Below are 516,306 nucleotides of genomic sequence, written 5' to 3'. Positions count from 1 at the left end.
AGGCCCACAACGGCCACCTAGTTTTACCTTGGATGTCTGAACCACAGCTACTCCATTCTGATTTTCAAATGTATTCCCCTCCTCAATGGCCAAAGCAGATGTACATGTGCTTTTAGCAACAGACTTAAAGCAAGTGGTGTTATACATCATGAGTAGTTATGCTCTGTGGCAACCGCATTAGAGAATTTTCTCCCTATCCTAAACATTAGGGGCAACAGTGTGGTTAGAAGTAAAACAATAACTTTCAATAGTGATAGACAAACATTTGGTAAACAGTTAAATCAGAATACATAGATGAAAAGCCAACAATATTTCAGATGAAACCAAAAAGTTATAACCATACTCATCAGTTTAGTGAATCCTATGTAATTAATCCTTTTTATCAACAATTTCTTGAAATCAGAGTTTCCATTAGACTTTTTAAACATCTTACCCAGTTCAGCATTACGATTTAAATGAAAATTGTACTTATGAAACAAAAAGTCCTTTTTATGAGTCTTCTTGAAGATGCAGCAATTTTGCAAAGCATCAGTTTCGCTGTCTATACAAGACTTAAAAAGGCAAGGTGAAGGATCCTATTACAGTGTTTTGACAAAGAAGCTCAATCGAGTTGCTGTGACATACAGTATTTTAAGGTAACAGCTGGAATTATGACATGACACTGAGACATATGCAAATTTTGGAAACTTTCTAGACTGTCTATAATAATAACATTTATCCATGTAGTATATTCTGAGGAGGCTTATCACTCAGTTGACAATGCTTCCCATGTCATTCAACACACCAAAAAATTCTAGTTAGTTTAATATTTCTCTGAGATGCCTCGGGGACCCTCTGAAGCAACCCAAATTGAGCTGAAGTCAAAAGAACTTTAATTAGAATTTGATAGAAAGTTTGTCAAAAATATCAAAAAGCTTTAAAGACATCTGGTCAGATAGAATCATAGGTCACTGTGAATATTTAAAAACAAATACAGATCACTTAAAGGCAAGGAAGTTCACACAATCTGTTATCAAAAGCAGCATTTTAAGTAAACTTGTTCTCTTAGCAGAGAAGAACCAAATCTAGTCCTGCAGCAGCCTACTTTTAATAACAAAATCCATTTACCTAATTAAGTTTAATCTAATCTCAGACTGGCCATACACAAAACTTCTTTTTTTACTCAAAACATATATCCTACTCTCCTACTGTATCCTGAAATGTTTCCTTTATTATTTTAGTAGCTTCAATTACATATTTAAATTAGAATCCTCACCTCTCAAAGACCTTAATTTCTAGTGAAAACCAAGAGGCAAGTAATTGTGAACTGTTTGTCATACCAGCATTTCCTGATTGTAAACTTACGCTTTAGTTTTACTGTCCTAAGAAGGCAAAGGTAGGTAAACTTACATCTCCCCAGCAACTAATGTTCCAATATTTTATCCTATTTGAAATGACCCAGGTGGTCAATGAATTCTCACCATTCAACCTAGTTCGGTTTCAAGTTACCAAAATCTGGAGAGACTATTTTAGATCGACATTTTCAAAACATAATTATTCCTATAGAATTTACCTAAAAGCTCTTATCTCATTTGCATTTACTTAAAGTTTCATCATATTAAGTTATCTTCTTTGCTGACAAATGTCTATATTAATCAAACCAACAAGCTTAAGCTAGCTTCAGCAGCAGATGATTCAGTATTGAATATTTCCCACGTCATGTGAACCTGAAATCTGCTCGGTCCAACTTCCCCTATACCTAGGAGTACAAGTCAATTCCCACGTAAAGACAGACAGAACCAGAGTTCCCACAGTTTCTCCACCTGAGTTTTTTTTAAAGAAACTTCCTTATTTTTTTCAGTTCCCAAATATCCACTTCAGTCTAAAGAAATAACAGCAATAGACAATTACATGTGTGTGTGTGTGTGTGTGTATACACACACACACACACACACACACATATATATGTATAATTCGTTCACATTCACATGCCTCACTTTCAGCAGAACCAGGAAGAGAGAATAGGATTTGGACTCAGGTACTGAGACACGCGCACAGCCCTCCAAGATAAAATCGAAAGCAAGTGCAAAAGGCCCACTTTGATATAATAACAGAGCATTGGGGGCTATTGTTTTCCAGATCTCAGGGAGTACTGAGGTCACACAGTGTTACAGTAAAAATATCATTTTCTTTCATTTATGGAAGCAGAGATGAAGATCTCCCAGTTTTGCAAAATACACCCTAGGGGGACTATAGGATGGAATAGAACTCCGATTATCCACACTTAATTATTCATGACCAGTGTTATCAAATATCAAGCAAACAACAACTTACATCAGTCTCTCAGAGTCACAGTTCCCTGGCTCCAGAAGGGAGATTCCAAACCAATGTCCTGTCAGTCCAAAAGGGGAGAACCCCAACCAATGCCCCATCAGAGATGAAGCTGAATAAATGACCAAGGCTAGTCCAAAAGGGAAAATCCCAACCAATGCTCCTTCACAGGCAAACCCCAATGCAACAGGGAAGGATACCCTGGTGTGGTCACACGCGAGCCCCGTTATTTGCCAAAGACATCTCAACTGGCCGATGCAAGTACTGATACAAACACACATACAAACAACAAATAAGCTATGATTGCACAGACAGGAAATCCGAGGAGGTGTGGTCTAAAAACTCCACTTCCACTCCCAGATGGAGAACTCCAAATAGAGTGGCCCAGCTCTCGAAGGAGAACAGACCCAGAGTGGCTCACTTCCCATGAGGAGATGAGCCCAAATGGAGTGGAGAGAATTCCCCATCTGCTGAAGCTAGAGCTCCTTACCGCTAAGCGACTCCGAATGTAGACCGCAGCTCTGAACGTTTCGTGGCTCCACGAAGCCTCATGCTGTGGGGCTGCTGGTGCCTCTGGGGCCAGCGCCTCTGAGATCCCCAGAGCAAAATGAGCTCTGGCAGCTGCTGGGGGACTCAGCAAAGGGGTTGACCTGTTGACCTGCCATGGGCACAGATTCCTAGACTGGCTTTGCCAAAATTGTTACCGAATGCAAGGTTGCGTGCCTGACACACAGTGAGGCCAAACAATACTGAAATGTCGGAGTTTGGAGCAGACAAAGGTTTATTGCAGGACCAAGCAAGGAGATGGGTGGTTCATGCCCCCCCAAACCCCAAACTCCTGGAAGGGTTTCAGCAAAGCACTTTTAAAGGCAAGGTGAGGGTGGAGCGTAGTTAGTTGTTGCAAACTTCTTGGTGTCCGAATCCTTTGTTCTTGCAGCTGTCCATGTAGGTCAGGTCATGATGTTCCTGTAAACCTCCAACAAATGTTATTCTCTGTTCTGCAACGTTTTTTCTCTATATGAAGAGACTCTTAAAGGTCAGAGCCCTGAGAAAAGCTATCCTGTATATTTCAGGCTACAGGCAACATTCTTTTACAGAAGGTGCAGAGCCAGCATGACTAAGTGCAGGCAACAGAGCACCAAAGGTTAAAGTAAAAAGGAACAGATCTAATATGGAGTCAGGTTTGTTCTTCCCTATTACAAAACTACATCAGTATTAGTTGAAAATGGTAGAGACCATCTACAATCAAAAATGAGTGATGCATATATACAATGGAATATTACTCAGCCATAAAAAGAAACGAAATTGAGTTATTTGTAGTGAGGTGGATGGACCTAGAGTCTGTCATACAGAGTGAAGTAAGTCAGAAAGAGAAAAACAAATACCATATGCTAACACATATATATGGAAGCTAAGAAAAAAAAAAGGTCATGAAGAACCTAGGGGTAAGATGGCAATAAAGACACAAACCTACTAGAGCAGGGACTTGAGGACATGGGGAGGGGGAAGGGTAAGCTGTGAAAAAGTGAGAGAGTGGCATGGACATATATACACTACCAAACGTAAAATAGAGAGCTAGTGGGAAGCAGCCGCATAGCACAGGGAGATCAGATCAGCTCGGTGCTTTGTGGCCACCTAGAGGGGTGGGATAGGGAGGGTGGGAGCGAGAGAGACGCAAGAGGGAAGAGATATGGGAACATATGTATATGTATAACTGATTCACTTTGTTATAAAGCAGAAACTAACACGTCATTGTAAAGCAATTATACCCCAATAAAGATGTTAAAAAATATATATATAAAAAAAAATATATATATATATGTGTGTGTATATATATATATATATATATATGTGCTTTAATCTTATAACAAATATATTCTGGGTTGCTGAGAATTTTTCTTTCTAAATAATGTTTTATGTCTTTTGTATTATAATTGGGTGTCTTGATGTTTAGGTTATATCATTATAACTGGGTTAATAAATTCCACCCTAATAAATGCAGTGAAGAATATCAAGTGTGAAGATTTAACTGAGATAAGTTATACAGAATATCTAGTTCAGTATCTCAATAATGGTAAACATGAAATAAATGGCAGCTATGATTATTATTGTTAAAAAATAAAATGAGTGATGGGGTGTGAGCTGGGCATGAAGAGGGAGAAAAACAACAAAAAGTTATAACAACTTTTGATCACTGCACTTAACAAAAGCACAACTGGAAAATAAATACAAAGCCCTAAAAATAGAGGCTTTTAGAGAACTCCCTGAGCAGATGGACATTCTTTAAAACAAATTGATTTAAGAAGAATGTAAGGACTGGACAGAAATTGTCAATGTAGAGGAAACAAATATTTACAGGCAGAGAATTCAAGACATGGAGGACGCTTTCATAAAAGAGTTTCCATGAATCCCTATTTCCATGAACTTGCTATTATTGAGGGAGAGCCCATGACAGCTGACTCCCTGTTTATGCTACGGAAAGAGCCTTTACTGGAGACAAAAAAAGTAATGAGCATAAGATAGAAGGAAAACCCCAGAAATATGTATACTTGAAAAGCAGTGATCCGGAAGACCTGATCATCCATTCCCCCCACCACAGAGAAGTCTTCTGAGGTGATTCTTTGATTCCTTCCTGTGTCAGACTACCCCAACCCCAATAAAGGCTGTTCCATTGACTGTGCCATCTACTCTTAGTAAATAGATGGGACAAGAAGTGATCTGGAGTCTGTGGATAAGATTCCACCTAGTCTGAGATCTTCTTAAGAAATATCTGTATAGACATCTACCTCTGATCTGTGGTGCGCTTAGCTTCATCAATACACTTGGTGGCCAAGATATCCACCATCCTCCCACCTCTTAAAAGTAGAGCATCCTACCAGCCCCTCCCCCAGTGCATCTTAATCAAACAGATGAGACTGAAGGAGACTGGGAAAATCTCCTTTCAGATCCTGAGATCCTGAGACAGGAAAGTACATCCACCTGTTCCTATGATGAGGTATGAGTCAGAAATCTTTTGCTGTAAAGACCATATAGAAAATATTGTAGGTCTCTGTTGCAACAACTCAAGTCTGCCATTGTAATGTGAAAACAGCCAGGGATATTATATAAACAAATAGGGGTGGCTGTGTTCCGATAGAATTTTATTTACAAAAACATGTTGCAGGCTGCATTTGGCCCTCAAGTAATAATTTGCCAAGCCCTAATCTCTCTGACAAAACTGCTTCATATCTAGGCCTTGGTGCTACTTCATTTAGGAAGAGTGATCAAAATATCCCCTTTAGCCCACTCCCTACGAATGTTAGAGGATCCTGTCCACCACTGATCATGGAGATAACTGACCATCTGGCCTACCTGTAATTGAAGAGAGATGCCTAGTAATGGCTTGGAACCTAAAAAATAACCAAGTCACTACCTCATCAAATGGAGCCTGTGACAGATTTTTGTCTTTCCAAAAATGACTGCAACAGTATTTCCAGTCTTACAAGCTCTTCCAGAAACTTGCCTCTCCCCCAGTTAAGAAGTGGAAGGCCTTTTACCCTTGAATGTGGTGATTCTTTGTAATGACCTCAGAAATAAGACCTCCAGAGTTAAGCCATAAAAGGATATGCAGGTCCCCTCTGGCTCTCTCTTTCTGTTTGGGATGTGCACCCTTGAATTTCAGTGCCATGAGTGAGGAACCCCAAGCCACACAGGGAGGCCACGCGTAAGTGTTCCAGCTACTGGTCCGAGAGAGGTTGCTGATGGCAGCCAACATCAACCACTGGGGATGTGCATAATCTCTGCCTGTGAATGAAGTGTATATTCATTGAATGTAATTATTGATATGGTTGGCTTTAAGTATCCTGTCTTGTTAGTTGGCTTTTATTTTCCCATTCGTTCTTTGGTTCTCCATTCCTCCTGTCCTTCCTTTGTGTCTGTGTGATCATGTGTTATTTTTAGTATTTTCTTTTGCCTCATCTATTCACTTTTTAGTGTTATGTCCAACTTTGTGTTATTTTTAGAAGGTGCTCTAGAGATTTTAATAAGTATTTTTCAGTTACCCTAATCTATCTTCAAATAATATTCAACTGTATAGATAGTATAAGAACCTTATAACTGTACATTTTAATTTACCTACATCCACTCTTTGTTCTCTTATTATCTTATATTTTCCTTCTACATATACCATAAACCCTACAATGCATTATTACTTTACATTTTGTTTTAAAACATCAATAATTTTTCAAAGAGACATTTAAATAAATATATTTAAAAGGTGAAGATTTTTTTAAGTTTTTTTTTAAAATGCATATTTACCCACCATAACTTCCTGCATATATTGAGCTTCATCTGGCATCATTTTCCTTCAGCCTGAAAAACTTATAGTGCAGGTCTCTGAGGATAAGTTCTCTCTGCTGTTGTCAGTCTGAAAATGTCTTTATTTTGCCTTGGTTTTGTAGGATGTTTTCACTGGTTCATTTCTTTAGCATTTTTACTTTTATTTTCATCTATTTGCTATTGTTTCCTGTATTTAATGTGCCTTTTTTTCTCTAACTGATTTTATATTTGCTATTTATCTTTGCTTTAAACTTGTGATTATGATATGCCTAGATTTTTTTTTCCTTTGAGGTTTCTTTAACTTCTTGGATTTATGAATTGATGTCTTTCATCAAATTGCAGGACATTCTTAGTCATTATCTCTTCATATATTTCTTCTCCATTCTGTCTCTCCTTTCTTTCTGAGACTTCAATTACCTATATATTAAACCATTGGGTATTGTTCCACAGATATTGGACACTCAGGTCTTTTTTTTTTTTTTTTCCCTCTTACTATCTTTCTCAACTTGGATGCTTTCTGTTGTCTCATATCCAAGTTCATTGATTCTCCTTTTCCTGCTATATCTGGTTTGCTGTTAATCCTATCTAGTGAATTATTCTTTTCTGATACTGAACTTTTTATTTCTAACTTTTCCATGAGGTTCTTTTTTGTAATAGATTTTATGTCTCTGCTAAATTTCTCTATCTTTGCATGCATATTGTTCACCTTTTCTACTAGACCCTATAGCATTTTAACACAGCTAATTTAAAGTTCTTATCTGATCATTCCAACTTCAGGCCATCTCTGGGTCTGTTTCTATTGACTGTTTCTTTTCTTTCCTTTCCATGGATCTCATTTTATTGCTTCTTCATGTGTTTTGTAATTTTTGATTGCACACTGAATGATATGTACTGATATAAAAATAGTAAAGGATAAAGTAAATATCTTCCTCTAGAAAAGTGCATACCCTTTTTGTTTCCAGCCACTAGAGTTGGGGGCTGAGTCAATTTGTTCAATAGTTGACCTTGGTTTGGACTTTGTTGTATTTTTAGCTGGATTTAGTTCAACATCGTTTCTAAATGTTTTGATGGTGGAATTAGGACTTTCTGCTCTGCAGGGAGAAAGATCTGAGCAATGGCAAGTTTTCAGAGATCTCTTTGTACTTTACAGCTGAGCTATCAGTTCTTTAAACTATTGGTGATGCCTTTCTGCTTTATAGCTTGGTTGACAACTTTTGGGGTTATTGAGGAGTTCTCTTTGTTCTCCAGTACTGGCTCCAGATTTCTGTAACTCAGGAGATCTCTGTCTATCCTGCTGTACTTTTACCAGTCTGTGGGGGACAGTTGCCTCCTATTCTGTGGAAACTCAGATTGTTCGAGCAGAGTTTCTCTCAGTTCTTTTTCTCCTTCCCCAGCATTTGGAACTGAAAGCCATAGGCATTTAGGTTAGACTTCTGTCAGCTCTCCTGCTCTGCCTTCTTATTCTAAGGGCATCTGTCTTGCACTTAGGAGAGGCCCTGCACACCTGAAAATGGTTGTGTCTCAAGCCTCTTATTCCGCCCCAGCCATTGGCATATTGCTCTCCAGTATTCTGTGAAGACTTATTGGAAGAGTTGGTGAGTGGGTACAAACTTGCTGTGTGACTGGAGCTCTTCTGAATTCTGATCTGTCATGCCCAACCACCTATGCTGTTAAACTTGTTAAAGATTTGGTTGGCTTTTCCTTGCCCACCAGATAGGGCAGAGCCCTCTTCTCAGCATTTCACAGGGAGAAGAGCAGCCAGGAACATTTTCTCTTCCGTGAAGGACTCCTTGCTTTCTGAATTTTAGCTTATTTAGGTTTCTTCAGTTCACTGAAAATCCTCAGTTTTCTGATGAGTTTTTTTTTTTTTTTTTGTCTGCGTTGGGTCTTTGTTGCTGCTCACGGGCTTTCTCTAGTTGCAGTGAGCGGGGGGCGGGGGTTACTCTTCATTGTGGTGAGCAGGCTTCTCATTGCGGTGGCTTCTCTTGTTGCGGAACACGGGCTCTAGGCGTGTGGGCTTCAATAGCTGTGGCACTCGGACTCAGTAGTTGTGGTTCGTGGGCTCCAGTGCACAGGCTCAGTAGTTGTGATGCATGGGCCCAGTTGCTCCACGGCACGTGGGATTTTCCCAGACCAGGGATGGAACCCGTGTCCCCTGCATTGACAGGTGGATTAACCACTGCGCCACCAGGGAAGTCCCCTGATGAGTTTTATTTATTTATTTATGTTGTTGTTGTTGTGTTGGGTCTTCGTTGCTGCACGTGGGCTTATAGTATACAGGACTCACAAGACACAAGGCAATATTTAATAGTGGGACAAGTTACAGTAAGTGCGAAAATCTCAAGCTCGAAAGACTTCAAACTGGCCACTGTGAGGACAAGGACAGACGTTTCTTACCTGGAAGAATGCATTGTTCACTTTGACGAAAGAACAGATATCACGTATTTCCGTAGAGATTACAAATAACCTTCCTTTAACTGTCAAAACAAGACAGATATATATTATAATATTCTTTAATTTGGGAAGTTTCAATCACTCCATCAAGTTCTTAATAGGCTTACAGATATTCACTGGGTAAGGACAAGATTAAATAGGACCAGAATTTCTATTTCACAGCAAGTCAATAATTATTTAAGAATTTATTACACGTAAGGCATTTTTTCCAGGTGCTGTACATCCCTAGCACTGAGTATAGTTCTTCACACCCAGTAAAGACGCAGCTAATTTGTCTTGTTGAATGAATGAATAAGCCTCACCTCTAAGGTGGAGAAAAGACTCTGGGTAAAGTTTAACTTGAACAGGATTTTGGAAGGCAGAAGGGATGCGGATATGAAAAATGAACAGGGAGGGCATTTGTAGGGAAAGAGGTATGTTTTAAAGGGCGAGAAGAAACACAGGGCACGTTCAATGAACGATGATGAAATTGGTTTGTCTGGATCAGGGATGTTGTGTAGCAGAGTCGTGGGAAACATTGGAGAGCTTCAGAGAGGAGTTGGCCTGGGGTAGCCCAGCTTCTGAGGAGGTTGGACTGGACGTTACTGGCATGGGAGTGTCCTAGAGATGATTGGGTGGGTGACATGATCGAAGTGGTCTTTCAGGACAGTGAAACTACAGGCACATCCACTATGGGTTGGAGTAGGAAGGAGACCAAGGAAGTGGAGAGCAATCACAGGGCTACTGCTGTAGCATGTTCATTTCCTTCTACTGACCTTAAGTCTTTGAGGAGAAGAATTCTACCTTTGTCTCTTCATCTCTAGCACAGTGCCTGGACATCATAGGTACTAAGTATTTATGCCTGATCTTTGTTAGCGGTGCTGGGAATGGAAAGAAAGGGATCCATGAATTTGTTTATTAAACACACAATAAAGTAGGGACCAACTACATGATCAACATCACTTAAGAATACTGAGGGTGAAGAGGACACTTCTGTTCTTGCACATGTGGACATCAAATGTGGTATACATGGTGGAAAGATTGTCATTTATCCTCTCTTTGAACTGTTATAACCCTTAGTTTCCTAAACCACCCACCCTGGGTAACAAATAAGGGAGTAGGTTACAACTTCATTGGTAACAAAAACAACACTTGGTTCAGACTCCATATCTGTCAGGGTCCCTGGGACCTACAACCAGTCTAGACACTGTGTTCTGACCCAACTAACCTGCAAGTTCTGGTTGTCTCCATTTGAGTTTTCTTGGTGTTTTACCCGCAGAAGGGCTGAGTTTGTTGCTGTGTCTTCCATCTAAGAGAGCGGTCCCTGGCCTTTTCGGCACCAGGGATTGGTTTCGTGGAAGACAATTTTTCCACGGATTGCGGGGGGAGGCGGTGGGGGGATGGTTCAGGTGGTAACACCAGCGATGGGGAGTGATGGAGAGCGGCAGATGCTTGCCCACCACTCACCTCCAGCTGTGCAGCCCAGGTCCTGACAGGCCAAGGACCAGTAGCAGTCCACAGCCCAGGGGTTGGGGAACCCTGCTCTAAGAAACTTACTTTGGTCTGCTCACTGATGACCTGCCACTCCTCTCCATCAGGTCCTCTCTGTGCCTGAATTGTAATGAAGCTATCAGACTCTGAGGAACCAAGGCCACATTCTTCAGTTCCCTTGTCATGTCTCTGGGGCTTGGTGGGAAGGTGGGTGGCTGGCATGACAAAACCACACCCCCAAATATCCCTTGCCTCAGGAATCAACCTGTGCCCTGGGTATGTGAATTCTGTTCTCCTCAGAGTAAGGTTTCTCTTCTCCATACACTACGCTTGTTGGCTTCTTGTTCTTTGAGGATGCTTGCACTTCCCGCAAATTGGATCTGAGGTGCCAGGTAAGTACCCGCATTAGTTCTCCCTTGACACCCTTGCTTACCGAGTTATCGTAATACAATTTTCCTGGAGATAGATGACATTTTTGTTGCTTTTATTTTTTACACCTGAGGAAACAAATATAACTAGTAGAGTAAGAATAAATGATTGGGGGCTTCCCTGGGGGTCCAGTGGTAAAGAGTCTGCCTTCCGGTACAGGGGACATGGGCTCGACCCCTGGTTGGGGAGCTAGGATCCCACATGCCGCGGGGCAAAGAAGCCCACGTGCCGCAACTACTGAGCCCACGCGCCCTGGAGCCCACGTGCCACTACTAGAGAGAGAAAACCCACACGCCACAACTAGAGACAAGCCCGCGCGCCACAATGCAGCCAAAAACAAATAAATAAATATTTTAAAGAAGAATAAATGGTTGGCTTAATATGACTAAATGACTAAGGTTTATCGATTACAAGCTGGACTAAATAACATTGCCACCACCACCCATAACTCTGAGCCCAGTCCCTGGCAACAGTAGGTGCTGATAAATGCTTAACCGCCGGCTTTCAGTGGGAACATGGGGCACAGTTCGTAGCATCTGCTGGTTTCTGAGGTGTACACTCTTCCACTATGGCTGATTTCAAGCTGCCAATGTTACGTCACCAAACGTGGAATTGGGAAGAGAGGTGCATAATTGGCTCTTACAAGCTTGTAGAAGCCAGAGAGTTTAGGATTTCGTTTTTCTTCCTCGAGCCGTTGCCATGACAAGTAACCAGTCGCAAAGCTGTTTGTCGTAGTATATCTGCCTTTGGGGAGTCTTGCTTTTGGTGCCAGTCTTGAGGAGGCATGTACACATTGCTAGCTGCTAGTTAATTCTCTCCAGAGATAAAAGTTATTAATTTAGGTACAGGCTGTACGACTTTGCCCAGTTTTTCAAAATATCAAGTATGTGAGTGCATATAAGATTGTCTTCAACAAGTTTTAGATTCAAGCAGGAGAGAGGGTGGACATCACTAGCAGGGTCACAGGGAGGGCCCGTATGATAGCAGACTCTCTGGATTAGGAGTCCAGAGGCTTGGGTTCTAGTCTCAATTCTGCCACGAATTAATTGTGAGACTTCATCTACTAAAGCCTACTGGGTATTAGCTTCTTCCTCTGAAAAATGAGAGAGTTGGGCCAGGTCATCTGTAAAAGTCCCTTACAACTTTGTCATTCAAATTCTACAAAATAATATGGAAAATAATAATGGGATGAAAAAATTATAAACTTAAAAATTATATCAAAATTATAATGACAGTATATACGCAAAATAATTGACAACAGGGACACGAAGAGATATTTATATATCCGTGTTCACAGCAGCATTGTTCACCATAGCCAAAAAGTGGAAGCAACCAAGTGTCCATTGAAAAATAAAAGGATAAACAAAAGGTAGTCTATCCATCCCATGGAAGGAAATTCTAACCCATGCTACTACATGGATGAAACTTGAGGACATCACGCTGAGTGAAGTGAGCCAGTCACAAGAGGACAAATACTGTATGATTCCACTTATATGGGGTCTCTACTGTTGTCAGCTTCATAGAGACAGAAAGTAGAATGGTGCTTGTCAAGGGCTGGGGGGAGAGGAGAGCAGGGAGTGGTTTTTTTAAAAAATTAATTAATTATTTTGCCTGTGTTGGGTCTTCGTTGCTGCGCGCGCGCTTTCTCTAGTTGCGGCGAGCAGGGGCTACTCTTTGTTGCGGTGTGCGGGCTTCTCACTACGGTGGCTTCTCTTGCTGCAGAGCACAGGCTCTAGGTGTGCATGCTTCAGCGGTTGTGGCACGCAGGCTCAGTAGTTGTGGCACATGGGCTTAGTTGCTCCGCGGCATGTGGAATCTTCCAGGACCAGGGCTCAAACCCGTGTCCTCTGCATTGGCAGGTGGGTTCTTAACCACTGCACCACCAAGGAAACCCTGTTGTCTTTTTCTGAATTGTGTGAGTTGTACACTTGATACTCCTGTAATCCCTAAATCCCAATTGTGTATTTCCTAAAAACAAGGACATTCCTTTACACAACTAACAGTACAGTGATAAAATCAGGAAATAGATATTGACACAATGTTATGTAAGCTAAAGCCCTTATTCAAATTTAACTAATTGTCCCAGTAACGTCCTTTATAGCAAAGGGGAAAAAATGGTCTTCCTGGTTCAGGATCATGTGTAGCATTTGGCTGCCTTTTTTTTTTTTTTAATTAATAGACTTCTATTTTTTTAGAGCAGCTTTATTTATTTATTTAGGCCATGCCATGCACTTGCGGAATCTTAGTTCCCTGACCAGGGATTGAACCTGGGCCAGGGCAGTGAAAGCACGGAGTCCTAAGCACTGGACCGCCAGGGAATTCTCAGAGCAGTTTTAGATTTACATAAAAAGGAGTGGAAGGTGCAGACAGTTCCCACATGCCCTCTCCTCCCTCCTCCCCTCCCCAGCTTCCCCTGTTATTAACATCTTGCACTGGTGTGGTACCTTTGCAACAATTGATGAACCATAATGTTGACATGTTATTATTCATTAGAATCCATAGTTTATATTAGGGTTCACTTTTTGTGTTGTACAGTCTACGGGTTTTGACAAGTGTCTACCATTATAGTACTATATAGAACAGTTTCACGCCCTAAAAATCCTCTGTGCTCTCTCTTCATCCCTCTCTCCCCTCCAGTATGTAGCCTTTTCAAGCTGGCTTATACTTAAGTCATACGCATCAAAGGTTCATCCACATCTTTTTAGGATTTCTGTTGTCATGTCACTTTTTTCTCCTTTAATCTGGATCAGCTCTTCAGCCTTCCTTGGAGGTTCATGACCTGGACATTTCTGAAGACTACAAGCCAGCGACTTCATAAAATGTCTCTATCTTCACTTCTGTGTGTTTGCTTGTTTAAGGTAATGCCCTATGAAGTTTATCATAGTTTTTATTTTTAGGAATTTTAAATTGTGCTGATATTTTTATTATAATTATTATATTACAATTGCTAGCGCTCTAGTTTATCAAGTTGCATTGGTTTTAAGTGATTTGTCTTATCCTGTTTTCTTCTGTAAGTCTATTATTTTTAATATGCAATTTTGCAGAAGTCAAATTCTTCTGTAAAAAGGATCAAAGAGAAAGTAAAGAACTGGAACTAGAAGACAGGCAGCAGAGTTGTAGTATTGGTACTATTGGAGTCCCTGAAGAAGAAAAAAAATTTCCAGAAGTACAAAAAGATGTTTCCAGGTAAAACTACCAAATATGAAAAGGCAAAAGAATTAGAGTAGCATCAGACTTTTCAGAACAAATATGCAAAGCAAGACAGCAATTGAGGAGCATTTTTAACGGACTCAAGCAAAGAAAGTGTGAATCAAAGATTTTATATTCGGTTAAGCTGTCCATATATCAAGGCCATAGAAAAACACAGATGTAGGGAATTCTGCATCCATAAGCCTTTCCCGAGAAATTTACTAGAGAATGAACTTCATCCAACCAAGTGATGACTGGACGAACTTGAATAAAAGAACTGAAGGTAAGCATTAAACAAAGGTGGGTGTGAGGGTGGGTCACTATCATAAATATTACATATTATAACAAAGTAGAAATAATGCCTTTTTTAAATGGGAGGATAAGGAAGGTAGAAAAAGCTAATTGTTAGATATGTATTAGCTGGATATTAAAGATACCTGAAAAAATGAAAATTCTTGATAAGCCAGATAATAAAATGTTGATTAACAGAACAAGAGACCAAGAACATTTAAAAAGGTGTAAGTACAAAAGTACTCACTAAAACAAAAATAGAAACCTTCCTAAAAGAGTTATAAATAAAATAGCAAAGAAAATATGTCTCATAGAGGAACATAAGGAATATAACAAAATATAATAAAATGTTATGATAGAATTAATGTCAAATTTGTCAGTTATAACAATATAGCTGAATGCGCTTAATTTACTTTTTAAAAAATAAATTTATTTATTTTTGGCTGCGTTGGGTTTTCGTTGCCGCGCACAAGGGCGGCTCTTTGTTGCGGTGCACGGGCTTCTCATTGCGGTGGCTTCTCTTGTTGCAGAGCACGGGCTCTAGGTGTGCGGGCTTCCATAGTTGTGGCACACGGGGTCAGTAGTTGTGGCTCGCGGGCTCTAGAGCGCAGTCTCAGTAGTTGTGGCGCACGGGCTTAGTTGCTCCACGGCATGTGGGATCTTCTGGACCAGGGCTCGAACCCGTGTCCCCTGCATTGGCAGGTAGATTCTTAACCATTGTGCCACCAGGGAAGTCCTGATTTATTTATTAAAACAAAAAGATTTTCAATTTGGCTCACAAAACTAAACTCAACTGCATGCTATGTACAAGAGACACACCTAAAACAAAATGCTTCAGAAAGGCTAAACATGAAGGGATGAATGAAAGTATACCAGGCAAATGGAAACAAAAAGAAAGCAGAGGAGCAGTCTTCACATCAGAGTAGTCACAGAAATATAAAAACAAAATCTTTTATTAAACAACCCTTGGCTAAAAGGAGAAATACAAGCTGAAAGTATATGATTTTAAACAAGTAATAGACAGTGAAAACACTATATATCGGAATCTACAGCATGTATTTAAAACAGTGATTAGAGAAAAATTAATAGCACTAAATACTTTCTCAATAAAAATGAAAGAACAGGGCTTCCCTGGTGGTGCAGTGGTTGGGAGTCCGCCTGCCGACGCAGGGGACATGGGTTCGTGCCCCGGTCCGGGAGGATCCCACATGCCGTGGAGCGGCTGGGCCCGTGAGCCATGGCCGCTGGGCCTGCACGTCCGGAGCCTGTGCTCTGCAGCGGGAGAGGCCGCAGCAGTGAGAGGCCCGCGTACCGCAAAAAAAAAAAAAAAAAAGAAAGAACAAAAAGTAATGAGCGAAATTTGTAGTTCATTATTTATAAAACAGAAATAGAGTCACAGATGTAAAAAATAAACTTATGGTTACCAGGGGGGAAAGGCAGGAGAGAGATAAACTGGGAGATTGGGATTGACATACACACACTACTATATATAAAATAGATAATTAATAAGGACCTACTGTATAGCACAGGGAACTCTACTCAGTACTCTGTAATGACCTATATGGGGAAAGAACCTAAAAGACAGTGGACATATGTATAACTGATTCACTTTGCTGTACAGCAGAAACTAACACAGCATTGTAAGTCAACTATACTCCAATAAATTTTTGTTTTTAAAAATTGCAGCTCAAAAAGCTAGGAAGAAAGGAACTGTATAAAACAAAAGAAAGCACAAGGGTGAATATATTGAATGTAAAACCAGGAATTAGTGAAGTAGAGAATAGACATACAGAAGCAAAGCACTCAATAAATTTTTTGCAAAAATATATAAAACACTTAATTTTTTCCTATGTTTCTAATTTTTAAACTACAGTATACTAAGTGAATATGAGTTTCACTCTTTTCTCATTTTGCTATGCATTTGTAACTGACATTAGAGTTTTTGTTTCGACAAACATTTTTAACGATCATGGAACAATTCTAACTTTTTCCGTAGTTTATTAAGAATGCTTTACACAGTCATTTTATGGTCTCACACTAACTGTGCAAAGCAAGGACTGCCTGGAATTTATTGAAGACCAACTACATGCCTGGCACAGAATAGTGCCCAGGCTCAGACTGAGGTCCTGGGCTACAGTGGTAAATAAAACAGACAAAGCCTCTGTCCTCGTTACCCTTAGTCCAGTGGATGTGACGGATAATAAACAAAAAAATGTTGCACGTTTAAATAAATTTATATAGTTATATAAATATGTAAGAATTAAAAGAACATAATAAATGGGGAGGAAAGGAGATCATTTGGATTTGGATTTGCACTGGATTGAGACTTTAAACCAGAGTACAGACTTAGGGTGCTCCCACTGATGCACTCAGAGCAATTATGTGCTCAAACCTGATGAAATATAAAATAGGAATGATGGGGGTCAGTAGTCTCAGTAGTTGTGGCGCACGGGCGCCATGATGGGACAAGAAGGGGGTCATCAATGAACGCCAACTAAAGCCCCCTTGGTGAAATCACTATATTCTGTGGTGTGTGGCTGGTCCTCAGAAATGCAGGCACAGACACCTGTTTTGTCAACACATCAAGAATGGTTTAGTTCTCTGAAGACCTGGAGAGATAACTGTATAAACTCAGATGCTAATATATTAACTTGTGAGAGGTATAACTTGCAGAGTGATCAGTCTGTTATGCCCTATGGACAGTGAATTTTAAAATTTTGATTCCTGGTCAGAGGTTGCTTGATTAGTATAGGTAGTATAATCTGCTAGCTGTCTATCAGGCATGCATTCCCCATCTGGCCCCCATCATATTCTATCTAACAGAGCTCCAGTTTTGTTCCTATGCAGCTTGTGTGATAAAGGGGAATCTGAGTCCATCCTCTAAGTGGGAGAGTTGAGGTCTCTATCTGGTCTAGGCCAATAACATCAATTCCATCCTCTTGTCAAGTAGTTGACTCAGGGATGACATTTGAGCCAATCAGCACGTGACATGTCTATGGCAATAAAGTGCGATGCAATAGTGGCCACTGACAGCTGCTAGCTTAATGAGGCTGATGGGAAAGCCCTCTCTCCCCTCCTCTCCTCCCTCTCCTCCCCTCCCTTTCCCTCCTCTTGTAGTAATAGTGGAAACAGGCTAAGGACAAAGCTACACACACAGGGCGGAGCAATAACAATTAAACAGAGCCAGAGCCTTCATTGTGCTGCATCTGGAGCCTGTCCTACATTTAGACTTCCTGCTCTGTGAAATAATACCTTTCCTTCACATTTAGGACAGGTTGAGATTTCTGTGACTTGCAGCCCAGAGCATCTTCCAGATACAGTGAACAATCAGTACAAAAGATGTGAGATGTGTGGCTCATCAATTTAGACACAGCTGGATGTGCCCTCCTGACCTCTCAGTTTCTGGTGCTCACCGTTCCCTTCTGATTCCTACCTTCTCCATTTAGATACACTAATACCAATGATTCCAGAGCAGTTTGGAGCTTATTAATTCAGCAATAATTAACTTTCTCTTTCTGCTTGAAAGCTAGAAGTTATTCCACGGTTAAGATGACTTCATATAATTAGCCCAATGCATGTGTTTATAGTTTAGCTCTCATTCTTCCATATAACAGGACAGGTGCACGTATCCACTGACATGATCACATTCCAGGGGTAAACATCACTTCCTGTTCGACTACTTGGTTCCAACTAAGGTCTTTATCGAATCCACTCAAATCTCCACTCTTCATACCTGGCTCAAGTGTGTCAGATTCTCTGATTTCAAAGCAAGATACAACTATATTTTGATTAAAAAATATATAATGTATATATTATAAATATGAAATATATATTTTTCAATATTCTATATATGTATTCAATATTCGGTTTCACATATACATATATTTCATTGTAGCTGATTTTCACGTGGAGTTTTTTCAATTCTGAAAGGGCAGTAAGTAGCTTTTCCTCAGAGGCTCCCTCCCAAACACAAATGCAATGTCACCATGGGACTGCTAGGAATAGATGCCACCAGAGCTCCAACTACAGATTCCAACCAGCGAATTGTGACATTCTTTGAGTTAGCCGTCCCTTCCGCCAACTTGGCTTCCACAGAGAAGTTGAACCATCGTGAAATGCGGGATATTTTTGCACATGGCTGTCCTGACCGGAAGTCATCTTAAGACAAGAGAAGGGCCTAGAACACTACGCGAGTGTTGACCAAAGATGTGAGGTGAGAACTTTATGGCAAGAATTAAAACAAAAACAATTGGCACGTGAAGAAAGGCAATTACAGATGAACTGCTGAATCCAAAAAGCTTCCTTTTCTCCAGAACCCTATTAAATTAAGCACAAGACAGCATTTTAAAATGGGCCAATAGCCAAGATTGTGAGCTGATTATAAAATAATAATAACAGTATTTATTAAGTATACTATGTGTCAGGTAACATGATAAAAGCTTTATATAAGTTATCTCATTCCGTTCACATCACAGTTTTGGGAAGCAGCTATTGTTCTACCTATCTTCCAGGTCTTAATGAAAGTGTCTTACCCAAGTCCCACGGCAAGTAAAAACTGGAAATGAGAGACACCCACAGGGCCGCCCGGCTCCAAGCTCCAAGCGGCGTTTACGGGCAGAACCATGTATACAAGCACTTATATGGAGTTGTGAACAGACCTTAAAGGAAACCCTGACGTATACAAATATAGGGTTACCAGGAGCCTAGCTTCTTTCCTTCTCGACATCAAATCCTAGGCCCAGCCTTCATCTAGATTGGTTTGATTACAAAAGCACATGGTTGATAAATTGGTGTTCAAATACTCCATTTTAGAGGACTTTACAAATCACTGACATAATTTCTATAAAGCCAAGAACAAAATTTGAAATCTGATGTACCATTTATGCTTCCACCAATAATAGTGTATAAATGTGTTTATTTTCCCTTACTCTTAGCAATGCTGGGTGTTATCAAACTTTAAAATTTTTGCCCATCTGATAAGTGTAAATAGTATTTTGTTTTAACTTGCATTTTAACTCAAGAGTGAAGTTGAGTACTCTGTCACTGACTTATCGTCCATATGTCTCTTTGCAGAGCTCTGTCTGCTCATGTCTTTGGCCCATTTTTCTTAACTAGTGATCATTTCCTTATTAATTTATAAGAATTCTTTTTATAGTAAGGTAATTAACCCTTTGTCATGCTTTTCCCCCACTCATGTTTTTAAAATAACTCTTATAATTTGTCATTTGTTTTGTGTACATTTTTATTTTGTCAAAGAGAATTTTTCGTATTGTCAAATGTGTTAATTGCCATGAATATCCCATCTTTTCCTCAACAATTTGAAATGCCATATCTCACTGATTATTAAAGGCACATCTTTTTGACATTTTAAACCTCTGAAATCAGAATATGTCTTAAAATTGATAACATTTTATGACCGCTTTTGGTCAGCTTAAGGACTTGTCATTGCTTATCTACGCACAAATTGTTCATAGTTGTTAATATTTTCATTACTTCAACTGATTTATTCTATAATTAAGGGAAGGAATTTGATTCAGCCTGGACAAATTGACACGTTACAAAGCCACCACAGATCATATGCTTTTTATATATTAATACAGGGAACTGCATTTATGGAATTCCCAATTTTGCACCGTTCTTATGTTCCTATAATGAACTCTACCTGATATTTATGAATTATTTTATGAATGTATTACTGTGCTCCATTGAAAATAACTTTATTTACTATTTTTGCAGTCACTGCAAAAATTGATGGGCTATAAGGGTTTCATCATTATTTTTTGGTGCTATCTTTATCAAGTTTTGATATAACACCATTAATTTTATTAAAATATTGAAAGTATTCTTATGCAAAATTTTTAAAAACAGGTCTAAAATTTATATAATTTATATCATATAAAATTTATATAATTTATATCATATATCTCTAAAATTTGTAATTAAAAAGTGCTGAAGCTGAGGGCATGAAGAAAAGTGATGAAGTACGATGTCACAACAACAACATTTTATTGCATTCCTGAAAAAGTGAATGTGATAAATCAGAAATATGTAGCTATATAATACTTCAGTTTATATACAATTGATATTATGGTCATTCCAAGGATCTGGAGCAATTCAAACTCTAAAACAAGAAGTGGAATTTCCCATTGACTCTTCAATTTCTAATTTTGAGAGTTATATGGGAGGTATGTGACATATTTATTCATCTGCATGAATCCAGTAGGCATATATGTAACAGAAAGTTTCTATGTATTGAGATATACGTGATGGAAAGACAGAAAACATTTGTGTGTTATCCCTTCCTGGAAATCAGCACACAATATGAGTAAATAAATGCTTATTAAGTAAATGTTACAACTTTAATGGGTCATTGAAACTATCATTTACACATCACTTATGTATCAGACACTTTTCCTACATCATCTCACTTACATCTCACATACATCATAGGCAGATGAGGAAACTTAGGCCCAGAAAGATGACGTTACATGTCTGGAGCTTTAACTTGGTGGCAGAGCCAGGGCTCAATCTGACGTCTATTTAATTCCCAAGACTATGTTATTTTGCTCCCCAGTGCGGCCTCTAAAATAAGCCTCACTGCAGTCCAAGAATACACTTTAGCTGCCAGTGGTCATTTCAAATATGCATAACAGTATAGAATATCTGAGGCTGTGTGTGAACCACCAAGAGCCACAAATCTGGGACTTCCCTGGTGGCGCAGTGGATAAGACTCCACGCTCCCAGTGCAGGGGGTGAGGGTTCGACCCCTGGTCAGGGAACTAGATCTCACATGCATGCCGCAACTAAGAGTTCACATGCCACAACTAAGGAGCCCTCCTGCCACAACTAAGACCCGGTGCAACCAAATTCATTAATTAATTAATTTAAAAAAAGAGACACAAATTTTCTTGTCATACAGGTACCCACTCATCACTGAGAACCAAGATAATTCACTATGAAATACTAAGTGTGAGAAACTATACTTTCAGCGGACTTTAAAGCAACACGCATATGACAGAAACTTCTATTCCCACGGGCCTATGTAGGCACTTTCAAAAGAATGCTGTTAAAAACTAAAGCACAATTAATCATTTGTCTTTCATATGCCAGATACGAGAGCATTTCTGTTTTCTTTCTTAGAATTCTCAACATTCGCACCAAAAGCAGAGGCAGGTTTGAGATTAAGATCGGACGCTCTCCAGGTAAATTAATCTGTCCATCACTGAGTTCTGAGTCAAAGCAACAGTGTGACACAGGCTGTGTAAACTGCAACGTGCAGCAAGGCAGGTGCAGCTCTGCTCCCTGCGGTGGTGGGGAAAGCTTTAGACACTGATCGTGTGTCATATTCACTGGAAAGTTTCAGGGGAAGTTTCTGCTTGGCTCCTGTCATAATAGATTCATTTGTTTTGCCCGAACAGGTTGATTTATTTAGGGATGTATTCATTTATGTGCCAAACACGTTGATCAAACTTGATCTGAGCCAAGTAAAAGTAGTCCATGCAGTTTACCAGTAACAGAGACAAAAATAAAACTTGTTTCAAGTGGGGTAGCTTGACTAATCACGTAAGGAATTTGTTATACACTTGCACACACCCTTCATCAGAATTTTCAGTTACTCAGACTTAAAATTAAGAAAAGAAAGGCAGACTCTTTCTTATTTATTTATGGCTGCATTGGGTCTTCGTTGCTGCGTGCGGGCTTTCTCTAGTTGCGGTGAGTGGGGTCTGCTTTTCCTTGTGGTGCATGGGCTTCTCATGGTGGTGGCTTCTCTTTTTGTGGAGCATGGGTGCCAGACACCTGGACTTCAGTAGTTTTGGCACGTGGGCTCAGTAGTTGTGGTGCATGGACTTCAGTAGTTGTGGCACTCAGGCTCAGTAGTTGTGGCACGTGGGCTCAATAGTTGTGGCTCACAGGCTCTAGAGCACAGGCTCAGTAGTTGTGGCGCACGGGCTTAGTTGCTCTGCGGCATGTGAGATCTCCCCGAACCAGGGCTCGAACCTATGTCCCCTGCATTGGCAGGCGGATTCTTAACTAAGCCACCAGGGAAGCCCCAGTCTCTTTCTATTAAAGGTGGGCTCATCAGTTCCTTTGAAAAGATCACCCGACAAGAGTTAGATATAGATCCAAGTCACGTCATTATGTATTTACCAAGAGGCCATTACATGCAAGGTTCTGTGAAGAAAAGAAGAAACAGGAGGGGAGGAGGAGGAGAAGAAGAAAAATAAGAAGAAGGAGAAGGAGAAGGAGAAGGAGAAGAAGGAGAAGGAGAAGAAGAAGGAGGAAGAGGAAGAGAAGAAGAAGAAGGAGGAGGAGGAGGAGGAAGAGAAGAAGAAGGAGAAGAAGAAGAAGAAGAAGAAGAGGAGGAGGAGGAGGAAGAAGAAGGAGGAGGAGGAGGAGGAGGAGGAGGAGAAGAAGAAGAAGAAGGAGAAGAAGGAGAAGAAGGAGAAGAAGGAGAAGAAGGAGGAGGGGGAAGAGAAGAAGGAGGAGGAGGAGGAGGAGGAGGAGGAAGAGGAGGAGGAGGAGGAGGAGGAAGAGGAGGAGGAGGAGGAGGAAAAGAAGAAGAATGGTAAGGGGAAGGAGAAGGAAAAGAAAAGAAAAGCAACAACAAAAAAAAGAGAGAGAGAGAGAGAGAGAAAGAAAAAATAGTCCCTCCTCTGGGGTGGGAGGTAGGGAGTGTGTGGTCTTCTTTCCATGAATCCTTATCTCAGAGAGCCCAGGTCAGTGGTGACCTTAAGAGTGAGTAGTGTCATCCAAGAAACTCATAGTGTTTGACCATAAAGTTTATCTTTGAAACCAAAGAGAAAAAGGTCTAGAAGTTTTCTGTGAAGAGGAGACTCCTGCCTCCTGATAAGAAGGCAGCCATCTTAGGCTGCTGGTTCTATCTCCCCAAATCAGAAGTGAGAGCAAGTGAGGATCTGAAGGCCCAACAGAAAAACTGTGGGAAGCCCAGTGTAGACAGGAGGACTCACAAACTGGTGTGAGTGAGGGGATAGCCAGAGGGGGCCTCAGCCTAGGGAGGAGAACACCCAGGGACCAAGAAAGCCAGACCAGAGCTTTAAATTCTAACCTGGCTTCTCCCACACATGGCCTTCAGAGTATCACCACAGAAGCAGTAGCCAGGCCAGCTGGTGTCTCAGGATAATTTCAGGGTGACCTAGAAGCCCTGCTGGGGCGGAGTGAGGTGAGACACTGATGGAAACAGGTGCTAAGCGCTCACACCTGCACACACTCCCACTCCGAACTGCAGGACCCGTGCATCGCACGCTCAGATTCTTTCTTTCCAGCGCAGCAGCATCTCGCTGAGACTTTTAAGAGCAAATCCCTGACCAGGAGTTTGCCAGTGTGGTGGCAGGAAACAGGGCTACGGATCGCTGCTGTGTGGTACCCGGGGCTCTCTGCACAGAGGCACATCTTCTCTATTACCTTAAAGTCACCAAGAAGAGAAACCAGACCTGGGCATGGCTCTTCCCGAAAACATACAGCTAACTAGAAAAACAACGAAACCGAATAGTGTACACCACATGAATTCTGAAAGCAGAATTATTGGTACAGATGAACCATGAATTTAAAATAAGCAACATATATCCTCACAGAAGACATAAATAATAGGAAGCTGATACAAGAGGTCAAAAAGGGGTAAGTAGAAATGACAGGTATGAAAATATAAGAACAGTTAATAATAATAGTAACAGTGTGAATGTATGTATTATTTACTTTGTACCCGGCAATGCTCTACGTGTGTTTCATATATTAACTCATTTAGTTCCCACAATTACTCTGTGAGACAGGAGCTAGCATTATTCCTACGTTACAGATGAAGATATTGAGGCACAAAGAGGTTAAGTAAATTGCTGAGGCGGAGCCAGGATTTAAACACAGTTATTCTGGCTCCATGAAAATAATAGTGATGGATACACCCAAAGCAGGAATTTGTGAATAAGATCAAATAGAAGGGGGAAGAGGACAAAGGTAAGTGAAATGAAGTGTACAAGTGCCAATATCTGGATAAAAGAGCCTATGAAGTAAAGAAAAAAAACAAACCGAGGGGAGGAAATATTTCAAGTGAACGGTGATAAATTCCTCAAAATTAAGGATGAAAGACGCTACATGTAAAGGGCTCAGAGAATGCCAAAGAGGACAGATAAGGAAAAACCTATACCTAGACATATCATAATAAAATTTAAGAAGAGCAAAGACAATGATAACGTTAAAAAGCTCACACAAAGAGCCAGTCTTCTTCAAAGAAACAAGAATTAGACTGACATCATACAGACCAAGGGACTTTGGATACAGGAAGACAGTGGGGTGATATTTTGAAGCACTGAAGTAGTTCTTTGTACCTAGAATTTTGTATTCAGTCAAACTGTCATTTAAATATGTACACTCACAATATTAAAGACATCACCAGGCATATAATTCTTCAGGTTTGTCAGACAAAAATCCATTAAAAAAATACTACTGGAGAAGCACTCAAATGAGAACAATTCCTGAGGATGCTGCAAGAGATATAGAAAATAAATATGATGAAACAAATTAGTAAATAAAGAAAGACAGGACTTCCTTGGTGGTACAGTGGTTAAGAATCCGTCTGCCAATGCAGGGGACATAGGTTTGAGCCCTGGTCCAGGAAGATCCCACATGCCGCGGAACAACTAGGTCTGTGCACCACAACTACTGAGCCTGCGCTCTAGAGCCTGTGAGCCACAACTACTGAGCCCGTGAGCCACAACTACTGAAGCCCGCATGCCTAGAGCCCACGCTCTGCCACAAGAGAAGCCCCCGCTCGCCGCAACTAGAGAAAGCCCGCGCACAGCAATGAAGATCCAACACAGCCAAAAAAAAAAGTGTACAGAAAAAAAAAAAGACAAAAATTTTTTTAAACAAAAATATTTAAAAATTCCTCAGGACTGAAATTGTATCTCTAATCAATGTGGGGTTGGCAGAGGTGTGATTAAAGCGACGTGAGTGTGCTATGGTACGTGTCTTAATGGGGGAAGATAGAGATGTGGAGAAGTCTAAGAAAGTCTAAGAAGTCTAAGATGTGGAGAAGTCTAAGAAAAGTTTGGTTCTTGAGATAAGGGCAACTATCATAAGATAAAAAAATGCAGAATGGAAAACTTGTAAAGTAACAGGAGAAAACTTGGTGTAGCCAATGGAATGTAGGAAACGGAAAAGAAGGAAACAAAGTACTGTTAATGGAAAGTCTGGAATAGGTTGGGAAATAAGCAGTCATATAATATTGCAGCAAGTAAAACTGGGATAAACACCCATCAGACAGAGCCTCTCAGATCATATTTTATTTATGTGTGTGTGAGAGAAATTTGTATCTTAAGCCATTTTTTGAGTTTTCTGTTGTTTACAATTGAAATTGATTCTCACTTGTATACTTCCTCAATAATCAAAAGATTTCAAGATTTTCTAAAGAGTTTTGAATAATGAAACAGGGGACACTATAGAAAACAACAAAAGAGAAACTTATGGTAGAAGAATTCTCCCAACATTGTGAAGACTTTGAGAAATGTGTGGATACAGAAAAGAAAAAAAAAATCTAGGACTGAGCAAACTGAAGACAACTTGGTCCTTCAGATTCCACGACAAGGAGATCTGTGGACGGAGAGAATAGTGTCAGCATAAGCCAACTGCCTTGCTGTACGAAAACTGAAGGAATACTTCAGACACCAGCGTATCCTTCAGACAGACTCCGCATCACGCAGCACAGGATCAAAGCGGAAGCTGGTACAGTAGGAGACCTGATCTAGTGCTGATCAAAGGCTTTCATTTCTAGAAGTTACACTTTCTGGGTGTGGTAGAGACAAAGTTTCACCCTTAGGTGGCCAAAATTCAAGGGTGGAGAATGAAAGCGATTCACAAATAATGCCATTTGCAGCAACGTGGATGGACCTAGGGATTATCGTACTAAGTGAAGTAAGTCAGGCAGAGAAATACAAATATCTTATGATATCACTTATATGTGATATAAAATATGACGCAAATGAACTTATTTATAAATCATAGAGTCACGGACATAGAAAAGAAACTATGGTTACCAAAAGGGAAACGGGAAGGGACAAATTAGGAATTTGGGATTAACAGATACACATTACTATATATAAAATAGATAAAAAACCAAGGACCTACTGTATAGCACAGGGAACTATATTCAATATCTTGTAATAATGTATAATGGAAAACACTCTGAAAAAGAATATATATATGTACATATATATGTATATGTATAACTGAATCACTTTGCTGTACACCTGAAGCTAACACATCTTTGTAAATTAACTATACTTCATTAAAAATAAATAAATTTTAAAAATAAGTGTTAAAGAAAAAGAGGCCCCTGTGCTGTGTGATGCTCAGAATCTGCTCTGTTTTCCTCTGCACACAATCTTCAGTGGAGGAAAGCACGCCACTGGCCACGGCTGAAATATTAAATGAAAGTTCTGTGAAACGTGTGAAGCAATAATAAATAAAACTGAAGTTAAACATAAGTGAATAAATAAAGATTACTTCTCAGCTGAAGTTTTGAGGAAAAAAAAGAAGCTTCTGGAGAAGGAAGAAGTAATTTAGAATGAAAACACTTGAAGAAGGTATAGACATGTTGAAAGATGTAGGTTCTTGGGATCTGTGTGAGAACAGAAACATCCGTGTGTCTGAAGATGGCCTGCCCATCACAGAGGTATCCGAAGAAGTGAATATCGTCAAAAATTTTGCCTCAGGGGTAACTCCAACAGAAGATACACCTCTAGACAGGGAAGACCAGCTGAAAAGTATAGTGGAGTTACCAAATCTCACAGCTGTGGAGAGGGATGTTCTTAGGATTAAAAAACTTAGTGAAAAAATATACGAAGATGCTATATTCAAGTATATGCGGACCTTAAGTGCAGGTCAGGTTTTCATGAATTGCTCGGATTTGTACCATCTTATTTAGAATTGGTTCATTTTCCGTTTTCTTTGGGGAGTGTTCCTTTCTACAAAGAATAGAACACATCAAGTGACTGAAAAATGGTTTACACAGAGTTTAAAAATAATTTGAAAGAAATAGAAGAAATTTTAAAAAGATTTGAACTACATGATCAAAGAAGCAAATCAGTATTTTATGAAGCCAAGACACGGAATAAGAATCTCTCTGAGGAAATACCTGGGCCTAAAAATACATTCAGAGGGCTTGAAGAAACCAGTAAAATGCTAGTGGAAAATTGAGAACTAAGAAAGCATAGAGTGTTCAGAAATAGGACAAGACAAAGTTGGGACAATCTGAGAACAAAGAAAACTGCAACAGATTGAAACACATCAAGTATATTTAAATCCACAAGTTCCTAATTACACACCCCTCCCCCCCAAAAAAATAGCCTTTATAGGTTACCATCAGAGGATGCTGGTAAACTAATCCATCATTTAGAAAACTGGTAAATAAAAGGGAAATAATCAGACATTTATTCTGCCTTTCCTATACACACTCTGCTACTGAGTAACTAAACAGTAGATGACAGGAAGTTATTTTTAGAGAAGTATTTCAGATAATAAGCAAAGAGGAAATAATTGAATTGGAGGTAATTCATTTGCAGTAAATTAATGGATCTTACCATTGATTATCAGTGGCTGCTAACGTTACACACAAAAAAACAATCAAACGTTATGTGCCTCTTGATGGAAGAACACAAAACATAAAGATGTACAAATAAATAAAACTTCTTATAGCTCTTAAAATACAACCAATAGAGATGTTTCTGCTTGACTAGTTTTATTTACTGTATGTAATTTGAAGGCAATTTTAAATAACAAGAAATAAGCAATACATATGAAAAATAGCTCTTCACGGTTTGAGAGCGTGTTTTCCCTGCCTCATTTTCCTAAAAGCCTGTTATCAGCATCAATCAGTGGCTCACAGAGGGACTGGTAAAGAAACATGCTTGTTATTCTATTTCTCTATTATCTGTTCCAAAAGACCAAAACAAAATAAAAGGACTCTAAAAATATTTGTTGATAAAGATAACGAACAGTCACAATTAGACTGACTGACAACCAGACTAAAGGAGTGCAAGTCAGAACACAATGGCATGATATTTTTAAACAGCCGAAAGAAAATAACTACCAACTTAGAAAATATCCTTCAACTGATAAAGAGCAAATATTTTTAGACCAAGAAAAATTGAGACAATGGACCATGAATAGACCTGCACTGAAGGACATACTAAATGGTATTACTCAGGCAGATGAAACTATACTCCCAGGTGGAAGACCAGAGATGCAAGAAGCAATAAAGAACAATGAAAATGGTAAACATTGGAGTTAATCCTATCAGTATTCATTACCTAAACTAATAATAATAATACCTTGTAGAATTTCAAATAATAGGAAAATTGACAACACGACAACAATGCACATACATCAAAAGGAGGAAAATGGGGGTTTCTCCCATGGGCTTCCCTGGTGGCGCAGTGGTTGAGAGTCCGCCTGCCGATGCAGGGGACGCGGGTTCGTGCCCCCGTCCGGAAAGATCCCACACGCTGCGGAGCGGCTGGGCCCGTGAGCCGTGGCCGCTGGGCCTGCGCGTCCGGAGCCTGTGCTCCGCAACGGGAGAGGCCACAACAGTGAGAGGCCCACGTACCACAAAAAAAAAAAAAAAAAAAAAAAAAAAAAAAAAAGGTGGAAAATGGTACTTCTGATGCTCAGGAGGTGGGTAAAAGTACCGAATAGCATTAGGTTCTGATAAGTCTAGGATGCACGTTGCAAACTTTAGGAAACCACTAATAAAGGAGCTACAAGAGGATATAATACAAGGCTGAGAAATGGAAGAAGGGCTGGGGGAAAAGAACTGTAAAAAACTAAGTCAATCCAAAAGAATGCAAGCAAGGAGGGAAGGAGGGACACAGGGGAAATGAAACAAATAAAAAGCAAATAGAGAGGTGGTGGATTTAAACTGAATGTACCAGTGATTACATTAAATGTAATTAGACTAGCTGGTTCGATTGAAATACAAGGATATGGAAAAAGACACTATGCTAACTCGAACCCAAAGAAAGCTGGTTACTTCTATATTAATATACGTACGAAAAGTTGATTTTTAAAGCAAAAACTCTTAAGATAAAGAGGTTCACTTCTTAAAGAAAAATAGCAAATGTTAAACCAAGATTTCAATTTAACAGGAATACACACACACACACACACACACACACACACAATTTGCATGTAAAACATAATTTGTGAAGAACTAATAATTAGGTGGAATATAATTGTATAGAACTATATATACGTTGTTTTACTGCTCACTGGGTGGTCAGGCTGTGCCACAGGATGGAATGTTATGCTATTAGAAGTGTGGTCAAGGTTAAAAGGAGGATAAGTGCCACCCAAGGAAGAAACCAGTGCATGATTCAAAGTCCCTGAGAACAGAAAACACAAACACCAGGCTCGAGTAGTCCAGTGTTTACTTATAGCAAGAAGAAAGAGTGATAAAATGTTCACAAGATCCAGTCTCCTGCAATGCCTTGGTCCCCCATGACCAGCGGATCTGTTCTGCAGCCAACCAGGGGACCACATCATCTCCCAACCCCTCCCACTCAGGGTCTAAATACAGAAAGCTGGGGGCGTGCCTGATGGCCACTGACACACAAGCTTAAGCAGAACAAAGGAGTACATATACATCAAGCTCAGAACAGGAAAAGGTTCTCACAAGGCCAAGAGCCCAGCACAGGCTGTGTTGGCTTTTTATGTCCTAGTAAGGAAGTGTTCCAGGACCACGGCCCATTCTTATGCAGCTGAGCAGGGGCTGGCAGACTGTATGTACATGACTGCCTTTCCCAACATACACACACACACACACACACACACACACACACACACACACACACATATAAATTGACAGAATTATAAGGAGAAATAGGCAAATCTACAATATTAGATTTTCATACACTTTTATCAGTAACTGATAGAAGAAGAAGATTTTTTAAAAATCAGTAAGGATATGGTCGATTTTGAACAACACAATGAACAAACTTGACTTAATTTATATGTATATACCATTGCACTTAGCAATTATAGAACACAGTTTCTTTTCAAAAATGCAAGATGAAGTAAAAATTTGAATAGTCTTGCAATTATTAAAGAAATTCGATCCAAAATTTAAAACCTTCACACACACACATACAAACACACAACTCATGGACTATTTCAGTGTAAATCCCGATATTTCAGGAATAAATGATGCCAATATTACATGAATTCTTTCAGAGAAATAGAACAGGAAAAGAAGAACCACTCCCTAATTTTGTTTTATGAACCCAGCATCACCTTGATACCAAAACCCAACAAGGAAATCATAAGAAAAAAAGTTAAAGGACAATCTTTCTCATAAAGATAGATGCAAAAAATCCTAAACAAAACAATAGCAAAGCAAATTCAGCTTTGTCTAAAAAGATGATGGATTCCAATAAATTTGTATTGATTTTTGTAGTGAAAGCTTGGTTTAACATTTGCTATACTGAATATTAAGACTTCATAAATAGTTATGACAATTTAGACAGTGCAGTATGAGGATACATGATTTATGACAAAGGTAACACTACAGAGCAGTAGGGAAAATGAATTTTTAACAAATTATACTTAATTGGATATCTAAATTGGAAGAAAATGAAATTTAGCTCTTATACTATACTCAGTAATCAATTCTAAGTGGATTGTAGCTTTAAGTGTGAAAGGCAAAATAATAAAGCTTCTAGTAGTTGATATAGGAAAATATCTTCATTACTTTGGGATAGGGAAACACTTCTTAAAGGTGAAGCAAAAATCCTAGCCTTAAAAAAATTGATTTTAAAAGTAAAGACTTCTATTCTTCAAAAGACACAATCGAGAGAGTGAAAATTCAGTCCAAAGAGTTGAAGAAAGTACTTCAATACATATAACTGGCAAAGAACTCGTGTGCAGAATCTACAAAAAAGAAAAAAAAATTCTACAGAATAATATAAAAAATAGAAAATCCAATTTTAAAATGGGCAACAGGCCCTTCATGTGAGAAGATACCCAGATGACCACTGAACATATGAAGACTTATTTCATCATTAGTGACTAGAAAATGCAGATTTAAATCACAATGGAATATCATCACACACTTTGCAGAATGATAAAAATGTAGATAACAATACCAAGGGGTCTGTAAGGATGTGAAGCAGCTGGAACTCTCATACACTGCTGGTAGGCATATGAATTGACCCAAGAATCTGTTAAACATTTTGGCATTCTCTTTGGAGGTTGAACCTATGCATACTTGATTACCCAGCACTTTTACACTGGGTACATTCATGCACCAAGAGGTCGAGATAAGAATGTTCATAGCAGCATTACTTGCAGTAGCCAAAGATTGAAAAGGACTCAAATTTCCATGAACAGTAGAATGGATAAGCAAATTTTCAGCAATGAAAACGAACAAACTACAGCTACATTCATCAACGTGGCTGAATTCCACAACTCTAATGTTGAACAAAAGAAGCCACACATAAAAGAATAAATATTCTTTTATAGACAGTTTGAAACACAAAAACTAAACTCAAAAAACTAGTGGGAGTCAGGAAAGCCAGTGATTGGGTGGAGGCAGCAGGGAGGGCTTCTGAGGTGTTGATGCTCTGCTGCTTGACTGGATGGGTGTCACATTGGATAGATGTTACACAGGGGGTTACAATGGATCCTGCTGTACAGTCATGGGGAGTGTATTGTATTTTCCTCTGTATGTGAGTTATATTTTTCAATTTAAAAGGTTTCTTCTTTTTTTTGAAGCAAGAAGTTATCTCAGAAGGGAAATCTAAGATTCAAGAAGGTATGAAGAGAAAGGAAAGTGGTAAAAATGAACAAACTGATGGTATATAAGAAGCTAATAACTTCTAAATTGTAGGAGTTAGAAAAATACTAGACAATACTAGACAACAAAATACAATGCAATGCATGTAAGTCTGGAGGGAGGTGATTAGAGTTAATACAGTGTATTTCTTACAGATGAAGGATAAATTTTTTGATAGGGATAGCAGTTGACATCTACTATCCTGGCTCAAGATATGAGCTCTTATTCTTTGCCACATGTGACTGACTGACTGCCTTACTATTCTTCCGGGCTGCACATGATGTATAAATATTACAATTTCAAGGAAAGCTACCAGGTATAGACATATACATCTTCCAATCCAGTGGAAAAGAAAGGTACAATGAGAAAACCCATAATCAATTTTTTAATAATGGAAGTAAAGAGAGAAGAAGATTAGAAAAATTTAGAAAAACAAAAAACATAAAATAATTTGGTAGAAATAAATCATATCAGTAATGAATGTCAATGTACTTAACTGTCCAGTTAAAATGCATATGTTGTTAGATTGGATTAAAAAAATAAAAACTCCTTGCTGTTTATAAGAGATACTCCTAGTACCAGAAAAAGGATGGAAAGTAAATGATGAAAAGAAAATTGCAAGAAAATCAAAAGAACGCTAATATAGCTCTATTAATTTTTGAAAATAGAGTTTAAGGCAAAAAGGATAACTAGGTATAAAGAGCACCTATATAATGATTTAATATATATTAGATAATTACAAAAGGCAATCTACCAAGAGGACACAATAGTTCCAATTTTTTATGCACTCAATAACATATCTTCAAAAATCAATAGAATAAATTTCGGCAAAAGTGTAAAAATGAAAAAGTGATATATCTATCATCATAGGAGAAGATTTTCATACACTTCTCCCAGTAATTGAAAAGTCAAATAATCAAACAAGCAATAAGTAAGGGTACAGAAGAGTTGAACAAGACAATTAACAAGCTAATTATCATGAACCCTGTAGAACCCTCACCCAACAGTTGTAAAGGACACAAAGCATTTATGAAAACAGAAGATGTATTAATTATAAAATAAATCTCAACAAATTTTAGAATTGGTCCGAGAAAGACCACCTTTTCTGACCAGAATGCAATTAAATTTAGAAAACGATAACAAAAGATAGCTAAAACAAAAAATAGCATACATTTGGAAATTTTTTTAAAAAATAAATTTATTTATTTATTTTTGGCTGCATTGGGTCTTCATTGCTGTGCTTGGGCTTTTCTCTAGTTGCGGCGAGCGGGGGCTACTCTTCCTTGTGGTGCGTGGGCTTCTCATTGCGGTGGCTTCTCTGATTGCGGAGCACGGCCTCTAGGCACGCGGTTTTCAGTAGTTGTGGCGGCGCACGGGCTCAGTAGTTGTGGTGCACAGGCTTAGATGCTCCGCGGCATGTGGGATCTTCCCGGACCAGGACTCGAACCTGTGTCCCCTGCATCGGCAGGCAGATTCTTAACCACTGTGCCACCAGGGAAGTCCCAGATTTGGAAATTTACAAGTACATTTAAAATAAATAACTAACAGGCCTAAGAAGAAATCACACTAGAAATTTAAACTGCATCAACAGAAAGAAGTGAAAAATTACACATGAAATTTTGGGGGATGCAACTAAAGTGATGCTTAGTAGGATACTTGTGTCATTGAATTCAAATGTAAAAGAAGTAAGACTGAATTTTTGTGAGCTAAGCAGGTGGTTTCTTTGAAGAAAAAGGGTCACTTGCTAAAAGAGGTTTGATCTTCAGGCCCTGTACTGTGACTTTCCTGCTGTGAGTCACAACAGCTTCTTAGAGCATCTGAGTTAACTCAGTTTTTTGAGGAGCATTAGACCTGCTGAGGCAAAAGGCCCAAGTACCAGAACTGTGTGTAATGTAGTCTGGACTAGCTAGAGAACCTCTTTGCTCTGAGCATAAATCAAACCTGGCAGCTTTCTCAGTCACTTGGCAAATGTACTGGAGCAGGAAAAGGGAAATTATAAATGCCGCCTCCAGAATAAAAAGAGGCCCAGCAAATATTGTACCACCTTCCCTGTGGTTGTTAGTGAAAGATAGAATATCTTTCTGTGACACGAGTGAAAATACCTTGACACATTCTAACCTACTAAAGGCATAACTTTTGTAATGTGGCAGGATCTTGTATTTTCATGGATTTTTTATTTTCGAATGCTGTAAATTTGAGTCATGCAGGACATCTCGGGTGCCTGCTATTTTCAGCTCTCTGGATCCTATTGGCATGCCATCATCAATGTAGTGAATTCATGTGCAGCCCTGAAGAATAATAAGGCAGTCAGTCAGTCACATGTGGCAAAGAACAAGAGCTAATATCCCGAGCCAGGATAGTAGATGTGTACTGCTATCCTTATCAAATGCAAGCAAATGCTTCTACTGTTTCTTTTTTTGTTTTGTTTTAAGTTACTTACAACCATTAAAAACAATCAGGGACTTCCCTGGTGGTCCAGTGGCTAAGACTCCACGCTCCCAATGCAGGGGGCACGGGTTCAATCCCTGGTCGGGGACCTAGATCCCGCATGCTGCAACTAAGAGTTGGCATGCCACAACTAAAAGTCCTGCATGCTGCAACTAAAATATCCCACACGTGGCAACGAAGATCCCATGTGCTGCAACTAAGACCTGGCGCAGCCAAATAAATAAATAACTAATTTTTAAAAACCCCAAACAAACATACCATCCTTCATGATTCCCACTTCATATTCCCTTTAAATTGGCTCATTGCAGTACCTACCTGGTCCCCTAGAACTTCACTCTCAGAGGGCACACAGTCCCAGATGGCCACAGTAATAACATTTTGCCATTTTGTACTATGAGCTGCTACCTTCCCATCATGGGATGTAAAATATGATTCTCTTTTGCTTCATCTTATCCTTATAACCAATACTGTGCTCCCCACAGTTCCCTGCAATCCAGGCTGTGGTTATGATTTTTGAATCAGTTAAAGTTCTTATGTGGCAAGCAATACAAACTGACTCTAATTAAAAAAATATGAAAGAATTTTTCTGAGATTCTGGAGAACAGCCAGCATCAAAATAAAAGATGAACAATGGATCCTTGGGGAGGATAGGAACCAGGGCAGTTTCAGGGATCGTATTCTTGGGAAGCTGTGGACCTGCAAATGACTCAGCTAAAATCACCTTTCCTCCCAGGGTGTGTCTGTTTGAAAGTCAAGTTCTGGGAGAGCGAATAGATTTATTTAGGATTATATGGCATAGAGAAGAACAAATGCCTAAAGGAGGTGATATTGGGCAGGGCAAAAACAACATATTATATGATACAATAACATCATAACATAATAATACATTCCAATCCAAGCCCACTTTTGGAAATATGAAAAACGTAGAAAATGGCAGCATGGGAACCCACCATGTTTCAGTAACCAAAGATATTCACTGTTATCATTTTTCTAACGATTATTTTCCTTAATAGAGTAGGAAAAACACTACGGATAATTTGAAATAATTCAAGGTATACAACACATTAAAATTGCCAATAAACCTGCAGATACAAACAATCTTACATTTTGGTGGTATTCATGCTTTCATTAAAAAGTTTAAAGTTAAAAGGTTTTTTTGATTACAAACCTAATACATGCTGGTTACATTGCAGAAGTTATGCAAAAGGTGAAGCAAATGCTTCTTATAATTCTGACTCCCTGGGCTTCCCTGGTGGTGCAGTGGTTTAGAGTCCGCCTGCTGATGCAGGGGACACGGCTTCGTGCCCCCGTCCGGGAAGATCCCACATGCCGTGAAGTGGCTGGGCCCGTGAGCCATGGCCGCTGAGCCTGCGCGTCCGGAGCCTGTGCTCCGCAACGGGAGAGGCCACAGCAGTGAGAGGCCCGCGTACCGCAAAAAATTAAAAAATAAAAAATTCTGAATCCCTGAGATAATCACTGTTAAATGCTTGAGATTTATCCCCCTCATTTCTATATGTGCATATATGTTATTAATTTAATGAAAATTGGATTCTTTTGTTCTTTCACTAAATCTTATTAAATATTTCATTAAATGTCACTTAACTCGGTATCTTGGCAAGTATTTCCATGTTAGTACGTTTACTCTGACCTGATTCTTTTCAACAGCTCTATATTATTCTATTGAATGGATATGCCATAATTTATTGAACTAATCCTATTGATAGACATTTAAGTCATTTCAGATTTTTTACTATTACCAACAGTGCTTCACTGAAAAATCCTTGACCTATGCTGGCTTAGGTCTCTGAGTCAGTCTTTCTATAGAAATACACATATTTAATAGATTGACCTCATAGGTTATGTAAATTTATATCTTGCTTTATTAGTTAGCATATCACAGACTTTTAAAATCGTATCAAAATGTGAGTTAAATGTAATCTTTATATAATATTCCATTTTATACAGGTGTCATAATTTACTTCATGTAATGCTTCCTACATTTGAGGGTTTTAAGTTGTTCCCAAGTTTGGTTAATAAAAATAATTCCGCATTGAACATTTTTGTTTCTAAAGCTTTAGCTGCATTTCTGAATAATTTTAGGGGATATTCCTTGAAGTGAAATCCTTGGCACAAATAATATGAACATTATTTAAGGCTCTTGATGTATATTGACAAATTATTTTTCAAAAATGTTGTGGAATTTACATTTACATCAGCAATAGGAGTGCTTTTGTTGCTGGAACCTTACCATTGATTATATTGTTAATAACTTTTTCTATGCATAGTTACATTGTATCATTTATTCACTTAATATAAAAACTTGCGGAGGCATTTCAAGCTCTTCGTAAGTTTCTTTTCATGATATAAGTGAAACATGATTTGGTTCATGCCCTTGTTGTTGGCTATCTAGACAATTTCTTGACTTACTCTTTTTTTTTGAAATTGGAGTATGATTGCTTTACAATGTCATGTTAGTTTCTGCTGTACAATGAAGTGAATCAGTTATTTGTATACATATATCCCCTCCCTCTTGGACCTCTCTCCCACTCCCCCATCCCACCCATCACAGAGCACCAAGCTGAGCTCCCTGTGCTTTATAGAAGGTTCCCACTAACTAAATGATGGAGCTCTGAACATCTGAAGACATTTAAAAACGTTATTTAGTTCCTGTTGGCATGATGATTATCTCAATGGGTAGACCAGAGCTATGTCCTATGTGAGACAGTGAGAGGAGTAAGATCTCTGCAGCCTGGATTCTTGCACAGATACAACCTTGAGGTAGGAAAGTGAGTGTGCTCTGGTGTCCCTGTGAAGCGAAAGTAAACAGTCAGATCAATGGCTATGATTTCAGATGCTGGGGGAGGCTTTGATTTGCGTTAGAAAAGAGACCATATTTGAAATAGCAGTGGCAGTTTGAGTCACCACCTGATTAGTTATGATAATCCACTCTAACTATCCCAGACACATTGTGCACTGGCAAAAGAGGGAAGGTAAACAGGATTGTGCTAAGAATAATCAAGTCTCTGATGGTGATACAAGTCTCTGATTTCCCTAGAAATGTGGTATTGCGCTGGCTTTGTCTTTTGGCAGGAAAAGCTTCAAAGACTTCCATTTGGCCCTTCCTACAGTTATAGTATATATTTCACAGATCACAAGGTCAATGTGAAAATTCTGCCAGTGTTGAGTACTTGTGTTCCAACTATCCATTTGTTTATTCAAGAAACAACTATGGAATGGGCTAGGAGTCCCCTTGAACCCAGCATGAGGCTGACTCAGATAAAAACTCTTTAATCACCTAGTCCCAATAAAGCCCCACACTTACCAGTAGACCATAGTCTTCTGGATCCCAGGTAATCTTTGCCATAGGTATCCTGGTAAGTGAACACAAGTCCCTTACGGGAAGACTTAGGGGGATAATGTACAGTATGTGCCGGTGATGTTATTGCTGGGGTCTTCTTCAAGAGTATCTTACCTCCCCTTTCCTTCAAGAAACTCTAAGTCAGTAAACTTACTCAGGATGGGAATTAGGTGAGGGGCAGTGCTATTCGATCATGGATACTTAAGTGAAGCCCCTATTTGCTAGGAAATTAGTGGGCCGTTTGGTCCTAGGGTCTATGTGATCTACAACCAGTCTGATTATTGTTCCTACCGTGCTGTCTATTTTAGTAATCATGCCCACTTTGATTTTTAAGTGTTTCTTCTGGGCACTGCCTAGGATTCCATTAACCCTGTTGAAATTAAAAAGCCCATTTCAATGGCAGAATTACCTACCTGCATCCCCAGACTATAGAAAACTGTTACTAGATCGCTTTGAAAAGTCTGATGTATCCCTCACCATTGTACTTCTGAAGCTGTAATCAAGAGAGTGTATTCAGGCTCCTCTTACTGGATGTAAATGAAGGATGAGTGAGTAGATACATTTGGTAAATCCATTCTAGCATTCCTATCTCCCCTCCTCTGTTTTATAAAAAGGAATTCTTGCAACTTTATTCCATTTAGCACTGGCCACCACTGAGTTCAGGTTTTAGACAACTGAGTAAGCAAACTATTAGAATCACTCCCATCTGCTTGAGCACCCGTCAATAAATTCATTTCAGTCTGAAAGTACTCCTCTTTCCCTAGTCTGAGACTCCTTGAATGCATTGTCGTTGACGTTCTTCAGGTTTTTGCCGTAGAAATGAACCAAAGTCTTTTGTCGTGTGAGGCTTCTCCATTAGGGTTTGACTTTGTAACTGGCTTCTGGGTGGCTGCTGGGATCTGACCCTGTTTGTAGACACAGAGGCAAATGAGAAGTGATACAAAGGAAGGATGAGGCAATTTGGCCACCACTTACAAGGTGACTGTCGGAGGCAAGTTCGTTATGAGATCTCCAAGCAAAGCAGGAACATCTCCATCAGATGTGTGGGGTGGGACACTCCACTTATGCTTGGAAGGAATGCTCAGTGGAGGGCGGAGTAGCCTAAGCCATCCCATTACTCTCCTATTTTCCCGTTTCAGTTATGGGGTCTTCCATTCTGTCTCAGTTAATGCCCTAATATTGCATGAGGTCTGCTGATGCTGTAAATGCAACTGAACTTTGCAATCCACAGGATCAAGTTTTATTTTTTTAATGTATTTTTTATGTTTCTGGTGTACAGCAAAGTGATTCAGTTATATATATATATATATATATATATATATATATATATACACATGTATGTGTATATATCTATATCTATCTAACATCTATCTATATACTGCGCTATACAGTAGGACCCTGTTGCTTATCACAGGATCAAATTTTGATTCTGATTTTATGCAACCTGGGTTCTGAGACTAATAACCTAATAGTCCTCATAGCACAAAGACAGTTCCTGCTTCTCTACTCTTAGCCAAGAATTTGATCTTAAGCCTGTCATTATCTTTCTTTTACATTCTTCAGCATTTAAAGAAGGGGCTTGTTGCCCAAAGCCTTCCTTTAACGGACACTTCATAGGTAATCACTTAAGTAACTCTTTGGCCTCTGCATGCCTTAGTCTACCTGGGAAATACTCACTGAATCCTCAGTGCCTTCAGATCCAGCTAAGCCCAATAGCTTTTTCCTTGAGGATCTGTGACCTACAACTATTCATCAGAACAATGTCTGTAATCAGAGTTTTTCTTTGCAACTGTACAATTCCTTCCAACTAGTTTATCAGAAAAGGAAATTGTTAAGGGATCCTGGACTGGTCTCCAAAATTGAAGGAGTAGTTTGTGTAAGAGGAAGATACTTTTTACTCAGGCACAACCCTTGAAATCTGCGTGATTTCATGCTTAGAGATTACCCTGAAAATGCAGCTGTCAGCTCCTTCCCCTTCCCCCAAACATTGCAAAACACATTTACTGAGTAAAGTCTATTCTTCATTAACGGTCTTCTGAAAGTGTAAAATACTCCTACCTGATTTGGGCTTTATTAACAATGACTTTTTTTTCTGTGAAAGTTATCAATGAGGTTCTTAACTCTCTTTGCCTATCTACCTGCAGATACTATATTTTTGTCTTCTGTTCTTTTTTTTGTTTGTTTTCTTTTCTGCAGCGAAAGCGCGGAGTCCTAACCACTGGACTGCCAGGGAATTCCCTGTCTTCTGTTCTATCCAAAGTTTGTGATTTCTATTCTTAGGCACCTAGAGAGATGCAATTTCTCAGGAAATTCTTATTTTGAATTTAATTTTTGTGCCACTTGATAGGACCAGGAATAAAAAGTATCTCATGTGACACAGTGGGCCACTGTTCTCTGAGTCTAGGATCCTCTTAGGTCATTTCTACTGTAGTTCATAGTCAATACCTTCTCCATACTTGTGGAAAAACAATAAATGTAACAACCACCATTACACCGTAGATGCGATAGCATGGGTAAAGGAAAGGAAAGAAAAATTTTTGTATAAGATACGGCAAGCCAGGAGGTAGAGGTAGAGCCCACAGTGCTCGCTTCGGCTGGTCTTGCCATTTTCCTCCCCGCCACTGATTCCACGTTTTGCCTTTCTTTGACTAACACTGTAGTTGGCTAAAGTTCTCTGCCAAATGGGGCAACCTACACCTTTATTTCTGGGGGGCTTAAATCCTTAAATCCTTATTGGTCCTGCCTGTAAATTTAGTCTGCTGATAATTTTGACCCTTGCACACAGTATACAACAAAGGACCTCTGGGGATCTCCTGTGTTCCTGCTGTACTTTCCCAGCATCTATTGTGAAACAGCAACCCTATTTCCTTTTGATAGTCAAGGTCAGTTAGTAGAACTGTGCCCCTCCCCCATCCCCCTGCACCTGTTTGTTTAGTGCTGGATTTCTCAACCTCTGTACCGTTGACATCTTGGACTGGATAACTCTTTGCTGTGAGGAGCTGTTCTGTGCATTGTAACATGTTTAGCAGTATTCCTGGCTTCTACCCACTAGATGCCAGTAGCAACTATACTCCCACCCCTCAACCGTGACAACCAAAAAGGTCTCCAGACATTGCCAAATACTCCCTGGGAGGAAAATCATCTTTCTGTTGAGAACCATTAGTTCAGTGGTTTGAAGAGCCCCCAAGGGACAGGTGAGAGTCTCAGCCTTAGCGATGCCGAAGGTCTCCCTTCGTGAGTGCTCTTCTCTCGTTACTATCACTGCTTGACCAGCAAAACCTATGCTTGGAATGTGGAAGATCCTCCAAATAGCAGCCACACCGCAAGTGTTGGAGGGCAATTTACCACTGGAGTGTGAAGGCGTAATGCACGCAAGGGACGCTGGGCAGAACAAAGGAATACAAGTTCATTGCATCCATTTTACATTAAGCAATGTACTTGTTATAGTAAATTTGAAATATACAGAGAGAAGGGAAAAAACCTCCACACCCCAACATTTGAAGACAAATACTATTAATACTTTTAAAAATAACATATTCTCCCTTATTATAAATATATGTATATTTGCCATAAACAGTTTGGAAGATGAAAATGAAACTTCCCAGAATCATATCATTCAGAAAAAAAACCCCACATTTAACACTGAGATATATTTGCTTCAGTCTGTTTTCTTTTTTAATTTTTAAAATTTATTTATTTTTGGTTGCATTGGGTTTTCGTTGCTGTGCGCGGGCTTTCTCTAGTTGCAGCGAGCGGGGGCTACTCTTGGTTGCGGTGTGTGGGCTTCTCATTGCGGTGACTTCTCTTGTTGCAGAGCATGGGCTCTAGGCGCACGGGCTTCCGTACTTGTGGCTCGTGGGCTCAGTAGTTGTGGTTCGTGGGCTCTAGAGTGCAGGCTCAGTATTTGTGGCACACGGGCTTAATTGCTCCGCAGCATGTTGGATCTTCCCCGACCAGGGATCAAACCCGTGACCCCTGCATTGGCAGGCAGATTCCTAACCCCTGCGCCACCAGGAAGCCCCTCTATTTTCTTTTCTATTACAAAGTCATACTTGGTTAATGTAACGAACATCCAAGCATTAGAGAAATTTATACTTCAGAAAGTGAAAATTCTCCATATTTCTGACTCCAGATATAACCTCTGTTAACATCTGGTGTATTCTTTCTCATATTTTTTCCTATATATAACCCAAATTACATTTTTTAAAATTATGAAATAGGATCTCACTCTAAGTACTGTTTTGCAAACTTGCCTTTTTCTCCTGATGATATATCTTGAATATCTGTTAATGTAAATACGTAAGTCTATCTCATTCTTTTTAAAAGTTGACAAACTATTCCATTGTATGAGTGCATCCAAATTTAGTTAACTAACATACTGGTGGACAATAAAATAATTTCCAATTAAAAAATTTTTTTTATTGAAGTATAGTTGATTATTGATATAATAATTATATAAGTTACAGATGTACAACACAGTGATTCACAATTTTTAAAGGTTATACTCCATTCATAGTTATTATAAAATATTGGTTATATTCACTGTGTTGTACAATATATCCTTGTAAGCTTATTTTATACATAATACACGTAGTTTGTACCGCTTTATCTCCTGCCCCTATATTGCCCCTCTCCCCTTCTCTTCCAATTTTTTTTTTTTTTTTTTTTGTGGTACGCGGGCCTCTCACTGTCGTAGCCTCTCCCGTTGCGGAGCACAGGCTCTGGACGCGAAGGCTCAGCGGCCATGGCTCACGGGCCCTGCCGCTCTGCAGCATGTGGGATCTTCCCGGACCGGGGCACGAACCCGCGTCCCCTGCATCGGCAGGCAGACTCTCAACCACTGCGCCACCAGGGAAGCCCCTTCTCTTCCAATTTTTAAATATAAACAGTGATGCCAGGAGCAGCTTGCATGCATGTATATGTATGTATACATGCATGCACACAAACATATATATTTGCACAGATCCTGGTGCTTAACTAGTCTTTATAAACATACAAACATATGTTACACCAGTTGTCTATTTTCCAGGGTTGTGTTTCAGTGAGTAAACTTGAGAGATGACACAACATGTGTAAGAAAAATGCAAGCTTGCTTACTGCTTGCTATAAAAGCAGTGGAGTCTCCAGTTCAGTGTTCCTCAGCTGTGATAAAAATCTGCTATGTGCACAGAATCCATCTGGGCTCCTCTGTGTTTCTCCTATGTAACTTAGGGAGCAAGGGAAACCAACGTGACACGATATGCTGCTTGTTGTAATTCAGTTCTTTATCTCTGACCCACGAGGCTTACCTTCACTGCCAGCATCCATGAAATAGTAAAAGGCTAACATTAGCTTGTAAGTAAGGTAAAATTTCAGGCCCTGACAAAAGTAGTATATTTTAACTGTGTGAGAAAAACACTAAAGTATTTTTGTCAACTGTGTTTATAATGGTTACATAATTACCCTCCAGATGGATGCATCATAATTTATACAACTTAACCTCGCCTATTCTCATACAGAAAATTGTTTCCAAATTTTGGTAATCTCTAGTATGTTGAATTCATATCTAAGTCTTTGTCTACATTTCTGAATGGCTGCCTAGGATAAATTTCAAAAAGTAGAATTGCTAGGTCAACTGGTATAAACATTTTGGTCTTTTATTTTAATTGAGGTATAGTTGATGTACAATATTATATTAGTTTCAGGTGTACAACATAGTGATTCAATATTTTTATGGATTATACTCCATTTAAAGTTGTTACAAAATACTGGCAGGCTTCCCTGGTGGCGCAGTGGTTAAGAATCCACCTGCCAATGCAGGGGACATGGGTTCGAGCCCTGGTCTAGGAAGATCCCACATGCCATGGAGCAACTAAACCCGTGCACCACAACTACTGAAGCCCACGTGCCTAGAGCCCACGCTCCGCAACAAGAGAAGCCACTGCAATGAGAAGCCCGTGCACCGCAACGAAGAGCAGCCCCCACTTACAAGCCCACGTGCAGCAATGAAGGCCCATCACAGCCAAAAATAAATAAATAAAATATTTAAGATGTTAAAAAAAAAACAAACGGGCCCTAATCAAACTTAAAACAAACAAAATAATGGCTATATTTCCCTGTGCTGTACAATATGTCCTCATAGCTTATTTTATACATAGTAGTTTATACCTCTTAATCCCCTTCCCCTATCTTGCCCCTCCCTCCGACTCTCTCCCCACTGGCAACCACTAGTTTTGTTTTTTTTTCTTAATTGAGGTATAGTTAAGTTACAATGTTGTGTTAGCTTCAAATGTACAGCAAAGTGATTCAGTGAAATATTTTGTTCTTTATATCTGTGAGTCTGTTTCTGTTTTGTTATATTCATTTCTTTTTTAGATTCCACCTATGTGACAATATACAGTATTTGTCTTTCTCTGTCTGACTTATTTCACTGAGCATCATGCCCTCCAAGTCCATCCATGTTGTTGCAAATGGCAAAATTCATTCTTTTTATGGCTGAGTAATATTCCATTATATCACATCTTCTTTATCCATTCATCTGTATTCTGTGTTGATGGACATTTGGGTTGCTTCCATATCTTGGCTATTGTAGATAATGCTGCTATGAACAGTGGGGTGCATGTATCTTTTTGAATTAGTATTTTCATTTTCTTTGGACATATAGCCGGGAATTAGATTGCTGAGTATATGTCATATGGTCATTAAATTTTCAGCTTTTTGAGGACCCTCCATACTGTTTTCCATATTGGCTGCACCAATTTACATCTCCACCAACAGTGTATAAGGGCTTCTTTTCTCCACATCATTTTTAAAAGTCTTACTACAAATTGCCAATGTGCTTTCTAGAAGACTTGCTCCAAAATATATTCCCATTAACTTTATTGTCTCCAACTCAATACATACATGTGAGCAACACACATTAACGTTTTTCTGTGTATTTTTTAATACTTAGTTGTGATCAAACTAAATTCAACATTTTCCACTTAACTAATCATACACTTCTCTGTGTTACAATATCTTAATGCCATTTCCAAATACCCACTTTAGTCGTTCATTTATTGTTAGACACTCATTTTTTCCCTCTGTTGTAATGTAGCTATAAACATCTTAAATATCTTAAAAGTGTATCTTTGTGCATAATACTACCCTTGATACTGCACAAGATAACTACAGAGACTTAGTATTCAGGCTTTGCTGGCTCAAAATAATATCTATCTACTAGTTAGATAACCAATTTAATACATAAAAAATAGAGATCCCACTCATAGTACTTCCAAAAGCTGTTAAGTTCACAGCATAAAGCTAATAAAACTATTAACGAACCTAGAAATAAATCTAATGAAAGTTAAGCGAAAGTCTATTTATGAAGAACTTAAAAAAAGGAATAAATCAGGAGAGATTCCCACAGTTTACAGAGCTAATAGAAAACTCATTGCCATAAATTCTTCCCCCAATTACTCTATACATTCAGTGCATTTTAATTAATAGATTGACAAGGTTTTTCATAGACCTTGGAAAGCCAATTCCAAAATAGGTAGGAACCAAACGACCTAGCAGTTCTGCTCCTAGGTATATACTGAAGAGAACTGAAAGTTTATGTTCACACACAGACTTGTAGGCAGATGTTCATAGCAGTATTACTCAGAATAGCCAAAAAGTGGAAACCACCCAAATGTCTATTAACTGGTGAATGGATAAACAAAACATATATCTTTACAAGGGAATGTTATTCAGCTATGAAAAGGAATGGAGTACTGATATATGCTATGAGGTAGATGAATTTTTAAACATTATGCAGTGTGCAAGAAGCTAGACATAAAAGGCCACACATTGTATGATTCCGTTTGTATGAAATGTCCAGAATAAGCAAATCTGCAGAGACAGAAAATAGATTTAGTGGTTGACAGGGGCTGAGGAGGGAGGATGGGATATGACTGTAAATGGGGTTGGGTTTCTTTTTGGGGTAGAGAAAATGTTTTGGAATTAAATAGATGATGTACAACCTTGTGAACATACTAAAAACCACTGAATTTTACACTTTAAAAGGGTGACTTTTATAGTATATGAATTACATCTCAATTTTAAAAACTGTTAAAACTGATATGAAAGAGTAAAGACCACTTGCAAAAACTGTGAAGAATATTGTAGGGAGAGGAGGCTATGGGAACTTGGCCTTCCTGAGATCCAGCCATAATACAAAGCTATAGTGATTAAGAGAATGTGCTATCGGTATATAAACAAATAGACCAGTGGAACAGAACAAGAAACCTAGAGACAGACCCAGGCATATAGGGAATCTTGATATATGACCACTGTGGTGTTCTAAATCAGTGGAGAAATGATAAAAGAGTCAATACGTGGTTGTGAGATAATCATTTATTAATATACACATTGATTCCAGGTAGATTAAAAACCTAAATGGAAAATGCAAGTTTTATACTTTTACAAGAAAGTATATGGCGATATTTTCATAACCTAATGTAGGAAAGGCTTTATTAAACAAGGCATCAAATACACAAATCTGAAGGAAAAAGTTGATAAATTTGACTATACTAAAAATTTAGGGGACTCCCCTGGTGCTCCAGCAGGTAAGAATCTGCGCTCCCAATGCAGGGGGCCTCGGTTCGATCCCTGGTCAGGGAACTAGATCCCGCATGCATGCTGCAACTAAGAAGTCCGCATGCTACAACTAGGAGTCCTCGTACCGCAACTAAGAGCTTGCGTGCTGCAACTAAAACCGAGAGCAGCCTAAATAAATAAATAAAATAAAATAAAATTTAAAAGATGAAAAAGAAGCTACATGGGCTTAAGAATCTTTAAAAAATATTTAAAACTTCCTTTCAACCAGGTACTATAACAAAAATAAAAGGTGATCTACAGATGGGGATAATGTATTTGCATATCATTTGCTCAATCGTTCAACAAATATTAAATATCCATGATGTGCCAGGTGCTATATGACACCAAGTTTCTATGGTGATGGGAATGATGCAGAAGAAAACAAACAAATAAAAAATATATGTAGGAGAGAACAGGGAGAATTACTGGCACACAGGGCAGGGCAAATACTCCAGATATTTGCGTGGCCCACTTGTTCCTCCTTCAGATCTGTGGCCACATGTCTGCTTCCCAGCAAGGCCTTTTCTGACCATCCTCTCTCAACTGCAACTCTTACCCTCACCGCAGGAAACCTCACCCTTCATCTCTTTTTCTTTCCTTCACTTTATTTTTCTTTACAGCAATGATCATTTTCTAATGCCAAATACTTTACTTATTTATTTTGTTCTTCATCTGTCTCCTCTCACTAGGAAATAAACTTCATAAGATTAGGGATCACCAAGGCTTAGAATAGCACCTATGACATGGTAGGTACTCAATGAATATTTGTTGAATAAATAAGAAAATAGTTGTGTCCTTAATGGCACAAATCAAATTGCCAGGCATAAACTGTTCACAGAAGTATTTGTTGAAGATCATATAATCTGTAAAGGAAAAATACTTTATATTTTATTACAGATTATTAAAAATTAAGGTATTTTGCTTAATGCTTTTCCCTAATAACATTGAAGTATGTCTATATACCTACATGTATATATTTACTGGATTTGAAGATTGTTTCCCTTCACACTTTAAAATTTTTTAACAGCTTTATTGAGATATAATTCACCTATTTACAGTTCATCCAATTCAATAGTTTTTACCACGTTCACAGATATGTGCAACCATCATCCGTCAATTTTAGAACATCTTCATCACCTCAAAAAGAAATGCAATACCCTTTAGCTATCACCCTTCTATCCCCTGTGCCCCATTGCTCTCAGCCCTAAGTAATGAAACTTTGTCTCTATGGATTTGTCTAGTCTAAACATTACAAATAAATGGAATCATATATGTGGTCTTCTGTGAGTGACATCTCTCACTTAGTATCATGTATCCATATTGTACCATGGATAGTATTTCTTTTCTTTTTGTTGCCAAATAATATTCCATTGCATGGATATACCATATTTTGTTTATCCAATCATCTGCTGGTGGCATTTGGGTGGTTTCCACCTTTTGGTTATTGTGAATGGTGCTGCTATGAACATCTGTGTACAAGGTATACATCTAGAAGTAGAATTATTGGGTCATATGGCAATTCCATGTTTAACTTTTTGAGACTGCCAAACCATCCTCTACAGTGACTGCACCATTTTACATTCCTACCAGCAACATATGAGCGTTCCAATTTCTCCGTATCCCCACTAACACTTGTTATTTTCTGTTACTTTTGATTATGGCCATCCTAGCGGGATGTGAAGTGGTATCTCATTGTGGTTTTGCCCATCCCTTTTTACTTCCTCAAATACCAGCTTCTTTCTCCAGTAAAAGATCTGGAACATCAATTTTCTCCTACTACGTCCTAGCATTGCTTAAAAAATAAATCTGTGAAATGGTATGTGTACACTTCACAATACCTCTTCCGACCCTACAGGTATCTTTTAAATATTATGGTTATCATTTTAGAAATGGTCACTCAAGGTTCTGGCAATTTCTCATGATTCCCTGTGCCCGCCCAGCTCCCTGACACCCCGTCCCCAGTTTATGTAATAAGTACATAATAAAGTAAATGCTAGAGCAGAAAATCTCTTGAGGACCTGTATTTCTTCTCTTACTTGATTATGTGCTTTTTAAAATAACCAAAACCAATTTCGGTATTGATTTTTTTTCTGTAAAGGTGACAAATGTGAGGATTTATAGACTGAATAAAAACAGGTGCTGTTAGAAGGCGCAGAGCTTTAGTCAGAGTCAAATGTGGGCAATCAGAATGCAACGTGAGGAGGAAAAAACACCATCCCAGAAGTGGAATCTTACTGAAAACCTTTACCTTCCTCTCCCCACCTTAAAAACAAAAGAAAATACGTTCCACCAAATTCCGAAACGTACATGTGTGCATTTGAAGCAATACAACTAGGAGACAGGGTGGAGATGCATTCTGCAGGTTGCCACACAGGTTGAAAGGCATTTCCTGACAAAGGAGTAGCTACCGTTGGGCCACCTGGGTAACTGCATATGCAAATGAGTGCTGGGAAAGTGTTCGTGGGCCTCACCTCCATTAAGTATTGATACTTTGCGGAGTCATTACAGGTTGTGCAACTTAGTGTTCTAGGCCTAATACTTAGGGGAAAGCAGTAAAAAGCAGTTCAAGAAGCACAGCCGTAGATGGACAGTTGAACAGGAGTGGTGGTTACTGAAGGAAAATAATGACGGATCCAGGGTTTGGAAAGTTGAGGTCTTGAGAGCTGCTATACGAGTAGAGTGAGGGAAAATACCCTTTTCCCAGACTACAGTTAAAGTAAGCATTAACTCTCAGAATGTTCATAACTTACTGGCTTCCTTGAATGTAAAAGGAGTCACATTACAATGATTACAATTATATGAAAGTTGTCTTTTTTTTTTTTCTCCCCATGGTCACGTCACCTCTAAGCAAAGAGTAGAAGACCACTGGTGGATAAGGGGTGAGCAGGGTCAGACCTCCCACAAACTGAGAACTTTATGCCCAACATCAGCAAAACAAGAATTCAGCCCAGGTCCTCTGGAGCCTGATTTATCCACAAGGAATCTGGCTAATCAACACATGTATGCAAAGAGCTGCAGAGATGTAATGGGTGGTGCTTCGCAAGCTTCTGGCTCGAGTGGGAAGAGACCCTAAAGATTACCTAGAGCAAACTACCTTCCTATGACACAGGCCTGTCAGGGGCTTGAAATCACTGCCATATTCCAGCCAAGTTGTTTCATTTACTGTGCCTTTGTTCCTAAATTTACAAGGAGGAAAGACTGCGTGTACAAGTGCCTACAATATGGAGTCTATTTAGGGAAAACGTAATAAGATATAGTATTTGTGTTTTCCCAACCAGCCCTAGGCCACCCAACTAACGAAGCCTCCGCCTGAGCTTTTATCTAGAGGATGCTGGCGCGCCACTTAGCTGCCCATCTTGAGCATGTTCTTTCTGGAAAGCGACGGTGGGACAAGGGTATCATAGCTAGTATTTAACTGAGCCTTTACTATACCAAAGACTGCGCCTTAGTGGTAACTCATTTGGTGGTCCAATAATCCTACAAGGCGGGTCCTACTTTACCGCTATTTTACAGATGAAGAAATTGAGCTAGGGGTGAATTACTTTCTCAAGGTCACACAACCACTCAGCGGCGGAGACCACCGTGAAGGTAGGCAGTCTGGCTACGGGGAGGCGGGAGAGGAGCCCAGCGGAGGACGGAGGAGGAGGGAGGTAAAGTGGGACAGGGCGGAGCGGGGGGGCGGAAATGGGACACAGCGGAGAAAGTACCAGCAACGCCTTCCACTGACTGATTTGCACATTTCCATCACCTAAGCTTCTGGTGTCACCGCCAGGAATGGAAAATTAAAGACTCCTAACTCTGTAAGGTTCCGCCTCGATCCCAAGAAGACCATCCCACAGGACACGCGACGCTGATCCCTTCCTCACCTGCCAGCCCCGGACGCTGCAGGGCCGGCTCCAGCGGCAAACTACAACCCCCCACTATGCACCGCGCGGGAGGCGGGGGCCACGCCGAGGGAACGCGAGGGTGATCCAAAGGTGCCTTGAGGAAAAAAAAAAAAAAAAAATCACGTACATCTTTCGTCGCTTTCCCGCCTTCACACTGCTCTCACCCTCAGGGGGATGCATCGTCTTTTTTAATGGACGGCTCATGCAGAGAAGCGTGTAAAGTCGTTTCTATCTTCAGGCACAGCAGAGGGCAGGCGTGACAACGGCTCGAGGGCGCGAGGTCCCCCGGGCCACGCGCGGGGCGGAGCCAGCGGAGGCGGGACTGGGACGCGGCCGGAAGTGTATGAGGAAAAGGGAGAAGCTTGAGTGGCTGCGGGCGTGCGCTTCCGGCCGGGGCGTCGACGTCGGCCGGCTGCGCAGGTTAGCGCTTCAGGGTCTTCGGCCGCTGCTGTACGCATCGTGCACGCCCCGAGGCGCGGAGTGTCGTCTCTTCTCGCCGTAGGCCGTGACGACATGAGCAGCAAAGAAGGTGGCGTCCTCAACGGCTTTGGGCGTTATTTATTTATCTCATCCAGCCTTTTGGTCGCGTTTTCCACTTCCCACCCCTTAAAGGTGCCCTCTCCCCGCGCAGGCTCCGGGAGGGGCGGCGGCCCTGGTGATTTCCCGGCCACATTGGCCCTGTTTGCGCCTCTCTGTTTTTAATCCTCGAGCCGTTTTTATCTTAGTTCGGTAATTGCCCCACCTTGTGCCAGATCAAGGTACTTGTTGGGGGAGGCCTGGGTGAGCGTAAGGTTTGGGGGGGAGAAGGCAGGGTTGCTTTTCTGTCGTCTGCTGAGGAAGCCTCTGTGGCGAGGGCCTTGGGGGTGCCTGGTTTTAAAGGAAGGGAGGGGTTTGCCTGTGTCATGTTTTGTCAGCTCCTTGGCGATGGAAGAGCCTTGTCCAACCTTTTTCTCCTTCTCTACGTAAGGATCAGGAGGGTTCAGGAAAAGGAAGCATGACAATTTCCCACATAACCAGAGAAGAGAAGGGAAGGATGTTAATTCCTCTTCACCTGTGATGTTGGCCTTCAAATGTAAGTTCTCTTGTCATGTAAGCTGGCGAAGGGAAGAGAACTAAAGGGTTTGTAAGAAGGATCGATTAGCCATGTTATGCACGTGAAAACAGCCTCTGAGAATTTCCCCGGGGGCTTTGCCATAGTGCTGGGTCTGCCCTCAGAGTTGAGATTACAGACGTCTTGATTCTTTTTCCCATTACAGTTTCGCAGGTAAACATTAGTTAATTAACATCAGACGTGCCACGTAACTAAAAATTACTGTGGACCTGATAAATATATATACTCACCCCCCCCCAGGGTGTGTGTGTGTGTGTGTGTGTGTGTGTGTATCAGGTATATATGTGTATTTTCATTAGGTGTATGTTTAAAGTGTATATATGTGTGTATATGTATCAGCTATGTGTGTGTGTGTGTATATATATATATATATATAACAGATGTTTATATACGTGTATTTAATTTTTCAATTTTTAACGTGTGTTGGTTTTGTTTTCCCAGCTAGACTTTTGAAGACAGGGCCTGTAGTTTTGTTTTGACTGCAGCACTTTGCAGAGAGTGGGAATCCATGTACATGTAAATCGTACATGTACATGTGTTCACAGCTCCCCTTTTCTCAGTATATTAACTTGGGCAAGCTGTTGCAAAACTCAACGTAAAACAAAATGCACCTAACTCTTCTGCCCAGCATCCTATTTTTTTTTTGGCCATGCCGCATGGCACGCAGGATCTTATTTCCCTGACCAGGGATCGAACCCATGCCCCCCTGCCGTGGAAGTGCGGAGTCCTAACCACTGGACCACCAGGGAATTACTCCAGCACCCTGTTCTTTACAGTTTCTGTAGTTCAGGAATCCGAGAGGGGGCTTAGTTAGCTGTTGGTTCTAACGTGCAGCCATCTGAAGGCTTGAATTGGGTTGAAGGATCCACAGCTATCGGCAAGGTAGGCCTTCTGCCAACAGCCAGCTCTGGGTTCCTCTCCACGTGGACCCCTCCGTAGTACTGCTTGAGTGTCCTCGTGTTGTGGCATCTGGCTTCCCCCGGACCGAGGAAGAGAAAGAGACCACAATTCTCTTATGTCCTAATCTTGGACATCATACACTGTCACTTTTGCTACAGTTCTTTTGTTGCCAATGAGGTAGTTTTAAAACTCTGCCTCATATTTAAGAGGAAGGGAATTAGGTTCCTCTTTTTGAAGGGTGGGGTATCAGGTGATTTGTGGACATATTTTAGAACTGCCACAGCGCATACAGTGATCTTCAGGGGTGTAAGACAACTAGTTGTAATTGAGTAGAAAGCATATTGATAGAGCTATATACTCAGTGGAAAAACTATTGATACACTGGGGCAAGTATTGGGTTGGCCAGAAAGTTCGTTCGGTTTTAAGTAACTATAAAAGGCATTTTTCAGTTTCACCAAGAACTTTATTGAGCAACGTATTCATTAACCGAACGAACGTTTTGGCCAAGCCAATATTCCCCACCGGTATGTTCTCACACACCCCATACTGAGCTGCTTGTTTCCAAGCATATTTTGCTGTTTTATGTTTCTACCTGCCTTTGTGCACATAGTTCTTTAAGCTGGGAATTGCGGTGCCCCGTTGCCCACCTGGTGTACTGTAGTTTTCTTCAAGACCCAGGTCAAGTAGCTTCTTCCCTTTGAAGCCTTTCGGATTTTCCTCTCAAGCAAACTTGGTGACAAACATTGCATTCACTGAACATCCATCCATTCAGTCAGGAGATATTTATTGAGCATCTATGTTCTGGCATGTGTTGATAGTGAACAAGAAAAATGTAGTTCCTGCTTTACTGAACCTTTTCTATATATTAATTATAGCATGATTACATTTAATTCTTTGTTTACATCTCTGTCTCATACTGGACTGAGCTCATTGAGGGCAGAAATTGCCTTAATTTTGTATTTATAGTATATAATTCACAGTGGTCATTAATGTAGTCAAAATAAATAGTGAATACATTTCATTGTCTTGAAATATTGGGCAAAATCCTAGCCTAATTATTATTTCAGTAATAAAAGACCAGATGTATTTAGGTCTTTGTCAACTACTAATTTGGTTCATAGTTAAGTCAGGTTCTGGATAAACCTTTGTATTCAGAATTCCTCTGTGGATTGCTCCCTATAGGACAGGCAACTTGCTAGGTCTTTGGAGTGACGGTGCTTCTAAAATAAAGTGGTTATTAAGATAAGTAAGTGGTTTATGGGTATTTCAACAACTAGGGCTTGAGAATTCAGAAAGTTGATGTTATTAAGGGGTTATAAACTTAATTTTATTTTTTTGTTTTTTGTTTTTTTTTTTTGCGGTACACGGGCCTCTTACTGTTGCGGCCTCTCCCGTTGCGGAGCACAGGCTCTGGACGCGCAGGCTCAGCGACCATGGCTCACGGGCCCAGCCGCTCTGCGGCATGTGGGACCTTCCTGGATCGGGGCGCGAACCCGTGTCCCCTTCATCGGCAGGCAGACTCTCAACCACTGCGCCACCAGGGAAGCCCTATAAACTTAATTTTAAAATTCCAGTTTATTTTTTGTAGATATTTTTATTGTATATGGTAAGGTGATTAAAAATAACTTTACATAACCTAGCGAGGTAGTTGAAAGTAGTTTTTGTAGGTAGTTATGTGATAATTTTGTGGTAAAAGTCTCATGTTTATTAGAACAGATACTTGTTACAAAATACATGTCTCGGGGCTTCCCTGGTGGCGCAGTGGTTGGGAGTCCGCCTGCCGATGCAGGGGACACGGGTTCGTGCCCTGGTCCGGGGGGATCCCGCATGCCGCGGAGCGGCTGGGCCCGTGAGCCATGGCCGCTGAGCCTGCGCGTCCGGAGCCTGTGCTCCGCAACGGGAGAGGCCGCAGCAGTGAGAGGCCCGCATACCGCAAAAAAAAAAAAAAAATACATGTCTCACTGTGAGCCTCTGAGTGGTAAAATCCAGCGAAGGCATGCCTCTACTTAAAGAAAAAATACCTCGGTTAGTAGCAGTCTTTGATTTCCAAGTACTTTAAAAGTAAATAAGGTGGTTTCTCCAGTATTGTTTGATAGGCTTCAAGTGCAGAATAAGCATGCTTATGTTCATAATAATGTGTTCTTAGCATTTCAACAGGAACTTGATGCAAGACATGACAAATACGAGAGACTTGTGAAACTTAGTCGGGATATAACTGTTGAAAGTAAAAGGACAATTTTTCTCCTCCACAGGATTACAAGGTGAGTAAATATCTTCAAAATTTGTCACAGTTGGATACAGTTTTATACGTGTTTTATATATATCGTATTTAATATATATCGTAAGTCAGTGGACAGTAACTAGCTGACTTTTTTTGAACACTGGGGTCAGAGGACGTTAGTAGCAGGTAGATTTTAAGAATAAACATTTTAATAAAAATAGGGACCAATTCTTATTTTCAGAACAGCTAGGGATTTATGTTCTGTTAAGGTCGTTCACCAAGATAGAGCTACTGTTTGTGAAATATTAAATTTTTAATGGTTTACTAGCACCTGTTACATTAAAGCTTTCCTTGGATGATGTGTGCAGAAATGTTAATATTAGATAAATGTTATATTCTGCTTAACTTACTTTCCCATTCATTTTTCAGTTCATTGCGGTGTGGCTTTCTGCCTCACAGAATTGAAATTGCCCTTGTTACTTTCATATTGCTGAGTCTAGTACACACTCTTCTGCTTTTTTTCTGACTCACATTTTTGCAGCATGGGATAGTGTTGACTGCTTAATTCTTTGAAAGTTCCTCTACCTTCAGCTCTGTGACATTCGTTCTCTAGGACTTTAATATTTTTTCTAGGTAGGCTCTGTATATTTAATAGATTTCTTTGTTGCAAGTAAAAGAAGCCAGCTTAAACTAGCCTAAATTAAGAGGAAGGGAGTGAATTAGAAAGAAGATTCAGGAATATTTTATGAATGCAGTTGGGTATCTCCATCTCTTATCTTGGTTTGCTTCATATTTCATTTGACTAGCTTTCTTTGCTTCTCTGTTCTACATGGGGGTAGAAATCACCCACCCTGCAACTCCCAACGAGAGATACTTGTTACATTACCAATTCCAAATGCCTTTAGAAGGATAGCAATGATTGGCTTCCCACCATGTGTCTTTTAAGTATTTAAGAAAGACCAAATATAATTTATGAGCGTTTTATTATTAAAATATTATTGAAGTATTCTATTCACTTATAACTTTTAAGGTAATTCTGAAATGCTTTAATTTTTATTCCACTAAGTGGAAGCAAATTTGCCATATATAGGTTTATTGGAATGTGGCACTGTTAACATTTTCTTTTTCATCCTTGACTCTAAAATTAGTTTTTGCTTGTTTTTTGAACCAGTTTTCACATAGCTTGTACACACTTGAGCTTGTATTATGGAAAGAAGCAGCACTGATCTGGTTAGTTATGAACACTTTTTTCCACTAGAAATTGCAGTTTTAAAACAATTGCTCTCAATATTCAGCAGTTTAAAGAAATAGTAGAACTGTGACAGGAGAACTTAATATTTTAGAAAAAGCCATGTTATTGTATACAGTCATCTTGTAAATATTTGTCCACCAAAAAATAATAAATATGCATTATGGTAAACTTAGAAAATAGTAATCTTTAGAAAAATACAAAATGACAGAAAAGTAAAGATACCGAGTGAAAGAAGTCAGTGACAATACACTAGGATAGCCACTATCAATGAGCAGATTTCATATTTTATACTTTTTTATCATAATTGTGTCCATATTATACATATATTTTGATTAGTAAACTGAGAAAAGGGTAAACTTCAGAAAAATTATAAACTACAGAAAGTAAAAATACTTTATGAGAGAAATCAGCTAGAGTACATAAAGATAACTACTGTTAATGAGCAGATTTCATATTTTAACTGTACTTCATTTTCTTTAATAGATGTAGGTAGATATCTCTGCTAGTGAGCTTTGGTAGTTTGGTCTTTTAAGGAATTTTTCCATTTCATCTCATAATGTTCTTTTATTATCCTTTAATTTCTGTAGAATCTGTTGTAATGTTCTCTCTCTCATTCCTGAAGTTGGTAATTTGTATCCTCTCTTTTTCCTGATCTGTCTGGCTAGAGGTTTATCAATTTTATTGATCTTAAAGGACTGCTGTTGATTTCATTGATATTCTGTATGTTTTGGTTTTCTGACACATTGATTTCTGTTATTTCCTTCTTTCTGCTTACTTGGGATTCATTTACTCCTTTTCTAAAGAGTTTCTTAAGACGGAAGCTGAGATCACAAAGAAGAAACTGAGATCATTTCTTCTTTTCTAATACAGGCATTTAGTGCTATAAATTTCCCTTTTATGGCTCTAAGTACACTTTAGCTACATTCCACGAATTCTGGTATGTTGTTTTTTCATTTTCATTCAGTTCAAAATGCTTTCTAATTTTCACTTTGATTTCATCTTTGACCCATTGGTTGTTTGGATGTTATTTTGTTTCCAAATATTTAGGAATTTTCCAAGCATATTTTTTATGATTTGAATTCTTTTAAATTTACTGAAGCTTGGTTTTGGCTCAGAGTATGGTCTGTCTGGATCTTGTACACTTGAAAAGTATATGTATTCTGCTATTGTTGGGTGTAGTGTCCTATAAATGTCAATTAAATTGGTTGATGATGTTGTTCAATCATCTGTGTTATTACTGATTTTCTGTATACTTGTTCTACAATTATTGAGAGAGGTTCAAATCTCTTGATGATACTTGTGGATTTGTCTATTTCTTTTTGCCCTTTTATTAGTTTTTGCTTGATGTATTTAAGCTCTTTTATTTGATGCATTAATATTTAGGATTGTTCTGTTTACTTGATGAATTGACCCTTTATTTTTATGATAGTATCCCTGGAAATATTCTTTGTTTTGAATTCTACTTTGTTAATACAGCTACTCTAGTTTTCTTTTGATTAGTGTTAACAGGGTATATCTTTATTTGTCCTTTTGCTTTTAATCTATTTGTGTCTATATTTAAAGAGGATTTCTTGTCTTTCTTGCTTTTTTATCCATTTATCCATTTTATCCAGTCTCTGCCTTTTATGGAGGTGTTTAGACTGTTTATATTTAATGTGATTATTGATATGGTAGGAATTAAATTTATGATCCATTTTCCACTTTTTTGCCTTATTTTGGGTTGAATATATATTTTTTAAATTGGGGTATCATTGCTTTACAATGTTGTGAAGACTGTTTTTTATAATTCCATTTTATCTTATTTGTTGGCTTATTAGCTGTACCTTTTTGTTTTATTTTTATAGTGGTTGTTTTATGGTTTATAATATATGACTTGTCACAGTCTGCTGTCCTTACTTTGCACAATACTGTGTTAATTGAAACTTGTGCATCTCAGAATCATGTCTGTCCTTTGCATGGTTCTGTGGTAACATTTACTTTGCAAATTGAGGTCATAATATTGATACGCACACTTTTCAGTTAATGTGATACTGTACAAGGTAAGGACAGCTTGCATATCACTTTGCCTATAGTATATGAACCCTATAATAGTATACTTCCTTTTCCATTTCACCTCTACAGGCTTGGCCTTTGTGCTACTTTGAAATATATGCTACTTCTATATTATTTATAATCCCCATAATACATTATTATTTTTATTTAAACAATATGATTTTTAAAAAATTAAAAAATTATATTTTTATATATATTTCCCATTTCTGGTGTCCTTTATTCCTTTATGTACAGATCCAGATTTTCATCTGGTACCATTTTCCTTTTGCCTAGAGAACTTCCTTTAATACTTTTTGTAGTGTCAGTCTGCCAGTGATGAATCAACTATTTCTGGTCTTGTGTGAGCTCTGTATATCATTTTGCATGCTCACTTAGGGTGGTTCATTTTTCAGCCTTGGGTAGTTTCCTCACAAGTCTGCACTGATCAGAGTTCAGCTGAAGACTTGAGTGGGTCCCCTGTGTAGATCTCTAAAAACTCTGTGTGTAGTTTTCTCCTTTGTTACTCTGCCTTGCAAGTTTTAGCCATCTTTACCAACCTGAACTCCCACTTCCTCCCCCTCTGCTCAGGGAGACTCCCAGGGTCCACCTAAGTTTCTCATCTCTGCACTGTCACTGCACTGCAGGCAGTTAGATGGGACAGTCATAATAAGGCACATGTCCTTTTCTTCACCCTTCTCTCAGGGATCACTGTCCCATGCTGCCTGTTGCCCAACGTCTGAAAACCATTTTTTTTGTATATATGTATTTCTCTTTAGTTGTTTAGTTTTATGGTGGGATGATAAATCCTGTCCATGTTACTCCGTCCTGACTAAAAGTAGACGTCTCCAGATGTCATATTTTTATGAACATAATTTTTTTTGTAGTTATGGTCATATTATAAGTACAACTTTTTATACTTCTCTTTTCACTTAATATTATAGCATTTTTCCATGTTTTTATTTTTTAATCTTTTTTTAGTAAACTGTAGTTGTAGTTTTGCGTTAGAAGTTTCCAGATACATAGGATATTTATTTAGCCCTATGTTAATTGATATGTAGATTATCTCAGTTTTTCACTATCAAAACATCTGACTGATGTTTTAAAAGTTCCCAATATCTTGATTACAGTGCTCCTTATATGGACGAAATACTGACTGAAGCAGAAATTAAATTGGATGGTGTCAGACAAAAGATATTGCAGGTAGCCCAGGAGCTCTCAGGAGAAGACATGCATCAGTTCCACAGAGCCATTACTACAGGTGAGTCTAGGTTCATTGTAGTGGTAACATTAAAAAAAAAAATAGTTCGTTACATGATTTATGTGCATTGCCTGAATTTTAATTGATGCTTGGTGAAATATTACTGGCTTTAAAAAATTAGAACTTCTGAATAGTAATGTAAAGGTAATCTAAAAATGCTTAATGGGCTTTATTTTTCTGTGTAGTGACAGTCATTGATAGATTTTAATAAAGTAACTGAGGACACAGACTTAATAGATGAACTTTATTCTTGAGTGAGTAGGGTGTATTCAGACAGGGCATAACTCATTTCCCACTATGGGTATATCTCACTTGTGGCTCTAAGTTTCAGTCATAGTAAGTTCATGAAAGAGAAGGTATCACTTAGCCAGGTGGACCAGAAGATCTCATAGTGTGACTCCATACTGGGAAGTTTAGGGTAGTACTGGGTTTTTTTTTTTTTGGGGGGGGGGTATGCAGGCCTGTCACTGTTGTGGCCTCTCCCGTTGGCGGAGCGCAGGCTCAGCGGCCATGGCTCACAGGCCCAGCCGCTCCGCAGCACATGGGATCTTCCCGCATCGGGGCATGAACCTGTGTACCCTGCATCTGCAGGTGGACTCTCAACCACTGCGCCACCAGGGAAGCTCAGTACTGGGTTTTATATATTCATTTAAAATGTTTCATGGAGTACTGGATCTTGGTGATTATCACCATTTGGAAATTAGTTGGCACAAATGTTTAAGGTACTTGATCTGATCCTCTTCATCCTTTTCTTATTGTGAGTTCACTGTGAGGAGAGATAATGTATAATTCAGACATACCCTGAAATTTGCAGAAAGACAAAATCAAAGGCTGATGCATATTTATAGAAGTAAATGGAAGTTCTGTATTCTTTTCTATCAAATAGCTGATTCCACTGAGCTCAGTTAAGGTCAGTAGTAGGAAATGAGTTCATTTGGTACCTGGTCAATATATGTTCAGTTTTAGTCTGGTTATCATTTCAGCACTTGTTTTTCAGAAATGTCGACCTGTGGTTGTTGAAACGTGTTGATATTAGTAAGAGAAGGTGCCTGCGTGTATCGGTTAAAACTGGAGGCGTGTTATTATAAACTAAAGTGATAACACATTTCCATGAGGAGTCATTATAGTATATTCTGAAAGGGGGTACATTCCCATCCTCATCATTTATTATTTACTATCAGGGATTTATTTGATTTTCAAAATAATAGCACATATAATAAAAAAGATTTCATGAATTCAGTTTATGTTGCCACATGCAAGCACAGCCTTGCATGTGACAGATTTGGCAGGGTTGGGAGAGAAGATCAGAGATAATGGGAGAAAGAAGGGTGAAGTGAAAGCTGAAACAAGCCTCTAGAAGAAAACATACGAGAGTATCTTCGTGACCTTGTGGTAGGAAAGATTTTTTTTTTAATGACACAAAAAAGCATTAACTGCTAAAGGAAAATCGGATCAACAACTACTGAAGCCCGTGTGCCTAGAGCCCGTGCTCGGCAACAAGAGAAGCCACCGCAGTGAGAAGCCCACACACCGCAACAAAGAGTAGCCCCCACTTGCCACAACTAGAGAAAGCCCACGTGCAGCAATGAAGACCCAATGCAGCTAAAAATAAATAAATTTATTATTAAAAAAAAGGACCATAAAAGGTGAATAGGGGCCTTAAAAATGTGAATATTCAGATGACTGAATGTTCACTAAACGGTGTTCGGCATCATTATTCACTAGAGTAATGTAAAGTGAAACCACGGTGAGATACCATTCACTCACCAGCATGACTAAATCATAAATACTGCCTGTACCATTTAAAAAAACTTTGGTGGCAGTATCTAGCTGGGAACGTGTCTACTATATGATTACTTCTGGGTATATACCCAAGAGGAGTGAGGCTTATGTCACCAAAAGACATGTGCAAGACACCTCATAACAGCTGTAATCACAATATCCTAAAAGTAAAAGATGACCCAAATGTCTGTCAACAGGAAAATGGGCACATTGTGGTGTAGTTGTACAATGTAGTACTACATAGCAGTAAAAAGTAACCGTATGCGACAGCAAATATGGATTTGACATTGTGTTGGGCAAGATAAGCAGACACAGAAGAGTATCTAACTGTATACTTCCATTTGTGTGACGTTCAAAAAGCACAGTTAATCTAGGGACACTGATCTTTGCTTTATTTGGCCCAGTCATTTATTTTGTAGGTCCTTCATGGATCAATGAGTAAAGTATAAGGAAAGGCTTTAAATAAGAGCAAGGACCATATGGATAATGACACTAAAAGAAACCTAGGAAGTCATACTTGGCTTTTAGAATAAAACAGAAATGGAGAAAAAGAGGCAAAGGGGACATTTCATTGAGTCAGTAGAGTGTTTCTTAAATCAGGAAGGAAGCACTACATTCTTGGAAAAAGTTTAGATAGGACGTTAGTAAAATGGGAGCAGTCTTTCTTCAGATATTCCCGGTTCACTATCATTGAGGATTGTTGTAAGCACCATATTCTGTTTAAGGCCTTTGTTTATGATTTGTAAGTTTTCTTTGAGATTACCTACCCATGAATTAAAAATTTAAGGATTCTCTGTGTCTCACTTTTCTGTAGGAAGTCTTTAAAATTAAGTGAGGTTCTTTAAATTGAAACAATAAAGATTTTTTTTCTTAAAGTTAAGGAATAAAGCAGTCAAAGAGGTGTCTGGGACTTAAAAATTTGCTGACAGATATTTTATTTGATAAAATACGGTTATTTATAATTAGAGTAGCATTAACAATGTGACGCTTATGAATAGCTTGCTGCTTGTAATTGTTAAATGCTTGTTTTGGTGTTACTCCAAATAGTTGTTCTTTTGACTTGAAGATAAAACAATTCTGGCATTGAACTAAAGGAGTTCTGTGCTTTTCCTCATTAAGAACAGTGCCAATAGCACGCAGAGCATGTCCCTAAGGGATACTTGTGTGAGCTCAAACATTGAGTGTCCTACTAATAATTGAACAACAACAAAAAGCTAGGTCTGTTTTCTACACATTTCTTATCAGAGTGGGTTACAGATTGTCCCAAGGGATGGTTAAACAAATGACAGATAATTAGTTACTTGAAATAAGTCACTTAAAACTTTTTCTCGTGCCCTGTCATGTTTTTGGTTTGTTTTTTTTTTTTCTCGTTGAAAAATTAACAGTTGGGGGAAATGTCCTCCATCTCAAAGAAAAAAAATATTTCTTCCTTTTTTTGGTTTAGTTTATATCGCTGTGATAATACTAAAAATTGTCATTTAATTTTGAGACATTCAGGTGTGCAAAACTCACTTCAGACCCTAACTAATATTTTAATTCTCTCATCTGAGAATGTGAATGATGGGTTAAGTGAGTGTTTTAGGCCAGTTACAGATATTTTTTTAAAGCCATTGTTCTTTATATATTAAATATTTATATTTATATAACCTTTGCAGTATCCCTAAATCATAAATATTATTTTTACCACTTCATAAGTGGGGAAATTGAGACTCACAGGAGTTAAGCAACTTGTCCAAGGTCATAAGCTAGTAAGTGGAATCATTGCTTTCTTATTGTATGGATTTAATTTACCTGTAGACTTCAGAACCTAACCCCGAGTAAAGGCTTTATCTTGCTTAAATTTCTCTTTGCTTAAATATGAAGGTGTTTCTTAAAAACCCAGCACACACAGCTCTTGTGTTGCTCTTTTTATTTTTCCATAGCACTTAACACGTTTTGACTTACTCTGTAATCGCCATATTTATTATGTTTCTTTCTTTATTATTTCTCTTTCCTCTACTAGAATGTGGACTCGACAAGTCTCTACAAAAGTTTTTTACTATTAACTGATGTATCCCAGACACTTAATAACTGTTTGATAAATGTTGACAGAATGAAGAGCAGAAGTATTTTAAAAGGGCTTTTTTTGTTGTTCAGTCAAATCTTTTATTTGATGATTTGCTTTTGCGAATTTTTGTTTGACTATTTTTTGTTCCTTCTAAAAGGAAGCACGTTTCCAGGGGCTGTTACTTAGACATAAGTGCAGAAATAGGATCAATGTTAATATTTAGGGGCGTGCTAAAGCTCATTATATCAGTACAGAGAAATTTGATATCATTTCAGCATAGTAGCAAAATTGAGAAGGCTCACTGAAAAAATGAACTAGGACATGAAGATCTGTAAGCCTTTGGAATTTAGTGAGGGGAGAGATATAGCTAAACACTGAATTTTTCTGTTTGTAAGTGAGATTAAGTTGTCAGCAGACATGTTAGTTCAGGTAAAGCTAAGTACTGGAACAAATGAATAAACCTGTGACATTTTGGTGGCTTAACAAAATAGAAATCGTTTCTTTCTCATTTAAAGTCCCGGCTTTGTGATGGTGTCTTGAGTGTGCTCTTTGCACTTAGTCATTCAGAGCCCCAGGATCTTGGGGCTCTGCTACTATCAGTACGTGGTTTCCAAGATCAGTCAGGACATCAGCATACAACTGGCAGGTTGTGGAAGAGAGGAGTGCAGGGTCATGCCTGAGGTTTTTATGGGCCAGCCCTCCAAGTGGCATCGACCACTTCTGTCCACATTTTATTGGCCAGTCCACACCTGATTTCAAGGGAGAATGGGGAATATGGTCTCTGTGCCAAAGACAATGAAATATGTTTGATGAATAGTTAATTTTTCTCTGCCCACTACAGTAGTTTGGTGTCCATTTGGTTTAGTGGGAAATCCAGGCATATGCATGTTGATGGATGTAAATTTTTTTCTGAATGTATTTTTTTTTTTTTTTGCGGTATGCGGGCCTCTTACTGTTGTGGCCTCTCCCGCTGCGGAGCACAGGCTCTGGATGCGCAGGCTCAGTGGCCATGGCTCACGGGCCCAGCCACTGCGCGGCATGTGGGATCTTCCTGGACCGGGGCACGAACCCGTGTCCCCTGCATCGGCAGGCAGACTCTCAACCACTGCGCCACCAGGGAAGCCCCTAAAAAAGTTTTAAATACTATCGAACAAAAATTAATGCCCATCATTCTTATTTTAATAATTCCCACCTCAGTTTAATTCAGTAGTTACAGAGGGCCCTTGTACCAGACACTGACATTATTTTATATAAGTCCTACAATGTAGGTAGATGTTTGTACTTTACAAACGAGGAAATTGAAGTGCAGTAACTTAATAGACTTCCTGGTTTGGCCAGCTGGTTGAGTGCAGATGTTATTTGTTAAGGGAGGAAATGGAAGACAGAATGGGTTTTGGATGTGATTGGTGTGGCATCCAAGCAGCTTCCTAATAGCAATTGAATATATTGGTTTCGAGAACTCAGGGTACGGTTGTAGCCTTGAAGGCGTCAGCTTATAAGCTAGAGTTGAAGTTATAGACATGGATAAAATGGTCCGGAGAGAGTGTAGAGTGAGAAGAAAGCCGAAGACTGTGTCCTCCGGACCTAAACCAAAGGGAATAGAATGGAATCTTTGATGGAATAGGATCCCTGAGGAATTGGGAGAGGGTGGGTTCTGTAGCATAGATAAATTGACAAGGCTTGTATGCGATGAAGGCCACCGCTTTGGAGATTGGCATTTCAGGAGGGGTGTAGAGGCCAGCAGGGGAGGACATTCTTGGTCAGAAACCTCTGTCTTCCAGTCGCGTGCTGAGAACGGGCCGGAGGTGGAACAGTAGTTTGGAATTCATGGGGGCCTGGAGATACAAGAATGACTCCAAGGGAGTGGGGGTGGGAACTTAACCAGCAGCATTTAATAGTTATTACTAATGATTTTGGAAAGTTTACCTGATTGATAAATGTGATTGGAATGAATGAGGTAGGGAGTTAGATTCATTCCTGGCTAGCATTTTGCTAGTTAGTTGTAGCACGATAACCGTGGGAGAAGTCGGGCAAGATATTCAGCTTGACACACTATTATGACCATTTTGGTTGTTAAAACATACTTTTGTGTCTGTTGATAAGTAGTATGTTATTAACTGTGATTAGTCAAATTAATTAATAATACAGATTTCAGCATATCTGATTTATCTCAAAAGCCAAGCATACACTGTGATTCCAAGATGCTATATTAGTTTGCTGGAACTGCCACAGACTGGGTGGCTTAAGCAACAGAAGTTTATTTTCTCCCAGTTCCGGAGGCTTGAGGTCCGAGGTCAAGGTGTCGGCAGCGTTGGCTTTTCTGAGGCCTCTCTCTCTAGCCTAAAGATGGCCGCCCCCAGTGTCTTCACGTGGTCTTCCCTCTGGGCATCCCTGGTGTCTGGGGTATCCTAATCTGTTCTTATCCAGACACCAGTCAGGTTGGATTCAGGCCCACCCTAATGTTCTTGTTTTAACTTAATCACCTTTAGAGGCCCTATCTCCAAATATAGTCACATTCTGAGGTACTAGGAGTTAGGGCTTCAACATACGGCTTTTAGGAGGGCATAATTCAGCCCGTGACATACTTTTTGGTTTGTGCACTGCAGCTAGGGGACAGGCTGCAGATAATACATTATTTGGGGTGGGGAGACTGGGGAGTTGCTTTTTTTTTTTTTTTTAACGTCTTTATTGGAGTATAATTGCTTTGCAATGGTGTGTTAGTTTCTGCTTTATAACAAAGTGAATCAGTTATACATATACATATGTCCCCATATCTCTTCCCTCTTGCGTCTCCCTCCCTCCCACCCTCCCTATCTCACCCCTCTAGGTCACAAAGCACCAAGCTGATCTCCCTGTGCTATGCGGCTGCTTCCCACTAGCTAGCTATTTTACGTTTGGTAGTGTATATATGTCCATGCCACTCTCTCACTTCGTCCCAGCTTACCCTTCCCCCTCCCCATGTCCTCAAGTCCATTCTGTAGTAGGTCTGTGTCTTTATTCCTGTCTTGCCCCTAGGTTCTTCACGACCCTTTTTTTTTTTCTTAGATTCCATATACATGTGTTAGCATGCGGTATTTGTTTTTCTCTTTCTGACTTACTTCACTCTGTATGACAGACTCTAGGTCCGTCCTGGGGAGTTGCTTTAAGTCAAGTCCAGGAGTGGAGTGGGGTGGGTTTGTGTGGTGCAGCTGAGCTGTGCCCCCAAATAAGTGCCCTGTGGGGAGAAGCAAACAGTATTTGGGAGGTCTCCTGGGACCAGGGATATAAACAAGTCTTTCACACGAGCACATTCCCTCAGGTTGCAGTTAACAGGCTTTGAGGTGGGTTCAGGGAGCTCTGCTTTGTTTGAGACACCCCCCCTTGGAGGAGAGGGTAGCGACTGTCTCTGCACGTAGGAAAGAGGTCTGGGGAGGGCGCTCTGCCCTGGGTCTTACTGAACGACCAAAGGACAGCACACACGCCCAACAAGTGACCTCACGAACCTCCTTTTCTCTTCTCTTTCTACTCTCTTCATCCCCCAGTGGTTAGAGGAGAGAGGATGATGGGAACAGAGATTTGTTGAACGGTGGGGAGAGTTGGAAGCTGAAATGGAGGCAGGCCTGTGAATCCCCACGTGGCAGGATCAGTCACCTAGTGACTGTCATTTAATGGAAGAAGTCATGCGAAGTTTGATGATGTTCCCAGTGTCAAATCATGGCTCAGTCAGGGGCATCGTTCAGCTGCGGAAAGACAAATCAAACGAAAGATACTTCCAACAACATCTAAAAATCAAGAAATGATTTGAGAATTAGCAGAATGATTTGATGGATAATTTATGCTGTATCTTAAATCACTTGGGAAGCAGGTTTCATAATAAATGTAATTTGATATCATAAGGGAATGGAAGAATATATTTAAAATGCTAGATTTATGTAATAATTTATATTCCTGTTAAAATATTTTGAATATCACTCCAAGGGACGGGGGAGCTGACGGTGCTGACCAGAACTGTTCCAGGGATGACTCTGTAGCGACTGAGACAGGAACAGTGTGGTCCTCTCCCCAGGATCCCAGAGTCAGCTCGGGGGGATTTAGAAGATCCCCAGGTGGCTATTAAGTTTTCTACTCATTCAGGTTTGCTTTTAACAGGTAAAATTTACTGAGTGAGGTGAAGCAGAAGAGACTTTGCTGCCGTACAGACCTGGGCTTCTCTGTTTGCTGTGATATTCCTTAGATCTGTAACCTTGGAACATGCGGCCTCTTTCAGTTTCAGCTTTCTCAGCCTGTAACGCGGAAACAGTAACAGCTGCCTCGTGGACTGCTTTGAAAATTAAATGGAATATGTTCGTGGAAAGCATTTCTTAGTCTGGGACATAGCTGTTAACAAAAGTTTGTTCTCTTCCCTCTGGAATTTAGCAGAATTAATCTGTAAGAGTATGCTAAATTCTAAAATTTGTTTTCATGTTAGATAAAAACTCAGGAATACTGATTTGCCCAACATACACTCTTTGGTGCTAAAGTAAAAGCCTTGCTCAGACAAAGTCCAAATTAGACAAAATCCAAAGTAGTGGAATTGCATTTGTTTTACTATTGGTAGTATAATTGCACACACTTATTTTCTGTGTACGAGTTATGTGTTTGAGGGTACAGTTTTTAGCAGAGTGGGCTGTGAATCAAACCTAGACATGATTATACTTTTACATTTCAGTGATCTGGTAAAGCTCACTTCTGCAGAAATTCAGGTGGTGTTCTTACAAATAGTTATGAATGCAGTTTTAAAAATTGAGATATAATTTACATGTCATAAAATTGACCCTTTTAAATTGTACAGTTCCGTGGTTTCTAATATAACCACAAGGTTGTACTGCTGTCATCACTGGATAATTCCAGAATATTTTCATCACCCCAACCAGAAACCCCTTACCCATTAGCAGTCACTCCCCAGCTCCCTTCCCCCACCCCAAGGCAGCTACTAAGCTGCTTTCTGTCTCCATGGATTTGCCTGTTCTAGACATCTCGTAGAAACAGGAGTGTGCAATGAGCGGCCTATTTTGACTGGATTCTTTCACTTAGCATAATGTTTCAAGGTTCATCTGTGTCATAGCATCTGTCAGCACTTTACTCCTTTTTATGGCTGAATAATATTTTATTGTACATATGTACCATTTTGTTTATGTATTCGTCAGTTGATGGACATTTGGGTTGTTTCTACTTGGCTAAAAATAACACTGCTGTGAACGTTCGTACAAGTCTGTGTGTAAACATACACTTTCAGTTCAGTTCTCTTGGGTATATACCTAGGAGTGGAATTGCTGGGTCAAGTGTCAGATAGTATTCTAAAACACTAGAAGCCTGGGAAGAAAGTTGAGACTTGTAGATCGAATTTATGATGAAACCTCTGTATGGTTTTCTGTGGAGTTTTGGATGGGATATATACCGCTTAAATATTATAAGAATAAGTAAAAATAATCAGAAGCCTTTAATTGGGTTTCCTTGTATATGTTCTAATAGTAGAAGAAGGAGAAAAATAACAAATTACATAAAACCAGTCTACAAACTTCTGTCTTACTGGCAGCTGATTTTGTAAATAATTCTAATTGGATTTCATCCAAGCAGAAGCAGAAGCAGAAGCAGAAGGGGAAGCCATTGTTTGATGGAATATGGCAGTAGATTGAAAATTTTCACCTTGGGGATTATTCACTGAAAATAGCGGATGTCCTTTTCATCAAGTTGAAACATAACTTGTTTAAACATCCTTTTACCTAGATGTGACCAAAAATGCTTTCGGTGTTTGGGGCCAGATGTCGTTGAACTTTCTCTATGGTATATACTGAAACCTAATTTCTGTGGAGTAGAAATGGCACCGTCATGTCTGGGGTAACTTAATCAAACACATCCCAAGGACAACTTAACTAATGACTTTAGATATACTGGAAAACGTAATATTTGACAGCCACCCCCCTTAATAGAGATTGATACAAACAGATGAATTTTGAGGGCTCTTGTTCCGTATCTTCTTTTTTCCCCTATAAAAAATAAACCAGATAACCATAAGACCTCTGATTCTGAGCTTCATCAGTTTGAACTCCAATCTTGTAAAAATATGCCTTTCTTAGTGGACTTAAATCCAAAGTACTATAAATAAAGGACAATTAGATAGTTCTGAACATTTGAATACCAAATTTTAGAACAGTTTTGGCAAAGCACCTAGAGTTTCATAAAGCTAATGAGGAGGAACAGGGAGAGATTATTTTAAGCAATTTACTAAGCATTTGAATCTCTTCTGTGTGTGAAGTGCTGTCTTTGGGAATGGAGGAAGGAGCAAAGTTGTAACAAAAGGATGATTCTTGCCTTCACAGTTCCAGGGTGCAACATTGGTGATCATACAGCTTTTATAATACAGAGGTTCTGAAACATTTAATTGTAGTATAAGCTTTATGTAGTGGGTTTGAAGAAATGAGTGCTGCCTTGATTGGAGTGTATCAAAACGTTTAAACTTTTTTTTACAGGTAGAAGAAGATTTGAGAGAGGGCAACATAGGCTAGGCACAGACTAGCACAGAATCACGAAAGAATACAGTATCAGAGACTGGAGAATAAGGTGAACGAAGCATGGAGAAAAGCTGACCTAGGGATTTAGTGGGGAAAAAAGCGAGAAAAAGTGAATATGTTTTATATAGAGTTGAATGTAAGGAAGCAGGCAAGGTGGAAAGGGCTTGAGCTTTTGAATTATAGAAATGTTTTTTCACCACTCCTTATGTGACCTGGGTGAATTTCTGAATTTCTCAGAGCCCCAATTTGTTCATCCATAAAGGAAGGATAGTATAACCTTGGTTGCATAAGGTTATAATGAGCTTTAAAAAGATGGATGTAAAGTATCAGATACATTGTCTTACATATAATTGGTAGTACCTAAGTCAAGACTTAAGCACTACCAATATTTTATTTATATATTTTAAGAAATCTTGTTGGGGGCTGCTGAGTATATGCCCCAAAGAATTGAAAGCGGGGACTGGAGCAGACATTTGCACACCCATGTTCATAGCAGCATTAGTCACCATACCCAAAAAGCAGAGGCAACCCAAGTGTCCATCAGCAGATGAATGGATGAACCCAGTGTGTTCTATTCCTGCAGTGGAGTATTATTCAGCCTTATAAAGGAAGGGAATTCTGACACATGCTGCAACATGGATAAATGCTCAGTGAAATAAGCCAGTCACAAAGGGACAAATACCATATGGTTCCATTTATATGAGGTCCCCAGAGGAGTTCAATCCATAGAGACAAAGTAGAATGCTGGCTGTTAGAGGCTGAGGGGCAGGGAATGAGAAGTTATTTAATGGGAATAGAGATTCAGTTTTGTTTTTGTTTATTTGTGTCTTTTGGGGCCACACCGCACGGCTCGTGGGATCTTAGTTCCCTGACCAGGGATCGAACCCGCACCCTCAGCAGTGAAAGCACGGAGTCCTAACCACTGGACCGCCAGGGAATTCCCGAGATTCAGTTTTGTAAGATAAAGAGTTCTGGAGATAGATGGTGGTTTTGGTTGCACAACAGTGTCAGTGAACCTAATGCAACACATCTGTACACTTAAAAAATGGCTAAAATGGTAAATTTTATGTTCTTTACCCTATTTGGTGAATTTAATATTTTTCATGTGCATTTATTCATGAGACTGCAAATATTTTAGCAACATCATTCAGGAGTGCTTTGTTGCAGAAGCAAATGGCATTCCTGTTTGCCATATAATTTAGTTTCACTAAGGTGGATTTTTTTGCCATTTCAATAGGAAGAATAGTTCATACCAATCTAAATCTGAAAAGTACCACGGAGATCGTGGTGTCTAGTACTTTTGTTTTATAGTTGAGGCACAGTCCTGGAAGTTGGTTGTACTTAGTTGATTTTATTAACTACAAATCATTTTTTTAAATATATTCATTAAAATGATTTTCCATGTTTTGAATTGGCTCATGTGGATAAAACAATTCTACAACTAATGAATTCAGCCAGATACCTTTTTCCATTCACAAAGAAGTGATGTTTTACCAATATGCTCTCCTGTAGGTAGCATCTTTGTTAAATAAAGTTCATTCAGAATCAGGAATAGTATTAAAAATACTGTCTTGCTTTTTCACTGCTTGTTTTCTTTTTAAAAATTCTTTCTCTTCCATTGCTGAACTTTGAAATTATTTCTTTTTAATTATGCAGGGCATTTCAACTCTGTTGTCCCTGCCCTAAGCTGAGCTCCATTTCTCCCCTTGCACATCAAACACTCCTTAAAGGACTCTGTTAAGCAAAGGTACATCTACTCTGGGATACTTTTCTTTTTTTTTTTTTTTTTTTTAACCGGTACGCGGGCCTCTCACTGTTGTGGCCTCTCCCATTGCGGAGCACAGGCTCCGGATGCGCAGGCTCAGCGGCCATGACTCACGGGCCCAGCCACTCCGCGGCATGTGGGATCTTCCCAGACCATGGCACGAACCCGTGTCCCCTGCATCGGCAGGCGGACTCTCAACCACTGTGCCACCAGGGAAGCCCTTTTTTTCTTTTTTTTTAGTGTAGTTTTTAGCACTTGTTATAATTGGTGGACTTGTTTTTTGGTCTAGTTGCATTCTTCTTTCCTTCTTTTGATTACATTTAAAATTTTTTTAAAAATTATTTTTATTTTAATAACTTTATTTTATGTTATTTCATTTAATTTTAGTTTATCTTTTCCTTTTTTTCTCCCTTTTATTCTGAGCCATGTGGATAACAGGGATATTGGGATACTTTTCTTAAGCATTGTGGGATAGGTCCTGGAATTTAAGTCTTTCCTTGAATGCAATCAAATTCTTAGACATAGTTTTTCCCCAGTGATCTCTGTAAGCAGAATAGCACAGTATAACAGTACTCCCACTAGAATGGTTTAAACCAGCTTGCTTAGAGAGCTGAGGTAATAAGAATCCTTTTGATGTTGTTTTAAGTTGCAAGTTTTTCCTGTTTCCCACTGTCTTTATTTATAATCATAGTGTATATATTATGTTTTAATTTTTACTTATTTCTTTATTATATTTTGGGTTTTTTCCAAAATGGTCATTTTCCTATTTATTAAATGTCCCTATGAAACATAATTTAAAATTACTAAATAGTTTTTCAAAAATGGATCTGCCTTATATAATTATGTTTTTGTGCCTGTTACATTAGGAACAAGGGATAAGCAGTGAACAAGGTAGTCATCATATTGCCCTCCTAGCAAGGGATAGAAATGGATGGTAGATAAGGAATTCTATGTTAATTTTTTAATACTTTAAAAATTTTTATTTTATTTTATTTTATTTATTTATTTCGGTTGCGCTGGGTCTTAGTTTGGCACACGGGCTCTTAGTTTCGGCATGTGGGATCCAGTTCCCTGAACCCGGGCCCCCTGCATTGGGAGTGCAGTCTTAACCACTGGACCACCAGGGAAGTCCTGGAATTTTACATTATTTAAATGCAACTTTGACCTAAATGTCCATCAACATGTAGATGAATGGATAAAGAAGATGTGGCACATATACACAATGGAATATTACTCGGCCATAAAAAGAAATGAAATTGAGTTATTTGTAGTGAGGTGGATGGACCTAGAGTCTGTCATACAGAGTGAAGTAAGTCAGAAAAACAAATACCATATGCTAACGCATATATATGGAGTCTAAAAAAAAAACTGGTACTGATAAACCTAGTGGCAGGGCAGGAGTAAAGATGTAGACATAGAGAATGGACTTGAGGACACGGGGAGAGGGAAGGGTAAGCTGGGACGAAGTGAGAGAGTGGCATGGACATATATACACTACCAAATGTGAAATAGATAGCTAGTGGGAAGCAGCTGCATAGCACATGGAGATCAGCTCAGTGCTTTGTGACCACCTAGAGGAGTGGAATAGGGAGGGTGGGAGGGAGATGCAAGAGGGAGGGGATATGGGGATACATGTATGCATATGGCTGATTCACTTTGTTGTACAGCAGAAACTAACACAGTATTGTGAAGCAATTATACTCCAATAAAGATGTATTTAAAATAAATAAATAAATACAGCTTTGATTAGTGCCTCAGAGTAAAGGTACATGGTACTAGGAAAACATATAATAAGGGCTTGACTTAGAATGGGATGGTGTCAGACAGTTTCTTCAAAGGTTCTGTTTGATGGAACATGAAAGGATTAGTAGTAATTAATCAGGTGAAAGAGGGAGGAGGGCATGGAGGGAAGGCTGAGGGCCAGCAAACGAAACCCCTTGAAATCAGAGAAGGCGCAGTGTGCGTGTGGAATGAAAAAGGGAAAGCACGGAGAGTCAAGGAGAGGAGACAGGTGTGTGCGTTGTATGCGCACTTAGGTTACGTGAGCACTCTGCCTCACGAGACATGCCGTTCCACTGTTTGACGTCAGGGTTCTCCAGAGAAACCGAACCAACAGGAGTCATGGGGGTGGGGGAGGGAGTGGGATAGGTAGGAAGTAACTTATTTGAAGGAATTGGCTCACATGATTTGGGGGCTAGGAAGTATGGGATGTGTAGAGCAGGCCAGCAGGCTGGAATTTCATGGAAGAGTTGATGTTGCAGTCTTGAGTCTGAAGTCTGCAGGCTGGAGGCTCAGGCAGGGTGTCTTTGTGGCAGTTTTCCCAACCGGTTGCTTGGTTGGGAAGCCTCATTCTTTGTTCTTAAGGCCTTCAGTTGATGGGATGAGTGTCTCTCCCCGCCCCACCCCATTATGGAGGGTCATCTGATGACCTCCATCCAATGATGGAGGTCATCATTCTGAGTCTGTTGATTTAAGTGTTAATCAATCTAGAAAATACTTTCACAGCCACATTTAGACAGGTGTTTGACAGAACAGCTGGGCGCCATAGCTAGCCAAATGGACCGTCACACATAGTGTTACCATGAGAGAATAGATGAGAGACGGGTTCAGTTTAAGTGATACCCTCACTTCTGACTGATTTCTTCTGCCTTGAACTACACGCTGGAATTTGCACTTTGTCTGTCAAATCAGCTTGAGATTATAGGTTATATAGATACGGCCATCCTCCATCTGTGGGTACACTGGCTTATACCCATTAATCTTGATAATTAATGTTCACATGATGAAATCATCGAGCCTCACCATGAAGCCCTGGGAAAGCTTGTGTGCACCACCTTCAACTGATAGAACCTTAGTTTTTATGCTCTCTCCCCCATCAATTACCACATGTATGACAAGAACCTTGATACTTGTATTTGATTCCAGCATTTAAAACACTACTATTTTTGCTCGACGTGGCTATGAAGTGTAAGCCAACTGTAGGAACTTGGGGGCAGGATTATGCCTAGAAATATTGAAGAAGTAGTGTTTTATATTAACTGTAGGAAAATTCATATTATAGAGTACATACAAGCCTTGTACTGTTGTTAATTTAAAGGATATTTATATGGGTTTACATACCCACCTTTGAAATGTATTACTACGTGAGTTATAACTTGACCATAGCGTGAGTTGAGGCTGATGATGGTTGGTGGAGGGTGAAATTAAGCAGGGTTTATAAACCACGTTAATGGTTTTGCTCCGTATTCGGAGAGCCATGGAAAGCTATTGAGGCTTTAAGTGGGGGAGTGACGTGGTCATAGTTATTAAAAAGGCAAACAGTCTGTGGTGTGAGAGTGGATAAGAAGAGGGAAGAAAATGGATGGAAGGAAGGGCGGGCAGGAGGCTCTTAGAACTGGCAAAACGAAGAGGGCTAGGCTGGGAAGGAAGATTGTGAACGCCGTGTGGGACATGTTGGTCTTGAGGTCCTCTGATGGGATTGTCAAACATGCATTTGGATACGTGTGACTCGAAGCCAGAGATGGAAAGTTGAGGGATTGAAGCCAAGTATAGGTAAATTTGAGAGCCTGGGATTAATTGAGGCAGAGACTAAGAAGACATGGCCAGAGAGTTAGAAAAAAGGGGAACTAGGAGATGATGCCATTCAAAGGAACCAAAGGGGAGTTTGTTTAAAGAAGGGAAAAAGGGGTCAAAATGCTGAACGCTGCTACAGTTAAGACTGAAAAAATGTCCATTAGACTCATCAACTATGATAACTTGAAGTGAAAGCTGTTTTGGTGTAGAGATGCATTCAAGCTAGAAGGAAGTAGGCTGAGAAGTGTGAGGTGAGCTTACTGAAATTTAACTGAAGGCGAGGAGAGAGTTGGGGCAGTAGGTGTGAGGAAGGTAGGGCCAGTGGATGGAAGAGATCTGAGAGTGTCGATGCTGATAGCGTCCAGTAGGGGACATCAGGTGGAAAACCTCATATGTGGAAGGGAGAATCCACGTTAAGGTTCCTGCTGGGATTGTATCTTGATTCTGAGGCTAGGCTTGCTGGCTGGCCTCAAAGGATGGAACACCTCGTCCATGGTAATAGGGGTGAAGGGGATACGATACCATTATGTATTTTCCTAAGTCCGTGTTGTATTCATCAGTGTCCTGCATAGTAATTTGAACAGAGGAAGTTTAATATAACGAATTAACTGTGTAGGGGACTGCCTTATAAGAGGAAACATGAACTCTGAAGAGTACAGGAGTATCAGACAGGAGGCATCCACTACCCCAGGGCAGAGGCAGAAACACATCTCGAGGAGTCCCCCCTCCCTCCCCCCCTGAAGTCGTGGGCCATTGGATGGCTGAGATGTCGTGCTGATGCATCACTGGGAAGCTGTTCGTGGGGAGGTGCTGGGCCGGGAGACTCCTTGCCCAGGGAGGTGGCTCCCTGGGAGATGCTCTCTGGGTCACAAAGGGAATCTGCCCCCAAAGAGGGGCCTCGTGCTGCTGCCCACCTGGAGCTGCAGGTTCCCCACGCTTAGAAGGCTGCCAAAGACGGGCACACCAGAACCCGGAAGAGAGCTTTCCCTCCTTTGCTGTCCTTCCAGGGCCCTCTACCAGCAAAGCTCACTAATGTGCCAGCTGGCAAAAGAGAAGCGTGTTAGGGTCCACCTCCATTATCTGCACTGATGGAGCTGAGGGACAGTACGTTGACGAGTGGCACTTCTGTTATTGACCTTTCAGGTTTTTTCAGTTTTTGTTGTTGTAGTGATTGTGATGATGAATATCCTTGTCCATAAATCTTTCTGCATATCTTCGTCTTTAGCTCTCATTCTTAAGAGCCAGTCACGTTAGAGCATATTTAGAGATGTGATGAGTGGTTCTTAAGTGTTGCTGTTTGCTTTTGTATGCCTGAAGTATTTCTGGAAGGAAATGAGAAATACAGATTGTCGTTAGGGAAGGGAACTGGGTTTTATGAACCTATTCATAAAACTAAAATGTTACAGAAATTTAATTGTAAATGTTAAGGGGTGTTATCTGTTTTGTTAAACTCAACTTTATTGTTTCATTTCTCAGCATGTTAGGTTTATTAAGCAAAGTGTCCTATCATGTCTTACTCTGTCAGCAGGAGACACTTATTTTCTAACCTTACTTTAGCATCATTTGCTGCTCAAAATGAGTCAGGGTATTTTCATTTAGTTGTTTCCTCTTATTGCTATAAAAACCAGGTCATGCATTTCCTTTTGTGTCTTTGACCCTAGTGTGGCATTTGTGACAATACCACAGTGGCCAGCCTTCTCAACACTGTTGCTGCCAGGCCTGACTTTTAGTGTCAGCTTCTGGGAGGCTCTGTGAGTGCAGGACTCTGTCAGGAGAAGTGTTAGAGAGAGAACTTGAATACTGATGACCCTACCAAGTTCTGAGTTTTCTTTCTGAATTTGTTCCCCTCTTCCTGTTTTTACAATAATGCCTTTAAAAAGAAGACTGAGTTTCTTAACCTGACAGTAATGATAATCATTTTAAGAAATACTTTTTCCCTGTATGTATTACCTTATAGATTAAGACATAATAAAGTAATGCTGAAAATTGTGACGATAAAATTTGGTTGTTTTAAAACACTTGAAAAAGTATTTGTAGTACTATTTTCAACCTTTACTGAGCTTTTTTTTTTTTTTTTTTTTTTTTTCCCGTATGCGGGCCTCTCACTGTTGTGGCCTCTCCCGTTGCGGGGCACAGGCTCCGGACACGCGGGCTCAGCGGCCGTGGCTCACGGGCCCAGCCGCTCCGCAGCATGCGGGATCCTCCTGGACAGGGGCACGAACGTGTGTCCCCTGCATCAGTAGGCGGACTCTCAACCACTGTGCCACCAGGGAAGCCCACCAAGATGTATTTTTAATTCAGTGAGGACTCTGTAGAATTTACATCTGGTACATCTGGTATTACTCATTAGCTTTTTTTTTTTTTTAAACGTAAACTACTGAAGCAGAAAGGATTGATTTTGAAGTATGAGGAAAACAGTATTCTGAATTTTGACACTTTAGTCTGCATTATTTACTGTGTTTTTTTACCTATTAAAATTTTAGGAAAGAGCCAAATGATCTTTAATTTTGTCTCATTTGATTGAATCATTGTCTATTTTGCTGCTGAAGGGAGCAAAAAATAATCTGTGTAGTTTCTTTTAAAGCCTATCAGAATTTTTGTAATAGCCCTTTCTTAAATTCTTCAAAAAATATTTCTCTGGGGCTTCCCTGGTGGCGCAGTGGTTGAGGGTCCGCCTGCCGATGCAGGGGATGCGGGTTCATGCCCCGGTCCGGGAGGATCCCACATGCCGCAGAGCGGCTGGGCCCGTGAGCCATGGCCGCTGGGCCTGCGCGTCCGGAACCTGTGCTCCGCAGCGGGAGAGGCCACAGCAGTGAGAGGCCCGCGTACCGCAAAAAAAAAAAAAAATTTCTCTGAAAATCTTTGCCATTTCTCTGTCGGAAAGAGTAGATTTTTAAGACAAATGGGCTCATGAAGCACGAAGAAGAAATTGAACACCTTTGTACTTGAGCTGTCTAAAGTTCAGCCACAGAAGTGTTTGCGTGTTCAGTGTAGTCCCCACCATCTATTCCCAGGTGGTCCCTTGTGTTCTTTCTAAGACCTGAATCTAGGGCTGATATTCATAGGAGGCACCCATTAAGCTTTTGTTGAGCTAGGTGATGATTAGTTTGAAGTTCTTTATTATGACTTCCTTATTATTAATTCAGTGGTTGTTCCTTAGTAATTTCTTGGTTGGTTTTTCAGGACTGCAGGAATATGTGGAGGCTGTCTCTTTTCAACACTTCATCAAAACACGATCACTTATCAGTATGGATGAAATTAATAAACAGTTGATTTTTTCAACAGAAGACAATGGGAAAGAAAATAAGACTGTAAGAATTTAAAATCATATTTCACATTTATTACATAATTTATGTAACAGTATAATGATTGTAGGCGGTTTATTGGCTTATGATGCTAAGAATATTGAGATGGGAAGGTTCTTTCTACAGTGTGATTTCATAGATTCCCAACTAGGGAAATGGTCTTTTTAAATATTTTAGTTAGTGGCTCAAACAACCGTGGGTATGTTGGGGGAAAACATTACTCTTTACATAAAGCATTATTGAGTAATTACGTTAAGTCCACCGTTGGTTTTATGGTGTATTTTACTATGTGCCCTTTATAAGCACTGTCTCATTTAATCCTTTTTTTAACCTTATGCGGTAAGAATTATTACCCTCATTTTTCAAAAAAGGCCTTTAGGGAGTTTAAGTAACTTACCAAAACCTAGTTAGCTAGTAAGCATGACAGGTAACTTTGAAACCAGGTGTCTCGCATCCAGAGTCATGAGTGTCCTTGTCCACGCTGCCGGTGTTTCTCACCATGTGCCCCAGGGACCCCTGTGCCAGGTGTCTACCTCAAAGGAGTGTTTTAAAGGATTTGATTTAAAGGTTTTAAATTAGGTAGTATACAGCACATGCCACATAAGTGCTCAGTAGTTAGTTGTCATTATCAATGTCAATATCAAGTTGTTATTACATAGTGAGAGATGTTAATTACTGAGTTCATAATGCTTTTATCTGAAATATTACATAGCTTCTCTAAATTAAGAAAAGAGAAACTTTGGTAGTTCAGCTTTTAAATAAATACTGTTTTTTCCCCTGGGTTTCAAGATACAGTATTCAGGCCATGAGGTAAAATTTTGACTGTTTGGTAACCTCCTGAGATACCAGTACACATAAAGATACAATTAAACAGTTTTTTTCCTTTCTTTATTTTTCATCAGTTTTTCTTTCATTATTATTTTTTTAAAAATCACTCAAAGAGTTAGGATAGGCAGGCAGAAAGTGGAAGAAGCTATGGAAATCATCTTTTCTTGAATGTTAATAAAACATTAATTTTGAAAAGTGAGATATAATTTGGCATGACAGGTATAACTTACTTCAAGGAAACCATGTATTGTCTCAATTTTAAAAATCATGTGAAGTTTATTAAGGAGGAAATTCATCTTGAGAAGTAAAATTCCTTCATACCTTTTATTTATTTAGTAAAGATTGAATTACGGAAAGAAGTAAGGTAAGCCTGTTTGACCCTGCTTCTTTTTTTTTTTTTTTTTTTTTTTTTTTTTGGTGGTATGCGGGCCTTTCACTGTTGTGGCCTCTCCCATTGTGGAGCACAGGCTCCGGATGCACAGGCCCAGCGGCCATGGCTCATGGGCCCAGCCACTCCGCGGCATGTGGGATCTTCCTGGACCGGGGCACGAACCGATGTCCCCTGCATCGGCAGGCGGACCCTCAACCTCTGCTCCACCAGGGAATCTCGACCCTGCTTCTTAAATATATCAGGCAAATTACCATGCCTCCCTTTCAAAGTTCTCTCTAGTTCAGAATGGAAATATAAAGGCAAAAGGTAAAGAGAAACTGAGAGTTAAAACACTATTCTGAGGATTTAGGTAGTAAATTATTGTAAGATTAAGGTGTCATAATATTCATATACATATAGTTCTCAAAATGTGAAGACCACATTCATAAATAATTTTTCCCTTTAGTGCTAAAGTTTGTTCTTGGTGCTGAAAATTCTGGGAATTCAGTAGGGGAAGGTATTTTGCTCTGACATGCCTATTGAGAGTAGTGTCAAAACCATTTAATTTTTTAAAAACTTTTCATTATGAAAAATTTCAAATACACAAAAAGTGGAGAGAATAGTAGCACATGAACATCCATATACCCACTACCTGGATTCAGTAATGAACATTTTGCCATATTTGCTTCATCTAAATGTTTTTTGCTAAACTACTTAAGTTATGGATGTCACGATGTTTTACCCCTAAATACTTCAGGTCCATCTTGAAAAACTGCTTTTTAAGTAATTTTCTTTTCCCTAGTTTCTAATATGTATTATCGGTAAAGCAGAATTTATTTCCTTGACAATTAGTTGAAATTTGTTCGTTTTTTAACACACTTTTTTCTTCAAAATCAACTTCTTAGTTTATAATCAGGGAACTCCTTCTGTCTAATGAGAGAAACAAAGAACATTAATGTTTTCTTAAGCAAAAGTTACTTTTATAAATGACTTTTATGAAAATGCCCGCCACCTCCCCACCTCCTCTACCCTCACCACCCACAGTCTGTCCTTTCCAAAAAGATGCCAGTTCTCTTCACAGTTAATAGAAACAACACATAGCAGGTCAGGATAATTGGGAATTATGTCAGGATAATTGGGAAGCTGACTTTGTATACTTACCCAGTTCTACCATTAACTAGTTATATTACCTACAGTGTTTCTTGGACCTCATTCTTATACTCTACATTGAGAAGGTTGGAACAGATGGTCTCTGAAGAGTCCAGCAGTGCTAGGATTTATGTATTGGGTACAGAGCAACCAGAGTCATCTTAATAAAACCTAAATTTGACTCTGTCATTTCCTTGCTTAATTCTCAACGACTCTGTTACCTATAGGTAAAGTTCTCATTTCTTAATGTGACTTTGTCCCCTCGCTCTATCTTTCTAGACTCATCCTGTACCACTTCTTACTTTAAATTTTACTCCAAAGAAATACCTCACTAGTTCCTCAAATATACAGCTCGATTCTCACCTGCACGCCTTTGCAGTTCCCTCTGCCTAAAATGTCCTCCAATATAATTGCACCCCACCTAGCTAAGTCTCATACAGACTTTTAATAACAATTTAGACATTGCCTCTTTTAGACAGAATCCAATAGAGAGAGAAATTGATGTGGAGAGAGGAGACTGACATAGTGATGGTAATGGTGATACCAGCTAACATTTATTGAGTATTTACTTTGTGTTGGGCATTATGCCAAGAACTTGGTAAATGTTATCTCATCCTTAAAATAAACCTCTGAGGTAGGTACTGTTATCCCATTTTACAGATGAGGAAACTGAGGTTTAGAGAGATGAAATAACTTGCCCAAGGGCATACACCTTATGAAGCAAGGTCCTGGAAGAGGTGGGAGGAGATGGGTCAAGGTCATTTGGAAGAGTTAACCTCAAACAAGAGGAGGGACAACTCATCATCTGAGACTGGAGGATAGAAGGTAAAGATGGATGTGGACATAAATAAGTTTTTTTGTTTTTTTTTTAGGGATAAGGTAATTGAGAGAGCTTGTGCCAGGTGGTCTGGCAGATAACCAGGCCAGTGAAAGTAGGCAAGATTGTTTACTGAGAGTGAAGAGGTTTGGGGTTGAGTAAGGGCTGAGGAGGAGAGTGGTGAAGGTTTGGAGTAGTGTTTGAAGAGACTGGAGACAACCATCTAAGAAATAAGCAAAAGGACTGGTGAGTAATTTGTAGTGGTACAAACGCTATACAGTTGTGTTATTTTTTAGCCCAGTGGTACTCAGCCACTTGAATAAAGCTCTATCAAGAGTAGATTTTTATTACTGATTTAGGGTTGTGTTTTTGCTGGGCAGGTGCAGTAGAAAATAGGAGCCTAAAGGAACTGAGGCGGCTGTAGCGAGAGAGTAATAAATCCTGATGGCTAGTGCCGAGGGGGACAGGAGAGAGGCCAGAAAGGGACTAAGTGATTGAGGAAAACATGACTGGATCCTGAACCTGGAGGGCTTTATGATTTGTCGTTTAAGTAAGTCAGTCATTGTCTTGCAGTAAAGTCAGTAGGCCTGTTTAAGAATGTTTTGATTTTATCTTGTATGTCAAGTGAAATTGGAAATGGTTGATTTTATAATGATACAATATTAGATGTCAAAATTATCTTGAAGTCATAAGTTCAACTCCCTACTGAGGGCATGAATTCGTCTTGTAATGTCTCGAATGGTCATTTAACAAAACGGATCATTTTATTTAGAGAAGATTAGTATGATTGGCCTGCTGTTGATTTTGTTCCTTATATGAGATACATGCATAGTCACTCTTTTACACAGTGTATTTTCTTTGTGTGTGTGTGTTCTTTTTTTTGTTTTTTTTTTTGTTTTGTTTTTTTTTTGTTTTTTACCAGCCCTCTTCTGATGCACAGGATAAGCAATGCGGTACCTGGAGACTGAAAATCACGCCTGTTGATTACCTTCTGGGAGTGGCTGATTTAACTGGAGAGTTGATGCGAATGTGTATTAACAGTGTCGGGAATGGGGACATTGACACCCCCTTTGAAGTGAGCCAGTTTTTACGTCAGGTTTATGATGGGTTTTCATTCATTGGCAATACTGGACCTTATGAGGTTTCTAAGAAGCTGTATACCTTGAAACAAAGTCTGGCCAAAGTGGAGAATGCTTGTTATGCCTTGAAAGTCAGAGGTTCAGAAATTCCAAAACACATGCTGGCAGATGTCTTTTCAGTTAAAACAGAAATGATTGATCAAGAAGAGGGCATTTCTTAGAGTAACATAACTCAGTTTTCTTTCTCTTAAGAACTCCTGAGAGAGACCAATTTGTAAGACTGTTATTTAGGATATCATTTGACTTTATTGTGGCTTTAGAAATGTTTTCAGTTGTACTTGTTTTAAATTGTATACAGGCTGTACATAAAATTACCGAAACAAATCATTTCTTATATCTTACTCGTGAAAATTTGCATACAGATGTTTGCTTCTATGCCTGTTTGACTTTTTGCTGGCTAAACCTCATCATTTATCTTTGTAAATGTGAACATGCTTCAGAGTGCACTTTCTGCCGTACCTGTTTTAATTTAGTGTGTGTGAATTTTGGAGCGGTAATATTTAGTGAAAGACAGTTATAGTTTAAGTTGGTGATTTTTAAAAAATATATATTTAGTTATACATCTGGACTTGAGCTTCCTGTTTAAATTTCTTGATAATATTGTGCCAAGCCTCCAAAATAGGCTTAATTCATAGACCAAGAGTTTAAAATCACATTACCAGTATACTTCATGAGGTATTGTAGTGAGAATTCTGTTATATTCTGGCTAATTTTAGGTCATCTTGAATGCATATGAAACAGCCTTCCAGAAAAGTTGACAGGTACCCAGATGTTAGTTTCTGCATGTAACTCTGTCCTTCATCACAGGAAGTCTGATAGGGAATTGGCGCCGACATTGGAACGTCTCCACTGGCGTTTGAGCTGGATTATGTACTTGCACAGACAACTGAAAAGGTCGTGATTATTTAGCAGTTTTTGTTGTTGTTATTATATTTAATTAGGCATGTTTGGAGGCTTTCCTATTCTAACATCTATCAGAAATTACATCTAAATAATTATAATGAAGTTTTGAAAATTCTGAAATATTAAGTTAATCCAGATCTTTATAGTTGTCCAGTTGTGTTAATGCGTAGTATGAAAAGTTGCCAAAGAAGATTTATCACGTACAATTCAGCAATAAGACAGTTGTCAACACAGTTGGGAATAGCAAGTAGTATCACTAGTAGTAGAAGTAGTCTCACTATTAATATTTAGAATTGGAATTTGCCTACTGAAATTAGTTATTTTAGGAATATTAGGAATTAGTTATATTAGGAATTTGCCTACTGAAAATAGTTATACCATTCACTGTGGTGTGAAACTGACTTGAGCATGGCACTGTTGGCTGACAACTAGACATTTCCATTTGGTTTTGTGAGTTTTGAGAATCTGGATACTGGATTTTATTTTTGGAAAGATTAGCAGCTCTGTTTGCAAGGGCTTATTCTTGGAAAGGATAATTTTCCAAAAACGATCACCTAAAGGAAAATAAAATATATACATGCCTAATAGATTAGGTTTGTTTGTTTGTTTGTTTTGGTGGTAGTTTTTTCCGTTTCCCTACTCGAACGTATACAGCTGAAATATAGTTTTATTACATATTTTCTTTCCTCTGCCACTTGAAGTTAAATTTATAATGTTAAAAGTAAAGTAATAATGGATTGATGAATGTCTTACAGATGTTTAAAACTGAACTCTTTGAATAAAATATTAAAATACAAAAGTTAAGCTTATTTTTTGATCAGTTGAGAAATACTTAATCAAACTGTTATAGACTTTTTAGCCTAAACAGGAAACTTGATATAGACTCGCTTAATGTGGAGATTTATGATTTCTTAAAATGGGTCCAGAAGTAGGGAGAGTTCAGAAAAGACATCTTTTCACATCTCATTGACCTAGACTGGGTAACTTTCCAGTCCCTCAACACCAGTTAGTGGAAAGGAGGATGAGATCACCTTGATAGATCAAAGTGCCCTTTATCTGAGAGAAGAGCAAACACAAGAAACCGAGTTAAGGTGTTGCCATCTTTGGGGAAGGGGAAATGGCCTTTAGGTCCGCAGTCAGCAGTATCTGCTACAGGTGGATTGGTGCCGGGCCTACTGATAACATTTCTACATTGCATGTTATACTAATACAGTGGGTGTTAGACCAGGATGGTAGAGGATCTCTAAATGTATCCTGAATGTTTCAGTTTTAAAGTGGTTGCTCTCATATCATCACCTGTGGTGATGTTTTTCATCTTTATTATAAAAAGAATTTGGTTCTAGGTAACATGGCAAGTTCCTGAGAAATTGTAAAATAAAATTGGGTTATTTCCTTCATAAGTAATTGCTGCATTTATGAAATCATTGTTTTTTCCACCATACACATTGCAGAGCCCTAGGGCTTTTTTTGAAGGTGATCAAAGAAAGGTGTTATTTAAATGAGGGATTGGTGGAATGGATTTAAAAACTTAATACAAACTCTTTGCTGTCTGCAAAAGACTCACTTTAGATTCAGAGACACAAATGGATTAAAAGAATGGGAAAAGGCATTCCATGCAAACAGTAACCAAGAGAGCTAAACAAATAGACATCAAGACCTTTTTTCTTTTGGCTAGAGACAGAGAACAACATGTAATGGTAAAAGGCCCAGTCCATTGAGAATGCATAGCAATTACAAACATATGTATATTGATATATAAAACAGCAGAGCCCCAAAATACATGAAGCAAAATCTGAGGTAACTGAAGGGAGAAATGGACGATTCAGTAGTAATAGTTGGATAATTTAATACCCGACTTCCTATAATGGATGGAAGAACAAGACAGATCAGTAAGGAAATAGAGGACTTGAACAACACTGTCAACCAATTAGACCTGACACCCGTATATAGAACACTCATCCCAACAAGAGAAGATATATTTTTCTCAAGTGTGTGTGGAACATTATCCACAAAATGTCAGGCCACAGAACAAGTCTCAATGCAATTAAAAAGATTGAAATTATACAAAGTATGTCCTCTGACCACAATGGAATGAAGTTAGAAATTAATACTAGAAGTAAATTGGGAAGATAAATGAAGCAACATACCCCTAAATAGTGGGTCAAAGATGAAATCACAGGGAAATTAGAAAATATTTTGAGAAGAATGAAAAAAACACAGTATACAACTTACGGTGTTCAGCAAAAGCAGTGCTCAGAGGGAACTTTATAGCTTTAAATCCCTGCATTTAAAAAGAATGATATCAAATCAATAACCTAAACTTGTCTTAAGAAACTAGAAAAAGAATAGCAAAGCAAACCACAAAGCAAGCAGAAGAAAGGAAATAAAGATTAGAGCAGATATAAATGAAACAGAGAATAGGAAAACAATAGAGAATACCAGACAGTGGAGAATATCAGTTGGTTCTTTGAAAAGATGAACAAGATTAAAGAAACCTTTGGCTGGACTGACGCACAAAACTGACTCAGGAGGACACGGAAAATCTAAATAGAACTATAGCAAAGAGGTAAGGTTACTAATAAAACTCGCAGTGAAGAAAAGCGCAGGACCAAATGGCTTCACTGTTAAGTTCTACCAAACATATAAAATTATCACCAGTCCTCAAGTTCTTTCCAAAAAAGTAGGGAATAATTTCTAACTCATTTTATGAGGCCAGTATCATTGTCATACCAAAGCCAGACAGAACTACAGACCAGTGTCCTTCATGAATATAGATGCAAAAATCCTCAACAATATACTAGGAAACCAAATTCAGTCACAAGTAAAAAATGATTGTACACCATGACCAACACCGTGGAATTGCATCTCAGGAATGCAAGGTTGGTTCAACATGAAAATCAAATGTAATACGCCATATTAATAGCACGAAGAGGAAAAAACCATGGTTTATCTCAGTAGAAACAGAAAAGTCACTTGACAAAATCCAACACCCTTTCATGACATAAACACTCAAACTTACAGTAGAAGCGAAATTTCTCATCCTGGTAAAGGGTATTCGAAAAGCACACAACATTGTACTTAATGGTGAAAGAACGGAAAGCTTTCCCTCTAAGATCAGGAACAAGACGAGGATGTCCAACATTGTACTGGAGGTTCTAGCTAAGGCAATTAAGCAAGAAAAAGAAACAGAGGGCCTCCAGATTGGAAAGAAAGATGTAAAACTGTCTCTGTGTGGAGATAACATGATCTTATATATAGAAAACCTCTATAAAGAACCCTCAAAACCCCCCAAACTATTAGTAATAATTAATGAATTAAGCAAGGTCGCAGGATACAAGATCAATACATAAAAATCAGTTCTGTTTCTCTACACTAGCAATTAAAAATCAAAATCAAGGCAATAATTGCATTTACAATAGCATTACAAAGAATGAAATATACAGAAATAAACTTACCCTAAGAAGTGCAAATTGTACACTGAAAGCTATAAAATGTTGCAGAAGAAAAAGGCATCCTGTGTTCGTGGAATCTATGGGTTTGGACATTCTATGGGTTTGGACAGCTCAATTGATTTTTGACAAAGGTGCCAAGACCGTTCAATGGGGAAAGAATGGTCTTGAACAAATGGTGCTGGGACAGCTGAGTGTCCACATGAAAAGAATGAAGTTAGATCCTTCAAATCATATACAAAAATTAATTTAAAATGGAGCGAATACAAATATGACCTAAAACTATAAAATCCTTAGAAATAGGTGTACATTTTCTTGACCATAGATTAGGCAGTGGTTTCTTAGGTATAACATCAAAAGCACAAGCATCCAAAGAAAAAAATAAATTGAAACTTCCATCAAAATGAAAAACTTTTGTACATCAAAGGACACTATCAAGAAAGTGAAAAGTCAACCCACTGAATGGGAGAAAATATTTGCAGATCATAATCCGATAATATAGTGATATAATGATAATAGATATATGTATCTAAAATATGAAAGGAACTCTTCTTAACAACTTAACAGTAAAGAGACAACCCAGTTTAACAGTAGGCAAAGGATTTGAGTAGACAGTTTTGTAAAAATGACACGCAAATGACCAATAAGCACACGAAAAGATGTTAAACTTCATTAGCCATTAGGGAAATCAAAATCACGAAGTACCACTCTACACCCACTATATATATACATTTTATATCTATATCTTTTATACAATAAAAGAGAAAGAAGGAAAGGAAGGAAGAAGAGGGAAGAAGGGAGAGAAAAAGAAAAACAGAAGGAGAGGGAGACTTGTGCATGAATGTTTCCAACAGCATTATTTATGGTAGCCAAAAAGTGGAAACAACGCAAATGTCCATCAGCTGATGAATGGATAAACAAGGTGTGTTATACCCCTGCAATGAAATATTATTCGGCCATAAAAAATTAAGTGCTGTTACTTGCCTCATGGATGAGCCTAGAAAACTATGCTAAGTGAAAGAAACTAGATACAGAAGGCTGCATATTGTATTATGTATTGATATGAAATATTGGTGGCATTGGGGTGCTTGAGGGGTTTGGAGTGACTAACAATGTGGGGCTTTTGATGAGGTGATGGAAATGTTCTGGAATTAGTGGGACTGTGCAACCTTGTGAATATATTAAAACCCACTGAATTGTGCACTTTAAGATGGTGAACTTCATGTTATGTGAATTGTATCTCTATAATAGTATTTTAATGTTTTTTAAAAAGTGGATTTATTGTTTCCTTGAAAATTTGCTTGAAATTGCCTGATATTTTGCTTATGGGAAGACTTCTTTTTTAATTATTCAGTTTCTTTAATTGTATAGGGCTATATAAGTTTTTCATCATTTCTTAATGGCAAGTTTTGATAAATTACATTTTTCACAGGATTAGTCCATTTTGTCTTCATTTTCAATTTTTTTTTGATACAGTGTTGTTAATATGTTATTATATTTATATCCTGGCTATATATGTATTCATAGTATATATTTGTGTTGTCTCTCTGTATAGATGTTTTTAGTCATTTTTGCCAAATGTGTCTCCATTATGTTAGTATTTTTAAAGAATTAATTCTTGCTTTATTTGGCTTTGGCTTTTTGCTAGTCTGTTTTTTATCTCATTGATTTATACTCTGATTTATTATTTCCTTGTATACTTTTTGGGGGTTTATGTTCTAATATTTTTATAATACATTATATTTTTTACATTTTTGCTTATTTTTAGACTTTTTCCACTGGGTCTTGAACGTTGGTTTTATAATTAATTTCAATAAATGTGGAGTACTTTTATTAGTAAGATATTGTGCTGACTAGTCTACTTTCTATATAATCCTGTACTGATCTACCTTGATCTCTTATTTTTAGGGGACTAAGGGATCCCGCCCCCTCCTTGCAAATCTGGGAATTAGTAGGTACTTGATTAGCTTCTATTTGTTAATTCTGTGGTTTCTATTGGTATCACCTTTCTATCTTTTGACAGTTTCAAAAAAATCTATTCAAAAAATACCATTGAAATCTTGTGCAAGTTCTGCAGTTTATTGTTTTTTAAAAATTTTTTAAAGGTACTTTTATTTACTTATTATTATTATTTTTTTTGCCTGCATTGGGTCTTCCTTGCTGTGCATGGGCTTTCTCTAGTTGCGGTGAGCGGGGGCTACTCTTCGTTGCAGTGCACGGGCTTCTCATTGCGGTAGCTTCTCTTGTTGCACAGCACAGGCTTTAGGTACACGGGCTTCAGTAGTTGTGGTGCATGGGCTCAGTAGTTGTGGCTCGCGGGCTCTAGAGTGCAGGTTCAGTAGTTGTGGCACACGGCTTAGTTGCTTCGCGGCATGTAGGATCTTCCCGGGCTAGGGATTGAATCCGTGTCCCCTGTGTTGGCAGGTGGATTCTTAACCAGGGAAGTCCCCCTGCAGTTTATTTTTGAAGAAATACTTCGAGTCTGTCTTTCTTTGAGTGCACAGTTTGTTGCATCCAGAATTGTGAATGTGGTAACTTGCAGCCTAGAGCAGTAGCATTGCAGCCAAATCAATCATCTGTTTATCTTCCAGATGATCTTGCTAAAGGAGCCCCTGTTGGTTCCTGATTCAGAGTGGCTCTCCAAACAATAGATCAGGTCCTGATTTCCATCAGGGTTGGTGAGGTCTTCAGTATCCCTGTTCAGCACACTCTCATTTGGGGCTCTGTCGATCCCTGGAGGGGTTATGGACAGGACCAGTGTCCTTGGACCCTCTATACTTAGAGCCATCCAGAATTCTAGAAAGTACCTCGTGGTCAACAATTTGTTCATGTTGATGGGGTGTCACATTTGCAACTCATAATTTTTTTTTGAAGTTGAGACTTGAAAGTTTTTAGATGATTTATACATTAAATTACAACCCACAGGTTAACTATAGGACTTTCTTACATTTTGTCTAAAAGTGCATTTATGTAAATTCAGCTGATTCTTAGAGCTCTGAGGTAGGCAGGGAATGGTAATATTCCCTCCCACTGCCCCCTTTATATGTAAATAATGTAACTGAGACCTAGAGAGGCTAAGTAACACGCTCAAGGTTACCTACCACACTAGACAAAGATTTGGGATTAGAAACTACGTCTAATGAAACTTAGATGACAGCCTTTCTGCAATGACACACCACTTTTTGTGGTTCTTAATATTATATGTGACCTTGAACAGGTTTACCTTAAGCCTTATTCTTTCTGCACCTTAGTTTTATCATCTGTTAAATAATATGTGCCTCACTTTTCTCAGGTGTTTTTATGATTGAGCCATATAATCTGTGTGAAAAAGCATTTCAGGGCATGAAGAACCCAGGAATATAACTTACTGAATAGACTCTACCTGCAAAATTTTGCATGTAATTTAAGGAGATGGCATGGACCTTCAGAAATCCATCTATGGATGCTCTAAAACTAAGTCCCTGAGACCCAGATTAAGAGACCTTGTTGGGGCTTCCCTGGTGGCGCAGCGGTTGAGAGTCCGCCTGCCGATGCAGGGGACACGGGTTCGTGCCCCGGTCCAGGAAGATCCCACATGCCGCGGAGCGGCTGGGCCCGTGAGCCATGGCCACTGAGCCTGCGCGTCCGGAGCCTGTGCTCCGCAATGGGAGAGGCCACAACAGTGAGAGGCCCGCGTACCGCAAAAAAAAAAAGAGACCTTGTTATTGGAGGAGTCCAAATATGTCTTTCACATCGTACACTTGTATAAGCATGCAGTTTCCATGGTGATACTCTGACAGGGGCAGATACGCAATTTTGTTATAGTTGTGTGAGTGAAATGCTGATATTATGTTAGAGAATTTCTCTAGTTAGAAATGCCCACGACTTTCATGTCATTCTGAAATGCGTCTTTGACCTTAAAAAGCCAAGAATCACCGGTCTAGATGATTTCTTAAGGTCCCATGCACCATCAAAGACTTTATAAGGGACTTCCCAGATAGTGAGGTTAAGACTCTGCACTTCCAATGCAGGGGGCCTGGGTTCGATCCCTGGTCAGGGAATTAGATCCCACGTACATGCCTCAGCTAAGACCTGGCACAGCCAAATAACTAAATAAATAAATATTTTAAAGATAATAATAAAAAGAAGTCTTTATAAATCCAAGGATCCTAACTAGATGAAGCAATTTCTAGGATTTATGAAGTAGTGGGCTTTTCTTCGGTTCGTTTGTTTTTTAAACAATAAGTGAAGTTCTGTTGAGTGCATGTTCCAGCATTGTCCCTTCCCTTGTCCCCTAATGCAAGTTCTCATTTGGTAGAAGCACACTGATATTTTAATTCAGAGACTACCTATTGCGCTTGTTCCTTATGCATCTATAATTGGTGTGTTTCAAGAGAGAAGGTTTTTGCCTTGTGGAATAAATTATACATAGTTAATTTTCAGTCATACCGTCTTCAAATTTTAGGGTAAAAGTGATTATTTCTCTTTTTTTAACCTTTATTCAATATTTTTCCGGCTTAATTTTGATATACTTGACACATGACATTGTGTAAGTTTAAGATGTAGAATGTGTTGATTTGAAACATTTATAAATTACAAAATTACTACCAGCCGTCATACTATTAGCTACTGCCTCTGTTGATCCCCATCCCATCACATAGTTACCATTTCTTTTCTTTCTTTCGTTTTTTTTGTTACTTCTGTCACTGTACGTAGAGACAAGTCATTTCTTTTTGGTGGTGAGAACATTTAAGATCTACTCTTTGAGCAACATTCAAATATATGATACAGTATTATTAGTTATAATCACCATGCTATGGATTAGATCCCCACACTTGATATTTATCCCGGGGAGGGTGTACTCTTTGAACAGTATCTCCCCGTTTCCCCTACTTCGCAGCCTCTGGCAACCACTACTCTATTCTCTGTTCCTCTGAGTTTGTCCTTTTTAGATTCCACCTATAAGTGACATCATATAGTGTTTGTCTTTGCCCACCTTATTTCACTAGTACAATGCTGTCAAGTTCCTTCCAGATTGTTGCAAATGACAGGATTTCCTTCTTTCTCACGGCTGAATAATATTCCATTGTATACAGTCAGTCCTTTGTATCCTCAGGTTCTGCATCTGTGGATTCCACCAAGTGCAGATCAAAAATATCAGGGGAAAAAATTGCAGAAAGTTCCAAAAACCAAACTTGAATTTGCTGTATACTGGCAACTATTTACATTATATCTACAACTATTTACATAGCATTTACATTGTATTAGATATTATAAGTAATTGAGAGGTGATTTAAAGTATGTGGGAGGATGTGTATGGGTTACGTGCAAATACTACATTTTTTTATATAAGGGACTTGAGTATCCATGGATTTTGGTACCTGCAGGGTAGGTCCTGGAACCAATTGTCCTTGGATACTGAGGATGACTATATATACCACTCTTTATTCGCTTATCCATTGATGGACACTTAGGTTGTTTCCATACCTTGGCTATTGTGAATAATGCTGCCATAAACATGGGAGTACAGACATCTTTTTTTTTTTTTTTTTTTTTTTGGTACGCGGGCCTCTCACTGTTGTGGCCTCTCCCGTTGCGGAGCACAGGCTCCGGACACACAGGCTCAGCGGCCATGGCTCACGGGCCCAGCTGCTCCGCAGCATGTGGGATCCTCCCGGACCGGGGCATGAACCCGCGTCCCCTGCATTGGCAGGTGGACTCTCAACCACTGCGCCACCAGGGAAGCCCCAGACATCTTTTTGATATCCTGTTCTCATTTCCTTTGGATGTATACTCAGAAGTGGGATTGCTGGATCATACGATAGTTCTGTGTTTAATTTTTTGAGGAAACTCCATACCGTTTTCTATAGTGGCTGCACCATGTTACATTCCCACCAACAATGCACTAGGGTTCCCTTTCCTCCACACCCTCGCCAACACTTGTTATCTCCTGTCTTTTTGATAATAGCATTTCTAACAGGAATGAGGTAGTATCTCATCGTGGTTTTGATTTGCATTTCCCCGATGATTAACGATATTGAGCATCCTTTCATGTACCTGTTGCCATTTGTTTGTCTTCTTTGGAAAACTGTCCAATTCCTCAGCTCATTTTTTAATCAGGTTGTTAGTTTTCTTGCTACTCCTTATATATTTTGAATGTTAACCCCTTTTCAGTTATATGACTTGCAGATATTTTCTCCCATTCAGTAGATGGCCTTTTCATTTTGTTGATTTCTTTTGCTAAGCAGAAGCTTCTTAGTTTGATGTAGTCCCACTTACTTGTTTTTGCTTTTGTTGCTGTGCTTTTGCCATAAAAATGTTTCTTTTTTACTGGTCTACCTTTTGGGGGGAAAATCCTATTTGTAACCCATCTCAATGATCTTTTGAATAGTATAAGCAATTACATATGCCAAATCCCAAGTCTTGCTTTAAGAAACATGACAGAACAGCATCTAGGAAATACAAGAACACAGGACTCAAAGTCCAGAACTTTCTTCCATATCATAATGTAAATAAAAGCCTCCAAAACTCTTTGTCTACCTAACAGAACCCACACGTACACATGCGAGCCTGCGTGCACACACACACCCACAGTAGTTTTTCTGGATACCTCTTAGTACTTCCCTGCGTGGAGGGAGAATGGATAGAAGGCTTTGGCAGCGTTGAAGAGGCAGAATCCTAATGGCACTGATCCTTTAGCAGTCACGATTTGAGCCACGCACCAGGTAAAGCATCTCAATTAACTGACGTTTTGACTCAAGGCACAGGGAACATAGAATAAATAGTAAAAGAAGAAAATTTTAAATATCAACTCTCACCTTGGGAGCAGTTGCAGAAACAAGGACTTTAGTGACAATGCATATTTTCTCATTGCTTTGTAATGTATCTTTTATATTTTAATCAGTTGTGCCTTTTTTTTCCCTCCCCTTTTCCTCGTTATTTCATATAGGGCATGTTTTTGTTGAGTAAACTTTTAATCTAGTCTTCAAGTTACAGGATGGCAAAGGCAAGTTGTATTGAACCAAAAGAGGAATGAAGATCAGAGGTGGGTAGTGACTGATAGGACTTCCTCTCTCCCCTCTTAGGAAGAAAGTGAACAGCCTTGGTTGTGGGGAGGATCGATGCATCCTATTCGGTGGAAGCATGAAGTCGCCTGGAGGTTTAAACCTAGCTGGAAAGGTGTGAGTGCCGCCTAGCCAGAGGAGTAGACCGTGCCGGGCACTGCCTGCTGATACTTGGTACTAGGCCTGCCTCCTAAACTCTCATTCTGCATTGTAGGAACTGGAAGCCTAGAAACCACACTTCCTTGATTCCCTTGCTAAGAGGGTTTACTTGCAGTCTCCCAGTGAGAGGCACATGTAATATTTGAAAAGCAGAAGAGAAACAAAAGCCTTGATTGCTCCTTCAGCATCAGAGGCAGGGTCAGGCTTGCTCAGATGGCATACGTGAGGTCTTGCAGGAGCTTCCACACTCGACTGATACCTGCTTCAGGGCTGCCGGCAGCTGAGATCATCAGCCGTGGTTTCCTGCAATTCCTGTGACTTCTGGGTTTCCTGAATTCACTGGCAGCTTTCCCTGACCTTCCTTTCACCCAGCCCTTCCAAGGTTTTGGAAGCACCTGTGTTAAATCCTTTCCTGTATGCTTTCTGTTACCTCGAGTGCTTTCTGTTTTCCTGACTGAATGCTGACTTCAGGGAACAAGTGGTTCTTAAGCCTGAGAAGAGGTGCCCGATCTCTCTCGTTGAAGAAATGCAAGTTAAAACTACAAGTTGGCCCTTTTCACTTATCAGATGGGTTAAGAGTTGAAGACTGGGGCTTCCCAGGTGGCGCAGTGGTTGAGAGTCGGCCTGCCGATGCAGGGGGCGCGGGTTCGTGCCGCGGTCCGGGAAGATCCCACATGCCGCGGAGCGGCTGGGCCTGTGAGCCATGGCCGCTGAGCCTGCACGTCCAGAGCCTGTGCTCCACAACGGGAGAGGCCACAACAGTGAGAGGCCCGCGTAACACACACACACAAAAAGAGTTGAAGACTGGTAACACTATGTTGATATGAGGGAAACGGGGACTCAGGCTGCTGTGAAAAGTAGAAATTGATATTGATCTATGAAATTGACATTGATCTCTACGGGGGGTGTTTTGGTAGCATCTGTCAAGTTTATTCATACATTTGTGAAATTACATGTTCAAAATATACTCATTATAGCAATGTTTTGAATATTAAAAAGTCAAATGTGAGTGTCCTTCCATGAAGGACAAATTAAATCAATTATGGTGCAACCATAAAATTAGATGCTATAAAGCCATTAAAAAGAATGAGATAGGGCTTCCCTGGTGGCACAGTGGTTGAGAATCTGCCTGCTAATGCAGGGGACACGGGTTCGAGCCCTGGTCTGGGAGGATCCCACATGCCGCAGAGCAACTAGGCCCGTGAGCCACAACTACTGAGGCTGCGCGTCTGGAGCCTGTGCTCCGCAACAAGAGAGGCTGCGACAGTGAGAGGCCCGCGCACCGCGATGAAAGAGTGGCCCCCGCTTGCCACAACTAGAGAAAGCCCTCGCACAGAAAGGAAGACCCAACACAGCAAAAATAAATTAATTAATAAACTCCTACCCCAACATCTTAAAAAAAAAAAAAATCAGACAGCTCTGCATGTCCTGTTATGGAAAATTATCCATGGTGTTTTAACTGAAAATAGCAAAATGTAGATATGCCACTGCTGTGGAAAAGGTTAAAATAATATGTCCATATGCTTTTGTTAATGCGCAAACTATTTCTAGAAAAATACACACAAAATGACAAGAGTGCTTGCTGGTGCCCTCCTTCCACTCGTGAATCAGTGAGCAAGGGTACAAAATAGGTGGCACATTTGTAGGATGTGATGTAAAGCAAGGGTCCCCAGCCCCCGGGCCATGGACTGGTACCAGTCCACGGCCTGTTAGGAACCGGGCCGCATGGCAGGAGGGGAGCAGCAGGTGAGCCAGCCAGCGAAGCTTCATACGCTGCTCCCTGCCGCTCCCCATTCCTGGACCCCCAACCCCGTCCAGGGAAGAATCATCTTCCACGAAACCGGTCCCTGGTGCCGAAAGGGTTGGGGACCGCTGATAAAGAGCTCGAAACCAAGGATAATATTGGTATTATTATTGGGTTTTTTGTTTGTTTTTTACAAGGTCTGTTTCTTCTACCTTTTGGCTCTTTTTTTCTCCAGATATCTGTACTCTATTTCCCTCATCACTTTTAAGTTTGTGCTAATAGGCTACTTCCAAATGAGGCCTGCCTTGATTTAATTTAAATCTCCATTTGCCACTTATTCCCAACACACTTTCAGAGAGTGGCATCTATAGAGAATATACTATGAATGGTCTCCCTGACACTATGGAAAGTACCACTCCCTGCTTACATAAGTAACATGGAACCAACTCAAGTATTATGCTTGCCAGTTGTCTCCCATAACTAATACATAAGCTTTGCAGGAGGAGGAATGTCTGTATCCCCTGGTCTATCCCGACACATTGAACAACCCATGGCGCATAATGGGTGCGGAGTGAATACTTGTGGAACGAGTAGACAGGTGGATGGTTTTCAGTTCTGTGATGTTACAAATAACATGGGGGTGAGTGCCTGTGATGATTAACTTCACGTGCCAAGCTGACCAGCCGTTGGAATGTCCCCGCATTTGATCAAACATTATTCTGGGTATGTCTGGTGAGGGTGGTTTTCGATGAAATTCACATTTGCATTGGTAGACTGGGTAGAGCAAATGGCCCTCCCTAATGTGGGTGGACCTCATCCAATCAACTGAGGATGTGAATAGAACAAAAAGACTGAGTTGGGAATTTCTCTTGCCTGACTGCTTAAGACATTGGTCTTGTCTGGCCTTTGGACTCAGACCGAAACATCAGCTTTGATTCGTTCTTGAGCCTGCTGGATTTTGAATTGGAGCTTTACACCATTGTAAGTTGCTGTAATTGGCTCTCCTGGGCCTTCAGCTTGCCAACTGCAGTTCTGGGACCTGTCAGTCTCCATAACTGCATGAGCCAATTTCTTTCTCTCTCTCTCTCTCTCTCTCTCTCTCTCTCTCTCTCTGTCTCTCTCTCTCTGTTTCTGTCTCTCTCTCTCTCTCTCTCTCTCTCTCTCCCTCTCTCTATATGATTTTTTCTCTTACTGCTACTAGTTTTACCTATATAAAACTGCATTTTTTTGTGAGCCAAAAACTATTGAAATTGACAGTTTAATGTGGTCTAACAGTGACTATCTCTACAATTAAAACTCTTTGCCACTCATATTCTTTCATAAATTACTTATTCATATAATTTTGACATTTTTCTGTTAGGTCATTTCCCCCAAACCCCTCGTGGCTGCTCCCCTAATTCTGTAGTTCTTCTTTATATAAATACCTTCTCCTGATCTGTGGTTGGGCGTGCATTTTCTTTTCTCATGCAGAAATGTGTTATTTTAATGACATCAAATTTACCAGTTTTGTATGCATTGTGTTTTTATTGTCTTATTTAAGAATGTCAGCCATACCCTGAGGTCATAAATAGCCTATATTTTTGTCAGTAAGTTTTTAGAAATTTGAAAGTTTTGCTTTTTTCCATTAGGTTTGGAATCAATCTGGAAATTTTTTGGTATTCCAGAATATGGTGTGTAGTATGAAGAAGATGTCTTCTTTTTCAACGTGGATTGAAAACTTTTTCGATCATCAATTTCTCATAAGAAATATGGGTTTCTTTCTAGGGTCTCTGTTTTCTATCTCACTGGTCTATTTGCCTATCCTTGTACCAATAACATGCTTGTTAATTACTATGAGTTTACAATGAGTTTTGATCAATGAGAGGACAACTACTCCCACCTCATTTTTCTTCAAAATTTTCTTAATGTTCTTGTATTATTTTTTCTTTCAATATTTGATAGAATTCTACATTGTGTTTTCTTTTTTGTTGTTTTTTTTTTTTTTGCGGCACGCGGGCCTCTCACTGTTGTGGTGTCTCCCGTTGCGGAGCACAGGCTCCGGATGCACAGGCTCCGGATGCACAGGCTCGGCGGCCATGGCTCACGGGCCCAGCCGCTCCGCGGCACGTGGGATCTTCCTGGACCGGGGCTCAAACCCTTGCCTCGTGCACTGGTAGGCGGTTCTTAACCACTGCGCCACCAGGGAAGCCCCTGATATACTCTTTAAAGAAGTTCCCTTCTCTTTCTAGTTTGCCAAGACTTTTTCTTTTTAAAATCATGATTCTGTCAATTCAATCAAATCTTTTTCTTGCATTTGCTAAGAAGATCTTATAGTTTCTGTACTTTAATCTGTTTATATGGTGGATTATGTTAATGGATTTTCTAATGTTAAACTATTTGTGTATTCCTGGAATAATGCAAGGATGTTTTCCTTCCTTTTTAAAAATACACACTTCTGGTTTGGTTTTGCTAATATCTTATTTAGGATTTTTGCATCCATGTTTACAAATGAGATTGACCTGTAATTTTTCCTTCTTGTGCCGTCCTTCTCTGGTTTTGTTATCAAGTTTATTCTAGACCTGGTCCATAGCATGGGAAGCTTTTCCATGATTATTTATAATGATTTGGGGGATGGGGTTGTGCCTCTGAGTCGTCTTTGCCTGGCATTAATTTAACTATAGCACCTTATTTTGTTTGCTGTTAGATTTGGATTTTTTTCCTCTTCTTACTTTATGTTTCATATCTACCAAGTCTTCTCTTGTAGTTGTTCATTATGTTGTTCCTTATTTCCTGTCTTGTTCTCTTTTTTAAAAAAAATTTATTTTTGGCTGTGTTGGGTCTTGGTTGCTGCACGTGGACTTTCTCTAGTTGCAGCGAGTAGGTGCTACTCTTCATTGCGGTGCGCAGGCTTCTCATTGCGGTGGCTTCTCTTGTGGAGCACTGGCTCTAGTCGTGCAGGCTTCAGTAGTTGTGGCACACGGGGTCAGTAGTTGTGGCTCGCGGGCTCTAGAGCACAGGCTCAGTAGTTGAGTTGTGGCACACAGGCTTAGTTGCTCTGCGGCATGTGGGATCTTCCCGGACCAGGGCTCGAACCCATGTTCCCTGGACTGACAGGCAGATTCTTAACCACTGCACCACCAGGGAAGCCTTTTCCTGTCTTCTTAAAGTCTAAGGTTAATTAGTGTTTCTACCCTCCTTCGGAATGATATAAGCCCCTAGGATGCTGTAACCCTAGCAATCCCTCATTTTATATGTTGTTACTGTTGTCCAGTCTTTTAGTTGCGCTTTGTTCCCGCCCGTCCCCTAGATATTGTTGTTTAGTTACAGTTGGTGCTCATTTAGGTTTACACACAGGTGACCAGATTCTTTGTTTATCATTGCTTCTTGCTCCCATTTCTTTCTTCTAGGGTTGATTAGTTTCCTACTAAGTTCTGTAGATGTTAAATTGTTTTAGTCTCTTTGTCTTTAAACCTTTTGATTTTGTTCTTACTCTGGAATAACAGTTTACCTGAGGAGAGAATTTTAATTTGATAGTAATTTTGTGGAAGCACTTTGAAAATAATATTTCATTATCTTCTGGCCTCTATTGTGCTACTTACATTTTTCCTTTGTAGAAATTCTTTTTTTCCCCCCAGTTATTTTTAAGATTTTTTTTCTTGCCATCCTGCAATGTCATTAAAATGGGTTTAGAAATTTATTTATTTATTTTTTGATGTGGACCATTTTTTAAAGTCTTTGTTGAATTTGTTACAATATTATTTCTGTTTTATGTTTTGGATTTTCAGCCCTGAGGCATGTGGGATCTTAGCTCTCTGACCAGGGATCAAACCCACACCCTCTGCATTGGAAGGCAAAGTCTTAACCACTGGACCGCCAGGGAAGTCCTTCTTTTTGTTTATATTTCTTTGGACTCATTGGGATTCAATGGATATGTGGATTCATGCCTTTCATCAACTCAGGAAACCTCTGAGCCTATTCTCTTAAAATACTGCCTTTACCTCATCATCTATATTCTTTCCTTTTCCTTTTTGTATGTATCTTGGACCTTTTTATTTTATCCACTATATCTCTTAGCCTCTTTTTCACATTTTCTATTATCATTTTGGACTCTTTCTGGTTAATTTTCTCAATGCTGTCTTGCAGATCTCTCATAATTTCTTCATTGGAACTTAATTTACTATTTAATCCTTCTTTTAAACTTGTTAGGAGGAGAGAATCTATATTTTTTTGTTTCAATAACTATTTTTAATTTCTGTAAGTTTTATCTATTTTTCAAATCTTCCTGTTCTTTTTTTGTAGTGTCTTATTCTTTCCTCATAGTTTCTATTCCTTTCTTTTTAATATCTCTCTAATAATTTTAAACATGCTTATTTCATAATCCCCTTCAGACTGTTCTTGAGGGGCTAATCCTGCTGCATGAATGGGGGTCATTTGTTCAGGTATATTATGTATTTTTAAAATTTGTGGTGGACCACTTAACCTAAAGTTTCATCTCCTGTCCTCGTGTGTCGTTAAAATCCAAGCTCCTGGTGTTTAGGTACCTACTGCTGGGTCCCTTCTCTATGGTGCCTTCAACCATGAGCATGGTCAATTCATGTGCATCTCATTCTGGGTTTCAAATTTCTCTCTATTTCTGAGGGACTTGTTTTCTTTTTCTATCTTCCTTGTATGTGTTATTTCTCTGGGTTGGTAGTACATGGCATTCTACTTTAGGTCAGTCTTCCATGTTGTCAGATCTGATAGTCAAATTTTAGAAAGAAAAAGAATTTTTTACATAAGTTCTGTATGTACATTATAGAAAAATCTAGAGGCAAAAAAATTATTCTACTTAAAGAGATAATTACTATTAGCATTATGTTAACTCTGTATCTTTCTAACCTTGTTTCTCTGTGCATATGTGTATGTGTGTGTGCAGGTGTAAATACACTAATATAGTTAAAGAGGAATTATCCTCATTGTACTATCTTATAACATGATTATTTTTACTAAAGATAATGTCAAAACATTTACATATTAATATATTCCCGCTAGGTGCATTTTAAAGGCTACAAAGTATTTCATCATGATGCTGTAATGTAATTTATTCAACCAACTGTGTTGTTGAACATATAAAAAATGTTTGTGGTTATAAACACGACTGACACAAATGACCTTAGAAGTGTATGTTTGCCTGCATCTATGTTCACTTATTTAGGGTAAGTTGCTGAAAGCAGAATAGCTGGGTAATATGAAGGTTTTTGTTATTTACTGACAAATTGAGTTGTTTTCTTCTGGAACAGTTATCAGCCAGACTCCCTTTCCTAAATTCTTGTTTTCCAGGTATCAAAGATCTAACTGACATGAACATATATTTATATGTATCTCTTCCCACAGCTATAGGCATAGCACTAGCATTTTCTCTCAAGGTCACTAAGAGGTGGTGTCTGGCATGTCTTTCCTACCTAACTCCACCCTGTCATAGTTAATAGGAGTTCCATGTGTCACACGTGCTCTGAAGTATCAGTACGTGCGCTGAAGGAGAAAGGGTTCTCTGTGATTACTTTTCAACGTGAAGAGCAGTGTACATGCCTCACATTTGTGTGCTCCATTTACTAGCATGCAGCCCCATCCTGCCTCGGTGAACTTTAATGAGGTTAACAGATGCTGTTTCTTTTATCTTCATTAGAGCCCTGCCAGGTAACAGCACCATTCTGGGGTTACTAGAACTGAAGCATAGAACAGTGATGAGATGGACTAAAATTTAGAGGAGAATATTCCTCAGGTCTTCCAGTTACAATCCAGCTACACTTTTCTCTAAAGCCATTTATATAACGGAATGCTGTATCAGAAACCTCCCAACTGGAACTGGTTTATTATTCAAGTATTCTTTTGGTTAAATTGTAGATTATATAAAATCTTGCCATTTTTCTTGCTTAAAAACATTGAAAAGAGACATATGATTCTAAGAAGTTATCATTAATTTTGTTAAGTTTCGTAGTAGCATTATGTCATAGAAATATATGCACATGTATTTTATTTACTTATTTATTATTATTTTTTTTTTGCGGTACGCAGGCCTCTCACTGTTGTGGCATCTCCCGTTGCGGAGCACAGGCTCCGGACGCGCAGGCTCAGCGGCCATGGCTCAGGGGCCCAGCCGCTCCGCGGCATGTGGGATCTTCCCGGACCAGGGCGCGAACCCGTGTCCCCTGCATCGGCAGGCGGACTCTCAACCACTGCACCACCAGGGAAGTCCTATGCACGTGTATTTTAGACGGCATATCAAAGCACACGAAGTCTGGGATTTGCCTTAAAATTCAATGGCGTGGGAGGGAGGGAAGGAGAGAGGAATGGGTGGATAACTGAAGCAAATATGGCAAAACTTTACAGGGGCCCTTACAGTATATTATTCTCACTTTGTGAACATTTGACATTTTTCATAATGTAGTAAAAAGGTGTTTTCTTTAACCTAGGGCAAGAGAGAGGAGAGGAGAGAGATTGAGAGAGAGCGATTGAGAATCCTGTTGAATCTCTGAGGTAAAAAGTCAAGGGAAACCTTTCTGACAAAGAGAGAAGCCCGGCTGAAGCCAACTTTGTCACGAATTAGCTCCCTGCTGCCATCTAAGGGCACAGATAGAGGTATGGCTGTGTCTGTGTCACTACATAGCCCACTTCCCTCCCCGCCCCCATACACATACACAATTCCCACTGCTCTAAACCCGTGCTGTAAGAGTTCAATTAATTTACTTCCTTTGGTTAGGATTTAATAGTGGAAGGAATATTAAAGACCATGTAGTCTGCCCTTTCCCTGGAGTAAATGAAGAAATCAAGTAAAACACATATATTTTCCTGCGTAAGCATCTTTTAAAATCTCGTTTCATTTACCCTCACCACAGTTTTGAAAGGTAAACGATGGAGATGTTTCTCTGTTTTTAGACATGACAGTGAGACCTTGTATGTGTGTATGGCAGGGGCGGGGTGGGTGGGGGATGAGTGGCTTTGCCACTTAGAAAAGTCTAGATTGAAATGACCTATTTCCCTGAGTCTAGGCCTTTAGACGTCCATCCCAGAACTCTTCTCCTGTTGTGCTTCCTAGAGCACTAGGACTAACAAGCACTTAAAAGAGAAGCAAAAAAGTTATTATTGCTGATAAGTGAGTAGGGAAACTTCTGATGCTGTCTTATTTAAAAAATTTAAGGCCTGAATTTTTATTCTGATATCATAAATTCCATTCAGTGGCTATAAAACTGAGAATGTTCAAGTTCAAAATGCAGTAGTGAGGGCTTCCCTGGTGGCACAGTGGTTGAGAGTCTGCCTGCCTATGCAGGGGACGTGGGTTCGTGCCCCGGTCCGGGAGGGTCCCACGTGCCGCGGAGCGGCTGGGCCCGTGAGCCATGGCCGCTGGGCCTGCGCATCCGGAGCCTGTGCTCCGCAACGGGAGAGGCCGCAACAGTGAGAGGCCCGTGTACCGTGAAAAAAAAAAAAAATGCAGTAGTGAAATGGTCAGAGCTGGGTTCAGCAATTATGTTATGCTCTGGATAAAAAAAATGAGATTTTATTTATAAGACGTGCATAGCTGGGTGCCTTATATACAGAATTACAGAAATAATGTCATAATTCAAAATACATTTTCCCAAACCTACAATACTCATCTCTGACGTCTCTAATACTACCTCTGCCAGTTCCCCTGACCCCCTGAAGGTTCTAAAGCTCATGTCAATTTCCCAAGTGCTTTTAGTGTTTTTCTGTCTTGTTTTTCCTAATGCTCTTTCCTTTTCTTCGAATGTCTTCTCTTTAAGTCTGAGCTTGGATTCTGCCTCCTTCGTTTTCTATGAAATCTTCCTTAGTAGCCTGACACAAGAACTCTCCCTGTTTCCTAGGGCCGCTCTAAGAAAGTAACACGAACCGTGAGAGGCTTCAGTGGCGGAAATTTGCGGCACAGTTCTGAGCGCAGGATGGGCTCTTTCTGAGGCTATGAGGAGGGCTCTGCTCCAGGCCCCTCCCCTAGTTTCTCGTGGTTTGCTGGTCATCTTTGTTGTTCTTTGGCTGTGGAGGCGTCACCCCGAGTCTCTGCCTTCATATTCATATGGCACTCTCCCTGTGTGCATTTCTGTCTCCAAATTCCCCCTTTATTAAGGACACCAGGCACATTGGATTAGGCCACCCTAGTCCAGTACGACGCGATCTTAAATAATGACACCTGCAACAGCCTATTTCTAAATATGGTTACATTCCGAGGCGAAAGGGGTAAGAACTTCAACTCGTGGCTTTTGGTGGAGACCACGATTCAACCCATAAAATTCCTTCTTTTGAAGTTCTTCCCCTACTTCACTTATATTTTGTTCATGGAACGTGTCACGTTCTATGTGGCTGTGTTGCCTCTCCTTCTAAACTGCAAGATCCTTGAAGTCTGGTTCATCTTCATATAACCTGAAGCGCCAAGCACAGAGGATGGATAAATGTTTGTCAGGGGCCTTACGTATTTTTCGCTATGGCTGTCATCTCTGGTATGTAGGTTGGGCTATACCTCCAAATGGCAAGAGGCAGGATTTTATTAAAATGGAGGCAATACAGACTTTTTCTCTGTACCTGTCTGCATGCAGTTACGTTTGTGTGCCCTTGTTGAAGGCAGGACAAAGTGATTGGGTTTCAAAGTCAGGCAGACGACCCAGGCTATGACAGTCCACGGCATCAGCCAGGAATATGAGGAAGGGAAGAGAGAGAGACAGAGAGGCAGAGACAGAGAGAGAAGGAAACAAGTATGCCTTTCAGAGGTCCTGCAGGGTATGAAGGGAGGGAGTGAGCATGAAAACAAAACCAATTACCGGTAACCAGGATACATGGTAAAGGGGCAAAATATCTGTGCCAGCGTCTGTGCCAGCGTCTATGCCAGCCCAAGGGTCTGGGCGACACAAGCACACGTGCCAGAAGCAAGAAGCGAATTTGATGATGAGCCAGGCCGTTGCCTTTTTCCAGAAAGCTTGCATCACTGTGAAGGAAGTCCAGCCGATCTGGGCCCCTCAGCGGGAGGAGGGGAAGCATGTGGCTGGAGCAGGGAAGGTGGCTCATCTTGCCCCCGCCAGCCTCAGCAGCCGGTGCCTGGCTCACAGAGGGGTGGCCTTCATTTGCTGTTCATTCAAAGTACTGAACTAGACAACTAGAAAAGAAGAATTAAGTCATGGTCCCTTCACTCGAGGCTTACAGATTTACAGGGAATAAAACACAGTCAAGAAAAAGTAAACAGCCATCCAGTGGTTGCCTGCTAAGTACTAGGAAGTTCCAAAGTTAGTGGGAAAGGGGGCCTCTCTGGTGAGGGAGAGTCTATCTCAAAGTGTGGTCCTTGGATGGTGGCATCGGTGTCACCGGGAGCTTGTTAGAAATGCGGATTTTCAGGCTGCACTCCAGACTTCCTAAATCAGGGTCTCTGGAGATGGGACCAAGGAATCTGCATTTAACCAGTGAGGGGGGTGGATTCTTAAGCTTATTGAAGTTTAGGAGGCACTGCACTTAGGAGTAGTGGGCACGATGGGAATCGAACCAGGAGGCAGGAAGGGAAAGGGGGAGATGCAGATAAAGAGTAAGTGAGTAGGAGAGTGATGTAGGGGTCTGATGGCGAACTTAAAACTTTCAAAGCCTTTGTTTAGGAACTCGGAGTCTGCAGGAGTAGCGAACAGGGTGAGTAGGAGAGCAGCACGCATCTCTGGAATGCCAGAACTTGGCTTTATCATTTCGATTAGCATTTCCCAAAAACCTATTCCTCAGAGATGCTCCATGAAGAAAGGATTCCAAGAGCAGATACATTTGGGAAACATTGAATTCTGTTCATGCCTCTTGGAGATTTACAGTACACATGAGCACATCAAAGGCATTAAAATTCCTTAAAAAGAAAAAAAAAAAAAAAAAAAAAAGGGCTTCCCTGGTGGCGCCGTGGTTAAGAATCCGCCTGCCAATGCAGGGGACATGGGTTCGAGCCCTGGTCCGGGAAGATCCCACATGCCGCGGAGCAACTAAGCCCATGTGCCACAACTACTGAGCCTGTGCTCTAGAGCCCGCGAGCCACAGCTACTGAGCCCACGTGTCACAACTACTGAAGCCCGCACGCCTAGAGCCCGTGCTCTGCAACGAGAGAAGCCACCGCAGTGAGAAGTCTGCGCACCGCAACGAAGAGTAGCCCCCGCTCGCCGCAACTAGAGAAAGCCCGTGCGCAGCAACGAAGACCCAACGCAGCCAAAAATAAAATTAAAAAAAGAAAAAGATATCTGTTTAACCAGTTTTGATCCTTTGGTCACTCAGCATGTGGTCTGCAGACCAGAAGCATCAGCACCACCGGCGAGCTCGGTAGAAAATGCAGAATCTCAGGCTCCACTCCAGAATCAGAATCTTCATTTCACAAGGTCCCAAGGTGACTGATACAGCGATTAAAGTTTGAAAAGTGCTGGTTTAACCCGTGGAACCTCTTTTCATGGAATAAAGCACAGCTGTTCTGTGGAATTCACTTTGGAAATGCCGCTTTAGGCAACGAGAAGCCAATGATTTTGAGCAGGAAAGCACCAGGATGAGAGCAGCCTTGTCCTACACAAAGCACGCTCTCAGAACCCCCTGAAGGAGTCTTTCCCTGTCTCCTCTTCATGTTCACTCCTGGCGAGAGCTTCCTGTCTTTCTCCTCCACTGCAGGAGATCTCGTTTAGGAACAAAGCTCAACAGAGACTCTTCTGGGTAGAGCCGCGGTGGCAACCTGTAAACCACTGATCCGTGAGCTGCTTGGTCTCACGAAACTCAGACGCATTTCACTGAGCTGCAAGCCCAGCCATCCAAGCGTTCAAAGCATCATTGCATCCCTGTCATTTAATGGTCTATATTTCTGTGCAGCTTTTAGGTAAGATCTCCCACAGTAGCCTTGTTTTCAGACATGGTTGTTTCATTACACTTTTATTTTTTATTGTTTTTTATTTTATTTAGATTTTTTTCTTGATGTGGACCATTTTTTAAAGTCTTTATTGAATTTGTTACCATAATGCTTCTGTTTTATGTTTTGGTTTTTCGGCCCCGAGGCATGTGGGATCTTAGCTCCCCTTCCAGGGATGGAACCCTCACCCCCTGCACTGGACGGCGAAGTCTTAACCACTGGACCGCCAGGGAAGTCCCTACACTTTTATTTTTAAAAATAACTTTAAACATTATTGTCCTAAAATGTCATCCTGAATTATTCACTAGTTGTTGCGTGTGCTTAGTCTTTCTGAAAGCAAGAAATCTTTCTAATCCCCCTTTGAATCCCCCAACAAGAAGTTAGGGGTTTACTGAGTAACAACAAATGGCGGGAAAGCATAGGATTTCCTGGAGCCATATGAGGTGGAGATCTGGTGGTGGCACTCAAAAGAAGCCTGATTGTTCATCACATTCCAAAGGTATGAGCGAAGCAAAACCTCATTTTATTTATTTTTATTTTTTAAATAATACTTAAAAAAATGAAATAAATTTTATTTTATAATAAATTTTTATTATATAATAATAAAATAATAAAGTAAATAATATTTATTATTATATAATAAAATAAATAAAATAAAATAAATAAAAAAAACTTTTAGAAATCTCATGTAATGTCTGAAACATTTATGTTAACATATTTCCATACAAATAACCTGAACAAAACCTCATTTTAAATGGGGTTAGGTGAGAAAGTGCCTCGTCATAAAAATACATTTGGTTTTTAGGATGCCATATTGTTAAAATTAGATAACTTACATTGAGTAAACGAATGCATTTTACTGGTAACAAATTTCACCACATTTACCAGTTTTAACACAGGTGGATACAGAACTTCCATTCTCTAGTCATTCCAGGTGGATCTCTGAGTTTTCTATTCTAACTTTTAATACAGTTTTTGAGTTTTGTGTGACTTGAAGTTTTAATCTTTCTGTAAAATACGTAACTTAATTATATGTGTATCTTTTCTTCAGATACCAGATTTGATGTTAAGTGTTGTAACATAGGTGTGTAGATAGTTGCTTGGGTGAAACTGGCTTCTTTATGGAGAATATCATTCTGCATGAGGACTTAATGGATCCAAACCTGTGTCATGCCTGTGTGCATACCCAATTAAACCCTGGAAATAAAAACTGTTTTGGTGAAATAAATAAATAAAGGGGGTTAGCTGAGAAGGTGACAGTGGAAAGACACTGAGAGGACAGAAATTGTGGGCACATAGTGGCCCGTAGGAGAGACTCGGGGAGAGGGCACATCCACGGCTAGGGACACCGCAGGTGAGGACTCACACAAACGAGCTAGGGTCAGGGCAAGAGACCCGAGAACACAGGGGGCTGCCAGAGGAGCGCTGACAAAGCCATGCGGAGTCAACCTGAAGCCAGGAAGTGGAAGACCTCAGGACGTCCCCGTCGGCATCTGCCAGCTACGCCTGCCTTTGTGTGAAAAGGAGGCCGGAACGGGGAGCAAGCTAAGGAATGGGGACCAGTTTCCTCTCTTTGTGCCCCAGTTCCCCCTCCTTTGTATACACCCTCCATCCTGAATAAACTCTGGTTCTCAGAGCTCAAATGCACAGCATTCATCCTGTGGAGAAGCAAACACCGCCCAGAAGAGCAGAGCGTTAAGGATACCCAGAGTCAAGAGGTGAGAATCCCCAAGGTAACACTTGGGGGAATCGAGTCTCTAGAAAAGAACCTATTGGCCTAATGAGGCCAACACGGAATTAAAGAAAGTTGTGGGTTCTTTCTCTCCCTCTCTCCCCATCTCCTCCTCTCTCTTTCTTTCTCTCTCTCTCTCCACTCCTCCCTCCCTCCCTCCCTCCCTCTTTCTTCTCTCCTTTTCTTTCATCATGAGGCAGAACGTTGAGAGAAGAGCGACTCGGTGACATGGTCTTAAACACTGAAGTCGAGGCGGCCACAGTCGGGCGGGAGCGGTCCCCTCCTTGGGCATTCTGGGACTTGAGGCATTTCCTGGGCGCTTCTGCCATCTAGCGCCTCGCAGGAGGGGTCACCACGCCTGTTTATCCTGGCTTCCTCGGTAAATGTACGCATGTTGACTCAGTGTGAGAACATTCTAAAATCAACCGGCTGGAGCCGAGTACCGCAGGTTCATGGCAAATTCTGTAAAGATCGATGAAAGAGAAAATCTGGGAGGATACAGTCAAGTGGACCCCAAAGCGTGTGCCCACCAGCTCTTCTCCTTTCCCGGCCCGGCCTTCGCCTCCCTAGGGGTGCCCGTTGGGGAATGGGCTTAGGTAAGAAATTCCAGCACGAGAAGGCAAATCACCGCAAGAAAGGAGAAAGGGGAACCATCGGGAGCCGAGCGAGGACCGCCCCAGCCCCGCGGCGCTCGCACCCGGCTCCCCTCTCGCCGCGGCTCGGCGCGCGCAGGCCGCCCTTCCGCGCATGCGCACTGTCCGCTCGCCGCGGAGGGGTGTGACCCGCGACCCCAGGCGACCGCGGGATGCTCGGGTCGCGGCCGCCGGGCCGCCCGCACGTGCGCGCTGCCCCAGCGCCCTGGCGGCAGCGGGAATCCTTCACCACCACATCTGGCAGCTCTGTGACCGGAGGTCAAGCAGAAAATAACCTGTTTAGATTACAAATCCATTCAGTTGTTTTTAAATACAGAAAAGTTAAAAAGAAGAAAACAAAAATGTCTCGTAATCCTTGCGACCACCTTTCTGGACTTTAAGGAAAAGACAGACATGGGCTTAAAACACGCAAAACAGCATAGAAAGGTTCAAAATGAAAAGTCAATAGCCCTCCTTACCAGCAATCCCTCTTTCCAAAGGTAACCAATATTATGTTCCCCCCAAATATGTACATATTTATATATGTTTGTATTCTTACCTTTTTAATAGTTATACAATATGGATTTTTACTGATCATTCTTCTGCTCTCCCCCCCGCCCCCCTTCATAGTTCTTAGGGATATTTCCACATTTGAACATCTAAATCTAGTAATTTTTAAAGATGCATAGAGTTCCATTTGTAAAGTACCATATTTTATCTAATATAAAGAAATTTTTAAATGCTACGTTTTTGTTCAAGTGCTTGTCACTCAACTCACAAATCTAGAACACAAGTAATCTACAGATCTAAGTATTCACAGCTGGACGAGTTTTCGGCTTGGTTCTTGGTGCTCTGGAAGCAATTCATTTACAAAAGTGCCACCGAAACATCTTCGTGACGTCATTTAACTTAATGCTACCAAACATGGACCTCTTAAACCTTGGAAACAAAACTAAAATCTTCCTAGGAGTGGAAATGCTAAGTCCTAAACTATAGAACTACACTTTAAAGAGGTATTGGTAGATTTTGTTCAATTGCCCTTTTAAAAAATTGCACAAATTTATACCCTCACCAAAATGTGAATGAGGTTGAACACCTCTGTATATGTAAAATGACAGTCAGTATTTCTTTTTCTTTGAATTGCTTATTCACATCCTTTGCATTTGTCTTACTGATTCAGCTGGGCTTTATAAATGAAAGAAATTATCCTTTTGTCTGTCATTGTGTTCTGCAAATGTTTTCCCAATTTGCCTTCTGTGTTTTAACTTTGTGTTTAATTATTGGTTTGGTTTTGGTTTGGTTTTTGCAACAGAGAACTTTTAACAAATTTTACAGATTTTAACAAATTTGGCAGAGTGCTTTTATGCTTGTGGGTTGTCCATCTAATTTTGAAACGCCTTCCCCACTACAATCAATCCATCAATTAATTATATCCAGTCAATGAACTACTTACTACTACTTACAATCAATCAGTCAATCAATTCACCCATGCCTTTTATTTAAAACACACACACACACACACACACACACACACACACACACACACACACACCTTTTATTGTTAGGAAAGTCATATGTTCAATGAAGAAAGTTTGTAAAATACATATAAGCCAAAAGAAAAGAGTCCTAATTGCCAGAGATAGTCACTATGAACATTTTTTTTTGTTTTTGTTTTTTTTGCGGTACGCGGGCCTCTCACTGTTGTGGCCTCTCCCGTTGCGGAGCACAGCCTCCGGACGCGCAGGCTCAGTGGCCATGGCTCACGGGCCCAGCAGCTCCGCGGCATGTGGGATCTTCCCGGACCGGGGCACGAAGTTCCGTGTCCCCTGCACTGGCAGGCGGGCTCTCAACCACTGCACCACCAGGAAAGCCCACTATGAACATTTTGCCATAGAAAGTTCCAGTCTTTAATTCTGTTTGATAATTAATTAAGGCTGTGTTTTGATTATGTCAGGAGCTATAATTGTTAAATATTTAAATTATATATATATATTTAATTAATTAATTTATGGCTGCGTTGGGTCTTCGTTGCTGCGCGCGGGTTCTCTCTAGTTGCAGTGAGCGGGGGCTACTCTTCCTTGCGGTGCGTGGGCTTCTCATTGCGGTGGCTTCTTTTGTTGCAGAGGATGGGCTCTAGGCGCGCGGGCTTCAGAAGTTGTGGCTCACAGACTCTAGAGCGCAGGCTCAGTAGCTGTGGCGCATGGGCTTAGTTGCTCCGCGGCATGTGAGATCTTCCCGGACCAGGGCTCGAACCCGTGTCCCCTGCATTGGCAGGCATATTCTTAACCACTGTGCCACCAGGGAAGTCCTTGAATTATATTTTAAAGCAGCTTTATTGAGGTATAATTGTTATGCCATAAAAATCACTCATTTAAAGTAAGTGATTTTCGGTAAAATGACAGTTGTGCAATCATCACCACAATCCAATTTTAGAACATTTTCATCACCGCAGAAAGAAGCCCTTTCTTTCTATTTGTGTCCATCTGCAGTCACTTTCCACTTTCACCGACCAGCCTAAGGCAACCGCTAATCAACTTCCTGTCTCCATGGATTTGCTTCTTCTGCGCATTTCATATACATGGAGTCACACAATATGTGGGCTTTTGTGTTTGGCTTCTTTCACTTAGTATAATGTTTTTGAGGCTCAGTATATCATAAATTGTATCAATACTTCATTGACTTTATTGCTGAATAGTAAGTAGTTCATTGGCTGGATATCACACATTTTGTCCATTTGTCAGTTGATGGACATTTGAGTTTCTTCCGCTTTTCAGCTATTCTGAATTATGCTGCTATGAACATTTGTCCACAAGTTTTTGTGTGGACACGTTTTCATTTCTCCTGGGTGTACAACTAAGAGTGCAATCGCTGGATTGTATGTAAACCCTGTGCTAGCATTTGGATTCTATTTCTTGAGGAGCTTACCGGGACCAATCTGTACCGAAAACCTCCACTGGAAAAAGGAGTCATGAGCTTTGGAGGCCTTTTCACTGAGGCTCCTTTTCCCTGAGTGACAAGACCTGTCTGGAATAATGTCTAAAGTTACAGGACTTTGCTTAGAGCTTAAGGTTACCTTCGAGTCTTACTGTAGCAGAATGTTAAGATGAATTTCTTCCTGTCTGAGTTTTGACTGAGGTACCAATGCAGTGGGCATCAAACAACAAAATGAATGTGAGAATGAAACCTACATGGGCAAAATTTAGAAAAGTTCAAGGGTATAAAAGGGGAATCAGAACAGATATTTACACACCTATGTTCATAGCAGCGTTATTCACCATAGCTGAAAAGTGGAAGCAACCCAAGTGTCCATAGATGGATGAATGGATAAACAAAAGGTGGTCTATCCATACAAGGGAATATTGTTCAACCTTAAAAAGGAAGGAAAGGGCTTCCCTGGTGGCGCAGTGGTTGAGAGTCCGCCTGCCGATGCAGGGGACACGGGTTCGTGCCCCGGTCCGGGAAGATCCCACATGCCGCGGAGCGGCTGGGCCCGTGAGCCATGGCCGCTGAGCCTGTGCTCCGCAACGGGAGAGGCCACAACAGTGAGAGGCCCGCGTACCGCAAAAAAAAAAAAAAAAAAAAAAAAGGAAGGAAATTCTGACACATGCTACAACATGGATGAACCTGAAGGACATTACGCTGAGCGAAATAATCCAGACACAAAAGGACTATATGATACTACTTATAAGAGGTACCCAGAGCAGTCAGATTCATAGACACAGAAAACAGAATGGTAGGTGCCAGGGGCTGGGGGGCACGGGGATGAGGACTTATTGTGAAAGGTACAGAGTTTCAGTTTGGGAAGATGAAAAAATTTTGGAGATGGGTGATGGTGATGGTTGCGCAACAATGTGATTGTACTTAATACAGTTGAACTGTACTCCTAAAAATGGTAAAATGTACGTTATGTGTATTACAATAATCAAAAAAGAAAAAGGGGGGATCAGAGTGTGTCCAGAGGAGGGGGCTTCATGCCATGCCCTGTCTCCAAATCTGCTCCCACCACCCCGCCCAAGGTTAGGGTCAGGAGTTTCATGGGGTCACTCTGAGAGCTCCACGTGTGTTTACTGAAGTTGGAGCCCATTTGGAACAGGGTCTGACACTTCCTGGGAAATGTAGAGGGTGAGAGGCAGGTTCACTACCAGTGGCGGAGTCAGGTCTGTGCTGAGGCCTTGGGAGCTTCAAGGCCAAGGATCCCTGAGTATGTCCTGCTGACCAGAGTGGGCCACACAGGGACAGAGCTGTCAGGAGGTGTTTATAAGTCCTGCCCAGGAGAAGCTTCTGGAAAAAGTCTGCAGCTGCATGAAACTGTGTGGAGTGGACAGGGCAGCAGCCTGGGGGAACAGAGTGCAGGATTCAAAGCATGAGAATTAGGTGAGAGGCCTCAGGAATTAAAACAAAAGCTCGTGAAATGGATTCTTGGAAGAGTTTGCTTTCACTATGTGTCAGGCCCAGAGGACAGGAAGCCACCCACCCGGGGAAAATCCACTCCCCTGCAGGGCGGAGCTCCAGCTGCAGCTGGTGAACGAGCAGAGGAGGTTATCACACCTTCCTCCCCAAATCAGAGGCCTGGCTCAGTTAAGCAAGGGAGAAAGGGAGGACTCTGAACGGGGGCTGAAATCTTTGTCCATCTCTTACCGTGGACACATTACTAAACTAACCTTGGCTTTGTGATGTAACAGTGTACAGCCGTCTGTGATTGAAGAGTGAGCAGAGGGGTCATGGGTTCTGGCCATGTCTCCATGCAGAGATGGGGGAAGCTACTTCCATAAATGTAGTTTGAAGGCACCATGGGAGACAAAATAAATAAGTAAAATAAAGGTGTGTATTGTATATATGGACCACATCTTCTTTATCCATTCATCTGTCGTTGGACATTTAGGTTGCTTCCATGTCCCGACTATTGTAAATAGTGCTGCAATGAACACTGGGGTGCATGACTCTTTTTGAATTATGGTTTTCTCGGGGTATATGCCCAGTAGTGGGATTGCTAGGTCGTATTGTAGTTCTATTTTTAGTTTTTTAAGGAACCTCCATACTGTTCTCCATAGTGGCTGTATCAGTTTACATTCCCACCAGCAGTGCAAGAGTGTTCCCTTTTCTCCACACCCTCTCTAGCATTTATTGTTTGTAGATTTTCTGATGATGGCCATTCTGACAGTGTGAGGTGATACCTCACTGTAGTTTTGATTTGCATTTCTCAGCCATAAAAAGGAACGAAACTGGGTCATTTGTAGAGATGTAGATGGACCTTAAGTCTGTCATACAGAATGAAGTAAGTCAGAAAGAGAAAAACAAATATCGTATGTTAACACATATATGTGGAATCAAGAAAAATGGTACAGATGGACCTATTTGCAGGGCAGGAATAGAGACGCAGACATAGAGAAGGGACATTTGGACACAGGGCGGGAAGGGGAGGGTGGGACAAACTGGGAGATTAGGATTGACATACATACACCACCATGTGTAGAATAGATAGCTAGTGGGAACCTGCTGTATAGCACAGGGAGCTCAGCTCCATGCTCTGTGATGACCTATAGATGGGTGGGATGGGGGGTGGGAGGGAGGGGATATATGTATCAGTACAGCTGATTCACTTCACTGTACAGCAGAAACTAACACAACATTGTAAAGCAATTATAGTCCAATTAAAAAAAAAAAAAGGTGTGTAACTTTGCTACAAATCCTAGTTGTATGCCCAGTCTTTTTTCCCTCCAAATATATCTTGGTTTTTTTTAGTTATGTATTTTCGTTTATTAAATGATTTAAAGCACAATAAAAAGAACATCATTTTCAAACCTACTGCGCTTGGCCCAAAAACCAATTATGTTTTTGTCTATGGTATATAGATTTTAAAGGCTTTATTTAGAGTCAGTGACAAATGTGCCATCTATATGTGATAAGATATAAAATGTTTACCTTAAACAGGAAGGTGCTGTAATGTCCCCTTCTCCTTCAACATCATCATATTACAAATTCCCATCTCTTTTTTTTTTTGGTCATTTTTTTAACATCTTTATTGGAGTATAATTGCTTTACAATGATGTGTTAGTTTCTGTTTTATAACAAAGTGAACCAGCTATACATATACACATGTTCCCATATCTCTTCCCTCTTGCGTCTCCCTCCCACCCTCCCTATCCCACCCCTCTAGGTGGTCACAAAGCACTGAGCTGATCTCCCTGTGCTATGCGGTTGCTTCCCACTAGCTATCTATTTTACATTTGGTAGTGTATATATGTCCATGCCACTCTCTCACTTCATCTCAGCTTACCTTTCCCCCTCCCCGTGTCCTCAAGTCCATTCTCTACATCTGCATCTTTATTCCTGTCCTGCCCCTAGGTTCTTCAGAACGATTTTTTTTTTTTAGATTCCATATATATGTGTTAGCATACGTTATTTGTTTTTCTCTTTCTGACTTACTTCACTCTGTATGACAGACTCTAGGTCCACCCACCTCACTACAAAAACTCAATATTGTTTCTTTTTATGGCTGAGTAATATTCCATTGTACATATGTGCCACATCTTCTTTATCCATTCACCTGTCAATGGACATTTAGGTTGCTTCCATGTCCTGGCTATTGTAAATAGAGCTGCAATGAACATGGTGGTACATGACTCTTTCTGAATTATGGTTTTCTCAGGGTATATGCCCAGTAGTGGGATTGCTGGATCATATGGTAGTTCTATTTTTAGTTTTCTAAGGAACCTCCATACTGTTCTCCACAGTGGCTGTATCAATTTACATTCCCGCCAGCAGTTTAGGAGGGTTCCCTTTTCTCCACACCCTCTCCAGCATTTATTGTTTGTAGATTTTTTGATGATGGCCATTCTGACTGGTGTGAGATGATCTCTCATTGTAGTTTTGATTTGCATTTCTCTGATGATTAGTGATGTTGAGCATTCTTTCATGTATCTGTTGGCACTCTGTATATCTTCTTTGGAGCAATGTCTATTTAGGTCTTCTGCCCATTTTTGGATTGGGTTGTTTGTTTTTTGGATATTGAGCTGCATGAGCTGCTTGTAAATTTTCCTCCAAATATATCTTCATATCTATTTTCTACATAAGAGCATTCACTGCAAAGCCTCTATCAAGACTTACATTACAGTCGTGCACGTGCTTTCACTTGTGTATGGGAAGTAATCTGGAGTGAGAGTCAGAAATCGTCTGTCTCACAGGCTCAGTCTTCTCGTTGGGGGGACAAAAAGGAATAACGATACACTGCTTGCCATGTCACAAGACGATTATAAAGATTAAATAATATGAACAGCAGAGGGCTGTTTTGGGGGAAGGTAGAGGGAAGAAAGTCCATGTTTATACTTCTAAAAATTGTTAAAGTACATTTCTTAATGGTTGAGCTGCCTTTCCTTTCTTTATTTGCTTTGTACATAATATAGTCCCGAAAAAATGGATCACTTAATATTTTGGCACAAACGTAGCCTTTCTTAGTCAAGGTTCAAACAGCAAAAACCATTTGGACATATTTTAATCAAGAGAGGGAAGTGTAGAAGGCTGGGGAAGGACAGCTGGGTTCCCGGCGCTGAGACCTGGAGAACAGGAGGACATCGGGGGCTCCCAGACCTTGCCGGCTTCATCTTGTAGTGCCAGCCACACACAGAGAATCACAATTCCAGAGTCCCAAGGAGAGAACTGGGGTCAGGGAGGGAGGTTCCTTAACACAGGCAGGGCCGCCAGGAGCTCAGCTGTGGGCTGGTGGGGACGCGCCAGAGAAGGGTCATCATTGGGACTTCCCTGGCGGTCCAGTGGTTAAGCTTCGCCTTCCAATGCAGGGGGTGCGAGTTCGATCCCTGGTCGGGGAACTAAGATCCCACATGCTTCTCGGCCAAAAAACCAAAATATAAAACAGAAGACATATTGTAACACATTCAATGAAGACTTTAAAAAAAAATAAAGCTTTCAGCATAAATGCACCAGAATGTTAAAAAAAAAAAAGTTCATCGTGTGCTGGGTCCACTCTAAAGGAACATCGCCAGTTGGCTGCTTGGAAATGAGGCTCCAGTGAAGGCTTCCTGCTTATCCACCAAAACCCCACCACCCCCTACACGTGGGCTTTGTGAATAAACTTCCATAATAGCAAAAGCAAAAAAGGTATTACAATTTCTCGATCTTTCCTGAATTCAGGACAATAGGCCAGAAATTTAGTATTCGGGTGAGTTATAATCTGAGTCCTTGCTCAAGGATGAATGGCCTGTGAGCATTCTGCAGCATTTTGAGAAACTCCAGAAGGAAATTCTAGAATCTCTCCCCTGACGACTAAGAGGACAATGGATGCCTGCTGAGCAGACTCATTTTAATTTTTGCAGACCTTGTACATTTTGGAACTTTAGATACATTCCCATGAATGTATCTAAAACTGGACATAAAACTGGACCAAAAAAAATTTTTTTAAACCTCTCTGTTTTAGATAACTCCACGATATGTAAGTCACATTCTCTGGGGGAAAGACTCAGAAGCCCACCCAGTTTTCTTTGTTTTTTTTATTTTTTAATTTTTGGCTGAGTTGTGTCTTTGTTGCGGTGCGCGGACTTCTCACTGAAGTGGCTTCTCTTGTTGCGCAGCACGGGCTCCAAGTGCATGGGCTTCAGTAGCTGTGGCTCGTGGGCTCTAGAGCACAGGCTCAGTAGTTGTGGCGCACGGGCTTAGTTGCTCCGCGGCATGTGGGATCTTCCCAGACCAGGGCTCGAAACCGTGTCCCCTGCATTGGCAGGCGGCTTCCTTAACCACTGAGCCACCAGGGAAGCCCCCCCTGTTAGGTGTGCTGCAGGGGCCCCAATAAAGCCTCGCCTGAATTTCTTGTCTGGCCTCTAGTTAATTTCTATCGATTGGGGGAGGCCAGGAACCCTGGTCATTATCAGTTCCTTCTAAACAGTGAAATTTGCCACTTCTCCTACCTTCTGCACACTGTGAGATTCTGTAGGGTCAGAAGCCTGTGTCTGGGAACCAGCCAGGAAACAGATCTCTCTGTTGGGCTTTTTCAGCCTCTGCTGCCCTTTGGTCTTTGTGGAGGTCCTGGGATTGCAGGTCTGGAGCTAGTCCTGGGAAGCTCAGTTTCCTTGCCAAAATACATGCAAATAACAACTAGAAGTGGACCACTTTTCCTTTTTTTTCTAAAGTATGAATTTGAGTGTGACTCATCCTCCCATACAAACATTGGCATAAGTGACTTATTTTCACCTTGGGGGAGCGTGCTCTAGCCTCTGACTGCCGTGAGAGCCCGGACCCTTCCGCGGGTAACCCAGCTCCTTACCTTGCCCAGGAAGGACATTTGTATATTTATAAACATTTTGTTACAGATTGAAAATTTTAAGTAAACACTGTGGTGGCAGAGTTGAGAGCAAATTTATATTACTATGGTTTCAAAATAAATAAAATATACTTTAATTAGTAAAGGAAAATGTAATAATTCTGTTAAAATAAGTTTTACTGCTATAGCAATGACAAAGCAAAAAGACAACAAATAAAAGATAACCGTAGTGTGACACTATATCACGTCGTTTGTACCTGACATGAGATTGGGGTTGAGAGGTTGAATTCTTAGTGATTGTTAGGAAAACACAGGGCTTCGCTCAACTTCTGGGTCTTACGATTGGCATACTGTTATGGAGAAACATTATCTTGCTTATTTTGCTTTGCCTTTTAGTGAGCTTAATTATATTCATGCCTAAAAAATTTGTAAACCTACAATGCATGATTTATCATTTTTCATGTCTTCAAAATGACTTTCACTATAGATAATAATCTAAGAAATTAATATGTAATAATTAACTATTAATCATTGGATATTTAAGTATGTATTTCCACGGTTTCCTTTTCCTTTTATAATATTTTGCCTCTACTGAAATATTTTCTTGCAATAAATTTTGGGGAGTAAGATTCTTGGGTTAAAGACTTGTTCATATTTATTTATTTTCTTCTTTAAGCATTTTTTTCTCTTTTACTTGCTTGACTGTTTTTGTTCCCAATATTTTTTTAGAATCATGAAATATTTGGGTTATAAAGAAACGTATACAGAATGTTCTCATTTCGTTTATCTTTGAGACCTTTTCCCCTGTTTGTTTAGGCGCTGTGTTAGCTTAAGGAACGTCTAATGAATGGAAAATTACTCCTTCAGTGCTTTAGGAATGTGGTTTTGAGATCAAGTAAAAGCAACAGGTCTTTATTGAGCATTTACTATGTACAGTGAACACAGACCAATGTGCAAAAGAGATTCTGGAAACTTTGACTTGAATTAACTCACTTTCTCCACTAGTCCAGAGGCTGTTGTTTGGAAGTTTCCTTCCTCCTGGGCCAGAGGTGGCCCTGCACTGAGAGCTAGTCTCTTACGAGTGGCACCTTCACTTTGGTAGGATGCGGGCGGGGGCATGCAGGCCATCATCTGTACAGAGCCATACCAACATCTGGACATGCTGCACGTGATAGAGCGTGCCTGTCTCATCCTTTCACGTTGAAAGATCTGCCTTCACAGCCTTGTCGGGCTCTCAGGGCAGGTGAGATGTAGGTTCTCTCATCTCCATTTGTGCAAAGTCTGAAATGGCCCCGGGACAACCTAAAGCAAGGGGTCTGGAGGAGGGGAAGTTGGATATATCAGGAGAGGACGCTGGAAAAATTCTTTCTCACATGGGCTTCTTAAAGGAGCAATCGTGAGGGCAGTACGTCGTATGCATTTTCGGTCGACTTCCACCACCTAGTGGTCATTTCTGAGAAGCTCTTTTCCCCTTTATTTATTTTAAAAAGTTTTGATGTATGCCAAGACATTCGTATCTCTCCGTCCATGTTTTCTTTAATAATGTTAAGAGCAAAATAACACAGTACCACAAAGGGAAGTAACCATCACAAGCCCTAACACTCAGAGGTGCTCTGAGAGGGTTCTCGGGGCAGGCACACGTGTTTTAGTCTGTCCTTTCTATACTACAATATTTGGATTTTGACTGTCATGTGTGTATGATACTTTTATCATATGCGATTTAAGTTTTTAAATTGAAAAAACTTTTGGTCAAAATATAAATGGGAGAGCTCAACAAAAAGAAAACAAACAGCCCAATTTATAAATGGGCCAAAGACCTTAACAGCCGCTTCACCAAAGATGGCAAACAAGCATACAAAAGATGCTCCCCATAATATGGGGAAAATGCAAATTAAGATGAGATACTACTACATACCTATTAGAATGGTGAAAATTTAACACTGTGACAACACCAAATGCTGGAGAGAATGTGGAGCAAAAGGAAACCTCTTTCATTGCTATGGTAACGCAAAATGGTGTAGGCACTTTGGAAGACAGTTCAGTGATTTCTTATAAAACTAAATATAGTCTTACCATATGATCCAGCACTTGCATTTGTTCCTTGGTTAAATACCAAGGAGTTGAAAACTATGTTCACATAAAAACCTGCTTATGGATGTATATAGCAGCCTTATTAATTACTTTTATTTCTTTTAATTTATCTATTTTATTTATTTAATTTTTGGCTGTGTTGGGTCTTCGAAGCTGCACGCGGGCTTTCTCTAGTTGCGGTGAGCGGGGGCTACTCTTCGCTGCAGTGCGCGGGCTTCTCATTGTGGTGGCGTCTCTTGTTGTGGAGCACGGGCTCTAGGCACATGGGCTTCAGTAGTTGTGGCATGCGGGCTCAGTAGTTGTGGCGCGCAGGCTTAGTTGCTCCGCGGCATGTGGGATCTTCCTGGATCAGGGATCGAACCCATGTCCCCTGCATTGGCAGGCGGATTCTTAACCACTGCACCACCAGGGAAGTCCCATTAATTACCTTTTTGTGTGTGTGTGTGGTATGCGGGCCTCTCACTGTTGTGGCCTCTCCCGTTGCGGAGCACAGGCTCCGGATGCGTAGGCCCAGCGGCCATGGCTCACGGGCCCAACTGTTCTGCGGCATGTGGGATCTTCCCTGACCGGAGCACGAACCCGTGTCCCCTGCATCGGCAGGCGGACTCTCAACCACTGTGCCACCAGGGAAGCCCTCCATTAATTACTTTTAATTACTAAAAATTTGGAAGCAACAAAGATGTCCTTCAGTAGGTGAATGGATTAAGAAACTGGTACATCCAGAGAATGGAATATTATTCACTATTATCATTATTCAATATTATCATTATTATGATAAAAAGGCAAGAGTCATGAAAAGACATGGAGGAACCTACAATGAGTATTACTAAATGAGAGAAATTAATCTGAAAATGCTATTTATACATACTGTGTAGCATAGATTCCAACTCTATGACATTCTGGAAAAGGCAAAACTATGGAGACAGTCAAAAGATCAGTTGTTGCCAGTGGAGATGCATAGGAAGAGCACAGAGGATTTTTGGGGCAGTGAAGCTGTTCTGTATGATACTGTGATGATGGATACATTTGTCCAAACCCACACATTGTACAACACCAAGAGTGAACCCTAACGTAAACCACGCACTCTGGGTGATTATGATGTATCAGTGTAGGTTCACTGATTGTAAGAAATGTAACACTCTGGTGGGGGGCTGTTGATACTGGCGGAAGTTGTGCATGCGTGTGGGGAGGGGTATATGGGAACTGCTGTGAACCTAAAATTGCCCTGAAAAAAATACAGTTAAAAAAAATATATAAATAGGGGACATTTTGAGGAAGAATACAGTTTGGCAATTAGGGCAAAAGAAGTATTAAATATGAATGTGGAAAACGGTTAAAAAGAAAAACATTTAAACTGATTATTTTTCAGATAACCTTCGTATAACATGAAAAATAAACATTACTTAAAAATTCAGGGCTTCCCTGGTGGCGCAGTGGTTAACAATATGCCTGCCAATGCAGGGGTCACGGGTTTGAGCCCTGGTCCAGAGAGATCCCACATGCCGCGGAGCAACTAAGCCTGCGAGCCACAACTACTGAGCCTGCGAACCACAACTACTGAAGCCCGCACGCCACAACTAATGAAGCCCGCAGGCCTAGAGCCTGGGCTCTGCAACAAGAGAAGCCACAACAATGAGAAGCCCGTGCACCGCAATGAAGAGTAGCCCCTGCTCGCCACAACTAGAGAAAGCCCGCACGCAAGAACGAAGACCCAACGCAGCCAAAAATAAATAAATAAAATAAGTAAGTAAATAAATAAAAAGAATCTGAATTTTCCGATGTGGGGTCAGAGTCGCACAACTCATCATCATAGAAACATCACCATTTATAAACAAAACATTAGTGAAATCCGTAGAATTTTCTTTGCTTGAAATACCTGTTGCTAGAAGGGCAGGTTGTTTTTGTAAAATGAATGTTGTATTTCTGAAACACAGAGGAAGCCTGGAGCAAACCTCCTGGTTCAACAGAGGGTCTTTCTGTTGCGCAGGTTCTGGTGTCTCACCAGCTGAGTTCTCGTCTTGGCTGTGACTCCGTCTTTGTGATCTAGGACCAGAAATAGGCCCCTCAGCCCCGACTTCCTGGTGGGTTAGTCTGCTAGGGCTGCCGTAACAAGTGCCACAGACTGGGCGGCTTCAACAGCAGACATTTATTTCCTCACGGGGTGCAGGTTTGGAAGTCCAAGACCAAGGTGTCGGCAGGGTTGCTTTCTTCTGAGGCTTCTTCTCCTTGGCTTGCAGATGACTGTCTTCTCCTTGTGTCTCTTCACATCCCCTTCTTTCTGTGTGCATCCAAATCTCCTCTAATAGGGACACCAGTCATGTTGGATTAGGGCCTACCCGAATGACCTCATTTTACCTTAATTACCTCTTAAATGTCCCTTCTCCAAATACAGTCACATTCTGTGGTTAGAATTTTGGTTGGGGGACACAACTCAGCCTATGACACCTGGTTCGGGAACGTAGCTGGGGATTCCCGCCCTGCAGCGTCGTGCGGCTGTGAGGTCACGTTTAGAAAGCTCCCGGTGCAATGCCGGGCACACCCCCAGCACACCACACAGTAGACGCTCAGTGAGCGAGCTGTTGCTTCTACTTCTTAAGTCTGGATACGGAATGTCAGATTTTCTTAAAGCGAGAGGCACCTATGACAGAATCTGGGGTTTTCAATATCGGGTCAGAATGCCATTCATTCAGTTAGGCTCTTGCACGATCATACTGCTCACACACTGCACACGTAACCCCTCTTTCACGCGATACCCTCTGATAGCCTCTTTCCTGATATCCGTCCTGCTTCACCTTTCACACCAAAACACTGCATGCACTAAACCCGCCACTGCGGGGAATGCTCCCTGACTGATCTTTCTGGTTCCAGTTCCTCTGGTCCCTCCAGTTCCCCCGAGGCAGTAAGCCAGCGTGGGTTCTGGAGTCCCACGGTGTCCATCTCCATTGCTTACATCCTGTGTGTGGGCGTGGCATTCAGCCTCTGTAAAATGGGGGTAGTACTGTACGTAATCTGCAGGTGTGTTGTGAGAACCAAATAAAATGCCAAAATAAAGCCCTTAGCATAATGGCAAGAAGCCATTTAGGTAAGCTCTTCATTTCTGTCAGCTTTTCTTATTCTTTTTTTTTCCTTTTAAAGTATTTATTTATTTATTTTATTTTGGTTGTGCAGGGTCTTAGTTGCGGCACGCGGACTCTTAGTTGCGGCATGCATGCGGGATCTAGCTCCCCGACCAGGATGGAACCCGGGCCCCCTGCGCTGGGAGCACGGGGTCTTAGCCACTGGGCCACCAGGGAAGTCCCTCTTATTCTTTCTGTTTGCCTCCCTATACCCGTTGCTCTCCAGGTGTCTAGTTATAAGAGGAGCATCTTCTCAGTTGGCCCGTCTAGACTATTGCAGTTAATGGGCTCCCCTGTGGTATTGATGGGAAAGGACAGCTGGGTGACTAATGGCACCTACCTGCTCCAGCCCCCATCCAGTGTGGGAGGAACCCAGCCTGCACGCCTTTCCCTGTCTCCTGGGCTTGGTGGGCTTTCTCACCTCATCTCCCCTCTCCTATGCCTCACCCCAGCAATCCCATCATCTTTCTTTTCCTCTCTTTAGTGGCTCTTTGTTTTATCTCTTTCCTCTCTGCCTTTTTTAAAAAAATTTAAATTATTTACTTATTTATGGCTGCATTGGGTCTTCGTTGCTGTGCACGGGCTTTCTCTAGCTGCGGCGAGCGGGGGCTACTCTTCGTTGAGGTGCACGGGCTTCTCATCGCGGTGACTTCTCTTGATTTGGAGCACAGGCTCTAGGTGAGCGGGTTTCAGGCGCGCGGGCTTCAGTAGTTGTGGCTCGCGGGCTCTAGAGCTCAGGCTCAGTAGTTATGGCGCACGGGCTTAGATGCTCCGCGTCATGTGGGATCTTCCCAGACCAGGGCTCGAACCCGTGACCCCTGCACTGGCAGGCGGATTCTTAACCACTGCCCCACCAGGGAAGTCCCCTCTCTGCCTGTTTATAAACATGTTTACTCTATCCTGAAAGAACCTTCTCTTTTTCCTGCTTCCCACTGAAGTTTCCTTCCCTAAACGTTCCCTCCCTTCTCTGCAACACTTCTGCAAAGAGGAGGCTGTACATCTGGCTTTTGTTTCCTGCACCAGGATCTCCAAGAAGTGCTCCCCCAAGCCATCTTCTCTCCCGTCCTCATGCTTGTTCGGGCTTCAGTAGTTGTGGCTCATGGGCTCAGTAGTTGTGGCACATGGGCTCTAGATTGCAGGCTCAGTAGTTGTGGCTCGTGGGCTCAGTAGTTGTGGCTCATGCGCTCTAGAGCGCAGGCTCAGTAGTTGTGGCGCACGGGCTTAGTTGCTCCATGGCATGTGGGATCCTCCTGGACCAGGGCTCAAACCCATGTCCCCTGCACCGGCAGGCAGATTCTTAACCACTGTGCCACCAGGGAAGGCCCTGTCCATGTCTCTTTCTTGCTATAAACAGTCGGGTCTAAATCACACTGTGCGTCTTTGAGTGTTGCTTGAAAAGAACAATTGCCAAGGACGGTGGCTCCTGAAGCCCCAGGACGTAAGAAGATCACCAGCTGGGCACAGGGAGGCAGCTCCTCCTGCCACGCTGCTCAGGTGACGGGACCCCCGGAGCAGCAGATTCCAGCCATCTGTCAAGGCGTCTGGCTCCTGCTCTGGGAGGCGGCTCAGATTCCAAGCTGACAGCACGCCTCTGACGCAGGCATGGACCTAAGCTCTCAGGCACCCTGAGGCTGATGAAACAGGACGTTCTCCTCCCGGTGTGGCCCTGACACTCACACATCCTCCATCACCACTGGACCAGCGGGATGCGGGAATTCCACCTCTGCTCACTCCACGTGCCACCACCGCCAAATGGTCGCTGTTGTCTTTTCTCAGACTGGCAGTCAGCTGGTCTTCTCGCCTCCCTCTTTGGCCCTCGTTTCCTCCTCTCCATTTCCCCCGCGTTAGGATTAAAAACGACACACTGGTTTAACTTTATTTAGATACGTGCAGTGCTTGACAGCTCTCGAGCCAAGTTTACAGTGTTATTCTTCGTCGGTCCTCACTGAAGTAACTCTCATGGTCCTAGAATTTCAAATGCAGAGAATTAGAAGAGGTGGAAGGAATGATTGCACGTGGTGCCTGAACCGCATGGCTGCAGGCCTACTTACCTACTGCCTCATTGCATGCCCTGTTTGTTTTGCGTGGGCCAATCTTGTCTATTCAGCAACCTGTTGACAAATTTTTAATTGATGGACTTCATTTTTTTAAAGAGCAGTTTCAGGTTTGCAGAAAAATTGAGTTGAAAGTATAGAGTTCTTATATACTCCTCCCCGACCCCCGCCCTCACACAACACTTCCCCCTCTTATTAAACATCTTGCATTTGTTACAATTGGTGAGCCAGTATTCCTACATTATTATTACCCCAAATCCATAGTTTATATTAAGGTTCACTCTTTTTTTAAAAAAAAGTTTATTTATTTATTTTGGCTGTGCTGGGTCTTAGTTGCGGCACGCGGGATCTTTTTCTTTCTTTCTTTTTTTAGTTGTGGCATGTGAACTCTTAGTTGCGGCACGCACGTGGGATCTAGCTCCCCGACCAGGGATCAAGCCCAGGCCCCCTGCATTGGGAGGTCGGAGTCTTACCCAGTGGACCACCCAGGAAGTCCCAGGGTTCGTTCTTCATACTGTATATCTTATGCGTTTTGCCAAATGCATAGTGACATGTATCCACCACTACAGTGTCACGCAGAGTAGTTTCACTGCCCTAAAATCCCCTCGTGCTCCATCTATCCATCCCTCTCCCCCTTCCCCCATCCCCAGGCTGCCTGTGAAATTTTCTGTCCTCTACAGGGCCCAGCACTGGGCTGTGTACCCAGGAGGTGCTAATTACACCCACATTGGCTGGTTAGCGGCAACAGTAAACCATGGATTGAGTGTCTGTGTGGCTATCAGTACACACTCTTGTGTGCACAGGCATTGCTTCTGGGACCACAGTCTCTAGCAAATCATGGGATGGTCTCAGCTTTTCATGAGCAGGAAGGTGGGAAGCCACTGGATTAGGACAAAATCTTCTTGATGGAGAAAGTGCTTCAGTCAGCATCTTTAGGGGAGGGCTGTGGTCTGAGCTCGGGGTGCTGTTTAAAGGGCCCATGGAAAAAACCAGTCAGAGGAGCTCCTGGCATTGGCCCTGGGCCAGAGGAGCAGCTGGATTGTCAACAAGCTGCCGTGTTTCAGCGCGGGCTCTGGCAGGCGCCCAGGGCCCTCGGGTGGCTCCTGGCAGATGTGACAGGAGTGAAGCGAAGCCTCTTTCGAAAGCAGCAGTGAAATTCAGCACCAGTGCCCCCGGACCACTAGCTCACTCCGGGTCATTTCCTGGAACGGCAGGTAAAGACGATAGACGAGTTTGATTTGGGGGGTGACTTCCTTTGAAGAATGAATGGATGGAGATGTCTTGCTAATAAGATGGTCAAGTCTCCTTAAGATGCTTCATGTGAACTTCTACTGGACCGTCTCATTTCTCAGTTGGGGTAGTGAAATGATTAACAGCAGAATAGGCGAAGGGAAGGTAGAAAGTAGCAATGATCGACCCCTATTACGTGCCACCCACTTCAAATAAGTTAGTTCCTTAGAGTCCGTTCTTGTAAATATGCATGAATGGGAGGAGTCTTTCACACAGATAATTTCCAAAATGTCTACTTGGTTGTAGCATTCACAGTTAGTTGCTTGCATATAAGGTAGGCAGCTGCAGAGTTATCGATTCCACGTGAACCAGGATGGTCATAAAGCTGCTGTCGATCTCTAAGCAAACCCCAGTGGGTGGGAGGGCGTGGGTGGCCAAGGAGCAGGGAAAATCCTTGGTGAAACTGGAAACTATTCCCAAGTGATCACCACCAGCTCCGTAGCCCTCCTCCTCCTGGGAACCTTGTCTACACTGCAGGCAGCCAGGACTATCACACTGTGACACGGCCTGAGTCTGTCCCTCTTCTCATCCTCTCCCCAGGGAAATCCTTGTAGAGGCGCCTCACCACTGTGGTCCTTGGGCAGGTATAGTTCTCAATCAAATCATATACTGAAGGGTTAAGAGCCTAGACACTAAACAGGTCCTAAGAGAGTGAAACAGGAAGCTGCTTAATATTGCCTCAAGGTTCTATTAATTTCACACGGGATGTTATCAGACCTCTGCATTTCCCTACGTACTACATAGGCATACTATACACACTTGGGTTCAGACTTCACACTTCTGGGTTTCTAGAAGGCCAGGTGAACATTAATGACTAATTGGTCTTGGAGAAAGCACAGAAAGCTAGTTGGAGTCAAAGCAAGAGAAGCAGAGGTGGCTTTTTTTCTCTTTTCTGCTCTGGGGGAAGGGAAATGGGAATCATATCCTCAGAGGTTTCATGCCAGAGACTTTGAGATGCCAACCTATTGAGAAGAGAGCGTTGGGTAACAAAAGTCCTCAAAATCCCACCAAGATGATCAAAGCAACAGTTTCTTAGCCATCCTCCCATGGCCCTGGGCAGGGTAGCTGAGACTCAGACACCTGAAGAACAGTCTGGAACCCAGGTGACACCTCATGCTCTGTGTTCCACATCAGTGGGCTAACGGTTTATCCATTAATAAAAAAATACATCTCCTCAATGGATTCATATTTCTTTCAGAATCAGTTATATACATTATTTTAAAACTATAAAACCCCTAAAACAGAAATTAAAAAAGAATGAGATACATGGTATTTAAAAAAATAATTTTAAAAACTTATATAATAGATCGAGATTTGGCTTCATATAAGAAAAAGGTAAACTGATAGTAGCACAAAGCAACATAACAGTTTTTCCTCTGTCACATAAAGGAAGGCAGTCCAGGGGTGGTCTGGCAATTCCACAAGGTTGTCAAGGAACCAGACTAATTCCATTTCTCTGCTTTGCCATTCCTAGGCTGTGGCTCTTGTTTGCTTGGTCCAGAATGGCTTCCAGAGCTCCAGCCATCGTCTCCACAATTCAGGATGCAGGGTGGATGAAAGGAAGAAGGCTCTTCCCTTTCCTTTCAAGAATATCTGCTTGAAGTCCCATAAAGCACTGCGAGACCAGACTGGAAGCTGTTTTAACCTTCTCATTCCAACCCAGAGCAAGGAGTCCTCCGAGGGAGGCTCTACCTGCGAAACATCCTCCACCAGTGCTGCCAGGAGACTGTTCTGGTGTGCTTTTGCTATGGCCAAGACTGCGCCTTCATTCCTGGAGGAATGCCTTGCTAAATACTAGAACACGTTTAGTTAGAATTTGGGGGACTCCGCACTATTGAAGAAGGTGAGTATTGTTGGTGACAGTCTGAAGGTGGCTCCCAGCTCCAGAATCATCATCTGAGACATCACGTCGCCATCCAGGTAATAGTCTTTGGTGTGCTAGGCTGTCCTGTGGCAACAAATGACGCCCAAATCCAAAGAGCTTAATTCAGTGTAAGTGTTTTTCCTTGTTCGTGCTACCTGTTCTGTGGGGTCTACAGGGGGGACTCTTGTAATGGAGTCACCTTGGGACCGAGGCTAACAGAAGCTTCACTTCAAGACAGGCTCCCATTATCCAGGGTGCTACCCCAGACAAGAGGCCACTGGTTTTGACTGCTTCTACCCAGATGCGACACGTGGCACCTCTGCTCAACATTCCGTTGACCAAACAAGTCACTTGGCCACACTGGCTTCCAAGGGGCTGGGAAGGGACTCCCCCTGGGTGCCCGGAAGGCAGCTCAGCACCATTTGGGGAATGCCACCGCGAGTACTACTAGCTTAATTCTACTCCCAGCTATGTGCCAGTTTTGTCCTCCGAAAGTCCAAACCTGAAGTTCAAAACTTTATGAACAGGGCTTCCCTGGTGGCGCAGTGGTTGAGAATCTGCCTGTCGATGCAGGGGACACGGGTTCGAGCCCTGGTCTGGGAGGATCCTACATGCCGCGGAGCAACTAGGCCTGTGAGCCACAACTACTGAGCCTGCACGTCTGGAGCCTGTGCTCCGCAACAAGAGAGGCCGCGACAGTGAGAGGCCCGCGCACCGCGATGAAGAGTGGCCCCCGCTCGCTGCAACTAGAGAAAGCCCTCGCACAGAAACGAAGACCCGACACAGCAAAAGTAAATAAATTAATTCAAAACCAACCAAACAAACAAACCTTTATGAACAGTTTTGTACCTGAAAAATAGGCAAACAGTTTCATCACATGAAGCCTAATTATTGATATATTCATGGACTTCTTGTTGTAAATTGTGCATCACACGTAAAAGAGAGGCTCTCTGGGCTCCTGAGCTCAGACATTAGTCTCATTACTTGACCCCTAAGAGACCACTTGGAGGCTGGTCCTACCTACCATGGAAGTTTCACTGGGTCAAGGCGAAATGAGAACAAAAAAACCAGGATAAAGTAATGAATTTTTCCAAAAGCAAAAATTCATTCCATTTAAGGGAGTGCCCTGTATTCTGATATCATGTCTTTATTTTTTTTTGAGGCTAAAAAGGCTTTTCTTTATGAAATAATGGTGAGGGAAGTTGGCGAAAGTTTTTTGAAAAATAAACTTCCTTAAAATAAAATGTCAGTAATATTATATATCTGACCATCTTATTTTTTCTTAACTTTTTACCCATCATTTGCAAACTCTGACCATCTGATAGCCGCTCATCTGGTTTCCCTCTTGTTTGCAAAGAAGGAAACTAGGAAATAAAACGGTTTGCGTCCCCAAAACACACATGTAATTGGAGAAAGAATCCTCTATCGATGCTTGGATTCAAATTTCATATTAGCTAAATGATGTGCGCCTTTCTTTCCCAGGAACAGCCTTATAGAGACGTGACCATTGATGCTGTTTGCCAGAGAAGTTTAAAGAACATATTTACTGAACTCATCGTGAAACACATGCAGGCAAAGGGTTATCTAGGAAAGCATTCTAGGGGTGGCTAACTTTGGGCACTTTATGAATGAGGCTGCCTTGTCACTTTGGACCCTTGCCGTCCGCTTTGGAACTGCTGAGTGACGTCCTGAGATTTGCTGAGCTGCGTTCTCTACGAATGTGCCTTGTCGATGGGGGGTTACAAGCTCCTGAAGGCTTTGGCGTGTATCCGTTTCGGGGGGTGGTTGCCTTTCTCCCATTAGGAAAAGGTGAGCCAGGAATGGATTCTGATCAGACATCATGGAAATCAGCCGTGAGAGAATTAGACCAGTTTTGCCACGGAGACGGCCAGCAAAGTTCTCCTCATCACTGGGAGGGAAGATTAAAAGTCGGAAAAAAGAAGCCTTGGGGTGGCTGAGCTTTTCAGTGACAATGAGGTTGCCACGTATTACTATGGTGGCTAATGTTGTCCCTTGTGTATGAGAACTCCGAGAGTAACGGTGCCATCTGTCCGGGGTCACACGAGACAGTCAACCTGAAGGAGACGGGGGGCAGGGTGGTAGCTGTTGAGTGGATGTAGCAGGTGACGAGGCTGAGCCAGGAGACTACTGCTCTAGTGAGAGGCAGTGAGGGCCGGGGGGCAGGTGTCTCTTTCCCGGAGGAAGTTGGAATCGGTGTAGATACTGAATTTCTAATGGAGAACAACGTCTATTTATTCAAGGCAGAAAGCAGCAAGGGGAAGACCACGCCTCAATGAAGAATTTACCTGTGAACGAATCTCTGAGTGGAGAGATTCTTGTCAGTGGTGTTAGCTCTTCCTACATTGTGCATGTGGGAAACTGAGGCCAGAACAGGTTAGAGAGACACCGAGAGGTGGATGTTAATGCAGCATAAAATTAGGCAGCCTTCCTGAATGGCTTTAGCCGTTTGACATACAAGCCCATTCTGAATGCCAGCTCTCCAGTGGGCACAGATCACTGCAGATGACGATGTGCCTCAGCTAGGGGTGTCTCAGGGCGGCACGTCTAGGACGAGCTCCCACACTTCCCAGGTATTATCTCACTATGAGAGCTTTCAGACAATGTGCATTGCAAAAGGAAGGTTATTTATATTATATATTTAGCCTAAAACTATGATAACATCCTTTGGCATGGCCTTTATCTGATGGTATTTGAAACTGAACCAACTTCCTGCTTCCAGGCATTAACAAATGAGGGGCTTCATGTTGTCTAATGTTATTTCCTGAGCTGAAGATAGATTTATTTTCTCCAATGCATTCAAGTTTATATTTTTAAAGAAAAGGTCTCCTTTAGACAATTAACTTTCCCAGAATTGTTTGAGCATTGTTTTTGCTCTCAATGAGAATATTTCCTATTTAACTCCAGCTATGTCACCTGATGGGAATTCTCGTGACTCTCACTGCCATGCTCAGCTACCTCGCAGGAGACGGGAGAAATAAATCCACTAGCCTGTCCAGTGTCAGAATCCCAGTTTAGAACGCTCAGTCTAATAAGTTTCTGGCCAGAGGATGCAAGGATGAACAAGGATGACATTTGCCCTCAAAGAGCTTACGATCTAGAAGGGGAGATGCAAAGGGACATTAATTACATAGGAGACTGTCATGTCCTAACTCCTCTCCTCTGACCCACTTCTGGGAATGAAACCAAGGGAAGGGTGGGATGAGGGAATATCATGTATGAAAATGCAACCGTAAGAAGACTTACTACCTAAGTATGTCTCACTATAGGAAAGGAGAGGGGTTGTTTGTTCTGAGGCCTCAGAAAATGTCATTTTTGTCTAGTGAGAGACAGTATATCATCGTGGTTAGGAATGTGGACTGTCCATTGAGGTTGCCTGGTTCAAATCCCTCCACGGCCACTCACTATGTTTGTGATTTGGGGCAAGTTCTAAACTCTCTGTGTCTCAGTTATCCAGTCTGAAAATGGGTGTGATAATTGGGCTGTTGCAAAGGTGACACAAGGTTAACAAGTTTAAATTGCGTCGAACAGTGTCTGGCTGGTGGTAAGTGCCCAATAAACAGTAGCTATTATTAGTAAACTTCTAAGAGACTCCCATATTCTTAAACACAATTTTTGAATTTCACTGCTTTGGCAAAAGAGCCGTACAGTTTTTTTCCTCTGAGGACCTAGTTTTTTGCTATACATTTACACCTGCAGTATTTAATGTTCGTTGTCCACGTCAGTGCAATCTGTAGGTATGTGTAATTTCAGTATAGCAGAAGTACTGATGATTCTCTTAGCGGAGCCGGGACTCTCGGGCTCCAGCCTCAGATTGCATTGGCATCAATGAAGCTACTCCCTTTCTGCTCTGCTGAAGAGTCTGGTAGTATTTACGAGGAAAAACTTTCCAAAAATTTAAATTAAAAAATATTCCTAGCCCAATTATCCAGTCATCCTTTGCTCTCAGTTATTCTTCCTGTAAGACGCCCTTTACCTATCTCAGTATCCAGAACTGACATCCATGGCAAACACTGCTAGGGAATAGCCATGATGGAGACACAACGTTAAAAGCAAAGGGAAACTAAAGGTGTCACTTGTTTGCTCATACGCAGCGGCATCCTTAGCGCCTGAGCCTCATTTGAAGGGGACACATTTTGGGGTGGCTGTCCATCTCACAGTGGTCCCCACCCTGTCCCTTCCCCTGTGTTCAGAGGTGCTTTCCAGGGACTATGCTCGTGTGTGGGCCCTTGGCTACTCTTGATGGCAGTGACGGGGCTCCTGACCTATTCAGGATCTCAGTTGTAGAGATTCAGAACTGGCTCCACGAGAGTCAGGCTTTCCACGTGGCCGGCTTGCAGGATCTCAGTTCCCTGACCAGTGATCGAACACTGGGCCCCCTGCAGCGGAAGCACTAACCACGGAGCCCTAACCACTGAACAGCCAGGGAAGTCCCCCAACTTTCTTTGTACTAAAGTTAGGGTATATTGGTTTTGGTTAGTTGTAATCAAAGAGCCCTAACTAATTCAGCATCGTGTGGGAATGAGAACACTAAAGGAAGATTTCTGCAATATCTGTGCCAGAGATTTGAAATCAGTAGGTTTGTAAGTGAGGGTTTACTTGGAGAAGCAGAACCTCCGTGAGTGCTGTGGAACAGGGAATATATTATAGGAACCAGAGCTCACACAGCTGTTGGAGAAAGGGTGAGGCTGTGGCATGCGTGAAGGAGTTGGCGTGTGCAGGAAACCGGGGAGCTGTGCGTGTCCGGCTGTTAGAACAGGGCTGTGAAGGGCTTGATATGGAAGGTCGATGTCCCTTTGTGTCCATGAGTGCACAGAGAAGTATCCGGTGACGAGCCTGGGGATTCTGTTGGCTGGCAGGATTAGTAGTTGGGAAGGATACCCAGGCATTAGACGGGGAAGAGAAGGGACAAGCCAGAACTGGCCAGCACCCCTGCATCTGTCTCTGCTGCCGCTGACCAACAATGACCTTTCAAGTCAGATGGCTGCTGCTTCACTGCCTCTTCCCAGGTATCACACTTTTGGCCAAGGATAACGGGGAACCATCCAGGGAAAGGCATGTGCAGAACAGAGTTCCCAGAACAATCGAGTTGACGACAGAACACTCCTGTACACAAGTCTTTGATAGACTAGGAATATACAATCCTGCACAGTAGGTAAGATACAAGACTAGGAAAAATATTAAAATTTCCGAAGTGATTATAGTGAACAAACATATTTAGGAACCACAGACTTATGGTACCACCATCTGCTCAGCCCCGTCAACCGAGTAAAAACTGGAGCCATCTTAGATGCCTTCCTGTCAGCTACCCTCAGCAGCCAGTCACCAAGTTTTACAAACTTTTTCTTCTTGAACGTGGTCTCTCTTCTCTATGCTCATTGCAAATGTTCACGATCTCTTACCTGGACTGTTGTCTCTTTCCTAACTGGTCTTTCTGTATCTTCCACAGACCCATCTATACTACCATTACATCAGTGGTCTTAACCCTGACTGCACTTAAATTTTTTTTTCTTATTATTTATTTTTTGGCTGCGTTGGGTCTTCATTGCTGCGCGCGGGCTTTCTCTAGTTGCGGCGAGCGGGGGCTACTCTTCGTTGCGGTGCGGGGGCTTCTCACTGTGGTGGCTTCTCTTGTTGCGGAGCACAGGCTCTAGGCGGGAGGGCTTCAGTAGTTGCGGCACGCGGGCTCAGTAGTTGTGGCTCGCGGGCTTAGTTGCTCCGTGGCACGTGGGATCTTCCCGGACCAGGGCTCGAACCTGTGTCCCCTGCATTGGCAGGCGGATTCTTAACCACTGCGCCACCAGGGAAGTCCCTGACTGGACTTTAGCATCACCTCGGGGACTTAAAAAAAAACCCAGTGTTTACTCCCCACCCCAGACCATACATCAGACCCTCTCACAACCACCTGATGTGGTACATCCTATCATTAATTCTGTTTTGTAGATGAGCAAATTGAAGATTAGCAAAGTTAAATAACTTACCAAGGTTTAAGACTAAGAAGTAGTGGGGCTTAGATGTGAACGCATGTATCTGAGGGCAGAGCCTGTGCTCCTAACCACGTGTAGAATGCCTTCCAAACTGTGCTGCTGGGCTGATTAGAGGGATGGTAGGGCCAGCAGGTGAAGTGAGGTGGGGAGAACAGTTGGAAGTGTAGGGTTGAGGGGGAGCTGATGAGAACAGCTCTGAACTTGGGTGGCTTGAACGGCTTCTTAGACATCCAAGCGGTGACGTTCAGGCAGCCGTTGAAAATACAATTAGGGGTGGCAGGGGTGGAGAGCAGCAGATGGACACAAAGGACAGCTCTGGGGTAGAAGGGACAGGGTGCAGTGAGCACCAAGGACGAGGTGGAGGGGTCTGTAGCATTGTCTCCCGGGTTTCCAGTCTGAGAGGAGGGGTCAAGGGGACAGTAAAGCTACCTTCGGAAAACAGTTAATGCTGGGAAAGCAGCAGTTTGGGGAATGGGCAGGAGAGGGCAGTGAGAGTCCTTTTGGAGTTACTACATTTGGGAGACCAGCAGAGCCACTAGGTTGGATATACGAATCGAGTTTGGGAGAGAGGTTGCTGTGAAAGATGCCAGTCGAGGTGGTATCAGAATAGTTGAAACCGTGGAAGTGGTTAGATAGTCAGGTGGAGATGAGGGATGCTCAACAAAAGAGGAAGACCAAGGGCGCGATGCTGGGGAAGATTCAAAGAAGGGATGGGGGGCTTCCCTGGTGGCGCAGTGGTTGAGAGTCTGCCTGCCGATTCAGGGGACGCGGGTTCGTGCCCCGGTCCGGGAAGATCCCACATGCTGCGGAGCGGCTGGGCCCGTGAGTCACGGCCGCTGAGCCTGCATGTCCGGAGCCTGTGCTCCGCAACGGGAGAGGCCATAACAGTGAGAGGCCCGCATACCGCAAAAAAAAAAAAAAAAAAAAAAAAAAAAAGAAGGGATGGGGAGAAAGGAGAAACCAAAGGAAGACCCAAAGGGGGGGAGCAGACAAGGGAGGACCACAGGGGTGGATGGCTGGATGGCTAGACAGATAACAGACAGAAGACGGAGACTTATTGTAAGGGATTGGCACATGCACTTGTCAGGGCTGGCAATTCTGAAATCTGTAGGGCAGGTGGGCAGGCTGGAAACTCAGCATTTGAGGCTTCCGTCCTGAGGGAGAATTTTTTTCTTCTTCAGGAAACCTCAGTTTTTACTCTTAGGGACTTCAGCTGATTGGATGAGACACACCCACATTATGAAGGGTCATCTCCTTTACTTCAAGTCAGCTGATTGTAGATATAACCACATCTACAAAAGCACCTCCACAGGAACACCTAGATCAGAGTGTGATTAAATGGCTCGGTTGATTTAATAGCCTGGCCCAGCTGACACATAAGACCTATGTCACAGTCCAACTCTTGTTGACCTGGCATCCGTACACATCTCCTTAAGCCACTCATAGCCTCCAAATAAAGACAGCAGCAAAGTACTTCCGCTTAACATGACACAACTGCCCTGACTATAACCCTAAGCTCACTAACCTTCTCCCCAGAAGAAGACGCATGGTCCTTAGGTGATGTTCAGTCTTCCCCTTCACGTCCTCGGACTTAAATACTGTGTTGTAAATTTAATTATTATTAGTACCTCTGATGTTATGTAAGTGGATAAGGAAGAGAAGAAAACAAAGATAAAATATAAAATAATACATCACGCGTCTTTATCTTCTCCCTTTCTTATCCATGTATAAACAGAGTCATAACAAAGTAAGGAAGAGATTCTCACGTCAATTACAGTTTTCAGGTATGTAACTGGTCACCTGGTTGGAGCTGGTATGTGTAACTACCTCCTTCAACGAATCATTCCCTTTGCCTTCAGGAAGTACCTCAGCTGGTCCTGGTTATTTACCTGCTGGGGTGACCCCAACCCTCATTGTGGAAGGGACTGGGCCATTAGTAGTCCTCCCTGAACTAGGTTGTCATAGTTTCCCATGGACTTTAGTCAGAGGGCATGGAAATACTAAGAGGTGCCCCGAGGGATCTCCTATATTCCAGACATACGCTTCCTTACCTGCACTGTGGCACGGCAGTCCAATGTGCCCTTGGTAGTGAGGATCACTGCAGTCAACACCGTAAGTCCCTCCTTTGCCTGTTGCTTCAGAGACACAAGGCACCCAAAGCGGCCAGGTGGCAATCTTTTTTTTTTTTTTTTTAAATTGAAGTATAATTGATTTACAATATTATATTAGTTTCAAGTATACAGCACAGTGATTCAGTATTTTTATACATTATACTCCATTAAAAGTTATTACAAAATAATGGCTATAATTCCCTGTGCTGTACAATATATCCTTGTTGCTTTTTTTTTTTTTTTTTTTGCGGTACGCGGGCCTCTCACTGCTGTGGCCTCTCCCGTTGCGGAGCACAGGCTCCGGACGCGCAGGCTCAGTGGCCATGGCTCACGGGCCCAGCCGCTTCATGGCATGTGGGATCTTCCCGGACCGGGGCATGAACCCGTGTCCCCTGCATCGGCAGGCGGACTCCCAACCACTGCGCCACCAGGGAAGCCCTTGCTTATCTAATTTAAACATAGTAGTTTGTATCTCTTAATGCCATATTTCTTTTTTGCTATCTACATTCATTTATTTTTTAGATTCCACAAATAAGTGATATCATACAGTATTTGTCTGTCTCTGACTTATTTCACTAAGCATAATATTCTCTATGTCCTTCCATGTTGCCGCAGATCAGCTGGCAATCTTAACTTCCAGTTAAATGGCATGATTGTTGCTTTTCTTGGTGAAACCATTCCCCCCTTCGGAACTAACACCTCTAGGCCAGCTGAACCTAAGGTTGTGGGAATAGAAGGCAAAACTTTTGCTAGTGGATCACTAAGGCTAATAGTGAGAGATGCCACTCCCATTTCCATCCCTTGATTCTTTGGACCCATGAATCTGGCCACAGGAGAAACAGCGCCATATACTGGACACTGATTCAGGGCATCCACAGAGAGCTTCCTGGAGAACCTTGCTCACATCTGCAAGGTACTGCTACCTAGTGGTGCTGTAACCGAGTCTTCAAAAGGCCGTTCCATTGTTCTGTGCTCAGATCTGCAAGGTACTGCTGCCTAGTGGTGCTGTAACTGAGTCTTCAAAAGGCCGTTCCATTGCTCTGTCAAGCCAGCTGCGTCAGGGTGATAGGGAACACGGTTAGACTAGTGAATTCTGTGAGTGTGGGTCCACTGCCGCACTTCATTTGCTGTGAAGTGAGTTCCTTGATCAGAAGCCATGCTGTGTGGATAAGGCACTTTAGGAGTCCACGGATGGTAGTTTCAGCAGAAGCATGGTGTTCAGGAAAAGGAAATCTGTATTCAGTGTAATTATCTACTCCAGTAAGAACAAAATGCCGCCCCTCCCATGATGGAAGCGGTCTAACGTAATCAACCTGCCACCAAGTAGCAAACGGGCTGATCACCCTGGGGAAGGCTGCCATGTTGTCGGTCCTGATGCTGGCAGCTTGGACCCTCAGCGGTGGCCGTGGTCAGGTTGGCCTTGGTGGGTGGAAGTCTGTATGGCTGAGCTCACGGATAACTTCCAGCCCTGCCACCATGACCGCTTTGCTCACCAGCCTATTAGACAATGTCAAGCGCAGCTGGAGAAGGAGGCTGACTGGTACCCACAGAACGGCGTCATCCCATCCACTTGAGGATTACAATTCTCCTCTGTTGAGACCAGAGCATCTATCTGTGACACAGTATCGAGTTTCTTGCCCATTCAGAGAGGTCTATCTGTATACCTCTTCCTCAGATCTCCTTGTCACCAATTTTCCAATCATGTTCCTTTCAAATCCCTGACCATCCAGCCAAACCATTGGCCACAGTCCCTGAATTGGCATATACTTGTTTCTCTGGCCATTTCTCCTTTCAAGCAAACTGAACAACAAGGTTCACTGCTCAAAGGTCTGCCCACTGGGTGGATTTTCCTTCACCACTGTCCTTCGGGGATATCCCAGAAGGGGCTGTGCTACAGCTGCTGTCTACTTTTGGGTGGTACCTGAATACTATGCAGGACCATCTGCAAAGTAGGCCCAAGCTTTCTCTTCCTCAGTCAGCTGATCCTAGGGAACTGGCCATGAGGCCGCGGGTGCAGGCTGTGAGAGAGCAGGTAGTGTAGCAGGTGTGGGGACGTTGGGCATTTGGGCCGCTTCCTCATGTAACTTACTTGTGCCTTCCAGGTCTGCTTGAGCCGCATCTCACGTGTACCACTTCCATCTGATGATGGAATGCTGCTGTGCGTGCCCAGAGTCGTGCCTGTGGGTCAGACGGCACCCAGTTCACGAAGGGCAGCTCAGCTTGCACGGCGATGTGGTGGCCCACGGTTAAATGTTCAGTTAGTACTAAGGCCCAGCCGTAAGTAAAAGGCTGTTTCTCAAAATGAGAATACTTATCCACAGAGGATGGCAGGGCTTTGCTCTGTAACCTTCAGGGTCTGTGATGTGACCCTCCCATAGGGGTCTGACCCAGCCTCCACCAGAAGCTACCACCACTGACCCCTGGATCTGTGGGATCATGTGGGTCGGATGGCAGAGGGCAGCTCACAGGGCAGCCCGGACGTGGTGCAGAGTCTTCTGTTCTGGGCTCCACTCAAAACTGGAGCTTTTCAGGTCACTTGGTAAATGGACTTGAGTAGTACCCCCAAATAAGGAATATGTTGCTTCCCAAACCCAACGAGGACCATTGGGTGTTGTGTCTCTTTTCCGGTCATAGGAAGGGCCAAATACAACAACTTATCCTTCACCTATACCACCGGACCTCTAGAAATCCCACTGAGATGGAAGGTTCTAGAATTTCTGTCAGATTTATCTTCCACACTCTGGCGTACAAATGTCTCACCGATAAGCCTAGAATAGCTAGTCTTTCCCACTCACTAGGTCCAACCGGTGTAACATCATCAATGGAATTGACCAGTGTGAAGTCTTCTGGAAGAGAAAGGCGATAGGGTGCCTGCTTGACCAAATGATGATGTAGGGCTGGAGAACTGATCTATCCCTGAGGTAGGGCAGTCTTCGCTGCACCGCTGGTTTTGCCAGCTGAAGGAAAGCTGCCCTGGTGGTCTTTACTAACAGGTATGGAGCAAAAACGTTTCCCAGACCAATAGCTGCATACCAGATACTAGCCGATGTACGAATTTGCTTAAACAGCGATGTTACAGCCGGTACAGCAGCTGCAAGGGGAGTCAGCATGGGCTTAAATCTATGATAATCCACTGTCATCCTCCAAGACCCGTCCGTCTTGTGCACAGGCCACATGGGCACGTTGAATGGAGAGGTGCCGGGAATCATCACCCCTGCGTCTTTCGAGTCCTTGATGGAGGTACTGATCTCGGCGATCTTTCCACGAACGCAGTCTCGCCTTTGGTTAACTCTTTTCGAAGGCGGAGGCAGGTTGTAGTGGCTTCCACTTGGCCTTTCCTACCAAAACAGCCCTCACTCCACAGGCCCCAGAGCCATCGTGGGGATCCTGCCAGTTGCTGAGTATCATTCTAATGATGCCTTCCAAAACTGGAGAAATAACCCCAGGATGAGTGCAGAGACCCACCAGGAGATGGACCTGAGCCAAAACTCCACTGACCTCCATAAGCCCCTACTTGGACTAGTGGACTGCAATGATGTTCTGGGTCTCCTGGACTCAGGGTCAGCTCAGAGCCAGTGTCCAGTTAATTCCTGAAAAGTCTGATTACTTCCTTTCTCCCAGTGCACAGGCACCCGAGTAAAAGGCCCTATGTCCCTTTGGGGAAGGCTGAAGAAAGATTAACAGTATATATATATTTTGGCAGCGTTGCGAGGTCTTTCCTGGAAGAGACAGACATCTCTTTCGTTCAAGGAGTTTTGGGTCTGCAAACTGATGCAAGTCTGGGAATTGATGGAGGCTCTCTGTTTTGATAATTAAAATTCGGCTTTTGTTCCCTTGACCTAGAACTTTTCTGCTCATATAGATCAAATAAGAACTCAGTAGCATTCTCATCGAAGAACCCCATGATTAACTGGCCAATGCCATAGGTTTGTGGCGGTCAGAGTATTGCTGCTTTGACTCTGCTGTCCGTTACAGAAACCATGCCCACCCTGCCTTTGGTGATTCATTGCCACCATGTGGCCCCAGCTACCCTGGGGTCCAATTATCCTCACTGCATTTAGGACCCACACTGCAGTGGCATAGTTCCCACTATAATTTCTGACCTACAGAGAAGAGCTGACCAACGATGCTGGGTCACAAAGTTATTTTTCAGGGTCACGGTGAACGGTGTGCCCTGTGGACCCTCTCGGAGTGAGTAAGCAGGTCATATGTGATCAATCCACTCTAATACTGCAACCTCCCTAAGCCTTTAGATAATGCCTTTCCAGTATACCAGGGCAGTTCTGGCATTTCCACTTCATTTAGTGGAGGTCACCTCTTGCCCCATGTTTCTGTCAAGTAGCTAAACAAACAGCTTTTTTCTAATCTCTCAAACCACAGCACTGAGTCCAGATCTCTGCTTCGTGGTCTACACCGTTAAATTCAGCTTGATCCAACTTCTTTGTTCCTTCCACCATCTCCCCACATGCTTCACATCCACGCTCATATTCATTCCATCCCACAACTCTCTGACTCCTAACACGTCCAGGTGTTTTCACTCACACGGTTCTTATTTCGTGAAGGACCTTGACCCTCCTGTAGTTCTAGCAGGATCCTTTCCCTTCCTCCAGACAGCCTTTCCGATCCTTCTTCACGACACTCCCTCTTACCCCCATATTCTGCAATGTTTTGTGCCAAACCTCTGGCTCGTGGCATATTCCACTGCATGCTGTTATTTAGTTTTATACGCACATATTTCTCTTCCCTGCTGGAGGGGAGCCCCTTAAGGGCAAGAACCGTGTCTGACAGGTGCGGCCTCAGCGATGCTCCAGGATCCCCCTTGAAGGAACCGAAGAGTGAAGGGACTCGAGCTGGGCACGGATCGCAGCTGTGTCCTGGGATGGCTGCCCCAAGTGGAGAGGGGGATCTGGGACCAGTCCAGTGCTGCCAGAAGGTTCAAATAGTTGGTCCCTCATTTCATGTTGAACTGGTCGCCCCCCTCTTTCCCAGTGTGGTCTGTCGTCTCCCCTCGTTCTCCTCCCCCCGCTCCTCTCCTCCCCTCCATCTCTTCCATCAACCCTTTGGTCACTTCCCTAATTAGTGTCTGCGAGGCACCCTCGTAGACCCGCCCCGCCCCCCGCCCCAGGAAGGCCTCCCAGTTTCTCCTTCTCCGAACCACCCGTTCTCCCCACCGCACTTCCCCTCTCGCTTTCGTCCAGCAAACGGGCGAGAGCGAAAAGCAAACTTCCCGAGGTCCGCGACGCAGGCTGTGGGCCCGCCGGCCCCGCCCGCCCCAACCTCTCGCGTGTGCGTGTGTGCGCTTGTGTGCGTATGTGTGTGTGCGTGCGTGTGTGCGCGTGCTGTGTGCGTATGTGTGTGTGTCTGTGTGTGTGTGCGCGCGCGCGTGCCGGGGCCGAGGCTGGGGAGGAAACCGCCCGCGCGGGCCGTGAGGAGGAAGGAGCCTCCCCTTCCTCGCCAGCCCCCTCCCCACTTCCCGTCCGGCGCGGCCGCTCGCTTCCCCCGCCGCGGGCCTCCGGGCGCACGGAGCCCGCCGGCCGCCGCGGAGCTGGAGGCGGAGGAGGCGGAGCGTGAGGAACCGGCGGGGCGCATGCTGGGCGGGGGTCCCCAGGGCGCCCCGGCCGGTGGCGGCGGGGGCCACCGCGCAGGTAGGGGTGCTGTCACGGCGGCCCGGCGGGTCGGGGCGGGGGTCCGGCGGGGAGGGTGCGCTGTAACGTCTGGAAATCGTGCAGGTCCGGGCTGCGCCGCTGTTAACATTTTGGGTTTATGCATCCTTGTGAGGTGAGGGAAACTGAAGCAGGACCGCGTGGCGCGCCGCGCTGGGGTCGACGTCGCGCCGGGTCCTCCCCGAACACCATGCTGAGATCCCGGGAGCCGCAGTTTTGGCAGCAGCGCCGGTCGGACCCGCCCGGGCGGGTCCCGGTGGCCGAGGAAGGCGGCCGGGGCGCGCTCGGGTTTGGATGAGCCCGGGGACTGCGCCGCCCGAACCTCGGGTCGCCGTGCGCCCTCACCCGCGCAATCGCGGGACAGGGGACGCCCGGGCGCCCGGTGCCGAGCCCGCGGCCCGACCCCGGGCCGAGTCTCGGCTTCCACCGCATCGGGGACCTGGAGGTTGGGGTGGGTTGAGGAACTTGGTGCTGGTACCGCCCCAAGTGGCTGCTCGGCGAGCAGTTTCACCTCGCGTTTCCTTGGCAGTAGTGACGCCCACGCCCGGCTCGGAGCGATCCCTCCGCTTCCACCGCCCCGAGCACGGGTCACGCTGTCAACACTCAGGGTTGACACTTAGGCCATTACGTGCACAGTTGCTTTTCAGGAACGGCAGGACGTCTCCTACCATCCACACTTTTAAAATACATGCACAGGAATTTGAGACTTGGGAAGAGAATGAGGTTTGGAGTCAGGGAGTATGTGTCCTTGCTGCGTCAGAAGAGGGCCGGGCGACTTTGACAAGTCCTTTAACATCTCTGAGCCTCGATTTCGAACCCCCAGCCCAGAGCTGAGATACACAGTAAGCTCTAAATCATCACCTCAGTTGCTCTTTTCACTAAGCAAAACCTAATTAATTTGGAGTGGTGTAGAAAAACCAGTTTGGTTTGATTAAAGTATGAATAGCGGAGTTTTTTTTAAAGGAAATTTAATCTTATTAAGTTCAGGCACGTGAAGTCTTTTGAGGGTCAGTGGAGACCTGAGCGAAAAGAGGCCGGGAGCTGCTCTCTAAGCTCTGTGACCCTGAGCCTCAGTTTCCTCATCTGTTTACGAAAAAGATAAAACGGGGACAGTAACGTTTTGGGCTGATAGAGCTGCCTGAGACTCAAATGAGGTAAAAGACCTGAGAGCTCCTTGAGGCATGCAAGTCACTGCTCGCATATAAGACATCACGGCTACCCAGAGGGATAAGAACGTCTGCAGTTTATTTTTACCGCTTGCGGTATGTGCCAGGCAGTCTATCAGGAATCGCTCTGATGAAATCTGCCCCAGACTGTTGTAAGGTAGATACTTATAATCCTCTCCCTGTACAAAGCTGAGATGCAGCGTCACCCTGCTTCTTTCCAAAGGTCACGTGGCTGTTGAGGGTACAGCTAGGATTAGAACCCTGGTGTGGGTGCCTCTCACAGCTGTCTTCTCAACCACTGGCCAAGCTGACGTTATGCAGATGAACTGTAGTTCAGAGCAGACCTGTGTTAGAACAGTTGATAATAATATACGCTGCATATTTATAGACTCTAAAATATGAGTGAATTGTTAGCCCTGGTAGAAGAGACTTTGAAATAATCCTAATTGTTTTCATCCCTATGTAAAAAGAAATCCCATTTTAAGCTGTCTTCTTGTAAAAATAAGCAGTGAAAATTTGCCGAGAAAAAACGTACTAAAACCTTCAAAGAACGTATCACAAGAACTCATCAGAAATCCCCTAAAATAATAGAGTATTGAATAAACACTTTGAGCAAAAGGAAAAAGAAGGAACTCATCAGAGATCTCAAAACTAAATAGAGTTTGCATGAATATTTTATTTTAACATAAATTTGCCAGGACCCTTAGGATGGCACAAGAGGGGTAAACTGGGATTGAGGCTTTTGGTGTCATGGTTACCTGGCAGGGCTGGGACCCAGGACATTTCTGCAAGGACCTCACTGTTCACCTGAGATGCCCCCAGAAATGGACCGTCAGGCAAAGTCTGTGCACCTGAGGGAGCGTGTGTGCCGGGTTTCTGTGTTGCGGGAACAATCCCTAATTCAACTGTTTCCCTTATTCTTTCCTTCCTCTTTTATTCTTTTTTCTTTTTCCAAAAGTAGTGGGTGCTCGTTACAGGAAGCACGGAAAACTACAAACAAGAAAAAGAACACTGAAAACCACCATAATCCCAGCAAAGCAGACCAATGGTTTGGTGTCTCTTTTCTTGTAAGCCATTCCTGTGCCATGTTCATCAATTTCTATCTACTTCCGAAACACTGCATGCAAACTATTATTGTTTCATTAGATGACAAAAATAACAGTAGCTCATTGCTCAAACATTAGGGAAAAAAAGCCCACATTTATTATGTTCATTAAAACTTTTCCTTTGAAAAAAATTCTTAAAATTGTGGTCGAAGAAGGATTAGCGATTAAATGGTTAATGTGTGAATTTTATTGTGATTTTGGTCAGAGTTTGATGAAAGATCTTCAGAGTGAAGAGAGGATACAGGGGTGACCTTTAAATAATAAGATCTAAAGACCAGCACAGAACAAAGTTCCTGAGTATAAAATTTTTAGATTAGGATCATTCGACCAGAATTAGAATAATCTTTTTGACAATGATGATACTAATTCAGCTTATATGCCGGGTTCTCATGCAAAGCCAGCAGAGACCAGTGCTTCCAGAGATGCCCTGGGCAGCCACCCTGGGGCTGGGGCGGGTCCCCTCGGGCATAGCTGTGCCACTTTCCAGCCAGCACCATTTAGTAATGTAAGCCTTTTAGCCCTTGGGAATCTTCTCTTGTTCTCGATTTTAATGACTGTGGTGAAAATTCCTTAGCAAGTATCTTTTGTGCAACAGTCATGCAATTTAAAAAATACTTGCCACAGATGCTTTGACCATTCCAAATCCATTTTCTCTTGAAATCAGAGTTTACCAGCTGCTTCTTTGAGCACAGACTTCACCATCAGCTTCCCATTTTTTCATACCAAGTGGTAGCGGGAGAGGGGAACTGTGGCTGACCAGTGAGTGACATGGTATTTCTATTTGGCTTTGGAAGGCAGTCAGGGGCCCACATGGTGTGCTTAGCTGCCGACATGACCATCGGTTTTCTGTCTGCTTCCTTTTATCCGGCCCTCCTTCCCTTTGGCCACTTGCCTCCTGTCATGGCTCATAAGTGGATGTAGAGATAGGCTTCCTGAGATCACTAGGGTCGCTTCTTGGTCTTCGGGTGTTGTAAAACAGAATCACAGAATTTATTGCTGGAAGAAGCTTCAAACGATCAGGTGGTCAAATCTGTTGCGCTCTGGCCGGTGAGGCACGGACAAGTGCATTTACCAAGTGCAGCTGCTGAGAAATATATATTTGGTCCTTATAATGGTAACCATAGGTGTAGGGGGCCTGATCTTAAATGAGGTAATTGAAATAAATAGACCTAGATTCTTTTTTTTTTTTCTTAAATCTTATTCATTTATTTATCTTTGGCTGCATTGGGTCTTCATTGCTGTGCGTGGGCTTTCTCTATTTGCGGTGAGCGGGCGTTACTCTTCGTTGTGGTGGCTTCTGTTGTTCCGGAGCATGGGCTCTAGGCACGCGGGCTCAGTAGTTGTGGTGCACGGGCTTAGTTGCTCCGCGGCATGTGGGATCTTCCCGGACCAGGGCTCGAACCCACGTCCCCTGCATCGGCAGGTGGACTTTCAGCCACTGCGCCACCAGGGAAGCCCTAGGCTCTGTTTTTTTGGTTTTATTTTTTCAGTACTCGGGCCTCTCACTGTTGTGTTCTCTCCCGTTGCGGAGCACAAGCTCCGGATGCACAGGCTCAGCGGCCATGGCTCACGGGCCCAGCCGCTCCGCGGCATGGGGGATCTTCCCGGACCAGGGCACGAACCTGTGTCCCCTGCATCGGCAGGCGGACTCTCAACCACTGCGCCACCAGGGAAGCCCCCCTAGGCTCTATTTTTGACACAGGAGAATGTATGTGTTTTGCATTTATAAATGAAAGCATATCTCATCTTACTAAAATACTGATAGGCAAAGGAGGACAATTTCACAGCAGTGGAATAAGAAAAAAAGCAAAGAGAAGATAAATGGGGGCTGTGTTTCTCATACACTGGAAACATAGACTTGTGAAAGCTGTTTTGTGATTACAGATCCTCTGCTGAAAAAAAGTTTGTGTATCTCAGTACAATTCTTTTTTTTAATTAGGGTGTAATTGACACTAACATTATATTAGTTCCAGGTGCAGGACAGGTATTTGTATACATTGTGCAATGATCATCCCAGTAAGTCTAGTTAACATTCCTCACCTTAGAAAGTTACAAAGTTGTTTTTTTTTTTTTCTGGTGATGAGAAGTTGTAAGGTCTCAACTCCATACAATTTATTACTATTTCCTTGGTGCTTTCATTATAGCCACGAGCCGGGCATAGTGGAATGTGAGACAGCTGACCTTGGGTATAGATAATCTGCATTCAATTCAAATAGTAGATCTGACTCTTATCAATGCTTTTGTTTTCCTCTGGTTATGGAATTCTCTCCTAGAAGAGACACTAATTTATCCATTTATTCATTCCGTTGTATTTATCCGTTCAGGAACATTTATTTGGCACCTACTGTATGCATGGCACTGTGGTGTACCCAGCAGGGTGTTTAAAGATGTATCAGATTGTCCACAAGGACCATCCAGTCGAAAGGGGAGATCTAACGAAGCCTGGTACTCTCTCCGGGTGATTTAAGGCAACCCTCAGATTTTCGCAGCCACCGTTAGGACGCTTCTTCCAAAGACATCTCAGTCCTTCCTGTGTCTTCCCAGTCCCGACAATTGTGTCAGTATTTCTCTGCTCAGTACCTCCTGCCAGTCGGGCCTGCACACTGCTGCCAGGATAATCTTCCTAAAGCAGAGATCTGATTAGGTCCCTGTTCCCCGTGCAAAGACTCAGTAGGGTCCTGCAAGCAAATTCTTAGCATTCCTTTCCAGGCCTTCCGTAAACAGGCCACTAAATCCCTAAAATGGTTACTCTGACCCTTTTCCTGCACACTTTATTCTGTCCACCAAGAACATGATGGAATCTGTCCTCTTTGCCCCCAGTCTCTCCACATCTTGCCAGTAATACTTCCCAGCCTTCTCTGGTCCTCTGGGATCATCTACTCTTTTCCACTTCTTCTGTTACAGTTTGTTGTGTATTTAACCCGCCTTCCCAACTCCAGTGTAAACCCCTTCGACTCAAGGAAGCTCTCTGGTTGATCACCTTTCCCCTCCTGTATGTAGCCCATTCATGGTTTATTCCACTCTGACTGAGTTGAATTAAACGATTTATTATATTTTAGATTGAGCAATCCCGTGTGTGGATTAACCCCGTCTTGTTATTTTTATGTCTTTCGAAACCAACCAAGAGTTCCAGAAGTTCCTCTCAGTTCAAAAGTTTATTGAAATGCACAGATCACATTGCCGCACACCGTGGTGGCTGTTTAGATTTTAAAAAAACGTGTAGATTGTTGTCCGTACCCTTGAGAAGCCATGGTCCAGGGGAAAAAAGAGAATTAATTTTTGAAGTTTCTGGGTGCTGTTTCATCAGAATGGCAATTGGGATACGCCAACATCATCAAGAAGTAAGCAGCCCCTGGTAGGTACCCAGTGAATATAGGATGGATGGATAGATAGGCAGGTGAGTGGAGGGAGAAAGAAGGAATTCTTTAATTTAGAATTTATCAATTGCAATGTTTACTGCTGGGTATAACAATTTTTTTTTTTTTTTTTTTTTTTTTTTTTTCGCCATGTGGGCCTCTCACTGTTGTGGCCCCTCCCGTTGCGGAGCACAGGCTCCGGACGCGCAGGCTCAGCGGCCATGGCTCACGGGCCCAGCTGCTCCGCGGCATGTGGGATCCTCCCGGACCGGGGCACGAACCCGTGTCCCCTGCTTCGGCAGGCGGACTCTCAACCACTGCGCCACCAGGGAAGTTTTTTGAAGATAACTTAGGCAAGTATTGATTTCCACACTTGTATATAGAATGTGCTGCTCTTCATCTAGGAAGAGAGAGACTAGTCCATCTCTAGACACTCTGTGTTAATTTCCTGGCCGTGGTGTTACCATTTAGTCAATCCAGCAGCTGGGAGGCCCGCAGCTGGTGGGGGCGGAGCGAAGGGGAGCGTTCACGCTGATCCCACACTCATGACCTCATCCTCCACCCAGCCGCCTCACTGGCTTTGGGGATTGTAGGATGAGTTCTGAACTATTTCCCAACAGGGCAGCTTTTGTGTGTCCTCCTCTGCTTGACTCAAATAGTCGTTTGAACGGAAAAATGGACAAATTCTGTCATTTTAATGCAACTGTTACATTTTCTTGACTTTAGGATTTGGGATTATCTAGGTACATTCATTCCAATAAATACTGGAATGTTTTTGAAACTTTTTTGAAAAGCATAAGGTGATATATAAGGAAAGGTATTGATACTACACCTGTTTTTCCCAGTTTGCTGAGGTGGAGTAGGGCTCAGTGAAAATAAAATGAGATATCCCGAAGGGGTTATTTACCTTAGGCTGATCTTGGGGTACATTTATATTGACTCTGCTTTTAAAATTATTTTTAAGGAGCATAAGACCCTTTAAAAAAAACAGTATCCTATCCAAATTAGGAGACCGCCTTTCCCAGTACAGTGAATAATTCTTCATCATTACAGAGCCAGGAAGGGGTGAGTCAACCAGAAATTTAGTGGAGAGAATATGCCTTTGCATTAGTCTGGGCTGAATTTCTTGTCTTATTTATCTTCTTATCATTTGTGTTAGACCCGTAGTAGGAATAGAGACTTACCGAATTGCATGGGTTTAAACTAACATTGTAATTTGACCACCATGGCGCGCAGGGGAATTGCTTCCCAACCGGTGGTGGCTCCTGAAATGTGGCATGGGAGGCTCAGGCAGCAGCTGGGTTTGGAAAGGCAGGGTAGGGTACGTGTCTTAAAGTTGCTTTTGCACGCGAACACAGTCTTGAACACGCTGCATGTTCAAGATCTATACAAGTGGTGAAAATTTCTAAAGGCTCTGCCACTCACACATTGCATAAGAGAAAAACCTCAGCTGCCCATATCAAAGTACACCCTGATGATTTTAGTTTGGAGTGGCTTTAGACGACCCAGGAAGCATGTGGGGACTGCAGCACCCCAAGCTGACGTTTGGCACTGCCCCTGCCCCTCCAGAGCCTATCACCCAGGATGTTCATCAGGTATCAAGATGTACTGTGAATTTCTGAAACATGGACCAATGCACCTTTTAATGGAAGTGCGGAGGTGTGTGGCAGATTTCTTTTAAATTGTGATCAATTACTCATTATTGATGTGGGTAAGTGATGGTTAACTGTGACTGGCCGAGTGGCCGGATGGATAGGACTGAGAGTCAGGACCCTGGGCAAGTCCTTTAATCTCTCTGAATCTTAGTGTCCTTCCTGGTCAGCCCTCAGTGTAGAATTGTGGTAAAGGTCTAATCCGATCATTTATATGAGCGCATCATAATCTGTACCATTTACGTGTAAAGCATTGTCTTGATGGTAAACTCGCTGATATCGCCTCTAACATCAATCCTGCCTGTGATCTCAGTTTGCCTTATAGCTTGTCCCTCACACCCTAATCCAGGTCCCTGATCCTTTAACTGAATCGCATTAGTGTTTCTGCAGCAAAATAGATGCTCGTGCCCTTAACTCAGTGAGCTGGATAGACTCTCCATCGCCTCACATCTGTGCACACGAGGGCTTGCAGACTCCTGCAGGATGCGTGAGGGGAAGCTCGCGGTTCTCCATGATGCATCCCGAGCTTGTACAATCGTTGTTGTACTCGTTTTGCTGCCTCTCCTCCCCTTCCCCTCATTTTCTCCTGCTGCATCCCGAGCTTGTACAATCGTTGTTGTACTCGTTTTGCTGCCTCTCCTCCCCTTCCCCTCATTTTCTCCTGCTGCATTTCCAATTCTTAGCCTCAGTGGCTGTTGTATTATCTCTGCTCTCCCCGAGATGGGCCCCCCGATATGCTGCCTTTGTTGTGAGACACAAGCCCAGCCTGCATAAGGGGTGAGCCCAGGGACGGAGGCGGCGTTGCAGGGGAGGGAGAGCTTCAGCACGCTGCCAGCGCAGGAGTGCAGACTGGCTCTTCTACAAGGCAGCGCTGGCAGGCGGTCTGCTCTGCGGGGTCCGGGGGCTCCCGTGCTCAGCTTCCAAGACGGTGTGCCCACCAGGCCTGGCTGGTGTTTGGTCCTTGGTCTGACACCTGGGTTCTCGGGCTTTGCCTCGCCCTTTGGGAGGGCCGGGCTGTGTAGTCTGCCTTGCACTGGCTTTGACTCTGCTCTTTTTTTTTTTTTTTTTTTTTTTTTTTTGCGGTACGCGGGCCTCTCACTGTTGTGGCCTCTCCCGTGGCGGAGCACAGGCTCCGGACGCGCAGGCTCAGCGGCCATGGTTCATGGGCCCAACCGCTCCGCGGCATGTGGGATCTTCCCGGACTGGGGCCCGAACCCGTGTCCCCTGCATCGGCAGGCGGGCTCTCAACCACTGCGCCACCAGGGAAGCCCTGACTCTGTTCTTGATGCTGCTGCCTCTTGGATCAATCCTTGGGGGCCACATTTTGCAGTCCGAGGGCAAACGATGCCCCACCCTCTAATCCTCCCGGGCCCCAGAGCCCCTGCTTGTCTTGGAGGGAGCTGTAGACAACTGCTGTCATTGATGAGCTGGAAGGAAGAGGGGTTGGAACTGTCAAGGTGCCCCCGTAAATGTCCACCCCCCCACCCCCCGGCAGCCGGGGTGGGCGATGCCTTTGGCTCCTATGTTGCTGTCTAGGGCTGTGAGCGCTCGAGGGGGCTGCTGGTGATGAGGAAGCTTCGCATGGCTGATCGATAGCAAATGATCGCGGAGAGTGAAGGTGGTGTAACAGAGCACTTGAGGGTTGGCTCTGGGAAGGGAATTCTGAAATTCTGGTCCTAGAGCCAGTCGATCTTTGCCTTTTCCAGGTGTAATTTAATTTTGGGTTTGTCTTTATAAAATTTTCATCTACATGAAATGTACATTCTCCGTTCTCTCTGCAAGATGCTCCACTGGTTGGAATTTGGCTTCTTGGAATCCCCTCTGATAGTTTGCCTCTCCTGTTGCAGAAAATTCCCCGCTCTTGCTGGTATCATCTCACACCCAAAGAGGGCATTCTAACCTCAGAAGAGGCTCAGCTCAGCAGCGCGCCTGCCATGCCTTTCTCTCTAAGCATAGAGTTTGGCCTCTCCCTTGGCTTCTCAGGTGTTCTGGCTGCAGGGAAGAAATTGGCACAGTCCACGCTTATTTAATAAGACCGTTATGGAAGTGAACCCAACCTGAGTGCTGGCGGGGACAGAGGGGTACCCAGCTGATTGCTCTGCCACCAAACCTCACCAGCTCCCTGTACATTTCTGGAGCTGTCACTTGGGAGCCGTTTTCGCTGAGGGAGAACCACTGTGAGGCTGGGGACTTGGCAGTCTAGTTGGCAAATCCCCTGGGTGTCCTTTCAGCATTGTCTGCAGGGACTGTAGGAGTCAAAGGCGCTTCAGTGCAAAGAGAATGCCAGATTGTTCCCTGGAACCCCAAAGGAACCAGAGTCAAAGGGGCTTTTTGTTTCCCCAGGAGAAAAGCCCACAGGAAGTCTCAGCTTCCGATACTCCTCTGCAGCCTCATCGCCCATCAGAGCTGACTGTGCTCCGGCCTCCCTTGAGGGAGGCAGTAACTTGAACAGAAAATAAATAAATGGAAGGATGCCGTTCTCCGTGGCCGGGGTGGTGCACACGTGTTGGGCCCACGAGCATGCAGGTTGGGCCCTTCCTCCAGGCCTGGGGCCCAGGTTCCCCCTGCAGAGAGGGCTCGACTGGTGAACCGAACGTAGTCATGGCCACTTCATGCTGTTCTTGTAACAGAGAAGAGCCAAACCTGACTCCATGTTGGATCTGATTTTTTTTCTTTAACCTTTGCTTTCCGCTGCTTTGGTTCACTAAAACGATCCTGTCTGTACACAATGGCCCGCCTCAGGGAACCCTGCCCCTCTGCCTGAAGGTTAAACCAAAGTGCCTTTGTTCAGGGCAACCTCCGGCCCCTGTCCACCTGTGCATGGCTGCAAGAAAGAAGTTAACACACCCCCTGCCCGAGGCTGGCCATTCCAGGGGATATTGGCAAAACTTACGGCCTTTTTACTTTACTTCCTCACCCCTCCCCCTCTCTGTGCTCTAAAAGAAACTGGCATCCAGACCCCGATAAGCTGGTTTATCAGAGACACTAGTCTGCCGTCTTCTCGGTCTGCTGGCTTTCCGAATAAGGTCGTATTCCCTGCCTCAACGCCTTGTCTCCCGATTTATTGGCCTGTCGTGCGGTGAACAGAGCGAGCTTGGACTTGGTAACATTCTGAGAGTCAACGGTGGTCATGTGAGGAAAGATCTGAGCCCGGCCTCTGCCCCATCGTCGGCCCTCAATGGGGCTAACATTAGATTTCAAATTTCTACCAGCAGTTCTGTCACTTACCAGGTATGTGACCAGGAGCAGGCCATTTGATTTCTCTTCGGCTGTGAACTGGGCAATAATAGTGCTTATTTCATAGAACCATTGTGAGGATAATGAGACACACACAAAGGGCTTAGAAAATACTAGCTTATTAGAACCGGTGGGCTGCGGCCTAGAGCTGTGCAGGCCATGTCCAGCCAGGAGTACACGTGAGGGCCCAGGGGGTAGTGGGGCTGACCCCCGGCCTGGGCCCTGGTGTTGAGGAAGGGGTGCCTTCTTCCAACCCATCAGCTCAGAGGGACCACCTTTTTCTAATTTATCCTCCCAGAGGGAACATCTTTTTATAGTTCATCACCCCAGAGCGGGCGCCTTTTAAAAAATTTGCACAGTGACACCGTGTGTGGTAGCTGCAGCCCTGTGGACAAAAGAAAGATGCTATTATTAGTGTAGCACACAGACCCTTCCGGAGGGAGAGCGTGTATCGCATGCCTTACCTGGCTCCAGCTTGGTCATTTCACTTTTATTTCAGTGATATGATTACCATAGTCAGAGGAGCAATGTTGCTATTTCCTCAATTCTAAATTTTCTCTAGAATTTTCCTTGAGGCCAAGGGCTATAATTTCCTGCCTTCCAAGGCCCCCTCATCACCACTGCCTTTCACCTGTCCTCTGGAATGCACATTTTTTTTAAACATCTTTATTGGAGTATAATTGCTTTACAATGATGTGTTAGTTTCTGCTGTATAACAAACTGAATCAGCTATACATATACATATATCCCCGTATCCCCTCCCTCTTGCGTCTCCCTCCCACCCTCCCTATCCCACCCCTCTAGGTGTCACAAAGCACCGAGCTGATCTCCCTGTGCTATGCGGCTGCTTCCCACTAGCTATCTGTTTTACATTTGGTAGTGTATATGTCCATGCCACTCTCTCAGTTCGTCCCAGCTTCCCCTCCCCCCTCCCCGTGTCCTCAAGCCCATTCTCTACGTCTATGTCTTTGGAATGCACATTTGTTAACACAGGTTGGAAAAGAATGGGTCAGAGTGTCAGCTGGGTGCTGGTTATTGACTCTTGGCCTCTCACCCATCCTTCGGTGCTTTGCACTTTACTGCCGGGGCTGGGAGTCAGACACATCCCTGGCTCCATTGCCAGCTCCCTTCCTGTTAAATTCTGCCACCTGGAGGTAGTGGTGGGAGACCAGAGGCAGGAGGGAGAGAAGGCTTCCTGGTTCGGGTTTTACAGTGGGGCAGTTGCAGGCAAGGATGGGTGATTGGGGCTCCAGCAGCCCTGACAGGTAAGCCCTTTCCCCAGGCTCCAGAACCGATGGGCACGGGCTCTGCAACAGTCCAGCCGACTGAGCAGCCTCAGGGATGCAGCCCGGAGCACCAGTGTCTGACCTCTAGCTATTATCCCTTCTAGCTCTCCTTCTTCTTTGTGCTTTTCCAGTTCTTTCCATACCTTTGTGACCAACTCTCTGTATTAAACGTCCTCTGTTTGGCATACCTGGAGTGGTCTCAGTTTCCTGCACGTTGCGTGTGGTCTCTGTGGATCTGTTGGGTGCTTAGGGCTGGGTCCACTCCCCAGGATCTCTTCCTTCCTGTTTCCGTCTTCACACGTGTCAGCATTACTGCCGTAGCCTTTACAAGAGGTTTTCAGCCTTCAGCCTCTTTCTAATCATGGTGTCATTATGGTCAGATTAATTTTCCTAAAACTCTAGTTCACCCAGCTCACACCTCTGCTCAAAACCCTGCCTTTGGGCTTCCCTGGTGGCGCAGTGGTTGAGAGTCCGCCTGCCGATGCAGGGGGCGCGGGTTCGTGCCCCGGTCCGGGAAGATCCCACGTGCCACGGAACGGCTGGCCCCGTGAGCCATGGCCGCTGAGCCTGCACGTCCGGAGCCTGTGCTCCGCAACGGGAGAGGCCACAACAGTGAGAGGCCCGCGTACCGCAATAAAAACCAAAACCAAACCAAAACAAAAAACCCTGCCTTCACAGCCGTTTGGTAAGGGGCTAGTCACCTATGACCTAAACCCCATTGGTGAGCGTCATAACATGGCACTGTCTCCACAGTCTTAACAACAGACTGTGTACAGGTCCGTATACTCCGAGGGTCGTTCTTTCGCCCTGGCTCGGGGGCAGGCAGTTGGCTCAGTGGCAGACACACCCATAGTCGTGTGACTGTGAGAAAGGTTGCAGAGCCTGCTGGTGGCTTCTGCTGCATCTCCTTCCCTCCCCTCACCGGTTCCTGTTCAAGTCAGGCCGGGGCCTTTAGGCCAGGGTCTTAGGTTGCACTGGCCCCTCTTCCTCTCCTGGAGGACAGCAGTCAGTGTACAAGGTCGGCCCGATGTCCCGGGATTAGGGAGGTGGAGTCCAGGAAGCTTAAACCGTGTCACTTCTTATAAACTGATGGAAATAGATTACGGTGAAAAGTGCAGATGAGCTGTGAGCCTAGATGAGATTGTCATTGTCTTGGGACGGGAGGTTTCTCACCCCCATAAATTTTCTGACTTCTTTGAAGTAGTGTTTTTAGGAAATTCCAGAGCAGAGGGGGTGGGAAGAATCTCTTAATGGAAATGAAAGGGGACGTTATAAGGTCAACTGGAGGAAAAATATTATGGTTAATGTTCAAACGTAGCTTTATTGTTTTTATGTAAAAGTCAAAACATAGGCGTTACAAAACACCAAGCGAGCCTGAAAATACACGGTACAAGAAGTGATCACTGAAGCCTCTCCTTCCTCACTGAATGCTTTAGTGAGGATCCTTCTGGAGGGTTTTCAGGCCTGTGTTATACACACATGCAGTTCTACAGAGGTGGGATTATGTCCCCTTGTTTTCTAATCTATTTTTTCCCATTAGTTAGTACAGCACAGAAACGTTTTCATGTCAGTAAATATTGCTTTACTTTATTATTTCTAATGGCTACACAATATCCCATGTTTGCCCTGTTGATTACTCACCCAGCCACATTAAACTGGAATGTTTACGGTCGTGCCCCCTTAGAACATGCTAGCTTTTATTAAGTTCCTGTGTTTACGGTGATGCTGGGAATCTAAGGTATTCTGAGATATCAGTGCTTAGAACATCAGAAGTGTGGTTCCCTGCTGGGGGAAGTTCACTTCTCCCTCCGTTTACTGCTGGCTACCCTAAGGCACCGCTCGGATGGAGGGGACGCTCTGCCTGACACTGCCGTCCAGGGACTCAGGCTGACAAAGGGCCTGCCACCTTTAGCATGTGGCCTTTGCCACCCAGCCAGTGGATAGTGGAAAAGAGAGAGCAGAAGACTTCCTAGGGGCTGTTCAAGGATCAGACCTGGAAGTGGCTGACCCTGCTTCTGCCCACATCCCATTCGTCAGGGTTGAGTCACATGGCCACAGGAAACCGCAAGGGAGGCTGGGAAATTCTCTTAGCTGGGTATGAGGGAGGAAAAGACCTTCGTTTGGTGAACAGCAACCAGTCTCTACTAGAGCTCCCCCTAGTGGTCTCCAAATCCCGGTTCTCTTTTCCTCTCACATCTGGAAACCGCACCGCCCGCCCGCCGCCGCCCCCGCCCCCCCCACCCGCCCCCCAGCAAGGAGACACCATGCGGCCCTTGCAGTCATTGCAGATGGCTTTTCTCCTTTCTGTCTAAATGAGGATCCCGGCTTAACGGGCCTTACTAAATGAGCTTCTGTGACTTATGAACTAAAAAGGAATAAGTTATTTACCTCCTCCTGAGCCCCTCCCAATTTTCAGTGATGGAGCAGAGACAGGATGACACAAGACTAAAAACTCCCCTTTGAACAGGGTGAAATAGGAGATTGACCATAGTCACGTGCATCTCCAGGTTCAAAGCAATCCTGGAAGCCAGTGGGTAGGCAAGGTGAAGGCCCCCTGCCAGGGAGTGGGAGAACTTTCTCCACGGGGCCTTGATTCTGCTCTCTGAGAGGGAGTCTTTTGTTAATTGTCTGCATGGCCCCTGGCTCTGTGCTGCCGGGGTCATCCTGTCCTTCAGTCTCCATGGCAACATTTGAAGCGTTGCTGGGGAGTCGGCCATCTTTACGAGGGCGAGGGCGTGCACAGCTTTTTCCGCCCTCTGTTTAGTGGCCTGAGGTTTTTAAAGGCTCGTATAGACTCTTTATTCAAAGTCCAGGCTCATGATGTCTTAGGCCGTACATTTCTGTCAACAACTTAGTAGGATTCTCTTCTGTTTTCTTCCATTAAGTTCGTTATACCAATGGCTAATCCCAAAGTTTTTTCTTAGACATTATTGTCAGGCTTGATTTATTATATAACTGTATCACCCCATACCCTTCCTTCTCAACTGAATGGTGGTTACCTTGAGGCCCTCGGATTCAGATGGGAAGGCATCACTCTTGATCAGTTCTTTGCCACAGGGCTGAGGCTTTGGGCCTTTGTCACTTATAAGCTTTTTCAATCTTATTTCTTAGTGTTTGAGAGAGTCAGGTTTTCCAACCCTTCAGGCACACAAATTGATGGATTCTATCCTCTTTCATTTACGCCTGCAAACCAACAAATTCTTGACCGATCATATCTTTTTCTTTAAAATTACTTTAATATCATCTTTACTATTGCTTTTATTTTATTACTAATTCTCTACTTTCCCATTTCCCCCACTGGCCGCCAGCTTGGTAGACACTAGGTCTTTCTTAGTTACTGCAGGTGGTGATTTTGCCAAACATTTTGCCATTGCATAACTTGGATCTCCATCTTTCCAGTCTCTGATATCAGTTTCCTTGCTGTCCACTGCTTGGTTGTTAAGCCAGTACCGCTTATTTTATTGGTGCCTACTTTAAGACACCAATTTTTGTACTAGTTAACCCCTGCTATTGTAATATAAAAACTAAATTCTCAGTAGCATAGCACTTTCAGAGTTTGTTTCTTGCTGATATAAATTACATTTTGAGGCAAGGCTGTTGGTGGTGGGGTTTGGGAGGGGAGGGCATTCAGGGAGTCAGGTGGACCAGTGCACGTCCATTTCAACCTGCGGCTTCCAAAGTCCCCTTAGAGCATTGACATTTAATCGATAGAGGAAGGAGGACTGTGAGATGACTACAAAGGAGGTTTTTATTAGCTAGGCCTGGAAGGGGTGGCCGTCATTTCTGTCCACAATTTCATTGACCAGAACTCAGTTACATGGCTGCACATAATTTCAAGGGAAGCTGGGAAATGTGTTCAACTGTGTGTCTCAGAGAAAAGGGAAATGGGCTGGTGAATAGCTATCAGTTTCTGCTTGGATGCCTATGTAGCAGAGACTCTTTTAAAGACCTTATATATATGAACTTCTTTAATTCTGTGAGATAGAAACGGTTGATATCCTCATTTTACAGATGGGAAATTGAGGCACTGGGAGGTTAAATAGCTCCCCAAAGGTCACACAGCTAACCAGTGGTGGAGACAGGATTTGAATCCAGACTACCTTGTCTGGCCCTATTCACTACTCTATACTGATAACGCAGAATATTGTTAAAACTTAAAAGTTAAATGTAAAAATTGATAAAGGTAAAGATCACAGATTTAAAGGTTAAAAAGTGAGAATTAGAAGTGATACATTTAAAAATTACATAAAATAAAGAGAAATAACTATAATTGAGAAGCAAAGAATACAAGCTTAAAAGAATGATACACAGCCTTCAGTGTAAATGAGGGTAAAATGTGGTAAATGAAACACAATGGATAAAGATGAAAGAAAGTGGAAATTAGGGAAAAAAATACTTATAAAGTAACTGGAAACTGAAAAAAAGCCCAAAGATGAAGTGAGAAAATAGTGAAATAATACAAAAGAATAAAAATATTAAATAAGAGAAAGTAAGAGTTAAATAAGTGAAACTCAAAATATGAAGAAAGGCAAACTCAGGACTCATTTAGTGAGACACAATACAGCTAAGGTTCAAAACAATGAAAATAGAAGTTTCCTGTAGGCAAAATAAGAAGAAAGTTAAACCAAAAATGATAAATGAAACTAAAATGATAGAAAAATGACACACTCTTTAGAAGACAATTGGGATTTTAAAAAGAAATTCACAGAAACAGGTACAAGAAGTAGCAGTGTAAATCCTGCTCTCAGAGTGCTCCAATCTGAACCAACACCTGTGATTAGGGGTCCCCAGTAGACATTCTCAGGGCTGGGAGCTGAGGGGTAGAGGGGGACCTGGGATCTCCCCTCCTTTACAGACCGTACAGTGCCTGAGTGGAGTGATGTCAGCAAAATGGGGGAGTAGGAAGCGCCAGGCCCTTGTTCCTCCATGGGAAGTTTAAAAACAAACAAACAACAAATAACAGTTAGAGACCAGCTCAGACAACTTTACAGCAGCTCTGGAAAATAGAGGACTACAGCAACTAAGTGAATGTCCAGAGAACAAAGAGCCACCTTCAAGATGGTAGGTTCTACAGAATTTAAATGATAAATGCATAAGGAATAATTATAAATCTATTTGAATGAGCACACAGTGTATAAAGATGTAATCTGTGACATCAGGAATGCAGAGAAGGGGATGGAGCTGTGTGGAAGTAGAGTTTGTGTTCCCTATAGAAGTTAAGTCGGTATCAATTCAAATTAGATTATTATAACTTTAGGTTTTATACGTAATCCTCCTGGTAGCCACAAAGAAAATATCTATAAAATACACATAAAAGGAAATGAGAAGGGAATCAAAATGTGGCACTAGACACAAAGGAAGGCAATAAAGGAGGAGATGAAGGGCAAAAAAGCTATCAGACATGCAGAAAACAAATAGCAAAACCGCAGAAGTAATTCCTTCCTGATCAGTAATTACCTTAAACGTAAATAGGTTAAACTCCTCAGTCAAAAGGCATAGATTGGCAGAATGGATAAAAAACCATGATCCGGTTACATGCTGTCTATAAGAGACTTCCTTTAGGTCTAAGGACACACAGAGAGTGAAATTGAAAAGGTGGAGAAAGAAATCCCCTGCAAATAGTAAGCAAAAGGGAGCCGGGGTATCAGTACTAGTAATATCAGACAGAATAGACTTTAAGCGAGAAACTGTTACAAGAAACAAAGAAGGACATTATATATTGACGAAAGGGTCAATTCACCAAGAAGGTATGATAATTATAAGCATAGATGTACCAAATATCAGAGCTCCAAAAGGTATGATGCCAACATTGACAGAACTGAAGGGAGGAATAGCTCTAGGGTACCGCGCCTGTGCAGTGCAGCAGGCAGGCCAGCCTCCCTCGCGTTCCCCACTCCCCTCGATGTGGGCACCTGGGTCTCTAGGAGCTCCCTGCTGCCTGCTGGCGTTTGAGTCCCTGTGCTGCACGTGAATTCTGACCTTGGCTACCCTGTCCCTCCTACTTGGTGATCAGCATATTCCCAGCTTGGTTGTGTCCCCTCCCACCCTGCTGCCTGAAAGGCCTCTCTTTCCTCCAAACTCCATCCCCTCTAGGGAGGTTTTTATGAGCCCAAATCAATGACTTACATCACTCACCCCTAGCCTGGGGCACAGATTGTCTGTACCTCTTGTTTACCAAATCATGTTTGCGTTTATCTGACACGTGTATTTCTTTCTTTTTAAAATTTAATTTAGTTTAATTTGCGTGTGTGTGTTTTTCCAGCATCATGATTTAATTAAGGGAGCATATTCATTGTAGAGAATATACTGATGATTGTAAATATGACTCCTCATTACAGCCTTAAAATTTTTGAAACACCAAAGCACAAAGCTGTCAAGTATATATCCAAACTACAGGTACAAAACAAGTACATGTATTTTCCATGCTCCAAAATTGAGTGCACACTGTACTGTCATAGGGAAGAGGTTTACAAATGAAGATCTGACAATAAAGTACTCAAGATTGATATACCAAAATGAAATATAAAATAGAGTTTATAAAAACAAGTTTGACAACAGCAGAGTTGACCCTTTTCATCTCTGAGCAAAAATGCATTTCATGATACATACCCTCTCCTAAAATGAATAAGATGGTCACTTAAGAATGCTCTAGGGGCTTCCCTGGTGACACAGTGGTTAAGAATCTGCCTGCCAATGCAGGGGACATGGGTTCGAGCCCTGGTCTGGGAAGATCCCACATGCCGCGGAGCAACTAAGCCCGTGAGCCACAACTACTGAGCCTGCGCATCTGGAGCCTGTGCTCTGCAACAGGAGAGGCCGCAACAGTGAGAGGCCCGCGCACCGTGATGAAGAGTGGGCCCTGCTCGCCGCAACTGGAGAAAGCCCTTGCACGAAACGAAGACCCAACACAGCCAAAAAATAAATAAATAAATAATTAAAAAAAAAATGCTCTATTGGGCTTCCCTGGTGGCGCAGTGGTTGAGAGTCCACCTGCTGATGCAGAGGACACGGGTTCGTGCCCCGGTCCGGGAAGATCCCATGTGCCGCGGAGCGGCTGGGCCTGTGAGCCATGGCCGCTGAGCCTGCGCGTCTGGAGCCTGTGCTCCGCAACGGGAGAGGCCGCAACAGTGAGAGGCCCGCGTACCGCAAAAAAAAAAGAATGCTCTATTTATTTTCTCTATACTACAACATTTTCCATGTCTTTTGAAAAAAAAAATATTGTGCGGGAACTGTGGGATAAGCATGCACGTGGGTGGAGCAGCACGATTGCACTGGTCCTTACGACTCACTTCTAGATAAGGAGAAAGTGTTCCTCATTAGTATGGCCCAGACTTAGCCAATATTCAGTTTGGAAAGACACTGGGTTAAGATCAGAATGATCTGAGATTCCAAGTTCTAGAATTGATGATTTTATATGCCTTTGTATTAGTCAGGTTTCTTTTTTTTTTAATTTTTATTGGAGTATAGTTCATCTACAGTGTTGTGTTAGTTTCTACTGTACAGCAAAGTGAATTGGCCAGACATACACATATATCCACTCTTCTTTACATTCCCCTCCCATACAGGTCATTATAGAGTATTGAGAAGAGCTCCCCGAGCTACACAGCAGGTCCCTACTCGTACATATAGTAGTACGTATATATCAATCCCAGTCTCCCAGCCATGTATTTCTATTTTGTCTGTTTGTTTGATAGGTGTTGAGTTCCTTGGGAGTGAATGCTTCTTTGTCACTGGCACTCAGCACTGTAACCTGAATGTAGAATCTTATTTTTCTGTTGAATCAATAGATGTTTTTTAAAAATTAGGCCTAGGGACTTCCCTGGTGGTCCAGTGGTTAAGACTTCGCCTTCCAATGCAGCGAGTGTGGGTTTAATCCCTGGCCGGGGAGCTAAGATCCCACATGCCTCGTGGCCAAAAAAACCAAATATAAAAAACAGAAGCAATATTGTAACAAATTCAATAAAGACTTTAAAAATGGCCCACATGAAAAAAAATCTTAAAAAAAAATTAGGCCCAAACACTGATCTTAACCCTAAGGATTAGCTAATGGGAGCATCACAGATTTGAAGTTGGACAGACAGAGTTAAGCTACTTAATTTTGTGAGCCTCGGTTTCCTTATTTTTGGATCTGGAGGTCCATTTTTTGTGCCTCTTCTATGTATCAGGCCATATGCTAATGCTCTTGCTTAAGCGTCATGACAACCTAAGGAGTGGGGTACCATTCTCATCCCCATTTTTCTGATGAGAGAACTGAGGCCCAGAGACGTTAAGTAACTTGCCAAAGTTACCCAACTCATAAATGGAAGAGCTAGAATTTGAACCCAGGTCCCCCAACTCCTTTGCTTATTTTTATTTTAAAGATCCACAAATACCTACTGTTCAATCCTTCAACTTCTTAAGCTTGTCTGTGATCTAAGTTGAAGCCCTCCGTTCGTTCTCCCCCTCCCCCAGTGGTAGCTCTGGTGGGCAGAACGATGCCCCTTCAAAGATGTGTTCATCCGAATCCCTGGAACCTGGGAATATGTTGCCTTATGTGGCCAGTGGGACTTTGTAGATGTGATTACGTTAAGACTCGGGATGAGGAGACCATCATGGATTATCCTGGTGCACCCGACGTGCTCACAGGGTCCTTAGAGGGGGACAGGGAAGGCAGGAGTCAAAGACAGATTAGAAGATGCTCTGCTGCTGGTTTTTATTAGAGATTTACAAAAATTTTTATTTATTTCATTTATTTATTTTTGACCGCGTTGGGTCTTCGTTGCTGCACGGGCTCTCTCTAGTTGCGGCGAGCGGGGCCTGCTCTTCGTGGTGGTGCGTGGGCTTCTCATTGCGGTGGCTTCTCTTGTTGTGGAGCACGGGCTCTAGGCACGTGGGCTTCAGTAGTTGTGGCTCGTGGTCTCAGTAGTTGTGGCTCACGGGCTCTAGAGCACAGGCTCAGTAGCTGTGGTGCACGGGCTTAGTTGCTCAGCGGCATGGGGGATCTTCCCGGACCAGGGCTCGAACCCGTGTCCCCTGCGTTGGCAGGTGGATTCTTAACCACTGCGCCACCAGAGAAGCCCCTCTGCTGCTGGTTTTGAAGATGGAGGATGGAGCCCCAAACCAAGGAATTCAGGCAGCTTCTAAAAGCTGGAAAAGTCAAGAAACCAGATTTTCCCTTAGAGCCTCCACAAGGGAAGTAACCCTGCTGGCACCTCGAGTTTAGCCCAGTGATAACCATTTTGGATTTCTGACCTCCAGAACTGTGAGGTAATAATTTGCGTTCCTTTAAACTATTAAGTTTGCAGTGATTTGTTATGGCAGCGATTAGGAAGCTAACACAGCGGTGTTTTTGCTTTCCTTGCCGTCCTTTCCTTCACATCTTTCCCTCCCTCTGTCCACCTTCCAAGTGGTGTTCCGGCGCCCTACTTCACCAGCTGGGTCATCACTTCCCGTGGGTGTGGAAAAGTTCTCGCTTCTGCTTAAGGCCACGCCATGCGGAGTACCTTGCTGCCTGTTTTCTCTTTTAAGGTGGTGTCAAGGAAGGAAAAGAATGGTCCAAATGTGGTGAAGGCTCTCCAGTGCAAGCCAAGATCATGCTTAATATTGGTGCCTACATCACATCACACTGGCCACTCAGGGTGAGTTTATGAACTGCAACCCCCAAGCTTTTCGTATCATAGTAAAGCAAGAGGCCTTATGAATTGTTCTTGTATCTTGTAGAATGTCTGCCATCTTGGGTCATGACGCTTTGGGCTCAAAGGGGGAAAAAATGTACTGATTTAATCTCTCCAGGGAAAGATTTAAAGACCAGGCTAATAAGGAGAGACAGATTGAATGCTGAGAGGAAGATGGCAAATTCTAGAGCTAATCTAATTAAAGGGCTATGAGAACTTTTCATTGGTGCATATATAAAACATGACAATCAGTGTCAGCTAAGAAACCCTCAGCAAATATCCAATCTCATTATTTTTTTCAGCATGACATAGAAAGGTTATTTTATTTTATTTTATTTTGCGGTACGCGGGCCTCTCACTGTTGTGGCCTCTCCCGTTGCGGAGCACAGGCTCCGGACGCGCAGGCTCAGCGGCCATGGCTCACGGGCCCAACCGCTCCGCGGCATGTGGGATCTTCCCGGACCGGGGCACGAACCCGTGTCCCCTGCATCGGCAGGCGGACCCTCAATCACTGAGCCACCAGGGAAGCCCAGAAAGGTTATTTTTAAACAAATACTGGTATGATACAAAAGAAGCTGAGGGAAGCGGGGAGACCCAGGCTAGGTCCTTGCCCATCCTCTATGCCACCCCCTCCTGCTGTTCCAGCGCCACTGTTCAGAGGGCATCGATCTCCCAGCCATTTCCATCCGTGACACATCTGTGACGCTGCCAGGTTGAAGAGTAGGGTAAAATGCTGTCAGGGAGAAGAAAAGGCTTTCATCCTCCCAGGCATTAGGGGCTCAGAGGATGACTGGAAACCTGAGAATCTGGAGAGGAGAGTTCAGGGCTAGCTTCCGAGAAGGAGGTTGGTGAGATTATCGAGAATTCTCAATAGTTCTCTCTGCAAGAGGGAAGAGATATGGGAACATATGTATATGTGTATTCACTTTGTTGTAGAGCAGAAACTAACACACCATTGTAAAGCAGTTATACTCCAATAAAGATGTTTAAAAAAAAATTGGATGACTAAATAGAAAAAAAAAATTCAAAACGGCTGAGCCCTGAACCCTCTGGGCTTCCTAGAATTTTGTATTTCAGTGTTTATGCATTCCCAGGAAAACGTTTCAGACAATGCAGCTAAGATGCTGTACCTCCGAAGCGGCTAAACCAGTTGGCTCCCTGGCTGTGATCACCTTGCACACTTGGTAGAGGGAAGGCAGGGCAGGAACGCGTGTCCCAAAGCAAGTCCTTGCAGAACAACTAGGAGTTAGTGCCCCTAAAAGAAGGAGGAAAGCAATTGGTGAGATGATCTCCATTAACTTTAAGTGACCCGAGAGGACCACGGAGGTCTGGTTTGGATGAATCTGGGGCAGTCCAAAGGTTGCCAAGGGATATAGGAAGAAAATTTTAATTTGCACACTTCAGCTTTGTCGTCTGTCTGATCCGTTTGGAGGTTACCTGGTGGCAGAAGCAGGGCTTCAGTGCGTTCTCACCTTCAGTGACCTTTCCTCAGCTCTCCATCCCTGATCGCTACGGGGAAGTTCTCTTGCTCGTATGATCTGTGTTGTGTTAACACACACACAGAGTGATTGCCATTGTAACGTCCCCTGGATGTGCTCCATCCTCGCTGAGTTAAATTGCTTTCTACTTTGGTAAATCCAATTCAGATTTCTAACTGACCATAGGTTAAAGTTTTAATTTAAAATTCCATTTCTTTTAAAAATTAGCAATTCAGATTTTGCAAGGTTGGTGAGGCAGCTCAGATCCTGAGACTGTTGCTGTTGGAAGGGGCCTTAGCTGTCATCTGTCCTGAGGGATGCTTTGTCGAATTCTTCTGGGGGCAGAATAGTCACTACTTCAAATAGATTACGCGTAACGAGGTAAATGAAAATGCTTTGTAAACTGTAGCGCATTCAACAGGTGTAACTATTTTTTTAATCGAAGTATAGTTGATCAACAAATATTAACTATTATTAGCATTTGTAAAGACGCCTTTTCCATCATTGCCAGCTTTCCTTATAACCTGCATTTTCGTGTTGAACTCCTATTTGGCTTGTTGTGAATATAACGTAAAATAAGTTTATAAATTTATTTAGTAACATTTTCCCCCTCACACACTCATTCCTATACAGGTGAGGGATGTGTCCCCAGGGGTACAAGAGATGAGTTTTAGAGTCCCAGGATGTGACATGGAACGCCATTGGCTCACCTTCTTATATTTTCTTGCTGCCAAGGAGAAAGTCTCAATTTGCTGCTAGTGTGCCCTTAACCTTCTTTAAAACTAATTTCCCTTTGTAATAAAGAAGGAGCCGAGCAGGCTCCCCGCAAAATGCTAGTTTGTTTTCATTGTCTTTATTTGTATGGCTGACTTCTAAATCCGGCAAGTGGTTGTCATATCCCATTTATGGTAGTAATACTGTGAAGTATTCTTTAAAATGTATTTATTTGAGCAAAAGGAATGAGCCAATTTAAGCGAAAGTATAAAGAAAAATATTGATACAGGTGGTGTTCTGCTGTAACAAGCACCGTGAGGTTGGTTGGACACGTGGCTCTCCGTTGGCCTTGAGGGGTGGGCCATTGATCAGAGTGCTGTCCTTTATAACAGAAAAAACACGACTTACTCTGTTTCCCATGGCAGTCTTTTAAATATTTGAAGACAGGACTCATGTTCCCCTTGGGCCTTTCTTTCATTCTGCCTCACCCTTCCCATTCTCCCCATGTGCTGTTGTGTTGCCCCTGCCCTGGGTGTGTGTGAGTCTGTTTCTCTCTCGGGGAATCTCCCTTTTCATCGTGTGTATAGTGGCAGTCCTTGTTCTGATATCAGGGAGCAGTTCCTCCAATCAGATGAGAAAGGGAAATTAGGGACCAATAGGGATGACGTGGAAAGAAGAATCACAGCAGGGAGGTTGCCTGGGGCTTGTCAGGAGGAACAGTTGGGTACAGATTCAGGAGTGATATTTCTGTCCTCAAATGGCTTTATATAGATGCACAAAATAGAGGCTGTAAGCAAAATGAAATTGGAATATGCACATCAGGCAGAGAATTTGGAAGCTCTTTGAGATTCAGGTTGGAAAGTCTGTGAGAATGTCTTTGTGGCTTGCTTCTCTGAGTTTTATTAAAGATTTGTCATCGCTAAGATTGTTTGGTCGATTAAATGAGGGATTGCGTGGAAAATGCTTTGGTTAGTCGGGGTGTGCTATACAAATGTCAAAAATGATTGTTCTTTCATCAGTTGTATTATTACTTTATATTGTCCCCATTACAACATTTACATTCTATTCTGTATCAATACTTTTCATAGTTGTCTAGCCTTAGTGCTTTATTTGAAAGGACCTGGTGCTCCCTGGTAGTCCTTTCATGAAAGGATCTTACCATTTCTGGGTCCTGTACCTTGGTTTATCTCTTGGCTGTCTGGATTTCACCATCCAGAGGTTTTTATCAAGAAGTTCCATGGCTGTTACACTGTCCAACATCCATGCATATTGAATAACGACTTTTTGTTCTCTTTATAATGTTTGGCAACTTGGCTGGGTATAAAATTCTTGAGTGTCCCCACCCCAACCCCCAAACTGTATTGACAGTGTCACTTGGCATTGAATGTTACCTTGGAAGCCAGCTTGAATTTTGCCCTTTATATATGTGACTTGAGTTTTCTCTGAGATTTACATAGGATTCACACTTTTTCTTTGCAGTTAAGTGACTTTACCAGATATCCTGGTGTTGGTCATAATATTTCCATATTTGTTCCTGGATTCTGTGTGTACCTTTTATCTATAGATTCAGATTTTTTAATTCCGTAGATGTTTTCTTCTATTACATCTTTGGTTCCCTATGTCTTTTTTCTTCTTGAGGGACACCTATCCTCCATGTTTGTTACCCTGTATGTATATCATCTTCTCTTTAATTATTTTTTTCTTTACCTTTTCTCTTGCATTTTGTCATTTTCTTAAGCTGACATTCCAAGTTAGTGACTCTATTTTCAGCTGAAACTATACTTCTTGCTGCTTCTGAGATTGTTCTTGGAGAGACAACAGTGAACGGTCTGGAGGCAGGATCTTATTTTCCTGCCCAGGAATTGAACCTGAGTAGCCTGGATGAAAACCAGGCGTCCTAGCTGGTACTCCATCAGGGGATAAAGGTTAGAAGCAAAGTTACCCTGGCTCTTGCCCCATTTGAAAGCAAGAATGTTTCAAGGAGACAAAAACTGTAAAAACAGGTATAAAGTTTATTATTAGAGACACAGCACAACATGTGGGAGAACACACAGAGAAACAGTTTGTTTATTTAAGACAGAAGCAAGGCAGAAATAACACACCTGGAGAGAAAGGGTATGGGCGTTCTCCCTAATGAGGAGAAGTGCGGTAAAGGGGTGGTTAAGTCACTTATACAGAGCAGTTCTTCCAGGTCTTTGTTCTCCTTTGGCCAATTATCTCACTTCTTTTCCCACATCTGACCTGCCCTAGAACCCTGCCCAGTATGCACGCGCATCTTTTTGCCAAGATGGATTCCAGTGCAGAGGCCTGTGGGAGGTTTGACATCACCTATTATGGGGTGGCACTCCCTCCTTTCTGACCCCTGAGGAGCCTTCCTGCGCACGTGCAGTTGGGGAGGTTTCCCTGACCTCAGGAGTGGTAGATGTGGTCGTCTTATCTCTTTGCTCCGGCAGAGCTCAGCTCCTGCCATTAACTTGGTCCTGGGAGTGTCGTTGGAACACAAAGCTTCACTTTCCTCTGCTTGACGAGCTCCAGCTGCCCAGCCCGGGGGCCGTCTACCTCCTACCTCAAGATGGCTTCGTTTTATAACTGAACTGAACAGAACACCCAGGCGGGCATTCACTGGCCTATGGTAGATCCTAGGTATTGTTTTCTAAAAATTGTAATGTTACTGTTTCTCAAGTTAACAGCGGGCCCCAAGCTTCCTTCTTCCCACCTCATGGCTGCCCTCTTCATTCTTCTGAGTGAAACACCTTGGAAATACACTTCTTTCCTTCTCAAGAACTGGCGAGGAATGCATTGGGTTGGGTGTCTGCTATTAATTTCGTCCACATTTCACAGTGTTAGGGGAATACTCCTCACGGTTTTGAGAAGCAGCATGGCTCTGGAGCGCACTGCCTGTGTTTTCATTCCTGCTTTGCCGGCTACCAGCTGTGTGAGTTTGGGCAAGGTACTTAACCTCTTGATTTCCCAGTTTTCCTCATCTGTAGAAAGAGGCTAGTAATAGGGCTGTTATGAGAATGAAATGAATTAATATTTGTAAAGGGTTGATAACAACGCCTGTGGCACAAATAATAAACAGGCACCTTATAAGGGCATCTTAAATGGACATGGCACGTGATCATGCGTTGTCAATGAAGTTTTCTCCCCAACATCTTATTCTTTGTTTATTTCAGTGGGCTTCACAGAAATGCAATTAACTTGTCTTTGTTCCCTTCTCTTGCCCCTGAGGTTGCTGGATTTCTTTGCTCATAGCATGTTTGTTTAGGCATTCATTTAGAATTGTATCCATTACAGGATCCGTATCTGGCTGACCAATCTATGGCTCTCAGATTCGACTTCTTTCCTTCTTGGAAGCAGAACACTTGTCCTTGGTAGGCCCGGGATTTCTCAAAGCCCATGAGTCCATTTCTGTGGTCACGCCCGTGAGTCCCTTTAGTCCTGGATCCTAATTTATCTGACCTCATTTGGGGACATGAACTCACTTGAAGGGGTAGGTGTTCTCTTTCTATCTTTTCTCCTCTCTTGAGCTTCCTGAATCATGCTACCACTATCCTTTCCACTCTGAAGATCATTTTCTTGAACAGAGATGAGGCCGAAACTTGGAGCTGTGTAATCCTACCCTGTCTTCTCTCTTATCTGTTACCCTTGTCCCCTAACCAGTGGGCTGGTCCCTGTCGGTTTGACTTTCTTGTCCTGGTTTGTTTGTTGGATGACTGGTTGGTTTATTTGAAGCACACCTTTTTTGCTGTTCTTAGCATCTTTACAGAAGGTGTAACTCCTTCTGGCTTTTAGTCTTGACATTTTTCTTATTGCTTCATGATCCCTTTGTACTTATTCCAAGTTATTTCCCGTCTGTTTATTTTTGCCCTTTGAAAATTTCTACCTCTTGGAAAGCTTCCCTTCCATCTCAGAAGTTCTTATAGATGCTACCTTGGGGTTATTGTGCTACGTGCGTGCCTTGGGCACTTGTGAAAAGCACAACTAGATTTCCTGCCCCAGGGATTCCGGTTCAGGAGGGCTGGGGAAAGGCCCTGAAGTGTTTCCTGCATTTTCACAGCTCTTCTGGGTGAGTTGATGCAAGAGATCCCCAGGACACACTCAAACTCAGCTACTTTGGAGCAGAAGCACCCAGTCTCTTTCCTCCCTCAAGCCATGAGTGAGGGTGACTCATGGGCGGGCTTCTCCAGGGGGCTGACCCCAGGATCAGCCCCCCGTTCCTGACCATTTCACCAGCTTTAATTCTGTCCCTTCCTTTCCCATTCAAGAAAGATAACTGAGGGCTTCCCTGGTGGCGCAGTGGTTGAGAGTCTGCCTGCCGATGCAGGGGACACGGGTTCGTGCCCCGGTCCGGAGGGATCCCACATGCCGCGGAGCGGCTGGGCCCGTGAGCCATGGCCGCTGAGCCTGCGTGTCCGGAGCCTGTGCTCCGCAACAGGAGAGGCCACAACAGAGAGAGGCCCGCGTACCGCCAAAAAAAAAAAAAAAAAACCCGAAAAAACTGAATGTGAGTGAGAGTAATATGGACTTAAGTATGTTCTAATTATAACAAATTAAATAACCCCAGCTTTAGTGCCTCACTACTCCCGACCCATCTCTGGTGTGCTGTCACCTTATTGTGGGAGCTCGACTCACCCAGCAGCCCCTTTTGGGGCAGTTTCTAACTCCAGCTTGACCTGGTCACTGTCTCCAGAGGTTCCCTTCCGCTTTGTGTAACTGATAGATTTTGTGTGGCCGTCAGATGACACCTGACGCTGTTCCCTGGGGAGGGCCTTTCCGTGGGAGCCTCTGCTTTAAACCAAATTGGCTCTGGCACGTTTTCAGGCTGGAAACTTTTGTGTAAAGGACTTTGTAAGTCCTGCGAGGTACGTACATTGGGACATTATTGCTGACTGCTGTTTCTCTTAGAGCTCTTAGCAATCTCCTTATTCTGGAGTATTTTACATGCAATAAGTGAATATCATTGAGCACTTCCACTTTGGGGATCACACCTGAGCGTTAGCAAATGTGAAACAGGCCATATACACTCCTTGGGGTCCAGTCCCAGCTCTCAGAGATCTGTTCGTACCTCAGACTCTGATTCCAGAGTCAGGGCCTGTGGCCTGCAGGATGGCATTGAGGTTGAGTGGAGGCCAGACTTCCCAGTCCTGGCTTCAACATTAACCAGCCATGTGACTTTGAACAAATTTCTTCTCTTCCATAAGTGATCTTATTTTTAAAATGGGGTGATAGGACTTCCCTGGTGGCACAGTGGTTAAGAATCCACCTGCCAATGCAGGGGACACGGGTTCGAGCCCTGGCCCGGAAGATCCCACATGCCACGGAGCAACTAAGCCCGTGCGCCACAACTACTGAGCCTGCGCTCTAGAACCCGCGAGCCACAACTACTGAGCCCACGTGCCACAACTACTGAAGCCTGCAGGCCTAGAGCCTGTGCCCCACAACAAGAGAAGCCAACGCAACGAGAAGCCCGTGCAACGCAACGAAGAGTAGCCCCCGCTCACTGCAACTAGAGAAAGCCATGCACAGCCAAAAATAAAAAAATAAATTTATAAAAAAAAATAAAATGGGGTGATAATAATCCTGTCCTTATTAGGTTTTGGTGAGGATTAAATGACATGAAGTATGTGAAGAATTTAGCATGTGCCTGGCACTTAGCAGGTGCTCAGTGAATATTGGATCAGATGATGTGGAATTCATCAAGCTGGTTTTTGATGTCATTTTCATGTGTCTTGCATTCTGAGTTGCTTTCTAGACCACATCTGTTGTGTGTACCATAAAGTCTGATAATTTGGGTGGGGAGAAGGTGGTCGCGGGGATGGAATATCATGGGCAGTAACCAGGCTGTTACGATAATAACGTGTGATCCATAAGCTATTGGGATAAGACTGGGTTATCAATCTTAGAAAATAGCATTAGGGAAACTTTTCATTTCTAAATGAAATGAAACACTTTCATTTCTAAAGTGTTTCAAAGCACTTTACAGTTTACATGTGTTTTCTCATGTCCTATCTTATTTAAACAAAAAGAAAAACTGAAGTGTAGGGAAAAACGGGTTTTCTTTATGTCCCATCATCAGGCTGGGTCTGACCCAGGTGTGCAGTTTCAGAGCTGAGATGTCGTCAGAACTGCTCTTCGTGGCTTATTGGAGCGCTTGTGGGGTGTGTAGAGTGCCCAGAACTATGCTAAGCACCGAAGGGTGTTATGAGAAAAATAGCTTTGTATCTTTGCAGCTGTGTATGTATGCTTCCGCTTAAGAGCATCTTTAAATGGACTTAGAGCCAATGTAATGACAAAACCTGATGACAGAAAACATGCCAAAAATAACCTTGAAACTCACCTCCTACATGGAGTGAGGATTTGTGTGGTGCCTCCGACGTCCCTTTGTTTCCACCCCACCTCTACCCCCATCCAGACTCACCCCTGATTTCAACCCCATCTGGCCCTTTCCCAGGATTAGTTGTATAATTGAAAATGTGCCCACAAACATAATCTCTGGATTGGTGGATTTCAAACAAAGCCGATTAGAGCGTTCCAACTGTAAGTGTATGGAAAGAATATCTCTCTTTAAAATATGTTACTTTTTTTTACATCTTTATTGGAGTATAATTGCTTTACAATGGTGTGTTAGTTTCTGCTTTATAACAAAGTGAATCAGTTATACATATACATATGTCCCCATATCTCTTCCCTCTTGCGTCTCCCTCCCTCCCACCCTCCCTATCCCACCCTTCCAGGCAGTCACAAAGCACCGAGCTGATCTCCCTGTGCTATGCGGCTGCTTCCCACTAGCTCTCTACCTTACGTTTGGTAGTGTATATATGTCCATGCCACTCTCTCGCTTTGTCACAGCTTACCCTTCCCCCTCCCTGTGTCCTCAAGTCCATTCTCTAGGAGGTCTGCGTCTTTATTCCTGCCTTACCCCTAGGTTCTTCCTGACATATTTTTTCTTAAATTCCATATATATATGTTAGCATACGGTATTTGTCTTTCTTTCTGACTTACTTCACTCTGTATGACAGACTCTAGGTCTATCCACCTCATACAAATAGCTCAATTTCATTTCTTTTTATGGCTGAGTAATATTCCATTGTATATACGTGCCACATCTTCTTTATCCATTCATCCGATGATGGGCACTTAGGTTGTTTCCATCTCCTGGCTATTGTAAATAGAGCTGCAGTGAACATTGTGGTACATGACTCTTTTTGAATTATGGTTTTCTCAGGGTATATGCCCAGTAGTGGGATTGCTGGGTCATATGGTAGTTCTATTTGTAGTGTTTTAAGGAACCTCCATACTGTTCTCCATAGTGGCTGTATCAATTTACATTCTCACAAACAGTGCAAGAGGGTTCCCTTTTCTCCACACCCTTTCCAGCATTTATTGTTGGTAGATTTTTTGATGATGGCCATTCTGACTGGTATGAGGTGATACCTCATTGTAGTTTTGATTTGCATTTCTCTAATGATTAATGATGTTGAGCATTCTTTCATGTGTTCGTTGGCAATCTGTGTATCTTCTTTGGAGAAATGTCTATTTAGGCCTTCTGCCCATTTTTGGATTGGGTTTTTTGTTTTTTTGTTATTGAGCTGCATGAGCTGCTTATAAATTTTGGAGATTAATCCTTTGTCAGTTGCTTCATTTGCAAATATTTTCTCCCATTCTGAGGGTTGTCTTTAGGTCTTGTTTATGTTTCCCTTTGCTGTGCAAAAGCTTTGAAGTTTCATTATGTCTCATTTGTTTATTTTTGTTTTTATTTCCATTTCTCTAGGAAGTGGGTCAAAAAGGATCTTGCTGTGATTTATGTCATAGAGTGTCCTGCCTATGTTTTCCTCTAAGAGTTTGATAGTGTCTGGCTTACATTTAGGTCTTTAATCCATTTTGAGTTTATTTTTGTGTATGGTGTTAGGGAGTGTTCTAATTTCATTCTTTTACATGTACCTGTCCAGTTTTCCCAGCACCACTTATTGAAGAGGCTGTCCTTTCTCCACTGTACATTCCTGCCTCCTTTGTCAAAGATAAGGTGACCATATGTGCGTGGGTTTATCTCTGGGCTTTCTATCCTGTTCCTAAAATATGTATTGATAATGAAAAGCTGAGGACCTTGATACTCTGCACGCGGCTTGTGTGGACTTCGCGTAGATTCTCACGCGTCTCTGTGTATCCTGCCCGCGGGTCACTGCGCTCCTCCTGGCCCCAGAGTGTGGCACTGTCTTGTGTTTTGCAGAAATGACACATCTGTTTTCCCTTTGGCTGATTGCTGGGCCCTGGGGTTCCTCTCCCTGCCTGTGCCCACAACCCCACCCTAGCACACTTCTCAGAGTGGCCTTGCTCTGGGGCCTCTCTGGTTGTTAATGTTAATTCTCAGAGTTAGGAATCCTGGTAAGAAGGAAGATTTCATGTGAAAACAGTTGTAGGTTGATTTTTGATTCCAAGAAAATAGTTCATTTTATAATTATATATATATATATAATTTTATAAACTTTTCCTTCATACACACATTTACTGTCAAAGTTTCCTCAGCTAGTAGGTCTCTCGAGGTGGCTGAGGGTTCCTCGAAGGACCTGTGTGGCATTGCCTGCATCCTTAGAGATGCTACCTTGATGGAGAATGGTAGAGGCCCGTGTGCACCATTGCTGTGCCTCCTTCAGAGGCTCTCTGGTAGAGGGCTTGTCCTTGTCTTGTCTTCCATCCTTCCATCCTTAAGGGTCCTTCCTTGCTCCGTTGCCCCCCTGTGTGACATCTTTTCCCCATGAGCTGGATTTCCCTGGTCCTGGTGTCACTGAACCAAAGTTGGGTTTACTCACTGGCACGCAGTAAAGCCAATCTCCTGACACCGGCTTGGGGTGAAGGAAAGTGTAGAGTTTATTGTAAGGATGGGTAGCTTGTGCTCTAAAGCCCTGAACTCCCGAAGGGTTTCTGCAGAACATTTTTAAAGGCAAGGCGAGGGAGGGGCATCCCGGGATATGTGATCCGCTTGTGTGCAGTTCTCTGATTGGTTGATGGTGATCAATTCTTAGGCGCCAGAAGGTCTGGGGACTATGTGCTCGTCATCATCATCAAGTAGTTAATTTCTTCCATTTGGTGGTGGTTTTAGCATCTAAACAATTCAGGAAATATGCATGAGGTACTGTTATCTGGGTACTTCAGAGAGGAGCTACGGCAGAGGATATGGGGGAGGGGTTTGTCCTGGGAGGGCTGCACAGGGTCCTGCTCAGTTACACTTATAGTTGTGAGTGTACGGCAGGTATATTATAGTCCTCTCCCTTTTCTTCCTGTGGTTTAGTTGAATTATTTTTCTTTGTCACAGCATATAACAGTTATATGAGCCTCATCCCTTTGGAAACATTTTTCAATCTTAACGCTCTTACCTATCATGTTGAGTAGGATAGGGCAAAGGAAAGACCCCTGCGTCAGGGAGCTGGGACCCTCTCTCTAGTGAGCCATCCATCTGTTGGCCTGGAACTGTTAATCACCAGCTATGAACCCACTTGCCTCTTCTACCTGTCCTGTCTCCAGACTCTACTTGTAAGCCGGAAAATCGGGAGAGGTCTTTTCAGATCTTTTCGGTAAAATCCAGATATTTACGTCTACCAGCTTTCCCCTGATTTACCATACCTGACATATAGTAGAGTTCTCAATAAATGCTACTGTCTTTTTCTTTTCTTTAAACATTAAAAAAATTGAGGTATAATTGATGTACAACTTATGTAAGTTGAGGGTGTACAACATAGTGATTCACAATTTTCAACGGTTTTACTCCATTTAAAGTTATTATAAGGATTGGTTGTCTTCCCTGTGTTGTGTGTATCCTTGTAGCTTATTTATTTTATACATAGTAGTTTGTACCTCTTAAACTCCTACCCCTGTCTTGCCCCTCCTTCCTCCCTCTTCCACTAGTGACCACTAGTTTGTTCTCTGTATCTGTGTTTCTTTTTTGTTATATTCAGTAGTTTGTTTTATTGTTTTAGACTCCATGTATAAATTATACATAGTATTTGTCTTTCTCTGACTTATTTCACTTAGCATAATACCCCCCAAGTTCATCCATGTTGTTGTAAGTGGCAAAATTTAATTCTTTTTTATGGCTGGATAGGATTCCATTGTCTATAGGTACACATCGTCTTTATCCATTAGTCTGTTGATGGATACTTAGGTTGCTTCCACATCTTGGAAACTGTAAACAATGCTGCTGTGAACACTGGGGTGCCTGTATCTTTTCAAATTAACGTTCTTGTTTTTTTCAGATAGATACCCAGTATGGGAATTGCTGGGTCATATGGTAGTTCTATTTTTAGTTCTTTGAGAAGGCTCTATACTGTTTTCCATAGTGGCTGAACCAATTCACATTCCCACAAACAGTGTTCGAGGGTTCCCTTTTCTCCACATCCTCTCCAGCATTTGTTATTTGTGTTCTTTTTGATGATAACTATTCTAAGAGGTGCAAGGTGAGATCTCATTGTGGTTTTAATTAGCATTTCTCTGATGATTAACAGTGTTGAGCATCTTTTCATGTGCCTGTTGACCATCTGTATGTCTTCTTTGGAAAAAATGTCTATTCAGGTCTTATGCCTGTTTTTTAATTGGATTTTTTATTTTTTTGATGTTGAGTTGCATGAGCTGTTTATATATTTTCAATATTAACTCCTTATCAGTCATATCATTTGCAAATATCTTCTCCCATTCAGTATGTTGTCTTTTCATATCATTGTTGGTTTCCTTTGCTGTGCAAAAACTTTTAAGTTTAATTAGTTCCCGTTTGTTTATTTTTGCTTTTATTTCCTTGCTTTAGGGGACAGATACAAAAAAATACTGCTATGATTTTTGTCAAAGAGTGTTCTGCCTATATTTTCTTCTAGGAGTTTTATGGTTTCTGGTCTTCCATTTAGGTCTTTAATCCATTTTATGTTTATTTTTGTATATGGTGTTAGAGGATGTTCTCATTTTATTCTATTACATGTAGCTGTCCAGTTTTCTCAGCACCATATCCATTGTATATCCTTGCCTCTTTTGTCTTGACCATAGATATTTGAGTTTATATCTGGGCTCTCTATTCTGTTCCATTGATCTATGGGTCTGGTTTTAGGCCAGTACCATACTGTTTTGATTACTGTAGCTTTGTAGTATAGTTTGAAGTCAGGGAGCCTCATTCCTCCAGCTCTATTCTAATTTTCAAAGGTTGTTTTAGCTATTTGGTCTTCTGTGTCTCCATACAAATTTTAAAATTATTTGTTCTAGTTCTGTGAAAAATGCCCTTGGTATTTTGCTAGGGATTGCAATGAATCTGTAGATTGCCTTGGTAGTATGGTCATTTTAACAATATTAATTCTTCCAATACATGAACACGATATATCTTTCCATTTGTTTGTGTCATCCTCAATTTCTTTCATCACTGTTCTATAGTTTTCCAAGTACAGGTCTTTTACCTCCTTAGGTAGGTTTGTCCCCAGGTATTTTATTCTTTTTGATGTTATTATAAATGGGATTGATTCCTTAATTTCTCTTTCTGATAGTTCATTGTTAGTATACAGAAATGCAGCAAAGAGAAAAAATTCTTTTTTTCCAGAAGAGTTGTTTTTTAATCAATGACTTTGTTTTTTGCTTTTAATTAATTTATTTTTAACATCTTTATTGGAGTATAATTGCTTTACAATGTTGTGTTAGTTTCTGCTATATAACACAGTGAATCAGCTACATGTATACATATATCCCCATATCCCCTCCCTCTTGCCTCTCCCTCCTACCCTCCCTATCCCACCCCTCTAGGAGGTCACAAAGCACCGAGCTGATCTCCCTGTGCTATGCAGCTGCTGCCCACTAGCTATCTATTTTACCTTTGGTAGTGTATATATGTCAATGCTACTCTCTCACTTTGTCCCAGCTTACCCTTCCCCCTCCCCATGTCCTCAAGTCCATTCTCTGTGTCTACCTCTCTTTTCCTGTCCTGCCCTTAGGTTCATCAGAACCTTTTTTTTTTTTTTTTTTTTTTATATTCCATATATATGTGTTAGCATACGGTATTTGTTTTTCTTTCTGACTTACTTCACTCTGTATGACAGACTCTAGTTCCATGCACCTCACTACAAATAGCTCAATTTTGTTTCTTTTTATGGCTGAGTAATATTCCATTGTATATATGTGCCACATCTTCTTTATCCATTCATCTGTCGATGGACAGTTAGGTTGCTTCCATGTCCTGGATATTGTAAATAGTGCTAAAATGAATATTGTGGTACATGTGTCTTTTTGAATTATAGTTTTCTCAGGGTATATGCCCAGTACTGGGATTGCTGGGTCATATGGTAGTTCTATTTTTAGTTTTTTAAGGAACCTCCATAATGTTCTCCATAGTGGATGTATCAATTTACATTCCCACCAACAGTGCAAGGGGGTTCCCTTTTCTCCACACCCTCTCCAGCATTTATTGTTTGTAGATTTTTTGACGATCACCATTCTGACCGATGTGAGGTGATACCTAATTGGAGGTTTTTTTTTTTTGCGGTACGTGGGCCTCTCACTGTTGTGGCCTCTCCCGTTGCAGAGCACAGGTTCCGGACGCGCAGGCTCAGTGGCCATGGCTCACGGGCCCAGCCGCTCCGTGGCATGTGGGATCTTCCCAGACCGGGGCACGAACCTGTGTCCCCTGCATCTCAACCACTGCGCCACCAGGGAAGCCCCTAATTGGAGTTTTGATTTGCATTTCTCTAATGATTAGTGATGTTGAGCATCCTTTCATGAGTTTGTTGGCAATCTGTATATCTTCTTTGGAGAAATGTCTATTTAGGTTTTCTGCCCATTTTTAGATTGGGTTATTTGTTTTTTGATATTGAGCTGCATGAGCTGCTTGTATATATTGGAGATTAATCCTTTGTCTGTTGCTTTCTTAGCAAATATTTTCTCCCAATCTGAGGGTTGTCTTTTGGTCTTGTTTATGGTTTCCTTTGCGTGCAAAAGGCTTTAAGTTTCATTAGGTCCCATTTGTTTATTTTTGCTTTTATTTCCATTTCTCTAGGAGGTGGATCAAAAGGGATCTTGCTGTGATTTATGTCATAGAGTGTTCTGCCTATGTTTTCCTCTAAGAGTTTGATAGTGTCTGGCCTTACATTTAGGTCTTTAATCCATTTTGAGTTTATTTTTGTGTATGCTGCTAGGAAGTGTTCTAATTTCATTCTTTTTCATGTATCTGCCCAGTTTTCCCAGCACCACTTATTGAAGGGCTGTCTTTTCTCCATTGTATGTTCTTGCCTCCTTTATCAAAGATAAGGTGACCATATGTGCGTGGGTTTATCTCTGGGCTTTCTATCCTGTTCCATTTATCTATATTTCTTTTTTTTGTGCCAGTACCATACTGTCTTGATTACTGTAGCTTTGTAGTATAGTCTGAAGTCAGGGAGCCCGATTCCTCCAGCTCCATTTTTCTTTCTCAAGATTGCTTTGGCTATTCAGGGTCTTTTGTGTTTCTATACAAAGTGTGAAGTTTTTTGTTCTAGTTCTGTGAAAATTGCCATTGGTAGTTTGATAGGGGTTGCATTGAATCTGTAGATTGCTTTGGGTAGTATAGTCATTTTCACAATGTTGATTCTTCCAATCCAAGAGCATGGTATATCTCTCCGTCTGTTTGTATTGTCTTTAATTTCTTTCATCAGTGTTTTATAGTTTTCTGCATGCAGGTCTTTTGTCTCCTTAGGTAGGTTTATTCCTAGGTATTCTATTCTTTTTGTTGCAATGGTAAATGGGAGTGTTTCCTTAATTTCTCTTTCAGATTTTTCATCATTACTGTATAGGAATGCAGGAGATTCTGTGCATTAATTTTGTATCCTGCTGCTTTACCAAATTCATTGATTAGCTCTAGTAGTTTTCTGGTAGCATCTTTAGGATTCTCTGTGTATAGTATCATGTCATCTGCAAACAGTGACAGTTTTGCTTCTTCTTTTCCAATTTGTATTCCTTTTATTTATTTTTCTTCTCTGATTGCCATGGCTAAAACTTCCAAAACTATGTTGAATAATAGTGTGAAAGTGGGCAGCCTTGTCTTGTGTCTGATCTTAGAGGAAATGCATTCAGTTTTTCACCATTGAGAAGGATGTTGGCTGTGGGTTTGTCATATATGGCCTTTATTATGTTGAGGTAGTTTCCCTCTATGCCTACTTTCTGGAGAGTTTTATCATAAATGAGTGTTGAATTTTGTTGAAAGATTTTACTGCATCTGTTGAGATTATCATATGGTTTTTACCCTTCAGTTTGTTAATATGGTGTATCCCATCGATTGCTTTGCATATATTGAAGAATCCTTGCATTCCTGTGATATGTTTAGTAACATATTGTTTAGCCTCCATGTGTTTGTGTTTTTTGCAGTTTTTTTCTTGTAGTTGATTTCTAGTCTCATAACATTGTGGTTGGAAAAGATGCTTGATGTGATTTCAGTTTTCTTATATTTACCAAGGCTTGTTTTGTGACCAGCATGTGATCTACCCTGGGGAATATTCCATGTGCACTTGAAAAGAATGTGTATTCTGCTGCTTTTGGATGGAATGTTTTCTATATATTTAAGTCCATCTGGTCTAATGTGTATTTTAAGGCTGGTGTTTCCTTATTGATTTTCTGTCTGGATGATCTGACCATTCATGTAAGTGGGTTGTTAAAGTCTCCTACTACTAGTCTGTTACTGTTGATTTCTCCCTGTATGTCCATTAGTATTTGCTTCATGTATTTAGATGCTCCTATGTACATGTATATTTACAATTGTTATATCTTCTTCTTGGATTGATCCTTTGATCATTATGTAATGTCTTTGTCTCTTGTAACAGTCTTTATTCTAAAGTCTATTTTGTCTGACATAAGTATTGCTACCCTGGCTTTCTTTTCATTTCCATTTGCATGACGTTTTCATTTCATTTCCATTCCTTCACTGTGTGTCTGTGTGTGTCTTTAGATCTGAAGTGAGTGTCTTGTAGGCAGCATACATTCAACTCTTGTTTTTGTATCCATTCAGCAACTCTATGTCTTTTGATTGCAGCATTTAGTCCATTTACATTGAAGGTAATTATTGATATGTATGGGGTTGTTTTTGTAGATATTTTTTGCTCCTTTCTTCTTTTGTTCTCTTATGATTTTTGATAGCTATCTTTAGTGTTATGTTTGTATTCCTCTTTCTTTTTTGTGTATGTATTTATTATAGATTTTTGGTTTGTGGTTACCATGATTTTTATATTATACATATATATAATTTTATATATATATATATATATATATATATATATATAATTGTTTTAAGTTCCTGATCTCTTAATTTCAAATGCTTTCTAAGAACTTTGCATTTGTACTCTCCTCCCATCATGGTTACATTTTTCTTTTTTTTATACATCTTTATTGGAGTATAATTGCTTTGTAATAGTGTGTTAGTTTCTGCTAAGGTTACTGTTTTTAATATCATGTTTTACATTGAATAGTTGTTTGTATCCCTTAACATAGCCCTTATTGTGGATACGGATGATTTTACTACTTTTGTCTTTTCACCTTCCTACTAGCTTTGTGCGTGAATGATTTCATACCTTTACTGTATGTTTGCCTTTACTGATGAGCTTTTTCCTTTTGTAATGTTCATGTTTCTAGTTGTGACCTTTTCTTTTCAACTTAGAGAAGTTCCTTTAACATTTCTTGTAAAGCTGGTTTGGTGGTGCTGAAGTGTTTTAGCGTTTGCTTGTCTGTAAAGCTTTTGATCTCTCCATCGGATCTGAATGAGAGCCTTGCTGGGTCGAGAGTATTCTGGGTTGTAGATTTTTCCCTTTCATCCCTTTAAATATATCATGCCACTTCCTTCTGGTCTGTAGAGTTTCTGCTGAAAAATCAGCTGGTAGCTTTATGGGAGTTCCCTTGTAAATTATTTGTTGGTTTTCCCTTGCTGCTTTTAATATTCTCTCTTTATGTTTAATTTTTGCCATTTAAAGTACAGTGTGTCTTGGTGTGTTCCTCTTTGGGGTTCATCCTGAATGGAAGTCTCTGTGCTTCCTGGACTTGGGTGACTTTTTCTTTTCCCAGGTTAGGGAAGTTTTCAGTTATTATGTCTTCAAATATTTTCTCAGGTCCTTTCTCTCTTTCTTCTCCTTCTGGGACTTCTATAATGTGAATGTTAGTGTGCTTGATGTTGTCCCAGAGTTCTCTTAAACTGTCCTAACTTCTTTTTGTTCTTTTTTCTTTTTTTCTGTTCAGCCTCAGTAATTCCCACTACTCTGTCTTCCAGCTCACTGATCCGTTCTTCTGTATCTTTTAGTATACTGTTGATTCCTTCTAGCGTATTTTTCATTTCGGTTATTGTATTCTTCATTTATGCTTGGTTGTTCTTTATACTTCGACTCTGTTAAAAACTTCTGACTTCTCACTCTGTGCATCCGTTCTTCTCCCAAGTTCTTTGATCATCTTTACGATCATTACCCTGAACTCCTGGGTAGATTGCCTATCTCCACTTCACTTCACGCTTCTTCTGGGCATTTATCTTTTGTGGAACATGTTCCTCTATTGCCTTATTCTCCCTAACTTGCTGTTTTCCTTTTTGCGTATCTGGTAGGTTGGTTATGTTTCCCAACCTTGGAGAAGTGGCCTGCTGTAGGAGATACCCCATGTGTCCCAGCAGCACACTCCCCTCTTGTCACCCAAGCTGTATGCTCTAGGGGTTCCCTGTATGAGGGCTGCTTGGGTCCTTCTGTTGTGGGGAGCTATGTGGGTGGTCTAGCAGGCTTGGTTGGCCCCCAGTCTGGTTGGTTGCTAGGCCCTGCCTTGTGTGGAGGTGGCAGGCCACTGGTTGGCAGGGGCCAGTCATGGGGTGGCTGACTGCCAAACCCTGGGGGCCCAGGGCCAGTGCTGGCTCACTGATGGGCAGAGTCAGGGTCCTGGAGACTCCGGGGCTGTTGTCCCTTCATTGGTGGGTGAAGCCAGGTCCTGGGGTTGGTGCTGGTCTGCTGGTAGGCAGAGCTAGTCTTGAGTCTGATTGCAGGGCCCAGGGGTCCCTGAGGTGGTGTTGGATTGCTGGTGTTTGGGGGCCAGTTCCTGCACAGTTGGGTGCAGGGTCTGGGGTGTCCTGCTAGTGGGCAGGGCCAGGGGCCAGCCTGTCCCAGTGTAGGATCTGGCCTACCGGTGGGCGGGCTGTTTCCGCAGGCTCTGGGACTGGGGTTTTCCTGCGTCTGGTGTCTGCCCCTGGTGGGTAAGGCTGCTCTGGACACGAGAGCAGGCTCCCTGGGGCTGGTGGGTGCCTGTTCACTGGTGGGTGGGGCTGGGTCCTGGCCTTCTGGTGGACAGGGCCATGTCCAGAGGGGTCTGTGGGCTCAGGGAGTCTTAAGGCAGCCTGTCTGCTGGTAAGCAGGGCTGTGTCCTCACCCAGTTAGTTGCTTGACCTGAGGTACCCCAGCACTGGCCCCTACAGGCTGTTGGGCCAGGGCAGGGCTGGGTCCTGGGGCTAATAGCTGGAGGGAGGATTCCACAGTGGCCCTTGCCAGCCCAGTGTCCACGTGGTAGAATGAGCTCCCGCAAACACCTGCCACCGGTGTCTGTGTCCCCAGGGTGAGCTGCAGTTGTCTCCTGCCTCTCCAGGAGACGCTCTGAGATCAGCATGTAGGTCTGACCCAGGTTCCCCTCAATTCATGGCTTTCTTCCCTGGGACTCGGAGCATGCGAGATTTTGTGTGAACCCTTTAAGACCGGAGTCTCTATTCCCTCAGCCCTCTGGGACTCCGGAAAGTATGCCCTGCTGGGCTCTCAAAGCCAAATGCTCTGGGGGCTCCTCTTCCTGGTGCAGGACCCTTGGGCTTGGGAGCCTGATGTGGGGCTCAGACCCCTCACTCCTTTGCGAGAACCTCTGCAGTTGTAATGATTCTCCAGCTTCTGTGTCTCCCACCCGGGGGGAACCTGACTGTATCGCGAGTCCGCCCTTCCATAGCTGTCTCGTCGTGGTTCCTTCTTTACGTCTTTAGTTGTGGAAGAGCTTTTCTGGTAGGTTCTGGTCTTTTTCATCGATGGTTGTCCTGTAAGTAGCTGTGATTTTGGTGTGCCCGTGAGAGAAGGTGAGCTCAGGGTCCTTCTACTTCGCCATCTTGGCTGATCTCTCTCTACTGTCTTTTTTTAAAAAGAAATTTATTTATTTTATTCATTTATTTTTGGCCGCGTTGGGTCTTCGTTGCTGTGTGCGGGCTTTCTTCAGTTGCGGCGAGCGGGGGCTACTCTTCGTTGCGGTGCACGGGCTTCTCATTGCGGTGGCTTCTCTTGTTGCAGAGCACGAGCTCTAGGTGTGTGGCTTCAGTAGTTGTGGCACGTGGGCTCAGTAGTTGTGGCTCGCGGGCTCTAGAGCGCAGGCTCAGTAGTTGTGGCGCACGGGCTTAGTTGCTCCGTGGCATGTGGGATCTTCCTGGACCAGGGCTTGAACCCATGTCCCCTACATTGGCAGACGGATCCTTAACCACTGCACTACCAGGGAAGTCCTGGACATGATTTACTGTTAATAAACCCATGTAGGCTCTCTCCATAAGTAAGTGCTCACAAACAACCCTGTTACTGATCTTCTGCAGCTCATCTGGTGTCTGTGTCCTGCTCATTGATCTGAAATTGCTGGGCTTCAATTTGCAGGAATGATCTGTTTCCCTTTTTAGAACCAGGCAGGATGCTTGTGTGTTTCCAGTCTGTCGACCTTCTCCTGTTCTCAAAGAACACCTCAGCCATTGCCCGATCTCATTTTCACGTTCCTTTAGTATAAGTGAATTAAATCCAATTTATTACCCAGGTTTGCCTCATTTGTTTCAAAATAGGCTGTGTACAGAGGAAACTCTATTCCCTTAGCGAGAGTTAACTCAAGTTTTAAAACCCATTCTAGAGAAAAACAGACTCATCTAGTTTGTTTTCGCTATTAAACATGTTTTTTGAAAAAGGAATCGGCCTTTTGATATTGCTGGAAGTTGAGAAAGATAGCCTAAAGACCAAAAAGGTAAATAAAGAGAGAGAGGGAGACAAAACACTTGATTCTGAGTGTTCAGCAAAAAGTGTGAAATGTCATTCTTTCCCTTAACCGTTCCCTTAAGGAAAATGAGAAGATTTTAAAAGCAATGGCTGGTTGAGGCATGTACGTGGCAAGGATTTCTGTAGCTCTAGGAGAAAATATAGATCAACTAAAATCTTCAGGAGTTTCTTCTGTGTGTCAGAAATTGCTTGCGGTTTGTCTGATATTTTTCTGATAGTTTGGAAATCTCCATGGACTTCTGTGTTTTATGGTCACCCACTTATTTTCTCTTTCCTAATAGGGTAGACCCTATTAGGAAGATAGGAAGAGGAAAAAAAAAACCTAACACAAAACTAACTCTGAAGCAGACTGTTGGATAACATTGAATAACACTATCCAGGAAAATTGTAAGGTGTTATTAGAATACAGTGATGACTTAGGTGCCCAGAAGAACTTGGGGAAAGAAGCTAATTTTCTGAGCCCATATCACCGCTTATCATAAGCTCTGATGGGCTTTTGAAAATCCCCGTTAGTGATTTTATCGTATCTTTAGAACAGTCCTTCAAGGTATGGGGGTTATGCCCATTTTATACACAAGTAAACTGAGGCACAGAAGGGCTAAGTAACTTTCTTGGATCGCTCAGATGGGAGCCAACAGAATCCAGCTCTTGTTTGTGGTCCCAGACCCTCTCTGAGTCTTGAACTGGTGATCTCATATCTGACAGATGAGATGAGTCATCTCTGGAGGTAACGCAGGGCTTGTCTGTAGACACTGTGCCCTCAAGGTGACTTGACTACAGTCTCAGGAAGGCAGGCCTGGAATACAAAACTGACATCTCACACACTGTATGGGTCTAACCTGAAGAAAGATGCTAGGGCTCCCCACTTGCAAGGAGGAGATTGGTAACACTCCCCAGGGGAGAAAACCAAGCTCGGAGAAGGTTTACTTTGGCAAGACAAGGAGCTCTGAGGGGCAGAGGTAGGTTCAGACTCTATTGAGAAGGTCATTCTGCTTCCTTCAAGTCCTGTCCCCCCTGGGATGCTGAGCCTTAGTTTCTTTTCTAGAGATGGTTGACTGTAGGGCCCGGTCTCTGTGGGTGGCTTGAATTCCCACGTGCGCCCGCCGGGACGTTGCATCCCTCGACGCACACGCACCTCCCTGGGAAGCCTGGACTGCAGGACTGATTTCGCCTGGTGACCTAGCTCAGTGCTGGCCTGGGCCCGGCTGTGATATCTGAGTGTGTCATCACCGTACTGTGAATGCCAGCCCTCAGGGAAGCGGCCAGCACCTCTAGCTCTTTGCCTCCTCTGGCAGGTCCTATCTGAGAGTTTATGTGATACCCTTCTGATAGTAGTGGCTGGTGAAGACACTAGCGTCTCATCTTCATAAAAAAAAAAATCACTAAATATGCCACTTTGAGAACAAAAGCTTTCAAAAGGAATCTAGTGAGGGTGTTTAGTTGCTTTCCACAGTGTGGAAGCATATTGATATAACCAAAGTGCACTTCAGATATTTAAGCATCAAAGCATCCGTGGAGAATTATTCTTCACAGTAAGATGTATTGCTTTGTTCAAGATGATTCCAGAGCGAAGAGGCACTATAAAGGCAAGAAGAGACAAGATTTCTGTATAATTAGTTTGCGCTGGATGAATGGAGACGGGTACTTGAAAACAGTTTGCTCTCTTAAACATCCTAAGTATTCCCCCACTGTCATCTTCCAGAAAGCAGGACTGTTTCAACAAACCCCTTCTTTGTAGGTGGTGCAAAGGTTAACTCCAGTCCAGCCTATGCCTAGTTTTCATCAACTCAAAACACTAATGGTGTTTGAATCAATCGGAAAGATTTGAGCTTTCTGGATGGAGAGATGACCTCTTAAAACTTGGAAGCTATATATAGTATCTCAATCTGAAGTGAGACTGGAAAAGTTTTATGAAGGAAGAATCCTCGAGTGTAGACAAAAGACAGTCATATTCTGTTATAAAATGTTTCCTTACATCTGAGACCAGTTAAGTGACAGGTCACCCTCAGTACCCACCCCCGTGCTCATAGCTGTTTAGAGCATCTTTATAACCTAGGAATTATTTAATGCCAGTTTCTGTCTTATTTCTTCGCACCAGTGCTCCAAGGTGCGATATTGGAATGTAGAAAAAAAAACCCCAAATTTCCTCTTGTTTTCTAGTAGGATCACAGAGCAGACATGTGCGATGTGATAATTGTATCATTTTTAAGGGCAGGCATTTAAAGTGGCACAAACCTTTGATGTGGGCTTAAATTCTGAGTATTATAAAAATTTAGTGCCAAGCAGGGACTTCCTTGAAAGACAGTCTAGTCCCTAGGGCACTACTTATGTGTGAAGTACTGACAACTTAAGATCATTTTTTAATAAACACATCTCAAATTTGGCATGCAAAGCGGGGCATGTAGAAGGCTTTGAAAATAAGCCCATGCATAAAATATACGGCATTAAGAAGGTAACTGTGAACTTTAGAGATGACTAGCCTGAGCAAAGCTCTCTTTTGTTAGGGTGGATGTGAGAGCTTGCAGCTCTTTGCTGCAAAAATAAGAGCAGAAACTTAAGTTGTTTTGAAATAACAGCTACAGAGAGGGCTCCTTCTGGTTCATCCATATTTTATTAGGGCAGCAGTTAAAAAATTCATTAGAGACACCCATCTGCAGTTAACAGCACTCTGGAGGGAGTTCAGCGGCTGATCAGATTTTGAGTAGCACTTTACATGGAAAGAAAAAGACAATCGTTTATGAGAATTAATAGCGCCGTGGAGAGAGGCTGCTCAGTGATTTCAGAGCACCCCTTTCACGGGGCTTATGAGTCTCTAATTGCTAAATTCCTCAACTACCTGTTTCAAGTGGAGGAAGGAGATCGGGGGTAAACAGGAAAGAAAACAACTCAGGAAATTGGATCAGAGAGTTGGGCAGGTATTGGCCAACAACAGAGCATGGGTTGAGTGTCCAGAGACACCACACTGGATGCTGTGTGTGTGTGTGTGTGTGTGTGTGTGTATGCCGTGTGTGTGTGCCGTGTGTGTGTGTATGCTGTGTGTGTGTGTGTCGTGTGTGTGTATGCCCTATGTGTGTGTGTGTGTGTGTGTGTGTGTGTGTGTGTGGGCATGTTGGCCCCCAGCAGCCTCCTCAGTACAGAAAACAGCTTACAGTCAGAGCTGGGGCCGCTCGGGTTTGGCTTTGCCTTGAACTCTGCCTACAGGTGACCATGTCCGGGTGCCTCGGTTTTAGGGTGATATTCTTGTCTTTGCTCTATGCCTGAATTGCAAATAAAGATAGTTTTTGAATGGTTGCTCTGTGCCAGGCACGGTAGACAAATTCATAACCTGCTCTACCCTCCCAGCAATGCCGTGAGGTGGAGTCCCAGGTGACAGACGAGACAATGCAAGCAGCAGAGAGGCAAGTAACCCAACAACACTCACTCAGAAGTGGCAGAGCTAAATCTTACACTCAGGTAATCCGTCTCCAGAGCCCACACCGTTTCCTACTGCAAAATACAGGTCCCTGAATCGTGTGTGTGTGTGTGTGTGTGTGTGTGTGTGCTTTTTAAATAAACTTTTTTATTTTGGAATACTTACAGATTTATAGAAAAGTTGTAAAGATAATACAGAGTTCCCTTCATCCAGCTTCCCCATGCTAAAAGCTTTATATATACATAAAATCATGCTAGGGTCATGGTAGGGTCATTCAAACTAAAAACTTAACATTGGTACAATGAACTAAACTACAGAGTTTATTCGAGTTTCACCCACCAATCTCCTTTGGTTGTTCCTGTATCCAATCCAGGATCCCACACTGTATGTTGCATGTGTGGGTTGTGACCCTTAAACACCAAAGTGGGCTGAACGTTGGGCCACGTTTGGGCCCTGAGTCAGGAGACTGCAGGCTGGGGAAGTGAGACATTGCCCGGCAGCCGCCGGCCTCACGCCTCTTTGGCATGGGCGGTCACGTCGTGGGACCCAGGGCTCCCATTGTCTGATCGAAAGCGGAAACGCTGTGTGGGGAGAAGATTTAGAACAGACGTATGGGGACAAGTTTTACATACAGAGCCGACTTTGTCCACGTGTAGCATTTCAAGAAACAAGAGAGGAAGATTCTGCAGAGAGACACGGTCTGCAGTGCTGTGAATGTTAAGTTTATGATGGGCTTGAACTCCAAGTGTGCTGGGAAGTTACACAGGACTCCCCCTCAAGCAGAGGCTCCCAGCCCTGCTGCCCGTGGAGTCATCAGGGGAGCGTCCCCAGGACCCAGGTCTGAGTCTCCCTCCCCACCTGTGTGACGTCATCCGCCTGGGGTGTGGCCTGGACTGTGGAACGTTTAAAAGATGACATTTCAAAGTGACTCTAATGTGCAGCCTTGATTGGGAACCATGGATCCAAAGTTTCAGCATTTCAGCTGCAGAGCCAGAGCCGAGGATGGTGGTGACCGTGAGCGGGGCTGGACACAGGGGCTGCATGTCCCTCACCCAACACCTCCTGGAATCACCAGTGGCTTCCTTGGGTCCCTTCTGGTTCTTTCTTTCCCGAGCCCTCCTCTTCTTCCAGAATTCCTCCCTAGATGGCATTGTCCATTCTCCTGCCTATTCTGCTCGCACACGGTGAGCTTCCAACCCTCTTCTCTCCAGTGCAGGGCCCTGCCTCGTCCCGCCTCCACCTGGAAGCCCTCTGGGCCTGCACACAACCTTCTGGTCCCTCTTCCCCAGTGGCCTCGCCCTGCCTGCTCCCAGCCGTCGTGACCTCCTTCATGCTGTCATACCTTCGTTCCTGAGCACTTGCTGTTCGTTCCACCCGCCGTGGCCTCACCCTCCTTTTTGGCTTCTGGAGTCTCATCCTTTCGGTCCACCTCCAGGGGCACCTCCTCCCTGAGCCTTCCCCCGCCTCCCGTGTGGGGTTGCTCACAGCCTGGTCTGTGTCTGCTTCTGGGTATTTCTGCCTTCGTGCAGGGACCGCAGCTTCGAAAAACTGGCATAGAATATCTCACAGTTATAAAACTTATATATATGTGTCTGCTGTATAATTATACATTACATATGTATAATTGCATATACCTTGGAGAATGGTAACACAGTCAGCACCCATGTAACCACCACCCAGCTTGAGAAGTGGAATATTACCCTTGAAATCCCTCCTGCATCCTGTCCCCCTCCCCCGACCAGTTTATGCTGTTGTTTATCATACTTTTGCTTTTCTTCATACTTTCAGCACATTGTTGTGTCCTATGTTCCAAGCAGAAGAGTCTGTCTGGTTTCATTGACTCAGGGCTGACATTGTAGCCAATTAAATCGCAGTTCAGCACTTCCAACGGCAAGACTGTTATAAGTGATGTCAGCAGCCCCGGAGTCAAAGCTCCTGGTCTTTGGGTGACCAGGAGGCTGACGGGAGAACAGACAGAGCTTTGGTCTTACAGGGGCCCCGAGCCTGCGCACCTGTTGGCATGTGTACCTGCAGCGCACGCGGCTTGGGAGATGACGGTGATGCTAGATCAGGGTAAGGGGGCTCTGCTCGCCCAGGGCAGCTGATGAGTGATCATGTCTGGGGAACAGCCTGCCTTTCAAGGGGATGGAGAGTGTCAGCTTGTGAATTCGAGATGTCGGCAAGCCCGATGCACGATTCTGTGGCGGTTACCGGCTGGTTTGGAAGGGAGGGGCCGGGGAGGACTCCTCCCTTGTGTGACATTCCCCGTCTCTGTCTATACATCTGTATTCCTATAAATATTTGTGTGTGTGTGCACACACTTGCACGTGTCTTTTTATTACACTCAGGCACGTGTGCACCCACGAGCACGCGCACACACACACACACCACACACACCCTGGTCCTACCTGCCCATAGACGGTGCTGTTGAAAACATACTTCCTGTTGGACTCCTAGTTTTAGCCCCGACGGAGGCTAAGGTTCTTGAGGATGGGGCTGGCTTGTGTTGGGTATGGGGATGTTTAACATGGATATGAGCGTAATAGTGGAAGATGACAAGGAAAGAGAAAGACATTGCAGACCTAAGGGATGTTTTCAAAAATGTAGGCATCTGGGTAACTAGTTAGGATGCTTCTGGAAGGGGTTCTTTGCAGGAAGATTGATATTATCACTCATTTGGCCCTGAAGTATTTCTGTGTCTAAATGTTTGTCGGGGGAGGGGTGCCTGTAACGCTCAGAGGACAGTGGGCTCCTTGCTTGTTGTCACATAAGAGACCTGGGATGGATGTGGTGTGTGGAGCAGAGGGCCCCTCTCCTCTGTGTGCCGCAGGCTTGGTTTTGCCCTCGGTTTGGTGCCTCCTGACTGGTCTCCTTGTGTCCTTTCTTGCTCCCGTCTGGTCTGTTCTCCACAGAGGGATCTCTTAAAATTTGCACATGGGATCCTGTCTCTCTCCAAAGGCCTCCCATTGCTCTTGGGGCGAAGACCCAGTCCCGATGCAGCCCACAGGCACTGGAGTGTCTGGCTCCGTCCTGTCCCCTGCCTGTCACCAGTGTCGCCGACCGGCCCCTCCAGCCCCGTTCCTTCCTCTCTCAGACTGTTCCCAGCAGCCTCCCCCGGGACCTCCCTATACCTCCCACTCACCTGTCAGGTCGCAGCCAAATGCCACTCCAAGACCCCGCTTGACAAAGCCAGGGGCCCTGTCCCCTGCGGCTGGCCACCACCGATCTGTCCGTCATTCTCCCTGTCCGCGTTCATCCGTGTGGTTGCGTGGTTGCCACCTGCCCCCTGCCCCGCCCCCAGGAGGGCGGGACCCCTGTGATCACTCACCGTGCTTCCTCTAGGACAGGGTTTGGGTCCTCCGAGAGGCAGATGCCGAGAGGGGGCGAGACGTGGGAGAAGTTTTTTGTTTTTATCTAATTAATTAATTAATTGTTTTTGGCTGTGCTTGCCCGAGGCATGTGGGATCTTAGTTCCCTGACCTGGGATCGAACCCGTGCGCCCTGCAGTGAAAGCACAGAGTCTCAACCACTGGACCGCCAGGGAAGTCCCAGAGACCTGGGAGAGGTTGAGGGAGATGCCGCTGAAGGATAAGGGAGGGGGCAGGAGAGCCTGCCAAGGACCCCGGAATGGAAGGAAGGAGGTCTCACAAGCAAGAAAGTTCTGGTCCGGCTGACGGGGAGCTCTCGGGCCCAAGTTGGTTGTCAGAGTCATCCTGAACCCCCCGGGCCTGGTCCGCATTCACCCCATCCTTCCCTTCCACCCCAGGAGGTGAGTTTTGGGGTGGCACATACATTGGGGAACACTCTGGGGCTCAGGGAGTCCTCTGCTTTGCTGAAGGTCAGAGAAACGTCAGGTTAATCGACTGAGCCAACCAGGGGAGCCACTCATTTAACTTCAAATGGAATTCTCCTTCCTCTGTGGTTGAGTAGCCATTCCATCTGCGACAAGTTTTGTGCATGACTTACATCCCCTGCTGGATCGTAAGAAATCTGGGGGCGGGGGCGGTGTCCTGCCCTTGTCTGCACCCCCACCCAGCATCCCATGTTCAACCAGGACCGGTTTTGTTGACGTGGATCGCGCAGTTAAAAGGCAAACGTGGTGAAACTGGATTTATTTCGCACCTGCACTTGTCCTGCTCACGAGGTGCTTATTACAGTGACCTGAAGGTACTTCCGAATCCCCAGGTGCTCTCTGAACTATCCGGGAAAGGCGAACTTGCGCTCAGTTGCTCAGTCGCTCAGGCAGGTGTTTGTGCTTAGTGTATCTGATTGGGTTCTGGTTCTTGGAAAACAAGTTAATCCACAGGGATGTGTGGTTTCTTTATGACTCAGAACCTTTGGTTCATCTGAACGTTTTATGAAAGTGTATGCCCCGACCATGACAAACAGGATTAAAATTCCTTCCATGCAAACAGTAAATTCATTCATGTTTCCACTGTGCATTTATACCCAGGTCACATTTCGTAAAGTGTTTGTGTGTTTGCTTTTCTCTAACTATTTTTTGCGTCCCCAGCAGCGGCCTCTGAGCCCCTGTGTTTACACTTCCCGAGGCAGACGTGCTTTCCCCACGGGGCCTTAGAGTCACTGAGGGTCTTGCCCAAGCCCACCTGAGCATTTTGTGTAGATTTTAACTTTGGGGCTTGGTTTTAAGATCTTCTGAGTAAATTCACGAGTATCATTTTTTTTTAATTGCGTATTTGAGATTTCCTGTTCAAAAATGAGTATGATCTGACCGACGTATATGGATGCCTTCTCTGTATACTAGGAGTTTCGGGGGGAATTGTAAGGACTTCAGGAAGCTTATCAGTAGCGTAAGTTGGGGACAATTTATATACAGCAAAGAAGATAACTGACAGTGCTGGGTTTTAATAAACTGGGGAGAGGAGTGGTGTGGCCTCGTGGTGAAGGCCTGGGAGCTGGGTGATCTGGACGAAGTAGTTGATGGGGAAGGGGCTGGAGGATGGGGGGGGGGATCTGGAGAGGTGGAGGGAGAGAGTTAGAGGCAGGGCAGACAGGATTCTTGCTGACCTGGCTGGTAACATCGGCTTTCTCCAATTTTTCCCATAAGTTATGTAAGTATGCACTCCTGGGTCCCTTATCCAGACGGTATATGGAAGCTCTTTGACATCTGGGTTTAGTCAAAGCCCCTGTCTTTCACTTCCCTTCAGTCTCAGAGCTCTCTGGGCTGGATGGAGGTGGAGTGGGGATCCCACATAAACAGGGACCTGCAGGTCTGCGCCATGGGAAGGAAGTAAGACACCTGCGCTCCCCTCCCTAGAACCTGTGATGGAGCGTGGGCTGCACGGGATGGAGAAGGTTGCCTGAAGCTTTGTCTCCACCCCAGCCTTTCCGGGGCCAGATGGGCAGAATGGAGCCATCTCTGGGTTTTACAAAGAGCAGAGGGCACGGCTGGTTTCCGGGCCTTCCCTCGTGTTGCCATGATTGACTTCCTGTACCCTCGAATCTCTGTTCCCAGAGCTGACTGCAGCAAGGTGTCAGGAAGGAATCTTCCTCTCGAGCGCTGAATGCGTCATAACCCTTTCTCAAATGCCGGGTGTGTAGGCAGGGCTTGGATTTCAGGTCAGATCGCAGGCAGGATATGTAAGTAATAATTGGTTTCTGGCCAGAGGGACATCATAAACTTCCTCAAAAAATAACAATTAAAAAAAAAGTGGAAAGGGGGACTTTGGTTATGGGGGAACTGGGGTTTTCCCTAGAGATTTCAGAGCAGCTGTGTGCCCCATCTGGGTTTCTTCTGATCGTTCTAGCTCATTCCAGAGGTGCCCTCCGGATCCGACTCTGTCAGCTCCTCCGCCCTCTCTGGAGGGTGAGGATTGATAGCGTGTGACAGTCTTTGTTTCTGAGGCCGCCTTCTGGAAGGCTCACACCCGGAGTGGGGCATGTCTGGAGCACAGGTGGGTTCAGAGGCTGGGCCACCCCCATTCCCGACCGCTGCCTCTCGCTGTGGCCTGACAGCATCTTACCAGAAACTCCTCCCACCCCCAGGAACACGGGCTCCCCTCGGGGAACTGCTTGGCACGGCAGCTGGACCTGGCCTGGGGGGACTTCGGACCCTTAGTTGAGTGGCTTTACGAAGGGCTACTCAGGCCCAAGGGCCCAGAGGCATTTGAAAAGAAATGAAATTTCAAGCAAATTATTTTCCACTTAGCATTGCTTTTTAACTTCAGAAGGGTTATTTGGGTGATTGGACTTGTATGAAAACATTAGTTAAAAGTCTCTTTAAGCCAAAAGACAATATAGATGTCACAGGACTTCGTTCTCAGGATATGAAATTGCTGGATCGTTTGCCTTTGGTAACTGAAGCCAGAGTTCAGTGTTCTCTCCTTTCTTTTGGATTCCTTGTTCTTGAAAAGCTGTTCTGCCGGTTCTCCAGGCAGAGGAGAGTTCATCCTTCTCGGCCTCCCTGCGCCCTGTCCCGAGCCCCTGCAGCTCTGTGCTGACTGCCCCATTGGTGCAGGCGCGAGAGCCCTGAGGGAAAGGACGGGTCTCCTTGGGACCAGAGAGTATGGTGGCGCCATTCGGTCTACTCAATTTTTTTTTTTATTGTGGTAAAGTGCGTATAACATAGAAGGACCCTCTTAGCCGTCTGTAAGTGTACAGTTCAGTGGCGTTCAGCACATTCGCACCGTCGTGCAGCCGTCACCACCATCCATCCACAGAACCTTCTCGTATCCCCGAACTGAAGCTCTGTCCCCACTGAACACTAACTCCCCCTGCCCCCCCAGCCCACTGCCTGCCTCTGGCCCCTGGCAACCGTCCTTCTGCTTTCTGTCTATGAATTTGACTCCTCTAGGGACCTCAGATAAGCGGAATCAAGCTGTGTTTGTCGTTTTGTGACAGGCTTATTTCACTTAGCATCTTGTCCTCAGGATTGAGGTTCGCCCATGTTGTAGCCGGTGTCGGAATTTCCCTCCCTTGTAGGGCTGAGTAATTTCCCACTACGGATAGACCATGCTTTCTCCATCCATTCATTGAGGGCTACTTGGGTTGCTTCCATATTTGTCTACAGTGAATAATGCCACTAATGAACACGGTGTACAAATATCTCTTTGAGACGTGATTTCAATTCTTTTGGGTATATACCAAGCAGTGGAATTGCCGGGCCGTGTAGTAATTCTATTTTTAATTTTTTGAGGAATTTTCATACTCTTTTCAGCTGTACCATTTTATATTCCCACCTATAGTGCGCACTGGTTTCAATTTTTCCACATTCTTATCAACGCTTGTTATTTTCTCTCTGTGTGTGTGTGTATGTGTGTGTGTTTAGTAGTAGCTAGTAGCCATCCTAGTGAGTGGTCCAATTTGGCCTATTAATGATCCCTCTGTACATTTTCTATACATTTTCCATATGTCCTTTTCTGATTACAGCTTTGCATGGAAGAAAAGAAAAATAAATGAAGAAAAAAGAAAATTCTTTCTTCTGACTTTTTGTCATTTCAAGTTGTCATCCTAAGTGATATACTTTGAGGTAAAGGGTACAGAAAGAGCGTGTGTTTGGGGCTCAGATGGGCCCCAGTCTGTCCGTCCGTCCATGCATCCATCTATCCATCCATCCATCCATGCATCCATTCATTCATTCACCATTTATCGAGCAACTTAAATGCAGGGCACGATCATAACACAGTGGTACCCTAGATGCCCAGTGCTGTCTGTTTACCATGACGAGGATGCTGGGAGCATCTGTGTTCTGGGAGGTGGGGAGAGATGCGTGGACCCGCCGGGGAGCTGTACTCCGCTTCCTGCCACAGGCTGTGTGTATGTACGGCCGTGCTTCGTGCTGTCTGCTCCCGCTTTTACCCTCCCCATCCAGTCTCATTTGAGGTGCGGCAGGGCCCCAAAGTGAGAGCACTGCGTGGGCTGAGTCAGGAGACTTTGGCCCTGGTCACTCGGCCACTTGCAGCTTTAATGTCTCTGAGCCTCAGTTTCCTTAATGACGAAAGGAAAGTTATAATTCCCGGTCTGCTTGATTCACATGACTTTGGTAGGGAGCAAAGGAAAATGCGGATGAAGACACATCATGAGTAACGGGCTGCTTTAAAATGTTGAAAGAGTAACTGACGCTTTCATCGCACTTACGAGTGCCAGGCACTGTTCTGAGCTGCCTGCCTCTAGTAACTCGTTTAGTTTAATGCTCACAACCGCCCTAGGAGAGAGGTACTGTGGGTATTTCCACTTTACTGATAAGCAAACTGAGGCACAGAGAGGCTAAGTAACTTGTGGAAGGTCACACAGCCAGCAGTGGCACAACCAGGTTTGCACCGGGCAATGAGTTGCCAGAGCCTGCGCCCTCCAACTGCTGTAGCATCATGCCTCTGACAGGTATCAGCCATCTTCACTGTTTCTGTCCCTCTCGCATAGCTGGGAAGGGAACACAGCCCCTGGTCTGGAGAGCACAGCGAGCAGGGCCTCCTGTAATTCCCTGTGAGATGAATAGATGGGCATAGATTGTGTCCCTGCCAGCTTTCCACGGTCCGCAGGTGTGCAGGGACGTGGGTAACTCAGACGATGAAACCACACGTACGTGCTAAGAGGAGCCGTGTTAGGTGACTGGATCGCATTTGGGGGAGCGCGCTGGCATTCGGCTGCAGATCGTTTGCCTTCCAGACCGCTCCAGGGTGAAAGTGCTGATACTCCTAAGAGACCACCGGGCAGGAATGCTGGAGGCTCAGAGGAGCTGCCGACGTGCCTGCAATGTGCCCGCTGACGTGTCGGCACAACTCACAGCAGTGCCAGCCGTTCGGCTCAGCAGAGGAGCTGGGATGCTGTGCTGTGTCTGCACGTGCTAGGCGGACGCTTCCCAAGGATAATCAGAGTTTTCATACCAGGTTGGCCCGGGGACCACTGAGCCAGCGTCTCTGACGGATGCCCCGAGGGATGACCTCTGAACCCGGGGATGTTCTCCAGATGCAGTTCCAGCTGAACCAGGGAGATGTGCGTGTTTACGGTGCTGTTTTCTCTTTCTTCCCAGGCAGTGAAGATCGCTTACGACCGGCAGCGTCTTTTCGGAGGAGGCGGCTGGCACGGAGGCCGGGCTACATGAGAAGCGCAGCTGGGCCCCGGATCGGGTTCCTCTCCCCGCCAGTGGGCGCCCTGTTCCGGGCCCAGGGAGGGGCGCGCGGTGAGGAGTCCCACCACGCTGAGTCCAGGGCCGAGCCGTGTGGAGGCCAGTGGCGAGGTCCCTCGGTTGGGAGCCCCGTTCCCAGGAGCACAGCAGCCTTAGCTCTGACCTCCGTGGGCCACCGAGGCCTGGCTCTGGTGGCCGTGAGAGGAAGCCCAGGGCTCCGTGGGACTCAGCCCAGGGCTGGTACCACCCTGCCCAAGAGGCGCCCCGGGGACGCCGGGTGTCCGGGGGAGCTGCCATCCATGGACAGTCACGAGGCCCCAAGCCCTCGCCAGGAAGCAGTCTGGACCAAAAGCTGTCTGTCCCCGGAGGAGGTGAGGGGCACCAGCTGCGGCCTCGGAAGTGGCCCCGAGGCCCCCTCCCCCGCTGCCGGCTCTCAGGATGTCTTCACCTCCAGCTTTAGTTTCATTCGCCTCTCCCTGGGTTCCGCTGGGGAACGGGGAGAAGCAGAAGGCTGCCCGCCATCCAGAGAGGCCGAGGCCCCGCGTCGGAGCCCCGAGGAGACGGAGGCCAAGGCTGCCAGCTTGGACGGAGCCCGCGAGCACCCGCGGGTCCTCTCCTCCCCTTTCGCTCTCAAGGCCCCTCCGGGCCTGGCAGACGCTGCGCAGACCTCGGGGGGCGGCCCCAGGCTGGAGTGTGAGACGCTTCCCTTGTTGGACACGGATGCCACCTCCTCCCGCGCCCCGGACCCCTCGTGGTTGGAGGGCGGCAGCTCGGGGGATGCTCTCCGTTGGGACCCTCTGCTTAGCAAATGCAAGCTGGCACTGTGGCACTGCCTGCAGGGCCAGCAGAGGCGGCTGGAGGTGGGTGTCTCCCCAGCCTGTGGGCTGGTGGTGGTCACGGCTCAGATTAGTTCTGGACAGAGGGCAGGAAACAGCACTTCTGGGCTTGCCCAGCTCCCTGCTGGCAGCTCCCCTGGCTGCTGGCTGCAAAAAGATGTTGCCTCCCTGCTGTCTCTTCTCTTCCAGCTTGAACTCGAATCTGTTCTCATTTTCTCTGTCCCTTAGATGCTTAGGTTCGTTGCCTGTTGAGCTGCAGGTCCTCCGCAGTATCTAGCCTGAGCGATGCAGGGTTAGCTCAGCTGAGCTTTGCTTTGAAACAGGGGCTTGGGGCCAGGGAACAGGGGAGATGCAGCTGGCTGGTGTGTGGACAGGGTAGAGGGATATAAACACAGTGTTGCTCTGAACTGGCGGCGAACCAGAGCTGCTTCTGCGTTTACAGCACTCAGGTTGTGCTGTAGCCGTGGGAGCTCCTGACGTAGAGCTGGGACACTTTGTTTCTGGTTGCTAAACCTCTCAGCCCCTCAGTTTCCTTATTTAGAGCCGATAACACCACACGGGATTGTTCTGTGGTTCAAGTGGGAATGTAAGTGCTTTGGAAATTGGGACAGGACGTAGAGATGTCGGTCCTAGCATCATGATGTTGCTGTCCACCCAGTTATCTGAGGGGTGGGTACACCTGGGAGTAGGCAGGGGTGTTTAACGCCGAAGAGTTCCCAGAGAAACCCGGGCGGAGATGCTTTGTGGGGACCCATTGGCTCGTCCTGTTGAAAGACTGTTTCCCTTCTGGGGTGTGTGCACGAGTATGTGTGTGCGTGTGTATGCGTGCATGTGTATGTGCGCGCGCGTGTGTGGCATGTGTACACGTAAGCAGGGAAGTAGAGCCCATCTCATCAGGATTTGGAAGGAGTACCTGAAAGTGTGAGGCTCAGCTTCATTCCCAGCAGCTGATCTCACTCACCCTCGATCCCTTACCTGTGGCCTGATGTTCCTGGCCCCGTCCCTGTTTGTGCTGTCCCAGTCCAGCCATCGATTTGTCACCCAGGGAGACAGTGCAGCTGGGCCAGCGTGGGGGTCTCTGTTCCCAGGTGATGCGTGGAATCTTTGAGCCAGATGGGTTCCGAACTGATGCCACTGTCTTTCCCACCAAACCCGCTCTAACGGGCCTCGCTGTCGATCTGTAATTGTCGATTTGAGTTAATACAATCCATCCAGCTTCTGAGAGGAGCTGCAGCCTCTTCGACACCTCCCTCCACCTTGCTGCCCACCTCTGCTCCACCTCCAAGCTAACCCGCTCTCGCGGTCACGGCCACGGCCCCTGCCTGGTTCAAAGCCTTATCTTGCACTTGGGTCCTGCAACAGGTTCCTGATGTAGTTACTTTCCTCCAGTGTCTCTCTTCCCCAGTTCATCCTCCGCGTGGCCAGCAGCGTTATCTTCGGGAACACTGCTGGGATGGCGTCATTCTTTGGCTTAAAGCCTTGGGTGATTTGTTGCTTCTCTCAGACGGTCTCCAAATTCCTCATCCTCACAATTGAGACCCTTCCCGACCTGCTCCAGCTGCCTGGCTATCCAGACGCCTTACTGCTGCCGGCTCAGCCGCGGGGGGCTGCTTCCTGTTCCCGTGCCTCTGGCCTCTGCCTGGAATGACCTTCCTGCACTGTGCCACCTGCCCAGCTCTCCTTTTCCCTTCTGGTGTGACTTCAAAGCCACTTCCACGTGACACCTCTCTTACCGCCCGAGACCAAATGATTCCCTCCATTCTCTTCCGTTCCCACAGCCCTTTGCACGTGCCCCGTTACAGCACTCGTCACGTCAATAATCCTTTGTTTGGCGTCCAAGTTCCTCACTTGACCATGAGCTCCTTGGCTACAGGTCACTTTGCTGAGACATTTTTGGATGCCTGATGCCTCGCATACTGCCTGGTCCTTGATTAACTTTTAGTTTTAGTGAAATAATTTATCTTGCTAAGATGGGACACAGGTATCTAATTGATAGATTTCTTGGATTGACTGTCAGAGGCATAAGGAGAGATGCTGAGAGCTGCACATACAAGGATCCAGACACTCAGTGGAGGTTTGCACCATTGTGCTTTTCAGACTCTAAATGCCAATTTCCAACACGTTAGTTCTGTGAGCTTTAAAAAAAAAAATCTCGGCAACATATCTGCATTTCTCTGTTTCAAAAATCCAAGTTTTGACCCAAGTCAAGCAAAAGTAGAATGCGGTTATAAAGACTAGCTTCCCTACCTCCCAAATAACTAAACAAACAGAAACTTGCCTGGCAATGGGTCCGCTGCCGTCAGTTCACGAGATCCGGCCCCCTGAGTTTTGGCGGTACCAATAGTTTTTCCCTTCCTTTTAACTCTTCTTACCCAGATGTAGATCGTGTCCTCCTGTGAACCTAGGAGTTTTGGTAAATTGGAGTCTGTGAAACCCTGAGTAGATGTGCTCTCTGGGGGCCCAGCTGTGCCACGGGTTCACCATGCCAGTCTCTGCACTAGCGAGACACTGGGGGGCCCGGGAGCTGGAATTCCAGGGTCTGTGGCTGGGGAGAACCACCTTGACTCACCTTTTGGATTTCATGATTTTTAGTTTTGAAAAGAAATAAAACCCACCCTAGCTATAGCTCTTCTTTTCTCCTTGATAGCCCACATGCAGCTTTTCAAAATGAATAATTGGTCATAACCCACTGCAGAGTTATTTTGTGGGGTCTTGGTTACTGCTGGGTCACCCGTGGGCTCGCACTCCTGGCAGGCTGGTGGGACTGCCTGGGTGGTAGCCCGGCGCTTTCCTTTCCTTGCTGTGTGACCTGAGGTCATTTGCTTCACTGTTCTGCGCCTCAAGATGCTCTCGTAGAGGGTGGAGGTAACCACAGCCCCTACCTCATTAGATGGTCGTGAGGATTAAGTGCCCGTCCATGTGCAGGGCTTCAGACCGGTTCTGGTACCTAGCAAGAAACCAGAATATTGCTCATTATTAACATTAGAGAAATAGCTCAGATTAGGAGAATTTGAATTCTAATTTGAAATAATTCAAATTTGAATTCTCCTAATTCAAATTAGGAGAATTTGAATTCAAAAAAGAATTCAGTCGTCTCCCCACAGTTCAAATTAAACTCGTATCTTGTCTCGAATGGTAGGCTCTGGACCCAGTTTATCTGTTGTTTAAGTATCTTTGTTTATGGTCATCCAGCACCTGGACGGCGAGAAACATGATGCTGTTTCCAGTGATTTGAATGTCTGATGTGTGGAAGAGGGATGACCTTGCTTCAGGGCGGTGGGAGTAACAGAAGGGACTCGGGCCAGGGTGTAGGACTAACAGGAAGGCAGATTTTGCTTCAGGTGGAGGAAGAGGTGGAGTTGTGTGTGATGAGGGAGACCTTGCTTTTTCCATCATGTTTGTGCGGAGACCCCAGATTGCTCATTTGGGCTACAGGACTGGGGAGAGGGTTGGGCTCTTCCAAAAGATCCCTTGGAAGATGGGGATTCTAGTGCACCTTTCAGATATTATATTCTCCTTCCTTCACCCCCTTTCCCCTCTCCTGAAGTAAAAATGCAAATCTCAGGAATTTGAGTTTTAGCTCCTTTTAAATACAGTCCATCCTCCGTATTCGCGGATTCTGTATTTGGGAATTCACTTACTTGCTCAGATTTATCGAAGACCAAAGTCAGTGCTCACGGTGCTTTGCTGGTCGTTTGTGGACATGGACAGAATGGCTAAAAATTTGAGCCACCCGACATGCAGTTTCTAGTTGAGGTCTTGTTTCAGCTCAGACTGTAAACTAGTGTCCGTTTGGTGGACTATTTTTTTTTTCACATCTTTATTGGAGTACAGTTGCATTACAGTGGTGTGTTAGTTTCTGCTGTACAACAAAGTGAATCAGCTATACGTATACATATATCCCCATATCTCCTCCCTCTTGCGTCTCCCTCCCTCCCACCCTCCCTATCCCACCCCTCTAGGTGGTCACAGAGCACCGAGCTGATCTCCCTGTGCTATGCGGCTGCTTCCCACTAGCTATTTTACGTTTGGTAGTGTATATATGTCCATGCCACTCTCTCACTTTGTCCCAGCTTGCCCTTCCCCCTCCTCGCGTCCTCAAGTCCCTTCTCTACGTCTGTGTCTGTATTCCTGCCCTGCCACTAGGTTCATCAGTACCGCTTTTTTAGATTCTGTATATATGCGTTAGCATACCATATTTGTTTTTCTCTTTCTGACTTACTTCACTCTGTATGACAGACTCTACGTCCATCCACCTCACTACAAATAACTCAATTTCTTTCCTTTTTTGGCTGAGTAATATTCCATTGTATATATGTGCCACATCTTCTTTATCCATTCATCTGTCGATGGACACTTAGGTTGCTTCCATGTCCTGGCTATTGTAAATAGTGCTGCAATGAACACTGGTACATGACTCTTTTTGAATCATGGTTTTCTCTGGGTATATGCCCAGTAGTGGGATTGCTGGGTCGTATGGTAGTTCTATTTTTAGTTTTTTTTTTTTTCTTCTATTTTTAGTTTTTTAAGGAACCTCTATACTGTTCTCCATAGTGGCTGTATCAGTTTACATTCTCACCAACAGTGCAGGAGGGTTCCCTTTTCTCTGGTGGCCTTTTTTTTTCACATTTGGTATAAAGTTTTTTTTAAAAAATTGTTTTTATTGGAGTCTAGTTGATTTACAATTTCGTGTTAGTTTCAGGTGAGCAGCAAAGTGATTCCGGTTTTTTCTTTTTTTGTTTTTTTTTGCGGTACGCGGGCCTCTCCCACTGCGGAGCACAGGCTTTGGACGTGCAGGCTCAGCGACCATGGCTCACGGGCCCAGCCGCTCCGTGGCATGTGGGATCCTCCCGGACCAGGGCTGAAAAACCATGTCCCCTGCATTGGCAGGCGGATTCTTAACCACTGCACCACCAGGGAAGCCCCGAAATCAGACCTTTTAAATGTTTAAACTTCATGTTTCTTCGTCCCACATTCCTCATTACCCCTCTGACCTCACTTCCTACAATTTCCCCTTTAACCAAGCCTTTCCAGGCCCGGTGGCCTCCTGCTCTGCTTTGCTGAGCCCAGAGCACTGCTGCCCGGAGCCTTTGTGCCAGCTCCTCTCTCTCTCGGAACGTGTTTCTCCCGGAGAGCCTCACGGGTCACTCCCTAACCACGTATATGCATCTTTGCTCAGATGTCACCTTCTCAATGAGATTTTACTGACAATCGCAACCCCACTGTCTGCCAGCATTCCTGACCCCCCGACGTGGTTCGACTTTTTCCTTCTTCCATAACGCTAATCCATTTCTAAGGCTCCATAAAACTTACTTATTATGTTTATTTTTTTTGCCTTCCTACACGAAATTGTAAAGCTAGAGGGCTAAGAATTTCGTGCCGTTATCTGCAACCCCTCAAACAATGCCTGACACTTAGAGTAAATATTTGTTCGATGGCTCGGATCTTGTGCGTAAGTACAAGTACAGGTGACGACGGCCAGAGAGAGGAAGGACTTTACACATGGACTGGTGGGGGTGACACCTGAGCCAGGTGTGGAAGGCGAGGTAGGTGTGAGCTGGCAAAGGATGGGAGGAAGCAGGTTTTCAGGGAGCAAGCTTAAATCCACTCATCCATAGGCTAAGACTCTCCCTGCAGAAAATCCCGGGGCCTCCTGTTGAGAAGAGAAATAATTACAAATGAACACGTTGGTGATTCTCAGACAAGTGATGGGATCGTTGAGTCCACGTGCGTGTTAAGTCAGACAGTGCCCTTTTCTGTAGTGGAAGGGGTGTGAACCATAGGACATCTTTGGTAAAGTCCTTCTTTTCATTCTTGCCACGCCCTCAGGACACGCTGTCGAGTTGAAGTTCATGCTTTTCTTCTCTTTGTCTCTCTTCTAACGTTGGTGTGTTTACTTCCACAATTTTAATGTGGTGTTTTGAACAGGAACCATTTGGTCAGGTCAGGAAATTAGTATTCCTTTTTGTTATGCATTTTTCACACAGGTAAGGGTACAGCGTGATGTTTTTGTTTAAAATAACATTCTAACTCTTTTTGTGGATTTTATGCTCCAATTACACTTTTTCTCTGTATAACTTTTTTTGGAGAAACAAATGCATCTGGCATCGAGAAAACGTACATTTGTGGTTCTTTTTTTAAAGGAGAATAAAGTGGTTCAGCTTCGAAATAGTTTCTAAGCGTTCTTAGCTTTAGCAAAATAAGTTTGCGTGAATGCGATTGTAATTTGGTTTTCGTTTTTCCCCCTTCAAACCAACATAGGTAAAATCCTTAAGATTAAAGCTTCAGAAACTTCAAGAAAAAGCGGTTGAGGAAGATGATTATGATAAGGGTGAGTTTTACTTTGCTTATTGATTCTTTCTTCCTTTTTTCCATAATGTCCAATTTCTCTTTCCCGCCTTACTTACCCCTATCCTCCACACCCCAGATGAATCACGTACTCTGTTCCTTTGATCACCTCCACTCAGTAACAGTTGACTATTTTCCAACACTGTTATTTTGTGGATTTCGAAGCACTTGATGAGCAATAATCCTTTGGGTCCTAAGTATAACTTTATTGATTGTCCAGAAACACTCTGAGTACTGGCACAATATAAATTATATTAACTCATCATCTATCTGCCTAAGGTGTGATATATCTAAACGTTATTCATGCATCAGAAAATATTTGTTGAACACCTACTGTGTGCTTGGCACTGTGGAAGGAATAGGAGAGTGAGGTGGACACAGTATCTGACCTTGGGATGCCTGTGGGTATGAGCCCTCGTGGAGCTTTCTGACTTCATGGTCTCGGGGACCAGGTGTAGGAGATGGGATGAGCTCAAGAGATGATGCCAGGCTGTGCCAGTGGGCACGAATGTATCCAAATGCCCGTGTAGATGGCCTGAAGTAGCCAAGCTGGAAAGGAGAAGTCATAACATGATGACGGAAGAGCTGGTCAGAAGCCCGAAAAAACAGAATGAGACACCCAAACAGGAGTTGGGTCATAGCAGACGAGGGCAGTCATGGCAGCCGAGGGGACACAGGGTGCGCTGTGTTCAAGGGAAGGTCGCAGGTATGGTTGGCTTGGGAAGGATCTTAAGGACGCAGGTGCCGACTGCAATATCTCACACCCATGTCTGCTGGGTCAGGGGAAAAGAGAGGGCCTAAAAGGACTCCCAGCTTCCGCCAGCCACTCATGAACTTGAGGTAGACTGCCGGTGATAACCAAGCTTAGCACACCGACGTTTGGTCTGGAAACGATGTAGATCTAAGGGTCCCCAGGAAGCTGGGTAGCCGTGAGGCTTGGTCTTCAACCTCATGGGCCCATATTCTGGTTTCCCAGGGGATTTGCCACAGACCATTAGGAAATGGGACGCTACAGGAATGGGGTGAGCGACTTCCACAAGGAGGGTGCAAATGCTATTCTAGGAGACATCCGGAGCTCTTGCTGTCTGGAGTCCTCATACACCATTGGGGTGGGGCGTAGAGAGTGATGGGGGGTGGGAGGAAGGAGAGGAATTTGGGGATGGAGGCGGAACTCTGTAAACTCTGCCACTTCTCTTTGACAGGCCGTTTCGATTTCAGAATGAGGCCAGATGGAGGGTGAGGGGTGCGGGAGAGGAAGCAGGTCCGAGGCTTGGGGAAGTAGCCCGTTCCCCCCGCCCAGCTGTAGACCAAGAGCAGATGAGCTGTTCCTGGACCAGGGTGCCCCTGGGGGCTTCTGTCTCCGGAAGACAATTACACCTAGGTTTTGAGGCTCCCAGCTGTGGCGCACGTTTATTTTCTCTTCCACGGGCTGAGTCTTGGTTCCTTTAACAACACGGCTCTCTCTGCAACACACAAAGCTTCTGACACAGGTGGAAAACCACGCCCTCTTTTTCTGATCAAGGAAAACTTGGACATTCTGGACGTGGTTCTCTCGACGGGCTTCATGAAATGAAGGCCTCACTTCTTTAGTCTTTTCTCCAAATGTCTCTGAAACCCCTCAGGGGGCGAGGTTGAACGGGACACACCTCACAGGGAAGCTAAAAGAATAAAGGCACCTTTATCCAGTGTTTCTGCCTATCGTTTTTCCTTGTTTGTATGTCACTGTGTACCGAAGGAAAAGTTTTGGGGTAGGCCCAGCATTCTGTACTTTCCCAAGCCTTCCAGGTGATTGGGGTGCATGTTGACATTTGGGCAAACGCTGGTGTAGGACTTTCCTCCATGGAGAATCAGGCCTGTGGTACAGTGGCCAGCTGAGTCCGGCAGGTGGGGTTCAGTCCATGGGCCTTGTCCCTCCTGGTGGAGGTGGCAGTGTATCTAGGCCCTAAGGGGTGAGTAGGATATGCTGGAAGGGCATTTTACAGAAGGGCCAGGAGCTGGAAGAGCCACCACTGCTCTAAGCCCCCATCCCAAAGTCTGCTTGCCTTGAAAGGAGATTTGAAACGGGCTGTTGTCTGAAATGGATCGCTGCAGGGCCCAGTGCATGGACATGGGCTGGCACATAGTAGGTGATCAATAAATTCTCGTAAACTGATCGCTATGGCATTAGGGAAGCTTGGACAGCGTTGAGGTGGAGAGCTTGTTGTCATGAGATTTGTTGAGATAGGATTTGAATACAATTTCCTTTCTCCTCTAGTTTATGCAGGGTTACTAATAAACATTTGCAGAGTTGCTGAGAATTTCTTGCCACTCAGCATTTAGTCTTCGTGTGGGCTCCCTTCTTTTTCTGTTAGCAGCAGCTGTGCAGCTGTGCTCTGTCTCTGGGGACGGCGTCTGCCGGTGTCCATGAGGTTAGCCAGTAGCATCTAGAGGGTGACCTTATCCCCTTGGCTTTTTTTTGCTTTTCTCTCTTTCTTTCTAGATTCACTCATAAAAATGGCTTTGTGTTCCAGAGCAAGGAGCCATAAGCCCAGAATAGGAAGTTCCGTGTTTTATCTCATTAAAGGGCTGGCAGAGTTACCCGCTGATGCCTTGTGGGGAAACCCTCTCAGGCCTCTAATACATCTCTCCCTCACTAGGGAAGGAAGATTAATATTTCCTTATATTCTTGCATAAAGCTGGGAGGGCTTGTGAGAGAAAGAATGTTGCTATTTGGTATGTGCTTAGCGTCTTTCTCCTAGAGGCTCAAAATGCTTCAGCGCATTACTGCTTATCCCATGTCCACTGGGGGGCAAGGATGAGACCTCAGAGTCCCACAGTGGGAGACACTGCTGTCCAGAGATGGGGAAGGAGCGACCAGGGTCTGTGATGTGCTGGGAGGGAGAAAAGCAGAGCGTGGACCATGATTTTCTTTCTTTCTTTCCCTCCCTCCCTCCCTTCCTTTCTTTCACCTTAAAACAATTTTTTTTAATCTTTTTTTTTTAAACTTTTAATTTTATGTTGGAGTAGAGCCGATTAACTACGTTTTGATAGTCTCAGGTGCACAGCAAAGTGACTTAGCCATACACAAACGTGTATCTAGTCTCCTCCAAACTGCCCTCCCATCCAGGCTGCCACATAACATTGAGCAGAGTTCCCTCTGCTATACGGTAGGTCCTTGTTGGTTATCCATTTTATTGAATAAATATAGCAGTATGTGCATGTCAATCCCAAACTCCCTAACCATCCCTTCCCTCCACCCTTCCCTGCTGGTTGCCGTAAATTCATTCTCTAAGTCTGTGATGGACCACGGATTTCAATATGGTTACTGTCCTAGCTGTTCCTGCGTGGATCTGTGGCCTCTCACACGCCCTGGCCTCCCGTGTCCCCCAGTGACCATGTCTGCTACCCGCGTCGCAGAGCTGGCCTTCCTGCTTGTCTGGACTTTCCTTCTTGGAGTGAAGAATGGCCAGCACTGCCTTCCTTTCTCTCTCCTTGTCTCCACCAACAGTCATTGTGACAGAATTCTAGCACAATAAAAATGTGAGGCATCGAGAGAAAAATGATCACAGCAGAGGCCAAGCATGAAACTGCTAGAAAGCGGCCGGTTCTTGTCTAAGTTGCCATCATTTTCTTTTTTTTTCTGAATCTTTCTTTAGCAAGATTTCTCTATCCACAGTGGCTCTTCGGTGAGTGTGCAGATTATCGAAGCCAACACCCCTTTCTTTCACGGGGACCCCACAATGAATGTCCTCCCGGGGCTTCCTGAAGTTTAATGCCTTCTCGTCTCAGAACTCAGACGTGACTGAGACAGCGAAAACCCCCGGATTCCTTTTCACTGCATTTCATCCGAGCCTAGGAAGCAGAAGACAAGCTTGAGTAGAATCTGGTCCTTTTTATACCCGCAGGACAGCAGAGTCTGTGGGAGGCGGGTACCATGCTGGGGTCCCCAGAGCAGAAATGTGACTCTCGGCAGCCCGTACTGTTTTTTGTGTTCTGACTTGAAAAGAGCTGCCCTGAACTCTGATGTGAATGTGGGTGCAGCGTCTGTCCGCAGCCTCCTGCCCACACCGTTCCCTCCTCTCCCCAGCTCCCAGGGTCTGGAAACATCATCCTTCTGGCACGTTATCCACAGGGCTTACCCTCCGTTGCTCTGAGGGGTGCTTGTAATGTCTCCCCTTGTCCTGGGATGACAGGGCTTCATTAAACACACAAACAGACACTCAAATCTCAAGTAGGTGTTACTCAACTGATTGCACCCTTATCACTTGTGAAAAATGCCACAAGAAACATGCAAGTCACCATCAACTGAGACCTTGGCCAGTTCCCGGGAGGAGGTGTCACCACCCTCGTTGTCAGGCGAGGCCATGGGAGCTGCTCAGAGAGGACCAGCGTGTGCTCCGGCCGTCCTTCTGCTTGGCCTCCGGCCTCGCTGGGTCTAAAGCCTCTTGCATCCCAACGTGGAAAACAGCTCTGTAGGAGCTGTGGGGATAAAACCTAGCTAGGAAGGTTTTGGATTCTGGAAACTCTTATTTATGTGACCACCAGGGAAGGGACGGATGAGGGCTCCACGCTGGGGATGCATCAGGAAAACGGTCCGTGATTTTCTCTAAAACCATTAGGTTATTAGGAGCTGAGCACTCGCGTTAACTCAGTGCTGGTCTCTAGCATCATTCTCACAAGAAGGAAAGCTTGTGTGTCTGCCTCCTATTTTAGGTAAAAATTGAAAAGTTGGGAGACAGGCGACACGTAAAAACAAACGCCGCAGAACGAGCATATGTACAGTATGCCATTTACGTCCCTTGGTTGCATTGTCTTTGGGTCTTTTCCTCTTTACAGGAGAATCTCTGATTCTGTGAGCTAAGGGCGGAGATCTCAGCCAGTGGTGGCTTTTAGCATCACCGTGTGTGCAGGTTTGTGTGCTGGCATTTTTCACGCGTGCTAAGGGTGCGCAGTCATGTAACACCTACTTGGGATTGGAGCTGGATAAACCCAGAGGGCTTCTCTACATATGATATCTATCCCTTTCATTTGTAGCAGATTAAAGCATGATTTCAGCGTGATGCCGTTTCTTCCCCGTGTTCCAGCTGGGCTCTTTCTGCGTTGGTGTTAAGTGTGGGATGTTAGACCCCCTGGTGCTCTGGGGGTAGAAGCACAGGGGAGCGGATGTCCCTCTTCGTGACCGCATCACAGGTCTCTGGTTGGCCTCTGCTTTGCTTCCCCAGTCGTGAGGAAATTGGTCTGCCCTGCGAGGGTCACGTGGGGTGTGGTCACGGTCATCATTCGTGATGAAACCTGACAGCTCCAAGGTTAGACGTGCTGCTGAATGCCAGACACCAAGACAAAAAAAATCTCTTTTTCCACCTCCTCTGTCTAATTAGTTGGAACTTGGACACACTTTCTTGCGGGCTGAACTGCAGCACTTTTTAAACTGGTGTTAGTAGGTGGTTGTGTTGATAGTGGACACGTCTTCCTCTCTCTCTGTGTACCTGCCTGAGGCTCTGCAGGTGACACCAGTCTCTCAAGCTGGAGAGTCTGTGATGCAGCAGGACGGCAGGCAGGAAGTTCCTCCTGTGCTGAAGCTGCTCCCACAGGTTTTCTGTGTTCCTGCCTCTCTCCCAGAGTGGCTGACAGGCTGGCTGGGATCCCAGGACAACAGGCTCACCTGCGGGAATACTCCATCTGGGTCCAAGGAGCTCAGCTGCTCTACAGGTGGCCATACAGGACAAGGCAGTGACTTAGATGATCTGGGGCCAGCTCACTGGGGTACAGTGATCACCACTCCTGTAAGGGCGTTCAGGACTGTAGAAATGTCAACAATTGCACTTTTTCAAGTGAAATTGAAACTTCAGCTGTTTTCAAGGAGCATTTCCCTTCTGTCTGCCAACTGTGAAGTAGCCAACACACCTGGAAGGGATGTGTCTGTGACTGGGGCCAAAGCCTAAACAGGACTGAATCTTCCCCCTACAATGATTTCAGGTCCAAACTCTGTTTTCAGTACAGATGGTTGACTTTCCTTTAGCAGGAGGAATGTGCTAGTTGCTTGGGCTGCCATAACAAAGCACCACAAGACTGGGCGGCTTAAACAACAGACATTTACTTCTCACAGTTCTAGAGGCCGGAAGTCCAAGATCAAGGTGTGGGCAGGGTTGGTTCCTTCTGAGGCCTCTCTCCTTGGTGTGTAGATGGCCGTCTTCTGCCTGTGTCCTCACATGGTCTTCCCTTTGTATGTGTCTCTGTCCTAATCTCTTCCTCTTATAAGGACACCAGTCATATTAGAGTAAGGCCCACCCAAATGACTTCATTTTATGTAAGACCCTGTCTCTAAATACAGCCACATTCTGAGGTCTTGGAGGTTAGGATTTCAAAATATAAATTTTGGGAGCATACAATTAAGCCCATAATGAGAGGCCTAATGGACTTAGGGCAGAGTTAAATACTAAACACATACAGGTATTTCTACAAACGTTTGAATACTTTGGTTTGACCACTCTGTGGTCACATGTAGACATTTGATAGAAAAGTTTAAAAAAAGGGGAAATTCTGTGACTTGAGTAAGTGGGTTGACTATTCCTTTCCCTGCGCACAAAGGAGCCTGGCTGTTACTGGCATCTTGTTTTGTCCAAAACTCCACAGCAAGTTAAGAGCAGAGCCTGGTTCTTAAGCCAGTACATCACTCTTTCATATGAACAACTATTTACTGAATATTTGCCAGGTTTTCCAGGCTGTGGTGAACCAACAGGTGTGTAAGAGAAGACCTCCCTTCAAGGAATGTTAGCTTAGTTGGGATAAACAGTATGTATATAAATATGTGAAAGTTCAGTTAACATTAGAATTGGTTTTTTTTTTTTTGTTTTGTTTTTGCATGAGGACCTCTGCTTTCAAGAGGAAGAGACCCAATTTAAACTAGTGCCAGAAGAAAAGAGGATGGGATGACTGGGGTCAGGGGATCAAGGGTGTTAGGACCCTCACTTTTCTCTCTGTTGTTTGACTTATTCTCTCAAAACACTTGTTTCACTTATCTGTTGCTTCATGTGGTAGGCTGAAACATGGACCCCTCTAAAAGACAGCCACATCTTAGTCCCTGGAATTTGTAGGTATTACCTTATTTGGAAAAGGGTTTTTGCAGATATGATTAAGTTAAAGATCTTGAGATGAGGAGATTATCCTGGATTATTTGGGTGGGCCTTAAATGCCATAACATGTGTCCTAATGAGAGTGAGGCAGAGGGAGATTAGACAAACAGAAGATGAGGAGGTGATGTGACCACAAGCCAAGGAATGCTGGCTGTTGCTGGAAGTTGGAAGAGGCAAAAATAATTTGAAAAAGTACCTAAACAGATGGACCACTACAGCTTTCAACCATAAAAAAGCCCCGCAAACCCAGAAAACCATGGGGAAGGAGAAGAAGCTAATTTCTAGAGTTACCACATTATTTAATATGTTACCAAATATTTAAATGTCTAATTTTCAACAAAATATCAAAAGGCATACAAAGAAATAGGAATACATGGCCCATTGAAAGAGATAAAATAAATGGACAGAAACCATTCCTGAGGAAGCCCAGGGATTGGATTTGTTAGCTAAAAATTTAAAGCAGTTATCGTAATGATGTCTAAAGAGCTAAAGGAAACATGGACATAGAACTAAAGGAAATCAGAAAAATGATGTACAAACAAAATGAGGATATCAGTAAAGAGATAGGTATTACGACAAGGAATGAAATAAATTCTGGAGCGGAAGAGTATAATAAAATGGATATTCACTCGATAGGTTCGACAGAAGAGTTGACCAGGCAGAAGAATGAATCAGCAAACTTGAAGATACAGCAATTGAAATTTTTAAGTCTGAGGAGTGGAAAGAATAAAGAATGGAAAAAATTGAAGGTAGCCCAAGAGACTTCTGTGACATCATCAAGCAGAGCAACATATACCTATGGGAGTCCCAGAAGAAGAGAGAAAAGAGCAGAAGAATATTTGAAAAGATAATGGCTGCACACTACCTAAATTAGATGAAAGACATTAATCTAAAAATTCAAGAACTAAATGAATAACAAGTAAGATAAACTCAAAGAGACCCACATGGGGACACATTATAATCAAATTGTCAAAAGCCAAAAACAGAATCTTGAAAGCAGCAAGAGAGAAGCAACTCATCACATACAAGTGATCCTCCATAAAACTGACAGCAATTTTCTCATCAGAAACCATGGAAACCAGAAGGCAGTGGGAAGATACATTTAACATGTGGAAAGAAAAGAATTCGTCAATCAGGAATTCTATATCCAGCAAAACTGTTCTTTAAAAAAATGAGGGAGATATTAAGACATTCCCAGATATTAAAAGCTAAAGGGGTTCTTTACCACTAGACCTGCCCTGCAAGAAATGCTAATGTGAATCCTTCAGGTTGCAGTAAAAGGACACTAGACAGTAACTTAAAGCCATATGAAGAAATAAAGAATACAATCACGGCAAATACATGGGCAAATATAAAAACTAGTATTATTGTATTTTTGGTTTATAACTCCACTTTTTATTTTCTACATGATTTAAAAGACAATGCATAACATCTATAATTTATAAAATTCTAAATTATGTTATTATAAAATTATAAATCTATTTAAAAGGATGTAATTTGTGACAATAATAATGCAGAGGGGGAGCATGGAACCGTATAGGAGCAAAGTTTTTCTAAGCTATTGAAGTTAAGTTGGTATCAATTTGAATCAGATTGTTGTAACTTTAGGATAGTAAATGCAATCCACATGGCAACCACAAAGGACTATCAACAAAATATACACAAAAGAAAATGATAAAGAAATCAAAACAGTTCAGTACTAAAAAATCACCTAAACGTAAAAGAATACAGTAATGGAGGCAATGAGGAACAAAAAGAAGATATACAAAAAATAAACAACAATGGCAGAAGTAAGTTCTTCTTTATCAATAATTACATTAAATGTAAATGGAATAAACTTTCTAATAAGAAGGCAGAGATTGGCAGAATGGATACTAAAAAAATGATCCACCTACATGCTGTCTAAAAGAGACTCACTTTAGACCCAAATGACCCAAAGACACAAATAGATTGAAGTGAAAAAATGGAAAAGAATATTCCATGCAAATAGTAGCCAAAAGAGAGCTGGAATGTCTATACTATCACACAAAATAGCCTTTAAGTAAAATACTGTTACAAGCGATAAATGAAGCATCATATATTGATAAACGTATTAATTTCTCAAGAAGCTCTAACAAATTTCAACATATATACCCCAAACAAAAGAGCCCCAAAACATATGAAGCAAATATTGACAGAATTGAAGGGAGAAATGGTTCTCCAACCGTTGGAGACTTCAGTATGCCACTGGTGGTTGATGCTGACTGTCTACTGGTACCTGGCTGGGACCATGGCTGGATCATTTACCTGTAGCGTTTCCATGTAGCTGCTTGGCTTCCTTATAGCATAGTGATGGCATCCTGAGAGAGAGAGAGATCTAGGCAAAAACTATCACTTATTGTGGACAACCTTGGAAGTCGGGTAGTGTTACTACTGTTGCATTCTATTCTTTAGAAGTGAGTCACTAAGGGTGACCCATACTCAAGCACAGGGTCATTAGACTCCATCTGTTGATGGGAGGAGGGTCTAAAGAATTTGTGGGCATCCTTAATTAGTTAATATTTTATTTTAAAATTTTTATTGGAGTAGAGTTGCTTTACAATATTGTGTTAGTTTATACTGTACAGCAAAGTGAATCAGCTATACATATACATATATCTACTCTTTTTTTGATTTCCTTCTCATTTAGGTCACCACAGGGCATTGGGTAGAGTTGCCTGTGCTATACAGTAGGTTCTCACTAGTTATCTATTTTATACATAGTATCAATAGTGTATATATGTCAATCCCAATGTCCCAATTCATCCCACTCCTTGCTTCCCCCATGGGGTCCATACGTTTGTTCTCTACGTCTGTGTCTCTGTTTCTGCTGTGTAAATAAGATCGTCTCTACCAATTTTTTTCAGATTCCACATATATGCGTTAATGTACAATATTTGTTTTTCTCTTTCTGACTTACTTCACTTAGTATGGTAAACTCTAGGTCCATCCGTGTTGCTGCAAATGGCATTATTTCATTCTTTTATATGACTGAGTAGCATTCCATTGTATATATGTACCACATCTTCTTTATCCATTCCTCTGTTGATGGACATTTAGGTTGCTTCCACATCCTGGCTCTTGTAAATTTGTGGGCATCTTTTTAAACCACCACAGACTGCCCTCTATTCTCAGATGCTTTGACATTCTTTCCATGTGCAAAATATACTCATTCCCTCTCAAGACCCCTCAGAGTTCTCATGTATGAAGGCATCAGGCTCAGGCTTGATGAGTACAGGTCTAACTCAGGTACAGGTGCAGGTGAGGCTCCTTAGGTGTGATTCCTTGAGCATGGCTTCTTGAGTTCAGTTTCTCTGGATGATCTGAACACCTGTGCACTAACAAGGTAGGCTGTCAGCCCCCATGATCCCAACCTACGATGGTGGGACCGGCATAGGATAACTGCTAAAGATACTTGTTCACAACGGGGCAAGTGGGGGCACCCAGCACCCACTGGTGCATAGCAATTCTGAAATCTACCCGTGGTCAGTTCCTTGATTAGGGTTTAGGCCTCCTGCCTGGAAATGATTTTCTAGGCTCTGACCTCCGGGCTCTTGGTTCTATACTCTGAGTCATGCTTCCTTTTCCATAAAAGTAGCCTGCTTGCCACTCATACAGGTTTGGGGATCCAAATGCCTTTTTTGTTTTTCATTTTGTACTTTCTCTGTTCTTTTCCAACTTGGCATAATTCTTTAAAAATTTTCTTTTAAAAATTTATTTATTTTTGGGTGCTTTTGGGTCTTTGTTGCTGCGTGTGGGCTTTTCCTAGTTGCGGTGAGCCGGGGCTACACTTTTTTGTGGTGCGCAGCCTTCTCATCGATGTGGGTTCTCTTGTTGCGGAGCCTGGGGCTCTAGGCACGCGGGCTTCAGTAGTTGTGGCACGTGGGCTCAGTAGTTGTGGCTCGCAGGCTCTAGAGTGCAGGCTCAGTAGTTGTGGTGCATGGGCTTAGTTGCTCTACGGCATGTGGGATCTTCCTGGACCAGGGCTCGAACTCGTGTCCCCTGCACTGGCAGGTGGATTCTTGACCACTGGGCCACCAGGGAAGTCCCCGTTTTGGGTTTTATATGAATCTATTTATAATCTCCATCAGACAAAAGCTATAACTACAAATATCTTCAAGATAAGTCTCTTTTTTCAGGCTTCCTTTAAGGCTTGGAGGGGGAGAGGGTAATGCTCCTCAGAAGTCTTAATTGGCTGTTCGACTATTTGAAAGGGTCTGTGATGCGCTACCTTAAATCTTTCTGTGGTCTTAAAAAGGGTTTTACAGTTTATGTCCTTGGCCTCATCTTTTGACCATATTTTCCTGACAGCAGTCTGGATTTGATCTTTGCCTGGAAGCTGTTTCTTCATCTTAGCGTCATTTGTCATCCAGAAAGGCTGGGAATCAGAAATAATTTGAATTTCAAGCCCTGTGAGTTCTGGCTCCTTTATGGTAACAGTTATTTCTTTGGCTTATTTCTCTCTTCTTACGTTATACCATGGGGAGTGAGAAGCAGCCAGGTGGTCCCTTGGAAGTTGGTTACAGAATAAATCTAGAACTTAAAAGTTTTCAAATAAAAAAGCCGCTAAACAAGGCACGTTCCGGTTTGCAATAACATTTTCCTTCCTTTCCTTTCCTTCCTCATCAGTAGCCTCCTCGAGATCCTTCATGCTTCTCCTAACCGTCTCTTCAAGGCCCTTCCAACTTCCACGCAGCTCCCCAGCCCCATACCTATTGCCACGTGTTTGGTTCTTTGTTACAGCAGCACCGATGTGGGACCAAAATCCTTTTCCCGTTATCTGTTGCTGTGTAACGGACTGCCCCCAAGCTTAGGGGCTTATCAGAACGACCACATATATTGTGCTCAAAAAATCTATAATCTGGGGACCTCTGTCGAGATAGCCCTTCTTTGCTCCATTTGGCGTGAAGTGGGGCCTGTGATCACGTGAAGGCTCGATTTCAAGTCTGGCCGTTGGTGCTGGCTCTGAACTGGGGCTCAGCAGGGGCTGCGGCTCATGGGGGCTGCTTGGCTTTCTCACAACGTGATGGTGAATGTAGGGAGAGACAGAGAGAAAGAAAGAGAGGCAGCTGAAGGAAGCTCTGTCATCTTAAGTTTTTTTTTTTAATTGAAGTATCAATATAGTTGATTTATAATGCTGTGTTACTTTCAGGTGTACAGCAAAGTGATTCAGTTATACGTATATATGTACATATATATGTGTGTGTGTATATACGTATTCTTTTTTAGATTTTTTCCTTTATGGGTTACTACAAGATATTGGATACAGTTCCCTGTGCTATACAGTAGGTTCTTGTCGTTTATCTATTTTATATATAACAGTGAGTATCTGTTAATCCCAAACTCCTAATTTATCCCTCCCCCGTCCTTTCCTCTTTGGTAACCATAGGATTGTTTTCTATGTCTGTGAGTCTGTTTCTGAATCAGATCATTTACAATGAGGTATCACCTCACACTGGTTAAAAAGTCTACAAATAATAAATGCTGGAGAGCGTGTGGAGAAAAGGGAACCCCCTACACTGTTGGTGGGAATGTAAATTGGTGTAGCCACTATGGAAAACAGTATCGAGTTTCCTTAAAAAACTAAAAATAGAGTTAACATATGATCCAGCAATCTCCCTCCTGGGAATATACCCAGAAATTCAAAAAGATACATGCACCCCAATGTTCATAGCAGCACTAGTTACAATAGCCAACATATAGAGGCAACCTAAGTGTCCATCAACAGAGGAATGGATAAAGAAGATGTAGTGTGTGTGTACACACACACACACACACACATATACAGACAATGGAATATTACTCAGCCATGAAAAGGGATGAAATAATGCCATTTGCAGCAACAGGGATGGACCTAGAGATTCTATCATCGTTTATGACCTCATCTAAAAAATTATGTGGTGTCAATTCTGCTACATCCTATTCATTTGAAGCAAGTGACTAAAGTTAGCTCACCTTCAAGGGGAGAGGAAGTAGACCACTTTTCGTTGGAGGTATGTTTTAAAATGATCACACCACTTCATTCCATGTGGCAGTTCAAAGCTTTTGTGCTAACAGGACCATGACTAGAGGAGGATGGGAACCTCCCTCCTTGGATCCAGTACAAAAGCTTTCAGGGAGAGCTTGGGTTAGGTGCCAACTTCTTTTGGACCACTTACTGCAGCTAAAGTGGCGAGGTACCACTGTTAGCCAAGCATGTTTACCTGTCTGTGTCTGTGACGAGGTGGGGCTCATCTGTTACAAGAAGATGAGGTTGCCGAGCAGATAAAAATAGTATCCAGGACACTTAATGCTGAGTGAAACGCACACACACGAAGGTAACTAAGAATGGTTGCGGGGCTTCCCTGGTGGCGCAGCGGATAAGAATCCACCTGCCAATGCAGGGGAAATGGGTTCAAGCCCTGATCCCGGAAGATCCCACATGCCACAGAGCCGCTAAGCCGTGTGCCACAACTACAGAGCCTGTGCTCTACAGCACGCGAGCCACAGCTACTGAGCCCATGCACCGCAGCTACTGAAGCCCGCATGCCTAGAACCTGGTATCTGCGACAAGAGGAACCACCAGAATGAGAAGCCTGTGCACCACAGTGAAGAGTAGCCCCCACTTGCCGCAACTAGAGAAAGCCCGCGTGCAGCAATGAAGACCCAGTGCAGCCTAAAATAAATAAATAAATAAATAGAATGATTGAGAGCAACGTGAATTTCAAAATGAGGGATGTTAACAACATGCAAGGCGATTACGATGAAAACACTCACCAGAGTTCATTCATTTCGTCAGGAAGCATCGATTGGATGCCCACCTTTTCCCAGCACTGCTGGATGGTGGGGAGTGGGTTGGATTACACACAGTCCTTCCGCAAAACCTGCTCTCACAGATTGCCTCTTATTAAAGATTTCCCGGAGACTTTTGTCCTAATCCTCCCAGGGAAGCAAGGTAACCTTTGATTTGTCTCTGACTGTGGCAGCATCTAGGGGGGCTTTGTGTGTTTGACTCGGGGCCAGTTCAATCCATCAGCAGGTTACTTTATATATATATGTATAATGTGGGACTGATTGGCTCACATCCTGTCACTGAATTGATAGATGGGTGAATTCAATTGGCAGGATCAACTCTTCTATTTCTACATGAAGTGACAATTAGAAATAATTTACTCTTTTTTTTAACATCTTTATTGGAGTATAATTGCTTTACGATGTTGTGTTAGTTTCTGCTGTATAGAAATAATTTACTCTTATGCAACCTGGGAGAGTCAGTAGTTAAAAACACCTTCGGGAGCTGTGAAAAATTTATCGAGTGTTTATTTACATATTTAGTTTCAATTCTGTCTATTTTTAGTTGAGGTGTAATTTACTTACAGTGAGCTGTGAAGTGTTTACTCACCAGCTCAGCAGGCAGAATGGAGAGTCCTGGAAGCGGGCGAGGAGACCCAGGGTCAGTGTGGTGGTGCCCTTTCGTCCTGTCATCTGTCCTTGGGCACCAGCTTGCTCCTGGATAAACTAGGAATAGCACAGGGATTACCCTGTGCTGCTGTGTGGGTGGAAGGTTAACCACGATCATGGTTAATGTGGGTATGTGGGGTGCCTGGTACACAGGTATTGATGGATTGCTCGTTCCCTTTTCTTTCTTTGCCCACCCTTCACCCTCATCCCGCGTACCTGGGTACCACGTGTTGGAAACTGCGGTGTAGAGTGTGGCTGCTTCTGAATAACCTCTCTGCCAGCAGTTAGCATCAGTAGCACGCAGAAAATAAGATAGAATGATGTGGCTTATTTTCTGTTTGGCAATTAGCAGCTTATTTGCATAGAGCCTGATTTCTTTCAAGCTGCCCAAAAAAATTCGGAAATGAGGTAAAGCAATATATAATAAAAGTTGCAAATTCTAATGAGGGATTAGAGCCTGACTACTCTTCACGTCTTCCTGTGGCAAACTGCTTTTCTTCCCTGCAGTCTGAATTTCGTGATCTCGAGTCTCTCGTTCTCTGCCTCATTCTCTGTTGCATGACACTGGATGACACTGAGAAAACGAAATTGAATGTCTGCTTGGGCTTTGAAAGAATCGCTTTTCCTGGTTTTGAGTGTGGATGGAAAAAAATGGAAAAGGAAGAAAATGAGACATACATGGAGGGCTAAAAACAAGGGTGAAGACGAAGAGATTGACGAAAGGTTGGTTCTCTGTTCCGGTCCTTTTTCTGCTGTTTTGTGACCTGTACCCTCATGGGCAGAGAGGGTGAAGGTGCAGGTCCCAGACAATGATTTAGTCCATTTAACACGGTCATTTGTAAACACGGTGTCCATTTCCTCTGCATAACGGCAATGATATGGTGCCCCTGCTTCTTCATGGCTTCTTGCATGGGGTGATGCATCATTGGACAGATACTTTTTTTTTTTTTTTAATAAACTGCCCAGGCACTTAATTAAATCTTGCATTCCCTCTAATAAAAAATTGACAGCAAATATACTATGAACGCATGGTGGGTGACAGAGACACACCAGAAGAAAACAAGTGGGTATTCCCTCCGGATTTCACAAGAGCTGCAGCCCACCTTCTGCTGCTCTCTTTGCTACGGCTCCCACATCCATGAGGACTGAAAGCACGGTGTGAAGGCATCAGCGGCTCTGGAGGCCTGTCTTTGGGAGATTAATTGTGACCCACTTAAAAAAAAAGTTATCTAGGGAAATTTGAATACGTTTTCTATAAGACATGGAAACAAAAACCTTTATGGTATATAAATAGTGGAAGGTTTACCAAGGTCTTCAGTTGGAAGGAGTCGGACACTCTGCAGAAGGAAAGGACGTCTCTTGGCTTGTGGGTGGAAAGGTGTGGGAGGAGTTATTCATCTCTGCTCAGGTGCTGGCTGCTGGGCGCCACAACCCAGAGTCTTGACACCGTTTGGAACCAGTTCGCCCGCTGCCTCTGCCTCACTGAGCCTCACATTAGTGTGTGTCCAGTGGCCAAAGGGTCATTGGCCATTGGGTCATCGGTCACTGGGTTATTGCCCTTTTGGTCTTGTTTGTCAAGGAGGAAAGGAAGACCAAGTGGGTCAAGGTGGCAAGGCATGTATTCGGAGCAGGGACTGAGTGGGGTCATAAAATAAAGCAGCGAAGAGAGAGACGACCTCGGCCATCAGTCTCCAAACCCACGAACTGAACACCTTTCCGTTGCGTGTTCTATCAGCACGTTCATCAGACCGTTCTGTCGCCTCCTAACGTCAGTTGCCTCCTGAGAATGGTTTTCATTGTGCGTCTGTTTTCTGACGGTCAAACGTCTCTAAATAGAGAAACTGGACCCGAATTTGTGGCATCACTTCCCCCTCCAATACGATTGTATAAATGTCCAACCTGAGATCCAAAGACTACATTTTCCCTGCCACCCCTCCCCGATAAAGTCCTGAACTCCGTTAGGTCTCAGCCCAGCTCTTCTTGCTGCATTTCCTCCCGCAGCGAATGGCAGCTCAAGCAAGAAAAACTGGGAGCCGTGCCGGATTCTCACGTTTCCTTGGACGTTGAGCCACTCCATCTCTTGGGTTTCATCTCCTGAAGGTCTCTTCCTTCTGTCCTTAGATCCATCCGTTTTTGCCCGGACTCACACACTAGTCTCTCCAGGGTCCCTGCTTCCCTCCCCACCCTTTTCCAATTTGGCTTTCACTGCAGCCAGCCGTCCTTCTCCAGTGCCTAGAGGACCACTTTCCCTTTCACCTCTGTCCGTGACTGACGTTCTCAAGATGAATGTTAAACTCGGCCTCGGGTAACACCTTCTCGCTCTGGCCACTGCCTGGCCTACTGATTTCATTTCTCACCACTCCTTTTCCACCCAGCCTAACTCCCGTACGGGAGGTGGGTGCCTTTTCCTGTATGGTTTTTCACCTCTGCCTGCACCTGCTACTCCCTTCTCCATCTTAGATCCTACCAGGCCATCGGGACTTGGTTTCGGGGTCCCTTCTTCTGGGTGCTCTGCCCTTGCCTAGCCTCGTATACATTAAATTTATTTATTTTAATTTATTTGGCTGCCGGGGCTTAGTTGCGGTGTTTGGGATCTTTGCTGCGGCAGGCAGGATCTGTAGCTGCGCCATGTGGGATCTAGTTCCCTGACCAGGGATCGAACCCGGGCCCCCTGCATTGGGAGCACGGAGTCTTACCCACTGGACCACAACGGAAGTCCCATATTATGTGTTAATGTAGCCGTTGGCTGTGCCCTTGCCTGAACTGTAGGCTGCCTGCGGGGAGAGACAGAGACCCTCTCTCATTTTAGCCTTTATCCCCAGCACCTAGGATCGTGCCTGGTCAAAGTAGACTCTCAAGAAATGGTTGTTGGATGAACAAATGAACGTTTAAGATACATCTTATCTATGAACGATGATGAGCAGTGTTAGTTACCGTGTTATTAATAGTTGACAATTCTAACAATTGAATCATAAAGTATTGGTGCCTTTCAGGTCAGCCTCGTTAAAAACCTGACAATTTGTAGCTGTATGAGCTTGGACAAATTACCTAATCCTTCCAAGCTGCAGTTTTCCCGTCTGTAAAATGGGATAATAGAGTTGTTCTGAGAACTAAATGAGATGGTGTATGCTAAATATTTGGGTTATATATAATGCTGAATGAACGTCAGTTACTACAATTATAATCAGCATTAAAATGTTTACATAGTATGAGTCTATACAGTGTTTTAAACTTGCTGTCTTTGTGTTTTTCTGTTCAAATTTGTTTGCAAACAAGTTGTTGTCATAGTAGCAGCTGGAATACCTTGGAGTGCCCAGTTCAATGCCTTCCGAGAGCAGAGAGAGACCAGAAGGCCCATAGCAGCGGGACTCTTGAATATTTTACAGTAGACAAGCTATGTTATTTTCCGTCACGGCAGTGTATTGGGTGGGATGACCTTTATCAGCTGATGACAGTGATGTAGCAGAAGGGACAGTTTTCCACTTGACCTTTATACAATGTGCCAGCCTGTCTCCTAACACAAACTGGGTTACAATTGACAGGCTTGAGAGAACGCTAACCTGACAGAAGCTTATTGTTTGCAAGGAGATAGTCGCTGAGGCAGCCCGTTAGCTGTGAGATGCGGTGACTCGCCTGTCCCTGGGGGTGGCTTAGGATGCCTGCTGCCTGAGTCACTGCCAGAGCATCTTGTGTAATTAGCTCCTCTGGGAGTTTGTTTTTCACTGAGGTTTGTTCATAATGAATCTTTATTGCCGTGGACTTGATCCCTCTGTATTCTTGTGACTTTCTGTCTTTGTTAGCTCTCTTCCTCTCTTTGCCAAAACGTCACAGGATGTTGTCTCCCCACTGTTTCTGTAGCTTCATTTTTGCTTTTCTCTATACTTTATACTTCCCTTTAGTTTTCTACCATGGAGTGATTTCCCCAGGAGGGCTGGCCGGTGACCTTCGCACGTTTGCTCCGTCCCCAGACAGCGGTGGGGCAGGAGTGGCTCTGGGAAGCGGGAAGCCGTATGCTGAGGTTCAGCCTGGTGGGTTTGGTGGAGGGACATGCTGCTGAGCACCAGTCCACTTAGGTTGTCACCCTAGTTCTGGTACCAACTGCATGGATGACTGCAGGTGATCAACTTCATCGCTTTAGGAAACCCCTGGAAGGATGACATTTTTGTTTGGAGTGGAGGGCAACGGGTGGTCCCAATCATGAAAATTAAAAATGGAAAATGAGTGTGTCATTCTGGAACTTTTTCCAAAGCCAGAGCTGCTTGATGTGAGAAATCACGTCGTCATCTGCTAAATGGGGACAGTTGCATCTGCCCTGTCCCCCTCTCTGAACCCGTGTGGGAGACAAAGGCAATAATGGATACAGAAAGTGGGTTGATTGAAAGAACTTTGCCAAAATGTTGGCTGGACCTGTCTCTGGGGAGCCGTGGATAGTGGTCTCTAGAAATTAAAAAAAAAAAAAAAAAAAAAAAGAAAACAGAAAGAGAAAAAAGTTTTTAAGAGGGAAAAGAAAATATTAAAAACATGCTTTGGAAAGTTAGAAATCTGATAAAGCCCTCAGTACCACAGCTGGGGACTTAACCTCATGTTTCAAGTAAGTGAATCTTGCTGAGATTAATATTTTATGCATATCTGTGGAATCAGAAATTCACCCACATCTTTGAAATAAGAGTCTCTATCAAAACAGTGGATGAAGATGTAAACCTTTTGTTGTTCTTAAAGACCTCGTACAGTGAAATGCTCACTTACATCGTATGAAGTTGGGGCAGCAACAAACGCTTGGCAACTCGGGACTGGTACCTCCTTAACACTTCTGAATCTATATAGTTTCTTCAGAACGCAGAAAGGCTGTGATTTTCAAGCTGTGTTCTGAGGGGTCCCAGCGTTGCCTTGGGGGACCGTCCGGAGCACCAGAGTGCCTTGGCTTTCTCTGTTCTTAGGACTCCTCTGAGATTTCATCGCAAAAAGTGTTCCGCTGCTAAAAAAGCAAAGCAAAACAAAACAAAATGAGAGACCAAGAAGTAAACAAAAATAGTTGAAAAGCACCATGATAAGGACTTAAAGATGATGCCTCAGAAACTCTGAAACTTGGATGAGAGGAAGGAAGAGAGCCCTTCAACATCCAGGCTTCTTTCTCATATGTAACGGAAGCTTGACCTGTGAGTGTCCAAAGACACATAGGATGCTGGAAGGGCTCAGCCTGGAAGGACAATGGAACTTGAGTCTAGCCTGGTCCTGACCAGTGAGGACAGGATTGGCGAGCGTGGTTTGCTATGAAACAAATCCTTCTAGCTACCCACATAGCGCGGGTGCGTCCGATGAGCTCATACAAGTGCGGCTTTCCAGCATAAACAGCAGGCGCTTCCAGCGCTGTTCGTCTCGGTCAGTGATGTTATTCTGTGTCCGTACCACTTAGAGGGATGTATTTTCTTTTTGGCAGTGGAACCAATTGCTTTGGATCCACCAGGGAGACCTCGACATCCTAAACCAAACTCCTATTAATGAAACTTCCAAAATTTAAATGAGACAAAACAAACAGATATACACAGAGCCAACCATTACTTCTGTAGACAAAAGGAAAAGAGGAGTTCGATGGAAGGATATACTCATTCCAGATCAGGGAGGCATCCTGCCCCTCTTCTCTCTCTCTCTCTCTCTCTCTCTCTCTCTCTCTCTCTCTCTCTCTCTCTGTGTCTCTCTTTCTTTCAGGATAGCAGTTGTTTGGATACTGGCCATGGGCCTGAGAAAAGTCAACTGGGCCTTTCTTCCCACCCTAAGACTTTCCCCACTAATGTCCCAGTCCCCTATTATGGTGTGAAAAACCACTATTGTTCAACATCTGTTTGGATAATTGGATTTTTGTTTTGAATATTTTTCATCTTTATTGGAGTATAATTGCTTTACAATGTTGTGTTAGTTTCTGCTGTACAACAAAGTGAATCAGCTATACGTATACATATAGCCCCATGTCCCTTCCCTCTTTAGCCTCCCTCCCACCCTCCCTATCCCACCCCTCTAGGTCGTCACAAAGCACCGAGCTGATCTCCCTGTGCTATGCGGCTGCTTCCCACTAGCTATCTACCTTACGTTTGGTAGTGTATATATGTCAATGCTACTCTCTCACTTCGTCCCAGCTTCCCCTTCCCGCCGTGTCCTCAAGTCCGTTCTCTACGTCTGTGTCTTTATTCCTGCCCTGCCACTAGGCTCATCAGTACCACTTTTTTAGATTCCATATATATGCGTTAGCATACGGTATTTGTTTTTCTCTTTCTGACTTACTTCATTCTGTATGACAGACTCTAGGTCCATCCACCTCATTACAAATAACTCAGTTTTGTTCCTTTTTATGGCTAATATTCCATTGTATATATGTGCCAATCTTCTTTTTCCATTCATCTGTCGATGGACATTTAGGTTGCTTCCATGTCCTAGCTATTGTACACAGTGCTGCAATGAGCAGGACAATTAGATTTTTATAGGGAAAAAGTCCCATCCAAAAGTGAAAAGAAAAATATGCAGCGATTAATGTGAATTATGGGAACTTAGCTTTTGGGGCCTTCAGGACCATAACTGAGCACTCCTTCTCCCCCTGGTGGCAACATGTACTAATTGCAGGCAGAGCGCCTGGGCAGGAAGTCGCTTGCCTGCAGACTCAGGTCTGTAAGGTGATGACGGTCACCCCTCTCCTCCAGAAATGTTGCCATGAGGTCAGGTGCACTGGCTATGGACTTACTCTTTTCATGGAACTTATTTCTGGTCCAGATGAAGTGGGAGTCCTTCCTTCTCACACTTCCATCAACGGTTAGATTTCTTATAACACAATGACCACATCAGACTTCTCTGACAGTCAGCCCATAGCAGACATTTTAAAATATGGGTCCTTTTCTGGTTTATAACTTATATAGTCTGCTCTGGAGACTTCTGTCTCATCGATCGGCTTATTACTCAGTGTTATCCTCAAACTCAGCCTTCCAGCCTCTGCCCCCTTCTCCCCTGCACATCAGCCTCTGCAGCCTCCAGGACCCACTGGGATGAGGAGGGCCCGGAACAGAGGTTCATCCTCTCCCACCCTTCCTCTTCACTCTTGGGGGTTGTGGAAGGGCTTCATACACTCACCTGAGGAACCTCACGTGTTTGGTGGCAAGCGTGCTGCTGTCTGGACAATTCATTGCCCAGGTCAGTGAACTTCATGGTTTTTGACCTACAGGAAAAAATCCACCCTGACCGTATACACGCACAGACGAAAACACAGCCCACTCGACACGGCATTTGTTCTATTCTAGTTCAGGAGAAGTGAATGTCGGTTTCCATCCTTTAATCGATATGACCACCCACTAACGGGCTGGGCCAGCATTTCGTAAAGTACAGTTCTGTTCCTCAGATGACTGAATACTCAGCTGCCACATGCCCTGCATGGGGCTGGGGCAGTGATGCTCCTCTGGGCTGTCTCTGGGGACACCAGGGGCCCCGGCTTGCTTGCCTGGGTCTTCGGGAAGCCTGGAAATCCCTGGCTCTTCAGGAAACAGCAGGGCTCCAGGAGAGACTTTTGCCATTTCCCCCACTCTGCTTTCTCCCCGAGGACTTCTTACCATGTTTGAAGGTAGCACCAGAGTGGCCTGTGGGTTCTGAACTTGGCAAACATTTAGCCCCAAGTGAGATGCAGCTACCCTTCTTTCAGACACCCCCCAGCTTCAAGGTGGCTTTTCTGAGGTCCTTGACCTCGGGGAGAGAAACAGTGTGCAGTAACCCCTGCCCTGCAGGACTGTGCAGTGCTGTGGGCTCTGTTTCTACCCCATCCTCCCAAACAGCCTCTTCTCCTTGCTTCTCCTCTTTGGCTCCTGTGTGTAGACACAGGGCAGACGTGTCCTGGAACTCCTTCTCCGCGGTCTGTGGGCGGAGAGCTGGCTCCAGAGTCTGGCCTTATGGATGGGCCGCCTCGTTACCTTCTGTTCTGAACTGTGGCCCGTGTCCACTGTAATCCCGACATTCCTCTGAACAATTCCACCTCTCCCTAGGAGGGAAAGGTTCGCGATGGTTATTTTGCCGTCTTGAGTCTCACTCTGTCCGGTGAGGCTAGTCATCCAGGTGACCCTGAGGACCAAGTGCCCAGCACCGCTTTGTTCTTACAAACAGCATGCCACTGCCGTTTGACCAGGTACGTGCTTTTCTCTACAGGCTTGGGTTCCTGTCCACTCCTGTTCTTTATTGTCCCCTTCACCATGGACGGGCTCTCCATTGCCTGTGGGGTCCCTGTCTGTTTCTAGAAGCAGTGAGCTGGGTCCCTAATGGCCTGTTTTCGCTCCAGGCCCTCTACCCAAGTTGTTGCCAGTCTTTTTTTTTTTTTTTTTTTTTTTTTTTTTTTTGCGGTTCGTGGGCCTCTCACTGCTGTGGCCTCTCCCGTTGTGGAGCACAGGCTCCGGACGCTCAGGCTCAGCGGACATGGATCACGGGCCCAGCCGCTCCGTGGCATGTGGGATCTTCCTGGACCGGGGCACGAACCTGTGTCCTCTGCACTGGCAGGCGGACTCCCAACCACTGTGCCACCAGGGAAGCCGCTTGCTGTAATTTTATCTGGCAAACCTATGGATGTTTCTGTGAGTTCCTAGTCTATCAGTGTGTCATGATGTTCCTCCAGGGGCTTCCTGACGTCTGGGTGGCTCAGAACCCTTGGTACCCTAGAAGCTAAAGCTTGTGCTGCCTACGTGTGTGAACGGAGGATGGGCAGGGAGCCAGGAAGCTAATGTACGGTTTACGTTACGCTAAAGGATGCACACAGCAAGACCTGGCATAAACTCCTCCATAGCTGACAGCCCTCCAGGTGCTGGGCCACACGGAATGTATGCTGCATTCTAAAGCGATGTCATTTGAGTTGAATTAAATCTGAATCAACAAGTTGGGCCATCACAGCAGTTCTCCGAATCATTTTTACTTTTTGTAACAACTCTGCCACTTGTATTTTTCAAAACCATTCACAGGTGTTTTTTCCTTGCCATTTCACAGTAAGCCGGTGGCACAAGTTGATTAATATGATTCTTCAGATATCCTCAGATGAGGAACTGTGTCTTAGAGAAATTAAATAATCCCAAGATTACAAAGTTGGGCCCAGTGGGTCTGGGACTAAAACCTGGGGCTTCTGATCCTTAAGCAAAGAAATCATTAAACATGTTTGATTTTCTTCTCATACTAGAGGCTCTTATACACAGAGAGAGGAATCCCACCACTCCCCTTTAAACTGTTTACCTGATCATTTTATACATCCTTAGGTACTATCTTTAGGGTGACCTACAATCTGTGACGTTTATCTTTAAGATTCTAGTTTTCAGGAATTGAAAGCCCAGGTTTGTCCTGAGACTGTGCACATAGCCTTCCCACTCACTCCATAAATATTGACTAAGTCCATAAATATTGACTGTGGTAGGTGGCGGGAGACAGCCATCAAGAAGGCGACATCATCTTCCGCCTTCAGGAGCTCGGTCCTCCTGCCCCGGGTCCGCACCGGCCGGGAGTCCCCCTCTGGGTCCAGGAGTTGGACTTCTTTATCAAGTAAGGGTCACTGATCCGCCAACCACTCTTATTTTTGTAGCTCAGGGGTTTGGAAGCTCTGCCCTTGGAGTTATACTTAAGTATTGAAGGGCCTAACGGCTGGGGACCGTGACCTCCTGCCACCTGGGACCATGTGGGGATTTTTAGTTCGTTCCACAAAGGATTCAAGGTGTTTCTTGTATCTGCTTTTTGTTACTATCGCCTTCCTGCTCCGGGAGAATGTTCCTACCAACTCCAGTTTTATTTCTAAAATCTTCAAGGTGCCTAAGGACTCCAGGAAGATGCTTCTAAAACTAGAGAGCCTTCTGCGTCCTATAGCTTCTCCTTACCCTTTATAGAGGCATCGCTTGAAACCAGTACGTTTGCAGGTTCACAGCACGCTGAAACGGTTGCTCTTCGTTAGTAATTCTGGTCGCTGGCTGCTGGTTTGTGATTTCTCTCCATTAGCGTCGCCTTTGAATTGAAGGTCACGGTTTTATTTGTTGGAATATGCCATTTTGCCTCGATCCCTTTATGCCACTCAAAGAATTTAAGCTGTTCGTGTTGCCGTGTCATTAGCCAGAGATCAATTGAGTAGAATCCTCTGGGCACCGAGCACACTGGTGTGCTCCATTTGTCCACTGTCGAAAGGGACAGACACATCAATGTGATTTGCATTATAGTTTTAAAACAATGACAGCGGTTGGTCAACAGTGCACTCCTAATATCCCGAATTCCATTAGAGATGACTATGTTTCAAAGATGTTCTGCAAGAGAACAATTAAGTCTGAAAAGATTACAGGTTGCAGCGATGACTATGAAAAGGGTTGGGGGAGCCTGTGGTTTTTGAGTGGTGACAAGCAGATGTGTCCAGCTAATTTTGTCTGAAAATACCAGCAGAGCAAATTACTCATGAGAAATCTGCTCATAGGAACTATTTGAACGCCATGTCCAGTTTGATAGTGAAAATGGAGTGGAGCCCAAACCAGTGGACAGAGAGAATGAACGGGCATTTGAACTTTTTACATTTGTATGATTTCTAAAAATAACCTCGGTGCCAGTAGAAGGTTGGGAGGACTGAGAGGCGTGTCAACTATGAAATGGTCCCAGACCCTTTAACAGAGGTGGAGAAAGATAAAGGAGCCCGTGAAGGAGAGGCTCAAAACTGGCCGCTTGGCTTTGCAGTAGTGTCATTCTATAGGAGGCCCAGGAATCAATGGCCGAATCCTTAAGTTGCGCTGTTGCTTTCCAGAAATGCCCCACAGCCTTGTTGGTGTGGTCAGTCTGCTATAAAGCATTGCTCTTTTCATACCAATAAACTTCAATATTCAGGACACAGAGGTGTTCCATTTATCAGCCGTGCACCTAGATTGCTGAGTGAGTTAGTAATTGCCGCAGTGATTGAGCCATTTGGGTAATGACTGATCATATATCTAAATTATATTAAAATTAAGAACATGGCATAAAAATTGTTTCATGGAGGACGATCTGCCGTTACATTTTAAACAAGGGTTTCTCTTTCACAGTTTACACATTTTTAAATGGCTGAAAAAAAAAAATCACACCCAGCTGTGTTTACTTCATAATTCATGCTAGTTGACTCCAGGTAAGAAGTCTGCTTGCCGTTGCCTGAATGAACCAGCTGATAATTGCCTTTTATTTCTAAAAATGGAATTTTTTAATCTATCAAAATTCATTTTTATTAGTTAATTAATTAATTAATTGAAGTATAGTTGGTTTACAATGTTGTGTCAGTTTCAGGTGCACAGGAAAGTGATTCAGTTATATATGTGTGTGTGTGTGTGTGTGTGTGTGTATATAAAATATTCTTTTCCAGATTCTTTTCCCTTATAGGTTATTACAAAGTATTGCGTATAGTTCCCTGTGATATACCATAGGTCCTTGTTAAGGAACATATTTTAAATGTAAAAACATAAAAAGGTTTAAAGTAATACCATGAAAAGAGAGATATCATCCTAATGCTAGTCCAAACAAAGCTGGACTGGCTTCTTTTAGGCAGCATATAACTGAGTCTTGGTTTTCTACCCAATCTGACTATCTCTACCTTTTAACTGGGGTGTTTAGATGATTTTATATAAAAGTGGAATTTTAAGCAATACATGATCATAGTAAAAACATCTGGAAAGTTCATAAATATAAATAAAAAATCACCTTTATTTGAGATAGCCACTGTTAATATTTTGGGGTGTGTGTTTTTTAAAATTAATTAATTATTTTATTTTTGGCCATGTTGGGTCTCCGTTGCTGCGCACGGGCTCTCTCTAGTTGCGGTGATGGGGGGCTCCTCTTCACTGCGGTGCGCGGGCTTCTCATTGCTGTGGCTTCTCATGTTGTGGAGAACGGGCTCCAGGCATGTGGGCTTCAGTGGTTGTGGCACACGGGCTCAGTAGTTGCGGCTCGCGGGCTCTAGAGCGCAGGCTCAGTAGTTGTGGCGCATGGGCTTGGTTGCTCTGCGGCATGTGGGATCTTCCCGGACCAGGGCTTGAACCTGTGTCCCTTGCACTGGCAGGTGGATTCTTAACCACTGTGCCACCAGGGAAGCCCTGGGGTGTGTTCCTTTGAACTTTTTTCATTGTGCTGCTAAGTGGCTTTTCCTCCCTTGTCCTCTTTTGGGTTCTCTGCTTTGCAGCTATTTGGAAATGAATGTTCCTCCGTCTTGTAAGTGCTTTCAACTCATGTCTCCCAGTAAACAGCTGGAGAGCTGGATGGGTCTCTCTTCCTAATGTATTCAGTAGAACGAGGCAGTGGCGGCAGGGCTGGTGGTGATGGTGGGAGTGGAAGTGGTGATAACAGTGGTGTCGGAAGCGGTTGGACTGCTGGGGGGCCCCCTTCCGTGGCTCTTAGAAATACACGGACAACTGAGCTGCCGGTGGAAATTCAGCCTCCGCAGATTCTGAACGATGAGCACAGAGCACACAGATGCAGTGATCCAGTTTTCCACGGCATCTGTGAAAACATACTTTAGAGACGATTTTTAGGGTTCCGAAAATCTGAGGCTTTTATAAAAAGTAACCAAAATTCAGTTGGTCGGTTACTTCCCTAAGACATTTGGTGATTGACATTTGGTGAAAGAAACATCTTCTTATGAATTTAGTTTTAAGAGTTGAGGCGAAGAGTATTTTGGAGGGACCCATAACCATGCCTTCCTGTGAAAAGCTCATGATCCTGAGGAATTCTGGGTGTTTTCTGATGTGTCTGGATACTGCTACTTGAAGCAAGCCAAGTGACAGCATTTGTGTGTACACCCTTCACACACTCACACACACACACGCTCACACACAGTGCTTGCTAGTCTTATGACACACCTAAGACCTGGGGAAGAACCCGGACGTGTCATTACTTTTGTTATTTTGATCACTCACAATTCATTTTGCCTGGTAGAGTCTTACTGAGGAAGAACAGATGCTTCAAACCCGATATTCTGTGGAAATACTTCAGAGTGAATCAACACGTATGTACTAAGAACAAGGTGACAGGCTAACTGCTGAGTGGGCAAGTATCACGGTTAAATTATTGCTTGTCTCCTGGAATTTTTGTATCTCCCCCAAATGTTTGTTTTTCCTTTTATGCCACAACCACAGTGGTTTCTTAGTCTTCTTTCCACACATCGGTGAGCTTAAAATATAACATTTCTGGCAATCCTCTTTGGGATACACTGAAAAGCTCTGTGACCCAGGCAGACCAAGCTTACCCTAAGCAGTTTAGCATTAAGAATTTGAGGAAATCAAATCTCCGTTTTTAATGCAGAAATCAAAGAGCAGTATAAGTAACCAGTAGACTTAAAAAAATAGAATACTTTTCAAAATACGAAACAGCTCAAGATTTTACAGCTGATTTGATAAGCAGTGAAATTGAGAAAAAAATCACCTACAATCGCACGAATGATTGCCAAAACTCTTAGTTCTTCCCGGGGTTTTTTTTTTTCCTTTCTTTTTTTAAAATCTATTTTGTATTTTTTTTTACATCTTTGTTGGAGTATAATTGCTTTACAGTGGTGTGTTAGTTTCTGCTTTATAACAAAGTGAATCAGTTATACATATACATATGTTCCCATGTCTCTTCCCTCTTGCGTCTCCCTCCCTCCCACCCTCCGTAACCCACCCCTCTAGGTGGTCACAAAGCACCGAGTTGATCTCCCTGTGCTATGCGGCTTCTTCCCACTAGCTATAAAACCATATCTATATCTTACAATACAGATCCTATGTGCATATAATTTTGTATCGTGTTTTTCTCTTGTAAATTAAAATATTCCCTCACAGTTTTTCTAATTGTTTTTTGCCTTGCTACATACCATTCCATATGAGTGGCCATACCATAGTTTATTTAACCATTCCCCTAGAATTGGATCTGAGGCTGTTTCACTCTTGCCAGTTTGTTTGTTTTGGCTTCGGACTGCTTTCTGTGAGAAAGGTGGGTCAGGTGAAAGATGAGTTGATAGTTTGCCTGTGCTTAACGCATCCGGGTGTGTATTTCAGGTTATGGTGTACACCGTAGGATGGGATCGTCCCTGTAGAACACAGTGTGAAGCACACAGATTTTGGAGTCAGACAGACCTTGGCTTTATTTCTGAATCCACATAGCGGTGCGACTAACCCAGAAAAATCTCTTAAACTTTCCATGAGCCTCAGTGTTTCAATCTGCAAAGTGGGAACAAGCGTGTTTCCCTCACGAGGTCATTGTGAGGATAACATGACTGATAGATAGCAAGGTAGAATGGTTGTTATTTTCCTGTGTCTACAGGGCTCTTCATACAAATGTAGACATTCAGTTATTTATTCAGCCAGTACCTATTTATTCATTTATTTATTTACCCAGTACCTGTTGTGTGCCTAGCGCTGAACTGGATATTGGCAGAGGTGACTGAGGCTCGGCCCTGCCCAGTGGATGCCAGTCTCCAGGGAGCCAGACAGATGAATAGACAGACAGCATCCCTGTGTGATGGGGAAACTATAGGAGCAGGCATGGCTTCAGGCGTGGCTCCTGGGAAGTATAATAGAAAAACCCCAGGGATTGGCACCAGAAGAGTCAAGGTTCAGATTCTGACTTTGCTCCTTACTCATTCTGAGGCCTTGGGCACATTACTTAAATTCTCTGCATTTTAGGTTCTGCATTCGTATTCCTGCTCTACAAGTTTCAGTGAAGCTCAGAAATAATGTATATATGGTGCCAGACATGTAATAGTTGCTCAAAAATGATTATTCTGCCTGAAGGCTTTAGTGCCCCAATAGTGGCTGATTTTTATGATAATGAGTCCAGCAAATTCCAACACACTGAAATCTCAGAGGCTGGCTTGGGTTAGTCTGAAATACATTTTATCACAGTCTTTTTCTTCCTATTAAATGTATTTATTTTATCTTTGGCTGCGTTAGGTCTCTGTTGCTGTGCGTGGGCTTTTCTCCAGTTGTGTCAATTGGGGGCTACTCTTTGTTGCAGTGTGAGGGCTTCTCATTGCTGTGGCTTTTCTCGTTGCGAAGCACGGGCTCTAGGTGCGCGGGCTTCAGTAGTTGTGGCGCATGGGCTTAGTTGCTCCGCGGCATGTGGGATCTTCCCAGACCAGGGATCGAACCCGTGTCCCCTGCATTGGCAGGCGGATTCTTAACCACTGCGCCACCAGGGAAGCCCTTTCATCACAGTCTTGTTCTTTGTAAACTGGTCATCTCGCACGATGTGTATGGTGATGTGGAATTGTTACAATATTCTGCTCTCAATGAATAGCATTTCTTATGTACAAACCAAGGGAAAATGACTTAGGAAGACATTGATTGCTTCTTAACTTTAAAGGGCCTCCTTAGAATGTAGAATGTAGAACAGCCAAGAAAATGGTTTACACCATATATTGTCATCCCACAGACAGAACAAGGCAGTGGGAATTGAATCTGTTTAGCAGGATGCTCTGTAAATGCCTATTTGCTTATTTATGCATAGACGTAGAAAGTGCTTTTCTTTCATTCTGTTTCCATACTGTCGCCCAAGGAACAGGCACTTAGGACTGAGGTGCCGGTGAATAACAGATGAGCACTGCCCCTAAATTAAACATTAATAAGTACGCTGTAGCAGCATCAAAAAACGCATTTGCTTGATCCAAAATGGAATGAGAGGTTGGTTAGCATTTTCTTTGCTGAGGTCCTACAAATAAAGCGTGTTAGAATCATAAAGTAAATTTGCAGTGTCATTAAGAACATGTTATTCAATGCATCATTTTGCTTAGCGCTTGGTAATGTCTTTCATGGTTAACTTTGTTTTTACTGTTCAGCGTTGTTTATAAATGTGACCCAAATTCTAAATTGTTGGTGTTCTATCAGTCAGACGGTTAGTCAACCCCATTTATTCAGCACCTGCCATGTGCAGCATTCTCTGCAATTCTGGCTTTCGATGTTGAGCTACAAACTGAAATCAGATGAACAGTGTCTGCAGAAATCTTGCAGATGTTTACAAGAAAGAAAAGCCAGAGACAGTGAAGTTATGTTTCCTCAAACCACTGGCCAAATAGAGAGCAGGATGGGAGAGATTTTCTTAGGGAAACAGCAGGATTCACACAAATGACGTGAAGTCACAAATACAGCATTTAGTTGTGCGAAATGGGATAGCCATTGGGAGGATGGAATGGGTGATAAGTTAGAAATGAGAGACAATGGTATGCTATAAAGTCGGTGATGACCATCCTAGTGCACTTTTTCTTTTTTTGAAAATTTTATATTAGAGTATAGTTGATTTACAATGTTGTGTTAGTTTCAGGTGTACGGCAAAGGGATTCATTTATACGTATTTACATATCTATTCTTTTTCAGATTCTTTTCCCATGTAGGTTACTACAGAATATTGAGTAGAGTTCCCTGTGCTCTACAGTAGGTCCTTGTTGATTATCTACTTTATACACAGTTGTGTGTATATGTTAATCTCAGACTCCTAATTTATCCCTCCCCACCACGTTTCCACTTTGGTGACCATAAATTAGTTCTTGAAGTCCCTGAGTCTGCTTCTGTCTTGTAAATAAGTGCATTTGTGTCATTTTTAAAAAGATTCCACATGTAAGTGATATCATAGGGTATTTGTCTTTCTGTTTCTGACTTACTTCACTTAGTATGATGATCTGTAGGCCCATCCATGTTGCTGCAGATGGCATTATTTCATTCTTTTTTACGGCTGAGTAATATTCCATTGTATATATGTACCACATCTTCTTTTATCCATTCTTCTGTCGATGGACATTTAGGTTGCTTCCATGTCTTGGCTATGGTAAATAGCGCTGCAGTGAACACTGAGGTGCATGTATCTTTTCGAATTATGGTTTCCTCTGGATATATGCCAGGAGTGGGATTGCTGGGTCGTATGGTAGTTCTATTTTTAGTTTTTTAAGGAACCTCCATACTGCTCTCCATAGTGGTTGTACCAATTCACATTCCCACCAGCAGTGCAAGAGGGTTCCCTTTTCTCCACACCCTCTCCAGCGTTTATTGTTTGTAGACTTTTCCATGATGGCCATTCTGACTGGTGTGGAGTGATCTAGTGCACTTTTAAAAATCATAAAATAGAAATAACTTAAGATATCCACACTTCTGCAGATGAATGACAGCACGGAACATACCTAATCACGGCTGTTTCCTGGGGTAATTCATATTTTCCTTTGCCATTCATTGTGAATGTGATCTGTAGTGGTCGCCTTCCCATCTGCAGTGTTTGCTTTTGCTGGATCAGCTTGTGTTCTCTGCGGACTTTTCACCTGGCGGTGGGAGGGTACAGTTTACAATGTGGTAGCCGGCAGAGGGAGGCCAGCCTGGGTTTCTGACTTCCTTGTGGACACTTGAAGGCCAGGACTTGCTGGTACCACTAATAATAGCCACTCCTTTTGGACGCGTGCTGGGTGCCAGGCGTGGTGCTAAATGCTTTGTGCGTATTATCTCATTTAATCCTCCGAAGATCTTATGATGTGCAGACTATTATTAGGCCTGTTTCTGCAGATTAGGAAATTGAAGCTTAGAAAGGTTAAGTCACTTGAAGGTCAGACGGCTAGAAATGTCAGAGTTGAGGTGCATACTCAGTTTTCTCCTAATCCCTACGTAACAGTATCTTAACACATCTTTACTACTGCGTCAGGACTGCATCAGTATGTCATTTTAAAGCATACAAGGTAAGAACTTGATCGCTTTTCACTGAAGTTTTGATTTTATACAGCAAGAAATAACTGAATACTAAAGTAAATAAATTAATAAAAATGTAAAAATTAATTAAAATAAAATATTTTAAAAGTACGAAGCTTGGTGTTAGAGAACGGGGCTGGTACCTTTCGGCGTTATCCTAGCAGACCTGTCAGGCCAGACGCCACCGTGTGTTGTAAGTGTAGCGTCTGAATTAGCTCCGCTGTCTCTTTGAAGCAGGTGGCACAGACGGAGAGCCCTGGCAGTAGCTGTCACTTGGTCTTGAACAGAAAGTAGACGACCCTTTCTGGTATTGCTAGAATGAATCCTTGGCAAATTCTCTGAGCAAGTTTCTGGCTACTGGTCACAAGGCATACGGCAAATTGACGGGGAGGTCTTGCAGTTGGCATCCCCAGAGACTCAGGGTTGCTGCACACGCCACCTGAGCCCGCGTCCCCTCCACCCAAGCTGCAGCAGGTCTCTGGTCAGCTGTAGCATGACAGTTTGAACATCACTTCTATGGCTTCAGTAATTGTGACTGGTTCTCTGCTGATGGACAGTTTCTAAGGAGACATTCTCAAAAATCAACATTTGGGCACTGATAGTTTTCTTTTTTTTTTTTTTCGGTACGCGGGCCTCTCACCGCTGCGGCCTCTCCCGTTGTGGAGCACAGGCTCCGGACGCGCAGGCTCAGCGGCCATGGCTCACGGGCCCAGCCGCTCTGCGGCATGTGGGATCCTCCCGGACCGGGGCACGAACCCGTGTCCCCTGCATCGGCAGGCGGACTCTCAACCACTGTGCCACCAGGGGAGCCCCATGAGCACTGATACTTTTCAACCGGTTATACAGACTCATCAAAATTAGCAGGTTTTCTCCCAAATAGCCATCATGGTTTTAAAAATAATTAGTATGATGTGTCCTCCTATGTGATGGTCGTAATTATGATCACCATATAAATACATAGACTGTAACCTCCGACAGTTAGAAGAATGAAAGCTAGCGGGGCTGTGTTTTCAATAAAAAGATGGAAGATTCTTAAAAGCATGAACCAAGAGATGAAAGTGCTGACCTAGAAACAGGTGACCTTTGTATTATGTCATTGAGGTGACCGTTGGCTGGGGTTGGAGCCCAGGGACACTGGGTTGTCTATTTTGAGTTTGATGGTTCTTTATTCCCCTCTCATCATTTTTGTTTTCCAGCTGAGATGATCCAACAAAGATTAGAAGCCCTGGAGAAAGAGAGAGGCAGCCTGCACTTTCAGCTCCCTTCACAGCAGCCGGCCGTCAGTGGCCTCCTGGGCCACCTGAGGGCACAGGCCCAGGCCACCCTGCACCGGGCGGCCCAGAGGTACGTGCTCTCCCCTGGGGGCCCTCTTCCCTCTCCCCGCTCCTGAGTGGCGCAGAGCCCCGGAGACCCTTCGCTGCGTTTTCCCGGGAAGCACCCTTCTGCTGGTTGGACAGGTGAGGGCTCCTTCCAGAGGCAGGGACCGGGGTGGGTCACACGCCCTAGGAAGCCCTTCTGCTAAGTGCCAGCAGGGCCCGTCGACAAGCACAGGCACGGCTGGGTGCTAAGCTCCCCCGGGCAGCCCACCCGCTGAGAAGGTGGAGGTGGATTTCCTCTTGCTGAGGGCAGCTGGGTCTCCTGTCATCCTGTAATATCCACCCATGGTCCCCTCTGACCGAGGGATAAAGACACATCCTCCTCCTGACTCTTCCTCCGGAGCATCTTCTGCTCTTTCGGCTACCCAAGGGTCTCCCAGGACCGGGACTAGGTGGAGGCCAGAAGCTACTTCTAATTCGGTGGCTCTCAATCCTGGCTGCACGTCTGAATCACCTGGAGAGTTTTTCAACGTCCAGCTTCTTCCCCAGACCAGCTAAGTCAGGCTGTCTGGCGCCGGGTCCCAGGTGCTGGCCTGTTGGAAAAGTCTGTGAACATTGTTCTCCTCTGTCTGCTGGTGACCTCTCTCCTTGGGTAAAGGCCTGCGAGGGAAGCGGTAGCGATGAATGCGATTAGGCTAATCAGAGCGCGGGTCTGCTTCTGCTTGGGTGTAAACACGGCCACAGCAATTACACTGTACTTCCAACTTCCACTTGGCTCTGACAATCACAGGCCTGTCTGGCCCAGTCCTCATTTTACATTCGGTTGATCTTGGCAGCTCCGTAGAACCCGTCTTGACAGCGAGGCTGGTGGTTTTCTCACGTGCCTGTCCTGCAGTTTTGAGGGAATCACGTAGCAGAGTGCCTGGCGCCTGGTAGGTGCTTCCTTACAAGTGTTGGTTGAGTGAACTTTTACATGATTCTCTTAAAGAACAGGTGAATCTCACATCCCATTTCTATTCTTTTTTCATCTGACATTGAAGTATCACCTTGTTTCCTGTCTCCTTCTCACTCACACAGGCCCTTCCCAACTTGACGTTCTACTTAATTCTTTCTTTCTTTCTTTCTTTTTTTTTTTTTTTGCGGTACGTGGGCCTCTCACTGTTGTGGCCTCTCACTGTTGTGGCCTCTCCCGTTGCGGAGCACAGGCTCCGGACGCGCAGGCTCAGCGGCCATGGCTCACGGGCCCAGCCGCTCCGCGGCATGTGGGATCTTCCCAGACGGGGGCACGAAGCCGTGTCCCCTGCATCGGCAGGCGGACTCTCAACCACCACGCCACCAGGGAAGCCCTCTTTCTTTCTTTTGATCTTTGGGGGTGTTTCTGGTCCTCCACCCCAGTCTCAGGCCGTTTTTAGCATCTGCCAGTGTATTGTGTTTCTATTAATTTAACAAACACTTGCGTATCACTCTTACTTTCATAAGAGTTACTGAGTGCTTTAAGAAGTGACTCATTTTTAAACAATTTTCACTGTGATAAAATATACATAACATAAAATTTACTATTTCAACCGTTTGTAAGTGTGCAGTTCAGTGGCGTTCAGTACATTCACACTGTTGTGCAGCCGTCACCACCAGCCGTCTCCAGAACTTCGTCATCTTCCAAAACTGAAACTCTGTCCCCATTAAACACTAACTCCCTACTCTCCTACATTGTCGGTGGGAATATAAATTGGTGCAGCCACTATGGAAAACAGTATGGAGCTTCCTTAAAAAACTGAAAATAGAGCAATGGTATGATCGTGCAATCCCACTCCTGGGCAAGTATCCAGAGAAAACTCTAATTCAATAAGATACATGCCCCTCTGTGTTCATAGAAGCACTAGTTACAATAGCCAAGACATGGAAGCAACCGAAGTGTCCATCGACAGATGAATGGATAAAGGAGATGTGGTACATATACACAATGGAATATTACTCAGCCATGAAAAAGAATGAAATAATGACATTTGCAGCAACATGGATGGGCCTAGAGATTATCATACTAAGTGAAGTAAGTCAGACAAAGGCAGAGAAAGACAAATACCATATGATAACACTTATATGTGGAATCCTAAATATCATACAATTGATCTTATTTCCAAAACAGAAACAGACTCACAGACATAGAAAACAAACTTATGGTTACCAAAGGGGGCAAGGGGGGGGGAGAGGGATAAATTAGGAGTTTGGGATTAGCAGATACACACTACTCTATATAGAATAGCTAAACAGCAAGGTCCTACTGTATAGCACAGGGAACTGTATTCAGTATCTTGTAATAAGCTATGATGGAAAGAATATGAGGAAGAATATATATATATATATATTTATGTATCTGAATCACTTTGCTGTATACCAGAAACTAACACAGCATTGTAAATCAACTATACTTCAATTAAAAAAACCCCATTGGGCTTCCCTGGTGGCGCAGTGGTTGAGAGTCTGCCTGCCGATGCAGGGGATGCAGGTTCGTGCCCCGGTCCGGGAGGATCCCACATGCCGCGGAGCGGCTGGGCCCGTGAGCCATGGCCGCTGAGCCTGCGCGTCTGGAGCCTGTGCTCCGCAATGGGAGAGGCCACAACAGTGAGAGGCCCGCATACTGCAAAAACAAAAACAAAAACAAAACCCATTAACTTCCTTGTCCCCCCTTCCCAGCCCCTGGCAACCACCATTTCTACTTTCTGTCTCTATGAATTTGACTAGTCTGAGTACCTCACCTTAGTGGTATCATATGGTATTTGTCCATTTGTGACTAGCTTCTTTCACTGAGCCAAGGTTCATCTCTGTTGTGACGTGTCAGAATTTCCTTCCTTTTGAAGGCTGAATCACGTTCCGTTGTATTATGTACCACATTTTGCTTATCTGTTCTTCTTTTGATGAATAAGAAGTAATTCACTGAATCCTCAAGACAGTTCCGGGGGTTGTAGATTTTGTATGTTGATATATGTATCTCTGTGGAGATTACCTCATCATCATCTGCGTCCCTATCTGTATTTAGAGATGAGGGAACGAGGCCCAGGAAGGCTTCAGGGACTTGTGCAGGCCTCCAGTGGGTGGGTACTGAGCCTGGGCACAAACCTCGCGTCTGGCTTGAGTCCCGGTTTGGAACTAGCTTCCCGTGCTCTCCCTCTGAGTCCAAGCTGGCCCCTGCTCTCCAATGATCATGTCTTTAGCTACACGTGTTGTGGTTGGAGAGCGATGCTTTGTTATGGTCTCAGCTGAGTGTCTCGTAGAACACGGTGAACTAAAATAAAGGCAGTGTCCTGCTCTCTCACTCAGGTTACACCCCCTGCCCTTTCTCGTATTTGACTGTGACCCGTAAAGGTAGCATGTTCCCGTCGCTCAGCCGAATACGTTCCCCACAGAAGTATATTATTAATCATTTATGAAGCCCATGTAAACCCGTGGCGCACCTTGTTCACCTGCCTCCTTTCCTCACAGGAGTTACCTGGATGCTGTTTTTAGTTCCCATTCACTTTTTGAGCCCACCGGGCTCTGATTGCTATCTCGGCCGCTACCAAAGTTGGTAATGACTTTCTAGTTGCTCATTGAAAAAACATCTTAAAATGCTTCTTCTGTGCATTGTCACGGCACCGTCTAGAACTTTTGATCAATCGGGTTCATCCCTAAAACTCTCTCACCTTGGCCTTCTCAAATCACTCTTTCCTGCTCTTGCTGCGCTGCTGGCCATTCCTTTCCATCTCTGAAGAGCTCCTGTTTCTCTCCCAACCCCTTCATACTGATGCTCCCCTGTCTTCTCTTCTCCATCCTCTCCTCCCACTTTATATACTCTCTCTGGGGGATCTCAGATACTCCTGTGCTTCAGGTACCACTAATGGACTAATTTCCCTCTAATTTCTTTTTCTTTTTTTAAAATTATTTTGGCCACGCCATGCAGCATGTGGGATCTTAGTTCCCTGACCAGGGATTGAACCCGGGCCCCCTGCACTGGCAGCGTGGAGTCTTAACCACTGGACCACCAGGGAAGTTCCTAATTTCCCTCAAATTTCTATCCCTACCCCTGGTCTCTCTCTAAAATTCCAGCCCACAACTCGGCTTTCTTTTGAACAACTCCCTGAGCTTTACTAAGTGTACTACCTTTTTACCTTAAAAATTTACTGTTGTTTTATTCTTGCCTTTACTAAATTGACTATCTTTTTTTTTTTTTTTTTTTTTGCGGTACGCGGGCCTCTCACTGTCATGGCCTCTTCCATTGCGGAGCACAGGCTCCGGACGCGCAGGCTCAGCGGCCATGGCTCACGGGCCCAGCCGCTCCGCAGCACATGGGATCCTCCCGGACCAGGGCACAAACCCGTGTCCCCTGTATTGGCAGGTGGACTCTCAACCACTGCGACACCAGGGAAGCCCTAAATTGACTGTCTTTTAAAACTATCTAGTTATTAAATTCACTCTCTTTGTCCCCGGTCAGTCCCTGCTCCTGCACCCCCAGTCTCAGTGACTTATGCCGCCATCTCCCCAGTGACCCAAGTAAGAACTCGGGTTCAGCCTTGGCTCCTCCCCTTAGGCCTTACTCCCCAGTCTAATTGGGGACCACGTCCTGTGGACTCCGCTGTCTTTTACTGCATCCCTGCTCCCCTCGCCCATCCTCACGTCAGGGCTTCAGTTCTGATTTAATAATTGTAATCCGGATTCTTGCAGTGGTCTCCTTCTGGTGTTCCCGACCCCAGTATTACTCCCTCTCATTTACCTTCCACGATGCCTCAGGTGGAAACGTCATGTCATGCACGGCGGCCCTCATGGTCCTTGGGATAAGGTCTGTGCTGCTTAGCATGACACTCAAAGCTTTTCCAGTGCAGCTCTTGCCTAGCTTTCCAGCAGCCGGAATTTCACTAGGCGTCACCAGCCCCTGCCGCTGACACACGCGAAAGTGGTAGAAGTTGTCACCTAACTGTTGCTCATTCTTCACGACTCAGCTGAGCTCCCATCCTTGTGAAGCCTTGCCTGTGTCAGTCACAGCATCTACCCCTTGAATTGCTGGAGCTCCTTGAATGACCTCACCCCTACCTTGGCTTTCAAATTAATCTGTCTCCTTGAATATCTGTCTACTCTGACAGACGGTGAGCTCCTCGAGGACAAGACTGTATTGTATTTATCTTTTTATTCCTAGACACTAGAGCAGTGGCTGACCTATGATAAGTATTCTGTAAATATTCACTGAATGAATGAATGTGATACATATGTGTATCTACATGTAGGTTCACCAAGATGCATGTGTATAGAGAGGGAGAGAGGAAGAACCTTCACTCTAACGTGGTTCAGTTGCCCTGGAGAAAACACTCCTTCAGCCTTGCTTTTGACACACCCAGCAAGGAGGAGGTTCACAGTATCTTCTTTTAAAAAAATCAATTAATTCATTCATTTATTTATTTTTGACTGCCTTGGGTCTTCATTGCCGCATGCAGGCTTTCCCTAGTTGTGGCGAGTGGGGGCAGAGTTGTGGTGCACAGGCTTCTCATTGCGGTGGCTTCTCTTGTTGTGGAGCACGGGCTCTAGAGTGTGCGGGCTTCAGTATTTGTGGTGCATGGGCTCAGTAGTTGTGGCTCGTGGGCTCTAAAGCACAGGCTCAGTAGTTGCGGCACGGGGGCTCAGTAGCTGTGGCTCGCGGGCTCTAGAGCGCAGGCTCAGTAGTTGTGGCGCATGGGCTTGGTTGCTCTGCGGCATGTGGGATCTTCCCGGACCAGGGCTCGAACCCATGTCCCCTGCATTGGCAGGCGGATTCTCAACCACTGCGCCACCAGGGAAGTTCCCACAGTATCTTGAAGAACCCCCGATTGGAGCTCCAGGAAACCTGGATTTGGTCCTGTCTCTTGCGCTACCCAGCTCTGTGTGACCTGACATAGTTTCCTACCTTCTCCACACTTCACTCCCCTCATGAGAAAAGGAGGGGGTTGAATTAGATCGCTGTTTTCCACACTTCAGTTATTTAAGCATTATCTTGGCTTTTCTCATGCCAACGCCATCTGTCCCATGATTAACACAATTAGAGAGCAATGCCTCAAAATTAGTTCCTTTCTTACGCTTTTCTGCTGCGTGTTAACATAATTGCATAGTCATTAATAATTTAAAGAATTGCCTCTCACCGTGCCGACTGCCCATCCAGCCTGTGACGTTCGTCATCAGCAGGACTATGTGGACTCACAGGTTTCCCCCGAACCAGGGGCTTTGACTGCAGTTCTCACAGTGGCCACCAGGGGGACGGGGTGTCTGGCCCCAGCTCAGGCAGCCAGCGCCTGGGTGGCAAGGTTTCTCCCAGGCCAGGGGCTTTCCGAGTCCAGGGAGAAACAGAATGCTTCCCAATGATGGTGCTTATCCTGTAGAAATAAAGAAGTTGCATCGGCATATGGCACATTTTCAATACTGATTAATAACAGCACAAATAAGTACTTCTTCGCCTTGTTGGGATCAAGCGTTTCCTAGAGGATCTAATGAAAGCTATAGATTTCTTCCATCACAGAACCACGTATGTACAAACATACGGACAACTGCATACAAACACTTGCATGCAGATCTTCTGAGCTTATGGATTCCCTCTCTAGGGGGCCTTTGGCTCTCAAGTTAAGAGAATTTGGTTTAGAATAAGATCTGAGAAAATGTAAACTCCCAAGTACAATCAGGTACTTCATTTGTAATTTCACTGTCATTTTGTTCATGATAATCCCTGTTGAATGCATCGTTCTAAAAAGCACTGGTTAATTCTCTGTGTGTCACCCTGAATCGTGCTCGATTTGTCCAGGTCCTTCCAGCAGCCCAGGGAGCGTTAGCTGTCACCCCAGGGGTTAACTGGGCTCCTCTCAAGCAGATTACTGGTACTCAAATGGTTTGGTATCCGTCTCTCTCTGTCTTTGGCACCGCACTGCTCTGTAATATAACTGGGTCACTGGGGTATCTCTACTCAGCAGGGTACAAAGGCATCGTGGTTTGTCTCTATGGTGTCTTGGGCAGAAAATACAGATGTCTGGGGCATTTTCAGTTACCGTTGCTCATCCAGTGAGTCTAGTTTGAAGCATCATTCGTACGTCCAATTCAAATCTTTCCCCGTCCAGAGTTTGTAATCCTCTCCTTGTGGGCCATCGCTGCCCCCCGGCCAACAGAGGTGTTGATACCCCCGTGAATATGTGCTGACACATTCCCTCTCTTGTGGGACTCAGATGCGGGGTCCCCAGAGGCCACTGCAGCACCTCCCTGATCCTGACGTGAACAGAATCTCTCCACCCCACAAGGGCAACCACCGTTTTTCACGTGTCACCCAGCCTCTTTCTCTGGGTCTCCTTGGCCAGTGGACGCCCTCGTTGGGAGGATCCCTTTTGTTGTGTTCACTTGGTTCACAGGAAGCTCACGTATCTTTGCCGCACTGAACGGTGGGCATGCGGGTCGCCGGTTCCAGGCCGTCTGCCCTGCTGTGGCTCTCCCGATCCTTCATCCCTGCTCGACGGGCAGCGGTGCATCACAAAGTCGGTGTGTGGGCGGGGATTGCCGCAGAGACCTGATGCCCCGCGTCCCAACCCCTTGGCCTCCCTCTGATTCCCTCTCCAGCTGTGGACGCTTTTGTGCCCACTGACAGCTTTGCACCCGACAGGCTTCTCTGCCACGGGGCTTTCCCTGCCTCTTGTGAGGAAGGGGCGTGAGTGATGCCCCTGAGGGCAGAGTAATGGTCCAGCCTCCCCACGTCCAGGGGGACAGCTTCGAGGAGCGTTGCACACATTTTCTCCCAGGACGTTTCCCAGTTGGTTGGCGCCCCAGTTGCCTCTGTGGTGATCAGCTCAATAGCACACGGTTTATTGACGTTTCCTCCTTCCTACAACCCACTCTGGTTTCTTGGGAATCACTTCGCCAAAAAGCAGCCCGAACTCAGCTCCTTGTCTCAGATTTTGCTCCAAAGAGAACCAGACACAGATAGAGGTTCATATGGGAGAAACAGACGCAGATAGAAGTTCATATGGGAGAACCAGACGTCAGCCTTCCTTGCAGGACACCCCCTGGCTGGAAGAGGGGGTCTAGTGGACTTGCTTTTCCTTCCTTTGGTTTGGGTGGGAGAGCTTACTCCCTGTTTGCCCCCATGCGGGGCTGGGGGCTTGGGCAGGGAAGCATCTCTCATGAAGACTCCATTTCCTGCACGGTCAACACGGTGGTGAGTGAGGGTGCTGGTGGTTTGCAACTTGTGCAGCCCTGGGTGGACACCTCCCTCGCTGCTCCCGATTTGGGGTGGAGGGCATTTAGGCCTGTGTCCTTCAGCGTTTGCGTCTGATTCTGGAGCAACTGGAAAATTCCACCTCAACATCCTAGCACAGCAGTCAATGATCGGGAATCTACTTTTGCTGTATCTTTCACCCAGTCCAAAGAAAGTTATTTTTTCCTTTCTCCTAAGAGAGAGGTTTGGTCTACTGTGCACATATGACTGATAATTTTCTCAGGAATAGTTTGCTTTTCTCTGACTGTACATCCTGTGTGTTTTCCCACTGGACCTTCACCACCATGTACATGAAAACGGGTCATATTTACATCTTCAGTTGTGTGTGTGCACATGTGTGTGTGTATGCAAAGTGTCCTTTATCAAAGACCTTTTCCCAATAGATAACTTAAAACACAAGTGAACAAAGTACAACAGAGTTTAAAAACAAAGCTATACGATGGTTTTCCAATGTGGTTATCAGGGCAGGGCTCTGGTTTGCCTGTCCGGATACTTCCTGCTCACCTACTTCCTTTCTGATTGGAACAGATGAATGTTGTGTAGCTCACGGTGCTTCTGGACTGAGTCATTTTTCCTCTGACCCGCTCTTCCTCTCTTCCCTTTGAAACATGTGATACTTTGTTTCCATTTGTCATGTCGGGACCATCACACCGCAGAATTCAACGATGATCAGCTCTAAGTTCACAGGCTGGAATGGAGACACACGGCAGAAGAAAATAACTGTTACAGACACATTTTACCAGAGATGTAAAATGAGGTGGCATAAAAATGATCCCTGTTACCAACGTGTCAGGAGACGTTTCTGAACCCCTAATCATAGCTCGAGCCAAATGGGGACTAGCACGGCCTGTGTCTCTCCCAGGAGACCCACCTCTGATCCCTTGTCATCACCTTGAGAAGTAAGGGAGGAAGGAAAAGAGGAGAAAAACCAGTTGAAGGGAGTCACAGAAGACTCATCGGAATTTGTTTTAAAATCAGTGGCTTATAGATGAAACTTCAAAATAAAGGTCTCCTGTGTCATCCTCTTTGCTCAAATTCAGCTGAAGTCCGTCTGAAGCCTGTTGTATTGGGCATGGATATTATAAACCCAAGTAAATGGCCACGTGCCCCTCCTGCAAGGCTGTCACCTCTATATGTGGGATGAGATTGTAGAAACCAGTGATGTCCACTTTTCTAAGGTGTATGACTTTTACTCCGCTCTCCTTACTTTTAGACCCAAGTCAGATATATAAGGAAGAACTGTAAAGTTACCTTCATTGTCCCTGGCAAGTTTACAATGTTCAGTTGTGCCACAGAGTGGCCTCAGTCATTTATGACATTGTTTGGCTAAGAAAGCTATTTCCAGATTTAACGCACACTTCATTGATTGCATAACTGGCCCAAACCACTTCCTTATCGCCATCATCCCACCGAGGGAGAGATGGAAACACATTCGTCGGATGACATAAATTTGATAGGATAGCCCTCGATATGGAGCAGCAGTTGGCAAAGGTATTCGGAAGGTCCTCCTCAAGTCTTGTTGCCGGAAGTGGTCATCTGAGCTGAGGTTTTCCTCACTATGAAAATGAGAGCATCCGTTTTGGTTCTTTCCTCAATTAAAACTCTACGATTCCAGCAGTGGCACCACAGAGCAATTTTTCTGGCATCGTGATGACCGTCCGTCACTCCTGTCTGGAAAGGGACCCTCTGTGTTATACGTACAACTGTATAAACCACAGCAATTGTCAGGAGCCGTTCTGGCACGAGATGTCCCAGCCGGTGGAATGTCTGGGCTCCCCTCTGCCCTGTCTCACTCTAGACGTTCCCGAAGGTGACCCTCCGCGCAAAGGCAGCGCACTGGAGGGCCCCGGGCCCAGCGAGCCAGCTGCAGAGGAGGTGACCGGGTGGGTTCATCACAGGTGCACACTCTCAGGAAACACCTCCCCCCAGGTGGGATTTATTCTGAATTACTGAACTCTGTACTCACAGAAGTCACGCGGTCCATGTTATCCCTGGGATGCGGTATGCTGTCCTGTGCAGTTTGGATCTATACTGTTTGCAGTGGTGTAGGATCTTATTTTACAGATGGGTTTTATCCTTCTTTAAGTGATTGGTGGAAAAGACAAAAGTAGAAAGGCCAGGATTTTTCCAGCACTGGGCAGATGGGGACCTGCGTGAAACCCGGGGCTGAGAGTGTGGTCCTAGACACCCCGAGTCCCCGTGGGCACCGAGTGCTGTGCTGACATTCCAACCCACGTGTTTGTAATTCTTGCCCCTGAGGGATTTGCTCGTTCTCCGTACTGAGTAGTTTATAGGCTAATTTGCACTGACATTTGGGTTTACCATTGGGGTTTATTAAAATAAAGGGAACAACATTGTAGGAGGCAGAGGGAGCGTGGCTCTGAGGGCTGATGGGCTGAGATGGAAACCGGTCCCCGGCTTCATTCCTGAGCTGTCTTTTGTCCTGGGGCCACCACTCAGCCATCTGTGCACGGCTTTCTCTACCCAGAGTTAAAGTCTGAGAGACACAGGAGTTTCGGTGAATCACAGGGGCTTTTTTTATGGATTAAGTAATGAATGTGATTAACGATAATAAGGAGAATTCCCAGTTACCCACCTGTAGTTCCCCTGCAGCTCATTTTCAATTCTGTGTTGATTCCCTTCACTAACTCCCATCCCGACCCAGATGGTATCTATTTAGGAAATTCAGGAAACTCTTAATATTTGCATAAGCAGAGCAAATTGGGAAATAAATTAGTGTGAAGAAATGATCTAATGCAATCGAAAGCTGAATATAAACAGCTTCTGGACTTTTCTAGGCCGTGGACTCATGAAGTCACTCGGTAAATATTTGCTAAGCCCTGCTCAGTGCTGGGCCCTGGGGACAGCAGCACGAGATGGGCTGAGGTTCGCCGTCCAGAGCGAGAGGCTGGGCGGACAGGCTGAGACTCGGGGGCCCAGGGGAGGAGGTGGGTTCCATTCCCACAATAGCTGGTGGTGGTTTCCTTCCAGGGCCCCCCCCCCTTCCGATACATGGAAAGGTCCTTGGAAACATCTCATCTTTACTCTTCATTACAAAGGACGGTGTGTCCAGTGGACATGACACACCGTCCAGTCTCCTGATGCCAACATTGAGGTGGGGGGGAAGTGGCCAGCTCCCCGAGGACAGAGTCCCCTTATGGCCCCAGGGTGAGGGTGGGACCTGCACAGGGTAGGCGCTCAGTGGCCATTTGTTGAATACATTTGACCCCGTAATCAGCCATATGGAGCCGTGTAGGGAAGGCATCACCATCACCATCATTCTCATTTTAAAAACGAGGGAGGTGAGGTTCAGAGAGGTTTGGTAAGTCCAAGGACACATAGCTAGAAAAAGGTGGGGTTAGGGCTCAAACCGTGCTCATCTACCTCCCCGAAGCTGTCACTCTCAGCTGACTGTGTTGAATCATGGGCAAGGGGACTTAGCCAGCAGGTGTGGGTGGCATGTGGCTAGAAGCCAGGAAGAAACAGGAGTTCATAATCTTGCTGAAGCCTGACTGGTATATGGTGTCCAGGGAAGGGCTGGAAAGTGGCCACAAGCCTCACGGCCCTTTGATGGACTCCTCACCTCTGCTTCTTGCTCTCTGTGTGACCCAGTGTTGTGGAGCCAAACTTGTGTCCGCTTGCCCACACCCAGGAAAGCCAATCTACTGACACCCGGTGGTGGTGAAGAGAAGTGCAGTGTTTATCGAAGGCGCCAAGCAAGGAGTCCAGACAGCTAGTGCTCAGAAGGCCCAAACTCCCTGATGGTTTTCAGGGAAAAGTTTATAAAGACGGGGTGAGGGAGGGGGGCTGTGGGGTGTGTGATCAGCTCGTGGGCCTTCTTCTGATTGGTTGGTGGTGAGGTAACTGGGAGTCAACATCATCAACCTTCTGGTTCCAACTGGTCTGGGGTCTGTGTGCTTGTGAGCAGCATACAGTTAACGTCTTCTACCTGGTGAGGGTTTCAGTCTCTGTAAAACAGCTCTAAGGACATGGCTCAGAATGTTATCTATAGCCCTTGGGGAGGAACAAAAGGTTTTTGACTTCTTTGTTTAATGGCTAAACCATTATTATTTTGTCTTGCTTGAAACTTTCCTTTCTTTCTGCATTTTCTTTTCTCCAGTTAAATTTATTCTTTGACTAAAGTTTTTCTACAGATGAAAGGCAGGCGGAGGACCTGGAGGGGGAGTCTTGCTCTGGGAAGGCCCCATAGGGTCCTGCTTGGTTACACCAGAGCAAGTTGCTCAGATCTCCCTGATGCTCTGTTTCTTCGTTGGCAACACTGATAACACCCGGCGTACAGTAAATTCTCAATTATACCGGATTATTTTGTTATTACCAGTTAAATTTTTTTATTACTACTACTACTCTTGTGATTTGCCTTTACGCACACAGAGACTTGTTACAGAGAGTAACAGGTCTTAAAATAAGCTTCTAAATTGCGTGGTATGTTATATTAAGTAAGCAGCTTTTGAGATTATTGAGTCTGAATCTGTGTCTGGCCCAGAGATTCAATCAAGGCTCCCTTTTCTGTGGCCACTGTTTTCTAACTTAGAAAAGCTGAGGTGACATATTTTCTATCATTGTTTCTAAGAATATTAGGGCTGTTTCACTGTGCTGCTGGGTAGGCCCCCTTGTTAACGTAAGGGCCATGTTAAGATGTAGGAAATGGGAGCAGGGCGTCTACCTTTCCACTCCTACAGTGAGTAAGTCTGAGCCCTGGGGGGAGCATTTGTCCGTGGCCTTGGTTTACCCATCGCCTCTGCTCTGCGCAGGGGACAAGTCTTGTTTACAGCTGTAACCGCTTATAAATTGATTTGTCATCCTTTGATGAGAAACACCTGCAAGGCTCCTGCAACGGCAACTCACCAGCATAAGGTGGCAGCCTGGGCCACATCTTCACCAGCGTTGCTTCAACCAAATATGCCAACTCTTGCGAGCATGGGAGAAAGAGATTTTTAGTGGTTTTTGACAGTCTTTTAGCAAACCTTTTCTGAGAATCTCTGACCCAGGCATCAGTCAACCCTCTTTGTCATCTCCACAGCCAAGATCAGCCCTGGAAGTTTGCTCTGGGTGGCCCAGGCAGAGCTGTCCGATGATGTATAATGCAAACCACATACATGATTTTAAATGCTCTAGTAGGCACATTTCTAAAAAGTAAGAAAAAACAAGTAAAATTCATTGTTAAAATGTACTTAACCCAGTATGTCAAAAACATTGTCATCCCAACAGGTAATGAACATAAATGTCATTAATGAGCTGTTTTACACTCTTCGTTTCATACTAAGTCTTTAAAATCTGGGGTGTATTTTACACTTTCAGCGCAGATAGCCACACGCGTAGCTACGGTGCTGGACAGTGCCCAGTCCAGTTAAGCAAGGTGGCTCTGGGAAACAGCCAAAGCCCCGACAGATTGTCATTAAAACAAAAACTTACATTAGGGACCTCATCCCTATGACCCTCCTAAGGATGAGAGCCGCTGGGGGCCACTTTGTGGACCTTCTTTCCATTAACATTCTTGTAGATCTGAGGATTTCAGCTCATCCATATCTGTACCAATATGTATGTTTTGTTTTAAGAGCTGGGAGTGACGACACCCAAGCCCAGCTCAGAACGGAGCCGAAGATGTTGGAACCCACCGCTCAGGACAACCTGCTTGTGTCCATCACCAGGCGAGACTGGCTTCTCCAAGAAAAGCAGCAGTTACAGGTAAGCGGGTGAAGAATCTTCAAGAAACAAGACATCATTTTTCTTATCCATTTGAGCCAGAGGTAGCAAAGTGGGTCTTTGCTTTGCTTGAGTGAAGCAATTAGAGCGTTGGCTGTCCACCTGGAAGCACAGGGTGAAGGGTGGTGACTAGGGGGCCTGTCGGGAGTCTCATTACCAACGAGGGGTTGAAAGCTTGGCGGTGTGTGTGCCTGTCTTTGCTATTCCTCATTACCTGTTGAATATGCTTTCCTTGTCTGCCAGGCCAGTCTGTCACCTCTTCTCGTTTTGCCCTGAAGAAGGTTCTTTTAGAGGCAGAGAAAAATCTGAGCTGTGGCCGTGCTTTATGGCAACTGCCGTCAGCTTGGACTCTGCGTAGCGCCTGTCAGGAGGCAGAGCTGTAAGTGTGGACTGGGCAAAGTGGGCAGGACTGGGAAAGACTGGGAATGACTGGGGCACCGTGGGAGCTCCAGGTAGGCCCAGAGCAGTGGATGCAAGTTGGCCGAGAATCATCAGGGGCTAGAAATCTTGGTGCAGCCCTGAGTTCCAGCCAGGAGGCAACCAGGAGCTCTGGAAGTCGACAGTGTCCCCCAGAGACAAGGAGCCCTGCAACTCTGTCCACACCTGCCTGATCCTGGAGGCCTTGAGGCAGGAATGGGGAGCATTGACGTCTGGAAAGAGCAGAGGGCTTTAACACTGAGTCCAAGAGCTGGCTTAGGCTCCAAACAGCTGAATGACCTTAGACAAGTTAATGGGGCTCAGACATGTTACTGGAAGCCCTCCCGCTGCCCCCTCCTCAAGCAGAGTGTTCTTTTTATCTGAGTTTGCCCATCCAAGTCCATACAATAGCAAGGTGGCAAAGGGAAGCAAACATTGTTGCTACTTGAAAATATTCTCCAATAAACTGGCACTTTTTTTTTTAATTGAAGAGACTGTCTTTTCTCCATTGTATATCCTTGCCCCCTTTGTCATAGATTAGTTGACCATAGGTGTGTGGGTTTATCTCTGGGCTTTCTATCCTGTTCCATTGGTCTATATTTCTGTTTTTGTGCCAGTACCCTATTGTTTTGATTACCGTAGCTTTGTAGTGTAGTCTGAAATCAGGGAGTCTGATTCCTCCAGCTCCATTTGTTTCCCTCAAGATTGCTTTGGCTATTCAAGGTCTCTTGTGTTTCCATACAAACTTTAAGATTTTTTTTCTAGTTCTGTAAAAAATGCCATTGATAGTTTGATAGGGATTGCATTGAATCTGTAGATTGCTTTGGGTAGTATAGTCATTTTCACAATATTGGTTCTTCCAATCCAAGAACATGGTATATCTCTCCGTCTGTGTCATCTTTGATTTCTTTCATCAGTGTCTTATAGTTTTCTGTGTACAGGTCTTTTACCTCCTTAGGTAGGTTTATTCCTAGGTATTTTATTCTTTTTGTTACAATGGTGAATGGGATTGTTTCCTTAATTTCTCTTTGTGATCTTTCATTGTTAGTGTATAGGAATGCAAGAGAATTCTGTGTATTAATTTTGTATCCTGCAACTTTACCAAATTCTTTGATGAGCTCTAGTAGTTTTCTGGTGGCATCTTTAGAATTCTCTATGTATAGTATCATGTCATCTGCAAACAGTGACAGTTTTACTTCTTCTTTTCCAATTTGTATTCCTTTTATTTCTTTTTCTTCTCTGATTGCCGTGGCTAGGAATTCCAAAACTATGTTGAATAACAGTGGTGAAAGTGGACATCCTTGTCTTGTTCCTGATCTTAGAGGAAATGCTTTCAGTTTTTCACCATTGAGAACGATGTTGGCTGTGGGTTTGTCATATATGGCCTTTATCATGTGGAGGTAAGTTCCCTCTATGCCTAGTTCTGGAGAGTTTTTATCGTAAATAGGTGTTGAATTTTGTCAAAAGCTTTTTCTGCATCGAATGAGATGATTATATGGTTTTTATTCCTCAATCTGTTAACATGGTGTATCACACTGACTGATTTGCATATATCAAAGAATCCTTGCATCCCTGAGATAAATCCCACTTGATCGTGGTGTATGATCCTTTTAATGTGTTGTTGGATTCTGTTTGCTAGTATTTTTTGAGGATTTTTGCATCTATATTCATCAGTGATATTGGTCTGTAATTTTCTTTTTTTGTAGTATCTTTGTCTGGCTTTGGTATCAGGTTGATAGTGGCCTTGTAGGATTAGTTTGGGACTGTTCCTTCCTCTGCAGTTTTTTGGAAGAGTTTGAGAAGGATGGGTGTTAGCTCTTCTCTAAATGTTTGATAGAATTCACATGTGAAGCCCTCTGGTCCTGGACTTTTCTTTGTTGGTAGATTTTTTTTTTTAACGTCTTTATTGGAGTATAATTGCTTTACAATGGTGTGTTAGTTTCTGCTCTATAACAAAGTGAATCAGCTATACAGATACATATACCCCCATATCCCCTCCCTCTTGCATCTCCTTCCCACTCTCCCTATCCCACCCCTCTAGGTGGTCACAAAGCACCTAGCTGATCTCCCTGTGCTATGTGGCTGCTTCCCACTAGCTATCTATTTTACATTTGGTAGTGTATATATGTCAGTGCCACTCTCTCACTTAGTCCCAGCATACCCTTCTCCGTCCCTGAGTCCTCAAGTCCATTCTCTACGTCTGCGTCTTTATTCCTGTCCTGCCCCTACGTTCTTCAGAACCATTTTTTTTATTCCATATGTATGGGTTAGCATACAGTATTTGTTTTTCTCTTTCTGACTTACTTCAGTCTATATGACAGTCTCTAGGTCTATCCACCTCACTACAAATAACTCAATTTCGTTTCTTTTTATGGCTAGTAATATTCCATTGTATATATGTGCCACATCTTCTTTATCCATTCATCTGTCGATGGACACTTAGGTTGCTTCCATGTCCTGGCTATTGTAAATAGAACTGCAATGAACATTGTGGTACATGACTCTTTTTGAGTTATGGTTTCCTCAGGGTATATGCCCAGTAGTGGGATTGCTGTGTCATATGGTAGTTCTATTTTCAATTCTTTAAGGAACCTCCATACTGTTCTCCATAGTGGCTGTATCAATTTACATTCTCACCAACAGTGCAAGAGGGTTCCCTTTTCTCCACACCCTCTCCAGCATTTATTGTTGGTAGATTTTTTTGATGATGGCCATTCTGACTGGTGTGAGGTGATACCTCATTGTAGTTTTGATTTGCATTTCTCTAATGATTAATGATGTTGAGCATCCTTTTATGTGTTTGTTGGCAATCTGTATGTCTTCTTTGGAGAAATGTCTATTTAGGTCTCCTGCCCATTTTTGGGTTAGGTTGTTCTTTTGATATTGAGCTGCATGAGCTGCTTGTAAATTTTGGAGATTAATCCTTTGTCTGTTGCTTCATTTGCAAATATTTTCTCCCATTCTGAGGGTTGTCTTTGTCTCGTTTATGGTTTCCTTTGCTGTGCAAAAGCTTTTAAGTTTCATTAGGTCCCATTTGTTTATTTTTGTTTTTATTTGCATTTCTCTAGGAGGTGGGTCAAAAAGGATCTTGCTGTGATTTATGTCATAGAGTGTTCTGCCTATGTGTTTTGGAAGATTTTTAATCACAGATTCAATTACATTACTTGTGATTGGTCTGTTCATATTTTCTACTTCTTCCTGGTTCAGTCTTGGAAGGTTATACCTTTCTGAGAATTTGTCCATTTTTTCCAGGTTGTCCATTTTATTGGCAAAGAGTTTCTTGTAGTAGTCCCTTACGATGCTTTGTATTTCTGCATTGTCCATTGTAACTTCTCCTTTTTCATTCCTGATTCTGTTGATTTGAGTCCTCTCGTTTTTTTCTTGATGAGTCTGGCTAAAGGTTTATCAATTTTGTTTATCTTCCCAAAGAACCACCTTTTAGTTTTATTGATCTTTGCTATTGTTTTCTTTGTTTCTATTCCATTTATTTCTGCTCTGATCTTTATGATTTCTTTCCTTCTACTAACTTTGGGTTTTGTTTGTTCTTCTCTCTCTAGTTGCTTTAGATGTAAGATTAGATTGCTTATTTGAGATTTTTCTTATTTCTTGAGGTAGGATTGTATTGCTACAAACGTCCCTCTTAGAACTGCTTTTGCTACATCCCATAGGTTTTGGATCTACATGTTCTTGTCATTTGTCTCTAGGTATTTTTTGATTTCCTCTTTGAGTTCTTCAGTGATCTCTTGGTTATTTAGTAACGTATTGTTTAGCCTCCATGTGTTTGTGTTTATTTCGGGTTTTTTCCCCCCTGTAATTCATTCCTAATCTCATAGCATTGTCGTCAGAAAAGATGCTTGATATAATTTCAATTTTCTTAAATTTACCAAGGCTTGATTTGTGACCCAAGATGTAATCTAACCTGGAGAATGTTCCATGTACACATGAGAAGAAAGTGTAAACTGCTGTTTTCGGATGGAATGTCTTATAAATATCAAGTAAATCTATCTGGTCTATTGTGTCACTTAAAGCTTGTGTTTCCTTATTAATTTACTGTCTGGATGATCTGTCCATTGGTGTAAGTGAGGTGTTAAAGTCGCCCACTATTATTGTGTTACTGTTGATTTCCTGTTTTTATAGCTGTTAGCATTTGCATTATGTATTGAGGTGCTCCTGTGTTGGGTGCATATATATTTATAATTGTTATATCTTCTTCTTGGATTGATCCCTCGATCATTATGTAATGTCCTTCCTTGTCTCTTGTAACATTCTTTATTTTAAAGTCTATTTTATCTGATATGAGTATTGCTATTCCAGCTTTCTTTTGATTTCCATTTGCATGGAATATCTTCTTCCATCCCCTCACTTTCAATCTGTATGTTTCCCTAGGTCTGAAGTGGGTCTCTTGTAGACAGTGTATATATGGGTCTTGTTTTTGTATCCATTCAGTGAGCCTGTGTCTTTTGGTTGGAGCATTTAATCCATTCATATTTAAGGTAATTATCGATATGTATGTTCCTATTACCATTTTCTTAATTGTTTTGTGTTTGTTTTTGTAGGTTCTTTTCTTCTCTTGTGTTTCGCACTTAGAGAAGTTCCTTTGTCATTTGCTGTAGAGCTGGTTTGGTGGTGCTGAATTCTCTTAGCTTTTGCTTGTCTATAAAGCTTTTGATTTCTCTGTCGAATCTGAATGAGATCCTTGCCGGGTAGAGTAATCTTGGTTGTAGGTTCTTCCCTTTCATCACTTTAAATATATCGTCACTCCCTTCTGGCTTGTAGAGTTCCTGCTGAGAAATCAGCTGTTAACCTTATGGGAGTTCCCTTGTATGTTATCTGTCGTTTTTCCCTTGCTGCTTTCAGTAATTTTTCTTTGTCTTTAATTTTTGCCACTTTGATTACTATGTGTCTCAGCGTGTTTCTCCTTGGGTTTATCCTGCCTGGGACTCTCTGTGCTTCCTGGACTTGGGTGGCTATTTCCTTTCCATGTTAGGGAAGTTTTCGACTATAATCTCTTAAAATGTTTTCTTGGGTCCTTTCTCTCTCTCTTCTCCTTCTGGGACCCCTATAATGCGAATGTTGGTGCATTTCATGTTGTCCCAGAGGTCTCTTAGGCTGTCTTCATTTCTTTTCAGTCTTTTTCCTTTATTCTGTTCCACGGCAGTGAACTCCACCATTCTGTCTTCCAGGTCACTTATCCTTTCTTCTGCCTCAGTTATTCTGCTATTGATTCCTTCTAGTGTATTTTTCATTTCAGTTATTGTATTGTTCATCTCTGTTTGTTTGTTCTTTAATTCTTCTGGGTGTTTGTTCTTTCATTCTTCTAGTTCTTTGTTAAACATTTCTTGCATCTTCTCGATCTTTGCCTCCAGTCTTTTTCCGAGGTCCTGGATCATCTTCACTATCATTATTCTGAATTCTTTTTCTGGAAGGTTGCCTATCTCCACTTCATTTAGTTGTTTTTCTGGGGTTTTATCTTGTTCCTTCATCTGGCACGTAGTCCTCTGCCTTTCATCTTGTCTGTCCTTCTGTGCATGTGCTTTTTGTTCCACAGGCTGCAGGACTGTAGTTCTTCTTGCTTCTGTCTGCCCTCTGGTGCATGAGAAACTGCCACTTTCAGATTCAGTGGGCATCACTGCAAGGTTCGCGTAGCTGAAAATGTGAAGTCTGGTTTTTGGTTCTGAACAACATTCACCAGTTGAAGGTCTCCCCAATTCCTTATGACATCAGAGTGTACGGAACATACTCAGTGTTTGGAGGGAGCATTCGTGGCAGAACTCTGGGAGAAGGTGGATATTCATTTATTCAGTAGGAATTTTTGAGTGCCTGTGACATGCCAGGTACTGTCTGCCATGCTCAGGGTTCCTGTGGAGTTTATGTCCTAGTGGGGGTGGGAGTGCGGAGATAGACAAGAAGTGGCAAACGTGATAAAAGCCTAAATTCTATGCCTAGAATGTTGTAGGGTGGTAAGAGCTACAGTGCATGGACCAGAGTGTTGGGGTAGGGGAGTCTACTCACTGAGAAGGGAGATTGAAGCGAACGCTTGATGGAAGAGGGAGGGGGGCCTTGCAGAAATCTCCAGTAAGAGCGTTCCCCATGGAGGGGACAGTCACTCGAAGGCTGCAGTGGGAGCGTGCCCCATGCCTTCAAAGGGTAGCCAGGAGGCCAGGATTGCGGAAACAGCAGAGGAGAAGGTCAGTGATGAGAGGGCCTTTGCAGGGCCTTGTGAGGTCTTGGGCTCTTCTCTGACTGGGAGCCATGGGGGGTTTTTAAGCAGTGAAGTTATGTAATTGACCGCAATTTAAAGAGTCACTTTGACATCTGTGTGAGGATAGGGTGGAGGGCCACTGTGGAAAACAGGATGGTGGTTCTTTAAAAAGTTAAAAGTAAAATTACCATGTGATTCAGCAATTTCTCTTCTGGGTATAAGCCCCCAAAGAACTGAAAGCAGACACCCAAAGACATCTCCATAGCAGCATTATTCACAACAGTCAAAAGGTGGAAGCAACCCACGGGTCCATCGACAGATGAATGGATAAACAAAATGTGGTGTATACGTACAGTGCAGCCTTTCAAAGGAAGAAAATTCTGAAACGTGCTACAGCATGGATGAAACTTGAGGACATTATACTAAGTGAAATGAGCCAGCCTCAAAAAGACAAATATCGTATGATTCCACGTATACGAGGTCCCCAGAAGAGTTAGATTCTAGAGACAGAAAGCAGAATGATGACCACCAAGCCTGGAGGCAGGGGGAATGGTGGGGTCAGTGTTTAATGGGGACAGAATTTCAGTTTTGCGGGGTGCAAAGAGCTCTGGAGACGGATGGTGGTGGTGGTTGTACAACAATATGAATATACTTAATGCCACTGAATTACACTTAAAAATGGTTAAGATGGTACATTTTATGTTACCTGTATTTTACCACAGTTAAAAAAAACCCAAAACAAACAGAAAAGAAAAGAATAGGGGATGGGAGTTCAAAGGTTGGAAGTAGGGAGGTGAGATGGGAGACAGTGTCAGTAATACCATAATCTTGGACCAGTGGGATACACGCTGTTGTTTTCTTAGGGTGTCTTGGGTGGATCCTCAGTACCTCCTGCTGTGTGTCCTTCCTCCCCTACTGGAAGAGGGGTCAGTGGGTGATCTGTACCTTGAGGCTGAGAGGACGTGGGTGAGAGATGGGGGGACAGCCAGGGTTAGAGCTGTGCTCTTATCAGCGGGAAACCAGCGCATGGAACCTGGGAGTATGTTAATTAAAAGAGTCTCGTTTTAGCTTCAGAATCCTATGGTCAGTGAGATGATGAGCTGCCGTAACACTACGCACAGCGGGCATTCAGTTACCTGCTGCTTGTTTTATCCATCGACCTCAAGATTGGACAATACTCGATTCTTTGGATTTTGGTTTGTTGTATTAGTGGAAGTTAAATTGATTTACTATTTTTATGAACCGAGACAGGAGAGTGCTATCTGCGGCGTGTCGTTTTTCTCGCAATCCTGTAGCCTTAAGAGGCTATTATTTCTGATCTTTCTCTACATGGTAAATCTGCATGTTTGGGGACAGACCAGCCAAGCCTCGTTTGTTTTTCTTTTTTGGTCTGTGGGTTGTGTTTCCTGCTTACTGGTGTCTCAAGTCCATGAAGTTTGCCGCCCTGTGTTCTAGCTCTGTCACCTGAAATGAAGTAAGTCGTTTATATATTTGCTGCCTTCTTCCAAGTCAAATTCTTGGCTCGCCACCCGGAGTTATTTCACGCTTGGGAGGGAATGTTTCTCCTTATGCCAACTAATCAGAAATACAAAGCTGGCGTGATTTTTCCAGTTCAGCAAACCTCCAAAAATCTGCCTGCTTCAGAAGGGCAACTTCACGGCTCTCATGCATATGGCGGACTCTCATGGAAAGGACTCATTTTCAGCAGTGCAGTCTGCCGCGAGCAGGGTGAATTTACAAAATCTCTCTCTATTCTCTACAGAAAGAGATCGAAGCCCTCCAAGCCAGGATGTCTGTGCTGGACGCAAAAGATCAACAGCTGAGACGGGAACTAGAAGAGCAGGAGTGGGTCCTCCCGTGGCAGGGCTGCGACCTCATGGGAGGGCTGTCCCTGGGCGAGTTGCAGGAGGTCAGCAAGACCTTGCAGGACACCCTGGCCTTGGCCGAGCAGATTCCCGTCCGTGCAGAGCCGCCCGAAACCATCAGGAGGTACTGGTGATTTCCTAACTGATTTTGGATCGCTCATCTCGTTCATCTGTTTATGGGATTGATTTTGTCTGCTGGCCCGCATATATAAATTATTTTCCAAGCAGCGCTTTGTTTTTTCAAGGGAAGCACTGTTGATATTTCGAGTGGCAAAATTCTTCATGGTGTCGGGCAGTCCTGCACATCGCAGGGTATTTTACACCCTGGCTACATACCCGCTAAATACCACGATTCCTCTCCATTCTGATACGGACCTTTCCCATGTCCAAACGCCCCAGGGGTGCCTTCCTTCCCTTTTGAGATCTGCTGGGGCTCAGTTGGTTGGAGATTTGGATGCCAGCCTTTGCTGAGGGTGACCAGCTGGAGACAGGAGAGGCTGGTGAGCTGGAGGGAGGAGGCCCCATCAGTGGCCTGGAAGAATGAGTCATTATTCATGGTACTAACATTTACTGAGTCTTACTATGTGCCAGGCACTGTGCTAAGCTTTACTCTGAGTTGCTTCTATTATTATACCCATTTCACAGAGGAGAACAAGAGAGTTTAAGAAGGTCAAATAATTTGCCCAAAGTCCCAATTAATAAGAGCAAAACTGATACTTACATTCCTGTTCATTACGTCAAAGCCTAGTTTCTTTTCTTTTTTAGTTTTACTTTTCACTTTCTAATTTCTTTTTTTAATATCTTCATTGGAGTATAATTGCTTTACAATGGTGTGTTAGTTTCTGCTTTATAACAAAGTGAATCAGTTATACATATACATATGTTCCCATATCTCTTCCCTCATGCGTCTCCCTCCCTCTCATAGCCTAGTTTCTTATCCACTTGCTATAGAGGGAGAACTTTCCTTGTGTTCTGCGTCTTGGGAGACCCAAGAGATACACATGGACCTCTTGCCTTTGGGGAGGTCATAACCTTATATGGCGAAAGGCAGAACCCACCCTTACTCATGTTAGACAGAAAGTGAGCCGTGCCTGGATGAACACGCAGGTGTGGTGAGGCCTGCGGGTGCGGCGGGTGTAGAGCAGTGAGGGGGATGGAAGTTCTGCCTGGTTATTACGCTGCAGAAAATACTTAAGGAAACGTCACCCCCTGTAGCGGTTGAGAATATGGACTCTACCATCTGATTACCTCACTCAACCGCTTATTAGCTGGAACCACTTATTATTGGGGGAGGGACGGGCTGTTCGGAGGATGCACTGAGTTAATACGTATAAAGCTCGCGTAACGGTGCCTGGGTGGCGACAATGCTTTACCATGCTTACTGCCTGTCGTTTTTATCACGGGGATTTCAGTCTTCTGAAGCCTTCTATCTGCCTTCCAAGTGTGTTTTAGACTAGTCAGCGAGTACCTGTCCCCTCTCACACGTGTCCCACACCCAATCCAGCCCATCGAAGCTGGACGCTTGTCCAGGGAGCTGCCCATGGTGTCCTCCCCTCCCCTCCCAGCCCTGATATTTCCCTGCAGAACTCTAACCCCGGGCTCGTGCCCGTGGAGAGGGGGAAGAGATGTGTGTTGTTGCCAGATTTCAGCCAGAAGAAACTCACCATCAAGTCTGCCTGCGCTCTTTCTGCTTCACTTTCGCCTGCGTCCTTACGGTATAGCCTTGGCTCTAGGGATCTTTCCTGCTCCTGCTTCCCTTGTCCCTCCTATGGAAGTCATGCTACACACACAGACGCACACAATACACACATGCACATACACACACGCACACACATACCCACAGGCACACACATGCACGCACATACACACATATACAAATGCACGCACATATACACATGCACACACACGATAACACACATTACGTATCATGTAATTATACGTGTGACGTATGCATTATATTAGATGTATATATGGAGTGTGTGTAATATACAAGATGAAATACACATGTGCATTTATTTTTATGTGTATAAAAGCACACATTTACACATGAAGCTTAAAGTGAGCCTTTTTTGGTCCCGCCATCCAGATGTGTCCTACTTATTTCTCCTTTTGCTTTGAACAGCGCAGAGGTTAGTCTCACTCCTCTCATCTCTCGCACAAGCACTTCGAGGGGAAGAAGGAGGACGTGCTTAGCTTAGAGCCCACTGCAGTATTTCACAAAGCCTCTGTGTTTTGAGCTGAACTCCCGGGCAGCGTCCCTGCAGGTGTGCCCTGGCCCCATACAGAGACACACAGGAGGCAGGGCGCCTGCTTTCTCACTTGCTGACTCATGGCAGACAGAGCAGCCCGGCGTGGTGGGCAGGCTGTCCTCGTTATTCTCATTTAACAGTTGAGGAAATAAGAACTCAGAAAATTTCCTGGGGATGCAGCTAGTAAGAGACCTAACTTAGATAGTTTCCACTTAGAGAGCTCTTAGTCTAAAGCAAAGAGCTCCAGAGTGTGGCAGCTGATGGAGCTGGGCCCCTGAACTCAGATCTTACCGTGTCTAGTCTGTTACTCTGCCCATGTGCTCCAGCCTGCCTTTTCACCAGGACGAGATGCAGACGAAATAAAGGTGTGACTTTAGCCGAGTCATCCAGTGCTCTAATCAACTGAACAGACTCTTGAAAGACCTTTCAAGGTTTGTGGCAATCTGATTCTATGACGCTGTTAGGGTAAATCCGACGTAAGGATGGCTCTTGAACGTGCTGCAGTGCCGTCTGGGGGCTCCTCGGGGAGGACCCATCATCCCCGAATCCAGCTGTGCCCACGGAGGTTACAGAGTTCAGGTCAGGAGCAGGCTCTCACTTTTTTTTTTTTTTTTGCGGTACACGGGCCTCTCACTGTTGTGGCCTCTCCCGCTGCGGAGCACAGGCTCTGGACGCGCAGGCTCAGCGGCCATGGCTCACGGGCCCAGCCGCTCCGCGGCATGTGGGATCCTCCCGGACCGGGGCACGAACCCGTGTCCCCTGCATCGGCAGGCGGACTCTCAACCACTGCGCCACCAGGGAAGCCCCAGGCTCTCACTGTTTGTGCTGATCTGCCTGCAGGAACACCTGGGCATCTCAGTGACCTGAACCCACGAGGGCTCAGTGTAGGAGGGAGTCTTAGGAACAGAAGGACTAACGGTTGCGTGGCAAGGGTGGGAGGGAAAGTCCCAGAGTGACTGCAAACAAAACGCAACACGGGCAATTCAATGGCTAGTTCATAGCGTGACCTCCCACCTGTGCTGAGAGCACCGCCAGCACTGAGTGGGGCTCCATGTTGCCGGAGAGGGACCACCCTGAGGCATTCTCGTCATCTGGGGGACCCTGCAGGAGCGGGCCCTTGGCATCTCCTTTATTTACTTGGTGGCGCAGGGGGCGCCTCCCAGGTGCAGGTTTCGTCCGGTCAGCTTCCTCTCTTCCACCTGGAGGAGGGAGACATCGTGCTGTTCCTCGCCATAGATATCAGATGGAAAAACCATCATCGTTACGTGTGCTTTCCATAAGAAGGAAGGCACGCTTTTGCCAAGCCGACAGGCTGTGGTACTGACTCCTAGAAATGGAGCATTTGAAAGCAGCCGATGTGGTTTTATTGGCCAACAGAGCAGAGATTGCTTGGCCTAGTATCTTAACTAATTGTATCACAGTGTTTGCTATGAGGGATTGGTTTTCTTTTAGAACGATATCCCATAGATGCCCCAGCTAGAAGAACGCCTCTTATCTGCATCAGTAGCTGTCTTTGTTTGTTGTGAGAGTACAGTGGACCCCTGAATAATGTGGGGATTAATCCCCGTGTAATTCAGAGCCGGCGCTCTGGGTCCATGGTTCCTTTGCATACCGGAATTCAACCAACCACTGACCGTGTAGTATTCACTATTGAAAAATATCTGCGGATAAGTGGATTCTTGCAGTTCAGACCTGTGTCGTTCAAGGGTCAACTGTAGTTTCTTCTCAGGCCAGATGAAGAGATCCAGACAAATTGTGAAATAGGAAAATCTTGGTCTTATGAAGAGAGGCCAGCTAGAAACTCACGGTGCTGTCTGGGGAGGAGCTGATTCTGACTGATTCCACAGTGTTCAAGTTCCACGGGGAGGCTGTGCTGCTTTCCCTGGATAAGCCACACGTTGCGCTTGAGAAGGAGCTTCCTAAGGGCACTTGGCGTTTGTGAGTGACTCACTGGTGGAGACTGCTTGTGTGGGCACCTTCCTTTCGGACTGTAGCTTGTGGGGAATCCTTGGGCCGCTGCTGTTCAAGAAGGACTGGAAGTAGAAGGGCACCTGCTGGGGACCGGAGAACCGACGGCTTTTTATTTGGATATTTTAATAGAAATCAAAGCAGCAGGTTGAATTTTCTGACATCTCTGTTTTGGATCAAATGTCTTAGCAGGATGGAATGAAAGAGCTGCCTTCCCAGACATCAGAGCTGCCTTTTGATAGAGCCAGAGAGAATGGTTGTCTTCCAATGAATAAGAGGAGAACTTTCTTAAGTACCTGGGTATCAGGAACTCTGCAGTATGGAAGCTTACAGGGCAGGGACGTGTGAAAGACAAAAGCCACTCAAAAGATGTATGTTGTACGTTAGTTGGACTTGCCTTCATCCCTGGGATTCCAATCCCTCAGCTTTAGAACAAACTCCTTGTTTCCTCCTGCAAGTCTTCCTCTGATGGGAGAGGTCTAGAAGGATGGGTTTCTCTAGTGAACCTGATCCTCCCCTACGGAAACCCATCCTCCCCCCTCTCTGTAGTGGGATTGGGGTGTGGGGTAGGGGAGGGGAAGGATGGGGACACAGGGAGGAAGGAGGTGACAGTTTCTGCGGTTTTCGTGGACGGCGTGCCTGCATTCGGGGTGTGAGTGTCCGTCTGTTTATTTCTGTAAGTGGAGGAGGGTCGTGATTTGCAGCTCATCTGCCTCGAGGGCCATCAGCTCTGCCCCTCTTGTTGGTCTGAGTGCCTTGAACGTCAGTGGGGACAGGGCCAGCTGTGACCCTGGCTGACCGTAAAGCCAGGTAGGAGTAATCAGAGTAGCAACGACAGAGCTGAGTGAGGGCTGTGGACGCTACTTTCCAACGTTCTTCAGAGACGCTTGGCTGGTTTGTATTAGTCTGTGGTTGAGTTCATTCCTCAGCTCCTGGAATTTTTCATGCTTTGCCTGAAATGTGTTGTGGCAGCTCACGGATGGATTGTCTCTCGTTGTACATTTGGAAGAAACATGTCACATCTTTTTACAAGCCGTTGGCACAAACTGCAAAACAAACTGAAGCCCTGGTTACGGCCAGGCTGGCCGGACCTCTGTGGGCGCATCTGAGCTGGGGAAGGGTGGTGGTGGAGAGCCGGGCTTGCTACCTGGTCCCCGTTGCTTAACCGCTCAGGGCCCCCCGGCGAGGCTGGCCGACTCTTGGAGGTGCTCCGGCCTCCCCATGACACCTGCCCTCAGCCCACGATGAGCAGCCAGGCTGATGTCACGGCTCTTTTCAAGTGAGATTTAAAATAATGAAATTCAGCAGTTCACAACTGACTGGAAAAAAAATCAATCGTCCCACTTTCCCCTCAGATACGTATCTTATTAGAGTGAAAAGACAGTGAAACAGCAAGGCCTGAATCGGAAAACAGACTCCGGGACCCGGGAGGAGCGAGGCAGATTCTCAGTGGGTGTGTGCAGGGGGACAGCTGTGTGTGTCCCAGTGATGTGCCCGGGGGATGGTGCCAAACTGGGACAATTTAGAGATTTCCGAAGAAATGCCCGCGGTCTCCAGGCTGCTTCTCCACTTGCTGTGATTCTGTTCTTCAGTCTCTGCTTCTGGTCTTTGCTTTTCTTCCTTCTCTGCCTTTGTCCTTCTTCACCTGGTTGGTTTGTCAGGAACAATGGCTCCATGAGACAGAGAGCGTGAGGGCTCATCTGGAGGAGAAGGACTGCTTTGTGTTGCTAAAAGTGCTAGATGAGATTCTGACTTCTCTTTATTTTTAAAGCAGATACTTTGCTTTTCCCAGGAATTCCTGAGGCAGACAGATCTTTGCCCAGAGAGTCAATGCAGTGAGTTTGGAGTTTATAAGGAGCGTGAGACTGACGTTTCTTGCAGGAAGGCTTCCTTGATTAGACGGCATCCTCAGCGTTTGGGACAGCTCTCATATTTATCATGTCGTCTTTCTTATAATAATAACACATTAATTTAAATGTCACCATTGTTTACAAAATGCTCATTTTTGCTCACAACCCTGTAAGATATATTGGGCAATATATTGGCTTTTGCAATATACTTTTTTAAACATCTTTATTGGAGTATAATTGCTTTACAATGGTGTGTTAGTTTCTGCTGTATAAAAAAGTGAATCAGCTATACGTATACTTATATCCTCATATCCCCTCCCTCTTGCTTCTCCCTCCCACTCTCCCTATCCCACCCCTCTAGGTGGTCACAAAGCACCGAGCTGATCTCCCTGTGCTATGTGGCTGCTTCCCACTAGCTATCTACCTTACGTTTGGTAGTGTATATATGTCCATGCCACTCTCTCACTTGGTCCCAGCTTACCCTTCCCCCTCCCTGTGTCCTCAAGTCCATTCTCTATGTCTGTGTCTTTATTCCTGTCCTACCCCCAGTTTCTTCAGAACCATTTTTTTTTAAGATTCCATATATATTTGTTAGCATACAGTATTTGTTTTTCTCTCTCTGACTTAATTCACTCTGTATGACAGATTCTAAGTCTGTCCACCTCACTACAAATAACTCAATTTCGTTCCTTTTTATGGCTGAGTAATACGCCATTGTTTATATGTGCCACATCTTCTTTATCCATTCATCTGTCGATGGACACTTAGGTTGCTTCCATATCCTGGCTACTGTAAATAGTGCTGCAATGAACATTGTGGTACATGACTCTTTTTGAATTATGGTTTTCTCAGGGTATATGCCCAGTAGTGGGATTGCTGGATCATATGGTAGTTCTATTTTTAGTTTTTTAAGGAACCTCCATACTGTTCTCCATAGTGACTATCAGTTTACATTCCCACCAACAGTGTAGAGGGTTCCCTTTTCTCCACACCCTCTCCAGCATTTATTGTTTGTAGAGTTTTTGATGATGGACATTCTGACTGGTGTGAGGTGATACCTAATTGAAGTTTTGATATGCATTTCTCTAACGATTAATGATGTTGAGCATCTTTCATGTGTTTGTTGGCAATCTGTATATCTTCTTTGGAGAAATGTCTATTTAGGTCTCCTGCCCATTTTGGATTGGGTTGTTTGTTTATTTGATATTGAGCTGCATGAGCTGCTTGTATATTTTGAAGATTAATCCTTTGTCTGTTGCTTCATTTGCAAATATTTTCTCCCATTCTGAGGGTTGTCTTTTCGTTCTGTTTATGGTTTCCTTTGCTGTGCAAAAACTTTTAAGTTTCATTAGGTCCCATTTGTTTATATTTCCATTTCTCTAGGAGGTGGGTCAAAAGGATCTTGCTGTGACTTATGTCATAGAGTGTTCTGCCTATGTTTTCCTCTAAGAGTTTTGTAGTGTCTGGCCTTACTTTAGGTCTTTAATCCATTTTGAGTTTATTTTTGTGTATGGTGTTAGGGAGTGTTCTAATTTCATTCTTTTACGTATAGCTGTCCAGTTTTCCCAGCACTACTTATTGAAGAGGCTGTCTTTTCTCCATTGTATATTCTTGCCTCCTTTATCAAAGATAAGGTGACCATATGTGCATGGGTTTATCTCTGGGTGTTCTATCCTGTTCCATTGATCTATGTTTCTGTTTTTGTGCCAATACCATACTCTCTTGATTACTGTAGCTTTGTAGTATAGTCTGGAGTCAGGGAGCCTGATTCCTCCAGCTGTTTTTCTTTCTCAAGATTGCTTTGGCTATTCGGGATCTTTTGTGTTTCCGTACAAATTGTGCAATTTTTTGTACTAGTTTTGTGAAAAATGCCATTGGTAGTTTGATAGGGATTGCATTGAATCTGTAGATTGCTTTGGGTAGTACAGTCATTTTCACAGTGTTGATTCTTCCAATCCAAGAGCATGGTATACCTCTCCATCTGTTTGTATCATCTTTAATTTCTTTCATCAGTATCTTATAGTTTTCTGCATTCAGGTCTTTTGTCTCCTCAGGTAGGTTTATTCCTAGGTATTTTATTCTTTTTGTTGCAATGGTAAATGGGAGTGTTTCCTTAATTTCTCTTTCAGATTTTTCATCATTAGTGTATAGGAATGCAAGAGACGGCTGTGCATTAATTTTGTATCCTTTTGCAGTATATTTTGCGGAGGAGGCTGCCGAGGGTCTAGATTCACACAGCAGTAGTGTCCTGATGTCTTTGACCACTTTTGGAAATAGGGCAGGGAGAGAAAAGGTTAACACGGATGGCTTGGGAGAGAGCGGGGCTTGGAGTCAAGTGCCCATGCAAGCAATGGAAAGGCAATGGAAAGGTGTGCAGCTGGGCAGAGCATGGGTCATGGGTCTAAGCAAAAGAGAACACTGCCATTCCAGGCCAGTGAGTTCTCTCTATGCCCCACGGATCACCTGGTGGCCCCTGAAAGGGATCGGAGCAAACGGGTCTCTAAACACGGGCAACCCCGGGAGACCACCAGGCAACTGGCTTGGGTCAGAGAGGTGGGTAGCAGTTCCAAAGACAGGAGAGCAGAAGAGGAACTGCCAGAGGAGAGGACCAGCCAGCGCCAGAGGAACAGGAAGTCTTGCTTATAAATGAAGGTGTGAACTCGGTGATGCTGGAGGTCCCTTCTGCATTTATCAATAGAACACTTTGCACTTTCAGATTTTGTGAAATAGGTTAAAATAAATTGCTTTTTAAAAAAACAGTAGTTCTGTTCCTCCTAGCCCCCAAGTAAGTTTCCCTTCAACCTCCCCTGGGCAGCCCATGACCATCCCCGCTGCGGTGCTCAGGTTCTTTCTTTTCTAATGCTTATGATGAGCAGGCAGTAGACATGGATGGAGCTGAAATCGCCGTGCGGCCGCTGTTCAGAATTGGGAACTCACCGTTGTGTCCTCCCATTTTCTTTGGAAAGTCATTGTCACAGGCAATGGGAAATATTAATCAAGGCACAACTTGGAAAAGATGGAAAGGGTTGGAAAAGAAGGAAGAGACTTGAAACTGCCACCTATCTGGGTGGGTCCAGATGCCACTCACCCTGAAGAACAGGACCCTGACTTCTGTGTTTTGTTGGGTGTGTTTGAGGAATTCAAAGCAGGAGTCTCATCTTAGTTACAGATTTTAAAAAAACCTTTATTTTGTGCTGGAGTAAATTTATTAAGATTTAAAACAAACATAGACCAAAGGAGGGTGAAAAATGCCCATATATTTTTAAATATTGCATTTTAATATTTTACGAATTCCCTGTGCTTTATTTTCTTCAAGGAATTTACAACATTTATTATTATTTAGGTAGTTCATTTGGGAAGCTTGTAATAGGTAGACTCATCCACTCCTCTTTTTTTTTTTTTTTTTTTTTTTTTTGCGGTACGCGGGCCTCTCACTGTCGTGGCCTCTCCCGTTGCGGAGCACAGGCTCCGGACGCGCAGGCTCAGCGGCCATGGCTCATGGGCCCAGCCGCTCCGCAGCATGTGGGATCCTCCCGGACCGGGGCACGAACCCGTGTCCCCTGCATCAGCAGGAGGACTCTCAGCCACTGCACCACCAGGGAAGCCCCACTCCCCTTTTTTTTTTGCGGTACGCGGGCCTCTCACTGTTGTGGCCTCTCCCGCTGCGGAGCACAGGCTCCGGACGCGCAGGCTCAGCGGCCATGGTTCACGGGCCCAGCCGCTCCGCGGCACGTGGGATCTTCCCGGACCGGGGCACGAACCCGTGTCCCCTGCATCGGCAGGCGGACTCCCAACCACTGCACCACCAGGGAAGCCCCACTCCTCTTTTATATCTTAGGTATCTGATAAATTATTTTCAACTGGAGCCTCATGGATTCTCAAAGATTGAAATGACTGTACCTGGTCCTCCTAGTGCTGTGACTCTGGGTTAGCTCTCGGCCTATGTGAATGCCTGCGGCCTATTTTAAGAGCTTTTCTTCTGGTCAATTTCAGTTGTTATTTTTCATTATTGTCAACTTGAGAACTGTCCTGCGCTTAATTTCTGGGTAGTTTGGGTGTCTTCTGCAATCCTCTATTCCCTTTCACGAGACTTTCTTATCCTGACATATCCCAAGAGTGTTTTCCTGTCTGCAGGTCATATGTTTTTAGTCCCTGCTTTAACTTTTCAGATGTTAAAGGAATACACCAAACTAAACTGCTTTTCAGACCTTGAGCTGAAGGGTTTAAGCTCTTCCAGCAGAAGTAATTCAGTTTTGCTCAGAGAGACCCTTTCCCAGTGACTGTAGCGAATACCCCCAGGTTGGGAACGCCCGCTCATTGCTGGCTGGACTTCAGTCAGTCATTAGCACATCTTTTCCAAACTGCTGAAGGGCTGATTGATCTTCCCTGTGCTGCTGGGGAGGACCCAACCCAAAACCTCTAGGTTTCCTTTAGCTCCGTGCAGGGGGCCCCTGTGCCTTATACGTGAGGGTCGTTTTTGTTACTGTGCTCATCCTGGCCACCACTGTCGTAACTACTTTGTACATCCTTTTGGGCAGATTTCCTCAGCTTCCTCTTTGAGCGGTACTGGTATTGGTGTTTGATTCCTTATCCAGTTACTTGTTGAGTCAACTGGATGTTTTTTCTTGCTGTCTATTCATTTTGTTCATCAGCAGTCTGTTTTAGCTTTGTAAGCGGATTTCGGAAGAGCCTGAGAGAAACGTAAGGTGTAAACTGTGTCTGCAGCTTTATGTGAATATGCTTGTCCTTAGCAGGTAATTAAAGATGACTCAGAAAATCACCATGGACACAGAGCAGAAAGTAAAACCTTTTGGGTAAACTTCAGAATTAGGGAAAGTATACGTGTTTAGAAATGTAGAAGAAACCACATATATTAAAAAAAATTAGGATTAAATGGAAATGTAAGCATTTCTTTTAAAAACCCTGGGAAAGATGGGATCTTAGTTATGAAGTAGGCAGAATTAGGGGGACAGTGGTTGAAATGGAAATCTGATGTTGCCTTTGGATCGCTTAACAGAATAAACCCAGAGGCAGGATCGTATTCCCCCTGGATCAAATTGTAGTGTTTGAAGGATTGAACTCAACAGGAGTTGTGCGGAGAAGAGCTCTAGAGGCCCAGGAATTGAAATCATTTTGAATCTTCAAATACATTTGGGTTATGACAGTAGTTGAAAATCTGGTACCATCTTGGTTACCAGTCTTCAGAAAATAAGAGGCCAGTGTTTTATTTTCTGATTGTGTGTAAAAAGTTATCTTTAAACAACTTGGGAGGAAGGAGTAGAAAGGAGAGTAGTTATGATCTAAACATAAGGCTGTTCTCTATTTTTGTCTCCTGTTATTTTTATTTATTGGACAGCTAAAAGCTATTTCAGACAAATGTCTGTAAGTCAAAATGGTTTTGGCCTATGCATTCTAGTTTCAGTTTGGAATAAAATTGTTTGAGAGGAGGTGAGAAAGAGCTGGTTGAGTTAACGCTTGGAATATTTGGATAAGCCAAATACCAGATTCATCAGCTCAGAATAAAGCTGTGATTCTTGATGGAACTGGACTTAGATGTAAGTTGTGACTCTGTAAAGTCAGGCAGAGTTTCTCAGTGGAGATGGGAGTTGACAAGAGATGGCCTGGGACCAGGGTGTGTGTGTGTGTGTGTGTGTGCACGCGTGCATGCCTGTGTGCACTGTTTCATTCCTCTCAGCTAATTTGGGAAATTCTGCAAATTCAGTATTGGGGCTCTTTCCTCTGCTGTATCTTCACGTCACACCTTGACCCTAGGAAGTCTTTTTTAAGAAATTGGAAATCCTTGCATTTCATCTCTCTCTCCCAGCTATCCCTTCTAGGAGTACTTATAGGAGCTACATAGATGTATTTTATTAAAAAGAGTTTATGACCTAATCACATGTGACATCTCAGTGTCGGTTTGCTGAGTCAGTTGGAGAATTTGGACTTTACCACAGAGGCTCAAAAGCAGCGGAGTGAAGTATCCTCGTTCAAGTTGAGACCCTGGATCCCTGAAATTCGGAGAAATGTTCTGTAAGGATATGAGTCACTAATGCGATCCAGATTCAGAGGAAGGATCAAAAGGCTAAAAGTGCAAGTATTTCTCTGGCCAGTTTTGCTCTGGTTCTTTCATTTTATCTCCCCAGCTTGGGCCAGAGAGGAAAACCTCCAATATATTAGTTAAAAATTCATGGGCTGATTTTTGTCAGATTACTCAGAAATATTTATTAGTCTAATATAGGTTTGGCTATTTGTAGAAATGATTTATTAAAAAGTGTTTCTATACTTCATTCCGCCCAAGGTCCCCAAAACATTAGCTAGCTGTTTGACGAGCATGAATCGGTCTGTCCTGTGTGTGGCTCCCGTCCACCCTACTGAACTGCACAGAGATTCCGTGCTGTACCCAAGGTGACAAAGACGGTCCACAGGGGTGCCAGCCCTTGGTACAAATCTCTCTCCACTGCATGCAGCCTTTCCCAAGAGTAAATGTCTCAGACGGCCAGCTTGGTAGCATTTACAGCCACAGAGAATGGCTTCTTCTGACGACTACATGTGTCCCATCGTGCCTTTATGAGATCATCTGAAGCTTGGAGAAGTTCTTGGCCTTTTTGTTGTCTGTGCCCCATCTGTGTCCCACTGGTGACATGTGACGTTATCAGCTGTGAGGAGAGAAGGGTCAAAGGAAGGAAAAAGCCAAGCAGATAAAATCCTGCATTTCCTAGAGCCGTTTTTGTTGCCATTTTCTTAACCACTTGCCCCTGATAGAAGGTTAGAGGCCTGAGTGATAATTGGCAACGTTGTTAATGTCAAGGATTCCTGTATATGTGTATGTATTTTAATTTGAGACCCAGGTAGCGCGTATGCCAGGGCAGCTGTCATTTTGCCCTTTATGTCTTTCTAGTTTGCTTCGGTAACAATCTCTCATTCTTAAACTTATTTTTAGTCAACAAGGCACAGGGGATGGAACTGGGGACGAGGACAGGGGACAGGGAGAAGACTGGAAATGAAACTGACATTCCTCCTCCTGTAGCTTTTTGCTAAAACGGGACTTCAGCGCACAGCCAGGTATACACCCACAGGAAGACGGACGGGCAGCGGCCAGCAGACAGCAGACTTTCTGCACAACTCTGTTCTGAGGGCTGAAACAATCGTGTCTCGCTTAGTAAAAATGACAGTAAAAATGGCCTATATTTCTGCCTCTGTCACTAATGTTGTCTGGCACTTTGCATGACCTGTGTGTTTTTTAGATTCTCCAGATGTCTACAAATAACATAACATTAGCAGAAGCATCTTGAGTGGTAGAACAGTAAAGGAATACTGGATGGTAGGACTGGGACGTTCTCAGAAGTCACCTGCTCCAGCTTCCTCGCTTTGCAGGTGAGGAGGTTCTGTAGAAAGCGAGCGGGGTGATAGTGGAATTCTCTGTGCGCCGTTACTATTCTTTTGAATCAGAGGTTGGACAAGAGCAGCAGTAGGGTTCGTCCTGCAAAGGCTTGTCTGGGGTGCGTGTGTGGTTGGCGTCCTGGCTGTGGATTTAATGCTGGTGGCCGAGGCTGCTGCTGAGGGCGGTGGTGGCTGGCTTCCCGGGGGTGGGAACGAGCATAACAAATTGGGGAAGAGCACACGGGCGGTTTCTCGACGACGTGAACACAGAGGAGTCCTCCAGGCCCCCTGACATCGCGGCCCAGAGCAGTGGAACTCCTGACTTGTCTTCCCATCGTGAGGTCTGTCCCGCACCGTGACGGGACCCCTGGCCTGCATGTCCAAGAACTGTCCACACCTTCCAGGTAGCCAGTGCTTGACCCCTGCAGTGTGGGCCACCCTTGGGAGCAAGGCCTTGAGAAGAGGCCCTGGCGGGAAGCAGGCCCGCAGCCCTTGGGGAGGCACTTCTGGTCTCGGCTGCCTGGAGCAGCTCCGGGTGGGTGTGTACCTTTGACCCTGGGGTTGCTTCACTCCAGGATTAAGGAGATCAGGCAGAGGCCTCTCTTGCCTGGATCTGTGAGAGGTGTTGAAAGCATTACTGCGAGAGAGTACGGGTTCAAGTGTCTTATGAGCCTTTGAGTTATGCTTCCCTAAGTGACAGCATCTGGAGAAACAGGGAGTAAAGAGTTAGTCCCTCTTGGACTAGGACATGGGATTCTGTAACCGAATAGTTGCCCAATGCAGCTGTAGGCTTTTGAGGAAGATGAGCAAGGTGCTCTAAGCACAGTCACTGACTTTTGTAGAGTGACCCTCTGTTCTCAGCAGTGTATCAGCAGTGAGGGCTCACTTAGCATCGGCTGGAGGTGGGCTCCAGGCTGAGACCTCCGGGTGCCCTCTGCACAGCCGTGGACCTTACTTCCAGCCTCTGGCTCTCCACGTGTCTCCCTTCCCTCGCCAGTCTGTAGTAATTTGTTAGCGATGCCATAAGAAAGTACCGCAGGTGGGTGGCTTAAACACAGATGTTTATTGTGGTTAGATGTCCAAGATCAAGGTGACGGTGGGTGAGGGCTTTGAGTGAAGGGTCTGTCCCAAGTCTCTCCTCGGCTTGTAGATGACCATCTTCTCCCTGTGTCTTTTCACACTGTCTTTCCTCCACGTGTGCTTCTGAATCCAGATTCTCCGCCAGTCATATGGGCGCGGGACCCACCCTAGCAACTCGTCTCAACTAGTTACATTTGCAGTGACCCTGTTTCCAAGTAAGGTGACATTCTGAGATATGGGGGGTTAGCTCTTTAACATAGGACTTTAACACAATTCAGCCCGTACACAGTCTATGAAAAGAAACCATCCAAATCAGATAGGTCAAAGTGGGCAGGACTCCTAGGAGACGGGATTTAGATGCACTTAAGTCGTCAGCCTGGGCTCCCTGAGGGGTTAGAGTAGAGGAAGGACTGGAAGGTAGGAGGGAGTTGGCCTGGCATGTGTCTAGGTCGGGGGCGGTCGAGCGTCCAGGCAGAGGGGTCTGCGCCAGCCAAGGTGGATTCGAGGCACGTCAGGAGGCCTCTGTGACCGGGCAGAGCGAGCAAAGGAGGTTGTCGTAGGAGGCGAGGTCAGAGAGGTGATGGGAGATGGGCCGTGTTGGTCCTCGTTGGATGTGGCTTTACCTGGGTGCATTAGAGAAGGGATTTGCACTGCGGTGCTTGAGAATTCTCGCTCTGGCTACAGGCTTAAGAATAAACTGTAGGGGGGTGAGGGCAAAAGCAGGGGACCAGTTCAGAGGCCACTGCGGCATTTCAGAGGAGGGTGTCCGTGGCTTAGGCCAGCATGGCAGCAGCAGAGGTGCTCCTCTGGTCGGACCTTTCTTCCTCAGAACTGTGTCTCACCCTGAGTCATTGAACCCAAATCGTCTGGCTGATACGCTTCCCTATAAATGTCTCGTTCTGGCCCTTGGCCAAGTCTTTAGATTAGTTACTATGACTGACTTCAGTTCCACTTGCCTTCTCATGATTGCTGGAAAGCAGTCTGTCCCTCCCCATATCGAATGTTTTATTATTGATATTTTCGACATCCATGGGAGTGTTTTTCTTGTGATATTGCAGGAGGATTTATGGGAGCCCCTTTGCACACCTAACCTGAAGCTAAGGCATTTGTGAGCTTCTGTACTAACCCAATGGCCCCATAATCATTTTTTTAAAAACTCAAAGACATTCTCACATACAACTTTCCTATAGCCACCTGTGTAGTCTTTAGCGCCTACACTATAAGACAAGAATATTTACACTCTGTGGTTGGAGGGGCTCTCAGTCTCCCACTTGGGTGGGTTGAAAATGAAACCATCTATTAGTCTGAAGCAAACAGAAGAGGCATCTTGTCTCCTGTCGTCCGGTGGCTGCCACACAGTGTATACTTTTTTTCTTTGGACCCTGGAGCACTAGCGTGTAGAATCTTAATAACACATGTGATTAACCGTATTATTGAAAATGGAAAATCCCACATGTATTAGTTTGCTAGGGCTGCCATGACGAGGACCACAGACTGTGGAGCTTAAACACAGTTCTGGAGGCTGGAAGTCCAAGATCAAAGCGTGGGCAACGTTGGTTCCTTCCGAGGCCGTGAGGGAAGGATCGGCTCCAGGCATCTCTCTTTGGCTCGTAAATGACCGTCTTCTCCACGTGTCTCTATGTGTGAGGCTGGGAAAACCTATTTATAAGATACTATTATTCTTATTATTTTAAATTAATTGATTTTTTATTGAAGTATAGCTGATTTACAATGTTGTGTTAGTTTCAGGTGTACAGCAAAGTGATTCAGTTATACATATATATCAATACATTCTGTTTCAAACTCTTTTACCATATAGGTTATTACAAGATACTGAGTAGAGTTCCCTGTGCTATGCAGTAGGTTCTTGCTGTTTATCTATTTTATATATAGTCGTGTTTATGTGTTAATCCCAAATTGCTAATTTATCCATCTCCTCCAGCTTTCCCCTTTGGTAACCATAAGTTTGTTTTCTAAGTCTGTGAGTCTGTTGCTGGTTTGTAAATAAGTTCATTTGTATCTTTTTTTTTTTAGATTCCACATTAAAAAAAGATACTATTAAATATAGGATCAATTTTGTGGAAAACCGTTTATTGAGAAGGCGTTAGTTGAATGAACTCCCATGAGCCTGACAAAGGCTGTGCATTTCTGCCCAAGTTTGGAGCCCTGACAGCACCAGCGCAGAGTGGTGCTGCCACTAGAATCAGTCGGGGCCCATCTCGGGTATCCTTTGCCCATCTCTCCCCAGCAGTTCCAGCGTCTTGCTCAGCTCCCCGCTCTAGACGTTAGCCTGCCCTTCAGACCTACCTCCCTTCAAAAGACCCAATCTCCACGCAGCCAGTGTCTAGAATTCTCCAGGCGGGATCCCACTGTTCCCATCGATCACACTGATTTTCGTCATACCGCGACTCCTGAATTCAGAAAAATCTGCTGCCATGTGCCCTGCGGTTTGTCATCTGGGCTGACCTCAGCTTCCCTGGGACACCCTCCTCTGCTGAATGTAGGTCTAAAGTGGGGATGACTTTGCTCAGAATGTACCTGCACCAGTTTCAGGGCATTTGCAAATGAAATGAGCTTGCCTGTGCTCAGAAATCACAGATTGGTGGAGGTGATGACATTCAAAACCAGTTCTTAGAGTTGAAGAAATTGGCAGCAATCAGTAAATTGGCAACCTAGCTCCGATACTTTGCAACCCCTGCATAGGAGCTTTTTCTGACACCCCCCAAGACCCCAGAAAACCTGACCTTCCCCTTTTGCAGCTCACAGGTTAACTAAGTGACCACTTCCCTTCTCGTACCTGTAACTTTTTTTTTGAAGGAGGCCTCCCATCTAGCAGCATTGAGGAGTTGAGGGCAAGAGCCTTGTCTTTATGCTGCAAGTTTCTAACTTAGAAGGTGCCCTATAGATAAGGGGAGAGTTAATGCATTTGTGAAGGAATGGATGAGTGCAGAGCTCTAGATCAGATGCCCTCACTGCTTTTCCTTTCCTTGTTGACTTCTGTCACTGTACAGCCCTTAGACCTCACAAATTTTGCTCAAGGTGCCTGCCTGGTTTGTCGCACTCAGTGTTTCTTCCTCTGAATCCCTTCTCACATTGTTGCTTGGAACAACGTTGCCATTAATTTTGTCTTAATTATTGACACATGAGCCAGTCTTTGTGTGTGCCTGGGAAAGCCTATTTATAAGATACTATCATTATTATTTTTTAAATTAATTTACTTTTAAAATTGAAGTATAGTTGATTTAGTGTGTTCGTTTCAGGTGTACAGCATTTCGCTGATCAAAATGCCATTACTTTTCCAGAACAAACCCCCGTTTCTTTCCTATTGCTCTCCTGCTCAGAAATGGTATGACTTCCCATTGGCTGTGGGCTGAAGCTCAGAACTCCTTAGCCTTCATTCAATACTGACGATGGATAGTCCTTTATATTCCTTTAAAAATTATTTGAGTTGTAAATATCCCAGACACTTTGAAAAATATGACAGATACTCATTTACCTACCATGGAGATTAAACAAATACTAGCATTTTCCCCACTTATTTTCCTAAATAAACAAACATCATAGATTCAGGTAGACCTCCTGTTCCTGTCCCTGCCCCCATCACTCCCCTTTTTACCTTTATCTCTCACAATTCACCCTTGTGAACCTCTGGCCATTTGGATTCCTCTTCCTGAAATTTCCCTCTCCCTCCTTTACCTTTGAGGCCCAGTTCACTTTCCACCTCTTCCAGGGAGCTTTCCCGTCGATCCCCTAGTTTTCTAAATCGCTACACAAGTTATTGTCCTATTGCTCACTTGGGGACTGTATGCCGCCTGTGACAGTTCTAATGTAGCAGTTTGATTCTAGTATTGGGTTTCTATTCCCCTTATCGTAACTTTTCCATCTAGCTTATGTTATAGATGATCGCGTATACTTCTTCTCCTTTAGAGAACAACGCTGGGAATAAAGTCTGAGTGTTAGTTTCATTCATTCATTTGTTCATTCGTTCACTCTGCAGATGTTGACTGAGCGCCCATCTGTAAGCTCCAGGAATTATTTTAAGCGCTGAGGATACAGGAGCGGACACAAGGGGATGTGGGCAGTTGCCGCAATTGTGGAGCTCTTATTCCAAAGGGGGAAGAGAGAAATTCCATGAGTAAATAAATATGTGAAGATGCATAGTGCTAAGGAGAAAAAAGAAGCAGGGGAAAACATATTGGTTGAATTGCACAGTAAACCCAAATAGATAATCCTGGATTACCTGCCTGTGAAACAGTACCCTGTGTAGACCATCCTTCTTGGAAGGTAGTTGGAGGAATGGAATTTAATCCTTTGCTGCCAGGAGCACGTCTGGGTTGTTCATTCTGTCAGTAGAAGTGCACTATAGAAACGATAACAGATTTTAATACCAGCCTAAGTAGAGAATAATTAGGGAGGGAAAAATCTGCTTCTTAGTAACCTATTAATTACAGTCAAATGGAACCAATTTGGCATTGTCTTTGCTACTGTACTTCTTCAGCCATTAGGCTGATGCAAGGTTCACTGTTTCTCAGTGTTCCTACATGTGGTGGGACTGAACTGTTACCAAGAAGACCAATGTCCTCTTTCTAATTCTTCTAGCCTCCAGGAAAGGATAAAATCCCTCAACTTGTCACTTAAGGAGATCACTGCTAAGGTAAGTACCTTTCCATGCCCACTTTCTAAAGGAGTCTCTGAAGTTTCCTTTTGACTTAATTTCATGTCACAGAACACCTGCGCTCTGGACAAAATACAGACTTGGGAAAGCCATCCTACAGGCCCAAGCGATGAGCCAGCCAAGAGAGCCAGGGCCGAGGGCTGCTCCCGTGGTGGAGGGCCTGACTGCGGGCCCTGGGGACTGACGGCTTTGGCCTTTGCTTCAGCAGGAGCTGCAGTGTTGGGGAAGGGAAGGTGATTGCTACCGTGCAGTGCAGTCGAATGCCTTTGCTTGAAAGGCTTCCAGGATGGAAGTGAACTGAGCAGTTAATTACATTTCCTTCGGGAAGGGCAGGGTTCAGGTTTCTCACAAACAGACGGGAAGTGGTATAGTGGATGATTATCTTTTGTTTTTCAAAGTTAAATGGACTTCAAAATCATTTTGCCTGTTTTATCTGCTATCTACTTCATTTCAGACCTTGGTTTGTGTAGTGATAGAGGCCTCCTTCGTTATTCCCTGGGAGCACGTCGTCAATTCACTTAAATAGTCTGTGTCTGGTTAGTTAGGAAAACCACAGTTTGCAAAACAAAACCCTTCCTTGCAGAGATACTTAGACCCCACCCGACTTATTGCCAAACTGTGAAGTAGGATCAATTACCCTGTGACTTATTAGTAGAGGTGAGGCTGAGAGCTAGGTCTTAATCATTAATGATTTGTGTTAGGTTTGGGAACCAGGGCGGTTATAAGATAGTTGAAATGTGAAAAGAACAGGTTTCTGAGCGGAGAGCAAAGCAGACAAGAGTCTGCTGGCCTGGAAGGAAGCTTTTCTTGTTCTCGGTTCCCCGGGGAACAGAGCAGGAAGACCTTCTGGGGTCTTGGAAACCCTGGCTGAGCCGAGATGGGGGATGTGTTGTTGGCAAAAATGTCCACAGCGGCTCTGGTCCTTTTCCCAGTGTTTGTGTCTAATTTGTTTCTGAAAAAAACATTAAATGATTTTGCTGAAAATCACACAGCAGCAGTTTGATGGGCAGTTCTGCCCTGCATGGAAGGAGAGCTTCCTGTGAGGACTGTCTTGCCAGTTAGTTGGACTGCGTTGGGCCCTGGAACCGCGGAATGCTTGAAGCCCGCCCTGCCTTCCTGGAGAACCAGAGAACCGCCCAGGGGTGCTTACCCAGAGAGGAAGGGCAGGACGAGACTCAAGGCCGTGCGGGGACCTGAATCCGCAGGCAGAACTCGGGAAAGGGCTTTGTCTCAGGCTCCCAGGCTGAGCACGGCTGAGACCTTGCCCCCTGCCCAGCTGCAGGTCAAGGACGACTGGCTTGGTTCACCAGTTTTGTTTAAACTTTTTTTTTTTAATTTATTTTATTTTTGGCTGTGTTGGGTCTTCATTGCTGCGTGTGGGCTTTCTCTAGTTGCAGCGCATGGGGGCTACTCTTCATTGCAGTGCGCGGGCTTCTCATTGCGGTGGCTTCTCTTGTTGCGGAGCACGGGCTCTAGGCACGTGGGCTTCAGTAGTTGTGGCACGCGGGCTCAGTAGTTGTGGCTCGTGGGCTTAGTTGCTCCACGGCATGTGGGATCTTCCCGGACCAGGGCTCGAACCCGTGTCCCCTGCGTCGGCAGGCGGATTCTTAACCACTGCGCCACCAGGGAAGCCCCACCAGTTTTATTATACGAGGCAGGAGGGGATGCTGGAGAGCAGGCCTGAATTTCTGCCTTATAAGTGACGGTGATGTCGCCCACTGGCATTTGTGCCCTAGCTGCCACTGTGACCTCGAGGTGGAGCCAGTGGGGAGGTGAGGCGAGACCAAAGCTTCTGGGATGGGGGCGGTGGTGGCGGTGTCCTCCTGAATTTCCTGCTGTAAACTGTGCCATTTATCAGGTGTGTCCTAATTTCTGTGTAGTATTCATATGTGGAAGGACTCTTGGGTTTGGGTTTACTGAGCATCAGACCCTACTGTGTGTGTAACACAAATGAGTCTCTGTCCCAGCAGTGAGGGTGCAGGTGTGCATAATATGTAACACAGATGGTGTTTATCTGTGTGTGCTTTCTATGACATTTTATATTGTGTACACACACCCGTAGGCATATGTACACGACCTTGGGATTTGTCGATCATCTCCAGCTACTGTGGCTCAGATGCCAGAAGTGGTTTGTTTCGTTCGCACCCTTTCTCTAATACGTTTACAAAAACTTACAATTCCCTTGCTTTTCCATAAAATTAAGGAATGCATGCCTAAGATTTTAAAGTGTAAACTTAAAAGCTCCATTTGATAATGAGTTCCTCAGGGTCCAATTTAATTTGGAATTAGAAAGGAGATGCAGATTTTCTGGGGCACACGTGCGCGCGCGCGTGTGTGTATATAGGTGGGTGTGTACACGTGCACATACATGAATGCGTGTGTGTATGGGGGGGGGCATATGTTAGTCTACAGAGAATTAGAACAAAACCGCCCAGTCACACGCAACAACTCTCTCTCCCCTCTGGACTGGTGACCTTGAGGTAAAAGTCGCAGTTTGGCCCAGTTTTCTTTCTTCAGTGACTTAGACAGAGTAATCTGATATTCTTTCAAATCCTTCCTCAAAGAGAGCTGGCACCTGCCTTCCACTCATTACATTTTTTCAACTCTTACGGGTTCCCCAAACCAAAGGTAATTAGGGGATAAATGAGATGGAAGAAAGCATTGGAAATAAATGGGGTATCCGGAGGTTGGTAGATATTAGATTACATCCAGCCGTGCCTGAAGGAATGTACATTGCAATTTAATAAGAAGATTTAGAGGTGGTTTCATATGAATAGTGACAGATTGCTCAACAAAAGAGGAACGGACCCAGTTATGATTAAGAGAGGCTGCGAGCTGAAACCAGAAATACTGGATGCACTTGGATGAGGCACAATTGTGGCTGGTGTTACGGAGTTGACAGAATGTCCTGGGACTTCTGGTGACAGGCTTAGACCAATGCGAGGGGCCGTGCCCGTCCCTGGCCTTGAGCCCATGAGACTTGGTGCCGGGGCGGGTGTCCTGACACACCCTGACAAACCTCAGGACTGTTGAGAGGGGGTCTCCAGATGAATGGCCTTGGGTGATGGTTGCCCAGCTCTCCTGGTACGAGCTTTGGGGTAGAGGCCTCCACGCCGTCTCCTTCACCCAGAAAGTAAGTTTTATAAAGAGATGTGGGAAATTACAGCCGCTTAATGGGAAAGAACATGTTGAAGGCCATGGGGGAAATGGTGTCACACTTTAGGCAGGGGGGGGTGAGGTCTGCGTTGCTTCTAGAAACAATCTCCATTCCAGTCTGCGGTACACAAAGGATTTCAAGTTGATGGTATCTAGCAAGATCTGGAAACTTCTGGGGAGATGACGTTTTACATTTTCTCTGGGCTCTGTGAACCCAACTGGGTTAATTTTGGTGTCGGAATGGAATTTAAGGTTGTTAGCAAGAAAAGAGGGATGCTTCTAGGTAACGTCCTTTGTGGGCTCCCCCCCCCGAAATGTCTCCACATATGTGTTCATTGTTACTCAACTGTGCTCTGTGCTTCTGTTGCACTGGAGGTTTTTTTAGGTAGCTCATTAACCTGAGTATAGATAGCAATTGAATATGAGGTTTCTGCTTTAAATAAAAGAAAAAAATTGTGATAGTTTAGCTTCGAACAGATACAAAATGACCGAAAAAGAAACTGAGATTTAAGATTTTTGGTTTTTTTTTTAAAAAACAAGAAACATGTAGGAAGTGAAATGATAAAACCTGCAAACCTCCTTGAGATCTACTTGTCTCTTTTTGCAAATCTGACGTCCCAGCAAGTAGCTGCCCTCGAGTATTATCAGACAACGTCGACTGGGAACGCTCTGCCCTTGACTGTAACGTCTGTGTACCATTTTTGCCTGCCTACTACGTGCTAGACACAGATCAAAATCCCTGCTCCCATAGCACGTATCCTACCCAGAAAGGCAATAAAAAAACAAGGGAAGACAGACAGTGTGTCAGCTGGAGAGAGCGCTGTGGATGAACATCCCGCAGGGGACAGGTGGAAGGGGAGGGAGGGCCGAGGGCTTGCTGTTTTTTTGTGGGTAGCCGGCAAGGCCCTTCTTCCCAGGGCAGAGTGAACTGAGTCACCAGGGCCAAGCTGAGCCACTCAGAAGGAAGGAGTAAGAATGCAGAGGCCCTGGGAGGGAGCAGGCAGAGGGCTTGAGTTCTTTTAGTTTGTGGTTGTGCTCTGTTGTGTGAGGGCATCTCATTTTTGTGTTCAGGTGTGTGAGAGCTGTAGGATCTATGCTGGGAATATGCCAGTGCCTGCTTTATTTAGCCCTTCCTCCCTCCCTTCCCTTCTTCCATCCTTCCTTCCTTCCTTTATGCATTGCTTGCTTTTTAAGAACTCTCCTGCGGTTACTCTTTTTTTTAAATATAAATTTATTTATTTATTTATTTATGGCTGTGTTGAATCTTCGTTGCTGCACGCGGGCTTTCTCTAGTTGTGGCGAGCGGGGGCTACTCTTCGTTGTGGTGCGCAGGCTTCTCATTGCGGTGGCTTCTCTTGTTGTGGAGCACGGGCTCCAGGCGCATGGGCTTCAGTAGTTGTGGCTCATGGGCTCAGTAGTTGTGGCTTGTGGGCTTCGTTGCTCCGTGGCATGTGGGATCTTCCCGGACCAGGGCTCGAACCCGTGTCCCCTGCATTGGCAGGCAGATTCTTAACCACTGTGCCACCAGGGAGGTCCCCAGTTACTCTTTATCACCCCCTTTATTACTTATAAACTCAGGAATCTGTCTGGCGCTCTGTTGCCCTCTGACTTTTACGTAAATACATGATGACTCATGGCTGTCTCTCTCCCTCTAGGTGTGTATGAGCGAAAGACTCTGCAGTGCCCTGAGAAAGAAAGTTAACGATATTGAAACCCAACTGCCGGCGTTGCTTGAAGCCAAAGCGCTTGCCATCTCAGGTACCTGGGGGCAGAGGGACCATGGGAGGCAGTTGGAGCGAGTGATCACAACCGCCGCGTCCGTATCTTGTCTTGGATTAACATTCTCCCTGTAACTGATGTCATGCTCAACAGCTCAAAGCCTTTCTGGGGAGTTTCACTACAACCCACGGGATAGATGGGCAGCGTGCTTCTCCCTATAAGGGAGGGATGAGGCTCTTAAAAATACACATGCACACATCATATAAAATAGTTACTCGTGTAGGTGCCGTAGTCTGGACTTGCAGTTCCTGTTGCTTTAAGAGTTTAGAGACTAGATACTCTGGATGCCATACAATTCTAGCCGATGTTTCTACAGCTTCATGTGTATCTGGAGAAGCTCAGTGAGGGTTATCGGGTGCGATCAGCCCCTTCCTCTGCGGAAGGAGTGGTAAGAGGAGATAAACTGAGGTACTCAGCGTAACAATCTAGTCACAGATTATAGATTTTTGGAGGGAACTCAGTGGATTATTCTCCTTCCTTAAGCCGGCAGTTACTAAGGGACATCTCTTCCCATTAATCGGTCGGCTGAAGACACAAGCCTCTGAAAACAGGATCTCACTCCATCACCTGAACAGTGTTTTTGAACATTCCTCTGCATCGGTTATTTTATTTTATTTTCACATCAGCTCTATCAAGTAGGAGGGAGAGATCCTGCAATGCTGAGGAACAGAGGGGGAGATTGAGGCCCTGGGGTGTGTCCTCTGGGGAAGTTCACTCCATCAGCTAAGCGGTGATAGGTTGGAGGCTAGAGTCCAGGTGTGAGAGATGGATTCTTAACCCAGTTACGTAATGACAGCCTCCAAGGATTCTGAGCTGTATAGGTTGAATGAATCCACAGCTCATCAGCTTCGGAAGAAGCATAAAAATTTAATGAAAAGGTATAATAATTACATGTGTGGGTTTTAAGTGGCATTTTAAGAAGGAATACAATAATCGGCAGCTTCTGCTTTTCAGATCATTAAACAACGAATGTCGGCAGCTAACGAGCAGTTTGGTGCCCGGCGTAGTCACGCGTGTTATTTACAACCCGCAGAACACGCGCATGTGAATGTGGGACTTGGCTGTCAACAGCTTCACGTGCCACGTACTTGAAATTACAGCCCCACTTGCTAAGAGGGAAAAAGAAGACTGAACGCAGCCTTGCTTCTGAGTTAGGGTTTTTGCCTTTCTTAATCAATGTATCTTTCCCGGGAATACAGGTGGATGTGTCTGTGTTAAGCCCAAGGGCGGAGATGCATCATTGGAGCAGAAGGGGAACCCGCTCTCACATGTGCATGATTTCCTGTTAGGATCCCAGGGAAAATTCTTAGCATGGTATCTTGCATACGGGGCCTGGGTTTTCTGTGTAGCTCTTAGATCAGCTGAGAAATTGGTGAGGCCTAGTCGGATGAGGGAGTTAACTGGGGTGGGAACTCACCTCCCGACCCCCCTATTTCCTGGTCACTCTTGAGCCCCTTGGAGAACAGGACTTTCAGTCAACGGGCTGCCGCATGGGTTGGGCTAGCGGCAGGCTGATCATCGTTAACTTCCACACGTAATGCGATTTCTGTTTCCTCTCGAGCTATGCTCCACAGCAGGGAAGGCCCGAGGAGGGAGAAGGTGCCTCCCTTAGGGTGCTGGTGGTGCCGATGTTTTGGACCCTCACTCCACTAGACAAAAGCCACGACCACAAACCTCTCCAAGTGAGGCCTATTTTGGGTTCTCTGTGTAGGTGCTGGGACAATGCTGTTGAGATTCTCAGAAGCCCTATTGAATGGAGAGGATCTAATGGGATACCCTTAGGTTCTTAGAGGGCCTTTCATCTGTCTGAAAGTTTCTAGATCTCCCATCCTGGATTTGATCTATGGACTGAGGTCTTTTCTTCATTTGAGAATCATCTGCTCTCTGCAGAGACGGGGAATAAGAAACAGTTTTGTTTCAAAACTTTATTTTTATTTTAAATATGAAGTCCTGGCTCCTTTGTATTTAAATGTATGTGCTCTGACTCATCTCCCTTTTCTTGCACCGCATCACAGGCAGCGACCAGAAGCCACTTCTGTATCCTGCCTGGAAATCTCTTTGGCTGTGTGGTGAACTTCACTAGGAACTGTTTTCTATATTGCCTCGCTGATAATGTTACCAGACTTTCTGTCACTATCTTATAGGGGTCCCTTTTCCTCTGGCTTCCAGTAGTACTTCTCTTACTTTCCTTTCAGGCTTCACTGAGGCCTGCCACCTGGTCCCAAAGTCAGCGCCTCAGGCTGTAGGATTTGTAGCAGCCGCGTTCTCCTTTCAGTTGCCAACATCTGTCCTCGTTAGTGATTGCTGCGTAATGAACTGCTTCAAGACTTAGTGGCTTAAAACGTCACCAGTCACTTATTTTGCTCGTGAACCTGCTCTTTGGGCAGGGGGTGGGAGGGTCAGCTAGGGGGTGGCAGCTGGGGCTGGAGGGTCCCCTTCCAGGACTCCTGGGACTAGCAGGCTGGTCTGTCTGTCTGTCTGTTGGTTCTTCCACGTTGGTTCTACCACGTCTGTTGATAACCTCACTATCGCCAGCTTGGCTTCATCACAACGTGGCTGCCGGGTTCTAACAGTGAGTGTCCCAAGAGATACGACATGGAAGTTTCTTATTTCTTAAGGCCTGGACTCAGAAACTGGCATGTGTCTCTATTAATAGGTGATGAATTACCCCAAAACTTTGTAGCTTGAACAACAACCATTTATCATATCCCACGGTTTCTGAGGGTTAGGAATCTAGAAGCAGTTTAGCTGGGTGATCCTAGCTCAGGATCTCTCGCGAGGTTGCTGTCCAGATACGGGGTGGGGCTGAAGTGCTCTGAAGGCTTGATGGGGCCGAAAGATCTGCTTCCAAGCTCATTCACTTGGCTGTCGGCAGACGGTCTTGGTTCGTTGCCACGTGGGCCGCGCCGTAGGGCGCTTATGACACAGTCACTGATTTCCCCCAGAGCAAGTGATCTGAGAGTGAAAGCAAACAGGACAGAAGACACAGTGCCTGCTGGACCTTAGTTTCCAAACTCGCACAGTCATCTCTGCTTTAGCGACTAGAAGGGAATTGCTAAGTCCAGCCCACACTCAAGGGGAGGGGAGACAGATGCCACCCCAAGGGAGGAGCATTGAAGAATCTGATGGGCACATTTTAAAACCATCACAGCAGCCATTTTATTTTATTGCTGGAGCAGTCCTGGGGCCCTGGTTCAAGAGGAAGGGACACAGGGGACAGCTGTCAGTGGGAGGGGTGCAGAGAGTTTGGGGGCCATGTTTTACAGTGTGCCACGGTGACTTAAGAGCCCGTAGGAGCCCGTGAACTAAAGACGTGGACAGGTTTTCAGCCACAGGTAATGGCGTCAGGCACCTGAGTGCCAGGCCTGGCTGTAGGTACTGAGGGTGCAGCAGTGGACAGGACAAGAACCCTTCCTTCATAAGAATTATGCAGTAGCGTGGAGCGAGATATGCCTGGACTGGATGTGGTGGAAAAACATGGCTGTGTTTGGAGTGGGAAGAGCTGTTGAGATTGACTCCGGTGTAGGGTCAGTACTGTGGTAGGAATAAACTAGTCATCATTGGTTAGGACCTGGCTGTCCAGGGCTCTGTACAGCAGGCTAAGGGTAGACGTATCTAGGAGCAGCGATAATTTATTTTTAAGCAAGGCAAGGACATGATCAAAGCCAGACTTTAGAAAGCCCGGTCTGCAGTGGGGTACATGGTGGGATAGAGGTGGGAATGTCTGGGGCTGGAACTCACTGACTTAACTAAGATGCTATCATTGAAAAAGGGAGAAAAGAAGGCTAGTGTATGAAATCTTCTACAGATGCTTAGAAGAGCTATGGTGGTATTAATATAGCCCATTGAACGTGGTTTCATATACATTAAGAAAACCTAGAAAGCGTATCATGTCTTTTTAAGTGTAGGTCACATGAGATAAGAACAGAGACCACGGTAATACATCAAACGCAACAATCATCTAGATTTTATTTCACGATACACAGTGGATTCTCCACGGAACTCAGCCTACTTCTTCACTGCCGCTCCTGTGGCTTTCAAAACTCCAAGGAACCTAGGTTTCTTCCCGGTCTTCATTCACCTACGCAACTCTTGACTAAACTGTATCTTATTCCTCTCTTTTCTTTCCCTTCTCTGTTTCTGCCTTAACTCGTGTGATGTCTGGCAGAGAATAGCTTGGTTGAAAGCACACACCCATCTTTCATCCCTGTGGACAGGTAGGTACTGTTGTCAAGTCCATCCTGGAGAAGGTCATCCCCCCATGTCTGTGCGTAGTGGCTTAGAATGGGGAGCTGACTGGGGCTGACGGATCTCTTGCTTCTTGAGAGCAGAGGCCACCCTGCGTAGCAGATAGAAGCTTTGGCTTCGGAATCTGAGAGGTCTGTGTTCAAGCCCAGCTTAATCGGCACTTGGCTGGGTGCCCTTGGGCCAATTATTTCACCTTTTAAAATCTTGCTTCTTCATCTATAGAAGGAGGATAACAGTCACACTCTTACCTTAGTGCGCTGTAAGAATTAGATGGGGTGGTGAACTAGACTAATATGGCGCACCAGTACACCGATACCTGGAGAGTAAATGTGTGTGAGCTCCGTGTGCAGAGGCAATAGATGCTTAACTAGCGTCCAAGTGGGAGGAGGTTTCGTCAGGAGGTGACTGGCTCGTGTACCTGCAGCGGAAGGGCTTGTGGTGGCAGCTACGTCCCTTCTTGCAAAGTGGCTTCGGCCCCAAAGGCCTGCACAGTCTCCTGCCCGCTGAACTAGGCGGGGCCGCTCGTTGATGGCGAGCCTTCAGTTTGTCCCTTTGGTTTCCAGCACTGAGTTCAGAAGCCCAGAGCCCTGCTGGTCCCCTCCCCAGGCCCGGAAATTAACCTTAGCCCTGGAGGCCTGGTCAATGTCATGGCTGGGTCCCAAGCTCCTGGGCTCGGGGCATCTCCCTGAGGCCCGGAGCAGGTCTGGTCTGACTGCCCACTTCAGGCCCCGTGCCCCCGGGCCTCACTGAGGCTTTTCTGGGTGGAGCTCGAGAGCCCATTCTCCGCAAGAGGCAGCCTCAGGCCCACCTTGCCGACTGGCGGGCTGGACAGCACACGAGAGCAAAGATCTCAGGAGGATGCTTCAGCAAAGGGAACCCACCTGGACCAGGGCTCCGTGAGTCTGTGTTGCCCAAACTGCCCGCTTCACGTGAACCTCTACTGCGTTGGCCTCTCCCTAGGCTGGGCAGAGGCTGCTGCGGGGAGAGCGAGGGGGTGGTCTCGGTGCCCCAAGGAGGGTGGGATGGGTGTGCCTGCCTCAGGCTCTGTGGTCAGGATGTCAAGGGCCTATCTCCTTTTCTAGAACCGGGCCGGGCCTTGCCCAGCCTTTGACCTCTGGTGATGAACACTCCTGTCTTGAGCTTAGCTCCGTTCCCTCTCTGCTTGCTGTTCCTTCCTTTCACAGCTGTGGCCTCCTTACCCTCCTTCTGTTCCCAGAAACAGAAGATGTTTCAGTGGCGGGAACCCGCGTCTGTGTCTCCGCGACAGGCATCCTTCCCGGCTGTCCCTGGCCTTCCGTCTTGGGCTCCGGGTCCTGTAACTGGGCTCTGCTTCCGTCATGCTCTGTAACCTGACTGGTGTCCCATGGTCATCTTGCACGGGGCCGGCTGTGCTCTGACTGTTTCCCCGCCCCCAGCATCAAGGCCCAGCTCTCTGATGCCCGGGCTCTGAAGCTTTGCTTATATTGACATCCTGCGTGAGTTTCCGGCTCCATCCTTTCCCTGTTGAAGCAGCCCCCTTATTGTTCTGGTCCACGTGTTGAGTTACCTTTGCTGTTATTTTTTCCTGGGCTTTGCCTAATGTCTGGTGCTCAGGAGACAGTCGATGAGAGTAATTGTTTGAAAAAATGGAACCCTCATTTGTTGATTTCTGATCCCCAGAATCTGTTGTTTCCACACCTCAGGATCTCCCCTCCGTTTGTGGTGTATTTTCCTTCTCATCTGCCTCCGATTGTCTGCTTCCAAAGAACAAACAGTTCAAATAATCATTTATTCTTAAATAGCATATCCAGATATCTCTGGTATTCCAAGCCATTTGTTTTTTAAAGATGGTTCTATCTGATTTGACTTTTCCTTTATAGAGAATAAAAATTATCTCTACTAAAATGCATTAGTTAGAGACAAATGTGTCCAAACGGCAGCCTGAAATCTTTCTCTCTTTTTTTCTTTTTTGCCTGCGCCCTGCAGCACGCAGGATCTTAGTTCCCCGACCAGGGATGGAACCTGTGCCCCCTGTAATGGAAGCCTGGAGTCCTAACCACTGGACCACTAGGGAATTACCTGAATTCTTCTTTTTCTTAGTTTATGATTTGGAGGGAAATAGGAACATTCTTAGAAATAACACTAGATTTTCTAGATAAGTGCAAAATGTTTCCTTCTCTCTAAAAAAGTTCATGGTTTAGATCAATGGCTGGGGGAGCTGATCGGCTCGGTAAAGATTTTTCAAAGATGATGTTTATCCAGGGTGGAAATAGAGACCCACCACGTGAGAAGAAGGAAAGGGTATTGTTCAGAGCTTACCGTAGCAAGGCAGGCAACCACCAGCGCTTGTGTTTCAGCAGAGACTCTAAGGCAGGCAGAGGAGAGGGAAAGCTTCGTGGTGGAACAAAGGAAGGTTCCACGTGTGATTGGAGGCTGTTGGCCTGGAGAAGCTGGGGGTGGGTTAACTAGAGCATCCAATGTGACTGGTAAGGGGAGCATATTTGACTTACTCTGGTTGTTACAGAAGTTATTGTTCAGCTTCCTGGATTGTGACTAGAGATGGCATCTGACTTCCTACAAGCTGGCCTCCTGGGCTGGTCACTGTACACAGGGGTGGGTTTCCCGGGCAGGCTGCTGCAGGCTGGGCTTCTGTTCTATTTATGATCTGACCATCGTCTGTTTGTATATTTTGTCTCTCGCCGGGCACCGCGCTTTCTCAAGCTATTTGAAGCAGTCTGTGTTTCATGTAAAATGCCGTGTTCCAGCGTTCTCTTCCCCTTGTCTTCTCTATCTAATGTGACCATTTCTAAAATGTTTGATGTGCAAAACCGGGGCTCTGCTCACACAAAATGCTTTTCGGTGTCTCAGGAAATCATGGTAACTGGAAGAAAGAAACAAAACGAGTGGAAAATGGCAAATTCCAGCCAAAGGAGCTTCCATGCAGAGGGGGTTCGGAGAGCAGTTGATTGGTGATCGTGGCCTTGACATCGCTGAGCGTGAGGCTTGGAAGGCAGAGGGTGTGGTCCTGCCCAACCAGCGGGTGTGGACTTGAGCTTGGAATTCCTCGAAAGATCTGGTGTCAGGCCAGAGAAGAGGTGTAGCACTCTATGATTTGGGGGTTTGATTATGTTCAACACTGGCTTTATTTCTTTTTCCCTCGAAAAGAAGTAGCTCAGATTCGGGTAGGTAGAATAGGATAACTTTAGGAGGATCGTCACAGATGGAAATGTCTGTGGCCCAGGGAGTACCGTGCGTGTGCACGTCCCCCGGTGAAGGTAACAGTGAGGCCTGTGGACTGACTGGGTGAGACAGCCCGTCTGAGCACAGGATTTAACCTCAGCCATCTCTGTTCTCCCTCCCTTTACGGATGATTCGTGGCCGTGTTTTGACCAAGTCCCTTACTGAGCTGTATTTGATGGAATAAGCACCTAACATGAGGTTGGAAGAACCAAGTTCAAGTTCAGTAATCTCACGTGTGATTGTAGAACTCCGAAACATTGTGACCTTACGAAGGTCACTCTCTGGGTCTCAGTTTCTTCAACTGGAAACCAAGGGCAGTCATTACAAGACCTCCTTCCTGGATTGTTGGGAAGACTAAACGAGAATTCACAAGAGCCCTGTCATCTATAAAATGAGACTCAGATAATGATTTCAAAAAATAACCCCCAGATAGCATGAAGTAGAGGAGGGTAACGATTTAAAATTCAGAGACACTGAGGATGTACTTAGAAACAGCAGGTTGAGTAAGATCAGTTTCAGCTTTGGCAGGCGCCCAGAGGGTTTTAATTGTGTTACTTGTAGCATAAAATATTTTGACAGGTGCTCTAGAAAACCTCCATGAGGGCCCAAGTGCGGTTCGCTTGCTGCAGAGCAGGCAGGCATATGCGCCGCTCGATGCAAAGGCGGATGTGCATCCGTACACAGATTCCCCCTTGGCTTTAGGGAAGGCCCATCGGGGTGATGGAGATTGGGATCCCCGGGTCACTGATGGGACTTCCTACAGGGATCAGCGTTTCTTTTTCTCCGTGTTCATCACGGAGCTCTGGTCAGTTGCAGCAGTCGGGGAGGGCTGCGTCAGGCAAGATTCGCCCCATGGGCTTGGATCTGAGGCCAAAATGCTTATGAAATATTAACCGAGGACAGCGTAGCATTTATCGCGGCACGGCTTTTGATATTATCTGTCTCTCTGGGAATTCACGCTCATTCTGTGTATGTGGAACGTGCACAGCACGCTGCATTTCCCAAGCCACACCCCTTCGGATCAAGGACCCTAAGGAGTGATCTCTCGCATGTTTTATGAAGGCTCTGGCCTCTAGAGTCGGTGATGAGTCGCAGGAGGGCCTGAGGATGTATTTCCAGGAAACCTTCCATGCTGGCACTCACTCCGTCTCTGGAGCGTCTTCCTGTTTGTTTTGGGAGGTCTTTTCTCTCTGAATTGTTCTCAAGAGGAAGTTGCACACTTGGCATCTCCTGCCTGGTGTCTCTGGGGCGGTCTCGGTGCTCACCGCACCATGTTGCTAACCCTCTGGCTTGAAAATACGGCCCAGCAGAAAGGTGGGAGCTCCCTCAGCCCAGGCCGAGAAGGGAACTTGAAGGCCCCGCGGGTGCTCACGCAGTTCTGTCCAGAGGCCGTCTCACTTCTGGGGCTGCGGGCTCCTCCCGCGGTCTCCCCACGGCGTGGCAGGTCCCTTGGCTTCTCTGTGGCCCTTCATAGGGGGCTCCACTCGCAACGGCCCCCACCGGTCATTGCTCACGTAGAAATCGCGGATCCAGAAACGTTTCCGTTGTGTTTCCATTGACAGCTCGGAGTCTGTGGCATCCAGTCTGCTCTCCTTATCAGGACTTCGTTTCTCCTAAATGGGTCCAAACCCATCGCCTTGGCATTTGGAACCCTCTTGTCAACGTCTTGGCCCGTCTTTGGTCATGCGCCTCTCTTCTGCTAGCGCCACGCCCCGCAAGACAATGCCCTTTGCTTAACAAGGTTCCCATTTCGCCTTTTGGGAACCTTACGTTCTTTGCTGGTGAACCTGCCTCTGTCTCCCCTTCTGGAATGATCACTCTTCTCTGAGCCCTCCTAGAGCATATTTGCCTATTTTTTTTTTTACTGTACATCTTATCCCCTTTATTCAATGTAACTTCCTGGAGAGAAGGGCCAGTGCCTTGTCCCTTTCCGTATGTGCCCACATAGTGAGAGACAGTAAATAGTCTCAAAAGATATTTATGCAATCATGGAATCTGAAACTATGGATTTCAGTAACAGAAATGGCATGGGCTGGGTGTGCAGAATGCCCTTAAAGTGGGACAAAATTGTGTAACCTTTCCCACACTGATACCATATTGAAATCTGCCTTATGAAATAATAAGAATAAAGAAATAAACAGCACAGTTTAATACTTAAGAGGAGGGATTTTGGAGCTATGTTTGAGTTGGAAAGTTGCCCTGCCTTTTATTGCTATGGAAGCTTCAGCAAGATATGTAATTCTCTAGATTTCAGTTTTCTCCACCGTAGAGATAACAATGTGTATTTTAGTGACCATAAAATGAGCCATTATTTTATATACTACTAAGAAGGAAACATTGCTGTCAATTAAACAATGATACAGTGCTTTCTGTGGCTTAGAGTTTTTATTTTATACTTATTGAAATAGCTCTTTTAGATGTAGTTAAGCTTTTGAAAAAATCACATATCACTCTTTTAAAAAGGAAAATGAATGGATTAAGGTTTCCCTAAGATGTTTCATGCTTAGTCTGGCCTAAAACACAGTTCGACTCAAGTCAAGCCTCCTGTTTCTCCACACAGTATCATCCTCTGCATCAGTGAGGCGACTGGTGATGCAACTTTTTTTCTTTTTCTCCAAGAACGAACTACTGTTTTCTGTAGGATTTTCTGCCAAGCTGCTAACACCATTCTTCAAGTTTTAAATGCTGGTGCTTTCCTAATCTTACAAATCCATCTCAACAGAAGGTAACAGGACTCAAAGTGTCCTTAAATGGTTTGTACATTGAAACAGCAGGGGGATATAGATGCTCAGTCAGGCCACCAAGAATGACAATCACGTAATAGCAACTTCATCCAGACCACCTCCTAGATAACAGTAATTGTGAGACACATCCGTTTCAGAGATGTTAAAATGTAAAAAAAAAAAGTGCATCTTGGAATAGATAACATAGAGTGTATTATCACCAAGGGTTGTGGTGAGATTTGAAGGAGAGAAAGTTAGTAGCTGTTATCATGATTATGGTTATAATAAACTCTTAGGAAATATAATGGAGCCCCCTAATAACAATAACTGTTGTTTATGGAGTGCTTATTAATGTGATATGTTTATTAATTATGGTATCATTTTCATACTTAAATATTCCCTAATATAGTTTTCCTTTTTTATTGAGGTATGATTTACATTCAGTGAAATGCACAGATGTTAAGGGTACAGTTCCGTGAATTTTGACACCTGTGTTATCATCACCCCAGAAACATCACGCTTGTACCCGTTCCCAGTCATCATTCCCCTTTGCCCAGATGGCCTCTGTTCTGACGTCTTCTACCATGGATTAGTTTTGCCTGTTCCAGAAGTTAATATCGACGGAATCCCGTCGTATGCGTGTCTTTTTCTTGAGATACTCCCACGTCACTGCGTGTATGTAGAGTTTGTGCCTTTTCCTTGCTGGGTAGTTCCGACGTACCACTGTTTCTACCTTCTCCTCTAGATGGACATTTAGGTTGTTTCCAGTTTGGGACAATGAGTAAAGCAACTGTGAACATTTGAGTCAAGTATTTGTTGATTGCATGTTTCATTTTTATTAGGGAACTGTTGACCGAAACTGCCTGTCTTGGCCAGGCACGATAATAATACTGTGAGTTGTCTCACAGTAGGAGTTCCCGATAAGGGACTGCCGTTGAAAACTGACCAGAAGAATTCGGGAGGGGCCAAAAGGAGGGAGGAGACACCGGCCATATGTCCCGCCAACCTCCCAGAACCCTTTGTGCCGGTATCCATCTTGGCTGAGAGATGCGCGCGTCACGAGGAAGGACCCCGAGTCAGACCAGATGTGGGCCAATCAAGATGATGGACCAGAGGCAACCCGGAAACTAACCCCATCCCGATAAAGCCCGAGACTGCGAGCCACGTGGCAGAGCAGTCCTCCTGGGTCCCCTTGCGCCGCTGCTCTGCGCCCGGGCGCACCTTCCCAGTAGAGTCTCTTGCTTTGTCAGCACGTGTGTCTGCTCAGACAATTCATTTCTGAGTGTTAGACAAGAGCCCACTCTCGGGCCCTGGAAGGGGTCCTCCTTCCTGCAACAATTTCTCTTGGGTAAATACCTAGCAGTGGAATTGTTGAATCAAAGGATAGGTGTATGTTAACTTTATGAGAAATTGACAGAACCTGTCTCAAAGTGCTTGTACATTTCATGCTCCCGTCGCACGGGAGAGTTCTGGTAACTCCTCGTGCTTGTCAACCAGGCAGTTTCAGTCCAGTTAATCTGAGGCACTTGAATGGTTTTGTAGTGGAATCCCTACGGCTTTAATGTGCATTTTTCTGGCAACTAATGATCATCGACATTTTTCATACGCTTTTCGGCCCCAGTTATATATCTTTGTAATGTGCCTGTGGTGTCATTTGCCTACTTTTCAATAGGGTTATTTGTGTTTTAACTGTTGAGTTGCAGGACTCGAGTCCTTCGTCAGATGTATGCATTGTAAATATTTTCTCCCAGTCTGTGGCTTGCCTATTCATTTTCTTAATGGTATTTTTTGAGGAGTAGATGTTTATAATTTTGATGAAGCCCATTTATTCATTTTTTCTCTTGTAATTAGTATATTCTGTGTCTTATCTAAAGTTTTTCTGACTCCAAAGTTAGAAAGATATTCTCCTATATGTTCTTCTAGAAGCAGCATAGTTTTCACTTCTACGTTTAGGTCTGTGATCCATCTCTAATTAAATTCTGTGTATGATTTGAGGTAGGTATCAAGGTTAATGTTTCCCCCATATAGGTAGCTAGTTGTTCCCGTACCATCTGTTGAAAGTCTTTTGTTTTCCTCATTGACTTGCTTGGGCACTTTGGTTGAAAAGTACTTAACTGTGTGAGGGTGGGTCTACTTCTGAACTGTCTGTTCTCTTCCATTGATCTGTTTGTCTGTTTGTCCACCAGTGCCATTCTGTCTGCATTCACTGTAGCTTCAGTGTTAGTTTGAAATCAAGTAGCAACTGTCCTCTAACTCTGTTCTACCTTTTAAGGATTGTTTTGCTTTAGCTAGGCCTTTGCATTTTCTTTTACCATTTTAGAATAACCTTGTCAGTTTCTACAAAAGACCCACATGAGGTTTTGATTAGAATTGTATTGAATCAATAGGTCATTTTGAGGAAAATGAAAACCTTAACAGTATTCAGTTTTCCAATGTGTGTATATACAGTATATCTTTCTAATTATTTAAGTCTCCTTTAGTTTCTCTCAGAAGTTTTAAAATGGTTTTCTGTGTAGAGGTTTTGCACATCTTTCTTTAAATTTACCCCTAATTATTTTGAGTTTTAAAAGATCTTATACATGACATTAAAAAAAATTCACTTTCCAATTATTTGCTGCTGATACTTAGAAATACAGTTGATTTCTGTATATTGACCTTGATTCTTGCAACCCTGTTAATAAATTCAATGCTCAGAGCTTTATAGAATTTCACATTTATTCTTGTAGCCACCTGTAATGCACAATCATATTTTAGAAGAAGTTTGCCCTGAAATCCCATATGCTGATTTCTTTGCTCAAGGTCATGCAGTTTGTGTAACCGGGATTTGAACTGGGGATTTGAATTTAGGTCTAGTTTGACTCTGAGGCCCGGTCCCTTTCCACCCTACTGGAATCTTTCACCTCTTTGACGTTTGGACGTTTGTATGGAATGATGCCATGTGGCTGCCCTGGGTTTCACTGTGATATTTTTGTGTCGTCATGTTTCAGAAGGACGGGAATTAGCCAATGCACCCCCCTAAAACAGAATATAATAAGTTGCTAAAGGGACTGGTGGTTTTTTCAGCTTAAGGAGGACAGTCAGTGTGTTTCCAGATTCCTCCACAGAAGACTGTGAATGCAGTTGGATGTAGCTGCAAAGTTCATCCCCCTTTCCCCACACTGTTAGTGCACGCTCGCGGCACCTTCCATAGGTAGGGATGCGGCAACGCTTGTTTTCCCTCCTTTTCCGCAGGAAACCATTTCTGTACAGCCAAGGAGCTCACGGAGGAGATTAGATCATTAACATCCGAGAGGGAAGGGCTGGAGGGACTTCTCCACAAACTGTTGGTGCTGAGTTCCAGGAACGTCCAGAAATTGGCAAGTGTTAAAGAAGATTATAGCAGCCTCAGGAGAGAACTGGATCAGGGGAGAACTGCCTATGGTGAGTGGTCACACGGGTGTCTCGTGTCTGTGTGCTATTTATTGTACTGCTTTATGTGAGCGTCACTGGGAAGGGTGTCCTGGAGACACACAGCACTTTTCCTGGAGGACAGTTTTGGCAGGAGCCTCGGCCAATGCGGCAGAATTTCTTGTCAGCTTTTGTTTGGCTATCGCATGAGATGCCTTTTCATTTTCTGTCTTTCCCCCCTCCTCTACCCTGGACTTGCTAATGGCCTTGTGATCGTTCAGAGCCATCTCCCCCTTGGCACAGTTCTTGAGAATTTTCTCTGTTTGACGATTATCTCCCTTTTGTTCCTTGCCTCGGCCTTCTGGTTTGCACAGTCGCAGATGAAAGCAGGCTGGCTCTGGGAAAACTGAGAAAAGACCAGGAAGTGCCTCTTCTCTGTGTGGGCTTTTCTGAGAGCTGCTTTCCCCAGGAAGAATGATGCCGAAGATACCGGTGCTGTCTTGGCCAAAGTATCTGTTTGTTGGGGGAGTTAAAGTATTCGTGTGGTCTTTTCCTGTCCCGTTGTTAACTGTAGAGGAGGTCCCCTTGAGGCTTCACTCTGAGGAATACTTTCAGAAGATGTTGGTTCAGTCCAAATTGATAAAGCCAAACCTATTTCTTAAAAAAAACCCCCCAAGACACACACACAGTGAAGAATTTCTGATGATTCAATTTCTAATATACAGAATGAAATCATAGGAAGAAAATTTAAATTTAAAGTAAATTTAAATTTAAAGTAAAGTTAGATGCTGGAACCTGTTTCTTCATCAGTAAAATGAGAAGAGTATTTTCCATCTCGTAGGCTGGTTGAGTGGTACAAATTAAGTGAGGTAATTTATCAAGATCCTGAGATTGTGTGTGTGTGTGTGCATGCGCACACACCCTTGCACGTCCCCTGGGAACCAGAGGTTGTTGGAAGGCAAAGTTCATGCATAGTAAATCATTTCCCTAAATAAGTATTTACTAGGAAAGTGAAAGGCATATATACAAATAAAGGACTGTATTTACAAAGTATGCTTGTTTAAAAAGAAATAAGAAAAGAATAGAGGTATTAGTTAGCCAGATTTGAAATAGGGCTATTTGAAAAGATTCCACAAATTGAAGTAAATGAAGATTAGTATTTAAAACCAAATAAATAAATATGAAATCAGCTAGCGGAAATAGGTGTGTCATTTCACTATGAATAAATTTAGTTTTAAAGACTTACTAAATTTTGTAGAGAGAGGTTTCTTCACAGTTATTTGAATGAAAGATGGGATGGTCAAGCATTATCGTGTCTTCTTAGCCGTGGACACCCTCAAGGTGGTTCAACAACTCAGAACGCCTTATCTTTTTTTCACTTTTGTAGGTCAAAGCTTTGTTTTTGCCAAATATGTAACTAGAGACTGCATTTGAGGCTTAATATATAACTATAGTCCTGAGAAATGACAACACATTCCTCTAAGATGTGACGGTGCAGTTTATTACATTATTATAGGACTAACCTTGTATATTTTAAATGAATTTTTGCTATAAATTTTTAAAATAATAAAAAATGATAACTATGAAATGTCTCACCTTGTCATCCCAAGTCTTTTGGTGCAAAATGGGACATTTATATCTAAGAATAAAGATGTGAACCAGTTTGGACAAATTTAGTTCAGCAATATTTTCTTTTTTAAAAAAATTTTATTGAAGTATAGTTGACTTACAATGTTGTGTTAATTTTTGCTGTACAGCAAAGTGACTCAGTTATACATATATATATATATATATATATATATATATACACACATTCTTTTTCATATTCTTTTCCATTATGGTTTGTCACAGGGTATTTAATATAGTTCCCTGTGCTACACCGTAGAACCTTTTTTTATCCATCCTATATATAATAGGATGCAGCAATATTTTCATTTGAACAGTTGAGCTCTTGAAAGCCATTAATATCTCTTTTTTGAAAAAAAAGAGCTGTAAAGTATTTTTTGAATCTCATCATTGTCACTTGACTAAGTATTTTCAAAATGATGAATAAAACATAAACAAATGGAACGCGAGATTGTTACCATGGATGAGTCTAAATTGCAGATGGCTCATTACTGTGGTGAAGGCGTTCTTTATGTTTCATACTTGGATTTTGCTGGATCAGCTACCCTTTTCCCTCTGCTTTAGGCCGAAGCTAATTCTTAAGCAATCTGAGGTGACTTGGCTTTGGGTGAACCAAATTAATAATCTTGGGTTGGAGACAGTGTGAGAGACAAAGCAAGAAAGAGAGAAAGAATTGCTTGGTAACATGAAGCTTTTACCCATGGATAGTAATCAGACTAGACCAGAGACCATATTCTCTCATTTGTTGCATTTGGAGAGTTAAAAGTCTGGAGGGAGCTCTGTGCTCGAGTTTAAACATGGAGCAAATACAAAGACGCAGTGAGCTTCTGCGTGTATTACCGTGAGCTGACTCTTTTTAATCTTAGATAAAACGTTTTAAAATAAGACTATTCAAAAAATGAGCGCTGTGTAGTGTTCGCAAAGACAGATTTTGACTTCCAGCAGTGATTGCAGAATGCGGCGTTTGGGAGCGAAAGGCAATTCAGGGATGAACATGTCACTCCATGACGGTCAGGGACCCAGGCTCTGTGACACTGGCTCCAAGTTGGCTGACCCAGCCGTGTGTGTGTACAAGGGTTCTGTTTCTATAGCGGGAGGGGAGATTTGCAGTCTTAGGGCACAGTCTGTCTCATTCAGAGGATTCTTAATGATGGGAAGAGTGTGTGTAATGCCTCATCACAGATGAACTTGCTCTGCTGATCACTTACCATGTCATTGCATCCTGTGTCTCTGGCCTGACTGTAAGTCCATCGAGGTGAAAACACTGTCTTTAGGTTTCATTTGCGTCGTTGGCAGTACCCAGCACGATGTCATTAAAAATAGTTAAATAGACCACAAATATTTGTTCATTTACTGGGGCCAGATGTTAAAATGAAACATTAGTCCTTTCTTCCCTTAGTTTGAATCACAGACCCAGACCTTGGATCTTCTTTAAAAAAAAAAAAAAAAGTTTAAAATTCATTTTCCAATTTAATGAGAGCAGTGATAAGTTTGATTGTCTTTCATGGAAGATGCTTGAGTTGGATATTCAGATTGGGGTGGCAGCAGACAGAACTAGTGGGATGAAAAAAAATCAGTAACTTTTTTTACAGTTTGCTACATCTGCTTTTCAGAAAAAAAAGACAACCCCGAGATTTACATAACTGTTTTTCCATCCCTTGTGGATAAGTTGGTAATGTGTATTGTACTTTATTAATATTGTTGATTTCGTACTATAACTCAGATATAAAGGAAGCAGACGTCAAGGGGAGAGATTTAATCACAGAATAATCAGGGCTGGAATTTTAAATAGAGTATCATTAGCATGTTAATGAATTTTCCCAGTTTACGCGAGCTGCCCAAGTAGAAAAGATACTGCAGATGTAGCTCAAAAATCTGGCGGGGCCTGTGGCCCAGTGAGCTGTCAGGAATCTGTGTAGGGTCTGTGAAATGCGTAAAGAGATTCTCAGTGTGGGTGTCAAATGCTGTTTTTTTCTGGGAGTGATGGCTGTCTGTGTCCAGTTTAAACTCATTTATTTGCCTTTCAGTGAGTAAGGAGGAAGTGGAAGGCAGATAAGGGGCAGGGTTTTTTTTTTTAAAGTCTTTATGGAATTTGTACTGCTTCTGTTTTATGTTCTGGTTTTTTGGCCAAGAGGCATGTGGGATCTTAGCTCCCGGACCAGGGATCGAACCCAAACCCCCTGCGTTGGAAGGCGAAGTCCCAACCACTGGGCCGCCAGGGAAGTCCCAAGGGACAGTTTTTAAGGGTGATAAAGTTGAAGTGGCGTAACTTTTCAGTTGTGGTTTGGGGCTAGTACCTACCTTTTGCTTTAGGTTAGAAAGGCCACACCCATACAATCTTGCCCTTATTTTTGGACTACCTCCTGATAGCTAATAAAAGGAAGTATTATGCCCTTTAGTGAGGTATTAGTTTTTTTAACTCTTAAGTCCACTGGTGAAACATCTTTCATAAGTCACTTTAAGGAGAAGCTTTTGGTTAAGAGATTGTGTGCCTTACAGGTTCTGCATATATAGGCAGTCACTCCCTTTCCACATTTATTAGCTATATTTAGATAAAATTTTCAAGAAAAATTAGAACAGGGGAATAAAATCTGTCTTATTTTTGGAGGGGGGGAAGAAATGGAGGCCTGGAATATATATAAGTATATATCAAAGATGGAAACAACAAAATTAACAGATACAATGGAAAAGTCGAGACAAGAAAATGCTAATGATGAGTGTTAATTATTTTGGTTGAGAATATGATGCGATCATGAACTTCCTAGAAGCCAGAGCAAAAAAGATAGGTGAAGCGTCGTCTGTTTTCCTCAAAAGTAGCTTAAAGCCCGAAGTTTTCAGGAATGTGGAGTGGTGTTAAATTCTTAAAGATGATTTTTTTGAGAGTTTAATGGGAAGTCCTCATGAATAGATTTATAGCAAATGCAAAAGCACACATGGCTGTTACCAACCACCTTTGAGAAAAAAAGTTAGCGGATGAAAGCAGGAGTTCATGGGTAGACTGTGAAACTGTACACAGATTTCATATCTGTGATTTTGTACACTTTTTCCACACAGAGATCCAGTTACTCAGCAGATTTTTGAAGGAGTCTTTCTAAGTTCCTCCAAACGTTAAGAAACCTTATGTTAACGTATAATGCCATGGAAGTGAATTAGGAAGGGCTTGGGCTAATTGAGTTTAAATATGGAATCTTCCAGTGACCTGACGTCACCGGTCCTAGGTCCCTGGAACCTAAAGGGATGGTTAGAGATCCCATTCTGTAGACACACCAAATGTCTCTTCTTCCCCTGAGCTTTGACTAAAATTTGCTTGGTGGACAACTTGGCTGTCTTGGGGCCAGAATCGTGATAGAGTTTTCGGTAAATGAGACCCGAGCTATTTGTTTGGGACCCAGATGACCCTTGCAGGTTCTGTACGTGAAGGAACTTAGCTTGTTATATGGGAAATATCTTAATTGTGTCTGCCTCTCTGAGTGGAAATTTTTGTTTGTTTAGATTGAATATATGTATAATATGAACCTTTTGAAGGGAAACTTCTTCCTAAAATTACAAAATCTTTTTTTCTCGGGTTTTTCTGTGAGCTGAGCCTTCGCATCTCTAATCATTTATCTTTGATTCATCTTATTAATTATGTTATCAGGATCCCAGTTAAACATGCATTTGCATTTTTTGTTTCTCTCCAAGGTCTTCTTCTTTCTAGTTTATTCTTGCCTCTCTCTGAGTGTGGTTATTTCTCTTCAGCCACTTTTGCCTGTGAATTTCTAAGCTTGAAATTCGTAATTAACTTCCTTCCTCTTTTATTAAACAATGGTGATAATCCCTTTGGGAGGCATCCCCACAGCAGTGCAAAAAGCCTGTATTAGTTCATAGGAGGCCTCAGTTTAGTTTCCGTTCTATTGGTTCCCATCACCCGCGCATCACGGTGTGAGGTTTGATGGATGAAATTCTTTCTGCTTCCCAGGTGCTTGATGTATGACACAGGAGAACCGGATCTCTAAGTTTCATTGCCACCCATGCATTCATCATTTTAATTTTTTTATTGAAATATAGTTGGTTTACAGTGTTGTGTTCATTTCCGCTGTACAGCAGGTGATTCAGTTATATATATATGTACATTTTTTATGTTCTTTTCCATTATGGTTTATCATAAGATATTGAATATAATTCCCTGAGCTATACAGTAGGACCTTGTTGTTTATCCATCCTATATATAAAAGCTTGCATCTGCTAATCCCAACCTCCCACTCCGACCCTCCCCCCACCCCCTCCCCCCTGGCAACCACAGCTCTGTTCTCTATATCTGTGAGTCTGTTTCTGTTTCGTAAATAGGTTCATTTGTGTCATATTTTAGATTCCATGTACAAACGATACCAGATGGTATTTGTCTTTCTTTTTCTGACTTACTTCACTGAGTATTGTAACCTCTCTGCTCCATCCATGTTGCTGCAAATGGCATTATTTCATTCTTTTTCATGGCTGAGTAGTATTCCATCATATACATGTACCACATCTTCTTTATCCATTCATCTGTTGCGTGCATCCATCGTTTTAATAAGCATTTATCGAGCACTTACAATATGCCAGGCACCGTGCTCACCTTTGTGTTCCAGAATGAATCAGACAGTCCCTGCCAGAGAGGAAGTCTCCATGTTACTCCAGTTACTCTAGTCCCTACTGGTCTTGAATTCCCATGACTCTCTCCAGCATTGTTCCCTTTTTTTCTTGCTTTCAACTATTTCTGATTTCCTTCTCCTATTTTTATCCATGCAGTTATTTTTTAGAAATCCTTACTGATGCTACTTCCTTTTCTACCTGTCTCTCCATTTGCTTTTTATACTCCCGTAACAACACTCCCTTAACAGAGCCCCTAGGTGGGAATACAGTGACAACGTCAACGGTATTTCAGACCCAATGGCAACAGGCAGTTTTCTGACATGCTGATTTGTTGGAACAGGGACTTGATTCTGTGTTATAAGGTGGGTACATGTGAATCTTAGGTATTTGACAGGTGTTTGACAGGACAGTCAGTGCCTGTCCTAGTCCCTTGCTACATTTCATCATTTGGACTCGGGGCCTTTGAAGACCTTGGTGTGTGCACACGCGTGCACACTTATACACTCTTTCCTGAAGATTAAGCTAAGCATAGTGGTAAGTGGGATGCCAAGATTCCTGGAGGAGTGCCCTTGGCCGTGGGGGGGTGAGGGGGTTGTTTGTGGTGTGAGCCTGTATCCTGTATTGTAGAATGTTTCACATCCATCAGCATTGTCTTTTGTGCCCCTGGACCTCCCACACCTGTTTTTTTTCCTTCATTTTTAAGAAAATTTCTGCTTTATTGAGGTATAATTGACAAACAAAATTGTAAGATATTTAAAGTATACATCTTAGTGATTGAAGTTTTGTATATTTGGGTCTTGTTTAAGAAACCTTTCCCCATCCTAAGTCACAAAGACATTCTCCTGCTTCTTCTTCCATTAGCCTCATTGTTTTATTTTTCCATTTATATCTTTCCACACCTGTGTTCAAACGTCCCTGGGTGGGAGTTGTACTACCCTCAGTTACCCGAACAACTTCAGCATTACGTTATGATCTGAAAATAGCGTGTTATTGTTATGATTATTAGAACTGAATTGGAATTAGTGGAACTTAATTCTCTTATTCATATTAGCCTCATATACATCCTTATGGGTTTAAAAGTGAGTGCTGTTGGGATTTCTTCTTCCTTTGATCTTTATTGTGTGTGTTTAGCGTATATTTATTAGATCCCTTGACCAGGTGCGCAGATTCGCTCTAGCTTTTACAGATTTGATATGTTCTTTGAAAGGAAGGAATGATCCCCTGTATGTTGTCCCTTTCTCTTCAGTAACAAGTGTTGGTTTCTCTCCTTTTTACGCTAAGGCTGCACGTGCATTTCGTCTGATCATCTGGACACTTTGTGTGGCTAACCCAGCACCATCTCTGTTTCACAGATGAAGACGCAGAGGCTTAGGGAGAATGGGCGCCTTGTCCGGAGTCACACAGACATGAGGGGTCGGGGCCAGGATTTGAATCCCTTTTTCCTGCGATTTCACCTTTTATGTGGCTGTATGTTCTTCATGAACCTGATTCCCAAACATGAGGTTTTTCCACCCTCCCTCACCCTCACCACCCCCTACCTCAGTACCACACTCAGAGTCATGACCGTGAAACAAAAGTCTACTAACAGGATCTCTTGATGATGTTGGGTGTCCTGAAAAGAGAGGCTGTTTTCATTTTTGAAATTTCTGAGTACACGCTCTATATTTCATGCCTGAAATGATGATCTGCTGCCTGCAGTTTTCCTACACCTGATGGATCATTTAAATTGCTAGGAGGTTCTATAGGTTATCACCCCTATGATACTCACATATTTTGTATTAAAACCCAAGTTCTTTATTTTGGAAGGATGACTAACAGGGACTTAGCATACTACCACAAATGAGAAAAAGGTTGAGCTATAGCAATTCAACTGGATACATATTTGGTAACTTCAAATCACTTTTTGATATTTTTTTCAAAGAACCATGATTAGTTCAACTTCCTGTTCACAAATGCTTAAATGTCAGTGTTTTCCTTTGTACTCCTATAAGTTCAGGCATTAATAGTATATTGATACCCCAGTCAGAGTTTCTGGGGGAGAACCACGATAAGCCCTGTTTGCCTGTAAGAATTTACTAATATGCCACCCTATTAATTACAAGGAATTAACTTGCAAAATGTGATGGCCATTCTAAGCTTCTCTCGAGTGAGGTTTTGAACTTTAAATAAACAACATTTATTATATTCTTTAATTCAGGGTTTTGCAAGATTAAGACTGATTCTTTTTTTGTTTTTCTGAGTCCCACTTTGTGAGGTTTTGCAGAATTCAATTTTATTGTGCTGTGACCTATTTTATACGGCCACAGTCTTTTCGATGCTTAATTTTATAAGAAATGTCTTGTTTTCCTCTTTGGCTTTGCCATGAGTTATGGCCTCCTGCCATTTTTGCTGTGCACTTCCTCTTCTTTGAAGCTGCCATATGTTTTGCAACCCAAGAGAGACAATTCTTTTCGAGAGATCCTTTGTTGCTAATTTGGTTTTTCAGGTTCTCCTAGCTCTTGTAAAGGAGAGAGAGTATGCTCGTAAGCGTTTTCTGCCCTCACGATTTTGTCGCACCAAATTTTGCTGCCCAGGTCCCACCATAGTTCTGGGGAGGGCCATCCTGCCTCATCCACTTTCCTTCCAGATTTTTATGTAATTGGGGAGGGTTGGATCCCTGTTGGGATGGACAATTCTAAGCCAATACACTGCAATTGAATATTTATAGCATGGCAGAAACAATCAAGAATTGCTTAAAGGTCTACTGACTTGACATCAAAAATGTGTAAACCAGATATGCTGATAGCTCACATGCTCACATAGTTATAGAAGGTAATTTTATTTGTCTTTTGACATTAAACTATCCGAAGTTTTTATAACTCATTAACAACTGATCGCATACTTTGCTTTTAAATTTAATGATAACCAGACTTCTTTTCTTTTCATTTGCCAAATGATGTTAAACTTTGGGTTATTTTACGCTGTTTTGAGCAGCTCTCTTTTCATCTGTGTTACTGAAGCTGCTTTACACTTTATGTATTTCTAAATATTATATTGCTTTTCCCAAGAAAGAGTCTAATGCAGATATATTATGACTTCAGGGTATAATTAATGAAAGGAAGCCTGGTCCTGCTGGGACAAGGTGACTGAGTCCCAGAGTCTTGAGTCTCTTTTTTTCTTTTTTAAAAATAAATTTATTTATTTATTTCTGGCTGCGTTGGGTCTTCGTTGCGGTGCGCGGGGCTTCTCACTGCGGTGGCTTCTCTTGTTGCGGAGCACGGGCTCTAGGTGCGCGGGCTTCAGTAGCTGTAGCACGCTGGCTCAGTAGTTGTGGTTCTTGGGCTCTAAAGCGCAGGCTCAGTAGTTGTGGAGCATGGGTTTAGTTGCTCCGTGGCATGTGGAATCTTCCCAGACCAGGGATCCAACCCGTGTCCCCCGCATTGGCAGGCGGATTCTTAACCACTGGGCCACCAGGGAAGTCCTTGAGCCTCTTTTTAACTTTGTATCTGATCCAGCGTTTGACTTTGGTCCATGTGTCCCAATTGTATCAGCAAGACACATAAATTAGCATTTGGCGAATGTCTTTTTGCCCTTCACCCAACCCTGTATTCTTTTCAGAGACTGAGGAACAGTAGGGGCTGAATACCAAACTCCAGGTCTGCCCTGAGAAGGTCACCCAACACTGAAATTCCCCAGTGTCTGGAATCCTGAGAATGCAGCAGCCTTCAGAGGTGAAGTAATTTTCCTGACGGATTACACAAGAATCCTCTGATGTTGAAGCTTATGAAATTCCTGGAGTTGCTCTAGCGGGTTTTTTTTTTTCTTTTCAATTTTTAATTTATTTCACAAAATATCATAAGAATAAAACACATTTGAAAAATCGAACAAAAACTGTCCCTCATCCAACTTTTGTAGCAGAGCCCCTGGGTGCATTTTTGCTGTCCCTTCCAGTGCCTGGACCACATGTAGGCATTTTTCACACTTGTACTCAGAGTATGGGCACAACTGTACCTTCTTAGCCTTATGTGACAGTAATGAAAGCACTACATCATTCAATCCTTATGGCTGTACGTTCAGAAAAAGGAATCATCCTATTCTACGGATGCCGAAACGGAGGCTCAGTGAGCTGGGAGCGTTGTGGATGGGAGTGAACAGCTGGAACGTGACTCAGACCTGTCTGTTTCCAGAGCTGGATTCCTCATCACGTATTTCCATTTCCTTGTTGTAACACAGCGTTCCGGTTTAGTATTTAGAATCTGTATAACATTCTAAGGATCAATATACCATGACCTCCTTAACTCTCTCCTTATTTTGATTCGGTTAATGATCAGTTTATGAATTCCTTTCTGAAGATGAAGTGAGAATGGGATTTCTGGGCCAAAAAGCACAATCATTTTATGACTTGATACATCCTGCAAAGACTTTCCAAAAGATTATACCAGTTTTAATTGATACTCCCAGTCCATCCTTTCCAACACTAAAGGTTATTTCTTAAAAAAATTATGTAGCATCATAACAATAATGAAATGGTATTTGATTCATGATTTATTTTGGCATATATTTGACTAATAATGAGGTTGAACTTGCTTTTTTGGTGCCTTTATGATTTTTTCCATTGTGTGTTGTCCATAACCCTTGTCCTTTTTTTGGGGGAGGGGTGGGGGGAACTTGATGGTTTCCTAATCTTTACCTAATATGGTTATTATTGTTTTTTCCTGTTTGTATGTTGTGTGTATATGTGTGAAATTAACCCAGTATCATGATTAATAAAGGACCAAGAGGAGAAATCTTTAGAAACAATGATAACATGTTGAGGTAACAGAGTGAATTCTGAAACGTCTTGAGGCTTAGGGTGCAAAGCATTGAACAAACAACGTAGGTTTTCCCGAGTAGAGGCATTGTTTCCACCCGGTGTATTAACATTCACTGGCCCTGGCCTTTAAAACAACTGTGATGTAGAGGGAACAGCTGCAATTGGGACCATAATAGACCAATCTCACTTTTTACAAGAAATCTGTGGAAGGGAGCGTTTTACATTTTCACGACCATTAAAATAAAGAAGCTGAGAGAAACGTGCAGTGTCATGTCCATTGCCTTACTTTTTCTGTACGATGCATCTTACATTGAGTACTTCACTGTATTTTGGCCTTTTAAAAAAATTTCCCATTTACTTAAATAGATCCATTAGAAAAACCGCTCCTGCCGATAGGAATGTTTTTCTTCCCAAGCATGCTGTTATCTCACGGACTAAAGGAGCGTGTCTGCTGACGGTGTGTAGGGCCGCTGAGGCTGCAGTTTGTGGGAGAGTCACAGGACTTGGTGATGGAGGCTGGCCTGGCGTGGTGAGGGCCAGACGGATGGGGTGACCTTGGAAACTGTCACTGGCTTTTCATGGAGAGCAGTTGGGTCTGCGGCATGTCTCTCCCCTTCTCTCCACAGACAATAAGCGGTTCTGGGTGTTAAGTCAAAGATCCCTTTCCACGGACGATGTGTCATCACCGTAAATGACTACGATTGGGGTTTAGGAAGGCACCGCCTTGCCTACTGCCGCTCTTGGGTATCAGATTCTCCCACCGCCCCAATCACCTGTTCCTATGCCTTTTGGCTGTGGGTTTCTTTCCTCTACCTTTGGAATATCCCGCACCCTCATCCACTCAAGTGCTCACTCCCTACATCCCTCCTGGGCGTTACCCTGACCGCTTCCTCTGACCTGCTCAACTTCCCTCGGTCTCCGCGTGCTCGGATGCAGCGTGTGAAGTGCTCCCTCATCTCTCCAGGAGCGGCTCCCCTGAGATCTCTGTGAAGACACTCTCTAGCAGCAGAGCTCACTGACTTGCCTCTCTGTATACTCTTCTTTTCTTTTGAATTTATTTTTGGCTGCGTTGGGTCTTTGTTGCTGTGCACAGGCTTTCTCTAGTTGCGGCGAGCGGGGGCTACTCTTTGTTGCGGTGCGCGGGCTTCTCATCCCGGTGGCTTCTCTGGTTGTGGAGCACGGGCTCCAGGCACGCGGGCTTCAGTAGTTGTGGCTCGTGGGCTCAGTAGTTGTGGCTCGCGGGCCCTAGAACGCAGGCTCAGTAGCTGTGGCTCACGGGCTTAGTTGTTCCGCGGCATGTGGGATCTTCCCGGCCCAGGGCTCGAACCTGTGACCCCTGCATTGGCAGCTGGATTCTTAACCACTGCGCCACCAGGGAGGCCCCTCTCTGTATACTCTGTGTCCTCCTTGAACCTGTATTTTTAGTCCAAGACATTTTGTTCTTGTCTTGCCTGGAGCTTGGCTTGATACTGTTAAGGGGATCTTTATCCCAACCCTCTCCAGTGTTCCATGATGATTCATTCCATTTTGCCATGTTTAATGGAATATTTAACAGCATCTGTGAAGAAGCCTGAAGACAATAAATAAATGCTCTCTTTGGTACTGAAGGGGTTTTATAGAATATAAAATTGAGGGCACATTTTCCTCAGGAGCCCTGGCATTAATATTCATCATGAGCCCCACAGAAGAAGCTATTATAGTTTAGCATAGTGGAGTTTACCATACGTTTCAAAGTCACTTGCAACGGTGCTTCTCATCGTGACAATTAGGAAGGTCATCTTGTCGTGCCAGGCTGTGTTAGATACATCAACCAGCTCATGGCTGTCATTGGGAAATGCACCAGGGCGCTGGTGTGCGCATATATACAGGGAAGACATGATGCTGCTTATTCCAAAGTACAGCTGTTTACACCTGACTACAAACACGAAACATGCCTATCGTTTGGCCTTAGATACTATGTGGACACAGAGATGGAAACTTCTGAAGTAAATCCTCCTCTGTGTTCTTTGTGACTCAATTATATGAGGTGGTTTTTCCTTTCTTGAAGCATGACGGTGATGGGGTCTCCAAAACCTTGTGTAGAGACATTGGACTTCAAGACACTGGCTTGTTATCTTTTTTTCTGCCTTACTTTAAAAAACAGATGATCTGCATTTAAGTACGGGAACGAGATTGTATTTAATTCTCCACGTATGAACTTGGATGACAGGATGAGGTGAGGAGATGACCCTGAGTCCGGGTGATGGGGCTTTTGTGGAGCTTGTGAAGGGACAAACCTACCGTAGAGCTAAAGCAGGTATTTCTTGGGAACCTGATAATGCAGTTGGAGGAGTGGGTCATGGGAGCTTAGGCTGGAGGAAATGCTTCTTCATGGGCCTTGGGAACAGCAAATTAGGTTTGCCATGGTGGGAATGTTAATAAGTTTCTGCGGATGAACAGCCCCTCATTTTCCTTCTTTCTGCCCCTAAGCTGCTTTGCTCTGAATTGTGAGAGGCTAAACTTCTGTATTCAGGCCTTTAGAAGTTGCAAATACTTATCAATAGATAGAAAGTTGGATAGAAAGCCTTGGATTCATTCGTTTGTACATATGTCTCCGTAGTTTTCAAATTCCTTACGTGGGAGAACAGTGGAGAAGATTCTGTGTCCCCTGAAACATCTGATTATTGCCATTTGATACCATTAATGCCTCAATTTAAAAAATTAACCTGTTCATTCAACTTTATTCATGGAATCCAGACAGTGTGGAGAGCTGCCTCTTCCAGACCTTTCTTGGGTGTGAGCTGTGCTCCAGTGGCAGAGTCACCATCTTTCTGGAATGGTTTGCAGTCAGATTTTCCAGAGGCAAAGAGTCCACATCCCTCAAGGTGCTTTCTGGGCTAATGAATTGCTTTTTAATTAATTTACTCTCAAAAATGATCCTTGTAAATTGAGAGTGATAGAAAGAGAGGAATAAAACATCGTAATAGCCCTGCTACACATAAATGGAGGAAAAAAAACAACAACACAGTGTTTATGTAAACAAGAGGGCAAACCATTATAGCATGAATGTGAGAAAGGGCTCCTTCCTTCTTTCTCCCACTCTTCTTTGCCCTTTGGCCTAAAGCTGTTAACCTTGGGTGAATGTCTCTGTTGTCCTCTTGTATTATATCCCAAATTCTGTCTGATGCTGACAGGCATGGAGCTCTGAGTCTGTCTCAAGAGTTATGTGTAAGGTTGTGTAATGTCCTTTCTCTGACTGTAAGTTTTTACTCGGTATGTAATGGTCTTAGATGGATGTATTTTGAAGGACTGTCAGCTTATGTTTAAAATTTCCGGGCAACAGGGTTTCTTGTAGGACCTGCCTGGTCCCTCATTCGGCTTGACAGCTACAGCGGGGGTTGAGGACCTCGTAGGTGCCGGGGAAGGAAGGGTGCAAAGATCTGATTCCTGCCTCGAGATGCTTGTGACCATTGGTGGCGGAGGCAAGCAGGACACCGTGGAGAGGGATGAAGTAGAGAAACAGAGGCTGATGAGAGAGCTGAGATGAGGACTGCTACGCGTGCCTTGCAAGAGCCAGAGAGAGTTTCCCAGAGAAGGCAGAGCGTGAGCCTCTCAGCAAGAGGAGAGCACAGACTCAGGGGTCTGGGGAGCACGTCGTGTTTGGGGCTTGATGGGGTCGAAGCCCAGCCCTGCCATGTAGCAGCTGTGCATCTTTGGACAAGTTTCCCAATCTCTCTGAGTATCAGTGCTCTCCTCTGTAATACAGAAATAAGATTCCTGCTAATATGGGCCTTACAGGGCAGTGAGAGGTGGAAATGAAATCATACATGTGACGAATGTGGCTTAGTGCCCTGGCACGTAGTCAGGACTCAATCCATCTTACTTAATGTTATTATTGATCTAGCTGGTTGAAGGGTCCAAGAATGAGAACGACAGGAGATGAGGCTGAAGAAGTGGGGAAGAGCCAGACCATGAGATGCCTTTTTGCCGTGCTGGCAATTTCTAGATTTTTCCAAGGTGGTGGTTAGCCATTAAAGAAACTTGATTTCTGTGACCTCAGCTGCTTCTGAACATTGTTATCTTATACAGTAGATGATGAGGTACAGTCACATATAAATGTTTCCATCTTAAATAACTAACATGACACACCTATTATGGCTAAAATGAAAAGTACTGACAATGCCAAGTGCTGACAATATCGTGGAGTGACTCGATGTCTCATACGTTGCTGGTGGGATGTAAAAGGGTAGAGCCATTCTGGAAAATGGCTTTGCAGCTTCTTATAAAGTTAAACATTGCACTTGCCAGGTGACCCAACAATTCAATTTCTAGATATTTGTTTATCCTATAGGAATAAGTAGTTACGTGCATGCAAAGCCGTGTAACAAATGTTTATAGCAGCATGATTTACAATTGCCTGTAATTGGAAACCAGCAAGATGTCCTTCAGTGGATGAGTGGAGTAACAGACTATGGTCCATCCACACAGTAGAATGCTACTCAGCAAGTGAAAGGAGCAACTATTAATATGACAACACTTGGATGCATCTAAAATGCATTATGCCAAATCGGAGAAGCTGACTCCAAAGCCTTTATCCTGCACGACTCTATTTATATGACACTCTGGACAGCCCAGACCTCCGGGGACAAGGTCAAGGGGTTGAGGAAGGTCTTGACCGAAAAGAGGCAAAACAAGGGAATCTTTGGGGATGCTGGGATTGCCCTGTACCTGTTTATAGTGATGGTTACAGGAATCCATCCATGGGCTAAAACCCACAGAACTGTACACACACACACACAAAGAAGTAAATCTTACTGTACATAAAAAATCTTTAAAAACTCTAAAATGAATAGCTCATTAACTGCATGCATTACCTGTTTTATCTCATTTAATCTTCCAACAGGTTGATGCTGTTATCTTTATTATCATATTATCTACTACTATTATTGTTATTGACTAAGCTGAGGCTTCGTGAGGTTTGGCCCAAGGTCACATCCCTTCCAGAAGGCGGAGCCTGGCACCAGCCAGGTCTGTGTCCCTCGTTAGGCCTGAGGGATTGCATGCCGGCCCTCAGGGAGGTGGAGAGGGGCAGTAGCCACTTTTCTTGGCCTCATGGCCAGGCTGCACAGTAGTTATCCAGCTGACGGTCAGTGTCTGGTGCTCTGTATACCCTGCTGTTTCAAATTTTACAAATGGGATAAGGTTTTTTTTGTTTTGTTTTGTGGTACGCGGGCCCCTCACTGCTGTGGCCTCGCCCGTTGCGGAGCACAGGCTCCGGACGCCCAGGCTCAGCGGCCATGGCTGACGGGCCCAGCCGCTCCGCGGCATGTGGGATCCTCCCGGACCGGGGCACGAACCCGTGTTCCCTGCATCGGCAGGTGGACTCTCAACCACTGTGCCACCAGGGAAGCCCCAAATGGGATAAGTTTGAAATGGCTTTTGTAAGTGCTTAGTCTCAGAGAGGGAATTGGCCATTCCCTATTTCATCCCTAACTTCTTAACTTATACTGTTGGCTAAGTTCAATTTGGCTTCTTTTCAAGGAAATACTACTTCCCTAGAGGGTGTTTACAGTGACATTGTGAAAATCTCGTGCAATTGTTGTCCAGTTCACAGCTTTCACTTGGGCCCCTTAAATATCATTCAGGTTGTAACCCAGGCAGCTCCGTGGCTGAGTAGAGCCGGTAATTCATCAACATAGTCAGACTTAGAGCAGAGGGTGGGAGATACCTCCTTAGAGAAAAAAAAGAGCAAAATATTAAACAAAGAGGAACAGTAAAAAAAAGATGAAAAAATTGAAATCTTTTTTCAGATTTCATAGTTATTTGTTTAAACATCTAGTTTCCCAACCTTTGTGACAGCTTTTTGAGATCGTTAGTCTCCCCACACACAACCCCCGGGTCTGTGCTCTGCATATAGAATAGGGGCTTAGTAAAGCCTGGATCAACTAGGTGGATGCTGAATTTGAGAACTGAATGGAATTTGTGACGTGAGGTGTTTCAAAGTATTATTCACCTAACAGTCCTATATTCAGAATCATTCATGTCCCAACTCCTGGGTAGGTACTTTTGGAGATTTTTAGGAATAATTCCTTATAAAGTCCTATGAAGCATGTATTCTCTTTCCTGAGGCCAGCATGACGAGCTGACTTTCTGAGTATGGGCACCGGCAGAGCAGAGGCTGTATGGTCAGATATATGCAAACTCAGATCCTGATTGTGCTGTGTTATGAAGTGGGACCCGAGATGGGGTAGCTGTTTCACTTCTGTGTGCCTCAGTTTCTGCCTCATTTACTCATGTAACCAGCAGGGGATCCCTGAAACATATGCAATTTGGAGGTAGGTCTTATTTAAGAAAAACGACATGAAATTATGAATCAAAATTAGTTACAGGGCTTGGAGGGGACCCATGAAGGTGAGGGGCCCTGGGGTGTATGTATCGTTAGATCTATGGAAAATCTGCCCTTGTTTTCAATTAATTTTTGTAGCAGTCACTCTGTGTCCAGGCTTCAGAGATGGGAGAACTCTGGGAGATACAGCAGAAAAGAGACAATTGCAGTACAGCCTGAGAAGTGCTGTGATGGGGAAGCATGGGTGCCAGGGAAAGATTTCTGGACTAAATGATACCTAAGCTGTGACTTAGGACATGGAAAAGTTGAAACAGAAAAGTATGGGAAGCACATTTGGGGCAGGAGAAAGCGGGGCTTGGAGGTGAGAAGAAGACAGAGTTGCGGGTGAAGTAGAAAAGAAGAGCTTTGTTGCTTTGCCAAAGGCAAAGCGGGGGCACAGTGGACTCATGCTTCTCAAAACTGTGTGTCCCATCCCAGGAGGATTTGGTGAGGAGTTTTATAGCAACGGGTTCGAGGATGGGTTTGCTGATAAGGATTAGGGTGTGTGCAGGGCCTGCACTCCTTTAATCTGGCCTCAGGTGGCCTGATGAGTTTCTGTGGTTCCTTTCATCTGGCCTCAGGCGGTCTCCTGAAGAGCTTGCGGTACGCGGTACGTGGTTCCTGTTGAGTTTGCAGTTCTTGTGTGAGGCTGGAAGTCCAAGGTCAAGGTGTCTGCAGGGCTGGTTCCTCCTGAGGCTTCTCTCCTTGGCTTGTAGACAGCCATCTCTTCCCTGCGTCTTCGCATTGTCCTGTGTGTGTGTGTGCTCCAAATTTCCTCTTCTCATAAGGACACCAGTCATATTGGAATAGGGCCCATCCCAGTGACCTCATTTTACCCTAATTACCTCTCTAAAGAGCCTATGTCTAACTGCAGTCACATTTTGAGGCACAAGGGTTGGGACTTCAACATATGAATTTGGGGGGAGCACAGTTCAGGCCATACCGGGTCACTCAGTGCTACATTTCTTTTTTTAAAATAAATTTATTTTATTTATTTATTTATTTTTGTCTGTGTTGGGTCTTTGTTGCTGCGTGCGGGCTTTCTCCAGCTGTGGCAAGTGGGGGCTAATCTCCGTTGCGGTGCGTGGGCTTCTCACTGCAGCGGCTTCTCCCGTTGCGGAGCACCGGCTCTAGGCGCGTGGGCTCAGTAGTAGCGGCACGTGGGCTCAGTAGTTGCGGCACGTGGGCTCAGTAGTTGCGGCTCACGGGCTCTAGAGTGTAGGCTCAGTAGTTGTGGCTCATGGGCTTGGTTGCTCTGCGGCATGTGGGATCTTCCCGGACCAGGGCTGGAGCCCGTGTCCCCTGCGTTGGCAGGTAGATTCTTAACCACTGCGCCACTAGGGAAGTCCCAATGCTACATTTTATAGTAAGGGAACTTAAAATCAGGTCATTGCCTAATACTCTCTGGGGCCTCTGCTCACATGCAGGGAATAACGTCCCTTGGCTGGGCAGGCTCCTGGGGCTGGGCCTCCCTCGCTGTCAGACCCCCTCTCTCCCACACGCCCCGAGCCCTCCTTCCATCTTACTCATCTAGCTGCGTGAGGCTGGGCGCCTTCAGAGTCTGTCCCCACATTCTGGATGCTTCCCTGCAGTTGTACACGGTGCTGTCTCTTTGCCCTTCCAGCCTCAAGTTGAGTCCTGCCCCCTACCAAGCCCCCTGACCATCCCACTGGAGCCCCGCTGCACCACCCTTTTCCACAGAGCACTTTGCACTGGCTTACAGGGCTTCCTTTCCCCCGTCACCAATGCATTTCCAGCACCACCGAAGTGGTCTCCAGGGGATAGTGCCACTCAGATATTTGCTGAATGAATGAATAAAGTTAGATAAGTCAGAAGAAGACAGAGTTCCCAAAGTCCAAGACTCTTTTTTTCAAATGGGACCCATTGCAGGGAGGCAACTCGCCCAAGGTCCCATGCTAGGGAGAGGCGGCAGCAGGCTGTTCTGACTCGAGCGCTTGGCCTTTCTGTGACCAGGACTATTTTAACAAGAAAAGGTTACTTAACCTTTCTTGACCTGGGTATCAACAGATACTACTTGTTGCGCAGATACTGCTTGCGGGGCTCGTGATACATGTTACTTATCACAACAATCCTGCAAGGTTTCCAGAATTAGCCTGATTTTACAGAAGAGGGAACTGATGCTCAGAGAGGTTAAATGACATGCCCACGATGCCCAAGGTGCCCAGGTCAGCAACCTGCAGGGCTTTGAGGATGCATGTCTGTGTGTGTGTATATCTCATATCACTTTGCTTGTCAAATAATCGTTTGGGTTCTATGCAGGTATGTACCTTTAAGTTAAAGACAAAGATTGTAGGTAACTATGAGCTTGTAAAGGAGTCCAGATGCTTTTTTTTTTTTTTTTTTTTTTTTTTTTTTTGCGGTACCTGGGCCTCTCACCGCTGCGGCCCCTCCCGCCGCGGAACACAGGCTCCAGACGCGCAGGCCCGGTGGCCACGGCCCACGGGCCCAGCAGCTCCGCGGCACGCGGGATCCTCCCGGACCGGGGCACGAACGCGCGCCCCCCGCACCGGCAGGCGGACCCCCAACCACTGCGCCACCAGGGAAGCCCCAGATGCTTTTTTGATCTCCAGTATGATCTTTATCTTTTAACCACCATAGCCCTTTGATCTTGTCCTGGGGTACTAATTTCGTGCTCTCGTGGGCACATGCACAGTTTTCTTCTGTAGGTTGGAGACTATTAAGAGCAGGGACTGTGTCTTGCTTCCCACTTTATTCCCTCCAGTTCCCAATCATTATATTTTTGGTGTGGTTTGCGCTGAATAGGATTTGGGAAGCACGGGGCCGGCTCTATCCCTAAAAGACCTCTCCCAGCACTCACTATGGTATAAAAAAGGTCAGCAAACCTGGGGGTGCTTGAGGTTTCTCTGTCTTGATTAATTTTGACTTATGGTATTTTCTTTCTTTTTTTTTTAACATCTTTATTGGAGTATAATTGCTTTACAATGGTATGTTAGTTTCTGCTTTATAACAAAGTGAGTCAGTTATACATATACACATGTTCCCATATCTCTTCCCTCTTGCGTCTCCCTCCCTCCCACCCTCCCTATCCCACCCCTCTAGGTGGTCACAAAGCAACGAGCTGATCTCCCTGTGCTATGCGGCTGCTTCCCACTAGCTATCTATTTTACATTTGGCAGTGGAAGAGGAAATGCCCGCGGGTGGGAGAGGGCTTGGGCAGCTTGCTAAGAGCCGGAGTCAGCTAGGACGGGGTTGGCACGTGCTCTGTGCTCCAGGCGGGGCACAGAGGGAGGCAGGGTTAGGGGGGCAGGATCCAGGAATATACCCGTCAGGTCTGTTTGTTCCGTCCCTGCTGGCATCATCGATGGCTAAATCAGGGGACAGAAGGAGGCATAAGGTATGATCCTAAGACAGACAGCCCTTAGGGAAAGAGGGATGACGGCAGAGTTTGCCATCAAGCAAATCTGGTGTCTTTTGAAAGACTTGCCTGTCTGTGAAACGATGTCTCAAGCAAGCTCAGGCTTGAGTTGTTTAAAATTCCAGCAAACCAGAAATGCCCCTCATATGTCTCTGGGATGATGAAAATCTTCCAGAGTTGTACAGAGCACAAAATAGGACCTCTCCTTTGACCCTGATGGGGTATATTCTGAAATAACTGTGTGGATACTGACAGGTTGAAAAAAAACAAACGCTAGAGATATTGGCACTAGATGAATGCAAAGGACATCGTCACTCTATTAAGAAATGCACTAAAAAATGGAAGAAAAGTTTTCTCTGTCTTTTATAAAGTTGCACAAGAGTAATATATCAGAATTGTTTGAAATATGGTAAAGTAGGGAAACGTCTATTAAAAGGGAGCCTGTTTGGTTTTTTATCTTTTTTTTTTTTCTTTTTGCTCTATGCGGGCCTCTCACTGTGTGGCCTCTCCCGTTGCAGAGCACAGGCTCCGGATGCGCAGGCTCAGTGGCCATGGCTCACGGGCCCAGCCGCTCCGTGGCATGTGGGATCTTCCCGGACCGGGGCGCAAACCCGTGTCCCTTGCATCGGCAGGCGGACTCTCAACCACTGCGCCACCAGGGAAGCCCCTATTCTTTATCTTGAATTGTCCTGATATCTCTTCCTTTTGGGAAGATTTGAGGCTCTGGCTTTTTGCTCTATTTCAACCAATCATCAGCAGGAGTGGGGACCACAAATAGCTCATTGTTTTAATTTTAGATTTCCGCAGGCTGTCACTGTCACCTAGTCATCTCAGACACCCTTAGAGGGAGACTGGCGTCAGGAGTATGTGAAGGTCAGAGCAAGGGCAACAGTGTGCCCAGAAGCACGTGTCGGGTGAGGTCTGCGTCTGGTGAGGCCCCTGACTTTCCAAGGGGCCCTGCATTCCATAGGGTGAGACTTGCTTCTTCTGCACCTTCCATACATTTCAATACATACACTTAGTAGTCGTTACTGTAGGTATCCTTACACGTCGATGGTATTTTGGATTACAAGAACCTCTGAGTATATTTTTGAGCTGTATTTGTCTATGACAACTTTCAGTGCCTAAGAACACACTGGTATCTACCTTTAGACCCAGAAGCCTTCTGAGTGGATAATTCACTTCTTTTCCTCAACTCTGTGCTTTTGAGAAACTGTGAGCACAGAGATGACACCCCTGGGCAACTGAGTCTCCTCTCACAGGAGGTGGAGCTGGGAAGAAAACTCGGCTGGTTCAAAGTGGGTGGAAACGTGACCATTTTATGCCTCCAGTGGAACTGCAAACCTGAAAGGAGAGGAGGGTCTCCCCCAGCACGGTTATGCCCATCTTATAGGATTTAAAGGACATGGGGGGCTTCCCTGGTGGTGCAGTGGCTGAGAGTCCGCCTGCCGATGCAGGGGACACGGGTTCGTGCCCCGGTTTGGGAAGATCCCACATGCCGCGGAGCGGCTGGGCCTGTGAGCCATGGCCACTGAGCCTGCGCGTCCGGAGCCTGTGCTCTGCAACAGGAGAGGCCACAACAGTGAGAGGCCCACGTACCCCCCCCCCCCAAAAAAAAAGGACATGGGGACGAGGGAGATGATGGAAGAACAGAGCGATGAAGGCAGGTGGAGTGGAAAGCAGGCTGGGGGCAGGAGGGGGAACACATGCACCTTCAGACCATCGTTTGAGGAAAGTGGAGCCCCCTAGTCTTCTGATCCCCTATTTTACGAAAGGCTTAGAATATAAAATTGGGACGTTGTATTTGAAGAGGGAGGAGCAAAGGGTCAGCCTGGGAGAAGAATGAATAAGGGCAGCTTTGGAGAATGAGGTGAAGGGACCACCAGGCCAACATGTTCTCCTTTATGGAAGAGGGTGCTTAGCAGGAGATCTCTCCTCTAAGGCGTGTGCCTGGCCGGAACATTCTGTGGGTGTGGTAGGAGCAGCACAGTAAGGAGGATGATTGCTAATCCTATTTTACAGTAGTGAAAACTGAGGCTTAGGAAGGTTCAGTGACTGGCTCAAGATCAGACAGCTAGTGAGTGGTGGAACCTCCAAAACAGGACTGACCTAAAAATTCAAAATTTTTCTTACCTTTCTTCTGCAGTGGACTAGGGCTGTCTCATGTCACACTATCTGAAGGTTGCATTTGGAACTGATCATTTCTTCAGTTATTCTGAATCTTTATCTCTGAGCTTTATTTATCTCAGGTTTTGGATTTGGAAGGCTCTAGAAAGCTGTGGTTGGTGTCCCTCTTCTTTGCAGAAGTAAAGGAAAGTGGGAGAAGTATGCGCGAGATGAATACAGCAAGGGTTCCAAGGATAGAAACACACATACGGCTGTTATATGCGTCTTCCTTGTACACATCAGCTTTCACCAAAAAAAGACAGTCAGTATCACGACTAGTTTTTCTAGTATTTTGTAAGCATTCAGATGCTGACATTGGGGAAACGATATGCTCGTGATCTTGTTTAAATCGGGTCAGTTTGGCAAGAGGGGCTGCTGCTTCTACGTCCTCAGCTTCCGGGTTTAACAGTCATATTTGTTTTTCAGTTTAGGCTTCCTCTCGGCTTAATCCGGCATCGGCATCACGGGCTGCGTTAGCCTGTCAGCTTGGTCACAGTGAGGACGGCCACCCATTCCGTCCCCGTGTGGGATGAGTCAGGAGTGAAGATTATCGGGGAGAAGGCACTTGTCTGACTCTCAATGATACTGAATAGAAAGAAGTCGGAGCCTTTATTTCCCCCAGCATGAAGGGGAAATAGAATTGTAGCTAAGTTTTAGAATTGTAACTAAGTTTCAGTTTATTGTAACTAAGTTTCAGTTTCTCTGCAGTGCGAATCCCATTTCAAAGGACAAGGGATTATACCAGATGGTTTTGGACTTGGGCTCGGTATTTGACCGTATAGCAGCTCTCCGAGGTTAGATGGCCGTTTGCTGGAGAACGCCCTCTGGATTTGATCTTTCAGCAGAACCAGATGAATTCCACTCTTTTCTGCTTTTAGGAGTGATGCCGTTTATGTATGCCCGGAAGCTGTGCTAGACGACGTTGCTGATATTTCTGCCTTTAGTGTTCTTTCTGGAGGTGTTTAGACTTCTTTAGTCAAATGCTGCCGTCCCTGGAAAAAGGACTGGAGAGAGAAATGTTTGTCAGAGACAAAATAATCAAACCCTAGTCTTGAAATGCTTCGGAACTGACAGGGCGCAGAGGGAACAGGTACGGCCTCTTTTCTCAAAGGTGGCTGCATGGTGAGGGATGCTCACAGAGCTGGTGGGTGGAACGTGGGCTGCAGATGGGCTCCAGGCTGCTTCCAGGGCCAAGATACAGCCCGGGGCTGGCCCTGCGTCTTCCGTGGCTGCATCTCTGAGCTTGTGGTTGATTGAAGCTTGTGGAGCCTAGTGGCCCTGATGGGTCTCCTTTAACCTCCTTGACAGCTAAATTGACAGCTGAATAGACACGCTGTCTGCAAAGGATTGGGATGAATGTAGCAACATTGCAGATAAAGAGCAGGCCTAGGGCGGCAGGGCCTGGCACAAAGGCGCAGGACGTCATGGGAGATCCTTACCCTGGGGCTGAAAGCAACCCAGAAACTAACAAGTGAACACACAAAATGAGACCACCTTTTGCATGGGCTTTGTTGCTTGGGTTTCAACCTCATGAACCTCTCACTGGTTGTTTGATTGTGTTACAGCCGTCGTGAGGGATAACTGAGGTAACGTATATGATAATATAAAACATAATCGATGTGACGGTACAGAATGTGTAAAACTTTTAGTGAAGTGCCTAAGTTGTCAAATGTGTGTACAACTCCTAGCAGATACACCTGCTAATATCTATATTACATATACTACTCCTATATGTAGCGTACATGTAATATGTAAATTACAGATGCATATTACATATGCTACTACGTTTAATTCTCTTATGTAACATATAGAGGAATCTGTATAAAACCTCTAATCAAATACCTGGCTGCAATTACGAATTTTCATGTGCCCTTGCTGCTCCTTTTAGCTTTTCATCCTTTTGTAAACATTTGCAGGCGTGTCTTGTATGTGTTATGTACTGAAAATGTTCATCTTTGCGTCTGAGACTGCAAAGCTGTCCCTGTAATTCCACGTGCTGCCTAGTGGATTACCATGTACTTGGTGGGAGGTGATATAAGGATCTCAGGAAACTTTCTAGATAAGGAAAGAGGCTTATTGGGCAGGTTTTTAAAATGGAAGCACTTGTGGTTTTCAATGTCCATGCAGTTTTCCTCCACAAATTATTAAATTTGTAAATGACACTTCTGAAAATTTACGCCTCATTCTAGGCGTTAATTGTATACTATAGTATAAAGAGTCAGATAAGAATGTCTTATGTTTAAATAATACCTCTCTATAAATGGTCTAGTCACCTCATCCACAGTGATGAAAATTCCCCATATGATACAAGCAATTAAACTTGATTTTCATCCAAACAGTCTTCTCTCCAAAACTTGAAATTCCACTTTTTTTTTTTGCCTTCTCTTCATAAGGTAGTCCTTCTTCTGGTATTTATAATGTACAACTCCAATCACACATACTGCAGGGCAGGGACTGGGGAGAGGAATAAGATTGGGACATTACTTATATCCTTAAACCAAAACTCTGGCCTGCTCTCTGTTTCCTAAGTATGATTTGTTTTGCTAACTGTGAGATTATTTTATGGACGCTTATTTCCAAAGGGAAGGGCCCCTCCTCCTTCTTTTTCTTCAGTTGACCCATTTCACAATCCACAACAGTGAGCCCTCCAGTTTGGAACTTGATTCAGAGCCTGAAAAGCCCGGACACCTCTGTCTTCACGGGCCATATTCACACGCGTAGTCTAAAAGAGCTGGTCATCACGAGGTCCGTTTGATGAAATATGCAAATCAAACAGCCACCCCACTGTTTAAATTCAAATCCTAAAATTGCCCTGAGAATGTGAGGGCTGGGAGACTTAGGCTGTCACTCTCCTTGTGATTCAGGGCCCTGTACTCACAGCTTTGTTTCTGGCTTGGTGCTCATCCTGTTGGCTTTGGAGAACATAAATTCCTACGAATGTTTGTCAAGCTGTGGGAGCTGAACAGTTCATTAGCTGCTAGAGTTACTGGGTGGAAGATGGGCCGCCCGATTTGGATGGTGACCTTTATGAGCCCTTAGCTGGATTGTATATTTATGTGTCACAGTGTATTGAAATTTACTGTATCCTGTGACCTGTGGGATGGTAAAGGACAGAAACCCAGGGTGATGAAGAGGAAGACGGTGACAAGTCTGGGATTCTAGGACAGTAAACATCCCCTTCCCCTACGCTGTGTTTCTCTCCGCTTCTCAGGGTTACCGATTACAACGCGGTGGATGATGCAAAAGCTCTTTCAAAATCAGAGTTGTTCAAACAATTCATTGTTTTACAGATGAATTTGCTTCTATGCCTTTTTAGCTACTGCAGGCCCGTGGTTGCTTTCCTCCCCGGCTCCTGGTCAGGTGAATTGTGCTGTGCTCAGAAGCATGACTTATGGTTGAAGCCCTCGCCCCACGCAGGCTGCGGGTCCTCGTGTAGCCGGGACGCAGGGAGCCAGTCCAGCGTGGATAGCATAGCCGATGGAGCACGGGAAGGCTTTGATCTATCTAACCGATTAAAATTTTTATATTCAACTTACGTGGATTACTGTCACTGAACCCACTTGCGGGAAAGGGGAACACAAGGTGTCAGCTCTCCTGGTGTGTGGGAAAGCCACCGGCCTGGGAATCGTGGTCTCTCATCAGCTGATGGCACTGGCCATGGGCCATAGGCACCCAGGGCCTCGGTTTCCTGGTGGCCAAAGTAAGGGTTTGTACTAGATACTCTGCAGGGGCCTTGCAGTATTTCTTTTGTGAGGCTGTGAATTTAAAACCAACACAGGCAAACAGTAACCTAGCACTGTTGGCTAGAATCTTGAAGTTAGCTGCAGTCGGTTTACTTTCTTCTGGCCGCACTGCAGCTGCGGTTTCCCATAGTCAGAACTGGGTGTGGCACCCGGGCGTCGCCGACGCAGGGCTGCGGGGAGGGGAGTTCGCTTCCCGCATCCAATGGCACTTGCTCTCTGTGGCTGTATTTTCCGAGCACCTTCTAAGCCTGTCTGAAGAGACACCGCCTGCCCTGCACCTGCTGCCACCCGGCCCTGAAGTCCCATGAATCCCACGTTGAGCAGAGAGAGGGTGTCCACGCTTAGCTGTCCGCCCGGGTCCCATCCCAGGGGGAGTTCATCCCTGGGCCTGCGGTGCTCAGGGCGGGTTTTAGGTTGAGCCCGCAGGACGTCAAAACAAGCAACCATCTATGCTAATTCAGTTGGTTCAACAAAAAAGTAAAACCGATTTTACTAACTCAGTCAGTGATTCAGTTGCCCGTGAAATAGAGCCTAGCTGACTTTACGACCGTGTTTTCAGAGGCAGTAGGTCGGTGCCCCTTTGTAGCCAGGTTTTCCTCCCTGGCCGCACTCAGAATGGCAGGGGCGGGGGTGGGTGGCCTTTATGTCCGATCTCCAGGTAACTCTAATATTCACTCAGTTTATAATTATAACTGATCACCAGACTTCAGATGGGTGAAACTGGCTGACTCCCTGTGGACTCTGTGAAAGAGGGCAGAGCCCTCTTTTGCATGGAAGGCTCGTGCTCTGCTGGCCTCTGGCTGGGACAGTCCCTTCCTGCCTGTCTCCGTTACTGTCCCCCCCACTCACCATTCTAGATGACTTTTGTTGTTGTTCAACTGCAGGTTATAATTTGGAGTGGATTCCTGTGGTTTCCCTTTTCTGTTGACTTTCAGAAAGCTGTCGTGAGGTCCAAGTTTCCCCCTCGTGTTCTCTTCCTCCAGGGCGCCGTAGGGTCCCCTTGGTCTCGTGCTTCTGGCCTCGTTGGTATTTTGATAGCTCTGCTTGGCTGCTCGGATGTCCTCATGCTGGGTGTCTGGGAAAGTGGAAATGTCAGAGAATGGGCCCTGGATGTAAGCCACTGGTGAGTTGCCTGTGACCTTGATAAATGGTATTGATCGGTCAGTGGTTTCCAGGAAAAGCCTTCAGAATGCAAAAGATGCCACCTATTTGGAAGCACCTCCTTATTATAACCCTTGAGTCCTGACTCAGCATCCGGTGGCCCCGGGGAAGGGGGCCTGAGCTCACTGTCTCATCTATGGGAGCTGGGTCTCGTTCCCTGGGACATTTTGGGAACCAGCATACTTCTGAGAATCCAACTTAAAAAAGAAGCTTCTGGGCTTCCCTGGTGGCGCAGTGGTTGGGAGTCCGCCTGCCGATGCAGGGGACACGGGTTCGTGCCCCGGTCTGGGAGGATCCCACATGCCGCGGAGCGGCTGGGCCCGTGAGCCATGGCCGCTGAGCCTGCGCGTCTGGAGCCTGTGCTCCGCAGCGGGAGAGGCCACAGCAGTGAGAGGCCCGCGTACCGCAAAAAAAAAAAAAAAAAAAAAAAAAAAAAAAAAAAAAAGAAGCTTCTGTTTCCTCTACAGCTTTTCTCCTCCAAGATTTTTGCAAAGTGCCCTATGTCTACCTGACACATTTTCACCCCTTTCTTCATCCGTTGTCCAAGTCTGTCTACCCTGCTGTATTTCTTTTCTGTTTATCTCCATTTTATGCTGACTTCAAAATTTTTTGTTGCCTCAAAATCTCTTTGGCTCCTTTTGAGCGCACATTTCTATGCAGCTCTCACTTTTCTCTCCTTTTGCATTTTGACTGAATTCTTTTCTTCTTAAGGAAACAAGATGCTCCATCAGAAGATGGGGTGCTCTGGGCACTGGGAAGTCAGGAAGCTGGGGCTCTCCCACCAGTTCTGAGTTAGACAAAGACTGAGCATCCAGAGGGGGCCCGGTCGAGCCCCTTATGGGGGGGTCCTCCCTCCCTCTGCCCATCTGCTGCCTCGACAGTACGTAGCACGTGTGGGGTTACACGGCAAAGCGACTGCCTGCTTTCACGGCCTGTAAAGGGCTTGGTGAGGACCGAGGCTAAATGTAGCGCTTCAACCCGCCTTTGGGTGGAGGTCTTACATCTAAACCACAGACATCTGGAAATCAAGGGCAAAATGTAGTGGTGTCTTTAAGAAATTGTCAAAAACGATGATAGGAAAGCTCCTTAAAGAACCTCAAAATGTAAGTGCTGACGTTAAGATAGGCAGTGGTGTCTCTTATTTTCAGACTATTTCCTATTTACGAGCTAACTTAATTTGAAATAGTTGAAAGCTTATGATAAATTAATCTAGAAAGCTACTAAGACTTTAAGGAATCTGGGCTCTGATTGATTTTTCTAGGTTATGAAAGGTTGAGTACTCTAAGCTAAAGACACATTCAACATAATAATATATCGGTAATGTCTCTGTGGGGTGTGTGTGTGTGTACGTGAGACGGAGAGAGAGAGAGGTAGGGGCATCTTTGGAATCTCCTCAGTCAAGCGGATGTGAAAAGTCCGCATTCTCAGGAAAAAAATTGAAGAAAGCAAGGGCTGACTTTCTTCCCGCCCTTGGTCCAAGTCGCGAGGAGTTTGCCCACCGAAGACAGTCTACTTCAGACCTACCACTACCAGGCATTCTGTACTCCTCTCATTCCTCATTTTTGCTACCTTTATGTGCCTTAGGAAACTTATAAGGACCTATAAAAGCTGAAATTTGGCTTGAACGAGACTCATTTCTCTACCTCTCATCGCTCCCAAGGAATTCAAGTCCATTTCTTGACTCTGGGCAGACCTTTGCAGTTGTAGCCGGTTTCCCACCCTGTGCCACAGACGGGGGGCTCACCCGTACCAGGCGAGGACCCGGGGAGCCAGGGTGTCCGCAGCATTCGGGGGAGTCTGGCAGAATTCCAGATGGTGTTCTCGGACCAAGATCTGAAAATGGTTCTGGCCTCATCAGCCGTTTTTAAACAGCATTTCGGCCTTTGAATGAGATTAGTAAGAACCATCTTTTTCCTGTTTTCTGTATCGGAGGAAAGTCTCCACCTCTGTTTCCCTTTGTTCCTGCCCATGTGGGCACGTGTGAGCCCTGAGCTGCAACAGCAGCAGGAATAGGGCTTTTCTCTGGGCTCCCTGGTGAAGCCCCATACGAATGGGGATCCTTTTGGGGGGAGACCGGTTATGTGTCCAGCAAAGATCCCACGATACAGGATGAGATTTCCTTCAGGTGGTGTGTTCCTTCCATTTTTGGGTCCTTTGGAGAATCTTTCCTGTCTCTGTTTCCACAAGGTTTTTTCGGTGGTTGTTGCTTTGGAAACGTCTTTCTCAGAAAGGACATACCTATTGAATTTTGCTCAGAACCTAAGTGTTATTTACTTCTTTGTATTTTTTTTCTTGGTTTCACTACGATAGCCTCTATATCTTGTGTAACTGTTGCCTATCTTTTAACTTGTTTTTACATTTTGGTGGATTTTTTAAAAAGTTTTTTTTATTGATTTACAATGTTATATTAGCTTCAGGTGTACAGCAAAGTGATTCAATTATACATCTATCTATTCTTTTCAGATTCTTTTCCGTGATAGATTATTACAAGATATTGAGTAGAGTTCCCCGTGCTATACAGTACGTCCGCGTTGGTTATCTATTGTATATTATATATAGTAGTGTGTACCTGTTAATCCCAAACTCCTAATTGATCCCTCCCCTCCACTGTTGGTAGCTCTTTAATGACTGTGCGTCTTGATGATGTCACTCAAGATCAAATTCAGGTCACAGGGTGTACAAAAGATTTCAGTAACTCGTGCTATCTCTCCGTTTTCATCTCCTAGGACACTCTCGTGTTACTTGCATTATTAATAAGACAAATACTGTTCTATTATCTTTTGATAGATCACATTTATGTGCTGCACTATGTTCATTCTCTCTGAATATTCTCTCTGAATACCATGTTCTTTAAGAATCAAATTGAGATGTATCATCTCACAATAGGTTCCTTTTCCCTCAACTTTTTGTTCACTCATCTGTAGGCTTTGGAAACGTCACAGATATTTACAATATTGACTAGAACCGGTGGTGTGCTGATAGATGCTGACTAACAAGCTCTCCAGAAAAAAAAAAAAAAGCATTGAGTTGCAAGGTCTACCATTTCCGTGGTGTAAATGGCTTATTTCCAGCTACCAGTGGTTTAACGGGTATCTCTGAGAATTCTTGAAAATTTACCCATCAGCCCTCTGCCAGGGGTATGAGCTGTCTGCAAACACCACAGCTGCCAGCAGCTGTATTCCTTTAAAGATTATGAAAAGCTGTAATGATTTCACTTCTGGTTTACAGAGTAACCCTTTGTGTGAACGGTGGAGCTCCCAATGAATCTCAAGGACTGGGAATAGCTCTGGCGACTGGTATTGGGCAGAGCAGGGGGGGGAATTCTCTTGTCACTCATGGCAGCTGGGGCCCTTTGGGAGGATTCCCTGAATGGTGTCACATTGGAACTCTAAAGAGGTGGACTCAAGAAACAGCTGGTTAACAATAAAATGCACCTACTTTGATCATGTTAAAAAAAAAAAGAAATGACTGGTTAGTTTTCTGTTGTTTTAGTACAGCGGTCCCCAACCGTTTTGGCACCAGGGACTGGTTTCGTGGAAGACAGTTTTTCCACGGACCGGGGCGGGGCAGGGGACTTGTTCTGGGATGATTCAAGCGCACTACATTTATTGTGCACTTTATTTCTATTATTATTACATTGCAATACATAATGAAATAATTATACAACTCACCATAACGCTGACAGGAAGCGGAGCTCAGGCACTAATGCAAACGATGGGGAGTGGCTGTAAATACAGATGAAGCTGCGATCGCTCGCCCCGCCGCTCCCCTCCTGCTGCGCAGCCTGCCGGTTCCTAACCGGCCGCGGACCGGTACTGGTCCGTGGCCCGGGGGTTGGGAACCCCTGTTTTAGTCGATCATTCCTGTTGAATTATTTGAGGATATCCTTCAGTATCCTGCTTATAAAAAGGCTTGGAGAATTTTTTCTCTCTGATCTCTGGGTGTCATTTCTATCTTCAGATACAGTGTTTGGGGTATGATTGCTTTGTAATATTTTATCACTTAAGAGCAGTATTTAGGCAACCCTTGTGTAATGTTATAGAAGCAGAACCAGAAGAACTTCTTTGTTCCTCTTTTCTTATGGAGGATTTAATAAATGTCTCTAAGCCATTTCAAGTGATCCGGGAAACTTCTGACCGTCTTTGTTGCATTTGGAAAAACATTTTGTTTAGCAGTATTTTCACATTATGAGCGTGGTCATCTCGAAACGACTTGCAGTGCAGAAGGGTGATGGTAGCAACTGCCGTTTGCTGGGGTGCCTGGCACAGCTGGGAGGACTGGATGGACTTCACTTAGTTTGTCACCTTGAAGGTAAACGCTAGTGTTTTCAGTTTGCTGTGTAGGTAAAACCTACCCACATTCACATGGCGAATAAGTGACAAGAGCTGGTATTTGAACCAGTTTTGCCTGACTCCAAAAGGCTTGCTCTGGTTTTCATGTGATCAGTGGTCTCCCCATTTTGATAAGGGGTAATAAACAACAAACGCGCCCTCCTCAGCTTCTGGATCAGCCCCAAGGGCAGCAGGTACAAAGTTCATAACGATGCCCCCTCGGGGCCTGCAGCCTTCATTGCCAGAAAAATGTCGGGTTCATAAGAATCCAGTTATGATTGACATCGTTTATAAAACGTTCTTTTAATGAAAGTATAGTTTCATGTCAAATTCAGATAAATTTGAACGATTACTTTTAATAAGACGGTGTGGTTTCTTTCCGATCCTTTGTGTAGATTAAAGTCGTAAAACTGTCAAGAGACAGATCACAACTTCTTTCCAACACCAGAATCTTTAGACTAGGTCATTTGTTTCTTTGTCCTGAACTTTTCAGAAAGTAGGGCAATGAGTCCCTTGTCTCTACTCTCTGTAAGAAGAAAAGGAAGCTCTGCCAGTGTCTAGTTTATTCCCAGTCCCCCGGGGCATGATGGGGAGGGATAGAACCAGCTAGGTCAGAAGTCCACAAGAGGAAACTCAGAATAAAGAGGGTACTGGGTTCTTCCCTGACTTGGGGAAATCTCTGCCCCTAAAGAGAAAAATACCCCTTGCAAGTCTTGCACAGGGGAATTCTGTTTTAGTGCCTTTTCAGATGAAATGACTGTAATGGCTGACACCATAGGTACTTTTTAATGAAGATCTTTTTCATACATTCTTTTGCAGAGAACAGCCAGCTAGCAATATATAAGCATCTGAGCTTAAACATAGTTTTAGCCGTGCAAGATTAACAATATAAAACATGCGAGACTCATCCTACTTATACAGTGATATTCCTAAGTTTTCATTACTCTCATTTCTGAGGGGAAATTTTCAGATGAAAGCAGGAAGAAAGTTTAGAAGTTTTCATCCCCTGCCCCATGTCATGCTCGCATGTATCTTGTCTGGATTTCCAGAAAGGCTTGGTCTTCCATTTATATGACTCATCAGAGTTGCCTCTATTTTCTACCTATTGGGATTGTCATCAGAAAATCTGAGGAAGGGATATGACATCATTTTTTTCAGGACCGCACTGCATGCATGCGTGTTTAAAAAGAATGGGTGATAAGAAGAACATCTTACCCAAAATTCTTGTACCTTGTTCTCCCAAGTTGCTTTTTGTTCGGACATGTTCAGTTTTTCATTCCGCATTGGCAGATTAGTCCACAAAGGGAAGAGAGAATTTTAAAAATTGGGTGGATAATATTGTAACCTTAGTACAATTGAATCTTTTCTTGGAAGTTTTTCAGTTCCGCAGCTGGGGATAGTACCTCACTCCATGACCAGTTTTCGGCTCAGATCACAGAAAGATGATTGACAGCCTTTAGAGATCCCCTAGTGAGTTTGCCGTATAAAGGCTCAAGCTGAGGCCCCGAGCAGTCATGCCCCTGGCCAGGGTCCTACAGCTCGTGAGCGGGTGAGCTGTGACGAGAACCCATCTTCCCAGTGCTGTGCTGGAGCTGGTGTCATACAAGCCTGCTGACTTGGTGAGTCTGGTATATTGCCGTGTGCTGATTTCATGTTTGAAGTCCACGTGTCTGTGTCTGCTTTGGAAGGGAGTTTTCTTGTACCATTCATTCGTGGCCACTCTTCACGTGTGCCCAAGACCACCAGATACATTGGCCAGTAATTGTGTTTACACCCGTTTGTTGATAGGTCAGTATTCAGTGCTGTCAGGACATCAAAGGAGGTTAAGAAATCCCAGAGGTTGGTTCAAGAGGTTCACGTAACGCATTAAGTCTTGGTTGCGTTACGAGTCTTAATCCACGATACAATACTCTTTAGCCCAAGAAAATAAACATTAGGTTGAGATTTAAAAGCGTAAGAACTAATTAATCTGCAGATTGGCATATATTTCCTTGGCGATACAGGCCAGGTCCACAAAACAAGAACGCCCCATTCCTCTGCCCAGCCTCTGTTCTACTTGCTGTCTCTACGAACTGGCCGAGTTTAGGGACCCCGCCCTATAACTGGGATCCTACCACACTTGTCCTTTTGCGGTACAGTATCTTCTTTGAAAGCAAAATGAACAGAACCTTTCCGTGGGAGAAGTCAGCTCCGTAGACAACGTGGCCGCTGGAATCAGCTCATCTCAGAAGATGTGGAGGGTTGGGAGTGTAGTCTGCAAACACATTTGTTTACAAGTCTTAGCTGTTCCTTGTTTGTGTGTGGTCACCTTAGGCTTCCTGAAAGTGCGTGAGGCCAGTCCTTCCAGGTCGCCTGTGGTTCACAGCGTCCTGTTCTCAGTCTTGGGCTATAGGTGTCATCGCCCTGACACTATCCTAATAAAAAGCAGACAGGGATGACCGTTACTCCGGAGCCCAGACCTCTGATTATGAGGCTTGGCAATCACGCATCCCTCGCGGCCTGTGGTCCTGCCCCAGCTGTCCATAACCTATGCACTCAGAGCATCGAGAGTGGAGGACTTGGGGCTTGTCCAGCCAGAAGAATTGTGTCAGCTCTGCTGTGGAATAGCTGGGTGACTGTCACTTTGCTCCTTCCAACTGGAGATTTCTCACCTGGAATACGAGGAGGCTGGACATCTCCGAAGTCACTTCAAGCACAAATGTAACAATTCTCTGATTTATTAAAACAATTACAGTAACGACGAGCGTTTTAACATGTGTTACAAGCTTCAGGCACTTTCGAAGTCCTTTGCCTTTACTGTTACAGCTACCTTAGGAAATAGGTACTGGACACAGAGAATTACTACGTTGCCCAAGGGCAGCCTGAAAGCCAGGGAACTGTGCCTGGAACGCAGTGTCTGACTCCAGAGCCCAGTTTTCAACGACAGTAGCACTACATTGAAAAAGCATTGAAAAGAAATCACGTCACATCTTATTGTGATGTCACAATAAGAAGCAAAAAGCACATCTTCTACCCTCTAGCCATCGTGCTTTGTATAGATTCTTCTAACCTTGATGAAAGGATGTACTAAATCTGTCATTAAAGTAATAATAGTGTTTCATAGACAGGGAGGGGAATTAGGGAATAGCATCCTTGTGGCTCTCTGGACACTAGAGGGCTCCCTGGCAAAGCTTACTGTCCGCGCGTCCTCTACCTCAGGAGGGCACAAGTTCCTGGGACCAACTTCCAAAGAAGTACATGGCATTTCGAGGACTCCACGTATCAACATGGGTCAACCAGTCATGATTCCTGTAAAATTCAGAATAAAACTAACAGATAAATAAACACAATCACACTCTTCCTTGATAATGTCACAGCCTTCTTCCCGGGCTCTGCGTGCTTTCCTACAGCCCACCTTGCTGCAGGGCCCCGGGTGGCTGTCTGTTTAGCCGCAGAGAGACTTAAGCCTGATAATGAGGGATATTTTATTTAAATCCACTCTTTATCTTTCATTACTTATTCACATGTACGTTTCGCGATCACACTGCCATCCCATGTGATGGGAAATGAGACAGATTTGAAGAAAGTAATTGTTTAATATTCAACGGATATACCTATTTTGCTTCAGACAAGAATAAGCAGCACGAAAGAGCTGGGGCTGGCTCGTGGAAGGCTCCCTGTGCCTGGATCCCAGAGCCATTTGGAACTGTGTTTAAAATATGGTAGAGGGGGGGCTTCCCTGGTGGCGCAGTGGTTGAGAGTCCGCCTGCCGATGCAGGGGACACGGGTTCGTGCCCCGGTCCGGGAAGATCCCACGTGCCGCGGAGCGGCTGGGCCCGTGAGCCACGGCCGCTGAGCCTGCGCGTCCAGAGCCTGTGCTCCGCAACGGGAGAGGCCACAACAGTGAGAGGCCCGCGCACCGCAAAAAAAAAAAAAAAAAAAAAAAATAGTAGTGGGAATCGCAAGGTACCTGGGAGAAACAGCAATGCCTGTTCAGCCACGGGAGAGTCCAGTGAGGCATAGAGTTCCATTAGTTGGGATGTTGATAAACCCGCCTGAGTGTGCAGGACAAGAGGGGTTCATTGTTCAGCCCCATGGCCCGGGTGCCATCGTCCTGCTCCCTCTCCTACTGTGTCTCTACGTAAAACAGGTCTTCCCACACAGTTATATTTGCTTAGGAAAAGATGTTAAGCCCTTGTAAACGATTCTAGACGGAAGCACTGCAAAGCCTGGTGAGGAGGCAATCACAGCTCTGTGTTTGCTTTAATACAAGGACCATCTTTTTAATCCACTGAGCCTTGAATCATTCGTTTGGTTCAGATCATCTCTAGAAAGTGAGCAGAACACTTGAAACCCCACTCCTGGGAAAAGGGACAGCAAAGTCCACCCCCGCCACCGTTAGCATCCCTCTGCTGACACCCCATTTGCTTTGCAAGGAGTGCGTCTTGGTGCTGCGTGAACGTCAAAGGTCCTGCTTAGCTGACACGGCAAAGCCCCAAACCCAAACAAAAAACGCACATAGAAAGCAAACCTCAGAGGACACTCATCTCTGGGGGAATAAAAATAAACAGTTATTTCTGCTTTTGAACAAGCCACGTGCATGTGGCTGGAATTCGTACCTGGCCCCAAACCCTTCTCGCTTCCCTGTGTGGACCTGCCTTCTGTGTCTCTCTCTTTTCTGTCTCATCTTTACCTGTTTCCTCCCTCTCCTTTCCCACTCCTTCCTTTATTCCTCTTCTCCCCTTCCATCCCTTTTCTCCTCCTTTTATTTCTTTCTCATCTCTCTCTTTACTCCTTCTTCTGGTTGTGGTTGCCTGGTGGGCAGGCAACCTGGGCCGGCTTTAGACCCTTCCAGCCGTGCATCCTCAAAGCAGCCGTTAGCATAAACAGACTTTAATTTCGTTGCTGTCTTGGCCAGAGAGGTGAAGAAGATACTAACGTGAAATCCAGTCCAGGGCCTTTAGAAAGGGTCAGGGGTTGTATGGTTTTTGGAACTAGTGATGGGAAGTGCTGAGCTGGTACACGGCACCGCTCTACCACCCCGGAGGTCATCTGACTGTTACCACAGAGCTGGTAATAATTAGGACGAGAACTGGGGTAGGTAGCGCCTCCCCTCCCCCCACCGCCCCGCCCTGCCTGGGTGGGTAGCGCCTTTCACCCCCCCCCCCGCCCCCCGCTTCCGTGAGTGGAAAGAGGAAGGGATACTGTTGGACCCCTAATGGGGGGTTCTTCAGCTTAGTAGAGAGAGTGCTGACCTTGACGAGACGCAGTCTAGGGGGAAAATACTCAGAAACATCAGGCTGCTGGAGCGGGGGAGGGAGGAGGGGGATGACAGGCAGCGGAATAAGCAGATGGTTGGCCCTGGGAGGAGTGTGTCTAGTTTTCCCAGCCACGCTTCTCTCAGAAGCACAACAGTGATCGTCGGCCCTGGCAAGGATTATGTCACCCGCGGCCTGGAAGTTTTCAGGGTTACAGGCTCCTCGTGAAGACCTTGACATGAAACGGTTCGGGCCTGGATTCCTGGGAGGAGTCTCGCCTTACCTCAGTCGTCACCAGTGTTCTCTGGATGAAAGCTCTTACTGTCCCTGGCCCCTGGAGGAGAGCTGGCACCTGAGGAACCTAGCCCGAGGCTGGACTTCAAGAAGGAAGACGTTAGAAAAGGAAGCATCTCTAGGGGGGGCTCCTGGAGTCCACAAGGGCTGGGTGTACGGGGCCCGAGGTCCTGAGAGCCCGGGCGCAGGTGGGTCTCTGAGGGGATGGGAAGCCAGAGGAGAGTGAGGCAGGCACCGAGGTGAGGTGTGAACGCCTGGTACCACCGGGAGGGCTCTTGCTGTGGGAGCATCCTTCCCAGGGTGGGGCAAAGGTGGCAAAGACATCCACTCCATTCACTCGGGGCAGGACTGGCCCTCCTCCTCCCGGGGGCCGGAGCCAGCCTGGCGAGCGCATGGGGCTCCTTTGGGCATCCCGTGTAATGCTCAGAATAAAACATGGACAGACTGTTACGATTTTAATGTTCTTTCTTAGACCAGAGAGGCAGAAGGTTCTAATTATTGATGCCCGTCTTCTCTCCTTTCCCATGAGCGCCTCAGATGATCTCCGGGGGGGTGGGGGGGTTGGGGGGTGGAGCGGTGCTGTGTCTCACCTGCGTGTGCTCAGTAGGTGGCCCGCCTGCGCAGGCCTCGTGGGACTTGTCCTCAGGGCCTGCGCTCTCTGCTGTGTCGCCCTGAGCCTGTGCCATGAAGGCCACTGGACCAGGGGGCGTGGCTGGCTGTAGCTCCTTCTGTCCCTGCCTGGGGCCGGCTTGATGAGGAGTGACCCTTGGCCGCAGCCTATACAGGCCACAAAAACCTGTTCATGAAGACAAGCTAGAATGTTGGACATGGGGGATATACGTATACATACGGCTGAGTCACTTTGCTGTACAGCGGAAACGAACACAACATTGTAAAGCAACTCTACTCCAATAAAAATTAGTTATAAAAAAGAATGGTGGACGTACTCTCACTATGGCTCGCATGCTAATGTACTACAGCTCTGCTTTTAGAGGTGAGCAGTTAACCTGTTTTTTCCCTTATTGTGTCATCGTCCTGCCTTCCTAAACTGAGATATGCCTGGGGGTCTTTGTGAGCGGTGAAATGGCTTATTTTAAACATTGGTTCGGATATTTTAAAGAATAAATATTTTTCTTAAAGTGATCTTCTGTATGGAATATCGTGACTTTAATTTTCTCCAGGAATCCAGTCTCTGAGAATGAAGCCACATCTCGCGTTTCGGGGTGCGCGCCCAGCGTTTTTCTGCCTGCTCCTGTGGAGGATGGGGTGAGGCCGGGTGGGCGTGGACCAGGCTCACCGAGACCGTCCAGGGCCTTCGGTGCGGCCTCCCCCACTGATGCAGCAGCCCAGGGACCTGCCATCTTCCCCTTCTTGCTGGGCTGCTGCCTGGAGCCTGGAGTGACAGGTTCCCCCTGGATTGGGCTCTATACGCTGTGCAACCTTTAGTTGGCATTGTCTCCTCAGGGTTTTGGTGGGTTCTGAGGGCAGGGGTAAGAGAAGAATAGAAAGTTCTGGGCCTTTGCAGGGAGAGGAGACCCCGCTGGGCAGAGGGAAGGGTGTGGGAGCAGTTGCTGGCTGGGCACAGACCCCCGCGTTCCCTTTGGTGCGTTTGGTCAGGGCGCCGCCAGTGGTGACTCAGCCTTCTGCCCACGGGTGTGGGGCAGCTCTCTGGCCAGGACCACGCCATTGGTGGAGGAGAACAGTGGCGTTCAGACCATCTGTGGCTGGTGGTACCTTCCCGTTGGTGGGTTCTACCACGATGGGCCGACCCTGTCTTCGTAGCCACCTCTTTGCCTGGTGAACTGCCCCATTACTGTCTTAAAACCGAAACTGCGGCCTTTGCAGCGCACCCCTGTCTGCTGGGGGAGGTTAACTCCAGCAGCCTCTGGCTCTGCTGTCAGGTTTGGACTTGCTTTCAGGTGTCCTCCGTGCTTTTCTCACGTCCAGTGTAATCCCTCACCTCCAGCCCTCGTTTGGATTCCTGACGCTAACGGTTTCTTCCGCTGGACTAGCTTTTGCTTTGGGTTGTAGGGCTGTGTGTATTGTAGAAGCCATGTGATCAAGGGCTCATCTTACATGTTTTTCTCCCTTTTAATGATCAAGTTTGCTTTCAGGTCCCCCAGACAGAGCGTTCTGAGTCCAGGTTGAATGTCTGCACACCAAGGTTCGTACACCAGTGTGACACCAAGATGCCTCATCGACACGTCCCCAGGGCCGCCCCTGCTCCTCCTGCCTGTCTCCCCACAGGTGCCCTGATTTCCTGGTTGCATTTCTGAGTCCTTTGTTCTTGGGGTTGAACACTAACTCGGTAACTGATGAAAATGTTTGTGTGTCGTGTCCTACCTGGAGCGCGGAGCGCGTGACGTCAGCTTTCTGCAGGCGCGTTGGAAGGGAATATTACTTTGATCTGGATAAACAGCCCGTAGTAGTCTTCAGACTCAGTGGCATGCTGGGAGAGCGTGCCCTGCAAGATCAGTCCGTCATAGGTGGCCCGCAGCTACTGCAGGTTCCTTCCGGCCTGGCCCCGAGGCAGTGAGATGGGCCTGGCCGTTCCCTCTGCTTTTGGGGTAGGATCGGAAATAGTCTCATCTCTGGGGTCATGTGCTTGGGGAACTAAGATGCCTAACTCAGCACTGACTGACAGCCTCTCACCACGGTAGAATGATTTTCCATCCATTTCCCCTGTTTCGGGGGCCCAACCGTGTGCCCCCCGGGAGTGGGCAAGCCCTCTGCTGAGGCTGCGTCTCCTGAACTAGGAAAGCCACACCCGTGGTGCTGGGCGGTCACTGTCAAGGGAGAGGGAGAGAAACTCAGCCCGCGGCCTGCCTTGCGGCCGCCTCGGCCCAGCCGGCGCTGCCGTCGGGTCCCTAATCTGACGGGGGCAGGGCGCTGATTCTTAATCTGCCTGCCAGAACCCCATGTACTTCTCCGGGATCGACCCCCCGCCCCAGCCTCTGCTGTAGCACTCGCTCAGACCTATGTGACCTCTGACCCTGGTACCCTGAGCCACGTCGGTGCTAAGGTACCAGCCCGGCCCTTGTAAGAACAGACATCCAGGTCGATGCTGGCGTTGAACAATAGAGTACATTCGGGGTATGTGTGGTGTGTGTGTTGTGTGTGTTGTGTGTCGTGGGTGTGTGGGGTGTGGAGTCGGGGCAGTGAGGTCACTTGGGAATTGCTCCCAGAGCCTCGTGGTGGCACAGGGTGGCTGCCGCTGCTCCTGGCGTCTCCCTCCTCTCCACACCTGACATGACCCGCAAGGGGAGCCCCTGCCTGTGGGCACTGGATTCACTTTTGGAGGTTCCAGACACCCCATCTCACCCCCGCAGGTGAGCCCTGGGCGTCCTCCAGTCTTTCTGCAGTTGTGCGGCACCCAGACCCTCGCCCGTGTGGCGGGCAGTTCTGTGGGTGGTGCGTGGGGAGCCTGCTCCACACCCCTGCTCTGCAGCACGCAGGCAGCCTGATGGATGCGGTCTGTGCAGACACAATTGTCCAGGCAGATCGATCCCCATGTCTCAAAAGTGAGAATTTTGCCTTGGTACTTGATCGTCTACTCTGTTCAATTATGTAAGCATTTTACATCGGCTTTCTTTCATTCTTTTCAAAAATTCCTCATCTTAGTAATGAAAAACAATATATGTGTCATCCTGGTTCTTGTTGTAAGCTTCATTTCTCTCCATTCGCTTGAAAACTCTTGCTTATCACTCCCAGCCCCTTTGATTGATTTAGCTATTGGAAGAGCTCCTCCAATCCGACTCTGGTCTCCTGGTCCCTCCGTGTCTGGGTCCCTAACAGATCCACGGTCTGACGTGGCTGAAGACAGAGCGACAGAGATTCTTTATTTTGAAAGCGCCTGCGGAATAGGTTGGAGGATGTCTTTCTAGGGCTGAAGTTGTAGCTGTTTCCTAGACTTACGTTTACGTTCCACTCCTTGACCCACCGCTGTCTGAAATTCGGCTGTTGTTTGCCTCCTGTTCGCCTCTGTGTCCCTCTTTCCATCTGTTCTTAAAAAAAAAGAACAACAAAGCAAGTGAGTTTTATCTTAAACCAGTCCAGGTAACAGGAACACAACCTCGACAATGCTTTGGGAACCAGTAGAAGAATATTGTCGTTAATTACTCGCCTACTTAACTCATTTTCCATATACAGTCTATTATTGGGGTTACTGCGTATTGCAAGGTAAGTGCGTGTTTCTGAGACAGGTTCCTTTACCCCAGAGAAGCAATTGTCTAAGCAATTGGTTTTGACATATGCTCTCAGTTTTAATACTTCCTTTTACATTCTAAAATAATCTCCTGTTGCATGTAATTTCCCGCCACCACGTATAAAGATGTATTCCAGGCATCCTCTCGTGAGCTTCAGTTTATTTCCCACAGAGGCGGTCGTGGAAGATCACTAGAGGGGCCCTGACACCCTTCCCTTGCAGCTGTGGAAGGGACTCCACACCTGAGCCCAGCCCCACAAGGGTCCTCTCTTCGCCCAGACCCTGACAAGACCTGCATACGTCACCATTTTAAGGAGCCCTGAGGAGGAGAAACCTCATGATCTAACGTGGAGTAACCACGAGCGATTTGGGCATCCTTCTTCATCAGGACCTGATGAGAGACGAGGGAGAGAGGGGGCAGAATGATCAACAGGGGTTCCTGGTTATTCTAAAGCGGAGAACAGGTTAGGGATTTCTAGTAGGGCGACACATCAGAAGCAAAGCAGAAGTGGGCCTGGTGAGCAGTCCCGGGGCTGTGTCTCAGCACCTTTGGCCAAGCGCCCACCCAGCATCCCTGTCCAGCGCCCCATCATGGCAGGACTTATGCACCAGCCCATGAATGATGTAAAAACTGGAGTGAAGGCAGTACTCCTAGAACGTAACAGAGCCATCAGGTAAGGGACTGAGTAGAAAGGGTTTAGGATTACAAGCACAGGTTTTACCAACGATAAAGCACCTTCGGAAACCCATTAAGGAACATTGACATAATAAATTTCAAGCTGTTAAAGGAAAAATCTACCTCACAATCAGATCTTTCCAATAGAGCAGGGGGCCCCAACCCCTGGGCCACGGACCCGTACGCTTCCGCTCTCTTGTCCCCCACCACCTCCCTTTATTCCCCCCATTGCTCATGGTGAAGTGAGGAGCCTTCGGGGATTGTGGGGTGTGTACAGCATGCCCACGGCTTAGGAGAGACAGTTCTATCTGGATGGAGAACAGTCCCAGTGGGAGCCATAGAACAGGTGCTGATTCTATACCCAGCTAAAGGGCCACGCTGGAGGGAGAGTAGACTGGGGGCTCCGTGATCAAAGGCCCAAGTCAGCAGTCACAGGGAAATCTCCCCCACAAGAGATGGGCTGAAAATGAGAAGGGAGACATTTAGCATAATATGAGGATGCCCTTCTCCATCGAGACGTCTATAACGTGTTATGACACCCACAATTCTGGCTATGGCTAAAAAGAGTCTGTCTTTTTAGCCCAAACCTGTACAGCTAGAAGGATTAATTGGATGGTCCCATATGTCATTTTTATTTATAATATTCGTGATCTGATCTAGACAATGGACAAATTATACTATGACTCTGAACACTAAAGGGATAAGATCATGTTCTACTTAGTTACTCATCATGAATTTAGTAGCTAAATTCAGTGTACATTAGGACTAAACCTTATCTCCATTACTGTTTTTTTTTAATTTTTTTTAATTTTTGGCTGCATTGGGTCTTCGTTGCTGCGCACGGGCTCTCTCTAGTTGCAGTGAGCAGGGGCTACTCCTCGTTGTGGTGCGCGGGCTTCTCATCGCGGTGGCTTCTCTTGCTGTGGAGCACGGGCTCTAGGCACGTGGGCTTCAGTAGTTGTGGCTCATGGTCTCTAGAGCACATGCTCTGTAGTTGTGGTGCACGGGCTTAGTTGCTCTGCGGCATGTGGGATCTTCCTGGACCAGTGCTCGAACCCGTGTCTTCTGCACTGGCAGGCGGATTCTTAACCACTGCGCCACCAGGGAAGTCCCATCCGTTACTGTTTAGAGAAAAGTCAAGACATAGGCATCCAAAGTTTTGTTTTGTTTTTGTTTTTTGGTAACACAGGGACACAATTTAGTGATTCTAATGTATTTTTTGTAGTTTGTTTTTTACAAGGTAGGTGTCATAAACATTCAAATAATCCGTCTTTTAAAAAGTACATTTACAACATCAAAAGAATTAAGATGAAATATAAATAAAACGTTTTGTTATTTTTGTAGCTCATTTACTGGCAGAGGGAAAGTAAGAAGTCTTTCTGTGTTCTGTCTGGGTAAAGGTCTGGATGCTGACTCGAGGCTGCCGTGCCCTCGTCCTGTCTCGGGCTCTTAGGAGCTGGGTTATTCGACACGTACTGGAGTGCTCTGAGTTCATGGTTCCTTGTCTGGGGGGGGTGTTCAGTGGAGGTCGGCTGTCAGTATTATTTTAGGTACCCTCCACGAGGCTGTGTGAAGCGGCTGTCCACCATCCCTGGTGAAACATAGATGTTCAGATCCATTTTTCTCCTCCACGTAACTCTGCATGTCTGAGTTTACTTTTAAACAAAACACAATTAGAGAATAGGCATGAATGACTGAGCTGCGTGGATCAGCTTATTTCTGCTGAACAGAGGAAAATCAAAAGTGACTTAATAGCTAACTTCAAAGCTGTAGAGAGTGTATGGAAAACGGAAATTCCATGCTAAGTACCTCAATTCATATTCACGGAGGGCAAGATGAGGATAAATGAACTCAAATTGCAGCAGAAAGGAATTAGATCTTAAGAAGGAAACTTCATAACTTTAGAGGGTGGTCTTTTGAGATGTCTGATGCAAAGAAACGCTGCTGCTGTCTTATGATGGCTCACTCTTTAAGCCCATAAGGTTTTCTGGAGTGAATATATACTACAAGGCAGGCGCTGGGCTTGGTGTTACAGATCCAGCGATGAACAGACAGATACGCACCCTGACTACGTGGCTTTGAAGTCTAGTGGGGAAGACAGATACTAGGCAAAGACACAAACGGGTAATTATAAACTGTGAAAAAGGGCCATGAAGGACAGTCCGAGAGTGTAAAATGGGCACCCAGTCTGGGGCCAGGGGTTAGAGGAAGATCTCTCCAAGGCTGAGTTGAGATCTGAAGGATGAATAGAAAGGAACAGGCGAAGGGAGCAGAATGTGTAGCCCAGGCCAGCTGAGGAGGCAGCCTTTGCGAGGACCCCAGGCCAAGGGAGCTGTGGCTTCAGGGCACGGAGAGAACAGCGAGGCCGGTGCACCTGGAGCCCAGAGAAAGGGAGAGGAGAGTGGGGAGCCCTGGGTTCAAATATAGCCAAGGACCCACCAGGAAGGTTCTCTCCTGAAGCAAGTTTTAAGGACTTGGATCTTTATATAAAGAGCAATGGAAAGTCATCAATGTTGTTTATTTTGTCTTTTTTTTTTTTTTAAGGTTGAGAGTAGCTTTCTTTGGATCTTGTAATGATGGGAGGTTTATTTATTTATTTATTTATTTATTTTAACATCTTTATTGGGGTATAATTGCTTTACAATTGTGTGTTAGTTTCTGCTTTATAACAAAGTGAATCAGTTATACATATACATATGTTCCCACATCTTGTCTTTTTTTTTTTTAACTGAAGTATATATAACAAGCTGTCTTAGTCTGTTCGGCCTACTATGAAGAATGGCACAGACTGGCTGCCTTATAAGCAACATCAATTCATGTCTCACAGTTCTTGAGGCTGAAAGGCCAAGCTCAGGGGGCCAGCATGGTAGAGTTTCAGTGACGACATGCTTCCGGGTTGCAGACACGAACCTTCTCCTCGTGTCCTCACCTGGTGGGGGAGCAGAGAGCAGCGAGGGCTCCCTCGACTCTTACAGGGGCACTAATTCCTCCTGTGATGCAGGGACCTCATCTAATCCTGATCACCCTGCAAAGGCCCCGCCTCCTAATACCATCACATTCGGGGGTAGAGTTTCAACATATGAACTTGGGAGGGACACAAACATTTAGTCCACAGTCACGCCTACAGAAAAGTGCCTGTACGGGTCAGCTTATGAACTTTCACAGTGCACACATCATGTGGCCAGCACCCAGGCCAATAAACAGAACATTATTAACACCCCAGAACCTACCTGGTTACTAGCATGCTCCCAAGGTAACCCTTTCCTAGCTCGTAATGCCATAGACTGATTCTGACCATTTCTGAACTTTACGTAAATGGAGGCATACCCTGTATTCTTGGTTCAGCTCGTCTCGCTCAACAGTAGGAGACACATCCACTTGCTGCCTGTAACAATAGATTACTATGTGAATATAACATAATTTATCCGTTCTACTGCTGATGGACATGTGGGTCACTTCCTGGGTTTGGCTATTTGGAATAGCGCTCCCGGGAACTACTTGGTGACTCAATTTCACTTTTCTAGTGGCTGTTTTTCTAACGCTGGAATTTCTGGAATTTAAGGTGTACAACTCTTCCTTGACTTGCGATGGGGTCACTTCCCCGTGAGCCCACTGTAAGGTGAAAATACTGTAAACTGAAAACGCATTGAATACACCTGACCTCCCCAGCATCGCGGCTCAGCCCAGCCCACCTTCACCGTGCTCAGAGCACTTCCATTTCGCCTGCCGTTGGGCAAAGTCATCGAACACAAGCCTCTCTTATAATAAAGTATTGAATGTCTATATAATTGATTAAATACCATACCGAAAGTGGAAAACAATGGTTATCTGGGTCTAGCGTGGTTGTAAGCGTACCAGTCGTTTACCTTCGTGATCTCAGGGCTGACTGGGAGCTGCTGTTCACTGCCCAGCCTCACGAGAGAGGATCTCAGCACACATCACGAGCCTGGGAAGAAAGCACAATTCAGAAATCAGAGTAAGGTTTCTACTGAACGCACATTGCTTTTGCACCGTCGGAAAGCTGAAAAATCCAGCCATCCTAAGTTCTGGGCCGTCTGAACGTGTGTTAAACTGTAACGCACCCTGACGAGCAGGTTTCTAAGATGGCTGTTCTGATTCGCTCCCCTGTCAGCCACGTGTGAAAGTTTTTCATAGATTTTTCTGCAAACAGTGCCGTGATCGGATCTGTGCTTTTCCAAGACCACGTGGGCCTCTAGGAGGAGAGTGGACTGTAGAGGGTGGCGTGCCTGGAGGGACCCAGGTGGGCTGTCCCGGTGGGTCAGGGAGGGCGGGTGGGGATGGGGTGGGTGAAGCCAGCTGGGGTGGAGAGAAGTGCACAGCTGCAGGAGAGACTGGTGGGGACCATGCTGATGGTCCCAGGGGCTGGTCTGGGTCGGGGAGCGGGAGAGGTGACAAGAAGGCCTCGTCACCTCCTGCTGCCGTGCGTGACTGGTTAGATGGTGGTGTTTGTCTGAATTCTGGTGATGGACCGGGTGTGGGGAGGTGTGGATCCTCATTCTAGTTCTGGACACGTTGATTTGAGGGTCTTCAGAGACGAAGGCAGTTAGACAGAGGGGCCTGACCCAGGGGAGGACTACCGCACATTGAGAACCACAGGAGCACCGGTGCGTAGAGGTCACCAGGGCTGGGGGCGGGGGGAGAGCAGGGCCAATCCAGTCCCATAATTTCTTAGTTTCAGAGCAGTTTTTCTAATGAAACTTTTTTTTTTTTTTTTTTGCGGTACACAGGCCTCTCGCTGTTGTGGCCTCTCCCATTGCGGAGCACAGGCTCCGGACGTGCAGGCTCAGCGGCCATGGCTCACGGGCCCAGCCGCTCCACGGCATGTGGGATCCTCCCGGACCGGGGTGCGAACCCGTGTCCCCTGCATCAGCAGGCGGACTCCCAACCACTGCGCCACCAGGGAAGGCCTCTAATGAAACTTTTGAACGCACTTTAAAGGAAAATTTTCTCTCAGTTTTATTTCAGGTTGAAGATCGTTAGGCCATTGTTTATGTGGTGGGAACAGGGATGCCGTGTTGTGGGCCAGGAAATGGGAAATGTGTTTGTGTTTGCTGCAGGACATCACGGGGCCAGGGCAGAGTGTCTCTGTATTAATTTCCCGGGGCTGCCTTAACAAAGTACCACACACCGAGGGCGTCAACAACGGTTTATGTCCTCACAGTTCTAGAGGCTGGAAGTCCAAGATCAAGGTGTCGGCAGGGCTGGTTCCTTCTGAAGCCTCTCTCGTTGGCTTGTTGATGGCCGTCTTCTCCCTGTGTCCTCACACCATCCTCCCTCTGTCTGTGTCTGTGTCCTAATCTCCTCTTCAAAGGACACCAGTCAGATTGGATCAGGGCCCGGCCTGATGACTTGATTTCCTCTTTCAAGACCCTGTCTCCTAGTAACGTCATTCTGAGGTCCTGGGGGTTAAGGACTCCAACGTTTCTTTCCCAGGGGGACATGGTTTATCCTGTGATACCCTCTCAGCCAACATCCTGCTTCCAGGCCAGAGCTCACCCGTCCTTCACCCCCCGCATTCAGAGAACTCTACCTGGTACCCACTTTGTGTCTCCTTGGCAACCAAGCTAGTCAGTTACAATTTCTGGAGTCAGTGAAAATTTTCTTACCTACGAGGCCTCCAACCAACCAGAAATGTTGAAGCAAAACCATAATAATCACGATCACGGGCCTTTCGTGTGTACCAGGCTCTTTAACTTGTATCTTTGCAAATTCACACGTAGCCCTCCCGGCAGCCCCGTGAAGGAGGTATTATTTCCCACCTCATGGAACTGATGAGCAACCTGGGACTCGGCTCACACGCTTGGTCAGTAGAGATGCGGCGTCTGCACCCGGGCCCGCTGGCCGGCCCCTCAGGCCCACGAGGGACACACGGGGACCTGGCTCCTCTCTTAGGTTTCACAGACACGACTTAGCCAGACACAGCAAATATTAGCACAGTGATTTTTAGTAGTTACCTCTTGGGTGAATGTACTGTTCTCCCCAACTCAGGCTGATTTATTTGCAGGGCTTTTAGGGCTCCTACAGCTGGGGAAAGAGATCATCTTTAAGTACTTCCCAGAGCCATGAGAAACACCAGATAAAGAAGCATCTTTCAGGGTGGCACACACTCCCCGTCATCTCAAACGGAGTGATCTCCGGAATTCCCCACATCCTGTCTCATCCATTCATGAAAAAGAGAGAAAGGAACCTGACTGGAATTAGATTTGGAAATCTTTGGGAGGAAAAGTGTTTGAGTTTTCTGTTCCATACCTCAGAACAGTTTATTTCCTGCTCTTCTCATCTGTCTGGCTCACTTTCTCCTTACACAAAGCCTTCAGGCATCGCTTGAATAAACAAAGCGTATTAAGTAGGAAATGTCATGTTTATCTCGTCCCGTCTCACTGCGGTACCCGTGCATTGTCCTTTGTACACCATCCATTGTCTGTTCAATGAGGTGGTGTTACATTCCTGGTGAGAAAGCTCCAATCGCTGTCGCTCATCAGGTTTGCATCATGGAACTGAATGGTTGATGTGTATTTGAACGTGTCCTTGAAAACATTAGGCCCGTGAATTAGCTTGGAAAAGAGATTCCTTATCCGGGTGTGAATGTGGAATGGCCTAAAATGTATGAGTAGCCCATGATGTATTCATCACTGTGCTTAATGATGGGCCCCGCAGAGATGCTTACAGCACGCAGGGTGCACGGCTGAGTACCTACTTGTTTGTATCAGATACGCAGGAGAAGAGGGAATGGTGTGAGAGAGAGAAAGGGGGAGAGGGAGAGAGAGGCAGAGACAGAGCACAAGAGCAGACATAAGACAGCTTCCGCTCTCAGAGGCACGTAGCGTAGCGCTGAAGACATGTGGGAAACTCAGCAGTCAGAACACAGAGCAACAGATGCTATACGACAGGTACCTGCAGGCGGATGTGGGCAGAAAGACACACAAGTGGAGGACCACAAATGTCGTTGTTGAGATTAAGCATAGGAACCAAGAAGTGTTCCCAAGAGAAAATGATGCTTACTCTGAATCCTGAAGAACATTCCTTTCGTCTTTCAACTGTATTCATCAGATGCCTGCTCACATGTACCACCCATTGTTCTAGGTACAGGAAGTAGAGCAGTGAACAACAAAGCCATGCCCATCCTGCCCTCGGGGAGCTCGTGTCCTTGTAGGTACGGGGTAGCCAGGCAGCCAGGTGGGAAGGGTGGGCCTGGGGCTAGGAACAGCACAGGCTGCAGAGTGAGGTTTGCACAACCCAGGGGGTTTGGGGCTGGTCAGAGGGAGGCGGGCAGGGCCACTGCCAGGCCCCCAGTGAGGCGTCTGTATGCCAAGCCAGGGAGCAGGAACTGTCTTCCAAAGGCCACCAGGAGCCCTGCTGGTTTCTGTGGGGGTCCCGCCTTTGGACTTGGAGCGCTTGGCGGCAGCGTGCGGGGTAGAAGGAGCAGGGCTTGGGCAGAGGCCTGACCCTAGGAGGGGACACACGCGACGGACGCCGGGGCAGGAGGGCATCTGGCTCTTATGAGCAATACCATGGTGGGGAGGCGCAGGGAAGGTTAGGAGTGCGGATTCCAGGATGACCCCAGAGTTCTAGCTTTCCACTAGGTGACGGTGCCAGCCACTGAGGGCTGGGACAGATGAAAAGGGTCAGGTCTCGGGAGTTGTGACCAGTGCATATCTGGCCATCTTGCTTGTGAATTCTGAAATTCCGCAGGCTTCACCTGAGAGCACATCAGAAGTACAAGGTCTTCTTACTACTGTTTGTGGAAACTTGGTCCCCATACGTAATCTTCAAAGACATCAATGCCCTCGGCATATGAGGGACTATTCACACCTCCACTGTGGGGAAAGGAAACCAAGGCTGGCGTTGGTTAAAAAGCAGAGCATGGGGCTTCCCTGGTGGCGCAGTGGTTGAGAGTCCGCCTGCCGATGCAGGGGACACGGGTTCGTGCCCCGGTCCGGGAAGATCCCACATGCCGCGGAGCGGCTGGGCCCGTGAGCCATGGCCGCTGAGCCTGCGCGTCCGGAGCCTGTGCTCCGCAACGGGAGAGGCCACAACAGTGAGAGGCCTGTGTACCGCAAAAAAAAAAAAAAAAAAAGCAGAGCATGGGGAACCAGAGCACGAGCCTGGGGTGAGGGACTCCAGACTAGTGGTCTTCCGCTAAGAGCCCCCCCGGGTTTGTTAACAGGGTTTGCCTGAGCCCCAGGAGGGAAAGGTAGGTGATGGCAGCTCCTGCCCTCCTGCAGCTTCGCAGTGCCCACGGCAGAGCGTCAGCCAGGTGGATGGCAACTCCTAGTGTCCTAACGTGAGGTTCTCGGGATCCCGTGTCTAGGGATCTAGGGAGGGTAGCAGCTGAGGGGCACGTCTGGATTCCTTATCGGAGTTCGGCAGGTGAGAAATGCTCTCTCCGCATCTGCCATCCCGGCCGCTCAGCCAGTGCCCGCCCATGCCTGGTGGGTAAGTTCTCTGGGCTGTGACGGACCTGCTTGTGAAAACACCCTCCCCGTAGGAAAGGACCTTTTCTGAGTCTTTTCTGGGGCGTTTTGTGTCTGACATGTATGTTGTTGGTATGTGATATCATATGTTATGCTAATACAACATATATGGTAACAGGAAACTCGGGATGTGAATCTGTGATGTGTCTTTGTGTGATCGGGTTTTGCAGAAGGAGTCAGTCCAAGATGGGAGAAGGAATGAATTTAAGACAGGAGTATGTGACCTGAAGGGGGTGTAAGGGAGATGCCCCTCTCCTCCATCCTCCTGTCTCCGCCAGAATCTCCCCCCTTCTGTGGTCCCCCGGCTCAGGGCAGACCTGCTTCAGAAGTCGTCGTTTATAGTTTGTGGTGCTCATCCTCCTGAAACAGGCTCTTCAGTTGTTGCCTAGTTAGCAGACCAACAGTTTGACACCAGCTGGCTGTAACCGGCATTTTTAATAAAACTTACCTCTGACTTAAAATAAAAATGCTGCCTCGGAGAGTTTTGGACTGCAACATGTGAAAAACTGACAGGTGGGATCTTTCATGCAAAGCTACTGCTGGGGCTAAAGGAAAATATTTGATAAGGTGGTTTGCCCAGCAGGGAAGGGGTAATTGGATTTTCTTTCTTGCCCGCTGGCGTCTAGCTGCTGTTATTATGACAGGACCACAGAAGTTTTAAAAGCTGAATCATAGTTTATATTTTTAGCATTTTTGAACTATTGAGATAAGATGGAGGGAAGGCGTGCAGTGGGGGAGTAATTTCCCCACTCCTCTGATAATTATTGTCTGTCTGAAAGCGTGCAGCTGGCTAGTCAAGCCTGGTTTAGCCTGTCCACAGCAACCCAGCGGGGAAGCGAAGCCTCAGCTGAGGACCACGGGCTGAAGTCTAGGTGCCCCTCTTTCAAAATCTTAAAACAGTGCCTTCTCCTGCTCCTGTGTGCGGCTGGCCTGGGATTGTGTGTGTGGACAGTGTCACCATTTTCTGGATCTTTCCAGATAACGTAAGTTTATGTGTTAATCCTGTGGATAAGCATTCTATGAATGAATGAGGTTCTGAGGAATTTTCTCCCTGATCCTGTCTGTGGTGGCAGTAGAAGAGGAGGGAGGGGGAGGGAGGGGGAAGGGGAGGGGAGGGGAGGGGAAGAGGAAGGGGGGGGGAGGAGGAGGGGAGGGGAAGGGGAGGGGAAGGGGTAGGGGGAAGGGGGGAGGGGAGGGGGAAGGGGAGGGGAGGGGAAGAGGAAGGGGAGGGGAGGGGAAGGGGGAGGGTGGGGAGGGGGAGGGAGGGGGAGGAGGAGGGAGGGGAGGGGGAGGGGAGGGGAGGGGAAGAGGAAGGGGAGGGGAGGGGAAGGGGGAGGGAGGGGAAGGGGGAGGGAGGGGGAGGAGGAGGGAGGGGAGGGGGAGGGGAGGGGGAGGGGAGGGGGGAAGGGGAGGGAAGGGGAGGGGAAGAGGAAGGGGAGGGGGAGGAGGGAGGGGAAGGGGAGGGAAGGGGAGGGGAAGAGGAAGGGGAGGGGGAGGAGGAGGGAGGGGAAGGGGAGGGGAGGGGAAGGGGAGGGGAGGGGAAGGCAGAGGGTGGGGAGGGGGAGGGGAGGGGAAGGAAAGGGGGAGGAGGAGGAGTGGGGACAGAGCAAGGGAAAGAGCTGTGGGGAGCTTGCACCTAAAATCAAAGAACTGAGATTATGAAGTCAAATTACTCTCCCTCAGCTGTCACACTCCTTAGAGCAATGAGCAATAACCTCATGGCGATTTTACTTATTAAACAATATTGGCAAGGCTCCTTCTCTGTGGTTTGCTTATGGTATGTCTTCAAAACCCTCGGGTAGTTTCTGTGGTTTAAAAGTTCCAAGTGAGCTTGGTTACTGAGGAAAGAATTTTCATGAAGGAAAGGTGTGTCTGAGTTTTTAAGGAAAGGACACAAACTTGAGGACAACCGAAATGTCCTTGTCTCCCCCTTCCTTCCCCTGGGGCTGAATGCTGTAGCTGGGTCAGTCCAGTTGGCATGTGTATTTCCAGATATGTGTCTTGTGGAATACAAGTAATACGGATTTCTCAAGTTTCCTGGCAATTTAGTCCCCTTAGCTAAATTTTGCAAAATGATTTAAAATACCCAGTGCTTAGCTCCAAAAGCCAATAAACTGGGATGAAGACATTGGGTGTGATTTGGAAACAAGTAAGACAGAACAGATCCGTCTGCTTTCTAATATAATTTTCTTTTAAATGCAAGTTATTACTCCACTTTCCCCAATATCAGACAGCTGGTTCCTTCTTGAAACAACTCGTGAAGACAGATGGACCGACCATTTCTTCAGAGTGTTGGCTGCTTCTGTGGCCGCCGTTTTCCCAACCCGCTCACTGCCCCAACTTCTTCCCATGCCAGCCTCGGTTCTCCTGGCACCAAGCAGTTGTCTAGAGTTGACTTTTTATTTTTCATTTGATGTTCGGAAGATGAACATAAGGTGCCAGACTGGATTATTGTATTCACTGGCAGATGGATTTGCTCCATTTCTGTAAGAGTTCACTCCCTTTGTGGAGTATCTGAGCCCCGGTGCACCCTTTAGATGATGTGTAATCCTTCTCCCCATGGCTTTTCTCTCAGACTTGTATGTTGCGAGTTAGGCCATGAGATCTACAGGACCAGGTAGTTATTACTTGACCATTAGTCCAGTTTTTCTGTGTTCTACTACAAGTACCTATTTCTGTTCTTTAAAACATGGAATTATCTGTAAGTAATCACTCTAGAAACAAACCTAGCATTTAAATTAATTACGGATATCAAATCGATGTGAGGAAGTAAGGAAAATAAAGCAGGGATTGACAACTACGATCTGTTTCTTTCAAATTTTAGGACCCTTTACAGTATTTCCTCACATCGATTTGCTGTCCAGAATCCTTGCTTTATAGTTGGAGTATTTCTTTTATGAACAAGTAAACAAAATACTGTACAGTTATAAAAGTGAATGGACTACAGCTACACATGTCAACATGGATACATTCTGTATACGTAATCTCAGTGAGAAAAGCAAGTTCCAGAAAAATACATGCAGTACAGTAACAATTATTTTGTTCAGAAATACACAAAACAACATTTTATATGTTTTAAGGATACATACTTTTGAAGGTAGAGCATAAATCCATGTGTGGGAATGATAAACACCTAAAAACCGTCGCCTCTGGGGCAGGCAGTGTGGCACAGAGCAGCCTGGGGGGTCTTCACCAGTTTCAGTAAAATCTTCTTCTATAAACTGGACTGTTGGCCCATAGTGCTTGTTTTACAGTCTTCATCGCTTGTATATTTTCGGTATCCCATAACACATATAAAGAAAAGGAGAAAAGCTGGGCAATGCGTGAGGTATGAGAAGGAACAGGGTGGATTTAAGAGTCAAGAAGAACAAGTGCAGGTACCTGGAAGGCACGCCAGCCCCAGGCTCCCAGGCAGGCAGAGCGTGGGGGAGGGGCAGGTTCCTGGTGGAGGAAGGAGACCAGAGATGCCAGCGAGTCTCTCTGTCGTGGGGAGGTGACGATCCACACAGAGGCAGCCTTGCCTTGGTCTAGGAGACCTGGAGAAGTGTGTCTTCCTCAGGGTCCCAACCTCTGAGCTGCGGTGTGCTCTGGCCCGGGCTGCCGTCACAGGGGCCTCCCCGTCCCCTCCTCCTCCCCTGCCCTCCCGTGCCACTAGTGTGGCACGCAGGCTCAGTAGTTGTGGCTCGCGGGCTCAGTAGTTGTGGCTCGCGGGCTTTAGAGCACAGGCTCAGTAGCTGTGGCGCACGGGCTTAGTTGCTACACGGCATGCGGGATCTTCCTGGTCCAGGGCTTGAACCCGTGTCCCCTGCACTGGCAGGCGGATTCTTAACCACTGCACCCCCTCCCCCTCCCTCCCCTTCCTCCCCTCCCCTCCCCCTCCCCTCCCCCTCCCCTCCCCTCTTCTCCTTCTTTTTCTTCTTTTTGGTTCTTTCTAGTTTATCATTTGGTAGAAAGACAGGCTCTTTAACATTTGTATGAACACCTCACATGCTTCTCCTAGCTTATGAAAAGTCAAAACCAATTTTCTTTGAGGCGGGGCCCTTGAATCTGACATTCAAGTCACCACAATAGACATAGGAGCTGCTGTTTCTAACTTTCTGGAAGGTGCCCAACAGAGGCATGCTAAGGCCTGTTTAAAACCTCTAGCATCCAGAAAGATCCGTCTTCCTTTCTAATGCATCTGTATGGTAATAAAGGGGAATCCCAGAGATCTGCTGCTAATGGTGTGTTCGAGAAGTTTAGTTTCACGATTCCCAACTCCAGCCTTAGATCTTTCTCTGGAGGCTCAGAGGAATGACTGCCCCGTCCCCCTTCTCTCCAGCTGCTTCGTCAAGCACAGAGGCGTGTGTTTGTGGGGTGCAGCCACTGACTGGGTGACGAGCTTTGGATTAGAAAACAGAATTCCGGTGGGGACCACCTTGCTGCAGCCCTGTGTGGGACCCTCTGGGGAGGCTGAAGGTGAGGAGTGTCTCCACCCTGTCTCAGGGCCCCAGTGCCATGATCCTGGAGGCCTGACCACTCTCCCTGCAGCAAGAGGCACCGCTAGATGGCAGACTTTGTGGCCTTCAGCAGGTCGAGGCCTCCAGGCTCCAGCCGGAAAGCACCTGAGTTGCTGGCAGGGGCTCCGAGTTCTGGGTCTACCTCTCCCAGGCTCAGTATCCTCATCTGCGAGGTGGGATGGCCTGGAGACACGGCAGGACAAGCCATCCTTGTGTGGAATGCGAGACTGAGGCCGAGGCCTGGGTGGCACTGAGAGCATTTAGGAATGCGGAGAAGCATATCCAGTGGAGGGGAAGAAGGAGAGATGGGAAACTGAAGCCGGAGAACAAAACGTTTTGTATGTAGGGCTTCATTTTCTAATCATCGTCAGTGTGGTACAACCTCAAAACTCAATGCTTATTAAAGAGGGCCAGGCATTGTGTTTGGCGGGTGAAGGGTGAGTCTTCCTTTTCGATACGGAGCATTCCACCCTGTTTCTGGCATCTGCGGGAGCGCCTACCCTGGGAGGTGAAGGTAGCTGAGCCAGCAGAGGAGGGGACAGCACTGCACCTAAAACACGGGCTTCCTGATGGCTCTGCTCAGAGTTCCTCTCGCCAGACGCACACGAGCTTCCTTCTGTGCAGCTTTTCCTCTTTTCCATGTAGACAATAGATTTTTCTTTTTTTTTTTAAATTGAAGTACAGTTGATTTACAATTGTGTGTTCGTTTCTGGTGTACAGCAAAGTGATTCAGTTATATGTGTGTCTGTGTGTGTGTGTGTATAATCTTTTTCAGATTCGTTTCCGTGCTGGTTTATTACAAGATATTGCATATAGTTCCCTGTGCTGTATCAATTTTATTTTCTGTGTAGTGGTTTCTGTCTGCTAATCCCAAACTCCTAATCTACCCCTCCCCTCTTTCCCCTTTGGTAACCATGAGTGTGTTTTTTATGCTTATGAATCTATTTCTGTTTGTAAATTTGTATCATATTTAGATTCCACATACAAGTGATATCACATGGTATTTGTCTTTCTTTGTCTGACTTACTTCACTTCATGTGATAATCTCTAGTTGCATCCATGTTGCTGTAAATGGCATTATTTCATTCCTTTTCATGGCTGAGTAGTATTCCATTGTACATATGTGCCACATCTTCCTTATCCATTCATCTGTCTATGGACATTTAGGTTGCTTCCATGACCTGGCTATCATAAATTGTGCTTCTATGAACATTGGGGTGCATGTATCTTTTTGAATTATAGTTTTGTCCTCAAATATGCCCAGGAATGGGATTGCAGGATCGCACGGCAACTCTATTTTTAGTTTTTTAAGGAACCTCCATACTGTTCTCCATAGTGGCTGAATCAATTTACATTCCCACCAACAGTGTAGGAGGGTTCCCTTTCCTCCACACCCTCTCCAGCATTTATTGTTTGTAGACTTTATTTATTTATTATTATTTTTTTTTTTTGCAGTACGCGGGCCTCTCACTGTTGTGGCCTCGCCCGTTATGGAGCACAGGCTCCAGACGCGCAGGCCCAGAGGCCATGGCCCACGGGCCCAGCTGCTCCACAGCATGTGGGACCTCCTGGACTGGGGCACGAACCCGCGTCCCCTGCATCGGCAGGCGGACCCCCAACCACTGTGCCACCAGGGAAGCCCTATTGTTTGTAGACTTTTTAATGATGGCCGTTCTGACTGGTGTGAGGTGATACCTCATCGGCTTCGCTTATGAGAAATAGAAGCTGCTCCCTTTGAGAACTCCCTTTCCAAAAGCTTTTTAGAAGAACAACGTTGCTTATCACATGCAGTCGGTCATTCAGGTTGTGCTCAAAAGACTGAAATCGGTTAACAGTAAAGGGAGCTGTAGTTTGTTCCGCATTTGTTGTTCTAGTACTTTTTGGGCTTTGGAACTGTTGTTATGAGAAATTGTTTCTCCTAGCCTCCAGAATTTGCTTAGTGAGTGTTTTTGATTTGCTAAAAATTTGATTTCCTCTCATGGATTTTTCAAGGTGTGCCGTAAGTTGTACAGTTGCTCTTCAATTGCACAGGGCTTTGATGTAAACTGTGCATATTTTAACTCTGTCCATGGGCGTCATCTGTGTCTTTGATGGCTCTGATCTTGTGTAAGCAAAACACATAGTGACTGCTGAGATATAGGGAAGGGAATTTCTTTTTCAGTAAGGTCCCTATGAAATTATGTGCTGTGCGTACGCAAAATATGGAATTGTCTATACGGCATTCATCAAGCACAAATTTACCTTCACAAAGCAAAAATGAAAGTCAAAGAGAGAAGGCGCATCTGCTATATATTTTTATTTTTAAAATAATATCACAGAGTACTTGGAATTCCTTTAAAATGATGCTCTGTGTAATTCCACTTATATAAGATACCTAGAGTTGTCAAATTCATACAGACAGAAAGTAGAAGGGTGGTTGTCTGGGGATGGGGGAGGGGGAATGGGGAGTTAGTGTTTAATGGGCACAGAGTTTCAGTTTGGGAAGATGAAAAAATGTTCTGGGGAAGGACGGTGGTGATGGCTGCCCAACAGTGTGAGTATACTTAGTGCTGCTGAATCATACACTTAAAAGTGGCTATGATGGTACATTTTATGTTACGTATATTTTACCACAATAAAAAAATTTAAAAAGACACTATATCCTGATAATTTCAGAGACATCTCCCATCTACTGGTAATCCCACCTGAGACTGTATTCTCTCTCCATACTGAACGCGTTTTTGATTCTTTTCCTTTGGGTGCCCTGTTCAGCATTTTAGATTATTTTAACAGCTAAAGCCATGCTCTCATTTTCCCCCCATGACAAAGAGTGGGAATCGGGGCATTCGTCTCTCACCATCTGTTTGACAGACGCACAGAAGTCTTACGGGATTGGAAGGGTGGGGTCACTCACATGGAGTTATCTTACCCGCTGCTTCCTTGCCCACTGGCTCGGGGGAAACCTGCCCTCCGCTGTGTTAAAGTGTAGTGTATTAAATAGAAAATTTGAGGTAAAGTTAGAGTAACAGATCAGTAGACAACTGCCATTGAAAAGGTAGTTTGTTACTCACAGATCCCAGGAGGAGGAGTGCGTCATACCATGGGAGGGCCACGTGGGGAAGCTCCGGGGTCGGTCAGGAGGCAGAGGGAGGGGGGAAACGTGGTGAGAGCCTTTACTGTGGTTTCCATGAGAAGGAACAGGTGACGCAGGGTCAGCAGGCTCAGGACTGACTGGTTTGGAACACTTCAGGGCTCTGGGTATAGGGGCTTCCCTAGGTGTCTGGCTCCTGGCCCTGGGTGACTAGGGTGGGGGGAGAGTGTGCACCCCATAGAGGAAGTGGTGGCAGGTATGGACTTACTTGGCTGCTCAGAGGGGAACTGGCCGGCCTCTAGCCGGGACCTCAAAACTGGGTCATTCCCAGCAGAGAGGCAGCATCTCTGGGTGTTACGGCACCACAGATCCACGTGGGCTTGAGCGTCCGTGTTTGAGAAGTGGCTGTAAACTATGGCCTCCCCTTGGTCAAGGCACACTCCAGCCTCAGCTCAACACAGACATGTTGCCCTGAGTCGACTGCCCCAGGGGGGTTGTGTGGCCTAATGCCACAAAGGTTTCAGGCTAGGGGTTCCACATACATCACAAGAGGGGGTCCCTCACCTCGGAGCCTCTTCTGGGCTTAGTTGCCCTACACAGAAAAAAATCCCTGACACTTGAGAGCATATTTACACACCTGGGAATGACCACCCAAAGGTGGAGCGTGTGAATGCCTCAGGTGGAGGAGGGGGATGTCAGAAACGAGAAGTGGGTTCCACAGAAGTGATGCCTCGTCCCCCATAACGATGCCTCAACAGGATTGATTCCATCAGCACAAAACAAGGAGTTCTTGGTCCATTTTTTCCTTTGGGAATGTTTCCGAGTTGAATTCCATTATATGAATGTAATTTGTTTTTTCATTTTCCTCTTAATGGACGTTGGGGTTGTTTCTGGTTTTTGTCTAATATGCCTAAAGCTTCTGTGGGCATTCTTGTATACTTCTTTCTTGTTTTCATTTGCTTGAGTGAATATCTAAAAGTGTAATTACTGGGTCACAGTGTGCAGGCACACGTTTCATTTTATGAGAAACTTCCAAAATTGTGCCATTTTTTACTTCTATAAACAATGCTGGACAGTTATAATTGTTCTATATCATTACCGACATTAGATGGTATTTGTCCTTTTCATTTTAGCCATTTTAGTGGCTATGTACTGATGACTGATGATATTGAGCAATTTTTCATGTGTTTATTAATCATTTATATATATAGTGTGTGTGTGTGTGTGTGTGTGTGTGTGAAGTGCCTATTCACATCTTTTGCCAGAGTTTTGTTGGATTTTCTGTGAATTATTAACTTGGAAGGGAGCTATTTATATACTTTGGTATCAAGTCTTTTGTCATGTATATTTATTACAGCTATTTTCTCCTAATCTGGGGACTTTCCTGTCCATTTCCTTTTTTTTTTTTAAAGGGTTTTTTGATGTGGACCATTTTTAAAGTCTTTATTGAATTTGTTTCACTATTGCTTCTGTTTTATGTTTTGGTTTTTATTTTGGCCGCAAGGCACGTGGGATCTTAGCTCCCTGACCAGGGATCAAACCCTCACCCCCTGAATTGGAAGGTGAAGTCTTAACCACTGGACCGCCAGGGAAGTCTATCCTGTCTATTTCTTAATGGTATCTTTTGATGACTAAAAATTTCTAATTTTCAGGAAGTCTATTTTATCTGTTTTCTACCTCTATTATGTTAATGTGACTAATTACATTGATTGATTTTCACATGCTAAATAATGGATTTCCTGCACAAACCCTACTTGGTCATGAAATATTATGCTTTTTACATATCGTTGGATTTGATTTGCTACTATTTGATTAAGGATTCTTATGCTTGTGTTTATGAAGGTGATTCGTCTGTATTTTAGATCAGTGTTATGCTGCCCTTATAAAATTGAGAAGTATTCCCTTCTGAAAGTTTGTATAAAGTTAGTGTCTTTTTTTCCCCTTAAATGTTTGATAATATCTAACAGTAAAACTACTTGACTTTGGAATTATTTCAATAAGGTTTCAGAATACAAATGCAGTTTCTTTAAATAGATACAAGGTTTTCAGATTATCTATTTCTTGTCTTTTTTTTTTTTGGTAATTTGTACTCTTGAGAAACTTTTCTATTTCATCTAATTATATTTACAGTATATATGGTATAACATTGTCTGAAAATAGATTGCCTAATTTCCAAACATTTGGAGACTTCCCAGGTATCTTTTTGTTATTGCTTTCTAATTAAATTATGTTGTGTTCAAAAAAAACATTCTTGGTATGATTTTAATCTTTTTTGAAATTTTTGAGACTTGTTTTATGGGTCAACATATAGTTTATCTTGGGTGATGTTCTACGTGCACATGAAAACAATGTAAATTCTGCAATGATTGGGTGTATGTTCTGTAATGTCGATTAAGTTATGTTGATTGATAGTGTTCAAACGTTCTTTGTTCTTACTGACTTAATGTCTACTTGACCTACTGGGAGGAGTATGTTGGAATCTCCACCTATAATTCTGTCTGTTCTCCTTTTAATTCTATCAGATAATGTATTTCAACCCTGTATTATTTAAGCATTTTATGCTTCAAGTATTTTGACGCTCTATTAAAAGCATACGCATTTAGGAATTTTAAGTATTCTTGACAAAGTGCCCACTTTATCATTATGAAATGTTCTTTATCTATGTCAGTACTCCTTTTTCCTGAAGTCTACTTTGTCTGGTATGAATACAGTTATTTCAGCTTTCTGATGATTAGCATGAACATGATGTATCTTTTTCCATTCATTTCCTTTTTTTTTTTTTACTTCAAATATAGACTTTACTGTAAAGTTTACAGATGGGCTTTGATTGAGGGTTTTACATAAAAATGCACACATAGGTAGTGTGTTCTCACTATAGCACCCTTTCTCCATCTTGTGGACTCTTTGCTTTAACATCCATCTCTCTTCTAGTCCTTTAGCTGTTTGACAGAAGTAACACAGCAACATCCTCCACCCTTCCCACTTTCTTCTTTTTTTTAATATTGGAGTAGAGTTGCTTTACAACGTTGTGTTAGTTTCTACTGTACAGCAAAGTGAATCAGCTATATGTATACATATATCCCCTCCTTTTTGGATTTCCTTCCCATTTAGGTCACCAGAGAGCACTGAGTAGAGTTTCCTGTGCTATACAGTAGGTTCTCATTAGTTATCTATTTTATACTCCATTCATTTACTTTTTTTTAAAATAAATTTTTATTTATTTATTTTTGGCTGCATTGGGTCTTCATTGCTGCACGCGGGCTTTCTCTAGTTGCAGTAAGCGGGGCTACTCTTAGTTGCAGTGCACGGGCTTCTCATCGTGGTGGCTTCTTCTGTTGCAGAGCATGGGCTCTAGGTGCGCAGGCTTCAGTAGTTGTGGCACGAGGGCTCAGTAGTTGTGGCTCGCAGGCTCTAGAGCGCAGGCTCAGGAATTGTGGTGCATGGGCTTAGTTGCTCCGTGGCATGTGGGATCTTCCCAGACCAGGGTTTGAACCCGTGTCCCATGCCTTGGCAGGTAGATTCTTAACCACTGTGCCACCAGGGAAGCCCCATTCATTTACTTTTAACCTATCTGTGTCTTTGTATTTAAAGTGGATTTCTTGGAAACATACTATAGTTTGATATTGCTTTTTTGTCCAGACTGGCAAGTTCCTCCTTTAACTGCTATCTTTAATCCATTTATATTTAATGTGATTACTATGTTTGAGTGTAAGTCTACTGCTTTGCTGTGAGCTTTCTATTTTTCCTATGTTTCTTTTTTCTTCTTTTTCTACCTTCATTTACAGGTGAGTATCTTTCACTATTATACCTTATCACTTCTCTTGGAGTATTACTATCGCACTTTGTTTTATTTTCTGCAGTGGTTGCCCTACGGTTTATGTTATGCACCTTCAATTTATCACAATTTGTATTCAGGCAGTGTTATACCATATATACTATAAATATAATTAATTTAAATAAAGTAATACATATTTTTATAAAATGTAGTAAGAATTTTACAGCTGTATATTTATATTTTCCCCTCCTCTTCTTTGTTGTCATTCTTTTACTTCTATATATATTATAAACACAAATCAATAAGACTTTCAAAATTACATTATTGTTCCTTTTCCTGGGATAAACTCTGTGATTTTTAATACTGTGCTGGATTTTTACTAATTTAAAGTATTTTTGCATTCATATTAATAAGTTAAATTAAGTATAATTTTGTTTTTTTACACTACCTTTTTCCAGTCTTGGCATTGAGGTTATACCAGTCTCGTAAGATGACTGGGAAACTGTCCATCATTTTATATTCCCTGGCCGCCATCCTCCTCCACCTGTACTGCTGCAGCAGCCTGGGATCTCGTCTTTACCCATTCACTCTTGTCTTGTCACACACTTCTGCCCCCAAGACTATTTCCCACAATGCAGTGATTCTTCTAACACTATTTACAATAGCCAGGACATGGAAGCAACCTAAATGTCCATCGACAGATGAATGGATAAAGAAGATGTGGTACATATATACAATGGAATATTACTCAACCGTAAAAGGAACAAAACTGGGTCATTTGTAGAGATGTGGATGGACCTAGAGACTGTCATACAGAGTGAAGTAAGTCAGACAGAGGAAAACGAATATCGTATATTAACGCATATATGTGGAATCTAGAAAAATGGTACAGATGAACCTATTTGCAAAGCAGAAATAGCCACAGATGTAGAGAACAAACATATGGACACCAAAGGGGGAAAGGGGGAGTGGGGTGAATTGGGAGATTGGGATTATATATATACGATACTATGTATAAAGTAGATAACTGATGAGAACCTACTGTAGAGCACAGGGCACTCTTTTCAGTGCTCCATGATGACCTAAATGGGAAGGAAATCCCCAAAAGAGGGGATATAAGTATACATATAGCTGATTCACTTTGCTGTACAGCAGAAACTAACACAACATTGTAAAGAAACTATACCCCAATTAAAAATAAATAAATAAATAGGGCTTCCCTGGTGGCACAGTGGTTGAGAATCTGCCTGCCGATGCAGGGGACACGGGTTCAGAGCCCTGGTCCGGGAAGATCCCACATGCCGCGGAGCAACTGGGCCCGTGAGCCACAACTACTGAGCCCGCGCGTCTGGAGCCTGTGCTCCGCCACAAGAGAGGCCGCGATAGTGAGAGGCCCGTGCACCGCGATGAAGAGTGGCCCCCGCTCGCCGCAATTAGAGAAAGCCCTCGCACAGAAACGAAGACCCAACACAGCCAAAAATAAGTAAATAAATTTATAATAAAAAAATTAGGAATCTGAGCTAATGTTTAAAAATAAATTAAAAAAAATACACATCCCTTGACTTGAACAGTTCAGAGCTCATCTTAGTAACTCAGTAACTATTTTTTTTCTGGGGTTTCTCTACCACCGTATCAGCTGCCATGATGTCATGTGACCAGAAGACCAGTATTGGGTCACAACAGCTTTTCTATCCATATTCCCACTTTATGTGGAGTTTCAGTTGTACCAATGGTGGTGTTAACAGCTACTGCCCCACCATCCTTTTTCATGCAATTACTTGTGTGGTGTGATCTGGAGTCTGAATAGATGGGGAACATTTAGTGAACGGTCATGGGTATGGCATTGCAAATGCCAAATGCAGTGACTTGACATTCTCTGTATTTTCCCTGAATTTGGGGTCCAGGGCAGACTGTTACAGCAGGATATAGTGTTTAAATAATTGGTATAAAAATCTGTGCAAAAAATGTTGCCTCTTCATAGAGGTGGAGACAGCCCTCTGAGGTATAATTTCTACTTAGAGCTGTTCCTTCCAGAGATGCAGGCAAGGTGCCATTTCTGAAACTTTTCCCAAAGAAAATATGTCAAGTGCAACATTTTTTCCATTTTAGTTTATGCTTTTCACTGTTTTCCCTTCCTCAATAAATGGTGGGATTTCCTTTACCTTCCTGATGCCCTTGTAGAAAGTGGGCTAATGCACTAAAAGATAATCATTCCGGTTTTATTGAGGAGAACGTTGAGGCTAACAGAAGTTGTGTAAGTGGCCCCGGGACACATGTGACCATGCAGCAGAGCAGGGGCACGAAATACACCCTATGGTCAGACTTGGTTTTGATCTCAGGGCTGTGGTTTCTCCACTTCTTTGAGCACCAGTGTCCTCATAGGATTGACATGAGGAATTAAAGAAGGTGGTACATAAAGTGTACATCCAATAAAGTTCCCACCACTGGGGACTGAAGCACTGTCTTTAATTCAGTTTAACAATTTAGTAGAAGACTTTTTTGAGCGCTTACTGGTACCAGACCTTTTGTCAGGTTCCGTGGGCAAAAAAAAAAGGTGATTGAGAAATGGTCCCCCACCCTTCCGGCATCACCGATTGGCATGGGATGAGAATCACACACGAGCAGGCCTGTGAAGTCACAGGGCCAAGTCTGTATCAGCAGAGCAGTGGTAGCTGGGAGCAGGAAAGGGCAGGTGGTTCATTTTGATTGGCAGGGTTTTGCAGGACTTCAGAGAGGAAGTGGCACTGGAGGTAATCTTTTTTTTTTTTGCAGTACGCGGGCCTCTCACTGTTGTGGCCTCTCCCGTTGCGGAGCACAGGCTCCGGACGTGCAGGCTCAGCGGCCATGGCTCACGGGCCCAGCCGCTCCGTGGCATGTGGGATCTTCCCGGACCGGGGCACGAACCCACGTCCCCTGCAGCGGCAGGCGGACTCTCAACCACTGTGCCACTAGGGAAGCCCGGCACTGGAGGTAAATCTTGACGGAAGAGTGACATTTCATCAGATAGAGGATGTGGGTAGCGCGCTTGGAACAGAGGGAGGGCGGATTGCAGACAGACCTCGGTGAACCGCCTTGGGCGTGCTGCTGCGGAGTCATAGGAGGTCTTGGATTAATAGTCAACCTTGCTGTCGTTTCTTTGTCACTGTGTCTTTTCTTTGAAATGAATGGAGAGTTTTCATCTTTTATCCTTGTTTTTCTCCTCTCTGGGTTACAGTGGCAGGTTGCTTTATTTTCCCTTGATAAACTGACTGGTCCAGATAGCATTTCAGTTATCATTTATGGAACAAGGCCACAATATTTCTTTCACACACAGTGCTGACTAAATTGTCCATTCCCTTCCTTTTCCTTTTTCTGCAACAATCTTCAGCCTATTTGTACTGTCTGAAAACCTTCTTTGCAGTGACATTTTGCAGTCATTGATTGTGGAGTCTACCGCCTTGGGCTGCTGTCAGTGCTGGACAGCAAAGTTACGTGGCTGATTCTGAGCTGGTCTGCCCGTGCTGGTGTCACAACCAGGCCCCTTGGCGCGTTGTAACACCCTGTTTATTTCACACCCGATCACTGGCATATTGAGGAACAGACAGCGCTTTCTCTGTCAGTGTTTCCTTTAAGGTTATTTTAAGCCAGGGGTGTCTTAATTTTTGTTTTTTTCTTAAAATCGGAGAAAATCTAGTTTCAAGTGGTAAATCACCAAAGGAGGATTTTAGAGGTTCATTCCTGGGGCAAGGGGGAGAAGGTACTTGATTAAACATATGCAAGAAAATACATATGGAGTCTCATTACGAGAGCATTTCTGCTTCGTGAGACGAAGGAGATGTGGTTGTGGCCATCAAGGAACTTAGAATCATGGAGAATTATATTAAGTAGTAGATATGAATATTAGATAAAATAGCAAGATGTAATCATGTGAATTAAAGCAGTATAAAATGTACACAGGAGTGTGAACAGAGAAAGGGCTAAAGCCAAATATACTTGGTTTAGTTCCATCATGACTTTGACCTCCAGCAAATGTTAAATAATGGTAATGATAAGATTTCGTACAACCACACATCATTATCCCACCGTGTACTTGTCTATGTACTTAGGATCTTAAAAAAGTAACATACTGACTCTAGAAAGGAAGAATTACATATTCTTGTTCTTCCACGTTTTCGTGTCGAGGGGCACTGCAGGCCGCTCAAGTGGACAGACGTCCAGAAGACGAGGGGTGCTCGCGAGGAGGGCCTGAGATCTGTGCTGGGCAGGGGGGTGGAGGGAAGGATATTTTGGCTAAACAAAGGTTTCCTTTAACTGAATTGCAAGGGAGGCAAAGAGGAGAAAAACCTGGACTTTGATTCCTTCACTGTGGAAAGTTCTAGAGTCAATAGAAGACCGTAAAACGCAATGTAATTTGGGAATTGATGTTGAAAGTCAGCGAGTAGAGTTGAAGATAGTTGCTGCCTATTTCCATCAATAAATTTCCATCAGTATCTAACTAGACCAGACGGCAACAAATAACACCAGAAAATTCCCATAACACAGTGAGGTTTTCCCCAGTCAGTCAGCCACAAACTGATTGTCTGTCCTGAGGGTTTTCAGATTAGTTTCCAAGGAGTCAGGAAAAGGATAGAATTCTACCTTACGCTCCCTACCTAAATCTCTTGGGCAGTGGTTCTCAAACTATATAGTGTGCATCCAATTCACCTGGTGGGCGTGTTTAAAACACAGTTTCTGATTCCACAGGTAGGTCCTGAGAATGTGCATTTCTAAGAAATTCTCGGGAGACACTGATGCTGCTAGCCCAGGGACCACACTTGGAGAACCACTCCTTTGGGGCCAGTGGGACCCATGACCAAGTTCTTGTGTTGGCCCCTGGGCTCTTATCAACACTGAGATCACTTTGGAAAAAATCAAACTATGGAAGAGGATCTTGGTCTACTACTGAATCCAGTCCTTTCCTTTTGTTATTTAAAGTGGCTCTAAGTTTCATCTACTTAAAATGCTGCACCTGGGGCTTCCCTGGTGGTGCAGTGGTTGAGAGTCCGCCTGCCGATGCAGGGGACACGGGTTCGTGCCCCGGTCTGGGAAGATCCCACATGCTGCGGAGCGGCTGGGTCCGTGAGCCATGGCCGCTGAGCCTGCGCGTCCGGAGCCCGTGCTCTGCAACGGGAGAGGCCACAGCGGTGAGAGGCCCGCGTACCGCAAAAAAAAAAAAAAAAATTGCTGCATCTGGTTTTGAATGGTCGGATTAATTTGTGGATGAAATTACTCCTACGGCAATAAGTATTTATTTAGAGTGTTCTCTTTTCCCTATCAAAGCCTGAGGTTTGATTTCTTTATACATATATTTGGATCATCACCATCATTCATGCTGAAATGAGACAGCAGAGATCTCAGTCACCCCTGTGTAGTTTTAGTATCCAAGCGCAAGCACTTGATTATTATTCTCTGTTGAGGTTGTCATGTGTTCCAGTAATTGCCAATAAAAGAGAAAAGCACTTTTTGTACATATAGTACCAAATAGGTTTGTCTACAGTGACCAAAAATAGAGTTTTCATTCCATGTTATTTTACACATCCTACTCCTGCCCTGCTTCCCAAAATAGACATATAAGACTAGATTTATTGGATTTTCGTGACTTATACAGAAGTACATACGTCATTTTAGTGTATCTAGGATAAAGATTTTCTTCCTAGAGTAAAAGCTTCTGAAACTATGCAAATAAAGTTATGTTATTTATTATAGCATTAACTTAAGACACATTCTTCTGAATAGTTCAGCCTGTGTTTGGGATTTAACTTTCTTTTGCCCCCATGTGTATACAAATAAATACGCTTAAAGTTTCTTGAGGAATGGGATATTTACCTAGTTTTAATTTACCTTCCTTCTGAATATTTATTAAATACAATGATGAAAAGAGTAGCTTTAGGGCTTCCCTGGTGGCGCAGTGGTTGAGAGTCCGCCAGCCGATGCAGGGGACACGGGTTCGTGCCCCGGTCCAGGAAGATCCCACATGCCGCCGAGCGGCTGGGCCCATGAGCCACGGCCGCTAAGCCTGCGCGTCCGGAGCCTGTGCTCTGCAACGAGAGAGGCCACAGCAGTGAGAGGCCTGCGTACCACACACACACACACAAAGAGTAGCTTTACAGTGAGAAGTCCAGCAGATCCCATCTTAATCAAGTGATCAAAGTTAACATGAGTAACTCCCAGATCGAAGTCCTGTGCCACTTGATGGGAAGCAATGAGAAGAACACGACCTCAATCTGGGATGTTCTGAAACCCTCCTACACTGTTGGTGGGAATGTAAGTTGGTACAGCCACTATGGAAAACAGTATGGAGGTTCCTCAAAAAACTAAAAATAGAGCTACCATATGATCCAGCAATCCCACTCATGGGCACATATGCAGAGAAAACTCTAATTTGAAAAGATCCATGCACCCCAATGTTCATAGCAGCACTATTTACAATAGCCAAGACATGGAAGCAACCTAAGTGTCCCTTGACAGACGAATGGATAAAGAAGATGTGGTACATATATACAATGGAATGCTACTCAGTCATATAAAAGAATGAAATAATGCCATTTGCAGCAACACGGATGGACCTAGAGTTTACCATACTAAGTGAAGTAAGTCAGACAGAGAAACAAATATCATATGATATCACTTATATGTGGAATCTAACATATGATACAGATGAACTTTACAAAACACAGACAGACTCACAGACATAGAGAACAGACTTATGGTTACCAAAGGGGAAAGAGGGTAGCGGAGGCATAAATTAGGAGTTTGGGACTAGCAGATACAAACTACTATATATAAAATAGGTAGACAACAAGGACCTACCATATAGTACAAGGGAACTATATTGAATATCTTGCGATAAACTATATAAAATATTATTGGGACATTTGAAACAATTTAAATGAAACTTGAGAATTTGATGATAGTCATCTGTTAGTATTAATTTCCCGATTTCGGTGGTTTCTTGTGTTTATGTAGGTTATATGTTTGTTTGTAGGAAATACTGAAGTATTCAGGAATGAAGGGGCGTAGGGTCAACTCTCAAAAGGTTCAGGAAAAAAAAAGTTTCTCCTATTGTATTTGCAACTCTTCTGAACCTTGGGATCGTTTACAGTAAATTCACTGAGGGCAGGCATTTTAATCCACGAATCAGTGGCGACAGAGGTACAATGCCCGATTGTTTGGCCTCTTCTGAAGGCTGGCAATCTACAACCACAAAATGCTCTCCCACGTGTTTAGAGATCATAAAGTATTCCTGGTGCTTGCTGCAAGTGGGAGGTAGGGTGAGTCCAAGGTGAATACAGGCCCTTCCTCGGGATAGCACAGTGGTGTGTGGAAATGAGAACAAAACAAAATAAGTGCTGACGTGTCCCTCCGATGGCCAGGCTGAGCTCTGCACGGAGCTGGCTGTGCCCGCTTTGTAATTGATGATGTCGGTTCTCCAAGGCCGCTCAGGTGCCTTGACTGTGCTTTTGGGCAGATATCGTGGTCATGTTTCTTGACTATATCTGAAGGCAAAACATGAGCGGCATATGTACTGGAGAAGAAACACAAATAGAAGGAAGTATAAAAAGAAAAAAAATCAGTGGATTCTATTTTGTTTCCTTCCAGTCAGTCTCATGAGCGAATGACGGCATTCAGACATTCTGTCGGGATGTAGTTTTGTAAGCTGAAGAGTCGCGTCTGTCTTTCACTTCTGTGCTTTGTCCCTCCCCCAGGGGGATATCCGTAATCCCATTTTTGCCAGCAAGCTTGCCCTCGTGGCTGGTGGGGCACGAGTTTTATCTCTTGTTAAGGCTGTCATTTTATGGCGAACGCTTAGTAATGCTTCACTCTGGGGTAGAAAAGAAATTGGCCTTTTCAGCCACGAAAGTCTTCAAATGATGGCATTCTCAGTCAGCTTGTCTCGGAAGCTTCAGTCAGAGGTCTCTTCTAGAAAGGCTGCATTTCCTTTGTTTCCTCTGTGCTTGCAGCAGGGCAGGGCTGGGACGGGGGGGGGGGGGGGCGGGTGGCGGGGTGGACATGGAAGCCCCAGGACGTAGAATTCAACTCTTAGGGTTGTGCAAGGGTAGGGTGGGCGCCTTCTTAAATGTGTCGTAGGCACCTCACTGCCTCTTCCTGGTCCTGGTCCTGCAGCCTGGCCCACGACCATCTGGGTGCATCTCTCTTTTGTGTGTCAAGAAGCAGCCAGGAGATGCCAATGCTCGGAATTTTTCCCACCATGCTCCCCGATATCATAACCTCTTTTGACAAGTAGCGTTTCCAGGGTATAGTAGGTGACAGTTTCATCACATTTTTGCCATCACACGAGATACCAAGTTTCCAGCCACATACCCAAAGCTCTGTTTTCTCTACTCGGCCAAGGCCTCATTTTGGTTCTGTTTCTTGTAGCATCCTACTTCCAAGTAAGAAATTCTGTATCACTGAGGAATTTTATACAGCTGTCAGTGACAGAAGCCTCCACACAGTGCCTCAAATGAATTTGCTTTTCTCTTGCAATGAGAAACCTGGAGGTAGGCAGTCCAGGGCTGGCGTGGTGACTTCCTGAGACCCAGGATCCTTCTGTCTTCCCACTGAACCATCCTTAGCATTGCTTGTCGCCTTGTGTTCACAATATGGCTGCCCCTTCTCCAGCATTGCATCTGCATTCCAGTAAGAGAGAAGACAATGGGCAAAAGGTGCATGCCAGAGGAGTCTACCTCTGTAGTAAGTAGTTTCTCACAAGCGCAGCCAGGAGCTCATGCTTTGTCCCCTTGGTCACTGTTGTGTCCTCCAGCAACCCTGTCTGCAAGGGAAGCTGAAATCTCCTTGTTACTGTTTTTTTTTTTTTTCCATTTTAACATCTTTATTGGAGTATAATTGGTTTACAATGGTATGTTAGTTTCAGCTTCACAACAAAATGAATCAGTTATATATATACATATATTCCCATATCTCTTCCCGCTTGCGTCTCCCTCCCTCCTACCCTCCCTATCCCACCCCTCCAGGCGGTCACAAAGCGCCGAGCTGATCTCCCTGTGCTATGCGGCTGCTTCCCACTAGGTATCTACCTTACGTTTGGTAGTGTATATATGTCCATGCCTCTCTCTCGCTTTGTCACAGTTTACCCTTCCCCCTCCCCATAGCCTCAAGTCCATTCTCTAGTAAGTCTGCATCTTAATTCCTGTTTCACCCCTAGTTTTTCATGACATTTTTTTTCTTAAATTCCATATATATGTGTTAGCATACGGTATTTGTCTCTCTCTTTCTGACGTACTTCACTCTGTATGACACACTCTAGGTCTATCCACCTCATTACAAATATCTCAATTTCGTTTCCTTTTATGGCTGAGTAATATTCCATTGTATATATGTGCCACATCTTCTTTATCCATTCATCCGATGATGGACACTTAGGTTGTTTCCATCTCTGGGCAATTGTAAATAGAGCTGCAATGAACATTTTGGTACATGACTCTTTTTGAATTATGGTTTTCTCAGGGTATATGCCCAGTAGTGGGATTGCTGGGTCATATGGTAGTTCTATTTGTAGTTTTTTAAGGAACCTCCATACTGTTCTCCACAGTGGCTGTATCAATTTACATTCCCACCAACAGTGTAAGAGGGTTCCCTTTTCTCCACACCCTCTCCAGCATTTATTGTTTCTAGATTTTTTGATGATGGCCATTCTGACTGGTGTGAGATGATATCTCATTGTAGTTTTGATTTGCATTTCTCTGATGATTAGTGATGTTGAGCATTCTTTCATGTGTTTTTTGGCAGTCTGTATATCTTCTTTGGAGAAATGTCTGTTTAGGTCTTCTGCCCATTTTTGTATTGGGTTGTTTGTTTTTTTGTTATTAAGCTGCATGAGCTGCTTATAAATTTTGGAGATTAATCCTTTGTCTGTTGCTTCATTTGCAAATATTTTCTCCCATTCTGAGGGTTGTCTTTTGGTCTTGTTTATGGTTTCCTTTGCTGCGCCAAAGCTTTTAAGTTTCATTAGGTCCCATTTGTTTATTTTTGTTTTTATTTCCATTTCTCTAGGAGGTGGGTCAAAAAGGACCTTGCTGTGATTTATGTCCTAGAGTGTCCTGCCTATGTTTTCCTCTAAGAGTTTGATAGTTTCTGGCCTTACATTTAGGTCTTTAATCCATTTTGAGCTTATTTTTGTGTATGGTGTTAGGGAGTGATCTAATCTCATACTTTTACATGTAGCTGTCCAGTTTTCCCAGCACCACTTATTGAAGAGGCTGTCCTTTCTCCACTGTACATTCCTGCCTCCTTTATCAAAGATAAGGTGACCATATGGGCTTTCTATCCTGTTCCATTGATCTATATTTCTGTTTTTGTGCCAGTACCATACTGTCTTGATTACTGTAGCTTTGTAGTATAGTCTGAAGTCAGGAAGCCTGATTCCTCCAGCTCCGTTTTTCGTTCTCAAGATTGCTTTGGCTATTCGGGGTCTTTTGTGTTTCCATACAAATTGTGAAATTTTTTGTTCTAATTCTGTGAAAAATGCCAGTGGTAGTTTGATAGGGATTGCATTGAATCTGTAGATTGCTTTGGGTAGTAGAGTCATTTTCACAATGTTGATTCTTCCAATCCAAGAACATGGTATATCTCTCCATCTATTTGTATCATCTTTAATTTCTTTCATCAGGGTCTTATAATTTTCTGCATACAGGTCTTTTGTCTCCTTAGGTAGGTTTATTCCTAGACACTTTATTCTTTTTGTTGAAATGGTAAATGGGAGTGTTTTCTTGATTTCACTTTCAGATTTTTCATCCTTAGTGTATAGGAATGCCAGAGATTTCTGTGCATTAATTTTGTATCCTGCTACTTTACCAAATTCATTGATTAGCTCTAGTAGTTTTCTGGTAGCATCTTTAGGATTCTCTATGTATAGTATCATGTTATCTGCAAAGAGGGACAGCTTTGCACTTCCTTTCCGATTTGGATTCCTTTTATTTCCTTTTCTTCTCTGATTGCTGTGGCTAAAACTTCCAAAACTATGTTGAATAAGAGTGGTGAGAGTGGGCAACCTTGTCTTGTTCCTGATCTTAGTGGAAATGCTTTCAGTTTTTCACCATTGAGGACGATGTTGGCTGTGGGTTTGTCATATATGGCCTTTATTATGTTGAGGAAAGTTCCCTCTATGCCTACTTTCTGCAGGGTTTTTATCATAAATGGGTGTTGAATTTTGTCAAAAGCTTTCTCTGCATCTATTGAGATGATCATATGGTTTTTCTCCTTCAATTTGTTAATATGATGTATCACGTTGATTGGTTTGCGTATATTGAAGAATCCTTGCATTCCTGGAATAAACCCCACTTGATCATGGTGTATGATCCGTTTAATGTGCTGTTGGATTCTGTTTGCTAGTATTTTGTTGAGGATTTTTGCATCTATGTTCATCAGTGATATTGGCCTGTAGTTTTCTTTCTTTGTGACAACCTTGTCTGGTTTTGGTATCAGGGTGATGGTGGCCTCATAGAATGAGTTGGGGAGTGTTCCTCCCTCTGCTATATTTTGGAAGAGTTTGAGAAGGATAGGTGTTAGCTCTTCTCTAAATGTTTGATAGAATTCGCCTGTGAAGCCATCTGGTCCTGGGCTTTTGCTTGTTGGAAGATTTTTTAATCACAGTTTCAATTTCAGTGCTTGTGATTGGTCTGTTCATATTTTCTATTTCTTCCTGATTCAGTCTTGGCAGGTTGTGCCTTTCTAAGAATTTGTCCATTTCTTCCAGGTTGTCCATTTTATTGGCATAGAGTTGCTTGTAGTAATCTCTCATGATCTTTTGTATTTCTGCAGTGTCAGTTTTTACTTCTCCTTTTTCATTTCCAATTCTATTGATTTGAGTCTTCTCCCTTTTTTTCTTGATGAGTCTGGCTAATGGTTTATCAATTTTGTTTATCCTTTCAAAGAACCAGCTTTTAGTTTTATTGATCTTTGCTATTGTTTCCTTCATTTCTTTTTCTTTTATTTCTGATCTGATTTTTATGATTTCTTTCCTTCTGCTAACTTTGGGGTTTTTTTGTTCTTCTTTCTCTAATTGCTTTAGGTGCAAGGTTAGGTTGTTTATTCGAGATGTGTCCTGTTTCTTAAGGTAGGATTGTATTGCTATAAACTTCCCTCTTAGAACTGCTTTTGCTGCATCCCATAGATTTTGAGTCGTCGTGTCTCCATTGTCATTTGTTTCTAGGTATTTTTTGATTTCGTCTTTGATTTCTTCAGTGATCACTTCGTTATTAAGTAGTGTATTGTTTAGCCTCCATGTGTTTGTATTTTTTACAGATCTTTTCCTGTAATTGATATCTAGTCTCATAGCGTTGTGGTCGGAAAAGATACTTGATACAATTTCAATTTTCTTAAATTTACCAAGGCTTGATTTGTGACCCAAGATATGATCTATCCTGGAGAATGTTCCATGAGCACTTGAGAAAAATGTGTATTCTGTTGCTTTTGGATGGAATGTCCTGTAAATATCAATTAAGTCCATCTTGTTTAATGTATCATTTAAAGCTTGTGTTTCCTTATTTATTTTCATTTTGGATGATCTGTCCATTGGTGAAAGTGGGGTGTTAAAGTCCCCTACTATGAATGTGTTACTGTCGATTTCCCCTTTTATGGCTGTTAGTATTTGCCTTATGTATTGAGGTGCTCCTATGTTGGGTGCATAAATATTTACAATTGTTATATCTTCTTCTTGGATCGATCCCTTGATCATTATGTAGTGTCCTTCTTTGTCTCTTCTAATAGTCTTTATTTTAAAGTCTATTTTGTCTGATATGGGAATTGCTACTCCAGCTTTCTTTTGGTTTCCATTTGTATGAAATACCTTTTTCCATCCCCTTACTTTCAGTCGGTATGTGTCTCTAGGTCTGAAGTGGGTCTCTTGTAGACAGCAAATATATGCGTCTCATTTTTGTATCCATTCAGCCAATCTGTGTCTTTTGGTGGGAGCATTTAGTCCATTTACATTTAAGGTAATTATCGATATGTATGTTCCCATTCCCATTTTCTTAATTGTTTTGGGTTTGTTATTGTAGGTCTTTTCCTTCTTTTGTGTTTCTTGCCTAGAGAAGTTCCTTTAGCAGTTGTTGTAGAGCTGGTTTGGTGGTGCTGAACTCTCTCAGCTTTTGCTTGTCTGTAAAGGTTTTAATTTCTCCATCAAATCTGAATGAGATCCTTGCTGGGTAGAGTAATCTTGGTTGCAGGTTTTTCTCCTTCATCACTTTCAATATGTCCTGCCACTCCCTTCTGGCTTGCAGAGTTTCTGCTGAAAGATCAGCTGTTAACCTTATGGGGATTCCCTTGTGTGTCATTTGTTGTTTTTCCCTTGCTGCTTTTAATATGCTTTCTTTGTATTTAATTTTTGACAGTTTGATTAATATGTGTCTTGGTGTATTTCTCCTTGGATTTATCCTGTATGGGACTCTCTGTGCTTCCTGGACTTGATTAACTATTTCCTTTCCCATATTAGGGAAGTTTTCAACTATAATCTCTTCAAATATTTTCTCAGTCCCTTTCTTTTTCTCTTCTTCTTCTGGAACCCCTATAATTCGAATGTTGGTGCGTTTAATGTTGTCCCAGAGGTCTCTGAGACTGTCCTCAGTTCTTTTCATTCTTTTTTCTTTATTCTGCTCTGCATTAGTTATTTCCACTATTTTATCTTCCAGGTCACTTATCCGTTCTTCTGCCTCAGTTATTCTGCTATTGATCCCATCTAGAGTATTTTTCATTTCATTTATTGTGTTGTTCATCATTGTTTGTTTCATCTTTAGTTCTTCTAGGTCCTTGTCAAACATTTCTAGGTCCTTGTTAAATGTTTCTTGTATTTGGCTATTCTATTTCCAAGATTTTGGATCATCTTTACTATCATTATTCTGAATTCTTTTTCAGGTAGACTGCCTATTTCCTCTTCATTTGTTAGGTCTGGTGGGTTTTTATCTTGCTCCTTCATCTGCTGTGTGTTTTTCTGTCTTTTCATTTTGCTTATCTTACTGTGTTTGGGGTCTCCTTTTTGCAGGCTGAAGGTTCGTAGTTCCTGTTGTTTTTAGTGTCTGTCCCCAGTGGCTAAGGTTGGTTCAGTGGGTTGTGTAGGCTTCCTGGTGGAGGGGACTAGTGCCTGTGTTCTGGTGGATGAGGCTGGATCTTGTCTTTCTGGTGGGCAGGTCCACGTCTGGTGGTGTGTTTTGGGGTGTCTGTAGACTTATTATGATTTTGGGCATCCTCTCTGCTAATGGGTGGGGTTGTGTTCCTGTCTTGCTAGTTGTTTGGCATAGGGTGTCCAGCACTGTAGCTTGCTGGTCGTTGAGTGAAGCTGGGTGCTGGCGTTGAGATGGAGATCTCTGGGAGATTTTCGCCGTTTGATATTATGTGCAGCTGGGAGGCCTCTTGTGGACCAGTGTCCTGAAGTTGGCTCTCCCACCTCAGAGGCACAGCACTAACTCCTGGCTGCAGCACCAAGAGCCTTTCATCCACACGGCTCCTTAATTTGGGAATATTCGTTGTCTATTCATGTATTCCACAGACGCAGGGTACATCAATTTGATTGTGGAGCTTTAATCCGCTGCTCCTGAGGCTGCTGGGAGAGATTTCCCTTTCTCTTCTTTGTTCTCACAGCTCCCAGGGGCTCAGCTTTGGATTTGGCCCTGCCTGTGCGTGTAGGTCGCCGGAGGGCGTCTGTTCTTCGCTCAGACAGGACGGGGTTAAAGGAGCCGCTGATTCGGGAGCTCTGGCTCACTCAGGCCGGGGGGGAGGGAGGGTCACGGAGTGCGGGGCGAGCCTGCAGCGGCAGAGGCCGGCTTGTCGTTGCTAGCCTGAGGCGCGCCGTGCGTTCTCCCGGGGGAGTTGTCCCTGGATCCCGGGACCCTGGCAGTGGCGGGCTGCACAGGCTCCCCGGAAGTGGGGTGTGGATAGTGACCTGTGTTCGCACACAGGCTTCTTGTTGGCGGCAGCAGCGGCCTTAGCGTCTCATGTCTGTCTCTGGGGTCCGCGCTGTTAGCCGCGGCTCGCAGCCGTCTCTGGAGCTCCTTTAAGCAGCGCTCTTAATCCCCTCTCCTCGCGCACCAGGAAACAAAGGGGGAAGAAAAAGTCTCTTGCCTCTTCGGCAGGTCCAGACTTTTACCGGGACTCCTTCCCGGCTAGCCGTTGTGCACTAACCCCGTGCAGGCTGTGTTCACGCCGCCAACCCCAGTCCTCTCCCTGAGCTCCGACCGAAGCCTGAGCCTCAGCTCCCAGCCCCCGTCCGCCCCGGCGGGTGAGCAGACAAGCCTCTCGGGCTGGTGAGTGCCGGTCGGCACCGATCCTCTGTGCGGGAATCTCTCCGCTTTGCCCCCCGCACCCCTGTTGCTGTGCTCTCCTCCGCGGCTCCAAAGCTTCCCCCCTCCTCCACCCGAAGTCTCCGCCCGCGAAGGGGCTCCTAGTGTGTGGAAACCTTTCCTCCTTCACGGCCTCCCTCCCAAGGAGGCCAAGAAATGTATTCTGAGGGACCCAGCTGCAGGCTGTAGTCTGCGGGTGGACCCAGCTGCAGGCTGTATTCTGTGGGTGGACCCAGCTGCAAGCTGTATTCTGCGGGTGGACCCAGCTGCAGGCTGTATTCTGCGGGTGGACCCAGCTGCAGGCTGTATTCTGCGGGTGGACCCAGCTGCAGGCTGTATTCTGCGGGTGGACCCAGCTGCAGGCTGTATTCTGCGGGTGGACCCAGCTGCAAGCTGTATTCTGCGGGTGGACCCAGCTGCAGGCTGTATTCTGTGGGTGGGCAGGAGATTGGATACTGGGAGGCACAGACTCTTGTTAGCCGCTCTGTCTGAAGGTCAGTGTAGGCATCCCCCAGCCGTGGCTCCCAGGGGACCTGGGTGGCATGAATCTGTACTTGTTCCTCCCAGCAGCCCATGGGCATTTCCTACAAGGGTGGATCGTACCTCTGAAAACAGCCTGGGGAGTGTCAGTAGCAGCTTTTACAGGATTATAAAGAATAGCTCTTCTCCACAGAACAATGTAGAATCCTGGCAGCACAGGACGTTTTGCATCCCACTCCTGGGCATATATCTGGACAAAGCCATAGAAAAGATACATGCACCCCTGTGTTCATAGCAGCAATATTCACAATAGCCAAGACATGGAAACAACCTAAATGTCCAGATGAATGGATAAAGAAGATGTGGTACATGTATATATAATGGAATATTACTCAGCCATATAAAAGAATGAAATAATGCCATTTGCAGCAACGTGGATGGACCTAGGGCTTATCATACTAAGTGAAGTCAGTCAGATAAGGAAAGACAAATACCATATGATATCATTTATATGTGGAATCTAAAATATGACACAAATGGACATATCTGCAAAACAGAAACAGACTCACAGACATAGAGAACAGACTTGTGGTTGCCAAGGGGGAGGGGGGATGGGGGAGGGAAGGATTGGGAGTTTGAGGTTAGCAGATGCAAACTATTATACAGAGAATGGATAAACAACGAGGTCCTACTGTATAGCACAGGGAACTATATTTTGTGATTAACCATAATGGAAAAGAATATGAAAAAGAATGTATATATGTGTGTATATATATATATGCGAATCATTTTGCTGTCCAGCAGAAATTAACACAACATTGTAAATCATCTGTACTTCAATAAAATAAAAAAAGAAGTTTCACTCATTTTTAGCTGCGATAGAAAAGAGTAGTAGAAAGTTTTCCCGTGGAAGTCACCTAACTGAATTCTCCAAGGAGGCACCATAGCATCAAACTGCATAGGTTGAAATTTTTTAGAAGGATTCAGAGTTCTTGGATCTCAAATCTCTGCCCTTTCTCCCGCGTAGGATTTGCACAGCACAGCATTGCCTCCTGTGACCCACAGAGGCACATTTCGTTTGACCTGAGACCTCTTATTTGATGCTCCATCTTTCTTTTCTTTGGACATTTCATTTTGGTCTAGAAAAGCTGCTAGAGCTGTATTTAATCCACTGCTCTTGTTGATGATGCAGATACTGTAGACAAAGAATTTATCCTCCTTGAGAAGGTGAATTCAGTTTGGCTCTAGTGGCCGAGCATCGTCGCATGAGTTGATTACCAGGGGATGCCTAGCAGGTGAGAACTTGGACCGGTAGGTGGGCTTCTGTGCACCTGCTCTCCACAAGGGTCATAAACCCCACTGACATCTTCTCGGGATTTGCTTTTTTATATGGATTCCATTGTGCCAGAAGTGCCTCTTCTCAGTGACTAGTTGGGTCATCCACACCCGCTCTTGGGGTGTGACATAGAAATGGAATGGAAAAGCTGGAGGGAATCATCGTACTATTAAAACGCAAATACTCCGTCATTTAATCATTAAGAACAAAGATTAAGAAAACTCCAAGAGTTGGAAATAGCAGCGTTCACACGATCCTTTCACATAATGAAGGCTACCTGTCTCGAATATGCTCGATAAAGGATCATTCCATCTTTTTCCTGCGGCTTTACTGGACAGAGCTAGTGGTTTGAAAGTCTTCTGTTCTACTGAGGAGAAATCAAACTTGAGGAGGAGTGTATTTCATCCTCACTGAACGAATACATCTCACTTTCCGTAAAGAAAATGCAGGTGTGTGTTACTGCCTGATGCGTCGGGTAATATGAATCACAGTGATCTCTTGCATTTGGGGAGTGTGTTAGGGTTTCCAAGATGCTTTATGTAATACTGTGGGCTCCAGATAGGATAATGTACAGTTAAGAATCACACAGGCAGGCATTTTTATAATGAGGAAAATTCAGGTTAAGAGCTCCGTTTGCTTTCCTGAGGTTGCGCAGGGAGGAGCATGTCTCCTCTTCCTGTGTCTTTCTTCTCTAGATGCTGCAAGCCAGAGGAAGCCAGGATGGGTCAGGAGTAGGGCTGGGAGACGGCGGGGTGGGGCTTGGGGAGCACAGTGGCTGGCCTCAGAGAGACGAGGCATTTGGGAGGGACAATTTTCCTCTACCTTTCTAGGTTCTTCTGGCTGGCTTAATAATTAAATTAACTAGAGACAGATTAACAGGAGGACAAACAAATTTACTTACATACAGGGGCTCCATGAGAATATGAGGACAGTCAGGCAATGGAGGCTGTGCTATTCTGAGCTAAGGGGACGGTGGGGATGTCGGGGAAGACAATTCACAGGAAGACGGAAAAGCACGTGTTTGTTAAACGGTTGTTTGCTGGGCCGAAAGAAACAATGGGACACAGAGAGGAACTTTAACAAACAGGCTCGGTGGTTTGTGACCACCTAGAGGGGTGGGAGGGAGGGAGACGCAAGAGGGAAGAGATATGGAAACATATGCATATGTATATCTGATTCACTTTGTTATACAGCAGAAACTAGCACACCATTGTAAAGCAATTATACTCCAATAAAGATGTTGAAAACAAACAAACAGGCTTTGCTAGATTCCTCCCTGTCTCCCACCTAATTCATACGATACTGATGGATGTGAACGCTCCCGTCCTGGGACAGGTCAGCTATCCAAATTCTTTTAGTCGGTGAGGGGGAGGTTAAAATTTCTGCCTTAGTCTTTTGGGCCTTGACTGTTTTCAGTTCCAAGTAATCCTCATACCAGAGTGGCACATTTGGGGATGGCCAATTTTGCACCCCTACAGAGCCTACCCTTCACCCTTCCTGCATGGTTATAAGAAAATAGGGTATTTGCTTTCCAGACACAGACTTTCACCTCTTCTTGATGAATTAGGGTTAATATTATGAATACTAATTATTAGTTAAGTAGTATTCTTTGACTGTTCATATGATCACACTTTATTTCTTTTTTTTTTTTTTTTTTGTGGTACATGGGCCTCTCACTGCTGTGGCCTCTCCCGTTGCGGAGCACAGGCTCTGGACGCGCAGGCTCAGCGGCCATGGCTCACGGGCCCAGCCGCTGTGCGGCATGTGGGATCTTCCCAGACCGGGGCACGAACCCGTGTCCCCTGCATCGGCAGGTGGACTCTCAACCACTGCGCCACCAGGGAAGCCCGATCACACTTTATTTCTAAGACCATTTTCATGCGAAACATGACGACCAGGAGAGGCAATGTGGTCATCTCCACTTTATGACTGAAAGAAGCTGAGATTCCAAGAAGCTAAATTACTTGTGCTTGTAACAGCGAAAATTAGAACTGGAACCGGAACATCTGACTCCAAGTTCATGACTTTGTCTGCAGGGTGATACCCTCAGGGTCTGTGGAGCAGTGTGTGGCCTGGGCCCCTTCACATAAGGCCGCGGGGCTGCTATGTTTCAAGTTGTGATCTCCTTCGTCATTTTCCATTTTCTTCCCTTTCCCCCCATCCAGGCTGTGACCTATATTTGTGCGAGCCATGTTCCTGTCTATTTCAGCTCTTTCCTATTTAATTTGTTTGTTTTCATCTGATGGCTCCTCAGAAATGAGAGAACCAAGACCATTTAGAACTCTAAGCGTTAGTTGAATTGACTAGAGACAGAGCCTGAACTGAGCGGCTTCACAAACCCTGTGACCTCCCTGTAGGCTCCTGGGTGAGTGTTCAGATTTGATGCCTCGTTCTGGGCTGTGTTCCAGGCACGGAGCCTGTGACGTTGCATTCCAGTCGAGTCAGGTCATAGCCCTCACCCTGCCTCTGCACGCTCGTGTGTTACACGTGTGACTGTAGGTAACTGGTACCGAGCTGGTGTTATCTGGGATTAGGACATTTGTAAAATCTCAGGATGGTTTTAAAGTTTGCATTTCACCTGCAATGACCCTGTAGGGCCCCCGTTTAGGAGAAATAGATCTCTCTTGCTCTGAGGGTTCCTTGAGATTTTTCAATGGCTCTTTGAATGCTTACAGGGGCTGTGAGACCCTAGGCCAGCAGGAAGGAAGGGGCAGTTGGGGAAGGAAGGAAAGAGATGGGAGCAGGCCGAGGAAACAGGCAAAGTTCCACACCTGTGAGGTAGCATGCACTTGTACACCTGCACCTGCTTCTGAAACCTCAGTAGCAGCTGTCCCATTGTGACCTAATTTTGACTATAGATTTCCTTTCTTATTTATATGTTGTCTACATCCCCTTCTCCATAGAGGTTTTTCCTGGTACAACATTCTATAAAGTCCCACAATTTAAAAAAAAATTGTGATTTTTCCAGCCTTTAGCGCTTAACTTACCCAATGTCTATTTCTTTCAGACTTTACCCTTCCGGTTGCACTAAAAAGTCTGTGGATGAATGAATCTTGATGGTTTTGAAGAAGCAGGAAATACCATTTTCTCTCCTCACTGACTGATTTTCTGGATGGGTCATCTGTGTAATGTATACACACTTCAGTGACACTGGTCTTGTTTTGTTGTTGTTGTTAGGACAGCTTTGACAATAAGCCGCTCCTTTGTCTCTGATTCTGAATTCAGCATTAATAAAACATCCATTTCTGTTATCATCCGGAACAGTGAGGAATGTGTTTCAGACTTCGCTGTGCTGCTGTTCTCAAGTTCTTGCTGGATTTTCTTTTCTTGTTACGCTTAAAAGGTTTAGCGAGTGAACGGAAGGTCGCATGGGGACAGCTAAGCTTCTCCCTGGCTTGCCCCTGGGGTGTGTTTGTCACAGTGGCCGAAGTGCGTGTCTACTGCCTGGAACTTTGCTGTGGGGATTAACTAATCCATCCTCAGCTAATTTCCTATGTTTTGTTTTTGTGGCTGAAGTGCCTTACCAGGCATATTGCTGCTGACACTGGATATAAAGACCTTTTCTGATTAGTTCTTAATCTTAATTGGAATGAGTCAAAATGAGTCCCGTTAGGACGTCTGTTTTTGGCTATAAGTAAGAGCTATTGCGGTCTCTCTCACAAACAGAATTTTGCATATAAAAATAACGTGAGAAGTGTTTCAAAACAATGTTTAGGTGTCCTTTGATACAACTAGGATTTGTGTACTTTTATTTTCCTGTGGCAACCTATTGTTTGTGATCAGTGGCTGAAGTTTAGATTTCCGGGCCCCAGGCAACATCTTGTGAGGGTTTCCCTGCATCCCTCTGGAGCAGGGATTCTCCACCTTGGTACTGTCGACGTTTTGGACCACATAACTCTTGTTATAGAGGCTGTCCAGTGAGTGCATTGAAGGATGTGTAGCAGCATCTCTGGCCTCTGCCTATTCGATGTCAATAGTGCCCTCTCCCCAGTCGTGACAATCAAAAACGTCTCCAGATTTTGCCAAATGTCCCTTGGGCTTAGGGCTGCCGGAATTAGCAAATAAAAACACAGGACACCCAGTTAAATTTGGGTTTCAGATAAACTGTAAACACTTTTTTATTGTGATTAAATATACACAGCATAAAAATGACCATTTAAAGCATTTTTAAGTATAAAGTTCAGTGGCATTAAGTACATTCCTTTGTTGTGCAGCCTTTACCACCATCCATCTCCAGAACTCTTTTCATCGTCCCAAACTGAAATTCTATCCCTACTAAACACTAACTCCCTCTCCCCTCCTCTTACAGCCCCTCCCCCGACCAGCCCCTGGCAACCACCGTTCTACTTTCTATCTCTGTGGATTTGACTAGTCTAGGTACCTCATGTAAGTGGAATCGTGTGGTATTTGTCCTTTAGCATTTGTCTTATTTCCCTTAGCAGAATGTCCTCAAGCTTCATTCATACCGTGGTACACATCAGAATTTCCTTTCTTTTTAAGCCTGAATGATATTCCTATGTACAACTGTACCACAGTTTATTTATCCATTGGTCTGTTGATGGACATTTGGGTTGTTTCCACATTTCAGCTAGTGTGAATAGTCCGCTATGAACGTTAGTGCTTATGAATGATTTCTTAGTAAAGTATGTCCCACGCAATTTCAGAATATACTTAGATGTTAAAAATATGCCTTGTTTATCTGATACTCACATTAACTGGGCATCTGGGCATCATCAAGCTGTTGTATTTGATTTCATCCGGTCAGTAATCCTACTGAGTGGAGACCCATGGCCCTAGGCGCTGCCCTCCTTCCTTGGGCCCTGGCTCGGGGCTGCAAGGACAGCTGTCATCCCTGGGATTGTCACATATGACTTGCAGGTAAAATCTGGGAGATTCCAAGACCCCCCAGCACAGAGAAGCTCATGCAGAACATGTGGACACCATTAACGTCTACTTTCCTTAAACTTCGTGAATCGACAGCAATTTGCTCTCAATTTGGGAAAAGTGATGGAGGTATCGACCTACTGTTTTCGCTCTGTTTTGCACCCACAGTGGTTCTGGTAAATTAACGTGTATTAAGGTGACTGTAGAGAAATAGTATCATGATCAGATTCTTCAAAAAGTCAACTTAAAGAAACAAGGTGGGATCCTCACTGGCTACTTGTCTCCATTTCGAATTGTTTCTCTTTTTCCATTTTGCTTTTTCTACCACCCAGAGAAGCCACTTAATAGATTATTTCTACCTGGTTGAGGACAGTCACGTGTGGCCGCCTAGAGCATTGCCTCCGAGGCACAGGGACTTGGGTGAATCCTGGCTCTGCACCGCCAGCCTCGGTTTCCTCATCAGGATAAAAAAATGACATGAATGCCTTCCTCAGTGGGGTCCCCAGGAGGGTAAAGGAGGTCATTCGGATACAGCTCGGGCTGTGGGAATATCGGGTACACATAGGTGCTCAACTCGACTCAGCTTTGAGCTGGGGTGAGGTTTTGGTGGCAGAAAGGTAGCAGTGATTGCTAACATTTATTAAATGCTTACTGTGTACCAGCCTAAAGCCTTTGCTTGGATTGTTGCTTTTGATCCCGTGAGGATCATTGAGCTCACGAGGTTTCGACCATTATAATCCCCTTTCACAGATAGAGAACTGGGGCACGGAGAAGTTTACTTTACCGGAAGTGAGTGGTGGAGCTGGGGTTGGCCTTGGGGCATCCTGATTCCAGACTGAATAGTCATCCTAACCACTCAGCTACACTGCTGTCTACACAGGGAGTGGAAATGACACACGTGGGGATCACTGAGATGGGAGGTCCCTCCCTTCAGGCTCCAGGAGAGGGGCCTTTGCAGCCCCTCAAGCCCAGCCCCAGGAAGGATGCTCCTTCTAGAACACCTTTTGTGTTTCCAACCTACTCAGAACCTCTCGCCCTCCTCCCCCCGGCCCCGACCTGGCAAAGTATCACGGCAGTCAGGACTCAAGCCACCAATGCCCAGCTTGAGAAAATGCGATACTGATTTTTCACAGAAACCAAAATGGTTTTAATTTTCCTACACTGACTCAAATAGGAAGTCAGGCAGTTACCACTTAGCTCTCCTGCAGGTGGGAAACCATGGCCTTGGGCTCCCGGGGCTCAGCACACTTGCTCTCCTACGGACCCTGCTTCCCAACCCACCCACTCACCAGGTGTTCCAAGGTGTTAACAGTTTAAACTTTTGGTGGGAAATGTGGCCTTTCTTTCTTCTGTGATGTTTTGGGGCCTGGGAAGGAACCTTCCCTCACTGACTGCTGCGGGCAGACCTCACCTCACCTGGGCTGGTTTTCTTCACTGGAAAACTTCACACCCACGTGCACACTTTCAGACGCACCTGTGGGGTGCATGTACAGGCTACTTCTTAGGGTTTCTGCCCAAGAAAGCTTGGCTTCTGGGTGTGGATTTGGTCCACGTGTGTTACATCATGCAGGAAGGGTGTCGGCAGTTAGCTCTGTGGCTTTCGAGATCCTCCTGTGATGACTTTACGTAGGGCGTCAGATGGTGAGAACCAGAGCCTCCTGAGACCCAGAAGCAGGAATTCTGCTCTGAACAGCTTCGTCTTCTGGCCGGAGCACTGTTTGCACAAGAGGAGGCCTGGCGGGGGCTTAGGGGGATGTGTTTGGTTTCTGAAGTCATAAAACCGAGCTCTCATTTGGGTTCATTGGACAAGTCCTGCTGTGTCCCTTTATTTGTTCTTTCCTGTATTACGGGCTTAAGGGTGGCTCGTTTCAATGTCTCTTTATTTTCCCTGAAAGCTCAGTAACGATTTAATGACAGAATTTAAGGAGCTTGTTATATAAATACATGTAAAGGGAAAAAGATGAACGTTTTCCCCCAGTGAGTAAGGGTGACCGTCAATCCAAGGAAAGCAGCAGAAGAAAGGGCCAAGGAAAGGTCTGTCCCCCTCACTGTCCCCCCGCACTGGGGGGACAGCCCACACCTGTGCCCCCGGAGCCTTCAGGCTGAGCACACACAGCTGCACCTGCAAGGGAGGCTGTGAGTCTGTTCACGTGTTGGAACCGGGAAGGAAGGAGCGTTAATGTCAAAGGAGACCACATTTGAGCACCAGAGTTACCTACGGGGCAAAACGATTCTCCTGGAAAATCTAATGAAACACTTTCAGTGTGATGTTCAGGAGAGAGTGTTTGGGGCGGGTGTGACTACATCTGTGTGGGCGACATGAAGATAACTGGCCACATGAATGATGCAGAATAGGAAGAGGGGCGGTCCTGGGAACCCTAATTCTCCTTAGAGAGACGCATGGTATTCCCCGGCCAAGCAGAATAGGGAAGCAACTGCTCTGTTGAGACAATGGAAGGACGCTTGCAACTTTTTTTTTTAATGATTCTCTTGTTGCCCTGTGTCCGTCAGCTCAGCATTTGTCTGTCTTATGGACAAGGTGAAGTTGGGATGGCCTCATATATGGCAAGGTAATTCTGGGGGTAGCTGGAGGTGCATCCTGATAGCGCTACGGAGGGACTTGAGAACTTGTCTGGAAACTTTGCCGGTCCCCCTGCATTCTTCCTACGGGAGACTGCTCTGGCCTCTGGTCTTTATCTAAAATGTTGGTGATAATAGGATTAGCACCTCCGTGATGAAGTTGTGCACCCAGGAAGATCTTTAGAAATAGCAGAGCCGTGTGGGGCGGTCAAGGCTTCCGTCATAGTCGAGAATTCCCTGATACTGGGCTGTTCAAGCTGCAGCTGATTGGCTGCTGTCAGGGATCATAGCAGAGAATTTCACAGTCACGGAGGAGGGGACAAGATGACCTCAGAGATTTCCTCCACCAGTGAGATAACACATACAGAGTCCGCCTGATTATACCTGTCATGGGGTGAATTGTGTCCCCCTGCAAAAAAGATACGTCCAAGTTCTAACCTTTGGTACCCGTGAATGTGAATTTACTTGGAAATAGGGTCTTTGAAGAGATAATTAATTTTAGCTTCTTGAGATGGAATTATCCTGGAGTTAGGGTGGGCCTTGAATCCAACGACTGGTCCTCTTTCAAGAGAAAGGAGAGGGAGGTTTGAGGCACAGAGACCACAGAGGGGAAAGCCATGTGGAGGTGAAGGCGTCTGCGACCGAGGATGCCGAGGGTTAGTGGCCACCACCAGGGACTGGGAGAGAGACCTGGGACTGATTCTCCTCAGAGGCTCTGGAAGGAACCAGCCCCATCACACCATGATCTTGGACCTCTGGTTGGTGGAACTGTGAGACAATACATTTCTGTTATTTTCAGCCACCCAGTTTGTGGTACGTTGTTACAGCCATTTCAGGAAACAAATTCAACACCTGACTCATAATAAGCGCCCCATGAATGCTAGCTACGAAGACTGCCGCTACGGTGACTGCTAGCCCCAGGAGGACGAGGTGTTCTTGCAGAGAATTAGCTATTCCACTTCCAAGAACCTTCCGGGCCCCAGAATGTTGTTGTCAGCTGACCTACTGAAAGTAAACGCTCTTCGACTTTCATTTCTTCTTTGTGAATAGACTTCAGAGAACAAGGGTGCTTGTTTAGGAATAATCAGTAGAATTATTATTGGTATTAATCAATAGAATGTTGCTACAATCCAAACCCATATCAAAAGTAGGTTTATATAAAAAGCACTAGTGTGTTATCTCCATGAAGTATAGCATATAAAGTTCAGGGTAGTAAAAGTCCGAACGCCAGATCCGGTGTTACAACGTCAGTTATGGCGGGGAGAGAGCTCTTCCTGGATGACCGTCTTACCTACACATTCCAACAGCTGTCTATCCTCCTGGCCCAGGACAGCGGGATCTGGGGATTTAGCTGTTGTGACTTTTATAAACTTGGTGATCGGTCTCAGGCTTTCATATCTGTACCTGACCCAGTTTCAGTGGCTGCCTTTGAGTCTGAATGTCAAGAGATCAGGCTGAAGGAGAGCTGGGGGAGGGCAGGTAATAACACTTTTACACACAGTAGGAGGAAAGCCAAGGGGAACAAAGAGAGAGGAAGCTCCTTGGATTGAAAGACAGGGGCAGAGATTTATCTTCCACCAAATCTAAGGACTGAGAGCCTGGATGGAGAGAGGGTTCAAATGTGAATTCAACTCTCATGCTCCCTTCGTGACCTCCTTTAAGAAAAGCTGGCTTTGAAAAATGAGACTTTCCCAAGGGGTATGATACATTGTCTTTATCACTTCATGTACGTTTCTCAGAAATCCATTGGTTTCCTGGAATTTTTACTTAGAATTCCAGATGGTCCAGCAATAGTGTTTTAAGAACCATGGTTGTCACCCACACCGTGGATGGCACATGTGTTTGCTGCAGTGTGTTTCTGTAGCCCAATCATAAAGCCTTTGGGAACAGCGATAGCGCCAGGGCTTGTCCTTCCAACTCAACACTGTCTCACTGCAAAGAGAATCCCCTTTTCTCTGAGACAAAGGATGGGAAGCCTCAGCATTCTCATTCCCTGTCTGGATTTCCACCCTATTGCAGCTGGGTCACAGGATCTCCACTGATAGCCCATTATTGGCCTATAATTCCAAGACCAATGCTGCTCCAAAGCATGAGGCATATATATGCACACTTCAAGATTAGGAACACTGAGACATGATCATCAGGTTATTGATTAATTTTTTACTTATTTATTTTTATGGAAGTAGAGTTGATTTACAATGTTGCATTGGTTTCAGGTGTCCCACACAGTGATTCCATATTTGTATAGATTATACTCCACCTGAAGTTATTACAAAATGATGCCTGTGTTTCTCTGTGCTGTATCCTTGTTGCTTATCTATTTTATACGCAGTAGTTTGTATCTCTTAATCCCCTCCCCCTATCTTGTCCCTCCCCCCACTGGTAACCAGTGGAGAGTTTGTTCTCCGCATCTGAGTCTGTTTTGTTATATACGTTTGTTTGTTTTGTGTTTTAGATTTCACATATAAGTGATAACACAGAGTATTTGTCTTCCTCCGTCTGACTTATTTCACTCAGCATAAAACTCTCTAGGTCCATTCAAGTCGTTGCATTCTTTGTTATGGCTGAGCAGTATTCCATTATATATATATATATGGACTCTCTATATAGAATACGTATATATATATATGCGTAACTCATCTTCTTTACCGTTTCTCTATTGATGGACCCTTAGGTTGCTTCCATATCCTGGCTGTTGTAAATAATGCTGCTATGAACATCGGAGTGGCATGTGGAGATGCCCTCTGCTTGCTTTCTGCCCGGGTGTCCTCGGTGGGAAGGCCATGCCCTCCTGTGCTTGCACTGTGCGAGCCGTCCACGGAGCCACGCTATTGTTCTCGCCATCCTTCCTCTCCTGCTCGCCTCCCCAACTCCTGACAAAATATGGAAATCCTGTCCCCAAGTAGTCGTGATCACAATACACCATCACACAGCCAAAAGAATGTATTTTTAGCCCGGAGACTTCGAAAATGGCTTAAATCATTCCTGCTGTCGTCTATTAGTCTGCTGCCGGCTTGTTATTTTTCCCAGGAGTAATAAGCCTTGCAGCCCCGCTGCCCAGAGCACGTGGCCGGCTCCGGGCACAGACGGGACGGCTCATCCAAGTGCAAGTCATCGGCCTCCTCGGAACAGCCAAGGGAAGGTGCTCAGGACCGCCAAGCTCAGGACCTGCCAGTAGATGCTTTTTGCAGACTGTTTGCAGTGGATCTGGGGCAGGAAGCCCAGTGTGGCTCAGGAGTTCAGGGGGGGCAGAAGAGGGGCTTTTGGTGGCTTTAAAAATCAGATGGGAAGAAAGAAACAAATGCAGGGGAAGCCTGGTTTTCTCTGGAGGCTGCGAGAGGAAGGTGCTTTGAAAGAGGGCATTCCAGATTTTCCTTTTCCTTGAGGGGCAACTACTCCTGACTTTCCTCAGGTCTTGTATTTCAGGGGCATTTGATGGGGGCGTGGCAGGGGCAGTGACTGCTCAAACCTGACTGCAATATGGGTCTCAGTGGCAGAGGGGTCCGTGGAGTCAGCCACAGGCTGTGGACCTCCAGCCTGGAGTGAGAGGTCACCCAAAACCTCTGGGACCCGTTAGAAGGCAGGGGATTTGAGATCAAGCAGGCACTCACTATCAACATCACTGGAAAAGAAAAGAAAAAGTTAAATGGGGAATTTCAGAAAACAAATTGAGAGAATGTTCCCATTAACATTTTCCTTTGGGTTTTGAACTGGAAGGACCTCAGAGAGCGGGTATTTTAACCCTTGCAACTTACAAATCAGGCACGTGAGGTCACACAAGTGTAGTGGCAGCTTCAGAGGCTCAAGTTCACGGGGAGCCCGTGGCCACGTGTGGGTCTTGCAGCTGCTGGTCCAGTGTTCTTCTCACCCAGCATCCCTCTAAGTGATTTGCACGTTAAACAGGTTGAGTCTTCACCGTAATGGTGTGAGGTTGCTGCCGTTCTCTTGATCCACTTTTACCCAGTGAGCCTGAGGCATAACGGGGTTCAGTCTGTCAACCAGAGTTCCATGGCTGGGAAGTGACAGTGGGATTCCAGCTGGGTGGTGGGCCCTGGGAGCTGTGCCCTGGTCGCTACCCCACGTGGCCCGCTCAGCCTTTTGGTGGCTGGTCTGAGATCCTAACCACCACTTATAACATACCATCCCCGGGGAAACATGTGTTCTGGGTCCTAAGAGAGAAAGGACCCATCAGCACAGATGGGCACCAGGGGACCCGGGAACTCAGGGCTGTTCGCTGCAGCTGTTGGGCAGAAAGATGGCTTGGGGACTGAGTGGAGATTGCCAGCCTGATGCAAGTCTAGTTTCAGGAGCCCACAGGTGAGCAGAGGTCTGGATGGAGGCCCAGAAACCACTCAGATTTACTGTCACTTCCCCACACGCTGCTTGAGTAGTCAGCATCGCGCTTCCTGTATCTCACCCGACAAACTCAAGGTGGGGCAAGTTGCTTCCCTTTGGGTCCTTCTGCTTTTGGTCTACTTCTGAATATCGATTCCCAAACTAGACTATGCTTCAGAGACCCACTTTGGCTGAGTCCTGGGGTCATGTTCTATCCTGGGAGGAATCCCAGGAGATTGAGTTCACTCTCAGTTGCCCAGAGTGGAGCCAGACCACCCCTGCCCTCTTTAAGGTGGTCCTGATTTCCTGGTGGTCCCTTGCATGAAAGAAGCCAGAAGCAGCCTGGACTCAAGATGTTCAGAGCCCCTGTTAGGAATCACGCTAATCTCAGAGGAGTGTTCAACTCTGCACAGCTCCTCTTGTTACTATGCATTTGTAGGCATGTGGATCTACAGAAGATGCCTTAGGGACTTGCTTATGACGTAGTGACCAGGAGAGGGTTCACTTGCAAACCTTTGACCTGACTCAGCAGTTCCCAGCAGGGTCCATAAATGTTTGTTGATTCATTGAGTGACTGAGTGAACCAAAGTAGGCTGAGAAGTGTTTCTAGAGCAATAGGAAGTCTGCACTGTTCTGAGACACAATTAATCTACTTGCTATATAGCTCAGTTTCAGCATTGACCTGTGTGTTGCTGCTGCCTGTGGGGAGCCAGACTATTTGTACCATGTGGTTATAGCTCGGCACTGACACCTAGTGGCAGTGTCCTTAATTGCAAGCAAAGTGCCTGTTAAATCAGTGGCAGTGTCAAAGCATGGTATTCCTGAGAATGGTGCCCTTGGAGTTATGCAGAGTGGTAGCCCTACCTAGGAAGATGTAACCTTGCAAAATAATCTACCAAAATGACCATGAGTCTCTTGTCTTCTCTTAGGGGTGCATAATTAGGACCATCTGATTAACTGGTCTGAATTAAATTTCTGATTATGATAGTAACCTAACACATAGGAATAATTTTTCTCATTTTACATGTTAGGAAGTGAATGTAAGGTTTGGTAATATGCCTGAGCCCATGGCAGGGGCTGGGTTTGGATCACATTTTGCCTATGCTCTTTCTCTGAGCCTCAGTGGCACCACCCAACTCCAGGGGCACCATCCACATTAGAGGTCATGTGCACAGTACTTCTGGAGTTGTGCAAATTGTAGCTGTCCTCTTTCTACCTCACCTGTCTGCCCCTTCAGGAGCTGATTTCTTAAGTCTGTTCAGTATTCTAGGTTCAATGAGCGACTGAGGCTATGAAATAATCCTAAAATTCATAATAATATATCTTATACTAGATGTATTTAATATTTATCTAGTATTAATATACTATAATTAAAAACTTCTATTTTTCTTGCAACCTGTGAAAAATCATATCATGCCTCTGATTCTCAACCCTGGAGAGCTCCAATCAAGTTGTGAAGCTCCTTTACAAATTAAACTCATGTTAGAAAAACCCAATGTAATGATATGTGAAATGGAGGCTATCTAATGTCCCTGGGCCACCTGCTGATGGTCACTGTCATGATGACGACAGTGAAATTGATGATAATGAAAATAGCGGGAGATGATAAAAGTTAACAGTTACTGAGTACCCATTATTTCCTTGACGCCTTACAGCCACTTTATGAGGGAAGTACAAGTATTGACCTGATTTTCAGAGGAAATGACGTGCTTGCCCAACTTGACTGAGCTGATAAGTGTCAGAGCTAACCCAGGTTAGCCTGAGTGCAAGGCCTTACCCTTAACAACTTACACTATACAGTCTCCCAATTACAAGAAGAGCTTCAGACTCTTGCTTTGAAAGCAAAAACAAGTAAGTACTATAATAATGAGCCTAAAAATGACCCTGCAAAAAATAAATTATCCAGCCATATTGCCACCTCTAAAGCAATTCTGGATAAAGCATCTGTCCTTTTGATTATAAAGCATCAGCTACGTCTTCTTAAAGCATTTATTCTTATCCCTAGTTTTGTGAAATTTCATGGTATCTGAATTTGTGAATTTCTGGAAAAAAATACTCGAAGCTCATTTTAACCTGGCTTCTTTCAAAATGAAATATATTTCATTAAGCATATCTATGGGTGCTGTAGACCGAATGTTTGTGTTCGCCCCCGCAATTCATACGTTAAATCTTTTTTTTTTGAATTTTATTTTTTTAATTTTCTTTATACAGCAGGTTCTTATTAGTTATCCATTTTATACATATTAGTGTGTATATGTCAATCCCAATCTCCCAATTCATCCCACCACCACCACCACCCCCTCCTCCTCCACTGCTTTCTCCCCTTGGTGTCCATACGTTTGTTCTCTACATCTGTGTCTCTATTTCTGCCCTGCAAACTTGTTCATCTGTACTATTTTTCAGGTTCCACATATATGCGTTAATATACGATATTTGTTTTTCTCTTTCAGACTTACTTCACTCTGTATGACAGTCTCTAAATTCATCCACGTCTCTACAAATGACCCAATTTCATTCCTTTTTATGGCTAATATTCCATTGTATATATGTACCACATCTTCTTTATCCATTCATCTGTCGATGGGCATTTAGGTTGCTTCCATGAGCTGGCTATTGTAAATAGTGCTGCAGTAAACATTGGGGTGCGTGTGTCTTTTTTTTTTTTCTTTGAGGTACGCAGGCCTCTCACTGTTGTGGCCTCTCCCGTTGCGGAGCACAGGCTCCGGACGCACAGGCTCAGCAGCCATGGGTCACGGGCCCAGCCGCTCCGTGGCATGTGGGATCTTCCCGGACTGGGGCACAAACCTGTGTCCCCTGCATCGGCAGGCGGACTCTCAACCAGTGCACCACCAGGGAAGCCTGCATGTGTCTTTTTGAATTATGGTTTTCTCTGGGTATATGCCCAGTAGTGGGATTGCTGGGTCATGTGGTAATTTTATTTTTAGTTTTTTAAGGAACCTCCATATTGTTATCCATAGTGGCTGTATCAATTTACATTCCCACCAACAGTGCAAGAAGGTTCCCTTTTCTACACACCCTCTCCAGCATTTGTTGTTTGTAGATTTTCTGCTGATGCCCATTCTGACTGCTGTGAGGTGATACCTCATTGTAGTTTTGATTTGCATTTCTCTAGTAATTAGTGATGTTGAGCAGATTTTCGTGTGCTTCTTAGCCATCTGTATGTCTTCTTTGGAGAAATGTCTACTTAGGTCTTTTGCCTATTTTTGGATTGGGTTGTTTTTTCAGTATTGAGCTGCATGAGCTGTTTATATATTTTGGAGATTAGTCCTTTGTCTGTTGATTCGTTTGCAAATATTTTCTCCCATTCTGAGGGTTGTCTTTTCGTTTTCTTTGTAGTTTCCTTTGCTGTGCAAAAGCTTTTAAGTTTCATTAGGTCCCATTTGTTTCTTTTTGTTTTTATTTCCATTACTCTAGGAGGTGGATCAAAAAAGATCTTGCTGTGATTTATAGCAAAGAGTGTTCTTCCTATGTTTTCCTCTAAGAGTTTTATAGTGCCCGGTCTTACATTTAGGTCTCTAATCCATTTTGAGTTTATTTTTGTGTATGGTGTTAATTTCATTCTTTTACATGTACCTGTCCAGTTTTCCCAGCACCACTTATTGAAGAGACTGTCTTTTCTCCATTGTATATCCTTGCCTCCTTTGTCATAGATTAGTTGACCATAGGTGCGTGGGTTTATCTCTGAGCTTTCTATCCTGTTCCATTGATCTATATTTCTGTTTTTGTGCCAGTACCATGTTGTCTTGATTACTGTAGCTTTGTAGTATAGTCTGAAGTCAGGGAGTCTGATTCCTCCAGCTCCATTTTTTTCCCTCAAGACTGCTTTGGCTATTCGGGGTCTTTTGTGTCTCCATGCAAATTTTAAGATTTTTTGTTCTAGTTCTGTAAAAAATGCCATTGGTAATTTGATAGGGATTGCATTGAATCTGTAGATTGCTTTGGGTAGTAGAGTCATTTTCACAATATTGATTCTTCCAATCCAAGAACATGGTATATCTCTCCATCTGTTTGTATCATCTTTAATTTCTTTCAGCAGTGTCTCATAGTTTTCTGCATACAGGTCTTTTTGTCTCCCTAAGTAGGTTTATTCCTAGGTATTTTATTCTTTTTGTTGCAATGGTAAATGGGAGTGTTTCTGTAATTTCTCTTTTAGATTTTTCATCATTAGTATATAGGGATGCAAGATTTTCTGTGCATTAATTTTGTATCCTGCAACTTTACCAAATTCATTGACGAGCTCTAGTAGTTTTCTGGTGGAATCTTTAGGATTCTCTATGTATAGTATCATGTCATCTGCAAACAGTGACAGTTTTACTTCTTTTTCAATTTGGATTCCTTTTCTTCTCTGACTGCCGTGGCTAGGGCTTCCAAAAGTATGTTGAAGAATAAGAGTGAGAGTGGACATCCTTGTCTTTTTCCTGATCTTAGAGAAAATGCTTTCAGTTTTTCACCATTGAGAATGATGTTTGCTGTGGGTTTGTTGTATATGGCCTTTATTATGTTGAGGTAGGTTCCCTTTATGCCCATTTTCTGGAGAGTTTTTGTCATAAATGGGTATTGAATTTTGTCAAAAGCTTTTTCTGCATCTATTGAGATGATCATATGGTTTTTCTTCTTCAATTTGTTAATATGGTGTATCACATTGATTGATTTGCATATACTGAAGAATCCTTGCATCCCTGGGATAAATCCCACTTGATCATGGTGTATGATCTTTTTAATGTGTTGTTGGATTCTGTTTGCTAGTATTTTGTTGAGGATTTTTCCATCTATGTTCAGCAGTGATATTGGTCTGTATTTTTCTTTTTTTGTAGTATCTTTGTCTGGTTTTGGTATCAGGGTGATGGTGGCCTCATAGAATGAGTTTGGGAGTGTTCCTTCCTCTGCAATTTTTTGGAAGAGTTTGAGAAGGATGGGTGTTAGGTCTTCTTTAAATGTTTGTGAAGCCATCTGGTCCTGGACTTTTGTTTGTTGGAATATTTTAAATCACAGTTTCAATTTCATTACTTGTGATTGGTCTGTTCATATTTTCTATTTCTTCCTGGTTCAGTCTTGGAAGGTTATACCTTTCTAAGAATTTGTCCATTTATTCCAGGTTGTCCATTTTATTGGCATAAAGCTGCTTGTAGTAGTCTCTTAGGATGCTTTGTATTTCTGTGGTGTCTATTGTAACTTGTCCTTTTTCATTTCTAATTTTATTGATTTGAGTCCTCTCCCTCTTTTTCTTGATGAGTCTGGCTAATGGTTTATCAATTTTATTTATCTTCTCAAAGAACCAGCTTTTACTTTTATTTATCTTTGCTATTGTTTTCTTTGTTTCTGTTTCATTTATTTCTGCTCTGATATTTATGATTTCTTCTACTAACTTTGGGTTTTGTTTGTTCTTCTTTCTCTAGTTCCTTTTGATGTAAGGTTAGATTGTTTATTTCAGATTTTTCTTGTTTCTTGAGGTAGGCTTGTTGCTATAAACTTCCCTCTTAGAACTGCTTTTGCTGCATCCCATAGGTTTTGGATTGTCGTGTTTTCATTTTCATTTGTCCCTAGGTATTTTTTGATTTCCTCTTTGATTTCTTCAGTGATCTCTCTGTTATTTAGTAATGTATTGTTTAGCTTCCATGTGTTTGTGTTTTTTACGTTTTTTTCCTTGTAATTGATTTCGAATCTCAGAGTGTTGTGGTCTGAAAAGATTCTTGATATGATTTCAATTTTCTTAAATTTCCTGAGGGTTGATTTGTGACCCAAGATGTGATCTATCCTGGAGAATGTTCCGTGTGCACTTGAGAAGAAAGTGTAATCTGCTGTTGTTGGATGGAATGTCCTACAAATATCAATTAAATCTATCTGGTCTATTGTGTCATTTAAAGCTTGTGTTTCCTTAGTAATTTTCTGTTTGGATGATCTGTCCATTGGTGTAAGTGAGGTGTTAAAGTCCCCCACTATTATTGTGTTACTGTGATTTCCTCTTTTATAGCTGTTAGCAGTTGCCTTATGTATTGAGGTGCTCCTAAGTTGGGAGCATATATGTTTATAATTGTTGTATCTTCTTCTTGGATTGATCCCTTCATCATTATGTAGTGTCCTTCCTTGTCTCTTGTAACATTCTTCATTTTAAATTCTATTTTATCTGATATGAATATTGCTACCCAGCTTTCTTTTGATTTCCATTTGCATGGAATATCTTTTCCCATCCCCTCACTTTCAGTCTGTTTGTGTCCCTAGATCTGAAGTGGGTCTCTTGTAGACAGCATATATATGGGTCTTGTTTTTGTATCCATTCAGTGAGCCTGTGTCTTTTGGTTGGAGCATTTAATCCATTCACGTTTAAGGTAATTACTGATATGTATGTTCCTGGTACCATTTTCTGAATTGTTTTGCATTTGTTTTTGTAGGTCCTTTTCTTTATATATATATATATAATGTTCAATCTTTTTAAAAATTTATTTATTTATTTATTTATGGCTGTGTTGGGTCTTTGTTTCTGTGCGAGGGCTTTCTCTAGTTGTGGCAAGCGGGGGCCACTCTTCATCGTGGTGCGTGGGCCTGACACTATTGCGGCCTCTCTTGTTGCGGAGCACAGGCTCCAGACGCACAGGCTCTGTAATTGTGGCTCACGGGCCTAGTTGCTCCGCGGCATGTGGGATCTTCCCAGACCAGGGCTTGAACCCGTGTTCCCTGCATTGACAGGCAGATTCTCAACCACTGCGCCACCAGGGAAGCCCTGTAGGTCCTTTTCTTCTCTGTGTTTCCCACTTAGAGAAGTTCCTTTAGCATTTGTTGTAGAGCTGGTTTGGTGGTGCTGAATTCTCTTAGCTTGTCTGTAACGCTTTTGATTTCTCTGTCTAACCTGAATGAGATCCTTGCTGGGTAGAGTAATCTTGGTCGTAGATTCTTCCCTTTCATCACTTTAAATATATCATGCCACTCCCTTCTGGCTTGTAGAGTTTCTGCTGAAAAATCAGCTGTTAACTTTATGGGAGTTCCCTTGTATGTTATTTGTCGTTTTTCCCTTGCTGCTTTTAATAATTTTTCTTTGTCTTTAATTTTTGCCAATTTGATTACTATGTGTCTTGGCGTGTTTCTCCTTCGGTTTATCCTGTATGGGATTCTCTGCGCTTCCTGGACTTGGGTGGCTATTTCCTTTCCCATGTTAGGGAAGTTTTCAACTATAATCTCTTCAAATATTTTCTCAGGTCCTTTCTCTCTCTATTCTCCTTCTGGGACCCCTATAATGCGAATATTGTTACGTTTAATGTTGTCCCAGAGGTCTCTTAGGCTGTCTTAATTTCTTTTCATTCTTTTTTCTTTATTCTGTTCCACAGCAGTGAATTCTACCATTCTGTCTTCCAGGTCACTTATCCGTCCTTCTGCCTCAGTTATTCTGCTATTGATTCCTTCTAGTGTAGTTTTCAGTTATTGTATTGTTCATCTCTGTTTGTTCTTTAATTCTTCTAGGTCTTTGTTAAACATTTCTTGCATCTTCTCGATCTTTGCCTCCATTCTTTTTCCAAGGTCCTGCATCATCTTCACTATCATCATTCTGAATTCTTTTTCTGGAAGGTTGCCTATCTCCACTTCATTTAGTTTTTTTTCTGGGGTTTTATCTTGTTCCTTCATCTGGTACGTAGTCCTCTGCCTTTTCATCTTGTTTGTCTTTCTGTGAATGTGGTTTTTGTTCCACAGGCTGCAGGATTGTAGTTCTTCTTGCTTCTGCTGTCTGACCTCTGGTGGATGAAGCTATCTAAGAGGCTTTAGCAAGTTTCCATATGTGAAATCTTAATGCCCAATGTGATGATATGTGGAGGGGGCGTCTTCGAGATGTGATTAAGTCATGAGGGTGAATGCCTCAAGAACGGGATTAGTGCCCTCATAAAAGAGACCCCAGAGAAGTCGCTTGCCCCTCCTAACATGTGAGGACACAGTGAAATGACCAGAAAAGTATCACTCTAATCAGACACCAGACCTGGCATTATCTTGATCTTGGACTTCCCAGCCTCCAGACCATGAGAAATATATTTTTGTTGTTTATAAGCTACCCAGTCTATGTGTTTTTTTTTTTTGTTATTGCAGCCTGAGTGGACCAAGACAGTGGGGAAGGCTTGGTGTCCTAAATTCAGTAGGGATATACTTACAGCCCAAAAGTTTGGGACAAAATCAAGCAGTTCCTTCACTGGCCAGAGTCCTCTCCTTGGCCGGGCCTCCCACCCTCCCCAAATCCGCGTGCGTGTGGGTCACCGAGAACCTTCCCTGGCACATGGAAGAGCCGCTCTTCACTCCTTCTACAGGCTTTCCTTCTTGGAGCCCGCAAAATTCTACTTGTGAAAAGGAGACTCGAAGAGGAGGCAGAAGGAGGAAGCCAATGTTAACTTATGTTTACAACCTTCAGCACAGCCGAGACTTATCCCATTATGTCTTTGGAAGGAAAGACGGAGGAAAGAGACAGCAAAGGGAGTGGGAGAGGGAGAAGAAGGAGGAGCAAAGGTGGAGAAACCCTGTGTAGCGGTGGTTGTAAGTGCCACCCAGTCGTAGGTAGGCACAGCCTCTGGTCTAGGGACACTGCTTCCACCCCCATCTTCTTCTTCTTCTTTTGGTTTTATGGGAGTAGTTTTCAGCCTCAGCATAGATCTACTGCCTGACAGCCATGCTCAGGGAAACAGTACCTGCGGTCAAGGACGGGGACTCTTAGAGTATATGTGCTGGGTGTGCGTGGACACCACGCTGTACAGATAAATGAAAGAAAAAGGGAATGATTTTTTTTTAAGCAACAAAAATCCCAATAGAAATATTAAACTTAGAAGGTGAAATCTTTTTTGTGTTAGTTTTTCTTAAATATACAGTCCTTTGGAGTTGAAAGATGTGTATTTTATATATTGCCACTTAATTGGATAAAAAACAGTTAAATCACTTATTCTTAGGTGTCTTAGGTGAATGCTTTGATGAAATGATAGAAAATGTGTATTTCCTTATTTTTTAAATTTCTGAAACATTTAATTGACGTATATGTGGTTTACAGTGTTGTGTTCATTTCTGCTATACAGCAGAGCGACTCCGTTAGAAATATATCTATATATTCTTGTTTTCATTGGATGGGAAATGGTTAAATTTCACAATCAAAGCTTGAGTTGCATTTCCGAGGAGGTGATCTGAAGCTTCCAGGCAGTGAAGGGGGTGTCCACGCTCCCCCCACTGGAGGACAGAGCTTACTCTGGACATGTGACTTGTACTGGGGTTGATTTAGAGAGAGGTTTGGTGCGCCGAGGAAGGGGTTTAGCTCTGAGCCTCCTCCTGTTTGTGCAGCCTGCAGGGATTAACTCCTGGTTGGGTCTGAGCCAGAGAGATAAATGACACAGGCCTGTGTGCTCACATTCAGAGAGAGCTCTTGCCAAAATGGGACAAGGCGGGATTGTGGTCAAGAGAGTTCAGGACATCTTAATATAGCAGGATGATCCCATCTGTTCTCTGGGCTTTATGGGGAGCGCTGAACTGAGCCTCCAGGGACTGGAGCACATCCCCACAGTATAATATGCAAGTGACAGAAGACTAGGGAAGTCAAGCCACTTGGGAACAATGGTGGGTGGGTCCTTCCTTTTTTTTTAAACACAGATTCTTTTTTTCAACGATCTTATGAATACAAGGGAAATAAATCCACAAAAGGGTGGGGAGAAAGTGCTACATTTTATTAAAGTGGTTTTCCAACTTCAGATCCTGAGTTTTCCAAAGCAGGAAGAGTTTAGATTGAAGGTCGGGAAGATCTCCCGAATTGCACATGTCCTTCACAGTATTGCTCAACGAGAGAGAGCTGACTTCAGGGAACACACCTGCGTAAAGCCTTTTACCAGGAAAGCCAGGACAACACCTTTCAACTACTTCGCATCCCTGTCTAATCCTGGTGTTAACTGGTCAGCCTTATAAAGCCAGGTCAGTTGGTAGAGGGACATTCACCTTGTGCAGGGGTTGGGTTCTAAAGGTAACACTTAAGGCAAAAAGTAAGCACATTTAGGGAGTTCCCTGGCAGTCCAGTGGTTAGGACTTGGTGCTTTCACTGCCGTAGCTCGGGTTCAATCCCTGGTCGGGGAACTAAGATCCCGCGAGACACGCGGGAAAAAAAATTAAGCACATTTAAAATTGCCCTTGAAAATCTCTTAAGCTGCCCATGAAATAAAATAGATAATGTTATAAAGTTATATATATATGTGTGTGTGTGTGTGTGTGTGTGTGTGTGTATACTGCCTGATTTGAGTATATATAAATGTACAATGCACAACATTTAATGGAAAATGCATGCAGAATATGATTTTCCCATATTTTTGGTGCATGACTGAAAACTCACCTAGTTGAATGTATGGAACTTACCCGTAGCACCTGGTACCCAGCTCAGCCACCCTCTGCTATCTCCCACACAGACCGGCTGTTTTCATCCTGCCTGTGCTCGCCCAGTATCCCGCCCCTCCTGGCCCCAGTTCATAGTTCTGCAACCCCTCAGGACAGACACTTGGGCACTGTTGTCACTCTCCAGCCAAGCGGGGATAGAGGTGGGCATGTCACAGAGGACAAAGCAATACGCTCTGTCCAGGAGTCAGCGATGCATTTCTGGGCACCAGGAGGCCACGTGCAATTATGTGGGGTAGATCTTGTCCCTCTGCAGGCCCTCCACCCACACCAGGGAAAGCAGTGACAACATTATAGTCTTTGTTTTAAGTGAGTTTTTAAAGGTTTTTATTGGTGGAAGGTAGATGACAGAAAGAATCACATATTTAAAATGGTATAGGTGTGAAACTGGCAGGGCTGGGTTTACGAAAAGGCAGACAAACCTGTCTCAAAATACTCAACTGTCAAAATGGCCACTGTCACACTAGAGGCCGAGGCCGCTTTCCTTAATGTCCCTGGATCCCAACACCTGTAATTCAGAACAAACCCAGGGCTTCCCTGGTGGCACAGTGATTAAGAAACCACCTGCCAATGCAGAGGACACAGGTTTGAGCCCTGGTCCGGGAAGATCCCACAACTAAGCCCGTGTGCCATAACTACTGAGCCCACGTGCCACAACTGCTGAAGCCCTCGTGCCTAGAGCCTGTGCTCCGCAACAAGAGACGCCACTTCAATGAGAAGCCCACGCGCCGCAACAAAGAGTAGCCCCCGCTCGCCACAACTAGAGAAAGCCCGTGCACAGCAATGAAGGCCCAACGCAGCCAAAAATAAATAAATTAATTTTTTTAAAAAAAGAACAAACCCAACAGGGAACTATATTCAATGCCTTGTAATAAGCTATAACAGAAAAGAATCAGAAAAAAAAAATATAGGTAGATACATGTATATGTGTAACCAAATCACTGTGCTGTACACCTGAAACTAACACAATATATGAAAGCAACTATACTTCAATAAATTTAAAAAGAAAAGAAAAAGTGCATAGGAGTTTCACCCATGTTATTTCCTGATATTTTAAAAAATAAATTTTATTTATTTATTTATTTTTGGCTGTGTTGGGTCTTCATTGCTGCGCGCGGGCTTTCTCTAGTTGCGGCGAGCAGGGGCTACTCTTGGATGTGACGCGGGCTTCTCATTGTGGTGGCTTCTCTTGTTGTGGAGCATGGGCTCTAGGTGCACGGGCTTCAGTAGTTGTGGCATGCAGGCTTTGTTGCTCCATGGCATGTGGGATCTTCCCGGACCAGGGCTTGAACCCATGTCCCCTGCATTGGAAGGCAGATTCTTAACCACTGCACCACTAGGGAAACTCTATTTCCTGATATTTAAACAAAACAGATCTACTTTCATAACCCTTAAAACTAACTCCCTGTTAAAACCTGGGATGGTAACAGGGCCTTTCTGGTATTGTCTGTAAAGTCAAAAACATGGCTGACACTTCCTATCTTTTCTTTTTCATTTTGGTCAAAGCGGTCACCATCCAACTCACATATTTATAACGTGGCCCCGTGATAAGGAGAAACTGCTCACTTATCTCTGGGTCCGATGACAGAAAGAGTGTCAGAAAAAAGGCACTGCAATCCCTCAACCACAAGGCAATGCAGAGGAAAATTGCACTTTAATCTGTGGTGGAACCGGTTCTGTCTTCCGTTAAACCTGCAGCCCCGCTTTATTACAGAGTTGAGCCGGTTATGTATGGCGGGTCACTGGGAAAGTGCATTTTATGATCTTGTCAGAAGAAATGGTTTCACTGGGATCATTTTAAGCCAATGATTTTATACCTACCTCTTCCTTAATATCTAGGACATTAACTTATTAACCATTCTAGAGTCAAAGCAAATGCATTTTAAATACCTAAAACAAATGCCAGGAAACTATGGGGATGGGAGAATAGACTTTCCATCGGCATTTAGTGTTTTCCGTATCGGGGGGGTCAATCTCAGCAGATTTAGTAGCCAGGGACTCCATCCTTTCCTACTTCTCACGTGGAGACTTCATTTTGTTCCCCAGAAGGGAGAGTGAGTGTGTGGGATGCAAGTCAGGCTGATTATTGCAAAACCAGGCTCATGTGTATTGGGTGAGGTCCTGGCACCCAGCCTGTGTGACGCCGTTGAAGCCCTGTCCCCTCCACGCAGCTCTGCTGGCCAGTGCTGGGCGGGGCACAGCAGCCTGGTAGGAAGCCATGTGAAAGAGGGGTTTCTGAGACAGAGAGAGAGAGAGAGAGAGAGAGAGAGAGAGAGAGAGAGAGAGTGTGTGTGTGTGTGTGTGTGTGTGTGTGTGTGTGTGTGTGAAGGCAGTTGTGGATCCCCAGTAATCCTTTTATTGTGCCAGGCGATCCTTTCCAGCCTTCTTGGCAATGTCTAGTCCTGGTGACACTTAGGGACACTTCATCCTTCATTTGCTTCTGTAGACCCTGCCCTTCCGGGGGTCCTGCTGCTTCTCTGGCCACTCCATCTTTGTCATATTTCCCAGTTTCTCCTTCTCTGCCCATCGTTTTAAGGTTTTGTTCCTTTTGGGGTTCTGTCCCCAGCTACCTTTTCTTGTCATGCTACGTGGCTGGCATACTAGGTAGAATGATGGCCCCAAAGATAGCCACGCCCTGGTCCCCAGAACCTATGAATATGTGATGTTACAAAGGGCTTTGCAGACATGACTGAGGTTAAGGATCTTGAGGAAGGAGAGTGTCCTGGATTATAAAGAGGGGCCCAATCTAATCATAAGCACCTTTGAAAGCAGAGGACTCTCTCGGCTGGAAGCAGAGGAGAGATGAGGCAGAAGGGGAGGTGGAGAAACCTGAGGCAGGAAATGACCTGACATGGGACTGCTGGCTTTGAGGCTGGAAGGAGGGGGTCATGAGCTGGGGAACGTGGGCAGCCCCTAGAAGCTGAGCCCCACTCCTGGCTGGATCTCTGTCCTCCGCCTCGTGAATTCCTGCCCCTCACGACCACCTTCCGTCGGGCAACTCCACTTGGATATCTTAAACACAGATCCAGCTCTACATGTTGGAAAGTGAACTTAATTTTCCGTCCTCCCAAATCTTTTTTTCTGGTGCTGTCCATTGCCAGTTGGCCAAGCCAGAGCCCTGGCATCAGGCCGGTCCTTTTCTCTGGTTTTACGTTTCGTGTAGTCTCACCTCTGCCGGGTCTTTGCTGTACTGTCACCGTCTCAAGGAGGTCTCCCCTGACCACCCTATTTACGATGGCAGCCCTCGCCTGATACACGTGTGGTCCCTTTTCCCTTATCAGCAGCTGCTGTATCATACTTACTTCTTTGCTTCTCTCCCCACTTGGAACGTAAGCTCCACGTCTGTTCTATTTTATTCATTCTATTTAAGCAATAACCCAATAGTTCCCAAATAGCGGGCACTGCTTTAAGCATTTTTACAAATACCTACTTATTTCACGCTCCGTTTTCACTGTGGTGTTTCTAGCTTTGATGGTAGTGCCTAGCACCAAGTGCCTGCTTGGTGTGCGGTAGCTGAGTGAATGAATGAATGAATGGATTCAACCGAACACTAAGTCCTGTCAATTCTATTTTCTTAGTATCTTTGATATCAGCCCGCCTTTATCCATCCCACAAGCACTTTCTGGTTCCCAGCCTCTTGCATCTCAGCAGCACTGTTCCATTGGTCCTCTTACATCTAATCCCACCCACCTACAATCCACTCTGTACATTGCAGGCAATGTAATGGACCAGGAGCCCGGGCCCACGATGCTTCTTGGTAGACGCTCGAACAGCCTTTCTTGACGTGTTTTCTCCGTCTTCATTTCTCACCCTCCCCTCCTTCCTTACACTTCAGTCTTCAGTGGCCTCAACATCCAGTTTCCCAACTATGCCCTTTCTCTGCTTACTTCCAAGCCTTGGCCTCTGGCTCCTTGCCCAGCTCACTCCTTGCTACCCGCCCTGCTCCCTGCCCATCCCTCCTATTTCTACTTGGCTACGCCCCTCCCCGTGACATCTCCGTGGTCTCCATCCGTCTCCACCACGTGAAGTGCTTGCCTTTTGCTCACCAGCTAGTCTGTCCCGGCCTCTCCCCATGTGCTGTAAAGACCCCTTTACCTGTGCGACCCTCTTGCTAGTTCACCACGTTCTTGAGGCACTGGGCTGGAGAGCGGGGTCTCCTTCAGCACCCAGCACACCAGCTGGCACCTAGCAGGGGCTCACTAGGTACCCGCGAGCCTGTGAATTGGCTTCTTGAGGCTGCGTGCGCCCAGGCCAGGCGCCCTCGCCAGCCAAAGGGCCACTCGCTCAGCCGGGATTGACTTGCCAGGTGCAATTCTAGGTGTAAATGCATTTTCACCGTTCTGCCTTAGGACCCAGTTTTTGAAAATTAGATTTTGAATATCCCATCCGCCTCACTCGCATTGTTTGCTTCTAGACGGCGCATAATTTAAAATGAAAGGCATAGAAAATTGGACTCATTTCGTTTACTCTATTTGAAACCCATGTTAGGCTATTTTTAAATTCTCATGGATCTTGTGCTCTTCAGGGTGTGCGCGGGAGGGAGGCCCTCAGAAGCTGTTAGAGGTGTTGTTGCACTTTGTTTTAGTACCTTTCATTTTCACACTTAGCTTTGCCCCAAATACAAAGACTGAAAATCAGAGTCAGTCTCAACATTTGCTGCATTACGTTCTCAACTGTGACAAGGGGCCGTGGCGGGCTTGCACCCTGAGTCCTGGAAGGAGTTTTGACCTTCTGTCTTCTGCTTCCCAGTCAACGCTCCCGTTTCCACTGTGCCCACTGCAGACAGCGGGTGGGAGCAGATGAAGATGAGAGCATTAGCAGGGGGCCTGTGGCCCCGGTTTACAAACGCTGCTCTCTTAGGCATCCTTGTGAACAGGTTGGTGGTTGGGGGGCCCTTCTTCACCCACAGTCCTGAATCCCTGCTCTCGGGTTAGGAGTTGGTACCAAACCTTCTGATTTCACATAGATTTCTAGCTGCGGCCGCTCTGCACACCTGGGGTGTGAGTTAGAGATTCCTTGCAGCCGGGCGGTGCTGCGTGTTGACACTCAAGTCCAGTGTGTAAGGCACCAGTGTCTCCTAACGCCCGGCACACAGCCGGCTTTCCAGCTTTCCCCAGGGATGCCGAACGCCCAGCGCCTGTGCTCATAACCAGGATGTTTCCCCACGTGCCCTTCTCGGCTTTACAGGGCAAGAGTGGGACTCAGCAGCAAGGCCAGGAACATGAAATCAGACACACTTTGTAATAGAGTGAATACATAATCTAACTAACAAACACACAGCGGACTTCCCTGGTGGTGCGGTGGTTAAGAATCCAATCTGCCTGCCAGTGCAGGGGGCACGGGTTCGAGCCTTCGTCTGGGAAGATCCCACATGCCACGGAGCAAGTAAGCCCATGTGCCACAGCTGCTGAGCCTGCGCTCTAGAGCCCGCGTGCTGCAACTACTGAGCCCGTGTGCCACAACTACTGAAGCCTGGCTGCCTAGAGCCCGTGCTCTGCAACAAGAGAAGCCATGACAACGAGAAGCCCGCGCACCACAACGAAGAGTAGCCCCTTCACGCAGCACCTAGAGAAAAGCCCGTGCGCGACAAGCAAGACCCAACACAGCCAAAAACACCAAAACCCAAAAACAAACACGTAGCGGGAACCCACTGTGGAGTGCTGTCCTCCTGAACTTGAATTCTAATGGGAGGGACAGAAAATTGAAAATGGAAAACAACCCGTGAATGAACCCATAAATAAAATCATTACAGGAGAGAAGCTCTAAGGCCTACAGAGGCAAGAGTCTGGGATCAGAAGGAAAAAAACCCGGGTGGCAGATAGGCAATGGCTGGAGGGGGAGCACCTGTAAGGCAGTGACATTTAGACTGAGGCTTAAAGGAAAAGAAAACCACCCCTGCAGGGAGTACAGGGGAGAAGCACGCCAGGCGAGGACGAGGAAAGAGCCCGGTGTGCTGGTGAGGCCAGACGTGGGTGGAGGGGGTGAGTGGACACGATGCGGATAGAGCGCTATCCGGAGGGTTTGCAGGCACTGCGGAGGGTTTGTGTTTTGTTGCAAGGGCAAAGAGAAGCCAACGCAACGTGTTAAGCCGCTTTTTGTGGGCTCTCTCTCCAGTGAGAAGGGCCCGTGTGAAGAGGGGGAGCTGGGGCCCAGTGCAGTGGCCTGGAGGAGGGAGAACGCGTGGTCTCCATCTGAGTTCTGCACTCAGCCTCCTCTGCCTTCCAGCTCTACTGCCTGGACGTGGAAAATGCAGTAGCCAGATGTGCCAAACCTTGGTTCAGGGCACCATGTTGGGGCCACAGAGGCACAGCCAGGGTGGGCATTCCCAGCCCTCAACTCACCACCCCTGTGCTGAGCCCCCTGCACTGTCTCTGTGCCAGGTGCTGCCCCCAGGAAGGTGCCGGCTGGGCGTCTCATAACACACATGCTTGCCCAGGCTCTGGGCGATCGAGGATTGCATTCCCCGTCGGCTGTCCTGATAAGGCTGAAATCCAGCTCTTTCACAACGTTGTGTTTGTGGCTGATAAAGCCTATCTCTTTCTTTCCCTTGTCCGTTACAGAATTAACTGCAAGTGTTGGTGAGAGCAGGCTTATCACTAATACCTGCGGGGCTGGGGCAGAGACACAGCACGGGGCGCAGATACTGTAGATCTAGATGTTTAAAGTTGTGAGTCAGTCTAGTGAATGGCTAAATACAGCGTTTTCTGTTGTCTTAACTTGAGGTGTAAAAGGTAGGTTTTATCATTATTCAGGTATGGTGAGGCCAGCAGATCAGGAGACCTCTGCTATGGAGAAGACAGCTCCCAAGAGAAGGGGGCACCATGTCACGGGAGGGCCACAGGGGGAAGCACCAGGGTCTGTTGGGAGGCAGAGGGAGGGGGAGATGTGGACAATAGCCTTTACTGTGGTTTCCCTGAGAAGGGATGGGCAGGGTCAGTCAGACTGGCTGGTTCGAATCATTTCAGGGCTCTGGGGCATCGGGGCTGTTCCTAGCTGTCTGGTACCTGGCCCTGGGTGATTAGGGCAGCGGGGGAGTGGCCTGGAGAGTGACAGAGGAGATAGTTGGGCATGTCTGGTTTGCATATAAGAGGCTCGCTCTCAGGTGAGTTGTTTTCTGTCTCTAGGAACTGGCCAGCCCTGGGAGGGGCAGTCCCTCCAGGGTCAGCAAGGCTCAGGTGTCAAAGCATCTTAAAATGCAGAAAATAAAAAATATGACTAATACACTTGACAAATATAATAACTCTGATGGCTAGGAGACCAGGTGGGAGTTTGGAATTCTCGGATCCCCTGAATCCCGTGCTGGAAAGCAGAGGGGAGGGAGCGTTGGCCACAGTCCCCAGCCCCCCCCGTCTTTGCCCACCTCTGTCATCTGCCCCCATGAGCTCCTCGCATACAAGCGTGTGGACAGTCCAGCTTGCGTGTCCTAGCTCTGGCCACTCCCCTGTGGTGAGGCTCGCCTGCACTGCCCTGACCTCCCTCCTGGAAGGAGAGGCGGCCTCCTCCAGACGCTAGGCATGTTGTGGGAACATGCAGGTGGCGCTCTTGCATGCGTCATGATACAATCTTGGATTCAAGAGTTTGGGAGGATGAGTTCCTTCAGGCAGAAGTAAGAGGCTTCATACGGGCTGTTTTCCTGTGAGATCTCATATTGCCTGGTCCTTTCTCACCTGGCACGTGTTTGTCCTGATGAAGCAGGTATGCAAAGATTCATATTTTTTCTCTGTTAATTTTTAAAACCTATTTGTTTTGTCGCCTATGCATCGTCTGAGTGTGGAAGGAGAGGACAGGCACGTGGGTTTGGCGTTTGGCCTCTGACAAAACTTGGCCTGTAAGCAAGAGGTGCCCAGCCACGTGTGGCCCCATTGTGCGGCCATGTGGGAGTGATGCACGGTCCTGGACATGGGCACCCTGTGCACGTGTGTTCGGGGTGGAATCTCAGAGCCAACTGAAAACCCACTTCTTCTGCAAAAGGCTTGAGAAAATAAGGCAATAAACAAACTGTAGGTAGAGTCTTTCCAAAGCACACATAGAAGACTTATCAGAATAATCATTACCTTTCACTGCATCTTAGAGTTTAAAGTCACAGGTACCTGGTCTTCTTGGGGTGTCTTACTGATATGCCTGAGTCCACCTGCCCTCACGGGGAGAGGCTGGGAGGCTGGGAGCTGGACCCTGGGGCTGAGTTAGCTGTGCTCATGCCTGGGACTGAGTGACACGCACTGATTGGATGGGCACACTCCGTGCTCGGAGCCTCACGTGGAACCAGATTCCAAGTTTTCCACCTCAGGTGTAGTGCTGGCCCCTGTCTGGCCCTTATCTAGGAAAAAAAAAGCCAGTTCACTTTTGGACTTTGTCCCAGCCTGTAAGAGGCTGGGAACGTCTGTGTAGTCCATGTGTAAATGGATTTCATCTGGATTTGCACTGTTTGGGTGCCCAGCAGGTCAATACCTGCAGCAGGGATGGGCAGGATGCCGACGGTCTGTGATGCTGGTGGCCTTGTGAATGGCTCAGTGCCAAAGATGGGAGTTTGGGAATCTTCCCTCTTTATTTTATCCCTATCACACGCCCCCTCTCCTCTTCCACATGCATTGCTTTGTTTGTACTAGAGACTGAAGTATAGCCCTGTATTCACATCCTTCTCAGCTCCAGGGAGCCCAAGCGGCCCCCTCTCTCCTTTTCAGGCTGGGTTGCATTCGTGTGTCCTCCACTCTCCGGTAATTCCCTGCTTGATGACCTCAGTTACTCGGCATTCTGAGAATCTGTTCTGATTTCTGTCTCATCAGGCTGTCGACTCCTTGAGAACATACACGTGTCTTCCTCCCTGTGGCTTCCGTCAAGGCTGGCGCAGCCCTGGCCCCTGGGACCTGGTGCCTGAGGCGCTGGGCACCTTCTCTGGGCCCACGATCATGCCGGGCGCTAAGGGTTCAAAGGACATAACGTCCATGATTCCGGCAGAGAGGACAGCCATGCCCAAAATGAGCTTGAAGGCTATAGGAAGGTGGGAAATGTGTGTAGGAGTCCGGAAAGGGAGAGAACACGTGGGAAGCAGGGAGCGTCTCGGTGGGCAGAAAGGTAGAAACATGTGAGGAGGATATTCCAGGAACAGTAGGAGGGTCTGTATTGGCCCAGGTCACCCTCCTGGAGGTGGAGGGGGCCTCAGGAGCTGTCAGGACTCCCTCCCCTTTGTCCCTCCTCTGCTGACCTCTGAGTGTCACCTTCATCCTCCCGCTGCGACAGAAGCCTGGCTGCGGTGGCTGCAGCCCTCATTCTGGGCCCTGGAAAGGGAAGGGCCTCTTCACTCAGTGCAGCGTTGGAAACTCCGGGACAGGGAGCTTGACTGTTCCCATCCGTGTGCTCTCAGTAGACGGCAGACTGCTGAGAAGCAGGTGAGGGCTAGGACCTGCTAGCAGGGGGCTGGGTTGAGGATGATGGGCCCCCAGAGGGAAGGGTGTCGGGCAGGGAGCCCCTGTGCCGGAGGAGGGGGACGTGGGTGTGATTCACGTAAGCGGAGAGGTTGATGTTAAAATCTTCCCCTCTCCCTCCCCGGCGCCACCCTGCCACAACCTGCCAGGCGCAAGTTATGTCCCAAGACGGTGCAGCAGGGCATCTTCAACCTGGGATACACGGTGTTGTCGGGGATCTGACCAGCTTAACACGGGCCAGTCCTTGCCCTGGAGCACAATCTGAGTTTCCCCACCCACGGTCTGGGATCTCTCTTCCAAGGGCAATAGCTCAGACAGACCGTCAGACTAGGATGGTTTTGTGTCAAATAGAGAGATTCCAGTTTCAGGCCTTTAATGGATGTAAAGCCTCTGCTTCAGAGGCAAAAGTAAATTCTTTCCTTCTATGAAATGTGGATTTCCTTCAGTGAAATTCATAAGGTATGTTCCCTAACAATTGGGCAGCAGTATTGCGCATTTGAAAAAACATAGACTCTGGAATAAAACCGAATGAGCCTTTATTTTTTATTTACTCCTGGAATGAACTTCCTTCAGCCTGTCTCCTTATCCTCAAAAGGGACTTAGGGAGTTACCGTGAGAATTAGAGATAATTCTCATAATAACGTACACCACTGAAAGCATCACACCGGCAGCCAGTGTGAGCTCACTCTCCTTAGCTTTAGAAGATCCAGGTCGGGGCGAGGGATAAATTGGGAGTTTGGGATTGGCCAATACACACAACTATATGTAAACTAGATAATCAACAAGGACCTACCATAGAGCACAGGGAACTCTACTCAGTATTCTGTAATAACCTAAATGGGAAAAGAATCTGAGAAAGTATAACTGAAATCACTTTGCTGTGCACCTGAAACTAACACAACATCATAAATCAACCATACTCCAATATAAAATAAAAATTAAAAAAGGTCAAGTGTGGATTTGGGCTTAAACTATTTTTAATACTAGTTGTTTAAGAAAATAGTGTTCCACTTTAAAAATAAAGTCCCCAATTCTATTCCTTGTCTGCCTTTTGAAAAGGACGAAGAGAAGTAAATCACGTGGGCATGTGTGAGGTGTGCGTGTCTTTGAGGGAAGGGAGGAGAGAGAATCACAGAACGTGAGTGTATAGTCTCAAACGGACACTCCCAGGCAAAACTAGTAAATAGACATTTTAAGCAACTTCCAAAATATTGTAAACGGGTCTCCAGGTCACAGCTCTTTCAAGGCTACGTGCTAGGAAGCAAGAAAGCAGACCGAAGGCCTGCCGTCAGCAGGGAAAGCTGGGAAGTCAGTGGGAGCGCGTGGCTGGCGAGGGTGTGTGCGTGAGGGGAGCTGCGGAGGGAGGCTGCGCGGAACTGACAGTGTTAGCTTTTTTCCGCCTAGCTTTCCATACCGTGTGCCCTTGGTTTTCTTTTTGTCATTGAATGGTGCTGATTTATAGGCTGTGTGCTTCAAGGGCACGGGGAGATTGCATGCAGAGGCAGGTTTGAACAGGGAAAGTGAGAATTACTGTATCAGATGATGCCCAATTAACTGGTGATAAGCACAGCAGGTCAAATTGGAAGTGGGGCTATATCTGTTACGTAGAGCAAGCGCTCACTATCTAGTTAATGTTTTTAAACCTCGGGGAGCTTCCTTCCTCACTCTCCTCCCTTTCCTCCTGCCCACGATCTCTTCCCATCTAAGCAGGCATGGTTTCTACTGACATGAGTGTCCGGGCTAAGTCCCTGAGATGCACTCTGGGTTCAAGGGCGACAGGGCAGGGCTTCTCGCGGGGCAGCTGCGGCCAGACACCGTCACACAGCACAAAACGGTAGGAAGCAGTGGCATAAACATCAACACAGCCAAGAATAATTGCTTTTACTTTCTTCACGGACAACTGAATCATGTTAGGATATGCGCCACTTCTGAAAAGGCTTTCCCACTCTCTGCCTTTGAAGTTACCGTAACGGGACAGCCCCACTCACCTTGCCCAGAGGAGAAAATCTGGACGAATTGTTAATCTCTACTTCCACTTCCGAGAGTTGCCGTGACAGTGGTGATGGAGGCTTAGAGCCCGTGCCTTGGGACATTTGGACCTGGCCATCTCCTATAGCCCACCTCATCTTCCCTTGGTGTGGAATCATGCGCTACAGCAAGTAATCTACGTGTAAGCTTAGGGAAAAATGATTCAGAAATTATTGGGAAGGTAGAATGATATGGCGTTAAATGCCGGATATTCTAAAACGCAAATCTTATTTTATGTGCCACTGATGTTTTGGATTACGCACGCCTCTTCCGGCTTCAGCCAGCGTGGAAAATCCTTTAAGATCTCTGCTCAGTCACTTCCGCTGGGACTCATGCTTTATCCCCTCAAGCGGGGCTGAATCTCCTTCCGCGATGCTCCCAGAGTGACCGCTGCTTTACGTTTCTAGCATCGGACCAAACTCATTGCTTTTATTAGCTACCTATTTGTGTGACTGTCACCAAACCTGGTTTTCCCCAGGTGAAGGGCAGCATCACGTTCATGTCTGAAGCCGCAGTACCTAATGCAGAACCTAGCACGTGGTGGGCATCTCAGAAGCATTAGATAGATGTAAGAATGAGAGTCAGATACAACCCCAAAGAGAAGCCTGCTCTTCGTTAGTGTTTATTAGCTCTGTAGGACCCATATCTGATCATTCTTCTTCTCTCTGCAAATCTCTTAGCAACATCAGAGAGAACTGACAACACCACACGGAATGATGTCCTGCCGATGAGAAGTGAGTCCGTTGCTAATCTAGTGATGGTGTGTTCGTTTGGTTCCAACCCCAGCGGATATGCAGTGACAAGTCTAAAGCCTAGGAAGGATTATATCCTGTTTAATTCAGGATCTCTCTCTCGAGAGTTCTATGTAAATGACCGCTACACATAGTGATGGCAGAAGAATGCTGTGAACAACTCCATAGAGGCAAACAAAAACCTTGTAAAACCACATGAATTTGACATCTTATTATTGGGAGGAATGACCCAACCTGAATGTAAGCCTGGGAAAATTAGTAATTATTTTCTCATTGCAAACTACTTTGAAATCACCTTGGCCTATACAATATATATATAGATACACATGCACGTATACGTATATGTACACACGTATATATGTGATATATGATACAAATATATTACACAATGGTAATGTATCTTATGCTGATATGTCAGCAGATAGATGATATAAATATATTACACAGTGGTAATGTATCTTATGCTGATATGTCAGCAGATATATGATATAAATATATTACACAATGGTAATGTATCTTATGCTAATATGTCAGCAGATATATGATATAAATATATTACACAATGGTAATGTATCTTATGCTGATATGTCAACAGATAGATGATATAAATATATTACACAGTGGTAATGTATCTTATGCTGATATGTCAGCAGATAGATGATATAAATATATTACACAGTGGTAATGTATCTTATGCTGATATGTCAGCAGATAGATGATATAAATATATTACACAGTGGTAATGTATCTTATGCTGATATGTCAGCAGATATATGATATAAATATATTACACAGTGGTAATGTATCTTATGCTGATATGTCAGCAGATATATGATATAAATATATTACACAGTGGTGATGTATTTTATGCTGCTATGTTAGCGGTATTCTTCCCCACAGTTTACATGCTGTTAGGTTTCCATTTGTTGGTGGCTGCTTTGTAATGGCCAGTGCTCCTTGTAACTCTGACTTTTACAGCAGTCTTTGGCCTCTCCTGAATTGATTCTCTTTGAACACCTGCTTCATTTTGCTGGCGGCTGAAGTTTCACATGTGTTTGTTCAGTGTGCATTTCCTCACTGCTGTTATTTAAAATTGAGGTTGTGTTCTCTAACGGTGGGGGCCCTGGGACTGCCCCTCACTAGCTGTGTGAGCTATAATGATCCTCGCTGCCCCTTTGTTTTTCTAACTGCAAAATGGGGATGATAATAACTGCTTCATACGTACTATTATTGTGTGGCATTTAGAGCAGATGTTTTGAACAGTACCTGACGCGTAGGTAGTGCTCAATCAAATGTTAACTAGATTGATGTCATTAACTTGATCTCAAGTATTTCTGCATATTGGGTTTCCAGTGTGACAGTCAAGATCACTTTGGTAGCAGCAAGGGTTCAGGCTGGTATTTCCATCTTCAGTGTAAGCTTTGAGTTGTGTAGCACCTCCTGTAACAGATTCTGCCGGACTTCAAGGTCACACAATTTTGCTCCATCCCACCTACTAGGACAATCCAACTGCAAGTCCATTTTTTCCATGTTGTTGGCCTACCTGGCTCTTCGTTAGTGCCACTTTACTACTTCATCTCCTTGTGTGGTTTAATTACCCAGGTAAACAGAAGCCCTTCCGTTAACTCAAGCGGAAGAATAATACTTCAGATGTTCAGACGTTTCTCAGAATTCTAAAATTTCTCCTTTGTCTTTCACGTCTTCCTTCTGGAAGATTTCACTAATGGGTGTTCATCTTGTCTAAATCTACCTTTGAAATCTGCTGCCTTATTTTCATAAAACGAGGTCAGACCTCACTTGGTACTTAGGTTATCTTAGAAAAACGTCAATAAAATGGCTAACGTTAGACAAAATTTGTGATTGATGCTAAACTGATGAGGTCCCTTCAGCTTCCATTTTCAAATTTGAGATCCTACTGTACCGATCTCATGACGCTGCCTTGTTAATTGAGGCGGGGCTGAACTTCTTTGGAATCACTTCTTCATTCAATCCGAAGGCAAGGCTGCCTGGGTGTCACTCATTCCCTGTACTATTATCATGACAAATACTGCTGTCCTTTTATTATGCAAACAAAGGAGCTCATGCAATGAAACCTAGTTAGACCTGCTTCTACTTAACATTCTCCTACCTTCCTAGTTTATCCTGAAAAGGCTATTGCTGGGTAGCTTGGTAATTTTTTTTTCTCATTAGACTCATAGGGTTACTTTTGGATCATCACTTATGATGAAGACTTACGGAAAATGTTGCTGTGCACTCCCAGGAGAAATCAATGTTAGCATCTGGCCCTACAGCGCTCTCTGGGCTCCTTGAGGCCGTATCTCTATTATACTTAAATAGTGCCTAGCGTAGTGTCTCGCATGAAGTGGGACCCAGGTTCCATTCCTGTAACGTTGATTTGTGTCTGTGCCACGCACTCCCATAAATGTTTTCGCAGTTTTGCTGTGTTTAATGATCAATCAGTTCTTGTTTAATTGGATTCATAAAACTATATGAAGTCCATTCTGATATTTTGGCCCGATTCTGGATATCAGATTCTCTTAGCATGTGGGGAGGAGGGGAAGTGTTCCTGCCTTTTCCACATCAAGATGCCCGGTGACCCCTGGTCTCCTTTTCCCTTTAGTACTCAGCTTCCCTCGGTACCATCCTTGGTTCTTGGAATCTTGCCTCACCACCACTGCCATTCCCTGGGTCCCTGCTCTAAGATGCTGGAGAAAGGAGGGAAGAGGAGGGCTGGTGGTAAGGGAAGAAAGGATGAGCTCTGTTCTCAGTCAGTGTCTCCTCTGTGGGCGTATCTCTTAGGAAGTTGCATAGCTCTTAGGAAGTTAAAAACCTAAACTCCCCATCTATGGTCTGGGTCTCTCTGGAAGGTTATGAGTCAACCCAGGAATATGTGAGCAAAGACTGGCCTGGGAGATGAGTCAGGATCCAGCGAAGGCAATCAACACAGCATCCTCTGCAGATGGCAGCCTCCGGGCCAGTGGGCAAGATGTTCCTTGTGGGTCTAGCAGGTTACTAACTGGAGCGTCAAGTGCTTAGATGACTCAAGTACTTGGTGTCCGATTTCTTAACAAAATCATTCATAGGGTGTACCTCTGGATTATTTTAAACACGAGAATATGGCATCTTGTCCTCAAGGGAGGTGCTGTGAATTTTTGTCCCTTGCATGAAAAGTGCTATCACAATATAATCATAGTTATATGGGATCACCAAGGGCTTCTTAAGTTACTCTCACTCCCTGCGTGATGACATCTCGTCTCCTTGCTTCAGTCGCCAGGATCTTCTGAGTGTCCGTCTACAGTCCAGAGCTTCTCTAGACTCATATATCCAACTCTATACTTGCGAGTCCTGCTGGATGTCTAATAAACCTAAATTTATCGTATCCAAAATTGGACTCTTTTAAAAAGTTTTTCGATTGCTTTTATTTTCTCCAGCTTTATTGAGGTATAATTGACAAAGAGCGTTGTGAGATAAAGTATACAACGTGATCGTGATGTCTGATATACATGGTGAAAGAGTTTCCCCTCATCAGGTTAATTAACACATCCATCACTTCACGTATTTATCTTTTTTTTTTTTTTTTTTTTTGGCGGGGGGGACATTAGAGTTCTACTTTCTTAGCCAATTTCAATCCAAAATTAAAGTCCTGCTTGTCTCCCCAAACGGGTTTCGCCGCCATCTTCCCTTCTCGGTTGATGGCGACTCTGTTTTTATTTCAGGGCAAAAACCTTGTGGTCATTCTCGACGTGGCTTCTTTTCACACATGCAAATGCAATCCGTCAGGAACTCCTGTTGTTTCTATTGTTTAACGTGTACCTAAAATCTGCCTCATATCGCCGCCTCTGCTGACGCCCTGGTCTCGGTCCCCATCACCTCACCTCCTCCTACAGTCTGGTCTCAACACAGCAGCCACGAGCCCGTTGCTTGCCATTCTTGTGCAGTGCTTTCCCATTTCACTCGGGACACCCCAAATCCCGAGATGGCTTTCCAGTTACTACAGCTGTAGAACTACTAACCCCCACGACTTAATGACGTACAACCGTTTATTATGTGCACACATTCTGTGAGTCAGGGGGTTCGACAGAGAGCAGCAGGGATGGCTTGTCTCCCTTCCATGATGTCCGGGTCCCTCAGACTGAAAGGCCCAAATCATCTGAAAGCTCGCTCACTCACACGTCTGCACACACACACACACACACACACACACTCACTCTGCATATCTGAGCACGCCCCTAGCACTGGGTCTTACCTTGTACCTTCTTCAGGATTTTATATGTGAAGAAATTTTTATGTAGATGTTTTTCCTTTTTCTTTTCCAAAACACTTTATACTTTTAAAAAAGCAATTCCTGGTGGCGTGTGCTCCCAACACTGCCTCCCACCTGTCCCCAGCCGCGTGCTGGGCTTCTGGGTCCACAGCCCCGCCCGGGGTGTAGTGGAGGCCCAGCAGCAGCCATGGCAGGGTTGACTCTGCTGGGAGCGGCAGGGAGCCAGCCACCCTCTTCCTACCCTACCTCCCAGTAACCACTCCCTGCCCGGGGGCACCCACTCCCTGGGACTCTGGACGGAGGGACAGATGGACGGAGGGAGCTGTCCCCAGGACCCCACCTCCTCCTCTGAGGGGATGCAGGGCATGGATCTGCAGGACCTTCCTTTCCCCCTGCAGCTGGCGTTTCTCTCCTGCTCTGTGAGCCTGCTTAACTGAATAAAATGTTGCGGCTAAAAAAAAAAAAAAAAAAAAAAAAAAAAAAAATGCGGGCTGTAGGCTGAGCCCTTTGCCCCGGCAGCCGGGAGCCAGAACAGCTCCACACAGCCTCTCGTGTGGCTTGGGCTTCCCCACGGCACGGCGGCTGGGTTCCCGGGAGGAGGAGCCAGGCAGGAGCTGGATCCTAGCCTCAGAAGTTAAACAGCATCCTTCCTGCCACGCGCAGCTGGGGGAACAGTCCTAGCCTGTTCAGATTCAAGGGGAGAGAAATAGGTTTCCCTGTTTGATGGACAGTGGCCAAGTTCTGGAAGAGCGTATGGGGCCAGCAATATTACTGTGGCCGTGTTTGGAAATAGAGTCTGCTGCAGTGGCCTGCGTGATTGGACCTGAGCTGTTTCTCTGCCCTCATCGCTTCTCCCCAGGGAACGTTCTGCTCTGGCCACATGTTGGTGAGACACTCAGGCAGACTGCTGCCCTGGCTGGCCGGTCCGCGTCTCTGCCCTTCCCGGCGTGCTGCTTACATGCTCTCCCCGCCGTCTCCATGCTTTTACTCAATGTCACCTTCTCAACGAAGCCTGCCCTGAGCACTCTGCAGCCCCACTCTGACCCCCTTCTCTTGATGTTGTGAAACAGCATGTCTGGTTGGGATATTCTGAGTTTGCAGTACTTATTCCAGGTGAACCAGTGAGATCTCTGCTCTGAAGGACCACATCCCCGTGACTAAATCCCCGTGCTGGCACACGACCTGACTCATAGTAGGAGCTGACAACACATACTTAACGGATTTATTTGGAGAAAAAACTTAGCACGCCTTAACTTGTAGCTTAGTCAAGCACAGATCAATAAGAGATCAACTTCAACAGTTCCTTTCACTGTATGTATCTCTGTTTTAACTATCATCAACGAATTAACCAGAACTTTTGTTGTCATTTCCATCTAAATATTTGGTTTCTTTTCTTTTTTTTTTTAACAAAGAGAAAAGTACTAGATTTATTCAAGTATTCTGTCAACATTTGTTGAGAAACTAGTACAGACAAATGCTATTCAAAGTACTGGAGGTACAGCATTGAGTAAGACCGACAGCATCCCAGTTCTTACGGAGCTTACCTTGTAGTGGGAATAAATAGACAATAAAAAGCATATAAACAAACAAAAAAGAAACAGGTAGTGGTAAATGTTCTGATGAAAACAAAACAGAGTGGTCTGAGAGTGTGGATTAAGAGTAGCTTAATTATTCTTGAAAATTAATTACAGTGCCTTATTAAATAACTTCATGTGACTCCAACTGAAGCAGAATAATCAGTTTAATCATAGCCTTTTAATAGTAGTCTTACTGATGCATTGATAAGGTGTGTTTTCCCCCATCGGAAAGGTCATCAGTTTGGCTTTTGTATTCTTAGAGCAGTATTTCCCAAAAGGGGATCAATGAAGTACTGTAGTTCCTGGGAACATTTGGTTTCTTGATGAGGAATTTCAAGGTACTTTTTCCAGTTTCCAATACAGCCCCTGTCCCTCACCCCACACATACATGTTGACCAAGGTGGGGTCCTGAGTGTCCCCCAGGCAGACACTCAGGGCTGAGAGCCAGGCAGCATGCTTTCCATGTACCCCAACTTTTGGGTGTTCACGAGCCCTTCAGCACAAATTACCTTTGAGAATGAAGGTTGGAATAAAAAGAATGGTAAATATCACAGTGGCCGTAATACCGGTGAGGACAGAAAGGGAACAACATCAATAGGTTACCGCCACCATCCTCCAGAGGCATCTCTGCCGGCCGCTCTTCTGGGGCTGGAAGTCACACCTCGTTCGGGATCACCTGCAGACCAAGGCACTTTCACCCCTCACAGGAGGAGGAAACAGAGGGTGTCAGAGCTTGTCCTAAAGGTACCAGATCTCTTCTACATTAGCAAAGTGCCTCTTTGACCCATTGGGCCATAAGAGTCATCTATTCCTTCAGCGTTCGGTGGTTATGAGGCACTGAGTTTACCTCTAGCGGAAGCTGATCTCACAGCTTTGGGAGCTGAGTAGTTGATGTCAGCTCACTGGCTGCATCCGCTTCCTGTTTGTTTTTCAACGGAAGGGTCTGTAATCCTCAGCTAGCATTGGTGAGGTTCTCTGGTTAAACCACAGGATGGGGTGTTCTTCTCTCTCTCACTCTTTCCCAAACTCCCAAACTCCCAAGCCTTTGGCTACCAGGTGGGAAAGGTGAGGGGCACAGAGCACAACGGGATCCACGCCAGACACCGGTTAAGCTGCCTTTGAAAACACGTAGTGAAAGGCATCATACCCTCGCTCCCCGGCTCCGACTCCGGCAGTGCCTGGAGGCCTCAGACCCCTTCCAACGCATCCCTCCAGGCAAGCCGTCCAATGGATTCGAGTGTTTTCCAAACATGGGATGTTATCATTACTAGCGGCTCAACTGTGATCCTTCGGGTTTGGGCTTTTAGTTGAGCAGTTCTGGGTTTTGTTCCATCTCTGACTCCAGTTGCATCAATTTTGGATTTTTGTTTTGCAGAAACCAGTGTGAAGGTGAATACTGTGAAGTACATGGAAATGCTTGAGGATAAACTGCACAGGTAGGGATGGTAACTTCTTCATTACAGACTCCATGGCACGTCTGGATTCTTTATTATATCAGAATTTGGTGAAAGCAAAGAAAAAGGCTAGCCAATTTCTACAATAAATTAACAAAGAAAAACACAAAAAAGGAGTCCTCTGAATCCTGTAACAGAAGAAGCAGGTGCCATACAGACATCTCCCAGAGCTTTTCTCTTTTTATAAAAAGTAAGTAGACTAAGATGTTGAAAAGCGTCTGGGGAGATCACAAGATTGTTTTCATGTTTCCTAAGAGGAAGAAGAATCTTCCTTGGTATGTTAAATTCAGAATTCATGCCTTGGTCTGTCTTTCTCTTCTTCGAAATGTCTGAAGTGGATGTCATGGGTTTTGACCCAGCTTATCTATGTTTTAGAACAATATAAGAATGCACATCTTAGATTCTGTTTTGAATCCTGAATCAAAACAAGGGTGAAAAATCCTTGTGCCTTTTTTTTTTAAACCCGATTAGGAATTCAGGTTTGAGAAACATTAGGGCTGCTGCATCGTGTCAAGGTGTTTCTGGTTTTTGTGGACGGGTACTCGTGAAAATAAATCCCAGCCACCAGGATCTGTTCCTAATTAAGGAAAGTAGGAAAATGTACTATGTGCGTTGCTCCCTGGGACGCGTTTAGCTCTATGGAAAACATTTTGCTACTACTTTGGAAATTGTTAAATAACTCTTTAAACAGGCTATGCCTTAAACCTTTGTCTGCCAGGGTAACGCCATCGGCTAAAATACCGCTTCTCCCTTAAGAGATATTAAGGGGAGCTGCCTAGCTGAGCTCTGCTCTACAGGGCAGGTGAGGTGCTGCAGGGTTGATTCTAATGCTTGGAAAGCAAGTTCTTCCAACCACTGACTGGTATTGCCCTGAGCCCTGTGCCCTAGATGTGGGGAGGAACCTCAACGAAGGTGGCCTGGAGCAGGTATGGGGTGAGAGGGCTTGCAGGTAAGAGGCATCCTCTAAGGAAATGTCTCTCCTCCTTAGAAAGTAGGGCGCTCAGCTGGGTCAGGGGCACTGCCCGGAGGCTGGTGTCCTCCTCTACCGCGTGTTCTGCTGGGGCAGGTTTCTGCACATCCCTCTTGATCTGAACTCTGCTTACCGTGTTTTAGCCGTAAGCATCCCACACGCCCTGCGTTCTGTTAGGTGAGTGGGTGGCAGGTTGGAGCTGTGAGACGTGGGTATAGGTAGAGAAGTTCCCCTTTAAATAGCAGCTCTATCACTTATCAGCTACCTAACCTCAGGTAAGCGTTCACCTTCAATTTCTTGATCTGTGAAACAGAAGGGTGGGTACCTACCTTCCAGGTGTGTGCCTTTTATTATCCACTGTATATAGAGCACCCTCATAGTCAGCTGTCAGCAAACCTTCGTCCCCTTCACCTCCTGCTGCTTCTGATCTTTGCTGTCCTGATCGTCAGAGCTGGCTGAACAGTCATGCCCAGAACTCATCCTTTCCCCTCCAAGCCAGGCCCCTGTGCTGTGTATGCAGTCCAGGGAATGCCACCCCCCCCCCCCACCTGTTGAGGCCCTCCCATCTGGTGCCTGTGTGGAACCAGGACTCAGGTTCACTGCGCTTTCCCTCATCTCCCCCTTGGAGTCAGTCTGTAGTCCTGCCACTTAGGCCCCTGCAAGCATCCTCCAGCCCACCTGCGTTCACCACGCTAGGGCGGGTCTGTCTTCTCTCACTGAATGACCGTGAGGGCTGCTTTCTCCATTTTTCTCCGTACAGTGTTGCCCTTTCCATTCCATTCTCCAGGTGATCTCCAGTGAGCATCTTAAAATGCGAATCTGGTCGTTGTGCATCCCCATCCCCTGAAGGATAAAACCTAAATGTCCCACTGCAGCTCATGCGTTCTTCCACGTGGCCTCTGTGGGTCCTTCGGAATCAACCATCACCACCTGTCACTGCCCTACTCCAGTCCTACTGATTCTCGTATGTTTCTCAATGCCACTGTGGCTTTTTTCGAGAGAGAAACTCATTTAGGAGGGAAAATGGTCAAGGGATTATTGTTCTGGGAAGTATTAGGTTGAACCGTGTGAAATTACTGATATCAGACCATTTCGACCTAGAAAGATGGCACTCGTTTACGGTGCAACCCAAGATTTAGCGATCTGGAGTAATCTTCAGTAGGTCCGATGCTACGGCCCGAGACGGGCCAGTGTCCTTCCCCACGGCGCGCTGGCCCGTGCATGGATGTGCGGGCTTTCACCTCTCCCTTGCCATGTGCCCCTGGGGGCCTCTCCCAGCTCAGCCCTGACCAGCCCTCCATGTGTCTAAGCCTCGTGCGTCCTTCAAGTTTTAGACGTCTCCTCTTTGAAGCCTTCCATGACTCCCCAGGACTGAGTCATGTGCTTGCACTGAATTCTTCTTCTTGCTTTCAAAGTGCTTCACGTCAGGTGTGGAAGATTATGTCTGTCTTGTTCAGGATGTATCCTCAGTGATTTGATAGGTCTGAACAGGGTAGGTGACAAACAATATTTGCTGAATGAATGATTGAATAGATGACTGAATGAATGCAGCCCATCTGTAGACAGCCCGGTCTCATTTCATCACCTCTCCAGCCAACGTGGTTGCATGACTCACGTATGTTCGTTACTTGGGATCCGTCAACAGTCTCCGGGGACCAGGATGGTGGCTGGCCCATCCTCCAGCCTACTTCCTGAGGGCTCTTTCCATTGCTGTTTCAAGCTGTGAGGAGGTCTGGCCCAGATTTGTTTGAACTGCTGTGCTGAGACCACCCAAATAGAGAGGAGATAAGGCAGCAGGCTCTGTAACCCCTGGGCCGTGGGTAGAAGGGCAGACAGAGGCTGGGAACTGCTGCGCCCTGAGGTGCACGCAGGGGGGTTATTGCTGCCTTGGAGCGGGAGGCCAGCCTGGAGGCGGCGGAAGTGTGGTGAGTGTCGGGCTCTCCTTCCTGGGACAGAACTGCCCTCCCCAGCAGGCCGGTGGCACGATGCTGCCTCAGTCATGTTTCTTTTCAAGAGGATCAACATCTTAAAACACAAAACCAGTTTTTAGCCCTTGGTGGTTGGCATCATGGTAGCTGCTCAATTAATATTGCGAGATGTTGACGAAAGCAAGGTGATAGATGCCGATGAAGATCTTTGTTACTTATTTGCGCTGTCTGGAGCATCGCTGGGCCTTACGGGGGTTGAGAAGGAGAGTTGCTGAGAATCGAATAAAATGCTTATTTCCCGTTAGAAAGTTGTTGAGGACACACTTGATCATCAGTGCCACGGCGAGCTTTAGATCTGGCCAGTCATGATTTTGGAGACAAATCTAAATGACAACAATATCTTTGTTGAGACCTGGAGACTCAAGTACTGAGACAAACCGGGGTGGGTTCCGTGTCTCCCTCTCTATCAAAAAAGTCAAATGAATTAGAAATTAGGAAGTAACTGATGCTGTCAGCAGCTCAGAAGGATCTCCTGCACGGTACGGAACAAAAAAGCGGGCAGATATTAAATAGGGGCTTCTAGTATATAGTAAACAAAGATTTGCCTTTTAATAATCTGAGTTATATAAAAAAGGAAATTTCCCTCTAAGTTTGAATGTTCGTCAAAAAGGTTTTTATAAAACCTGATTTTTAAAACCATGATTTTATTTGCTATCAAACAATGTTAAGGCTGCCAAATATTTGATGTACTTAAAAATATCTCAATTATGTTATTTTATGTACTCAGGGTATCTATTCAGTCAAGTATAATTGTAAATAGATCAATAGTAAAATCGTTATTTGTAAATTACACCCATAAACTCTTTATTTCTTATACAGGAGAATAAATATAGACATACATACACCTATGCATGTATACATCCACTTCCACATGTATAAACACACAAACTTGCAATTGAAAAATAAACATTTCACAGTTACTCTATTTATTTTGAAAATTCCCCTTTTTAAAATTAATTTTTGCTGGAGTAGAGCTGCTTTACCATGTTGTGTTAGTTTCTGCTGTACGGCAAAGTGAATCAGCTCTCCGTATACACATATCCCCTCCCTCTTTCTCAGGTTTCCTTCCCATTTAGGTCACCACAGAGCACTGAGTAGAGTTCCCTGTGCTCTACAGTATGTTTCATTAGTTGTCTATTTTATTTTATTTATTTATTTTTTTGGTACGGGGGCCTCTCACTGCTGTGGCCTCTCCTGTTGCGGAGCACAGACTCCGGACGCGCAGGGTCAGCGGCCGTGGCTCACGGGCCCAGCCGCTCCGCGGCATGTGGGATCTTCCCGGACCGGGGCACGAACCCGTGTCCCCTGCATCGGCAGGCGGACTCTCAACCACTGCGCCACCAGGGAAGCCCTAAGATGATTTTTACAAGCTCAAGAGAAACCATATAGCTTGAGTGTTTTTGATGCATTTTGGCAGGGAGTTGAGAAATCTTAAAGAAAAATTAATTGCTGTATCAATGGAAACCCCAGCAGGTAGATATCCAATTTGTCATTAATTAAAATGAGAAGACGTTTAACGATTTAAGGAAGCGTTGTCAAGATTGTGTGATAGTTTAATTTGCTAACATGGGATGAACCTGTTAGCTTCAGACGCATGATTAATAGAAGCAGAGCTCCTCCTGGAATTTCTCCGATGCTCACTTTCAGTGTGCAGTCATTTGTAAGACTCTGCTCAGTGCTCTTAGCTCACGTAAAGTGAGGTGACAGGGCTGCAGCATCCTTGGCAAATGTAGGGTAGACGAAATATTACACACAACATTGTCTGCGACTCATTTTTGCTCCTTTTCTCCTCCTCACTCCCCGACCCCGCATCCCTCCCTGCCAGCACCCTGAGTCGTACAGCAGCTGTGCAAACATTAGCTGCAAAGCGGCAAGCACTGAGTTGCAGACGCTCTCTGTGCTGTGCTCTGTCCCCTTCTATCAGGGAGCTCACCCCAGGGTAGGTTCTAAATTCCTGATCACAGACACCTCAGGGAGGAAAGCAGTTTTTTCCTTCTGTGGCTGCTAATGTAAAGATGCCATTTCTTGAGCTGGAAGAATTTTCTGTGATTGCATTCTATGCTAAGCCTCAAAAGATAATTTTGTAGCTCTCATTCATCACCCAACGGGGCCTTTTAGGGGTGCTTCTTTTTTGTTTTTTAAATTTTATTGAAGTATAGGTGATTTACAATGTTGTGTTAATTTCTGCTGTACAGCAAAGTGACTCAGTTATATCTATATTCTTTTTTCATATTCTTTTCCATTATGGTTTATCACAGGGTATTGAATATAGTTCCCTGTGCTCTACAGTAGGACCTTGTTGTTTATCCATCTTATATGTAATAGTTTGCATTTGTGAACCCCAACCTCCCCATCCTTCCCTCCCCCAGCCTCTCCTCCCCCTTGGCAACCACAAGTCTGTTCTCAATGCTGTGAGTCTGTTTCTGTTTCATAGATACGTTCATTTGTGTCATATTTTAGATCCCACATATAACTGATATCATATGATATTTGTCTTTCTGATTTACTTCGCTTAGTAGGGTCATCTCTAGGTCCATCCATGTTGCTGCAAATGGCATTATTTCCTTCTTTTTAATGGCTGAGTAATATTCCATTGTGTATGTATACCACATCTTCTTTATCCATTCATCTATCGATGGACATTTAGGTTGCTTCCACATCTTGGCTATTGTGAATAGTGCTGCAATGAATATTGGGGTGCGTGTGTCTTTTCTCACAGATACATTTTAGAGGATTGTGATAATTAGGATTGAGACTGACTGGAGACGTTCTTCAAATGTTTGTAGGAATGACATGCAATGCTGATATATATCAGTAGCTGACCCTTATTAAGAGATATTGTATGCAGGTAATCCACGAAACACTTTAGATGGATTATTTCACTGAAGCCTCCCAACCTCAGGCTCTGTTATTTTCTGAATATATAAGGGGGCTGAGGCTGGCAGAGATCAAGCACCTTCCCTCAGGTGCCCCAGGGACTACTGTGTGGGTGTGTAATCTGTCTGTCTCAAACCCCCTCAGCGCCTCGTTCTCCAAGACTAACGTTACCACAACGTTCTGGAGTTGGGTGTGGGACAGAGGTATGAAACTTGAAAACTGTGTCTTAAGAATGAACTTTTTGATTTAAATTCCCTTAGTAAGACATTAGTTAAAAAAATCCAAATTATTGTGGAAATTTTCAAACACGTGCAAAACTAGAGAACTTATAACGAACCCCCATGTGCACATCTCACCAAGTCAACAATTTTCATGGCTGGACTGATTGCAGCTGTACTCCCCTCCACTTCCCCACGGTACTAGTTTCCTTTCACTGCTGAGACAGAGAGCCGTGAACAACTTGAAACAATACAGATCTACTGTCTTCCAGTTCTGGAGTCCAGAGGTCTGATGTGGGTCTCACTGGGCTACAGTCAAGGTGTTGGCAGGGCTGCTTCCTTCTGGAGGCTCCAGGGCAGGATCTGCTTCATGAGCTTCTTCAGCTGCTAGTGGCCAGCTGTGACCCTTGGCTCGTGGCCTCTTTCTCCATCTTCAGAGCACATCACTCCAGTCTCTGCTTCTGCATCACCTTCTCCTCTGACTCTGACCCTGTTCCCTCCCTCTCACAAGGACCATTGGATGACGTCATTGGGCGGACCAGAAAATCCAGGGTAATCTCCCCATCCCCAAATCCTGAACTTAATTATATCTGTAAAGTCCCCTTTGCCATATAAGGTAACATTCATGGGTCCTGAATATTAAGGCACGGACATCTTTGGGGAGCCGTTATTCAGCCTACCACATCCACCCTGCCCCCCACAGGAATATTTTGAAGTGAATCTCGTTTTATTTAACCCATGAATATGTCAACACATATCTTCAAAAAGATAAAGACTTAAAAAAAATAAAGGTCATACCATTATCACACCTAAAAACATTAACAAGACTTTCTTCCTATCATCAGATATCCAACTTTCCCAAATTGTCTCCTAATTTTATGTTGACACGTGGCTTATTCACATCAAGAAATGTGTCAGGGCTCTTTAACCTACGGGTTCCTACTCCTTTTACTTCACTTTCTTGTTGTTGAATTAACCAGTATTTTTGTCCTACAGAGTTTGGCTACTTGTGTCCTTGTGCTCATCGACATGTTTCTTTTTCCCATGTATTTCCTATAAACTGGTAGTTCGATCTATAGGTTTGATTACACTGAGGTTTGATTTTATTGCCACAGTGCTCCACTGATAGCGTTGTTACTGTCTACATAAGGAAGCCAATATCATCTGTTCTTTCTCTCCTGTGGTGTTGAGATTGGTTGTTGGGTTCAACTGGGAGACCTGCCCTCTTTGTATCAGATTTTCCATCAGCTTTTTATACCTAAATTGGTCATTATTGACTAGACTTATTATTTCATTCGTGGATTGTGAAATAGTCATATTCTAATTCCATCACAGTCATCATTTTTTTACATAAAATTCTTTTATAAGAAAAAAAATTTCTTCAGGTTATTTCAAAGAGGGTCTGTGGGTTTGTGAGACCGGGAGCTCTTAATGCTATGACCAAAGATTAAAATTCTCCATAGGATGTCACAGGCACTCAGTAGTGCTGCTTTCCTGAAGAGATGAAAGATACGGACACTCAGTTTCACTCATAATAATCCATGATTCGTGATGTGAGAAAGTAAGTAAATGTCTCAGAGTTTAAAAACAAAGTTTCCTTCAACATCTATTTAATTGTCCTGAGTTATGATCTACAAAAGAAAGAAATGTTTGATTCTTTCTCTTTATGCACCTGTTTCAGAATAATAATTGGTTTTCTAGAATCCTCTAAAGGTGAACAGAAAGAGTGTGTGTGTGTGTGTGCGCGTGTAGCATTATGAAGTCATGGATTTTTAACATGTTTGCTATGTTTCAATTCTTTGCAGAAAGTGTTCTTTTTCAAATTTTCCCATCTTTGGCAGAGATCCCTTTCAAATTGGCCCCTGAATCTTTTAACATCAACCTAAATGCTTCCTTGTTTTCTGATTGAACAAGATGTTTCAGGCTCATCTTGCACATTTCATGGCCCAGATCTAGAATCAGCATTTTCTGCAAGGAGCTCTTATTATTTTTAGTAGGAAATGATACTTAGAGACCACAGACTGGGCCCTGGGGTTGCTCACAGCTACTGGATTATCATTATTTTTGAACTTTTCAGTAGACAGAGCTAGGATTTTTTTTTCAGACAAATTATATCACAGATTCACACCGTTATTTCCAGTTCAAATTCAGGGTTACATAGTTTTACTTCTTTGATTTTATACAGGTATTTCTTTTCTCTTATGCTGAAAAATTTTATTCCTTATATCATTAAAAGAATTCTATACCTATCTATATATTTATCTATCTCTACTATGAAATATATTTGATTACATGTACGTAGTATATCTGACTATATATACGTGTATATATATTATATTATATTTGGTATATGCATTTTGTGTATGGTTTCAGAATAATAATACTGACATTTTTATTAATAATATGGTAACTGAAAACAACCTAAGACTTCTTTGCAGTTCTTTTTGTGTGTTCTTAGGATATATCCCACCAGGGATGCACAGTTAAATTACAGAGGTTTAAAGTCACTTTAATTAACTCCCCTGGGTGTAGTTCAACCATCAACTCAATGCATAGTTAGCTCAACGCACAGTAGGCTCACCTCTATTATTTTGCCTTTTATTTTAGTGGTTGCTTCTTCTTTTTTTTTTTAACATCTTTATTGGGGTATAAGTGCTTTACAATGGTGTGTTCGTTTCTGCTGTATAACAAAGTGAGTGGTTACTTCTTTTAGCAACACAAACAAATATATAACACAAACTTTATTGTTCAAAGTTAAATGTACAAAACAAGGTGCAATCAGAAAAGTATAGCTGTCTTTCCCTCTCTTCAGCCTTTTCCTGACTTTCTCCTACAGGAAACCATTTAAATTCAATTTTGCTTTATCCTTCCACTGCTTTTTAACGACATACCCATATATATTTATATCCTCTCTTAGACGAAAGGTGCAGCACTACACACGCTGTTCTACACCTGCCAAGATGACTTGTGAATGTAAAATTTCCTGAGAATAGGAAATAGAACCCACATATTGTAGTGTTAAGCCAGCAGTCCATTTAATCAGAAAGGGGTCAAGCCCTAAAGGGCTGGGAGCCAGACTCCTCTCTAGATTTCAACTTTGCAGAGCTCTGTTTGCGACCCATTCTGTGCTGACATTTTTATTTTCTTCCTCGTACTTAGCTTGTACCACCCCCAAGATCTCCCAGGACTCACAACAGTTATAATTAATTGCAAATACTGATTCTGGAAATACCATTTTTTTTTTAACCAGGTGGCTTGTCAAAATATTTTTCTATGTTACTACATGACAATTCTAACCACGGTTTTAATAGTAATTAACATTCAATAAGTACACATATTACAATTTGCTTAACATATTTCATTGAAGGGCATTTTGTTATTTTCCACCTGTTTTTGTTATATGGCAAATTTAAAAATTAATTTCTCTTTGCTCAAGAGCCTTGAATTATTGAACTGATGGGACTGACACCCTTACCTAACAGATACCTGTGTTCTTTCCTCGGGTCCTTGTTTCCAGGGGTGGAAGTGTGCGGAAAGATGTAGCTCTTCCCAAAGAAAGTCTTTTTTCTTAACACTTTTGAAAGAAGGAAAATACAAAACATACACAGGATGAAAATAGACAGGAGGAGGACCTTTAAACAGAACAAAAACCTTTGTGAAAAATTCTCACTTCTGTTTTTTTTCCAAAGAAAAATTTTTATACGAGGTACATGCAAAGTGTGTCATATTAGATTGAACACGTGAATGATGATAAAGACTGTGACTTGGGTCAGATGAGTCTCTTAGAGCCTGCTAGCGGGACAGGATCTTAGACTACCGCAAGGCAGGTTTTCCAGGTCCGAGAACTCACATCGATCCTCAACCAGGAGGCTATCAGTTGTTCATCATTCATCGTTCCCCATACTTGTTCAATGCCTTACCTGAAGCCTCAGAGAACTGAGGAGCTTACGCGTTTCTTTTGATAAGATGAGGAAAAGACAGCATAGGTTTATATTAAAAAGTTTCAGATGTTTTCTGGAGTAGAGGAGGTGAGAGCAGGAGATTATCAAGTGATCCCACGGTTGCCAATGTAGGGCGGAGAGTTTGAGCTGCCCCCTTCCAGAATCTCAGCGGGGAGAGCCCCTGTGAGTGGGCTCTGGGACGGGGGTGGCCTGGCTTATTCATGGGGCCAGGGAGAACCAGCGTGAACAGGCAGAAGGGTTGCTGTGCCTAGATGGGCAGTGCAGCTTGTCACGCAGCACAGAGCCAGCATAGGGGGGGCCTTAGAAGGGAGACAAATACGTTTAGCTGGATAAAACAAGTAACGACTGGTCTGTAAAGAAGAGGGGAAGGGCTCAATGAAAAGCAGTGTTTTAGAAAAACTGGTTGTCAACGCTATTCAGAATAGATTGAAAAAGAGAAGGAACTTGGAATTAGAGAGGCCAGTAAAGAGGCGATGGAGCTAATAAAGTCCTGAGTTCATAGAGACAGGACTGATGTATGGAGAATGATGAAACTACGGGAGAAGAGAGAGTAGAAGGAAGGACAGATTTAAAGAAAATAATCTATGAGTGTGGGAAGTAACAGACAGTGGTGCTTCCAGGACTTGAGGCAGCAGTGACTGGGAGAATGGGTGATGGAAGCAATTCATTAGATCAGGGGCAATTCATTATGGCTGGGAACCAGGTTCCTCCTTTTTTTTTTTTAAACCTTTCTTATTCTTCCTTCTCATCTTTTTAATACAACTCTCTATCAAGTGCTTTCATATCTGACAACTGTTCCCTGGGGCTCTAGTAGTAAACAATACAAGCACAGTCTTTGCTGTCACGGAACTTGCATTTAATTAGGGAAGGAGGCGGAAGAAAGAATAAGATAATTCATGCAGTGATAAGTGCTGTGAAGAAAGTGAAACAGGCCCATGTGCTGGATGGTGACTGAGGTTTGTAGGGCCTGGGTTGGAAAACTGCAGGTTGCAAACTCTGGAAAGTGACTCAGAGGAAGCAGCCATGTGAAGGCTTGGTGGCATTTCAGGACATTCTGGAAAATGAAAAAAAAATCTTAAGACAAGAACCGACTTGGAGAGCGTGAAACAAAAAGAAGGCTGAGGGTACCAGATGGTTCCCAGTAAGGGCAAGGAGATGAGGACAGAGAGTGTTTCAGTCAGGGTCTAATCAGGAGACAGAACCCAAACAAGTAACTTGAACACGGATAGCATAATACAAAAGAATTATTCATTACAACAAACGATTGGGGTGATGGAGGATCCACCAGGAAGAAGTAAAGAGAACTTAGCCACCCCCCACAGGGCTAAGATCGGGACCCCCTGCCCCCAGGCTAAGATGCAGACCTCCTTAAAGAGGGCGTGACGATGCTGTCTGGAGTGCCGAGTCCTGCAGCAGTGCACCTGCCGGCAGGCGTCTACCTGGAACTTTCTGGGACCCACCTTCCAGGGTTCCAAAGAAGATTATTCATGGGCAGTTGTCTCACCAGAGGCAGTCTGCTAACGAAGGGCTTGAAGGAGTTTGCAGGGAAACGGTTGGCTCCTGGGAGCCGCTGACACGCAGGTGCCGGAGCAGCTGTGCGTGAGGCAGAGGCTTGTGCAGGAGAAGCCGTCCACACGGCAGGAGCCAGATGCGGGGGAAGCTGTGTGTGAAGCATCCTGGTTCAGCAGAAGCCACGGAAGCCGAGCGCTGGGGACACCAGCCCCACGGCAAGAGCTGGGAATTGGGAAACCACAGGTGCTCCGGGAGCTGGGCACTGCAGCAGCTGTGTGTGCGCTGGGGGCAGGGTCTAGGCAAGCCATCCCCTTAGGAGGCTGCTGAGAGCACACTGGAACAAGGAAGGAAACTGCCTCCTCTTAGAAAGTCTCCCCCACCTCTGCCGACAAAGGAGAATTTTTTAAAGGGCCCAGCTAAATGTTTGCCAAGCAGGCAGTGAGGCATAGATTTGGAGCTGAGAGGCAGTGAACTCATAACTGGCACACAGAGCCCTGATCACGGAGGGCCTTGTAATGCAGGTGATGGCGGTGATATCAGCAGAAGTATTGGTAGTTGTACCCATCACGCCCAGGCATTGTTCTTAGCGCTTTATGTATTTTAACTCATTTTATCTTCACAATCCAGTGAGGCAGATGCTGTCATTATCCCCGCTTTACAGACGGGGTGACCGAGGCATAGAGAGGTGAAGTCACTTGCCCACAGTCACATGCTCGTGAGGGGCGGGGCCAGGATTCAAACCTGAGCAGCCTGACCCCAGTCTGCCTGACAGACTCAAGTCATTACTGATCTTTGAACAAACAGATAAATCTGTCAGGAGAGATAAGTACTTAAAAGAACTTTGCAGTCAACCCTTTTGTGATTAAACCAGCCACCTCTATTTTATATATTGTATAAATGCTGTCATTTTAATTACTTTTAAAGTAAGTTACACATGTACCAGGGTACATAGAACAGGATGTGCGGGGAAGGTGAAGAAATCGGGTGATGTGATTAAAATACTAGAAAATAGCATTTTGAGTGTGGTTTGATGGATTGGGGGCTCCTTGAGCATAACAAAACCAGAGAAAAGGGGGAAAGTGCAAAATTACTGTTATGGGTGTGAAGAAATGTCACTCAGAAGATCTTGACAATGTTTCTCTCATCACTGTTGGGTGGGGAGGGGACAGAGCCATGGTCCCCGTGGATGGGCTTGTGGGATGGGAATGTGTAGCATTCACGGGGCACCCGACACCGGGCTGGGTGGGCAGGGAAGGGAGACCTGCCCTGTCTTGTGGCTGAGACACGGCTGCTTCTTGAGGTCTAAGGCAGCGTGGTAGTGCCCGCTGGTTCTGCATGTGGAGGGGGGTCAAGGGAAGGTGGCAAGAAGAGGTAGCACATGAGCTGGATGAAGAGCTGGAAGACGCTGTCGGTTCAGGGCCAGTGTCCGGCCAGGACCCGGACCGATGGGGGTTTGGGAAGAAGGACGATACGTGGCCAAGAAGATGGTTCTGGGTCACATGATCTAATCCAGGCCTCCTCTATCCTTTCTACTTTAGTGACCTTGGGAAATTATTTAATCTAAGTTTCAGTTTTCTTGTTTATAAAAAGAAATAGAATAGAAATGTTCCTCACAGAGCTGTTGCACAGATTAAATGAGATACGTGAAGCCTGTTTTCACCGGCGATGGCACGTGCTCAGTAAATGTTTGTTGCCATTATTATTACTATTTGCAATAATAATATTATTTATAACATAATAATAATTATAATGATTATTGCTATTATTATTGAAAAAGGCTGGATATTAGAGTCCGGGAAAGAATAATAAGGATTCGATAAAAAAGTGTTTCATGACACATATGTGCATGTGTGTGTATGTATGTAGAATTTTTAACTAGTTTTCAGTTGAAACCTTTGTTTTTGTGCCAGGCAGCCTAGGGAAATGCTCAGTTTTGCCCATGATAATGAATGCCCATGTTGTCACCATTTACAACAACTACGATTATTCTTGTCATCTCAAGGGAAATGTTCCTAGATCTGCACAAAAAATGGGCAAAGATCTACCACCAAAAAATGACCTAAGAGTAAGAGTGGCTTTGTGGGTCTTAGGCAGTGTATTTGAGAGTAGTCAAACGAGTCCCCGTGTGTTTGGTTTGGTTTCGGTATAGGGTAGGAAATCGCGTTTCCCAGGTGGAGAAGGGAGACTAAATATTTCTCATAAAATGAGTGAGACTCTGGCGCCATCAGGTCGTGGGTTTTGTCCTCGGGATGGCATTCAGTCTCGGCTCCTCCAACTAGCTAGCCGGGCGACTGAGCAAACAACAGAAGCTCGAGTCTCTGAGCGCCGATCTGTAAAGTTGAGAGCATCATCGTAGTAATACTCACCTCATGGTGAAATCGTACAACAGAATGAAATAATGCGTGAAAACTGCCTAGAGCCCCACCAGGCACAGAGAGGGTGATACACGCAGGTCTCCTCCTCACGCAGCATCCCTGTTCCCAGCCTTCCCCCCTGGGGATCTCCAGTTCTAATGGCCCACTTTGGATGAAGCTGCCATGTTTATACGGACCTTGAGCCAGATAGTAATTGGAAATTCGATGGATAGGTAAGTGGTATAGGGGAACGGGCTTTCAGGGTGTCATATAAAGTCAGAGGAATCTCACACTCTCCTCTCTACCTGCACCTCTCAGTGTCCATTCTATTCTTTTATGACAAATGTACTTCCTGCGGCAGTAGTGTTCTCACCAGGGGCTGAAGGAATTGACGGCATTATTTCTTTAGAATGAGCCATAACATCCCTTTGTTCAGAGGGATTGTAAATCCGGCATCCTTCAGATTAGATAATGTACCTTCGATATCAGTAGGAAAGAAACAGAGAAGTAAATATTTGCTACAAAATGTCTTTCTGTTGTCTTAAAAACTAGTTAATTTCCTGCACCTGACAAGTCAGTTCCCTGCCACACCCGCCTCCCCTTTGGAGGCAAAGAGAAAACAATCCCCTACGGCAAGGAACCTGTCACTTGGGAATCCAGGGGAGATAATGTGACCACAGTGCAGTGGCAGTGAATACTGATAAGGATGTGACAGGCCATGCTTAAAGTTTGGGGTCACATTCCAATGACTGGCTGAGAGATGAAAAGAAAACAAAACATTAATCCCCCTCTTGGAATCTCGTGCAGATTCACTTAGTGGTTGCTTGGAGCTCAGCAGTCTGTCTCTTTCTTTCCACATTAATAATTGGAATCACATATCCATTATGGGTTTTCAGCAACAGTGTAATTGCTTCCCCTTCCTTCTTTCCTGGGACGGTGGGTCTGATGGTGAGAAAGGGCAGTTGTGTAATCGTTCTTTCCATGTAAACTCGGAGAAGTCAGTTGTGCCCGGAGGATATTGATGTCAGCTGCTTTGCTCTCCGGTGGAGGGAAGGAAGGAAATATTCTCATTGTGCTAGTTTTAGACCAATTTGGATTTCAGCCTTTAGGATACTCTGTGTACTGGGGATGGAGCTGCTGATGCCCAATTTGGCTGTCAGATCCTGGGCTTTCTACTTTCCCCGGCAGACTTCCTGTCTCAGGACGGGATCTCAGCACGGCTCAGCCGTCAGTGCCCTGCTTGGTGGCCGAAAGCCCAGCCAGGCCGAGAGGGCTAAGATGCGCTCTGTACGGCCAGTGTTTGCCAGTGGAACTTGCTGCCCGCCGGGCTTCAGCTTGCCGGGGAAGGTTTAATCTGATCTTTCATAGGCATAGATATTCAGCACGTTCTCTATAAACAAAACGAGGTCACTCGACCATCCTTGCTTTTCTTGTCAGCTTCCCAGAGGTGGTTGGTGAAAGCCAGAATGAGGGAAAACTCTCTCTTTGCTGGATTTCCTTCTGAACTAACAAGAAGGGCCTAGACACCTGGGACTCCAGGCTATCTTTCTTCAGCAGTGATGGAAGGCAGTCTTCTAGGTCTTCCAGATTCACGATGAGCTGGTCCTAAACTCCAGAGGCATTTAGGACGTGCCAGGAATACCTGTCTGCGCTTGTCTCGTGTCGGGCGTTTCCTGTCGCATGCGCTAAAATCCAGATCAGTCAGTGTCACACTGAATCCTGTGGGTGCCGGCGGCGTGGCCATCCGGAGGCTTTAGGTTTCAGCAGGTAGGGCCCCCAGTCAGGTGCCGGCTACTCAAGGTGTGGGCTGTGAACCGGTAACATCAGAGTCATCCAGATTTGCTTGGAGGGCAGAGTCTCAGGCCCACCCCTGCGTGCGAACCACAACTTCATTTTAACAAGATCTCCAAGTGATTCATATGCACATTAATCCCTTTTTTTCTTTTTTAAAATCACAAGGCTTTTTTAGAATCTCATGAAATCTGTGGACCCTATTTCCATGCAAATGCACCCACACACAAGATTGTGCAGGGCATTTTAGTGAGTGCGGTTCCCTGAACTTCAGTAAGACCCCTCTCTGGGAATCTGGGGGTGTGCCTGGTGGATCCCTGAGGCCATGGGCCCCCCCGCCTTGCTGACCCGTGTTGCTGCTTGGTCGTTCCATGGACTAACCTTCACTCTGATGCCTGATCTCGTACATTTACGGTAGACACTTGTCATCTCTCCAGCCCCTTCACCCCTGCAGCTCTCGTTTACCAGCCCTTGCTGTCCTGCTCCTCGTGGGACCACTCTGCTCTCTGGCTTTCTCCTTCCTCAGTGTAGGGCCAGGGTGCCAGCGGGTTTAGAATAACCTGCGGTGGGAGCAGCTGAGAGGTATCGGTACCAAGGCCCCTGCGCACGCGCGTGGGCTGCTGAGAGGAGAGGAAGGCTTCTTAGGTCTTCTTACTCTTTCTGCTGGCGGCGTCCGTTCTGCAGGCCCCGCTGGGAGGTCTGGGCTTTGATTTCTTCCAGCCTCGATGGTGGCCTGAGGAAAGCACAAGGCGGATTGCAGCTCACCCTGGGAGAAGTCTGTTCACTCACTGACTTATCAAGGGCACGCTCTGACCTTGAAGGCGTCCTCGCTTTGGGAGGGAGCAAATGTATGTGGATGATTACAATCTAGGATGTACGTCAAAACAGAGGTGTGGGCAAGATGCTGCGGGACCACGCATGGAGGATGAGCGTGGCGTATACCGGCTGTTCCCAGTATTGTCGTCCCGTCCCCTCCGTGCATCACCTCCCCGGTGCCTGGCGCTGTCGGACCGTGCAGGTGTCCCCCTCTGCCCTTTCCTTCTCGCCCGTGTGGCCTATCATTTGTGAAGAAGTCTCGTTTGAGCTCCTTTGGCTGGAGGTAGACACTGATCACACCTTTTGTTTTGGGGACTGCGGCTCAGCCTGTGGCCACCCTGATGAGGCTGCAGCTGGCCGGCTGGGCTCCCTTTTCAAAGTTAGATACAAAGCCTCCGTCCCTGGCAAGTGTGCTGTTCGCTGTCTCAGGAGCCGTGACCATTGTCTGTTTGGAGCTCACGTTACACCTCCTGTGGTTTGTGGACAGAGAATACCGACACCAGGGAAAGCCCACCTAAGGCATTCACGATGACAGGATGAGCTGACAGCTTCTGCGGCTCCAGCCCCGCTGTATCCCCACGGTTCTCACGCTGAGCCGACAGCATCACCAGGCTGGTCCTCGCGGCATCACGGCGTCACTCATTCCCAAGGAGCCTTTACTGTTCTTGATAGAACACAGTTTGGGGACGTTTCTCTGTTTTCTTTTCTGCACGGCCAGTTGCACGTGTCTGCAGAGCTGCGTGGGTGCCCTGCCTCCTTGACTGTCTGGCTGCACATTTGTCCCATAAAATGTTCAGGTGGGAGCTCTTTGGCAGGTCCCTCTTCCATCCCACCCTTGAGCTGTCTTTGGAAAGGCACCTCTTCTGAGAGGCGGGACGAATAATAGCTTTTTCACCTACAGGGTGCGGTCTGGCTCCTTCTCTTTTCAAGTGGAGCTGCTGGAAGTGCCCAGGAGATAAGCTGGGATGCGATGTACCAGACACTGTCTCTCCCCGTCTGGCTCCTGCTTCCCTTTAAAATTCCTTGTCTGCCCTCGGTGTGGGCGTGTGTTTACATGTATCCTGTGGTGCTCAGGACTCAGTGTAGCTCTCCTACTTCTGAAGAGCTCTGACTTAGAAGCCCTTTCCACAGCTGCCACCGATCAAACACGTCCCCACAAACCATGACAGGGACTCTGCAGAGCAGGACGTTTAGTGCCGAAGGTAAGGCTACAGATTTTGGCAAAAAGGCCAAAGGAAAAGAAGTGGACAGACTCAAAAATAGTTTAAATTTCTTTCTTGTTATAAAAGCAAAGTATGCATGTGGTTTATTTGAAAGGAAAAAAGAAAGAAAAAGAAAGAAAGAAAGAAAGAAGGAAGGAAGGAAGGAAGGAAGGAAAGAGAGAAAGGAAGGAAAGAAAGAAAAAGAAAGAAAGGAAGGAAGGAAGAAAGAAAAAGAAAGAAAGAAAGAAGGAAGGAAGGAAAGAAAGAAGGAAGGAAAGAAAGAAAGAAAAGAAAGAAAGAAAGAAAGAAAGAAAGAAAGAAAGAAAGAAAGAAAGGAAAGAAAGGAAGGAAGGAAGGAAGAAAGAAAGAAAGGTAAAATATAAAGAAAATCCCCTGTTCCTCCCCCAGCTGAGGGAACAGTTTCGAGTATATCCTTCCAGAAATATTTCACTCATTCATAGGCATATATGGATGTATATGCCTGCCCTTTTGTTATTTTTAAAAACTCAAATGAGGGCTTCCCTGGTGGCGCAGTGGTTAAGAATCCGCCTGCCAATGCAGGGGACACGGGTTCGAGACCTGGTCCGGGAAGATCTCACATGCCGCGGAGCAACTAAGCCCGTGCGCCACAACTACTGAGGCTACGCTCTAGAGCCCGCGAGCCACAACTACTGAAGCCTGAGCGCCTAGAGCCCGTGGTCCACAACGAGAGAAGCCACCGCAATGAGAAGCCCGCGCACCACCACGAAGTGTAGCTCCCGCTCACCGCAACTAGAGAAAGCCCGTGCAGCAACAAAGACCCAACACAGCCAAAAATAAATAAATAATAAATTTATTTAAAAAAAAACTCAAATGAGATCTTAACAGAATATTGTTTGTTCTGTGCTTCACCTATTTTCGTTTAATTTTTCTTGGAAGCTTTTCCATTTTAAGAGGCTTAGCCTAGCCTTCTATTGTGAACGGTTGCACGGTGTGTAACCATAACTTTGGTTGATTTGTTTTCTCCCTTTGGTTGTTTCCAGTTGTTTCTTGCGGTGCAATTACTGTACGTTTTCACACAGCTCCTTTTTCTTGTCTGAATATATCTGTAGGGTACATGCTTCAAAGTGGAATAGCTAGCTCAAAGACCATGTGCTTTTTTAATCTTAACAAGCATTGCCAAATGACTTTCCTAAAAAAGGGTAATGATTTAGTTGTGCATCTTTACCTTGGAGGTGGCTGATTATGTTTTTATATACTTTTTGGCCATTTGTATTTTCTGCTGCTTCTTCTGCCTATTTTCTCTTGGGATGTTTGTTTTTCTTCTTATTGATTTTCCTTGAAAGTTAAGGAATTTGACCCTTGGACTATGCTATATATTAGAAATAGTTTTTCCTAATAGGTCATTTGTATTTTGATTTTCATTTATGGCATTTTTTACTGTGTAGAAGTTGCAATTCATATGTATCCAGATCTGTCCATGTTTTTCCTTTTTGACTTCCAGGTTTTTGTGTCTTCCCCACTTTAAAACTGTAGTCAAATGATTTAAAATTTCCATTTAGTCGTTGCACAGCTTAGAAAACAATGCACCAGTGGCACAGTTGAGTGGCGTGTTGAGATTTTACTCTGACTTTAATTTTTCATGTAGTCAGTCTACTGGGATCACTTATCAGGAAAGCTTTTCCCCTATTAACCTTTATTAGGATGGATACTTCTTTTAACTTAATTGTTTTATCTGCTTCAAATTGGAGGAGTCCTTTAAGTGTAACTTCCCTGAAAGTTCATTCAGTTAATTAAATACTTACTGAGTTCTATCATGGTTAATACCTTGCTAGACCATATGATTCTTAGGACTAAAAAAAAATGAGTATGACCTATTCTCAAACCTCATTAAGTACCTACGGTAGAAGGTATACGTACATAAAACCCAGACATCAAGGAGGAATATAATAACTGTCTTAAAAGTACTATAAAATGTCATAGGAGTTCAGAGAATGGAGACCGTATAGGGTGTGGGGATCAGGGAAGAGTTCTTTACTGAAGTGACATTTGAGATGGGCCTTGATGAATTGGTTGGCTTTTTAATGGGTGGGGATTTTGGAAAAGAAAGGTCAGGGAAGTAGTAGTCTGAAATTAGAAACTTGTCCGTTTGTCCTGGGAAGAGCAAGTGGTCCGCTTGGGTGTCATCTAGCACCACACAGGAGAGCCGTGGGGAGGCCTCCGGAGCAGAGCTGAGGTCGACTGGTGAAAGGCCTTGGGGGACTTGGCTTTCCATCTGGCAAGCGGGGAAAGCCACTGACGTTTTTAGAGCAATAATGGACGGGATAGATTGGAAGCGTGAACCGTCTGAAGGCAGAACGCCTCATCGTTAACTGCAGGGGTGAAGAAATGAATTGCTTAGTTTGGGGGAGAGTCAACAAGGGGAAGAATAGACCCGAACAATGTTCTCCATTTATGATCTACAGTTCGATGGAGGGAAAGAAAAATGTTGAAAATGACCATGATTTCTGACCTTCATTCAATTCACTCTTTTTTTAAAAAAAAATTGAAGCATAGTTGATTTACAATGTTGTATTAATTGATTTACTTTTTTTTAACTTTGTATTTTATAATGGAGTATAGTTGATTAACAATGTTGTGATAGTTTCAGGTGCACAGCAAAGTGGTTCAGTTATACACATACATGAATCTATTCTTTTTCAAATTCTTTTCCCATTTAAGTTGTTACATAACATTGAGCAGAGTTCCCTGTGCTATGCAGTAGGTTCTTGTTGGTTATCCATTTTAAATATAGCACTGTGTACATGTCAATTGAGATTGACATGTACACAGTCAACTTACTCTTAGCACGTGTTGAGTCCTAGGACCTGTCAACGTGCTGGGCGCTGGGAACAGAGCAGTCAGCACGGTAGACAGGACTGCTGCTCTCAAAGGATTGAATTCTAATGGTGCAAGAGCAGCACATAAGCCAGGATAAGGCAGGAATAAGAGACCATGAATATAAATAGAGAAATTAAGAGGACTTTGACTTCATGTTCTAAAACTGAGTGTTCAGTTGTTCCAGATAATTATATACCTAGTTGTTTCTAATAGTATTCTCTTTCCTTCTTTTTTTTTCGTTTAAATATTTTTTTTTTTTTTTATGGCCGTGTTGGGTCTTCGTTTCTGCGTGAGGGCTTTCTCTAGTTGTGGCAAGCGGGGGCCACTCTTCATCGCGGTGCGCGGGCCTCTCACTATTGCGGCCTCTCTTGTTGCGGAGCACAGGCTCCAGACGCGCAGGCTCAGTAGTTGTGGCTCACGGGCCTAGTTGCTCCGCGGCATGTGGGGTCTTCCCAGACCAGGCTCGAACCTGTGTCCCCTGCATTGGCAGGCGGATTCTCAACCACTGCGCCACCAGGGAAGCCCTCTTTCCTTCTTTATCTGGGTGTTTACAACTGAGTGATGTAGGGGGGGAGAAAGGTAACTTGTTGCTTAGAGTTTTAAACAGGCTGCAAAGTTGGAAAAGCCTTCTAAAATTCGTGGCTGATTGGCTTATCCACAAAGGAAAGGGAACTGAGCAGACTCATGGTCAGAATATATCTTTGGCTTTTGAGGATGCCTTAATTTTCTCCCCTGTAAAATGGAGGTCTGTCCCAGTACAGTCATTTTACTTTGCTTACAATTTTGTAGGTCATCACTTGGGAAGGGCATGGCTGGGCAGTTCTCACTAGGGGTTGTGGTCATGAAACTGAGGTTGCAGTCATGTCAGCTCAGCTGGACGGGAAGACGCCTCACTCACGTGACTGGCAGCTGAGATTGTAGCTGGTGCCATTGACCGAGCAACTGCATGTAGTCTCCTCAGCATGGATCTCAGGATAGATGGAATTCTTGCCCGGCAGCTGGCTTCCCTCAGGGCAGGTGTCCCAGAAGAGTTGGTGGAAGCTGCGTGACCTTTTCTAGAATCCGTTGCTTACAAGAAAGTCACTAAGGGCAGCTCAGAATCAAGAGGAGAGGACTGAGACTCCACCTCTCAATTGTAGGAATGTCAAAGAATTTGAATTGTGATTTTAAGCTGCCACAGTGTTGCAATACTATCTACTTCATAAGGTTATTTTGAGGATTAACAACTTTAAGAACAGCTCCTGACCCATCACTGTTAATTAACAGTAGTGATGATGATGGTAGTGATGGGGATGATGGGGGTGGTGGAGATGATGGGGGTGATGGGGGTGAGGGACTGCACCACCCTTCTGCAAAATATATTTTATCATTGTTGGAACGTTTACTCTTGGATGGAATTAATTGCTGGTCTCACCCAATCTATATTTCTTACATAATAATAGAATAATAAATAAATATGGACCACAGTGGTCAAACCTTGGCCACCATACATGCACATTTAAGACTGATTTTCATTTTATTAGTGCCTACTACTATTTAAGATTTGAGAACTTATATACTTTTTCTACTACTGTAGCTCTTTTATATATTGTATATATCATTTCATATCTTCCTTTTTATACTCCATCCTCTGAGATAGACATGAGATATTATTTTACAAATATAGAAACTCAAACGGAGAGAAAGTACTTCTCAAAGGTCACCAACTTTGTAGCAGAGGCTAAACTCCCATCAAAGTCATCTGATTTTGGCTGAATCAGCTCTGTTCAGCCACAACTAATAGGCACACCAGCTCTAAATGGCTTAAACAAAAGCAGGAATGGACACCTGCATTGGTTGCTTCAGCAACTAAGACTTGTCCTCAAACACCCAGATTCTTTCCATTTCTTTTTTTCAGCCATTTCCATTCACAGTGCATCAGCTTTGCTTGTAGGCTGCTTCCATTAGGGTCACAAGATAGATACAGTGGTTTCTTTGTTCATTGCTGTTTGGGGAGAGACAGTAAAAACTCTTCCCCACCCACCAGCACCCCAGCATGGGCCACAGAACGTGGTCTGATTGAGCTAAGTTCAGTTATCTGGGATTGCCAACCCCTGGACCATAAAGGCTTGTCCAGTAGAATATCATAGGTCAACTATTTTCATCAAATCACAGTCTAGCTGAGGAGCTAGGGTGGGGTTACTATCCAGTAAGTCCCAAGGAGGGAGGATTGGTTACCTGAATACTCCCCTAGTTCTGTAAGGAAGGGTAAAAAGAAGAAGGGGCATTGGCTCAGAACACAACAGTGTCCACTACAGTTTCCTAGACAAACACTTTTCATATACTACATTTCCTCTTGTCATACCATCAGATGGCATTCTGGGAAGTGGGCTAAAATACCCAAAAGTCTTTGTTCAGGGGAGAATTGTGTTAATCTTCTTTCTTGGAAAATAAAAGACAAAGGAATAAAATTTAAATATTTCTAAGAAAAACAGTTTTTAAAAACTGGAGATTAAATCTTTGTTGCCCAAGGAATGGAAAGATTTTAGACACATGAGGACTAGTAGTGTTTAAGCAATTTGCAGTTGACAGTTTAGTACCATTGGGCATTCACATATCGGTTTGATAGTTTCCTCCATCGTAGTTATAGAAGAAGACCTGGTTATTTTCAAAGTTTCTAAAGAATGAGGTAAAATGCTAATACTCTTTTTTTTAATTGTAATTAATTAATTAATTTGGCTTCATTGGGTCTTCGTTGCTGCGCGTGGGCTTTCTCTAGCTATGGCGAGCGGGGGCTACTCTTCGTTGCGGTGCGCGGGCTTCTTATTGCAGTGGCTTCTCTTGTTACGGAGCACGGGCTCTAGGCGCACAGGCTTCAGTAGTTGTGGCACGAGGGCTCAGTAGTTGTGGCTCACGGGTTCTAGAGCACAGGCACGGTAGTTGTGGCGCACGGGCTTAGTTGCTCCATGCCATGTGGGATCTTCCCGGACCAGGGCTCGAACCCGTGTCCCCTGCATTGGCAGGCAGATTCTTAACCACTGCACCACCAGGGAAGTCCCCAAATGCTAATACTCTTTAAGTGAAAATATTAATAAGTCAGGAAAGAGAGTTTGGTAAGAAGAACTGAAATTGTAGGTGTCTGTGTTAGAATTCAGTATTTCCATTTCTAAAATGGGTAGAAGCTTGCCCACAAATTTCCTGCCTACCCCCTCTATTAACATCATTCTCTGTAAATAACACACTCATGCCTCAGTTCCATGAGGATTCAAGCCACAATCAGCTGATCTCTCTTGGACCTCATTTAACTTTTAACTGGGAGGAATAACAGAAATGATGAATCTCAATTCTCTATTCAAGAACTTTCTCCCAAACACTGAAATTGTATCTTCAAATTGCCTCATTATTAGTTGTGAAAACATCACCAAAGATCTCACATAGCTCAAATAGCTGTAAGTCATTCAGTTAAGGGATTATTACTAAAGACCTAATTCTTCTTCTGTACAGGAATAGCAAAACATTGCAAGACTCTGAAATGAGCCACTACTCTCTTTATTACAAATGGATTCAGTAAGAAGATATTTTAAAAATCTAAAGCTTCATGAAATTATTACATGGGCTATAATGAAGCACTGCAATTTTATATCTACAGTGATTTACTCACCATTCAGTATGTGTCTCTAAAATTGGTTTCCAAACTTTGACATATGCATTCTAAGAGATATTTCGGGATAAATAGCTTTCACTTTCACTCAAAGACCACACATACTATATCTCATCAAAAAGAAAATGAACACAGAGTTCTAGTATTCAAATCACTGTAATGTAGAAAATTATTTACAAAATGAGCAAACTCTTTTCCCTTAGGAAATTTATGAGAGGTCGGCTGCTGGCTCTTTCCCTTCAATCCAGCCCTGCACACACCATGAGAAATCAGAGAGATGCTGATGGATCTGACAAGTTAATAATAAAAACTATCCGAGAACCCCCAGGGCAACTGAAAATGATTTGGTCTCCATGCGGGGAAGAAACTGATGATAAAGTGGAAGAGAGGTTTATCGGGCACGCCCCTTTCTTTCTCCCACATTGCCTGGGAAGGCCAGTGCCCACTGCGTTGCTTCTGGAAAGACACAAGCGCCTGCTGGCCAGTGAATCAGGGGAGGTAGGACCAGAAGACCAGCCTCAGAGGAGGCACCATGGGAGGGCTTGAATCTCGAGCATTCCTCCAGCCCTCCCAGTTCCATGAGGGGTAGATAATTACAACTGAGGGAATCTGTGTTTTTCTTCAAGCACAGACGTACAGATTATTCCATCAGAGGTTCTTTTCCCTGAGACGATGTCCCACCCTCCCACCACATAAACCTACTAGGTTGGGCACAAGTTAGGGCCTTGGCATCATCCCCTTCTCCAAGGACCCATCACCAGCCAAAGTGGTTAATATGCAAGGAAACATGAACTCATATGGAAAATACACAAGACTTCTTAGGAGGGCAACTGCTGTAAAGGAACAACAACAATGGAAGGACCGTTACCTGATGAGTGTAATTAGACACAAGATGTTCAATAGATGTATCACGTATTTCCCAAAGATAAGGGAGGATAGGGTTTCCCTGGTAGCGCAGTGGTTGGGAGTCCGCCTGCCGATTCAGGGGACGCGGGTTCGTGCCCTGGTCTAGGAAGATCCCACATGCCGTGGAGCGGCTGGGCCCGTGAGCCATGGCCGCTGAGCCTGCGCGTCCGGAGCCTGTGCTCCGCAACGGGAGAGGCCACAACAGTGAGAGGCCCGCGTACCGCAAAAAATAAATAAATAAATAAAATAAGGGAGGATACTGGAGACAGGAAGTAAGACAGGAAGTCACAAAGAAACCCAAATGGAAATTCAGAGAAGGCAGAATGTAAAAGTTGAAAAAAGTCTCAGTAAATGGGTTGAACAGCTAGGTGGATTTTGTTGAAGAACTAACTAGTGAGCCAGACGAACATTCAAAAACTCTGAGGGCCTGAGAAACAGAGAGAAGGAAAAAAAAACAAAAGTTAAGTAACGTACAGAATAGGGTTATTTGATCAAAGTTCATATGAAAAAAAATGCCAGAAGAAAAGAAAACAATTAATAGAGGCAAGAGAGGAAATATTTGAAGGACTAATGACTGAAAGTTGCCCAGAAAAAAGGAAAAGCTATAAGACCTTTTACCGATGGGCTTAATAACTCTAACAGAATAGAAAAGGGTGGGGTGGTCAATAGGTTGTAATTAAACTTTATATATAACAAAGATAAAAGAAATTTCTAAGGGCAGATCGTCTAGAAAGGGATAAGAATTAGATCTCAGACTTTTCAATAACAGCATAGAAGGCGAGAAGGCAGAATATTAAGCCAAACCATTATTTAGAGTTTGGGTGTGAAATAAAGATGTTCTCAGACCTGTAAGTTCTTAAGATTTACAGGGCTTCCCTGGTGGTACAGTGGTTAAGAATCCGCCTGCCAGTGCAGGGGACACGGGTTCGAGCCCTGGTCGGGGAAGATCCCACATGCCGCGGAGCAGCTAAGCCCGTGTGCCACAACTTCTGAGCCGGCATGCCACAACTACTGAAGCCCATGCACCTAGAGACCGTGCTCCACAAGAAGAGAAGCCACCTCAAGGAGAAGCCTGTGCGCCACAACGAAGAGTAGCCCCCACTCGCTGCAACTAGAGAAAGCCTGTGCACAGCGACGAAGACCCAACCTGGCCATAAATAAATAAACAGGCAGTCTCTCAAACCACTAAAAAACAAAAACGTTTTAAATGAAAAATAAGTTCAGGAGGGCAGTGTGAGTATGTGAGAGAGTCCATAAAAAAAACTTTAGTAAATTTTACTGTTGAGGAAATAGGGAGCTTACAATAAAACAAAAATGTATCTTAGTAAAAATTTAGAACTAAAATATGGCCTCGAGATACATACAAATGTATCACCTTGCAGATGGGATGGGGATAGAATGAGGAGGTGGTGAACGTTTGCTAAGGTGCAGCCCAGGTAGCCTCATTCCTCCCCGATCTACTGCAAGTCCCTCAGACGACAAATGAGAATTTAATTTCACGTAAAAGCCTGTACACAAATGTTCATAGCAACTTTATGTATAATATTCCCAAGCTGGGAACATCACAGATGTCCTTCAGTGGGTGAATGGTTGAATAAACTGTGGTCCAGACAGAGCATGGCACACTACTCAGCAATAGAAATGAACAAACTATTGGTATGTGAATCTCCAGGGAAATGTGTAGAATGAAAAAAGCCAATTCCAAAAGGTGCATTATTTATGATTCTATTTATGTAACATTTTTGAAATGGCAAAATTTTAGAAATGGAGAACAGATGTAGTGGTTTCCAGACACTTGGGATGGGGGTCAGGGTGGGAAGCAGTGATGTGGTTATAACATGGCATATGGGGATGCTCGTGGTGGTGGAGTTGTTCTGTACCTTGAATGTGGTGGTGGATACAGGAGGTTATACAAGGGATAAAATCATACAGGACTATAGACATACACATGCACACACACACAAGAGAGGACAACTGAATAAGATCAGTGGATTGCACCAATGCCAATTCCCTGGTTGTGATATTGTACTATATTTTTACAAGATGTTACCATTGTGGGAAACTGGGTAAAGGATACATGGATCTCTCTGTATTCTTTCTCACAATTTTATGTGAATTAATAAAAAGAAAAAGGAAGGTAGGAAAAAAGAAACAAAGACATATACAACTTGTTAAAATTAGAAATCATAGTTGTAATATATCACAAAAACAGCAACAATTAAACAGTAATTACAACACCCTTGTTAAAGCCAGTCATCCCAAAGATTAAATTCCAGAATGGATTTTTATAAAACTCAGCCAAATGTTTTGTATTGCATTCATTTCTGAAAACAAAAAAAGTAAAAATAAAGTTGAACATAAAGTGTGGTAAAAATATAAGCCAGGAAAAGTGGAACTAAAAGAATATTGGGGTAACAATTATAATGTCAGACAAGCTAGCACTATGTGTAAAATTTGGGGGACAATAATGTTGCCAATTCTGGAATTCAATTACAGAAAAATATGAAAATGAATAAGTTTGATGGTAGGTATACAAGTGTTTGTTAAATTGTTTTCCATATTTTTCTGTATATTTAAAATATTTTAATACTTTTAAAACTAAAAAAAATTTTGTAATAAGAGACAAAAATATTGGAGATGATTAAAGTATTACTCAGATGAAAATTTAGAGCTTTAAATACATTAGCTAAAAATTAAGTAGTAAGAGAGGAAAATCAAAGAAAGAAAACTAACAAGCATTTAACAGCAGAAGCTAATAAAAAGATAATAAATCTGAAGAATGACAAAAAAGTAAATATAAAGATAAGATCAGAAATCAAGGAAAGAGAGAACAAAAATCAATAACAGATTAACAAGGCAAAAGGTTGTTCTTTGAAAAGATTAATAAGCTAGCAAGCCTCTGATAAGACTGAACAAGATAAATCAGAAAAGAGGGAAATAAATATTTAAATAAAGTACAGAATGAAAAGGAGAAATGTCTATGGAGACAAGTGATTTTAAGAATAATTTTTAGGGCTTCCCTGGTGGTGCAGTGGTTAAGAATCTGCCAGCCAGTGCAGGGGACACGGGTTCGAGCCCTGGTCTGGGAAGATCCCGCATGCCGCGTAGCAGCTAAGCCCGTGCACCACAACTACTGAGCCTGTGCTCTAGAGCCCACGAGCCACAACTATTGAGCCCACCTGCCACAACTACTGAAGCCCGTGCACCTAGAGCCCGTGCTCTGCAACAAGAGAAGCCACCGCAATGTGAAGTCCGTGCACCGCAACGAAGAGTAGCCCCCGCTCGCCGCAACTAGAGAAAGCCCGCGCGCAGCAACGAAGACCCAACACAGCCAAAAAGTAATTAATTAATTAATTAAAAAAATTTTTTAATTTATGAACAAACATTACAATACATATGAAACCCGTGAGAAAATGGATTGATTTCTATAACAGATATAAATTGTTAAACTGGATACAAGAAGAAACAGAAAATCAGTAGACTAAAAATTAAAGATATTGAACTGGCAATAAAATGCTTTCTTCAGCAAAAGCCTTAGGAAAAGGATGGGGAACCCAAGGAATAAACTGGCAATGGAGAGGTAAAGACAATTCACAGGACGAGATCTGAGTGGCTGTGAAGCGATTGCAGTGGAGAAACACAACTTCAAACAAGATGCCACTTGTCACGTATCAGATTGGCTACAATTAGGAAACTGGACGATAGAGTCCAGTTTTTCTAATAAGGATGGTCTCTTCTCATGTGTACCAGACCCCATTCCTGCTCTCTTGCTCCAGGACATGGCTCAGATATCTGTGTTCTCTTTCTCTCTTTTTATTACTTTAGGAGTTTTTTTGCTGTTATTGTTGTTGGGTTTTTTGTTTGTTTGTTTTTGGCTGCGCTGCGTGGCATGTAGGATCTTAGTTCCCCGACCAGGGATTGAACCCATGCCCCCTAAGTGGAAGTGCGGATCCCTAACCACTGGACCTCCAGGGAATTCCCCTCTTTTTTAAATTTTAGATTGGCATATAACACGATCAGAAAGTGCACACGTTGTGAATATACTGCTTGGTGAATTTTCACAAAATGATCATACTCATCACTACCACCATAGAAAAATAAAGCACTTCTAGTTACGCCAGCAGCCCCCTCTTCCTGTCATTACCCCTCTTCTCCCCAGGGAAGCCACTATCCTGATATCTAACACCATGAATTAGTTTTGCATATTTAAAAACATAAAGTAAATGGAATCATCGTGCCTCCTCTTTGTCTAACCTTATGTTTTTGAGATTCAGCCATATTGTTGCAGATTGTACTAATTTGTTCATCTTCTTTGCAAAAATTCCAATGAATGGACATTCCACAATTTATCCACTCTTCTATTTATGGCCATTTGTTTTCCCTCCCAGGTTTTGGCTGTTACACATAATGTTGTCCAGTCATACATATATGCAGTTGATCTTCATTATTTGTGGATTTTGTGTTTGCGAGTTTGTCTACTTACTAAGATTTATTTGTAACTCCCAAATCAGTACCTGCAGAGCTTTCCCTGTCATTCATGGACGTGCCCAGAGTGGCCAAAAATTTGAGTCACCTGATGTGCACGATCCCAGCTGAGGTCGAACAAGGCAGTGCTTTGTTTCCTCATTATAGTTTCCATACTGTAGACAAGTGCCCTTTTTGCTGTCTGGTTAATGCCGTGTTTTTCACATCTTTGTGCTTTTTTCTTGGTGATTTTGCTGTTCAAATGGCCCCCTCCCCAGCACAGTGCTGACGTGCTGTCTGGTGTTCCTGAGGGCAGGAAGGCTGTGATGTGTCGTATGGAGAACCTGTGTGTTTCGTAAGCTTTGTTCAGGCCTGAGTTACAGTGCTCTGACCATGAGTCCAGTGTTAGTGAATCAACAATATATATTAAATAAGGTGTTTTTAAACAGGAACGCACATAAAACAAGGTTATATACGGATCAGTTAATGATAACGTTGTAACCAAAGGCTCACGGGAAGCTAACCCTCCATTTCCCCTTGAGAGCAGTGGTTCAGTATCTGCTCATTCAGTGCTCATGGTGACTACAGACCGTGACTACTGCGAACATTGAGAATATGTGCGTTTCATGAGTATAAACTAGGAGTCGTGGTGCCGGGTCATGTGATCGACATATTTTTAACATTAGTACATCTGTCAAAGAGATTTCAGAGACACTGTGTTCATGTACAGTTCCATCAGCAGTATAGGAGAGGACTAATCATTCTTTACCTTCTCTGACACTTGGTATTGTCAGGCTTTTAGATTTTAGCCATCTTGATGATGTGCAGTACATCACACTGTAGTTTAATGTGGATTTTCCTGTTGGTTGATGGCATGGTGCATCTTTTCATAAGGTATTTATTGACCATTTAGATGCCCTCTTTTGTGAAGTGTCTGTTCAGGTCTTTGCCCTTTAAAAAATTGGGTTGTCTGTCTCTTTCTTATTGTTCTGTAGGATTCCTGTTTATATTCCAGAAGCAGTCCTTCGCTGGTTATATGTATTACAAATAGCTTCTCCCACTTTGTGGCTTACCATTTCATTTTCTCAGTGGTTTTTTTTTGATGAATATAAGTTCTTCATATTAATAGTCAAATTTATCATTTGTTTTCTTTATAGTTAGTACTTTTTATATCCTGTTGGAGAGATCTTTGTTTACTATAAAGTCATAAAGATATTATCCTACACAGGCATACCTCAGAGATATTGCAGGTTTGGTTCCAGACCATGGCAATAAAGCAAATATTGCAATAGGCAAGTCACATGAATATTTTGTTTTCTCAGTTTTTACACTATACTGTAGTCTATTAAGTGTGCAATAGCATTATGTCTAAAAAACAATGTATATACATACCTTCATTAAAAAATACTTTATTGCTAAAAATGCTAACCATCATCTGAGACTTCAGCGAGTTTGCTGAAACTCTTTTTGCTGGTGGAGGGCTTGAAATATTGCAAGAATTACTAAAATGGGACACAGAGACATGGAATAAGAAAGTGCTGTTAAAATAATGGTGCTGATAGACTTACTTGATGCAGGGTTGCCACAAACCTTCAAATTGCAAAGAGAAAAATTCACTATTTGTGAAGTGCAATAAAATGAAGCAAGATATGCCTGAATTATTTTCTAGAAGTTTTATTCCTTTATTTTTCACACTTTGATCTACAGTCCACCTGAAATTGATGTTTGCATGGTATGAGCCAGTAATCATGAATTTGATTCTTTTTCCTATAGTGATATCCAGCTGACGTAGTGCATATGTTTAGAAGACTGTCCTTTCCCCACTACACTTTATCACTAATGCTTTCATGACATATCTCCATCTTTTTGTCTGCAGCCTGTTTGTATCCTTATATTTATGTATGTCTCTTGTAAGCAACATGTAATTAGATTTTGAATTTTTTATCCTAGTCTAAAATCTTTGACTTTTAAATACAGTATTTATCTATTTATATTTAATGTAATTCCTAATATATTAGGGAAGAAATAGTTCTATTTTGCCATTTTCCCTATCTGTACCACATTCATTCCTGTCTTCTTTATTGCTTTCACTAAACCAATACTTAAGTATTTTTTAATTTAAAAACATTTCTCCCAAGCTTGTTAGTTATACATTCTTTTAATTTCTCTGTTTTATGACTACCATAGGGGGTTCAATATGAATCCATGACTTTTTTTGGGGGGGGAGTACACAGGCCTCTCACTGTTGTGGCCCCTCCCGTTGCGGAGCACAGGCTCCAGACGCGCAGGCTCAGCGGCCATGGCTCACGGGCCCAGCCGCTCCACGGCATGTGGGATCTTCCCGGACCGGGGCACGAACCCGTATCCCCTGCATCAGCAGGCGGACTCTCAACCACTGCGCCACCAGGGAAGCCTGAATCCATGACTTTTTAAAGTTTAATACAAATGAGCACTTTACTACTTTCTGGACAACACAAGGAACTGAAACTATTTTAATTCTTTTCACTCCCTCCTTCTCTTTGTGCTGGCTATCATGTATTTTAATTCTTCATATATTTTAGATCACAAAAGAAATTATTATTACTGTTTTTTATATCAACAGCCACTTAAATTTACCCACACATTTACTCTTCCCATTGTTTTTCATTCCTTTATGCATGTCCTCGCTTCCAGCTGGGATCATTTCCTTTATTATGGATATACTGCCAAGGAATTCTTTCAGTTTTATTTATTTGAAGATATCTTTCTTTTACTTTTATTTTTGAAGGAAATTAAAAATAATTGTGTAATTTATAGATTGTTAGGTTTTTTCCCACGATTTTTAAGATGTTGCTTTATTACCTCCTGGCATCCACCGTTTCTGTCACCGATATACTTCCTTGAAGTGAATGTCTTTTTTTCCCACTGGCTGTTTTCAAGAGTTGCGATCTGTCTTTGTTGTCCAGCAGTTTCACTAAGATGAACCTAGGTGTGTTTTTTAGTTTGATTTTCCCTGCTTTGAGATTGTAGTGCTACCCGAATGTGTAATTTGATGTCTCTTGTCAATTATTTGAAAATTCTCAACACTAGCTCTTTTAATATTGCTTCTGTCTCATTCTTTCTTTTTTACTTCTGGCTTCATCCTTTATAGATACAGGCTTTAAAATAATGATGATTCATATGTTGAGGAAGATAGAGGACATGATAGATAATTTCAGCAGAGAACTGAAATATATTTTAAAAATCAAATAGAAATTATAGAACTGAAAAATATATCAACTAAAATTTAGAACACAGAGATAAATTGAATAGCAGATCAGACACAGTAGAAGGAAGGATTATTAAATGGAAGATAGGTGTATAGAAAATATCCAGCCTGAAGCTGAATGAATGGATGAAAAATACATACTTTTATTTAAAATTTCAGGTTTTTGGCTTTCCATGAAAGTCAGAATTGTTTGTGAACATTGAGTCTACATTCCTCATAGCTTTAGTTGCCCTGAGCTGAGGAAGGACTCTCTGTGCAGGGATATGTCCTTTCTACTAGCAAGAGTTCACTTCTCTCTATTGCTTTCTGCCACTGAGGCTGAATATCAGTTGTTATGGTTTATATTATCCCTCCACTGCTTCACTCATTTGTGTTACCTGGGTGAGTTTAGTAAGGGAAAATGGTGGAGGAGGGACAATCTAGGCAGGTGAACTAGCACATGGAAAAGTACTTACCCTGGGGGAGTTGGGCAGGTCTGGGGACTCAAATTAAGGCAGCAGGACTAGAGCACAGAGATGAATGGGGATGTTGTATTGGGCCACTGAGTCTGGAAAAATATTTAGGATCTTGTATAGCCTTACAGACCAAGTAGCTAAGAACGACTATACTTATTTCACGGTAAACAGATTTAGCCCCTCTGAATCTTCTGGTTGAAATAATCCATCGCTATGTAAACTTAACTTGTTAACTCTAACTTTTAGCCAGGTAGACAAGCTATTGGTTTGGTATGATGAAACATCACTGAATTAATTTTTATGCCTTTGTTTCTTCTCTGCCTTAGCTGCAAGTGTCCACTGCTTGGAAAAGTGTGGGAAGCTGACTTGGAAGCTTGTCGGTTGCTTATCCAGAGCCTGCAGCTCCAGGAGGCCAGGGGCAGCCTGTTGGCAGAAGATGAGAGACAGATGGATGACTTAGGGGGAAGTGCTTGTGTAACAGCTCTGGCCTTCCCCCCGAGGCCCCACTCTGAAGATGAGAGGAAGACCCCTTTGCAAGCATTTGAAGAGTGGAAGGTGCACCTGACCCCTTCTCCTCCCTGTGCTGGCAGCGAACAGAAAGAGGTCTGTCCATCCTCATAGCCTCAATAGGGGCCTTACTCTGAGGGATGATTTGGGACCACACTTCAAGTGAGAGCAGTAAATACTGGGTGGGCTTCCCACTGAACCACCCAGACTCTTTAAAGATTTAACAACTCCTGAATATGATTACAAAATGATGTAGAATTTTTATAGAAGTTGCTTAAAATATAGGAGAATGGAAAGAATTAGTTCTATTTTTATTCTAATTTCATGGCTATAGTTAGAATATACAATCTAATATATAATTACTATATATATGGCCCACACTATGTATGTCATATATAAGATATAGCTACTGTATGTCCTATATATTATATATGTCATATATGATATTTAATTTTGTATTTAGAATCCATATCTTACAATATCGATTCATTAGAATCAAACAAATATATGTATATATTCCAGTAACTGTTTTTGCCAAAGCAAGATCATAATGAATGTTAGAATTTGCTCTTTTCATTTAAAACAACCTAATACTTGGCCTGTGATATATGCATTAAAAATTAAAGTGTAGATTTATTCAGCATTTTACCCCAAGGCTGACCTAGATCAACAGAGAAGAGTTCCCCACCCCTCCTCTCCCTGGTTCATCTCTCCTCTCTCCCCTCCCCTCTCCCACTTTCCCCTCTAACCCTAATAAGATTCTTTCATGAAAGGGCTCCAGGAATTTTTTTCCAGTTTTAATGCTATGATAGGAGGTTTTAGAGCGCTTTTCTGGCCAGATTCCTGGGTGTTCTGAATATTAAAAGAAAGTAAAACCTTGGTGGAACTGGAGGAACGTGTCATTTCACGTTCACATCTCACATTTGCCATTAGTTGTGCCCCCTCCCTGGGTCTCTGCCACGACTCACCAGGGAACGCACCCCATTTGGGTGCCTCCCCACCGTCCTGTGTGCAGGACCATGGTCTTTACAGAGCACACACTCGCTGACAATGTGTGCCTACAGTCACCGTCTTCTGGACTGCTGGGAAAATTGATACTTGATCGTATATTTGAATTGAACAACCTGATGAGAAAGCAGGCGGTTGTCACTCTCTGGAATCCTGCTGCCCTCATAAAATTAGGCTCTACACTGAGCTGTCAATGATCTCAACTCCTTTGTTAGCTGAGGCCCTTCAGGTGGAATCCTCTACAAAGCCTGGTTGCCCGAGCTCATGCTTACAGTTGTTGAAAACTTGTGGCCAGTTGCAGTTGGCCAGCTTCAAAGAATATTCTGGTGCGAGGGACACACTGCCTGAGTGAGTGGAAGGGAGCCCTGGGTGGAAGAAACTGCAGACCCTGGGGCTGAGTCTTTGAAGGTAGGGCTGGCTCTCCAAAGGGGGCTCCCGGGAGCTCAGTGCCAGGACAGGAGCCAAGCCAGGTACATGGTGGGGTTTGCTGGGGCAGTGAACACCTCTGGAGGTCATGCCTGTTTCAGCAGAGCGGACCTTGTAGGCGGAGTCTCCTCCCTCCCTCTCTCCCTCCCTCCCTCCCTCCTTCCCTCCTTCCCTTCCTCCCTCCTTCCCTTCCTCCCTCCTTCCCTCCCTCCCTCCCTCTCTCCCTCCCTCCCTCCCTCTCTCCCTCCCTCCCTCCCTCCCTCCTTCTCTCCCTCCCTCCCTCTCTCCCTCTCTCCCTCCCTCTCTCACTCCCTCCCTCCCTCCTCCTTCCTTCCTTCTTTCTTTCCCTCCCTCCCTCCCTCCCTCCCTCCCTTCCTTCCTTTCTTCCTTCCCTCCTTCCCTCATCGCTGTGCCCATGTGTCCCTCCAGGCTCTCTGGGGGATGACTCTCCTAAGTATAGGAGGATTATTCCTCCTCTATAAGATTGTAAGCACCTGCCCATCTGGCTATAGGAAAACAGCTTGTTTGCTTAAAAGTAGGAAAATCAGAGTCAAGGATGAATGGCGTAGAGCTTTATCACAGAATGATTCTTCAAGTTTCTGTGGGAAGGAGGTGCGGGCTGTGACTGAGAGAGCAGAAGAGCACAGTGGCTGCCTCTTCAAGCTCCAGGACTGAGCCCCCAGCTCTGCTCCACCAGCTGAAGCGCTGAGGATGTTCTGTAGTTTTGGTGGTGGGAGAGAGATGAGGGGACTTGAAAGCTCCTGCCAGCTCAGTGCCATCTCCCATCCTGTGTCTTTCCCGTCCCATGTGCTGTCCCTGCATTGCTTTTCTGGGTTTATATTCACAGAGGGAGGCGGGCATCTTCTGAACTCGGGAGTGGCAGGAATGTTAAGATGGTAGGTATTTTCTGGAAAGGGCAAAATGGTGGAAACAGAAAACAGATCAGTTGTTGCCAGGAATTGGGATTGGGGGGAAGGGACCGATCACAAAGGGCTGCATGAAGGAACTGGGGTGGGGGGCAGTGTGTGACAACACTGTTCTGTATCTTGAATGTGGCAATGGCTGCATAACTGTGTGCGTATGTCTAAATTTGTAACTTTACACCCAAAACTCTACTGCATGTAATGTTACAAAAGTGACTATAATTTTAAAAAATAACATCTCCCTATTTAAAAGTGAGGCTACAGATGTTGGAATTGGCTGCCCTTGTCTTAGGGCTATAGGAAGACGGTACAGCAGAATGAGCAGAGCTGAGGCTGCCGGGCTGTGTACAAGCGCATTCCCTTATCTGCTAAAAAAAACAAACAAAACAAAAAATGAGGATAATGAAAACTATCTCATGAGGCGGCTGTGAAGATTTAAATAAAATAGCATCTAAAGGGATATGAACGCATATAGGTAGAGTCTAGAAAAATGGTACAGATGAGCTTACTTGCAGGGCAGGAATAGAGACACAGACGTTGAGAACAGACATGTGGACACAGCGGGGAAGGGGAGGGTGGGACGAATTGGGAGATTGAGATTGACATAAATACACTACCATGTGTAAAACAGATAGCTAGTGGGAACCTGCTGTATAGCTCGGGGAGTTCAGCTCGGTGCTCTGTGATGACCTAGATGGTGGGCGTGGGGCGGGAGGGAGGGAGGTCCAAGAGGGAGGGGATATATGTATCGGTACAGCTGATTCGCTTCATTGTACAGCAGAAACTAACACAACATTGTAAAGCAACTATATCCCAATTTGAAAAAAAAGTGAGCGATACGTACATAGTAGAGGCTTAAATAGTGTTTTGTGTGTGTGTTTATCACTCTTTCCGGCAGTCACAAGACTCTCTAAGACCTTTTAAAAATAATATACCTTGCTTCCTTTATTAAGAAGCAGAGCTGAGCAATGAATCAGTGGAAGAGATTCAAGAAAAGAAAGGCTTAATAAAGGAAAAGTCTTGTTTGTATTTGGATGGCGGATCTCAGGCTACTGAAGGCGCAAACTGTAACCAAGGGTCTCATTCGGAAGGTGTTTTTGTTTCCCTGCCTCGGTTTCTAGGGAGTCATTGAAGGCTGGGTCCTTGTGTATTTATCCCGTGGCTACAGTGTCTGTTTGCTTTGCAGCTGTGAGCTGGTTTGGCTGTGGAACTCCCTGCTGGGTCTGGCCACCCTGCCCGGGTTTCTCTACTGAAGCATATGATGCCCCGAAGGCAGTCAATTTCTTTTTAACCCGAATCTTCCATGAAAAATTGCTGACTTCTTAGGAAGGTCCACAGGGAGATGGATTTTCAAAGCCTCCCCTGTGCGCGTCTGCCCCACGTGGGCGCGTGCATTTTGATTGCGCTGGTTATAACAAGTGCTTTGTCATTAATGAAAGATTTTGCTGTGTTTAGGGTCCCACCGGGCTTCTCAGCACCATTTTCCCCATTTTACAGCTGGGCCCATTAAGGCATAGTAATTTGCTGTGAGCTTTGTTACCGAGGAAGTCAGCCACAGGGCGAAGGGCCAGTTTTCTCTTGCGCTTCCCCAATGGTGAGAGCCCTCTTCTTTTTCAGTTTCATTACAGCTCTCCTGCAAGCCTTTTCTCGGACCCTGGAAACGATCAGGTGCCCTTGCCTCTGCTTTATAGACATTACAGAAATTGCATGGGGGCCAGACAGGAGCTGGGGAAATCAGTGAGCTAGCTTCCTCTGCTCTGAAGTTGCTCTTTTGTACTCGCTGTACTGGCCATTATACCTGCGTAATTGTCTCTTTCCTGTCTGTAGCCTGCGCTGCTGGGGTGCTTTCTGTTTTTACTACAGAGTGGGCTCCCCTCCCGCAGAGTTCCCCCGGACAGCGTCACCCTCCCAGCCTCCAGCTGCTTCCTTTCCCAGCCAGTAGCTGCCACCAAAGAGGCTCAAAGAGGCCAAAAAAAGATCCAGCAGCTTTGAGCCATCTCATGCAGGATTTGAGTAGCCAGGGTTAAGATGTCTGCGGTGAAAGGAATTAGCGATAAGACACAGGGTAGCTTTATGTTTTTCATTTTTATTTTTTTATGGAAGTCTAGTTGATTTCCAGTTTTATTTATTAGATGGGTCTCCAGAAATGATTGTTGATGTCTCCCAATTCCTTTTTACTCCATTTCACAAGAAAAGAAAGCTGGAAAAATGGATCTGGGGTGAAGATGTGTGTCCTCACCATCTTAAACTGGTTTCTAATTCTAGAAACACCTGAAGTGGTCAAAGGGCTTCATCTTTGGTCCTGACAGATGCAGACCTGATTCTCTCTCTTTCCTCTCACTTCCCGGCTCCCTTGAGCTCTCAGAGGGGCAGCAGCCTCCCCAGCGAAGCGGGGTTGAAAGAGCAGGTCCTGAACTACATGTCTTGATCGTTCTTACACCTTGGAACTTATGAGACAACCCCCGGGGGTGGGGAGGACTGCTCACTCGCTCATCAGCTGCTTTTACTCTTTTTGTCTCTGGGGAGAAAGCAAAAAGCTTGGGTGTGAAGAGAAATTCCACCTTCTCTACAATTTAGTATTTCGTGTTGCAAACCCATCCTCCTTAGCCCAAGAGTAGAGCAGTAGAAGCAATCAGGCTGCCATCAGGATTGGTAATTGGTTGATTAATGAAAAAGCCAGAGAATCATAAAAAATGATACATGTGCATTTTAAACTCTTTTTTTTTTTAAGTTTGCTATAAGACCAAGGCTTTTTGTTTGTATAGGTCTTCCTGAATGGCTTTTCCCGTGGCCATTCTTGCAGAACCCTCACCAATAATGCACCATCTACAACTACCAGTTTGCATTTCTTTAAAGAGGACTGGAAATTTCAAGAGCACTTGCAAAACAGTCCTCTGTTTCCCCCTCTCTCTCCCTCTCTTAAATATTGTTGAGTTTTCCCAAGGTTTTCAACTTGGTTTATATAGAGACTAGAACTCCCCTTCTTTTCCCACTAACATTTCATTGCTTTACATAGTATTTATTTTAATTATGTAATTAATTTAAGTGCAACTGGGCATCAGTAGGTTTAGAAACAGCTCCACCAATAGGATCGGAAGTTGGCAGGCTCACAGGCTACGTCCCGGCCCTGGCCTTGGCCCCTGCCTTTGATGGGGGGGGGGGGGGGGCGGAGGAGCAGAGCCCAGGACACCTGGCAGGTGGGAAGAAGAGGCTTCTGGGCCTTCAGTTAACTGGTTCATGCCGGTTCTCTCAGTTAATTAATGTTAGCTTGCCAGCCTTCTGCCCAAGGAGACTAAATGGGTGCCTCGGATCCGCTGCTTTCCCTGCTTTTGGAAAATTACGAAACCACTTTCATTGCTCCAGGGCCTAACTGTGACTTCTTCCACTAATTAAAAATAGTTCTGTGCTTCTGAAGAAGACAGCCTCGGGGCCCTCGGAGCCTCCTTCACCTTGGAAATTCCTTGTCACTCATTGATGAACACTGAGGGGTGGATAGAGGCTGGTCACCGGCTGGCTGGTGAGGATTGAGTTATGGTACTTACAGCACAGGCGGCTGGTCTAACGAATATGCAGTGTTTTCCTTTGAGTAGCTGAGAGATGTTTAATCCAGGCTTTTCTGGAAAGTGAACTAACAGTCTGTTAAAAGCAGTCATTCTAGTCATCTCATAGTTGCATAGTTCACAAAAAGCATTTAGAAATTCAAAAAAATTTTAATCTAAGATGAACACAGATGAAAGTTGGTATTTGATTCTGTCCTCCTTGTAGTTCAGTATTTCTGAGCAACAGGCCGTTGGCAGGGCACATCCCCTGAAATGCAGTGCCCCCAAAGGTGTTCTGTCTTCATTTCCTCATACAAAAAGGTCTTAGGGTTTGATGTCACTATCCCCAGAATCCGAACCCTTGTGTTAAATAGAGACTATTTAGGTATTTGCTAATGCTATGAATCTCATTTACAAATAGATTTTTCCTCCGAAGATTCTAACAGAGTTTGGCCTTACACAACATTAGTGTAAAACGGAAGCAGACCAAATTCTCTCACGTGATCATGGAATAGGAAATACAGCTTTCTGAAGCTCGCCCTTCACGTGAACTAGAAACCACAGGCCGATGAGCATACATGAATTATCAGGCCATTTCTTCTTTCATCCATATCCTTGGTTCTGTTAATGCTTCAGAACTTTTCTTTGTAATAAGCGTGCAGATACTTGAAGACAATTCATTGCTCGTTCTGATCTAAAGACATCTAAATATTTCAGATGCTTTCCTTACCACTGACAACATCTGGATGCCTTTAAAAAAAATACCCACTTACTGAGGGTGTAACCATATAATTTGAATAGTTGGATGAATACTTGTATTATATGGAGTAGTAATGATGTACCGTTAGTGTCTTATTGGCATTAAATTATGACTGCAGAACTCAGCATTTATGTGAAAACACACATACTTACAAAAGCTATTTCAAATAGATGTGAAAGATATTCTTTGTGGTATTGGACAGGAGTTTGAGGTAAATATTCTTTATGTGGGCAATTAAAAAAAGGGAAAACCATATAACATTTCTGGAATGTATTTGCCAAGCAAATATTTTGGAAAACAGCCCAGAGAAACATATTTAAGGCTATGATTTTAATACCGAGCTAAGGAAATGCTTCAATGCATCAGCTAAGCTCACGGATGGTGGTAACCACATCTGGTTTACCTCAAGCTATAGGAGAGGGAATGAACCTTAACCACAGAACAAACATCTCGAGGCTCAAGCCGCGTCTTTGGTGGGTAAGGACGTATGTGCGCATGCAGGGATTTTAATTGACTTTTAAACTTAAGTATTTCTGTGGCTCAGCAGTCTGTAAATGCAGACTGCTCTGTCACCTGTCCTTTCTTTATGACGTAGCCTGTGAATTTCATTGCAGGAATTAGACATTTTTAGGGATAGGCAACTATTGCTGATTCCTTATTACACGACCAAGGAAAATAAGGATCCGAGCAGGGTAGTTGGACACAGAGTGGGATGTCCAAGGTGGGGACCTTCCCTTACACCACAGGTCCTGGCAAGCATGGGAACTATTGACAAGTTCTTTTTTTTCTTTTTTTTTTAAATTGAAGAATAGGTGATTTACAATGTTTCAGGTATACAACACAGTGATTCAGTTATATATATATATATTTTTTCAGATTCTTTTCCATTATAGGTTATTATAAGATATTGAGTAGAGTTCCCTGTGCTATACAGTAGGTCCTTGTTGTTTATCTATTTTATTTTATTTTATTTATTTTTTAACATCTTTATTGGGGTATAATTGCTTTACAATGGTGTGTTAGTTTCTGCTTTATAACAAAGAGAATCAGTTATACATATACGTATGTTCCCGTACCTCTTCCCTCTTGCGTCTCCCTCCCTCCCACCCTCCCTATCCCACCCCTCCAGGCGGTCACAAAGCACCGAGCTGATCTCCCTGTGCTATGCGGCTGCTTCCCACTAGCTATCTACCTTATGTTTGGTAGTGTATATATGTCCATGCCTCTCTCTCGCTTTATATAGTAGTGTATATATGTTAATCCCAAACTCATAATTTATCCGTCCTCCCCTCCTTCCCCTTTGATAACTATAAGTTTTTTCTCTATGTCTGTGAGTCTGTTTCTGTCTTGTAAATAAGTTCATTTGTATCATTTTTTTAGATTCCACATATAAGTGATATCACATGGTATTTGTCTTTCTCTATCTGACTTTACTTAGTGTGACAGTCTCTAGGTCCATCCATGTTGCTGCAAATGGCCTTATTTCATTCTTTTTCATGGCTGAGTAATACTCCATTGTATGTATGTACCACATCTTGTTTATCCATTCGTCTGTACTGACGGGTTCCTTGAGCACAGCACCCAGCACAGTGCATTTCCCACATGATATATAGACCTGAAGGGTACTTGTTGATTTCCTCAGATTAATTTTTAAATCATAGCAAGACTTCTTACTTCAGTTATCAGGCTTTTCTCATTCTACTACTTGATGTCATTCCAGACATCGTACTGCCTCTGCCTTTAGAACTACTTTTGACAACATTTTAAAACACGAGCCACTTCAGTGTTCTTGATGCAATGACTTAACCCAAGGTGGAGGCAGTCTGCTCAAATGTGTGGCAGGTCACCGCTGACGAATAACATTTCTGAAAGTGTTGCTTTGTTAGCTGTGGTAGCCTTTCATAAGTAAAGTTGGTAGCTACAGCAGTACCTGCCTGACTAGCAGTTTAACCCAAACAGTTTCTATTCCAAATACATTTTCTATTCGGGAAAAAAAAATTATATATATATATATATAATTTCCTTATCACTCTGGATGTAACTAGGTGAGATGTTTTCACCAGATACTCGTTCTTATCAAAACAATTATTATTATAATATAATATATTCCCTACCCTTGGTAGGGAGCTTCAATATGTCCTCCAGTTTTAAAACTTTCAATGTTGATATTTTCCAAATTTCATAAGCAAGGGCCTAGTCTTGTTTATGGGAAAATCACTAAGTAAAAAACTCCTTGCTGAGCCTGGCCCCAGAGTCTGTGACTGTGGTTTTCACCAGTGTGTGCAGGCATCTGCTCAGGGTAGCAACTGAATGCATTTTTGGATCTGAGTATAGACTTTTCTAGATAAATGTTTTTAGAAAGTCATTTTAATGAGAAAATCCTGCCCAACAAAGGAAATTCTATTTTCTCTTTTAAATCACGCTTCCCGAGTTTGGTGAGCAGGACAGAAATTTGACATCAGGTCTAATTCAACACAGCTGAAAATTTCTGCCCAAACGCTCAAAAGTCTACGGGTTCTGAACATGAGGTGAGTTAAGCAAATTCTCTTTGAAATATTGTCTGACCGAGTTAGGGCTACCAAATCAGACATGTGTGAAGGGACGGTATGGAAGATTTAGGGCTCTTCCTGAGGCCGATAAAAGGCGTGTTTGTGCGGAAGGGCTGGGGCAGGCGCCTGGGACCTGCCGGCTGCCCTAGAGGCAAGGAATTATCCCAGGCGAGGCTGCTCTTGGCTGCCTCCAGAGAAAGGAGCTGTTCAGAGAGGTCTTACTGTCTCTGCCAGGCTCTTCACACTTGGTGAGAGGCGGCCTTGGCTAAGGCAGGCTGAGAAACAGCATCGCTTCCTCGAGACGTGGCGAAAAAGAATTCTCCGTTCCTTGCTTTGACAAATGTGTCCTGAGCATCTTTTGAGAACCAGGCAGGTGGCACTGGAGCTCCAGGGAGGAGAAGAGACATCTTCAGGCGCCGTTTGCTTCTCTGATTTCTTTCTGTCATCACTTTGTAGCCCCCTCATTCCCACCCTGGGCCAGCCCAACACAGATCCCTTTCTGTGTTTCCCCCCACAAGTCAGATCCAGAAGAAAGAGCTGGCTAGATGTGGGGAGACCTGCATCTTGGACCCCAACCCACCACTGTCCCCTTGTGTGACCTTCAGCAAGTCACAGGACTCTTGGAGACGCCTTCAATGTGTGTATAAGGGGGAACTCAACTAGATGGGGCTGAGGTTCCTAGCCCCCCGCCAGCTCCAATTCCCTCTGCTTCTAGGTGTGAAGGTGTTTAGGGGTGGGCTCGTGACATTCTTAGCAGCCCTGACTGAGGTGGCCCTTTGTAAATGCTGGCATTTGATGTCCTGGGAAACAGGTGGGAGCGAAAATGAGGGGCTCCACTTTCTTGCAGTTACATCCCAAGCTGGGGCCTCCAGAGCAGTGCACCTGACTTACAGGTCACTATTTTGGCTTAAAGAGAAATGCCACTGTTTCTGAAGATCTATTGAAGGACAAGTTTTTTGAAAAGAAGTTTCCTTTCTGTTAAACAAGCAAACAAAAGCCCTTCAATAGCTCCTATTTCCCTTTTTATTTTTAACTTTCCACTCTGGCTTAGACAAATAATATGGATAAAATGAGAGACTGGGGTGGAATTGACAGTAAAGCCCCTGCTTTCCTGCCAGGGGGTTCTCTGCAGAGTGAGCCTAAAACCCACTGGCTTAAAAGGACACACTTGAGAAAAGTGTTCTCACAGCAAGAGAGAAACCAGTGGTAACAGGCTTTATGCTTCCTGAAGAGACCTGCCATCCCGTGTGACTGTAGCGCGCGCGCACACACACACACACACACACACACACACACACACACAGAGAGAGAGAGAGAGAGAGAGAGAGAGAGAGAGAGAGAGAGAGACTCATATTCCCAGGAGGATGCAATCATTTAAATAGGGCGGCGATTTCGTCCTTCATCCCAGGCAGTGAGTGTGCCCCCAAGGAGGGTGTGAGATCCCGAGACAGGAATTCACTCGTGTCTTACCCTTCTGCCTCTTGTGATGGAAGCATTTTGCTGTGCCGTGTCCACTAAAGAGTCATTTTCCCCAAAGCTAGAAGGAAGCAAGGTCCCCTTGGTTACATGGTAAGCAAATATGGTGTTCAGAATCTGCTCCTGCACATTCGACCAGGAGCCAGGGATCTGGGGACCAGTGACCAACAGCGCTGGCCACTCATTGAAATCTCTTTCTCGCACTTCTCGGCCTCATAGCCACAGTTCTCAGCTGGCTGCCCACCCTGAGACAAGTCAGAGCATTAGCACTTTAGTGAACTTCAAGATCCAGTTGGTCTAGGGACTGGTGAGGGAGTACTTCCTGCTCGCGTTTGCAAAGGTCCTGTCCATCCAGGCAGGCTCCTGTGTGGGGTATACCCATGCATCCTGCTGTTTTAGCTACTATGGCTGCATAACAAATCACCCCCAACTCAGTGACTTAAAAAAACATTTATTATAGGCATGAATCGGTGGGGAGGGCTGTCTGCCCCGTAATGTCTGAGTGTTCGCTGGATAGCTTGAAGGTGGAGCCTGGAATTGTCTGAAGGCTCAGTTCCTCCCGTACGTGGCTGTTGGCTGGGTCCTTAGTTGGGGCTCTCAACCAGATGCCTACACCTGGCCTGTCCAGGTGGCTTGGGCTTCCTTGGGCTTCCTCACAACATGGAGACTGGGTTCCAGGGCAAGTGATCTGAGAGACATATCAACTATTATGATCTAGCCTTGGAAGTCAGGCATGTCACCTCTACCGTGTTCTTTTCATCGGAGGATCCTTAAAGGCCCAGCCATGTTCAAGGGGGAGAAGTAATAAACTGTCTCTTGACAGCAGAGAGGAAAGGTTCTGAAGGCCATACTGCTGTGGCTGGACACACACTCCGTCATGCCTGGGCACAGCATGGAAATGACAATGAAGCTCTCCCTGGCCACTCCAGGGTAGGGTTCACAGGCAGGACCTCTACAACTTTGTCCGCCTGATGCTCGTGACTCTGGTCCAGTCCTGCCCTCTGTGGACAGATGGGATTTCTTTGGATGGAGTGGAATTTTTCATCAGATTGATAAAATATGTAAATCTGCCCTCTCATCGGCTGTCACTTCTCAGTTTAGGTCTTAAACTAATGTCATTCCCAAGATTCCCTGTGAGAGCATTATGGTAAAGCCATAAACCACTCAAATAATACTCACCCAGGTCACACTCGGTATCCTTTCAATACAGGATCAGGATCTGTCCGTAGTGGTTTGTGCAGGAACTTGATGGGGATTCTGTAACCTGGAGGAGCAGCCCTACGAGAGAATGCCAAGCAGATCTTCTGTTACTGTCAGAGAACCTTGATCTCGCGGAGTTTGTTTCCTTCCGCCTCTTTGCGCTTTTTAGTCTTTATTTTTTTGTTGAGGTAGAGTTGATTTACAGTGTTGTGTTAGTTTCAGGTATACAGCAAAATGATTCAGTTATATATAAAACATTTTCCATTATAGGTTATTATAAGATATTCAGCAGAGTTCCCTGTGCTCTACAGTAGGTCCTTGTTGGTTATCTGTTTTATGTAGAGTAGTTTGTATCTGTTAATTGCATACTCCTAATTTATCCCCCCTTCTCCTTTGGTAACCAGAGGTTTGTTTTCTATGTCTTGTGCTTTTTAATCTTCAAAATTGTTCTTTAAAAATATTCAGTTGTATTTCTTCCATACTTTTCCATTATGGCTTGAGTTAGTGTTCTTAGTAACTTTTTTCTTTATTATTTTTCAGAGATGTGGAAAATACAACAACGTATAGAAAAGAAAAGAAAAATGTGCTATAATGCTGCCCCTTCAAATAATTGTGAATATTTTAGTGCTTTGCCTGTTTGAGTATTTCCTCATCATTAAATATTCTTGTATTAAAATGGTTTTAATGGCTAAATACAAATTGAATATACCAGGACCTATTTTAACTGTCCCCTTTATCGTTGGACATTTATGTTATTTCCTCTTTCTTGTACTCAATGTAATTACTTTTGCATTACTAAAATAATAAATTATTATTTAACATATATGATAGACATTTTTCTATATTTATTTAAAATGATTAATAAAAATTATTTAAATTTAAATATATAAATTTTCTTTTCGATAGATTCCAGAAAGGGGAATATTGGATCATAGAGTATAAACAGTTAAAGTTTTGCTACATGGTCTTAAATTACTTTCCCGAATTCATACAATCACTATCAATTTGTACATAATTTTAAAAGGAAAATAGGTGGGGATTATGTGTTTGGAGGAAGATGTAAAGACATATTTTAAATGGATTTAATTCAGCTTAGATTTCTATTTGTTTTAGACTTAAGATCAGGATTGAATCATTTGATTCCATCGAAGAGTGTTTTACATTCCTCGGTTCCACGTTCTGTCTCGATGCTTTTTTGTCTCTTTTAAGTGTATTCTCAGTCATATATATTTTCCCACGAACACTGTATTTTTTTCCTTCGTGTATGACTTGTGGTTTCACTGCTGTCAATCATTTTTCTCCAGATGTTCTCTTTCTTCATGTCTCATTTAGTTCATGCGTGACTGTGGCGTTACTCATTGCCCATTGTCTTAACTTCCATGTAATTTGTCTACTCCATAATTCTGCATCTTTGAATGATAATGTTACTACTTTTAGGATCAGTAAAATATATATGTATATGTGATTTTTATGTATTTGCTGTTTTCTCATCATCACTGCTATGGTCAGTTCTGAACAAACCTTCAAGTATGCTTCACATGCCTTCTTGTGTAATTGTGTCCATTTGTCTGCAAAATCTTATGTTGTCACTAGAATTCTTTTGTACATACATTTTTTTGTAGCTTATTAGACTTCTTGAATATTTACGGTAGTTATGGGTAGTTCCAATCAGCGCTGTTTTCTTCTGATGTAGTTGACCATTTGGGATATAAACTTTAGGGCATTCTGGAGTTGGTATAGTGAATGTTAAATCACATATCTGGGTTAAATGGTTATTCTTGGACTCCAATTATAATATTATATAACTCACGGCCTCTAAGGACTTTTTAAATATCACCACACCTGGGGATTTTGTTGCTTTTGCTGGGCATTAATTGCAGTTTTTGTAGTAACTCTGCAGTTTAATCTGAATATCTATCTTAATTGTTTTTCCTATGCAAAATTCTTTTTAGTGTGCCTTCTAAGACTTTCACCATTAGATGGGAAAATATTACTTTTGCATTTGGTTACTTTTCAATTCTGAGCTCACTTTTTGCTGCATGTTTATTTATTATATTTTTATTGAGCTATAACTGACATCTAACACTGTGTAAGTTAAGGTGTACATCGTGTTGATTTGATACATTTATATATTGCAATTGATGACCACTGTAGCTTTAGCTAATACCTCTGTCACGACACATACTTATCATTTCTTTTTTGTGGTGAGAACATTAGGTTTGACATAAATACGCTACCATGTGGAAAATAGATAGCTAGTAGGAACCTGCTGTGTAGCACAGGGAGCTCAGCTTGGTGCTCTGTGATGACCTAGTTGGGTGGGATGGCGGGGGGGAAGGAGGTCCAAGAGGGAGGGGATGTGTGTATGCGTATGGCTGATTCACTTCACTGTGTGGCAGAAACTAACACAACACTGTAAAGAAAATATACTCCAATAAAAAAAAATCTAGTCTCTTAGCATTTTTTTTTTTTTTTTTTTTTTTGCGGTACGCGGGCCTCTCACTGTTGTGGCCTCTCCCGTTGCGGAGCACAGGCTCCGGACGCGCAGGCTCAGCGACCATGGCTCACGGGCCCAGCCGCTCCGCGGCATGCGGGATCTTCCCGGACCGGGGCACGAACCCGTGTCCCCTGCATCGGCAGGCGGACTCTCAACCACTGCGCCACCGGGGAAGCCCTCTTAGCATTTTTTAAGTATGTAATTCAGTATTGTTGACTATAATCACTCAGCTGTGCATTAGATCTCCAGAATTTATTCATCTTCTAACTGCAAGTTCATACTCTTAACATCCTTTCTCCAACTCCCCTACCCCCAGGCGCTGGTGACCACTGCTCTACTCTCTGTTTCCACAAGTTCAGTTTTTTTAGATTCCACATATAAGTGACATCATACAGTATTTGTCTTTCTCTGTCTGGCTTATCTCGCCAAGCACAGTGCTGCTTTTTTCCTTTACCTTTATTGTAAGATTCTCTCTTTTCTTTCCTTATTCTCTTGACATTGTTTATTCTTTTCTTTTAAAAATCCATGGCCCTCTAGATGCCAGGCATTACCCTGAGGCCCTGCCCACAGGGAGTTTACAATCACTTGTGAGAAACTGAGGCATGTCAGAATCTGTGCTACAGGTGGAAGCACTGTTTGGGGCCTTGGAGGAACCGCTGGGGTTCAGACACAGTTGGAGGAGGGGGCACAGGCAGGAAGACTCATGTGACGGAAGGCAGTGGGGTCCGTTCCAGGTGGCACAGGTTTGGTGGTACATAAGAGAACAGAGGGCACGGAATGAAGTGTGGGCCTAGCGCCAGGTTGTAGGAGGGCAGGGTTCCGACTCTGCTCTGCGGTGGCTTTTCTAAATTGAAATATAGTTACTTTACAATGTTGTGTTAGTTTCAGGTGTGCAGCAAAGTGATTCAGATATATATAGATATAGATATAGATATACACACACACATATATATATTCTTTTTCAGATTATTTTCCATTATAGGTTATTATAAGACATTGAATATAGTTCCCTGTGCTATACAGTAGGTCCTTGTTGTGTATCTATTTTATACATAGTAGTGTGTGTATGTTAATCGCACACTCCTAATTTATCTCCCCCTCCCTTTCCCCTTTGGTAACCATGTTTGTTTTCTATGTCTGTGAGTCTGTTTCTGTTTCATAGATAAGTTCGTGTCATATTTTAGATTCCACATATAAGTGATATCTTGTGATATTTATCTTTCTCTGTCTGACTTACTTCACTTCGTGTGATCATCTCTAGGTCCATCCATGTAGCTGCAAACGGCATTATTTCATTCTTTTTTATGGCTGAGTAAGGTTCTATTGTATATATGTACCACATCTTCTTTATCCATTCCTCTGTGGATGGACACTTAGGTTGCTCCCATGTCTTGGCTATTGTGAATGGTGCTGCTGTGAACATAGGGGTGTGTGTTTCTTTTCGAATTAAGAGTTTTCTCCAGATATGTACCCAGGAGTGGGATTGCTGGATCATACAGTAACTCTATTTTTAGTTTTTAAAGGAACCTCTATACTGTTCTCCATGTGGTGGTTTTGTACAGGAAAGTGACATAAAGAAGGCTCTCTGCTGGTTCATGTGTAGAATACAAGTACGAAGGGGAAACACTTGAGAAGGAGGGAGCTCCCAGACTTGGCTACTCATTCACGGAACAAATGAATGCCATGTGCCTACCATGTGTCTGACACTGTGCCAGGAGCTCTGGACCCAGCAGCTAGCAAGACATCATTGCCTGGGCTCTTACGGGGCTTGACATTCATTCTTCCTGCTTTTATGGGGCTTACGCTCTGGTGAGGGAGAGGGAAAATCAATACCTACGCTGGCAGTGGCAGCAGCTGTACATATAACACACGCCTCGTGGCATATAAAGTCTCCTCAATATTCTAGCTTTCAGGGACTGTGACAGCATGCGAACAACGTTCAGTGTCCTATTAGATTCCTGTACCCCTAGAGGAGCATCTCTTTGTTCTCACAGGTCAGCTCAGTTGCTCTCGTGACTTGCCCAGTCCCTCTTTGGTTAGCATTCCTATTTTAGTGTGAGTTTGCCCGTGGATGCGGCTTGAAGACCCAGGCTTCCCCTTTGATAAATCCACTTTAGGGGTTGATGTACTGGAAATAGGTCTTTGAAATGACCGGATGAGGGAGGTCAGCTGTGGAGCTATGTAGACCCAGCTTATCATTCGGTAAAAACCTGAAATTGTCATTCTCAAGAACGACCTCCAGGGGAGACAGAGGTTCCGGCATGATTCTAATGGGGTGCAGGAGCTGGTGCAGCTCTGTAGGGGAGTCTTCCCTTTGTGGACCATTGGATAAATCACAGATGTGTTCACAGCCCTGAAAAACTCTGTAGTTTATGAGTGATCTTTTTCTTTTTCTCTGGCCAGGAATCTTACGTCCTTTCGGCAGAACTTGGAGAAAAATGTGAAGCCATTGGCAAGAAATTATTATACTTAGAAGATCAACTTCACACTGCGATCCACAGTCACGATGAAGATCTCATTCATATCCTTTTTTTTTCCTGCAGGTTAAGCACCTGTTAGGTTATTTTGTAAAAGAAAGTCTTAAAAAATTATACCGTTTCCCCATGCCTCAGCAGATGCAAACAAATAGATACTCCTGGTATTTCGAGTTCAACACACCTCAGATCCCTGAGATTATTCAGTATGCGATGTTTCTCTCTAGTTTTTGGTAAGTCAGCATTTTTGATTATTAAACCTGACGGCTAAAAAGTAGCAGTGCAGTTCAGACAAGCACACGACGAGGCCAAAGAAAAATGGAGTTTCAGGGGCTGTGAAGCTGGGTTTGTGGGGCTCAGATGGTTATGGGTCTGCCTGCCTCAGTGTTCCAGGGGCCTTCTGAATACCGAGAAACCCAAATCCATCTTTGGTTTTCTTTTCCATACAATTCTGCCGTATAACGGGCAGGAGAGTGTCACAAGTAACAGGACTTTGGATCACTCCTTTGTACAAGATTCAGTGCATTTCCTGTCACATCTGCAAATAACCTTTATCAAAACCAGTTGCCAGTGACCGAGATGCACAAGAATCTCCTGGCTTAGGTGTGCAAGCCGGTGGAGCACTGAATCACATGTAGATATGTGCGTGCGTTCCGTGTGTCCCTGCCTAGTTCTTTCGAGGGTAGATGGGTGGGTGCAAGACGTATGAAGGCATATACAGCCCCATTCTGTATCTTTTCGGTTACTTAATCGTAAGCTGACACTCCTCTAGATGAAAGTACTTCTCTATTCATTCATCATTTCTGTTCAGTAGTGTGACTTTTATTAGATGTATTTGTGAGAAGTGTAGCTATTTTGGACTTTGCTTCTCGTCGCTGTCTTACTCTTCAGAATCCTCGTTCTTACCATGCTTTATCGGGAGTCTGTGTGTGTGTGTGAATGTATGTGTACGTTTAAGGAGCTTTGGATGGTCAAGGATTAATCTTAATCACAAGTATTCAGATGCACGGTTTAATGACAGATTCAATGTTGCGTTTCCTTCCTCCTTACAAACTTCAATCTTTTGCCTTGCTTGTTAAACTTAGCAGGAGATTTTTTCAACTTAATCCGTGATTATTTTCACATGGCTCAAGGTGGATTTTTTAAAGCAGACGTTCTGTTTTTGGTAACTCCCTGCCCCTTACAAACTGATGTTTAAGCGCTTATTAAAAAGTTGGCCAAAGAAACAGTAGAAGCATTTCTGTTCTGCACTTTTGTTTATTCCACGTTCATGGATCACGCAGAATTGAGCAGTCGTAAGGTGGCACGGCCTCCAGCAGATGGGCAGGTAACCGGCTGTGAGGACCTGGGAGCAAAGCCCTGCAGACGGCCAGTGCACACAGAGCGGTTCCTGGCTGCAGTCTAGCAGGTGGGCTTGTTCCTCAGTGGGAAATCCCTCCAGCTTGTGGTGGGCTCAGGTAGCAGTTCTGAGAGCTGCAGTCAGGGTCTGTGTTAGTCTCTTGTTTAGAAATTTTCCAGAAGGTTAGTTTGATTCTAGGGAATGGGGTTTTCTCCTGAACAGGGTTGGGTGGTAGGGAAGAGGCTGAGAAGAGACAGAGCTGTGTATAAATAAGGTACTTTTAGCACAGGGTGCTCAGCTCGGTGCTTTGTGACCACCTAGAGGGGTGGGATACGGAGGGAGGGAGACGCAAGAGGGAAGAGATATGGGGATATATGTATATGTATAAATGATTCACTTTGTTATAAAGCAGAAACTAACACACCATTGTAAAGCAATTATACTCCAATAAAGATGTTTAAAAAAAATGCTTTTAGTTTTCCCACAGCCAGTCCAAGCCAGATTCAGGAGCGGTGGGAATCACAGAGAGTGGATAAAGCCTCTTGCAGCATCTGTAAAGTCAGATAATAACATGTACTTCTAGGTTTTCATTTGGGCTAAATGAGGTTATATGCAGAAAATATGTTTAATATAGTTCTTACACATGGTAAAGTGTTTGGTTTTAGGTAGAAAACCATTCTCAGTGTCTGTCACAAGCTCAGACATCCCGTTTATAGATGAGGTTTCAAGGTAAGTTGATTCAATCATTTTGTAATAAATCCTTGAAAGAATTAATTGGTAACTACACAGTGACTTATATGGTCATTTAATTCTAATAAAACTGCCGTAGACAGGGATTATTCTTCCTACTTGATAGTTGAGAAAACTGAGGCTTGGAGATTGCGTGGCTGGTCCAAGGTCGTTTCTGATGAGGGGGCAGAAGCATCCGGCCACAAGCCCCATGGTCCTTCACGGCCAGTCAGGAGGCAGCTATGCCTGTAAGGAGCTGGACAGGCCTGTTCTGTGGAACATACAGTTACTATAAAAATATTAAGCTATAACAAAAGTTGTTTAGTGAAGTTACGTTTATTGAGAGTTTTGCTGATCCTTGCTGAGATAAGTGAGGATCTAGAGGGGGCATGTCAAACCAGGGTTGGGAAGCACTGCTTTAGGTACTGAAATCATTCCCCCAGCAAAAATAGCCTCTACACCACAATACGGATTTCGACCCAGACTTTCCTCTGAAACCGTGGCTTCGTTCTGTGTCACGGATGGACAGTAAATACACAGAAGGTATCTTTGAGTTCTAACAAAGCAGCACTTAGTTTCAAGTGGAACTCGGCGCCCTAAGTTAGAAAGACATATTTACAAGGTTCTGCGGAGGCTTCTTACACAAACCAAAGCCCTCGTTTCCAATGAGAACTTATCTAGAGATTCCAAGAGGCCGCTGAAATCCTCTGGCCACACTCCGACTGGTTTGTGTTTCCATTCTTGATCAAAGAGACAAAGCTGAGTGCAGTTGAAAGAAACAGCTTGCCGTCAGCAACAGGAAAGAATTTCCCAGCAAGTGTAATATTTTTGTCTGATTCCATTAAGGTCTCCGCCAGAGCCTCCTGTTCAAAAGCTGCGGAGTGAACGTGATTCTTGTGCGTCCACATCAGTGTCTGTGTCCAGAAGCTTCAAGCCTTGGACACTCCAGATGTTCATTCCCCGAGTGGAAGGCATGGAGCTTTGCAGAAACCGTTTCGTGTGATAAGGCCCTGGTAGTGTGGCATCAGCAGAGGGTGGAGCAGTCGCCAGCAGTGGGGTTGAGTTTCCCAGCAGATCCTCTGGGTATCCTGACTTAACACCAAGGCCACGGGCAACTGGCTGGGAGTCTCTCGCTTTTATGAAGAAGACACTGGATTGACAGATCGGAGGAGGGGGAGAAGACAGGCCGTGTCTCTTCATCATCCTGACAGGCTCACTGAATTACAAGTAGCCAGATAACACCCCCAGCCCGTCAGCCACCTGGGGGCGAGCATGTGAGAAGCGTCTGCACCATTAATTGGAAGAGCTGGCGTCGCAGAGGTGACTCACGCCTGGTGTCTGAGGCGAGGATGGGAGGTGTGACTTCACTGCCACTCAAGCCGGCATTTTCAGGGGCATTAGTCTGACTCTCTAGTATAATTTCAGTCATTTGGGATCCTAATTAGCAGTTGGGTGTTGAAAAACATTTTGAGTGTATGGAATGGTTCCTCCCTGTTTATAATGCTTGAACTGAAAACCATCTAGGTTAAGTGGATTTTTTTAGCAGGGAGCTTTTCCTTTCTCTTTCAGCTCCTACTACATACTTTCAAAAGGAAAGAAGGACACCTGGGATCTGGACTCTGGGCATCTTTCGGACTCCCCAGGGCAGCGCTGCTCGCCTCTGAGTCGTAGATAAGACAGGGACAGGCTTATTCTGTTTGTGTTTCTATTTGCATTCACATCCAGGAAGCTCTCCTGGAATTCCGTTCTTTCTGTTTATTTGGAACACGTGGTGCCTAATCGATTAGTTTTGGTGGCGCTTGATGGCGTGCAAATACTCTAAATGCATCCAGGCACTTGCACAAACACCACATCCCCTTAGGAGCCCTTGCCTGGTTCAGCTTTCCAATGTGCAGCTGCAACAGACAAAGGGAAGGGGAGTTTGAGGGGCTTGCTCTGCCTCCTTGGAAATGCTGTCTGCTTCTAGGGCTAAAGAGCTGCGAGAGGGATTGTGACCATCGTGGAGCTCCACAGTTTCACAGATGAGAAAACTGAGACCCTCAGAGGCTGCTGTTTGAACACTGCGTACCCTGGGCTGATATGCCTATGGCGGGCGGTGCTCTTCCCTTTGGCTCCCACCAAAGGGAGTGGGATGGCAAGAGCAGGACTTGGAGCCTCACAGGGGGGAGAGGAGGGAGCCCAGGAGAGGGTGCGGGCACCGGGCTGGCACTGCTGGCTTAGCCCTAGGTGGGCACCACAGGGAGGGCCCCTGTCCAAGCATCACATCCACTGAAGCAGGTCGCATGTAGGCGGGGATTTCCTCTTTGCTCTTCAACAACTGTGTCCCTCACCTTTGGCTTTGGGAAGGAAAGAAAATTCCCAGGACTGAGGAATCACTGCTGATATGAAGAAATAATTTAGCAAATGAGTAGCTGTTGCAAAGGACATACTGTTGTTTCTTTTGGAAGCAAACTAGTTCAGGGCAGGTGAACTGAAGACCTACTTTTGACCCAGCTACTAAAATGATCGCTTGGCATCTCAACTGGCAGTAAATCACTCAGTTGTTTCTATATATAAACAAAAGACCCCTTTTAGAGAATTTGAGGATCTTTGCACATGGCTGCCCTAAAAGACAGTATTGTGTAACCACTGCAAGACATCTGTGAAACACGCCTTGCCGTCTTATTCCTTGCTCGTTGCAAACACGGTCTGCACACTTTTACTATCAAGAGTATGATCTTATTTGCAAAGCAGAAATAGAGACACAGACGTAGAGAACAAACGTATGGCTACCAAGGTGGCAAAGGGACGAGGGGTGGGATGAACTGGGAGATTGGGATTGACATATATACACCATAGACACTATGTATCAGATAGATAACTAGTAAGAACCTACTGTATAGCACAGGGAACTCAAGGCTCTGTGGTGACCTAAATGGGAAGGAAACCCAAGAAAGTGGGGATATATGTATGGCTGATGCACTTTGCTGTACAGCAGAAACTAACACAACATTGTAAAGCAACTATACTCCAATAAAAATTAATTTTTAAAAAAAGAGATAAAAAAAGAAGTAATGTTCTTGCCTAATTCAGGTGTAGTCTATCCCAAGGTGGTCTTGGGTTCAAAGGTGTTTTTAAAGATGTTGGCATGTTAATCCTTGTGCCACTGTTGTAATTAATATGCAATTTTCTTAGGTGCCACAGATGTTTGGTGGCATATCTGTTACAGAGGAATGATACACATACTTAGCTAGAGAGGTTTCTAGGGCGCAGGCGTTCGAAGAATCATTTAACTCTTTTGAGACCTATTCTCGCACTTAGATGGAGTGAGCACCTCTTATACACATAATTTCCAGTACTGGAGTTTTACTTTTATTTCCTCAGCACTTGGAAAAAAATCAATGAGCTTATTGGAGGAGCAATCAGAAAATCCAACTCTAGTAGTCTTAAGATTTTGGTTAGGGGCTTCCCTGGTGGTGCAGTGGTTGAGAGTCCGCCTGCTGATGCGGGGGATGCGGGTTCGTGCCCCGGTCCGGGAAGATCCCACATGCCGCAGAGCGGCTGGGCCCGTGAGCCATGGCCGCTGAGCCTGCGCGTCCGGAGCCTGTGCTCCGCAACGGGAGAGGTCACAACAGTGAGAGGCCCGCGTACCACAAAAAAAAAAAAAAAAAAATTTTGGTTAGATGTATCCAGTGGGTTAGTTTATCTTTCTATAAATCAGTGAGAAAATGTTGCAAAAATGTTTGTAAAGATATCTTTTTCAGTATAACCTCCAAGTGCACATCTGCAGCCTGGACCTCTCTCTGAACCTCAGACTCACGTCTGTTTCCTCCTCAGCATCTCCACTTGGCTGACAAATAGGCTTTTCCAACTTCACGTGTCCAAACTCCAGGTCCTCCCCACCCCACCCCCCAAAACCCTGACTCATTCCCAGTCTTCTCCTTCTTGATCAGTTGCAAGTCTATTTTTCCAGTTCGTTGCTTAGATAAAAAATCTGGGAGTCATTCTTGCTGCCTTTTCCTTCCTTTACATCTCACCTCCAGTCCGTCACATATGCCATTGGCGCCATCTTTAAAACATCCAGAATCTGACCATCTCTCACCACCTCCACTGCCACCACCTGGTTATGGCCCGAATTATTGCAAAATCCTCCTCTTGTCTCCAGGCTTTTGCCCTCGCATCCTTTAATCCACTAACGATTAAAGCAGCCAGGGAGATCACGTCTCTCCCCGGCTCCAAACCCTGCCATGGCCCCATCTCACGATCTATCCGCATGCCCTTGTGTGTTTATTTTCTTCTCACTCAGTGGCACATAAGCCCCATGATGGCAGTGGCTTTGTTCACTCCCCTACTTCCCATGTCTAGAACATTTCTTAGCACACAGTAGGAGCTGTGAAATGTTTGAGTATTTGATCGAATGAAGGAAAGAGTGAGGATCTCTATCTACATGATTATTTTCCCAACTGCTAGATGGGAAAATGTTTCCAGTGTTTTTTCTTTTCTTTTTTTTTTAACTTTTTAAAATTGCTGAATCAGAATAATAGATTAATTAAGCCTATCCTAATATTTAAGAGTTGTGATAAAAAGATACTCCTCTTAAGATATTTCTGAATTATTTTCACTAAATGCTTATTCTGCTTTTTTATTTTTAAAATTTTAATTTATCTTTTTATGAAGTATAGTTTATTTACAATGTGTTAGTTTCAGGTGTACAGCAAAGTGATTCATATATATAGTCAGATATATATTCATATATATATATTCAGATATATATTCATAGGTATATATATTCATATATATATATATATATATATATATATATATATATATACACATTCTTTTTCAGATTCTTTTCCCATGTAGGTTATTACAAGATATTGAGTAGAGTTCCCTGTGCTATACAGTAGGTCCTTGCTGATAATCTATTTTATATATAGTAGTGTGCATATGTTACTCCCAAATTCCTAATTTATCTCTCCCCCACCCCCTTCCCTTTGGTAACCATAAGTTTGTTTTCTATGTCTGTGAGTCTGTTTCTGGTTTGTAAATAAGTTCATCTGTATCATTTTTTTTAGATTCAACATGTAAGTGATATCATATGATATTTGTGTTTCTCTGTCTGACTTACTTCACTTAGTATGATCATCTCTAGGTCCATCCACGTTGCTGCAAATGGCATTACTTCGTTCTTTTTTTGTGGCTGAGTAATATTCCATTGTATGTATGTCCCACATCTTCTTTGTCCATTCCTCTGTGGATGGACATTTAGGTTGCTTTCATGTCTTGGCTATTGTGAAAGGTGCTGCTGTGAACATTGGGATGCATGTATCTTTTTGAACAAACACATTGATTGAACTATGAAAGGATGCATGTCCATTGTGAATATTACAGAAGTATGGAAAAAAAAAGGCTCCATCCCCCTCCCAGTACCAATGTCTAGGAGAAGTCCACCCCTGTGTCCTCCTAAGGTGCTTTTCCAGCTAGACATGGCTTATCTCTATTGTCCCCTTTGTTTTTGCAAAATTAGGATCATTCCATACACATTGTTCTACAACTTGCTTTCCCCCCCCCCACTCCACATTTTATCCTGGACTCTCTTTCATATAAGCACATTCAAAATGTTTTGGAACTCCCATGTAGTATGGAATCATACAAGCAGGTTGGTTAGAGGGAAGTATTTCGTAAATAAAACATGATTTTAATCATTTTGATGATTATTACCCCATAGGTTCTAAAGGAGGTTCCCAGGATTTCTGAGGTCTGGCCCTACTTAGACAGAACAACCTCTGCTATTTTAGTAAATAAACCTTAAATCTCATCTCACAAAAGGCACTATACTCTCACAAGAAAAAAATATTTCTTTTAACCCTAGCCCTGTGAAGACGGTATGGGAATTTGCATTTTATGAGTGAGACAATGAAAGCATTCTATGGTTTGCCAGGTTCCAGAGCTGCTGGTCACATCCTCAAATCCCTTGCTTGTCACTCCTCCCTGTGTCCCTGGAGACTGTTGTCTGTTGTCTGAGGGGCTGATGTGTTACATAACTTAGTCTTTTTCTTTTGTGGCTTCTCTCACTGTCTTCTTAAAAACGTTTTCAGTGCGTTCTGCCAGTGCTAGAAATGTTACGAGTTCTTGAAGAAGCAGTTCAGTCTGGTGCAGTTTCTCTCTCTAAAAACCTTGGTCGTCATTCAGCATATTACAGAGCGGGGCCTGTAGTCCCAGGCTGCATATCAAAGGTAATGAAGTCTCGGGAGTGTGTCGAGATTCATAAACTGCTTAAGCTCCACGCTTATTCTTTATAAATGTAGCATAACTTTGTGATTCCTTTGCAGCTTGTTCTGTCTGGGACCACTTACGCTCTCGCTTGTATAAAGTCATATGTGTTTTCACTAAAGATTCGTAGAGCTGTTCAGAGAAATGCAGGAAAATGAAGTCTTTTAAAAAAGAAAAAAGAAAACACGAGTATTGGGTTCTTGCCCCACCTCTCGCCCATCTCCTCAACCCCATCCTCATTCCCCTCCAGTTCACGTGCAAGGAGTGAAGCATCATGGTAGGTGTATGTAAATTACATGAATAATGAAGGCTGGTGGGGATTCAAGAGGATGAAAAGCTGCCAGAGGCTTGTCGGGGTGGCTCAGTATTTTTGCTCAGATGAGGTTCATTTGCATAATTCCCAGGATCCTTTGGAGTTCCTCATTTAAACAGGAAAAAAGAAAGCTTTCCATAGTCGTAACCTAAAGGTATCTCTTTCTCTTGACATTGCATTGACATTGTACTTAAGTAAAACCACATTGTAGTAGGTGTGGACAGTCTGCAAGTGGGAAGATTTCTGCAAACTACTTTTCCCGAAGCTTTCTGTTTTCTCCACCTCTGATCTAGTAATAGTTAAGTGGTCTGACCTCTTGTGACGATTTAACAGCATCTAAGTGGTGTGAACATATTTCTGTGTTTCCTCTTAGTTCCTGTTAGATGAAGTTAAATTAGTTTGCTTATTAAGGTAAAAGAATTCAATCCATCACTCATCCTGTATTTATCTTAGGATTGTTCTGGTACAAAAGGGAAAGAACAGAGGGGCCTGACTGTGGACAGACAGGAAAATCACTGTTGGTTAAATGTTCCCCAGCTTAAGCCCCTAGAAGAGAGCTCATCTTTTAAGAGAATGGCGGGCGTATTATTTATTCCATATAATTATTCACTGAGTTCTCTATGATTGTTTTATTTATATGAGAAACAACTTTACAGGTTATGAAACTAAAAACCCAACCATTTAAAGAAAAACCAACCAACCAACCCAGAAAAGGCAAGCTCCCTGCACTCCGTCAAATCTCCAAGGCCCCGAGTGGCTACTTTACGAGCACCTGGGGGTATAATAACACGTGACAGCAGATTAGACCCTAACGGCGTTTAGAAGTCACTGTTTCATGTGAAAACTGAGGTTCAAAGTGATTTGCACAAGGTAACAAGGCTGGCGGATGACCCATAGGGACTGTAGCTCATCGCGCGGAGTCTGGTTGTATGGTGGCCCCCAATCCTGGAGCTCTGAGTTCCAGCCTTCTGCCCTTTCCACTGTCAGAGCATTTGGATGTGACAGTTGCCCTCCCCCAGCCTGGGGCTGAGCAGGGATACAGTCACACTGACCATATTCCGTGGAGCGTCCCAGTTTGCCATCTGTCTCCGTCTAAGAGCTGACTCTTCCTTTTCCTTTTGGAAACCTTACTTGAGATAGTGAATGACCTCAGGCCTCATAGAAATTGCAATTGCTCTTAAAAGAAGCGTAGCATTGGTATTAATATTTAATGCCTACACTTTGGAGGAACTTGAAACCGCAGTTAGAGGGGAGTGCCCATCTGCTTCCAGCAGGCATGTGGCTCTTACCAGATCCCCGAGAGGCTGCAGAGGGCCGCCTGTCACCTTCGCCTGTGTTCCTTAACAACGTGCGCACAGTCTCTCAAGAGGGAGCTCCAGATGGTGAAGGAAACTCTGCAGGCCATGATCCTGCAGCTCCAGCCAGCAAAGGAGGCGGGAGAGAGGGAGGCTGCAGCTTCCTGTGGGACAGCTGGTGTCCGGGAAGCACCGGCCTGAGGCGTCACAGGATGGGGGAAGGAGGGTGAGTGACTGCGTCATCACCGTGGGTGCTGCGGGGCCTCTCCCACCTCCTCTGCATAACCAATGTGCCCGAAACAATTACGGAGATGGATGTCGCCCAGCAGAAGAGCGGTCCGCTCTCCCGATCCTGAGATCAGGGGGTCTGCCGATTGGAATAGGCAGGGGGAGTGAACTGCCGATTTCCTTATAAATGTTGGTCCGAGGCACCTTTACTGTCATTAACAGGAACATCTTGCACAGGACTTGAAAAATCTTTCCATTTCAGCCCCCATGAGACAGAAGTTGGGGTGATTTCTGCTAGAAAGACGTCTCTTTTCCTGTACCACCTTGCTTTCTGAAGCAATTAAAATATCTCCTGATTTAAGAACTTATAAAAAAGAAACCATACATGTCTCTCTTATCATACCCATTACACCTTCCTACAGGCACATGATATAAGGGAGCTAATTAACCCCAGAAACTGGAATTAACAGCTTTTCACCTTAATTTCCCCTGTGATTCTCTATAATCTCACAAGAATTAAGATGAAAAATTCCAAACGATATATATTTTTTAAAGAGACAGACTATCACGTGTAGCCCTCTGGTTGTCCTGTCTGGCACTGCCTGTCTCTCCAGGATGTGTCCCTGATGTTTCATCAGGACATTCTGAAATTCACCCACAACGAGAGCAGGAAGGGAGTGAGGGGCATGAATTGGTCAGGGGACGTGTTTAAACGTTTAATCCTCTCCTATTTTCCCTTGAACCTGTTTCACTTAGTGTCAGGCAGGACATGGATGTAGAAACCTTCAATGCAGAAGAGTATTCAGTGAGGCAGTGCAGTACTCAGTTCATCAGTGCAGTACTCAGTGAGGCAGTGCTGAACTCAGTTCATCAGTACTGTACTCAGTGAGGCAGTGCTGTACTCAGTTCATCAGTACTGTACTCAGTGAGGCAGTGCTGTACTCCGTTAATCAGTGCTGTACCCAGTGAATCAGTGTAGTACTCAGTGAATCAGTGCTGTACTCAGTGAATCAGTACTGTACTCAGTGAATCAGTGCTGTACTCAGTGAATCAGTGCTGTACTCAGTGAGGCGGTGCTGTACTCAGTGAATCAGTGTTGTACTCAGTTCATCAGTGCTGTACTCAGTGAGGCAGTGCTGTACTCAGTGAGGCAGTGCAATACTCAGTTCATCAGTGCTGTACCCAGTGAATCAGTGTAGTACTCAGTGAATCAGTGCTGTACTCAGTGAATCAGTGCTGTACTCAGTGAGGCGGTGCTATACTCAGTTCATCAGTGCTGTACTCAGCAATGTGGGGCACTGCAGGCCCTTCCCTGCTGAGGCAGCTGTAAAACAGGCTGAGCTCAGCAGGCAGCGCTCCTCGAGGTGCGCTGAGGAAGGCAGCCTTGAGAGATGCTCCACAGTCGTACGGCTCTCCTTTGGCGTGAGTCCATTTGAGAAGTGTGCCATGCCATCACCCGCTTGGAGACCACGGTGTGATGAGCATATCAGCCTGTGATAATGCTTGGAATGAGGAAACCCTCTTGTTTTTGTCTAACCCCGAACTCCCACGTTTAATGGATCATAGGGTTTTTAAAATTTAAATTCTATTAATATTCCATCAGTCTAGTGCTGTGCAGCCCTGCATTCTCCAGGAGTGTCGTGATCCAAACGCTGATTTACATCACTTATGTATGCATCAGAGATGAAACTCAAAACTTTTGCCGTGTTGAGTTAATAATGACTTGCCGCAGTTTGTAAGTGTAATTGACTAACTGGTCTTTTTGTGCTTCTGTCTCATTGATACAGGAGTGAGATGCTTCTGCCTCCTTCAGGATCCATGGACACTAGACAATCTTTGTCATTTCCTGAAGTCATGCTGCCGTTTCCGGAAGGCAGCTGGTGCTTTGCTCAGCCTTCCGTGCTGTGCTGTGCTTCCGTCAGGAGATGGCCCTGCTTAAGCCAGCAAGTGGCCATAGTCCAGAGAACAAAGCAAAAGCACAACATTGTGAATTTTCTGATTGTATTTTCTGCAATTTTCTGTTGAGCATTTAAAAATATATACTATACATATTTTAATAATAGGTATAATTAGTTTGTTCCAGGAATGCTTGGTTTTGCAATGCTGGAGCAAATTCCTGAATTATTTATCATGTCTAAAAAATAATTATGTACTAGTCACATGGCACATGGAATTCTTGAATCCTTGAATTAATTCCAGTGAAGCAAAACTTGGAAAGAGTCAGGATTGTCTCTAATGAATCCCTACTTGGAGAAGTGTCATTTTAAAAAGCCCCACAAGGCATCTTAACAGTCACTAACCCAAGTGTTTTGTATTTACTCAGACACCATCATGAATAATTCTGTGAGGTTATGATGTATTTGAAAACTCTGGAAGCTCATGACTGTCTGAGTGTGCCCCAAATAAGGGTTCTCCGGTGGCCCCAGTGGGCAACATGTCCATCTCCTTGTTGAGATGCCAGATCAAGGCAGGTGAATGATGCTACAGCTCATCTGTGGTCTGTGCTGGTGTCAGAGGCAACCAGGAAGCCTGTACAAGGCCAGGGTGAGTCCTCTGGCCACATGACCTTCTCAGGACAAGCCCCTCTTCTGCCACTGTGACCCCAGAAGACCCAGGACTGTGTATCCCAAATCATTATATAGGGCAGTTTCTATCAGGGCAACATAAGAAGAGATCAGGGCTTGAACATAAAAGCCACAAAGCAATAGCAATAAAAATCCAAGCTTTTATGGAGACAGTCAAGACCACAAGCACAAGTGCAGGTGGAAAATGCTGCCTTTGGGTCTGATTTCACTGTGGCACCATGCGAGAGAATCCACGATAGATTACACGGTCCTCCACGCCGAGATGCTAGCATCCAAATGCCACCCATTTATCTTCCACCAGCCCGAGCGTGTTCTCAGTCAGTGACACTCCCGGTTCCTTGCAACTTCCTGAAATTTCAACATCAAAATGATCTTCCTCAAATCAGGTGAGCATGTATATCAGTGGTCCCCAACCTTTCGGGCACCAGGGACGGGCTTTGTGGAAGACAATTTTTCCACAGCCTGGAGGTGGGGGAATGGTTCGGGTGGCGATGTGAGGGCTGGGGCGCGGCAGATGAAGCCTCGCTCACTCACCTGCCGCTCCCCTCCTGCTGTGCGGCCCAGCTCCTAACAGGCCGTGGACCAGTCCCGGTCCACTGCCCAGGGGTTGGGGATCTCTGATGGGTATCGTATTGGACACTTAGCTTTCTGTGCAGTAAGGCTGGTTTCCCCACCCCAGGAGCACAGAAGGGCTCACGTGTGTGTGCTGGGACTGTCCCAAGACCTTTATAATCATTATCATCTGACTTCTGATTCCGACCTTATGGGGTAGGTGTTTGCACGTGATGCACTCGAGCCTTAGGAGACCAATGAACTTTCCCCGTGGCACAGAGCTGCTGAGCGGGGGGCCAGCAGCAGCCATCAGAGACAGGTAGACTGCTCTTAACTGTGCTCTTCCTAAAGTGCCTTTAATGTCTTTCTGGGACTGTGACCCAAGGAGCTTATTTGTTCCCTTAAGAACTCATGGTCACCGTGGGAGTCCTGACTGGAGAATCAGAGAAACTGAGCCTGGGGAAACCCTGGCTTCCCACACCCCCAGGTGAGCCCCGCTGCTCTGTGACCATGAAGTCTAGGCTCAGACAGCCTTCAACAGACCTACCACCCACCACTGTCCTAACCAGCCATTCATTCCCCATCCACCTCAAAAACCATGCCAGGAACAACCACTTAGTGCCTGACAGCAGGCAGATTTTCTTGAAAACCCCCATCTAATCGGTATTTTTCAGAAAACAGTCAAGATAGCAACATTGCACTCATTGTTTAATGCCTTCTTGAGAAATGATTCGATGCTCTTATTTTGAATACCCTCACCTTACTTAATCTTTGAATTTTGTCATGTAATTTATTACTTCATGAAACTTACTTTTCATATGTGAAATTAAAACTGTTATCCAAGCCATGGTCCACCTTTAACATTTTTTTATCTTCTGGAGTGTGGATGACAGAAAAATGTATCCGTTTTCCTCATCTCATCTTTCTGTTACAGGATGATTCATTGTACGGTTACTTACATTGCACCAAATGTTTCTAATAAATCAATGCTTTGAAGTTGTGTATGTGTTTACTTTCAGATATTAACCAGTCAGAAAACGATGGAATTTTCTAGTCCAGACCCTTTGAGGAAGTTGAAAATAACATCACCACTAAGTGGGGAACAGGACAGGGTGCCCACTAACACTAGTGGAAATATTTTACTGGAGATACTGGCTAATTCAGTTATGCAAGAAAAATAAATGAGAGTTACAATCTGGAAAGGAGGAGATACAACATTAACAATGACAGATGATGTTGCTGTAAGACAGACAACCAAAGAAAATTAACAAAAACACAAAATTTATTTACACAAATAACAGCACAATCAACTTACCAAAATCAATAGGCTTTACATATCCAAACAATAATCAGAAAATAAAGTATAAGGAAAGATCTGACTTTCAATAGCAGCAAAAAAGAAAAAACAGCTAGGAACAAATTTAAATAAGAAACATCTAAGTCTTAGATGAAGGAAATTTTAAGATGAAGAACACAAGAGAAGAATAAAGAGGAAGACACGTGAAACTTTTGAGTAAAAAGTCATCATAAATTGTCAAATCTCTGTAAATTAATTCATAAATATTACCTGATCCTGAGTCACAAATGTCTAGCTATTCCCAGTATCCATTCTCTGCTTCATCCTTTCAAGCAATTCTTCATCCACGTACTTGAACTACAGATGTACTTACACACTTGCAGAGTTGCCACGTGCATTTATACTGTTAAAGCAGTTAAACAAGGAGGCCATTAGCCCGAGGGGGCTCTAAAGCCCTGGAGCCTACACCAGCAAACCCACAGCTAAGCCTGTAAATGCCTCAAGGTTATGAAATTGAAACCTGAGGATGACTGATCATAAACGGACAATTAGGCCTTGAACTGTAGCCAGTCAATACTCCCTTTTCTTTGCTTCCAGCTTTTCTCTGTAAAAGTTTTTCCTGCTCCTGTCGGTGGTGCCTCCCAACCACTTCCGGTGTGGCACTTCCTGATTCAGATGGATTTTTGCTAAAAAAACCTCTTAAAATGTATAACGTGCCTCAGTATATTTTGTAACAACACCATTGTTGGTAAGAGCAAAAATGGGAAACGACCTAAATTTTCATCAGTGGTAAACTATTTTTGAATAAATCATGGTACAGTGACGCTATGGAATGCTTTGGAGTTGCTAAAAGATCTTCCTACACACGTCTGTTTGCACTTGCAGAAATATCACTCCAAATGGGCCCATGTGACTTAGGGAAGAGGGATGGAAGGAGACTTACTCTTCCTGTATCCTGTTCTTCTTTTAAAAATTTGTACCAAGTGCTTATGTTTACTTCCACAAAAAATAAAGTAAGTTCTTTAAGAAAAAAACTGTGAAGAAGAAGTACAATTCTGCAGGCTGTGGAATGAAAACCACGGTCACATAAAGATAGACAAAATGAAAAGGCAGAGGACTACGTACCAGATGAAGGAACAAGATAAAACCCCAGAAAAACAATGAAATGAAGTGGAGATAGGCAACCTTCCAGAAAAATAATTCAGAATAAAGATAGTGAAGATGATGCAGGACGTCAGAAAAAGAATGGAGGCAAAGATCAAGAAAATGCAAGAAATGTTTAATAAAGACCTAGAAGAATTAAAGAAAAAACACCTAGAAGAATTAAAGAACAAACAAACAGGTATGAACAATACAATAAGTGAAATAAAAAATACGCTAGAGGGAATCAATAGCAGAATAACTGAGTCAGAAGAATGGATAAGTGACCTGGAAGACAGAATGGTGGAATTCACTGCCACAGAACAGAATAAAGAGAAAGAATGAAAAGAAATGAAGACAGCCTAAGAGACCTCTGGGACAACATTAAACACAACAACATTTGCATTATAGGGGTCCGAGAAGGAGAAGAGAGAGAGGAAGGACCCGAGACAATATTTGAAGAGATTATAGTCAAAAACTTCCCCAACGTGGGAAAGGAAATAGCCACTCAAGTCCAGGAAGTGCAGAGAGTCCCATACAAGATAAACCCAAGGGGAAACACGCTGAGACACATAGTACTCAAATTGACAAAAATTAAAGACAAAAATCATTGAAAGCAACAAGGGAAAAAGGACAAATAACATACAAGGGAACTCCCATAAGGTTAACAGCTGATTTCTCAGCCGAAACTCTACAAGCAAGAAGGTAGTGACACGATATATTTAAAGTGATGAAAGGGAAGAACCTACAACCAAGATTACTCTACCTGGCAAGGATCTCATTCAGGTTCGACAGAGAAATCAAAAGCTTTACAGACAAGCAAAACTAAGAGCAATCAGCACCAAAAAACCAGCTCTACAACAAATGCTAAAGGAACTTCTCTAAGTGGGAAACACAAGAGAAGAAAAGGACCTACACAAACAAACCCCCCAAAATTAAGAAAATGATAATAGGAACATACATATTGATAATTACCTTAAATGTGAATGGATTAAATGCTCCAACCAAAAGACACAGGCTCACTGAATGGATACAACAAGACCCATATATATGCTGTCTGCAAGAGACCCACTTCAGACCTAGAGACACATACAGACTGAAAGTGAGGGGATGGAAAAAGATATTCCATGCAAATGGAAATCAAAAGAAAGCTGGAATAGCAATACTCATATCAGATAAAATAGACTTTAAAATAAAGAATGTTACAAGAGACAAGGAAGGACACTACATAATGATCGAGGGATCAATCCAAGAAGAAGATATAACAATTATAAATATATATGCACCCAACATAGGAACACCTCAATACATAATGTAAATGCTAACAGCTATAAAAGAGGAAATCGACAGTAACACAGTAATAGTGGGGAACTTTAACACCTCACTTACACCAATGGACAGATCATCCAGACAGAAAATTACTAAGGAAACACAAGCTTTAAATGACACAACAGAGCAGGTACATTTAGTTGATATTTATAAGACATTCTGTCCAAAAACAGCAGATTACACTCTCCTCTCAAGTGCACATGGAACATTCTCCAGGATAGATCACACCTTGGGTCACAAATCAAGCCTTGGTAAATTTAAGAAAATTGAAATCATATCAAGCCTCTTTTCTGAGCACAATGTTATGAGATTAGAAATAAATTACAGGGAAAAAAACCATAAAAAACACAAACACATGGAGGCTAAATAATATGTTGCTAAATAACCAAGAGATCACTGAGGAAATCAGAAAATACCTAGAGACAAATGACAACGAAAACACTATGATCCAAAACCTATGGGATGCAGTAAAAGCAGTTCTCAGAGGGAAGTTTATAGCAATACAAGCCTACCTCAAGAAACAAGAAAAATCTCAAATAAACAATCTAACCTTACACCTAAAGGAACTAGAGAAAGAACAAACAAAACCCAAAGTTAGTAGAAGGAGAGAAATCATAAAGATCAGAGCAGAAATAAATGAAATAGAAACAAAGAAAACAATAGCAAAGATCAATAAAACTAAAAGCTGGTTCTTTGGGAAGATAAACAAAATTGATAAACCTTTAGCCAGACTCATCAAGAAAAAGAGGGAGAGGAGTCAAATCAATAAAATTAGAAATGAAAAAGAAGTTACAACAGACACTGCAGAAATACAAAGCATTCTAAGAGACTACTACAAGCAACTCTATTCTAATAAAATGGACAACCTGGAAGAAATGGACAAATTCTTAGAAAGGTATAGCCTTCCAAGACTGACCCAGGAAGAAATAGAAAATATGAACAGACCAATCACAAGTAATGAAATTAAAACTGTGATTAAGAATCTTCCAACAAACGAAAGTCCAGGACCAGATGGCTTCACAGATGAATTCTATCAAACATTTAGAGAAGAGCTAATACCCATCCTTCTCAAACTCTTCCAAAAAACTTCAGAGGAAGGAACACTCCCAAACTCATTCTACGAGGCCACCATCACCCTGATACCAAAACCAGACAGAGACACTACAAAAAAGGAAATTACAGACCAATATCACTGATGAATATAGATGCAAAAATCCTCAACAAACTACTAGCAAACAGAATCCAACAACACATTAAAAGGATCATACACCATGATCAAGTGGGATTTATCCCAGGGAGGCAAGGATTCTTCAGTATACACAAATCAATCAATGTGATACACCATATTAACAAATTAAAGAATAAAAACCATATGATCATCTCAACAGATGCAGAAAAAGCTTTTGCCAAAACTCAACACCCATTTATGATAAAAACTCTCCAGAAAGTGGACATAAAGGGAACCAACCTCAACATAATAAAGGCCATATATGACAAACCCACAGCAAACATCATTCTCAATGGCGAAAAACTGAAAGCATTTCCTCTAAGATCAGGAACAAGACAAGGATGTCCACTCTCACCACTGTTATTCAACATAGTTTTAGAAGTCTTAGCCACGGCAATCAGAGAAGAAAAAGAAATAAAAGACATCCAAATTGGAAACAAAGAAGTAAATCTCTCACTATTTGCAGATGACATGATACTATACATAGAGAATCCTAAAGATGCCACCAGAAAACGGCTAGAGCTAATCAATGAATTTGGTAAAGTTGCAGGATACAAAATTAATGCACAGAAATCTCTTGCATTCCTATACACTAACAATAAAAGATCAGAAAGAGAAATTAAGGAAACAATCCCATTCACCACTGCAACAAAAAGAATAAAATACCTAGGAATAAACCTACCTCAGGAGGTAAAAGACCTGTACTCAGAAAACTATAAGACACTGATGAAAGAAATCAAAGATGACACAAACAGATGGAGAGATATACCATGTTCTTGGATTGGAAGAATCAATATTGTGAAAATGACTATACTACCCAAAGCAATCTACAGATTCAATGCAATCCCTATCAAATTACCAGTGGCATTTTTTACAGAACTAGAACAAAAAACCTTAAAGTTTGTATGGAGACAAAAAGGACCCTGAATAGCCAAAGCAGCCTTGAGGGAAAAAAAACAGAGCTGGAGAAATTAGACTCCCTGACTTCAGATTATACTACAAAGCTATAGTAATCAAGACAATATGGTACTGGCACAAAAACAGATATAGATCAATGGAACAGAATAGAAAGCACCAAAGATAAACCCACGCACCTATGACAAAGGAGGCAAGGATACACAATGGAGAAAAGACAGTCTCTTCAATAAGTGGTTCTGGGAAAACTGAACAGCTACATGTAAAAGAATGAAATTAGAACACTCCCTAACACCATACACAAAAATAAACTTAAAATGGATTAAAGACCTAAATGTAAGGCCAGACACTATAAAACTCTTAGAGGAAAACATAGGAAGAACACATTTTGACATAAATCACAGCAAGATCATTTTTGACCCACCACCTAGAGTAATGGAAATAAAAACAAAAATAGGGCTTCCCTGGTGGTGCACTGGTTGAGAGTCCACCTGCCGATGCAGGGGACACGGGCTCGTGCCCCGATACGGGAAGATCCCACATGCCGCGGAGCTGCTAGGCCCGTGAGCCATGGCCGCTGAGCCTGTGCGTCCGGAGCCTGTGCTCCGCAGCAGGAGAGGCCACAACAGTGAGAGGCCCGCGTACCGCAAAACAAACAAACAAACAAAAAATGGGACCTAATGAAACAAAAGCTTTTGCACAACAAAGGAAACTATAAACAAAATGAAAAGATAACCCTCAGAATAGGAGAAAATATTTCCAAACAAATCAATGGACAAAGGATTAATCTCCAAAATATATAAATAGCTCATGCAGGTCAATATTAAAAAAACAACCCAATCAAAAAATGGGCAGAAGACCTAAATAGACATTTCTCCAAAGAAGACATACAGATGACCAAGAAGCTACATGAAAAGCTACTCCACATCACTAATTATTAGAGAAATGCAAATCAAAACTACAGTGAGGTATCACCTCACACCAGTTAGAATGGGCATCAGCAGAAAATCTACAAACAACAAATGCTGGAGAGGGTGTGGAGAAAAGTGAACCCTCTTGCATTGTTGGTGGGAATGTAAATTGATACAGCCACTATGGAGAACAGTATGGAGGTTCCTTAGAAAACTAAAAATAGAACTACCATATGACCCAGCAATCCCACTACTAGGCATATATCCTGAGAAAACCATAATTTAAAAAGACACATGCACCCCAGTGTTCATTGCAGTACTGTTTACAATAGCCAGGACATAGAAGCAACCTAAATGCCCATCGACAGACGAATGGATAAAGAAGATGTGGTACATATATACAATGGAATATTACTCAGCCATAAAAAGGAACGAAACTGGGTCATTTGTAGAGATGTGGATGGATCTAGAGACTGTCAAACAGAGTGAAGTAAGTCAGAAAGAGAAAAACAAATACCGTATATTAATGCATGTATGTGGAATCTAGAAAAATGGTACAGATGAACTGGTCTGCAAGGCAGAAATAGAGACACCGATGTAGAGAACAAACGTATGGGCACACCAAAAGGGGGAAGTGCGTGGGGCATGGGGTGGTGGTGGGATGAATTGGGAGATTGGGATTGACATATATACACTAATATGTATAAAGTGGATAACTAATAAGAACCTGCTGTGTAAAAAATAAACTAAAAAAAAAAAGAGTGGGTGGGAAATGGGACTACTATTTCACAACTTTTAATCCAATAAAGAGATAAATACATCAGTAACAGTGATCACCAAATTCTTATTTGCTTAATAAAGAATAAAACTTTAAAAAAAAAAAAAAAAACGTGATCTTGGAGCCTGGGAGTGGGCCCTTGGGTAGGGCAGGCACACCAGCCCAGGCACGCCCCCACCACGCTGCTGCAGGGTTCACCACCTGATCAGCACGCCCTATGTGCCCAGCACCACACTGGGGAGAGTGCCACGTACTGGTGATAAAAAGACAACTGTGACATATTATGATCAAATAATCTAAAGGAAGTAATTAATATTATAAATATTACCATTTTAAAGACAAGGAATGAATTTTCTTTAGACACTTGAACAAGGATGTCCAGTGGTAAAGTACCAGAAAGTCAGTCCCTTCTGTAATCTCAGTTCTGGTGCTGGCTTAGGGAGCTGGGCAAAGCCTCATTCCTTCAAACACAAGATGAAAGAGGGCTGTGGGTTGGTTGTGAGGGCAGATGAGGGCTGGGGGAATGGAGTTACATCTGTCCCCCATCGCTCCTCAAGAGCTACTTGTGCAGTCAGTGTTTTATTCAAATAGGTATGCTTTTAAATATACCTAGCACACACACTTTCACACTAGAGAAAGGAGGTTATGACAGACGTTAGAGTGAAGGACAGTCTAGAAAATATGTTTACCTCTCCTCATTATTACAATAACACAAAAGAACTTCTTGATTTTGTCCTTTCCTTCTCAAGAGTTGGAAAAGCATCTACTAGAAACTAAGCTCAGTTTCATCAGAGGAATTTGATCTCTTCCCATTGTCTATTCATTTGCTCCAGAAACATTTATTGAACTCTTTTTATAAAAATTGTTCTTCTATGATGAATGAATTTATGACTACAGAGGTTAAAAGCTTAGTGAAAATCATGCAGCCAGTAATGAAAATGTTGTGTGTTGTTTCTCAGGACTCTTCATTTTATTTATTTATTTTTTACGGTACGCGGGCCCCTCACTGTTGTGGGCTCTCCCGTTGCGGAGCACAGGCTCCGGACGCGCAGGCTCAGCGGCCATGGCTCACGGGCCCAGCCGCTCCGCGGCATGTGGGATCTTCCCGGACCGGGGCACGACCCCGTGTCCCCTGCATCGGCAGGCAGACTTTCAACCACTGCACCACCAGGGAAGCCCTTCATTTTAAATCTACATGAAAAATTTAATTAGATTATGCCCACACACAGAAACACACACACAGACACCCAATAGCAGTTCGTTAGTATTAAGCAACAGTTACTCATTAGTTTATTTTTCCTATATTATTTTATTTTTCCTATATTATTTTATTTTTCTTATATTATTTTTATTTGTTAGGAACAGCATTTAAAAGAACTTGTTTAAAAAGGTTCATGTATAAACCAATATGTTCATTTTTCCAGTCTTTACACAAAAACATATTTTCACCGAACTGTAGCTGGTCTGTTTTTTATTCTGCTTTTTACGTTTAAGATGATGGTATTTTCCATTTTGCTACATAATCGTTATAATCATTGTATTTGTTGGTGCATAATATTCTATCAAATTGATCTGCTATAACTTAGATATTCCTATGTCATTGGGCATTAAATCTCTCCAGTATTTTGCTGTTATAGATAAAGCTGCAATGACATCTTCATGCATATAGGTTTTTCTTTCCTTTGAGTTATGTCCCTAGGAGAAATTCCCAGGAGTGAGAATACTGGAATAAAAGGTAAGAAAAAGTGCCACATTTAAAATGAAACTTGCATTAGTGAACAAATTGAAGATAACAGCCAGCCCTGCAAGCAGCCCCTCCTCTGCTGGGGGGATCCCCAACCAGGTATTGATTGGTTTCATTGATTTCATGGTGTTTCCTCTTGTCGTGAATATATCCACAATCGCCACATCAGGCAAATCACAGTTGGGCCGTTTCTACCACGAAAATGAACAGCATCGACTCCGCAGCTGCATCTCACTGATCTCCGATGCTGCTCTCGTTGGTCTGTGCCCATGCTCTTCTGTCTCCAGATATAATAAGTAGGGTCCTGCAAAAACCCAGGATTTAAAGACCAAAGGTCTGAACTGAAGTCCTTTCCTACTTGCCAGTGGTCTTCTTGATCCTTTGTTTGAACATCTGCAAAATGAAGTTGATAATAGTAAATCCTGCCGTTCAGGGTTGTGGGAAAAAAACGCAAAGAAGTCAATGTATATGAAGGACTTTAAAGATAAAGCAACATACACAGGCATTTTAAAATGAGGAAAATCTCTAGTGTAGGGAGTGGACAAAATCAATCTAAGTGGGAAGGCAGCCCAGTCAAGATTACTGTGTCCCCCGCAAAAGGGATAACTCCTGAGGTGTACGTGGCCACTCAGGTGACTCTTGTTGTTGTTAGTATAAAAAGGGGTGTTTCAAGTTGGTGGCTTTGTGTGCCGCGTCCTGCTCCAACTCCCAAGGTGGTCTCAGATGCTCAGGAGAACGTGAAAGGTTGAAATAGAAAGTGCTTTGGAGAACTTCTATTTAATCTACGCGGCCCAGCCTAGCTGAGGGGTAAATTCTCATAAACACCCAAGGGTCTTTCTAAAGCATCCTCCCCAGTGCAGATCTGTACACGAACCTGACCTTGGCTTTGCATGCCCAGAGCCAGAGCACTCTCCCTGCCTGACCCCCACCCACTTCACATCCTCGGCCCCAGAGCCATGTGGGAATGCAGATTCCAGGCACCTGTGAGATACCCCAGCTCTTGGTCTCCTTCCAAAGATGCATTTCCATACCTGTCCCCTTGATTTGCCATGCTTTTTATCTCCACCCCACCTCAACCACACATTTCCCTAACTTTTACTAATACTTCCCCCCTTGGGGCTTTGAGGATTTAGATGTCTTTTTCTTACCTACTTTATTTGCGTTTCCTCTTTAGAGGGGAAAGAGAAAGCGGCAGTTCCTGATGACTTGAGAGCTCCAGGGAGAACTCAGTGATTCGAACGCACCCTCCTCATTTGCTAACCTTGAAGGGACTCTGCCTGGGGCTGTGGCATTTATCTCGTCTTCAGAGGGTACTTCTGCTCTCAGCAGGACAACAACATCTGTAAAAACCACACAGCCGCAGACGCTGGGAATGGAGACTGCTTCCCCAGGAGCCTCTGTAAATACAAACCCCGCGCCAAGTCTTTCTTCACCGGGACGGAAGTGTCTGATGCTTTGTGTCTGCCCAGAGTTCCTTCCTTTACAAGTAGAATGAGTAAGTCCTCCTTGACAGGAACACGAGGGGACCTGGAGAGACCTTGATAATACACGCTGTGTGCAAAGATGCTGCTGGAGGTTGTTTTAAAAAATGAAGATACCCAGTACTGGGATTGCTGGGTCGCATGGCTAGGGGGAAGCAGCCGCATAGCACAGGGAGACCAGCTCCTGCTTTGTGACCACCTAGAGGGTGGGAGGGAGACACAAGAGCATGGAGATATGGGGATGCATGTATACGTATAGCGGGTTCACTTTGTTATACAGCAGAAACTAACACACCATTGTAAAGCAATTATACTCCAATAAAGATGTTAAAAAAAAAGAGTAGCCGCCGCTCGCCACAACTAGAGAAAGCCCATGCACAGCAACAAAGACCCAATGCAGACAAAAATAATAATAATAAAAAAGATCTTAATATAGGGAATAAAGATCTATAATGTGGGAGAAAAATGAAGATGACAATAAAACAATGCACTCTTACAAAAGATGGGAGAAGATAAGAAAATAGTCATGAGGCCAGAGGGAGGAAAATGATGTGTCGTAGCCTACGGTGTGGGGGGGAAGTAAAAGACTTTTGTGCAATGGCAGGTCCCACACAAAGCACAGAAAACAATCTCTGATTCATTACTTTTCCACACAAGGAAAATCAGACACGCAGAAGGCACGGGCCAAGCAGAATCTTGCTAAGTGGGGTTTTGACTTTTAAGGACAAGTGCAGAAAAGCATCTCTTCCAGGCCTGAGGAGCTGGCAGTCACCAGGGAGATGCTTAACCTTGAGCGGTTCTGAAGTAAGCAAAGGCGTCTGGGTATTTTGTGCTGAGAAGATCCCGAGTCCTTTCCCATCGTGAGACAGATGCACCACGGTATGTCTCAGCTGTGAGGAAGATTCTCGGCTGCAAAGTCATAGTGAAAGGGTTTCTTCGGTTCCGTGTTTCTGTCCCATGAGCAAGCAGTACTTGAGGGGCAGCGTGGTGTATGGGCATCAGATCTGGTCCTTGCCCTGGGAGTCTGTGCTCTGTCAGGAGCCCAGGGTGGAATTTCAAAGGCAGTCAGGGCACAGGCCAGCGGAAGATTCACCCAGAGCAAGTGTCCTCGGGGGCGACACCAGTGCAGCCACGTGGGGACCTGAGAGTGACTCAGGTGGGGAGGCTGGGGACCAACATTGAATCACTTCCTTGCTCTCCCCACCCCAGCCTGCCCCCTTCTCCCTTTCTCTCTCTCGTTAAACCTCTTTCTCGTTAAATCATCTATTCATTTGTGGTAGTTACAGCAAATCTGAACTCATAAGCGCTAAGAAGATTGCAATAATCTCTCTCAAATCGCCTAGTTCTTATTTTTCCCTTTGTTATGCTATCAAGAGACTATGGACACCAAGTGGGGGGGGAAGCGGCAGGGGGAGGGGTGGTGGTGGGATGAATTGGGAGATTGGGATTGACATGTATACACTGATGTGTATAAAATGGATAGCTAAGAAGAAAAAGAGAAAAAGAAAAGAGACTATGACTCACTTTTCTGTACTGTTATTACTCAATCATAAAGAGATGCCTTTCTCCGGTAGAGGAAGTGAAGGATTTTCTTGAACTACTGAAAGATTTCCCCAATTAGGAAGAAAACATTTATAAAGGCACACAGAATGAAAGCTTTTATTCCCCAGATATTTCCGGGGACAGACACATGATTCCCACATGTCAGCCAGATGGTGTTGTTGTGATCAGACTTGTACTTTGGTTTTGAACCATGATGGAAAGTTGAATAGAACTGTCAAAATGGGCATACTTCCTATGCTCAAAGAAATGGTTACACGTATGGATGGAAGGGCTAAAAAATTCATTTATGCCCACACAACTACCAGAGAACTGTGAAACTTGACCATGGAAACATCTGGGATAAAGATTCAGCCCTAGGAGTTACTTCTGCGTCACTGTGCTCTCTCTCATAGCACACATTCACTCTGCAGCCCCCGGGATGTGGCTCCTATTCCCCCACTTCATTAACTCTTCTTGCACGTGACCTGCCAAATCCCACAGCATTTTCTCTGCCCTCATTCTACTCTACATTTTGGGAGCAATGTCCAGTGTGGAAACAAACCTCTTCCTTCTTGAGTCTCCCTCCTCTAGGGGGTTCCAGGATACTACATTACCCGAGGTCTCATCCTACAACAGTGTTCCTGCAGGATTGCTCTTTCTTGTGCTTAAAAGGTGGATACCCCAAAGCTCTAACCTCAGATCTCTTTTCTTACTGGGCCATTTCATCTGCTTCAACAATTTTAACATCATCTTCATAGTGATTATTCCCAAAGGTATAAGATTCAATTGACAATATTTATTGAGTGCCCACCTTACGTTAGGTACTGGGTACCTAACTGAAAGTTGTGTACGTTTCGAGACCCTCCAATCATTCTCGGATTTTGTCCTCTTTTCTGAGTTTTAGATTCTGTTGGACATTCCCATCGCTACATGACAGGAATCTCAAATTCAACGTGTCTAAAGCCAACCTCATTTTGTTTTTCCTTCTAAAAATCTGCCTACCCTTCAGCTGTCCTTGACTGCAGTTCCTGATGCGTCCATCTTCCGGGAAACACTGACAGAAACCCTCACAATTACTTTATGCTCCTTCTCTTTCCTGTCCCATATCCAAGCAGGCAAGTCTTAATGCTTTTGTCATTTCAAATTTTTATATCTCTCACGTTCCCTCTATTTACTGTCTAGTCCAGATTCTCATCATACTTCCTTGAAGTATTGCTATAGGTTTCTAATTTGTTTCTCTGTGTCTCATTTTTCATAATTTAAATTCTTGGTCAAAGTTACCTACCTAAACCAATGGTCAGATCAAGCTCAGAATCTTTTTTTTTTTTTTTTTTTTTTTTTTTTTTGCGGTACGCGGGCCTCTCACTGCTGTGGCCTCTCCCGCTGCGGAGCACAGGCTCCGGACGCGCAGGCTCAGCGGCCATGGCTCACGGACCCAGCCGCTCCGCGGCACGTGGGATCTTCCCGGACCGGGGCACGAACCCGCGTCCCCTGCATCGACAGGCGGACTCTCAACCACTGCGTCACCAGGGAAGCCCCAAGCTCAGAATCTTTTAATGATTTCCTATTGCCCAAAGAACAAAGTTTTTATTCAAGGACGATCATTGTCTGTAACCAAACTATCCTTCCAGTTGCTCTGGGTTAGTCACCGTTCCTCAGCTCCTCGTCTACCTCCACGTGGGCCTTTCTCATGGCTGTGCTCTCAGCCTTGAATCCTGGTCTTCAGGTATCTCACGCTCGTTTGTTCAGAGTGTGAGGGAAGAAGAGCAATCAAATACAAGCCCCGGGTTTGGGGTGTGAGCAAGTGGGTAAATGGCAGTATCGATTACGGAGGCAGAGAGGGCCTTGAGGAAGAGAGGATGTGGTGTGTGTGTGTGTGTGTGTGTGTGTGTGTGTGTGTGTGCGCGCGCGCGCGCGTGTGTGTGTGTGTGTGTGCGTGCGCGCGCGTTGGGGGAAGGGTGCAGGGAAGGGGAAAAGGTATCAGTAGTTTTGCCATGTTGAGTTGAAGTGTTTATTAGACTTGCCAGAAGGGATGTGGAATAGGCAGTATGTGTTTAATTTGGATGGGAGCGTCATGTCACATAGATGGTAGTTAAAGCCATAGAACCCTGTAAGAACGACTAGGGAGAGAGGAATATTCAAGAGAGAGAGAGAAGTCCAAGAGCAGAAAAGGAGACAGAGTCACGGGGGATTATAAGAATTAACAAAACGCTCGGGAGGAGTTGAGATGTGAAGAACAGCAGAGATGTGGTGCTGTAGACGGCAGGGAACTTCCAAGAGATTTGCATAAATAATCTTCATCCTAACAACAACCCCGCAAGGTAGTTGCTATTATCCCTCTTCTACGGATAAGGAAACTTAAACTTATAGATCACTACCTATAAGGAGGATGTATATTGGATTCCATCCGTCCAGATATCCAAAAAAAGCCATGTTACCAGGAAATAAAAACACCTTGCTTCCATTTTCATGTTATTTTATGATGAAAATAGAGGGTCTTTAGCTAATGCACACGCAAATCTGTTTCTCTTCTTACTGCATATTATACGGTATTTAGGTAGACACAGAACTAATACAGCAACAGCTTGTGATGTGCGTGACCAGTTTATCTTAGGCAACTCTTGAAGCAGTGGGAGCTGATGAGCTCTCACTGTTAATTGGTAAATTGTTTAATTGGTACTCAGCAGCAGAGCCCGTTTTCAATAAGATTACAACTTAAAGTTTATAGTTAGGGTCCTCCTTCTTCTTTCTACATCATTTTCTCTCCTTTCAGGAACTTCAGTGCCTCAGCCCAGGTACTTGGCCCTTTGCTACAACGGGGCTTCTCTGGTGTTCCAGATTTATAGATATATGACAGAGTAATCTGCCCTTCACGAGGCCATCTCTGCCCCCCCCTCGTTTCCTCGTTGTCTGGGAAACCTGGACACCCACATCAAATGTGAAGAAGGTAAATCCCTTCCCAAGGTGCAAGTGATGGTTGGATTTTTGTCTGGTATTACTGAGTCTCAGGGCAACAGTCATGGAAAATATAAGAAGATGCTGGTCAATTCAATTCTTCCCTATTCTTGGGGTTTGAGAAGGAGGAGAAAAAGTAGAAATGGTGGTGGTAGGAGATATTTTTTCTTCCTCTGATTCACAGCCCTTATGTTCCCTAACATAGAAGAGAGATCGGAGCAGAATACTCCAAAGCACAATTAAAAATTAATGAAGTATTTAACAGCCAATAGGTCAAAGTTTATCGATGCAAGTGACTGTTGTTTAAAAGGTAAGGTTTCCAGGAGATGAGAGTCTTACTTTAGTGAGTCTAGTTCCTCTTCTGGGATTGTCTTCAGGTCCAGCTTCTACACCATTTGTGACTACCAATCTCACCTAGATAGTCACACCTCTTTTTTGACTTAAGGACATATTACCCATTTTGATCACCTTCCTAATAGTAATAACACCTATGGTCTATTTGGGGGCAACATCTTAAGCATTTTAAATACAGTTTCTTAGGAAAAAACCAGAACCTTGCTAAGTGTTCTAAGCAGTTTGGGATTTAGGGTAAGGAATCAGTCATTAGGAGAACTAAAGGAGAACAAGTTATGGAAGGTCACCCCTAATGTTTGTTTATGGTTATGGTTTCGGTCATGGTATACTACAAGAAACCTCCGCCAATGTCTTAGTCAACCTACAGCGCAGAGGTGAGTGAATGCAGAGGGAACGTCTGGAGGCCACTGCAGAACCCCACCACACCGGGTACACGCGTCTGTGCATGACAACCCTTGGCCAGAGAAGTGGTGTGTATGTGGCCTCCACGTCCCAATTCCACATGGGACGATCTCATTCCACTCAGGTGGTCAGAGGCAAGATAGCCTGGGAATCTTTCCTGGGACAGAGTGAAGAGATGAGAAGGGAGTGAGAAAGGATGCTGGTTACCAAAAACATCCAGCACGATGACTGCTCCCATTTGTAGATGGTTACCCTGAGTAAACTAAAGGGCATTTGAATACAGGTTTACCCCAATCTAAGCTCGTGCTGTTAACCGTTACAATGTACTTGGCTGTGATTGACTTTAGTTCTTTACAATGAGTAAATATGCCTCCAAAAATGAAGATCTGACACCCTTAAAGATTTCCGAAAATGACTCTCAAGCCAGTTCCAAAAGAGAAGTTTCAAAGATGTTTTGCATTCTAACAGTAGCACAAGAAAAAATACAAAGCTTCCCAAAGAGTCAACAGCATTTTGGTGGTTGTATAAATTATGAAACTTGCAAAGACTCTCAAAGTTTCTGCTCAAACATGGCATGTGTCACCTCTACTTACTTTCCATTGATCAAAGCACATTGCAGGGCCAAGTCCGACATCACAGTTCAAGTGGGGTGGGATGGAGATTCCTCTCACTGGAGGCATGCAAGTCCCATAGCTGTGGGCAATGCAGCACAGGGGGAAGTAAATGTCAGGAAAAAGAGAATAATCTACCATAACAGCTTATGATATATAATGATATATAATCTACCATATATATATATATATATATATAAAATATATACCATATATATAATGATATATAATGATATATAATCTACCATAACAGCTTATGAAAAAGGAAGGAAGCGGGGAAGGAAACAAACTAGCCAAAGAACCAACATAATAACAACAAAATTAGCACAGGGAGATCAGCTCGGTGCTTTGTGACCGTCTGGAGGGGTGGGATAGGGAGGGTGGGAGGGAGGGAGACGCAAGAGGGAAGAGATATGGGAACACATGTATATGTATAACTGATTCACTTTGTTATAAAGCAGAAACTAACACACCATTGTAAAGCAATTATACCCCGATAAAGATGTAAAAAAAAAATAACAACAAAATTGAAAAGTAACGTGCATTTTTCAAGAGCCATGCGAGGAACTAGAAATATGTTGGTCCATGTACGAGACTCATGACAAGATTAAAAGGAAAGGCTTCTCTACACTAAAAAGGAAAGAAATAATTTTGTGACTGAAAATACAGATGTTTCCAAAGACCTCCTGGAATATCATATAATTTGGACCTAATCTGTGTCAAAAACAACTGTGTTGCTACCATACACACTGAATAAGAGAAAATATAGTTAACATTACTCAGATTAATGGAATATGTCCAAACCTGAAAAACCCTATAATTTATATCCTAAGTTGCTCAGGGGCTGGCTGAAGTTATTTGACGGCCACTAGGAGTAATCTTTAGAAAATTATAAAGGACTATCACATAAAGAGAGAAAAATATCGTGCATTATCAATTAATTTTTCCTTTTATTTATTTTAGTATTATGGATAAATTCACATAGCAAAACCTTACTTAATGTTTGTTCCCAGAAAACATATAATGATAGAATAGTTCCAAGAATATGTAGTAGTGCATAACGAGCAAGTGGGATTAATTCCAGGAACACAAGGATAATTACACCCATTTATGAATAAAAACCGTGAAAAAATATATATTTCCTAAACATAAAAAGTATACAAGTATCTCAATATCTATCTCAGCCCCCAGCCCAGCGTCTTATTTGATGAGGAAACACTGACATTCCTGCTCAAGTCAAGAGCAGTAAAGTCACTACTATTTTGCATTGGTTTTGAAATATTCGCCAACAATTTAACGTACATACATCTAATAGTCTCTACACAGAGACATAGAATAGAATAGAGCTGAAAAGAGTAGGTCACCAATTAGAAGATGACATCAAAGATTTCATCTACAATAATGATGAGGCATATAAAATGCTTAGGTATATCTTAAAATGTGAAGAAAACTTGGAAACACTCCTGGAAGACAGGAAGGTAGAATTGAACAAATGGAAAGGCATCCCATGTTCTTGGACAGAAAGACTCAACGTCACCAGCGTTCTGGGAGTGGAGATGAGGGTGGACACATTTTCCTTTACCGCCCTTCACCAGGTCTTATGACTTCACCTGTGCAAGTCTGCACAGGTGTAAGTGTAGGGTTAGGCATAACGAATGGGGCTGAGAGCTAAAAGTGATCCTGGATGCTAAATAACATTTTTATGGGGTTGCCCCCTGTATTGAAATCTGCCCTCTCTCTTCTTGGAAGGAGATCCACTGACCTCTATCTTAAGTGATGCATGCTACGTCCTTCTTTTGGAAAAATTCCACTACCTTCTCACAGGATTAGAATCCTACTGTCTTCTACCATCAGGGCAATAACAGACTCTACTCCCAAATTCTGAACTAGTCAGGGAAGCTACTACCCTGGGAAGTGAGTAGAGATGGCAAGACTTTTGAGAAAACACTTGGGTTTTGTTACCTCAAGTCCAGCACTGCCTCCCAATGAGGTCTGTCATCTGCTGTGAGGTAGACACACACCACATTCTTCCTGGGACCCTCCAGGGACCACCTGCTGGATGAAACGTACAGGCTTGCATCTCAGAGTCCACGATTTAAATCCAAAGAAAGGAAGAGACACGATTTCTTCAATGCAACAAAATCTCCAAAAGTTGCCTTGCCCGCACCGGAGATAATGTTCCTCAGAGGAATGTAGTTCTACCTTGTTCAGCCTCCTGCACTGACTCTGCCGAAGCTCTCCTGGTGCACAAGCAACAGCATCCAATGTGATGCCTTTTCTAACAACAGAGCCATCTCCCTCCAGTGGTTAACGCTGGGGCCACACAAAGATAGGGCTAAACTTTGCAATGACCTTGGGCTGGATTAATGCTTGAATAACCAGCATAAAGATACAGAGTCCCTTATTCCTGGTAAGGGAGATATCTCTATATATCTATATCCATCTCATCTATGTCTATATATCTCTATATATCTTTATCCCCTTTAGCCTGAGTCAGGGACTTTTTGATCCTCGAGTTACACATCACAAAAGATATAGAAGTAGATTCGCCAAAATGTTTATACTGGTTATTACTGGGTGGCAGGAAAAGTAACATTTTTTCTTTTCTTTTTTTGTTGGTATTTTTCACAGTAGATTCTGCTTCTCTTGCAATTAAACCTGAGTTTTAAAAAGGTAAAATGAGGACTAATTAAGCTACAGAAGTGAGAAATGCCTCACTGTGTGTGGGAATAGCTCCTGTGTAATCACAATCACGGAATGTGTGCGGACCAGTAAATTAAACCACATTCAACCGTGAAGTCCTAAGGATAAAAAAGATTAGCTGTAATACCAGCCTTATCTTTTAGGTTTTTCAGTTTAACAACCATTTATTGAGCTCTTATGATGTGCTAAGTGCTAGAGATATAAAAATTATTAAAAATATAACCTTGGGGCCCAGGGAATTGTGGCTTGACGGTCTATACTCTTTTCTCTAGGTGGCCTCGTGTGAAAAGAAACACATCTCCACACCACGAGACATTCCCTTCCTACTTCGTTATATTCTGTAGCTATGAATTAACAATGTACAAGGTGGTCAAGGCAGGAGTGGGCGTTGGCAGGTCTAGACTTCTGTGGACCCGGGCGCTCCAACTTTGAAAGCTCCACCCCACATCATTAGGTAATTGCACCCCACCCTGGGCAGTATTTCATGTTTGAAAGACTCTCTCCCTAGGGGCAAGGACTTTATCTTTCTCATTCACGGCTGGATCTCCAGCACCTCAAACAGCATGAAGACGATCAATCAATCCTTGCAGAATAAAATGATGATTGTAGGTAGGGCCTTTAGTTTACAGTTGGCCGTGTTTTATCCGGTACCGTGAGCTTGCGCAGAAACCTGTGAACTGGAAATGCTAATTATTAGAACTCTAATTCTAACTCAAATCATTTTCAAATACGGTATATTTTTATGAGTAGTGACTTAAATATGTAATGGGTGGACATATGAATAATGAACATATGAATAATCCTTTGTTAATTCTGATAGGATTGGGAGTGCTTTGTGTGTGACCTGGAGCCAGTTTTTTCTCATGTTTCAGGTATTTTAATAGTGTACCAGTTCTGTGTGTGTGTACTCCCTCTGAAGAGTCTAAGGATACAGTGTGGGATGTGGAGAGGCAGGGAAGGTAGGCTTCACGGAGGGTAAGGAAGGGAAGCAACCTCTTGTTGCTATTATGGTCCAGCCAGTCGGAGGGGCTCAGTCCCGGAGGGCTGGATTCCGCTCCCGGCTGGGGGACTGACACTGGTTTTGTTCAGGGCCCCGCACGAAACTTTTGTTCACGGCCCAGGTCAGTGCAGAAAGGAGGTCCCCTTCCAGCTCCAGGATCCCTGTGGGTGGCTTCCCTTTTCCATATGTTCCCCTGAAAGCGTGCTGCCAACGACTTGCCTTGAGGTTCCCTGCAAACGCGTCTCTGAAGTGCAGTGCCGGGAGGCTGGATGTGCTGTTTCCAGATGGTACCAAATAGCCTCTTGAGATCGGCCTGGCAGGGGACATGCTTAGAAGGAGAGAAAACAAAGGAGGCCCTGGGGGTTTTAAACAGCAGGGGCCTTGGATGGGACATCGGAAGAAAGCTGGCAGAAGGGGCTGGAGACAGGCAGAGGAACAGATAGATCTTGGCCAACAGAGGTCATCCATCCTGGACAATCATAAGGAAGCCAGTCTCGTCACCAGACGACACGACACTACTAGTATCATTTAAATACGATGATCACACCTGCTTCTGACTGCCCATTATATGAAAACACTGCTCTGGTAGCATATTCAAGAGCCAGGAAGAGATGCCTTATTTCTCTGATTTATAACTAGTGCTAATTTTGTGCTTACTTTGGGTCATGCATTTATCACATTTAATTCACAAAGTCACCTGAAGACGTAGATGTTATTAATTCCTCTATCATGGATCGAGGTTTAGAGAAGTTTAAAAAAATTAAAAAACTTATCCAAGACCACACATCTAGTAGGTGGCAGATCTGACGTGTATACCAAGGAGGGTGGAACCAAAGCCGGGGCTAAACTACCTCCATCTCATTGAAAATCCACCCTCTCCATTTTCCAGACACAATGCCCTTTTGCATCTGAGCCCTGCCCTGTTGCCTGAGAGCCACTGACCCCTTCGCGGTCCTACTCTTTGTCCTTAGGTTTATCCTGGTCCGACGATGCTCTGGTGCTCGACACACTGCCGAGTCACCTGGCTAGCTCTGGGTGATTACCATTTCCTTTGTTCTGCTGGGATGCCAACTATGTAGCTGACTTAGGTCAGCCCCCTCGGAAGCAGATCCTGAGAGAGGATTTGAGTACACGTTGTTTACTGGGGAGCTGCTTCCAGGAAGCCCCTGTAGGTTGTGTGGAAGTGAGACAGACAAGGAAGAACGCCAGTCAAGGATACACTCTGGGCAGGTTATTGAGCCAATTCTGGGAGAGCATCGAGCACACTTCTGAATATTGCCCTCCAAGGGTGTGGAAGTTAAGGATACGTATCCTCCAGCTCTCGTCCATCAGAGGGATTTAATCCACGGGCTCCAGGGGCAGGCTGGCAGGAAGTGCCTGGGCAGAGACTGCAGGTGCTTGCAGCAGGACACGCTGCAGTGCACGCTGGAGTGGTGAGCTCCATGGGGCTTGGGGGTAGGGGTGCAGTGCGGGGCACCATCAGGCAAGGAGTCAGCATCCTTCTCAAAATCAGCTCTCCAAGCAGTGACTCCCCATCAATTAGAGTTGGTACCCAAGATGGAACCCATCTCATGTCCCTTCTACCTACCAGTCTATGTAACCTCTAAGACTTCATGTAATGAAGAAGGTGGGTCAATGACCTCTAATGTCACCTACGGTAATGCTTTTCTGTGACTACGTCACCATATACACCCATGAACTTGACTGGTTGAATTAGCTTTCTTGGAAGTTTTTCTATAAACACTGGAGCCAACTAAACACTCAACGTCCTTTTTTTTTTTTTTTTTACTGCAGTATAGTTGATTTACAATGTTGTGTTAATTTCCGCTCAAGGCTTTTGTCATAGAGATTGCTATCATTAGTGTCTTCTGTCATGTACCAGTGAGGTTGACATTCTGAACCTGACTTAAGAACTTCACATTGATTCCTTTTAAATTTTATGATGTTAGTTTTAGGGTCCATCATTCCAGCTTAAAAAAAAAAAAAAAACTTTTTCACAGTGCAATTCTGTCATCCAAGAAAAGAGCCGTCTCCCCAAGCTTTGGGCAGCTGCAAATGTAGTAATCAGGTTGGTCTTTGGTTTTACAAAATTTGTTAGAAATGTTTAGCAGGGTGGGGCTGAAGATAGAGCCCTTGACTAGAGACCTCCCTTCCTGTGGCATGGGATTCATGATAAATGGGAGAGAAAGGCTTACAATCTTCAGTCACTGGGGGTGTCCAGGGTAGGGACGCTTGGCGTTACCGCGCAGGCTGGACTCCCAGCTATTTGAACCAATCTAATGGAGAGGGTGCAAAGCAAGGACCCTGGGCGCTTTCCCCATCAGAATGACTCATTGCCCTTGGTCAGGTGCATCTGGTTCTTCTCCCTTATGCATTTCCTCGGCCAAAATGGAAGTGACAGCCCCTCTCCAGGGATGCTAGCCAAGCCCTCAGGTCTCTGGCTAGGAGCTGGTGTGTAACCCGGATTCAGGTACCACCTCATGATTGCTACCGCGGTTTCTAAAGCATCTTCGTCCTCCATCTCCGGCTCAGCATGCCCTTCTGTGTTTCTCCTTCAGCGTTTTCCTGTGGCTGGCATCTGCTCGGTTCTATTCTAACTCTCCCTCCTGAGAGCTAGCCAGCTGTCCACACCAGGTGAATCTTTGGGAGGACACAGGGCCTGAAAGTGTTTGCATGTGTGTATCTGTGAGTGAGTCTGGGCATGTTTGTGGAAGGGGATGAGGCGAAGAGGAGGGTGTAAGTGGACTCCAGCTGACCTTGTTTGCATGAAGCATGTTTGTACACAATTGGTACATTTCCAACCACTACCATTCACATCATTTCTTGCAGGAGGCCGGGGAGGGCCCTGCTGCCGGCACCGCCTGGGCACTTGTTCCATGCATCCCTCTTTGTGCCTCTTCCGATGTCAGCGGCCTCTTCCGGATGGCCCTGCTCCCCCTGCACCCTCTGAAATGCTGTCCTGTCCCTAGCAGCCCTTCCCAGAGAGCGGGAAGGTATAGGTTGCGATGAATTGGTGGAAGGTGCAGCATGAGGAGGACAGAGCCCTCAGGTCTGATGGCCATTTCAGGAGAGACTTGACTCCTTTTGCCAGTGGTTGTGACCTAGACCTCAGATACCTGTGTCCCCCAGTCCATTCTCACAGACTTTTGATGTTCATCAAGATGTATCATTTATGCAAGAACCCAGAAGAAAGTGCTTTGAAAATTTTAAAGCTTTGTAAAACATATAAAATATTCGTGGTGTGATTTGTGAAGCCTTTACAGACCCCCATTCATATTTCGTGTACATTTACACACACACACACACACACACACACACTCACACACACATACCCAGTCACATTTTCCTCATCTGTTGAGCCAGCCCTGAAAGACACAATCTAATTACGTGTTATCATGAATAAATAATACTAGCAGAGCAAGAAGGAAGAGCTGGAAAACACAAAGTGTCTGTGTTTATGATACTCAGAACCTCTTTTCCTAGTTGCTACAGTTCCATTCCATTTACCTGTCCAAGGACCAGAGGGTTAGGTGATGGATATGAGGTCACCCCTCTCCATGCCCTAGAACAGACACACCCTGGCTGGCTGACCTTCCCATAGTGAGACAAGGATATTGGCTATGATCATGTCCTCATCCGTAAAGAACGATGCTGCTGGGTATCGCTGTTTTGTTCTTTCTGGGTAACGCAACCTGTGATCTATGTCCATTAATGTGCAATCCTTCGAAACTCTTTCAACTCTTCCAGAGCTACTTGACATGGTAGGGGGACTGTCCTTTTCCTGCCCAGTATGTGGGCTGCTGATGTGCACTGTCACAAGCAGTTATTTTAAATATGAAGACAATAAGAGAGACTCTGACCACGACAGCGCTTGCAGCCCGGCCAGGAAAGCACCCGCCAGCTGTTTCCAGCCCCTGTCTGTTCTCTTCTTCCACCAGGCACTACCCCAACGTGTGCACTGTGTTTACGTATGGAGAGCTCTTTAGCATCTCTTCACTCATTTGATCTTCACAGCAACCTTCTAAAGTCTGTCAGGCAAGGGCTTTATGAGTCCCATTTTAGAGATAATAATATTGGTGTTCCCTGGCACCTCAAACATACACGACCAGCTCCTACACTCCCTTTTATGGCAGGGTGAGTTATGGAAAAATTAATAGTAGGGCTGTCATTTTTCTTTTTTTTTAACATCTTTATTAGAGTACAATTGCTTTACAATGGTGTGTCGGTTTCTGCTTTATAACAAAGTGAATCAGTTATACATATACATATGTTCCCATATCTCTTCCCTCTTGCGTCTCCCTCCCTCCCACTCTCCCTATCCCACCCCTCTAGGTGGTCACAAAGCACCGAACTGATCTCCCTGTGCTATGCGGCTGCTTCCCACTAGCTATCTACCTTACGTTTGGTAGTGTATATATGTCCATGCCTCTCTCTCACTTTGTCTCAGCTTACCCTTCCCCCTCCCTGTGTCCTCAAGTCCCTTCTCTAGTAGGTCTGCATCTTTATTCCCGTCTTGCCTCTAGGTTCTTCTGACAATTTTCTTATTTTTTCTTTTTTTTCGATTCCATATATATGTGTTAGCATACAGTATTTGCTTTTCTCTTTCTGAATTACTTCACTCTGTATGACAGTCTTTAGGTCCATCCACCTCACTACAAATAACTCAGTTTCGTTCCTTTTTAGGGCTGTCATTTTTGATCTTTTGACTTACCAGCAAAAAAGAGAGAACATTGGGGCTTCCCTGTTGGCACAGTGGTTGAGAGTACGCCTGCTGATGCAGGGGTCACAGGTTCATGCCCCGGTCCAGGAGGATCCCACATGCTGCAGAGTGGCTGGGCCCGTGAGCCATGGCCACTGAGCCTGTGCGTCCGGAGCCTGTGCTCTGCAACAGGAGAGGCCACAACAGTGAGAGGCCCGCGTACCGCAAAAAAAAAAAAAAAGAGAGAGAGAACACTGAATTGCTTCCTGCACCCTCACAGGAGAGATTGCTAGGCCACTGGGATCTGGGTTCTGGCCAATCCACCCCTTGGGCAAGTGGACAGCTATAATGCACATAAAAAGTTTACTTTGTTGCCAACCTTATCACTTTGTTGCCAAACTTAGAATATTGAGGAGATTTTCCCATAAATTTCCCATAGATTTCTGGCTTCTCTTGGAAACACTGGGAGAACTCCCAAGTTGGAGATCTTCCAGGTGAGTGGATGGTCACTGTAGATAGCAGGAGACAGCAAAGGTCCCCATGGGAGGGTCTGATGGCAGGAAGAGGGGACTAACAGGCATCTCCCTTCCAGCCCCACGTTGGCCAGTAGCCAGAGTCCTGGGGTGCAGTCTCCAAAGACTGAAACCCAGAAGGCCTTCTCCAAGGTCGTGGGCTGCATTAGCCATGAGGTTTTTATAAAACCCCAAGAAGGTGAAAGAAGGGAGGGTCCCTGAAAGGGGCCGAGATTGAATTTTTTACCAAAGTTGACAAATCGAAGGCTTAGAGCCAGATATAATCTGATTCGAAATGAAAAAAATTAAATGATGTGCTGACACGGGGCTCTTGGGACTTTGTGATAGCCAAGCTTTTCCTTGGAGAGACTTTTCCCTGTAGAGATCTCTTTTCCCCAGAGACATCCCTCTGGGGTCTCTACCAACAAAGAGAAAGTCTTTTCACTCCTATCACAGTCTTCCTACTGGAAAATACAACACCCCCTGAGGATGTATTTTTCCATTCAATAGTTTTAAATTCAATTTATATATTCTTCTTATTAAAGTAATAGGTGTTCATTGTACATAAGTTAGAAAATTCAGAAAAAAGACTCCATTCCTGAATTCCTATTATTCAGGGATATTGTTAATGTTTCGGTACACAGACTTATAAAGAAGCTATGGAGAAAAAAGAATGAAATAATGCCATTTGCAGCAACATGGATGGGCCTAGAGATGATCATACTAGGTAAATCAGGCAAAGAAAGACAAATATTATATATTACTTACATGTGGGATCTAAAAAAATGATACAAAGGACCTTATTTACAAAATAGAAATAGAGTCACAGACATTGAAAACAAACTTATGGTTACCAAAGGGGAAAGGGGGCAGAGGGATAAATTAGAAGTTTGAGATTAACACACACACATTACTATATATAAAATAGATAAACAACAGGGACCTGCTGTATAGCACAGGAAACTATATTCATATCTTGTAATAACCTATAATGGGAAAGAATTTGAAAAAGAATATATATATATATGTATATATACATATACATATATATATATAAAAAACTGAATCACTTTGCTGTTGACCTGAAACTAACACAGCATTGTAAATCAACTATACTTCAATTAAAAATAAAAAAGATGGTACCATACAGGTACAATCTTACTATTATTTACATACTAGCAAGTATAGTCCAAAAAAAGAAGCTATGGAGAAACTAAATAGTTTCTCTTTCTCTCTCTGTCATATATACACACACACGTAAACATATACACAAACTCTTATTCATATGTACATATATCTATGTACAACTATATAGACACGGTTTGCTAAAACCAAAATCTTCCCAACTTTTAAATTAGAGCTAAAAGCCTCCTTCCTCCAGGGAACCTTAAGATCAGTTTACCAGCCCATTCTTTGCCCTACCTCTTCATCTCAAGATATTCCTTCCTACTGATTATTTCTTTTTTAACCTGGGCGTGATGTTTTGGCTTCCCATGCCTCTCCTATTTGTATGTACTCCAAATGAAGATGGAAACGTTTCAGGAGCAGCTTGTAATTACACAGGGACTTCAAATATTGCACAGTCAACTTCTCACCAATCTCCCCCTTTGTCCCAGGTCACATCGGCAGAAAACGGGACGTCTCCAGGTGTGGTGTTGTGAGCGTGGTGTCTGCCCACCCATGGCTCCATTCGGGCAACTTTGCCGTCTCTGTTCCTCGGTCTTGGCTCATGCAATTATTTATTTATTTTGCATTTTTTATTTATAAAATGAGGAGGAAATGAACACAAAAAAGTAGTGGTGTTCCAATGATAAGAAGATTAATTGAATTGATACAAAGACCATTTAGATGGGCCTGAAGTATCAAATCTTCAGCCTTAGCAAGATAGTTATTGGAATTAAGCAAGTCAACAGCATGATCAGTTGGGAAGGAAAGAAATAAAAGTGATCATGTTAGATGCTAAATAAGTACCAATGGCTGGATCTCAAGTGTGTGGTATAAATAGGGATTTCAAAATACTGTTTAGCTCTCTGGGAACGAAACATTTATTGACCATATATAGCAGGCACAAAAAGTCACTTCCAATTCTAAATAACTTGAAAATTCAAAGTTACATTTTTATCAAGTTATTATTCTAACTGTATCTAGACGCTTACAATTCTTAAATTCCAAATTATTCTCCTCTCCCCCACCCCTCATTTTATTACCCCCATCAACAAAAGTATTTTTTCTTTAGTGATTCTTTTTTCCAACCAGGTGATTAATTTATATTTCAGGGAAACAGAAATAATGGACAACGCTAGGACTTTGGAACTTTCAACCTTTGACAAAATTTTCATTCAAATGTAAACATAAAAAGAACCTGAGCGAATGGCATCTAATAATAATCCACTAAACTCATTTAAATATTTTGGGTGAAACATGTCACTGATTTGTCTATGACCTTTTAGAAAAGTTGTCGTTTTGTTAAAATACTGTACCTATTATTAATCTGAATTTGCATTGACTATGTTTTAGTGTATTTATAAATGGTGAACTCAGTTTCTGAAATTAAACTTTTTATTTGCAATTTTCTAAAAAATAAACAACAACAACAACAAAAAAAACCCAGCTTGTTGGTTAAATCTTCAACTCTAAACAGATAGACTGAGTCAATCGCAACAAACCTGGACACTTGATTTATGACAAAGATGCGCCTGCAACGTAAGGGGAAAGGATGGTGTTTTCAATAAATATGTATATGTGTGTGTGTGTGTCGGGGAAATGTTAAATGAATATCTGCATTAAAAAAACAAACAGACAAATCCAACCTCACACCACACACAAAATGAAATTCCAGGTGGACTGTACATCTAAATGTGGAAGGTAAAACAGTACATTTCTAGAAGACAACATAGGAGAATAGCTTCATGACCCTGAAAAGAAAAGACTTTCTTAAAAGGACACACATACAAAAACAGCATGAAAGACTGATAACTTGGACCTCATTAAAATTTAGAACACTTGTTGATCAAAAGATACGAATAAGAGAGTGAAAAGGGAAATCTACTGAAAGAAGATATTTACAATATAAGTAAGTGACAAAGGACTCAATCCAGAATATTTTTAAAACTCCTAAGAATCATTAAGAAAAAGAGAGACAAACAATTAAAAAATGGGCCAAAAATTTCAATGGATATTTCATAAAAGATGATACCAAGTACCTCAACATCATTAACAGAGGAAATAGAAAATAAAAACACAAGGTATTACAACACCCCTGATTCCCTCCCCACCTCCCATCCTTGAAGAGCTAAAAAAGGTGACAGAAATACCAAGTACACAATATGTAACAATGGAGACTCTGATCTCCTGTTTGGTGAATATACCTAAGATCGTATATATTCCTATAAACCAGCAATTCTACCTTAGATATATGCCAGCAGAAATGAACGCATACCTGCACCAAAAGGCATGTCTGACAATGTTTATAGCAGCATTATTTTAATACATCAAAATTGCAAATAGTAGAATAAATACTCTACAGCCATAGAAATGAATGAACTACTGCTATAGCCAATAACGTGGAGGAATTTCACAAACATAATGTTGACTGAAATAAGTCATTCACAAAATAACATACACCATATGATTCCATGTATGTAGAGTTCAAAAGTAGTCAAACCTAATCTACGGTATTAGAAGTTGGAATATAGGTTACCTTTAAGTAGAGGTTAATGACTGCACACTGATGACTTGTGCACCTCTGTTTAAATATTACACTTCAATTAAGATTAAAATCTTATTTAAAAATAATCTTTTACCTGGCAGAAACCGCCTCTTGTTCTGTAGTATAGGAATAGTATAGTGTAGTGAGAACCTACTAATACCTTTCCCCCAGATGACTTACTTGTTATCCCAGTGCAATATACTAATAGTCTCCCTCCTTTTAACACTTCTGTATACAAAGGAGGTGTATATAATGTTCCAATAACTTACTTCTATTTTCTTACTCCAATACATTTTAATTATAGCTACATGGTAATAATTTGTAACTCGCTGTCATTTTGTCAGTTTTAAAAATTTTCTCCCGGAATCGTCTCTATATTCGTTCATATTGATTGTTCTGATAAAATTCAGAATTAACCTGTTTGTGATGCAAGAAGAGAATTCTACTGATATTACGTAACCGTGTGATTCATTTGGAGACAGTTGTTACTATTATGTCTCCTGCCCTTAAATGGTTTCCACATTGCTGACATCAGTCACCACTCCCTTGATATAATAGAAAAGAAATCAGGAGATCTAAACTTAAGCCCTTGTTCTGCCACTAAATGCTTCGAGACAGTCACTTCACCGTAGAAATATTGTATTTCTCCTTTTGTGAACTGATTTCTCATATCTTTTAATCATTTTTTCTCTGGGTTTGCTTTCACTGTTTAATTTTGATACATCGTTATTTTGTTGTTTGCTTTTAGTGTAGAGAGTGTTGAATTTCCTTTTGTGTAGTTTTATTATTTTACTGGGGTTTAATTACACATGATGACATATATGTAATGGTTAATGATTTCTGACAAACCACACCCTCCCCTGTATCACACAGCCCGTCAAGATATAAAACATTTACATCATACCAAAAAAGATCCTTCATGACACTTCCTAGCAATCTCTGGTCCCCATCCCTCCAGAAGCAACCTCTGTTCCAGTTATTTCACTGTAGATTAGCTTTGCCTGTCCTAGAACACTACATATATAGAATCACTATACCTGCTCCTCCTTTTCCATGGATTCTGTATTTGTGAATTTGTCTACTGTACAAAATTTATTTGTAACCCCCAAGTACTGCAGTTCTTGTGGTGTTTTTGTGGTCCTTCATCGACATGGGCAGAGCAGCCAAAAATGCGAGTTGAGCTAATGTGCGTGTTCACAGCTGGGACAGAACAAAGCAATGCTCACCTTCTTGCTTCAGCTCTCACACTGCAAGTGTCCTACATGTAATTTTTCCCTTTGTGCTTTGCATTTGTGATTTTGTTGTTTAAAATAACCCCCAAGCATAGTGCTGAAGTGCTGTCTAGTATTTCGCAGTGCGAAAAGGCTGTGATGTGCCCTATGGAGAAAGTATGTGCGTTAGATGAGCTTGTTTCATGGATTACGGTGCTGTTGGCCATGAGTTCAATGCTAACAGATCAACCATATATATTAACTAAGGTGCCTTTAGACAGAAACACACGTAAAACAAGGTTATGTATTGATAGATTGATGAAAATGTTGTAACCAGAGGCTCTCAGGGACCTAACCCTTTATTCTCCCTGGGAGTAACAGTTCAGTATTTGCTAATTCAGTGTTCATAGTGGCTTTATAGAACAGAACTACCATAAGTAACAAGAACTGGCTATGGTATGAATACATATACATTACGAAAATTATAGGTATGAAACACATGAATACGTGTTTTCATTTATCTTAGGTAGATACCTAGAAGTGGAATAGATGAATCACAAGGTAAGTATACACAACTTTAGGGAAATTGCACAACAGTTTCCATAGTGGTCAAAGTGCTTCACTTCTTCACCAACAAATTATGAAACTTCTAGCTGTTGCATGCCTCGGCCAACATTTAGTGGTTGTTTAGCAAATCTAAGGGGTGTCCAGTGATATTTTACGGTGGTTTTAATTTGCATTTTCCTGTTGAAAGATGATGTTGAGCAGTTTTTTCATATTTATAGTAGCCATTGGTGTATCTGTCTTTGTGAATTGATTTTTAAAGGCTTTTGAAAAAAATTTTAAATTGAGTGTTTGTCTTTTTATGATTGAGTCACAGGAGTAATTAATGTATTCTGGATGCAAGCCCTTTGTCAGATAAATGTATTGCGAACATTATCTCCTGATCTATGGCTTGCTTATTCATTTTTTAGTAAATGTTACTGATAAACGTTCATGAGTAAAATTATTTAATTTGATAAACTCATTTTCAGTAGTTTCTTCTTTCTGAAATCTAAGAAATCTTTTCTTATCCTCATGTTGTGAAGATATTCTAATATGTATTTTCTAAAGCTTTATAGTTTTAGCTTTTATGTTTAAGTCAGTGATCCATTGTAAATTAACATCTGTATGGAGTGAAGTATGAGTTGAGATGTTTTTCTTTCAAAGAGATGACCAGTTGTTTCAGAATCATTTGCTGAAAATCCTTTCCCCGTGGAACTGTTTTGGTAGCTTGCCCTAAAACCAATTGACTGTATGAATGTGTATCTATTTCAGATAGATACCATTTACCCAATTTCATACCATTAAAACATGTACCTCATTAACATAAATTTATGTCTTCAAAACAGGTAGTATAAGTACTTCAATTTTCTTCTTCTTTTTCAAGATTGTTTATTCTATTTGAAGCCCTTTTCATGTACATAAATTTTAAAAGAGGCTTGTCAGTTTCTGCAAATCAGACTGCTGGAATTTAACTTAAAATGATTTGATATATAGATTTATTTGGGAAATTATTTTGGTATTATTATTTCTTCCTTAAATGATTAATAGAATTAAAAAATGATTGATGGGGGCTTCCCTGGTGGTGCAGTGGTTGGGAGTCCGCCTGCCGATGCGGGGAACGCGGGTTTGTGCCCTGGTCCGGGAGGATTCCTCATGCCGCAGAGCGGCTGGGCCCGTGAGCCGTGGCCTCTGAGCCTGCGCGTCCGGAGCCTGTGTTCCGCAGCGGGAGAGGCCACAACAGTGAGAGGCCCGCGTGCCACAAAAAAAAAAAAAGATTGATGGAATTCCTTAGTGAGTTCATCTGGACCTAGAATCTTCTTTGTGGGAAGACTTTAA

General features: G+C 44.1%; 2 protein-coding genes, 1 long non-coding RNA gene and 1 other non-coding gene across 19 annotated transcripts; all 4 read left to right on the top strand.

Annotated features, from left to right (window-relative positions):
- The first annotated feature begins 50,986 nt into the window (after positions 1-50,986).
- TSNAX (translin associated factor X) lies at positions 50,987-110,400 on the top strand. Of its 11 annotated transcripts, none has more exons than XR_012326678.1 (8): positions 50,987-51,119; positions 51,558-51,662; positions 54,748-54,862; positions 59,233-59,363; positions 78,244-78,371; positions 94,085-94,178; positions 102,000-102,563; positions 103,805-110,400. XR_012326678.1 is itself a non-coding variant. In XM_073793665.1 (7 exons), the coding sequence occupies exons 1-7, from the start codon at positions 51,104-51,106 to the stop codon at positions 102,236-102,238; spliced, it is 828 nt and encodes a 275-aa protein (XP_073649766.1). In that variant the 5' UTR covers positions 50,987-51,103; the 3' UTR covers positions 102,239-110,400. The 11 variants fall into 11 exon arrangements, 8 of the variants coding, with proteins under 8 accessions (XP_073649766.1, XP_019797135.1, XP_073649769.1 ...); XR_012326677.1 differs by having other exon boundaries at positions 102,000-108,548; positions 108,763-110,400; XR_002177625.3 differs by lacking the exons at positions 94,085-94,178; positions 102,000-102,563; positions 103,805-110,400 and adding exons at positions 81,373-81,537; positions 82,452-82,589.
- A 31,781-nt stretch (positions 110,401-142,181) lies between these two features.
- On the top strand, positions 142,182-484,900 carry DISC1 (DISC1 scaffold protein). 6 transcript variants are annotated; one of them, XM_033842010.2, is made up of 14 exons: positions 142,183-142,641; positions 197,710-198,665; positions 204,903-204,972; positions 238,434-238,581; positions 252,375-252,504; positions 260,904-261,130; positions 280,133-280,187; positions 285,020-285,122; positions 298,565-298,753; positions 419,913-419,973; positions 453,579-453,855; positions 470,541-470,658; positions 480,601-480,765; positions 482,555-484,900. In XM_033842010.2, exons 1-13 carry the CDS (start codon positions 142,584-142,586, stop codon positions 480,738-480,740), a joined length of 2,532 nt encoding a protein of 843 aa, XP_033697901.1. In that variant the 5' UTR covers positions 142,183-142,583; the 3' UTR covers positions 480,741-480,765; positions 482,555-484,900. The 6 variants fall into 6 exon arrangements, with proteins under 6 accessions (XP_073649762.1, XP_033697901.1, XP_073649761.1 ...); XM_073793660.1 differs by lacking the exons at positions 470,541-470,658; positions 480,601-480,765; positions 482,555-484,900 and adding an exon at positions 466,181-466,385; XM_073793661.1 differs by lacking the exons at positions 419,913-419,973; positions 453,579-453,855; positions 470,541-470,658; positions 480,601-480,765; positions 482,555-484,900 and adding an exon at positions 299,095-300,284 and having other exon boundaries at positions 142,182-142,641.
- On the top strand, positions 142,648-166,414 carry LOC141276704 (uncharacterized). Its single transcript, XR_012326676.1, has 4 exons — positions 142,648-143,501; positions 144,784-144,892; positions 163,970-164,079; positions 166,227-166,414. It is a non-coding gene; the product is annotated as an uncharacterized lncRNA (long non-coding RNA).
- LOC117308581 (small nucleolar RNA SNORA25) lies at positions 427,428-427,554 on the top strand. The gene has a single exon (XR_004522677.1). It is a non-coding gene; the product is annotated as a small nucleolar RNA SNORA25 (small nucleolar RNA).
- Positions 484,901-516,306: the final 31,406 nt, after the last annotated feature.

Source organism: Tursiops truncatus, chromosome 16 (assembly GCF_011762595.2).
Source record: "Tursiops truncatus isolate mTurTru1 chromosome 16, mTurTru1.mat.Y, whole genome shotgun sequence".
Taxonomy (NCBI): domain Eukaryota; kingdom Metazoa; phylum Chordata; class Mammalia; order Artiodactyla; family Delphinidae; genus Tursiops; species Tursiops truncatus.
The sequence above is the reverse complement of the archived record's forward strand: the minus strand, read 5'-3'. Positions and strand labels throughout refer to the sequence as shown.

Coding starts and splice junctions, on each gene's coding strand:
- TSNAX (XM_019941573.3), top strand. Junction 54,863..59,232: donor CTCCTCCACAGGATTACAAG/GTGAGTAAATAT, acceptor TCTTGATTACAG/TGCTCCTTATATGGACGAAA. Junction 59,364..78,243: donor CCACAGAGCCATTACTACAG/GTGAGTCTAGGT, acceptor TTGGTTTTTCAG/GACTGCAGGAATATGTGGAG.
- DISC1 (XM_033842010.2), top strand. CDS start 142,584: ATGCTGGGCGGGGGTCCCCAGGGCGCCCCGGCCGGTGGCGGCGGGGGC. Junction 204,973..238,433: donor GGAAGATGATTATGATAAGG/GTGAGTTTTACT, acceptor TTTGTTTTCCAG/CTGAGATGATCCAACAAAGA. Junction 252,505..260,903: donor AAGAAAAGCAGCAGTTACAG/GTAAGCGGGTGA, acceptor TATTCTCTACAG/AAAGAGATCGAAGCCCTCCA.